Consider the following 576,716-nt stretch of genomic DNA (forward strand, 5'->3'; position numbering starts at 1 on the left):
GCTCCTCGATGCTGCCTGAACTGCTGTGCTCTTCCAGCACCATTGATCCAGAATCTGGTTTCCAGCATCTGCAGTCATTGTTTTTACCTCTACTGGCCAGTCCATCCTACAGAATGGATTTAGGTTTTGTTTTATTCTCTTGTGCAATGTAGCTAGGTCAGAATTTATCATTCATCGCTCACTGTGAGGTGGTGGTTGTGACCTGTCTTCTTGAAATTCTGCTCCTTGGAATCTGCCTCACCTGCTGTGGTTTTCCAGTGCCACACTTTTCGACTTCTCGACCTTTGGGTGTAGGACCTCTCATATTACTGTTAGGAGAGTTCCAGGACATTGGTCTTTCACAGGAGCTTCATTGGCTGGATAGCTGGTGACAAAATAATGGGTTCCATTCCCTCACCAGCTGAGGGTACCATGAAGGCCTCTGCTTCTCAACATCTCTCGTGGTAAACCACTGCCAGCCATGTCTCTGATGAGAGAGCAGCCCGATGCTGCTCTAAGGCATTGTGTTAATTATACTCTCCTGTTGGGCGCTTTCACTCAGTCTGACTACACTCCCTGTGGCTTGTTTGAAACATCCGCGTGTGATCAGCACGGATTAGAATCACTGCGGAGTTTATTTGATATTTCGATATGAACGAGAACAAATTTAGATCATGAACGCGCTTGTCCTGTGGTAATCTCTGCTCGGCCAATTTTGAATGGCTTCGGGTTGGTTCAGGATGAACACTTTACATTCTGTAAAATGTGCCTTTTGAATTTGGTCGCTGGAACAATGAATATTTTTACATTCTTCACACTCTAAACTCTGTTGTTTTATAAAAAAAAAATCTGATTGTGTTTTCTTCCATTGTTGATTATGTTTTCTTTTCCCCCGGCCTGCTCAGGAATTAATAATTTTAGCAGAATGGAGCAGGCTTGAAACAAAGTAACAGGAGGCGGGTCGTATATAAAAAAAAACAATCAAGTTTATACCCAATGCTATCAGATGCTGTATTGTGTCAGGGAGCACAAAGAAGCAACGCAGACGAGAAACGAGCAACTGAGCTGAAGTTCTCACGTTGTGGGCAGGGTGATTTTTTGGGGGGGTTGTGTGTTTCATATGCAAATACAGCAACGGGGAGAGACAGTCTTACCTGTCAGTCCCCGTTTGTGTCTGGAGCTATCAAGTGTAAGTAGAGCAAAGGGACACAACAACTGGCCTCTTCCAGGTAAAACTCCTTTCAAACGCGAGGGAAATCTCAGTGTTTTTTTGGGGGGGGGAAAGACATGCTGGTTTGGGACAATTGTTTGAAGTGCTTGGATCGATCAATCACCGTTCAAAGCTTGCAGCGTAAGTGAAGATTTCTCTGATTAGTTACAACCAGCATGTGTTTACAATGAAAGCAAGCGTGGCTTATTTTAACTTGCTGTTTTAACATTTGAAAATAAATCTGATCGCATTGATTTATGCATATATGTAAAGTTGTGTTTTGAGCAGTAAGGACCCAGCATGTAAATTAGGCGGGTTCTGTTTCAGTGGTGCTGGTGCCCCCTGATTTCAGTACGAGGTTTCCATCGGACTGCACTCTATTTAGATTATGGTTCCGGCAGGAAGAAGGGGTTAGAAATGGAAAAAGAACATGGTCGAGTCGCAGCACCTGTTAAACGTGAAACAAGTTGTTATTGTACAATGTCGAGAATGTGGTGCTGGAAAAGCACAGCAGGTCAGGCAGCAATTCCAATTTACTACACAGTATTTCAGTCTTATTAAGAATAGAAACACAAAAAATGTCACTACCTTAACATAAGCTTAATGTTTAAAATCACACATTGATCTAGACGGATTTCTGTTGTTTTAGTGGGCCACTCTGTAACTCGTACAACTAGAATGCCAGCTACAATCTTGTTGTGGAAGGATTTTCCTTACCAGAGCAGTTCATGCTGCCATCCTCTACTTCTATAACCCAGGGAGTCATAAAAACGTCATAGAGGCTTTACAATGCAGAAAGAGGCCATTCGGCCCATGTACAAGTTGTATCTGTTGACATGGTTTTTATGGAATGTTAATTTCAGATATTGTCCAACTGCATCAACATGTTCCTGAGCTTTGAATCCTGCTTTTTGATTATCTGAGAGGGAGACAGAACCAAGTTTGCGGAATGTGCACCAACCCTCTGAAGACCCCAGGAAACATTTCCTTAGAACCTCATTTACTGTATTTGACGTGGCCTCTTTTGTCACCCTGAAAGATCAGTTTTGGTTTATTGATTTGCCTTGCTATTTTCTCCTGAAATATTTTGAATTGCCAATATTTGAGGTTCTCTGTATGCTTGATTGTCAGGTTCTTGGTTTAGAATCCAATTTGAAGAGATTTGTTACAGTTAATGATGAAAGAGGTAGCTGAATGCTTGGATTGTATTGGGATTGAAGATTAATGAATGCATTTTAAAAAATAAGTTAGAGTTGAATGTCCGATGTGTAAAAAGATCAAAAGTCAAAATGTAGATATGAAGGTAAGTTGCTATCAGTGTCAAATGTGGAAATTGGTGTTTGCTAAGTTACTGCAATCATGGCAGTATCGTGGGAAATATGGTAAGTGATGGGAGGGTGAAAGCTGGATAGATGACTAGTGTTTGGACTTAGAAAGATTACGAAACAACAAAAACTCTTTTCTGTTCACTAATGGGATGTGACTGATTCTATGGCAGTATTTATTCCTATTCAAATCTTTCTTTGAGCCATCAGTGAGTTAGATTGAAGTTGTGATGAAGTAAATTACATGTGGTCCATGCAGGGAATAATAAATTGAATGGTACTCCTTCATGTGTGGATCTCATTGAACACATGTTCATGTTTCTAGTACTCAAGTAAGGAAAATAGATAACTAATGCTCTTCATATCGGAATGTTACAAGATAAATGACAACTGTTACGTAACAGTCACATTTTGCAGAGCAAGGTGTCACAAAGAGACATGAGATAAGTAATTTTATTGATGGTGGTTGAAGGATAAATGTTGACCAAGACTCAGGAAGAATGTCTTTGGCTATTATAGAGTCAAGCTGCATGGAAACAGACCCTTGGGTCCAACTAGTCCACCATGTTCCCAGACTAAACTAGTTCCGCTTGCATGCTGGACTCATATCCCTCCAACCACTTTCCTAATCATGCACTTATCCAAATGACTTTTAAATGTTGTAACTGCATCTGCATCCATCACTTCCTCTGGCAGTTCATTCCACACATGAACCACTGTCTGTGTTAAAAAGTTGCCCAGATGTACTTCTTAAATATTTCTTCTCTCACCTTAAAAATATGCACAGTGGTTTTGAACTCCCCCACCCTGGGGGGAAAAAAACCCTTGCGAGTCACCTTATCTATGCCCCTCATGATTTTATAAACCTCAATAAAGTCACCCCTCAACTTCCTATGCCTTGGTGAAAGAAGTCCCAGCCAATCGTTATAACTCAAACCTTCCATTTCTGGCAACAACCTGGTATAACTCATTTCTGAGCCCTCTCCAATTTAATAGTATCCTTTAGGAGAGCACCCAGAACTGGACATAGAACTCAGAAGAGGCCTCACGAGTGTCCTGCACAACCCAATTGTGACATCCCAACCCCTAGACTCAAAGATTGAGCAATGAAGTTAAGCATGCTTAACTTGTGTACTCCACAACTACCTGATGAAGGAGCGGCGCTCCGAAAGCTAGTGCTTCCAATTAAACCTGTTGGACATTAAAGTAGAGGCATACTCTACAAGCAACTGTCTTTTATTCTAACCTGTAATTTTGGGATGTTGATTATGGTACCAAATGTGGAAGATTGTCCATTGCACTAGCGGCAATCACAAGCGCTAAAATGCAGTTTATTAAAATGTTGATGTGAAAAAGAATGCAATTCCTATTTCTCAACCAGCAACTGTATCTCCATGTTGAAACATAATCTTTTGTTACTATAATGAACACATGTACCAAAACAACTAAGGACTGTGTAGCATGAATCTGAATAAGAGGATTCCGTAAGTGACAATTTCAAAATTGATGACATTGCATGAATCAATAGTAAATGAACAATTACCTCTACAATAAGACATAATTCCGGTATGGGAGTACATATTGTTCAATGGCAGGCATCACTTCAAATTCAACATTGACTTGATGCACTAGTGTAAGTAACGTGAGCTCATTTCAATTCTACTCAAGGAGAATCTAAAAGTATTTCAATATAGTATCACATGGTACATTCATGATGAAGGTCAGAATGTGGAGGCAGAGGACAAGGATCAGAATAAAAAGTAGGTTGGCTATAGAACTGAAAACAGAAAGTCAGATGTTAAGTGTACCATTCCAGACAAACAAAGATGGGATGTGATTATCCACAAGGATCAATGCTGGAATCACTGTTCACAGTTTAATGAATGACTTGGAGTTGGAGGTACAGTTGCAAAATTTGCAGATGTTGGGTGTATAGATTCATAAAAGTCTAAAGCACAGAAAAAGGCCTTTGGTTCACTGGTAAAAACCAAACATCTAACTATTTTGACACCATTTTCCAGCACTTGGCCAAGATATTATAAAAGAAAATTTTATGAAGAACTATTAAAAATATGGAATGTGCTACCATAAGGATTAATTAATGCATCAGTTCATTTAAAGGGATGCATATAAGGGCCAAAAGCTTAGAAAAATTGGAATTAAATGTAAAGGGATAGGTGAAGGCTCATGTACAGTGCAAATACTGGCATTAATCAAACGGTCTATTTTAAACTGTGCATTTCAGCTGAAATATCGTCTAACCTTTGCTGTGTCCAGTGCAATAACTCCATCTTGGACCTGAATTTTCATGCGGATGGAACTGTTTAGCCAAAATGGTGCGAGTTCTAATTTTGGAACTTGACACCCAGCTTTTTCACTGAGATGGAAGCAGGGATGGACTGTAGTTTACTCATCCTCTACATCACAGAGGCAGTTGCCTTCAAACAGATCTATTTTTTTGAAAGTGGAATGGCCATAAAGAGAGTCATGGCTTTAGACCTTGAAAGAATGGTCTAAACTGCTGGAGTTAAATGGTGAGGTAGGGGCCTCCTTCGCAATACATTTGGGATTGGTAAGAGTGGACATGAATGTTTATAAAAAGTAGATAAGTTCTGTGTAATTGTTAATCTTTTGAGCTATTCAAACCTAATTTCCCTTCACTTTTAAGAAGTCTGCAATTTAAATTAAAACTGCACTTACATTTTTACTCTCTCAACTGACATAAGCCAGGAGGTATCACCATAACACCTGTGTTGCCTGACTGATTCCATAACCTGTTGTTATCAGAGTGATGTGCCCATCGGTTCATTGATTGACAACTCCAATTTGTTATGACACCTTTGTGTGGCACTGAATACAAAAGTTTTAAAAAAAAAGGTTTAAATACGTGAATTAAACATTTTACACAGTTTCAAATTGTCGAAAGAACTTAAATCTATTGCGTGTGTTTATAGGAAAGAGTTTTTTTTCTACATTACTCATAAACTTTATTTCAACTCAGCATATCTCCTGAGCTCTGGCCATATTTGACAGTGTGTGCATTGTCATGGAGATGGTATAGACAAAGGGTGGATGGGGATCATGCGTTGGCATGGAGGTGACATGTAAGGGATGGGGAAAATGACATAAGTTGACACAGGATGGATGTGGGATATCGGTTGGCATGGATAGGGCGTATGGAGGGAGAGGGCTAAAGGGCTTTTTTAAAATTAGAACTGGGACAAAGGATCACCAGAAGTGGCATTTTACATGACCCATCTCCACACTTGGCAGCCTCTGTAGCTCCTTTTGCATTGTTTCCAGGGTGGGTGGTTTCAATTCCTGTTAACACCCGTCTTCTCCAGAATGGCAGTCTGACTTTCTGGGACAGTTTCCATGGAATTGTGGTCTGCAGCATTGTGACTTTCTCTGACTCTTCACTCCAGGATCGAGGGTGGCATTATATTTCTGAATATCAAATTGGCTCAGGTTTGCTATCTATTGTGATGGAGATGTCCAATCCCATCATCCATTTGGCCGTTTTGGTAAGCATTCAGCCTTATTTTTTACACTCCTGCTGGGTTTCACAAGAATTGAGTACTGTATGACAGTTCTCATGGTGTTTTCTCTCCTCCTGTCACATACAACACCCTGCATGTGCCATACTTGACTGAGTCTAAATGGTCATGATTTGGAGATGCCGGTGTTGGACTGGGGTGTACAAATTTAAAAATCACACAACACCAGGTTATAGTCCAACAGGTTTAATTGGAAGCACACTAGCTTTCGGAGCGAAAGCTAGTGTGCTTCCAATTAAACCTGTTGGACTATAACCTGGTGTTGTGTGATTTTTAACTTTGAGTCTAAATGGGTTGGCAATGGATATTCATTCCATTCTATTGCTTTTGCCAACATCTTAACTCTGTCTTTTACTTCCTGCCCATGGTATTTAACATGTGGGTAACCTTGTGCAGTAGTTTCACTAAATTGCAGTCTCATTCTAAGATTAGCTTAGCTGCCACTGAAATGCCTTTCTACACTTTGAATGGAGCCTGATCTGGTCTCCCAGCTTCTCCTAATCTCTATCACCATTACTCTGTATCTAGCCTCTTATCTACTTCTATATGGGTGGCACTTTGGAATGAAAAGTAATGTTAAAAGTACTATATATAAATGATTGTACTATAAATCCAATCCTTTCCAGCAAGCTTCTATTATAGTTAACCCTTGTTTAAATAATAGTTGAGTTTCCAGGTTTTACCATTAACTGCTTTTTACCAATTTACTTACAGCACATATTTGTTCAAGCTATGAAGTTTAACCACTAGTTAATGATTCACTGTTTAAGAAGTAGTTCCTGATTAAAAGGAATCACAACTGTTACCAACTACTTTACTTGATTGCTCAACCTCTAAGAATCCAGTCCATTTACACTGAGGTATTCTTTCTTCTTTATCAGCACTTGGCCAGTAATTACTACATTCTGGCTTTCTGTCATCTGGAAAATGAATCTTGCTTTCTAGCACAACCTTCATTTCATTGAGAAAATAGTGAAATATTTGCTGAATTTAACAGTAGTATTAATGCAGTGATGCAATGAGTCTCACCACTGTAAAGTGATTTGAACAACAAAATAACTTTCAGTTTATCAAATTCTCTGGACATGTTTAAAGGCACAGTTTCCAGCACAGTAAGTTTGAAACATTATTAATACTGTTATATTGACAGAAGCCAATCCGAGCACAGCAAGATTCAATATACAGTAAGATTCAATAGACAGCAAATTAGCTGAAATATACTCTTCGCACCCTAGGCCAGAACATTAAGAGAGCTCTGTTTCTCTTGAAACACTTCCTTGACTTACTAATAATGCCAGAAGTGTTTTGCTTGCAACTGAAAAGGCACTCATTCTTCTGAGTTAGTGTCTTCTCTTGAAGACAGAATTCCTGGCAAGGTAGCACTCCCTCAGTACTATATTCAAGTGCTGGCCATGGTCAAGAATACGGAGCATGCCACCAAAAGAGCCAAGCTGACATTTTGGCAGCCTTCTACATTTGTGAGTTTAATGCTTTTGGGTAGCCACTGCTGTTTGTTGTTGGCATTTCTCTCCCTTTCAAGATTTCTTTAAGGTGATTATATGAATAGGAAAGGATGAGAGGAATATGGACCAATTGCAGGCAAATGGGACTAGGTTGGGAAACCTGGTATGGACAAATTGGACTGAGGATCTATTTCAGTGTTGTATGACTCAATGATTTCTAAACTTTCAGTTTGGCTGAAGGAGGAGGGCATGTTTTACATAAAAGTTATGTTCCTGACAAAGGAATGAAGGTTTGCAATTAAGTTCTCAGAATCTTTAAAGGTGGGCCACACTTCCCAGTGACAAGTGTTGGGAAACTTTTCAGTATGCATATTGTGCTGTTTGGAAGATCAGCTCACCAGAATTAAGTTTCCCTTTCCCAAATAAGTTCTCCATGAGTGACCAGTATTAGTCTTCTGATTCCCAGCTACACATAAGGGGTGTGCTGCAAGCACATGATACTCGCAAGACTTTGGAGTGTGTGGCTATTACTTCTTTTGTCAGTGCTGTGTGACAATTGAAACTGGGTGACAGTGGTCTAAGTTGTACTCTAGGATGAGGATGACTGAGAGAAGGAGGCTGCTATGTAATAGACATGGGTGAAGGAGGTTGGGAAGGGTGGACATTTGTCAGACTATAGGATGCAGCCTGGTTATGGAATGCTGGAAGGACCCGAATATTTAGATAATGCCTCTAATTTCAGAATCCAAGTGATGCTGCTGGCATTGCAGGGAATGAATGCCAGTCTGGTGCTTTAAAATATGGCAACAGGAACCTGTAAGGTAACAGTGGAGTTATCGGCTTACTGTTTGTCACTGTTGCAAGGTTATCTGAGGTACCTGTGCATAATAAGCTGAGAATTGTGGGACTGCAACAGAGAAATCAACCTGCCCCGGGGCAGAAATGAATTTCACTTCCATTCCAGAGCCGAATGTGGCCTGCAAAGTGGAAGATTCCACATGGTTGTTATGTTTGGACTCTACTAACTAACCTAGCAGAACAGATTAAAGTGGTGAGCTTGGGAAGTTGAATTTACTATTTCTAGTGTGGCAGCAAGTGCTATATTTTATATATCACTGGCAAATGTGCATCTGAATCTGATTTTTGAATGTTTTCCATGTAAATCTGTACAGAATGAAATAGTATGAGTTAATTATAGCACAGGGCTTCAAGGATAATGTAATTCAAGGACAATGGAATACAGTTTTATCCTCTGACCTGTAAGAACTAAGGTTCAATCCAGCTTATTGGTCTGAAAGTTGTTTCTCTTTATTGACAGTATGGTCAATTGCCATCTGGGTGTTGATGACCTGAGGTGTTCAGTCTAAAAATGTAATTTGGCTCTGATTTGATAGTCTCACTTGGGAAAATAACATTGGCAGCTGGAGTGAGAATTTAAAATATTTACACTGTTGCTTTTCTGCTGTTTGGACTGAGTCAGTTTTTGAGATACATTGAGATGGACGTTGCACTCTCCACCTTGTTCGGCAGAATTTTCCAAGGAGAGGCCATCTCACTGTCAATAGCCCTTTGTCACGAAAGAAAGGAGCTCCACATTTCAGCAGCAGATTCCAATCAGAGTTCCTTCAGAAATGTGGAGCTGTGTTTCCGATGTCAGGTCTGTCAGGTGCCATACTTTGAAACCCAAAAGTCTTGAGAGCCATTCTGGCAGCTGTTGTCAGAGCATAAGTGCAGAACATCCTTATGGAGAACAGGTAGGAAAAGTGGAGTTGAGACCTGGAAGAGATCAACCACGAAGACATTAAATGACAGTACAGTCTTGGGGGAGGGGGGCTGAACTCCCTACTCCTGCCCCTAGTTCTTATGCTTTTGTGTTAAGTTGCTGGTAGAGGTGAATAGAGTGGCTGCTGAGTAGGATACTGTCAGGTCTGGTGGTAGGGGAAGGAGGCTTGGGGACCTTGGAGAGAGTAGACGTGGAGCAGATGTTTCCACTAGTAGGTGAGACTAGGACCCAAAGGTAAAAACAATGACTGCAGATGCTGGAAACCAGATTGTGGATTAGTGGTGCTGGAAGAGCACACAGCAGTTCAGGCAGCATCCGAAGAGCAGTATAATCGACGTTTCGGGCAAAAGCCCTTCATTAGGAATAAAGGCAGAGAGCCTGAAGGGTGGAGAGATAAGCTAGAAGGCACAGCTTCAGAGTGAAGGGAAGAATCTTTAGAATTGAGATGAAGAGGAATTTCTTCAGACAATGAACCTATGGAATTCAGTGTTCCAAAATGCTGTGGAGCCAAGTCACTGAGTGTATTTAAGGCGGAGATAGATGGATTCTTGATTAGTAAGTGGATCATGAGTTACAGGGAGAAGACAGGAGAATGGGGTTGATAAACATATCAGCTATGGGTCAAATGAAGGGACAGATCTGATGGGCCTAATGGCCTAATTCTGCTGCTATATCTTAGAGATGGAGAGAGCTATGAGTATCTGATCCTGGGGATGTTAGGTCAGAGACTGGGAGATGTAAGCTGTCTGGCGGTTTGTGAGATATGTTTGGGGACTGTTGATTAGTAACTCAGGAGTTGGACGATTTATTTAACTCTTCAAATTAATTTCATCAGAACCCTCCAAACTCTCTGATTTTAAATCCAGATTTTTGGAGAGTTCCAGGCGTATGGGTATTGTCTAATGAAACCTTAAATTTCCCAGACAATTTCTTTGGAGTCTGCTACAGTGGGGATTCTACACTTTTCCCCAGCATTCTTCTGACAAATGCTGAAGTAACAACCTTCTAGCTAGCAGAGAATCGGGGCCATGTTACATAACCTGACACATGGGGGAAGAAGAAGTTGCTGTTCCATGTTTGAATTCATGTTTCCCATCAGTCGGGGCACACAAATAAGTCAATGTTATATTCTGTCTCTCACCTGTGTTGAAAATTATGTTCCACATCCAAAATGCCTATCCTGATTTTAAGGTTGTGAGGCTGGATATTTCTGTATTCAGGCCTAACTTGGATATGGCAGAGGCTAGCAGGAGGTAAATTTATTTGAAGCTCGCTTGTAAACCAGTTTTACAACTTAGTGACTTTACTGCCCCATTATTGGCCAGCACAGCTGTGTTATGTTTGCCCAATGCTGTTTAAAGAGCTTTGATGGTGACCTTTGTGTAAAATTGAGGGCATCAAATGAAATAGATGGCACAGTATCCTGACCCTTTTGCAATGTTTAACTTTCTTGGAAATATGAATTAAGGTTTGATTAGTTTTCAAACTCACAATAGATAGTGTGAGTATTTCTGCAGAGATATTAATCTGAATCATGACTCCAGATATTCGTTGGTGCTCGCTGTTTACTGCTAAATAAGTTTGAGAATTTGAATTTAGTTTAAAGGGAACTGTTGGACAGTTTAAAAAACACAAAGCCCCTTTCCCTTGGTGTTGTGTGAGTCAAGGTTGACTCTTACCTGCTGTTTGATGTGACTGAGCAGGCATGTTGGGTATATCAAGCCATTGTAAAGAACGGTGCACAGATTGTGATATTTTGAGAAGAAAGCTCACAACTATCACCTCGAGCGTATCAAGTCTTCATGGCAACACGCCTGTCCTGAAAGTTTTTAAAGAAGTTTCACAACTGCAGAAACAGAAGCTCTCTCACCAATTATATTTCAACTGACACTCCAGATGTAAACTGATGCAAGGATTATGTGACATTTGTAATGATTGTAACAATTGTTTCGCCCTCTATCACCTTCACAAATTGTTTTCCTTCTCAGTGGCTTTCCATTTAACAAAAGGAGATGCAACATGTATTCATACATTCACCCTCTCACTTACCAATGTCCAAGGCCTCAGACTCCTAGATAAATCAACTATTTATTTGTCTTTCTCATGTTGCAGTATACTGTATCTTTGCAGTTGATGATGTGGATTCGCTGTGTTGGAGAGACCAGAGGCAGGTTGTTTTGCAGAACCTGTACATTCTGTTCACAAGTACGATCTTGACATCTTGTTGCTCACCATTTCAATTATGTGCACATCTCTGACTCTCTTTGTGTTTGGCCTTCTACATTGTCCTGATAAAGCTCAACCCAAGTTTGAGGAAAAGAGTCTTCTCTTTTGACCAGTTACTTTAAAGCCTTTTAGCCCTATTATTATAAATTTTTACCAGCTTTTTTTTTCTCTCTGACCATGTGGGATGGGTGTACCTGTATTTCCAGTTATTGGGATGGAAAAAGACTTGGTGTGGTCTGTACCTTTAGAGACAATGTACCTTTACTTTGACGAGATGGCCCATTTTGCCAGTTTGAAGTCTCTTTCCCTTTAGCATACTTACATATTCGCTCAGTGGTTCAACCATGTCATGGATTTCTTACATTTGCCTCTTTTATTGTTACCTACGTATATCACTGCTGCTCGTTAATCATTTCCTGCAATTCTCCTGATACCATTATATGTCTGGTCCTGCATGTATTCTTGATGTCATTTTCCCTGTTTTAAGTTTTCGCTTTTGTCTTGCATAGTTTTATCCGTAATGCCATTCTGAGGTAGAATTTGTACCTGAAATGCCAATTAGTTTGTTTCCCTGACAGATACAGCCTGACCTGTAAAACGTTTGCCTAATTTCTGCCTTACTTTAAAAAATATTTAGCCGAGTTCACTTGACTGCATTAACAATACTTGCCTGATTTGACAATGCCAAAACTTGTGTGTGCCACATTCTGGTTTTCCTAATTCTATGAGAAAGTGAGGACTGCAGATGCTGGAGATCAGAGCTTAAAAATGTGTTGCTGAAAAAGCGCAGCAGGTCAGGCAGCTTCAAAGGAGAAGGAGAATCGACGTTTCGGGCATAAAGAAGGGCTTATGCCCGAAACGTCGATTCTCCTTCTCCTTTGATGCTGCCTGACCTGCTGCACTTTTCCAGCAACACATTTTTAATTTCCTAATTCTATTCCCAGTTCTAATCACACCAGCTTCTGAGCAAATTTCACCTACAGTGTTTGTTGTCTCAGTGTTTGCATAAAATGATTTCCCACGGTGCAGAGCAGTTTCTGAAGTGTTTTTTGCTTTAGACAAAAGAGACAAAGTCTTACTTTCCAATTTGATGTCGGTGGCGAGGACCTGCTTTTTGTTATAGCCATAAGGCCTGGCTCATGAACATGCAGCATACTGCCAGTGTCATAGAGTCATAGAGATGTACAGCATAGAAACAGACCCTTTGGTCCAACCTGTCCATGCCGGCCAGATATCCCAACCCAATCTAGTCCCACCTGTCAGCACCCAGTCCATATCCCTCCAAACCCTTCCTATTCATATACCCATCCAAATGCCTCTTAAATGTTGCAATTGTACAAGCCTCCGCCACATCCTCTGACAGCTCATTCCATACATGTACCACCCTCTGCATGAAAACGTTGCTCCTTAGGTCTCTTTTATATCTTTCCCCTCTCGCCCTAAACCTATAGTTCTGGACTTCCCGACACCAGGGAAAAGACTATGTCTATTTATCCTATCCATGCCCCTCATAATTTTGTAAACCTCTATAAGGTCACCTCTCAGCCTCCAACGCTCCCAGGAAAACAGCCCCAGCCTGAACAGCCTCTCCCTATAGCTCAAATCATCCAACCCTGGCAACATCCTTGTAAATCTTTTCTGAACCCTTTCAAGTTTCACAACATCTTTCCGATAGGAAGGAGACCAGAATTGCACACAATATTCCAACAGTGGCCTAACCAATGTCCTGTACAGCCCCGACATGACCTCCCAACTCCTGTACTCAATACTCTGACCAATAAAGGAAAGTATACCAAATGCCTTCTTCACTATCCTATCTCCCTGCGACTTCACTTTCAAGGAGCTATGAAACTGCACTCCAAGGTCTCTTTGTTCAGCAACACTCCCCAGGACCTTACCATTAAGTGTATAAGTCCTGCTAAAATTTGCTTTCCCAAAATGCAGCACCTCGCATTTATCTGAATTAAACTCCATCTGCCACTTCTCACCCATTGGCCCATCTGGTCCAGATCCTGTTGTAATCTGAGGTAACCCTCTTCGCTGTCCACTACACCTCCAATTTTGGTGTCATATGCAAACTTAACTGTACCTCTTATGCTCACATCCAAATCATTTACGTAAATGACAAAAAGTAGAGGACCCAGCACCGATCCTTGTGGCACTCCACTGGTCACAGGCCTCCAGTCTGAAAAACAATACTCCACCACCACCCTCTGTCTTCTACCTTTGAGCCAGTTCTGTATCCAAATGGCTAGTTCTCCCTGTATTCCGTGAGATCTTGCCTTGCTAATCAGTCTCCCATGGGGAACCTTGTCGAACGCCTTACTGAAGTCCATATGGATCACATCTACTGCTCTGCCCTCATCAATCTTCTTTGTTACTTCTTCAAAAAACTCAATCACATTTGTGAGACATGATTTCCCACGCACAAAGCCATGTTGACTATCCCGAATCAGTCCTTGCCTTTCCAAATACATGTACATCCTGTCCTTCAGGATTCCCTCCAACAACTTGCCCACCACTGAGGTTGTCAAATGTTTGCATCGCACTAGCTCATTGGGTATAGGAGGATGGGAAACCATCCAGCTACCACATCCAGCCAATCACATTTTGGGCCTTAAAATTGAAGCAGTGCTCGATATTTGTTAACAGGTCCAATTAGAATATTATAACTAGGCTATTGCCGATAATGGACACATATCTAGAATGCCCATGTCTTCACTAGAGGTTAGAAATATGAGAGGGGATCTGAGTGAAACGTATAAAATCTAACAGGGCGGGACAACCTAGTTGCAGGAAGGACATTTTCCCTGGCTGGGAGTTTAGAACCAGGAGTCATTGTTGTAGGATGTGGAGTAGGCATTAAAGACTGAGAAGAGGAAACATTTCTTCCCTTAAAGGGTAGTGAACCTGAGTAATTCTTTGACCATAGAAGGCTGTGGAGGCCAAATCATTAAATGTATTCAAGAAAAAGTTAGAAAAATTTCTAGATTGTAAAGGCATTGAGGTTTTGGGAGAGAACAGGAATATGAAATTGAGCAATATGAGGATGAGCCATGGTGATATTGAACTACAGAGCAATCTGAAAAGGCTGAATGTTCTACTCCTGCCTCTAGTTTCTATGTTTATATATTTCTAAGACCATGACAAAATTGCTAGTGGCTAAACCTGGAACGGGATGTTGCCTTGTACTTTCAGGGCAGAAGGAGTGTGTGCTGCTGTAGACCCATACACTGAAAACTATGGGCAAACTAAGTGGAGCTCAGAATACCTGAAACCATGCTGTATGGTAATTTACTCCAGAATAATTGTGGTTTACAAATGTTATATACTCCAGATAAAACTTGGTTTAAAATAACCTGATTTATAAAAATGCACCAGATGTAGATTTAATTATGTTTCTCACAAGTACCCTTTTATTATAAACACTCTGCTACTGCAATATCATCTCCATTTCATCAATGTCTTAGGAACAGCACAATCTCTTGATTGTAAGTATTAATCTTTGTGGGTAAATAACCAAACCATATTTGGAGAGGGTGGAACACTTTCATTTGTAAACTTTTGAGGCTCTATCATTATGATTTGATTTCAAATCTGAGTTGGTTGCAGCACCTGGAGACAGAAGTATGTTGCAGATGTCATTTGTGAAGTATGCATACACACAAACCCAACATGAGTCTTTCTTTGCCAAGGTTGTCCTGTTGTGATTTATGATCTGCTCAGTAAACTCTTATCCAAGTCCCATTAGTACAGGCAGGAACCAATATGAGCCCCAACATGAAATTGGACCCAGCACCTATGCAAACAAGAAGCAAATTGTAGATTCTGCTTAGATACCTTAGCATATAATTTTGATATGCCCTCTGCTAGTTATAGAAGCACAAGATAACTTATCTCCTTTGGAGTGAAAGATAACTTAGTGTTGTGAAATGCTTCAATGCTCAGATTGCTAATGCTGCACTGTCACCTTCTGAAAAATGTTGATTGAGAAAAGAAAGCTTTGAAGATTTGCACCTTTCTCTCATTAACCATCGTTATATGTAGACATTATTAACATTTTACAACAAAACTCACCAAGGTTACAGCCACAGGACAACTGTACCATCAGGTCAAAGCAGTTTTATACTGTGATAAGTTTCCGCTAATAATGTGTTTGCAGATTGTGGATTTGTTCATGAGGACCATCAAAATATTTTTAAAAGTCTGCAATCATTAAAAAATTTGGTATTAAACTGTTCTGTAAGCTGATTACTTTCAATAGATATTAAGAAATGCAGAGTAGCTGCTAACTTGTTAAAATATATTTTTGATACTGATATTCAGGTGACTTTCTACCCCACATTGCTTGAGTTTCTGAGGATTGCATTCGGAATTGTTATGTCTTCATTCCTCAGCCTCTGCTGCATCTGCTCCTAGGAGGACCAATTTCACCATAGACATAACAGATGGCCTACTTCTTTAAGGACTGCAATTTTCCCTCCCGTGTGGTCAATGATGCCCTCCAGCACATCTCCTCCATTTCCCATATCTCCACCTTCCACCTCATCAACCTCTGGATACAACGCATCATCCTCTGCCATTTCTGCCACACACAAACAGACCCCATCACCAGAAATATATTTCCCTCCCCTCCCCTATCTGCATTCCGCAGAGACCATTCCCTCCGTGACTCCCTTGTTAGGCCCATGCCCCACACCAACCCACTCTCCAATCCTGGCATCTGCCACTGCAATGCCACTGCATGAGGTTTATAAAACCTGCGCCCACACTTCCCCCCTAACCTCCATCCAAGGCCCCAAATGATCCTTCCACATCCGGCAGAAATTTTCTTATGCCTCCATACATGCCAATAAACTGTGTCCGTTGCTCCCGATGTGGTCTCCTTTACATTGGGGAGACAGGACGCCAACATGTGGAATGTTTCAGAAATCATCTGTGGGACACACGCACTAAACCACCCCAGCGCCCTGTGGCCAAACACTTCAACTCCCCCTCACACTCTGCCAAGGACATGCAAATCCTGGGCCTCCTCCACTGCCAGATCCTAGCCACCTCATGCCTGGAGGAAAAATGCCTCAGCTTCCGCTTTGGGACCCTCCAACTACATGGAATCAATGTGGATTTCACCAGTTTCCTCAGCTCCCCTCCCCCACCTTATCTCAGATCCAACCATCCAACTCGGCCACACCCTCTTGAACTGTCCTACCAGTCCATCTTCTTTCCCACCTATCCGCTCCACCCTCTGCTCCAACCTATCAACATCATCCCCCACCTTCATTTACCTATTGTATTCCCAGCTGCCTTCGCCCCAGCCCCACATCCCTTTCATTTATCTCTCTGCCCCCTTGGGCATTCCCCATATTCCTGATGAAGAGCTTATGCTTGAAATGTCAATTTTCCTACTCCTTGCTTGCTGCCTGACTGGCTGTGCTTTTTCCACATCACACTTTTTGACTCTGATCTCCAGCATCTGCAATCCTCACTTTCTCTGAGTTTCACAGAGAGTTTCTCTCCATGGGAAGTTTTTCACATGATTACCCCAGATTTGCCTCATTAATTACCTACCACGTACCAATCGTGTCCCTCTCATCTGATGTTCACCCAATTCTCCCATTCACCACAGCCAACAGTACTCGCTACTGCTGGGATATCCCAGGATTCCTGGCACCAGAGCCATCGTAGAACCCCAGTTGTGCATTCGATCAATTCATGGGGATCTGGAGCTGGCTTGTGCTGTGCACAAAGTGTGCCACAGCAGCCACAAAGCAACCCTTCTCAAGGCACATAGTTTCCTTATACACACAACTGCACATTCTTATCTCAGTTGATGTTTGACACTGGGCCACACAGTTCATCTGTCCTTCAACACATCCCATCTTACATGCCATTCTAAATCACTACTACTCCGTCCCCAGTGCCCACTGCCTTATCGTTATGTAAGGTGGGACCAGTGCATGCAGGGAAGCTTTTAATAGCATCAAAACATTCACTTTTATTTACTAATGCTCAAAGCGAGTAGAAATTCAATAGATAGAAGCTGCATTTGTCTCTTGGAATAGTAAGGACCTTCTTGTGCATTGAACACCAACAATTTTACAGTTGGTAAGTGATCTCTGCATCCTGGGACATTATCATAAATCAGATTATTTTACATTATGTTTTATTTGGCATATTTAATAGTTGTAAACCAGACTTATTCTAGAATAAATTACCATAAAGCATGGCTTCAGGTATTCCGAGCTCCACTCAGTTTGCCCATAGTTTTCAGTGTACGGGCAGAGAGCAGCATCCACTCCCTCTGCCCTGAAAAAAGTACAAGGCAATTCCAGGTTTAGCCACTAGCAATTTTGTCATGGTCTTAGAAATATATAAACATAGAAACTAGAAGCAGGAGTAGAACATTCAGCCCTTTGAGCCTGCCCTGCAATTCAATCTAATCATCCTCGTATTGCTCAATTTCATACTCCTGTTCCATCCCGAAACCTCAATGCTTTTATAATCGAGAAATTTACTGGAGCTGGCTAACATTAGGTGCTGTCTGGCTTGTTTTAGCCTGACTCTGCACCACTCTGCCATGCTGGAGGTGATACCCCTCCGTTCAATAATCTCATCCTCCTCTGTGGAAGGCTGCCCCTGCTCTCCCAGTTCATCAGCCTTCATCATATCCCTCTTTGGCTGTTCCAGCTGAGCAGAGCACAGCAGGCTGGGATTATGTGACACGTTCTGATTGCAGTCTGCTGCAAAGCCACCCTCAGACTGATAGAAGCAGTAGGCTTATAAATGTTCTACCATGGGCCTGCTGAAGATAAGTGCAGCTCATTCTATGTTCAGTGTCAATTAGGGAGTTGCATAGTGGTTTCATTAGTCATTCTTGCAGTGGGTAGCCCTCAACTCTCAGCAACCAGCACTACAGGGGTTTGGCCCCTCAAATTCAGCAGCAACGTGAGAGCTCTCATGTATATTGGCATCATGGCAGCTGTCAGGTTATTTGTCATGGATTTCTAAGATGTGATACCAGTGATTGCAGATGAGTTGCACATTGCTGGAACAGAGCCCTTTCTATTGACGAACTCAACTGCTTTGTGATGTGGGTTGAGAGTGTATTGCTGCAAAAGCACAGCAGGTCAGGCAGTGTCCGAGGAGCAGGAAGATCAATGTTTTGGGCCAGAGACCTTCTTCAGGAATTCCTGCTCCTCGGATGTTGCCTCACCTGCTGTGCTTTTCCAACAACACACTCTCAACTCTGATCTCCAGCATCTGCAGACCTCACTATCTCCTGCTTTTGGATGTGATCCTCTCAGCATGACTCATGTACAATTTGTAGTGCCCTGCAGCTAGTGGAAGCCTGTCATGTTGCCGAATCCTATTTGCTAGGCGGCAGCACTGACTTTGTCATGGAAATGAGGAGGGGGGGCATGGTGGCTCAGTGGTTAGCACTGCTGCCATACAGTGCCAGGGACTGGGGTTTGATTCCAGCCTCAGGCAACTGTGTGTAGTTTGCACATTCTCCCCGTGTCTTGTAGGTTTCCTTTGGATGCTCTGGTTTCCTTCAAAGATGTGCATGTTAGGTGGATTGGCCATGCTAAACTGCCCATAGTATCCAGGGTTGTGCAGGCTACGTGGATTAACCATGGGAAATGCAGAGTTATGGGGATAGGGTGGAGGGATTTGTGTCTGTATTGGATGTTCTTTGGAAGATCATTGTGGACTCGATGGGTTGATTGGCCTGCTTCCACACTTTAGGCATTCTATTCTATGAAATGATCTGACACAAATGGTGTCAGAAACAGTCTTGATACATTTGTGGATCATTAACTGAGAGATCTCACACAGGGCCCCAGTGGCTCCTTGGATGAATCACGCTGCATAAAAGTTCAACATGGCCACTAGAATAGAATGGCCACCCACTCCTTCAGGTGGCAGGTCAGCACAGGTCAGTGACACTGTCCCTGAACATCCACATCCGGTGGCAGGACAGTGCCTCACTTGGCTGGAGGAACTGGCACTGAGCACAAAAGACTTTTACCTCCTGCACAACCTGAAGGGATCTTTAGCTGTGACCTCTTCATGTGAAGGTTGTTCAACATCTGCTGGGTGTTCCTGGGCTTGCCGGTGCTAGTGTTCCTCCTCCAACTCTTGCGCCTACAACAAGAACCTTGCTATGATGGGATCTATCAGTCACACTTAGATTGAAGAAAAACAGAAATTGCTGGAAAAGGTCAGCAGAAATCAGAGTTAACCTTTCAGGGTGAGTGATGCTTCCTCAGAACTGCTCTGCAGAACGGTCATTCGACTGAAAAATTAACTTTGATTTCTCTACACCATTGCTGCCAGACCTGCTGAGCTTTTCCAGCAATTTCTGTTTGTGTTTCTGATTTACAGCAACCACCGTTCTTTCAGTTTTACACTTACAATGAACCTGTGTAGGGAGTAGACAAGACAGAACAGGTTCTTTGCAATGTGAGCAGTCAGCATTTGCATCCCTTACAAATGATAGATTTGCATACTCCTCTATACAGTGGGACGTGGAGCATTTCAACAAGGAGTGCCATGGAATGAGTCTACTTGGAGTCTTTTTGGAATTTGACCTTTTTTCATGAATGTAATCTTGGACATGACACAAAGAGACAGTAGGAAATTGTAAGTGCTGCTGAGTGTTGAACCTTTCTCTTCCAGCCTCACATCTCCCACAAAAGTCACCATTGCATTTTGGAGAATCTTGCATTATACTTACAGTTCAGGTGGAGAAGGAATCAGTACCAGATCCATACGCAGCCTATGAGGTCTTGTATTATGTTTGTGCTTTGTGACCTGCAGGTGTATGTTTTAAAGACGCCCCTGATGACTTCTGCTTCACAGAGATGTCCATCTGCAATGTGTAGGAAACAGCGACATGGCTAACATTGCTTGTAACCAGTGTTTGCATCCCATACAATTGGAGACTGCACGCAAGATAAAACAATTACAAATGACTTCAAGCTGCACGCTCAAAGATGCCTGCTTGATGTACATGCCCCTTGAAGAGCTTCACGTTGCTCAGAGGGGTGCCATGTTTTCAGACAGCAGACTGACACTGACTCCACCCAATCTGATGGTGGCCACAGTCATTTTCCGTCACCTTAAAGGGAGACTCTAATTCTCATCCTTAACCCCCGAGCCCCTACACTACAGTTTGTTCATACCCACCATTGTGCTGCACACTACACCCCCTCCCTCTATGAGGCCAGGTGATGGTGACTATCTATGACCATCCTTATCCCTCACAGCATCACATCATGTCCCATGCAGCACTGGCCTTCCTCCTTCTATGATGAATTCCCTCCATTCCAATCATTTTCTTTGTTCCCTCTGTATCCAAGGTTCCTGCCTCCAATCCCCAGGATTGAAGCTTATCCCACCTCCCACTGCTACAGTGCCCCTGACACCCTTCCCATTCCTGATGTTCATTCTGCTGATGTCCAGGATTGGCCATGACTGACTTGGATAGACAGCCCCAACTGGTAAGTGACCAGACATGTGACCTATGTGTATTTCTTGGACTATACTGGAACTATAGCACTGATCTTGGCCCAGTCCTTAGACTGGGACTGTCTGACCCTGAGTGCTACAAGTGGACATCTGACCATTACCAAGCACCCACAGTTCCATTGACTGACTATAACAGGAACCCTGACTGTCAGCAACCCCCTTGCATGAAGTCTACTCTTCTTCAACTTTTGGTTTACACGCATCCAATGTGTTTGTTGTGCCATAGGTATGTATTGACATAGCACTTTGCTGTACAGCAACATGTCTAACCCTTAACTAATGACTACTTTCAAGCTGCCTGGTTGTGTGTTTACGCTAAAGTGCAAGCCAAGCCAGAAGTATTGTGAACCTTTAAGTACAGCTGAGGGACAAAGCTCTAAAAGTCAAGGCAAAGCAGGGATGCTATGAACACCCAAGTAGGCACACAAAGGTAGAGCGCTAAAAGAGCAGCCTAGAGATGCACCTGGATACCTGTCTCTGAACACAAAGTGTCCTTGAAGCAGTATTCAAATGAAAGGTGCTACTGTGATCTAAAGCATGGCTGTGCAGAAGTGTACCGTAGGTGGATCAGAGACATGATGATGCAGAGAGTCTGGCAACTTGTCGGATGCCAGCATTTGTGAATGTGAAGTGCATGTGGCTGCAGCTCATGAAGCATGGACTGAGGCTTTGGTGCCAGCTGTCTGGACCTATAGCACTGATCTTGGCCCAGTCCTTAGACTGGGACTGTCTGACCTTGAATGCTACAAATGAACATCTGACCATAACCAAGCACCCACAGTTCCATTGATTGACTATAACAGGAACCCTGACTCTCTGGCCCAGAGCTTTTTTTAGATTACTTACAGTGTGGGAACAGCCCTTCGGCCCAACAAGTCCACACCGACCCTCCAAAGAGCAATCAACCCAGACCCATTCCCCTACATTTACCCCTTCACCAACACTACGGGCAATTTCGCATGGTCAGTTCACCTGACCTGCACATCTTTGGACTGTGGGAGGAAACCGGAGCACCCGGAGGAAACCCACGCAGACACGGGGAGAATGTGCAAACTCCACACAGACAGTTGCCTGAGGAGGGAATTGAACCCGGGTCTCTGGCGCTGTGAGGCAGCAGTGCTAACTACTGTGCCACCGTGCTGCCCATCTATGGGCCCTTCCACTTTGCCACAAGAACCCTTTTGTTGTATAGTATGGAAGAGTGTATGTTCATGTGGTGAGATAATGTAATAGTGAAGGTGATAATGAGTGATGATCAAGCAGCTTTCACTGTTCATAGAGACAATCATGTTTGAGATGTCTGAGATTTAGTTGTAAAATGCGATTGTTTAGTCTCAATGACCTTCATATTTATCTATTTTACCTGTCCTATTTACCTGATTTCCTTGCCTCCTCAGTGTCTGAAGTTTTAGAGCTGTACTCAATAATACCACAGATGCAATCTGTATTTTGAGAAGCAAGATGTTTTGTAGAAAAGGTACATCTTCCTAGTCAAATAGGTTAGTGGTACTCACAAAGATTGCAACAATTGTGGAAATGCCTCACTTTTTGAATAATGTAGGTAACAGATGTATCAAAGGAGATCTGTGTAAAAACTGAGGTCAGTCAAAACTCATTGTCTGTTGTCAAATCAGTGTTGTAGCTGCCTGAATAATTTGTCACTTATTCTTTGTATAGTTGTAATCAACCTGCTCAGAAACATTATTGCACACTTCTGGAGCAGCTGGGACATGAACTCTGGCCTCCTGGCTCAGAGGTCGGGACCTTGCCACTGCACCACATTCATTCACCCTATGCACCTTTATCTTCTTAAAAAATTAGAAGCAAAATTTTTATCAAATGTTTGATGGAAATCCAACTAAATTATTATTTGTTGCAAAGCATCTGACTAATTTCGTTATCCTGATATAATTACCGTACATTGTGACATTACCCATTGTGGCATTACCCACAATGAGCTGTTATGCTCTAATGATGAACATGAATATTCTTGTATGTTGTCTAAGGTAAAAACATTGGGCCAAATGATTTATATTTCTGTAAATTATGTGACTTACACTCACAATATTAGGATTATGGTTGCTATTCTCCAAAGTCAGCTTCATTTTATTCGGCACTCAGCAGACTTTGTTTATTTGTTGAATTTATGTTTATATTCATTGCTTTGCAACAATTTTATCGTCTGTTTTTTTTCCCTCATGCGCACAAATGTTAACCCAAGATTCATAAACCAATTTAGTTACGTTTAAAATTTTTCATGTCCAATTCCTGAGAAACATGTAGCATGTCAACCAGTTCCCAATTTACTTCCATTCCATTTATGCCCATGGTCACTGATCTGCATCCTTTCTGCAAATTCTGAGTCTTGGCATCCCACTTACTCACAAGATTGTAATGGAAAAATGCATCAAAAGGAAGAGTACTGCAGCTTTAAGTGAGTTGACTTATTGTAAAATGCATGTTTTGACTTTTCACAGTTTGAGGTTTTGCGGTTGACCTGCTGACAAAGCAATCAGTGTAAGTACTCTGCCATTTCAAGCGTAAACTGTACTATAGGAAGAAGGTACTAAAGCACACTTCCTAATTTCCTGGTCCCCCTCCCTCAAGTTGAAAGGGAAACCCTGCCCTCTATTATTTGTATCTGTTTTTAGTCTTTGCCTTCCACCTCTTTTCCCATCAAGTGGCTACATTTTCCACTGGAACACATTGCAGGTTAATCTGTAATAACCTCATGACTTTTAAAAAGTACATGGATGCACATTTGAAATGTCGGAACATTGAAGGCTATGGACCAAGTGCTAGAAAGTGGGAGCAGTCCTGATTTAGAGTAGTTTTTGTGGCACAGACTCACTGAATTGAAAGTTCTCTTCTGTACTGTATAATTCCATGAGATGCTGCTGGGATAAAGCTGACTATGGGTGCTGGGAGCCTTAAATGAAAAGTTTGCTTCTTTGAAAAACTGGACTGGAGTCCAGTCAATCAAGTGGTGACATTTTCTTTGGCTCCCTGATTGGAAGATTAGAATTTCAATACCCTAAGTGTTTTTAATCAAACTTTGCCAATTATCAATTTGATTTGCCATTCACAATATTCCAGACTTTTAATGAAAATGATAAGCATCACTGTTGCCTCAGAAATATTGAAGTATGACACCAAACTTGGAACAGTTTACCATAGCTTCTCACTTCTAATGCTACCATAAAAACAGAAAAGGCTGGAAATGCTCAGCAGGTCAGGCAGTGTCTGAGAGGAAAACGGAGCTAACCAGTTGAGGGCTTGGCTCTTTCAAGATGAACCCAGTTACACAGAGTTAAAATCAATCCCAGTGTGTTATCTTGATAACCCTTTTTCCAGAAATTCTGATGCTGTTGGATTTTTATCGGGACTCAAACCTGACATTTTACCAATTTCCCAATTAACTAATCTATCCACAGCTTTGATTCCACTTTAAGGATGGGCTGGGATGGTTGTTAACCAAAACTAGGTGCCAAAAATGTAAGGTAGTCACTAGACTAAAAATTCAGGGGAAACGTCTGACCCAGCTAGAAATGCGATCAGAGACATTATAGGATCAGTAAATGTAAGATATTACACATGTCAGGGGAGGGGTCTGATACGGCTTTCAAGTGACCCTGGAGCCTAAAGTTGGCATTACTGAATGATGCCTGCGGATAGACAGTCATACCTTCTATTGCATTAATCTTAATGGAGAGAAATTTTAACTCCTTTTTAGAGCTAACAGATGCATAACTGATAAGAGACTTTTATGAAAGCTTCTTCTCTCCTGAGTCCCCCAAAACTTGTAAAGGAATGTTACATGATTTAATAATTTTTAGTTACAGCTTGATATCATGTAACATTTATATTTAAGTCTTTCTGGCATACCAGAATTTTATTGGACAAAATTCATTTAATGTACTATATATACTATTTCTGAGACTAGACTACAGTTTTAATTTAAAAAGTCACCTTTTACGGGGCAATATTATGGAAGGGTTGAAATCCATTCTCTCTCGCCACTTTGTTTTTGTAGAGTTGCCAGGTCAGAGACTGTTTCTCCCAATCTCATCCCCAGAAATATAGCAAAATGGGCAAAAGGTCTGTGTACAAACAGGAGGAACTGAACAACCACCTTCAATAATGTGCTAGTCAATAATTTGCGCTATTAGATTTGCACAAGTGTGAGTTAGCCTTCATTGGTGACTGGGCGATGAACACAAGGTGTTTAGATTTTTGACTAACTGTCAGGATTAAACCTCTCTTTGAGTTGTCCGAGAAATGAATGATCTTTCTGACCAAAAACTGACAGTCAACTGTAAAATGAGATTGACCGGTACTTGAGTATATACGGTATAACGTTTTTTCTGATTCTGCTCAATGCCACTGGATACTCCTGAACACCAAAGAGAATTTATGCAGATTAATGCATGATAAATGACCCATCGACTGAACAAAAGAGTACTATTGATTTCAGTGAGCTTTCTGCTTATGTATGCAGCAAAATATTTGATACAAGGTGAGATTGATGGCTAGTAGACAAAGTTTTCAAAACTTCAAGAAATGAATTCAAAGCACCAAACTAGGGAGCACTATGATGAATGGATTTCAATGACAACTATTTTTCATAACAGAAAAATAGAAAAGTGCCTGTTTTTGAGGAACACAATGAGCCTTCCATTTCTGCTGATGTATTCAGTACAGAATTATGGAGTGCACTTGAGATCACATGGTTACTTTTCTCAGTAGTATATCAAAGTGTATTCTTCAATTTCATCAGTCATAGGCCATTTACACAACTGTTACATTATATAGACGTGTCTTGCCATTCAAGGGCAAGCTGTGATATTGATGTTACATTAATCTTTCAGAATCTACAAATGCCAAGGATTTAAATCCAACTCTTGTACTCACATAACCACCATGACAAGTGTTTGCTTGTTGACTTGACAGATTTGAAGGGAAAATGCAGAGTTTGCGGGTTTTTTGTAGTATTCTAAATTGTTCAATGCTCCTTGATTGCAAATTTCTAGTCAGCGATACTGTTTAATTTGGGATAGAAACATGCAGATTTTCTGTGGCATTCTTGTTTCAGAACAAGAGGAGAGTTATATTAAGAAACAGAGTACATTATTTAATAATGAAGGAAGTGTTTTAAGTAGACCCCACTTTCCTAATGGACTTAAATGGATTGCCTCAAGAAAAGCTGAGTGGAGTTTAATGTAACTTGTCTTTCACAGATATCACTATGGCAAGAGGAAGTCTAAAAGGCTGAAGGTTAAGGAATGGAGAGTATTGTTGAGCTGGAGGAGTGGTGAGGCCATGAAAAGTTTGGAAAAAGATCTATCTATCTATCTATCCATTCTATCATTGAAACATAAGAATTTTAAATTGAAAATAGAGTTATAGAGTCACACAGCATGGAAACAATCCCTTCCATCCAATTAATCCATTCTGTCCATGTTCCCAAACTAAACTAGTCCTATCTGCCTGCATTTGGCCCATATCCCTCCAAACCTTTCCTACTCATGAACTGATCCAAATGTCTTTTTAACATTGTAATTGTACCTGCATATACCACTTTGCCTGGCGGTTCATTGTATTTAAAACAGAGGTAGATACGTTCTTGATTGCCAAGGGGATCAAAGGTTACGATGAGAAAGTAGGAAAATGGGGTCGAAAATCATATCAGCCGCCATTGAATGGCGGAACAGACTCAATGGGCTGAATGGCCTAATTTCTGCTCCAATGTCTTATGGTCTTACAAAACCACTCTGTGTAAAAAAAAAAAGTTGCCCCCATGTCCTTTTTAAATCTTTCTTGTCTCGCCTTAAAAATATGTCAGCTATGGAAAAGACCCTTGACATTCACCTTATGATTCACCCCTCATGATTTTATAAACCTCCTATGCTCCATTGGAAAATGTCCCTGGCTTTCCTCTCTATTTTGACATCTCAAACCCTCCAGTCTCAGCATGATCCTGGTAAATCTCTTCTGAACACTCTCCACTTTAATAATATGCTTCCTAAAACAGGGTGACCAGAACTGCATTCTGTGCTCCAACAGAGGCCTCACCAATATCCTGTATAACTTCAACAGGCGTCACAACTCCTGTATTCAAATGCCTGAGCAATTGAGGCAAGCGTGCTAAATGCCTTCTTAACTAGCCTTAACCTATGATGCAAATTTCCAAGAATTATGTACCTAAACCTTTCAGCCTCTCTGTTCTACAACACTATCCAGGGAGTTCTGGGGAGGGTTGAAAAGTGTGGTGCTGGAAAAGCACAGCTGGTCAGGCAACATCCGAGGAGCAGGAGAGTCGACGTTTCAGGATTCCTGTTGAAGAGCTTATGCTCAAAACGTCAACTCTCCTGCTCCTCCGATGCTGCTGTGCTTTTCCAGCACCACAACTTTCGACTCTGATCTCCAGCATCTGCAGTCCTCACTTTCTCCTAGTTCTGGGGAGGGAGCTCATGTAGGTCACCTGGAAATGCTCTGTAAGGAGGATTTAGTGTTTAACAGGATATGTTTACCAGAGATTGAAAAGAGCTAAAGTTTATTGAGAGGAAATCATTGGAGTTGGCAAAGGATGAATGAGAGTTTCTGCTGGAGGTGAATTGAGGCAAATAGGCTGGCAATGTGATGGATGTGGAAATAGGCATTTAGATTCACTGCTAAGTGCAACTTGGAGCAAATAGGATAACAATGGCTGTTTGCAATTTTGAAACTGAGACAGTGTCCAAGAGAAGCAGTCCTTTCCACTGGTCTGTGGAATAAATGTGACATTGATGGTATCTTTGGCTGTGTCAAAGAGTACTGAGAGATCGAGCAAGTTGAAGTAGAAGAACACAGTAAGAGAATGCAATTAGTTATTTGTATTAGGCTATTGCAATACTTTGGCAGCATCATCAACCTAATTTGCAACATTGTGGATGGATTTGTGATCAGCTGGAAATTAGACAAACCATTCAAGAATGTTTGAAAGGAAAGACACGTTTTTGAATGGACAGTTGCTTGCAAGGACAGTATAGTGAATGCAGCAAGGTCAGGCAGGTGGACCTAATAGAATTTGAGTTCCCTAATTGGGGCTGTTAATGTGGTCCAATCAGGGAGCCCCAATTGAGATATACACAGGAGTGTCAGACATCCTGGTACTTTGAGAGCTGGCTCTGAGGGAGCTGGATCAGTGTCAAGGTCAGTCCATGTGTAAATAAATGGTGACTTGGTGATGGGCTACCAGCCTCTGGGGAGTTGTTTCAGATAGAGGTTTTTTTTAATTCACTCGTGGGATATGGGCATTGCTGGCTGGGCTAGTATTTAATGCTGATCTGGGGTTTCCCCGGAGGTGGTGATGGTGAGCTACCATTGTGCCACCACCTCTGCTGAATCTGTCCTGCTGGTGGGACAGTGGTGATGGTGTCTGGGACATACTGTTTAAGCTGTTATTTCATGAAAATGACTATGTGAACCTGTTGCTTAACTAACCTGTGAGACAGCTCTCCCAATTTTGACACTAGTCCCAAACGTTAGTGAGGAGGACTTTGCAGGGTTGACAGACTGTTTTTGCCTAAATCAACGCCAGATTTTTCATCCAATTTCATTTCTTTGTTAAGACTTCATTCTGATAATTCCAACTGAGTGGCTTGCCTGACCATTTTAGAGGGCAGTTGAGAATCAACCATATTACTGTGGGTCTGGAGTCACATATAGACCAGACCTGTTAAGGACAGCTGATTTCCTTTGCTGAAGGACCTTAGTGAATGGCACAGTGGTTAGCACTGCTGCCTCACAGCGCCAGAGACCTGGGTTCAATTCCCGCCTCAGGCGACTGACTGTGTGGAGTTTGCACATTCTCCCTGTGTCTGCGTGGGTTTTCTCCCACAGTCCAAAGGTGTGCAGGTCAGGTGAATTGGCCATGCGAAATTGCCCGTAGTATTAGGTGAAGGGGTGAATGTAGGGGAATGGGTCTGGGTGGGTTGCGCTTTGGTGGGTCGGTGTGGACTTGTTGGGCTGAAGGGCCTGTTTCCACACTATAAGTAATCTAAACCAGGTAGCCTTTCCCAAAAATTGGCAGTGGGTTTCATGGTTATCATTAGACGCTTAATTTCAGATTTTTATTGAATTCAAATTCAATGGCATGATTCAAACCCAGGTCCCCAAGACCTTAACTGAGTTTCTGGATTAATAGTCTAGTGATAATACAACTAAGATGTTGCCTCTGTCTGAGATGGTGAGATTTTGGAGAAATGGGGTAATAAAAAGGGCATCATAGGTGCAGGCAAATAAGTGATTAAATGAATCATGGACTGCAGAACTGCAATAACAATTGGTCAGAGGCTTGTAATGCATTTCATGAAGTTGGGATGTCATAAACGACTTTATGATGGCATACTGTGGTAAACGATCTTCTTTAATGATAATTGAGAAATACATTTAACCAAGGCACAGATTTTCCTTTAATGTTTTCTGAATTATACAAAGACATTTTCTGTATCTCTGACAGGGTGGGCAAAATCTCAGATTAATGTTTGCTCCCAAGAAGTGCAATAGAGTATCATGTGACAACCTTAATGTAACTTATACAACTTGGTTGAAAATGAATCCGATCTTAAAAAAGAATCTGTGTCAAATTGAAAGCTGACTATGCTAAATTATCTTTTTCTTATTCCTACATTATAGTGCTTACTCAGGAGCTTTGAATCCTCTTGAGTCGAAGGGCTGAGGAAGATATACTTGAAGGTACTTAGTTCAGTACTGCATGTCACTAATCCCACTTTCAGTGATAAGACAAGTATGGCATTATGTGCTCCTTTCAAGTAACAATTTCAGGCAAATCCATGCTAATTTAATATTACCAATTTGATGAAATTGACAGTTATCAGGAGTAAAATTTTATTTTAATGACAAGATGGAAACCTGGAGGTAAGCCAGATTGCTTCTTCCCATTGAGCAAAATTTTGAAGTAGAGATAGTCATTTTAAGGCTTGCATGTGGCTTGTGTTCAATTAAAACAACATTTTAACAATTCAATTCACACGCTTTTGTTGGATAAGCCAAATAATTTTGTTTTCAGAGACTTCTATAATTACACCTATGATGGTATTTTACGAGTGATTATGGAGCCATAGAACCTCATCTCCTCCTCCCTGCCTTCATTAGCTTCCAGGCACATTGACAGAAGCCCTATTGCATCTCTAATTTCAGTCTTACTTGGACCCAAACATAGTTAGAGAACTGTGTTCATAAAGTCTGTACATTGTGGAAGCAGCCCATTAAGTCCAATCCAACACTCCAAACTGCATCCCACCCAGATCCAGCCCCCACCCCATCCCTGTAACCCTCTTTCCACCTATCCTGCACATCCGTGAACAATTTAGCATGGCCAATCCACCTAATTTGCACACCTTTGGACTGTGGGCAGAAACCAAAGCACCCAGAGGAAACCCACACAGACATGGGGAATTTGCACAGGCAGCCACCCGAGGCTGGAATCGAACCTGGGTCCCTGGTGCTGTGAAGCAGCAGTGCTAACCACTGAGCTACTGTGCTTCCCTGTGTTGTGTTCTGGATGTCTCAATTTAGGAGAGATATATTAGTCATGATTGAAAGGAGTGCAGCATAAAATTACCAGGTTTTGTTTTAGTTTGTTCAAGAGTTATGGACATTGCTGGCTGGGCCCACAAATATTGCTCTTTGCTAATTACTCCCTGAATTAAAAGGCTTGCTAGTACTATTTTATGAGGCAATTAATACTCAGTCACAATGCTGTGGTTCTGGCATAATATGAAGGCCAAAACACATAAGGATGATGGATTGCCTTACCTAGATTACATTAATAACCAGATAAGTTTTAGAAACATGGAAACTGATTAGATTCCCTACAGCATGGAAACAGGCCCTTCAGCCCAACCAGTCCACACCAACCCCCTGAAGAGTAACCCACCCAGACCAATTTCCTTCTGACTAATGCACCTAACACCATGGGCAACTTAGCATGGCCAATTCTCCTGACTTGTACATCTTTGGACTGTGGAAGGAAACCAGAGCACCCGAAGGAAACCCATGCAGACATGGGGAGAATGTGCAAACTCTACATAGACAGTCGCCTGAGGCTGGAATCGAACCTGGGACCCTGGTGCTGTGACACAGCAGTGCTAACCACTGAGCCACCGTGCCACCCCACAGTGTAAGCCATTCAGCCCCTTGAGGCCGCTTTGCTAATCATTATGATTAATCATCGAACTATTTATCCTGTTACCGCTAATCATCCAATTCAATATCCTGTTACCACTTTCTCTCCATAATCTTTGATCCTTTTAGCCCTAAGAACTATATCTAACTCCTTCATCCAAAACATTCTCTTTCCAAACCATTCAATTCTTTGGCCTTGACTGCTTTCTATGACAAAACTTTCCAGGATCAAGGATGTCTCTGAGAGGGTGCAGAATGTTCTCAGGGGTGAGAAGGGCCCTCAAGAGGTCATTGTCCACATTGGAACCAATGACATAGGAAGGGAAAAGGTTGAGATTCTGAAGGGAGATTACAGAGTTAGGCAGAAATTTAAAAAGGAGGTCCTCGAGAGTAGTAATATCTGGATTACTCCTGGTGCTATGAGCTGGTGAGGGCAGGAGTAGGAGGATAGAACAGATGAGTGCATGGCTGAGAGGCTGGTGTATGGGAGAAGGATTCACATTTTTGGATCATTGGAATCTCTTTTGGGGTAGAAGTGACCTGTACAAGAAGGACAGATTGCACCTAAATTGGGAGGGGACTAATATACTGGCAGGGAATTTTGCTAGAACTGCTTAGGAGGATTTAAGCTAGTAAAGTGGGGGCGTGGGACTCAGGAAGATAATGAGGAAAGAGATCAATCTGAGACTGGTACAGTTGAGAACAGAAGTGAGTCAAACAGTCAGGACAGGCAGGGACAAGGTAGGACTAATAAATTAAACTGCATTTATTTCAATGCAAGGGGCCTAACAGGGAAGGCTGATGAACTCAAGACATGGTTAGGAACATGGGACTGGGATATCATAGCAAATACAGAAACATGGCTCAGGGATAGGCAGGACTGGCAGCTTAATGTTCTGGGATTCAAATGCTACAGGAAGAATAGAAAGGGAGGCAAGAGAGGAGGGGGAGGGGTGGTTTTGATAAGGGATAGCATTACAGCTGTGCTGAGGGAGGATATTCCCGGAAATACATCCAGGGAAGTTATTTGGGTGGAACTGAGAAACAGAAAAGGGATGATTACCTTATTGGGATTGTATTATAGACCCCCCAGTAGTCAGAGAGAAATTGAGAAACAAATTTGGAAGGAGATCTCAGCTATCTGTAAGAATAATAGGCTGGTTATGGTGGGGGATTTTAACTTTCCAAACATAGACTGGGACTGCCATAGTGTTAAGAGTTTAGATGGAGAGGAATTTGTTAAGTGTGTACAAGAAAATTTTCTGATTCAGTATGTGGATGTACCTACTCGAGAAGGTGCAAAACTTGACCGATTCTTGGGAAATGAGGCAGGACAGGTGACTGAGGGTGTCAGTGGGGGAGCACCTTGGGGCCAGTGACCATAATTCTATTAGATTTAAAGTAGTGATGGAAAATAATGGACCAGATCTAAAAGTTGAAGTTCTAAATTGGAGAAAAGCCAATTTTGATGGTATTAGGCAAGAACTTTCAAAAGCTGATTGGGGGTAGATGTTCACAGGTAAAGGGACAGCTGGAAAATGGGAAGCCTTTAGAAATGAGATAACAAGAATCCAGGGTAAGTATATTCCTGTCAGGGTGAAAGGAAAGGCTGGTAGGTATAGGGAATGCTGGATGACTAAAGAAATTGAGGGTTTGGCGAAGAAAAAGAAGGAAGCATATGTCAGGTACAGACAGGATGGATCGAGTGAATCCTTAGAGTATAAAGGAAGTAGGAGTATACTTGAGGGAAATCAGGAGGGCAAAAAGGGGATATGAGATAGCTTTGGCAAATAGAATTAAGGAGAATCCAAAGAGTTTTTATAAATACATTAAGGACAAAAGGATAACTAGGGAGAGAATAGGGCCCCTCAAAGATCAGCAAGGCAGCCTTTGTGTGGAGCCGCAGAAAATGGGGGAGATACTAAACGAGTATTTTGCATCAGTATTTACTGTGGATAAGGACATGGAAGATATAGAATGTCGGGAAATAGATGGTGACATCTTGCAAAATGTCCAGATTACAGAGGAGGAAGTGCTGGATGTCTTGAAACGGTTAAAGGTGGATAAATCCCCAGGACCTGATCAGGTGTACCCTAGAACTCTGTGAGAAACTAGAGAAGTGATTGCTGGGCCTCTTGCCAAGATATTTGTATCATCGATAGTCACAGGACAGGTGCCGGAAGACTGGAGGTTGGCAAACGTGGTGCCACTGTTTAAGAAAGGTGGTAAGGACGAGCCAGGGAACTATAGACCAGTGAGCCTGACCTTGGTGGTGGGCAAGTTGTTGGAGGGAATCCTGAGGGACAGGATGTACATGTATTTGGAAAGGCAAGGACTGATTAGAGATAGTCAACATGGCTTTGTGTGTGGGAAATCATGTCTCTCAAAATTGATTGAGTTTTTTGAAGAAGTAACAAAGAGGATTGATGAGAACAGAGCGCTGGACGTGGATGGACTTCAGATAGGCATTCGACAAAGTCCCATCTGGTCGGCATTGACGGGTTGGACTGAAGGGTCTGTTTCCGCGCTGTACAACTCTGATTCTAGGGTTACCATTAATGGTTGCCATTATGCTAGCTTTTTTTATTTCTAGATTTCTTAAACTTCAGCTTTCACAATCTGCTACAGTTAGATTATCCTGGGATTCCGGATTAATAATTGGTTAGATTATTAATCATTACCGCTATGGCATTGCCTCCCTGATTCCAGTTGTGTGGGGAAATTTCGCAACCTTGGATTAACTTGCCTGAAATGAACAAATGTATTCCGCCTACTGGAAATTTAGCAAAATGTGATTATCAGCCTTTAAATCCTTCCAATTTGCCTGATGCCATGCAGGAGACTGACCTGGTCAGTCACCCTGCAGAGAGCAATGGCAATCCACTGCAACACTTTGCCCTTGAGTGTGGATCAATTCGATAGATGTCCATAGCTCAACTCTCAGAAACAAAAATGGGATAAAATACAGACAGGGTAGATCATGAGCAACTCCTTCTGTATGCTAGGAATTTCAGAACTAGGAAGCATAGGATAGAAATTTATAGTCCGATCTTTCAGGAGTAAATTTGGGAAATATTGCTAAGTATAAAGAGTGGCAGTAATTTGGAAATCCCTTCCACAAACACAATTGATATTAGATTATTTATTGATTTTTAAATCTGAATTCTTTATTCAAAGCTATTAGAGATTATAGGACAAAGATATGTATGTGGAGTTAGGCCACAAATCAGCCACAATATCCTATTTAATTAGCTTGATGGGCTAAAGTCAAGATTAAAGTCCTGCTGGAAAAGTACAGCAGGTCAGGCAGCATCCAGGAAAATCGATGTTTCAGGCAAAAGCCCTTCATCAGGAATGAGGCCTCATTCCTGATGAAAGGATTTTGCCCAAAACGTCAATTTTCTGCTCCTTAGATGTTGCCTGACCTGCTGTGCTTTTCCAGCATGACTGTAATCTTGATTCTGATCTCCTGCATCTGCATTCCTCACTTTCGCCATCTTGATGGGCTCAAGACCTACCCTTCTTCCTATGTTTTTGTATATGTTTCTGATTTGTGGTGTAATGGCTGGTGTCATAGAGTCATAGAGATGTACAGCACGGAAACAGACCCTTCGGACCAACCTGTCCCTGCCGACCAGATATCCCAACCCAATCTAGTCCCACCTGCCAGCACCCGGTCAATTTGCTTTGTATGCAAATAAACAGAAGCATGCTTCAAAACAGCAATTCTGGATTATTTGTATTATCTATATAAAATGATGATTTAAAAACCCTGCGTCTTCATAACGGAACTAGGTATTTTCTTAAGGAAGCAGCAGACTGCATCGTTGAAGTAACATTTGTAACAGGTAGATTATGTAAAGTCATGTTTTTTGCTGACCTCTTTCAAAATTCTGACCAAATAAAATCACAACCAACATATCTTCCTTTTTATATAAAGACCTGAGTCACAGAGAAATTGGGAATAGGAAAGCTCCAATCAGTCCTTTGAGCTTCTTTTGCCATTGGGTTAGATCAATACTGATCATGTCTCTGTAACTCAATATTATTGCCTAACTTTAAATAAATCAAAAAATTGCAGATGTTGAAGATCTGAAACCAAAGCAAAAATTGCTGGAGAGACTCAGCAAGTCTGGCAGCATCTGTGGAGGGGAAAGCAAAATTATTATTTAGAGTCCAGTGATCCTTCCTCAGAATGTTCTGAAAAAAGAGTCACTGTACTCAAACCATTGACTCTGCTTTCTCTCTGCAGCTGCTGCTGGACCTGCTGAGTTTCTTCCGCAATTTCTGCTTTTGTTTTCCTTGCCTAACAATCTCACAATCACAGATCTGAAATGTTTAATTAATGTAGCCGCAACAGCTTTTGGCGGAAAAGAGGTACAGATTTTCATGAAGTTTTGAGTAAAGAAGTGGTTCCTGACATTATCGTAAATAGCCAAATTCCAATTAAAGGTAATTGTTTTTTCTATGTACAATATCAATTCAGTTGAACATCATGAACATCTCAATCACATCATCCCTTTAATCTTCCATATTGAAAAGAATACAACTTTTTTGTCCATGTATTTTTACCCCTGGTAACATTGTTGGGAATCTGCAGTGTAACCCCTCAGACTAATGGATTCCCTCTGAGATCTGGTACCCAGAACTGAACAACTCACCAAGAAGTCTGCTCCTTTTGGAATTTGATATTTGCTGTTGTTCCCATGTTACAGTAAAACTGCCTCTCAAAATAACACATTTTTCAAAACAAGCATCTCTGATCCTGTTTATGCATACTGCTAATGTATTGTCATCAGAGGTCTGTAAACAACTCTCACCAAATCTTTCTTATCTGGTCTTCAGTTTTACCCAGAGTCTTTCAATTGTCTGCTCATGAATGCTTGAATGCAAAATAGATCCAATCACTCGCTTAAACATTAGCAAAAACAGTCAACATATTTTGTTTTGATGTTTGGTTAATGAGAAATGCATGAATGTGCATGACTTTCCACAGTGCTTTGTTGCTACCAGAAAATTAATTATGTATTTACAAAACTGTCACCGTTCAGTGATATGATTTGCACTCTGTAAACTTCCTTGTGTCTCAGTTTTGCCTTTATATGATAAATAGAAATTCCTACGTAATCAGCTCATCAAGTCTGTTCTGGCATTTATTGGATGATTTAATCCTCAACTCCATTTTCTTGCCTTTTCCCCATAGCCCTTGATTCCCTTACTGATTAAAAACCTCTCTATCTCAGTCTTTGAATATACTTAATTAGTCATCCAGTAGTATTCTGAAGGTTTCGTCCCATGATCTCAGAGCTCTGAAGAGTCATCTAGACTCGATGTTAGCTTGCTCTCTCTCCATGGATGCTGTCTGACCCGCTATGATTTCCAACATTTGTTGTCTTCAGTATAGCATCTTGGAGATTGACTTTCGAACCTGGGCACACGAGGCCAATCCTGTGGAGTTGGCAGCCCCTGCAGATTACTTACATTTGGATGAACTTGCATTATCTGTGCAGATCATAGGTTTGTTGCTTAGTTTTCTTGCTATTTGCATTTGTGACTTGCTAAAAATATCAACATTTCAGTGCAATTAGTTTATGAATTGTCTTCTGAATGAATTTGACAGTGCATGTCAAACAGATTCCGGGCAGTTTTTGGAAGAATAGAGATTTTTTAAAATATAAGTGATAATGTCAGGGCCTGAGGCCTTCAAAATGAATGAATTCCTTCAATGAATTCACCCCAGAGACTCAATATACCAGATTGTTAATCTGGCAAACAGATGATGGTGATCCACATTGCTTCCAGCTACTTCTCCAGTTGACAAAATCAATCAGAGTTCATGATAATTGGTTTGCCTTCCTGCAATAGGAGAAGATTGTTATTTGAAGTTAACAGGCTTAAATATCCTCTTACACCGGAAAGAGATGCTTAACCCTTGACTGCTTCATTTTTAGTATGCTTTATTTATGCTCTGCTCTAGTTAATATGAGTGGAGTGTTAACTTGGAAGTCATAAAATCATAGAGATGTACAGCAAGGAAACAGACCCTTTTGTCCAACTCGTCCATGCCGACCAGATAGTCTCAATTAATCAGACAGAGAGCATGAGTTCAAGTGGCAGATCTTTTTTTGAGAATATGAATTCAATTTTAACAATCTGGACATAAATAGTTAGTATTGGTGAAATGAAACTGATTATTGTAAAAACCTAACTGGTTCATTAATGTCCCTTATGGAAGGAGACATTTCTGCTTTTGGCTATATATGGCTCTAACCCTGTACTGTCCCGGTTAGCCCTTAATTTCCCTTTTTAAAGTGACTCAGTGCAGCTCCTTCAACAACACCTTCCAATCCATGACCTCCATCACCTAGACACCAAGACAGCTGATATAAGGGAACACCATCACATGCAAGTTCCCCTCCAAGCCACATTTCATCCTGACTTGGAACTAAATTGTCATTCCTTCAATGTCACTGGGTCAAAATCCTGGAACAAAATCCTCTAAATTGAAGTGAATACATGATGAATGGTAGAACCCTGGGAAACACCAAGGATGCGAAGGACTTGGGTGTACATGCCCACCAGTGCCTTAAGACAGTGGGATAAGTAGATAAAGTGGTTAAGACGGCATGGGGAATACTTTCCTTTATTGGAGCCAGATCATTTAAGAGCAGGGAGGTGATACTAGAACTGCATGAAAACTTAGTTAGGCCATGAGTATTATGTGCAATTCTGGAATCTATATTAGATTAGATTTAGATTAGATTACATTACAGTGTGGAAACAGGCCCTTCGGCCCAACAAGTCCACACCGACCCACCGAAGCGAAACCCACCCATACCCCTACATTTACCCCTTATCTAACACTACAGGCAATTTAGTATGGCCAATTCACCTGACCCTGCACACATTTTTGGACTGTGGGAGGAAACCGGAGCACCCGGAGGAAACCCACGCAGACACGGGGAGAACATGCAAACTCCACACAGTCAGTCGCCTGAGGCGGGAATTGAACCCGGGTCTCTGGCGCTGTGAGGCAGCAGTGCTAACCACTGGGGGAATGTGATTGCACTGGAGAAGGAATGGAGGAGATTTACCAGGCTGTACTGAAGACGACAAATGCTGGAGATCACAGCGGGTCAGACAGCATCCATGGAGAGAGAGCAAGCTAACATTTTGAGTCTATATTAAGACTCTAGACACTGATCTCCAAGATTTGTTGTCTTCAGTACAGATTCCAGCATCAGCAGTAATTTTTTTCCAACACTTTACCAGATGTTGTCTGGGCTGGAGAGTTTTAATTATGAACAGGGATTTAATAGACTGGGATTGTTTTCCTTGGAGCTTTGGGGACTGAGGGGGGACATGAATGAGATGTCGAACATTATGAGAGATATAGCAAGGTTGACAGAAAGATGGAGGGATCAATGTGCGGGGGCCTAGGTTTAAGGTAAGATGCTGAAGGTTTAGAGGGGCTGTGAGGAAATGGTTTTTCACCCAGAAGATGGTTGGAATGAGGAACTGCCTGTAAGGATGGTACAGACAGAAACTCTCATAATATTGAAGAAGTATTTGGATGAGTACTTATGATGCCAAGGCATACAAGACTATGGGCTAAGTGCTGGAAAATGAGATTACAGTAGTTGGATGGTTGTTTTTGACTGGCATGGACTCGATGGGCTGAAGGGCCTTTTTCTGTGGTGTTGATCTCCATGATACTATAACTCTCTTCCAAACGGTACAGTGGCTATACTTACACCCCATGGACTGCAGCACATGAAGATAGACAGCTGACCAGCACCTTCACCAGGGCAATTGGTTATGTTTATAAATGTTGGCACAGCCATTGTTATCAACGTCCCATGTAAGAATGAAAATGAAAAGACTTGTCAACCCATCCAATTGCATCAAATAATTATTGATTGAAGAAAATACCCTTCTCCAGCATTTCTGGGCACCAAGTGCTGGCTTTCCCATTAGCTACTACATTGCTGAGATTTGTTTTATATGCAAATGTTGTTATCCTAATCAAACCTTTATTGTTTTTAGCTTGTACTAAATGGCATAGGGAAGCAGTAGTACATTTTGAGCAGTTTATTGTGTTATGTTGATGCCTCAGGGTTGAGCAGTGAAGAAATGCTTAACTAAATGAGACAAGCTTACATTTTACAGCGCTATGTCTAGCATGTGCCTGCCTCACTTCAGACAAGTCTTGACTGTAGAGAAATAGTCCTGCCATTTCATTATCATACCATGTTTGATTGAAGACAAGATAAATAGCTTGTGTTCAAATTATCTTCCTTGATGTGTGGAAATTCCAATTGCATTCACTTAGATGAACATAGTTTTGTGAGTAAACATGTTTTGTTACTAATCTGGTTCGATGTTGCCATTGATTTTGTTTTAATTGTGCTTTGCAATATTTCAATTAGTCAAATTTCAAGTTTCTATTTCTAGATAACCTGATGTTTACTAATTTTATTCAGTGTTTTTGGTTTAATTTTTCCTTTTTATGCATTGTAGTTGTTGCTCTGTTGCAATTAGCAAAATGAAATACAAGTAAACTTATTTCTGCTTATAGCGAGTCATTGGATAAGAGGTTAAATAATAATCTGGGGATTATAAGTGTCTGGCAAGATGTGAAAAGAATTAAATATGAGACTTGTAAAAAGATTCATAATATATGCAGGAATTTTAATAGGTCACCAGAATGTCCTATAACATGTATAGTAATAAGATAAGGGTGGCACGGTGGCTCAGTGGTTAGCACTGCTGTCTCACAGCACCAGGGACCCGGGTTCAATTTCTGCCTTGGGCAACTGTCTGTGTGGAGTTTGTACATTCTCCCCGTGTTTGCGTGGGTTTCTTCCGGGTGCTGCGGTTTCCTCCTACAGTCCAAAGATGTGCAGATTAAGTGAATTGGCCATGCTAAATTGCCCATAGTGTTAGGTGCAGGGCTAAATGTGGGGGAATGGGTCTGGGTGGGTTGGTCTTCAGAGGGTCGGTGTGGACTTGTTGGGCCAAACGGCCTGTGTCCACACTGTAGGGAATCTAATCTAAACATATTGCAAATTTTTTTATCATGCTGCTGTTTTCTCTGCATCTCTCTTGCTTTCTGCTGGTATGTCTCTTCCTCTTATCTATTAATGTGTATTTCTCTTTCTTTCATCTCCTCATTCTTTCCCCTTGAATGAGACAAGAGGAATTTGGTTTGGTGGTGGAGGAGCATACAGATTGTTTTCTGGTGGCAGCAGTTTTGGGCCCTGTATCTAAGGAAACTTGTGCTGGTGTTGGAGAGGGTAAGATGTGGTAGCTCAACGTTGACACCAGTGATAAGAGACTTGAGACTACACTAGAGCAGAAATGGGATCCACATAAAGTATACATTGTTAAATTGTATTAAAATGAATTAAGGCTGGAAATGAATCGTCAACCAGAAAGTGAGGGAGGCAGTGGCTCCTCGAAGCATCCTCATGAATAGCAATTTTCCAGAAATGTACAGATTCCTCTCTGGGGTGATGATGAGAGTAGCAATCAGAGACCTCCCTCTGATATTTGAACATCAGCTCGTCATCAACTGTCCAAGCAGGACAACAACAGATGCAAAGCAGCAGAGGCCATCTTTCTATCATTGTCATTTCATCTCCAAAAAGCACTCCAACAGAGGTTTGGTGGCATTCCATTTACAAACCTACCCCTCGGAAATGGGAACATGGAAATCTGTGTTCTGTAAACATTGCTTGTCCCAAGTGCAATGAAAAACTCTGAGCCAAGGCAAAAAAAACCTATTTATTTGTCTCCTCTGTCCATTTACATTAGTGTTATACCTCAACTATCCTCTTCAGATGTATATGCATATGTATCAATCAATTCTGTCTATTCTGTTATGTTATCCACACTAACCATCCTATTCCATATATTCAAAGTATTGTATTGTCAAATCCCAGGAATTATGAATTCAAAGGCATTGGAAAACAATATAACAATAGCTTTAAATGATGCATAAAGGTTAGATTACTTACAGTATGGAAACAGGCCCTTCAGCCCAACAAGTCCACACTGACCCTCTGAAGAGCAACCCACCCAGACCCATTCCCTTACATCTAACACTATAGGCAATTTAGCATGGCCAATTCACCTAACTTGCACAGTTATGGACTGTGGGAGGAAACTGGAGCAAACCCACGCAGAATGTGCAAACTCCACATAGACAGTTACCTGAGGCGGAAATTGAACCTGGGTCTCTGGTGCTGTGAGGTAGCAGTGCTAACCACTGTGCCACCGTGCTGCCCATAAAGCCTCAATTGTGAATTACATATGATAGACTGGAGATATATTTAGTGCAGTGCCAGTCGCCATAAAAGAGGGTGTGCTGCTATCTCAGTGAGAACACAGCGCATGCCACAAAAGGCCGATGGTCACTGATAAAATGTTCAAACTTGCCTGATAATTTCAGCATGCATAGGAAACACAAGTCTCATATAGCAAGGAAACAAGCTCCTACAATTCACAGGAGGTGTCATTGTTCCAAATGTCACGGTGTAGTTGCTATGTGATTGATTTTGTTTTTAACTATTTTTTTTTTCTGGTTTCATTACAAATTGCATAGACACTCTCATTATCATATTTGCCCAGCAAATAGAACATTGATCCATCATTCATTCGTCAGTTTGTGTTTGAGTTATAAAAATAGGCTGTATCGGCTGGGACGTTTTTCACTGGAGCATTGGAGATTGAGGGATGATCTTATAGTGGTTTGTAAAACCATGAGAGGCATGGATGAGGTACCTACCAATTCTTTTCCCCTCGAGTGGGGAAGTTCAAAACTAGGGGACATATTTTGAAAGTGAGAGGAGAAAGATTTAAAAAGGACTTGAGGTGCAACTGTTTTACGTGGAGTATGTTTTGTGTGTGGAATGAACTGCCAAAGGAAGTGATGGATGCATGTACAGTTACAGCATTTAAAAGACATTTGGGTAAGTACTTGAATAGGAAGAGTTTGGAGGGATATGGACCAAATGCAGGCAAGTGGGACTAGTTTAGTATGGGAACATGGTCGGCATGGATGAGTTGGACCGAAGAGTCTGTTTTCATGTTGTACGACTTAAGTTCTAGTAACTCTATTTTTACATGATGGATGAAAGCTACAGAAAGTCTAGACAGGCTTCTGTGTACATTCTGCCCATTTCTGTATATAATTATTCTGATCTGTGGTCTGTGATGTTTCAAGGACTATGATCACACTTGGATCCAATGCCTTAATGACTCAGTTTGTTATCCAACCAATTAAAGTGTCTCCCAATCTTGTCCACAGTAGACTCACCAATAGTACTTTGTTCTTCAGGCTGAGACAGTGTTCTTTCCTTTCATGACAAACTTCTTCTTTCATCTCTCCTCCTTAAACCACAACTATGTGCTGGCACACCTATGGATTGCACATCATTTGCAGAAAATGATGTGTTGTCTGCTAAGGCAGGAGACCAACTAAGCCCACTCTCTGAAGAACTGCATAACAGCTGCTTAAATACCAAAGCATTACCTTGAGGAAAGGGGCTGAAGAGGCTAGTATGAGCTGGAATATGTGAGTATAAGACTCTGACAAAAGCAAGCAAGAGAAATGACATGTCTCCCTCTAAGGAGAGACTGTAACAACTCTTGCAAATATTTTGCAAAAACCACAGTCGTCAAAATTTCTTGATCTGCTAAGTATACAAAGGTTACTAGCTGCTCAGAAAATAGGGACTACAGTAAATGCTTAAGTTCACTAAAGTTGATGATTTGTTGATGATGGTGACCAAGCATGTGGATGAGGGTAGAGCAGTTGATGTAGTTTACATGGATTTTAGTAAGGCATTTGATAAGGTTCCCCATGGTAGGCTTATGCGGAAAGTCAGGAGGCATGGGATAGAGGGAAATTTGGCCAAGTGGATAGAAAACTGGCTAACCGGTCGAAGTCAGAGAGTGGTGGTAGATGGTAAATATTCAGCCTGGAGCCCAGTTACAAGTGGAGTTCCGCAGGGATCAGTTCTGGTCCTCTGCTGTTCGTAATTTTTATTAATGACTTGGATGAGGGAGTCGAAGGGTGGGTCAGTAAATTTGCAGATGATACGAAGATTGGTGGAGTTGTGGATAGTGAGGAGGGCTGTTGTCGGCTGCAAAGGGACTTGGATATGATGTAGAGCTGGGCTGAGGAGTGGCATTTGGAGTTCAACCCGCCAAGTCCATTTTGGAAAGACAAATAAGAATGCAGAATACAGAGTTAACGGTAGGGTTCTTAGTGTGGTGGAGGAACAGAGGGATCTTGGGGTCTATGTTCATAGGTCTTTGAAAGTTGCCACTCAGGTGGATAGAGCTTGTAAGAAGGCCTATGGTGTATTAGCGTTCATTAGCAGAGGGATTGAATTCAAGAGTCGTGAAGTGATGTTGCAACTGTACAGGACTTTGGTTAGGCCACATTTGGAGTACTGTGTGCAGTTCTGGTCGCCTCACTTCAGGAAAGATGTGGAAGCTTTGGAGAGGGTGCAGAGAAGATTTACCAGGATGTTGCCTGGAATGGAGAATAGGTCGTACGAGGATAGAACATAGAAGAATACAGCGCAGTACAGGCCCTTCGGCCCTCGATGTTGCGCCGATCCAAGCCCACCTAACCTACACTAGCCCACTATCCTCCATATGCCTATCCAATGCCCGCTTAAATGCCCATAATGAGGGAGAGTCCAACACTGCTACTGGCAGGGCATTCCACGAACTCACGACTCGCTGAGTAAAGAACCTACCCCTGACATCTGTCCTATACCTACCTCCCCTTAATTTAAAGCTATGCCCCCTTGTAATAGCTGACTCCATACGTGGAAAAAGATTCTCACTGTCAACCCTATCTAAACCCCTAATCATCTTATACACCTCTATTAAGTCACCCCTAAACCTTCTTTTCTCCAATGAAAACAACCCCAAGTGCCTCAGCCTTTCCTCATACGATCTTTCTACCATACCAGGCAACATCCTGGTAAACCTCCTCTGCACCCGTTCCAGTGCCTCCACATCCTTCCTATAGTATGGCGACCAAAACTGCACACAATACTCCAGATGCGGCCGCACCAGAGTCTTATACAACTGCAACATGACCTCAGTACTCCGGAACTCAATTCCTCTACCAATAAAAGCCAGTACGCCATATGCCTTCTTCACCGCACTATTTACCTGGGTGACAACTTTCAAAGATTTGTGTACATGGACACCAAGATCCCTCTGCTCATCCACACTACCAAGTATCCGACCGTTAGCCCAGTACCCCATCTTTTTATTACTCTTACCAAAGTGAATCACCTCACACTTAGCTACATTGAACTCCATTTGCCACCTTTCTGCCCAGTTCTGCAGCTTATCTATATCCCGCTGTAACCTGCCACATCCTTCCTCACTGTCTACAACTCCTCCGACTTTCGTATCATCCGCAAACTTGCTCACCCAACCTTCTAACCCCTCCTCCAGGTCATTTATAAAAATGACAAACAGCAATGGTCCCAAAACAGATCCTTGCGGAACACCGCTAGTGACGGCACTCCAAGATGAACCTTTGCCATCAACTACTACCCTCTGTCTTCTTCCAGCCAGCCAACTCCTAATCCAAACCTCCAATTCACCCTCAATCCCATACCTCCGTATTTTTTTGCAGTAGTCTACCATGGGGAACCTTATCAAACGCCTTACTAAAATCCATATACACCACATCTACTGATTTCCCCTCGTCCACCTCCTTAGTCACCTCCTCAAAGAATTCAATAAGGTTTGTGAGGCACGACCTGCCCTTCACAAAACCATGCTGACTATCCTTGATCACATTATTCCTATCCAGATGTTCATAAAACCTATCCCTTACAATTCTCTCTAAGATTTTGCCCACAACAGAAGTGAGACTCACCGGCCTATAATTACTAGGGTTATCCCTACTCCCCTTCTTGAACAAGGGAACCACATTTGCTAGCCTCCAATCTTCTGGCACTACTCCTGTAGACAACGAGGACATAAAAATCAAGGCCAATGGCTCTGCAATCTCCTCCCTTGCTTCCCAGAGAATCCTAGGATAATTGCCATCAGGCCCAGGGGACTTATCTATTTTCACCCTTTCCAGAATTTCCAACACCTCTTCTCTACATACCTCAAAGTCATCCATTCTACTTAATTGTGACTCAGTACTCACATTGACAACAATGTCCTGTTCCTGATTGAATACTGACGAAAAGTATTCATTCAGTGTCTCCCCAATCTCTTCAGCCTCCACACGCAACTTCCCACTACTATCTTTGACTGGACCTATTCCTACTCTAGTCATTCTTTTATTCCTGACATACCTATAGAAAGCCTTAGGGTTTTCCCTAATCCTAACAACTAAGGACCTTTCATGTCCCCGCCTTGCTGCTCTTAGCTCTCTCTTCAGGTCCTTCCTGGCTATCTTATAACTCTCAATCGCCCCAATTGAACCTTCACGCCTCATCTTTACATAGGCCGCCCTCTTCCATTTAACAAGGGATTCCAATTCCTTATTAAACCACGGCTCCCTCACACGACCCTTTCCTCCCTGCCTGACGGGTACATACTTATCAAGGACACTCAATAGTTGCTCCTTGAACAAGCTCCACATATCAATTACACCCTTGCCTTGAAGCTTACTTTTCCAGGCCACACATCCTAAGTGATGCCTCACAGCATCATAGTTTCCCTGCCCCCAGCTATAACTCTTGCCCTGTAGTGCACACTTATCCCTCTCCATCACTAGAGTAAAAGTCACCGAATTGTGGTCACTGTCCCCAAAGTGCTCACCTACCTCTAATTCTAACACCTGGCCTGGTTCATTACCCAGAACCAAATCCAATATGGCCTCACCTCTTGTTGGCCTATCTACATATTGTGTCAGGAAACCCTCCTGCACACATTGGACAAACACTGACCCATCTAACGAACTTGAGCTATAGCTTTCCCAATCAATATCAGGAAAGTTAAAGTCCCCCATAACAACCACCTTATTACTTTCACTCTTCTCTTGAATCATCCTCGCAATCCTTTCTTCTACGTTTCTAGGACTGTTAGGAGGCCTGTAAAAAACTCCTAACAGGGTGATCTCACCTTTCCTATTCCTAACCTCAGCCCAAACTACCTCAGATGGCGAGTCTTCATCCATCGTCCTTTCCACAGCTGTAATACTATCTTTGACAAGCAATGCCACACCTCCCCCTCTTTTACCCCCACCTCTGACCCTACTAAAACATTTAAACCCTGGAACCTGCAACAGCCAATCCTGTCCCTGTTCTACCCATGTCTCCGTAATAGCCACAACATCGAAGTCCCAGGTACCAACCCACGCTGCAAGTTCACCTACCTTATTTCGTATACTTCTTGCATTGAAGTATACACACTTCAAAGCACTTTCCTGTTTACATGCACCCTCTTTTGAAATTGATGCCATGTTCCTAACCTCCCTACACTCCAGGTCCTGCACCCGAAAGCTACAGTCTGGGTTCCCATGCCCCTGCAGAGTTAGTTTAAACCCCCCCCAAGAGCACTAGCAAACCTCCCACCAAGGATACTGGTGCCCCTCAGGTTCAGGTGCAGACCATCCTGTTTATAGAGGTCCCACCTTCCCCAGAAAGAACCCCAGTTATCCAAATACCGGAATCCCTCCCTCCTGCACCATCCCTGTAGCCACGCATTTAACTGTTCTCTCGCCCTATTCCTCGACTCTCTATCACGTGGCACGGGTAACAAACCAGAGACAACAACTCTGTTCGTTCTAACTCTGAGCTTCCAACCTAGCTCCCTGAAAGCCTGCCTAACATCCTCAGCGCTCCTCCTACCTATGTCATTGGTGCCAATGTGGACCACGACTTCGGGCTGCTCCCCCTCCCCCTTAAGGACCCGGAAAACACGATCAGAGACATCACGTACCCTTGCACCTGGGAGGCAACATACCAAACATGAGTCTCTCTCGTTCCCACAAAACCGCCTATCTGTGCCCCGAACTATCGAGTCCCCAATTACTATTGCTCTGCTCTTCTCCACCCTTCCCTTCTGAGTAACGGGGACAGGCTCTGTAGTGTCTCGGGTTCTTCTCCTGCGCGCTTTTAAAGGGAAAAAAAGGGAAATAAACCTACCCGGCTGCCCCTCCGGTCTTCGTCACTTCCCCCTGCTGCTCCCGCTCTTTCTGTAAAGAGAGAAAAACACACCGCTGCCCGCTACCGGTAAGTAATTTTAAAACAAACAGTCTTACCTTAGCTGCTGCTCGCACTCAAAGTTGAGATCGGTTGAGAGTGCTAGGCCTTTTCTCATTGGAATGGCGAAGGATGAGGGGTGACTTTATAGAGGTGTATAAGATGATCAGAGGACTAGATAGAGGAGACAGTCAGAAACTTTTTCCCCGGGTACAAGAGAGTGTTACAAGGGGACATAAATTTAAGGTGAAGGGTGGAAGGTATAGGGGAGATGTCAGAGGTGGGTTCTTTACCCAGAGAGTGGTGGGGGCATGGAATGCGCTGCCTGTGGGAGTGGTAGAGTCAGAATCTTTGGTGACCTTTAAGCGGCAATTGGATAGGTACATGGATGGGTGCTTAAGCTAGGACAAATGTTCGGCACAACATCGTGGGCCGAAGGGCCTGTTCTGTGCTGTATTGTTCTATGTTCTATGTTCTATATATTTAGCATTGACTCAATGTGGGCACTCAAAAATATAGTGTTGACTAAATCTAGGTTCATCAAAATGTGAAAGTGAGGACTGCAGGTGCTGGTGATGAGAGTTGAGTGTGTAGTGCTAGAAAAGCATGGCAGGTCAGGCAGCATCCAAGGTGGAGGAGAATTGACAATTCGGGCAAAAGCCCTTCATCAGGAATGAAGCTATGAGCTGAGGGGGTGGAGAGATAAATGAGAGGAGGGTGGAGCTGGGGACAAGGTAGCTGACAGTGTGATAGGTGGATGGAGATGGCGGTAACGGTGATGGGTCAGGGGAGAGGGTGGAGCAGGTAATTGGGAAGGAAGATGGACAGATGGGACAGGTCATGAGGGAGGGTGGTGCCGAGTTGGAAGGTTGGATCTGGGATAAGGTGTTGAGAGGAGAAATAAGGCAAGTGGTAAAATCCACATTGATGCCATGGGGTTGGAGGCAGAAGATGAGGCGTTCTTCCTCCAGGCTTCGGGTGGTAAGGGAGTGGCGATGGAGGAGGCCCAGGACCAACACCTTATCCCAGATCCAACCTTCCAATTCAGGGCACCATCAATCATGTGGGAAGGGAATGTGCGGAGTTTAAAAGAAGGAGGCCATCTGGTGTATTCTTTGATGGAACTATTCCTCCTGGGAGCAGATGCAGTGGAGTGAAGGAATTGGGAATAAGGGATAGCATTTTTATGGGAGGGATTGGGAGCCGGTTGGTTTGTAGAAGATGTCAGTATTGAGTCGATCCCCATTGATGGAGTGGTCCAGGAAGGGGTGGGAGGTGTCTGATATGGTACAGGTGGAATTAAGGTCTGAGATGGTACCTCCTCTTCACCATGGACATCCAGTCCCTATACACTTCCTCCAGAAAAAAGGAGTAGCCATGGGCACCAGCATAGGCCACAGCTATGCCTGTCTCTTTGTCAGCAAATGGAACAGTCCATCTTCCGCAGTTACACTGACACCGTTCCCCACATTTTCCTCCGCTACATTGATGACTGCATCGGTGCCATCTTGTCCTCCCACGAGGAGGTTGAACAGTTCATCAACGTCACCAACACATTCCACCCCGACCTTAAGTTCACCTGGACCATCTCTGACACCTCCTTCTCCTTCCTGCACTTCTCCTTCTCCATCTCCATCAACAAGGACCGACTCAACACTGACATCTTCTACAAACCCACCGACTCCCTCAGCTACCTGGACTACACCTCCTCTCACCCTGCCTCCTGTAAAAATGCTGTTGCTTATTCCCAATTCCTCCACCACATCTGCTCCCAGGAGGACCAGTTCCACCACAGAACCTCTTTAAAGACTGTAATTTCCCCTCCCATGTGGTCGATGATGCCCTCCTGTGCACCTCCACTTCCCGCACCTCCGCCCTTGAACCCCGCCCGTCCAACCACAACAAGGACAGAACCCACCCAGTCCTCACTTTCCACCCCAGCAACCTCTGTATACATCGCATCATCCTCCGCTATTTCCGCCACCTACAAATGGACCTCATCATCAGAGGTATATTTCCCTCCCCATTCCTATCCGCTTTCCATAAAGACCGTTCCCTTTGCAGCTCTGTCGTCAGGTTCACATCCCCCATCAACCCACCCTCCCCTCCCAGCACCTTGCCCTGCCACCACAGGAATTGCAAAATCTGCATTCACACCTCCCCCCTCACCTCTGTCAAAGGCTCCAAAGGAAACTTCCACCTGCACTTCCACACATATCATTTACTGTATCCGTTGCTCCCGATGCAGTCTCCTCTACTTTGGGGAGACAGGACACTTACTCACAGAGTGCTTCAGAGAACATCTGCGGGACACCCACACCAACCAACCCCACCGCCCCGTGCCTGAACACTTCAACTCCCCTCCCACTCCGCCGAGGACATGCAGGTCCTGAGCCTCCTCCATCGCCACACCCTAACCACACAACACCTGGAGGAAGAATGCCTCATCTTCCACCTCGGGACCCTCCAACCCCATGACGTCAATGTGGATTTCACCAGTTTCCTCATTTCTCCTCCTCCCACCTTACCCCAGTTCCAACCTTCCAACTCAGCACCGTCCTCATGACCTGTCCTACCTGTCCATCTACCTTCCCACCCATTTGCTCCACCCTCCCATCTGATCTATCATCATTACTGCCACCTCCATCCACCTATTGCACTCAGCTACCTTCCCCACCGCCCCCCCCCAGCCCCACCCCCCTCTCATTTATCTCTCCACTCCCTAGGCTCCCAGCCTCATTCCTGATGAAAGGCATTTGCCCGAAACATTGATTCTCCTGCTCCTTGGATGCTGCCTGACAGGCTGTGCTTTTCCAGCATTGTACTCTCAACAGTGCGTGACACACTGTTAAACAATTATTTTTCGAAGAAGTGTCAAATATTGGCCAAGTGTCAGTTTGACTCATTGCATAACATTTTTTCTTCAGGCACAGAAATGATTTAAAGCCCCTTAGTTGAATTCGAACTTATAATTTGAGTTAAAATTGCACTGTCGGCCTGAGCAAGTGTAATCTTTTAGCTGGGAAAGCAAAGCAAATTTTTATCTGCTTGTACATATTAATAATGTCATTGACACCCAAGGATTGTGTGGATAATCTAGAAAATGCTAACATTTCACTCAAGAAATTTGTGGATCCAATCCAGCCTGACACTGTGGTGCAGTGATTATGGAATATTGCAGGGGGAAGGTACCATTTTTGACTGAGACGTTAAACCAAGGCTCCATCAAATCTTTAAAGTTGACACAAAAAAGCACTAATTTGAATAAGAGCTAGGCAGTTTTCCCTGGCCAATATTTATTTCTCAACTAACACCTAAAATGAATTGCTTATCATTCCTTCATTGCTGTCAGTGTGTGAAAATTGGCTTCTATGTAACAATAGTGACTTCACTTCATTGGCTGTGAAGTGATCTGGGATGTCCTGAGGCTGTGGAAGACATTTGTCTTAAAGCAACCCTTCCTTAAAACAGTAGTAGTATTTGACTATAGTAACTACATTTTAAAATTCAGTGGAAATCTCTGGTTGGGCCAGCATTAATTGCCCAGTTCATAGTTGCATTTGAGATGGTATAGCTGAGTTGCCTTCATGAACTGATGCAGTCCATCTAACTCCACAGTGCTATTAAGGAGAGAATTCCAGGTTATTAACTCAGCAACTCTAAAGGAACCACAATATATTACCAAGTGTGAGGGTGAGTGGTTTGGAGGGGAACTTGCAGGTGGTGGTGTTCCTAAGCTCTTGTTAATCCACATGACAGTGGGCATAGATTTAATAGAACATTGATAGCATCCCTACAATGCAGATAAAGGCCATTTGGCTCATCGAGTCTGCACCAACCCCCGAAGAACATTCCAATCAGACCCACCCCATCCCCTTAACACTGTATTTCTCATGGCTAATCTACCTCGCCTGCACATCCCTGGACACCACGGGGCAATTTGACATTACCAAACCACCTAAAATGCACATCTATGCAGCGTGGGAAGAAACCAGAGCACCTGAAGGATACCCATGCAGACACTGGGGTGAATGTGCAAACATTACACAGTTACCCAAGGCTGGAATTAAAGCCAAACTCCTGGTGCTATGAGGCAATGATGCTAACCACTGGAAGGTGCAGTCTAAGGAGCCTTGTTGAGTTTTTGCAAAGCATCTTGTATATATATTACTGCTAATGAGTTTACGCTGGTGAAGAGAGTGGAAGTTTGTAGATGTGATGCCAAAGAAGTGGGCTGCTTTGTCCTGGATGTCTTCTTGAGTTTTGTTTAAACTGCATGCATCCAGGAAAATGAAACATATTCCATCGCAATCCTGACATGTACCTTGTGGATAGTGGAGAGGATACGGAGAGTCAAGAGGTGAGTTACTCACTGCAGGATTCCTAGTCTCTAACCTGCTCTTGTAGTCACAGTATTTACATGGCTAGTCTAGTTCAAGTCACTTCCTTCCACAGATCCTGCCATCAAGAATCCTAGATTATCAAGCTTGGACACAGGTTAAAAATAACTCCAAAAAATCTACAGCAAGTCTGAAGAGCTCTCATTGTGAGTAAGTTAGTTACATTTCAGTCACCAGTATTTAACAAGTGTGTTAATGAAGGCATTGGAGACTCTTCCTCATTTAAATGGCGAGACTGCAAAATGTAGCAGTGAATTATATGTAAATATCATACCAAGTGGTCAGTTTTGAGTATTTGATGTTCCTGCTGATTGAGAGAGCTTCCCATGCGCTTACATCCCCGTGTCAGCACAATCAGGGGCTGTTTTTCCACAGCTAAGGTTCTGACATCGAGCCTCCTTCACTCATATCCATGTCTGGCTGCCATTTCTCCCACTCCAAAAGGCTCCACAAAGTCCAGCCCAACATGTCATCAACAAAATGAATTTACATACAAATAACAACAGCTATTTGAGGCAACAGTTGGGGCTTTCCTTGCTCACTGCCAGATGTTTTGAAGTTGAATTGTGAAATATCCCCCTGTACTTTATCAATCTCGACCAATGCTTGGCTCCTGCCAGGGTAACATTTTTCCAGTCTGTGTCAATCCTGAAATAATTTGTGATGGGCATTTCCCTAAGAGCAAGTTGTTGAACTGGTTTTACATTGCTGTTCCAGGAGTTCCCAACATACAGTTTTCCTGCAGTCAATGAGTCAACATGGTAGATTTGTTAAAGCTAGCATTTGAGGTATTTAAAAACAAGATCGAAAACATTACGTCATAGATCACATGCAGCCTCACTAACAGTCAAACCGTCTGTTTTGAATTCCAATCAATCGTAAAGCTCATGAAGAGATAGCTGAATGAAGATTGGCCAGGGAAACTTACAAAGAAGAAAGTGTTATCATGCACATCACACATGGGCAAAGATGGGACAAATGTACAGTCAGATGAGATACTGAAGACATGGTCTTGGAGAAACAGGATGGAACTGGCAAGGAGCACTGAGCAGGGTAAAGAATTCCAGAAACAACATTATGTAGCAGAAAATAATATAGGAAAATGTTATTGACTTCTTCACTAACCTCCTTTTACCTACAAGCTATTTGTGGAATTTGGTGTCCCAAATTGAATCCAAAACTTTACAGATCCTTTACTACAATTTTAGTGTCAGAGAAACAAAGGTCGTAGGCCCCAAAAATGTGGTGGAGGATGAGATGATTGAAAAGGATCTACAGAATAAAGCATCTGACAATCCTAGAGATCTACAGTACAGGAAAAGGCCCTTTGTGTCTGTGCTGGTCATAAACAATGGCCTAACTATACTAATCCCATTTTCCAGCACTTGGCCCATAACCTTGTATGTCTTGTCATTGCAAGTGTACATCTAAAAACTTCTTAAATGTTATGTATCAGCCTTACAGGCAGTGAGTTCGAAATTCCAACCAACTTTGAGTGAAAAATATTTCCTCAATCTCCCCCAAAACTTCTTTCGCCTTACACTAAATCTATGTCCCTGGTCAAAATGATTCTTCAACTTTACCTTATCTATGCCTCTCATAATTTTATACAATTCAAACATGTCCCCGGTTAGTCTCCTCTACTCCAAATGCCCCTCATAATTTTATATAAGTCAATCGTATCAGAATTATTCAGCACGGAAATAGATCCTTCAGTCCAACTCATCCATGTCGACCAGATATCCTAAATGGATCTCGTCTCATTTGCCAGCAATTGACCCATATCCCTCTAAAGCCTACCTATTCATGTACCCATCCAGATGCCTTTTAAATGTTGGAATTGTACCCACCTCCGCCACCTCATCTGGCACTCTCCCTCAGTCTCCTCTGCTTCAAGGAAAACAACCCTGGTATATCCAATCTCTCTTCATAATTAAAATTCTCCAGCCCAGGCAATGTTCTGGTAAATCCTCTTCTGCACCCTCTGCAGTGCAATCACATTCATCCTACAATGTAGATTCCAGAAATGCATGCAATATTCTAGCTGTGGCCTAGCCAATGTTTTATATAGTTCCAATATCACCACGTTCCTCTTATACTCGATACCTCTGCTAATAAAGACAAGTACCTTATAGGTATTCTTAACCATTTGATCTATCTGACCTGCCACCTTTAAGAGATCATTTCACACACCAAGGTCTATCTGATTGGTGCTTCCCAGGCTGATACTGTTCATCATTAATTCCCCTTGCCTTGTTTGTCCTGCGTAAGTGCAACACCAATCCACAATGGTCTTTAGATTAATTGTGTTAACAATACATAGCTAAAGGAATTTTAGAGCCAAGATCCTTCCTGTCTTCATGCAGGGAATTTAAACCAAAAGGAAAGTCACTGCAAATGGCAAGAAGTAAAATATTCAGCAGTAGTCGTCCATACATCCCTGATGAATGCATACATCATGAGCTAATGATGTACACAGCCACGAATATCGAATCAATCCTCTACTCATTCCATGAAAAGTGGATGGTGTCACTTTGAAATCACTGATTATGTCAAATTCATCTGCCTGAATGCAACAGTATAATTAATTTTCTTTGCACCATGAAGGACATAAATGAGTTTTTCAGAGGCTGGTTATCAATAAGAACATTAAGCATCATAGTTAAAGTTAAAGAAGGTAACCATAATAGTAACTTCATCAATTTCCAGCTTAAAAGACCTTTATGTTTCAAGAATGCCTTACTGTGTTGAAATGATTTGAGTGCTTAGCACAGTTAGCATCTTTTAGATGGAATGCTCTTGACTTGAGTGCAGCACCAGTAGCACTCAAAGCTTTATAATATCCAACATTCCATAAATGTTATTTTGAAATTATTCCATTAGGGCACTTTTTAATTATTCATTGGGATTGTGAATGTAACTGGCTAGGTCAGAATTATTTCCTATCTCTAATTGCCCAGAAAACACTTGAGGGCCCAGTCACAGACCAGAGCAGGTAGGGACCAGAAACAGCTGTTGGTGTTACTCTATATTGCAAACCAAATGTCCAGCCAACTGACTGGTGATGGAGTCTTGCTTTCCATAGGTCATTGAATCTCATGTTGGACAAAGTCTGAGCATGTACGTTTATTCCAATAAAGCATTCCATACCACTTCACTGGAGAGGACCCAAGCTGATGACACGTTTAAAGACCAAGGAATGGAACTGGAAACAATTTTAAAATCAAGAAATTTGACTCCTGCCCAAATAATGAACTGAAGGGTGATGTATGGAAGGGAATTAGGTAGCTGCGTTACCCATGGCTTGACTTTTATGTAACATCTGTCTTAACGCTAATGGTGGGAAGCCAGGGGGAGATTGCAGAGCCTTAGGCTTTGATCTTTGTCATCATTGTCTACAGGAATAGTGCCACAAGACTGGAGGATAGCAAATGTTGTCCCCTTGCTCACAAAGTGGAGTAGAGACAACCCTGGTAATTATAGACTAGTGAGCCATACTTCGGCTATGGGTAAAGTGTTGGAAAAGTTATAAGAGATAGGATTTATAATCATCTAGAAAGGAATAAATTGATTAGGGATAGTCAACATGGTTTTGTGAAGGGTAGGTCGTGCCTCACAAACCTTATTGAGTTCTTTGAGATGGTGACTGAACAGGTGGATGAGGGTAAAGCGATTGATGTGGTATATATGGATTTCAGTAAGGCGTTTAATAAGATTCACCACAGTTGGCTATTGCACAAAATACTGAGGCATGGGATAGAGGGTAATTTACTGTTTTCAATCAAAAATTGGCTAGCTGAAAGAAGACAGTGTAGTGGTTGATGGGAAATGTTTATCCTGGAGCTCAGTTACCAGTGGTGTGCCACAAGGATCTGTTTTAGGGCCACTGCTGTTTGTCAGTTTTATAAATGATCTGAATGTGGGTGTAGAAGGATGGTTTAGTACATTTGTAGATGACGTTAAGGTCGGTGAAGTTGTGGATAGTGCTGAAGGATGTTGCAGGTTAAGCTGCAGAGCTGGGCTGAGAGGTGGCAAATGGAGTTTAATGCAGAAAAGTATGAGGTGATTCAGTTTGGAAAGAGTAACAGGATTGCAGAGTACTGGGAGAATGAAAAGATTCTTCACAGTGTAAATGAGCAGAGAGATTTTGGTGTCCATGTATATAGATCCCTGAAAGTTGCCACCCAGGTTGATAGGGTTGTTAAGAAGGCAATATGGTGTGTTAGCTTTTATTGGTAGAGGGATTGAGTTTCAGAGCCATGAGGTCATGCTGCATCTGTATAAAACTCTGGTGTGACCGCACTTCGAGTATTGCATACAGTTCTAATTTCCACATTATAGGAAGGATATTGAAGCTTTGGAAAGCGTTCAGAGGAGATTTACTAGGATGTTGCCTGTATGGAGGGAAGGTCTTATGAGGAAAGGCTGAGGGACTTGAGGCTGTTTTCGTTAGAGAGAAGAAGGTTGAGAGGTGACTTAAAAGAGACATATAAGATAATCAGAGGGTTAGATAGGGTGGGCAGTGAAAGCCTTTTTCCTTGGATGGAGATAGCTAGCACAAGGGGACATAGCTTTAAATTGGGGGTGTGTGGGGCGGTGGGGGCGGGGGGATGCTGGTGGCATGATAGATATAGGAGGGATGTCAGAGGTAGTTTCTTTACTTAGAGTAGCAGGGGCATGGAATGCTTTATCTTCATCTACCTGATTGGTCACCATCTCAAAGAACTCAATAAAGTTCAACAGTAGTAGACTTGCCAACTTTCAGGGCATTTAAATGGTCATTAAATAAACATATGGATGAAAATGAAATAATGTCAGATATGCTTCAGATTGGTTCCACAGGTCGACATAACATTGAGGGCTGAAGGGCCTGTGCTGCGCTATAATGTTCTATGTTCCATATTTGTTGTGCTTGGTATAAATATTGCAATCTTTAGTAACAGGAGTAAATAACAGCAAATTAGTCTGTTTGCTCCTGACTTGTGAAAGCCAGTGGCCTGAATCATCTTGGAAAAAGTCCATGTTGATATGGGGTTAAAGTGTCTGGTACAGATGGATAGGTAAAGCTGGTCTTCCAGATGTTCTCACTTACTAAGTTGCCTTTGGTTTGGTTTTGTCATCTGCTTTTTAAACTGACAATGAACATTTATGGACTAGTTTTGGCAAACTGTAATTGAATTTAACAGGTGGATGCTGGGTTTTGTGTATATAATATTATCACAGTTAAAAATCAAACAACATCAGGTTCTAGTCCCAAAGGTTTATTTAGAAGTACGAGCTTTCAGAGCACTGCTCCTTCATCAGGTAGCTGATCATAAGACACAGAATTTATAGCAAAAGATCATAGTATCATGCAACTGAAATGATACATTGAACAAACCTATATTGCTGTTAAATCTTTCATTTTTTAAGAATGGGTTGTAGGTTTCGGTTCATTAATATGTACATTTTAGAACTTCTTTTAAGTTACATTCTTGACATAAGGCTTTATAAAAATGTGACATCTCAGCTCAGGCAATGTATTAAAGGTGTGAGGTCAGATTCTGTCTGTATCCCAATCTTGAGTCAGACTAGGTTGATGTCCAAAGTAGGAAGTTATAAAATGTTACTGGATTGACTGCCTGCATTGACTGCCTGCAGATTGTGTGCTTTTTGAGCAAAATAGAATGTATTTGCAATTATAATTCTGCAAATGCAAATTCACCCCATCGATTGAGCTGAGATGTCACCTTTCTTTATAAAACATTAAGTTATCTTGAGAATATAACTTAAAAGAAGTTCTGGGATTTACATATTAATAAACTGAGATTTGCTATAAATTCTATGTCTTATGATTCTGCTCCACAGCTACCTGATGAAGGAGCAGCGCACCGCAAGTTAGTACTTCCAAATAAACCTGTTGGACTATAACCTGGTGTTGTGTGATTTTCTTTTTTAATTTTGTGCGCCCCAGTCCAACACTGGCACCTCTATATTATATTAACATAGCATATGTTGGTCATGCTGGATTAGCTCAGAAGGCTGGCATGTGGTGCTAATAATGCCAAGGTTGTGGGTTCAGTCCCCTTATGGACCTAATTTGCCGGTACTATGCCAGACTTTAAGGAGCAAATTACTGCAGATGCTGGAATCTGTACGGAAAACAAAAAGATGCTGGCGATCTCCATGGAGGCTGCCTGACCCAATGTGATCTCCAGCAGTTTTTGTTTTCAGTTTAACTCTGAGGACTTTTACAATGGAATGGCAGTGCCTCTACTTCTGAACCAGGAATCCCGGATTCAATCCCTGTTCTAGAGGCGTGGCACAACATTCCTGAACAGGTTGATTAGGGGACTATCTATCACAAGAAGTGTGTTTAATGGAGTGTTGGATGCCTGCCTGACAAGTCCACTTTTAATTTTTACTGGTGAAGTCAGCCATAATTGAATTCTCTCTAATTCAGCTAATTGGCTTGTGCAATGGAGATGTGTAATTTGATGGGTGCTTTTAATTGAATGTCCATCGGAATTTCATCTGAATATACTGCCTGAATATGGTGGATCAAAATTGATTCTTCCCTCAGCTTCCCCATTCGGCCAGATAGTCATTAGTTTACCAGACTTATCTTTGTTATCAAGGTAACATTTCAATAATATGGCCTGTTTCTTGTTGGTTCTTTGGTTCTTAGAAAGTTTGAAAGTAGGGAATGCACTATTAAAGTTTACAGGTTGTTGTCAACTGGACAATGGCTGATTTACAGCTAAGTGTGAGCATGTCTGTGTTAATACTGTCCCCTGTGATGAGGTTGGTAACAGGAGAACATTTCACCAACTGGGCATTCTTCAAAGATTCTTAACATTTGAGGACCTGACATCTGGAAGGTAGTTCGATTGAAGCCACCCCCAGCCCTTACGCTATCACTTTGCCAACACCCCCTCCTCCCCATTTTAATTCCCATCCTTCAAATTCCTTCTTGTCATCACTCATTTGCACTTGGGTCCATTGCCTTTTGTCGATCTTGGGTGGGTGTAATACTGTCAGCAGCCATTAGCTCTGGCACTGCTGTACTTGGAAGAGGTGTCAACAGTTCAGGCTTTGAATCTGGGACATCCCTCCACTGCCCAATTAAGCTACCTGATTGGCTCATTATTCAGTGTGCCTTTACCAGAAGAGGTGACATTTGGGCGTCGCTAGCTCTTGCTCGAGTCCCAATGCTACTTCCATTAATTACTGATATGGGTAGTGTATATGCATGAGGTTACCATTAAGGATTCTCCTTCTCAACCTTCCCCTTGCCGGAGGCGTGGTGACTCTCTGGTTAAACCACCATCAGTCATCACTTTATTGAGAGTGCAGCCCTATGGTCTGGTCAGATTATGGCTCCTTTACTTTTAGCTTAAAAATATTAACTCTTTATTCACCCATCTACTTTTATTGAGCCTTTGATCTGTTTAATGTTCATGCTTAATAGCAAATGGAAAATGATTTAAAATAAGATGCTGAAAACACTCTGATTTGGCAGCATATGTGGAAAGGGAAACAGTTAATGTTTCAGGCTGGTTGCTGTATATTTTTTATTTCAACTATGCAGAGATAACATTAGTTTCTATGTGCATAAATACTTTATGTGTAATGCTTGTAAGTATCTCTACAGTCACAAAATGTCTGCACTCAAACTTTCTACAGCTTGTTTAATTTTCAGTGAGTCCACACCCACGTTAAAACAGTCAAGTACAGTGAGTATAGATCAGTTCCCAGATTCCTGTAATTAAACATGGAACAATTGAACACCACGCTGATGAATTTTCTTTGATGCCTAACTTGCTAAGTGTTTTCACCATTGCCTGTTTTTGATTTCAGGCTTCTAACATATTACTTATAAGAAATGCAATATTTTATCATACCATCATTTCATCGTCACCATTGACTGAGACTAACTTTTAGTTTCAGGTTTGTTTATTGAAGTTAAATTCCACCAGCTGTCATGGTGCTGTTTCAACCCATGTCTTCAGAGTATTAGCCTGGAATGCTGGATTACTGGCCAATGTGGCTATGACATGTACTGTCCCCCTCACGATTAATTTACTGACACAAGTTGCATACCTCAGTAGTAGATGAATGTTGAGACTCATGTCATTGGGTTGAGAAAACAGATGCATTAGGCAGCAACTTTATATCTATCGATGTACCACAATTCCATGTGTGTTGCAGTCCAAAATGTCTATGAAGCAGTTGTCCTGACCAATTGTTCACACCTTTTTTTTTTCCTCATAGTTGTTCTGAATTTGCCAAGTGCCCATGCAAACATTTGTGCTTTCCGTAGTCTACTCACAACCTTTTAGTCAGGAAGAACTGGGTGTTCAGACCTGCCCTTGTACCACATCATACATCATAGTGCAAAAGCACTGTTCCATTTAACACGTTATAAAGAGCATTGAACCCAAGAATCGAGTGATTGGTTTTGTTCCATCTGGCTTAAGGTTTTACCCTGAAGCGGAAAACCTCACCAAGAGCACAAGGGCTGACATTAGACATGTAATGATTCAGAGTGTTAATAGGCTTCTACTTAGTAGCTGGAACAGTCCTGTTAATTGGCTTGTTATTGGCTTGTCACTCTTTCACAGTTACTTTAATAGTTTTGGCATCCATCCCAAAAGAATGACAAGAGCAACTTGTTTTGCTGGTAAGTTTAAAAAAAAATATATATTTTTAAAAGACATCTTTTGTGAATGGTTACCTTTCAGTAAGTTGCCAGTTAGACTAGAAAGACAACTTATTTTGCAAGTTCATCAGATATGACGACAGATTGACAGTCGGTTAATCTTACTGTGTCATTAATATTTAATAAAGACTGAGTACTCCTTATAAAGCATTGCACGGAAACCTATTGGTCAGACACCTGTATTTTCAAATTTAAGTCAGTGCTGGTAACCACACTGTTGCAACTGTGCTGAAAATAAAGTACAGTAAGAAGATCTTAGTTGCTTCTATTGATAACCATCTTGGTTGCTGTACTGGCATCGATCCTGCCATTGAAACTATTGGCAGTTGCACATAACTTTATCACCATGACCAAACAGACTAAAGTCATAACAATGCTATTCAGATTCATGCCTTTTGTCTGTCCTTGACCCACCACATTTATAGAGTCATTGACATATACAGCATGGAAACAGACCCTTCAGTCCAACTCGTCCATGCTGACCAGATATCCCAGGAGACAGTGAGGTCCGAAACATCAATTTCTCTGCTCCTTGGATGCTGCCTGACCTGCTGTGCTTTTCCAGCAACACACTCTCAACTCAGACCAGGTATCCCAACCTAATCTAGTCCCATTTACCAGCAATTGGCCCATATCCTTCTAAATCCTTCCTATTCATATACCCATCCAGATGCCTTTTAAATGTTGCAATTGTACCAGCCTCCACCACTTCGTCTGGCAGCTCAGTCCATACATGCACCTGTGTGAAAATGTTGCCCCTCAGATCCCTTTTATATTTTTCCCCTCTCACTCTAAACCTCTGCCCTCTAGTTCTGGACTTACATGACTGACTGCAGTTCTTTTAACTATTTAAATGGTAAACTCTGAAATTCCCTTCCTAAACTACTCCAGGCTATCTTTTCTTGTAAAGCTCTAACACCTATTTCTGTGAACAAGCCTAGCATCTTTTTTTTTATCAAGTGTCAATTGTTTTGTCTGCTTTCACTCTGTGGTGCATCTTAGGGGCTTTTACTACACAAAATACATAAGAAGTTATGATGCTGTACTAGATATTGTGTCATATATGATGCCAAATTAAACTAATCCCTTCTGCCTGCCCTTGGTCCATATCCTTTCATACCTTGCATATTCATGTGCTTTTGTAAAAGACCTTTAAATGCCCCTGTTGTATCTGTCTCCACCACTACCTCTGGCAGCACTTTCCAGATTCCTAACACTCTCTGTTTTTAAAAAAAACTTGCCCCTCACATCTCCTTTGAATATTCCTCCCTCACCTTAAATGCATGTCCCCCTAGTTTTGAACATTTCAATTGTGGGAAAAAGATTCTGACCGTCAAATATATCTATGCATCTCGTAATCTTACAGACTTTTGTCAAGTCTCTCTTCAGTCCTTTGCCACTCCAAAGAAAGCAACCAAAGTGTTTCTAGCCTCTCTTTGTAGTTAATACCCTCTAATTTGGGCAGCATTCTGGTAAACCTCTTCTGCACCCTCCCCAAAGCCTCCACATCCTTGCTGTTATGTGGCGACCAGAATTGAATGCAATACTCTAATTGTGGCCTAAACAAAGTCTTACAAAGCTGCAACATGACATCCTGATGCTTGTAGTCAATTTGAATTCATTCTAACCAGAGGTAACAGACAGGACTTCTCCAATTGAGAGAGTCCCCATTGCTGGGGTCAAATTTAGTCAAGGGATCTGATGGGATACTGTCGACCTTTACCCTTTGGTATCTAATTAAATCTGGCAGGCAGGCAATACTGCCAACAATGTGTGGTTTTCAGAAATAGTTTTGGGTATGTCCAAAGAAGGAACCATATTCTGTCTTCAGCCTTTGGACTGCACGCATAGGGTTAAGGTTATGGTCGGGGCAGTGAAAAGATATTGAACAAGAACGACTGTGCAGAGATGAGTGAAATCAGATGAAAGACAGCTCTATGTTTGAGGTACACCTCCATGATGCTGCTGTTGAAAATGATGCGAGACTAGACAGAGGTTCTGTTTCCAGTGAACAGGGAAAAGAGGCCGTTAAGTCTGCAGCCATGAGGTGTTTACATGAGTATGGATGCAATGCTGGAAGTGTTTCACTGTCTGGTGCAGGCTGGAAACATGAGCAATATTCCTAATAGCAGGTCCGCAGCCGTGTATGCCCTAAAGTGCACCCCTGAACTGAAATAGGGTGGCCAATCCATATAATGAACACAACCAAGGATCAGTGTCTAAAGTGAGAGACAGAACTGACAGGCATGAGAGGGCAATGGTGAGTGGAATGATGAACATGGGAAGAGGCACAGGGTGGTAGGAGCACCTGGGTTATGAGATGAGTGACACACTGGAAACAATTGCAGGGGAAGCACATTTAAAGCACTGGGAATTGCAGAACAATGGGAGATTTACAGTCTGGGAAACTGAGAGTTTCTTTCATAAAGGACGAGCAGTGGTGTTGCTGGTGGTTGGTCTCCATGGTGCTGTTCAGGTTAAATCCTGATTTTCAAACTCTCTGTCCATAAGATGACCTCCTTTGCTGCAGATAGCTTCTGTTTATATCTAATTCTGGAGAGCTCAGTTTTCCTGACTGATTGCCTGTGACTTGAAAGAGGTAAACTTACAACGAAAGTGTTTGAAGAACCAGCTCTGTTTGTCTAGCATAGTCCAGGTGAATGGCTAACTTGAAACATGATCTGAGGGCTTGTGATAGCTCTATGACCAGTTCAGTCTCGCCACCTGTCAGGTAAAATCAGTGAACATTCGCTATGCCGTAAACCTGAGAAATGCTTAGGATCAAGCTGTAACTTGACATATTGTCACAAAGCTGATTGAACATGCAGGAAAGGATATCTACTCTGCTTGGCAGAACCATCCTAGCTGACACCCTAAATTCTGAAATATACTGTATGAGCGTGTGATGGAGGCAAAGTCAACTGGAGTTTTCATGGGAGAGTTGGATTATTATCTGAAGAGAGAGAAATTTGCAAGGTTATGGGAAAGGGTCAGAGAATAAGATTATCTAGATATCATCTGGATGTGAATCCTACCATGGCAAATGGTGGTATTTGAACTTTGGAAAACTCTGGAACTAAAAATACATTGATAACCATGAAATCACTAAAGGGTAGAAAACCTGTCACCCTTACCTGTCTGGTCTGTGTGACTCCATACCCACAGCAATGCCATCTGAAATGGGCCAATAAGCCACTCCACTGTATCAAGTGCTGAAAAGTCTCAAAAAAAGGAATGAAACCAAACAGACCAGCTGGCACCAACTAGTCACCAGAAACAATAAAGGCAAACTCAGCCCTGTCAATCCTGCAAAATCTTCCTTACTAATGTCTGGGGACTAATGCTCAAAAGCCACAACTCAGATGACAAGCAACATGAATTCAACTGGGACAACACTACTATTATAGGACAAGCCAAACAGAGAACAGCCAGGGAATTCCTAGAGGCATGGCACTCATCCACAGATTCAATCAATAAGCACATCGGCCTGGACCCAATATACCGGCCACTGCAGCGGACAGCTGGAACTGACAACCGGAAGCGGCAGATACAAATCACTAAATGCAGGAGGAAACATCACAGAAGCTCTTCACAGGAGGCTCCCAAGCACTGAGGATGGCACCTAGACAGGGGACGAAACATCTGCAACACAAATTCCCAGCTCGGCGAACAGAATCACAACAACTAATGCTCAAGTTGGGAGAGCTGGTCTCTTAGACTAGTCAAGTAACAACCTGTCAAAATCATACTATGGAACCATACTGAACAAACTATATTCCAGATAAAACATCATCATTCTAGGGAATGTCCAATACATAACGCCATTAGTTATAGGAGCAGAATTAGGCCAATTGGCCCATCTAGCCTGTTACTCAAATGCTATTCATATGTCAAGTCCTTCATCCCCAGGATTGTTGTTATAAAACCTCTTGTAAACAACAACCTCCAGGATTGTTGTTGTAAACTTCCAATGCCAGCACATTTTCCTTCGATATGGGTTCCAAAACTGCTCACAATATTCCAAATGCAGTCTGACCAGAGCCTTAAATGGTCTCATCAATGCATTTCTGTTCTTGGATTCTAGCCCCCTCAAAGTAAATGCTAGTATTGTGTTTGCCTTCTGAACTGCTAACTAACCTAGAGAATCCTGAACTAGGACTCTGAGATCCCGTCGTGCTTCAGATTTCTGAATCCTTTCCTCATTTAGAAAATAGTCAGTGCCTCTATTCTTCCTACCAATGTGCATAACCTCATAAATTTGCAGACGACAAAAAGTATCAACCCTGTCGTACCAACAGTTCCTTAGAACATAGAACATAGAACAATACAGTGCAGAACAAGCCCTTTGGCCCTCGATGTTGCGCCGACCTGTGAACTATTATCAGTTTGTCCCCCTACATTATCCCAAAATCATCCATGTGCTTATCTAAGGATTGTTTAAATCTCCCTAATGTGGCTGAGTTGACTGCATTAGCAGTAAGGGCATTCCACGCCCTTACCACTCTCTGCGTAAAGAACTTGTCTCTGACATCTGTCTTAAATCTATCACCCTTCAATTTGTAGTTATGCCCTCTCGTACAAGCTGACATCATCATCCTAGTAAAAAGTCTTTCTCTGTCTACCCTATCTAATCCTCTGATCATCTTGTATGTCTCTATCAAATCCCCCCTTAGCCGCCTTCTTTCCAATGAGAATAGACCCAAGTTTCTCAGTCTTTCCTCATAAGACCTTCCCTCCAGACCGGGCAACATCCTGGTAAATCTCCTCTGCACCTTTTCCAATGCTTCCACATCCTTTTCTGTAATGGGGCGACCAGAACTGTACACAATATTCTAAGTGTGGCCACACCAGCGTTTTGTATAGTTGCAGCATGATATTGCAGTTCCGGAACTCAATCCCTCTACCAATGAAACCTAACACACTGTATGCCTTCTGAACAGCACTATCCACCTGGGTGGCAACTTTCAGGGATCTATGCAAATGGACTCCAAGATCCCTCTGCACATCCACACTACCAAGAATCTTTCCATTAACCAAGTACTCTGCCATCCTGTTATTCTTCCCAAAGTGCATCACCTCACATTTAGCTGCATTGAACTCTATTTGCCACCTCAGTCCAATTCTGCAGTTTATCGAAGTCTCCCTGCAACCTGTAACATTCTTCCAAACTGTCCACTACTGCACCGACTTTAGTGTCATCTGCAAATTTACTAATCCATCCATCTATGCCTACGTCTAAGTCATTTATAAAAATGACAAACAGCAGTGGTCCTAAAACAGATCCTTGTGACACACCACTAGTAACTGGACTCCAGACTGAATATTTTCCATCAACCACCACCCGCTGCCGCCTTCCAGAAAGTTAGTTTCTAATCCAAACTGCTAAATCACCCTCAATTCCATGCCTCTGCATTTTCTCCATCAGCCTACCATGTGGAACCTTATCAAAGGCTTTACTGAAGTCCAAGTATACTACGTCAACTGCCTGACCCTCATTTACATGCTTGGTCACCTTCTCAAAAAACTCAGAGGTTTGTGAGACACGACCTGCCTCTTGACGAAACCATGTTGACTATCTGAAATCAAATTGTTGCTTGTTAGATGATTATAAGTCTTATCTCTCATAATCCTTTCCAAAACCTTTCCTACAACAGAAATAAGGCTCACTGGTCTATAATTACCTAGGTCATCTCTGCTGCCCTTCTTGAACAAGGGAACAACATTTGCAATCCTCCAGTCCTCAGCTACTAAACCTGCAGACAATGACGACTCAAATATCAAAGTCAAAGGCTCTAGCTCCTCCTTAGCTTCCCAGAGAATCCTCGGATAAATCCCATCCGGCCCAGGGAACTTGTCTACTTTCACTCCTTCTAGAATTGATAAAACCTGTATGTAACTAACCTCGATCCTTTCTAGTTTAATATCTCGTACCTCATTCTTCTCCTCTGCAATATTCTCTTTTTCCTGAGTGAACACCGATAAGAAATGTTCATTTAGCACCTCTCCGATCTCTACAGGGTCCACACTCCACTTCCTACTTCTGACTTTGATTGGCCCTAATCATACCCTAATCATCCTTTATAATCCTCACATATCTATAGAAAGCTTTAGGGTTCTCCTTTATTCTATTTACTAAAGACTGCTCGTGTCCTCTCTTTCCTCTTCTTAACTCTCTTCAAATCCTTCCTAGCTGATCTGTAGCTCTCCATCACCTCATCTGTACCATCTTGCCTCATCAACACATAAGTCTGCTTCTTCTTCTTAACAAGAGATGCAATTTCTGCAGTAAACCACGGTTGCCTTACCTTATCACTTCCTCCCTGCCTGACAGGGACATACCTATCAAGGACACGCAATATCTGTACCTTAAACCAGCTCCACATTTCGATTGTCTGCATCCCCTGCATTTTGCTACTCCATTCTATCCCATTATAATTGCTCTTGCCCCATCGATAACTCTTGACCTGTGAAATGTACCTATCCCTTTCCATTGCTAAACTAATCGTAACTGAATTATCGTCACACTCTCCAAAGTGCTCATCTACAATTAAATCAAACACCTGGCCTTGTTCATTACCAAGCACCAGATCCAGTGTGGCCTCCCCTCTTGGCCCTTAGACATACTGGGTCAGGAAAGCCTCCTGTACACATTGGACATAAACTGATCCATCCAATGTACTCTAGCTATAGCATTTCCAATCAATGTTGGGGAAGTTAAAGTCCCCCATAATGACCACCCTGTACCTTTCACTCCTACCAGAATAATGTTGCTAATCCTCACTTCCACCTCCCTGGAACTCTGCGGAAGCCTATAAAAAAAGCTCCAACCAGTGTGACCTCTCTTCTCCTGTTTCTAACCTCAGCCCACACTACCTCAGTAGATGCGTCCTCATCAAAAGTTCTCTCGACCACCGTTATGCTATCCTTGACTAACAAGGCCACGCCTCCCCCACTTTTACTGCCTGGCTTGTTTTTAATGAAAGATCTAAACCCTGGAACCTGCAGCATCCATTCCTCACCCTGCTCTATCCATGTCTCCGAAATGACCACAACATCGAAGTCACAGGTACCTATCCATGCTGCAAGTTCACCTACCTTATTTCGGATACTTCTGGCGTTGAAATAGACACACTTCTAACCACTTCGCTGTCTGCCAGCACCTTCCAGTGACCCTGAAATCCTGTCCCTGTCCTTCCTTCATCCAGATCATTAATGTATAATATGAAAAGTTGTTGTTAGAACACTGATTGCTGTGGAACTCTATTAGATACCAGCTGTTATCCTGAAAAAAATACCCCTTTATCTATACTCTCTGCCTTCTGCCAATCAGCCAGTCCTCTACCATGCCAGTTTCTTGCCCCTAACACCATGGGCTCTTATTTACCAGCTTCCTGTGAGGCACCTTGTGAAAGGCTTTCTGGAAATTCAGAAATATCATGTTCATGATTCTCTTTTGTCTGACTTGCATGTTATCTCCTCAAAGAATTCTAACAGATTTGTCAGGCATGAACACCCTTTGACAAAGCTGTGCTGACTCGGCACTATTTTACCATACACTTCCAAGTATTCCTCAATCTCTAATAACGGACTCAAAAATCTTAGAAATGACAAAGATCAGATAAACTAGCCTATAATTTCCTGTCTTCTGCCTTCCTCCCTTCTTAAACAGAGGTGTTACGTTCACCATTTTCCAGTCCTCTGGGACTCTCCCTGAACCCCAGTAATTCCTGAAAGATTATCACCAATTTATGCACAATTTTCACAGCTATCTCCTTCAGAATCCTGGGGTGTAGTCCACCCGGTCCAGGTGACTTATGCAGCATCTTCTCCCACGTGTTGGCCACTACATTCACCTCTCTCCACTGGCAGGGAGGAAGTTGACTTGAGGAATCTTCAACATTGATTCTAGATCCCATGACGTCTCATGGCATCAGATTAAAAACTCCAACATTGGGCCACTTGCATTCAAAACAACCCATAAGCAGCCAGGGCTAAGCTATGTCAGCTTTGCAGTCCTAATATGTCCAATTGTGACCATTGATGGACAATTAACCAACTTACTGGAGGAGGACGCTCCACAAATATCTCTAACCTCAATGATGAGGGAGCCCAACACATTAATGCAAAAGATAAGGTTGAGGTTTTTGCAACTATGTTCAACCAGAAGTAAACGATCCAAGTTGGCCTCCATCAGAGGTCCCCAGCAATGCAGATCACAGTCTTCAGCCAATTTGCTACACATCACATGATAGAACAGAGAACAATATAGCACAGAACAGGCCCTTCAGCCCTCGATGTTGAGCTGACCTGTGAACTAATCTAAGTCCATCCCTCTACACTATCCCATCATGAGCCATGTGCTTATCCAAGGACTGTTTAAACGCCCCTAATGTGGCTGAGTTAACTACATTGGCAGGCAGGGCATTCCACGCCCCTTACCACTCTGAGTAAAGAACCTGCCTCTGACATCTGTCTTAAAACCATCATCCCTCAATTTGCAGCTATGCCCCCTCATACAAGCCAACATCATCATTCTAGGAAAAGGACTTTCACTGTCCACCCTATCTAATCCTCTGATCATCTTGTATGTCTCTGTTAAATCCCCTCTTAGCCGCCTTCTCTCCAATGAGAACAGACCCAAATTCCTCAGTCTTTCCTCATAAGACCTTTGCTCCTGAGCAGGCAACATCCTGGTAAATCTCCTCTGCACCTTTTCCAATGCTTCCACATTCTTCCTGTAATGGTGCGAATAGAACATAGAACATTACAGCGTAGTACAGGCCCTTCGGCCCTCAATATTGCGCCGACCTGTCATACCAATCTGAAGCCCATCTAACCTACACTATTCCATGTACGTCCATATGCTTGTCCAATGTCGACTTAAATGTACTTAAGTTGGTAAATCTACTACTGTTGCAGGCAAAGCATTCCGTCCCTTACTACTCTCTGAGTAAAGAAACTACCTCTGACATCTGTCCTATATCTATCTCCCCTCAATTTAAAGCCATGCCCCCTCGTGCTCACCGTTACCATTCTTGGAAAAAGGCTCTCCCTGTCCACCCTATCTAACTCTGATTATCTTATATGTCTCTATTAAGTCACCTCACAACCTTCTTCTCTTTAACGAAAACAGCCTCAAGGCCCTCAGCCTTTCCTTGTAAGACCTTCCCTTCATACCAGGCAACATCCTAGTAAATCTCCTCTGCACCCTTTCCAAAGCTTCCACATCCTTCTTATAATGCGGTGACCAGAACTGTACACAATACTCCAAGTGCGGCCGCACTAGGGTTTGTACAGCTGTAGCATAACCTCATGGCTCCGGAACTCAATCCCTCTATATTAATAAAAACTAAAACACCGTATGCCTTCTTAACAACCCTGTCAACCTGGGTGGCAACTTTCAAGGATCTGTGTACCTGGACACAGATCTCTCTGCTCATCTACACTACCAAGAATCTTACCATTAGCCCAGTACTTTGCATTCCGGTTACTCCGACCAAAATGAATCACCTCACACTTGTCCGCATAAACTCCATTTGCCACCTCTCAACCCAGCTCTGCAGCTTATCTATGTGTCTGTAACCTACAACATTCTTCGTCACTATCCACAACTCCACCGACCTTAGTGTCGTCTGTAAATTTACTAACCCACCCTTCTGTGCCCTCATCCAGGTCGTTTATAAAAATGACGAACAGCAGTGGACCCAACACCAACCCTTGCGGTACAGCACTGGTAACTGGACTCCAGGATGAACATTTCCCATCAACCACACCCTCTGTCTTCTTTCAGCAAGCCAATTACTGATCCAAACTGCTATGTCTCCCACAATCCCATTCCTCCGCATTTTGTACAATAGCCTACTGTGGGGAACCTTAGCAAACGCCTTGCTTAAATCCATATACACCACATCAACCAGTTTACTCTCATCTACCTGTTTGGCCACCTTCTCAAAGAACTCAATAAGGTTTGTGAGGCACGACCTACCCATCACAAAATCGTGCTGACTATCCCTAATCAAATTATTCTTTTCTAGATGATTATAAATCCTATCTCTTAAACCTTTTCCAACACTTTTCCAACAACTGAAGTGAGGCTCACTGGTCTATAATTACCAGGATTGTCTCTACTCCCCTTCTTGAACAGGGGAACCACATTTGCTATCCTCCAGTCTTCTGGCACTATTCCTGTAGACAATGATGATTTAAAGATCAATGCGAAAGGCTCGCCAATCTCCTCCCTGGCTTCCCAGAGGATCCTGGGATAAATCCCATCCAGCCCAGGGGACTTATCTATTTTCACACTCTGCAGGATTTCTAATATCTCCTGTTTGTGAACCTCAATCACACCTAGTCTAGTAGCCTGTATCTCAATAGTCTCCTCGACAACATTGTCATTTTCTAGAGTGAAAACTATTGCAAAATATTCATTTAGTGCTTCCCCTATTTCCTCTGACTTCACACACAACTTCCCACTACTATCCTTGATTGGCCCTAACCTTACTCTCGTCATTCTTTTATTCCTTAAATACCTGTAGAAACTCTTAGGTTTTACCCTGATCATATCAGCCAATAATTTCTCATGTCTCCTCCTGGCTCTTCTGAGCTCTCTCTAGGTCTTTCCTGGCTACCTTGTAACCCTCAAGTGCCCTAACTGAGTCTTCACATCTCATCCTAACATAAGCCCTCTTCTTCCTCTTGACCAGAGATTTCACTTTCTTCGTAAACGGCGGCTCCCGCACTCTACAGCTTCCTTCCTGCCTGACAGCTACATACTTATCTAAAACACACAGTAGCTTTTCCTTGAATAAGCTCCAGATTTCTAATGTGCCTATCCCCTTCATTTTCCTTCTCCATCCTATGCTTCCTGAATCTTGTCTAATCGCATCGTAATTGCCTTTCCCCCAGCTGTAACTCTTGCCCAGTGGTATACACCTATCTCTTTCTATCACTAAAGTAAACATAACAGAATTGTGATTGCTATCACCAAAGTGCTCACCTACTTCCAAGGCTAACACCAGGCTAGGCTCATTAGATTTGGTACTGGGTAATGTGGCTTCGCCCCTAGTAGGCCTGTCTAAATACTGTGTCAGGAAGCCCTCCTGCACACACTGGACAAAAACTGACCCATCTATAGTACTCATACCATAGTGTTCCCAGTCAGTATTTGGATAGTTGAAGTCCCTCATGACAACTACCCTGTTTCTCTCACTCCTATCGAGAATCATCTTTGCTATCCTTTCCGCTACATTTCTGGAACTATTCGGAGATCTATAGAAAACTCCCAACAGGGTGACCTCCTTTTCTGTTTCTAACTTCAGCCCATACTACCTCAGTTGACGAGTCCCCAAACATCCTTTCTGCAACTGTAATACTGTCCTTGACCAACAATGCCACACCTCCCCCTCTTTTACCATCTTCTCTTTCTTACTGAAACATCTAAATCCTGGAACCTGCAGCAACCATTCCTGTCCCTGCTTTAACCATGTCTCCGAAATGGCCACAACATCGAAGACCCAGGTACTAACCCATGCTGCAAGTTCACCCACCTTATTCCAGATGCTCCTGGCATTGAAGTAGACACACTTCAAACCAACTTCTTGCTTGCCTGTGCCATTTTGCGTCCCTGAAGCTTGATTTTGGACCTCCCTACTCTCAACCTTTTATATACTTGAGCTATAATTTTGGTTCCCATTCCCCTGCTGGATTAGTTTAAACCCACCCCAATAGGCTTAGTGAATTTCCCCCCACCAGAATATGGGTACCCCTCTGATTCAGATGAAGACCATCCTGCTTGTAGAGGTCCCACCTACCCCAGAAAGAGCTCCAATTATCCAAGAATCCAAAAACCTCCCGACTGCACCATCCCTGTAGCCACATATTCAACACCTCTCTCTCCCTATTCCTTGCCTCACTAGCACGTGGCACGGGCAACAAACCAGATTCAACAACTCTATTCGTTCTAGCTCTAAGCTTCCATCCTAGCTCCCTGAAATTCTGCCTTAAATCCCCATCTCTCTTCCTACCTATGTCGTTGGTGCCTATGTAAACCGTACACAATATTCCAAGTGAGGCCATACCAGCATTTTGTACAGTTGCAGCATGGCATCATGGCTCTGGAACACAATTCCTCTACCAATAAAACCTAACACACTGTATGCCTTCTTAACAGCTGATATCAAGGAACAGCTGAAGCCACTTGATGCCACAAGGCTATGGGTCCTGACAGCATTCCAACAATAGCATAGATCCATCGATCCACACCAACTCGTCCACGCCAACCAGACATCCCAATCTGACTTCTCCTATTTGTTAGCACTTGCCCGTGTCCCTCTAAACCCTTCCTATTCATATACCCAACCAGATGCCTTTTAAATGTTGTAATTTATCTCCGCTACTTCCTTTGACAACTCTTTCCACACATGCACCACTCTCTGCATAAAAAAATTACCCCTCAGTTCCTTTTTAAATCTTTTCCCTCTTGCCTTAAACCTATGCCCTCTAGTTTTCAACTCTCTCACCCTATAAACAGACCTTGTCTATTCACCCTTCTCATGCCCCTCATGATTTTATAAACCTCTATAAGGTCACCCCTCAGCCTCTGACCTGCCAGGAGGAGAAGGCCTCAGCCTATTCACTTTTCCCCTTTATTCGAACTCTCCAGATCTGGCAACATCCTTGTAAATCTTTTCTGCACCCTCTCAAGTTTAACAACATGCTCCCTTTCAAATGGTGACCAGAATTGTGGCCTCACCAATGTCTTGTACAGCCACAACATGTCCACTTGTGACTTGTGTTTAAGAAATTGCCATACCCATAGCCAGGTTTTTTTCAATACAGCTACAGCCCTGCAATCTGCCTGACAATATGGAAAACTAATTAGGTTATGTCCTGCCCCTAAAAAAGAGGGCAAGGCAATTGGGACAATTACCATCCAAACAGTCTACTCTCAGTCATCGGTATGTGATAGGGGTCATCAACAGTATTGACAAGCAGTACTTGCTTACCAATAAGATGCTCACTGATGCCCCATTTAGGTTCTGCCAGGTTTACTCCACTTCTAACCTCACACCCACACCCACCAACCTCACCACCATGTGGCTGAACACTTCAATTCCCCCTCCCGCTCCGTCAAGGTCCTGGGCCTCTTCCATTGCCAAACCGTTACCACCCGACGCCTGGAGGAAGAACGCCTCATATTCAGCCTTGGGGCCCTGCAACCACACAGGATAAATGTGGATTTCAACAGTCTATTTTTAGGACAACCTTTCTAGCCTGCTCCCCATTTGAAATGAACTGTGAGATATTGAAGTGGATTGCTGATACACGGATGCTAATATCCAACAATACCTCTGTCCCAAAATACAGTTTTGGTCTACAGTTTTCATATGCCTGTGTGCAACTTATTGCCACAGGTCTTTGCAAATAGGCCCTGTTAAAAATCTACATGCACCTTGTTTATTGTGACATTGTTTATGCAATGATGATCAGAAGGCAGTGACATGTCAAACTAGGGCCACTTTACTGCTACTTCATAGCCAGTAAAATATCCAATCATCCTTCTCTTGATTATGTTATGAAGATGTGGGTGAACTATACCTTTTTAAGAGAGTTAAAAGCTAGCAGGGGCAGCACCAAGTGTTCTCGATAAGACACAATGTAACATGTGCTCCAGCTACTGGGGTAGCTGGTTTCCTGGAAATGATAAGAAAACAGATTTGAATTAGGCCAGTCAGTTTAAATTATACCCGAAAAATACCAAGTTCCAATCCAGTTTGAATTGAGTTATATTGACAATTTTAAAAGCCAATGACACAATCCGATGCTCTGGGGTATAAGACTAGGGGAAAATTGAGCAGTTGGGAGGAGAACTACCAAGTCCTAGCATGTAAACAGACTGCCTGAAAAATAGCTCTCTTAAAAGGTGCCTTTTTCAATCTGTAACCTGTGAAACAGAATCCCTAAGAAGAAAAGAAGACACGAAGATCCAAATAGAAGAATCAAAATCTGCCTGGTTTTGAGATATGACGCTTTGTTTTGTAAATCTTAATTGGGAGATTTATCAGATTAGTATTATAGAAGGGAAGGTAAAAGATAGGTTAGAGTAAGGACTTGTGAATAGTTGTTAGTTAATTATTCTCTGTTATACTTTAAGAAATAAAGTTGTTAATTTTTACTTTAAATAGTTCTTGATCACTCGAATTTTTACAGATTATTGGACAGGATAAATCTTTTCTGTGTTGCTGGCTTTAAATCGGGCAAGAGGGTTTACCCCATGTTGTAACAATTAGTCTTTGAGGATTTTCTGAACCGTACTCTATTTGGCACCTCTCCCAACCATGAATTCTTGGGTGACCCTATGCAGTATCGCTCAAGGAATCATCAGAGACCGCAGGCCATAGAGTCATACAGCGTGGAAACAGACCCTTTGTCACAAATCGTCCATGTTGACTGGGTTTCCTAAACTGAATTAGTTACATTTGCCTGCATTTGGCCCATTTCCCTCTAAACCATTCCAATCCATCTACCAGCCCACATCATGGCGACCATTTGTAAGTTGCACATAAAATCAAATTGTGCTAAGATTTGGACGAGTACACAAGTTTTTACTTCGAACAATAATTATAGGATCAGAGCCAATCTGAAACCTTAAATAAAATCTTGGTAGCAAAGGCCATTTAATCCTGTATACACTGAAACAGTCACAGAAAGCAAGTAATAGGATTTTAGATAAACGTGATTACAGATCCAAAAGCCTTTTCTGCCTCTTTAAGCATATATTGCCAATGGATTATTGAGTGCTCTGAGCTTTTAAATGATGAATAATTGAGAACAGTATGTGTTCCAGTTCTGCTTGGAGCAGCAATTTTGCTCAGTGGGTTGCATGGAACGTGCGTGGCACATTAAAAATCAGAGCTGCAGAATGAGAAGCCTCTGGCAATCTGCTGGTAACATGTCTACACTATCTTGCTTGTCAATTTTCACTTTTACCCACCATCTGCCACAACCCCTTCATCCCCCACTGTTCTACCTTCCCGAAGGCACTGGTTACTGATTGTATTGGGTTCTGCTGATACCTGTTGCATTCCAGTTGCCAGGTGAGACAGTAAAATTTGACCCAGCATATTTTATCAACAATCCTCATTGCACAGATGTTTTGCAGTTGTCTGTCATAACTAGAGAATGAAATGACTTGTAATACTACATGAATTCAGATACCCAAAAGTATTTATTTGTTTTTTTAAAATTTCATGATGGCATTGAAGTAGATTATGGAGTCATAGAGTCATGGAAACAATCCATTTGATCCAACTAGTCCACGCTGACCATGTTCCCAAATTAAACTAGTCCCACCTTCCTCTGTTTGGTCCATATCCCTCTAAACTTTTCCTATTTATGTACTCATCCAAATATCTTTTAAACGTTCTAACTATACCTCCATTCATCACTTCTACTGGCAATTCATTCCACTCATAAATCATTCTCTGTGTAAAAAGAAAAGTTGCCCCCATGTCCCTTTTTAAATTTACTTCCTCTCACCTTAAAAATATGCCTCCTAGTTTTGAACTCACCCATCCTTCGGAAAAGACCCCTCGTCATTCATCTTATCTATGCTCAATTTATCAAACCTCTGTAAGGTCACCCCTCAACTTCCTACGCTCCAGTGAAAGAAGTCCCAGCCTATTTTTCATAAGTCAAACCCTCCATTTGCAGCAACGTCTTGGTAAATCTTTTCTGAAATCCCTCCAGTTTAAAAATATCCTTGTTATGAAAGTGCAACCAAAACTGCATGCAGTAGAAGAGGCCTCACCAAAGTCCTGTACATCTTCAATCTGATGTCCCAACTTTTCCACGGAAAGGCCAGAGCAATGAAGGCAAGCGTGCGAAATGCCTTCTTAACCGCCCTACCTTCAGGCACAGGTTTGGCAGATATTTATTGAGCCAATGTTGGAAGAGCCGATCCCAGAGGATTCTGAGGAAGTAACATCAGATGTTTATACATATCATGTAGGTAGTGCATTACTCAAATTCCAAAATAGTCTGTTTCAATGAAATAAATTGTTTCAAACATATCAAAAATAGCAGTGATGCCTAAGTCTCTTGTCTTCATCTATTCCACCTTTCTTCTGTGATACTCTGTCAACCTGTAATTGTGTCTGGCAGGTTGCCCAGACGGCAGCATTTCAAGCTTGCTTATGTATTTTAATTCATTTTAAACTGACAGCATTTCTTGAATAAGAATAAAATGAACTGTATAATTAATATAATTTAATCAAGCTAACTAAATTTCCTTTTTCTTTCTAATTTAATTGATTTAGGCCAGCTTAAGATTTTATTAGTATTCCACCAATTAATTGATGTGGGGTTAACCCATGCCCTTCCCAATATTTTCCCCTTACGATGGGATGTGGGCATCACTGTCTGAACCAGCAATTATTTCCTATCCCTCATTGTCCTGGAGAAGATGGGGAGTGAAGGAACATTAATCTAATTCCATCTAAGATAATGTGTTAATTGGAAAGAAATCTTCAGGTGGTAGTATTCCCGTGCATCTGCTGGTCTTATACTTTTACATGGTAGACGTTGCAAGTTTATAAGGCACTTGAAGGAGTCTTAATGAGCTTCTACAGGACGGAGAGTGGGGTGCTCGAAAAGCACAGCAAGTCAGGCAGCATCTGAGGAGCAGGAGAAGGGCTTATGCCCGCAATGTCTGTTCTCCTCTTCGGATGCTGTCTGACCTGCTGTGCTTTTCCAGCACCCCACTCTCGACTCTGATCTCCAGCAGCTGCAGTCCTCACTTTCTCTTAGTTTCTACAAGGCATCTTGTAGATGGCACATATTGCTGTCATTGTGTATTTTGGTAGAGAGAGTGAATGCTCAAGATGTTAGATGAGATGCCAATTGAGTGGGCTGCTTTGTCTGGGATATCATTGAGTTTCTTGACTGTTGGTGGATCTGTGCACATCCTGGACAGGGGAGAGTATTTAAATAACATTCCTGATTTGTGCCTTGTTGACTAGGCATTAATAAGAGAGGAAGTGAATTACTCTCCACAGAATTCCTAGTCACTGACCGGCCCTTTAGCCACAGTATATGTATGATTGATGCAGTTCAATTTCTGGACAATGGTAATGTTAATAGTGGGAGATTCCCTGATGGTAATGCCATTGAAGGTCCAGGGGTCATGCTTAAATTCTCTTTTGTTAGAAATAATCATGGCCCAGCACTTAAATGGCAAGTACCATTTGTGCCACGCATTAGCTCAAGCCTGGCTGTTGTCCAGCCCATGCTGCACACACACATGGACAGTGTTGTAAGAGATGCTTGCAGCTGACTCTTGGTTCTGTCATGAGGAGGTGGGCTGTCATCAAGGCTTCTTGAAAAACAGATCTACTGGGTTTTCTCTTATTAAATGGTGAAAGAATAACTATTAATAAGTCTTCAGCAGAAGAGACACCTACTTGAGTAACAAGGGGCTCAATCTTATACTTTTTAAGCTTTGTGCGAGTTCCATTGAGTTTTTTAGAAGGATTATCACCATGAAGCCCAGTGAGATTTGTTTACCATATCATTCCTAACTCACCTCATTAACTACCTACTCCACCTCATTCTATCTCATCTTACCATGTGCTAATCCCAGAACAACTCATCATTCACTTTATATCCACCTAAAGATTGGCATGCTAGCACCTACACAATCTTTAAAAGGCTGCTATGCACCTGCATAAGCACTGGCACTCTGGAGAGTTTCCCTTCCTTAGCAAAATATTAGCTCAGCAGCAGCAAATCCATAAGGCTGATCTTCCTTGTGCATATAACTCCATTGCCTCACCCTAGTCATTGTTTAACCACACCATGCAGATTTCCTGTCCCTGCTTTGATTCCATCTAAATGCCCCCCATTGCTCTGCCCCCGCTGGAAACCCACATCTTGTCATTTTCCAGTGGGAGAACCTCACATAAAGGCAAACACTCAGACAATTCCAAACATGAGCTTATATTTACAGCCAGCAAAAGTGGGCACTAACAAAATGAATGGAGGCTGCAATTCCCTTCTACAATGCAAGCCAAATACTGGCATGATGACCAGTGACTACTTGATAATCCTTAATGATTTTCTGCAACAAACTCGTTATCTACTGGAACTTATGTCAATCATTGGTAATCCTCAGAATGTTGATAGTGGGAGATTCAGTGTTGGTAATGCCATTGAAGGTCTGTCTGTCTTGTTACAGCGTCAGCATCAACTGGATGAAGGTGCCACACCAGCTGAGTGATCAACATATTGCAATTGATAAAGGAGTGCCCGCTCCAATTTGACTCTTTCCCATCCCAGGCTCACATCAATCACAAAACTTGTCATTAAATTCAGTAGAGTCCATGGCCATACTTGCATGACGTTTAAGACATCTGATGGAAGTTCCCCAAATGATGGGACTTCTTTGGTCAGCATTCACCTTCTTGCTTACTGTTTCCAATCTCTGTATTGCTGAGATGACAGTTTTAGATTTACAATCAAATATGTCATGGTGCAATCCATGTTTGCCAAGCTTTGGATCCTCGTTCACTCTGCATATACTGTATTTGGGCAAAGATTTGCAAATAAAATGTAGCTGCATTCAACATGTGTTTTGTCTCTGTAATGTCCTAATATCCAGCAGATGTGAGTCCTGCACTGTCACCCAACAAAGTGACTCTGATTTTGCCCATTCTTGACTTTGTGCCAGCCTTTGCAAGTAGCAGTCTGCATCTGAAGAATAATAAGTAATGGCAAAGAATGAAGCTCACGGTAGACACAGTCAATACTGGGCTGTGCTTGGCTGCCAGGTATTCCTCCGGACCTCTCTATCCCCTGTTATATCATTTTTACACATCATCCCCCACCCCCATCTACACGTGGAGAGCCATCACAATGAACTGTGCCTCCAACTTCGTTGCCTCTCTAAACCCCAACATTACACCTTAATGATGTCCACCCTGCTTCTCTACGCTGTCCCTGTGGATGCCACTATGGTGGTCACTGCCTGGAGCCGATCAAGGCCTCTGATGTATTCCCACATGCAAACCATACACCTCACACCCTGAGTCACTGTCCTTGTTCCCTCCTTTACAAATACCTCTACTTTCTTCATCCCAGCCTTTTCTGCCCCTGCTGTTACCACTCCCTGGATTGCAGGCGGACATAAGCCTTAATGGGGGTGTCCCAAGCCAATGACTGACCATGGCCAAGCCTTTAGACTCTGTGGACTTTGCCTCTAATACACAATGGCTCCCCCTTGACTGGATTGAGGATTATCAGTTTCCAACATGGCCATTTGGTTGAATAAATGTCTAGCTGGCACACGCTGTGTAGGCATTTGTTTGATATATTGGTATCTGTACAATGAGAGATCTCTCCAGACATAGCCCTATTGACAAACAACCAATGCATATGTCTGTACAAAAGATCATTTCAGTATGACAGTGCTGATAGTATTTTTATGCTTCAACTAAAGCCAAAGTCTAACGGGATTAGCACAGCAAATTATAGATTGCTGTGAGCATGCTGGTTGGTGCTAAGTGAGTGAGCGAACAGGCCTGAACTGCAGCCCAGTCCAATCTATGAGCTATCCCTGTGTGCAAGTTGGCTCTGTGCAGCTTTGCAATGTTGGTTGCCAATGCGATGCAAATTTGACCTTCTTAGGTGGCCTGCAAGTGGGCTAGAGAGCTACCATGATGATTGTGTGGGTTTTGACACAAGTTGGTTGGCACTGTCTGTGAATGAGGTGTGCGTGTGGCTGGTGCCCATGGTATGTGCCATGAGCTGCTGTTTGGTGCTGAGCACTATGGAGGCTCTTGCAGTGTGCTGAAGTCATTCAGTACCTCTCTGACTCCCACATCAAAAATTCTGGAAGGTTAGCTGGTTTGGTGCATTTGGTGAGATAGACTACTGAATATTAATGAGGTGAGTTGCAGCAGTAATAAGACATCTTACAAGCTATAGTTTCCTCTTTAATTAGAATTATAATTAGAATCCCTAGAGTGTGGAAACAGGCCCTTTGGCCCAACAAGTCCACACCGCCCCTCAGAAGAGTAACCCATCCTCGTGCCTTGACACTGCCTAGTGAGAAACCAAATGCATATAAAATGCAGTAAATTGCTCCTGCCATGAAGATAAGCCTTGATGACTATCCCTTTAAAGTCCCCTTTAAACCCAGCAGTTTGATCAAGCCTTTGGTGATTAGTTTTGGATAGTTTGTTCTCTGGCTCAACTTCCATTTTCCTCATTTTTAAAGGAGTTTGAGATGTCGTCCTTTATTAAAGGTGTTTTAGAGATGCTTGTCGTGAAGCTACAGGTTCTTTAGTGACTTCAATCTATAGAACATAGAACATAGAAAAATACAGCGCAGTACAGGCCCTTTGGCCCTCGATGTTGCGCCGATCCCAAGCCCACCTAACCTACACTAGCCCACTATCACCCATATGCCTATCCAATGCCCGTTTAAATGCCCATAAAGAGGGAGAGTCCACCACTGCTACTGGCAGGGCATTCCATGAACTCATGACTCGCTGAGTAAAGAATCTACCCCTAACATCTGACCTATACCTACCATCCCTTAATTTAAAGCTAAGCCCCCTTGTAATAGCTGACTCCTTACGTGGAAAAACACCTAAATTCGCCGTAGAGTGGAAAATTGTGTGTCATTGGTGAAACAGAGAGGACCTTTGAATACTGTGAGAAATGCAGTAAAGTTGCAGTCAGTTCATTCCTCCCTCACTTCTGCTGTAGATAGAACCTGATGGAAGCTGAAAGCCTGAATTTAAATTTTACACCTCAAATAGTTTCATGAAAAATTTCCTTATTAAAACCCCAAAGTAAACCAATATAAAGACAATTCCAAGCCACTTTGTCTTAAATTCCTTCAGATATCATTGCTAAAATGCACTGCAGATGCTTGAAGAGGATATAGTGGGTTGTGCCATGCATTCAAACAGAATGTTCAAGTTTATTTCAACTCCGAGCCTGTGCTAAAAAAAACATTATATGTAGTCTAAGAGCACTTAGCTGAACAAAGTAAAAATCTTCCATGGTTCCTACTCCTGACTATTGTTATGCCACCCCTACCGCAGGTCATTTTAGGTGGATGTTGGTGGAGGTTGACATTAAGATTGATTCGGAGATGCAGGTGTTGGACTGGGGTGTACAAAGTTAAAAATCACACAACACCAGCTTATAGTCCAACAGGTTTAATTGGAAACACACTAGCTTTCGGAGCGACGCTCCTTCATCAGGTGATTGTGGAGAGCTCGATCGTAACACAGAATTTATAGCAAAAATTTGCAGTGTGATGTACCTCCACAATCACCTGATGAAGGAGCGTCGCTCCGAAAGCTACTGTGCTTCCAATTAAACCTGTTGGACTATAACCTGGTGTTGTGTGATTTTTGACATTAAGATTGGTTGTGATGCTTTAAGTGGTGGATATTTTCTTGACATTCAATACTGTGGCTAACATGTGGTATTGCAGCAAACACCCATGGGGCCACTAACCCATCAGGCACTTACAATTTTTACAAATAGTGAAGAAAAAGCAGAGTAAAAAGTAAACACTTGGCAAAGGATTGAGAATGCATTTTTAATCCTTGTGTTAAATAAAATGGTTAAATGCAGAGATCCAAAGAGAGAGTCTGTAAATGGCTCATAGCTTTTTGCTCAAGATTTATCTTAGCTAAGTAAAATATCTTCTTAAAACGTACGTTAATGATACCTCTTGATTTAAATTTGTCAACATGACTAAATATAATGCAATTATGCTTTTGGTGTAAGCTCAGCTGTGTGGTTGAATCATATTCACCTGTTTAGAAAAAATGGGTTATTTTACAGTATAATTTAATCCTTGCTTCAGGTGTGTTATACCATGAATAGCCCAGTTTGTTCTAGTAGTGAAAGGGCTCTACCTATCAGTCTGATTTAATGAAGGTGGCCAGTGTTTCCTCCAGCATTGGACATTGTTAATTTCTATGAAAATCTGTGCCTACATCTGCTTTGGCTTTGTAATTGTCTCTCTCATTTGAATTAGTCCTTATTCATGGCGTTATCTTCTTGTAACCAATAGAGGTATATTGTGCATTGTTTGAGAAAGATCACATTGAAGGGTGTGCATTCAGTGAAGTAATAGGCCTTCTATTAGCTTCTGGGCAGAAGTAGCCATGTGATATTGAGATTTCTATTGGATGACATTTTCCATAAAGCATATGTGTTGTAGTATATGCCTGTATATTGATTTGTGCTCTAGTTAAATGGCAAATCCTACCATTGCAATCTTACTGTGTGTGAAAAGGTGACAACAGAGACAATAATGCTTATTTCTGGCAGTGGAATTCCAGCAATGATATTTGAGCCTTTTATGCTTACTTCAGTAGTAACAGAACTAAGCAGACAACGTTTTTTTGTCAGCTTCGCACAAAGTACTTTGTTGAAGGGGAAGGCAAAAAATGAGAATTGGTTTGATAGTTGGAACTCCATTTGGGTGCAGAGTGCATGCAACGTTGATTTCTAAATGCTGTGACCCTCATTTCTTACCCTTGTGTAATGATGTTGCTGAAACTTCTGCCCTAGACTCTGATTACTTAATGCTTAGCACTTAGAGCCTTAATAGGGGCTTGTATTGTGTGTATGCAGTGAACTGATTCAGAGATTAGATCAGACCTGCATCACATCGGATAACCAGTCTCGGTAATGTTCCTGGTTGGAATTTATATTCTGATCATAGTGTGGATTAGTGAATGACTGCATACACCTGTAAATGAAATAAAAACCTGGAATCATATTCCTGTGAGCCATCTCATTGCTGAGTGCTCTGTGGGGGGAGGGGTATTATCATGTGTAAAGCCACAAAATAATTAACTTTTTCAACTGTAATGACCTAAACTTATTAACCTCTTGAAATGATATTGCTCAGACTTTGTGACTTCAGTTTTTGTGCCATAGTTGGTAATTTAACTTCTTGGAAACATAATATTGACTATAATATCATGTCATATCATTACATGCTGACTGTAATATAAAGCTGTTGTGCTATTTTGTTGATGATCGTAAATTATATGATATGCTTAGAATATACTCCAGCTATTCTTTCAACATTTATACTACTGAATGGCTGTCTGCGATATAGATTGAGGCTAACAGGGCGATTTTAATTCCCATACCAGCTGAGATTCCCATGAAGGATTCTCAACCTCTCTGTTCACCTGAGGTGTGGTTAACCTCAGGTCAATGGTTCTCTGGGACTAGGGTAGTTTTACCTTTATATGCTCCTAGTATTTTATCGTACCAGTAGTGTTCTGAGGGGTTCTTGAAGGAGCAGTGCTCTGAAAGCTTGTGATTTCAAATAAACCTGTTGGATTATAACTTGGTGTCAAGTGACTTATGAACAAATCTATAAGTTTTTTTTTAGATTAGATTCTCTACAGTGTGGAAACAGGCCCTTCGGCCCAACAAGTCAACACCGCCCCTCCGAACAGAAACCCATCCAGACCCATTCCCCTACCCTATATTTACCCCTGACTAACGCACCAATACTGTGGGCAATTTAGCAATGGCCAATTCACCTGACCTGCACATCTTTGGATTGTGGGAGGAAACCGGAGCACCTGGAGGAAACTTACGCAGACACTGGGAGAATGTGCAAACTCCACACAGACAGGCGGGAATCGAACCCATGTCCCTGGTGCTGTGAGGCACCAGTGCCAGACTTGACAGATGTCTAATGGCAACATTCAAGCTAAGTCAAGATGCTCTGGAGAGGGATTTTGCACCCAGAACTGCACCCATTATTTTGGACTTTTCCATTGACAATAAAACCAGACTTTAATGAGTATTATAGATTGGCAAGACACCCACTCTATACATTTTGAGAGCGCAAGCTAAGAATATGAAAACTTAAAGAACCGATACCGGAGAAGTCCATGTGGCTCTGTTCATTTGGATCACGGCTGATCCGTTACCTTTTCTCCACTTCCCTGCCCTATTCTCCAATGCCATGATTCTCTGAGTGAAGAAAAAAATCAATTTAATTCTTGAATATAGCCAGGGACTGAGCATTTCAACCCTTGTAGGGTAGAGCAACTCAAAAAATATAATTTGCAAAATGTTCAGGTTTGTTTTAAGAGCAGCCAGTAATAGTCCCTTTCAGCGATGTAGAATTCAAACACCTGTCCACATGATGCATAAAATGACAATAGTCAGAGTCATAACTGTGTGTAAGTTTCTGGTGCATTGGGAAAAGTTTGGATGTCTGAAATAAATAGGTGGGCTAGACACCCTCTATCCTCACACCATGGCACACCTCCTCTAATGATGACACCATTTCTAATCTATACTAACTTTACCATAATCTACACTTGGATCAAATGTTCTGTGCAAATCTCACTGAAAGTGTTCTGTTTTCAATATTTCTTGAAGTCTCAGAAAAGCCGCAACTTAATTGATGCCCATTCTTTGATCGATGGCGTATGAAAGGAGAGAAGGTTAGCACTCCCTTTGAAAAGGATAGAAGGGGCCCTAGTGGCCTTACACACACAAATGGTTGAGACATTGCCATCTACTTAGTGGCATCTAAGCATGTTTTGGGTCCTTTTGTGGCACAGTGATAGTGTCCCTGCCCTGGACCAGGGAGGCCCAGGTTCAAGTCCCACTTAGACCAGAGGTGCATAACAACATCTCTGAGCAGGTTGACTAGGAGAACATGTTAATTTTTAAAAAATAGTCTTCAATCTATTGCAGAATTGTCTCATTTTTGCATAGCGAAATGACAATTCTATCATCAATTTGAAAGTGTACCAGTGAAGTCTTAGTCATTTCCAAGACTTCAAGAAACAAATATGGAAAATATTTAGTCTTTTCTCCTGCCTGGCATTTGTTGTCTAAATGGAGGTAGAGGAGTGCACTGAGGTTTAAAGCTTGGCAGACTTGCAGTTTTGTGCTCTCGGTTAACCACTTAGAAGGGCAAACACAGCAGGTGTATGGGATCACAGGCACTTGCAATTTATCCTTCAAGTCACACACAATATCCTGACTCAGAACTACATCGCCGTTCTTGCGTCATTGCTGGATCAAATTCCTTCTCTCATTAAAGTCCATTTTTATTGTTAATTCCTTCCAAACTGGGTGTCCCTACACTCCAAGGACTGCGGCAGTTCAAGAAAGTGGCTCATTAACATCTTTTCCAGGGCCAGTAGGGATGGGCAATGAACGCTGGTCCAGCCAGTGATTCCCAAATCCCAAGAATGAATTTTTTAAAAATCCATCAGTTTGCTGCTTTTCTGCAATCTTACTGAGCTTGTGCATAACAGCTAGAGCTTAGTCCTTGTGGAATTGTCTTGGTCTCTCTGGAGTTCAGTGGTTGGCTGCTACTCATTTCTTTTAGTGACATCCACCTGCATGACAATAATTTCCAAACCCATCTGCACTGCTGTTTTAATATTCTCTTGCCCAAAGGTTGTTGCACTTGCTGTGTGCTGACATTAGCTATTTCCAGACTAAAGGACACATATATGTATTGACAGTAACAGCAGGATTTCCCACTTTTTGCTTGAGAACACACTTGTATGGCCCAACCAATTTGATGCTGTACTGAGGGGGTGCTTCCATATCAGAAGTGCCATCCTTTGGATGAGTTATTAAACTGATGCTTTGTCTGCCTCTTACATAGAAATTATCCTATAGCACCTTTATAAGCAGTAGCAGGGAAGTTTATGCTGGACAATATTTTCCTTTAACTAACTTCAGCAAACCTCAAATGAACTGCTCATGATCTCATTGTTGTTTGTGAGACCTTGCTCAGTGCTAATTGGCAAACACATTTCCTACATAGCAATAGTGACTTGATTTCAGCATAGACGTTTTTTTAAAACATCAACCTCTGGAGCAGGTGAGACTTGTACCTAGGTTCTCTGGTCCAGAGACAGGGACTACAACTGTGGCACAAGAGCCCACACATAGTTCCCAACTGACTGTGAAGACCTCTGGGATGTCCTGAGGTTGTTAAATGTGCTACAAAAATGCAAGTTTTTCTGACACAAAAATTTAGGCAACATGTATTATTTGTAAATCGGTAAAGCACTATGAAAAAACCTTCATACTCATCCCTTGGCCCCACCGTAAACCACTGAGAGTGAATTAACTGTTTACTTAAAGCAAGCTATAATAACTATACGTACTGCATCATCTGTAAATATTCAGGTAAGTCTTGAAGAAAAAGAAACGTGATTGCTATAATCGGGTACCTAAATGATTAGAGATTGTGTTAAAATGAACTGCATTCCCCACTAATTCAGTCCTTCAGTATGAAAACCAAATACTAATTTTAAAAATATCCTGAGATATAAGTAAATCCAGTGATGTCAGTTCTGTTTAAACTTGATAATTAGGTGCAGAAATGGGTTGCTTGTGTATCATCAGTGCATTATGCCAAAGAGAGCCCAGTAAACTCAAAAGCTGTTGTATTGAGTGGACTTAAGTTCAACTTCTGCTCTCTGGAAGCTAACAATGCTATATTATCCTTTGTGCTTTGTAATGAGAATGTAACACATTAATTGCATTATTTGCCAATTGAGAAAAAGGATACATTAAAAATAGCAACAAATTTCAACACTTGTTTAATCAGGACAATAGGGGCAAAATTCTACTAGAACATTGTAATAACTACACTACTATGCATTTTAAAAAAGCAGAGGCCTAACCTGCACCAGTGTATGGACATTGATATGCTGGTAGTATCTTTCACTTTGATATTTGATATGTCGGTCTTCAGTAATGCAGGAACATGTTAACAAATGTTTGTTTGAAAGGTGATATTTCAGCCTAATTGTTCTCAACTCAGCTGTAAACTATTTTTTCCAACTGCAGTGTTGTAAAGATGACTCAGGGAGGGAAGATTTTAAGGTTGACTTCGTAGGCTATTGATGTACTTCCTGCTTCCCTTGCTGACTGGCAGATGGTAAATGAACAATTTGTAGGTAGTTCCAATAACAACAGTTTAACATTGCAACCAGCCTATTTTATCTTGGCACAAATAATTACAATTGGCATATTTTCCAAGATTTATTTTAGAAAGTCAATTGAGTGTACAATTGAATGTTGAAGTGATTAAGGGAGCAGATAGGCAGGATCAAATCTCACAGTTACATTTCTTCATTATTAGATGTTGTTTGGAAGGAATGAGCACTGTGGTGACCATGCCTTGGATTGATGTGCCTAAGTCTGTCCATGGAATGTCTTTCTCTTGCAGAATCTTGCCTGTTGGTTTCATAGATGCTGTGCTTTCTTGGTTTTCGAGGGTATTGGCAGTTTACATTTCCCCTCCTCCAGTCTGCACTGTCTTACCAGAGTGCTATTGTTCTGTATCCCATACATCCCCATTTTACCTGGAGTTTAAATAAAGCTCTCTCCCTCTCTGTTGTACAGTCAATGTTTTATTCTCACTAATATATCATTTTCCTGAATACAGCTCTTTTGGTCAATGTTTCTCTCTGTACCTCTCCAAGTCTCTACCACGTGTTTCTCTCTGCCGTGCTGGCGTCTGAGTAGTATCATCGTTTCCATAATCATCATTAACATATTCATAAATCGTAATATCACATGCTGTCCCTTTTCAAAAACATGGATCAGAATCTACATTAATGAAAAATGAATATTTCATTGGTTTTCCAAACATCCAGGATTGTCCTGGAGTCTTCAGGAGAATAGGAATGTAAAAATTCGGAGCAGAATTAGACTACAGAGGAACCTCGATTATCCGAATAAGATGGGTGGGCAACTATTTCGTTTGGATAATTGATTATTCGGTTAATTGATTCAATGCCTCTCCCTGGGGCTCGGAGTAGTCTAAATTTTCCTCTTGTCTTGCTCTGCCTGCCTTGCTCCCCCTCTCTGTGTCAGAGTTTGTTTCTGCGAGCTTCACCCCCCCCCCCCCCCCCACCCCCTCCCACTCCCCAACTCTCGCCAACTCCGGGGCAGCAAGACTGCTGCTGCCTTTGGGGGGGGTAAGTCTCAAATTAGTGCACACATACACACACAACTTTTTGACAGGTTCCACCTTTGCCCTGTACAGGACAATGCTGGAGAGACTATCTGGGGAAGTGGGGTTTAGGGTACACCTTTGTATAGAACTCCAGGGAAAGTGTGGGGAGAGAGAGAGAGAGAGAGAGAGACGGATGGTGTCAGTCATTTGGAGATAGTGCCTAATGATTAGGATTAAAGACAGGATTCTTGGCAGTGTGGAGGAACAGAGGGATCTGGGTGTGCAAGTACATAGCTCCCTCAAAGTTGCCACCCAAGTGGATAGGGTTGTTAAGAAAGCATATAGTGTTTTAGCTTTCATTAACAGGGGTATCGAGTTTAAGAGCCACGTGGTTTTGCTGCAGCTCTACAAGTCCCTGGTGAGACCACACTTGGAATATTGTGTCCAGTTCTGGTCGCCCTACTATAGGAAAGATACAGAGGCTTTGGAGAGAGTGCAAAGAAGGTTTACCAGGATGCTGCCTGGACTGGAGGGATTGCGTTATGAAGAAAGGTTGAATACGCTCAGACTTTTCTCTCTGGAGAGAAGGAGGTGTACAAAATAATGAGAGGAATAGATAGAGCCTATAGCCAGAGACATTTCCCCAGGGCAGGATTGAATGGTATGAGAAGTCATAGTTTGAAGATATTAGGAGGAAGGTATAAAGGAGACATCAGAGGTAGGTTCTTTTCGCAGAGAGTTGTGAATGCATGGTATCCATTGCCAGCTGAGGTCATGAAAGCGAAGTCATTGGGGGCATTTAAGCGACTGCTTGACATGCACATGGATAGCAGTGAGTTGAGGGGTGCATAGGTTAAGTAATCCTAATGTAATATTCGGATTAAGTCTCGGCACAACATCGTGGGCCTAAGGGTCTGTTCCGTGCTGTACTTTTCTATGTTCTATGTTCTATGTTCTAAGCCCAAACATATAAATAGAAAGCAGGAATTATCAACAGTGCTTTACCCGGAGGCCCACTGAAGATGTTACCTAGTAGGGTGATAAAACATCTGAAAATGAATCTTCCAGCTCAATGAGCAAACTTACATTCAGAACCTCAAAGTGAGCTACAAATCTTCTCAAAACTTGTTGTTTTGTTTGTTTCAGATTACCAGCATCCACAGTTATTTGATTTATTTTACAGTTGAGAACAATCCTGGAGAAAAATAAAAGGAGTAAACAATAAAATGCATGCATTTCTTTAAGTTTCATTGGATGTCAGTTAGCATACATATTGTTGGAGTAAGAACAGGATTGTTTTTACAAGGTATGGTTGTTGGAGATTGTAGGAGGATTGAGTGGGTGGCACGGTGGCACAGTGGTTAGCACTGCTGCGTCACAGCGCCAGAGACCCGGGTTCAATACCCGCCTCAGGCGACTGACTGTGTGGAGTTTGGACGTTCTCCCTGTGTCTGCGTGGGTTTCCTCCGGGTGCTCCGGTTTCCTCCCACAGTCCAAAGATGTGCAGGTCAGGTGAATTGGCCATGCTAAATTGCCCGTAGTGTTAGGTAAGGGGTAAATGTAGGGGTATGGGTGGGTTGCGCTTCGGCGGGGCAGTGTGGACTTGTTGGGCCGAAGGGCCTGTTTCCACACTGTAAGTAATCTAATCTAATATAATCTAATAACCCACCCCCCCCCCCCCAAAACGCCCCCACCCCCCAAACAAGGACAAAGACTAGAAGGCAGGCAGGATTCAGGCAAGTGGCAGACTTTTATTCAAGCAACAACCAGTTAATGCAGGTAGAGAGCCTAAAGATCTTCCCCAAATCTGGCCTCGCAGTGAGAACCCAGTCATTTTCACTTAGTCTACAGCTCAGATCAGAAGAGAGATCAATGACAAACTCTGATTTTTGGTACAATTTATGTTATATTAATCACATATAGCGTGGTAACTGTGTCCTTCCCCTATTCCATACACCCAATCCTGTGAAACACCTAATCAGTGATGGATTTTCCTATGGACAGTCCAGATTCCCATGATCTCATTGTAGTCTCCAGGCCATGGGATCTTTCTATGCATCCTGTTAATTCACATTCCAGAGTTGCTGGCTATACTCCTTAGGTCTGTCTCAGACTTGCTTATCTCAAAGGACTGCATGAATTCTGTTATTCTTTGTGCTATCTCTATCAAATTTTGTTATTCCTCCAATATTTTCCACTGTCCCAATTATATATATTAAAAAATACAAAAGACAGTTGGTTTTAACTAACTACTGTAAGATTCCTTTCCTGAGACTAATTAACTTTCACATCGAGGTTTAAATGTTTTTCCCCTTATGCTTTGTTGCACATACGTTTATAATTATGTTGAAATTTAGTTCTATGATTATTTGAAGAATCTTTAACTAGCAACTATTTCTTAATATTGCGAATAACTTCAAAGAAGTAACTGATTACTACAAAATAACTTTTGCTGTTGCTTTTGTAACTGCTTAATGAGTTAGGCTGCCTGGTTCATGGACTGGGATTTACACCACTTGTTCTAACTGTTGCTGTTCACCTAATGGGACAACATCCTTTCATTAATGAGGGTGGAATCAATCACTTATCTATGCTTAGGCATCATTATTAAACTGTCTCGGGTGGTTGCTTGTAGAGCCTCCCATTCACCTTGGAGTAGCCCTGTTTTAAGCCCAACTGTGTTTCACTTAAATGCTGGAGCAGGCTGTTTAATTCTGTTTAACCCTTGTCGGCTATTTGTGTCTTTCAAACATCGGCCTCCCTTACGAAGATCCTATAACAAAATCTTCACAAAGATGTCTAGCCAGAGTTGGCATCCTTAGATTTATGCCACCCCATGATTTCAGTGGTTCCATTTGGAGTGAAAAGTTTATCTGCCTCATTAAACTGCTGCTCAAGACCTACAGTAAATTCAAACAGTAAAGTTTGAGTTTTTTATGTTTTGTATCTAAACCTAAAGTTTGAATTAATGCTGTAAATTTAAAAGGAGTGTGAAATCTGGATCAATGATCCTCTGATTGGCAACACAGTGGTTAATTAATGTTAGAAGCTAATGGGGGGAATTGTTCAGGGTGGTATGGTGGCTCAGTGGTAAGCACTGCTACCTCATGGCATCAGGGACCTGGGTTCAATTCCAGCCTTGGGTGACTGTCTGTGTGGAGTTTGCGTATTCTCCATGTCTGAGTGGGTTTCCTTTGGGTGCACTGATTTCCTCCCAGAGACCAAAATGTATGCAGGTCAGGTGAATTGCCCATGTTAAGTTGCCTATAGTGTTAGGCACATTAGTCAGAGGGAAATGGGTCTGGGTGGGTTACTCTTCAGAAGGTCAGTGTGGACTTGTTGGGCTGAAGGGCCTGTTTCCATACTATAGGGAATCTAATCTAATCCAAAACTGATTGACACTCTGTGGTTATTACATTGCTCATATAATTTTGTTGGTGACACAAATGGTTGAATTGAATCTACAGCTCTAGTTATTTGACAATGAAGATAAAATCTCTATTATTAATCAGTTCCATAGAGTCATTCCAATAACTCGTAAAGTTCTTGTATTTTCACTCATTAAAGCAGATACTCTGTTTTCAGAATGTCCTGTGAAGTTGTATGGTTTATGACTAGTTTCAAAATTCAAGACACCACCCACCCTGCCAAAATGACAGAAACCTTACAGAAAGGTTTATAGCATTTCACAAGTCATCCAATCTAAACAAGTGCAAACTTACATTTCGGGCACTTTGCAATCCCCTGCTATTCCTTTTTCAAATTTAGCAACTAAGCAACATGAGCAACCTGGGATTTGCTGCAAGTTGAAACCTGTCCGTTCTGTCACATTCAAGCTAGTTAATTCCGGGCATAGTGATCAAATTCATTCATAATAAGTTATTTATTGGGCAATTTGTAGGATGGTAATTCTATCTTTCAGCCAAACAAGTTGTCAAATAGCCACTATCGGACCATATTTTCCATTTGGAGGACCATTTCTTGATTCATGTCCAAATAAACAATTCCCAAAAGCTTAAACTCATGAGAAAATATTGAGCATCACAATAGATAACTGGCAGCTACCCACTGGAGGTTAATGTTGTATTATATCTGTCAATTGGTATGTTGGTATACCTTAAAGAGATATGCTCATGGATCATAGCATGTGACCTGAGGTTATGAAGGTCTGAAATTCCATTTTGACTGGAGCCACTTGAAGCACGATACCTTGATGAAAGCTTGTTCCTCTTTGTAACCAAATCGCTTAATATTAACCCAGGCACTGAAATGCTCATTACTATAAGATATATCAGGAGCCATAATAAACAATTGTTTAATTTTTTAATACCATGTTGCCCAAGCCTCGTTCTTGTGTAGCAGGAACTAATATGAATATTGCCACATCAGGTTCAAATACCCTGCTGGAGGTAAAGCTCACACCGTGGCAGCAGTTCAGGGTAAGCATCAGCGGCTGTTATGAGAAGAGTCCAAGTTCTTCCCAGCAAGCACTTAGAAACCTTATTTCGTCAGTAAGACAAGAGTCCTGGACTTCAGACTATTCAGAAAACTAATAGAACCAATCTCCACGTGTGAACATATGAAAATTGGACAACTTGATGGCTGCTTGTTTCTTCTTATAGTTCAAGTTCTGTCAAACTAGAAAGCCCAATTCTATTTCTGAAAATTAATGACTGCCCTTTTTTCTATTCAAAACATATTTTTAAAAACAGCCAAAAGGCTCTGTGAGCATAGATATAAAGCAAAGTAATTAAAATAAATCACTCTGGTTGTTGATGGCCATTTCCATGATTGATGGTTCTCTTTCAGTTTGTTATGCTGAGGAAGTACTCTAATTTGCCTTGTGATCCTGGCAGTATTGAGGGGAAAGTCACATGCATTCACCTTCTGATTAATGAGGGAAATATTAATATTAGGTTTCCAATTTTACTTTGAAATTTGCTGTCTCTCATGGAAGCTCTCAGATTTTTGGTCATTATTCTTGCCTCGTTGAACAAGAATTTGTTGAAGTTCTCTTATGGCATGTCATTCAAAACTACCTTTTTTGAAAGACTTCTAAAAGAAAATTAAGCATATTAATTCACAAATTAATTTGTCACTCAAACACCAAACTAATGTACTAGCAGTCATCTAGAACAGTGAAATGTAAGGGGGTGGGACAGAAAGTCTAAATGAACTTTGCATTAATCTACGGAAGTTCATAAACAGGTTTCAGTACTGTGAATACAGAGGCATAAAAACTAAGAGCGAGAGTAAGCACCTCAAGCCTGCTCCACCATTCAATAAGATCATGGATAATCTAACTGTGCCCTCTTTCCATGTTTCTGCCTACCTTGATAATCTTTGACCTCTTGTTGGTCAAGAATCTACTTAACTCTGCCTTAAAAATATTCAATGACTCTCCTTGATATTTTAATATATATATTTGTGTGTACATCTACTGTTAAACATCCACTTATACTGCCATTCATTTATTTATGTTAGCTTTTCTGAAAATTTCAATTAGATTCCTAATTAGCTTTATATGATAGTTTTGAAAACATTCATTTGCATAACTCGTCTGGAAACTGAACTAAAAATACTAGTTACAAATTAGTGGCTCAGAATTCTGTGGCTAGTAACTCATTTCCTAAATTTCCAAAGCCTATTAACTAAGGAACAAGTTGGGAATATGTCGGAATACTCACAACTGACCAGTTTCAACAACACTCAGATAGTTCAATGCCATCTAGCACAAAACAGTCAACTTGAAGAGTAAACTCTACCATCTTAAATATTCACTTTCTCCACCCATGATGCATAGCGGGAGCTGTATGTACCTACAAAATGCATTGCAGCAACTCATCAAGATTCCTTCAGTAACACCTTCCAAGCTCATGTTTTCTACCACACAAAAGAACAAGGTCCTCAAAGCCATGAGAGCACTTCCACCTGCAAATTCCCTTCCAAGCCTCATACCCTGATGTAGAACAATGATGGCATTCTTTCACAATTTGCTGGGTCAAAATCCTACAATTCCCTAATAGCAGTGTGTGCATACTTTTGCATCATGAACAACAGTGGTTAATGAAGGTTGATCATCACTGCATTTCGAGAGCAATTAGGGATAGACAATTAATATTCTAAAGATGAATCAGTGAACTCAAAATGTTAAGTGGAGAGAAAACAGAGTTACTACCAGAATTTTTCCAGCAACTTCTGTTTTTGATTCAATTTCCAGCATCCACAGTTTTTTTTGTTTTATTTTAATTAACATATAAAGCTAATCTATCCAGTGACATTCTCATTCTGTAAATAGTATTAAAGGTCAGTAAAAAAATCAAAGAACATAATTTAATTTAGCACATAATCATCTCGTACTGACCCCCCCCCAAAAAAAAACATTTCAAGAAAGTAGCCCAGACCCTAACTTTGCTAGTTGTTTTAAGCAGATATACAGTGGACATTCTAGGAGAGATGCAGCTGGTCAAACCATTTAGTTTTAAACAAAATAGAATTTATTTGCAAGATTATCGAATGAAACACAAACAAACGAGAACTGAATACAGAATAACAACCTATCTGAAAACCCAACAGATTATCCCAACTTAATGATGCTGTTCCAAATACCTGCAACATTCCCCATAAACACCCCTTGGCATAAACACAGGATCTTGCAGGGATGAGAGGGTCAGCATAGACCTGCTTCTTTTTTTCCAGCAGCTTTTTCAACACTACTGCTGAAACCAAACCAAACCAGAGAAAAGCTGAGCTGGGAGAACTGGCCAATCTCCTTTCATTGTACATGGGTTTTTTAAAACTTGAAAGCCTGTTGCCTGAGGCAGTATCTGTTAGCTATAATCAAACTGGCCCTAAAACCCTTCAACTTAGACTTTTCGGAGTCTGCTTCTTGTATGACCTCTCTGGAAAAAAAAAGGGACAACATAATCTTGATAAAGGAGCAGCTTTATCACACACATCTTATATTATAATGGGCATTTGATTTGGTACAAATCATGTGAAAAGTGTAGAACAATGATAATGCTTGATCAGTATCATAATCTCCTCCATTTTGGTGTAAAATAAATCTGTAATTATATCAAGGATCCGTTTTTTTGAGCATTCTTGAAATTTTCTTGAGGGCTACTTTTTGATTTTTGGAACTTTCTTTACATTTACACAACCTCCTTTCATTTGTGATTTGGTCAGAGAGTCACACGACATGGAAACAGATCCTTCAGTCCAATGGTCCATGCCGTAGCAACACTTCTTTCTGTATTTTTGTGGGTGGGTGAAGTTTTTTGACTCACACTGAAACAAAATTAGATTAATATTAGAATTAGATAAAGACTCCTGAACCTCTGCAGCCTAAAGCAAGAAATTCTATATTCTTTTCCAAGGTATGTTTCCAATTTAACTGAGTATTACTTTTTTGAAATGTTTGGAATTATTCCCTCCCTTTTCGCACCTCCTCTCTTTGCTCATCTTCTCTATTTTACAGCTTTGTTCCACCCACAATTCCCAGCCATGCTCCTTGGGCCCTGGTTTCACCAGCCTCGCTTCCCACTGCAATCCAACCAACTTCAAAGGGGCCTTGACCTTCACCCTTCTCACGATGCTCCCTTCCTTGTGACCTATGGCCTTGGCAGCCTCATTTCTGCTGCCGCTCAAAGATTGAGAGAAATTGATAGTTTAAGATACCCCCTCCCTAAAGATAAGACTGTAAGACCATAAGCAATAGGAGTGGAAGTAAGGCCATTCGGCCCATTGAGTCTACTCCGTCATTCAAGATAGTTAATATCACAGAGGGTTAGGGTAGGGGAATAAGGGGAGGGGATGTGCAAGGTTGAAGATTTACCTAAGGTATCTAATACGCTTGCACTGGCCCTGATTATACTGTATAGGTATTAGGTAATATCCTGGTCATAACTTTATTCTCTTGTGTGAGGCAGCGTGCAGTCATCACCACATTCCATTTTGAATACATGATTCCGGAATCAGGGATAAGGAAATGAAGTCAGGTGGCTTGAAGCTGAACAACTATAAGCTTTCTTCAAGGACCTTATTTGATAGTAAGATGGAAAGACAGTGTTAAGAATCTGTCACTTTTAATCTGTATATCCAATTATTAAGTGGCCTGTTTATTCTTGCTGCTCATTCTGCAGATAAAATCATTCATCAGTTGATACAGTTTACTGTATACTTACCAAAACAAATTGCAAAATTGCAAAATTAAGTTCTGTCCTACCTGCTTAAGAATGTTTTGAGTGATCTGGCCTCGTCCATAACAGATTGGGGCCTCTTTGCGGGATTTTAAACAGTAAGTGGTAGGTGCTAGTGTCTTCATTTTGGGTGTTGGTTTGGTTGGGTACACAATTGACCACCCATCCCAAATCCCTGTCTTGAGACTTTTCAAACAGACATACAATAGTCCTATTTCTACCACTGAGTCCTTGAATGTGTTGTGATTTCTCCAAATCCACACAACTTGATATTTTATCACCTCCAATCAGTGACATCCCATCCACACCCCTAACCCAAAGCCACAAATGCTGATTTTTGACCGTGATATACTATCTTCTTCAGACTACTTGATCTCTCTGCACCCTTTGACTTGATTGACTACATGTGCCCATGCTTGGTTTCACTCGTGCCTGTGTCACAAAGCTAGTCCCTTTATTTTCTAAAAGCTGTTCCTTGGCTCAAGGATACTCTGTCCTTGATTTTGTTTCGGGGGGTGGGAGGGTGGGGTAATAAACCAGGCTGGGCTCTGATCAGTCTGGTTTGGTACAGAGATTAAAGGGGATTGAGAGGCCTTTTTGTTTATATGTAAACAGATGAGACTTCAGGCCAAAGTGGCCATGTTTTAGAAGTGACCTGTATAATGAACGGGACGTGATCAGCTCTCTAGCTGAGCTGAGCAGTTTAATTCAGTCCAGAACTAGTTGAGAGTTCAACAGTGAGCTGTGTGGAAACTCTCTCTCTTTCCTTCGGCTTTTCTAACTTCAACCTGTAAACGTGCTCCATTTGTACTGGTTTTTTTTTATTATATAGATATTTTTATTAGAAATTTAACATTTTTACAAGTTTACAAAAATAAACAAAACTCGCAGATATAAACATTGATATACAATTAGCTCAAATATACAATAACCAAAATTTGACAAAAAAAAAACAAAAAAAAAACGAAAAAAAAAAACACAAACAAACAAAACTCAACTATCTACTAATCTAACCTACAACTAACCAGGGTGTATATTTAAGTCTCTTACATGCTCGGGATGTGTTAACATCAGATATGATAAAACCCGTATTCGTGCGGGATTCCTCCCCCGAGGGGCCGCGGACCAGCCAGGTCTGTAGTCTCAATTAAATAAAAGCCCTTGTTAGGATAGCCGAAATATCTGTATTTATGTAATTCAAAAAGGGCTGCCATATTCTATAAAATAATTCGGTCTTTCGGTGCACCATATTTGTAAGGAAGTCAAGGGGAATACATTCCATAATTAGTCTGTGCCAATTTGAAAGTCCAGGGGGGCCCTCCGCCACCCAGTTCATCAAAATATTTTTCCTTGCACAGAAAGAAAGAATAGAAAATAGTCTCTTCCCGTAGGTGTCCAGGGAGGGAAAGTTCGAAAAGCCCAAGAGGAGAGATACGGGGTCCACTTTTATTTCCGTTCCTAAAATTTCTGTCAGGGTGCTTGCTACTTTAGTCCAATATCTACGGATCTTATGACAGGTCCATAAGCAATGTACAAGAGTGCCCACCTCTATTTTGCATTTAGGACACATTGGAGATGCTCCTGCCTTAAACTTTGCCAATCGAACCGGTGCTATATGGGCCCTATGAAGTATCTTCAGCTGGATAGCCTGGGTTCTGTTGCAAATAATAATTCTTCTAGCATTTTCCCAGATATCATTCCACGTTTCTGTGGAGATTTCTAGTCCCAGATCCTGATCCCATGTTTTAAGCAGATTATCCATATCTCCCGATACTTCATCATGTAGCAAATGATAAATATTACTGATGGAAGATACCCCCACTGGTCGTAGGACACTACATTCTCTATCGGATTTATAAAGACTATCTAATAACGTAGTCTTCTTCTGTATAAAATCTCGAATTTGGAAGTATCGAAAGAGGTCTCCATTGGGTAATCCGAATTTCTGACGCAGCTGTCCGAAAGACATCAGGACCCCATCCTTAAATAAATCCCCGAGACATGAGATACCCCTGGATCTCCAGAGTTTAAAAGTGGCATCTGTTAACCCCGGTTGGAATCCCCATGCTCCCACTATCGGTGCATAGGGGGATGTTTTATGTGAATTACCCTCATTTTGCCGCATTATATTCCAAGCCTTGATTGTATTCAGTATTATAGGGTTTTTACAGTGATCTGTAATGATTTTCCTCTTGTCTGAGAATAAAAGGTTAATAAGTGGGTATTTTACTTGAGAAGCCTCGATGTCCAACCAGATTGATTGTGGATCAGACAAGACCCAATCAGCTATATAACTTAATAGGGAACTTAATTGATATTTCCTAAAATCTGGGAAGTCCAATCCACCCCTTGCCTGTGGAAGCTGTAGCTTCTTCAGCTTAATAAGGGGCCGCCTATGGTTCCAGATAAAGGAACTCAGCCAGCCGTATAATTTACATAAAGCTGTCCTCGGCAGCATCACCGGAAGCATTCTCATAGGATATAGGAGACGGGGCAGGATATTCATTTTGATTAATGCTATTCTACCCAACCAGGAAATTGGCAGGTCTCCCCATCGCTGGAGGTCCTGCCTTATCCTTTCCAATAAATACACAAAATTAGCCTTATACAACTGACCAAATACTGGGGTAATAAAAATGCCTAAATATAAGAAACCCTCCAGGGACCAGCGAAAGGGAAAAAGGGAACCGTCCGCTAAGCGGGGTATCACAGCAAGGCCACCCATTGGCATAGCCTCCGATTTTGAAAAGTTAATTTTATAACCTGAGAATGCACTAAATGTATTAATAACTTGGATTAAGCGAGGTATGGACATCAAAGGGTTACTGAGGAATAGAAGAACATCATCTGCATAAAGGGTAATTTTATGTTTACCTGTACCAATCCTTGGGGCCACTATATTAGGATCAGCTCGTATAGCTTCTGCTAGTGGTTCAATTATTAGCGTGAATAACAATGGCGAGAGGGGACATCCCTGACGGCAGCCCCTACCCACACTGAAGCTATCCGAGCCTAATCCATTGGTAACCACAACTGCTTTGGGATCACTATACAATGTTGAGATCCATTTGGTAAACACCTGTCCAACACCAAACCTCTCCAATGTGTAAAACAAATATGACCATTCGACCCTATCAAATGCCTTTTCCGCGTCTAATGAAACCACTACTCCTGGTATCTTTCCCTGATGACAAGCTTGAATCATATTCAGAGCCCTTCTAACATTATTGGATGATCTACGGCCCTTAATAAATCCCGTCTGATCCTCCTTTATAATATGTGGCAGTATCCTTTCTAATCTCAGTGCTAACGTTTTAGAGAGGATTTTAAAATCTACATTTAGCAAGGATATTGGTCTGTATGATGTACAATCTTCTGGGTCTTTTCCTTTTTTAAGGATAAGAGAGATATTTGCCTCTTTCAGCGAAGGCGGGAGACAGCCCTGACTATATGCATAGTTATACATATCCATAAGTGGACCAACCAGTATTTCTGTAAATTCTTTATAGAATTCAGCTTGAAAGCCATCTGGGCCCGGCGTCTTACCATTTTGAAGGTGTCTAATTGCATCAACTATTTCTTGGGGTGTAAGAGGAGCATTTAGGACCGATACTTGTTCCAGAGTTAGGTCTGGAAAAGTCAAATTTTTAAAATATGACTGCATCCTCTTCGTCCTATCTTCACAATCCTGTGATTTATATAACTCAGAATAGAATTTTCTAAAGGTCGCATTAATCTTTTTATGATCATGAGTCAAAATACCCGTACTTTCCTTGATAGACATAATAGTCTGAGGGGCCTTTTTTTTCTTTGCAAGAAATGCTAAGTATCTACCCGGTTTGTCGCCATATTCATATAACCTTTGCTTTGCAAATAATATTTCCCTCTTGGCCGTTTGAGTAAGTGTAGTATTTAGAGCTGTCCTAAGAGCTGTAATCCTTTGCAATTTAATAATAGAAGGTCTATCAGTGTATGCTGTTTCAGCCGCTTTTAAGCGGGCTTCAAGCAGACGCTGTTGTTCTCCCTTTAATTTCTTCTGGGTCGCTGAGTAGGAGATGATCAAGCCTCGCGTGTAAGCTTTGATGGTCTCCCACATCATTGACGGGTTGCTAGCTGTACCTGAATTAATTTCTAAAAAAGTTTTAAATTCTTGCGAGAAGTACTTTACAAATTTACTATCTTTCATTAAGAAGGGGTCCATACGCCAATGCCGAGGGGATGTCCCACTGTTCTTCGCCTTAGTTTCCATATATACAGCAGCGTGGTCAGAAATTGCTATATTACCTATTTTACAGGATGATATGGAATTTAAAAAAATTGAGGGGGCAAAAAACATATCAATTCTGGTGTGACATTTATGTGGATTAGAGTAGAAAGAAAAATCTCTACCCTGTGGATGAAGACATCTCCATACATCTACTAATCCTAATTCTTTGTTCAGATCCATCAATTGTCTAGATCTGGGAGATACTCCTGCAGTACTCTTGGGAATCCTGTCTATTTCTGGATCCATAATACAATTAAAGTCTCCCCCTATAATTCTATGACGGGCATCAAAAGCCATCAATTTTGAAAAGGCTTCCGTTATAAATTTAAAGGGGTGTGCCGGGGGGCAGTACAAATTTAAAATCCCATATTCCTCTCCATTTATGAGAGCTTTAATCAAGATATATCGTCCAGATTCGTCTTTTATCTGCCTTAGGATTTTGAAAGGGAAATTCTTCCGAACAAGAATAACAACTCCCCTGCTTTTTGAGCTAAAAGAAGAAAAAAAGGCCTGATCAAATCCGCCCTATCGTAATTTCAAGTGTTCTTTATCTGACAGGTGTGTCTCCTGTAGGAGAGCTATATCAACTCTTTCCTTCTTAAGATTTGATAATATTTTCTTCCTTTTAAGTGGCGAATTACTCCCCTTGACATTCCAGGTGCACCACTTAACCGATTGATCAACCATAATCCTCTGGGCCAATCCGAGACCCCTCGGGAGGGGGAACCCTATCCAGAACATCCCGAGCATGGAACATGTAAAGTTTACAAAAATAAACCCTCTTTAATACACCCACAACAATACAGTAAAAAACTATTTCTAAATAAAAAAAATATAAAACGTATCTAAGTGGAGACTTTCCCCCTTGTTCCCAGGGGGCATCACTTCCTCTCCAAAAATCCCTCATATCCTCTCCCAACCGATGCCCCACCCTTGACCCAGGCACTCCTCAATCAAATGAGAAAAATTCAAATATAATACAAGCTAGAGTTAACAGTGAGCACCCCACCCCCACCCCTACCAACACCTGGGTATATTTGGTAATGTTAATACCATATATAAACATATAACTATAAAATTACCAGTTCAACAAATAATAATTAAATATGATAATACAAAATAACGAAGGGAAAAACAACCCTGCTCCTAAAGACAGAGGTAAAATCGAATAAGGTAACCACCTCCCCCCACCAACATTAACCAAATCCCCCAGCTTATATATACATATATATACATACACATACATATATATACATATACATACACACACACATATACATACACCCCTCATATATACATAAAATAATAACAGAAAACAACTCCAAGGGGGGGGAGAAAATCAAATCCCTCTCCCCACCCCCCATAATAATATTAAGCAATAAGGTAAGAAAAAAAAAGGGAGGGGATATAAACCAAAACAGGGGGGGGGGGGGGGAAGGCAGACCAACATCCATTATGTCCTACAGTTTATCTAAGAGAGTCCAAGAATTCCTTAGCCTTTTCTGGTGATCCAAAGTTATATACAGATCCTTCATGGTTAAAGCGTAACATCGCTGGGTAGCGTCAGGAGTACTGTACATTTAAGTCCCTTAAACGCTTCTTCGCCTCGTCGAATGCCTTCCTCTTTCGAACCAGAGCCGGGGAAAAGTCCTGAAATAGCATGATCTTGGATCCTTTGTAGATCATAGCTTGGGGGTCTTTTCCGAGATTTCTAGAGGCTTCTAGGAGTATCTGCCTCTCCTTGTAGCTCTGCAGCCGGAACAGGACCGGGCGTGGGCGCTGGTTCGAGCCGGGCCCGCGTATTGCTACCCGGTAGGCCCATTCCACCCTTACCTGGCCTGATCCAGCTTGCAGATTCAAAAGTTGTGGCAGCCACTGCTCCAGGAATGCTGTAAGCTGGCCTTCCTCTTCCTGTTCGGGAAGGCCCAGCAAACGAATATTTTTTCGGCGACCTCGATTATCGAGGTCGTCAATATGATTTTCCAAGGTCCGGACTCGCTGCTCGAGAGTCCGGACCTGATCCACGGCCGATTGAGCGGTTGTCTCCGAGGTCGCGGCCTTTAGCTCCGCCCCTCCAACTCGGCATTGAATTTCTTCAATTTCACGGTCGTGCTTCTGCAGCGCGGCCGACAGCGACTCCCAACGGTTCCTGGATTCGACGATAAAGGCATCGATCTTCGAGTCAAGCTTGGAAAGCATTTCTGCAAGGCTTGCTACTGTAGGTAAGTCCCCCGGGGCGGCTGTGGACGCCTCTGCTGCAGCTGGAGAGGATGGGGGAGGGGTTCCTGCTTGTTGAGAGCTGCGGGCTCCCTTCCCTTTAGTCATTTCAACTTAGGATAAAGTTGCTTAAATGTAACTCATTGAGTTACTAAACTATTAAAAATGATTTATAAATGATTTGGTGAGCTTGGTAGGGGGTAGGTGACCCACTGTGCCCAAGTCTTGGGAGGAGCACTATAGACTCAGTCTTACTGGGTCGCCGCCATCTTGGATCCCCTGTACTGGTTTTTAAAGGGGTTTGCTTATTGGGACCGTTGTGTATATGCAGAACAGCATACTTAAGTCTATTTTGGATAGACTGAGTTCTGTAGAGGTTCTTTATTCTGTTCTTTGTATTTCATTGTGTAATGTTGTGATAAATTTTTTGTCTGTTTTAAACCTGGTAGTCAACCTAGCTAAATTACTTTGGGTAATTTTCACTGTATACTTACCAAAACAAATTGCAAAATTAAGTTCTGTCCTACCTGCTTAAGAATGTTTTGAGTGATCTGGCCTCGTCCATAACAGATTGGGGCCTCTTTGCGGGATTTTAAACAGTAAGTGGTAGGTGCTAGTGTCTTCATTTTGGGTGTTGGTTTGGTTGGGTATACTAAGCTTGGCTCTTTCAGTTGCCGAATGTTTTCTGGAATTGGATGCGATGACTTTGGAAGGTTTCCAAAAGATGAATAAGACCAAGCTGCAGGAATTAGCAGCAAAGCTGGAATTGGAACTGCCTGCTTCTGTGAGGAAAAGAGAGATAATACAGCAGTAGCTCAGCATTTAACTTGCTGGAGAAACCATCAGAATCTATGGAGATGGCAAGAACCCAATTGCAACTGAAGCAACTTGAGTTAGAGGCAAGAGATAAGGAAAGGGCAGCAGAAATGAAAGAGTTTGAGTTATGATTAAAAGTGGAAGAGAGGGAAAAAGAGAGAGAAGCAGAAGAGAGGGAAAAAGAGCTTCTGAACTTCAAAAACTGACACTTAAAGAGGAAAGTCAGCTTAAAATGCTGGAGATAAAGGCTAAGGGAAGGCTTAGTGAGGAAGAGAGTGAGGCCGAGCATACCCCTAGTAATCAGAAGCCTAGTGAGAAACTGCTTAAATATGTTCAAGCATTACCAAAATTTTATGAGAAAGATGTGGAAGACTTTTTCATCTCATTTGAAAAGTTGGCTAAACGAATGTAGTGGCCAGTGGCAATGTGGCTTTATGGATCCAAACAAAACTTGTAGGTAGGGCGAATGAGGTATTCACATCCCTATCAGAGGACGAATCTGGGGACTATGCGGAGGTGAAAAAAGCCATTTTACGAGCTTGTACCAGAAGCCTATAGACAACGTTTCAGGAATCGAAGGAGGGACCCAGGTCAAACTGACATTAAGTTTGAAAGGATCAAACAGAGTAATTTCGATGGATGGAAATTCGATGGATGGATTAAAAATCAGGCAAACCTATGATGCCCTTAGAGAGGCAATTATTTTGGAGAAATTCAAAAATTCACCGCCTGAAGTAGTGCGAACACATGTGTAAGAGCAGAGAGTTAAAACAGCAAGGTTAGAAGCTAAAGTGGCTGATGATTACGAGCTGATCAATAAAACACGGTTTGGCTTCCAGAATCAATTTTAGTCCCTGAGGGATAGAAATTGAGGCAAAGAGAAATCCTCACATGGAAAGGGAAAGGTAGATCTCAGTGAAGATCATAGGGATAACTTACCACATGGTAAAAAATAAGCCCTTGAGGGAGACAAAGAAGTTAAAAAGCTCCGGTGTTTTCATTGTAATAAAGTAGGCCACACAACATCACAGTGTTGGTGGACTAGGAGAAAGCCAGATGTAGGAAAACCAGACAAGCCTGGAGGTTTTGTTGGACTGGTTAAAAAAGCATGAGAGAAGTTAGACAACTGCCTCAGAGTGTACAAGATGTTCAGAGGTTAATGAAGGAGGAAGTGCCAGATCTGTTTATTCATATAGGCCAGGAGTAGCAGGTAAGGAGCTTACAATATTAAGGGATACAGGATCCTCTCAGTTATGCTGAAGGATGAGGAGGTATGTGCTTCTGAGAGAATATTGCTAGAAAAGGTACTGGTAACAGGAATACATGGTAAGACAAAAAGTGCACAATTATGTAAAGTGAAACTAGAGAGTCCAGAGAAGAGCGGACAATTCATGGTAGGAGTACTGGACAAACTCTCAGCTCCAGGAATACAATTTGTCCTTGCAAATGATATAGCTGATTCACCCCTATGGGTGCTGCCTACTCTAGTTGAAAAGCCAGTAGAGTTGCAGGCAACTGGAGACATAGAGAATGTTTATTGAGGAATTTTCCCTGATTTTCAAGATCACAGAGGCACAACTTGAAGCAGGAGGGATCAAAAGGCACAGATAAGGAAGCTGACTTAGACCTTTGTTAGATCAGATAAGTGGAACAGAGAAGGAGCAAATAGGTAAACATGCAGTATCTTTATATCTGCTAAGCTGATTGAATTACAGCAGAAAGATGAGAACTTAAAACAGTTATATCAAAGAGCATTTACAGAGAAGGAAAATGAATGCATCCCTGTGTGTTATCACTTAACAAATGATATCTTAAGGAGGAAATGGAAACCATCACACATTCAAGCAGATGGGCAGAGATTCATAAAATTGTTTTGCCAGTAGGGTATAGAAAGGAGGTGCTGCGAGTGGCTACCACTTGGAGGTTATTTCGGGGTGAGTAAAACACAGGCTAAAAGACAAGGACATTTTTATTGGCCTGGACTACACAAAGACTTATTTGAATTTTGCCAGACGTGTCATACATGTCAGCAAATCGGAAAACCACAGGCAGCAATAAAACCTGCACCTTTAGTAACTATTCCAGCATTTGAGGAACCTTTCACAAGAGTCAGTGACCTGTACAAAGAAAGGGGAGTGGTCAGCTCTCTAGCTGAGCTGAGCAGTTTAGTTCAGTCCAGAACTAGTTGAGAGTTCAACAGTGAGCTGTGTGGAAACTCTCTCTCTTTCCTTCGGCTCTTCTAACTTCAACCTGTAAACATGTGTTCCATTTGTACTGGTTTTTAAAGGGGTTTACTTATTGGGTCTGTTGTGTATATTCAGAACAGCATACTTAAGTCTATTTTGGATAGACTGATTTCTGTAGGAGGTCTTTATTCTGTTCTTCATGTTTCATTGTATAATTTTGTGACTAAACTTTTCATCTGTTTAAACCTGGTAGTCAACCTCGCTAACTTACTTTGGGTAATTTTCACTGTACACTTACTGTAACAAATTGCAAAGTTATGGTCTGGGCTGCCTGCTTAAGCATGTTTTGAGTGGTCTGGCCTAGTCCATAACACCTGACTCTCGACATTCTCAGCATTATTTTTGCTTTCTACACCATTTGCTTTGAGCCTTCCATGAATTTACATTTGAACCCCTTCTCTTCCATGTAGCCCCTTAATGATGTCACCCAAAGGCTGCACTGTAATGTTCCACCAACAACAAACAACTCAACTTTACTCCCACCTTTGTTGATCCCATTACTGTCTGATTGCTTATCCATCATTCAGTTCTGGATCGGTTTGTTCAAAAGCACTTTGTGGAGGCATGTTAATAAATGCTTGATTACAGAGGTGGATTTTATGAGGTGGTGAAGCCAGGAAAGTACTTCTGGAGTTGTAGATGACTGGAGACATTGTCACCAACAGTGGGGCAGAAAGAGCCAAAATTGGAATAAATGAGATCTGTATGAAGGATGTAGGTCTGATGGTTGGAGTTAGGGAGGACTAAAAATGTAGAGGTTTAACAACATTTTAAATTATAATGGTTTGGCGATCAAGCTTTGATTCAAGCCAGTAAAGAATGCAGTGAAGGGTGAGCGGAACTTGATGAAGGCCATTGAAAATATTAATTCATTCCACTGTCACATGACAAGTGCAAAGAAGTATTTAAAGTGAATATTGGATGAGCTTCCAGGAAAATCACTGCAGAAGTAAACAGCTGAATGTTTCCAAGGTTAGAGTTCTGAAACTGCTGAAACAAAAACAGAAAACGGTGGAAGTACACATTGGGTAAGCCAGCATGCACATAAAGAGTAAAGACAAGTTCTGACCTTTCAGACTTGTAGCCTACAAGAGAATGGTTAGCAATTTATAATATTTTAATTCTTTTTCCACATAGAACTATCCTCCTTTCATTGTCTCTTAGCGGAAAACAACAAAGGACATCGCAATGACAATTGCTACTTTAATGTAGTGAAGAAAAATGAACATTACATCTCTAGCATTTCTTCAAGGCAGGACTGTAATCAGATAAGCCACAATCTTATTGAATGGCAGGCAGATATTTGGGGGCTGAAGGTCCGACTCGTGCTTTTAATTCGTGTCTGTAATTTTGTAAGAAATCCTCCTTGACCATAAAGTCCTGAAATTTTTTTCTTGTGTTCATTTTTTTTGCTAATGTAAACAGTAAGCTAGCTAAAGTCCCAAATCAAGACAAATTCGTTTGAAGCATATTACAGCTAATTCTGAGATAACCAATATTATTAGAAGACACCTCTCGTGCCGTAGGAATATTATGAAAAATTATCCATCCAGTTCAACATTCTCACAAAGAGTGAACATACTCAGTTCAAGTTACCAACCCTCCAAGGATCGGCCGGTAGTTTCGGGTGATGCTGATCCTCTTTGACAGAACTGCAAGCAACTTAGAGGTAGGATGGGGAAAAAAATCATTTGAGAATCATATAATATAGTTACATTTTATTTGAACAGCTTTATTAGTTTTAAAGAGATTGGAAAACAAGGCGGTTTGGCTAATAGCCAAGAATCATCTGGGTGACACAGTGGCTCAGTGGTTAGCATTGCTGCCTCGCAGCACCAGGAACCCGGCTTTGATTCCACCCTTGGACAATTGTCTGTGTGGAGCTTGCACATTCCCCCCGTGTCTGTGTTGGTTTCCTGTGGGTGCTCCGGCTTCCTCCCACAGTCCAAAGATGTGCTGGATAGGTGAGTTCACCATAGGAAATGCAGGGTTAAAGGCATGGGGTTGAGTCTGGGTGGGATATTCTTCAGAGGGTCAGTGTGGACTTGATGGGCCTGTTTCCACACTGTTGGGATTCTATAAATTGAGAATTATCTATTGGGTAGTGAAGGGTTTTAGCAAATGTTTTAGATTCAGGTTTGGAAAATGCTGATGTGAGAATGGATGTATTCAGGTACTGATGACAGGAATGATGATATTTCCAGGAGGGTATCAAACAACAGCTAATATTCCTAGATAGTGTGTAGCTACTCAGCTTCACAGTGATCACACCTAATGGCTTGTTGACATTTCCCAATTGTATTATGTTGATTTTAATTTTGAGTTTGGTTTTAAGAATTGGAGTAATGCAACATATATTTGCTTTGAAGCATTGTTAGACAAGTGTATTCTCAGAAATTGATTTTCAGCAATACCAAGATATTGATTAGCTACTTGCATATTATGACATCATTATAGGAAATGCACAATAATGACATCAGTTTTGTTGCTTTCCTTGCAATGATAAATATTAGTCATTTGTGCTTTACCTCAGATGATATATTACATCAGTAATTCACTAAGTTTCAGTGTGATTTGCTGTTGCTGTTACAATGGATTGAATTTTTAATTAGTGATGGGAGAAGGCATGACATGAAAATTGCATTTCTGGAGGGCAGGATTGGATCTTGCTGCCTCTGGAACACATTGCAGAGGCTTGTAGGACAAGGAAAGGAAGATATGCTCAGCACCAGTTAAATGTCATTTAAGCTCTTTCAAGAGCTCATTAAGGAGCATGTCCATTACAGAATGTTTTTAAAATCTTTTTTCTGGATGAAGCTGAAAGTCTAGCGCACATGAGTATCGAATGTTAGAGTTGCCTTGAGACAAAAGTATTTCCTTTCCATGTGTGTTTTCTTGAGGGACCTACTATTCTCTAACCAAATAATGGGTTGTGCGTTGTACCTTGACTTGGTGTCCTTAACCATTTCATTATCGCTGTGGACGAATCATGAACTGTTTCCTCTCTGCTGCAAGACAGCAGCAGACTCCAACATGGCTGCCACCTGCCTTGATTCATTATTACTGCAATTCACATTTGATTTGATTTGGTTTATTATTCTCGCATGTGCTGAGATACAGTAAAAATAATGTATTGCGTGCTATTCAGACAAAGCATACCTTATATAAGCATAGCAGGGTAAGAGAACAGAATGCAGAATATAGTATTACAGCTACAGAGAAGAAGCAGAGAAAGATTAACTCAAAAGATTCATTCATAAGTCTGATAACAGTAGGGAAAAAGCTGTTCTTGAATCTGTTGGTGCATGGTTTGAAACGTGTCTTTTGCCTGATGGAAGAGGGTGGAAGGGAGTATAACCAGGGTGGGAGGAGTCTTTGATCATGTTGGTTACTTTCCCAAGGCAGCGGGAAGTGTAGATGGAATCAGTGGAAGGAAGGCTGCTTTGTGTGATGGACTGGGCTGTGTTCACAATTCGCTGTAATTTCCTGTAGTCTTGGACAGAGCAGTTGCCATATCAAGCCGTGGTGCATCCAGGTAGGATGCCTTTGATGGTCCATCTACAAAATTTGTTGAGAGTCAATGTGGACATACTGAATTTTCTTAGCCTTCTGAGGAAGTAGAAACATTTGCATGCTTTCTTGACTGTAACATTGACGTGGATGGAACAGGATAGATTATTGATGATAATTACTCCTGGGATCTTGAAGGTCTTGACCATGTCCACCTCAGCACCATTGATACAGATAGGGACATGTCCTCCAGTCCGCTTCCTGAAGTTGACAACCAGCTCCTTTATTTTGCTGACATTGAGGGAGAGATTGTTGTCTTTACACCATGTCACTAAAGTGTTCTAATAAGAGAGCATTGCAATTTCTAATGATGCTACACATCTATGGCAGCAAAAAATGAACAGGCAGTCATAAAGATAGTTCTTTAAAAATATTTTAGAGACAAGGAGGAAGCAGCAAGTTTTCAAGATTTAATGGTACTGTGCTAAGATGGTGGAATTGGACAATGAAAATTCTTGCTAGCAACTGAGGAAAATGAAAAGGGCAGAAAGCACAGGAGGTCAGAGTGAGAGGGTCAATAGGGCACTGTTAGAGAATATTGTACAGTCACATGGAGCACGACCATTGAAGAACTTGTATTAGGATTTCTGTAGAGAAACCAGGAAGTTGCTAAGGACAGGATGAATTAAATTTTGTTTTGGGATTAGTTTTCTAGTAACTATAGGCCGGTGAGTCTCACTTCTGTTGTGGGCAAAGTCTTAGAGAGAATTGTAAGGGATAGGATTTATGCACATCTGGATAGGAATAATGTGATCAAGGATAGTCAGCATGGTTTTGTGAAGGGCAGGTCGTGCCTCACAAACCTTATTGAATTCTTTGAAAAGGTGACGAAGGAGGTTGATGAGGGGAAAGCGGTAGATGTGGTATATATGGATTTTAGTAAGGCGTTTGATAAGGTTCCCCATGGTAGGCTACTGCAGAAAATACGGAGATATGGCATTGAGGGTGAGTTGGAGGTTTGGATTAGGAATTGGCTGGATGGAAGAAGACAGAGGGTAGTAGTTGATGGCAAAGTTTCTTCATGGAGTGCCGTCACTAGCGGTGTTCCGCAAGGATCTGTTTTGGGACCATTGCTGTTTGTCATTTTTATAAATGACCTGGAAGAGGGGTTAGAAGGTTGGGTGAGCAAGTTTGCGGATGATACGAAAGTCGGAGGAGTTGTTGACAGTGAGGAAGGATGTGGCAGGTTACAGCAGGATATAGAGAAGCTGCAGAGCTGGGCAGAAAGGTGGCAAATGGAATTCAATGTAGCTAAATGTGAGGTGATTCACTTTTGGAAGATTAACAAAAAGATGGGGTACTGGGCTAATGGTCGGATACTTGGTAGTGTGGATGAGCAGAGGGATCTTGGTGTCCATGTACACAGATCTCTGAAAGTTGCCACCCAGTGCGGTGAGGAAGGCATATGGCGTACTGGCTTTTATTGGTAGAGGAATTGAGTTCCGGAGTCCTGAGGTCATGATGCAGTTGTATAAGACTCTGGTGCGGCCGCATCTGGAATATTGTGTGCAGTTTTGGTCGCCATACTATAGGAAGGATGTGGAGGCACTGGAACGGGTGCAGAGGAGGTTTACCAGGATGTTGCCTGGTATGGAAGGAAGATCGTATGAGGAAAGACTGAGACACTTGGGGCTGTTTTCATTAGAGAAAAGAAGGTTTAGGGGTGACTTGATTGAGGTGTACAAGATGATTAGGGGGTTAGATAGGGTTGACAGTGTGAACCTTTTCCCGCGTATGGAGTCGGGTATTACAAGGGGGCATAGCTTTAAATTAAGGGGGGGTAGATATAGGACTGAAGTTAGGGGTAGGTTCTTCACTCAGCGAGTCGTAAGTTCATGGAATGCCCTGCCAGCAGCAGTGGTGGACTCTCCCTCTTTATGGGCATTTAAGCGGGCATTGGATAGGTATATGGAGGATAGTGGGTTAGTATAGGTTAGGTGGGCTTGGATCGGTGCAACATCGAGGGCCAAAGGGCCTGTACTGCGCTGTATTCTTCTATGTTCTATGTTCTATGTTCTAAATAGTAAAGTCTTTGACCAGTTGGGGTTTGTGTAGTAATGAGAGTGGGAGGGTTCTTAATTTGTGACAAAATATGATGATTAATGTTTCAGTGGAGGTGGAACTGAGTTAAGAGTGGAGTCTGATAATGTTAATGGGAGTAAATAGTTCTAGTGGTAGATAAAATATAAGGCTTGAATCCACCAGTAGGGGCTAATTGATTCCTTAAGTATCTATAAATGAAATGAGTAAGATGAGAGAAGTGATTGAAAAGAACATGTGCAGCAGTATGTTTTAAAATTTGAATTTGAACAATAATGTAAAATGCACCATTTTCAAAAGCCGTTGTTTGCTGTGACCAATGATTGATTGACTGTCGTAAAGCCAATGACTCATTGTTGCATGACACAGTGAAGATAACACTTTGATTCTGGAAAGTAGTTTCCTTTGATTTTTGAAGTGGATAATATCCTGTGGACCTTCTTTTGTGAATAAATTGAATATCATAGACCAACCACTGTACAAATGGTGTTTGCTTAAGGTGTAGTTTCAAGATTTAACTTCTGATAATTCTGAAATCCTATTAATGTAGGCTAGCAGCTAACAACTCTAGCCAACTGCTGATATATGATAAGTAATGGGAGGATGCAGAAATATAACCAAAAGTACTCTTCTTTGTTAGTAGTAATAGGATACACTGATAAAGGAAAGTGCAGATTAAGTGCAGTAGTAGCACACCTCTGTATTTTTGGAATGTACAATAGGTTTGATCCAACATTTTGAAGCCCTATAATTTTGCAAGGATGTTCCTGGTCATAGAGCCAAAGAGTCATAAAAATGTACAACATGGAAACAGACCCATCAGTCATATTGGTCCACGCCAACCAGATATCCTAAATTCACTCAGTCCCATTTGCCAGCATTTGGCCCATATCCCTCTAAATCCTTCCTATTCATATGCCTATCCAGTTGCCTTTTAAATGTTGTAATTGTACCCACCTCCACCACTTCCTCCAGTAGCTCATTCCATACATACACCACCTTCTGTGTGAAACATTTGCCCCTTAAGTCCCTTTCAAATCTTTTCCCTCTCACCCTAATCCAATGCCCTCCGGTTTTGGACACCTCCAACCTGGGGAAAAGACCTTGTCTATTTACCCTATCCATGCCTCTCATGATTTTATAAACCTCTATAAGGTCACTCCTGAGCCTACAACGCTCCAGGGAAAATAGCCCCAGCCTATTCAGCTTCTCCCAATAGCTCAAACTCTCCAACCCTGGTAATATCCTTGTAAATATTTTCTGGACCCTTCTAAGTTTCACAACATTCCTCCTATAGCAGGGAAACCAAAATTGCACGTAGTATTCCAAAAGTGGCCTAACCAATGTCCTTAATAGCCACAACATGACCTCCCAACTCCTATGCACAATGCACGACCAGTAAAGGCAAGCATACCAAACACCTTCTTCATTATCGTATATACCTCTGACTCCACTTTCAAGGAACTATGAATCTGCACTCCAAGATCTCTTTGTTCAGTAACACTCCCCAGGACCTTATCATTAAGTGTGCAAGTCCTGCCCAAAATGCTACTTCTCACATGTCTTTTGTTATAATGTCTTTGGAATATTTCCCCGAGCAAGAGACTAGTAGAACCTCTATTGACTCTCAGGGCCTGTATTAAACTTTGTGCACAAAGATAATGTTCTATATCTTCAATGTCGACTGAAGAGCTGCTGAGCAAGTGAAGATGTCATTTTTCAAATCGACTGGGTTTATGGATTCAACGTGGAAATCATTTGCACTTAACAATGTTCCATTGTGCTTCAGGAGCAAACATTTTGAACGTTGCAATTGCTGAGTAAACAAACACAATGGCTGAATAACCAAGATTAATTAACCACTTTGTCTTTTTGAAGATGAATGACTTTGGACATGTTAAAGGCACCATGAAATGGCAAGTTATTGTTGCTTGAGGGAAGGGATGTTGGCCAGAGCACTTGGGAAATCCCATGCTCTTCTTTCTCTGGGACTACGACATTTTGTTCTCTTATAGACGCAGATGAGGAAGGTTAAACATTGGACTCAAAGTTCAGAATCTCCAGTGCTATTGTATTCCTGCAGCACTGAACCAAGTACTAGTTGAGGTTAAAAGCTAAGGGTAAGGGTAGAAGTTAGAGCCTTCTGACACAAAGGTGAGAGTGTAATGTGAGAGTGTAATTAATGGAGCAAGACTGACACCAATAACATTTGTTTACAAACTGCAAAATTTTATTTGCAAAGGCCACTCCAATCTGAATTAACCCAATATGAATAGATTTGAAACAAGCCAACCCAATTGTGCTTTCGATTAGAAACTAAATCTGGCGAGCAGCATGTCACAAAGGATTGCTTAAGCACACATACAAAATGGCACTGGCATTTTGGGTTAATATTAATGTATGCTGTCAGAGTCACAATGTCAAACTTCTGTTGACAAGCAAAGAACAAACAGCACAGGAACAGGCCCTTTGGCCTCCTCCATCACCAAAGGACATGCATGTCCTGGGCCTCCTCAATCGCTAAATCAACCCCACCACCCCGTGGCTGAGCACTTTAACTCCCCCTCCCACTCCACCAAGGACATACAAGTCCTGGGTCTCCTCCATTGCCACCGACAGAAATTTACCTGTACCTCCACAAATTGAATTGAATTTATTGTCACGTGTACTGAGGCATAGTGAAAAGCTTTGTCTTACGAGCAATGCAGGCAGACCACATAGTTATATAGCATAGATAAGAAAATAATAGGTAAACAGCAGCAAAAACCAAAAACACAAGTACAGGCGAATGTTAAGAATTTGAGAGTCCATTCAGTGTTCTAACAACAGCAGGGTAGAAGCTGTTACGAAACCAGCTGGTGCACCTATTCTGTACCTTATCCTCAATGGTAGAGGTTGTACAAAAGCATTGCCAAGGTGGGATGGATCTTTGAGAATGCTGGCAGCCTTTCCTTGACAGTGACTCTGGTAGATGGATTCTATAGATAGGAGGTTGGTCTTTGTGATTGTCTGGGCCAAGTTCACCACTCTCTGTAACTGTCTCTGATCTTGAATGGTACGGTTGCCATACCAGGTAGTGATACATCCAGATAGAATGCTCTCGATGGCGCACCTATAAAAGTTGGCATGTCATCTGCATCCGTTGCACCCGATGTGGTCTCCTCTACATCGTGGAGACAGGACGTCACCTTTTGTTTCATTTCAGAGAACATCTCTGGGACACCCGCACAACCAACCCCACCGCCCCATGGCTGAATACTTCAGCTCCCCCTCCCTGTCCACCAACGACATGCAGGGTCTGGGCCTCCTCCATCGCCCGACGCATGGAGGAAGAATGCCTCATATTCTGCCTTGGGACCCTGCAACCCCACGGGATTAATGTGGATTTCACCAGTTTCCTCATTTCCTCATTTCCCAAGCCTCCAACTCAGCAACGCCATCTTGATCTGTCGATCGTCTTTCCCATCTATCCTCTCCACCCTCCTCTCCGACCTATCACCTTCTCCCCCACCTTCATCTACCTATCAACTCTCAACTACCTTCCCCCCAACCCCACCACCTCCCATTTATATCTCAGCCCCCCAGCCCACAAGCCTCATTCCTGATGAAGGGCTTATGCCTGAAATGTCGATTATCCTGCTCTTTGGATGCTGCCTGACCTGCTGTGCTTTTCCAGCACCACACTCTCGATTCTGATCTCCAACGTCTGCAGTCCTTGCTTTCTCCTTTGGCCCACCAAGACTGCACCAACACAGGTTGCCTTTCTAAACTAAAAACCTACACGATCTGTATCTCTCCAATCTCTGCCTACTTATATATCTGTCAAGTTGCCTCTTAAACGTTGCTATTGAATCTGACTCCACCATCTCCTGTAGCAGCACATGCCACGCACTTACCATCCACTGTGTAAAAAAACCTTGCCTTTCACATCTCCTTTAAACTTACCCTTTTACCTTAAACTTATGTCCCTAGTAATTGACATTTCTACCCTGGGAGAAAGATCCCAACTATCCATTCTATCCATGCTTCTCATAATTTTGTAAACTTCCATCAGGCCACCCCTCATCCTCTGACATTCAACTGAAAACAAACCAAGTTTGTCCAAACTCACCTAATAGCTAATACGGTCCAAACAAGACAACATCCTAATAAACTATTTCTGTACCCTCTCCCAAGCCTCCACTTCCTTCTGGGAGTGTGGAAATCAGAACAGTACTCAATATTCCAAATATGGCTGTATTAAAGTTCTATATAGCTGCAACATGACTTGCCAATTTTTATACTCTATGTCCCAACCGATGAAGGCAAGCATACTATATGCCTTCTTTACCACATTATCCACTTGCATTGCCACATTCAGTGAACTGAAAACCTGTACAACTAGATCCCACTGTATAATGCTACTGCTTAGGGTTCTGCCACTTAGTATTTACCTCCCTCCTTCATTAGACCTTGCAAAATGCATCAACTCAAATTTGTCCGTTTTATATTCCATCTGCCATTTCTCTGCCCAAGTGTCCAGCCTATCTATATCCTGCTGTATCCTCTGACAATCCTCCTCACTATCCACAGCTCACCTAATTCTTATGTGGTCCGCAAACATACTAATCAGGCCACCTACATTTTCCTCTAAGTCATTTACACGTATTACAAATAACAGGGGTCACAGCACTGATCCCTGTGGAGTACCAGTGATCACAGATCTCCTGTCGGAAAAAATATCCTTCCACTGTCATTCTATCCTCTATGATCAAACCAGTTCTATATCCATCTAACCAACTCACCGCAGATCCCATGTAACTTCACCTTTTATATCAGCCTGCAATGAGGGACCTTGTCACAGGCCTTGGTAAAGGCTTTACAGACCACATCCTCAGCTCTGTCCTCACCACTCCTCTTTGTCACTTCCTCAAAAAACTCAATCAAGTTTGAGAGGCCGGACCTTCCCCACACAAAGCCATGCTGCCTATCGCTAAAAAGGCCCTATTTTTGCAAATTCAGTAAACCCTATCTGTAAAAATCTTCTCCAATAACTTCACTACTACTGACATAGGGCTTACTCACCTGTAATTTCCTACATTATCCCTGGTGCCCTTCTTAAACAAAGGAACAACATTGGCTGTTCTCCAGTCCCCTGGGATCACTTCTGTGACTAAAGAGGATACAAATATTTTGTATGAGGCTCTAGTAATTTGCTCACCTGCTTCCCTAAGCATTCTGGGATAGATCCCATGAGGGGACTTGTCTACCTTAATCCTTTTCAAAACACCCAACACTTCCTCCTTTTTATACTGACATGCCCTACAATATCAACATTTTACAGATGCAGACAATTTCTGAAAACCGCATGTCACTAACAGTGGGTCTCTTTGATTGTTACTGTACAGTCCTTAGTAAGCTCATGCAAAAATAAAGTGTGGTCTAGTTTTGTTACCTATATATGGCATCAACCTAACCAGAATAATGCAAACAGGTCACATCAAACAAGCACAATTAAATTTGCTGGCCACTTGTCATTTTATTTAACGAGCTATTTGACAATGGTATGTTTTCAGAGTTCTTTATTACCTTTCTAGCCTACTTTAGAATAAAGAGGTTTTTTTAAATCTTATGTGACAGATAAAAATGGATCACATTGCATTCTAGGTAACACCTATAATTTATTTAAAGCTGGACTGCTCTTATTTTCGTTGTGCATGAACAGCAGATGATCTAAATAATTACTGATACCATCATACTGACCAAGCTAAATTGCCCACAGTATCCAGGCTAGGTGGATTAGCCATGGAAAATGCAGAGTTATAGGGTAAGGTTGGGTAAGTGTGCCTGGGTGGGATGATTTTGGCAGGGCCGGTACAGACCTGATGGGCCGAATGATCTGTTTCCACACTGTAGGAATTGTATGATTCTATGATCTTCTTCCACTGCTTCATCAACCGTCTTTGCTCCATCCTAAGTTGAGATGTGTGGGTGTTCACCAATAATTGAAAAATGTTTTATCAGAATATTCTTTTACAATTAATTTAAGCTGAAATGTTCTGATGTATGGATACTGAGTTGCAGCATCTATCTGGCTACATGGATTTTCAGATTTATAAAAACTGCAGAAGAAATAGGAGCAGGAGTGGGTGATTTGGCCCTGCAAACCTACTCTGACATTTAATAATTTATGGCTGATTAGATTGTGGCCTTAACTCCATTTCCCTGCTTTCCCTTCAACAATACCTGACTGTGTCTAATGTAACCTTAGATGTATTCACTTACCCTACCTCTACTGCTCTGTATGCAAAAGAATTCTGAAGATTAACAATCTCCTGACAGAAGATATTTCTTTTCATCTCAGTCTTAAATGGGAGATCTCTTATTTTTAATTTGTCCCCAATTCTGGATTGCCCCATGGCAGGGAAATATCCTCTTAACATCTACTCTGCAGAGCCCTCTCAAAAATCATTTATATTTCAATAAGATCACCTCTCATCCTTTTAATCTACAATAGTGTAGACCCAACCTGCTTAATATGGGTGATTCTCAGTTACTTCCAATGGAACCTTGAAGTACTTGTAGCCTGCCATTAGCAATCCTGACAAACCATTCTCACTAGATGAATGGCTCTTCATTAATCCATTGCTGACTACTCTTTCCCTGCAGAGCTAGTTGCTTTGTTTGCAAACTAACTGCTGCATTGCACAGAGAGGAATAGAATTACAACAGACTTCATTGATTAAGGGAAGGATCCTGTATGTCCTCAAAGAGGTTTCACTGCAGCATACATCAGATAAGTGTGACCTAATTAGCAGGTAGGGCTAGGTACAAGAGAAATGGCTTTTCTTAACAACTGACACTGAAGGGAAAAAGGGCTTTCATTAGATTTGCACAAATGTTCAACACTACTTCTCCATAAGATCACACGATGGCCAAATGTTCACTACCAATGCAATAATTCAGAACTGCCTGGAGGTGAAAGGCCCTAAAACATGCAACTTTCACTCTGGGAAATTGGGAAACAAAATGATGTTAGGCTTGCTGCTTCCAGAGGAAGTTCATAGGTGGCTATAGGGAAGGGCAGTTGTCAAAGTCTGGTTAGATAGCCCACCTCAGTTAGAGAGTCATAGAGATGTACAGCATGGAAACAGACCCTTCGGTCCAACCCATCCATTCCGACCAGATATCCCGACCAATCTAGTCCCACCCGCCAGCATCTGGCCCACATCCCTCCAAACACTTCCTATTCATATATCCATCCAAATGCCTCTTAAATGTTGCAATTGTACCAGCCTCCACCACATCCTCTGGCAGCTCATTCCATACACGGACCACCCTCTGCGTGAAAAAGTTGCCCCTTAGGTCTCTTTTATATCTTTTCCCTCTCACCCTAAACCTATGCCCTCTAGTTCTGGACTCCCCGACCCAAGGGAAAAGACTTTGTCTATTTATCCTATCCATGCCCCTCATAATTTTGTAAACCTCTATAAGGTCACCCCTCAGTCTCTGACGCTCCAGGGAAAACAGCCCCGGCCTGTTCAGCCTCTCCCTGTAGCTCAGATCCTCCAACCCTGGCAACATCCTTGTAAATCTTTTCTGAACCCTTTCAAGTTTCACAACATCTTTCCGATAGGAAGGAGACCAGAATTGCACGCAATATTCCAACAGTTGCCTAACCAATGTCCTGTACAGCCGCAACATGACCTCCCAACTCCTGTACTCAATACTCTGATCAATAAAGGAAAGCATACCAAACGCCTACTTCACTATCCTATCTACCTGCGACTCCACTTTCAAGGAGCTGTGAACCTGCACTCCAAGTTCTCTTTTTCAGCAACACTCCCTAGGACCTTACCATTAAGTGTATAAGTCCTGCTAAGATTTGCTTTCCCAAAATGCAGCACCTCGCATTTATCTGAATTAAACTCCATCTGCCACTTCTCAGCCCATTGGCCCATCTGGTCCAGATCCTGTTGTAATCTGAGGTAACACTCTTCGCCTACACCTCCAATTTTGGTATCATCTGCAGACTTACTGACTGTACCTCTTATGCTCGCATCCAAATCATTTATGTAAATGACAAAAAGTAGAGGGCCCAGCACCGATCCTTGTGGCACTCCACTGGTCACAGGCCTCCAGTCTGAAAAACAACCCTCCACCACCACCCTCTGTCTTCTACCTTTGAGCCAGTTCTGTATCCAAATGCTAGTTCTCCCTGTATTCCATGAGATCTAACCTTGCTAATCAGTCTCCCATGGGGAACCTTGTCGAACGCCTTACTGAAGTCCATATAAATCACATCTACTGCTCTGCCCTCATCAAACCTCTTTGTTACTTCTTCAAAAAACTCAATCAAGTTTGTGAGACATGATTTCCCACATACAAAGCCATGTTGACTATCCCGAATCAGTCCTTGCCTTTCCAAATACATGTACATCCTGTCCCTCAGGATTCCCTCCAACAACTTGCCCACCACCGAGGTCAGGCTCACCGGTCTATAGTTCTCTGGCTTATCTTTACCGCCCTTCTTAAACAGTGGCACCACGTTTGCCAACCTCCAGTCTTCCGGCACCTCACCTGTGACTATCGATGATACAACTATCTCAGCAAGTTGCCCAGGAATCACTTCTCTAACTTCCCACAGAGTTCTCGGGTACACCTGATCAGGTCCTGGGGATTTATCCACTTTTAACTGTTTCAAGACATCCAACACTTCCTCCTCTGTAATCTGTTCTCTGAGACTTCAGCCCAATTTTATAAGAAGCACTCCATTACCATTTCATGCCACTCTATTTCTCCAGAACTGCTCACCCACTATCCACTCTGGGCTGACCTCTTGACTTGAGAAAAGTTAAACACCGAATAATCTCATATATAGCTTATATAAACTTGATATAGAGAGGAAAAACTCTCTTGTGAAACCTATTCCAAAATTTAGAATCCCCTAAAATGAGTAGAGTGTATTAAGAAAAAACTGAACTTCTATTCAATAACTACTTCAAAACAATTGATCCTTTCATAATCTCATTAAACTGTCTATCAAAATGTGAACTCAGCCCTCTCTGTTGAGGTAAGAAGTGTTGGACCTTTTGAAACTCAGTTGAGCACAAATAATAGACTTAATTATAATAACATCTTTTGGAAATTTCAACTAAAAAGTCAAATGAAACTGCAGGAAGAGATGATAATGAGGCTTTTATTTAAATTATATCACATGTCAGTACACTCCAGTGGCCAGTTTATTTGTTCTAACTGAAAGCTGCTGCATTTTTAATGTCTGAAGATTCAGATAACTTTATATCATGACATTAAACAGAGCTTATCCACATCAAGACTGTTTAAGCCTCCTCCATACAATGTGACTCCTACGCTGCATGCTTTGTGCCTGTGTAATTTAAGCCCTGTCTCTTATCAGTGAAAATTGTATTAGAGTCATAGAAATGTACAGCATGGAAACAGACGCTTCAGTCCAACTCATCCATGCTGACCAGTTATCCTACCCTAATTCAATCCCATTTGCGAGCATTTGGCCCATATACCTCTTTCCTATTCATCTAGCCATCTTGATGCCTTTTATCTGTAATTGTACCAGCCTTCACCACTTCCTCTGGCAGCTCTTTCCATGCAAGTATCACCCTCTGAGTGAAAAGGTCACCCCTTAGGTCCCTTTTATATCTTTCCACTTTCACCCTAGACCTATGCCCTCTGGTTCTGAATTCCCCCACCCCAAGGAAAAGATCTTGTCTATTTATCCTATTATGTTCCTCATGATTTTGGTTTTCTCCCACAGTCCAAAGATGTGCAGGTTAGGTGAATTGGCTATGCTAAATTGTCCACAGTGTTCAGGGACTTGTTAGGTGTATTAGTCAGGGGTAAATTTACTGTAATAGGATAGGAGAATGAGTCTGAGTGGATTACTCTTTGGAGGGTCAGTGTGGACTTGTTAGGCCATAGGGCCTGTTTCCACACTGTAGGGAATCGAATCTAATCAGGAATCCTGCCCGAAATGTCGATTTTTCCTGCTCCTCGGATGCTGCCTGACCTGTTGTGCTTTTCCAGCACCACTCTAATCTTGACTCTAATCTCCAACATCTGCAGTCCTCACTTTTACCTAGTTGGAAAAAGGAGCATGACGTCTGTATCCATGTCTCACCCACTGTTTTTAAAGCTATTGGGAGTCATCCCGGCTGCAAAGATCACAGATTGGGTCTGGGATCTCTAAGAATGGAAAGCCCAGAAGAAATTATTATTTTCAGATTGATCTCTGCAATCAGCTCTAAAACCGCCAGCAGTTCTTAACCTGTTCATATCCGTGCAAACTTGGGGAGACCCCTTGTTCTGTTTGGACATGGTTCTGAAGCTACCTGGAAACCCTCAATATCTTTGTCTCATCATGTTCCTCATGTTGAATGTCAATAGGATTTGGAAGCAGACTATTGCAACTGAGCATGATCCTGCCTTCCCTTGTTCTGGTCACAAATTTAGTTTTTAACAGGAGTTGAAGTTCGACTCATCTCTGATTCTTGCTTTTTTACAATCTTGGCAAGCCAAGCTCTGTTATGCCAGCACAGTTTGAGAATGAAACTCATCACCTGCACAATTTATTTCTGTCTATACCCCACCAGCAATGTATCTATACACTGAGTCTTTGGACAGCTTTCTGTGGATTTAATCTGAAGCTCCAGGACTCAGTATACCCCATGGGGACTTCATTTAGTCCATTTATAAGCTTTGAGCAATGTCCATATTAAATACAGCTGAACGTAATGTCAAGGGATGTTAATATACAAGGGAACTTTATTGAGACTAACTCTATTTTGAAGGTCAAATGCTTTATTCGAGCATTACTTTTGAGCAATCAGCATTGAATTAATTAGTGTCCAATTAATTTAAACTATGACACTCCACAACTGGGAGCCATAAATAGAGTTGCAACACACAATTGTGTACTTCCAATTGCTGAATCATCACTCACATTTCTGTAATATTTGCTTTTGTTCTGAAGTTTGCTTTATTAGCACTTCTGCTTGGCATCGTGCAGGGCAGATTGGGTAGTGATAGGCATTGTTCTCACTTCCTGAAGAATTTCCTCATACAGTTGTTGAAATCATTAGAATTCTGTAACTTGCTAAGATCCGTAGGATCTGTTTTCTCAGTGGGAAATTGACTCTTTTTATTGGCTCACCTTCATTGTTTATTCTGGGCTTCCTGGAATAAATCCATGAACAGTCATATAACAGATGTTTGCAACTTTGGTGCTTTTTTGATCTCATGGTTCTGATCCCTATTGCTTTTCATCGCAAAGATGACCTACTGTAGCCTTCAATGTTTCCCTGACCCTTTTCCTCTATTCTCTGTAAATGTTAGCTGAACAAAAACATGACTGCCCATATCTTGTTTGACAGTAGTCCTGTTGTATTGTACTCTTGTCCTTACTACTCTCGTGAAATAAACTTTAATGGTTTGAACAGCCCTGATGGGGTTCTGCAATAGAAACAGACTTATAGAGTCATGGCCCAACTTGCCTACACCACCCAGCTTTCTCAATTAAACTAGTCCCATTTGCCTGCATTTGGCCCAAGCCCTCCATATCTATCCAATGCACTGTACCTGTCTGCATGTTTCTTAGATGATGAAATATTATTCATCTCCACAACTACTTCTGGCAGCACATTTCAGACACTCACCACCCTCTGAAAGAATTATCCCTCTGGATCTTTTGTATCTCTTCCCTCTCACCTTAAATCCATGCCTTCTAGTTTTAGACCCTTCTACCATGGGGAAAAGTTGTTGGCTCTCTACCTTATCTCTGCCTCTCATGATTTTATAAACCTCTATAAGGTTACCCCTCAGTCTCCAACGTTCCAGGGAAAAAAAAGCCCCAGCCTATCCAACCTCTCCTTATAATTCAAATCTTCCTAGTAAATCTTTTCTGCACTGTTCCTAGTTTAACAATATCCTTTCTATAGTTGGGTGACCAGAACTGCATGCAATGCTCCAAATGTGGCTTAATCAATGTCTTGTACAGCTGCATCATGACGTCCCAACTCCTATACTCAAGGCTATGAATGGATCTCCTGTATATTGGAGTTGATCTTTCTCTGCACCTTCTCTGTAGCTGTAACATTATTTTCTGCATTCTGTTACATTACCCTGATGTACTTATGTAAGATGTGATTTGTCTGGTTAACACGTAAAACAATATTTTTCACTGGTTCTCAGCACGTGTGAATTGGATTTGTTATTATTTTCAGGTTGGCCTCTGCAATCAGGTCTAAGTCACCAGCAATTCTTAACCCGTTCATATCTGTGCAAATTAGGGGAGGCCCCGTGTTCTTACATGTAAATTCACCTCTTACATGTGAATAAATTAAATCCAAATCAAATGATTAACAAAAACCCTAGTCCTTACTGACCTACGCTTCGGCTCCGGTTCTGAGAAGGGGTCACCAGGCCCGAAACATTAACTTTGACTTCTCTTCACAAATGCTGCCAGACCTGGTGAGCTTTTCCAGCAACGTTAGTTTTTGTTTATGAAGAAACATTATTTTCTCTGAGGGTTGAGTCATTGGAATTTCCTTCCTCAAAAGGATGTGGATGCAGAATTTTAAAATATGTTTAAGGCAGAGGTAGATAGGTTATTGATTACCAAGGAGAGGCAAGATTATCAGGGATATGCAAAAATGTAGATTTGAGCTTAAAATATTTTATTTCTATGAGTATGATTATAGAGATCTACTTAAGTAAGTTGAAATATATTTAGAATGGTTCTTTTGAAAAACACTGATAGCAGCAAAGCTGGTCAATGATCACAAAGATTTGTGCAAAGATAAATACATAATATTTTGTTCCATGACTTGTTTCTGATTTGTTTTTCTATCCCCTTATATCACTTTTATTATATTTCAAATATTAGTGATAAACCCAACTTTATACTGATGCTGATTTGTTTTTATCAACAACAGGGGACACATAAAAAACACATCACACTCACTGTAATTTAAACACCTTCAACATCTCAACATCTGCACTGACACCAATTGTTACAGTTAACCTGAGAGTGTAACTTTTAAAAAGGGTTTTGTGATTTACATATGAAGGAAGTGAAGCTATCATGATCATTTTACCAGATGATAGACTTAACAAATATTTTTCAATGTATAATTTCAGTTACATCACACTGTAAACTTTTACTATAAATTCTGTGTCTTACAATTGTGTCTTCCACAACCACCCAGAGCGGCGCTCTGAAAGCTAGTGCTTCCAAACAAACCTGTTGGACTATAACCTGGTGCTGTGTGATTTGTAACTGTAATTTAAAGATGACTGTGGAAAGAATGTTTAAAGTATATTATGTGTTGGGAAAAGAAGGAAAATTCTTTGTCTGGGTGCATCTTTTATTTGTTGTTTTCTGTTGCCCATGTGTACACCTATATATCAATGCAATCTTCCAGTTGAAAATGAATGATTTAACTTCTGCTGATGTGCTGTACGTGAGCTGTAGACATACAGGAAGTCAGATTGAAACTAGATTTAAACAATATTAACATGAAGGATTGTTTCCAAGATAAATCATTTTGTGGGATCATGGCTCCTGTCTGTCTGCTGCCTGGTGGAAAGTTGAAATAATGAGGGAAATGAAACAGTTTTAGAAACAAGCACGAATCAGTGATACGGAATCGTGCATGTTCGAGATATCCTCTATCTTCACAGCTATTCTCTTTCATCATGGGCTACAGCCAAACAACACACAATATCAGGAGAAATGTGAGGTGAGGAAGAACAGTTTAGTTAAGGGAAACAAATTTGCCAAAGAAAGCTAAACACAGAAGAAATTGCTTTAGAAATACTTCAAGGCTTTTTGTTGAAAATCTGACTGACTTTGTAATTGTATTTTCCCAACCTCCTGCTCTTTAATGTTAAATTGCTCTTTAACATATTGAGACATCAGGTAGCCACACACAACTACTGTAATATGTAATCTTGGCCACCAGCAGGTAGATTCTCAAATGCTTAGAAAAACCACTGATTTTGCTTAACTATTCTTTGCAAATGAGCCACAATTGCACTGTTTTTCCATTGTTTGACTTCCGTTCTTCCATCATTCCGATTGTCATACACCCAGGAGCTAATTTTGCCGACTTGTCATTTTGTACAATCCTTCAGCTCTCAAAGTGCCACACGAACAAGAAATCATCCACTTAGCTACTTATTTACTTGGAACTACCATCTAACCAACAACCTAACCTAAGTTCCTATGTTCATACCCTAAGGTTACCTACTTATCTAAGTACTTATACTATAGCTACCTAACTATCTAACCTAGCAGAATCTCACATTACCTTATCTGAATATCTACCTAAAATCCTTTTTGTTTATTTATTCATGGGATGTGGTATTCACTGGCTGAGTCAACATTTATTGCCCATCCCTATTTGCCCTTGAGAAGGTGGCACCTTCTTGGCCTTCTACATTTCATTTGGTGTTCCTACTATGCCATTAAGGAACGAGTTCCAGGATATTGACCCAACTACAGTGAGGTAACAGTGATGTATTTTCAAGTCAGGATGGTGAGTGTCTTGAAGAGGAACTTGCAGGTAGTGGTCACCTCATGTATTTGCTGTCATTGTCTTTCTAATAGTAGTGTTGTGGGTTTGGAAGCTGCTGTTTAAGGAGCTTTGGTGAATTTCTGCATCTTCTAGATGATACACATTACTGCTACTGGATGTCAGTGGTGCAGGGAATGAATGTTTCTGGATATGCTGTCCAAACAAGGTGACTACTTTGTCCTGGACAATGACAAGCTCCTTGAATATTGTTGCAGTTGCACTCATCCAGTCAGGAGTATACCACTCCTAACTTGTGCCTCCTAGATGGTTGTCAGGCTTTGGAGAGTCAAGAGGTATGTAATACGCTGCAGGATTCGTATCTCTGACTTGCTGTTGCAGCCGCGTTATTTTATGGCTAGTCAAGTTCAGTTTCTGATCAATAGTAACCCTCATGATATTGTTAATGGGGGAAATTCAGATAGATGGTGCCATTGAATATCAAGATAATAGTTTGAGTCTCTCATTGGAGATGGTTATTGCCTATCATTTTTGTGACGCAAATTTACTTTCAATGTGTCAGCCCAAGCCTGGATACCTTCCAAGTGTTACTACATTTGGGTTTCTCAGTATGTGGAGTTCTACAAATGGTGTAGAACATAATGCAATTATCTGAGCTGATGATAAAATGTCTGTTATTGATGTATTGATTGAAGCTGGTTGGGTCTAGGGCATTACTCTGAGGAACTCACTGAGGTCTCTAGAACTAAGGGACACAATTTAAAAGTAAGAGAGATGCTATTCTGTTTCAAGATGAGGAGAATTTTTTTTAACTTCGAGGGTTTTGAACCTTTAGAATTCTTTACTACAGAACATGATGACAGTTCAATTTTTGAGTATGTTTAAGGCAAAGATTGGTAATCAGAAATCGGCCAATTACATGCAGGATTCTGTGGATGACCTGAGGAAAAGGCACTGGAATGTTCAATCAGACAAAATCAAAAGTGGTCATATGAGGAATGGAAAAGGTGGCTGGCATGGGTGTGTTCCTCCTAGCTCCAGATAGGAGTGGGCAGACATTGAACTGGACCAGCTGTTTGAGCTCTATGGCTCAGTACTGCAGCATGTAACTCACCTCCTGACACCCCAGAGTCTGTCCACCATCTTCAAAACAGAAATCAGGAGTGCGATCGTGTAGTCTCCATTTACCTGAATGACAGCAGTTCCAAAAATACTCAAGATGCTTGACATCTCACAGCACAAAGCCGTCCATGTGATTGGCACCCCATGAATTACCTTCAACATTCAGTCCTGCCATCACCGATATACAGAGGCACCATTGTGTATCATCTACAAGAAGTAGTTCAGCAAATTGCTCAGGCTCCTTTTACAGCTTATTCCAAAGCCTTGACCTTTACAACTAAGAAGGACAAGGGGAACAGATATTTGGGAACCACAAGCATTGCAAGTTCTCCTCTAAGCCACACTGCCCTGACTTTGAATTTTATTGTTACCCTTCATTGTCCCTACATCAACATCCTGGAACTCCCTTCCTAATTGCGTACTGGTATATCTACACCATATGGACTGCAGCGATTCAAGAAGGTGAACTCAGTGTCCATTTGAAGGCTGGTAGAAATGCATTACAGATACCGGTCTGGCCAGCAATGCCAAAACCCCTGCAAGAATAAATTAGAAAACATTACCCCTAAAACACAATTGTGTGAGTTGTATTATGATCAGATTACCCCTAACTGCTACCGTCCCAACATTGTGTGTTGAGTTTTTAGAAGACGCACTTCAAGAGACATTTGTCCCGTTATACCTGCAAAGTTGGAGCTTAACGACTTTTTCAGGTATGTGTCCTGGATGCCACAGAGAAGTCTTCACCAATAGCGTGAGTCATGCGCTTCCATTTTGCAACAGTTTAAAAGGTTACCCGCTATATCTGTTGTTTTACGCCAGTAATGCAAGTGCGGCATCAATAAATTTATAAGCTCGTAACTTTCAACTAGGCTTTTATATATTGTTACTGGTAATGAAATACATGTTTCTTAAAATAGCAATAAATTTTGCAGAAGTCTGTGTTGTGGTTTTAAATCACATCCATTGTGGTATGTTAACAACCTCCATTTTATTCCTTTGTCACAGGTAAATGCCAGTAAATTGTTTTGAACATCCCTGAAATATTTTCCTTCATCTGTACATTAAGCTTCTCATCCAATCAACCTGATCATCCCCAATTAGATCAGTTGATTGCCACTAGTGCTTTGATATTTTAAGTTAAAAATCACACAACACCAGGTTATAGGAGAAAGTGAGGACTGGAGATCAGAGATCAGAGCTGAAAATGTGTTGCTGGAAAAGTGCAGCAGGTCAGGCAGCATCCAAGGAGCAGGAGAATCGACGTTTCAGACATGCGCCCTTCTTCAGGATTCCTGAAGAAGGGCTCATGCCCGAAACATCGATTCTCCTGCTCCTTGGATGCTGCCTGACCTGTTGCGCTTTTCCAGCAACACATTTTCAACACCAGGTTATAGTCCAACAGTTTTAATTGGAAGCACACTAGCTTTTGGAGCATCGTTCCTTCAACAGGTGGTTTTGTCCACAACCACCTGATGAAAAAGCGGCGCTCCAAAAGCTAGTGTGCTTCCAATTAAACCTGTTGGACTATAACCTGGTGTTGTGTGATTTTTAACTTTGTACACCCTAGTCCAACACTGGCATCTCTAAATCATGACTACTGTTGATATTTTAAAACTGGAATAAATGGCTTTCAGCACAGAACTATGTTTTGGCTCAATCCCGGTTTGATTTGTGATTTCTTTTCTCTTCCCTTCCAGTGGAAGAGTGAGCTGATTCATATATTCCAAATTCAATAAAGCCAGTTGGCATTTTGGACCAGACGTGAAAATCTGCAATCAGATTTGCAATCAGTAATTCCTCTCATAGTATTCTTGCTGCTGTTTGCCTGACAATACACAACAGATATTGAGTGCTCATATTCTCTTGGGACTCATAAAGTGCGTACTTAGAGTTAAAGGAAGCAAGAAAGAACAGTGTTTGAAACTTGCAAATCTTCATTCAAGCATTACCTCCAAAGAAATTTACGTGACCAATGATATCCATTAAACCTTGTCTAGCTTCTCTTGAAAGGCAACTATACTACTCACTTCAACAACTCTCTGTGGTCATGAGTTTCATATTCTCTTCTTACTTTGAATGTAGTAGTTCCTTCTGAATTCGCTGTATTTTCTCAGCGGATGTGTTGATGGCCTTTATTTATGTTTTTCCCACAAGAGAAACATATATCCAACCATTTGAAACCGTTCAAGATTTTATAGACCTCAATTAACTGATCCTTCAGCAAACTCTCTAAAGAAGGAAAGACTGTCATCCTTCCCTCCTGCAACATTTCTTATTAAAGCAAGTTAGGTCCTAAGGAGTGTCTTAAAAGAGAAGAGTGAGATAGAGAAATGAAATGGCTAAAGGCAAAAATTCCAGAGCCCAAGGCCAGAATTGATTGAATACAGCAAACTCAGAGTGTTGTCAGCCTAGAACAGATAATAGAGAGAGGGCAGGGTTAGACTCTTGAGGGATTTTAAAAGAAATATGAGATTTTTAAAGTTAACATGTTGTTTCACTGGTTATCAATGTCGGTCAGCTAGCACAGGGGAGGTGAATCACACTTGCACCAAGTCCAATCACTCACAGTAGAGTTTTGGGTGACCCCAAGTCTATTGAGGGCAGTATGTGGAAGGTATGTTGGCATTGTTAATTTTAGGAGTGACACAGGCATGGATGAGTGCATCTGTAGCAGATAATAAAATGCCAGCCAGCTCGCCATGGGAATGCCCCACGAGTGAACAAAAAAATCTGTTACACCTCAATACTGATTGGAACCTACAGACTATTTCTGATAGCAATTCTGATGAAGAGCTGCTGGACTCAAAATGTTAACTCTGCCAGACCGGCTAAGTTTCAGCAACAATTTCTGTTTCTGTTTCAGATTTAAGAGACTATTTCCAATGTTTTTCTCCTATAGTTTCAACACTTGCAATCTTTTAGAGTTTTTATTTATCAAGTCCATGAGTTCAGAGTTGGTCATCAGTTCTACCCAAGTTGTCACTCTAACATAAATTTGGCACAGTAAATTGGGCTGTTATCTCACGAGTCTGCAAAGTACTGTGATTAAATTGTCTCAGACAGTTCAGGCAATACACTTGGCATTGTTTCACAGCAGGGGATGTATTATCAAGTAACTAACAAGGGCAAGAGTATTTCCTCTGTAATTGTGTGGAATTATTTTTACAGCTCTCTGTTTATTACAAATTAGGATCCTGTAATTCAATGAGATGTGATCCTTCGAGCTACAGCAGAAAACTGAGATAACATGCTGAAGCCAGCGGAAGTCTTGCTTTACAAGTTTCGATGGACCTTTTCCTTCTCGTAAACCCGTGGTTTCTTGTTCAGCTGATTTATCGATTGTAGATCAATTAAACAGACTTTTTTTTGGTTTCTGTGATGAATCTACCTGTCTTTTAAGATGAACAAAGTGTTTGAAACTAGTCATTTCAGTTTATTTCTTAGTTGATCCCAGCCAAAACAATGGTTGAAGCATTACCATGAATTGAGAATATCAAGCAGTAAAGCAAGAACTTGGATATATTATGGCTGTCACAATGACTGCAGCACTCCTCAAAGTGCCTTAGAGCCACTGCAATGTGTTTAAATGCAGTCACAGTTGAAACTTAGAAAACACAGCTATTTTGTGCATGATACAATCCTGCAAATAGCAGTGAGACAAAGTGCAGATAATGTTTTAATAATGTTGGTCGAGAGACAAATATTAGCCAGACAAAATCCCAGTTTGTTAGGTTTGTGCAATCATTCTGCCCATCCGAGAGGGCAGAGGGTTGAGCTCATCCAAAAATAATAATCGTTCCCACTTTGATCACTGTTCGCTGGAAGCTTGGCAATTGCATAAAGACTGAATCAGACTTAGCTGTGATCCCCCGACCAGCGGTTAGCCAGGTTTTCAAATGAAAGTATAGTTATTACATGAGGAAGCCAAACTAGCTTGCTGTGCCTCTAATGATCAGACTGGGAGATTGCTTTAAGGAACAAGCCTGATGCACAATATAATCTTCATGGTAACATTCTCATCTCTGAGCCAGAATTTATGGTTTCAAACTCCACTGGAATTGTTTAAGTACTTAAACTAGGCGAATACTGTAGTGTAGTACTAAAGGTAGAATTACTAGCTTAATCCAAAGTGGTGGCAAAGTAGGACACTGCAGCCAGAGCTCATGGGCTCCATCCGTTCTTTTTCTTTGTCCCCTTTTTTCTCTTTCTATTGTTTCTTTTTTTTCTCATCTGTCTTTTTCCTTTCCTGCCTTCTGTCACCTGGAGCACAGCAGGACGGCAGCTAACAGGCCAGAGCAGAGTAAGAGCTGCTAACAGCCTGGAGCATGGAGTGGCCAATGGGCTCAGAGTAAGGGCGGACGGATGGTGATCTGGAGCAGGAGTGGGGACAGCCAGCGGCCCGGAATGGAGTGGGGACAGCCAGTGACCTGAAATGGAGCAGGGACAGCCAGTGGCCTGGAATGGAGTGGGGCTAAAAATGTGTTGCTGGAAAAGCGTAGCAGGTCAGGCAGCATCCAAGGAGCAGGAGAATCGACGTTTCGGGCATGAGCCCTGAAGAAGGACTCATGCCAGAAACATCGATTCTCCTGCTCCTTGGATGCTGCCTGACCTGCTGCGCTTTTCCAGCAACACATTTTCAGCTCTGATCTCCAGCATCTGCAGTCCTCACTTTCTCCTGGAATGGAGCGGGGACAGCCAATGGCCTGGAATGGTCTGGGGACAGCCAGTGGCCTGGAGAGAAGTTGGTTACTGATTGAGAACCGGTAGAGCCTGGGCAGACCACATGGAAGCCTTTGTAGAAAAACTGTCAGGTTTGTTTTTTAAGTTTTATTTCTTATTTTCTTAAATAATATGTATATCTGTAATGTAGTGTAGGGTTAGTTTTCTTTATTTTCCTCTATATTTTTGTACTGCAGATTTGTAACTAGATACTTTGTAGTGAAGATGGCGCTGTGTTGGTGACATTGTACACTGTTCACTGTACTGCTGTTCTTTTATAACGTGAGTACTTGTGACAATAAACCTAATTCTAATTCTAATTCTACTGAAGGAGTGCTGCTGTGTCAGAGGTGTTGCTGTAAATGTGTACCTGGTAGATATTAAAAGTTTTCCATGGCACTGTTTATGTATTTAGTCCTCCTCCAATATCACTCAAACTGCTGCTTTGGAAAATCTGTTTGTGAAAGACGTGCCATGTCCTTAGGGGTCATAATTACATGTAACAAATTGGACACCTATTATATCTATCAGAACAAATGGATTTGAAATTCTCTGAGTAACAATCTGCAAAGAAATCTGTTAATTCAGTATTGTTCCTTTCATTTTAAGCATTTTACTTAACATATATACTGCATTGCCCCATTAGCAGCATGTGAGATGACATTTGACATTGCTTATCACAGGTACAGGGAGAAAGTGAGGTCTGCAGACGCTGGAGATCAAAGCTGAAACTTTATTGCTGGAACAGCACAGCAGGTCAGGCAGCATCTAGGGAACAGAAGATTCGACGTTTTGGGCACATGCCCTTCGGGCACATTCCTGAAGAAGGGCATGTGCCCGAAACGTCGAATCTTCTGTTCCCTAGATGCTGCCTGACCTGCTGTGCTGTTCCAGCAATAAAGTTTCAGCTTATCACAGGTACACAATCCTTTATCTGAAATTCTGAAATCTGAAAAGCTCCAAAATCCGAAACTTTTCATGGAGTGTGGAGCGTCACTTTGGCGTGCTAACAGGTGACCCAACGCCACACCTACTTGAACCCCGTCACTCAGATGTGAAATGGCGGTGTGGCCCAGCACTGGCAGGTGTCAATTGCGTCTCAGCGCTCATACTATTCACACGTGCATCTGCTGTTAGACAATTGTTTTTAAATTTCACTGTGAAATGTCATTTATTCCGAAATCTGAAAAATTTCAAATTCTGAAAAACAACTGGCCCCAAGTATTGCGGATAAAGAATAGTGTACCTGTAATAAGTAATAGTAAATGTTTATTTTCTTGCCTAATTTAACTTTGCATTATACATGCATAGAACATAGAAAAATACAGCGCAGTACAGGCCCTTTGGCCCTCGATGTTGCGCCGATCCAAGCCCACCTAACCTACACTAGCCCACTATCCTCCATATGCCTATCCAATGCCCGCTTAAATGCCCATAAAGAGGGAGAGTCTGCATAAAGAAAAATAAATGATTCCGAAGATTTGTATTTTGCAAAAAAGGTTTTTTTTGTGAACTGGTAATAATAACAACTCATGTTTAATTTGCACCTTTAAATATGAAAGACTTCTTCAGGTGGAAGAGTTTTCACAGGAAACATGTTCATGAGATGTATTTTGAGGAGGGCCTAAGGGTTCTCTCTGCATTTTTACTCCAAGTAAATGAAAATAATAGGAAATTGTGTCTATACAGCAACATCGACATGGTAATAAATCCCCAAATTGTTTATGGGAACAGTACTAAACAAAATTTGACACTGAAACACGTAACAAAATAATAGGACTGGTGACCAAGAGTTTGGTCAACTTGGAAAGTTTTAAAGACTCTTAAATATGAAAAGACCAGGTAAGAAAGCTGAGAAGATTTGGTCAGGAATTCAGGAATTCCTGAAGAAGGGCTTATGCCCGAAACGTCGATTCTCCTGTTCCCTGGATGCTGCCTGACCTGCTGCGCTTTTCCAGCAACACATTTCCAGCTCTGATCTCCAGCATCTGCAGACCTCACTTTCTCCTCAGGAATTCTAGGCCATAGCACTTAGACAGCTAGAAGTATGACTGCCAGTGGTGGAGAGATAGAAAATGATGATGAGCAATAAAACTTAGCCTGGTTGGGATTTTCTTCAGAGAGTCAATGTGGACTTGAAGGGCTGAATGGCCTGCTTTCCACATTGTAGGGATACTATGATTCTGTCAAGCATTTATCCCATGATTCTTTTATCCTGTGAGGATTGAGACACCACACGAGTCACCATGGATCCTTGGAAACAGCCAGTTGCTTGAGAATTTAGTGCAGCTGTCACCTTGTCTTGCACACGGTTAGGGTGGACACTCACCCTTTCAGATTGCACAATCCACTCCAAGAGATGAAACAAATCTGTGATGCTGTCCCAGGCAATCCTCTGACTGCAGTAGTAATGCAACTTGTTTACTTTTAGGAAATGGTATAGAGGACAACTGACTCTGGTCCTCCTGTATCTCCTCCTGTTCCAGAGTAGACTTTCTGCTATAACTTCTACATGTGGAGGCTGTGTGGCAGTTGCTGGAGGTTGTTGCTGTTTTGGGACTTGCTGTGCATTAAATCCTCCTCCGTTTCTGTGTGCCTTCATTGAACCATAGACACAGTGATGATAACCCCTGTTGTGATTGTATCCATTATCACGGTTCCAACGTGGCGTACATCAGAGACGGAACAGGTCGTTAGTAATGTGAGCAGTCAGCATTCACATCACTCACAAATGATGGCAGGATAGCCCACTCGATAGAGTCGGATATCAAGGATTGTAACAAGCCCTGCCATTGAATGCCTGTACATGAACATTTAGCATCATGGAAGTTCTAAGATGGAGGAGCAGACGTGAACCATTCAGCGCAGTGAGTCTGCTGTGCCATTCAATGTGATCATGGCTGATCTGATAATCCTCAACTCTATTTTCCTGCCTTTTCCTTATAACACTTGACCTATTGTGGTGTTCTCTCTAACAGCATGGCCAATAAAGCAGAAAGTATGCTGAGTAAACCAAGAGAGTTTGGGACTCAGAATATTGGAAGTGCTATATTTGCTCTTGACCTCCTGCACCTTAAAGATAATATGGTTTCACATTGTCACTGTAAAAAAGGATAGTCTGTAATAAAATTCAGTAATTCACCTGGTGACTGTTTCATTCTGAAACTATGTTTGGTTGGTGCAATAGTAACATCAACTAGTTGGAGTACTAACTGATGACAAGCTTGCCTTAAGGAGTTTTGTATGCTAAAGTATTAAATGATGTTTGCCTAAGCCAAATGGTTTGGTAACCATAGCAACATGACAGACCTCATGAGAACAGCAGAGCAAAGAGAGGTAAAGCTGTCATCTATTGTCACCCTTGACTAATCCAGGCTTAGTTGCAGAGAAATCAAAGTCTATGCAAGCAGGATTTACGTACAGGTTCAAGTGTCTCTGAAATTTTTCAAAGTGCTCGTGCTGCTTAATGGTGATTTTCAGTGAAATCTTTTAATTGCATTGAACTACAGTCGCATAAATGATTGTTGGATCTCTTCCCAGCAAAGCAGATTCTTAAATTCCATATTTAATTCAAATTCAATTCTGCTAATCCTGTAATGAACAACTGTCAGTGGGTATTGTGGAATTGAGGCTGTATTTAAGTCAGTCTCGAATTCTTGTTCTCACTAGCACCCTGATCTAACTAGGTAAAAAATAAGGCCTGCAGATGGTGGAAACCAGAGTCTAGATTAGAGTGGTGCTGGAAAAGCACAGCAGGCCAGGCAGCATCCAAGGAGCAGGAAAATCGACATTTTGGGCAAAAGCCCTTCATCAGGAATAGAGCTATGCCGTGCTTTTCCAGCGCCACTCTAATCTAGACCCTGATCTAACTGTTCCTTCCCAATATTCTCAGTTTGCTCACAGATTTTTAAAAATGATTTACACAATGAGGTCACTGCTGGCTGGGCCATTGTTTATTGCACAGCCATTTTTCTCAGAGGGAAATAAAGAGTCAACCATGTTGCAGTGAGTGTGGAGTCACATGTAAGCCAGACTAGGTAAGAATGTCTGTTTCCTTTCCTAAAGGACATTAGTGAACCAGATGGGTTTTTCCAACAATTGACAATAGATTCATGGTCATTGTTGGAGTCTTGATTCCAGAAATTTATTAGATTTGAATTCCACCATATGCCATGGAAGGATTTGAACCTGGACTCACAGAATATTATGTGGATCTCTGGATTGACAGTCCCATGATAATACCCAGGCCATTGCCTCCCTGGTGCAACAAGTCTATATTGTTTTTAACACCGCTTCAAGATGGAAAACAATATCTAATTAAGCATGGGTAAATGTTTGTTTCTTTCTCTAGTCAAATAAGTAGTGGAAATCTATCGGTTTTCATTTTCCTTCAGATGCTACATTTTTAATCTGTAATTGACAGAATAGATGACTAATTAAAATAAGTTTCCATGTGTTTCAGAAACTTTCATTTTGAACCTTTTCAAGAATTTCCACCAGTGCATTGCAGGACTGTTAAAGAAGAGCTTAATTCTGGATGTAGGTTTGCTCGCTGAGCTGGAAGGTTCGTTTTCAGACATTTCGAGACCATACTAGGTGACATCTTTAGTGAGCCTCCAGATGAAGCTGAAATGTATGATGACGAAACATCTGAAAAACGAACCTTCCAGCTCAGCGAGCAAACCTACATCCAGAACCTCAACCTGAGCTACAAATCTTCTCAAAACTTGCTAACACCTATGGGCGCAATATGTTAAAACTGGCCCGAAAATGGGAAATGAATGCCAACTGACAGAGTGCCACCTGCTAACAACTGTACTTCCTGCACGAATGCCTAAGGAAACAGGTACGACCTAAATGTCATAAATACAAACCTCCCCTTAACACCCCATTAGCCAAAAGAATAGCAGAGCAAAGCGGCTGCAGAATGCTTAGAGAAATGATTAATGACATCCACAACAGACTCCATAAATACAACTGTGAAATTTTGCGCCAAAAATGTTTACTCACTAATGCAACAGACCATGAACGGACAGACACAGTACAACATGCCATCGGTGTTAGACAGAGACTAACACAGAAAATGAAAAAAATAGACCGACAGAAAAAACCTCGACAAACTTACACAAAATAACAACACTGACAACACAGAAGCATGGATAAAAAACTTATCAGACCGACCTATAACAGACAATGAAAAATCCGTCTTAGTAAGAGGATTAAATTCAGGATGCGGACAAGAAAAATTTCTTAGCTGCATTAGAAACAACACTGAAAGACAGCCAACTCATAGAAGAAACCCAGCAAACCATGAGACAGGCAGTCACACCAGCAAGAAAAAGCTTCATCTGGAGGCTCACTGAAGATGCTACCTATTATGGTGATGAAACGTCTGAAAAAAATCCTTCCAGCTCAGCGAGCAAACCTACATCCAGAACATCAATCTGAGCTACAAATCTTCTCAAAATTCACTAGGAGCTTAGTTGTTATTCCATTGCCACAAATATGATAGCATAAAGATTGTGTTAAGAGACTAATAACGCAGAGGACTGTGTAAGTAATTGGTAGATGCAAGTTCAAATCTTGTAGCAACAGCTAAAGAATTTCAATTCAATGTATTCATTGTGGAGTAAAAAATAAATGTATCATGAATGGTGAATATAAATCCATGGCATTATTGTGAACATCCATGTAGTTCAATCATGACTTATCTGGTTTGGCCTGTTTGTAATATTAGATCGACAGTAATGTTATTGAACTGTTAGCCACCCTCTGAATTGACCTAGCAAGTCACTAAGTTGTATTCAAGGAGCTGACTCCCTGCCATCTTCTGAAAGACAATCAGTGGTGGGTGATAAATTCTGCCTTCCACATCTGTAGAATGTATAACACAAATTTCATCATGTATTAGTGTTCCCAAAGGAAGTCGCTTATTCCGAGTTCAATTCAGATGCACATCATGCAGTTAATTAATTATGACATTGTCAAATGATCTGTTCAGATGGTTACACATTCAAATTTTTATTGTGGGCCTATTAAATATGAAATGTTAGCATTCTAACATTTGAATGAATGATATCTGAATCTACTTTTAACGATGTTGTACTAACTTTGTAGAACAAAAATACCGGATAATCGAGGTTTGAAAGTTAAATTAGTTTTGATATTTCAATCTCATTTGATGTAGAGAAACTATATTGAGTCTCACTTAATGTTGACACTTGATGGAACTGTTAAAATCTCCTCGCCAGGTCAGAATGTTTCCATCTGGGTGTTCTTGTTATACAAAAAAGCATAGGCCTTATGCTTACTGTTTGTGGAGGTTGGGTTGGTGGGGGGTGTGGGCTTGACGAGGGAGTCACAGAGGGAGTGGTCTTTTCGGAACGCTGATTGGGGAGGGGAGGAAAATATATCCTTGGTGGTGGGGGATAGGGGAGGGGAGATTTCTCTTCCCTCCCCTATCAGCGTTCCGAAAAGACCACTCCCTCCGTGACTCCCTCGTCAGGTCCACACCCCCCACCAACCCAACCTCCACTCCCGGCACCTTCCCCTGCAACCGCAAGAAATGCAAAACTTGCGCCCACACCTCCCCCCTTACTTCCCTCCAAGGCCCCAAGGGACACTTCCATATCTGCCACAAATTCACCTGCACCTCCACACACATCATCTATTGCATCCGCTGTACCCGATGTGGCCTCCTCTATATTGGGGAGACAGGCCGCCTACTTGCGGAACGTTTCAGAGAACACCTCTAGGACACCCGGACCAACCAACCCAACCACCCTGTAGCCCAACACTTTAATTCCCCCTCCCACTCCACCAAGGACATGCAGGTCCTTGGACTCCTCCATCGCCAGACCATGGCAACATGACGGTTGGAGGAAGAGCGCCTCATCTTCTGCCTGGGAACCCTCCAACCACAAGGGATGAACTCAGATTTCTCCAGTTTCCTCATTTCCCCTCCCCCCACCGTGTCTCAGTCAAATTCCTCGAACTCAGCACCGCCTTCCTAACCTGCAATCTTCTTCTTGACCTCTCCGCCCCAACCCCACTCCGGCCTATCACCCTCACTTTGACCTCCCTCCACCTGTAGCATTTCCAACGGCCCTCCCCCAAGTCCCTCCTCCCTACTTTTTATCTTAGCCTGCTGGACACACTTTCCTCATTCCTGAAGAAGGGCTTATGCCCGAAATGTTGATTCTCCTGTTCCTTGGATGCTGCCTGACCTGCTGCGCTTTTCCAGCAATACATTTTCAGCTTACTGTTTGTCACAAGGTGAATTGCACCTTCAGAGAACCAGCATTGACACGATGAACTGAATAGCCTTCTTTTGCACTGTAACAATTTTCTGCTTCTGTGTTCAAAGCAGTTAGGAAGGCAAATAGAGTATTGGCCTTTGCTGTTACAGGGAATGCAGCATAATGGTGGAGAGACCTTGTTACATCTGTGGAAGGCATCGGTAAGATCACAGTTAGAGTACTGTGTGCAGTCCTAAGGTTCACTAGGCTGATTCTTGACCTTTGAAGCAAGGTTGAACAGGTTGGGCTGATACCTATTGGAGCTTAGAAGAATAATGAGAAACATCCCATTGAAAAATGTAAAATTCTAAGCAGACTAGATAGTGTAGATATGTTGCTCCTCACAGGGGTTTCTAGAATTAGGGGTCATTTAAAAATGAAGCATCTCATGTTTAAGATTGAAATGAGTTGAAATTACTTTCTCCAAGGAGATTTTACTTTGGAACACTCTTATAGAGAGCAATGGAGGCTGCATCATTGAATATACTCAGTGTCTTGTTAGATAGACAAGAAAGTCAAGGGTTATGATGGGTAGGTTAGAAATTGGAGTGAAGGCCATGATCAGATCAGTCTTGATTGTATTGAATAACAGAGCAGATTCAAGGAACCAAGTGGCCTACTCCCATTCCTATTCTGTTCTTATGTTTATGTTTTTATAGTGTGAGCCTGTGTGTGTTGCACCCTTCAGAGAAATTGAGACTGCTGGTCGTACTGAAAGAACAGTGACAGCTTGATGTAAGGGTTTGCTGACCCTTTCAGAACTGGAGTGTCATTTTTGTATCGCACTGTTGAGCATGATGAAAGAAACTTTAAGCTACTGACTAATGTAGCTCCTCAATTTTTATGGTGAAAATTAGCCACATTTCTAAATTCAGATCATTTTTTACCTCAAAGTGCCATTCAACAAGCACTGCAATATCTATCAGAATTTCTTAGTCAATATAGACAGAGGAACCTCGATTATCCAAATACTATCTGAAAATCGGATTATCCGAAGGAGATCTCTAGGTCCCGATGGAAACATTACGTCAAAGACGTGTTTCCAACAGTGGTCGCGTCTTTTTTTACAGTGATTAAACAGGCACCATCTCCAAATGACTGACTGCCCTGCCCTCTCTCTCTCTCCCCACACTTTCCCTGGAGTTCTATACAGGGGTGTACCCTAAACCCCGCTTCCCCTCATAATCTCTCCAACATTGTCCTTGACGTGGAACCTGTCAAAAAGGTGCAGTAAAAAGTTGTGTGTGTGTGCTATTTGGAGACTTACCCCACTAAGGCAACTGCAGCAGTCTTGTAGGTGGCCAGTCTAGCTGTCCCAGAGAGGTGGTGGAGGGGGCAGTATTGGACGGGGTTTGGGGCCGGGTGGGAGGTGTTGCATGGGGTTGGGGGTGTCGGGAGGTGTTGCACAGGGTTGGGGGTTGGCGGAGGTGTTGCACGGAGTTGGGGGCAGAGGGTGCGGTGTTGGGGACGGGGAGAGGTGTTGCATGGAGTTCAAGGCAGGGGAGGTGGTGCAGGAGTTGGGGGCGGGTGTCGGTGTCGGACAGCATCGGGGTGGGGGAGGGCGGGGTCTCGCGCACAGTGTGTTCTGCAGTCTCCTGAATGAGGAGCAGACTTTAAAAACTCCGAGTCCCAGAGGAAAGGCATTTAATCGATTAACCGAATAATCGATTATCCGAACGAAATAGTGCCCGTACATCACGTTTGCTTAATCGAGGTTCCCCTTTATTATAGAGGGACATTTAGAAAGGTTGCTTTTAGTGGATTTGCATTTTCTTTTTATAATAAAAATTAACTACATTTTGTCTGTTTTGGAATTCATCATGTAAGGAGGTTAAATTACAACAGGACATTATGCTACATGGTGGTAAGGATATAACTGGAGTACAATGTACCTTTGAAATTATTATTTTATAGGAAGGCTGTTATCACACTTTAGCTGTGAGGAAAGAAGGATGACTTTGGATCGTTCCCTACATAGCAATGTCAGGAGAGATTTAATTGGAGTATATGAAATTATGAGAGCCCAGATAGAGTAAATAAGAAGGATCCTTGAGCAGACAGATTGAAGGGATCAAATTTGAAGCAATTGGTTAAAAAAAAGTTTCAACCAAAGATTTGGAACCCACTGTCAGAAAAAGTGGTGACAACAGGAAACATAATCACATTTCGAAAGTACTCAGATGCATTAGAAGAATCATTATTAACTAGGCTGTAGGATAATTAATCATTGGAGGAGGAGGGTCTACAAATACCTCCATCCTTAATGACGGAAGAGCTCGATACATCAGTGCAAAAGATAAGGCTGAAGCATTCTCAGCAATCTTCAGCCAGAAGTACTGAGTGGATGATCCATTTCGGCCTCCCCCCAGTACTCCCCACTATTGCAGATACCAGTCCTCAGCCAATTTGATTCACTCCACGTAACGTCAAGAAACGGTTGGAGACACTGGATACTGCAAAGGCTACAGGCCTTGACTACATTCCAGCAATAGCACTGAACACTGGTGCTTCAGAACTTGCCACTTGCCTAGCCCACCTCTTCCTGTACAGTTACAATGCTGGCATCTACCAAGTATAGTAGAAAATTGCCCAGGTATGTTCCGTACACGCAAAGCAGGACAAATCCAACCTGACTAGTTACTGCCCCATCAATCTACTTTCGACCATCAATAAAGTGATGGAATGTGTGATCAACAATGCTATCAAGTATTTGCTGAGAAATATCCTGCTCAGTGACACCTAGCTTGGGTTCCACCAGGACCACTCAGCTCTTTACCTCATTACAGCCTTGGTTCAAATGGACAAAAGAGCTGAATTCCAGGTGATGTAAAAGTGACTGCCTTTGACATCAAGGCTGCAGTCAACTGAGTGTGGCATCAAGGAGCCTGAGCAAAACTGGAGTCAGTGGGTATTGGGGACAAACTCTCTGCAGGTTAGAGTTATCCCTGACACATAGGAAGTGGTTCTGGCTGTCGGAGATCAGTCATCTCAACTCCAAGACATCTCTGCAGGAGTTCCTCAGGGTAGTGTCCTAGGCCCAATCACCTTCAGCTGCTTCATCAGTGACCTTCACTCGATCATAAAATCAAAAGTGGGAATGTTCACCAATGATTGCACAACGTTCAGAATCATTCAGAACTTCAAATACTGAAGCAATCCGTGTTCAAATGCAACAACATCTGGACAATATCCAGGCTTGGGCTGAAAAATGGCAAGTAACATTCACACTACACACATGCCAGGCAACAACTATCACTAATAAGAGACAATCTAATCACCATCCCTTGACATTCGATGGTTTTATCATCACTGAATCCCTCACTATAAACATTCTTGGGGTTACCATTGATCAGAAACTCAGTAGCTACAAAAGCAGGTCAGAGACTAGAAACACTGCAGCAAGTAACTCACCTCCTAACTCCACAAAGCCAGTTCATCATCTACAAGGCACAAGTCAGGAGTGGGATGGAATATTCACTTGCCTGGCTGGGTGCAGCCCCAGCAACACTCAAGAAGATTGACACCATCCAGGGCAAAAAGAAAGTAAGAACTGCAGGTGCTGGCATTCCTGCTCGAAATGTCGACTATCCTGCTCCTTTGATGCTGCCTCACCGGCTGTGCTTCTTCAGCACTCCATCATCCAGGACAAAGCAGCCCGATTGATTGATACCACATCCACAAGCATCCACTCCCTCCACCACCAACACTCATCAGCACCAGTGTGTACTATCTACACGATGGACTGCAGAAATTCACCAAAGATCCTCAGACAGCACCTTCCAACCCCATGACCACTTCCATCTAGAAGAACAAGGGTGCCAGATACATGGGAACACCACCACCTGTAAGCTCCCCTTCAGGCTACTCACCTTCCTGAATTAGAAATATATCACTGTTCCTTCACTGGGTAAGATCCTGGAATTCTGTCCCCAACAGCATTATGGGTCTATTTTTAGCATGTGGACTGCAGCAGTTCAAGAAGGCAGCTCACCACCACCTTGTCAAGGGTAACTGGGGACGGGCAATTAATCCTATGTCCCATGAATGAATAAGAAAAAACAAGCTGGTGCCTGTGCTTAAGCTGAAATAATTTCATCCCACATGGACACCATCAGCCAAATGGATTTTTCAGTGTTGTCTTTACAGATCACATAGAAGGTCATTTCCATTCTGCAGCAGCAGAAAATACCTTCAAATTGATCATAAGATGCCCATCTGTGATGTGACAGATGGTCTAATAATTAGTACTCAGAGTAATAGACTAGATAACATTACAATAACAAAACAGTACCAGATGTGATAACATAATAATGATTATGTAATTCAAAGGCTTGAACTTATGCTTCAGAGTCATGAGTTCAAATCCGACTATAACAGCTGGTGTAATTTAAATTTACTGAATAAATCTGGATTTAAAAGGCTATTCTTGGAAATGTTGACTATGAAATTATCATAACATGTTGGTTCACATATGCCATTTAGGGAAGGAAACTTTCTGATCTGGCATATGTGACCACTGTGTAGTCTTTGTGAAGTTGAAGTCCTGCCTTTACACTAAGAGTGCCCTTCCGTGCGCTGTCTATCACAGTGCTAAATGGGATTGATTCCAAACAGAAGTTCCAAATTGAGCACCCATGAGGTACTGATCAGCAATGGGGGTAGATTTATATTCAACCACATTCTGTACTCTCATGGCCCAACATATACTTTATGATTGACATCAGGCCAAAGGATCCACTCGAATTCAATAAGCTGTGCAGAATGGCATGTCCAGAGCAGCATCTGGCATACCTTAAAATCAAATGCCACAAACATAAAATACAGGAAACATTATCACAGAGTTGCACAGCCCCACAATTAGTGGATCAGATCAAAGTTCTGCATGAGCTCTAGTCTTGAATGGTGCTGGACAATTAATAAATGGCCACAGTATTGCTCCACAAACATTCCCATCAGTGTTGATGGAGCCCAGCATATTCCCCACGTCAGTACAAAAGATAAGGCTGAGGCATTCACAGTCATCCTCAATCAAAAATATTGAGTGAATGACTGACTGCGACCTCATCCTGAATCCCCCAGAGTCTCTGATATCAGTTTTCAGCAAATTCGATTCACTCCATGTGGTGCCAAGAAATAGCTGAAGACTTTATATAGTAAAGGGCATGGGTTTTGACACAATTCATGCAATAGTACTGAATACTTGTGCTCCAGTATTAGCTTTGCCCCTCGCAAATTGCTTTCGTGCAGCTACAACATAGTTATCCATCCAACAATGTGAAAAATTGCCCAGGTATGTCATGTCCACCAAAAACAGGGCAAATCTAATCTAGCTCATTACTGCTACATCAATAGACTCTTGATGATCCATTATGTGTTGGAAGATGGTGTCAATAATTGTTAATAAAAAGCACTTACCAATGAATTGTCCATTAATACTTAGCTTGGACGCTGTCAGGGTCATTCAACACCTGATGTCATTACAGCTTTGGTCCAAACTGAGACAGAAGAGCTGAACTCAAGTGCTGATGAGAGATTGACTTTGACTATGTGTCATAAAGAAGCCCTAGCAAAACTGGAATTAATGATAATCAGAAGGAAACTCTTCACTGGCTGGAATTCTACTGATGACAAAGGAAGCTGATAATGGTTAATGGAAGCCAATCACAATCAACTCCAAGGCATCTCGATCAGGGCTCCTCAGGATAGTGCCCTAGGTCAAACCACCTTCAGTTCTTTTATCAGTGACCTTTCTTCTACCATAAGGTCAACAATGAAGTTTTTCCCTGATAATTGCACAATCTTCAGAACCATTTGACTCCTCAGATACTGAAGTAATCTGGGCTTGCATGCAGAAGGAATTGGACAACACACATATATTTTTAATCAATATGTCCTAAAATATTGTAACACATTTCTGGAGTTGTGCTACTTGAACCCAGCCTCATAGTTCAGTGTCAGGGACACTACCACTGCACCGCAAGAGCCCTGGATAACAATCGGCTTAGGCTAAAAGTTGCAAGTACTAATCGTGCCATGTAATTGCCAATCAATGCAGTTTCCATAAGATATGTGTCACTTATTTGCACTTGGATGATGCAGAAGTAATGCAAGGATCAGATAATAGCAAAATACCTAAAAATGATCATTATTTAATAAAATGAGATTCCCTCCTATGTTCTTGCCACTGGAAAACATAGAGTGTTGTAACTAGAAGGAAGTACAATGCATTTTTCTTTAATCATTCATTGGATGGGAAAAGTAGTGGCAAAGCAGTCATTTATTGTCCACCTCTAACTGTCTTTGAGAAGGTGATGTTTACTCAAGTGTATATGATAGAGATACTCTCACAGTACTGCTAGAAAGAGTTCCAGGATTTTGACCCAAAGAAAGAATGATGATATCTTTCCAAATCAGTGTGTGCTGAAAGGAAAATTTATGAGTGGTGCATTCCCATATACATACTGCCCTGGATCTTAAAGGGATTGGGTTTGGGAGGTGCTATTGAAGTGCATTGCATCTTGTACATGAACACACTGCTGCTACTTTGTGCAGGTCTGGAGGAAGCTGGCATTAATAGGTTGATTTGTCCTGGATGGTGAGAGGATTCTAAAAGGTGTTGAAGCTGCATTCAACCAGGGAAGTTGGGAACATTCCATCACACTCTTGAACGGCATGTGTGGATGGTGGAGAGGCTTTTGGGAGTTGAAAGGTGAGTTTCTCACTGCAAGATTCCCAACCTCTGTGCTACCTTTGTAATAGAAAAATACCTTAAAATGGTAATTATTTAATAAAACGAGATTCCCTCTTATATTCTTGCCACTGGAAAACATAGAATGTTGTAACTAGAAGGGAGTACAATGCATTTTTCTTTATTCATTCACTGGATGGGAACAGTAATGGCAAAGCAATCATTTATTGCCCATCCCTAATTGCCTTTGAGAAGGTGAATCTAATAATCTAACAATCTCCTATTAATGTTCAACAGATTAACCACTGTTGAATTCCCAGCATCAACATCCTGGAGGTTATCAGTGACATAAACTTAATTGAATCTGCCATATAAATACTGTGACTACAAGAGTAGCACAGAGGTTGGGAATCTTGCAGTGAGAAACTCACCTTTCAACTCCCAAAAGCCTCTCCACCATCCGCACATGCCGTTCAAGAGTGCAATGGAATATTCCCAACTTCCTTGGTTGAATGCAGCTTCAACCCCTTTTAGAATCCTCTCACTATCCAGGACAAATCAACCTGTTAATGCCAGCTTCCTCCAGCAAAGTAGCAGCAGTGTGTTCATGTACGAGATGCAATGCACTTCAATAGCACCTCCCAAACCCAATCCCTATAAGATCCAGGGCAGTATGTATATGGGAATGGTAAAAACAATGACTGCAGATGAAGGGCTTTTGCCCGAAACGTCGATTTTGCTGCTCCTCGGATGCTGCCTGAACTGCTGTGCTCTTCCAGCACCACTAATACAAAAAATGTATATGGGAATGCACCACTCACAAATTTTCCTTTTAGAACACAGTGATTTGGAAAGATATCATCATTCTTTCATTGGGTCAAAATCCTGGAACTCTTTCTAGCAGTGCTGTGAGAATATCTCTATCATATACACTTGAGAAAACATCACCTTCTCAAAGACAGTTAGAGGTGGGCAATAAATGACTGCTTTGCCATTACTGTTCCCATCCAATGAATGAGTAAAGAAAAATGCATTGTACTCTCTTCTTCTTACAACACCCTGTTTTCCAGTGGCAAGAACATAGAGGGAATCTCGTTTTATTAAATAATTACCATTTTAAGGTATTTTTCTATTACCTGATCCTTGCATTGCTTCTGGATCATCCAAGTGCAAATAAATTATACGTATCTCACGGAAACTGGATCAAATTGTAAGGAGAAAGCAATGCATGGCTGAGTAATGAGCATCTGTGCACCTCTGCACTTTATTTATATGTTAAAAAGAAGAACCTTTTATTATGTCCAGTCCAGTCCTCCTGTTTTAATTTGACTACATCATAGAATGGTGACAACATAGAAGGAGGGCATTCAACCCAACAACTTTGTGCTGTCTCTCAAGAAGAGCAATTCCAATAACCCCACTCTCTTGTCTTTTCCATTAGCTCGACAATTTTCTTTCTCTTCAGCTAATTGCCCGACTTCCCCTTGAAAGCTGTGGTAGAATTTGCATCCAACACATTTGCAGGCTATGCATTCCAGATCGTAACTAAGCACTGGATTAATAATCTCTTATCTCAGGTCATCTTTGCTTTCTCAGTAAGGCACCTTGGAGTTCTCTGTTTCTCAACCCTTCTGTTCATGGAAACTGTTTCTCCTCATCTACTCTTTCCAGATCCCTAATGATTTTTAACACTTCTTTCAATCTCCTCTCAATCAATTCTCCAATCCATCCACAGAACTGAAGTTCCTGAACCCTAGATTTTTTTGCACCTATCATTTTGCATCTATCCAAAGTCTTACAATCCTCCCCACAGTGCGGTGCCCAGCATAGCATTGGGCACCCTTCTCCATATGGGCATAAATCAGTGTGTTTAAAGATTTTACTCAGCATTTTAGGCAATGTTCCTCCTTATAAAACCCATGATATTTATGTCTTTTTACCTACTCAAATTATCCACTTTCGATGATCTGTGTGCATCTGGGCCCTACTGCTCCTGCTTCCCTTGTAAAATTGTATCCTTTATTTTATATTGACATTGCTAACACAAAATTGCGTGTAGCAGTGTGCAATGATGCATCTGATAGCATTAGTATTTCACAATCACCTCTCATGCTATAACTGAATGTTGTTAACTGTGTCGTACCATCAATTCTGTAGCTATATCTGTTACGTTTTCCTACAGTTAATATAGTGCCTTTGACAAAGAACACTCCCTGAGCCTTCCCAGAACTGATGGAAGACTGATCCAAACTAACCAATTCTCCTCTTTTCAACATTGTGCATCTATTTACATAACGAGAACCTCCAACTCCCAAATGTTAATTCCAACATCTGAGGACAAAACTTTGTAAAATCAAAAGAATCTTTGAAAATCAACAAGACTTAATTGGAATGAAATTACCAGGCACAAACTTGATATGCCGGTCATGAAAGGGGCTTTGTTGTAGTTTGAGAGTTTCTGGCAGGTTCATCACCTAGAGCAGGTTGCTAGTGGCAACTTATGTTAAAAAGTGCTACGTCAGGTGTCTGCACAGGTTGACAATATTAACTGCAGGGTGAGAAAATGGATTTTACATTTTTAATATTTAGGTCATGAGTTTTTCAAAAGCTGTGAAGTAATTTATTTCCTGTTGATCTGTTAAATGCATCGGAACCGCTGCTGAATTACATAGAAGCAGTACAATTTCACTTAATTTTATAGCACCGAACAAGTACAGTTTGGTAAATGGAAGGATAGTGTTTGTACACTACTCTCGAAGTGTAATTTGTGAGCCAGTAAGATTACTGAGTACGTTTTACTCTGATTTCTGTGGAAAATTAATATTTTTGACTCAAGAAAAAGGAACTGCAAAATGCAAATAGTGCTACACATTTTTACATTAAATATTGTTCAATCTGAAATGAGGAAGGATTGATGGCAAAAGAAATTCATCTCAGACCATTCTTGACATCAGTTAATGGGACTAAACATTGCGATGTTTCAATTAATTAAAAATGTGATATATATATATATATTATGTATAGCTATGTATATACACATAATGTAAATTTTACATATAAAAGTTATTATTTTGGTTGTTGTTATGGGCTCAGCTAATATAACTAGCTGCATTAACATACTACCCTGAGTTTTGTTCAGGGATAATGCTTCCATGATGGCATTAACTTGAGATCCAATCAATGTTAACTCTTTAGCTTAATTTCCTTTTGACTGACAATTTGTTCCCCTGAATGTATCAGGAATTGAACAGCTTGTCCATGCGTCACACATAATGTCTGACATGCCTATTGAGATCTATCTGAATGCTGATGGATTACTTGAAATAAGGTTAAATTCCCCACTTTGATTTTTGCTTATCAGCAGGTAAAGGGATGTTGTCATCAGGGATATGTTGAAGACCTCTTCTCTCACACATCTCCAGCCCTAATCCCTCACTTTCCTGAGGGCTGCCTGAAGATCCTAGTGGGGTAATTCAGGACAAATACAGAGATCCTGCTGCCTAGCTGCTGGGGGTTTATTTTTAAAATCTCCATGCATTGAGTACTACCAGTAACTCCCTCAGAAGGAGAAAGGTGAAGAAGTACCTCAAGGGATTGTATGATTCTCAGTTACTCTTAACTACACCATTCACCACACTCTTTCACTACCTTCCCATAGCTCTTAGCAACTGCATTTTCTCCCACACATCCATCACAGTCTCAGTTACAAGAACACACTGCCTCATCTATCTTACTCATTGCAAAAATAATTATTTCCTCCTTCCCTTCATTGCATACGTTAGCACCATCTTTCTTTTCACATTCTAGAACTAGATAACTTCCTTTCTCCCTTTGTGTATTCTTGGTTATATATTCAGCACCTGCCCATTCTCATTCCATCTTGCTTCTTTTGCACTATTTGCACCAATTCTACATTCCATCTCCCTTTAACTTAAAAACAGCTACTCACTCTCTTTCAGTTGGATGAGATAGCACATATTGCAAGGGAGAGATTTTGACAAGGGAAGGAGTTGGCAATGGCTTCATTCAGCAGCTTAAAAGACGTATGTGGTCAGGTTGGGCCTTTAGATATTGGGAAAGCTGAGGCTGACAACTAACTGAAGCAGGTTGATTACATCTTACGAGGAGAAAGTGAGGACTGCAGATGCTGGAGATCAGAGCTGAAAATGTGTTGGTGACCTGCTGCGCTTTTCCAGCAACACATTTTCAGCTCTGATTACATCTTACCTCTAACATTCATTCATTTTTGCAAATATACAGCCAACTGCACTATTTGAAGCTGTATTCCCAAGACTGCTACTTGTTCCAACTTTATCTGCATCCTAACCTTTTAGCTTTTGATTTTTTTCTAGATCTTTCTCAGTTTCAGGGGACCCTCCTGAATATGCACCGTTAAGCACTCTTCCCTCTGAATAATGCCATACTTACATTTAGATAGCACCACTAACATCTTAAAGGAGGGGAAAGTGCTGAGAGGTTTAGAGAGGGAATTCCAGAGCTTAAGGTTTAGATATCTGATGGCATGGCTGCTTATAGTGGAGCAAACAGAACTAGAGTTGCACATGGGACCATAATTGGAGGAGTGCAGAGATCTGGAGTTGTGGAGCTGGAGAAAGTTCAAGAGATGAAGAAGGGTAAGGCCATCTGACAGCTTGAAAGCAAGAATCAGTTTTTCAGAATCAAAGCTTTGGCAGCCAGTGTCATTTGGAAAGTGACATGGTAGTGGATGACTTGAAACAAATTACAATTCAAGCAGAAGAGTATAGAATGAGCTGAAGCTTGCAGAGGGTGAAGTGGGAGAGGCCAGCCAAGACAACTTTGAAATTGTTGAGTCTAAAGTTAACATATATATGGATGAGGTTTTCAGGAGGAAATGAGGTGAGACAGAAATGGAAATTGGTGAAGCACGTATTCTTGCTGATGGAGCAGAAATGAGTTGAACACTATAAAGTCATAGAGACATTCAGCATGGAAACACATCCTTCGATCCAACTCATCCATGCCCATCAGATATCCTAAATAAATCCAGTCCCATTGGCCAGCATTTGGCCCTTTATCTCTCTAAACCTTTCCTATTCATTTATCCAACTTTTAAATGTTGTAATTGTGTCAGCCTCCACCACTTCCTCTAGCAGCCCATTCCATAAGCACACCATCCTCAGCATGAAAAATTTGACACTTTTAGATCTTTCTCCTCCCACCTTAAACTTATGCTCTCTAATTTTGGACTCAGCAAGGATAGTTTGCCCCGGGAAAAATACATTTTCTATTCAGCCTATCCATACCCCTCATCATTTTATAAACCTCTATAAGGTCACCCCTCAACCTTTGATATTTCAGGGAAAATCCTCAGCCTATTCAGCCTCTCCCTCCAGCTCCAACCTTCCAAACTGGGCAACATCCTTGTAAATCTTTTCTGAATCCTTTCACAACATTCTTCTTATAGCAAGGAGACCAGAATTGCACGTAGTATTCCAAAATTAGCCTAACCAATGGCCTGTACAGCCACAACATGACCTCCAAACTTCTATATTCAATGTACTGACCAATAAAGAAGATTGTATCAAATGCCTTCTTCACTATCCTATCTACTTGACACTCCACTTTCATGGAACTATGAGCTTGCACTCTAAGGTATTTGTTCAGCAACACTCCACAGGACCTTAGCATTAAGTGCATAATCCCTGCCCTGTTTTGCCTTTCCAAAATGCAGCACCTCACATCTGTGTAAATTAAGCTCCATCTGCCACTCATCGGCCATCAGATCAAGATCCCACTGTACTCTGAGGTAACTGTATTAGCTGTCCATCACACCTTCAATTTTGGTGTCATCTGCAAACTTAGTTCAAACACTGGTCATTTTCATTGTGAAGCAGAGGGCTTTACATATGGTGAAATAACCAGCACAGGTCTTGATTCCAGAGACAGTCCATGAGACCTCTCTGTGAAGGCTCAAGTTCTTTTTCTTGCTTTACTGAGCACAATAGAGTTGTGGATTTAAGACACTCAACAATGAAAAGAAAATGGTTCAACGTCCACAAACCAATCATTACACCAATCATTGTAAAGACTGTCAAGGAAATCAAAACAAGAGCTGAAAGTGTGAAGGAACATGCTTTCAACCTTGAACTTACATTTTGCATGGCACCAGCACTTTGCACAGCACAGTGGAGGTGTAGTCATCTCTAAAGCTAAAAGGGCTCAGTGTCATCAGCCTTCTAACTATGGTGGAAGCTTCAAGTGTTGCCACGCAGAATGCCGGCTCAAAGTTCCTCTTTGCCTTGGAAAAGCAGCCTGCCACCTTTGACAGATTCTTGGAGAATGCGAACTGGAGCTTTCAAAGGCTTCACTGTCTTTCTGTTAATTTTTGTGAGCAATGAGTCCCAGCCCCATGAGTGTAAAAATGGCGAGCAGCACAAGCTGCCCTCTCTGTGGCTGTTGCTATGGCAGCCCTTCAACTAATACCTGCCATGAATCCAGTCAATCACATGGGCCAGGATGCCCAGGAAACAATGGAACTGCAGCAGTCACTCCTGGCATCCACACAACTCGAACATCCAGATGTCACTGGCCACAGTATTTTAGGGGTCTGATCAGTAAGAAGTGGCAGATTGTCTCTATAATAAGTAAGCTGTTCCTGACATTTCTGACAGGGTTGGCCTCCCCTGACTTTAGAGGTCATAATGTTGGCTGCATTTACACTTAAGGATCTTCAGGAATTTCCTGGTTATTGTACTTAAGCCTTAGGAGGAAACTCAGTGAAGTAAATGTCTTCCTCTGGTCACTGGTTTTACATCTTCTTTTAGACTTTGGCCTAGACCTACAGAGGGCAATTTATTTTAAATTGTGTTAAGTAGTTTCACAGATTAAGCAGGTCAGAAAAAGCAAATGTATTTACTAAATGCATAAAGGTCATTCAGTAGTACATGTCTTAACAACTGAAATATTTCCTCAGAATTCTTATTGTGTACTTAAAAGACTGATATTTGCCTTAATTCATGGTGGAATTAATTCAAGATAAATGCGTACCATCATTAAATATTATAATCTTTAGAAAGCTTCACAATAACACCACTGTAAGGAAAAGGTTGATAAATGTGCTGGGCAGATTAGTGTAGAAAGGAATCTGTGGTAGCTGTCCAATACGTGACCTTTTGATTTCAAAATGTGACACTTTTTCATGTTAAATGAGTCTTTGATTGGTTAAACTTTCTCTTCCTGAACCTTGGAGCACTCAATGCCATCTACTTCTTTGCAGTTGTTTTGTTGTTTTACTTCCATTCTAAACAGCTGCTAAGAGCCAGTCTATAATTAGTTTGAATTCATTGTCTCAAAATGGAACTGAAAATAACATTTAAGGAACAATACATCTTGATAATTCCAATGAAAGGATCCAGACACAGAAAAACTATTTACCCTAATTGGGATGTTAAGAATGAAGGGATATAATCATGAAGTTAGAGAAAGGTCATTTAAGAGTGAATTAAGAAGGGGAAACTTGGAATGTTCTCTCCAAAGGTGAAACTAATTAAAATTTTAATCATTAACATTGATCAACGTTTGGTATCTTCCAAATTCATGTCCATTCGTTCAAGACCTCTAAATTTCAATGCATCCAGTGTCTACCCTGTCTACCTCTGTAACAGCCCTATAGTCACTAAAAAAGCTGCACATCTCATCTAATTCTGGCTGCGTTGAGGATCCCTGATTTTAATTCCCTCATTATTGGTGGCTGTACCTTGTGCTGTTGAGGTCCTGAGTTCTGTGATTCCCTTTCCAAGCCTCCTTGCCTCTCTATCTAACTTGCCTTCTTTAAGAAAATCTTTCAAACCTGCCCCTTCCAAGCTTTCGATAGAGATAAAACAAAACTGCAGATGCTGGAATCCAAAGTAGACAGGCAGAAGGCTGGAAGAACAGAGCTTTTGGTCACCCTGATATCACTTCATGTGACTGAGCGTCCTTTTTATTTTATGATGTGCTTGTGAAGTGTCTTGGCCATTTTATTAGGTTCAGGTAGTTGCATAGACATGAGTTGTTGATATGAGAGCATTGAGGAACAAAGTTGTTAATGAAGTTAACAATCATCTATAAGGGTGGAACAGTCTGAAAGGACTGAATTTCTTCCTCCTCTTTCCATATGCTAGCTTTTTTGTGAATTCACTTGTGGGACCTGGATGTCACTGGCTGGTTGGTCCAATACTTATTGCCCATCCCTTGTTGCCTTTGAGAAGGTGGAAGCTGCCTTGATTTATTTTCTCCTTCAATTCTTTCCCTTTGCTTTCTTAAAAGCATTGTAATTGCTGAGGTATGATGAACCTGTACAAGATATTGGACCGTGGGATCATCACAGCCTCATCCAGTTTTGCCCTCATTCGACAGCATTAGAAATGCTCTGATAACTGTATACTGATCACAAGCTGACTTTGATCTCCCTGGGTCAGTGATAGTGAGGCTAATTGAAAGCACAGTTAGATGTCTGGTCAACATCAGGCAACACAACACCATTGAGCCCATAAACTGCCTGAGTAATGAAAGGGTAATGATATTTTGCGATATGTATCCTGAAATATATTTTTACTTAGGTCTGCTGGCAAGATTATGCTTGGCTTATTTTCAAATCTCTGCAATTTGCCTGAAGTCTACCATTGACTGAGCTTGAGATTATAATTTACAAAGTTCAAACTTTTGTTCAAACTTAACAAAGGTGTTAATGAAGTTAACAATCATCTAGAAGAGTCAAACAGCCTGAAAGGATTGAATTTCTTCCTCCCGTTTCCATATTCTAGTTTTTAAAAAAAATTCTCTTGTGGGATCTGGGTGTCGCTGGCTGGTCCATGACTTATCGAGCACTTTCAATTAAGTTTTTTTTATTTTCAAGAGGACTGTTGCAGATATCTAAATTTAGATTGTCTCAATATTTTTGGCATTTGGAAAAATCTTAAACGCCTTGCAAAATTTTCTACTTTGGCATAGGTTGATGAGAGTTAAGGTTAGCTCAACTTTCTGTTATGTCACTAAATCTTTTTCATCCCTACCTGATGAATCACTAACATGGAACATGTTCTCAGCAACTTGATTATTACCACTACTCTGATATACGCTGGAGTTTTCCGGATGGGTCATGATGTTGAAGTGGTGCTCAGTTCCAGTTCTAGGAACCTAGAACTAGCTCTTGACTCCTGTCAGCATCTTCCTGAAGGCCATCCTTTGAGAATCTCTGTCTAATGAAGGACGGTGGACAGATAATAGAAGGGCAAGTCCAATCCAATGCTATCAGGTTAACCAACTCCATGGTGAGTTGAGCAGATACTGAGGCAAGCAGGTCAGTGTGAGAGCTCTTTGGCATTGACAGCATAGTGGCTCAGTGGTTAGCACTGCTGCCTCCCAGAGCCAGGGACCCAGGTTTGATTCCAGTCTGGGCAACTGGCTGTGTGGAGTTTGCACATTCTCCCTGTGTCTGTTTGGTTTGCTCTGGTTTGCTTCCACAAAGCAAAGATGTGCAAGTTAGGTAATTTGGCCATGCTAAATTGCCCATTGAATTCAGGAATGTGTAGGTTAGGTGCATTAGCCAGGGGTAAATATAGGGTAGGGGAATGTGTCTAGGTGGGTTACTCTTTGGAGGGTTGGTATGGACTTGTTGGGATGAAGGGCTTGATTCCACACTATAGGGATTTTATGATTATGACGCCTCCATGAGTTTGAAAAAATTCAGCCAATTGTCTCAGGAGACCTCTATTCACTCAGTTTTGTTTTATCATTAGTTTCCCATGTCGTGGGTGCTCTGTAATACATATTCAGTTTCAACCAGCTCTCTCCTTCTTGGCAGAAAGTTTTGTTATGACTGTCATGGATATATACGCTATGGAGAACGAGCTACTGCCTATAGACATGTGGTGTATTGTGTACTATTGAGTCCGCAGTACACGATTAGCTTTAGGTGAACTGAAATGATAAACATGATGCACCCCCTCACAGACTTAAGACACTCTGTACTCACTACACACACACACACTTTCTCACACACACACACTTTCTCACACTCACAACCCCCACCCCAGACAGACCCACACACAGACAGACAAAGACCCACATGCACACATATATATTGTGTGTGGTGAATTTTTTTGGTACAAAGTTACATTGCACTTTGCTCAAAAACCACATAGATTCATGTCGAACTCTGAGCTCAAAAACTGCATGAATTTATGTAAAACTCTGTTAATTCACTTTTTAGATTGGAATCAATCTAAACATCAGGTCATAGACAGAGAACACAGGGGGCTAACATCTTCAACACATTGTCTAGCTATCACCATTGTTAACAGCTAACCCGAGAATGCAACTTTAAAAAAAAGGGTTTTGTGATTTACACATGAAAGAAGTGAAACTATCACTGTATTCTAACAGATGAAAGGCTTAACAGACAATCAATTCTTCAATGTATAATTTCAGTTACATCACACTGCAAATTTTTGCTATAAATTCTGTGTTACGATCGAGCCCTCCACAATCACCTGATGAAGGAGCGTCGCTCCGAAAGCTAGTGTGCTTCCAATTAAACCTGTTGGACTATAACCTGGTGTTGTGTGATTTTTAAAATGATAAAGGAAGTGTGCTGAGGCATTAATAATTTCATAACACAAGAGTTAAACAGAAAGGATCTGCTGTGATAATTGGCTTGGAGATTTTCATTTCTTTGTAAGAGTTTTTGATTTATTATCTCAGAACTGGTGCGACAGAAAGATATTATTTGTCTGCACAAAAATTGGAAGATAAATGGCTTTGAAATTGACATGGACAGAGTTCCGACAACATTTATTCCAATGGCTAGATTGTTGTCAGAGCAATGCAGACTGGAGTTGTATGACAGGACCCAGTGGAATCCCAGATGCAGCAGATTTTATCGGAATTGCTGAGGAAATTGAAAATTCCAATAGGCAATTTCCTGCATCTGGAAACCTCGCCTAATTTCTGGGTAACTGTTAAACTGGCCCCTTAATTTACGATACGTTCTCTCAAATACACCTCCCCTCAGCCCCTGCACCCAGGATCCCTGCTGAAAAGTAAAGACAAAATAACAGTTCGCAGAAGGTTGTAGATAAGTTGAGTGAGTGGCCAAAAATCCGGCAGATGGAAATTAGTGTAGAAAAATATGAAGTTCACTTTGGCAGGAAGATTGAAAAAATGGAATATTACTGAATTGGAACACACTTCCAGAATTGTAAGGTGCAAAAGGATCTAGCAGTTTTAGTGCTTGAGTCATGAAAAGTTAGTGTACTGGTACAGTGGCATGGTGGCTAGCACTGCTGCCTTACAGCACCAGGGACCCAAGTTCAACTCCAGCTTCAGGTAATTGTCCATGTGGAGTTTGCACATTCTCCCTGTGTCTGCATGGGTTTCCACCGGGTGCTCTGGTTTCCACCTACAATCCAAAGATGTGCAGGCTAGGTGATTTGGCTATGCTAAATTTCCCATAGTGTTCATGGATGTGTAGGTTAGGTGCATTACTCAGGGGTAAATGTAGGGGATTGGTTCTGGGTGGGATACTCTTCAGAGGGTCAGTGTGGACATTTTGGGCCAAATAGTCTGTTTTCACACTATAGGGATTCTATGGAAATGGTACAACACAGGTCAGTTAGGATAATAGGATGATGTCCTTTATTACAAGAGGTATTGAACATAGAAGTAAGAATGTTGTAGAGGGCATTTAAGAAACCCATTTCAAATATTATTTGCTTTTTTGGTCTCCTTTTTGTAGGAATAGACAATTTTATTCAATCTGTTCAGATATCTCTTAAACATTTTTTGGAGCAGATAGGACTTGAACCTGGGTCTTTTGGGCTAGAGGTAAGGAGACTATCACTGTACCACAGGGAGGATGTAATTAAAGTGAAGGTTCAGTCTAGAGGAGGTTTACTGGATTGATATCTACATTGAGGGGGTCGTATCACAAGTATAGGTTGGACAGTCTGGGCTTGTTTCCATTAGAGCTTGTAAGAGTGAGAGGTGACTTGATTGAAATATATAAGAACCAGAATGGCCTTTGACAAGGTGGACATGGAAAGGATGTTTCCTTTAGTGGATAAACTCAGAATTAGGGGCACAGTTTTAAAATCGTGAGCCACCCTTTTATGACAGAAATATTGAGATTTTTTTATTCTCAGAGTGTTTTGCGACTTTGGAACTCTTCTCCTCATGGTGAACGCAGGGGAGATGGGGTTATTGAACATTTTATTGTGCACGTGGATAGATTCTTGTTAGGCAAGTGAATCAAAGTTATGGGGGTAGACATAAATGTGAAAATTGAAACACAAGCAGATCAGCTGTGGAATTGTTAAATGGGGGAGTAGGCTAATGGAGCAGAATGATCTAGTTCTCTTTGTATTTTGTATGTTTGTATGCCCCCTTTGATAGCTCGGTTAGTGGGCAGAGAGTTTGCTTGCAAATAAGAGGGTGGGCAAGTTCCTGAAGCTTTGGGCCAACAAATTGCCCTGCCAGCCTAGAGTTGCAGACTATGTTGTAAATGGATGACTCAAGATGGAGCTGTCCCTTCAGCAAATATGGCCAACTATGTTGGTGACTTCAGGACTGGCTTGAAGAACTGGAACACCCGCCACCACCACCACCAGCAACCTCAATGTTTGGGCAGCTGCTGTGCTCCTGACGCTACCAGGCTTTGCAAAATTCTAGTCTGCCGCTGAGAATTAGTTTTGAATTTAGCTCGATTGGCTACCCTTTCAACTGGATTCCATGCCTGAGAAAATCGCTTGAGGGCAGGATGGTGCTGGGCAAGAACCATGACAGCTGCCAGTAAGAATAAGGTGCAGGGCAAAGATTCTACTCCAAATTCCATTGAACACTCACTGTAGTCTTGTCATCAATCTGCCTCAGGTAAATCTCAGGCAGTTGTTGTTTCAATAAATGTATTTAAAACAACACAGGTCTGCTCCACTGCAAAACACACCTTCATATCTTGGCTTACATGAAGTATGCTTTGAAGGAAATTCTTCGTTGAATGTGCATGTATTTAATCTGACAGACATAGTGATATGTCCATCAATGGCCTAGGCAGTTTGGTAACAAATCCTTTCAGACTGTGTACAATGTGAAGAGAAATCTTAAGAATGGAGCTGTATTCATGCATCCCAACGCAGAGAGGTGGTTAACTTCTAAGAACTTCAAATGAAAGCCGACAGCTCAACAGCAGCCAAGCTTATAAGCTTATGGGTTGTGAAAACCTATAGTTACATGGGTGTTGTAATCATGTAGCTACACTCAACATTCCATTAATAGTAGTGTCGAGATAACAAACTGTTGGTACATAAAATCCAAAGGTAATAGAGTGTTAGTGAGGTCAGAGCCCATGGGATTAAAGGAATAGTGGCACAATGGATACAGCTATGGTAAAGGGAAAGGGAGTAGTGATGAAAGGTATTTCACAGAATGCAGGTGTTTTACACTGGCTGTTACTAGAGTCACACAACTTTTAGATTTATGTTAATAACCTGGACTTCAGTATACGGAGTGTACAGTCAATTCTGCTATAACAAACATTTCTTCAAGGTGAATTGGCTTTAACGCAATTGATGAATTTATAGAACGCAAACTTTCCTTATCTGCATTGGCTATTACATGATTCCAGCCCCATTATTTTAAATGGTGCGGCTATTGCATGATTTTCTTATAATGTGAGGCACAAGAATGGAACTAACGTGTTATAATAGAACTGACTGTAATTTCAAAGTTGGCAAACAACATAAAACTTAAGCACATTGTAAAAGACACAGACAATCTGGTGGAAATGGCCAAATTGTTATGACCCCAAGTGAAATGGAGGGTTTCCCTCTTTTCAGCCCCTCTTAGTTGCTAGTAACAAGTATTTTCTTTATCTCTGTTTAACAAATGGCAATTGCACATCAATTAAAATGTGGTACTTGTTAAAATTAAGCAATTTCCTGAATGTAAGAAAGGAATTTTATTACTTACCGAGGGAAAATAGTAAAATGTGGCATCAAATGCACACACAAACGCAAGTATAAAGTTTAAAAAAGGAGAGTGTACCTCATAAAAATGTGAAGAATAAAGATAATGCAGTTTAAAAGTCCTTAGATTCTTGGAGGTTTTAAGTTTTGACTTGAGACAACAGTTATTGGATTGATGGTTGGGATCCTAGCATGCAATAAAACCACTACATTTCCTTGAGTGCTTGGGGAACGGTTGTTTCACTGACTTGCTTGTCCACTGAGCATTGATTGCAAGATGATGAAGACAAAACAGAGAGACAGAAACTTTCAGTCCTTTCTTTTTGAAAAATGCATTTGTGGGCTGCAGGCATCGCTGGCTGGCCAGCATTTACTGCCGGTCCCTGGTTGCCCTTAAGAAGGTGATGATGAGCTGCTGCCTTGAACCACTGCAGTCCACCTGCTGTGGGTTGACCCACAATGCTGTTAGGGAGGGAATCCCAGGATTTTGACCCAGTGACAGTGAAGGATGGCAATATACTTCCAACCCGGATGGTGAGTGGCTTGGAGGGGAACTTGAAGGTGGTGGTGTTCCCATGTATCTGCTTCCCTTGTCCTTCTAGATAGAAGTGGTCATGGGTTGGAAGGTGCTATCTGAGGATCTCTGGTGAATCTCTGCAGTGCATCTTGTAGATTGTACACATTGCTGCTACTGCGATGGTGTTGGAGGGAGTGGATCCTTTTGGATTTGGAATCAATCAAGCGGGCTGCTTTGTCCGAGATGGCATCAAGCTTCTTGGGTGTTGTCAGAGCTGAACTCATCCAGGCAAGCTGTTATCAATCTGTATTTTTCCTGCTGCTCAAAAGTGATCGCTGAAATCAAGTGCATTTGTGTATTGCTGAGTCTAGCTCCATTGTCCCTAGAAGCTGGATACTCCAAGACAACCTTCCATTGCCAAATGTGAACTTATTACACAAGTATGAATTACGCAAGAAATACAAATTTGAAGTGCAATGCCTCGCGAAAATGTTAATTTCACCTCAGATAGTTGTTTATATCTTAGCTCCGATATAACCTGAGCTCTGAAGAACAGTCATCCAGATTTGAAACATTAGCTTGCTATCTCTCCACAGATGCTGCCTGACCTGTTCTGATTTCAAGAACTTTTTGTTTTCAGCACAGATTTCAGCATCTAAAGCTCCGAAGTTGTTTATCTTATGCTACTTACACAAAGCTTGATACAGTCTGTGGTCAGGTGATCACAGTAGCCATTTTTGGCCCATGTTTCTTCCTTTGCAAAACTGTTTTAGTGCATGAAATGTCTCTGATATTAAATTCAGACAATGAAAGTTAAATATTGAGAATCTACATTTTACCTTTTCTATCCTTTTTAAGCTCATCTGAATTGAATTGAGCAAGTTTTGAGAAGATTTGTAGCTCAGGTTGAGGTTCTGAATGTAGGTTTGCTCGCTGAGCTGGAAGGTTCATTTCCAGACGTTTTGTCACCCTACTAGGTAACATCTTCAGTGGGCCTCCAGGCAAAACAGAAATTGTCAGCAGTGCTTCACCTGAAGGCCCACTGAAGATGTTACCTAGCAGGGTGATGCAACATCTGGAAATGAATGTTCCAGCTCAGCGAGCAAACCTACGTCCTGAATTGAATTGAATTGAATTTATTGTCACGTGTACTGAGGCACAGTGAAAAGCTTTGTCTTGCAAGCAACACAGGCAGATCACAGAGTTAAGTAGCATAGGTAAGCAAATAATAGATAAACAGCAGCAAAAACAAAAATGCAGATACAGGCGAATATTAAGTGCTTGCGAGTCCATTTAGTATTCTAACAATGGTAGGGTAGCAACTGTTTCGAAAGTGGCTGGTGTTCAGTCTTCTGTACCTTCTCCCCAGTGGTAGAGATTGTAGAATAACACTGCCAGGGTGGGATGGATCTTTCAGATTGCTGGCAGCCTTTCCTTGACAGCGGGCCTGGTAGGTGAATTCTATGGATAGGAGGTTGGCCTTTGCGATTGTCCAGGCTGAGTTCATCACGCTCTGTAACCATCTCTGATCTTGAATGGTACAGTTGCCATACCAGGTAGTGATACATTCAGACAGAATGCTCTTGATGGCGCACCTATAAAGCTTGGCAAGGGTATTCGCTGTCATGCCAAATTTCCTCAGCTGCCTGAGGAAGAAGAAACATTGTTGGGCCTTTGTAACCAGTGCATCCACATGAAGAGTCCAAGAAAACTTGTGGATAACCACTCCCAGGAGTTTGACACTCTCCACCCGTTCCACCTCTGTGCTGTTAATCTGTAGGAGGGCATGAGTAACATCCCGCCGCAAGTCAATAATGAGTTCCTTGATTTTGCTGGCATTGAGATCTTCACAAGGAGTTTCAACTTCTTTCTTGCTAGGAACCAGTGTGACCCTCAGTTAACAGGAGTGTGCACAATCCTTCTCCCCATAACCCATAATTCACTTCCTGATAAAAATCTTAACTGTCTTAGCCTTAAATACACTTAACGACCCAACCTATACAGCCTACTGCTATAAAGAATTCCATACATTCACCACACTCTGATAGAAGAAATTCCTCCTGGTCTCTGTCTTAACTGGATAACCCCTTGTATGTAGACTGTCACACAGGGGAGAATAATCTTTCAGCATCTACCTTGTCATGCCTCCCAAGAATCATTTATTTTTCAATAAAGTTGTTATTGTTCCAAACTGAAGATTGAGGGGTCACCTAAAAGAGGTTTATAAAATCATGAGGGCATGGATAGGGTGTTTTTTTCTTAGCGTGGGAGAGTCTAAAACTAGAGGGAATAGTTTTACGGTGAGGGGGGAAAGATTTAAAAAGGACCTGAGGGGTAACGCAGAGGTTGGTGCATATAAAGAACAAGCTGCCAGAGGAAGTGGTGGAGGTTGGTACAGTTACAATTACAACATTTTAAAGGTACCTGGATGGGTATATGAATGGGAAGGGTTTAAAGGGATATGGGCGAAATGCTCGCAAATGGGGACAAGGTCAGATTGGGATGTCTGGATGTCACAGACGAGTTGGACTGAAGGTTCTATTTCCATGCAGCATGAGTCTATGACTCTGAGTTCTTGCCTAAGCTACTCAAATTCTTCTCATAAGAAAATTCATCAAAGATCCTCAAACAGTACCTTCCAGACCCACAACCCCTTCCTTTTAAAAGGACAAGGGAAGCAGATTCATGGGAACACCACCACCTTCAAGTTCCCCTCCAAGCCACTCACCACCCTGACTTGGAAATACATTGTTGTTCTTTCACTGGTGCTGTGGCAAAATCCTGGAATTCTCTCCCTAATGGCATTGTGGGTCAACCCAGAGCAGGTGGACTGCAGCGGTCAAGAAGGCAGCTCACCACCACCTCTCAAGGGCAACAAGGGATAGGCAATAAAATGCTGGCCCAGCCAGCGGCACCCATATCCCGCAAAATGAATTAAAAATAGATTCTGTCCATATCTGGGATCAGCTGAGTAAACTGCCTCTGATTCCAGCATATCTCGCCTTAGAAGATGGTCTTAAAACGGTTCACAGTTTTCAGGCTGTGGCCATGTACGCTATTAGCAAGACTTTTTGCTAGCTTTTTGTGATTCATGGAGCAAGACCCCCAATTCTCTCTCTTCTGCAGCTTTCTACAGTTTTTCTCTGTTTAAATAATATTCAGCTCTTCTATTAACCACTGATACACAAGGTCAGAAGTCACACAACACCAGATTATTGTCCAACATGTTTATTTTAAATCACAAGCTTTCAGAGCACTGCTCCTTTGTCAGGTGAAGTGGAGGGAAGCACACAGACACAGAATTTATGGGCAGAGAAATCATTGCAAGATAATTCCGGGTAATTAAGAATGTCAAAGGATAATACAAAATGGTGTGAGTTGAGTGTTGACAGACTGAATAACAAGTCTTTGCAGGTGATCAAAAGTGTCAGACAGTGTGAGTAAAATGTCAACAGCTGAATAGCAAGTGAAGGGATGACCTGTGATCTGATTAATTGCGGCAGAAGGATTATTATTAATAGTCAACAATAAAGTGATACTAGAGATAAACCAAATAGCTGGGATGACATGAAAGATATAAGTCACATGACAAGAGTCTAACCAATGTAACAAGTAAACCAAATCTATACAAACTAATAAAGGTAAAGTGATACAGAGGAACCTTGATTATTCGAATATCAAGTATCCAAAGTTCAGATTATCCGAAGGGGATCTCAAGGTCCTGATAGAAACATTATGTCAAAGAGCTGTATCAACCCTGATCGCATCTTTTGTTTACAGATAGAATGACTAAAAATGAACTTGGCTCACTGAAATGCTGCCAAGAACAGTCCTGGACATCGATAGGAGTCCAGGCACCATCTCCAAATGACTGACCACCATCCCGCTCTCCCTCTCCCCACACTTTCCCAGGAGTTCTACACAGGGGTGTATCCTAAACCCCCTTCCCCAGATAATCTCTCCAACATTGTCCTGTACAGGGCAAAGGTGGAACCTGTCAAAAAGTTGCAGTAAAAAGGTGTGTGCGCTATTTGGAGACTTACCCCCCAAAGGCAGCAGCAGTCTTACTGTTGGTGTCCAGTCCGGCTGCCTGGGGAGGGGGGTAGCAGACTGGGGTTGGACGGTAGGTGGGGGTGGATGGGGGGGTGGGGCAGGTGAGGGCAGTGTTGGACAGGGTTGGGGGCGGGCAGGGGCAGGGGTGGATGGAGAGATGGATGGAGGCAGATGAGGTTGTGGGTGGAGTGGGGGTAGTATTGGGGGGCGGACAGGGTTTGGGGTACGGACAGTGTTGGGGGCAGGGTGGGGGTGGACGGGGTTGGGGGGGGCGGGCACGGGTTTGGGACGGGGGTGGAGGCGGGGGCTCGTGCGCAGTGTGCTGCTGCCTTGTCTCCTGAACGAGGAGCAAACTTCACAGAAAAGTCCGAGCCCCAGAGGAAATCAATTAACCGAATAATCAGTTACCCGAACGAAATTGTCCCCGCCCATCTCGTTCAAATAATCGAGGTTCCTCTGTATTAACAAGTTATCAAGGTGATGGTAGAAGGGCTTACGCCCGAAACGTCGATTCTCCTGTTCCCTGGATGCTGCCTGACCTGCTGCGCTTTTCCAGCAACACATTTCCAGCTCTGATCTCCAGCATCTGCAGACCTCACTTTCTCATCAAGGTGATGGTGTCAAAACAGAATGCTATGTTGCACAGTATTCACCCTGCGTACCATTTACAAGTTGCACAGCAATAATTCAGTAAAATGTCTTCAAGTGTGACATCTTGTCATGTCCTCCATTAATTAATTCACTGGAAGTTTAAAAGCATATTCCAAACCCATGGCCATTATTATCTAGAAGGATTAGGACTGCAGATACATAGGAATTTTATCACCTGGAAGTTCCCTTGCAAGCCATTCACCGTCCTCAATTGGAAAAATATCGTCATTCCTTTAGTGTTGCTTTCCCTAACAGCTCTGTGAATGTGCCTACACCAAATGGATTGCGGTGGTTGAAAAGTGACTCACCATTATTTTTCAAAGAACAGTTAAGGTCGGGCAATAAATGCTGGCCCAGCCACATTCCATGAACATTTCTTTTAAAAAATACCTGGGGGAAATAGTAATAGAGGGCAATTTGCAATGCCTTAGAAAAGAATGTTTTCTAGATGTTCCAAGCTGATCAAAGAAACAGGAGGGGTTTTCATTATGCCTGTTGAACTAATTTATTTAATACGTAGAAGTTGGACTTGAGAGCTGATAATGTTAGGAATTTGAATCAATTCAGTTTTAATTCTGCATGTAAGCATTTTCACAGGATGTCCAGACATGAAGTTGCACAGAGCAATGAAGATCTGATAAGTACTGCACACAAAGACCATTGTTTACACACAGAGTTTGCTTTTTGCATATAATATCTGGAGACCAATAACTTTTAAACATTTAAACTTCCAGTGAATTAATTAATGGAGGACATGACAAGATGTCACACTTGAAGACATTTTACTGTAGCAAGCTGAATTCAATATTGATTAAGCACTATTTCTGTATGCAACTTTTACTTTAAATTCCAGAGCACAACCGTTTTTTTCATCCTTTCATAGGATGTTGGCTTCCATCTTTGACACTACTGCAGTCTATTCGATGCAAGTACAGTCATAGTGCTGTTAGGAAAGGAATTTCAGGATTTTTAACCCAGTAACAGTGAAGGAATAGTATCAAATCAGGATGAGGTGTCACTTGGGGATACTCCTTTGCATGTGCTGCTCTGATCTTTCTAAGTTAAAAATCACACAACACCAGCTTAGAGTCAAACAGGTTTAATTGGAAGCACTAGCTTTCAGAGCGCTACTCCTTCACCTGACAAAGGAGCAGTGCTCCGAAAGCTAGTGCTTCCAATTAAACCTGTTGGACTCTAACCTGGTGTTGTGTGATTTGTAATTTTGCACACTCCAGTCTCTAACACCAGCATCTCCAAGTCATGACTGATCTTTCTAGATAGTAGAGTTTGTGGTTTGTGCCACCAGGAGAACCTTGGTGACTTGCTACATGCCTCTTGTAGATGATATGCACAATATTCCTGAACTGCGTTTTGCAGATGATGGACAAGCCAAGGGGAATCAGAGAATTATAAAAATGGTAAGTTTAAAGCACAACTGTTTATAACCCAACATCTTCAACTTTTTTTCTGAGACTTTGGACACTCATAGTCACACTCACTGTTAGCACACAAGCTGCTGCCATTGTCTCCAAGCATAATTACCTTGTACTGTCTTGTCAGTAAAATAACCTGAATCCCCTTTAATTTCTAACAATTAAAACACCCAGGTTTGGTGTTGGGCAAACTTTTTATCTGCCTGACTTCTTTTTATCGTAAATTAAAGACACAGTCTCAAAACATAACAATCTTCTAAACCATATAATTGTAATAACATGTGGTTATGAATCAACTGTAATCCCATTGCAATTTTTAAATTATACATAAGAAATATCCAGTGAACAAAGATATAATAATGGGTTGGATTAACCAATTTCTAATATAATGAAAATCTGTCTATTTGAAAACTGAATACAAAACGTTTTAAACATTCGCCTTTAATTCTGACTGATCTCCCTGCATGTTCGTGAATCCATTCTCTCTGTATTAATAGTGGATAAATAGGATAGAATTAGCAAACTTGAAGATTTAGAATCAAAGTAAACACTTGTCTGCAAATGCAAAATCATTTTTGATTTTTAATTAAGCTCATGTTTAGAATACCAGAAGAATCACAGTGCTAGTTAGTTGATTCTCCCCTCTCCTAATGTGAATTGCTAACCCTCCAGTTATTAACCTACAGGACACTGAGACGTAGAAACTAAGAACAGGAGTAGGCATTTGGCTCTTCAAAACTGCGCTGCATTCAATCTGATCAAGGATGAGCCTCGATCTCAATGCTATGTTCTCACTTTCTCCCGAGGCCTCTTGATGTCTGCTGAGTGCAACTTTGAAGAAAATTCATTGCAACATTAAAAGATTGTGTTTTTTGTAATTTTCTTTGAATGTTTCTTTTTATGAGTAGTCCCTGATTTATGATATCTGACTTATGAATGCTTATACTTAGAAATCTGATTCCATACAAGGATGTAACTTTAAAGATCCAACATATTTAAAATTTCCTGTATTTACAAATATCTACTTTATCCTGCATTGTGTTCCAAATAGCATACAAATGGATTTGCAAACAGAAACTCATGAATGGAACCCATTTACAACCAGGGACAGTCTGTACTAGATGCAAAAATATTGAAACTGGGAGGAAAAGCCTCTATTTTCAGTCTGGCACCAATTGGGGAATGAATCTCTCTGCTTTCCAATTGCTGCAGGAAGGCAGTGCTTTGCAAGGATTGGCCAACCAATGGCTGGGGGTTGGAGACAAATCATGTGATAACCTCCAGGAGTATATTTCGTCACAGTTGGCAACCCTACCTGAAATAACTCCACAGAGGCCAGTATACCATCACCAAATCACCCTTTATTGACTTGTGGAAAGGTCTTGACACTGAACTAAGTCCCTCAGAGCTAGCTGTCAGAATGAACAGAACCTCTGACACTCCTATTTGTTTTTTTTTCTCTGTAGGGCAGCTAGTCCAGGGATAGTCCCCTTCAAGGAGAGTCCTTGCACATACACTCACAATAGGCAAACACCCGGGTGGCCAGTGACAAACACTGCCCTTTCTCCCTGTTTCTTTATTTTTTCTTTTTTTTTCCTTTTTTTTAAAAATTAAACCCCCACACTACCACCTAACTGCGGTAGTGCTTATTTTTACCCAGCACCATGGTGTGTGTGTGTCGGTGTGAGACATAGTGAGAGACACAAAGTGCACGAATCTTTATTCAAATTCCACCACCAGGAAGATAGGAAAACACCCGGGTGGCCAGTGACAAGCACTGCCCTTCACATCAAAGGGCAGTGCTGTGTGATCAAAACAGTGAAGGGGAGGATAGGGACTAAATCAAAACAGAGTTGGAGGGGGAGACACTCCTATTTGTATTTTTTTTCTTTTCTCTTAAATTTTTTTTATTAACCCCCACACTACCGCTTAACTGCGGTAGTGCTTAACGCTTCTGTTTATTTTTTTTTCCTTTAACCCCCACACTACCACCTAACTGCGGTAGTGCTTATTATTTTTTTTCCCCCAGCACCCATTGTGTGTGTGTGCAGGTGTGAGACACAGTGAAAGACACAAAGTGCACCAATCTTTATTCAATTTCCACCACCAGGAAGATAGGAAAACACCCGGGTGGCCAGTGACAAGCACTGCCCTTCACATCAAAGGGCAGTGCTGTGTGATCAAAACAGTGAAGGGGAGGATAGGGACTAAATCAAAACAGAGTTGGAGGGGGAGACACTCCTATTTGTATCTTGTCAGCCAGGGATTCCTGATTGGACCAGATTAACAGCCCCAATCAGGAAACTCATTTTCTATGAGATCCATCTGGCTGACCTTGTTACAGTCACTGCATTGACTTCTCTCCCACCCCAATGTGTCCATTGAACCCCAGCAGCAGCCAATGCAATACAGCATTTGTGACTGAAATACTCACAGCACCAGGCAGCCTCACTCTTCTTTACGATATAAATTGCTTTATTGTTCATCCCTGCCCAATTTATCAAAGCTCTTTCAATGGCAGCTCATCAACAAGTCAACACAAAGTTAGACATATGGCATTAAAATTAAATTTAAGCACTTTGGTCAGTTGTCATGTATGTTGCAGAAGTGGATTATGTAAAAAAAAATGTTAAATGGACAATTGATGCCAAGTTTCTCTCTGTCTTCTGCCTATTCCAGTTTTGCCATTTGCTGGGATCATGACAGTAGATTTTCAATGGTGGTTTGGGTTAGTAAGGATCTAATTGATCATTAGAAAAGTGATGGAAGTTATCATCAAAAGTGCTATCAAGCAGCACTTCCTTAGCAATAATCTATTCACTGCTGCCCAGTTGGTGTTCCACCAGGGCACTCAACTCCTGCCCTCATTCCAGCCTTGGTTCAAACATGAACAAAGGAGCTGAATTCAGAGATGAGGCGAGAGTGACTACCCTTGGCATCAAGGCCACATATAACCATATGCATCATTGTGGTCTACAGATACCAAATGGACTGCAGCAGTTCAAGAGGTAGGTCCCCATCTTCTTCTCAAGAGGAAGTAGGTAGGGGCAATAAGTGCTGGCTTAGCCGGCAATGCCCACATCCTATAAATGAATGAAATAAAAACATATTTACTTACTGAAATACAGCAGTTAGTACTGTCAATAGAAAGTGTTGCTTGGCTCCCTCAATGATCCCCAAGTACACAGCGTTTTGTTTGGTGGGCAGTGCAGAAGAGGATCACAGGTCTCTGCCTTTCCAGCTGGCTCATAAATCACTGCAACCTCAACAAGCTCCCTGCCCATTCAGGGCAAGGAAAAGTGGAATAGAAAACCGAAATTCTGCGTGCTAACAGGAGTAAATCCTCCAGAAGCGAGTTTCTTATTTATAGAAATGAACTCCATTAAGATGCGGTGTTTTCTTTTTCTTGTAGGTGCACTTGCTAATCCTCGTTGATATTGCCAGATACTATGCCCATAACTCACTATCCTGCAAGAGTTGTCCTCATCCAGCTCCTTATCCTCCTTGTGGATCGAGTGTTCACCAGAAATGTCAACTTTCATAACGTGAGGCCACCAATGTCCCGTAAGTAATTCTGACAACCGCACAGAGTGGTGGATATTTTTGGCATTGCAACATCTTCTTGTTTTGGGTTGAATCTGCTACCTCAGGGTGATACATTGATTCTCCTGCACCTCGGCTACTGCTTGACCTGCTGCGCTTTTCCAGCACCCCTCTCTCGACTTTGATCTCCCAACATCTGCAGTCCTCACTTTCTCCAAGTTGATTTTAACCTTAATGCAAAACCTCTTCCAAGGATGCCTCCCTTGAAGAAATTCTCCTCTTCTGTCTACAAGGATCTCAGTGAGTCTCTCTCTCTCACTGCACCCCCAGATCATCTATTTCTCCACCCACTCGGCTCACAGCCTCATTCCCGATGAAGGGCTCTTGCCTGAAGCATCAACTCTCCTGCTCCTCGGATGCTGCCTGACCTGCTGTGCTTTTCCAGCACCACACTCTTGACTCTGAGCTCCAGCATCTGCAGTTCTCACTTTCTCCTGATATGCTGTTGGCAACCCCACACTATATTGGGAACAGGAAACGGACTTTGATTGGATTTTCCAAATAATGAAGGTGGAAGAGTTCTCAAAGCTGGAGAGCCAAAGGAAACCTTCCGCCATTGAAGGAGCTGTAGCCTGTTATTACAAACAAAAAAGAGAATGGCCTGCAACCAAAGTGAGGCATTCTCTTAGCACTTTCAAGACATTTGTAATAGAAACCACCAGCAGACCACCATTGTTAAATGCGTTTAGGAAACTCTGAGGGCCCTCAAAGTGATATTGGAGCACTGGTCATCATCATCCAGCCACAGCTGTAATCCCAATGTCACAGGCTGGGGGCTTTCAGGAAGACTGGAAAAATCTATTTTGTGTCTGATCAATGGCATTAATTTGATTTGATTTCATTTCTTAATTGACTACACTTGCCTTCATTATTTGGAACATTGAGTATAGGAATTAGGATGTTATGTTGCAGCTGTCCAGGATGTTGGTGAGGCCACATTAAGAATACTGTGTACAATGCCGGTCACCCTGCTGGAGGACGGATGTTGTTAAACTTGAAAGGGTGCAGAAAACATTTATTAGGATTGCAGGGTTTGAGCTAGAGGGAGAGGCTGAATAGGCTGGGGCTTTTTTCCCTGTAGCATTGGAGGCTCAGAGGTGACCTTATAGAGAGATTTATAAAATCATGAGGGGCATGTATACGGTAAATAGCCAAGGTCTTTTTCCTAGGGTGGGGGGAGTCCAAAACTCAAGGGCATAGGTTTAAGGTCAGGGGGGAAAGATTTTAAAAAGACCCGAAGGGTAACTTTTTCAATAACAATAACAACAAAAACGGAAATTGCTGGAAAAGCTCAGCAGGTCTGGCAGCATCTGTGGATTAACATTGAGTTCTCTCTACCTCTCTCCACAGATGCTGCCAGACCTGCTGAGCTTTTCCAGCAATTTCTGTTTTTGTTTCTGATTCCCAGCATCCACAGTTAGTGGGTAAATTTATCATGCAGAGGGTGGTGCGTGTATGGAATGAGTGTTAGAGGAAGTAATGGAGGCTGGTACAATTACAACATCTGGATAGGTACATGAATAGGAAAGGTTTAGAGGGATATGGGCCAAATGCTGGCAAATGAGAGGAGATAAATTTAGGATATCTGATTGTCATGGATGAGTTGGACCAAAGGCTCTGTTTCCGTGCTGTACATTTCTATGATTCCATGACTTACACAGTTGCTTAGAATCACCTTCCACATTATAACGTATACCTATATCAATCTGGCTGAAGCTGATTACCAACATGTCCTAGAGCCCTGAATGTTGCTGGAGCAGTCATTACAACTTCTAAAGAACTCACACAGTGACTGGATATTTCATTTTTACTCCTGTCAAACTGTAAGTGCTGAATACAGTGAAATCGCCTTTAAAGTCTCCTTTATAGATTTTGATTGAAGCCATCTTGTCTGAATCTGGAGCTATTTATTAGTGATCAAAAGTACTGTGTTTCAGTGAGGGATCATAAGACGTCTGCAATCTAGATCCTTGGGAGCAATATGACATTGGTTGAGTATTTTCATGGTAAGTTCCCCGACGAATGTTCACTCTCTGTTCATTATTTACATATAATTTCATTTTCCTTGTTGTTATTTCACAATGGTGAAAATAAAAATACTGCCCATGCATTAAATCTCTGGGAGAAAGTGAGGTCTGCAGATGCTGGAGATCAAAGTTGAAACTTTATTGCTGGAACAGCACAGCAGGTCAGGCAGCATCCAGGGAACAGGAGATTCGACGTTTCGGGCACAGGCCCTTTGCCCGAAACGTCGAATCTCCTGTTCCCTGGATGCTGCCTGACCTGCTGTGCTGTTCCAGCAATAAAGTTTCAACATTAAATCTCTGGGGACAATAGGTAGCATTATGTAAAAACAAAATACACCATGGATGCTGGAAATCTGAAATATAAACAAATGAAATATATAAAGTGCTGGTGAAAATTAGCAGGTCTGGCAGCATCTGTCCTGCCGCAGTATAGCCTTTCCTCGAGTTAGGTATTTGTTGCTTGTCGAATCTAGGCCTGGACCCAAAGAAACTGAAGACTGCCTCCTGCTGGGAATGGCACTTTTCTTAGCTCTGTTATCAGATCAGGCCTTTCTCTAGATTTGCACTCTAACTACAGTAAAACAAAGGAAGCAACTACACCAGAGTGATACAGTTGTGGTGCAAGTAATACCTTCCCATTCACTCACCGTAGTCTGGGGAAAGTGTTTCATTCAAAATAGTTTTCAATCCAGTGATACAAAACCTCTGGCTTGTTTTATTCAGTGCTGGTCAAAAGTCTTTATGGAAGATATCAATCATCTTGGCACTGGCTTGTAGCACTCTTGATACCTTGTTTGTCCTGCAGAATGATTAGCTGGCCCCAATATCCTGAACTTCCTCTCTTTTCCACAGCGACTCCATTTCCAAACAGCTTCAAGTGCTTCACTTGCAACAATGCTTTGAACAATTATGAGTGTAACAGATGGGCTGAAGACAAATGGTGCCCACAGCGTGAGTATCTTTTAGCAAAATGGATGTGATTGTTGAATTCACCAGTCTTCTTATGGGAGATTTTACAGCTTAAGATCTGATTGATAATCTAAAGGTTTCTTTTGTAAATGGTTTGTTTCAAAAGCAGTAACTATTTGTTTTACTTTGAACAATTAAATAAGACTCCAATAAGTCAGTCAGTGTGACAGGATGTTTTATTTTTACACGGTATTTATCAACTGGTAATTCAAGCAATCGTGTATCGTTCTGTTGTTTGTTTAAATTATTTTGTTCAATGTTTTAAGTTATAGATAACAAATGCTAACATTGAGCCAACTGCTATTACAAAACATAGTTAGGCTTTTTGAGGAAATAATCATTTGTATTGAAGTGTAAATATTGATTGTTTACTGTTGGCAACCATTGTTCTGCAGTTTAATCTTTTTCTTGTGTTCTGTGTGTTATGGATAATGTTGAGAGTGAACGGATGAACCTGTTCCCTAACTATCAATGAGCATTGCCTTCAAAAAGAAAGTGTATGTTTCTTTAGCCCCGAATGTACAGTCAATTTGAATAACCAGCAAATTATCTTTTGAAAATTTAAATGAAGAGCGTTATTTCTTACTGTATTCACTCTGAAAATATAACTCTATACGTCAATCACACATCACTCAACCCAAAGAAATGGATTTTTCAGCAAGTTGCAAAGTTAGTTGCTTAGGCAACCATATTAATAGGAGCTCTGTTTTCTACATGGGTAGACTTGAAAAGGAACAGGTTTGGGCACCTTACAATATTTAAAGGCAGAGATGTTTCTGCTCGTGCTGCCCCTGTTTCTTTTGGCATCATTTGCAGACTGACCAACTTATCACTGGGTTTCTTGGGGCAAAAGATTCTTTATCTGGGTTTTGGTCATAAAATAAAAATCTGCTTCATCTGAAACAGGTCAAAGCTTTACCTCTGGTTTCTTCCCACAGATGCTGCCATACCTTTGCCAGCAATTTCTGTTTTTGATTCAGTTTTGGTCATAAAGTCATAGAGTCATTCAGCACGAAGACAGATCCTTCGGTCCAACCAGTCTATACTGAACATAATCTCAAACTAAACTCATCACACCTACCTGCTCCTAGTCCATAATCCCTCCAAACCTTTCCTATTTATGTATCCATCCAAATGTCTTTATATAGGGTTGTTAAGAAAGCATATGGTGTTTTGGCTTTCATTAACAGGGGGATCAAGTTTAAGAGCCGCGAGGTTTCGCTGCAGCTCTACAAGTCCCTGGTGAGACCACACTTGGAATATTGTGTCCAGTTCTGGTCACCCTACTATAGGAAAGATACAGAGGCTTTGAAGAGGGTGCAAAGAAGGTTTACCAGGATGCTGCCTGGATTGGAGGTCTTGCCTTATGAAGAAAGGTTGAATAAGCTCGGACATTTCTCTCCGGAGAGAAGGAGGAAGTGAGGAGACCTGATCGAGGTATACAAAATAATGAGTGGAATAGATAGAGTCAATAGCCAGAGACTTTTCCCTAGGATTGACTGGTACGAGGAGTCATAGTTTGAAGATATTAGGAGGAAGGTATAAAGGAAACGTCAGAGTTGGATTCTTTATGCAGAGAGTTGTGAATGCATAGAATGCATTGCCAGCTGTGGTGTTGGAAGCAGAGTCATTGGGGACATTTAAGCAACTGCTGGACATGCACATGGATAGCAGTGAGTTGAGGGGTGCATAGGTTAAGTTACTATATTTTACATTAGGATGAAACCTCGGCACAACGTTGTGAGCCAAAGGGTCTGTTCTGTGCTGTCCGTCTCTATGTTCTCAATGTTGTAATTGTACACACATCCACCACTTCATGAGGAAGTTCATTCCACACATGAATCACCCTCTGTGTTATAAAAATTTCCTGTCACGTCTTTTTTAAATCTCTCCTCTAACCTTAAAAATGTGCCCCCAGACTTGAAATCCCCCATCCGAGGGAAAAGGCAATTACTAGTAACTCTATCCATACCTCTAATTATTTTATACATTTCCATCAGGTCACCTCTCCAACTCCTATGCTCTAGTGGAAAAAGTCCCAGCCTATCCAGCCTTTCTTTATAACTCAAACCTTCCACACCCAGCAATATCCTGGTAAATCTCTTTAGAACGCTCTCCAGCTTAATAATATCCTTCCTATAACTGGGAGACCAGAAATGGACACAGTATTCCAGAAGAGGCCTCACTAATGTCCTGTACATCCTCAACATGACTTTCCCACTCCGATACTCAAAGGAATGAGCAATAGAGGTAAGCGTACCAAATGTCTTTATAAATACCTTGTTTATATTTGTTGCAAACTTCAAAGAATTAAGTACCTGCACCCCTAGGTCCATCTGCTGTACAACACTACCCAAGGCCCTACCATTAACTGTACGGCCTTGTTTGTTGTACAAAAATGCAATACCTCACATTTATCCAGATTGAACATCATCTGCCATTTTTCAGCCCATTGACGCATTTGATCAAGATCCCTTTGTAATCTTAGGAAACGTTCTTCACTATCTACTATGCCAGCAATTTTAGTGTCGTCTGCAAACTTACTAACCATGATTTCTATATTCTCATCTACATCATTTATATATGTGATCCTTGGTACACAACAGGGAATGTATGGTACCCACTCACATCTACTTATGATTTAACTTATGATTATGATTTAAATTATGGTTTTTCTGCAACGGTGTAAAATTTCAGGCCAAGAGACAGTGAGTGTAGTAGTCCATAGATTGCTGAATCCATAAATGTTAGGAAGTATGAATTCCACAAATGATTTCACCTGAGCATGTCTATTCATAGAATTCCTACAGTGTGGAGACAGGCCATTTGGCCTATCAAGTCCACATTGACCCTGCAAAGAGCATCCTACTCAGATCCACCCCATCCTTGCAACCCTGCATTTCCCATAGCTAACTCACTAGTGTACATATCCCTGGAGACTGTGGGCAGTTTAGTTGGCCAATCCATCTACCATTCCACATCTTTGGACTGTGGGAGGAAACTGGAGCACCCAAAGGAAACGAAAACAGGTACAGGGAGAATGCAAAAACTCCACACAGACAGTTGCATGAGGGTGAAATCAAATCTGGCTCCCTGTGCCACCCCAGTGGAGACATCCCACCTATGGCCATTTTCTTAGGAATTTCATGGAGTCTTGAGACTCTTGAGTCTGTGAGAATTGCAAACATTCACTGATTCTTGTCAACTGTCAGAATGGTCTTTTGACATCTGTATTTTTAGAAGAAAAGCTTTTTTGTTTCAGAAAAGTATATACTGATTGCAGTCTATGATCGAATTAATGAATATGCCTTTACGGGATGTGTGTTGAAAGGATGAGATATTTTGGGAAGTTTTCAAGAGCCCAAACACACCTTCCAGATGAAGCAGTGCTTTATCTGCACTTCATTCAATTTGCTGCTCACAATGTGGTCTCCTCTACATTGGGGAAAACCAAGTGTAGACTGGGTGACTGCTTTGCAGAACGCTTGCATTCTGTCTGCAGAAAAGACCCAGAACGTCTTGTTGCCAGCCACTTCAACACCTCCCCCCCCACCCCTGTCCCCTGGCCAACATCTCTGTGGTAGGCTTGCTGCAGTGATCCAGTGAAGCTCAGCGCAAGCTGGAAGAACAGCACCTCATTTTCTGCTTGGGGACACTACAGCCCTATGGATTCAATATCAAGTTCAATAACTTTAGGGCTTGAGCTCTCCCATGTCCTAGCCCCTACCCCTGCACACCAGGCTTTTCATCACATAGTCTGCTATTACACACAACCCATTGTTAGCCACTAACAGTTTCCATTAATAGCTATTCCCCCTCCTCGCCAGTTCATTATCCATGCCTTTGTCTGTCCTACTATTAAGAACAAAGACCAAAGAACAATACAGCACAGGAACTGGCCCTTCAGCCCTCCAAGCCTGCGCTGATCCAGATCCTCTATCTAAACCTGCCGCCTATTTTCTAAAGATCTGTATCCCCTTGCTCCCTGCCCATTCATGTATCTGACTGGATACGTCTTAAATGAAGCTATCATTTCTGCTCCTACCACCTCCACTGGCAATCCTAGGCATCCACCACTCTCTGCGTAAAGAACTTTCCACATATATCTCCCTTAAATGTTTCCCCTCTCACTTTGAACTCGTGACCCCTAGTAATTGAATCATCCACTTTGGGAAAAAGCTTCTTGCTATCTACCCTGTCTACACCTTTCATGATTTTGTAGGCCTCAATCAGGTTCCCCCTCAACACTCTTCTTTCCAATTAAAATAATACTAATCTACTTAACCTCTCCTCCATATCAGGCAACATCCTGGTGAACCTCCACTGCACCCTTTCCAAAGCATCCACATCCTTTTGCTAATGTGGTGACTAGAACTGGACATAGTTCTTATCTCCTTCTCTCTCTTTAGCCTCTCTTCCCAGCTATTGTTTACTCCTTACCCCCTCCCCCACCCTATCTTCTGTATATAAACAGCCATTTTCTGAGCTACTATCAGTTCTGAGGATGGGTCGCTGGACTCACAAAGTTAACACTGATTTCTCTCCATAGATGTGGACAGACCTGTTGAGCTTTTCCAGCAATTTCTATTTTCGTTTTCTTATATTAGGGAGGCAGTGAGGAGAAGTGGCAGTTGGAGTTTAATTTAGATAAATGCGAGGTGCTGCATTTTGGGAAAGCAAGTCTTAGCAGAGTGAGAGGGGAAAGATTTAAAAGGGACCTAAGGGGCAACCTTTTCCAGCAGAGGGTGTATGTGTATGGAATGAGCTGCTCCTGGAAGTGGTGGAGGCTGGTACAATTGAAACTTTTAAAAGGCATTTGGATGGCTATGTGAATAGGAAGGGTTTGAGGGATATGGGCCGGGTGCTGGCAGGTGGGACTAGATTGTGGTAGGATTTCTAGTCGGCGTGGATGAGTTGGACCAAAGGGTCTGTTTCCGTGCTGTCCACCTCTATGATTCTATGACTACAGATGCTGGAGATCAGAGTCGAGAGTTTGGTGCTGCAAAAGCACAGTAGGTCAGGCAGCATCCGAGGAGCAGGATGGCACCAAGTTGGATTTCGCCAGTGAATTTCACCAGTTTCCTCATTTCTTCTCCTCCCACCTTTTCCCAGTGCCAAGCTTCCAACTTTGCATCACCCTTTTGACCTGTCCATCACCATTCCCAGCTATCTGCTCCACCCTCCTCTCCAACCTATCACCTTCTCCTCCACATTCATCTACCTATTGCATTCTCAGCTACCTTCCCCCAGCCCCATCCCCCTGCTATTTATTTCTCAGCCCTCCAGCCCACAAGCTCCATTCCTGATGAAGGACTTATGCCTGACGCATTGATTCTCCTGCTCCTCAAATGCTGCCTGACCTGCTATGCTTTTCCAGCATCACACATTCGACAGTTAATCACAACACTCAGGTAATGTTCTACATAGAACATAGAACATTACAGCGCAGTACAAGCCCTTCAGCCCTCGATGTTGCACTGCCCTGTGGAACCATTCTGAAGTCCATCTAACCTACACTATTTCATTATCATCCATATGTTTATCCATTGACCATTTAAATGCCCTTAAAGGTTGCGAGTCTACTACTGTTGCAGGCAGAGCATTCCACACCCCTCCTACATTCTGAGTAACATTCTGAGTAAAGAAACCACGTCTGACATCTGTCCTATATCTATCACCCCTCAACTTAAAGCTCTGTCCCCTTGTGCTAGCCATCACCATCTGAAGAAAAAGGCTGTCACTGTCCATCCAAGCTAACCCTCTGATTATCTTATGTGTCTCAATTAAGTCACCTCTCAACCTTCTTCTCTCCAACAAAAACAGCCTCAATTCCCTCAGCCTTTCCTCATAAGACCTTCCTCCATACCAGGCAACATCCTAGTAAATCTCCTCTGCACCCTTTCCAAGTTTCCACATCCTTCCTATAATGCGGGGACCAGAACTGTACGCAATATGCCAGTTGTGGTCACACACCAGAGTTTTGTACAGCTGCAGCATGACCTCATGGCTTCGAAACTCAGTCTCTCTACCAATAAAAGCTAACACACCATATGCCTTCTTAACAACCCTATCAACTGGGTGGCAACTTTCAGGGATCTATGTCCATGGAGACCGAGATCTTTCTGATCATCTACATTACCAAGAATCTTACCAAAAGGCAAGTACTCTTTATTCCTATTATTCCTTCCAAAGTAAACCACCTCACATTTTTCCACATTAAGCTCCATTTGCCACCTCTCAGCCCAGCTCTGCAGCTTTTCTATGTCTCTCTGTAATCTCCAACATCCTTCGGAACTATCCACAGCACCACTGACCTTAGTGTCATCCACAAATTTACTAACCCATCCTTCTACGCCCTCATCCAGGTCATTTATATAAATGACAAACAGCAGTGGCCCCAAAACAGATTCTCGCAGTATGCCACTAGTAACTGAACTCCAGGATGAACATTTCCCATCAACCACCACCCTCTGTCTTCTTTCAGCAATCCAATTTTTGATCCAAGCCACTAAATCACCCTCAATCCCAAAACTCTGTATTTTGTGCAATAGCCTACTGTAGGGAACCTTATTAAATGCCTTACTGAAATCCATGTGCACCACATCAACCACTTTACCCTCATCCACCTGCTTGATCACTTTCACAAAGAATAAGGTTTGTGAGGCACGACCAACCCTTCGAAAAACCATGTTGACTATCGTAATCAACTTATTCCTTCCTAGATGATTATAAATCCTATCTCTTATAACCTTTTCTAACACTTTACCCACAACCAAAGTAAGGCTCTCTGGTCTATAATTACCAGGGTTGTCTCTACTTCCCTTCTTGAACAAGGGGACAACATTTGCTATCCTCCAGTCTTCTGTACTATTCCTGTAGGCAATGACAACATAAAGATCAAAGCCAAAGTCTCTGCAATGTCCTCCCTGCCTTCCTGGAGAATCCTAAACTAAACCCCATCCGGCTCAGGGGACTTATCTATTTTTATTTTTCCAGAATTGCTAACATGTCCTCCTTGTGACCTCAATCCCATCTAGTTTAGTAGCCTGTATCTCAGTAATCTCCTCGACAACATTGTCTTTTTCTAGTGTGATGAAAAACATTCCTTTAGCGCTTCTTCTATCTCCTCGGACTCCATGCTCAACTTTCCACTACTGTCCTTGATTGACCCCCAACTTACTCTAGTCATTCTTTTATTCCTGATATACCTATAGAAATCTTTAGGCTTTTCCTTGATCCTATCTGCCAATGACTTCTCATGTCCCCTCCTGGCTCTAAGATCTTTCTTTTGGTCCTTCCTGTCTAACTTCTAACTCTCAATCACCATAACTGAGCCTTCAGGTCTCATCCTAATATCAGCCTTCTTCTTCCTCTTGACAAGAGATACAATTTTTTACTTAATCACGGCTCCCTCACATGACCACTTCCTCCCTGCCTGAGTACACACTTATCAAGGACACACAGTAGCTGTTCCTTGAGTAAGCTCCACATTTCAATTGTGTCCATTCCCTGCAGTTTCCTTTTGCATCCTATGTGTCCTAAATCTTGCCTAATTGCATCATAATTGCCTTTCCCCCAGCTGTAACTCTTACCCTGCAGTGTATACCTATACCTTTCCATCGGTAAAGTAAGCGTTAACGAATTGAGTTGAGAGTGTCATGCTGGAAAAGACTGCCGATCAGTCAGCATCTGAGGAGCAGGAGAATCAACGTTTCAGGCATAAGCCCTTCATCAGGAACGAGGGTCGGGGGCTGAGAGATAAATGCAAGGGGGTGGGGCTGGGGGGAAGGTAGTTGAGAATAGCTGAGAAGGTAGACAAAGGTTGGGGTGAAGGAAATAGCTCGGACGGGAGGGTGGAGCAGATAGTTGGGAACGGCGATGGACAAGAGAGCGGTGCCAAGTTGGAGGCTTAGGACTAGGATAATGTTGGGGGAGGGGAAACTGAGGTGCAATCTGCATTAATCCCATGTAGTTGCAGGTCCCAAGGCGGAACATGAGATATTTTTCCTCCAGTCATTGGGTGGTTAGGGTGTGTCGATGGAGGAGGCCCATGACTTGCATGTTCTTGGCAGAGTGGGAGGAGGAGTTGAAGTGTTCAGCCACGGGGTGGTGAGGTTGGTTGGTGTGGGTGTCCCAAAGATATTCTCCGAAATGATCCACAAGTTAGTGTCCAGTCTCCCTGATGTAGATGAAACCACATTGGGTACAACGGATGCAGTAGATGATATTGGCGGAGGTACAGGTAAATTTCTGTCGGATTTGGAAGGATCCTTTGGGGCCTTGGGTGGAGGTGAAGGGGGAGGTGTGGGTGCAGGTTTTGCACTTCCTGCAGTTGCAGAGAAAGGTGCCGGGAGTGGGGTATGGGCTGGGTGGGGGTGGTGGGTTGGGGTGGGGTGGTGCGTGGGAGGCATGGATCTGACGAGGGAGTCCCGGATGGAATGGCCTCTATGGAATGCTGATAGGGGTGGGGAGGGAAATACATCCCTACTGTTGGGAACTGTTTGTAGGTGGTTGAGGATGATGTGATGTACACGGAGGTTGGTGGGGTGGAAGGGGAGAACAAGAGATGTTGTGTCTTTGTTGCATTTGGAGGAGTGGGGTTCAAGGGCGGAGGTGCAGGAAGTGGAGGAAATGCGCCGGAGGGCATCGTCGACCACGTGGGAGGGGAAATTGCGATCTTTGAAGAAGTTAGCCATCTGGGATGTTCTAAAGTGGAATTGGTCATCCTGGGAACAGATGCGGTAGAGGCAGAGGAATTGGGAATAAGGGATGGCGTTTTTACAGGAGGTAGGGTGAGAGGACGTGTGGTCTAGGTAGCTTTGGGAGTCCGTGGGTTCGTAGTAGATGGCCATGGTTAGTCTGTCGCTCGAGATGGAGGTGGAGAAGTCCAGGAAGGGGAGGGAGGTATCCAAGATGGTCCAGGTGAAGTTGAGGTTGGGGTGAAAGGTGTTAGTGAAGTTGATGATCTGCCAAGGACATGTAGGTCCTGGGCCTCCTCCATCAACAGATCCTAACCACCGGATGCCTGGAGGAAGAACTACTATCATAGGGCAAGCCAGACAGAGAACAGCCAGGGAATTCCTCGAGGCATGGCATTCATCCACAAATTCCATCAATAAACCTGGACCCAATATACCAACCACTACAGCGGACAGCTGAAACTGACAACCGGAAGCGGCAGGGACAGACCACTATAAACACCGGAGAAAACATCAAAGAAGCGCTTCGCAGGAGGCTCCCAAGCACTGATGATGCCGCCTAGCCAGGGGACGAAACATTTGCAACAAAAACTTCCAGCTCGACGAACAGAACCACAGCAATAACCTAATTGTGCTCACCTATCTCCAAATTGAACACCTGGCTGGGTTCATTACCCAGTACAAATTCAATGTGGCCCTCGCCCCTTGTTGGCCTGTCTACATTCTGTGTCAGGAAACACTCCTACACACATTGGACAAAAACTGACCCATCTAAAGTACTCAAACTATTCTATTCCCAGTCAATATTTGGAAAGTTAAAGTCCCCCATAACAACTGCCCTGTTACCCTCGCTCCTATTTAGAATCCGATTTGCTATCCTTTCCTCTATATCTCTCGATCTATTCAGAGGCCTATAGAACACTCTCAATAGGTTGACCTCTCCTGCTTCTAACCTCAGAGCATACTACTTCAACACACAAGTCCTCAAACATCCTTTCTGCCACTGTAATACTGACCTTGACTAACAATGCCACACCTCTCCCTCTTTTACCATCCTCTCTGTTCTTACTGAAGCATCTAAATCCTGGAACCTGCAATAACCATTCCTGTCCCTGCTCTATCCATGTTTCTGGAAAGCCACAACATTGAAGTTCCAGGTACAAATCCATGCTTCTGGCTTAGTGGTGCTGGAAGAGCACAGCAGTTCAGGCAGCATCCAAGGAGCAGTAAAATCGACGTTTCGGGCAAAAGCCCTTCATCAGGAATAAAGGCAGACAGCCTGAAGCGTGGAGAGATAAGCTAGAGGAGGGTGGGGGTGGGGAGAAAGTAGCATAGAGTACAATAGGTGAGTGGGGGAGGGGATGAAGGTGATAGGTCAGGGAGGAGAGGGTGGAGTGGATAGGTGGAAAAGGAGATAGGCAGGTAGGACAAGTCCGGACAAGTCATGGGGACAGTGCTGAGCTGGAAGTTTGGAACTAGGGTGAGGTGGGGGAAGGAGAAATGAGGAAACTGTTGAAGTCCACATTGATGCCCTGGGGTTGAAGTGTTCCAAGCGGAAGATGTGACGTTCTTCCTCCAGGCGTCTGGTGGTGAGGGAGCAGCGGTGAAGGAGGCCCAGGACCTCCATGTCCTCAGCAGAGTGGGAGGGGGAGTTGAAATGTTGGGCCACAGGGCGGTGTGGTTAATTGTGCGGGTGTCCCGGAGATGTTCCCTAAAGTGCTCTTCCAGCACCACTAATCCAGAATCTGGTTTCCAGCATCTGCAGTCATTGTTTTTACCTGACAAATCCATGCTGCCAGTTCACCCACCTTATTCCGGATACGCCTAGCGTTGAAGTTGACACAACATCAAACCACCTTCTTGTTTGCTAGTGCACTCTTGCGAGCTTGAAACCTTATTTCTGACCTCAATACTTACAATCTCCTGGACACTGGAACTACAATTTAGATTCCCATCCCCCTGCTGAATTAGTTTAAACCCTCCCGAAGAGCATTAGCAAATATCCCCCTCGGGATATTGATACCCCTCTGGTTCAGGAAGACTGTCCTGTTTGTAGAGGTCCCACCTACCCCAGAATGAACCCCAATTATCCAAGTATCTGAAACCCTCCTGCCTGCACCATTCCCTGTAGCCATGTATTCAACTCCTCTCCTTCCCTAGTCCTTGCCTTGCTAGCACGTGTCACAGGTAACAAATCAGAGATAACAACTCTGTTTGTTTTGGCTTTGGTGACCCGGTTTAAATCCTACCACTGCAGAGGGTGGAATTTTAATTCAATAAATGTCTGGAATTGAGAATCTAATGATGACCATGAGTCGATTGCCAGTAAAGCCCATCTTGTTTACTAATGCTCTTTAGGGAAAGAAAATGTCACCTTTACCTGATCTGACTCCAGACCCACAACATTGTGGGTTGACTCTTAACTGCGTCCTGAGAAATTAGGGGTGGGCAATAAATACTGGCCTCGTGAGCAATGTCCTCACCCTGCGAATGAATTTAAAAAAACAAAGAATATATAACTGGATATTCTCCTTTGTATCTGTAACACAAGTGTAATTTGCCAATTTGCTGCATTGTTGAGAGAAGGCAAACAATGCTAGTAATCACAGTGGGCCGAGTGCATCCTTGGAGGGAGAGCAAGCTAACATTTGAGGATAGATGACTTTTCAAATCAGAGCGGCATTGTTGCTTGTGATGTTATGAGGGATGAGTGAAGTGAACAAGTACAAAATGAACAGGATTTTTATACCACTGCCTCTTCAGTTTTTCCTGTTATGAGTGGCAAAGATGAAGCCAGTTCAAAGCTCTTTGATTCTTTACATAAACAATTTAATATAATTTTCATAATTATCTCCCAAAAAAGTGCTAAAAATTGCAATCAGAATTTTCTTCAGAGTTAGCAGTGTAGAATTGGTCCATAGCTTTGAGAAAAGTGAGGTTAATGTCAATCATCCTCTCAAATATTTTAATCATTGTATTTTCCAGATGCCTGCACTAACTGAGTTTAAGCAAATAAACATGGTCTAGAAGTGGCCAACCTTTTGATATACTGAGTTGAATAAAGTTAAAGTGTTTGATTGCAACACAGCTCCTTAAAGATATTTTCCTCCTTTGGGCACAGAGTTTAATTACATCTGATTATCCATAAAAGCTTTTGGAATGAGATAGTGATCTTTTGTTCTGGACCCTTCTGACTACGGAAATCTTCATCCCTGCACTCAGTCTGTTCAGCTCTGTCAGACTTTAGATGATTCAATGAGATTCCCTCTCGTTCTTATAAACTCCAATGAATACAGGCTCAGTCAGCCCAATCTCTCCTGAATGACAAACATGTCCTCACAGGAATCAGTCTGGTGGCAGTCACGGCACACCCTTTATGGCAAACATACCTTTTCTTGAGTAAGTAGACTAAAATTGCACACAATATTCCAAGTGTGGTCTCACCAAGACTCCATACAGTTACAGTAATCAGTTCTGAAGAAGGATCTTTGGACACCAAATGTTAACTCTGCTTTCTCTACACAGTTGCTACCAGATCTGTTGAGTTTCTTCAGCATTTTTGTTGTTGTTGCAGTAAGCCTTCCTTGTTCATGTACTGAAACTCTCCTGTAATGAAGGCTAACATAACATTTATCTTACTAACTGCTTGCTACAACTATACACTTATTTTCGGTGACTGGTGTATAAAGACTTCCACATCTCTTTGTTCACCAACACTGGCCAAATTATCACCATTTGAGTAATACTCAGCCTTTTTGTTTTGACTACAAAAGTGGACAAGTTCATACTTATCTATGTTATATTGAGTCTGTCATGAATTTGCTCACATGCCCAACTTGTTTAAAACACCCTAATGACATTTGACATCTTCTTCACCACTCACAATGCTACCCATTTTCATGTTATTGGCGAACTTGGAAATATCAGATCCCCTTTTATTCTTCTGAACTCTGTGAATACTAGCCCAGTCAAACCTCTGCTTTCTCACAGAACAGTTCTTTCATCCCCAGTATCAGCCGAGTAAACCTCTGCTGATGCATGCAGTTTGTGGGGCTCTTTGTACCAACTGATCACCATCTTAATTCCTGGATTGTCCTGAGTTAACAGGGAAGTGAGCAGTGGAGTGGGAATCATTAGTGCACAGGTCTGATCAACTGCCTTTCTGAGTTGATAGAATGATAAAATGAGCAGTGCCTCGGGCAAAGTGGTAACCAGCCTATGCATGTGGAAGCTTCAGATGGAGTTGGGTTCAAGTTTAATCCTCACCCTTAGAACGGAAATGCCTTCTGACACTCACTGCCAAAGCTCAATAAAAACAAGGTGGATGATTAGTGGGTCTGGAAACATTGTGTTACAGCTAAGTAGCATTGAGAGGGAAGGGAAAAAACATTAGCAGAGAAGTGAAAAAGATTAATGTAGTAAATGCTTTCAGAAATAACTTAATTGCATGTGATGTATGAAGCAACGTAGGATATTAAGACTTCAAACTGTAATGACCCTAACAATAGCTGCATTATATCATTGTCATGGTCAGAATCTCAGTATAGGAATTCCCCATTTTAAGAATTATTCTGCGAGTTTATATTGGAGAATGCCAAGAATGAAAAGTTGTCAAAAAATGGACAGTTTTGTGAGATAAATACATAATGAAGTGAAATGCAGAAAAATTCATGAGTAAAAAGTACAAGTTTCTGACTTGGGACTTTGTTGCAAATTCAAACAGGTTTTAGGATGGTAATTGTCATTCCACTTGTACATTAACCTGACTTTATTTATATAAGTTAGATCAAAGTTAGGAATTTACCATTTGAGTGCTAATTATTTTTTATGTGTAGGCTCATTTTCATTACTATATAGAAAACAAAATCCCCGAGAAACTTTGGATGATTTTTTTATAGATCCCAAAGAGTTTGTAAATAGAACACAGTCCTAAATCTCAATCTTTGTCTTTTTTATGGCACAGATACAGAGTATTGCCTGACAGTACACAGATTTACAAGCCATGGCAGGAGTGAATCAGTCTCAAAGAGATGTGTTTCAAAGGTGGAATGTTATTCAGTTGGCTGCCGTCACATAAGGAAGTTCGGTTATACAGTAAGTGCTGCACAGCTATAATGGATTAAATAGACTCTAACCATTCTCTAGGATTCTTTGAAGTATTTAACCAAAGATTCCCATGTATTTATTATTCAAAGATGGATTTGTGTAGTTGAATGACAGACATCACAGATAAATGTGAGAGAATGGTACACGACAGAGATAAACATGATGTACCATAACTGAAGATCTCCTGGTTGGAGGACCTGTGAACAGGGCAGCAGAGAAGAGCTATGGCTTCTTTCCTGTCAACCTCCATTGGACTTGAGTGTAGTCCTGAAGAGCAAAGGGCAAGGACTCTGTGTCACCCCTTTCTCAAAACATGCTCCAAATTCATCAGCCTGCTTTTCAATACCCCGTGTTGTCAGAAATGAGCCGGAACTCGGGCTGGTTATGAACTGATTCAGTTTATACAAAATGAGTTTGATTCTATCAATTTTTCTTCCTTGGCCATAAATTAGGTTATGTTGTAACTTGGCTGTATCTAGTGATTGACGGAAGACTCGATGAGATGAGAATTGCAGCAGTGATGATCCTGGAAATAAATGGCAGGAGGAACAAATGTGTCTTATGCAAGGACTGGAAGTCTATTATTGTAGGGTGTAGTGGTTGAAACCAAACCAAGATGTTATTGACTATGACATCCCTGATTAGGGTTGTTAACCTGGGAATATGAGGGAGCTCTAGCTGATAGATATTAACAGGGATTCAGAGAGTCTCTTGACTTCATGGATTGAATCCAAGCTGGATGGGATACTGTCCTCTATGGAATTATTTAAAAGGAAATGCAACATCAGTGAAAATATTTAATCAGGAAGCATTTTGTTTTTTTTTCAGGAGTGTACTTCCTGTTGTGAAGGGATGATCTGCAACATCGATGTGCCAACAAATCACACAAATGCTGTGCTTATGGTTAAACGGCTCCACAGGTTACCTTCATCTGCCAGCAATAGGGTGTTGAACATAAGCTGGATCACACTGGCACTGCTAGTTGTCCTTTTGATATGATAAACAGCAAGCAACATCGAGTGAAGTTTTTTTATGCGCATCAGCTATTTTGATTGATTCCATCTTTGAGCTTTGGAAACATAAGTCTCACCTTCAAAATAGTCCCAGATATTTGCACTGATGAATAAAAGGTGCATGCTGTTAACTTGTACACTGGCATTACAAAGACTGGATTGTGAGTTGATCTGATGTCAAAACTTGCTGTTGGAATAGACCTTAGATCAAAGGATCTAACGAGGAAGGTTGTGAGATATTTAACGAAAGGATAAATACAGATTTCCATTTTTAAAATTTTGTAATTTTTTTTGTCCCATATCGTCTTCATCTCCTGGGAGTATTTATCAATTTGCAAGGGTATCATCATGGACACCATATGCCTTCAGTCCTCCTTGTCAAGGGGGTCATAATTCAAGTGCAAACCTTGCTAGTACATATTTGCAAGTTATTCTGTAGTAGACTATTAACAGTCCTTCTTACCTGATGTTCACACACATCCAGTGGAGTCAATGAACAGTAATCTGGAACAGAAATTGTTACCATTGTTTTTTTTCCCATTCTTAACTCTGGTGTGCTGAGTCCAAAAAACCTCAGGAAAACATAATATTAAACTTGAAATCATTCTATTCTTGTTGAATTTGTTGATTGCTGGATAAAATCAGAGGAGTAGAAATACAAGTTTTTCATAGTAAATTTTCTGGCATTTAGTACAAATTTCTCAAAACTGATCACAGTACGTCCCCAATGTCCATGACCAACTGCTATTTGTGATTTTAAACTAATTCCATGATGATAATTTGGCAGATGGCAGTTTTGGAAAGTAAACTTGTACACAGGTAAAATTTATTTCACAATCAGACTGAAAAAATGCAGAAGCTATAAGCCATAAAAAACATTAAACAATAGCATTGTAACTGTTTAACTATGACTGATTTGCTGGGTAATATGCAATGATTGAAGGTAGACTTAAAAATATTTGTAAACAATATGAGAGCACTGGATCGTGATGTCCTGTTCCTTTATGATCAGAAGATTAAATTGCAATCATGGATATTTATGCTTTGAAGTTATACCCTATATCTGAGGATAGATGTCCCCCATTTTAAACAATGAACAAAAGAAAAACACAGTTGAAAGCGCACAATAAATTACTTTTGGACTGGAGTGGCAACTATTATTTTGTCAAACATTGCAGCCGTTTTGTACTAGCACATCATGCACAATACGCAAGTGACTTTAACTTGTGAAAAAACCTTCTCCCAGTTTAATGTAATAAAAGCAAGTTGCTGGCGATCTGAAATAAAAACAGAAATTGCTGGAGAAACTCAGCAGATCTGGCAGCATCTGTGGAAAAGAAACTGTGTTACTGTTTCGAATCCAATGACTTCTTTCAGAACCGAAAAAAGATTCATTCACTTGAAACGTTAACTCTTTTTTTTCTTGACCAGGTCACAGTTCTTCTCTTTTATTTAACAGGTACCATGAGATCATTGACATCTGCCAGATCAGATATTTGACAGCATTTCTATGTGTGTATTCCCTTTCTCAGAAGTATCAATCTAAATTATGTTCTGAATTACTGGTGTGGATTGTGATGCCACTGACTACTGGCCCAGATCTAAGAGTGTTACTAACTGAACCAAGCTTGTGTACAAATAATAATATATGGTATGACAGAGAAGGCATGCTAAATCATGAAGCAGTTGTCTTTGTGTCATGAAGGCAGGAATAATGTTGAACATGATTCTTGTGACACAGGCAATAATTCTGATGAACGGTCATCCATCTCCCATGTTACAGTATTTTTCTCTCCTACTGCTTTCTGACCTGCTGAACATTTCGAGAATGATTTGTTTTCATTTCAGATTTGTGGTATTGGAGGAAATCAATTGTAACTGATTGCGGCGATTTGGATGAGCAAAATATTGGGAACAATAGCTCTTCCTTGGACTTCGAACATACACTCCTTGGATTCCCAATTTCTACATGTGAAGAGGGGCTATAAAAAGCAATGTATTATTTACAATGCATTGGGTTGGAAGACTTTGTGGCCATCCTAGTCTCATTTTCTAGATCGACGTTTTCCTTATGCTGTGAAGGAATTTACATTATTTAGGCCATTGCTACACACGAGACACAGCTTCTGGAGTGTTGTAGATGCGGACTTCTATAGGGGTCTCCCTAAAACTGATTGGGGAATCTCATGACTCTGTTGACACATTCTTTTTTACACTTATTGCAAAAATATAATAAAATCATTATTTTGTAAAACATCAACAGGAAGGGAAGTAATGATAGCTTGTAATTTTAATCCTTGTTCATCTCTTTTTGTACCTCCTCATTCTCACTGTTTTCAGCTTCATCCCACTGCATTGCCATGTCCCGTTGTTACCTATCCCTGGTCAAACTCTGCATGCAAGACTGCAAAACTCAAAACAGTGATGAGCAGCTTCAAAAACAGGTGATAATTCAAAATGCAACAAAACACGAATGAAAAGCCAGACTACTGCTTCAAGGCAATACAATCGATTGTTAGATCATTATATTTTGGGATTGTATTCCAATTTTCTTCTCAATGAAAAGTGAAATCCAATATAACCTCATAAACATTATGAGATATGTATGAACATTATACATAAAAAGGGGTAATTTTGCTTGGATTACTTGCCTAGTTAATGTAAGAACAGTCTGTACATTTTTCCAGCCTGAAAATATTTGGCCAGGTGTGAAGGTGTTCTGCTCTTCACAATATTTACAATGCCATGAAGCCAATCTGCATTGGTCTGAAATAAAAACGACAGATGCTGGAGAAACTCAGCCAACCTAGCAGCATCTGTGGAGAGAGAAACTGAGTTAGCATTTTCGAGTCTATAGTGACTTCTGACATTAGAAAGATGGCAGTGAAGATTAACCTGAATAGTGTTAGGGTTTCAATGTGTAAGAACTCATATTTGATCAGGCGTGATTAGCCTGTGTCGGTCGAATATCATGGAAACTCAAAACATAACCCTATTTCTCTTTCCACAGAAGCTGCCACACTTGCTGAATTTCTCCACTATTTTGTTTTTGATTTAAGATTTTCAGCAACTGTTATATTTTGCTTTTATTATTGTACTGCTCTAATGTTGACCCTGAATATCATGTCAAACTGGAGTGGACTGCTGACTTTCAGTATACAATAGCAGTCTGCTCCATCGGTGAGGCAGGAGGTGCTGCATGTGAGGCTCCTTAGGTCATATTGACTATGTAAGACAAAGGACTGTCCTACGTAGTCAATATGCCCTAAGGAGCCCCACATACAGCACTCTCACCCTTCATGTAAAACTGCCATTAGGTTTGTGGCCTTAAAGAGGCACACACCTGCACTTATCACATTGACACAGTAGAATTCCCATGTCGTATAGAATCATAAAATGCCTTAGTCACCATGAGTATTACAGTGGAAATATCTTGCTAGCAGGTGTGTGTGTATCCATTTTATACATGAACATTTTGTTGATTATACTTGTCAGTTTGCAAATTCATGTGTGACACTTAAGAAAAACAATTGTTTACAATATACGGAAAATTCTCCAGAATGACGAAAGTTTATTCTGCCTCCTGTTCCAATATTTGCTCATTTTAACAGAACTTAGCTATCTGTCCTTGTTCTGAACAGCACCTGGAGTTTTGCAAGAAGCTTTCAATCTGCCATTTTCCCTAAAGAAAATCCTCAACTTTAATTGCCCTCATCCTTGGTTTATTTAAACTGGAGCCTTCTTATTAGGAGACGGCATGACATTTGCAGCACAATATGTAGCCAAATGCTCTTGTCTTTAATTGGGAGTATATTATTAAACTTCCCTGGAGCAAACCATGGGAAATCTGCTAATATCTATATAAAAACAAACTAATGGGGGCAATTTTTTCATCAAATATAAGCAAGTTTAAATTTTATTTATGCTACTTCATAAAAAATTAAATTTCCATGAGTTTTATCACCTAAGTAATTTTTCAGGGCAATCAGAGTCATTCTGCCTTGTCTAAAATTTAACAAAGACCTGGCAGTTAATTGTCAATTGTCATTAACAGGTGGCAAGCCTTTACTAATAAGAGTTCACTTATATATAAATCAATACTCTCTTATACGGGATAAATGTTGCTTTTTCCCTTGAATTGATAAACTTACAAAATTACAAGTGCAAGATGAAAAGCTTTGACAAAGCCTATCTATTTTCAGCAATACTCAAGTTTAGAACTATCAAATGGATATTTAGAAGATAAACAAAATGTAAAGAGCTGCAACAAAGGGTGAACAACAAATATTTTGGTGAATGCTAAAAGCTGTAAGTAATCTTCATCATGACTGATGTGGCTTGCCACCTTAAAGAGAAAAACAATTGTAGATGCAGCAATAAGAGGACAGAAAAATGATCATGCAACACAATGTTTGCATCTTCTTTGACCATAGAAGTTGAGGTGGAACCCAATGATGATTACAAAAGGACAGGAACTCTCCAGCAACATCACAGTCAAGCATCAAGCCATGGCTAATCACTGTGCTCCATAGTATATGGTAAATGAGGTTATCTTAACATCTGGTAATACCATTTGGAATCTTGCTCTGCTGATCCAGACTATTGGGTAATTTAACTTTATCTTTTATACTCTGTGGAATACTTAAGGATAATTTGCAGCATTAATGTTATATTATGTTTTTATCCATACCTTTTCAAGTGGTGGATACTACTAAAAGAATACATACTTAATTTAAATGTAATAATTTCATGATATCTCCAACTCTAATCAATCAATTTCCTCTAAATACATAATATCCTGACTTGGAAATATCATTTTTCCTTCACTGTCACTGTTCAAGATACTGGAATTCCCTTACTCACTCCTCTGTGCAAAAATGTACACTTCACAGACTGCAGCAGTTCACGAAGGTAGCTCACAATCACCTGCAGGACAATTATGTGTAGACAATAAATACTGACCAAGCCGGCATGTCCCAGGAATAAAAATAACTGTTGTTTCACATGCACGAAACTATCAATTTTGACTTTTAGTACTGAGAAATAGGAACCTCTTCTGTTCACACAGATAACTGAATAAAGTATGAATAATGATATGCATTATGATTGTGGGGAGTATTAAATCAAAAAGTTAGCTTGCAGTGAGTAATGTATAATGAGATCCAACTGCCTGAAAAACCTGTAAACTTGCAGTATGTGAAATATAGACTCATAGAGATGTACAGCATAGAAACAGACCCTTTGGTCCAACCCATCCAGATATCCCAGCCCAATCTAGTCCCACCTGCCAGCACCCGGCCCATATCCCTCCAAACTCTTCCTATTCATATACCTATCTAAATTCCTCTTAAATATTGTAATTGTACCAGCCTCCACCACATCCTCTGGCAACTCACTCCATACACATACCACCCTCTGTGTGAAAAAGTTGCCCCTTAAGGCTCTTTTATATCTTTCCCCTCTCACCCTAAACCTATGCCCTCTAGTTCTGGACTCCCCAAACCCAGGGATAAGACTTTGTCTATTTATCCTATCCATGCCCCTCATAATTTTGTAAACCTCTATAAGGTCACCCCTCAGCCTCCGACGCTCCAGGGAAAACAGCCCTAGCCTAATCAGCCTCTCCCCATAGCTCAAATCTTCCAACTCTGGCAATATCCTTGTAAATCTTTTCTGAACCCTTTCAAGTTTCACAACGTCTATCCGATAGGAAGGAGACCAGAAGTGCACGCAATATTCCAACAGTGGCCTAACCCATGTCCTTACAGCCGCAACATGACCTCCCAACTCCTGTACTCAAAACTCTGACCAATAAAGGAAAGCAAACCAAACGCCTTCTTCACTATCCTATCTACCTGCGACACCACTTTCAAGGAGCTATGAACCTGCACTCCAATGTCTCTTTGTTCAGCAACACTCCGTACGACCTTACCATTAAGTGTATAAGTCCTGCTAAAATTTGCTTTCCCAAAATGCAGCACCTCATATTTATCTGAATTAAACTCCATCTGCCACTTCTCTGCGCATTGGCCCATCTGGTCAAGATCCTGTTGTAATCTGAGGTAACCCTCTTCACTGTCCACTACACCTCCAATTTTGGTGTCATCTGCAAACTTACTAACTGTACCTCTTATGCTCGCATCCAAATCATTTATGTAAATGACAAAACGTAGAGGAGTCAGCACTGATCCTTGTGGCACTCCACTGGTCACAGGCCTCCAGTCTGAAAAACAACCCTCCACCACCACCCTGTCTTCTACCTTTGAGCCAGTTCTGTACCAAATGGTTAGTTCTCCCTGTATTCCATGAGATCTAACCTTGCTAATCAGTCTCCCGTGGTGAATCTTGTTGAACACCTTACTGAAGTCCATATAGATCACATCTACCACCCTCATCAATTCTCTTTGTTACTTCTTCAAAAAACTCCATCAAGTTTGTGAGACATGATTTCCCATGCACAAAGCCATGTTGACTATCCCGAATCAGTCCTTGCCTTTCCAAATACATGTACATCCTGTCCCTCAGGATTCCCTCCAACAACTTGCCCACCACCGATGTCAGGCTCACCGGTCTATAGTTCCCTGGCTCGTCCTTACCACCCTTCTTAAATAGTGGCACCACATTAGCCAACCTCCAGTCTTCCAGCACCTCACCTGTGAGTATCGATGATACAAATATCTCAGCAAGTTGCCCAGCAATCACTTCTCTAGCTTCCCACACAGTTCTAGGGTAGACCTGATCAGGTTCTGGGAATTTATCCACCTTTTCCCGTTTCAAGACATCCAGCACTTCCTCCTCTGTATTAAGGACATTTTGCAAAGTGTCACCATCTATTTCCCTCCAGTCTATATCTTCCATATCCTTTTCCACAGTAAATACTGATGCAAAATACTCGTATAGTATCTCCCCCATTTTCTGTGGCTCCACACAAAGGCCACCTTGCTGATCTTTGAGGGGCCTTATTTTCTCCCTTGTTACCCTTTTGTCCTTAACTTATTTGTAAAAGCCCTTTGGATTCTCCTTAATTCTATTTGCCAAAGCTATCTCATGTCCCCTTTTTGCTCTCCTGATTTTCCTTTTAAGTATACTCCTACTTCCTTTATACTCTTCTGAGGATTCATTCGCTCTATCCTGTCTATACCTGACATATGCTTCCTTCTTTTTCTTAACCAAACCCTTAATTTCTTTAGTCATCCAGCATTTCCTATACCTACCAGCCTTTCCTTTCACCCTGACAGGAATATACTTTCTCTGGATTCTTGTTATCTCATTTCTGAAGGCTTCCCATTTTCCAGCCATCCCTTTACCTGCGAACATCTGCCCCCAGTCAGCTTTCGAAAGTTCTTGCCTAATACCGTCAAAATTGGCCTTTCTCCAACTTAGAACTTCAACTATTAGATCTGGTCTATCCTTTTCCATAACTATTTTAACTCTCATGGAATTATGGTCGCTGGCCCCAAAGTGCTCTCCCACTGACACCTCAGGCACCTGCCCTGCCTTATTTCCCAAGAGTAGGTCAAGTTTCGCACCTTCTCTAGTAAGTACATCCACATACTGAATCAGAAAATTGTCTTGTACACACTTAACAAATTCCTCTTCATGTAAACCCTTAACACTATGGCAGTCCCACTCTATGTTTGGAAAGTTAAAATCTCCTACCATAATCACCCTATTACTCTTACAGATAGCTGAGATCTCCTTACAAGTTTTTTCTCAATTTCCCTCTGACTATTAAGGGGTCTATAATACAATTCCAGTAAGGTGATCATCCCTTTCTTATTTCTTAGTTCCACCCAAATAACTTGCCTGGATGTATTTCCAGGAATACCCTCCCTCAGCACAATTGTAATGCTATCCCTTATCAAAAACATCACTCCCCCTCCTCTCTTGCCTCCCTTTCTATCCTTCCTGTAGCATTTGTATCCTGGAACATTAAGCTGCCAGTCCTGCCCATCCCTGAGCCATGGTTCTGTAATTGCTATGATATCCCAGTCCCATGTTCCTAACCATGCTGTGAGTTCATCTGCCTTCCCTGTTCGGCCCCTTGCATTGAAATATCTTGAAATATATAAGCATTCTTTTCAAAGATGTTGGTCCGGCAAATGGCAAGTAGATTTTCCGTGTAAACGTTTGAAGCATTATTTAAGCATACTGGCTTGCCCAGATACCTGCTGCTCCATAGCCAAGTTATGCTCTCTTGAATGACCTAACTTCAAAAGAATTGCAATTGATACTTAAACTTGTTTTGCCAACAGTTTCCTTACACCTTCGATCTGAGTAGCGGAATATTAAATTTTAACAAAGAATCCAGACAGTATGCCATTGCTTAAATCAAATGTCCTTTCCTCCCAAAAAGATAGCTGCCTTAATATTCATGCATATAATATAAACAGTGCTAATAATTTTGAGACAGAGACATATGGCACAACAGAAGTAGTAGCCTCAAGATTTTGTTTTTTATAGAAACCAACATGCAAATAGTCATGGAGTCATACCCTTCGGTCCAACTAGTCTACGCCATGTTTCCAAATTAAACTAGTCCCACTTGCCTGTGTTTGGCCCATATTCAATAACACCTCTAGAATTAAGTGTCTATTGATGATAATGAATCCACTGTTGATCGTTGGATAAACCTACCTGGTTCACTAAGGTCCTTTAGGGAAGGAAATTGCTAGCCTTATCTGGTCTGGCCTACAGGTGACTCCAGACCTACAGCAATGTCGTTGACTCTTAACTGCCCTTTGGACAATCAAGGATGGCCCTTTGGACAATCAAGGATGGGCAATAAATGCTGGTCTAGCCTCATCCCATGAATGAATTAAAATAAAAACCTGGAATCCTTTCCGATATGTATACTTATCCCTCAAATATCTTAAATATTGTAACTGTACCACTTCACCTGGCAGTTCATTCCATTCTGTGGAAAAAAGGGTGCCCCTCATGTTCTTTTTAAAACTTTCTCCTCTCACCTTTAAAATATGCTTCATAGTTTTGAACGCCCCCACCATAGGGAAAAGACACTTGCTGTTCACCTTATCCATGTTCCTCATGATTTTATAAAACTCTATAAGATGTCCTCAACCTCCTATGCTCCAGTGAAAAATGTCCCAACCTATCCAGCCTATTTTTATAAGTCAAACCTTCCATTCCCGGCAACATCCTAGTAAATCTTTTCTGAACCCTCCCCAAATTAATAATATTCTTCCAAAGCAGGACGACCAGTACTGCACACATAGTACTTCAGAAGAGGCCTCACCAACATCCTGTGCAAGCTCAATATGACATCCCAACACCTATATTCAAAGGTCTGAGCAATGAAAGCAAATGTGCTAAATGCTTTCTTAACCACCCTGCCTACCTGTGATGCAAATTTCAAAGAATTATGTACCTGAACCCCTTGATCTCACTTCTACAACACTACCCAGGGCCCTACCATTAATTGTATAGGTCCTGTCCTTATTTGTTTTACCAAAATGCAATATCTTCTGCTTCTCTCCAAATTAAATGCCATCTGCAACTCTGTAGGAGAAAGTGAGGTCTGCAGATGCTGGAGATCAGAGCCGGAGATGTGTTGCTGGAAAAGCGCAGCAGGTCAGGCAGCATCCAGGGAACAGGAGAATCGACGTTTCGGGCATAAGCCCTTCTGCAACTCTGTAGCCCATCGAGCCAATTGATCAAGGTCTCTTTGTAACTTAGATAACCTTTTTCACTGTCTACTATAACACCAATTTTTGTTGAGACTGGGGTGGTGGAAAAGCACAGCAGATCAGGCAGCATCTGAGGAGCAGGAGAATCGATGTTTCAGGCATGAACCCTTCCACTGCAAGGTAAAAACAAGGACTGCAGATGCTGGAAACCAGAGTCTAGATTAGAGTGGTACTGGAAAAGCACAGCAGGTCAGGCAGCATCCGAGGAGCAGGAAAATTGATGTTTCGGGCAAAAGCCCTTCATCAGGAATAGAGCCCTTCCACTGCAAACTTAGTAACGATGCCTCCTAAATTCTCATCCACATTATTTATATAAATGTCAAACAAAAGTGGACCCTGTACTGATCCCTGTGGAACATCACTGGTCACGGGCCTCCAGTCCGAGAAACAACCCTCCACCATCACCCTTTTCCTCCTACCGTCAGGCCAATTTTGTTTCCAAATGGCTAGCTTACCCTGTATTCCATGTGATCTAACTTTCTTAATTAATCCACCATGCAGAACCTTGTCAAAGGCTTTGCTAAAGTCCATGTAAACAATGTCTACCATTTTGCCTTCATCAATCTTTTTGGTTATGACCTCAAAATTGTGAGACACAATTTCACTTGCAGAAAACCGTGCTGACTGTCCCTAATCAGTCCTTACCTCCCCAACTGCATGTAAATCCTGTCTTTCAGACTTACCTTCAACAATTTACCCACCGGCAATGTCAGGCTTACAGGTCTATAGGTGCTAGATATTTACTGATTTAAATTAAATGGCTGCACTATTGGGTTAATTTCTTACTGATTTAAATGATGGGACACTTAATTGCATGGTATTTGATACTGCACAAAGCGCTTTGATACTAATACAAAATATAAAATTAATCAGAAATACAATATTAGGACTAGTCACTTGTAGTTGATTGATAACATGCAAATCTGTTCATGCCTATTTTCCATCTGAAACAGGGCATGGAAAACACAAATTTGCCTGTAGCTAATGACTTTGAATTTCATTTTATAAGGAACAAGATGGACACTGCCTTACATTGATGTGAATTAGGAGCATGAGCAGGCCAATTGGCCCCTCAAAGTCCTTTATCTCTGTCTTAAATGGGTGAGCCTTTATTGTTAAACAGTAACCCATAATTATATATTCTCACACAAGTGTGTTTCCGCATGTATCCTGTCAGGACCCTTCAGGATCTTATTTGTTTCAATCAAATCAGTTTTTATTTTTCGAAACTCCAGCGGATATAAGCTGAAGCTGTCCAAGCATTCCTCAAAACACCAATGTTTGTCCAAAGTTAAAAATCACACAATACCAGGTTATAGTAGAGTAGTGCTGGAGAAGCACAGCAGGTCAGGCAGCATCTGAGGAGCAGGAAAATTGACGTTTCGGGCAAAAGCCCTTCCTGATGAAAGGCTTTTGCCCGAAACGTCGATTTTCCTGCACCTCAGATGCTGCCTGATCTGCTATGCTTTTCCAGCCCCACTCTAATCTAGACTCTAGTTTCCAGCATCTGTAGTCCTTGTTTTTACCAGGTTATAGTACAACAGATTTATTTGGAAGCACTCACTTTCGGATTGAGTGCTGAAGGAGTAGTGCTGATGAAGGAGTAGTGCTCTGAAAGCTAGTGCTTCCAAATAAAATTATTGGACTGTAAACTGGTGTTGTGTGATTTTTAACTTTGTACACCCCAGTCCAACTGCAGTAACTCCAAATCATAATTTCTGTCCAGGTATTTAGTCTTGTAAACTCATGTGTATCTGTCCTTAAATAAGGAAACCAAGATTGTACACAGTATTCCAGATGAGGTCTCACTAATTCCTTGTATTCCTTCCTATTTTGTTTTCAGTTCAAGTCATGATACAATAACATTCTATCTACCTTTCGTAATTACTTGCCATACCTAAATACTAACTTACTATGATTCATGCGCTAGAACACCCAGATCTGCATCTCAGAATATGCATTTTTAATTAGCCTGTCAAAATGGACAAGTTTCACATTTTCTCACACTATACTCCAATTGTCAGATCTTTGTCTACTCATTTATGTGTCCCTATCCTACTGTAGACTCTTCACGTCCACTTCATGACATCTGTCATCCAGATTTATATGGCTTAGAATAGCATTGACCAATTTACATTAATCTTGCTTACCAGCACTTACGTCATTTCAAATGCTCATCTGTTGTTTCCAAAGGTATCCTCCCAGACAGCTTTCCAAAAGACAACCTGAGTTTATTCAGCCTCTTTTCATAGCTAAACTGCTCCATCCCAAGCCATCCCCATTTCAATCAACTGTGCTGCTTTGGAAAATATAGGGGATGATGGACTCTCAGGGGAATGTATTATTGACAGTCAGGTTTCTGGTACTGAGACTGGCTCTATTGTAATGCAGGGTATGTCAGGTTCCAAGCGATCAATTGTGATTGGAAGTCTCTAGTCAAGGGCACCGACAGACGTTTCTGTGGCCGACAGCGAGACATCAGGATGGTGTGTTACCTGTCCGGATCAAGATGTCTCAGAGAGGCTACAGGATATTCTCAAAGGGGGCAGTGACCAGCAGGTTGCAATTAGATTAGATTAGGTTCCCTACAGTGTGGAAACAGGCCCTTCTGCCCAACAAGTCCACACCGACCCTCCGAAGAGCAATCCACCCAGACCCATTCCCCTACATTTACCCCTGCACCTAACACTACAGGCAATTTAGCATGGCCAATTCACCTGACCTGCACATCTTTGAACTGTGGGAGGAAACCAGAGCACCCGGAGGAAACCCACGGAGACACAGGGAGAATGTGCAAACTCTGCATAGACAGTCGCCCGAGGCTAGAATTGAACCCGGGTCCCCAGCACTGTGAGGCAGCAGTGCTAACCACTGAGCCACCGTGCCGTGTACATGTTGGTATTAACAACACAGAAAAAGAAAGGAATGAAGTTCTGAAGAGAGAATATAGGAAATTAGACAGAAGATTAAAAAGTAGGTCCTCAAGAGGAGCAGTATCTAGATTACTCATGGTGCTATGTGCTATTGAGAGTAGGAATAGTGGATAGAGCAGTTGAATGTGTGGCTGAGGAGCTGGTGCAGGAGGCAGGGATTCACATTATTGGATTATTGGAATCTCTTCTGGAGTATAAAAAGGAAGGGAAGTCAGAGAAATAAACAGTGATAGCTTGAAAAGTGTCCTTATTACAGAGGAGAAGGTGCTAGACGTCTTAAAATGTATAAAGCTGGATAAATCCCCAGGACCTGCTCAAGTGTATCTGGGAACTTTGGGGAAACTAGAGAAGTGATTACTGAGCTCATTGCTGAGATATTTGTATCATCGATAGCCACAGGTGAGGTCCTGGAAGACTGGAGGGTGGCCAATGTAGTGCCATTGTTTATGAAAGATGGCAAGGAAAAGCCAGCAAACTATACACTGGCAAGCTTGATATCAGTGATTAGGAAGTTATTGGAAGGGATTCTGAAGGACAGGATCTACATGTATTTGGAAAGGCAAGGACTGATTAAGGATAGTCAACACAGCTTTGTGTGTAGGAAATTATGTCTCACTAATGGACTTCAAAAAGGCCTTAAGTAAGGTTCTGCATGGTAGACTGGTTAGCAAGGTTAGATCATATGGAATCCAAGGAAAGCCAGCTATTTAGATACAAAATTGACTTGAAGGTAGGAGATAGAGGATAGTGATGGAGGGCGTTTTTGGACTGGTGGCCTGTGATTAACAGTGTGCTGCAAGGATTAGTGCTGGATCTACTGGTTTTGTAATTTATGTACTGTGAATATAAGAGAATGTGAATGTAGGAGGAATGATTAGTAAGTTTACTGATGACACCGAAATTGGTGGTGTAGTGAACAGCGAAGATTACATCAGAGTACAATGGGACCTTGATCAGTTGGGCTGATGGGCCGAGGAGTGGCAGATGGAGTTTAATTTTGATAAATGTGAGGTGTTGCATCTTGGGAAGGCAAATCAGGCAGGACTTATACAGTTATTGGCAGGGCTCTTGGGTGTGTTGCCAAATAAAGAAACCTTGAGGTGGAGATTTATAGTTACTTGAAACTGGAGTCACAGACAGGCAGGGTAGTGAAGAGACATTTGATATGCTTGCCTTTATTGGCCAGTGCATTGAGTATAGAAGATGGGATGTCATGTTGTGGCTGTACAGGACATTGGTTAGGCTACTTTTAGAATACTGCATTCAATTCTGGTCTCCCTGCTATAAGAAAGATGTTGCTAAACTTGAACTGTACAAAAACGATTTACAAGGATGTTGCTAGGGTTGGGGGCTTTGAGCTAAAGGAAGAGGCTGACAGGCCGGGGCCATTTTCCCTGGAGTGTTGGAGGCTGAGGGTTGGCCTTATTGAGGTTTATGAAATCATGAGGGGCATGGTTAGAGTGAATAGCCAATGTGTATTTCTCAGGGTTGGAGAGTCAAACGGTAGGGGGCTTCAGTTTAAGGTGAGAGAGAAAAGATATACAAGGTATGTGAGGGCCAACTTTTTCACGCAGAGGGTGGTGCGTGTGTGAAATGAGCTGCCAGAGGAAGTGGTTGAGGCTAGTACATTTATGCCATTTAAAAAACATCTGGATGGGTACCTGAATAGGAAGGGTTCAGAGAGATATGGGCTAAATGCTGGCAAATGGGACTAGATTAATTCAAGAACTCTGGTCGGCATAGACAAGTTGGACTGAAGGGTCTGTTTCCCTCCTGCACAACTGTGTGATTCTTAAGTTTGACACCAGGGCAAAGTAGCTTACTTGAATGGCACCACATCCACAAACATTCACTCCCTATGCCACCAGTGCCAGTAGCAGCAATGTGTATCATCTGTAAGATTAGGTGGAGCAGTTCCAAAAGCTTGTGCTTCCAAATAAGCCTGTTGGACTATAAGCTGGTGTTGTGTGATTTTTAACTTTGTATACCCCAGTCTAACACAGGCACCTCCAAATCACATCTATAAGATGCAATTCAGAAATTTACCAAGGCTTCTTTTCCAGCTCTTTTCAATCCTATGACCATTATCATTTAGAAGGCCAAAGAGCAACAAATACAAAGGAACATCACCATGTGCCAGTTCTCCTCCAAACCCAGTTCTGACTTGGAATTATATCGCTGTTCCTTTAGTATTCCTGGGTCAAATTCTGGGACCTACTTCCCTAACAGAAGTGAGTCTACAACAAAAAATAGATGGCAGCGGTTCAAGAATACAGCTCAGCAACATCTTCTCAAGGACAATTTGAAATGGGTTAAGCTGCAAAGTCCAAGTCTCCAGAAAAAAGAAAAGAAATGTCAAGTTCCTAAGGAACAGATAATTTCTAGCGTAGATATATATGTAAATAACTGGTCCTCAGACAGAGAGGGGAGACTGACTCATAAAAATGTAGATGTGTATGGTATGATATGAGTTCAAGTTCAGACTGAGACTCCAATGTACTAAATTATGTTAAATAGTCTGACAACATTTAGCAGGTTAGGTCTCACACAAGCAATATGATGCACAAAGTGGAGGAATGTAGCTGGTGTATGTGGAATTCTGCAAGCATGAGTCAGCTTTGTTAAAAGTTGAGAAGCCGAAAATTTGCATGTCATATCCTTTTTATGCCCCAAAGCATTTTAGTTAGAGGCAATAAACACTTTTGAAGTGTTTCTTTTATCAAGGACTTATTAACAGCCAGATAAAAATATTGGCTAGTGGATGTGAAACTTTTTTAAACTACCTGAAAAATGCAGACATGCTCCAGATTGCAGCAACATCTCTTGATGATGTAGCATTTCCTCTCTAGTACACTGTCAATTTGACCATAATCAATAGAAACTGGATTGTAGGCATCTCTGTTAGTGAGAAGCAATTGGTTACATAGCTTGAGGGACAATGAAAGATTGTGGGATAGTCAATTACCAAAGGATATCATCGTAGAGTAATAGAGATGTACAGAATGGGAGCAGACCCGGTCCAACCCGTCCATACCAACCAGATATCCCAACCCAACCTAGTCCCATCTGCCAACACCCGGCTCATATCCCTTCAAACCCTTCCTATTCATATACCCATCCAAATGCCTCTTAAATGTTGCAATTGTACCAGCCTCCACCACTTCCTCTGGCAGCTCATTCCATACACGTATCACCCTCTGTGTGAAAAAGTTGCCCCGTAGGTCTCTTTTTTATCTTTCCCCTCTCACCGAAAATCTATGCCCTCTAGTTCTGGACTTCCCACCCCAGTGAAAAGACTTTGCCTATTTATCCTATCCATGCCCCTCATAATTTTGTAAACCTCTATAAGGTCACCCCTCAGCCTCCGACGCTCCAGGGAAAACAGCCCCAGCCTGTTCAGCCTCTCCCTGTAGCTCAAATCCTCCAACCCTGGCAACATCCTTGTAAATCTTTTCTGAAGCCTTTCTCCGAATAAGAGGTTGCACATTTATGATGGAGGTGAGGAGGAATCTCTTCTCTCAGAGGGTAGTGAATCTATGGCATTCTGTATGATAGAGGATTACTGAGGCTGGGATGTTTAACTATATTGCATAGTATACAGATTTTTAATCAGCAAGGGAATCAAGGGTCATAGTGAAAAGGCAAGGAAAGTAGAGTTAAGGATTATCAGATCAATCAGGTTTTCACTGAAAGCTGAGTAGTCTTGATGGACTGAATGGCCTACATCTGCTCCTATATTTTATGGTCCTGCACAGAAACCAGGGCAAGGAGGTACACCTCCATGAACTACACTGGGAAGCACAGGAATTGTATCTGTATTTTTAGTATCCCTTTAGCCACTGAGCTAATTTACCCTTCTCAAGGGCAACTTTCAGGCTGAGGCGATAAATGGCCCCAAGCTCCGGCTGGTGTCTAAAGCAGCATTTCAAATGTGCAAGTCTTTGGAATGAAGTCGAAGATCAGCAACGATGGTAATCTCAACGAGGTAAAAATAATGACTGCAGATGCTGGAAACCAGATTCTTGATTCGTGGTCCTGGAAGAGCACAGCAGTTCAGGTAGCATCCAAGGAGCAGCGAAATCGACGTTTCGGGCAAAAGCCCTTCATCAGGAATAAAGGCAGTGAGCCTGAAGTGTGGAGAGATAAGCTAGAGGAGGGTGGGGGAGGGGAGAAAGTAGCATAGAGTACAATGGATGAGTGGGGAGGGGATGAAGGTGATAGGTCAGGGAGGAGAGGGTGGAGTGGATAGGTGGAAAAGAAGATAGGCAGGTAGGACAAGTCCGGACAAGTCATGGGGACAGTGCTGAGCTGGAAGTTTGGAACTCGGTTGAGGTGGAGGAAGGGGAAATGAGGAAACTGTTGAAGTCCACATTGATGCCCTGGGGTTGAAATGTTCCGAGGCGGAAGATGAGGCGTTCTTCCTCCAGGCTTCTGGTGGTGAGGGAGCGGCGGCGAAGGAGGCCCAGGACCTCCATGTCCTCGGCAGAGTGGGAGGGGGAGATGAAATGTTGGGCCATGGGTCGATGTGGTTGATTGGTGCAGGTGTCCCGGAGATGTTCCCTAAAGTGCTCTGCTAGGAGGCGCCCAGTCTCCCCAATGTAGAGGAGACCGCATCAGGAGCAACGGATACAATAAATGATATTAGTGGATGTGCAGGTAAAACTTTGATGGATGTGAAACGTTCGGGACACAACCCAGGCCCTCCACCTCCTCCAAGACTTCCGTTTCCCCAGCCCCCAACGCCTCATCTTCACCATGGATATCCAATCCCTCTACACTTCCATCCGCCATGACCAGGGCCTCCAAGCCCTCTGTTTCTTCCTCTCCAGATGTCCCCAACAGTACCCTTCCACCGACACTCTCATTCGTTTGGCCGAACTGGTCCTCACCCTTAACAATTTCTCCTTCGAATCCTCCCACTTCCTCCAGACCAAAGGGGTAGCCATGTGCACATGTATGGGCCCCAGCTATGCCTGTCTCTTTGTTAGCTACGTAGAACAGTTGATCTTCCGTAATTACACCGGCACTACTCCCCACCTCTTCCTCCGCTACATTGATGACTGCATTGGCGCCACCTTGTGCACCCGTGAGGAGGTTGAGCAATTCATCAACTTCACCAACACATTCCACCCTGACCTTAAATTTACCTGGACCATCACTGACACCTCCCTCCCCTTCCTGGACCTCTCCATCTCCATTAATGACGACCGACTTGACACTGACATTTTTTACAAACCCACCGACTCCTACAGCTACCTGGATTACACCTCTTCCCACCCTACCTCTTGCAAAAATGCCATCCCATATTCCCAATTCCTCCGCCTCCGCTGTATCTGCTCCCAGGAGGACTAGTTCCACCACAGGACACACCAGATGGCCTCCTTCTTTAGAGACCACAATTTCCCTTCCCACGTGGTTAAAGATGCCCTCCAATGCATCTCGTCCACATCCCACACCTCTGCCCTCAGACCCCAAGCCTCCAACCGTAACAAGGACAGAACGCCCCTGGTGCTCACCTTCCACCCTGCCAACCTTTGCATAAACCAAATCATCCGCCGACATTTCCGTCACCTCCAAAATGACCCCACCACCAGGGATATATTTCCCTCCCCACCCCTTTCCGCCTTCCGCAAAGACCATTCCCTCCTTGACTACCTGGTCAGGTCCACGCCCCCCTATAACCCACCCTCCCATCCTGGCACCTTCCCCTACCACCGCAGGAACTGTAAAACCTGTGCCCACACCTCCTCCCTCACCTCTATCCAAGGCCCTAAAGGAGCCTTCCACAACCATCAAAGTTTTACCTGCACATCCACTAATATCATTTATTGTATCCGTTTCTCCCGGTGCGGTCTCCTCTACAATGGGGAGACTGGGCGCCTCCTAGCAGAGCGCTTTAGGGAACATCTCCGGGACACCCGCACCAATCAACCACACTGCCCTGTGGCCCAACATTTCAACTCCCCCTCCCACTCTGCTGAGGACATGGAGGTCCTGGGCCTCCTTCACCGCTGCTCCCTCACCACCAGATGCCTGGAGGAAGAACGCCACATCTTCCGCTTGGAACACTTCAACCCCAGGGCATCAATATGGACTTCAACAGTTTCCTCATTTCCCCTTCCCCCACCTCACCCTAGTTCCAAACTTCCAGCTCAGCACTGTCCCCATGACTTGTCCGGGCTTGTCCTACCTGCCTATCCTCTTTTCCACTTATCCACTCCACCCTCTCCTATCACCTTCATCCCCTTCCCCACTCACCTATTGTACTCTATGCTACTTTCTCCCCACCCCCACCCTCCTCTAGCTTATCTCTCCTCGCCTCAGGCTGTCTGCCTTTATTCCTGTTGAAGGGCTTTTGCCCGAAACGTCGAGTTCGCTGCTCCTCGGATGCTGCCTGAACTGCTGTGCTCTTCCAGCACCACTAATCCAGAACGATTGTATTTTCCCTCATTCTTGCCAAATTTAAATGATGTAATTCGTTGTGACCCCGCCTCAAATGGGTGGAGAGATCACCATCAGATATCTGATCTGTTTGGAGCCCTTGTGTAGAACAGGGAGCCTATTCACTGCTGACTTTTCAAATAATAACATCGCCTAAAGTTTTATCCATCGGACAGGTAAAAAAAGCCATTATTTTTAGATTACAAAGAGTTGCTGCCCACTTTCTGTTTGCATGGATGCACCAGCCAGCGGTACAGCGACGAGGTGCCCTTCGTTTCAAACTTTTATTATCTGTGTTGTGATTTTGTCAGTAAGATTAGACACACGGGAGGCAATGTCGCTCTGGGCTGTGATGAGCCGAACGGTGGATCTTCAAGGACTGCGGTTAAGTCAGGGATTGGATGCAGGGCTTTTCGGACCGAATTCTGACCGACCCACAGGAGGCGATCAGCTGAAAGGCGGGGATCAGTGTCTAGCTGTCTGCTGGTTTGACAGCTTGTTTCCCCGGGCCCCTGGGTTTCCCCTCCAGAACCCACACTGCTTGCTAAAGCAGGCAAGGACTTCTTGAGACACCACTGAGCACACTATAGTCAACTTGCGAAGGAGGGAGTTCCTGTGCAAAAACTTTAACTCGTCTATTTTTACCCCCAAACTGGATTATAAATAAATGTGTAACCTGACCGGGCTATACCCAGGGTTGTGTAAACGGCTTGATAGAAAGAATTTGGGCTGCGATAATAACGACTCTAAGTTCTAAATCTTGTACAAACACCGTTCCCTAAATATTTGTCGATTTAATTGATTATTGGAAGCATGTGTATACGGTCTTCATATTATCAGGCGGTGCATTAAGTTTGTGAACAGAGTTGTGCTTTAGGCTGATAAAAAGGACTTGCATTGATTCAGCATCTGATTGCATCTCACTGAAACACGAGGGAAGAATAATTTTAATTGCACTCGTGTAGATGCAGATATTAGGTACAACAGGTGGCTTTACTGTATCAGTCCAACTGCAAGAATGGACCTGTCTGCTCCAAACCCCAGCCAGTGTTGGGGGCCACAGTTCTTTACAATAAATATTATATACTTGGAGGAATATTTGATAGTGAATGCACTATCGACAATTCTGCAGATGATACAAAAATAGAGGGAAGGTAGTTGGTGAGAGTAACAGAGACGACAGAAGGATATCGACAAGTTAAGTAACCGGGCAAAACCAACTGGCAAGTGAAGTGTAACCTGGAGAACATGTGGGAGGTTATGCACTTTGGCAGGAAGCAAAGAGGAGCTGAATATTATTTAAATGGAGAAAGATTGTAGAAAGTTACAGAACAGAGGGATTTGAACACAAAAGGTTATTCAGGCAGAAATATAGAATGTAAATGGAATGTTGACCTTTACTCCATTCCCTCAGAAGTGTAAATGTAGAGAAGTCTTGCTGAAACTAAAAGACAATAGTTAACACCATAGCTGAAACTCTGAATAGGACCCATCATTCTTTGGTGGTGCACATTGGAAATATTGGTGCAAACAGCTCACAGGTTTCAGACTGTGAGTTGCATTTGAATGTTGGGTAAAAATGAACTTATTTGGTAGTCTCTTCATCTATGAAGGCATCATGGTCAAATCTTATGTCTCCACCCATAACCTTTCATTTGTATTGCTCAGTTGCAGTCTAGATTTGGAGCAATATCAGTTAGATCAGCTGAACATTTTAAATAAAAACATCTTCAAATAACCTTTCAAGGGAAAAAAAGATTGTTGCTTCCTAAGTTTAGAAATATCTATTTAAAAATAATTTAAATCAGAAGAGACTTCAGAGCAGGCATCATTACGATTAGCAGACGAGCCATATTTCAATCATTACATTGGACCAATGTGTTCAATTTCATTGAATGCCAAAGGGGTTTGACCTTAGATTCAACTTCAAATTGCCCTTGAATGCTAGAAAAAAGGTTAAAATGGTCCTAGCTAGGCATTAATGTTCAGTTAGACTACTGAATTCAGTTAGTATTTTGATGCAAAGTTATTTGTTCTATACATAATCATAGAATGGAGTCAGAAAGTATTGGTGAATAATGATTGTCTTGATTAATGTTTGGTCAATAATAATCCCCAGGATGTTAAATTGTGAAATGAGTTCAATGAATGCCACCATCTATCTTCATCCAAACATATCTGTCAGTATAGAATATACAGATCATTCCTGATGATAACCTCTTGTGATCTGGGATATCATAACAACAGCTGTGGTAATAAGCAAATGTTTGTTGTCCCATTTGTGTCAATTACAAAAAGAAAAATGGACTTGATGTGATTAATGGCCTTTCCTTGTTTCATGTTTTCTTGTTTTTAAGATTCTACTATTGACTAGTGGTCAGGAACAAGGCTGACCCCTTAAAAACTAATAACTGTGATATTGTCATAGAGTCATAGAGATATACAGCATGGAAACAGACCCTTCGGGCCATCTCATCCATGTTGACCAGATATCCAAGATAGATCTAGTCCGACTTGCCAGCATTTGACCCGTATACCTCTTAACCCTTTGAATGTTGTATTCCTGATGAAGGGCTTTTGCCCGAAACATCGATTGTATTGCTCCTTGGATGCTGTCTGAACTGCTGTGCTTTTCCAGCACCTCTCTAATCTAGACTCTGGTTTCCAGCATCTGCAGTCATTGTTTTTACCCATTGTACCAGCCTCGACTACTTCCTCTCACTGGTCATTACATACACACATCACTCTCTGCATGAAAAAAGTTGCCCCTTAGATCCCTTTTAAATAGAACATAGAACATAGAAAAATACAGCGCAGTACAGGCCCTTTGGCCCTCGATGTTGCGCCGATCAAAGCCCATCTAACCTACACTAGCCCACTATCCTCCATAAGCCTATCCAAAGCCTGTTTAAATGCCCATAAAGAGGGAGAGTCCACTACTGCTACTGGCAGGGCATTCCATGAACTCACGACTCGCTGAGTAAAGAATCTACCCCTAACATCTGTCCTATACCTACCACCCCTTAATTTAAAGCTATGCCTCCTCGTAATAGCTGACTCCATACGTGGAAAAAGGTTCTCATGGTCAACCCTATCTAAACCCCTAATCATCTTGTACACCTCTATCAAGTCACCCCTAAACCTTCTTTTCTCCAGTGAAAACAGCCCCAAGTGCCTCAGCCTTTCCTCATACGATCTTCCTACCATACCAGGCAACATCCTGGTAAACCTCCTCTGCACCCGTTCCAGTGCCTCCACATCCTTCCTATAGTATGGCGACCAAAACTGCACACAATACTCCAGATGCGGCCACACCAGAGTCTTATGCAACTGCAACATGACCTCAGGACTCCGGAACTCAATTCCTCTACCAATAAAAGCCAGTACGCCATATGCCTTCTTCACCGCACTATTTACCTGGGTGGCAACTTTCAGAGATCTGTGTACATGGACTCCAAGATCCCTCTGCTCATCCACACTACCAAGTATCCGACCATTAGCCCAGTACCCCATCTTTTTGTTACTCTTACCAAAGTGAATCACCTCACACTTACCTACATTGAACTCCATTTGCCACCTTTCTGCCCAGCTCTGCAGCTTATCTATATCCCGCTGTAACCTGACACATCCTTCCTCACTGTCAACAACTCCACCGACTTTTGTATCATCCGCAAACTTGCTCACTCAACCTTCTAGCCCCTCCTCCAGGTCATTTATAAAAATGACAAACAGCAGTGGTCCCAAAACAGATCCTTGCGGAACACCGCTAGTAACTGCACTCCAAGATGAACCTTTACCATCAATTACTGCCCTCTGTCTTCTTCCAGCCAGCCAATTCCTAATCCAAACCTCCAACTCACCCTCAATGCCATACCTCTGTATTTTTTGCAGTAGCCTACCATGGGGAACCTTATCAAACTCCTTACTAAAATCCATATACACCACATCTACCACTTTACCCTCGTCCACCTCCTTAGTCACCTTCTCAAAGAATTCAATAAGGTTTGTGAGGCACGACCTGCCCTTCACAAAACCATGCTGACTATCCTTGATCACATTATTCCTATCCAGATGTTCATAGATCCTATCCCTTACAATTCTCTCTAAGACTTTGCCCACAACAGAAGTGAGACTCACCGGCCTATAGTTACTAGGGTTATCCCTACTCCCCTTCTTGAACAAGGGAACCACATTTGCTATCCTCCAGTCTTCTGGCACTATTCCTGTAGACAACGAGGACATAAAAATCAAGGCCAATGGCTCTGCAATCTCCTCCCTTGCTTCCCAGAGAATCCTAGGATAAATGCCATCAGGCCCAGGGAACTTATCTATTTTCACCCTTTCCAGAATTTCCAACACCTCTTCCCTACATACCTCAAAGCCGTCCATTCTAATTAATTGTGACTCAGTATTCATATCGGCAACAATGTCCTGTTCCTGAGTGAATACTGATGAAAAGTATTCATTCAGTGACTCCCCAATCTCTTCACCCTCCACACGCAACTTCCCACTACTATCCTTGACTGGACCTATTCCCCTCCCCCCAGCCTGTCTCAGTTCCCCTCCCCCCAGCCTGTCTCAGTGAACTCGGATTTCACCAGTTTCCTCATTTCCCCTCCCCCCAGCCTGTCTCAGTCAAATCCATCAAATTCAGCACCGCCTTCCTAACCTGCAATCTTCTTCCCGACCTCTCCGCCCCCACCCCAGTCTGACCTATCACCCTCACCTTGATCTCTTTCCACCTATCACATTTCCGACGCCCCTCTCCCAAGTCCCTCCTCCCTATCTTTTATCTTAGCCTGCTGGACCAACTTTCCTCATTCCTGAAGAAGGGCTAATGCCCGAAACGTCGATTCTCCTGTTCCCTGGATGCTGCCTGACCTGCTGCGCTTTTCCAGCAACACATTTCCATCTCTATTCCTACTCTAGTCATTCTTTTATTCCTGACATACCTATAGAAAGCCTTTGGGTTTTTCCTAATCCTACCAACTAAGGACTTTTCATGTCCCCTCCTTGCTGCTCTTAGCTCTCTCTTCAGATCCTTCCTGGCTACCTTATAACTCTCAATCGCCCCAATTGAACCTTCACGCCTCATCTTTACGTAGGCTGCCCTCTTCCCTTTAACAAGGGATTTCAATTCCTTATTAAACCACGGCTCCCTGACACGACCCTTTCCTCCCTGCCTGACAGGTACATACTTATCAAGGACACTCAATAGTTGCTCCTTGAACAAGCTCCACATATCAATTGCGCCCTTCCATTGAAGCCTACTTTTCCAAGCCACGCATCCTAAGTCGTGCCTCACCACATCATAATTTCCCTGCCCCCAGTTATAACTCTTGCCCTGCAGTGCACACTTATCCCTCTCCATCACTAGAGTAAAAGTCATCGAATTGTGGTCACTGTCCCCAAAGTGCTCACCTACCTCCAATTCTAACACCTTGCCTGGTTCGTTACCCAGAACCAAATCCAGTATGGCCTCACCTCTTGCCCTCTCACCTTAAACCTATGCCCTCTAGCTTTGGACTTCCCCACTCTGGGGAAAAGACCTTGTCTATTTATCCTATCCATGCCCCTCATGATTTCATAAATCCTTACAGGTCACCCCTTGACCTCTGATGCTCCAGAGAAAATAGCCCCAGCCTATTGTTAATGAAAATGAGGTAATAATTGACCTACTGATGATTAATTTGCATCAATATTTACGGTAAGGAAAGGTTTCCGCTTGCCAGTCATCCCAAGTAAACTGATATTAAATGAGGAACAGCCCAAAGTTAATGAAAAAAATGTAATTAAGAAAATCATGTCATAGAAGAGTGACAAGTCTCCTAAACTAAATGGTTCCTATCCCAGGGTTTTAAAGAAAATAGATGAGAACATTACCGATTCTCTAACTCCAGTATTCTTTTGATTTATCAACAGTTCTTTTAGATGGTAAATGTTCACATGTCATGCTATTTAGTTAAGGTGAGAGAGGAAAACCAGGTAATTATAGACTAATTTAACCCACCATCTGGTGTTAAAGAAGTACTACTTTACTATCAAAAAGGACACTGATGGAACACCTGGAAATGTTTCAGCTAATCAGACAGAGGGGATTTCGAACAGGGATTTGGAAGGTGTAAATAATACCTGACAAATCCGATTGAATGTTTATGATGAGGTGACAAATGCAGTGGGTGGGTAGCCTTCATAGATGTTACTTATATGGGCTTCCAGAAGGCGTTTGACAAGTCCCCCTTGTGATATACAGTGCCTTTAAGAGATGTGTACTGTCCTGTTTCTCTTGCAGATGGGTATTGTCACGGTGGTGCCTAAATGTCTTCTTCAGGTCGGCAGTTGGTAAACAGCTTTAAGTTCTCTCTCGGTTTTTTTTAAGACAAAAGAATCATGAGTGGATATGGTCAGGATTACGCAAACCCAAAAGGATTTTAGTTTTGATTTCAGTTAGTTGGTGGTTTCTGCTAGTTTTTGGAACTGAAAACTTGAATGCCCTGTTGCTGGAGTGAAATCTTAGACACCGAGGCTTCCTCTTAAAAATCAAAAGGGGCAAGTTGTTTATTTTTCTTAGACCAGAGAGAAGCAACACATGAGAATACTAATTGTGTAACTGTGTTGGTGAATTGTCTTTGCCAAGGGTGTGCTTATGGGATGCTGCCTATATTGAAACAGTTGATAATTAGTGGTTAAATAATACATTATCTTGTTAAGTATTTCCATACAGTAAAGTTATGCCAATTCGTCTTTTTGTATTTTAACTGTGTATTTTAAGAATAAAACGTGTTTTGATTAAAGCTTAGTGGTGGGTCAATCGAATCATATCTGGAACACCACGCCTTACATTTGCCTTTAAAAAAAGTAAAATATTTAGGGTCTGGGCCATCTCCATTATGTACTTTGAGGGGTCTGGTCTGGTCCAAAATACCTTTAATCATACATTTTGTAAAGTTGAAGCTAATGGAATTTAAGACAAGTTATTGGCATCGTTCAGAAATTGGCTCTGCATCAGGAGACAGAGAATAGACAGTTAGTCTTTTCGACAAAATGTTTCTACTAGTCTCCTGCAAGGATTTTGTTGGGATATAAACCATTCACTGTATTTGTTAATGGTGTGGTTGATTGTACCGTTGGAAAGTTTAGCTTTCCACCAGAGATAGATGGCCCAGTATAACAATGCAAACAGACATTTAGTGGTTAAAGAGTTGGACAGAATTAGCTGAGAAGAAAGATGTTAGAAGCTATTACTAAGGATGTTATAACAGGACACTGAGATAAGATCAAGGTATTCAGACAGAGTCAGCATAGCATTGTGAATTGGTCATTCATATTTGGCCAATCTATTGGAAATCTTATCGGTGGTAACATGTGCTGTGAATAAATAGGAACCGGTCGATGTACTGTACTTAGATTTCCAGAAGGCATTTAATAAAATGCCAAATCAAAGGTTTCTGCGGAAAATAAAAGCACATTGTGTAGTAGTTAGCATATTGACATGAACAGAAGATTGGCTGGCTAAAGAAAGCAGAGAATTGGCATAAATGGATCTTCTTCACGTTGACAAGATGCACTAAGTGGTGTGCCATAGGGATTACAGCTAGGACCTCAATTATTTATAATTTATGTAAATAACTTTGATGAAGAGACAGAGAAGGCAGAAGGGTCTGTTTCTCTGCTGTATGACTCTCCTGTAAGACTCTATAGATGGGAAAGTAAATCTTTCAGGAGATGTGGAGGCTGCAGAAGATTATTGATAGGTTAAGTGGGTACTGAAAATGTGTTGCTGGAAAAGCGCAGCAGGTCAGGCAGCATCCAAGGAACAGGAGAGAATCAATGTTTTGTGCATGAGCCCTTCTTCAGGAATGAGGAAAGTGTGCCAAGCAGGCTAAGATAAAAGATACGGAGGAGGAACTTGGGGGAGGGGCATTGGAAATGCGATAGGTGGAAGGAGGTTAAGGTGAGGGTGATAGACCGGAGTGGGGGTGGGGGCGGAGAGGTCAGGACGAAGATTGCAGGTTAGGAAGGTGGTGCTGAGTTCGAGGGTTGGGACTGAGACAAGGTGGGGGGAGGGGAATGAGGAAACTGGAGAAATCTGAGTTCATCCCCTGTGGTTTGAGGGTTCCTAGGTGGGAGATGAGGCGCTCTTCCTCCAGCCATCGTGTTGCTATGGTCTGGCGATGGAGGAGTCCAAGGACCTGCATGTCCTTGGTGGAGTGGGAGGGGGAGTTGAAGTGTTGAGCCACGGGGTGATTGAGTTGGTTGGTCCGCCATAGCAACACGACGGCTGGAGGAAGAGCGCCTCATCTTCCGCCTAGGAACCCTCCAACCACAAGGGATGAATTCAGAGTTCTTCAGTTTCCTCATTTCACCTCCCCCCATCTTGTCTCATTCCCAACCCTCGAACTCAGCACCATCTTCCTAAACTGCAATCTTCGTCCTGACCTCTCCGCCCCCACCCCCACTCCGGCCTATCACCCTCACCTTATCACCCATACCTTAACCTCCTTCCACCTATTGCATTTCCAACGCCCCTCCCCCAAGTCCCTCCTCCCTACCTTTTATCTTAGCCTGCTTGGCACACTTTCCTCACTCCTGAAGAAGGGCTCATGCCCAAAACGTCGATTCTCCTGCTCCTTGGATGCTGCCTGACCTGCTGAACTTTTCCAGCAACACATTTTCAGCTCTGATCTCCAGCATCTGCAGTCCTCACTTTCTCCTAGGTTAAGTGGGTGGGCTAACATGTGGCATATGGAGTATACTGTGTGAATCACAAAGGGGCCACAGTTCATGCGTTACTTGATGATAGAAATAAGTATAAGGCTTAATGGCAGACCAACAATTACATGGTTTACGTGCAGACAACATTATTGCTATGGTCAGAAAACCCCTAGCTAACAAGATCTGTTAAAATGCAGTTTGTCCCATCTCAAAATCTGTCCAGACTTTTCTAAATACCTGTAGAGTTTGTGGCGCCAAAGGATATTGGGCATGCACGTGTTTAGAATATGTCTCCAAAGGCCAAGCCAGACCAGACACCAGGTGGCAAACAAGACCACAAGACTGTAACTAAGGAAACAAGTGTAGTAAATGCTAAAAAAAGCAAACAATTTCAAACACATAAATAAGGTTCAGAGTCAACCAAGGAAGAGTAATTTTCAGAAGATGACTAAAGCTTTCCATATTGTTAACCTCACACTTCATGTTGATGGTATAGGTTTATCAGAAGACTGTACATAAGACCATAAGGCATAGGAGCAGAAATTAGGCCATTCAGCCCATTGAGTCTGCTCTACCTTTCAATCATGGCTGATAAGTTTCTCAACCCCATTCTCCCACTTTCTCCCCATAATCCTTGATCTCTTTGATACTCAAGAACCTCATTATCTTACTCTTAAATATACTCAATGACCTGGCCTCCACAGGCCTTCTGTGGCGATGAATTCCATAAATTCACCACTCTCTGGTTGAAGGATTTTCTCCTTACCTCTGTTCTAAAAGGTCTTCCCTTTTCTTTCAGGCGATGCCCTCGGGTCCTAGTCTCTCCTACATCTCCTGAGATATCGGGCCCAAAACTGTGCACATGTGGTCTCACCAGAGCCTTATAGAGCTTCAGGGGTCCATCCCTGCTTTTATATTCAAGTACTCTCAAAATATTAATACCATATGTACTGAAAAGGCAGAATGATATACACTCAAAGTGAAGATTAACATCAGAGCAAGTGCCAACATATTATTGCTACGGATCCTGAAAAACATGAACATCGGCAAGAGGTGCTCTATCGTACAACTTACACGAGACCTTGTCTCAGCATATCGTGGATCACTAATTCTGTGCATTGACAGAATCACACTGCAGTGCCAGAACACATGCTCATATTGGGCATCCCAAAATTATCAGCCTGGTTGATACTAATGGCTCAGTAGTGGTAGGACTACCAGTATGCACAGATCTTGGAAGCAGGCCATTCAACCCATCAAGTCCATACTGACCCTCTGAAGAGCCACCCACCCAGACCCACCCTCTAACCCTGGATTTACCATGGCTAATTCATCTAACCTGCACATCTTTGGATTGTGGGAGGAAACCAGATCAGCAGAGAAAGCCCATGCAGACACAGGAAGAATGTGCAAACTCCGCACAGACAGTTGCCCAAGGCTGGAATCAAACCTGGGTCCTGGGCACTGTAAGGCAGCAGTGCTAACCATTGAGTCACTGTGCCACCCTAGTTGTTTTTTAAGGACAAACAGGTTCCTTTAACTCTAAATGCATTATGCCAAGGTATCATGTCTATGTTATAACATGGATATTTAGGTGTTGATAGTTAGCACAGGAGTCTCTGTATTGGCCAGGTATGAAACAGGTTATTCAATTAGCAGAGGGGAGAGTTTTTACATCTACACTACATTCCATCCACCCCTTGGATGGAAGTAGCTACAGGCATATCCACAGTGTATAGTGTCGATTACGTTCTTATTATGGATTACTTCTTCAGACGTCCCATTGTTTGACAACTTAGCAACATAATGAGCATGACAGTTGCTGACATGATGAGTGCTATTTTAAGTTTATTCAGCATTCCAGATCAGACAGTGACTGACAATGGATTGCAATATATTGACTAACCATTTTAAGAGATGTGTACAACAGGGAGAATGAGCCATATCACATCATCACCCATTATCCATGCTCCAACAGTTTAGCAAAATGTATGGCTTGTACTATCAAATCATTGCTCATTTTGTATTGAGCAACAAAGCGAGATTTTCACTTTGCTATACTTTTTGTGCAACACCGATAGACATGGAATTACAATTCCCTGTAAACATTGTGCTCAGAAGGCAAGTGCAGACAACATTGCTCAGCAACTAATTCTCCAAACACTCTTTGACCCAGTCATTTCTTCTTCAAAGACAGAGGAGAAAGAATGACATACATGATGACTGAGTGGGTTTCCATCAAATTAAAGGAGCTGCAGGACAAAATTTTAAAATTCAGTCCAATAATCTTGAAGAAAATGATGACTTTTTTTTGCGAAAAAGCTTCCTAACACAATCTGCAATAGCTGTCCAACTTGGGAAATTAAATCATTCAATCAATTGAAACATGACTGGTGAGAATAAACAACTCAGTGGTCACCAGCTTCAAGGCTAATGTTGTTTTCAAATTTGCATTGAGCTGGACTTTAAGATCTGATAAATGGTCTCCACATGGTCTGCAAAGTCTAGAAGTCAGGGCAAAGTGTGTGAATTGGAAATCTAAATTCAAATATTGACATACCAGCAAAGATTTCTAAAATGTGCAATCTGCCCAGATTGATCACAATTCTATATTGCAAAAGACGAGGTACCAGCTCAGTCCAATGTATGGTACACCAATCATGCATAAGGAAGGACACCCCAACAATGATGATTGTGTGGTGATGTTAACAACATCAACCAGAAATAAAACAATCAAGTTGTGAACCAAGTGCAGTGGAGAACAATGCCTGCCTCTTTAGAGAGGTGTATGATTACCACGTTAAGAGGAGTTCTCAAATCCCCAAAGTGATACATCACATTTTGAAATGACAATTGTGTGAATTCTGATTATCTGTTTTTATAATTATTGAATTAACTTGCTGAAGTACAATCATATATGCCTGTTCAGCCTATGTGTTTTTATACTTTTTTTTCATTCATTCATGGGATGTAGTTGTCACTGGACAGGCAAACATTTATTGTCTGCACCTAGCTGCCCAGAGGGAGTTGACCACATCAATATTGGTCTGGAGTCACATGTAGGCCAGACCAGGCAAGGCCAGCAGTTTTCTTCCCTAAAGGGCATTATTGAACCAAATGGACTTTTATGACAATTGACAATGGCTTCATAGTAATCATTAGACTCTTAACTTGCAGATTTTTATTAAATTCAAATTCTAGAATCTGGGCCCAGAACATTACCTGGGTCTCTGTATTAATAGTCCAGTGATAATACCACTAAGCCATCACCTCCCCTGTGAAGAAAGGGGAATGTGGTATATTTGATGATCAGCATATCAGGATATCTTTGAGATACCTGCTTATTATATCATCATTGTATTATAGCATGTGATCCGAGGGTATAACGACCTCCCTCTCTTTCTTACTCCAGGATCAGTTGAAGCAATCCTGTTAAACACGTTATATAAATCCAAGTTATTATTATAGATTGTTGAACTGTATTCTGCAAGTGACAAGCAATGCTATGTCGTTTGTTAGTTTTAAACTGGTTCTGATAGATTTTTGATGTGGAAGCTATCAAGGTATTTGGGATAAAAGGAGCCATGAAGAGATAGGTGAGAAATCAACTGGAATCTAATGGAATGGTGTAATGTGATTCAGGGACTAAATTGCTGACTTCTGTTTTTATGATCTTATGATAATTGGCAATTTTAACTTAAATTACATATTTGCTCATTAGATTAGACCAAAATATCCAGGGCAATTTTATTTTTCATATCTGGAGATGGTGATAATGAACCTTTTGAAACCACTTTGACTAATAATATAATGGTTGAAAGTTTCAGGATATTTATGCAACAACGATTATCTATTAACAATATATGTCCAAGTCAAGATGGTGTGTGATTTGAGATGATAGTATTCTGTATTGCAGACTTTTTTGTGTAGAGGCTGTGGGACTTGAAGATTCTCTCAAAGCAATCACACTAAGTTGCTCCATACTGTACTTGCATGAGACAGAGCAAGTGTGCCACTGAAACTGGATTATTTTGTCTGGGTAGTGTTGGATTTCTTTTCAATTGTTGCTACTTCCTCATCCAGTTGAATGGGGACCTTGCTATCATTCTTAACTTGAGCCTGTAGATGGTGGAAATGTTCCAAAGGATCAGGAGGTGTGCTACTCATTCCTTGCCAAACAGCCTGACCCTGTTCTGCTCTTGTAACCAAGGTTGGTCTAATTAGGCTTTTAGTCAAATTCTGACCCCCAAAAGGTGGTGGTGTCTCAGTGATGGTAGTTTCATTCTGACTTGTGAGAAGTGGTTACAGTTCCTCTTGTAATTGGCTGGTCATTGCCTCGCATTCACTTTGCACATGTGGCACTTAGCTTTGTCATTACAAGCCTTAAATTTATCCAAGCCCTGTTATAATCCATTATTATAATTTCTTGCTGTCACCTCAAATATTTTCTCGAGTCCATTTGTGCTAGTAATTTCAGTGTAAGTCCTACATGTGTAGGGATGCTTACATGGCCCAGTGTTTAACTGTGTAACGGCATAATCCACATATACTTCAACTGTTCAAAACTGAAGATTCTCTCAAAGCAATCTCATTAAGTTGCTCCAGTACATGCTGTGAATAGCACATACTGTACTTGTATGAGACAGAGCAAGTGTGCCCTACTGATCTTTTGGAAGAAAATACTTGATGAAATGAGGTTAGGTATAACGATGAAGCTGCTTTGTTTAACAGTAAGTAATTGTTGCTTATGATTGGGTTTACTTACTTTAATCACTAGGGCTTCTCTGTTATAATACAAAATGATTAATACCTCACTACATCAGGGGATCATCTTGCTTTGTTTAAGCTAAAAGATCTTGCAACCTGCATTCTTTAGTCTGGCTAAACTTTATAGTTTTCTTCTTAGGAATCAGAGTGCATCTTGAACTCTGTCTTTATTTCCGTGTTTACAACCTGAGAGGAGGGCGGACACCAGCCAACTCCTAGCAACTGCCTGAAACCAGGGAGGTCCCAACATAGGGTGTGAAGGGCCTATCATTTATCAAGACAGGCTAATGAATGGCTTATTGTTGTAAACTTTGGCAAAATATCTTCAATGTCTCATCAATTTGTGTTTTTAACATTTCCCATTTCTATCTCCGTCCATTTTAAGGAACTGAGAAATATACTCATTTTCAAGATTGAACTCTTCCCTCCCTCTGCTCACTAACCATCACCTCAACTCTCCAAGTCTTTCTGCTAAAAGTCATCGACAAATCCTAAAATGGAATAGATGTTAAGGGCTGATGGCTGCAAATTTAGGAAAGGTTTGTGGACCAATGCAACCTGGACCTTATAATAGAATGCAGGATATCGATGAAGCAGCTCAAGATGGCTGACTAAGCATCCTGGATTGAAGAGCACCTGCTACAATTATTTGAATTGGCCTCCAGCCTACTTTCAGATTCTCAAGATGAGAATTTAAATTTGAACTGTACAGACTCCGGGTTAAGTCTGAGACCTTAGAGAATAGGTTGAAATCAAAGATAAGAACAAAGTATACAGTGGGGGCTGAAAATTGTTTCAGTTGCCCCAGTGCTAAAAGGGAGGAAATTGATGCTCATTCAGAACTGGCTACATGACAATATGGAGATGATTGAAAAGTAATGTTGTATGGTGTCAATATAGATGTGGTATCTAATTCCATGGCTTCAGATGGTTCCATTGAGGGAAATGAGTAAGAGGGAATGGACTGAAGGATACACGATGATGTGGAGCTGGGTAGAACTGCATTTGTTTGATTCCATTCTAAATATCTGAGTGCAACCAGAGAAACCTTTGCAAATGTTTCTCTTCACATTCCTGTATTATGGTTTCTGATGGGACAGGGGTTTTCACTCAGTTGTTTGGTCAGCTGGCTTATAATCCAGAGTACCAAAAGCATGGGTTCAGTTCATGCACTAATTGAGGTTACCGTGAAAGACTTCTTCTCAACTTCTCTCCTTGCCTGAAGCGTGGTGACCCTCAGATTAGATCTTCACTAGTTACCTCCCTCGAATGAGAGAGCAGCCCTGTGGTCTGGTAAAAGTATTGCACCTTTACCCTTATTGCCCCTGATGTTCTCCAACCATGATCCTCCGCCTTCTCGAATTTCTCATCGATTGGCTACCTCTCAGCGAAATCATCCAAAGAAACACTCCATTGGTTTTCACATGCTCTCTGGCAACATCCAGTTCTGGTGCAGCACCCCCTCCTCTCTCAAATCCCCACTGTTGCTTAATTTTGAGCCTGCCTTTCTGACTGCCAGTATGGCATGAGCTGGGATTTCCTCTAAGTTACGTATAGCGCAGTTAGCTGTAAGGGTCTGATCAGTTGATGGTGGCTCTTCGCGGTTGCTTCCTTTGCTCATTCTGGTTGTGCTGTATCTGGGCAAACTGGCAGAAGAGAAAAGCCCAGATGGAGGAGGTTTGGGGTGAGGGAACTGATATGGGATGGAAAGCAAGCTTTCCATGGTCTCACCATTAGCAGCTTGTACCTCATGCCAAATAAGAGGATGTGGATGGTCTTGGAGTTGGAAAGGGATCTCAGACAGGAACATAATGCTTAATGTTCTCACTGACACTGGATGTGATGGGCTCTGTTGCAGTTGACACCATGATATGGATTTGCTCTGTAGGGCTCAGCAGATGCAGGTATCATTGTCCTCAACATTGGTTTTGCTATGCTCCCTCCCGTTGGGTGTGACCTTGCCCTGCAAGAGGAATGGCAGAATGTTTGGGACTGTGTTCGGGTGATGTGCTCCCTGAATGGTTAGAGGAGGGTGAACATTGCAGGGGGTGGATATAAGCTTTGGTATGTGTTGTAAGGATTAAATGGACCATCTAGAATGATAGGTGTCCTGAGTGCTAGGGAATGTTAATGGGTAAGTAATGAGTGCGTGTTTATGAAGCAATATGAAAGCTTATGAAGTCTTGGATAGGAAATAGGGTTAGATGCATGTGAAGACGCATTTGCGAACTCAACCACCTCTGTGAGGACATTAAACCTTTTAGTGGTAGTACTCCTGCCATAACCTTTAGGCCAGTCTGCTTCCACCGACCTGTATTCTAAACATGGCCGTACTCCTCCTCCTTCCCAGCAAAACATGGTCCTCTCTCCTCATGTATGCCTCAACCATTACGGTTTTCATTGTATAGCTACACTTTTTCATAATCTGTCCCCTTGTACCTTTGATGATTTTCATAAAAATATACCTTCCAACTAGAGAAAGAAAATGAAGTTGTACCTGCTTTGAAAAGTTCCAGAACTAATTAATCACTCCTTATGAAATACTGATGGTTGGAATCAAAGCTTAGCTGGTGGATAATGACTATATTGGCTGTATTACCTTCACTAAAAATAGTTTTTAATCAATTGTGCAGGGATAGATAGGACTTTAGATTAGATTACATTACAGTGTGGAAACAGGCCCTTCAGCCCAACAAGTCCACACCGACCTGCAACCCACCCATACCCCTACATTTACCCCTTACCTAACACTACGGGCAAATTAGCATGGCCAATTCACCTGACCTGCACATGGACTGTGGGAGGAAACCGGACCACCCGGAGGAAACCCACGCAGACACGGGGAGAACGTGCAAACTCCACACAGTCAGTCGCCTGAGGCGGGAATTGAACCCGGGTCTCTGGCGCTGTGAGGCAGCAGTGCTAACCACTGTGCCACCGTGCCGACTTGAACCCAGGTCTCCTGGTTCAGAGGTAGGGATACTACCAAATGCCATCAGAACTGAGTTTTCTTTTGTAAACCCACCACCAAATCAACCAGTCAACCATCACCTAGGGCAGCGCTAGAATAACAAAAATGATGGAAGGATACGGAAACAACATCAAAGTAGTGCCAGTGGGGGAAAGTGAAGAAACCCAAGTCTTTTTTCCTTCCCTCTGTCCCAAGGAAATCATGTATTTATACCTTTCGACATTAACCTGTTCAGAAATGTTATCACACACCTTTGGACCAGGTGGGAATTGAACCCTGAGCTAGAGGCAGAGGTACTACCACCTCACCACAAACACCTTCATACCTTCACTTGATTGAAACCTCGCTGACAGATTGCTGCAGTGTCTATATAGTGATGATTGCTGTCATAACTGTCAGTTTCCAATCATAGCTTCTTCCCACTAAGCCACCCCAACTTACTCCCACCCTGACCTGAATGAGTTGACAGATATTTAAATTCCTGAGGACAGGACAGTGGGCAGTTTTACTTGCAGCTTGCAGAGACATGTGCGTAGGATTTAATTGACAGTGGTGGCTCCTGGATGGGTTATTAGAAGGGATTAAACCCAGAGCCTCAAGAAAGGTGCCCTGCAGGTAATAAACAGTGGTCACAAATCTTTATGCGACTTGGTGAAGCATAACATTAACCTTCAACGTGATTCGACTTTTAACGTTATTCCTTAAAAAATTTGCTTCTTTATTTGATCACACGTTTTATCTAATTTGATTCAAGTGCATAAGTGGCGTACAATATATCTTGCAATCGATCCACTTATTTTTGTGGAAAAATGTTCATTGTGACAACAATGAAACAGTGTTTTTAATCAGATGGGGAACAGGGTGATAAACTGAATGAGTAACATAGTAGATCAGAATTAAAGGAGGGAGGAGAAAGAGCTAATGAGAAGAGAAGCTTGGCAGAGCGAAAGTAAAATTCTGATTTTGGAAAGAGGTAACATGATGAATCAAAGAGTTGTTGGTAATGTAAGAACGAAGGAGATGGGGAATGGGAGAGGGACCAGTTCCAGCACTCTTTATCTCAATATCTTATCAGCCATGTTTATATTCATCACCGCTGCAAAGGCTACCTCAAAATGCCTTAGGGAAAAGTATAAAATGGAAACACTTGCAGAGACATGTGCACATTTTTTGGTAGGATTTACCTACCAGTGGGACCAGATTAATTTATTGTATGATAGCAACTAAATGCAAGTTACATTGATTGGTTAGCTTGAGAGCTCTTGTGGTGCAGTGGTAGTGTCTCCCTCTCTGTGGCAGAAGGCCTGGGTTCAAGTCCCACCTGCTCCAGGGCTGGTATACCGTAATAACTGAATGAACTGTGGATGCTGCAAGTCAGAAACAAAAATTGAGATTGCTGGAAAAGCTTAGCAGGCCTGACAGCATATGTGGTGAGAAATCAGAGTTAATATTTTGGATCAAGTGATGGGTCTGAGGAATGGTCACTCGACTGGAAACATTAACTCTGATTTCTCTCCACAGGCCCTGCCAGGCCAGTTGAGCTTTTCCAGCAATCTCTACTTGTGTGTCATAAGATGTCAGAACAGGTTGACTCACAATAATGATATTGGCTATTTAGACATTGTTACTAAGAATATTGCTAGGCATAAATACTGTGTGTACTATCCAAATTTCAGAGCTATCCTCTTGATTTCCCCACCCAAGACTGTATGGTATCATCAGATTGTATGGAACTTAGTGCAGACTCCCACATTAGCCATTTCAAAACTATTCCCTAATGCAAGAACACCTACCACCAATATCTGAAACTGTCCATCACCCAAATTGGTTGCTTCCATTGCAGATCTCCTCTTGCTCCCTCTATGTCTCAGCTCATCTAGTGTTGAAAGCCTCTACTATGCATTTTTTAAAATCATCTAATCCTATTCTATCTGACATCATACTCTCTAAGCATGGCACATCCAAAACACTGCTGCCCATGTATTAACTTGCACCAAGTCCCATTTATTTGTTACCACTGTGCTCACTGACATATATTGGTTCCCAGGCTCAGCAGTTAATATCCTCAATCTTGTTTGCAAACTCCTCCATGCCATTGCCTCTTTAGATCCTTGTAATTACCCCAAACCCATAAGCCACAAGATCTCTGCTCTCCTGCAATTCTGAACTCTTTTGCAATGCTGATTTTAATTTCTCCACTAATGAGGGCAGAGCGTCAAGGCTATCATACAATAAATTATTCTCTGGAATTTCTCCTCTAAGCCTCCCTTTCCTCCCTGTCCTCCTCTAAGACATTATTCAAATATGACCTCTTAAGACAGATCATCAAAAGTCAGGCTAAAGAGCTGCATAAGAGGTTCATAATGCTATTGTAAATTATGTAAATGCAAGTTGTCCTCTTAAAGCTGAGTTCGCATTCTGAGTGATATTTTATGCCACCGATACTGACAGCTCTTTCATTCTTTGTCCAAACAATTGTTATGACCTGTAATCCTAGTCAGTGAGTTCTGATGGAATGTTCAGTTGCAGGGTATATCTACAGTCAAGGTAAATCCAGTCTTTACTTGAGCATACACTTGCTTCAGGTATCACTGAAGGAGATTGGAACAGAGGGCCTTAATTTCCAGACTTCTCCCAGGCTGTGATTCCACAAGTAGACCTGTTATTAAAATGGATTAAAGTACTATCGTCCACAAAATGGATCAGCCAAGCTGTTGAGCATCCATGTGGTACACATTAAGGGCCTGATAAAACCTCAGAATCTGACAGGAAGCTGGAGAATGGGAAATAGAACTTGGGAAGTGGACATCAGGCCATTTTTGACATTATGCAGGTCAGACGGGGGGTGGCAGACGGGGAGTTGTTGCAGGTGGGTCAACTTTGTGGTTGGGATCTGGATGACAGTCTGACGTCAAACACTTTTGCTGCTCCTGATCCAAAATCAATAAAGGCATTTACTTCATAGATCCTGTCCTCTTGCTTTCTGTCATGTGCCTATTTTCCACAAGCTCAGGAATCAAGGTCAGCAATTGAAAATAAACAGTAGCTACACAAGAGTCACATGGCTTATACATTTTACTGACTAATGAGTTCTGAAAGTGGACTCTGAGAGTGCCATCCTACATTCCACCTTTGACGAAACTAGAAATGGGTAGGTCTGGGTTGGGTTTCCTGTTTTAAAGCTTTAAATTTTCCCTGAAGTGTTCATATTACCTCCAGACTGTTTGCACCATTTTAATTAAAAAGCACGCTGTGCATTGCGTATGAGAACCTTACATCAAGTCTGTGGCCCACAATCTCTTTTCATACCGACTCAGTGTACATCTGTAAATTTTCATGCAAATGGAGGCGTTCCCATCTCCAACACAGCTCCTCTTGTCCTTGTTACTCAGTATGCCATGTACACCCAGTGTTTGGATGAAGAGACAAGGAGGCTGATAAAGTTCTGACAGAAGTTTTATGCCTTTTCCTACAGAAATTGTAAAATGTTTACATCAGGTGTTGATTACAAGTCCCCGTGTGCAGACATATCCAAAAAAGTGACCAAAAAAAATCACTCCAACCACAGTTTGGAGACATGCTTAAATCCTCTAGCACTCTGTGTTAATACCTTAATCCTGGAATTGAGTGCCTTTGTGTATTAGGCATGGCTTAGATGTAGCAGTGGGCCCATTGTGATAATTTTTAGTTGACAGAGGGAGCATAGTGGAATTATTATCATTTGAAATTCATGAACTAAAAGAGCTAAAATTGTTTAATGTTAAACAATACACGATTTGTAATGTCCAAATTTGCTGTTACATGTGTGATAACATAACTTGAAGCTCAGAAATGTGCCACCAATTTTGTGCCTTCAGTATTTAGATTCCCCATTCAAGTTTCATTCACAGCCCTTCAGCCCCTCCTTCAACACAGGAAAAGGAGTCTTGTGTATTTTTAAAGCTGATGTTATGAAGCCAGAGCAACAACACACTCCCTCAGGCTTTTCAGCCAGTTGCTTTATAAAATGTCAGGCCTGTTTTTTGAATATGTTGGTCATGTTGGCATTCACTGGGTGTGGGAACCATAGTAAAATATAAAAATAGTTACTTTTCAATAATATATTTTAATAGCTGCACAAAACATCATGATGAAAGTTATATCAGCTATACTGATGAAAGTTATGAGTGACCCTGAAATGTCCTGAAGCAATACCTTCAGACACCTCCTGGCCATTTCATAAACTGAGTGGTGCTCGAAAAGCACAGCAGGTCAGGCACCATCTGAGGAGCAGGAAAATCGATGTTTCGGGCAAAAGGCCTTCAGCAGGAATAGAGACAGGAAGCCTCCAGGGTGGAGACCGACTGTGCTTTTCGAGCACCACTCTGATCTAAACTCTGGTTTCCAGCATCTGCAGTCCTCACTTTTGTCCATTTCATAAACTGAGCCTAATTGCAATGTTCCCCATGCAGCACCCATCTTATCTCACCATTTGTGCATCTCTGTTAATATGTTGGGACCCTATAGATAATACCTTGTACTTGTATCACATTTTTACAATGGTGAAAGCATTTCACAAGTATTTAATAAAACAAAACTTTTCATTGATATATTGGCAACAAAAATCAAGGAGCACGTCAGTATCTTTCAGATCCATTTTGATTGTGTTACGTTGGGAAGTCTGAAGTAAACCATTCTTTGATAATATGGTGTTAAGTATAAAGATGTGGTAATTTAGAAAATGTTTTGGTTGTGTTTCACTCTCTCTTTTATCACCCTGATTTGATATCTCTGCAACGAACAAAGGCAGTCAATACGTTTTCATAGTTTTGTTTTGCTGTTTGTTCCTATCCACCATGCATCATGTTTTGAAAATGCCTATCTGCAAGGTAAAACTTTACACCTGTATTTTACATTCTTCTGAACAGTAGCTGCATATCAGATAATCTCACGTCGGCTGGATGGCAGTGTCTTTCTTAACATTTTCTCCCATCACTCTCATGTCATTCCAGTTGCATTAGTTGCTGCATGAGATTTACAGATGTTTCCTTAATAACAACACAAACATAAGAAATAGAAATAGGATTACACCATATGCACATCAAGCCTGGTCTGCCAGTCAGTCAATATAGTCATGGATATTCTTGAGCTACAATTCTACTTTTTCATCCACTTTCTATTTCCCTTGATTCTCTGAGAGTCCAAGAATCTGTCTATCTCAAACTTAAATGGATGTGGCTTCACAAACCTCAAGCGGAGAATTCCAAGGAGACACAACGATTTGAGTGAAGAAATTTCTCCTCATTTCAATCCTAAGCATTTGTTCCCTTATCTTGGAATGTCTCCCCGTGTTCTAGAGTCCCTCATCGAAGGGACTTGTTATGCATGCTGTCAATGGTCTTCCGTGTTTTGATGTGGTCACCTTTAATTTTTCTAAACATCAGAGAGTATGGGCCCGATTTAGTCAATCAGCATTGGCCAAACTTTTCATCTGACCAATCAGAATAGAGAAACTTTGCTGTACCTGTGGTGCAGGTATATTCTACCGTAGATAGGAAGATCAAAATTGCACTCAGTATTTTATGGGTGCTCTAACCAAAGACAATTGTAGCAAGATTTCTTGTGCTCCAGTTCCTGGTGAATAAAGGCTGACATGCCTTTTGCTGTCCTAATTGCATGTTGTCTTCTATGAGTGTGCCTGAATATCAATATTTACAAATTTCATGCCTTAAAAACATTCTGTTTTTCTATTCTTACAAGCAAAGTGAATAACCTCACTCATCCCCACACTGTACTCCATCTACCAATTTGTTGAACACTTCCTTAAATGTCTTTATCTCTTTTTAACCTCTTTTTGTCCTCATAGTTTATATTTCCAACTAGCTTTGTATTGTTGCAAAACTTGGATTCATTCCTCCATCTCTTCATATAATTCATTAATATAAATTCTAAATAGCTGAGGCTCTAGCAATACTTTTTTAGCCACTGCACTAGCTACAGACTGCCAACTTGAAAATGCCCTTTTTTTGTCCATTAATTAATCCTCTATTCATGCTGTATGATTGGCTCCCTTCAGTTGGTCACAATAAATATTTTTATTTCTTTTTGGCATGTAGCTAGCACACTCAATTAAATCTTATTAATCAGATCAAAAATGAAGGAGAACCATTTTCAAGTTTTTTCTTGCGTGAAAAAGAGTTGAGTTTTATGAAATCTGGCCTGACAGATCATAATTTGTTTTCAGCTAATATGGTGACCAGTCACTGAACTTAGGCTGAGTTTCTTTAACAGAGGTTTATTACAAAATAGCTGAAAACAAAATAAAAAGAAATTAGTTTGATATAGAATACATTTTGGAAAAAAAATCTTTAAACACTTAGTAAGACAAAATTTCAATCTTTTCCCTAACTCAAATCCTGAGAAGTGACCCCTCTATAACAAACCTTTCAGTTTGGTGTAGCTGATTTGCCCCAGTTCTTTCTGCCATCTGTGAAGTATTTATATAAGAATGCCTGTCAAATCTGAGAGCTTATACTTTCTCAGCATTTTAATAACCTGACCCAATCTGACCAAACAGTCTAACCCCTCAGTCATCTTTGGGACTTGGATTTCAAAATTGAAGCAGAAAAATGTAACTTAGTTCAATGAAATTAATTTGTTTTAAATAAATCAGAAGGTATTTTGGAACACTGCACCAGAAAGTATGTGACTAAAGTCAATTACCTCAGAAAACCCTTTTAGCCTTATTTATATTAGATAGTTATTTACGCAAAAGAGAGAAAAAATCAAAGCTTTCATTCTTTCATTAAAGATCATCCAAAGCCTCATGTGAATATATTGCACTGACTAATCACTACAGTAAACAATTGTAAACTCAGCAAGTCATATTCCAGAGTGAAATTTGGCTTCATAGATCACATGCTTAATTTTATAGTGGCTCTTCATTGAACAGGCAGCAAAATTGGCCATCCATAACAAAAAGAGTCCTTCTTTACATAGACTTCCAACAGATGATGAACAGTATGCCAGAATTTCCTTTGTAGAAAAACTGAGAACAAGACATTGATTTAAGAAAAAAACTGTGGATGCTGAGAGTCAGAAACAAAACAATCCCTCTGGAAAAAGGACAGGAAATGACATTTCCACAGGATATGACATCACCAACTCGAGGAAATCTAAGCACATAAATAGAAATCGGGTAATAATGCCAGTGCTTCACTAGAAGCTCATTGATGATGTTACCTGATATGGTGATGAAACATCTCAAAACAAACCTTCCAGCTCAGCGAGCAAACTTACATCCACAAAACCATAAATTGCTAGCAAACGCAGCAGGTCTGGCAGCATCAGTGGAGAGATAGCAGAGTTAATATTTCAGGTTCAGTAATTCTTCTTCAGAGTTCTGTTTTCTCTCCACAGATATTGCCAGACCAGCTGAGTTTTTCCAGTAATTTTTGACATAGATTAAATGTGCTTACAAAAGAACCAAGGATAACATGAGGAATATACATCTTTCTCCAGTGAATGGTTGAGAAGGTGATGCATCTTTGGAATGAGCTGCCAGAGGAAGTGGTGGAGGATGGTACTATTATAACATTTAAAAGGCATCTGGATGGGAATTTGAATAGGAAGTGTTTAGAGGGATATAGGTCAAGGACTAGCAAATGGGACTAGATTAATTTAGGATAGCTGGTCAGCATAAATGAGTTGCAATGGAAGGTCTGTTTCTGTGTTGTACATCTCTATGGCTCTATGATTTTATATGTATTTGATGGAGGCTGATTCAATTCTGATACTTAGTGGGGAATTCAAAAAAAGTCTTAAGAAAAAATTTGCAGGGCTGCAATGAGAGGGCAGGAGTGTTTTGTTTGAGTGCGTTTGTAGCTGTACATATCCAAGCAAGAGGGGAGTATTCCATCACATACCTGAGACATTTCTTGTAGATGGGGTCACATTTTAGGGAGTCAGGAGTCAAGTCACTGCAGAATTCATAGCTGCTAACCTGCTCTTGTATATTGGGCTTACGTATAAGGCTAGGCCAATTCAGTTCCTGGTCTCTGGCAACATCTTGCGTGTTGATAGTGGTGTACTCTGTCTACGTAATGTCATTGAATATAAGGGCCAGTAGTCATGTCTTGGCACTTTTGCGGCGTGCAGATTAGTTTCTCCTTACAAGATTGAGTGTGCATTTTGTCCAGGTCTTTCTGCATATGTATATGGGTTGCATCTGCATCTGAGGATTGCCATATTGGTGCTGAACATTTTGCAATTACCAGTAAGCATCCTCACTTTGAACCTTATGAAGTGATAAAGCAGCTGAAGATAGTCCCAGTATATCACTGTAGGAGTTCTTCAGAGTGGTGTCTTGGGACAAACTAAGACGTGACCTCCAAGAATATCAGTCTTTCTTTGTACTCAAATATGATACAAACCAGTGGAAAGTTTCCCCCAATTCCCATTGATTCCAGTTTGCTAGATATCCTTATGCCACACTTAGTCAAATGCTTCATTGATATCAGGGGCAGTTGCTCCCACTTCACCCTGGAATTTGGTTCTTTTGTTTCTATTTGGATGTAGGCTGCAGTGAGATCAGGAGCTCAGTATGCTGGGTAGAACGAAACTGAGCGCCAGCTGAGCAAATGTTATCAGATGGCACTGTCACTGACCCTTCCATCACTTTGCTGATGTTCAAGAATAAATTGATGGGACAGTGACAGAAATAGAACCAGATTCTATTTGCTTTGCTTTTTGTGGACAGGACCTATTTGGGCAGTTTTCACCATTGCTGGTGTTGTAACTATATTGAGGTACACACCTTTAGTACTATTGTCAGACTGTTGTCACAATCCATAGTCTTTGAAATATCCAGTGACTTTGGCTACACAACTTCATGGAGGATATCCTCAATATAAAGGCGGTACCTTCCTCACCATAAGGACTTTGCAGTGATCACTTCTTCCAATATCATCATGAACAGATGTATCTGGAACAGATAGACAAGTGTGGAAAAAGTCAAATAGTATTTCTTCCCTTTTGTTGGTTCCCTCACAACTTTCAAGAAGTCCATTCTAGTAGCTGTGTCATTTGAGAAGTGGCCAGTTTTGTTAGTAGTGGTGCTACCAAGCCATGGCTAGCTGCAAGAACTCAATCCCAAGGTTTACTTGAATAACAGAAATAATAGGTTTATTTCTCGCTAATCTTGAGAAACATAATACCAATGTAACATCAAGTGTATGCCCTTTATGCAGTCAGTTTGAAGCATACACATATACACAAATACATACACAAGTGCAAAATCAATATACTCCAGTAGAAAGAATGACTAGAGCATATACACTTTAAAGTTCTTTGAATGTCCTTGCGGTCTGAAGTTTTAACTGAGACTATGGTTGGTTAGCTGATTTCTTGGGCCCTCAGTAGCTGCAAATATAGCAGACATTTTGCAATTTCTCGGATCCCTGATTCCCTGTAATATTGAACCGAAACCTTGCTTTTTTTTTGAGAGAGATCTTTCTCGAACGTTTGAGTTCAGGTTTGTTTTGTTATGCATTCTTGATTCCATCTTCTCCTGACTCCCAAAAAGAGTTTCTTGAAATAGTAGCTTGTTATGATATTCTTTATCCACTGAAGTTATGTTTTCAGGATCAGTGATTGTGTGTATATTTTATTTACAGTGTGCTGAAATTTGCAGTAGTGTAAATCAAGTTAAAAAAGAGGTTCTGTTTACACGTCTGGAGGTGGGGGAGAAGTGGAGGGGTAGGGGGCTGTCTGATGACTGGCTTCATTGCCCTAGCGGACATGTCAATTTCATCTCAGACTGTCCTCACATTAATTTATGGTGATTTCATGAAACTCTGTCAGTCTGTGTGTGTCAGGTGATGCATGTGGCCATTTTAAGTCAATGTTTTAGTCCATTCTTAAAAACCATTATCTCCATGGATATCCCAGGTATTAAACTAATCAATGAAGTTAGAACATCTATTCAATGCAATCAGATTTGGAGTCACAGGTGAGTTTCTAACTGACATCTGTCCAAAACATGCTCAGATTTAAACCTGGGCTACCAAATTTATTATTTCTTTATTATTATGAACCCTAATAACAATATTAACAAAAGGATAACTATGGAAAATAACATTTCAAAATTACTCGCAAAGGCATTTCTGAAAAACTTTAAAGCCATATTTGCATACAATTTAAACTGCATTTCAATCGACTTGCAAATTCCAAAGGTAGACTTTTACTTATGATTGTACTGAATGGAAGGTCCATCGGAACTCGGGGATAGACAAGTTACTGAAAGGCTTAAAAGAAGACAGACCCCTGATGCAGGAGAGCTGGGTCCTGTGACATGGATGCGTCTGCAGAGGGTGGAGGACTGTTGCCACATCTCCACAATGAATGTCCCTGGAAAGTCCATTGGCAAATGTTTTTGGTTAGATTAAACTCCCCACACTGCGAAAACAGGTCATTTGGCCCAACAAGTCTACACTGACCCTCCAAAGAGTAATCCACCCAGACTTATTTCCTGACATTTGCCCCTGACTAATACACCTAACATTATGGGTAATTTAGCATGGCCAATTTACCTGTCCTGCACATCTTTGGACTGTGGGAGGAAACTGGAGCACCTGGAGGAAACCCACACAGCCACAGAGAATGTGCAAACTCCACACAGACAGTCGCTTGAGGAGGGAACCGAACCCAGGTCCCTGGTGCTATAAGGCAGCAGTGCTAACCACTGAGTTGTCCCAAATATTTGTTGAATGTCAACCCCTTACCTACTCTGCAACTTACATAAGCTGGCAGTCAATGTGGAACAAGACTCCAAGTGCAGAATGATGAAATTGGGAAATAGTTTTTTTCATATCAAGGTAGATTAATTTTGACAGAGTGATTTGTTCTGATTCACTTAGCAATATGTTTTAATTAAATATGTGACATGTGGTTATTACATGCTGCCAGTTTGGAATTTCGTTACTATTATTCTGCTATTCAGTGTAAATTGTATAAGTTATAAACAGTAAGTGAAAAGAAAATCAATTTATGATTGCTTCTGCTGTTACATGTAAAGTGGGTACCTAATTAATATTATCACCAGCTTAGGTTACGTCAGTGAACCGTTTCAACAGTCATGCCAAGTGAATCAAGTATCAATCAAAGACATTGACATAAAAAATTTTTGGCTTGTATCTAAAAAAAATAGTAATACCTGCAAGTGAACGAACAGATCACACCGGAGCTCATTATTGAGTTATACAAGATTAGGCAGAACCAGTTTGTGATACCCAGGTGTTTTTTATTTGTTCTGGGATTTCAGAGGTTTGCGGGCTTCGAGAATATATTACTGGCCAAGGCCATGGAGGATTTGAAAATAAGGATAAAAATTTTAAAAATCAAGGGAGTGCTTGACTGCAAGACAATGTTAGTTAACGAACATAGGGTCAGCAGGGGAATGAGACTGAGTGCTCATTGGCAGCAGATATTTGGATGACCTTAAGTTAAAGGAGGACAAAATATGGGAGACCAGCCAATCAGAAAATCCTGTGATGCTGGCTGAACAAACCTTTCTTCAGTAACAGAGTGGAAAAGTATGATGCTGGGAAAGTACAGCCAGTCAGGCAGCATCTGAGGAACAGGTGAGTTGATTTTTCGAGCGTAAACCCTTCAACAGAAATTAAGGGGGCTGCAGGAAAGGTACCTGGGCATCCGATAGGTAGATGAAAGTGGAGGGGGTGTTGGTGATAGGTCAGAGAGGAGGTTGGAGCAGATGGATCAGGGAGGTCTGCTACAGGACTGTGCTGTCATACAGCTGGCACGGAGAAATGGCTTTTGGTGTTACAAAAAAGGTAGCCATTAAACTGAAAAGTGTAGACTGACTACATGGGCCAGCAGTGCATTTCTTGCTCAGTGGCTCATCTGGTTTACATAGAAAATACTAAATGTGGAATACTAAAAAAGCACTTTTAAAAGCACTCTGATTTCCCATGTACTGGATGAGTGAGACCCCAGGATGAACCTGGTTTGATAGATCATATGTTTAATTTTAGCAGATAGTTACCATCGTGATTAGTCATTGAAAAACTTGCATGAGGCTGCAAAGGTTCTTTAACAAAAGTACATCAGTTTTCTTTGTAGAAAACAATCAAGGTGTACATGACAGATTAGAACGATCTTATACAAACAGCAAAATATGTTTTCAACCTGTTTCCTAGCAATATCTTTTAACAGATTGTCAACCCAGAGAAATAACTCTCCATCACTTCTGTCTAGAATTTTTAACTGCATATTTAATTGGCTGTATTCAGTTATCCTTCTGGAGCTAATAAAACAGTTTATCAATAACTTTCCAATTCGGTTGGCTTGAACTTTCTTTTAGCTCTCATCGAATCACATTAGATTGGAAGCAGGCCATTCGGCCCATGGAGTCCCCAGCCATCCTCTGAAAAGCATCCCACTCAGACCTGCCTTTTGTAAACTTGGAATTTCCATAATTAATCCACCTAGCCTGCACATTCCTGGACATTATAGGACAATTTAGCATGGCCAATTTACTTAATCTGCACATCTTTGGACTGAGGGAGGAAATCAGAACATCTGGAGGAAACCTACGCAGACACCGGGAGAACCACTGAACCACCCTGCTGACATACTGCCTTTCAGTTACTCACATTAAATGCTTAGAAACTTCATAAGGTAGAATTCTTCCACTTAATGGAAGAAACTCATCTAAACTAAAAACTTGATTCTCCTGAACAGAAGACAAAAGATAAAACTAATGGTTCCAGATTTGTTTTCTCCATTTTTATTAGCATAAAACCACATTAAAAATATTCTATCCATGAACAATACTGGTATCCTCCTGAATACTTCACTGATTCACATGCTTTCTTGGAGAGGATGTATTCCAAAATGATTTTTCTAACTTTTTAAAGAAACTATCACCTTCACAGAACTGGAGTCAAAATCCATCTGGCTCTAATTTAGAAACCCAATTTTTAAAAATAAAAAGAAAATGTTGCACATGTTTATCAGAACAGATACGTCCTCCTTCCTTTGGGCACGTTTTTACAATGCAGGAATATTTTTCAATGGGCCTTGTGTCAATTGCCAACAAAATTTGGTGGGTAGGAAAATGTATTTACTAAATAAAGACGATAGTCCTTTGATGCAGCAGGAAATATCGAAATTCAATGGTCTACAACCTGAATCAGTAGGACTGATGTGTGTTGTCATGTAATATGCATTTTAAGTGCTGTTGAAAATCTTTAGCTAATAAAATCTTAAAAAGAAAAGGCCTTCAGCTGGTCAGTGTCTCGTATCAAATCTCTCTCACCTGCTCCCAGGAAAATGATACATGTATTAGGTAGTGTACTTTGATACTTTTAACACCACTGTTACAGAGCACAACCAACTCTTTCCAGCTGTGTTGCCAGTCCTGTGATCTGACAGCCAAAGTTAGTCAGTGTGGTTGCAATAGCTTAACTTATTTAAACATTGAAAACATAAAGAGATTGCATTTCAGATCCAGGGTTAAAATAGTACTTAGTGCATCAGCAGGAAAACCTTAGTCAAAAAAAACGTTTGAAATTGATTTCCTTGGGATAACAAATGTTCAGTTCAAAATGAGAAGAGCTCATAAAACACATTCTAATCTGTTTCTTAATCAATTAGGGATACAGTACACCGATTCAGTGCTGGGTGTTGGAGCGGGGTAAGTTAATAATCAGAAGCTGGGGGAAATTGTACACTAAGAATTTTTTTGGAAATAGATGAAAGCAGTCACTAATAAGTTTGTTGGAATGGAAATTGGTTCACTTAAGTGCAAAATATAGCAGATCAGCACTGGAAAATTGATTAAACAGCAGGTAAACCATATCTTGATGGATGAATGAAGACAACTTGTTTTCCTTCTGTAATCGCACCCAACCCTTTCATCCATTGTCTTTATTACCTCTATACTTGACTATTTCAATATCCTCTTGAGTGGCCTTCTCCACAAACTTTGCTTTGCTGCCAGTGTCTGCATTTGCACCAACTCTGTTCACTCAATACCTCTATTCTTACTGAGTTACATTGCTTTCCAGTTAAGAAATCTCATCATCTTTAGTTTCAAATCAAGTTAAAGTGCGAGAAAGGGGAAGCTTAAAGATTTGTAATTGCACAAGGATATGCACTTCCCTCTGGAGCAGCCTGAGGCAAAGACATTGAAGGTGGAAATTGTTTTGACAGACACTAGGCAGTCACCAGGTCCACTTGACAGCAGGTCTTTCAGCACCTGACGTGAGACCCTGAGTTTCTTGAGAGGCTGGTGTTCAGGCATGCTGTGTCTGTTGCCTTTTGTGAGTTTGCATCATCGTACTGCTCATCACCTCTCCTGAAAAGTGGCATGTCTCTGAGAAGGAGGTTCCTGCAGCTCCTGGATTCCTGCTGGTGATAAGTTCCTGTTCACCTTGGTCCCTATCTGAGGCCTAAGCAAAACGAATGTGAGTGCACTGTGCCAAGGTTTGACATAATACAGAGAGCACGTGGAGATTAGATGCACAAACCTCTGAGAAAAAACTCTCAGAACAGATGCCTTTCACGCAATTATGCAAGAGAGCAGCTGGGAGGCTTCACCACTGAAGAGAACTTAAGCCTTCATCCCCCCAATTGCTGAATGATGCTTTCACCTTGCTTTCACTGATGAGTTGCAAAAAATCAATGCATGCACAGTCCAACATGACATTGTGTTTAAAAATAGCTCTGAACAATCTACGATCACATTTAAACTGGGAAACTTCCTCTTCCAAAGAGGTTTCCCTCATGCCTCATGTGCTGTAGTTGCATGTTAGTGGGTTGCTTCCTGATATTCCGTTAATTTCAAAGTATTTAACTGCCCATCCACTCCCACATCTACTCAACTCGATGCTAAGATTCTGCCCGATAGCGAAAGGAATGTAACTGCATGTTTGAAAAGCAAGAGTATAAGAACATGTCTGAAAAGAGCGGAGAGATAAGATTGAAATATTATGTCTGTAGTGGAAGAGTTAAAATTGGCACCAACATAACAAGGCAAATGACTTCTCCTATATAATAATTTCTATTCCATTGTTCCACACTGATAAAATAGGTAGGAAAAAAAACAGGTAAATGTTTTGAAGGACAAACACTATGAGTCAACCTTAGTAGCTGTTTCATCACAACATTTTAAGTTTGTTTTGTTAAATTAGCTTTCCTTGGTCTTAGAGATGATGTCAAGACCTGGTATATATTAGGACAATAAAGTAACTGCAGTGTGGGTTTCTGCCTGGTTTCTCAATTAGACTCACACTTCATTCATGAAATGAATGGACAGTCCAGTGTAAGCTTTATTAGTTGCACAGATTGCACCAAAATCACTCAGTTAAAAGGTCACCTTGACAGAATTAATAATGGAATTTGTCAGGAACTCATTGTATGTTTAATTCATCACAGCAGTGTTTATTTTGTTAAGCTGCAGCATGCTGTTCTTCATGTTGAAAGGAAAAAACAAGCTGATATAAAATACACTTGTGAGCTGATGTAATTTGTATTGTCACGTCAATCCTTCTCCACTTTACTGCTTATAAAATATATTTATTTCTAAAGCAAACTAGTGTTTTTGTTGGGACCATAGTTCTCTGAGAATTATATTGTGTAACTGCATATTGTCCTCTTATTCAACATGAGGTGCTGTATTGTCGCTGTTATACTTTGATTTGACTCATCTTCATGTTTCTACACATTTGAGCAGTTCACTCTGATACCCTTGTTCCTTTATTAGGATGAATTTTCTAAATTGAGTTTTGCTCAGATCATATTAATTCATTCAACGTAACATTTCTTTTTGACGTAATATTGTGTTTTTATCCACCTGTACTCACTCCAAACACCAAATGTCCTGACTTTGTTAAGGCCCTCCAGTTCGAAGCTGCCTTTGCTAATAGACCTGTACCTTGTCACCCAGTTATAGGACGGATATTATTGAGCTGAAGAGGGTTCAGAAGAGATTTATTAGGATGTTGTCGGATATGGAAGGTTAGAGTTGTAAAGAAAGGCTGGATAGGCTGGGACTTTTTCCACTGGAGAGTAGGAGGTTGAAAGGTGACCTGATAGAAGTTTATAAAATAATGAGAGGTACAGATAGAGTTAGTGGTAGTTGCCCTTTCCTGAGCGTGGGGGATTTCAAGACTAGGGGGCACATTTTTTAAGGTGAGAGGCAAAAGATTTTAAAAAGACATGGGGGCAAATTATTTGCACAGGGGATGGTTTGTGTGTGAAATGAACTTCTTGAGGAAGTGGTGGATGTAGGTACAGTTACAATGTTTAAAAGACATTTGGTTAGATACATGAGTAGGAAAGGTTTGGAGGGATATGGTCTAGGGGTAGGCAGGTGGGACTAATTAAGTTTGGGATTATGTTTGGCATGGACTGGTTGCACTGACTGGTCTGTTTCCATGCTGTATGACTCTATGTGGACTGGCTTGTCCCAAACGGTTGTGGCAGCAGTAGTCTGCTGTCCAGAAAAGAAACTCATCTCTCTGGCTTAATAAAAGATTTAGAGTTACAGGGGCTTTCCCTGTTGCTCGTAATGTTACCAGTATAGTCCACTTTAATTTGGTTGGGCCTTGTCATGAATGGAAACATGGGCAGCACTCTGTTTTTTGTTGACTGTTTTTGGATTATACCCACTCCAGATATACCAAGAGTCCACGTGAAGACAGGAAGAGAACTCTAATTTACAGTGGGGCAGGAGGGGATGGTGGTACCCACATTCTGAGAGCAGAACCAATTTTCAGAGGATGGGAATATGAGCAGAAACACGTTGCAATGATGGAAAAATTGGTTACACATCCCTGGGAGCTGGAATGAATACAAATACTAATCCCCTCTAGGGTCTAGATACATTAGCTTTTTTTTCAATCAATGCTCTTGGGCTTTGATTATCAAAAGGCCTCTGTATTAACCAAATTCATTGCCTTCCTGAATCAGCAGACATTGGAAACAGATGCCAACTTATTTTCAAAGTCAAATATGTAGAACTTGCTGAAGTAATTGAACCAATGCATTCTTTTGAAGATTCCACATTCTGTATGGAAAGGGAAATATCTTTTCACAGCAGCTGTGCAAAATCTAAAAGATCTATTAAAAGGAAAGGGTGAAGATCGCTATTTTGTTCCTCCTCCTCAGGAGCACTACAAAAGCATTTCTTAATTTAAAATTCACAATTGTTATCTGCTCCAGTGACTTGAAGAACACAAGAAAAAAAATTGACAAGTTGAAGGGTGGGTTGGCTTCAGGTTTGATAAATATACTTTTAAGCTTCACCTCTCCAGTTGGTAACATTAACTTACACCGGGGATAAACTATTGACCTCCTTTTAAGTCACACACATCCTGTACGCTCAGCTTAGCACCAAGGATAATTGCTGCAATGTTCAAAGGAAATATGACACATTCAGTAAATAACTGATGCCTTAATAAAATGTAATTAGGTATCTTAAAATCTGAACCCATGGTAGCACTAACCTGTTTCATTCAAATGCAGTTTCTAAGAATAAAAGCCATCAAACAGAGAAAAATATTTGACCCAACAAGGTTACTCTTTCCACTGCTTGTTCAATGCCCATCTGGAACCCTTGTATCCCACTGTGTGGAATAGATCGATTAATAACATTTGAGCCTTTTATTCCATTTCTTCATTGGAGCTCCATCCCATAACATGATTCCCTCCCATCACTTTATTTTTTTCATTGACTCAGATTAGGGCCAGAATTTTTGTTGGCCTTCAGGAGATAGCAGGAGAGCTGAAAAAAAGGAATCGGGTAACGTGCTCATCAAATGGATCCACGTGAACATTTGCAAAGCCAGGCATTGGGTTTACAAACTAGGCTGTTGGCATGAAATTGACATTCAAAATCCAATATATTTATGTGAAAACTGGACTGCCCAATGTAAAGTCACTCAACTCATGTGCCATTCATTGTTACTGCGATTGCATAATTAGACGATACATTGTTTTCCAAGTTGGTAAATCATAGGGATCAGATGACTGCACGTCCAGGTGGAATTTTTAAACCCAGTACACACTCTTATTGTGACTTTCACAGTTTGATTGTTTCAACTAACCTGTAAGGTTAACCTTGTAGAATCACAAGTAGATGATTACTGCTGTAAAGAACTCTAAACGAGAGATCTAATTTTTGTCAGGCATATGTGTGAGATGAAGGGAACTGAATAATTAACAAGAAATTTTAGTAAAATGTACAATGTGGACAGAAAAATTATCTCAGTCTTCCCTCGACTTGCATGCGGTCCAGGAGGGATGAAGGATTGCAAAGAATGCCTTTGCCTGGTTATCAGGATAAGCCCAGCATTTGCAGACCAGTCAGTTTAACTTTAGTAGTTAGGAAACTTCTGGAAACAATAATTTGGAATAAAATGAACAGTTGCATGGACCAATGTGAATTAATTTGGGACAGCCAGCATAGATTTCTGAGGGAACTGTTCTGCTGGAATGAATTGAGGCTCTGTGTTGAGGGTGATGCTGTGATGGGGTGTACATGGACTTCTCAAAGATATTTGATACAATTTTACACTACAGATTTGAGCAAAATTATGGCTTATGAAACAATGTGGACACAAAATTGACTGAGTGATAGGAAACAGTAGTGGTTAAAGGACATATTCTAGGCTGGATGAAGGTTTGTGGTAGAGTTTCCTAAAGGTTGGCATTTGGCCTTTGCTTTTCTTGATTTGTATAAATGATCTACAACTTGGAATGCAGGGGACACTTTAAACATTTGCAGACAATGTACAACTTAGAAGCAGTGTAAACTGTGAGAAGTAAAGGCAAATGTACTTTCACAATTTGGTGGAAGTGGAAGATGAAATTATTTATAAGTAAGTGATTGAATAATGTGGATTCAATTTACTCAAAAAGCTCAAACAAGTTTATTAACAGCTTGGACTACAACTTGCAGTTATAGATAACTGTGCGTACAATTTTCCTGTTAGTATGCTTTTTGCTGGATTGTGCAGGGCAGTCAGTCATGTGGATTACATCCTGGTCCTTGGTGCCTTAACTTATCAAACTCTTAAAGCAACACAGCTCTTGAAGAAATAATACACATCCCTTTCTCTCACCTCTCAAGATGAAGTGACATACACAAGGTGAAAAATATGCATCCTTTTAGGATATCTGCAAACCATTTACACAAACAAAAATTGAAATGTTTGAATAACTTTAAGAGCCTAAGAATCCATTTGACAATCCTTCAAGATGTTGTGATGCTGTAACCCTCTAGAGATTTCAGCTTCATGTTTAGTCACTGTTGATTTGAAAATGTGTTGGAGCCTTATGTGTTATTAGCATGTTGGCTTATGTTCTGATAATATTCCCCAGTCTTTTTCAAGCTTTGCACAGTTTGTGCACCATTGGAACAGTTGATAGTTCAGAGTTTTTTTTCTGTTTCTCATCAGTGTTTGAACTTTGTAGAACCCAGACTCAATCTACACTTTGGATACTGCTGCAGGTAGGCTTTTTCCCTATCGAGGAAGTATGATTGATCTCTTGTCCAGTGCTCTGATAAGGTAGTTCTGCATCCATGTGTTAGTCGTGCACCACATTAATTCTCCCTTGTTTTGATCATTTTATCCCATATCTAAAATTTTGGGCCAACAATGGCTTGACAGAGTAGTTCTCATTTACCTTCCAATGATGATCTCTGCTTCTGATGGGAAACCTATTTCCAAAGATGTGGCCATTTTGCAACAGGTTTTATAGTAGAGATTGAAATCATATTTCTGTACTTTTGCAAGAAATTGTTGTAGTTCAAATAGTGCACTACAGTGGTTCTGCACCAGAATCACTTTGAATTGCTTATGATTGGCATCTGTAGTGGCTTGCTTACCAAATGGATATGTCTAGAATCTTGAAACCTGACCTGCTAAAGCAAATATTACATGCTGTATGTTTGAATAATTGGATCATAAACTCAGGTGTTTACAGCACAGAGGAGGCCATTCAGTTCATTGGGTCCACACCAGTTAACAAAGATCTGACTATGCAAATCTCATTTTCCAGCTTTATGGCCCACAGCCCTGGAGGCTATGACAATGCAAGTGAATATCTAAATACTGCTGAAATGTTACAACTCTTTGACTTAACTACCCTGTCAGCAGTAAACACCACAGTCTCACCACCCTCTGTGTGAAACATTTTCTCCTCCACTTTTCTCTTAATCTCTTCCCCCTTACCTTAAAATCTATACTCTCAGCTTATTGACTCATCTACTAACGGAAAAACGTGTGTTCCTATTCACTCTGTGTCCCTCATAATCTTATACACCTCTAAAAAGTCATCTCACAACTTTTGCTGCTCTAACGAAAACAACCACAGCCTATCCAATCATGGCTCATCTCTCAGACCATCATGCTGATGCAGCATCCCGGTTTATCCCCTCCTCTGTGCTGTCTCTAGTGAAATCAACTATGTGCCTATAATGTGCTATAATGTATTAGTGTTTTATGCAGTTCTAGCATGACCTCCCTGCACATGTATTCTATGCCTCAACTAAGAAATCCCATCTGCCTTCTCAACCATCTCATCTACCTTCCCTGCTACCTTCAGGGATCTGTGGTTCTGCACACTAGAGCGCTACCATTCATAATATAATCCCTTGTTTCTTTAGCCCCCCTGAAGTACATTACCTCACACTTTCCAAGTTGAATTCCTTTTGCCCCTGCTCTGCCCACATGATCAGTTTGTTAATATACTCCTGTAGTGCCTAACAATCCTCCTTACTGTTTACCAACCTGCATAACCCATGAATTTCTTGATCATACCCCGTACATTCAAATCTAAAATATAATGAAGACCACAAACAGCAAGGCTCCAGCACCGAGCCTTGTGGAACTTAATTAGACTCAAACTTCTAGTCATACATGTCATCACCCTCTGATTATTGCCTGTCAGCTAGGTTTGGATCCAATGTACTATTTTGCCTTGGATCACATAATTCTTACTTTCTTGACCACTCTGCCATGAGGAACCTTTTTGAAAGCATTGCCAAATTCCATGTAGACCACATCAAATGCATTATTCTCATCAACACCCTGGTTGCCTCCTCAAAATTTGATTAAATCTATCAAACATTATTTTTCTTCTACAAATCCATGCAAATTATTCCCAATTAATCACAGTATCTCCAAATGCAAATATGTTCCATCCCTCAGAATTCAATCCAATAATTTCCCTACTATTGAGGTTAGATTGACTGGCCTGAAATGTCATGGTCTATCCCTTTCTCCCTATAATAATAAGACAATTTTATCAGTCTTCTGGCACTTCACCTGTGGCCATAGAAAATTTCACAATTACTTCCAGGCCACTAATATTTCTTTGCTTGCCTCCCTCAACAGCCTGGAAACATCTCATCCAGGTCTACAGATTTATCTCTATGTCAATTTCTTCAATTATTTCACAGTCCTCCACTCTGATATTTATACTTGCATGTCCTTTTCCATTGTGAAGATCAATGCAAAGGGGTTATTGAGAACTTCTTCCAGATCCACACACAGAGTACTTCAATATTCCCTAATCTATGTTTCCTCTAATTTTCCCTGCTGCTGCTCAAATCTCCAAGGTCCGTGTATAGTTGCAACCTTCCAGAACCAAACATTAATACATCTGCACCTCAATCAGTGTGTGGACAGCAGGCGTAAACCCTCCAGACAGCCAACAGGGAACATCATGTCTCTTGACTTGCTCTTGCTCTCATTATTCTCTTACACTTTTTTATATTTCAATAATAAAACCTTTTGGGTTTTCTTTTGTTTGACACAACAATGCTTTCTCATGGTCTTAGCTTTCATAATTTCCTTTGAGATCCTCACTTTTATTTAATAGTCCCCTGCCACATTGAACCCTTAGTATTTGTCAAAAGCTTTTTTCCCCTTCGTCCTAACCTTTATGCTCCTTGACTGTCACAATTCTTCAGCCACTTTGTCTTTACAGGAGTATAACTGCACCTTGTGATAGCCTTTTAATCCAAATTCAACTGATTTACCATTTTGGATGATGCACACTGTTTCTGTGTGGCAGTTTCCAGGATTTTCTCCTTCGTTGGGTCAGAGTACTGTAGGGAACAGGTTTTTGCTGGCAACATTTTTGAATGGTTCAAACCTATGTTGATGGCCCTCTGCCATAAACATGGCACGCCTTTGCTGAAGTTTTTTTTCACAATAATGCTTTTTCAGAAGAGTATGGCATGTCTAGTGCTCGGAAGTTTAAAAATCATTGAAGACATCTCTGCAGATTTTCTTGTCTTGGCAGTTTTATTTTCATCCTCGCTTTGCCTGGGTCAGGACAGATGCCTTGATTGAATAGGTAGACCTCAAAAGTTAATCTGAGTACTGTTCATCTGGGAGAAAGTGATGATTGCAGATTCTGGAGATCAGAGTCGAGAGTGTGTTGCTGGAAAAGCTCAGCAGGTCAGGCAGCATCTGAGGAGCAGGAGAATCGACATTTCGGACATAAGACCTTCATCAGGCATGAGGTTTGGGGTCGGGGTGAGAGATAATTGCGGGGGGTGGGGTGGGGAGGTGGGGGGGTGGGTTGGGGGGAGGGTAGCTGAGAAAGCGATAGGTGGATGAAGGTGAGGGAGAAGGTGATAGGTCAGAGGGGGGAGTGATGGACAGGTCAGGAGGGTGGTGCCGAGTTGGAGGCTTGGTACTGGGATAATGTGGGGGGAGGGGAAATAAGGAAGCTGTTGAAATCCACATTTATCCCGTGTGGTTGCAGGGTCCCAAGGCAGAACATGAGGCGTTCTTCCTCCAGGCATCGGGTGGTAATGGTTTGGCGGTGGAGGAGGCCCAGGACCTGCATCCACCTGGCTGAACTGGTCCCCACCCTCAACAACTTCTCCTTCCAATTCTCCCACTTCCTCCAAACCAAAGGGTTAACCATGGGCACCCGCATGGGACCCAGCTGTGCCTGCCTGATTGTCGGGCACGTGGAACAGTCCATCTTCCGTAGTTACACCGACGCCAGCCCCACCTCTGCTACATCGATGACTGTATTGGTGCCATCTCGTGCTCCCACGAGGAAGTTGAACAGTTCACCAACTTTGCCAACACCTTTCACCCCAAACTCAAATTCACCTGGACCATCTTGGGCACCTCCATTCCCTTTCTGGACCTCTCCATCACCGTCTCCAGAGCCCGACTAACCACAGACATCCATTACAAGCCCACTGACTCCCACAGCTCCCTAGACTACACCTCCTCCCACCTTACCGCCTGTAAAAACACTGTCCCTTATTCCCAAGTCCTCCGCCTCTGCCGCACCTGTTCCCTGGATGACCAATTCCCCCAGAAAGTCCCAGATGGCCTCCTTCTTCCAAGATTGCAAATTCCCTTCCGACGTGGTTGACGATGCCCTCCCGTGCATCTCCTTGCATCACCGTCCTTGAACCCCACCCCTCCCAACGCAACAAGGACGGAACCTCCCACTCCTAACCTTACACTCCACCAACCTGAGCATACATTGCACCATCCTCTGCCACTTCTGCCACCTCTAAATGGACCCCACCACCAAAAATACCCCCTTCCTACTCCTATCAGCATTCCAGAGAGACCATTCCCTCCACGATGCCCTCGTCAGGTACATGCCCCCCCCCCGGGCCTCGCTACCGGCACACAGGCCCCTCCTGGCACCTTTCTCTGCCCCACAAGCCTCAACACACTCTCGACTCTGATCTCCAGCATCTGCAGTCCTCACTTTCTCCTTCCTAGAGATCCAGCCTGGAGAAGAATGAAACACTCTTGAATTTTGAATTCAATTTCCCTCATGTTGGAATTTTATGAGGTCTCTTTAGAGATGGGATCTAACTTCTTATGTTCACAAAGCCTGTTTGTTCCACAATGACCATAGGAACACAATTCAGTCATTCAGTCCATCATACCTGCTCTGCTATTGAATTAGATAATCTATCCCAGTGCCTCTTTCCCACACTATCTCCATATCCCTTGATGTCATTCACCTTCAAAAGTCTATCAATTTCTGTCTTGAACATACTGAAGGATTGCTCTTTGAAGTAGAAAATTCCAAAGATTTTAGAACTCCAAGTTTTCAAAATAAAGAATTTCCTTCTTATTTCTGTCTTAAATGCCTTACCCCTCGTCCTGAGATTATCTCCTATGTTTTTAGACTGACTAGCCAAAGGAAACATCTGAGCCAATCCATCTTGTCACACTCTAAGAATTTTGAGTTTCAATTGGGTCAGCCTTCATTCTTTGAAATTCTAAGGGATACAGACACAGTCTCCTCAGTCTCTTCCCATGAAATAATCCTGGACCATCTCTGACACCTCCCTCCCCTTCCTGGACCTCTCCATTTCCATTAATGACGACCGACTTGACACTGACATTTTTTACAAACCCACCGACTCCCACAGCTACCTGGATTACACCTCTTCCCACCCTACCTCCTGCAAAAATGCCATCCTGTATTCCCAATTCCCCCGCCTCCGCCGTATCTGCTCCCAGGAGGACCAGTTCCATCACAGAACACACCAGATGGCTTCCTTCTTTAGAGACCGCAATTTCCCTTCCCACATGGTTAAAGATGTCCCCAATGCATCTTGTCCACATCCCGCACCTCCGCCCTCAGACCCCATGCTTCCAACTGTAACAAGGACAGAACCCCCCAATGCTCACCTTGCACCCTGCCAACTTTTGCATAAACCAAATCATCCGACGACATTTCTGCCACCTCCAAACGGACCCCACCACCAGGGATATATTTCCCTCCTCACCTCTTTCCGCCTTCCGCAAAGACCATTCCCTCCATGACTACTTGGTCAAGTCCATGCCCCCCAATAACCCACCCTCCCGTCCTGGCACCTTCCCCTGTCACCGCAGGAATTGCAAAACCTGCGCCTACACCTCCTCCCTCACCTCCATCCAAGGCCCCAAAGGAGCCTTCCTTTTCCATCAAAGTTTTACCTGCACATCCACCAATATCATTTATTGTATGATTGCTCCCGATGCGGTCTCCTCTACATTGGGGAGACTGAGCGCCTCCTAGCAGAGTGCTTTAGGGAACATCTCTGGGACACCTGCACTAATCAACCACACCGCCCTGTGGCCCAACATTTCACCTCCCCTTCCCACTCTGCCGAGGACATGGAGGTCCTGGGCCACTCCCTCACCACCAGACGCCTGGAGGAAGAATGCCTCACCTTCCGCCACGGAACACTTCAACCCCAGGGCATCAATGTGGACTTCACCAGTTTCCTCATTTCCCCTTCCCCCACCTTACCCCAGTTCCAAACTTCCAGCTCAGCACTGTCCTCATGACTTGTCCTACCTGCCTATCTTCCTTTCCACCTATCCACTCCACCCTCCTCTGTGACCTGTCACCTTCATCCCCACCCCCATTCACTCATTGTACTCTTTGCTACTTTCCCCACCCTCCTCCCTGACCTATCACCTTTATCCCCTCCCCCACTCACCAATTGTACTCTATGCTACTTTCTTCCCACCCCCACCCTCCTCTCATTTATCTCTCCACCCTGCAGGCACTCTGCCTGTATTCCTGATGAAGGGTGTTTGCCCGAAACGTCGATTTTCATGCTCCTTGGATGATGCCTGAACTGCTGTGCTTTTCCAGCACCATTCTAATCTGGAACCATGAAATAATTCCACTATCCCAGGAATTCAATTGATAAATCTTTGGTGCACTCCCTCTATGGAAAGTATATCGCTGCTGTTATGATCCCAGCTAATGGAAATCCTGGACAAATCAGATCTCAGAGCGAAACCTGGCTTGATCAATTATAATTTCAGGTTTTTCCATTCATGATCCTGGTTTTTAGTTCCTGAAACATTCACAGGAAACTGCAAAGATTATTTAACAAAAAAGAAACGATTATACAACAGAAAAATGATATAATTGAAAAACAGAAAACTTTTAACATAAACAGCAAAACAAAATTTCAGCTTGTTTCCCAATGTTATCAATTATATGTACTCAAATCCCAGAGAAATAGCACTTCTTTCTCAACTCTCTAATTTCTTACTAACTGATTTCTTCCTGGTTCTCAACTGCAGACACAGTTTTATAACTTCTTTCCTGATCTTCTGGTCGAAACGTTTGATAACTTTACAGCCTGGAGTCTTTAGAGATTAAAACTAAAACTAGGGTACCTGTTCTCCTGAACTGAAAATTGGATTTGCTTGCTCAGAGGAAAACATTCTGTTGAGTTGAACATCTGATGCTTCTGAACAGATGTTAACAGCTAAACTAACGGCTTCCGGTCAGATTTCACTGTATTTCAACTAAGCTGCATGAACATTTTATCCATTACCACCACAACTACCTCACCAGACACTTCACTGAATCATACTTGCTTGAAAATAGCATACTTAGGTCACTGCATCAAAAGACCCTGACCATGTTCAAAAAACCTTACAGAACTGTAACTAATTCTGTTTATTTTAAAAAAAAATTCCAAAAATTGTGATAATGTAATTAGCACTCCCTCTGCCCGTTCGCCTGTCCTTTTAATAGGACGCGTATCCTTGGATGTTTAGTTCCATGCTCTGGTCCTCTTGCAGCTACGTCTCTGTAATATCCTCAACATCGTATCTGTCAATTTCAATCCGTTCTATAAACTCAGATTATTTATTCTGTGCTCTCAACTCTATGGGCAGAATTTATTTCACAACATGATCTAATATGTGCCAGTCTTTGAGATTAACATTTCTTTTTAAGGTTATCTTTCATGTACTTTTTGGAGTAGTGCAGGTACTTCTCTGCAATAATGCCAAATAATAATCGTAAGTCTGTCTAATATGTTATTCAACCCATGTAATATATCACAATCACCTCAGTGTACTGGGTGCCAGCTGGGGAATGAAAAAATAAATAACACATTTTGAGGGTTTTGACACCCAAGCATAATGAAAAATGTACAATTCAAGTGAGCGAACTGGGCTTTCTTTGAGTGGAGGAACTTAGTTTTTAACTGTTTCAGTCAGGTCGTCTTCACTTGATCCTGTTTGATTCCACTCCCTTCAACTGAAATAGTTCTGCCTACAAATTCTGCGCTGTCACCTCAGTAATTGCATCACGATAGCAAATTTGAAGTAAATTTGTTAATTGTATTTTGATTACCATTGAATTAGACCCTTCCATATGCTTCCTTCAGAAACTCTTTCAGGAAGGATGCTGTCTTTTGCTAGTACAATCTTTAAAGAAAACAAGTAATATGTGCAGAGGCGCATGATTTGTCCAATTAAACCCTTTTTGTTCTGTCTTACCTCTCAGTTGGTCATCAAACATCCAGTAATGCTATTTTGAAAAAGAGCAGGGGTGTTATTCTCAATGCCCTGGCCAATCTTTATTTCTTAGTCAACGGATAATCTAATCATCGTCCTACCTGCAATGTTGCTGTGCACAAATTGTTTGCGGTGTTTTGTATATTACGAAAATGACAAACACTTCATTGGCTGCAGAAAGCCTGTGGGATGTCTTTTGGTAGTGAAAGACATGATATAAATACAAGCCTACTTTTATTAAAATGCATACTTTATTCAGAATAGCTACTAAGTAAAGTCAGGGACCATTTTGTTCAACAACCTTATTTATATTTGCGGGCAAAAATAAAACTTTCAGTTAGTGCATTCATTTTCACTACACGCGAGACTCATGGTGAGCAAATACACATTTATAGTCAGTAAAAGCATTTTTAAAAAATTCTTCCATGGAACATAGGTATCACACGCAAGGCCAGTATTTGTTGCCCATCCTTAATTGTTCTTCAGTTGTCGTTTGAAGGCAGCTAAGCATTAACATGTAGTCTGGTATCAAATGTAGGCCAGACCACGTAAGGACAATGGGTTTTCTTCCATTAGTGAACTACATGGGTTTTTAAGCTAATAGGCTTCTCTACCTTTCTGCACCCAATGGGTTTTGTCATCCACAAGGACAGCTTTGACCATCTGAATGTCCTCATCCTTCCACTGGAATGACGACTGTTCTTGTTACTCTGACCATTCAACATCAATCACATCCTCTCCCAGAGCTTGCTCCCGGTGTGTTGAGCACAGCACGGCTGGATAATGCAGAATACTCTGTCCGATCTATACTGGAGGATTCCCACAAACTGATCCAAGCTGTAGAAGTGGACCTTCAGCAATCCTATTGTCTGTTTCTGGTCACAGCACGTGCTCCAACTTGGTGAAGGTACTGCGTAGCTGAATGACTAAAAAGTTACATGGAATGACTAAAACGTTACATGGAAAAGAGTGTGTCCCTTCTCATCCAGACCCAAATCAACCATCAAACTTTTAATTGAATTCAATAGAGTCCACCATCATAGTTGCATGACTTAAGGGGCAGTGATATTCCCCTTGTCATACAGCACTAGTGGAAGTTCCAATAATGATGGGACATTTTGACCATCATTCACCTCCTTTAAAGTGATTGCTGCGAACGTCTGCATCATTGCATTGCCAAAGTTAATTTAGCCAGTGCCAATTGGATGGCGCAATCTGCCTTTGATCAACATTTGACACAACAGCATAATCACGTGCCGAGGAACCTCAATTATCCGGCATTCGATTATCTATATATATATGGCAAGATCACAAGGTCCTGATGATTGGCTAAATAATGCTCCCCGCCTGTGTCCTTTGGATAATCGAGCTTCCTCTGTACTCACTATGACATGGAAGAGCTGGTGTTGGACTGATGTGGACAAAGTCAGGAGTCACACGACACCAGGTTATAGTCCAACAGCTCTTTCATCGCTCCAAAAACTCGTAATTTTGTTGGAGTATAACCAGGTGACTGACGTATTCACTCTGACCACCAGTCCATTGTTTACTATCAGGAAAAAGTCATCTGATTCACTAATGTCCTTTAGGGAAGGAAACTACCATCCTTACCTGTTTTGGTCTACATGTGAATCCAGACCCACAGCAATGTGGTTGACTCTTATGGACAATTAGGGGTGGGCAATAAATGCTGGCCTAGCCAGGGACACCCTCATCTGCATGTTCTGCATATGTGCAAATAAATGTTTGCCAATGAAATGTAGTTGGAGTTTGTAAACCCATGTTACCCTAGTTTTACCCATCAATCCCTTAATGTCCAGCAAACCTGGCTCATGTACTCTCACCCATCAAAATGACACTGACTCCACCTGACTTGGGCATTGTTGCAGTAACGTTTCAGTTCCATTTCACATCTAGAGAATAGTGACTGATGGCAGAGATTGGATCTCACGATGGACTTAAGACTAGCCCGCACCCAGTTTTGAATGTGGCTGTTTGGATGAATAAGTATGCAGTATGTTCGCAGCCAGCTGGAACATGCAGTCGGTGTTAAACTGATGGCCCCGTGTGTCATACATTGAGACTTAGGAGTTCGAGGTTAGTGACATTACCACCATGTTTCCATTGTAATTGTGAATTTTGGAGCAATCTGCCTGGAGGAGCTTTCCTGCAGAATGTTGTCATGGGACCACTGACTTAATTACTTTGCCTTGGTCATTTTTTTCTAATAGCTGGAATGATTTAGAGCATTTTCACAAATCGCTAGCAATTTTCCCGACTCATTGTTTGCCTCAGGCAAGCCTCATATGGGAGCATTGCATGATGGGGAATGAGGCCTATTTGGACTGTAAATTAGAAAGCAGGAAACTGACATTATTAAATTGAGTCACTGTGACCTGAAGCCAGTTCCACATAAACAGCATTCACTGTGGGATTTATTTTTTTTGTAGAATGTATGCGTGCTGTGAAAAATAGTTTTAAAAAACCCCATTGCAATGCAGTGGCTCTTTTCATATTTTCAAATGCATTGTCTACATGATTGAATTGAGATAATTTGTGCTTAGGTCAAGCTAACAGCCAGTCTGGCAGCATCTATAGAGAGAAAGCAAAAGTTCACATTTAAGGTCAGTGACTTTTGTTGCAATCTCTGTTTCTTACACCATAGATACTGCTGAACCTGTTGAATATTTCTGGTCTTTCATAGAACCCCTACAGTATGGAAGGAGGTCATTCAGCCCATCAAGTCCACATCAAACTCCCGAAGAGCATCCAACCCAGACCCATCCCCTACCCTATCTCTGTAACTCTACATTTACTATGGCTCATCCACCTAACCTGCACATCGCTCAACACTATTGGCAATTTAATATGGGCAATCCACCTAACCTGCTCATCTTTGGACTAATGAGGAATCTGGAACCCGGAGGAAATCCACGCAGACACAGGGAGAATGTGGAAACTCCACATGGGCAGTCACTGAGGGTGGAATCAAATACGTGTCCCTGGGTGCTGTGAGGCAGCATTGTTAACCACTGAGTCCCCATGTTGCCTTTGTTTCAGATTTCCAGAATTTTCAATATCAAGTTTTTTTTAATATTCAGAACAGTGCTTTGGGGTCTGAGATTATCGAGAGGTTAGATGTTCATGGACACACTGGCTCCAGAACTAAAGATATTCCAGGAATTACAGGCATATTGAAGTTGGGATTGTTGAAGGTTGAATCAGGGAAAAGGGGAATTTTGAATTGGGACACAGATATTGGAGTCTGTTGTGAAGGGGTGGATTCAAAATCATCAACCATGAGTAAAAGGAATAAATATAAAACCAATAAAAGAGGTTTGATAAAGATGAAAGATTACTGGCTATCTTGTTGCTCTGGTGTAGATCTATTAGGAGTTCTATTGGAGAGGTGGTAGCTCCTCCCATGACGTCCCTCATTCCCAGGATCATTCTTGTAAACCTCCTCTGGACTCCCTCCAACACCAGTACATCCTTCCTTAGATACGGAGTCCAAAACTGCTCGCAATATTCCAAATGCGTTCTGACCAGTGGTTTATACAGCCTCAGCTGTCCATCTCTTCTCTTATATTCTTGCTCAACTGAAATGAATGTTAGCATTGTATTTGTCTTCTTAGCTGCTAACTGAACCTGCATGTTAACCTTAAGAGAATCATAAACGAGGACCTCCAAGTCCCTTTGTGCTTCAGCTCTCCAAACCCTCTCCCCATTTAGAATATTAAGGTGTTCTAAAGTCCTCACATTTTCCCATGTTGTATTTTTTCTGCCATTTTTTTGCCCACTCTTCCACCTTGTCCAAGTCCTTTTGCAGCCTTCCCACTTCCTCAATACTACCTGTCCTTCCACTAATCTGTGTGTTATCTGCAAAGTTAGCAACAATGCCTTTGCCTAGACTATAATGTATAATATGGATAGTTGTGCCTCCAACATTGACCCCTATGGAACTCCACTAAATCCTGAAAAAGACTGCTCCATCACCATTCTCTGCCTTCCACAGTCAGCCAATTGTCTAGCCATGCCAGAATCTTGCCTCTAACAAGAGACTCTTATCTTATTTTGCAGCTTCCTTTGCAGCACTTTGTCAAAGGTCTTCTGGAAATCAAAATAGATCACATCCACTGGCTTTCCTTTGTTTAACTTGCTCATTACCTCCTCTGAGAATTCTAACAGATTTGTCAGACATGACCTCCCTTACCAAAACCATTTTTTACCATGCATTTCCAAACACTCCGTAATCTCATCCTTAACAATAAACTGAAAAATCTTACCAATGACTGAGGTCAGACTAACTGGTCTATCATTTCCTGTCTTCTGTCTTCCTCCCTTCTTAAACAGGAGTGTTACATTAGCCACTTTCCAGTCCTCTGGGACCCTCCCTGACTCTAGTGATTCCTGCAAGTTCACTACCAATGCTTTTACAAGCTCCTCAGCTATCTCCTTCAGAACTCTGGGTTGTGGTCCATCTGGTCCAGGTGCTTTATCCAGCTTCAGACCTTTCAGCTTCCCCAACACATTTGCCTTAGTGATGGCTGTTGCACTCACCTCTGTCCCCAACTCTCTTGATGTTCTGGTATTCTGCTGGTGTCTTCCACTGTGAAACTGATGCAAAGTATTCCGTTCCTCTGCCATTTCTTTGTTCCCCATTAGTACTTCTCCAGCTTCATTTTCCAGCAGTTTAATGACCACTGTTATCTCTCTCTGTTAACTTTTAATGGATCTAAAATACTTTTGCATTCTTTTTTTATATTATTAGCTAGCTTACCCTCAGATCTGATAATACTGTGAAGTATGGCTCTCATTTGGAAAAATTAGAAAACTGCCCATAAAAGTCCCATTAAAAGTCAGCAATTCTGAAGTGAAATCCCATGGGTTTAAAACTGACATTGTAATTTTAATGATTAATTGGGTAGAAAATGGTGACCAAGTTTAGTAGTTCTCTGTTCCCAGGGTTTGGTCTTGCTGATCATAATATAAATAATTTTTGTGAAATTGCTATAAGTATCTAAATTTGTGACTTTACAGGTAATTATCTGAGCAAATAGATTTCTCAGACCAAAGAATGTCTTATTAGACTCAAAATGTTAACTCTGTTTCTCTCTCCATAGATGCTGCCACATCTGTTGAGTTTCTCCAGCATTTTTTGTTTTTATTTCTTTTTCCAGCATCTTCAATTTCTTTGTTTGTATTTCCATATTTTCTCCTGCTTGATAATTTTACAAATATGTAAACACTTCCTACGTGAGGAGAAATGCTACGGAACTAATTGTCTCTGATCCAAATGTTCTGAATTCTTCAAAAACCTTCTCACGAACGTCTGCAAAACTCTCTGGAATGAAATGGCATTTCATGATTGTTGCAAAGTCTGAACAAAGTCATTAATCACAATCTTGTGCAGCATTCTGCTGTTGCACAGTAAAATGGAAAGGAAAATTCAGTTCTGGACTCTATCATTTCTTTACCTGTAGTCATTCATTCACTTGATATTACCTCTTCAAAGGAGGTACCTCTACATTCCTGAAGAAGGGCTTATGCCCGAAAGGTCGATTCTCCTGCTCCTTGGATGCTGCCTGACCTGCTGCGCTTTTCCAGCAACACATTTTCAGCTCTGATCTCCAGCATCTGCAGTCCTCACTTTCTCCTCAAAGACTTCAACCTACTGCGAATCCTCTTACAAGGATGCCTTCCTTGAAGAAGCTCTCTTCCTCCCTCTACATTCCTGAAGAAGGGCTTATGCCCGAAACGTCGATTCTCCTGTTCCCTGGATGCTGCCTGACCTGCTGCGCTTTTCCAGCAACACATTTTCAGCTCATTACCTCTTCAAAGTCAGTGTAAAGTGCCCCATTGTGTGATTGGCTGTTTTAAGCTGGGCTGAAGACGACTGATGCTTTAGTTTTGACAGGTTATATTGTTCATGGGATATGAACATGGTTTGCATTTATTGTCCGTTTCTAACTGACCTTGAATCAAGTGCTCCATCTTAAGAGGCAGTGATTCTCCTGGAAAGAAGGAAGTGATGCAAAATATGAAAAAAAAACATGCTTCCCCAATAAGGCATTGCTTGCAGTATTAATGCAAAAGCATTTCCACTATTTGTGCAGACATTTTCCACATAGAGCTGTTTCACGTCTGAGAGTCCATGATTTCTTGTATGCTATGATCTATAACTTCATGAATGTTCAATTTTTAATGACAGACCGGTGAGATTTGAGAAAATGTGGTTTGCCTTTTGGAAGTCCTAATCTGCAGTAAATTCATAGTTTGTATCATATAATTCTACTTGGTGTCTATAGCCTTGCTCTCATTTATCTGCATCAATGCAGCATTTTAACATCTGTTTTTCTTGTTCTCCATAGGTATGCTGTTCTTTTACTTTGCAATAATATTCAGTAACATATGACCATTAAACATTCCTTTGAGTCCTTCTGTCAGGCCTGTTTTTCAAGGGTTCACTCTATTGGCTTCATCATAATGTCAACCAAATTGCTCTACTCATTTCTTATTGTAGGCAACTATCCTTCCTCTCTCACCAGGAAAGATGTACCTGTTTCACTTCATCAAATTGGTGACTAGTAGCTCTAGCTCACTATAGTTGGACACATTTCTTGCAAAAATGTGTACTGTAACAGTGAATGAATGAGGTTTTAAATGGATCATTAATTGCTTGAGATATGCTGTGACTGGGGGGATGTAATTTCATTTTCAGGAACCCGTGTGTAAATTTATAGTTGACCATTAATTTTGGTGTAAAATGTACCTGTCTATTTTTGAAAGCAGGGGAAAACAGGGGCCTGCAGACATTTAACCACTTGGCATTAATGGTGATTGGTATCAGGAAATATCAACTGATGTGTATGTCAGTCGTAAAAATAAAGCACACATTTAGGGCTCCTGTGGCGTAATGGTAGTCTATCCTACCTCTGAGCCAAAAGACAAGAGTTTAAATCCCAGCTACTTCAGAGGTGTGTCATAACAAGTTTGAATGGGTTGATTTATTCTTGAAAACTGTTATTTGCAAAGTAAGTGGTGTGTCATCAGATGAAATGCAATTGGGAAGAGATTTCTATATGATAGTTGAGAGAAAACATTTTGATCATTGGCAACGTGTTGTCTGATAATCCAATCAACTAGTAATGTGAGATGTCCAAGTTATTCCATTGAGTGTACAGTGCCAACCCATTATTGAAAATTTCAGCCAATAAGTATTTGCTGCTAATACTCCTGCATGGTCCTATTTTAAGGTTGAGGTTATGCTCTCCTCCCTAGCCGGAATCCTTCCTTTTCATTCATCCTATCAAATCTCTTTGTACTTTAAAGAGCTCAATTAGGTCAACTCTTCAGCTTTTAAACAGGAGAATGCAGGGCACTACCCCATTGAATGGCAACCTATCATTTTGAAGGCACAATACCTAAAACCGAAGGCAGTTTTCCAAATGCAGTCTGACCAAGGTTCTGCACAGTTGAAGAATCTGTTCCTCACTTTTGTATTCAAGCTCCTTTGAGATGAAGTCCAACTTCCCATGAGCCTTTCTGATTATATTATATCGTGCGTGAGTATTTGATTATGGCTATTCGATTATGTTCACACCTAAATCACTTTGCTTCCCCTCGCCTTTCCCCATTAGGAAAATACTCTGACCCAACCCTGCACACATCTGCAGATTGGGTTCCAAATGCTTGTGTCTCACCATATCCCATTGTAATTTCCTCCTCTTGGTAATCTACATAGTACTGCAACCGTTTCCAAGGCCTACTCACTTTGGGCCACCTGAATTTTCCCTCTCTTCTTTCTTAAATATTGCAGTCACATTTGTAAATGTTCAGTTCATGGAGGAGAATGAGAAGCTACAAGAGCTCAGCTGCAATAATCCTTTCATTGTTGGTTTCATGTGTTCATCCCTAATTGTCGATGACAATAATCTGGACATAGCTGTCCTACATGTCATTGATTGTGCATCCTCCTCTCTACAGCCATAGCACAGCATCTACGAACGTATGAATATGTGAGTTAGGAGCTGATGTAGGCTGCTTGACCCCTCTAGCCATCCCTACCATTCAATAGATCATGGCTGATCTGTTGGTTTGAAGTTTCACATTCTCACCAACACCCCGCTCCCAAACGATAATCCTTATTTCTCTCACCTGACAAAAATCTATGTATGTCTGCCTTTGCATAATTCGCACAACCCCTCTGGGAAAATAGTTTCACCTCATGTCAGTCCCTGATTGTTACACACAGACCCCTCTTCTGGGCTGAGCCCCAAGAGGAAACATCCCATTCTATGTCCACCTTGTCAAGACCATTCAGTTCTTGTAGTTATTTTCATCAGCCTCTTCAGACATGTCATTACAGACACCTCCAGACCTTCATTACAGCTAATTTTCCATAATATAAGCTGAAGCTTAGATTAGATTCCATAAGTGTGGAAACAGGCCCTTTGGCCCAACAAGTCCACACCGACCCTCTGAAGAGTAACCCACCCAGACCCATTTTCCTCTGACTAATGCATGGCCAATTTACCTGGCCTGCACATCTTTGGACTGTGGGGGGAAAGAGTGCTGAGGACCCCTTCGCCTACCTCCAACACACTGCATCCACCTGGACACCCTTTGCTGGCCTATTACCTGCCCTCGACAAAACTCTTCATTTCCAACTGGCGCCGGGAGATTAACAGCCTCAACCTGTCTACCCCCCTCCCCCACTCCAACCTCTCACCCTCACAACACGCAGTGCTCCAATCCTGACCTCCCCATCAAGCCAACAGATAAAGGGCGCACAGTGGTAGTCTGGCGCACTGACCTCTACACCCCTGAAGCCAGACGCCAATTCGAGGACACCTCTTCTTACCGCTCCCTCGACCATGACCCCATCCCCCATCACCAAACCATCATCTCCCAGACCATACAAAACCTCATCACCTCAGGAGATCTCCCACCCACAGCTTCCAACCTCACAGTCGGAGAATCCCGCACTGCCCGGTTCTACCTCCTTCCCAAGATCCACAAGTCTGACCACCCTGGCCGACCCATTGTCTCAGCATGCTCCTGCCCCACTGAACTCATCTCTACCTACCTCGACACTGTCCTATCCCCCCAGTCCAGGAACTCCACACATACGTTCGAGACACCACCCATGCTCTCCACCTCCTCCAAGACTTCTGTTTCCCTGGCCCCCAACGCCTCATCTTCACCATGGATATCCAATCCCTCTACACCTCCATCTGCCATGACCAGGGCCTCCAAGCCCTCCGTTTCTTCCTCTCCCGATGTCCCCAACAGTACCCTTCCACCGACACTCTCATTCGTTTGGCCGAACTGGTCCTCACCCTTAACAATTTCTCCTTCGAATCCTCCCACTTCCCCCAGACCAAAGGGGTAGCCATGGACACCTGTATGAGCCCCAGCTATGCCTGTCTCTTTGTTGGCTACGTAGAACAGTCGATCTTCCGTAATTACACCGGCACCACTCCCCACCTCTTCCTCCGCTACATTGACTGCATTGGCACCACCTCGTGCTCCCGCGAGGAGGTTGAGCAATTCATCAACTTCACCAACACATTCCACCCTGACCTTAAATTTACCTGGACCATCTCTGACACCTCCCTCCCCTTCCTGGACCTCTCCATTTCCATTAATGATGACCGACTTGACACTGACATTTTTTACAAACCCACCGACTCCCACAGCTACCTGGATTACACCTCTTCTCACCCTACCTCCTGCAAAAATGCCATCCTGTATTCCCAATTCCTCCGCCTCTACTGTATCTGCTCCCAGGAGGACCAGTTCTACCACAGAACACACCAGATGGCCTCCTTCTTCAGAGACCACAATTTCCAATCCCACATGGTTAAAGATGCCCTCCAACGCATCTCGTCCACATCCCGCACCTCTGCCCTCAGACCCCACCCCTCCAACCGTAACAAGGACATAACCCCCCTGGTGCTCACCTTCCATCCTACCAACCTTCGCATAAACCAAATCATCCGCCACCTCCAAACAGACCCCTCCACCAGGGGTATATTTTCCTCCCCACCCCTTTCTGCCTTCTGCACAGACCGTTCCCTCCGTCATTACCTGGTCAGGTCCACGCCCCCCTACTACCCACCCTCCCATCCTGGCACCTTCCACTGCCACCGCAGGAATTGCAAAACCTGCACCCACACCTCCTCCCTCACCTCCATCCAAGGCCCTAAAAGAGCCTTCCACACCCATCAGAGTTTTACCTGCACATCCACCAATATCATTTATTGTATCCATTGCGGTCTCCTCTACATTGGGGAGACTGGACGCCTCCTCGCACAGCGCTTTAGGGAACATCTCTGGGACACCCGCACCAATCAACCACACTGCCCTGTGGCCCAACATTTCAACTCCCCCTCCCACTCAGTCGAGGATATGGAGGTCCTGGGTCTCATTCACTACGGCTCCCTCACCACAAGACGCCTGGAGGAAGAACGCCTCGGAACACTTCAACAGTTTCCTCATTTCCCCTTCCCCCACCTTACCCCAGTTCCAAACTTCCAGTTCAGCACTGTCCCCATGACTTGTCTTACCTGCCTATCTTCCTTTCCACCTATCCACTCCACCCTCCTCCCTGACCTATCACCTTCATCCCCTCCCCCACTCACCTATTGTACTCTATGCTACTTTCTCCCCACCCCCATCCTCCTCTCACTTATCTCTCCACCCTTCAGACTCTCTGCCTGTATTCCTGATGAAGGGCTTTTGCCCAAAACATCGTTTTTACTGCTCCTCGGATGCTACCTGAACTGCTGTGCTTTTCCAGCACCACTCTAATCCAGACTCTGGTTTCCAGCATCTGCAGTCATTGTTTTTACCTGTGGGAGGAAACCAGAACACCCATACAGATAGTTGCCCAAGGCTGGACTTGAACCTGGGTCCCTAGTGCTGTGAGGCAGCGGTGCTAACCACTGAGCCACCATGCCGCCCACAGTTCAAAGAAATGCACATTAGGTGGATTGGCCATGCTAAATCACCCATTGTTTCCAGGAATGTGTAGGCTAGTCGGATTAGCCAGGATAAAGCAATATGACAGGACAGGGTAGAAGGGTGGGTCAGAGTGGGATGTGCTTCGGAGGGTCAGTATGGACTCGTGCGTCAAATGGGCTGCTTCCACACTGTGGGGATCTTATGAGTTCTATGACATCCATTACTAATGGCAATTCAGCAATTTGTATTATTTGGTTTAAATCGTATATCTTTTTAAATATTATTCTATCAAAATCATCTAGATAATTAAATAATATGGAAATCTCATTTGTGCTTTGTCAGTCATATATTTTAATGTTATTGTACTGGCTTCTCAGAGAACAATACTCTAAAACATAACTAAACCCATTGAACCAGAGCAAACTAGTATAGTTAAATATTTATCTTCTCAAGGAGGTTTAGTGGAGCAATTTGGTTCTAACTTTTACCTTGTCCATTCACCTGTTGTACATAAAATTAAACAAATAATTTCTATCTGGTCTTCTCTCGCTAAAGAGTTTCCAGTCTATTTCCAGAAGAATCAGTGTGACACATGAGGGCAGTTATGCAAAATATAGCATCCAGTTCTGATCACATTGGGATTCTAATGTTAAGCTTCTGAGTTCTAATATTTTACAACTAGATATTGGGTAGGTAGTATGGGTGACCCTGTACCTCTTTCCCGCCCCCCCCCCCCTCCAAAAGAAAATCCTAAGAATGTAAAATACCAGGATTATCCATGAAGATGGTCATCACTACCAAGGCAGAGGGACTGTCTAAGAAGACCTAAGGTATGTAACAGTTGCCTGTGGTGCTTTTCAGGTTGAATAGTGCTCCCAAGTGATAAATAGTCAGTTTGTTGTGGCAAACACCAGAGGGCCGGTGTTACTCTGTCCTTTATGTAACCAGCTGCTTTTCAGAGTAGAATTGAGTTGCATGTGTTAGCTGTGAAGGGTAAGATATAGCATACTTTGTGATTTGTGGTGTTGGGGGTCAGTTAGGTCAATTGGCTGGACAGTTAATTTGTGATTGAGAGTGTTGTGCTGAGCAAAGTTTTGGGCAAAAGCCTTTCATCAGGAATCTGATGAATCAAACTCCTTCCAGGTGAAGGGCTTTTGCCCAAAACACCGATTTTCTTGCACCTCGGATGCTGCCTGACCTGCTGTGCTTTTCCATCACCATACTCTTGACTCTAATCTCCAGCATCTGCAGTCCTCACTTTCGCCCAGCTAATTTGTGATGCTAACAAGTCTGTCTTCTTAAGACAGTCCCTCTGCCTTGGTAGTGATGACCTTCCTGAAGAAGGGCTCATGCCCGAAACGTCGATTCTCCTGCTCCTTGGATGCTGCCGGACCTGCTGCGCTTTTCCAGCAACACATTTTCAGCTCTGATCTCCAGCATCTGCAGTCCTCACTTTCTCCTCCTAGTGATGACCATCTTCATGGATAATCCTGGTATTTTACATTCATAGGACTTTTTTTTGGTTCGCTTCTTGCACCAGCTGAGGTCATCATGAGGAACTCTGCTTAACCTCGCTCTTTTTCTGGCACACAGTAACCCTTGGGTTAAACCACCACGAATGGTCTCTCTCTCTGAGAGCAACTCTGTGGTCTGGTCGGATTTTGGCAGCTTTATTATTTCCTTGCATTTTGTGTTTTTATTTCAGTTTTTCAACATTTTAGTTTCTGTCTTTTTAATTGTCTTGAGTTCTTTGTTTCCATCGAGAAAGTGGAAAATGAAGGAAAAGTAACGTTGTGAAGGAGTTAACTGAGCATGCCCCTACTGTCTGGTTGATAAGCAAAGCTACACCTGGGAATATTGTAAACTCAAGTATTCTGGCGATAAATGTGGTGCATTTTATTCATCTGGCTCTAGGATGACAGTTATTTCACTGAGATGCAATAAACAGAAGTTGTTGGAAAACCTCAGCAGGTCTGGTAGCATCTGTGAAGAGAAATCAGAGTTAAAATGTTTGGTCTGGTGACCCTTCCTCGGAACTGGCCTGAAATTCATTGGAGTGGAGACACCTATGGATAAAATTGAGTTCTTTGTTGAGTATAGAATGTTCAGCATTGGAGAGCGGAGGTTAGGAGGGATGGTGAATACCCAACAGAGGATGGGTTTGGGGGAGGGGATGGAGTCAGAAGGAAGGAGAGGAGAAGGAGCTTCCAGAAGGCCATGCATGTCTTTGAGTTGTTGCATTTTGTGTGTCTTGATGCCTGAAAATAAAATAAAAAGTATCCCATTAGCACAAATGAGCTGGAGGATGAAGTGGATCTGCGGAGTCAGTGTGATGCGATGATGTTGGAGAGAGAGGTCTAGAGTGTGTGCATGTGATGCTGCACAGCCCTGAGTTCTGATCTCAGGATACGGCAAAAGCAGCTAAATGTGGAACATTGAACATCCCAGGGATTTCTGTAGTCCTGGGTGGATTCAAAGCACGAGGAATGAAACTTGAGTTGGAATCCACGTGGGAGGAGGCAGTCACTGAGGAATGTGATACGGTGTGAGTTTTGGCAAATACCTGGTCGCATCCAGGAGTATTAACCTGAAACATTAACTCTAATTTCTCTTCACAGATGCTGCCAGACTTGCTGAGCTTTTCCAACAACTTCTGTTTTACAGCATCCGCAGTTCTTTCAGTTTTTATTTATTTTGCTGAGGTTCATGTTTATCTTAGCCTCAATTTACCACTGGGACATTGGGCCTTCATTTTGGCAGCAGAGCTCAGTGGGAGCGGTTGAATTGCATTCTGGGAAGTTGAGTGAATAGATATATTTGGGCAGTGGCTTTGTACTGCGTACATTTCTGGTCACAACATTACCAGAAGGAGATGGATGCTTTGGAGAGGTTGCAGAGGAGATACATCAGGATGTTGCCTGGTATGGAGGGTGCTAGCTATGAAGAGAGGTTGAGTAGATTAGGTTGTTTTCATTCGAAAGACGGAGGTTGAGGGGGGCAAAATCATGAGAGGTGTAGACAAGGTGAATAGCAAGAAGCTTTTTCCCAGAGTGGGGGACTCAATTACTAGGAGTCACGAGTTTAAGGTGAGAGGGGAAAAGTTTAAGGGAAATATGCATGGAAAGTTCTTTATGCAGAGAGTGGTGCGTGCCTGGAACGCGTTGTCAGCGGAGGTGGTATAGGAGCACCTGATAGCGTCATTTAAAATGTATCTAGACAGATACATGAATGGGTAGGGAGCAGTGCGATACAGATCCTTAGAAAATAGACGACAGGTTTAGATAGAGGATCTGAATCGGCGCAGCTTTGAAGGGCTGAAGGGCCTGTTCCTGTGCTAGAATTTTCTTTGTTCTTTGTTCAATAAGTGAGAACATTCCTGTTAACTTATAAAACATACAGAACCTGAATACTTATCAATTTTAACAAACTGAATTGGCTGTTCTATAGATAAGTAAGGGTTCTGCACCAAAAGAACTTACTGAAAGAAACTTTGAGGGAAATGCGACTGAACAATTTCCAAGCCAATTCGAAAGGGTTGTTAGCTTAATGGTCTGTTGAATTCAAGGGGCAGCATTCAACGTGTGGTTTCATGTGTAACCAAGTAGCCACTTGTTAAACACCATTTTTATGTCACATATTTCAATAAATGTGGCTTTAAAATAATTGCCAATTATGTTACTCAGATTGCAAACAGAAAGTGGCCAGTCAGCCCACTTCCAGGTCCCTATTATAGTCAGTTCTTCAATAACGCAATGGTTGCATTCTTGTGCAACCCCATGTTATAAAAAAATCACGCTTTAGAAACAGTACTTAAAGTGTTGGTACTGTAATCGTGTTACAGCCAACACACACTTTAAAAGTTTGCACTTCAGAAACAGCATCTCCAATTCATCAATCACGTTACAGTGAATTCACATTGAGGAAATGCATGTTATAGCAGAACAGCCTGTATAAGACTTTGGTTAGGTCACCTAGAGGATTACATTCAATGCTGGTCGTCACATTATAGGAAGGATGTGGAGGCTTTGGAGAGGGTGCATAAGAGATTTGCCAGGATGCTTCCAGGATTAGAGGATATGAGCTGTAGGGAGAGGCGAGAAAATCTCTGGAGCAACGGAGGCTGAGGGGAGACTTGTTAGAAGTCTTATAAAATTATGAGGTGCACAGATAGTTTTGATGGTCAGAATCTTCTTCCAGTGTTGAAATGTCTTATATTAAGGGGCATGTAATTAAGGTGAGAGAGAAAATTCAGAGTAGATGTAAGGGACAAGGTTTTTACCCAGAGAGCGGTAGGAGTCTGGAACGAGCTGCCAGGGGTGGTGGTGCAGGCAGATATGACAGGGGTGTTTAAGAGACTTTTAGATAAGCACATGAATATGCAAGGAATGGAGGGCTATGGACCAGTGGCAGTCAGAAGGGATTAGCTTAATTTGGCATCATGTTCTTCACAACATTATGGTCCAGAGGGCCTATTCTTGTGTTGTACTGTTTTACGGTCTGTGTTTTATCTACTGCTCTTTAATGAGAGACTAGAGAATGTGTATAAGAGGATGATGATTCCCCTGCTTTCCTAACTCTTCTGTCTAATATGCTGAAAGGGACACCTTCAACCTGAAAGAATAATGAAGATTGGAAACTTGTGAAGTGCCATACTGTGGTATAGATCTAATGCAGTAATGGATAAGTGTCCATTGTTCCTTCCTTTATTTGTCACTACAGAATTGCACTCAGAGTACTTGTGCAGTGATTTTATTTTAAGCTGTAAGTTCATTAGTATTTCAAAATGCTTGTTTTTAACATTCTGCTGTCAAAAACATATAACTCCCTTGAACACATTTTCATATTTCTGGTGTTTTTACTAATGGATGGATCTTGACACGTTTAAAGCTATTTTGTGTGTTCATTTTGCTTAGGCAAGCATGTCCCTTAGGCCATAATAAATATTTCACACTTGCAAATTTATAATAATGCTTGTGATGAATCATTTGCAGGTATTTGCAACTGACTTGTCTCCCCAAAGTGTAGATTTAATCTACAAACTAATTAACAAGCTGTGGAAATATGTCAGTCAGCAGGGAATTTGGTGAGAACTCAGGTGTCATTTTGAGAGAAATCACATTGTTGGAAACAAGCAATGCTCTTCATTTAGCTACATTGCGTGTGAAGATCAAATGCTTTGCCTTATTGACTTGCTCCTTTCTAAATGAACAGCATAGCATAGATCACAGCTCAGAGCTCTTCCCTGTAATTATGTCTTGTTTTGATTATGAGGCTACTGGTCTGTTTACTGTAATGAAATCAAGTTTGTCTCTAAATGCACAGGAATGTTCAGTCAGGGCCCTGTTCAAAACAGTCACCCTTACAGTATTCTTCTTTTGAGGGTATGAGGGAGAATGGGGTGGTAAGATCATTTCCATTTCTGGGACCAGGTTTCCAATCCAGACGAGTCTGAGCTAATGGAAATCTCCACCCCTTGTTTGCTGCCAGTCATTTGAATGTGAAATAAATTTTGACAGGCTTGGCCTAACTCATTTATCTCTAGTACATATATCTTGCTCTATGTTGGCAAAGTTCCTTAGCCTGCAGGACTGGCTGGTTTAAAAATGCCAAAGTGATGCAATGTTTACACTTGTCTGGGATTTGTGCTAGGACACATGTGAAACATTGGTCTGCAGCATGCCTGTTACTTGGGAATAGTTGAGTGCTAGTATCGAGAGCCTGAAATAGTCAAGTGTTTAATTTCTACATTAGTTTGCCTCATCTTGGAGCATGATTATTTCAAAGCAGCACTTTTGCTCAAATTTGCTACAAAATGAAAAACTGAAAGAACTGCCAATATTGGAAATCAGACTCAAAACAGAAATTGGTGGAAAATGTCAGCGGGTCCAGCAGCATCTGTGGACAGAAATCAGATTTAATGTGTCAGCTCCAGAGACTCTCCTTCAGAACAAAGAAGAAGGGTCACTGGACCCAAAATTTTAATTCCAATTTCTCAGAAAAATCTCAGCAGGCCTGGCAGGATCCGTGGAGAGAAATCAGAATTAAAATGCTACACCAATATCTGGACCAAGAAAGTTACTATAAATGCAAGAGGGAATTAAGGAGAAATTTCTTTGAATGTGCGGAATGCGGAACTCACTGTCACATTGAATAGCTGACTATAGACATACTTAAAAGAAAATAAGACTGGGTCAAGAGAAAGAAGTGAAATGGAGAGACAGACTGAAAGGATAGGAGCAGATTTGTATGGAGGATAAATAACAGCACAGACTTGTTGAGCCAAAAGGCCCATTGTTGTGCTGATATTATGTAATGTGCAAACTACTCCCAATTAAACTCACCCCTTTCCTCTCAGATGTCCTTAACTATACTAATATCTGCTAGATTCATGGTCATCTTTCCTGGAATTCCATGTTTGTATTCATGTTTAAATCAGGTTTATACTATTTCCACTCTATCAAAAGGGATCTATTAATGTCGTGAATGACATCCACTGGGACTGTAACAGCAGTAAGTTATCCCTTCTTTCTCAATCTGTCTTTAGCATGCAGGATTCACCCACAATCCTCTTCCAGTGCCTTTTCACAATTGTCACATTAGGTTGGACTGTTTCATTCTTCTCTACCTAACTGACTGTAATATGACACTTGCACTGGCTTCTCTTATTGGTCTAGTGATATTGCCTTCGGTGTGTGCCAAGGATTTATCTTTGTCCCCTTCCCCACCTTTTATTTCTCATCTTCATGCCACAAGTGCAAGTTTTGCCATGCATGCTGATGAAACACAGCTGTACCTCACAGCCACCTCCCTTCATACCTCTGCTCTGACTACTTATCCAACATCTAGAGCTGGATGAGTAGAAATTTCATCCAATTCAGGGAATCTTATCTAGAATCTTACCTATCTTAACAAGACAAAGCCATTATCTTCACTCCTCGCTCCAGTTTCTATTCCCTAGATACTGATTTCAACTCTTTCAATGGCAATTTCTGATACTAAAGCAGATGTCGCAATATTGGTAGTTCCCCTTAGGGAACTGTAAAACAAATGACTTTCAAATGAAGTTACCTAGATTTTGCTTTTGGTATCTTTTACTTTAATACAATTCAGAACTACTTCAAATTGCATACGACTTAATAGGCAAATCATCCTTCAAACAAACAGTTAAATTTTGTTCTAAATAGTCGATACAATAAACCACAAACCACATCGTCTTACATAACCACAATCACTCGTGTCACTTCTGCAGACATGTGGCATGCATTCTTTATTCAAGAAAATTGCAGTTGATCCCTTTGCAATCGATGCCAACTCTTAGAAGTCATCTTCAAACATTCTTAAAACCAAGAACAGATTCCACAGATAGTTTCAAGAAATTCCAAATTTTTTCTTGCTCCACTGCTTCCAAGTGAATGGGCATCACATATCAGCATCGAAGATGAGCTTCTGATTTCATATTCACACTATCACTAAGAATGGCTATTTCTCTCTTCATAACATTGCCTGAACCTCTGCCTCAATCCATCTGCCACTGTTAACCTTGAAAGCTAATTATTCTAATGCATTCCTATCTGATCACCTACATTCTGCCCTCCATAAACCTGAGGTCACTCAAAACTCAGCTGCCCAGATGACTACTTGCATTAATTATATTCTACCTATCAATCCTATGCTTGCTGACCCATATTGGCTTCTGGGTAAACAAAGTCTTGACATTAAATTCTCTTCTTTGTTTTCAATTTTTTCTGTGGCCTCGTCTCTCCTTATCTCCTCAGCCTCCTCCAGCTCCATTGTCCTCTGAGATATTTGCAATTATTTGGTCTTCAGCTGCTCCATCCTTTAGCTCAAGAATTTCCTCCCATACCTTTTTCCCTCTCTGCCTCTCCCTTACTTATGTTAAGACCATTTTAAAAGCCATCTTTTTGACCAAAATCTTGCAATTCATCCAAATATCACCACATGTGGTTCAGCACTTAGACCTGCTTGAAAATATTCCTCTGACGTGCTCGGGATATTTTATTATTATGAAGCCACCGCTTGTACATTGTATATAATCCTAGTCTATTCAGTTTTATGTTGAAAATAAAGAAGCAAATTTGTTCAGTATGGGGTAGTGGAAACAAAACATAAACTAACATGTTTTGAGTCAGATAAATAAAATCTTTCATCAAAAATAATTCAACTTTTACAAGTGAAGAAATGATTGAAGCAAAATAGGCTCATTGAAAAAATGACATGGTAGACTAATATAAAATTATATCCCATTAAAATAATTTCCTTTAAACCATTTTAGTTATAGAGTCATAGAGATGTACAGCATGGAAACAGACCCTTCGGTCTAACCCGCCCATGCCGACCAGACATCCCAACCCAATCTAGCCCCACCTGCCAGCACCCGGCCCATATCCCTCCAAACCTTTCCTATTCATATACCCATCCAAATGCCTCTTAAATGTTGCAATTGTACCAGCCTTCACCATAACCTCTGGCAGCTCATTCCATACACGTACCACCCTCTGTGTGAAAAAGTTCCCCTTAGGTCTCTTTTATATCTTTCCCCCTCTCACCCTAAACCTATGCCCTCCAGTTCTGGACTCCCCGACCCCAGGGAAAAGACTTTGTCTATTTATTCTATCCATGCCACTCATAATTTTGTAAACCTCTATAAGGTCATTCCTCAGCCTCCGATGTTCCAGGGAAAACAGCCCCAGCCTGTTCAGCCTCTCCCTGTAGCTCAGATCCTCCAACCCTGGCAACATCCTTGTAAACCTTTTCGGAACCCTTTCAAGTTTCACAACATCTTTCCGATAGGAAGAAGACCAGAATTGCATGCAATATTCCACAGTGGCCTAACCAATGTCCTGTACAGCCTCAACATGACCTCCCAACTCCTGTACTCAATACTCTGACCAATAAAGGAAAGCATTCCAAACGCTTTCTTCACGATCCTATCTACCTGCGACTCCACTTTCAAAACCTGCACTCCAAGGTCTCTTTGTTCAGCAACACTCCCTAGGATCTTGCCATTAAGTGTATAAGTCCGCTAAGATTTGCTTTCCCAAAATGCAGCACCTCGCATTTATCTGAATTAAACTCCATCTGCCACTTCTCAGCCCATTGGCCCATCTGGTCCAGATCCTGTTGTAATCTGAGGTAACCCTGTTCGCTGTCCACTAAACCTCCAATTTTGGTATCATCTGCAAACTTACTAACTGTACCTCTTATGCACGTATCCAAGTCATTTATGTAAATGACAAAAAGTAGAGGGCCCAGCACCGATCCTTGTGGCACTCCACTGGTCACAGTCCTCCAGTCTGAAAAACAACCCTCCACCACCACCCTCTGTCTTCTACCTTTGAGCCAGTTCTGTATCTAAATGGCTAGTTCTTCCTGTATTCCATGAGATCTAACCTTGCTAATCAGTCTCCCATGGGGAACCTTGTCGAACGCCTTACTGAAGTCCATATGGATCACATCTACTGCTCTGCCCTCATCAATCTTCTTTGTTACTTCTTCAAAGAACTCAATCAAGTTTGTGAGACATGATTTCTCATGCACAAAGCCATGTTGACTATCCCGAATCAGTCCTTGTCTTTCCAAATACATGTACATCCTGTCCCTCATGATTCCCTCCAACAACTTGCTCACCACCGAGGTCAGGCTCACTGGTCTGTAGTTCCCTGGCTTGTCTTTACTGCCCTTCTTAAGCAGTGGCACCACGTTTGCCAACCTCCAGTCTTCCGGCACCTCACCTGTGACTATCGATGATACAAATATCTCAGCAAGATGCCCAGTAATCACTTCTCTGGCTTCCCACAGAGTTCTCGGGTACACCTGATCAGGTCCTGGGGATTTATTCACTTTTAACAGTTTCAAGACACCCAGCACTTCCTCCTCTGTAATCTGGACATTTTGCAAGATGTCACCATCTATTTCCCTCCATATCCTTTTCCACAGTAAATACTGATGCAAAATATTCATTTAGTATCTCCCCCATTTTCTGATGTTAGTTGATGTTAGCGTAGCATGTATCTGCATTGAAAGTGGAGTTAGACTGATATCCAGAGCATAACAAACTTCATGGTGATTAGAGGAAAGATTAACTCAGGCATTCACAGCTGTATCCTGCTGTTAGTTTGACTTTCGATTATTCAACTTGTGTCTGGCGGCTGCCTGAGGTTAGGGATGGGGTGGCGGGGATTCTGAACATGTCGGATCTCTAAATGTTGTTTGTAAATTGCTCGCTGTTTAAAGCTTTAGAAGGAGGACCATCAGCCTCAAGGGGCACATTACATTTGCATTTACTTGCATATTTTAAACAGTTTAAGCAAAACTGCTGGCAGATCAGGGAAACATCTCACCAGTTGTACAAGTTAGAGTCAGTATGTTATATGTGCATTTTTATTATGTATGTATTTTGAATATGTTAAGGCTATAGTCCAGAAACTCTTAACTAGTTCATTTATAATTGGGTACTGTGAATGGAGTTCTTTTTGCACATCTTGTAATATTTATTCTCTGACTTTTTTCATTCTTTTTCATGTCCATGCTGCTTGCTCCATGCACTATATTCTTTCATTTAGAGGTACAGTAGTTACAGCTAAATATTAAATGGTGTGTGAATGTAGATAATTCTGTTGGTGATTATTTTTATTAACTGACACCCATGGGACCGAGTATATCAGTTGATCAAATATTCCAGTTGATCAAGAGGTCCATATAATCAATGTAAAAGTACACACCAAGTATTAGAAATGTAATGCAGGGGATACGTACACCACTGGTATACTTTATTTACAGCATAAATCACTTAAGTTTTATTTAAATTATTATTTATCATCAAAGAGTCTCCCCACTTGCACCCTCAACTGACTACTCAGACATTGTGGAAATCAGGATATTGAGAGCACGTGTTCATTAGCTGCTGGTTAAAACAAAGTTTGCTGTATTTCACTCAGTCTGTGTAAAGAAATATTTGCCATCTCTGCTCATGTCTCCTGATGCATTTGATGTGACTGCAGAATCATTAAGTGAACAACCATATATAGAATGCCACCTTTTAGCCTATCCTTAAATTGGTTTCCTTTTCACTGAAAATACATTGTGTTACATTCACATTAAAAAAAAATCTGAAAGTGTAGGATTCCTATATGAAATCTTTCCAACCAGTTATGTCTGGAAGCTAGCACTGGACCTCTCACCAATTTCACTGGAAGACAGTATCAACATTATTGAGTTACCTGAGTGACTCCAATGGCCTCCTCTGTTGTAGGAAAGATATTATTAAACAGGAGAGGGTTCAGAAAAAAAAATTAACAGAATGTTGCCGGGAATTAAGGGTTTCAGATATAAAAATAGATTGGAAAGATTGGGACTTTTTTCAGGGAAGTTTAGGAGGTGACCCTATTGAGGTCTATAAAATCATGAGGGGCATAGATCAGGTGAATGACAAGGATCTTTTCCCCAAGGGTGGGGGAGTTCAAAGCTAGTGAGTATATTTTTAAGGTGAGAGGAGGAAGATTTAAAAAGGGTAAGAGGGACAACCTTTTTAAACAGTGAGTGATTCGTGTGTGGAACAGACTGCCAGAGAAAGTGGTGGATGTGGGTACAATTACAACATTTAAAAGACATTTGGATAAGTACATGAATAGGAAAGATTTGGAGGGATATGAGTCAAATGCAGGCAGGTGGGACTAGTTTAATTTTGGAAAATGATCAGCATGGACTGGTTGGACTGAAGGGTCTCTATCCATGCTGTATGCTACGATTCTATGTGCTTTAGGAAACTCTGATAAGTTGCTGACTGATTCACAAAACAGCTTATTTCAGCATAGTTTCTAAATATTTCATTCTCTGAGTAACTGAGGAGTGACAGATGGAGTTTAATTTAGATAAATGTGAGGTGCTGCATTTTGAAAAGGCAAATTAGGACAGGATGTATACAGTTAATGGTAAGGTCCTGGGGAGTGCTGGTAAACAATGAGACCTTAGAGTACAGGTTCATAGTTCCTTGAACATGGAATCGCAGGTGGACAGGATAGTGAAGAAGGTGTTTGGTATGTTTGCCTTTATTATTCAGTGCATTGAGTATAGGAGCTGGGAGGTCATGGTGTGGCTCTACAGGATATTGGTTCAGCCACTTTTGGAATATTATGTGCAATTCTGGTCTCCCTGCTATAGGAATGATATTATGAAACTTGAAATGATTCAGAAAAGGTTTAGAAGGATGTTGCCAAGGTTGGAGGGTTTGAGCTGTAGGAAGAGGCTGAATAGACTGGGGCTATTTTCCCTGGAACATCAGAGGTTGAAGGGTGACTTTATAGAGGTTTATAAAATTGAGAGGCATGAATAGGGTAAATAGACAAGGTATTTTCCCTGGCGTTGGGGAGTCCAGAACTAGAGAGCATAGGTTTAAGTGAGAGAGGAAAGCTATAAAAGGGACCTAAGGGGCAACTTTTTCACGCAGAGGGTGGTGCATGTGTGGAATGAGCTGCCAGAGGAAGTGGTGGAGGTTGGTACAATTACAACATTTAGAAGGCATTTGGATGGTATATGAATAGGAAGGGTTTAGAGAGATAAGGGCCAGATGCTGGAAAATGGGACTAGATTTATTTAGGATATATAGTTAGCATGGATGAGTTGGATCAAATGGTCTATTTCCATGTGGTATATCTCTATCACTCTAAATTAAAATAAAGTAAGACATCTTGTTTGACTTTGTTTCTTTGAATCAAACCTAATTTTGACATTTTGATGCATGACAATTTGAAAAATATCTCCATTATATTTCTCTCGCAGATACATCAACAATTTCCCGTTCAGCAGAACAATGAAATTGTACCGCTGCGTTCTGTGTTATCGGTTAGCAATTAAATTAAAACGTTTTGCCAGTTTGTCCTACTGTCCTCTGAAAGAAATAATTTTTTCCCCGAGTCGATTTAAAAAAAATTGGCCCAACCTTTTTGTGCTGCCTGCCGCGTTAAGGAAAGAACATGATGCTGTGGAAATGTGTGTCTTTGTGGTTTGTGGATGATTGATGATCAGTCACAGATTCCCACTTAGCACTGTCTGCATTAAGCTACTCAGTCAACAGTTTCCATTTCCCTTTGCAGTGAGCTCACCTTCATCTAACATTAAGTAACTTGTCATTTGATTTGGTTTTGCCACCTCATTATGAACACCTCAACTGTACATATTGATTGGTGCTCATTTGAATTGACTCTTGAATGATGTATAAATTTATCCACAAATTTCTTTAGTTCTATTAGCAAACTTTTATCAGGACTATTTGTTTGCAAACTAGGGAATACCAAGGGACTGACTTGTGGAAAAGATTTCTGGAGAATATCATGGAAAAAGTCAACAATTATATACACATCTTGAATGTTCCAAAGCCTGCAACTGAGCAACGACACATGAAGGATAACATGAAAGATTATGCATGCATTCCTTCAAAGCTAAATGAGCCGTGGGCTGTTATATTGGTGTATTTACAACCATTTTTCACTTAGAATTGCCTCTAATGTACACAATTCATGTTCATGTTCAGGCCACTGGGAAGGAAGATAAATGATTTGGTTTGATTTATTATAGTCATGTGTGTCTATGTACAGTGATAGGTTTGGTTTTGCGAGCAGTACAGGCAACTCATAGCAAGCAAGGACATACAGATCATAGGGTGCTTAGACAGAGCAAAGAATAAAAGGTTATATTTGCATAGGAAGTGCACAAAACAAGGTCATCATTCGCAAGATCAACATTACATGAAGATAGAGAGTCCATTCAGCAGTCTGATAACAGCAGGGAAGAAGCTGCTGTTGAACCTGTTGGTGCATGTGCTCAAGCTTCTGTATCTTCTGCTTAATAGAAGAGGTTGGGAGGGAACTTTAACTGGATGGGAGCAGTATTTGATCATGTTGGCAGCCTTTCTGCGACAACGAGAAGTGTAAAGCAACATTTACAAATATGGAGTTGGAACAATCAGAGTACATTCCCAAATTCCACCAAACTCATATCCATGTTCATGAATGATTAGTGCACAGTATTAGAAAACTAAGAATAGGTTGCCCATGTTTGATATGGTTCAGCCTTTGGACACCTGCTATCATAGTGTAGCTATAGCATAAACAGAGAGCATTCAATTTGTGGCTGCACTGGTTTTTGGAAAGAATTACTCAGCCAGTCCTTGTCCTTCCCCTGTAAGCCTGTAAATTTTTCATCTTTGCGTAATTGTTCAATTTGCTTTTGAAAATCATGATTGAATCTTCCTCCATCAAGCTCTCAGACAACATATTCCAGATCCTAACAGTTTGCTGCGTAAGGACTGATCTCACCATGATGTATTTGGCTCCTTTCCATTCACCTTAAATCAGTGTTCCTCTAGCTCTCAGTCTCTGCCAATGGGAACAGTTTCTCTCTATCTATTCTGATCAGACCTCTCATGGTTTTGAACAGTTAAAAAGTAAGCGATAGGAGTACCAGGCAATGTTATATCCCGTTGTGGCTTCTCTTCCAATAAGTATGATCATTTCCAATCTTTGACCTCAGCATCACTTTCCCAAGAACCTTCCCCAACCATTCCCCCAAGAGACCAAAAATCTGCTTATCTCAGCCTTAAACATATCCAATGATGAAGCATTGGGAGAGTAGTCTAGGCTATTGATATTCATTAAAAATGTGGGCCTCATACCAACCCTTGGGATACTCCAATGTATCAATTTACCTTGCTCCTGCCCAGAAAACAACCATTCACCACTAATCGCTTTATTTGCCTTTCCAGTCAACTTCGTCATGACCTTCTCTTCTGTGCTAGAGGGACTCTTGAAGAGGACTTCAGAGAACTCATCCGTGATGACTTTCTTGAACAGTATGTTACTGAACCTACAAGGGAGGGTGCAATTTTAAATCTGGTCCTGCGTAATGTGACAGTAAAATTAATGATCTCATAGTTAATGATCCTCTCGGAAAGAATGATTACAGTATCGAATTTAAGATACAAATGGAAGGAGAAATAGTATCATCTAAGACCAGGGTATTATGCTTAACCAAGGAGACTATAATGGGATGAGGAAGGAGATGGCTAACTAGGGACACAAGTTATATGGTGGAACAGTTGAGGAACTGTGGAGGACTCTCAAAGAGATTTTTCACAGTGCTCAAGGGAAGTATATTCTGGTCAAGAACAAGGATAGCAAGGGTAGGAAGAGCCAGCCTTTGATAACCAAGGAAATAAAGCAAAGCACCCAATTAAAAGCTCAGGCTTACAAAGTAGCCAAGAGTAGTTGGCAACAAGAGGATTGGGAAAATCTAAAAAAGCAACGAAGCAAGAAATAGAAAAAGGAAAGATAGATTATGAATGCAAACGAGGACACATTTTAAAAACAGGTAGGAAAAGTTTTTATTAATATATAAAAGGGAAAAGGGTGGCTAAAGTGGATGTAGGTCCCTTACAGAATGAGAAAGGAGAACTAGTCTTGGGTAATGCTGACATGGCCAAGGTCTTGAATAACTATTTTATATCAGTCTTTACAGTGGAAGATGAGTCTAACATACCAAAAACTGATGTTAAGGATGCAATGAGAGGTGAGGACCACAATTCAGTTGTTATCAATAAAGGGGCAGTGTTGAGCAAACTTGACGGTGGAAAGATAGATAAGTTCCCTGGTCCTGATGGAATGCACCCCAGGATGCTGACAGAAAAGGCGGAAGTTATAGTAGATGTGTTAGTGGTAATTTACGAAAATTTACTAGATTCCGGGCAGGTCCCGGCAGACTGGAAGACAGCGAATGTCACGCCGCTGTTTAAAAAATGGTGTAGGCAAAAGACAGTTGACTATAGGCCAGTTAGTTTAACATCTGTAGTCAGGAAAATGCTGGAGGCTATCATTAAAGGAGAAATAGTGAGACATCTAGATGGATTGGGTTCCATCAGGCAGATGCAGCATGGATTCAGGAGGGGAAGGTCATGTTTGACAAATTTACTGGAGTTCTTTGAGGATGTAACAAGTGCGGTGGATAGAGGGGAACAGATGGATGTTGTACACTTGGATTTTTAGAAGGCGTTCGATAAGTGCCTCATAAAAGACTCATCCATAAGGTAAGAATGCATGGGGTTCTGGGCAATGTACTAGCATGAACAAAGGACTGGTTAACCAATAGAAAGCAGAGAGTTGGGACAAATGAGTATTTCTCTGGTTCGAGATCAGTAGTGAGCAGGGTGCTGCAAGGGTCAGTGTTGGGCCTACAACTGTTCATGACACATATAAATGATGTGGAAGAGGAAACCAAGTGTTACGTATCCAAGTTTGCTGATGACACAAAATTAAATGGAAAGGGAAACTGTGCACGGGATGTGGAGTCAAAAAGTGTGGCACTGGAAAAGCACAGCAGGTCAGGCAACATTCGAGGAGTAGGACAGTTGATGTTTTGGCATAAGCCCTTCATCAGTCATTCCGGATAAAGGACTTTTGCCTGAAACATTGACTTTCCTGCTCCTTGGATGCTGCCTGACCTGTATTTTTCCAGTGCCACATTTTTTGATTCTGATCTCCAGCATCTGCAGTCCTCACTTTCTCCTACAGGATATGGAGGATCTGCAGAGAGAGTTAGATAGGTTAAGTGTGTGGGCAAGAGTCTGGCAGATGGAGTGCAATGTTTGTAAATGTAAGATAATCCACTTTGCAAGTAAAAATAGAATGTCAGAGTATTATTTAAATAGTGAAAGATTTCAGCATGTTGTTGTGCAGAGGGACTTACAGTGCTTGTATGTGAATTGCTGCAAGTTGATTTGCAACAGGTAATCAGGAAGGCAAACGGAATATTGGCTTTCATTACCAGAGGGATTAAACTTAAGAGCAGGGAGGTTCTGCTGCAATTGTACAAGGTGCTGCTGAGGCTGCACCTGGAGTATTGTGCATAATTCTGGTCTCTTTACTTGCGGAAGGATATACTGGCTTTGGAGAGGGTGCAGAGGAAGTTCACCAGGTTGATTCTGGAGATGAGGGGTTACCCTATGAGGAGAGGTTGAGCCGCCTGAGACTGCACTCGCTAGAATTTAGAAGATTGAGAGGGTATTTTATAGAACCATATAAAATTATGAAAGAGATGGATAAGATAGAGGCAGGCAAGGTGTTCCTGCTGGTGACTGTTTTGGAATGATTGATTGATAGATTTATTGTTGTCATGTACCGAATTACAGTAAAAAGTGCTGTTTTGCTTGGTGTACAGGCAGATAGTACCATACAAAGTGGATCATGATAGCAGAACAGAGTGCAGAATATAGTGTTACAGCTGTTGAAAACATTCTCGCCACAGAAGTTAAAACTGACTGTCAGTTGCTGGGCTTGTCTTTATGCCTTTTTTTGAACAAGGGTATAAAGTTTGCCCTCTGAGACCACCGCTATGTCTCTTACTCATGTAATGTGATCAGAGCTTGCACGATTTTCACCCTTTCTTCTCTCAATATCCTGAGATGCATCTCATTCGCTCTTGGTGATATCAATGTTTAGGACAACCAACCTTTCAAAGACTCTATTAGTTTTTAACCTAGCAAGTGTTTCAACTGCCTCCTCTTCATTACGGTTGTGGCAGTACTTACATAGTAAAAGTGGATGAAATGTATTAATTTACTACCTCAACAGTACCCTGTGCTTCCACACACAAATCCTATTTTTGGTCTTCAATCAGCCACATTCCTTCCTTTATAGCACTTGACTAATTATTTGCCTTTTGGATTCTCCTTTTGCTTGGGCTCTGTCTTTGCTTTCTGACTTCAGTTTGTTTTTACACTTTGCCTCTAAAACTTCTGTATTCAGCCTGGGTCGCACTTGTATTATCAGTCTGACATTTGTTGCAGAAACCCTTTTACTACTTCATCTTTCTTTCTTGGGGGCTTTGATTTTATTTGCGTTACCTGTTCCTCTTGTGTATCCAAATCATCTCCAATGTAAAAACAGTATTATTCTATGACAGTTTCTGCCTGACAATATTTGGTTCCCAATATGAATGAGCGAAAAAGGATCTTTTTCTTTCTTTTGAGGAAAGTTAGGTGTCTGGCATATTTTTCTACTGAAGCTGAGTTTCTGTTTATAGTCTGGGAATTGTATCTGTATTCCCCGTAGGAATAAATTCTTGCTTCTGTAAGTTCAGAGAGTTTGGTTTTAAATTGGCAAAAGTCATAACTTAAGAAGAACTTATGCGTACAGCATAAGTCATACAACATGGAAACAAGTCCTTTGGTCCAATTCATCCATACTGATAGGTCTCCTAAACTGAACTCGTTCCATTTATAGAGTCATAGAGATGTACAGCATGGAAACAGACCCTTCGGTCCAACCCGTCGACGCTGACCAGATATCCCAACCCAATCTAGTCTCACCTGCCAGTACCCGGCCCATATCCCTCCAAACCCTTCCTATTCATATACCCTTCCAAATGCCTCTTAAATGTTGCAATTGTATCAGCCTCCACCACATCCTCTAGCAGCTCATTCCATACACGTACCACCCTCTGCGTGAAAAAGTTGCCCCTTAGGTCTCTTTTATGTCTTTCCCCTCTCACCCTAAACCAATGCCCTCTAGTTCTGGACTCCCTGACCCCAGGGAAAAGACTTTGTCTATTTATCCTATCCATGCCCCTCATAATTTTGTAAACCTCTATAAGGTCACCCCTCAGCCTCCGATGCTACAGGGAAAACAGCTCCAGCCTGTTCAGCCTCTCCCTATAGCTCAAATCCTCCAACCCTGGCAACATCCTTGTAAATCTTTTCTGAACCTTTTCAAGTTTCACAACATCTTTCCAATAGGAAGGAGACCAGAATTGCACGCAATATTCCAACAGTGGCCGAACCAATGTCCTGTACAGCCAAAACATGACCTCTCAACTCCTGTACTCAATACTCTGACCAATAAAGGAAAGTATGCCAAAAGCCTTCTTCACTATCCTATCTAACTGCAACTCCACTTTCAAGGAGCTATGAAGCTGCACTCCAAGGTCTCTTTGTTCAGCAACACTCTCTAGGACCTTACCATTAAGTGTATAAGTCCTGCTAAGAATTGCTTTCCCAAAATGCAGCACCTCACATTTATCTAAATTAAACTCCATCTGCCACTTCTCAATCCATTGGCCCATCTGATCAAGAGCCTATTGTAATCTGAGGTAACCTTCTTCGCTGTCCACTACACCTCCAATTTTGGTGTCATCTGCAAACCCATTGGGAACATCCTTGCTACATTTATCATATCTAGAGTTGTCAGAGTTTTACAGTTTTCTGTGAGATCCCCTTACAGCCAAACTAACACCTAGAGCCAAAGTTTTTACTTTCCTGTAAAATTCTTTTATTCCAGTTTAACGAGTCAAAAACAATGGAATGATTTCCCTTAACTGTATTTTCTTTCAATGTATTCTGAAGAATTGCTTGAGTTTTTTTTTTCAGTTTTGGTTTATTCATCCTGAGGAATATGTGTGTCTGAATTCTTAAGTAGTACATCTCTATTTTCTCTCTGCTCTTTAGTCTTGACATTAACTTGTTTAAAGAAGTGGATTCATTAATCAGGAGTGTTGTCAGCCTCCATACATGAGCAGTCTGGTGATATTTCAGCAATGTAAGTTGTCAAGAATAAAAATAACAAATAAAAAGGACCCTTTGCATAAAATAAAAATTAAATCTAAAAGCTTAATAATAGATAGTTGAATCAGATTTTATCTGAAGTCACCATGTTTTTGAAAATTTTATAGTGCCTTTGACAGATGTTATGAAATTATCTTTTGCACTTACTATGATACTGTTAATTCTGATACCATGACCCCTTGTTCAAGAATCGCCAACCATTGCAATAGTTTATCTTTATCATAGAATCATAGAATTTCTACAGTGTGGAAAGAGGCCATTCAGCCCATTGAGTTTTCACTGACCCTCTGAAGAGGATCCCTTCCAGACCTGAACCCCCACCCTATTCCCATGACAGTGCAGTTACCATTGCTAACCCACCTAGCCTGCACATCCCTGAGCTACTGGGTAATTTAGCATGGTCAAATCCTTCTGATCTGCTCATCTTTGGATTGTGGGAGGAAACTGGAGTACCCGGCAGAAACCCATACAGACACAGGGAGCACGTGCAAACTTCATACTGACAGTCACCCAAGTCTGGGATTGAACCCAGGTCTATGCCACTGAGGCAGCAGTGCTAGCTACTGAGCCACCATGCCACACCAATTCTGTCTTTTCCTCTTAATATGCTGAAGACTTTGATCAAATTGCTCCTTAATCTTTTAAATTCATGAAAGAGCAGGTCTAATTTGTATACAATCTGTCCTCATAACTTTAGCTCTCAAGTCCAGGTATTGGCTACATAAACCTACATTGCACTCTCTCTATGGCCAATTTATCCTTCTTAAGATGTGGTGCCTAGATCTGCTCACAATACTCCAAGTAGGTTTTATCTGGAAGTGAACTTTATCATGAGGCACCCTCTCTTTTACTGGCAAATAAAAAGCTTGCTACTTTTTCTTTGTTGAAAGACCTCTTTTTCGTCTTCCATCCTTGAACTGACCTATCATTTCCTTTGGTGAACTCATCCTCTGTCCATCAATAGGCAAATTTGGTGAAAGTCATCGCTGGGTGACTGTTTTCCCTCACAGCTCTAACTGCTAGCCTGTATTTGATCCTATCTTGAAGCACATAGGGAATGGTCTGCCCTTGGTTTGAGTTACGTCACAGGTAACAGAGTTTTGGATGGCCTCAGGTTTACAGACAGTGGAATTTGGAAGGCTGAGTGTTTGACTACAAGTACAAAAGTAGATATTTAGAACATCTAAAGTTCAGGTCGTGGATTCTGACAAATGGAATAACTCAGACATTTTAACAGCTTGTTCCATGTATGCATTGTAATAAAGTCTGTTTCCATGCTGTACATCTCTATGACTCTAAGACATGACTGTAATGGTGAGAATAGAGTAACTAAGGAGTGCAGATCCTTCTTTGCATCTCCAGTTACGGATTTACTGGACAGATTTAATTCTGAAAATCTACTAGGTTGGGAAGTGCTGAATGAAATGTAATAGACAATAGACAATAGGTGCAGGAGTAGGCCATTCTGCCCTTCGAGCCTGCACCACCATTCAATATGATCATGGCTGATCATCCTTAATCAGTATCCTGTTCCTGCCCTATCTCCATAACCCTTGATTCCACTATTCTTGAGAGCTCTATCCAACTCTTTCTTAAATGAATCCAGAGACTGGGCCTCCACTGCCCTCTGGGGCAGAGCATTCCACACAGCCACCACTCTCTGGGTGAAGAAGTTTCTCCTCATCTCTGTCCTAAATGGTCTACCCCGTATTTTTAAGCTGTGTCCTCTGGTTCAGCACTCACCCATCAGCGGAAACATGTTTCCTGCCTCCAGAGTGTCCAATCCTTTAATAATCTTATATGTCTCAATCAGATCCCCTCTCAGTCTTCTAAACTCAAGGATGTACAAGCCCAGTCGCTCCAGTCTTTCAGTGTAAGGTAATCCCGCCATTCCAGGAATTGACCTCGTGAACCTACGCTGCATCCCTCAATAGCCAGAATGTCTTTCCTCAAATTTGGAGACCAGAACTGCACACAGTACTCCAGGTGTGGTCTCACCAAGGCCCTGTACAGCTGCAGAAGAACCTCTTTGCTTCTATACTCAATCCCTCTTGTTATGAAGGCCAGCATGCTATTACACTTCTTCACTACCTGCTGTACCTGCATGCTTACCTTCATTGACTGGTGTACAAGAACACCCAGATCTCTCTGTACTGCCCCTTTACCTAAATTGATTCCATTTAGGTAGTAATCTTGTTCTTGCCACCAAAGTGGATAACCATACATTTATCCACATTAAACTGCATCTGCCATGCATCTGACCACTCACCTAACTTGTCCAGGTCACCCTGTAATCTCCTAACATCCTCATCACATTTCACCCTGCCACCCAGCTTAGTATCATCAGCAAATTTGCTATATCATTAATATATATTGTAAAAAGCTGCGGTCCCAGCACTGATCCCTGCAGTACCCCACTGGTCACTGCCTGCCATTCCGAAATGGAGCCGGTTATCACTACTCTTTCTTTCCTATCAGCCAACCAACTTTCAATCCAAGTTAGTACTTTGCCCCCAATACCATGCGTCCTAATTTTGCTCACTAACCTCCTATGTGGGACTTTATCAAAAGCTTTCTGAAAGTCCAGGTACACTACATCTACTGGATCTCCCTCATCCATCTTCAGAGTTACATCCACAAAAAATTCCAGAAGATTAGTCAAGCATGATTTCCCCTTCATAAATCCATGCTGACTCTGACCTATCCTTTTACTACTATCCAGATGTGTCATGATTTCATCCTTTATAATAGACTCCAGCATCTTTCCCACCACTGAGGTCAGACTAACTGGTCTATAATTTCCTGTTTTCTCTCTCCCACCTTTCTTAAAAAGTGGTACAACATTAGCCACCCTCCAATCCGCAGAAACTGATCCTGAATCTATCGAACTCTGGAAAATAATCACCAACGCATCCACGATTTCTCGAGCCACCTTCTTCAGTACCCTGGGATGTAGACCATCAGGCCCTGGAGACTTATCAACCTTCAGACCTAACAGTCTCTCCAACACCAATTCCTGTCAAATATAAATTCCCTTAAGTTCAGGTCCTTCAGCCACTGTTACCTCAGGGAGATTGCTTGTGTCTTCCCCAGTGAACACAGATCTGAAGTACCAATTCAATTCTTCTGCCAGTTCTTTGTTCCCTGTAATATATTCCCCTGTTTCTGTCTTCAAGGGCCCAATTTTAGTCTTAACCATTTTTTTGCCTTTCACATATGTATAAAAGCTTTTACTATCCTCCTTTTATATTCTTGGCCAGTTTACCTTCGCACCTCATTTTTTCTCTGCGTATTTCCTTCTTCGTAATCCTCTGTTGTTCTTTAAAAGCTTCCCAGTCCTCCATTTTCCCACTTATCTCTGCTATGTTATACTTTTTCTCTTTTAACTTTATATGTTTCTTAACTTCCCTCGTCAGCCACGGCCACCCATGCCTCCTCCTGGGATCTTTCTTCCTTTTTGGAATGAACTGATCCTGCAACTTCTGCATTATACACAGAAATATCTGCCATTGTTCCTCCACTGTCATCCCTGCTAAGGTTTTGCACCATTGAACTTTGGCCAGCTCCTCCCTCATAGCTCCATAGTTCCCTTTATTCAACAGAAATATTGTCACTTCCAACTGTACCCTCTCCCTCTCAAATTGCAGATTGAAGCTTATTGTATTATGGTCACTACTTCCCAATGGCTCCTTCACTTCGAGGTCTCTGACCAATTCTGGTTCGTTGCACAATACCAGATCCAAAATTGCCTTCTCTCTGGTCGGCTCCAGCACCAGCTGTTCTAAGAATCCATCTCTGAGGCACTCCACAAAGTATCTTTCTTGAGGTCCAATACCATCCTGATTCTCCCAATCTACCTGCATGTTGAAATCCCCCATAACAACTGTAGTAACATCTTTGCGACAGGCCAATTTCAGCTCCTGATTTAACTTCCATCCGACATCCAGACTACTGTTTGGGGGCCTATAGATAACTCTCAAGAGGGTCTTTTTACCCTTAGTATTTCTCAGCTCTGTCCACACTAATAATTGGTATGTTTGTTAAATTAAAATGCATCCAACTGCATTCACTTATACTAGAATTAAAAGCCGATTGGTTTGTGCATTCGTACGCATTGTTTTAAATTGTACATGCTTTGAAAGAAAAGAATTATTTGTATGTTGGCTTTCACTAAGTGATATTGGTTTTCATTGTTAAAATGAATGCTCGAATGACTTTGAGTAGCTGCCTGGCACTTGTATTCCGATGATGTAAGTTGTTTACTGATCATTACTTGAACATGAAACTAATTGTACATACAAACTCATTCTAACTATTATATAATATGGTTTAGAGTACTCACTGAATAGTTACAACCACAACTCCATCCTTTTGAAGGTGACTAGGAATTAAGTGGCTGCACTGATTACATTGCCAGTGTGCTGGATTTGTTTATTAAAGGAGAACAAAACAGAATATTGTTCTTATATAATGGTGGAAAAAATGCAGTTGAAACCTTTGTGAAAGATCGATGCAAATGAGGTTGAAGTCTCATTGATGCTGGACAAATGTCCACAAATATTGTCTGATTTAATGAGCACTGGTTTATTGTTCTTTAGGAATACATCATATGAATTTATGATTTCTGATTTATTTGAATATCGTGGCTTACATGGGGGTGCAGTGATAATTTTGAAATACCAGTGTTGATGTAAATTGGAATGACCATAGCACATGAAGACCACTGTCGTTTGTAGGATGGACGATCATAGTCACTGACTGTATAAGACTCACATTTAAAATCAAACTTTACAATGTCAGTTGAAAAATGCTGCATGGGAGCTTTGCTCAGAAACAATTTGGAATGACATGCAATGCGTGTATGGAATGAAATGCCTGGGGAAGCAGTGGAGGCTAATACAATTACAACATTATAAAGGCTTCTGGATGGATATATGAATAGGAAGGGTTTAGAAGGATATGGGACAAGTGCTGGTAAATGAGACTAGATTAGTTTAGGATATCTGGTCAGCATGGACGAGTTGAACCGAAGGGTCTGTTTCCATGTTGTAGATATCTATGACTCTATGACTCTGAGACATAACAAGAGTTAAAGGTGACTGTGAAGTTCTCTGTTCGTTGCCATCCTGTGGCTTGTACTGCCTGGCATCTTTACTTCCCTTAAGCTGTTTTAGCCTTTAATTCTGTACTGTACCTCCCTGCTTCTGTATCTGAATCACCCTTGTAATATGTGCCTTTGAAAGTGCTTACCTGCTGCAGAATGAGAGTGAGAAATGTAGTTCAGTTGAAGTTCTGGGTCGTAATTTTAACTTTGAGTTATGGTACTTATGTGTTATCGAATTAACCACCCATTGTGTACCTTGTGGTACTTTCTCGACTTTTACAGTTCATGTTGTAGCAATCAGAGCAAACTTAACATCACACTCTCAGACAAAATTAAAATGACTACATTCTGATATTCTCCTTTCTAATCCAATGTTAATAGGTTCAACTATAGTCTAACATCGTCTACCTTGACTAACAATCATGAATTCAGTACAGCCAAAAGGGTGATGCTGGATCCTTCCTGATCTACATAGCTCAGCTGTTCAGTACTTACCATTTTAAACTGAGGTCCTAACTTGTGGTGCAATGGTAGTATCCCTATCTGTGTACCTGGAGGCCCAGTTTCAAGTATCCATTTACTCCAGAGGTGTATATTGACATTTCTGCACATGTTGACTAAATAATATCTAGAGGAACCTTCTACTTGCCTCCAGTGAGAAAGTAGCTGAAGTTATCCATGAATTCTGCTTTCAATACTGTCAGTCTATGATCCTATTCATTTTATGTTAATTCTATAAGGACATTGATGAAATTTTCAACAAGAATAGATTTGGCGTGTAATTTATCCATTTCTGCTGTGGACCATGACAGCATGATTTTAAATTATGATCATGCAAAGATTGAATTAATTTTGGTCTCCAGGGAAGCCACTGGCACTTCCTATCGGCTGGAGAACAGATAATGCATATATGAAGTATTCAAAAGCGCTGATGTTCCATTTCACACTGTCAAAGGCTCGTAAGTTGGCACTTTACATTTTTAAAAGCCTACTCTATCAATAGAGAAGGACATTATTGTCTTTTGCTTGCAAAACTATGAAAATATTGAGAGGGTTATTTATGCTGGATAAAACAGACATCGATGCGATCACTTGCTGTCACTGGGCATTTTCTGTGGCATTCAGTGCAGTAGTGTGCAGTCTGCAGTGGCTGTTGGCTTGCCAACGATTGATGAAGTAGGAAACAGTGAAACTTGAAATGCCAGCTGATTACAGGACAATGCAACATTCAGTCTAAATTCCACATTGTGCCTCACAGCAGGCAACCAGAGTGATTTTACTTGAATATTCATCATTATAAATATCTCTTTACTGTACTCTGTATTTAGTGCAAACCACATGAAGTACACACGTCTTGCTAAGGAACATGTTTTTCACTACTTTAAAAGAGCAATATTAATAGCAAAAACATGGTGATTGACTCTGTCCAAGAATGCGAGTACATAGGCAAAGTATAGTGTGTGGTGGAAATCTGAACTAAAACTTCATCAACATATACAGTATAATGTAATGCCTTCCACCAAAGGAAATGTCCAAAGTTCTGTCAAGGAGCAGTATAAAATAACACAACACCAGGCCAGATCAGGAGTTATCAGAGTGGGTCACCAACAATTTAGCCAAAGAGTGCATGTTAGGGACTGTTTTAAAACATAAGCAGGGAGGTGTATGGAGGGTGCTCCACATTTTAGGGCCTAGGCAGAAAAACAGAAAGTACTGGAAATTATCCTGAGGTCATGGAGAGAGAAAGACAAAGTTTTGGGTCTGTGATCCTTTATCGGAACTTGGAGTAATTGGCCGGCAAGGTTTTTGTGAGGAGGTGGTGGGGGGGTGCAGAGCTGAGCTTGAGAATTACCACCTAATATTGGACTAGGTGCATATTGACCTTCTGGACTCAGCATTGGATCTGATAGTTGACTCTGTACCATCCTTTTAGATGATAACCCTTGGCAATGATTTTATTCTGCCCATTTATATCTCCTCTAGATATTTTTTGTTTTTACATTTGCCCCATTGCAATCTCTAATTGTCTTCACCTTCGTGCCTTTTGTTATTTAATCTGTCTTCCTTTTCACTTTCCTAAAACTTCCCTCCATACCTTTCCTTGCTGTTACTTAAAAATAATTTCACCTCCAAGTATTCCCAATTCCTACAGTTTCTGCAAACAGAATATTTTTCAAGTGTGCGGAGTGAGAGCTGTATCAAATTATGCTGGGTACTGGCTGAGTTCAAATGAAGACTATAAGCAGACATGGAGGGTGAGGGTTAGAGGGCCTAATGAGAGAAAGTGAGGACTGCAGGTGCTGAAGTGGAAAGGCACAGCAGGTCAGGCAGCATCCAAGGAACAGGAGAATTGAGACTCGGCCTAATGGCTTCTAAAATAAAGAAAGGAGATAGCTCTTCAGATCACTCCATCTCAGCACTAATCCACCCCTGACATGTCAGCCTGCCTTCTGCTTCTAGAGACAGCGAGCCCTCCACCTCCCCAGTTGAGTGAAAATTATGCGTTTTGTGACTTTTTTACTGAGGTCATAAAGTCATAGGGTCATACAGCATGAAAACTGACTCTTCAATCCAACCAGTCCATACCAAACATAATCCCAAATTAAACTCGTCCCATCTACTTGCGCCTGGCCCATATCCCTGTAAACTTTTCCTATTCATGTATCTATCCAAATGTCTTTTAAATGTTGCAATTGTATCTGCATCCATCACTTTTTCAGGAAGTTGCAGGGTGGCACGGTGGCTCTATGGTTAACACTGCTGCCTCACAGCACCACGGATCTGGGTTTGATCCCAGCCTTGGGTGACTGTCTATGTGGAGTTTGCACATTCCCCCTATGTCAGCGTGGGATTCCTCCCACAATCCAAAGATGTGCAAGTCAGATGGATTGGCCATGCTAAATTGCCCATAGTGTTAGGTGCATTAGTCAGAGGGAATTAGGCCTGGATGGGTTACTCTTTGGAGGGTCGGTATGTATTTCTTGGGCCAAATGGCCTGTTTGCACATTGTAGATAATCTAAGTTCGTTGTACCTGTGAACCACCCTCTGTGTAAAATAAATTGTCGCTTGTGTCTTTTTCAAATCTCTCTCCTCTCACGTTAAACATGTGCCCCCTTGTCTTGAAATCCTCCATCCTAGGGAAAAGACAATGACTATTAACTCTATCTGTACCCCTCATTATTTTATAAACTTCTATCAGGTCACTTCACAACCTCCTATACTTCAGTGAAACAAAATCCCAACACCTTTTATAACTCAAACTTTCCGTACCTGGCAACATGCTGGTAAATCTCTTCTGAACCCTCTCCAGTTTGATAATATCCCTCCTATAACTGGGTGACCAACACTGGACACAATATACCAGAAGAGGTCTGGAGTCTGGAGAGTTGTGATTCTTGCCGCCTTGAGCTCAGTCAGTTCTGAAAATCTAAGCCACAGTGTTTTTTCTGCATTGGCATTTTTCACAAACCTTGCAATGATCTTGCACAAAGCAGCATTCCACCTCTGCCGAAATCCAGTGGATTAGTCAAAATCAATGCTCCTTTGTAAGTTTTTAACATGAGTTATCTTGAGTGTCTACAATGTAAAAGTAGTCGACATCCTCACAGGTAGAAACAGACTTTCTTCAAGTGAGGTGCACCTGGATTCTGACAAGAAAAGCTCATAGGATTTCGAAATCTGTCTGATGCGTTTCACAGCTTGTTTTGTTGTTTCTCTAATCTTTGAGGTATTCTACAGGAGCTTTTAAATGAAAAAAACACCTGCTTTAACTGAAAACCCAGTTTTACTCTGACCAGACAAAGGAAAGCCCCAGCAAGATTCAACAACAGTTATAACTCTGCAAATGCCAACTGATTTATCTGTTCTGGAACTGTACACTTTGCTGACACGGCTATGTTTATTAACCAGCTCCAGTTTTCTTAATTATTGTGCTAGTGGGGTCTTTTCCTGAACTGCACAGCCCTTAGAGTGGAGGTGCTCAGACACCAGTGTTATACAGTTCACGAGATATCAGGATATATTAACCAATGATTCGAGAGGAACAAATCATAGAATCCCTACAGTGTGGAAACAGGCCCTTCGGCCCAACAAGCCCACACCCCATTCCTCCGAAGAGTAACCCAACCAGACCCATTCCCTTACCTTATTATCCTATATTTTATCCTGAATAATGCAACTAACTTTCACATCCCTGAGCACTATGGGCAACTTAGCGTGGCCAATTCACCTAACCTGTGTATCTTTGGATTGTGGGAGGAAACTGGAGCACCTTGAGGAAACCCAAGCAGACTCGGGGAGAATGTGCAAACTCCACACAGGCAGTCGCCCAAGGCTGGATTCGAACCTGGGGCCCTGGTGCTGTGCTCACCACTGTGCTTCTGTGTGTCCCCACTACTGTGCCATCATGCTGCCCCTTCTCCCAGTGTGTGCACCTTCTCCCATTAATGCTCCTACCCGTTTTTCTGGTAGTTCCCTGTTTAGCCTCGTGGATGCACAGGAAGCCTTTAATAGTGTAACTCCCAAGCAAAGTCTTTAAGAAATGCTGGCATTTACTGGTCAGTGCTTTGAGTTCAGGAGTTGGGAGGTCATGTAACGGCTGTACAGGACACTGGTTAGGCCACTTTTGGAATACTGCGTTCAATTCTGGTTTCCCTGCTATAGCAATGATGTTGCAAAACTTGAAGGAATTCAGAAAAAGTTTACAAATATGCTGCCAGGGTGGGAGGGTTTGAGCTGTAGGGAGAGGCTGAATAGGCTGGGGTTGTTTTTCCTGGAGTGTCAAAGGCTGAAGGGTGACCTTAGAGTTTTCTAAAATCATGAAGGGCATAGATAGGCTAAATAACCAAGGCCTTTTTCCAAGGGTAGGGGAGTCCAAAACTAGAGAGAATAGGTATAAGGTGAGAGGGAAAAAATTAAAACGGCCTAAGGGGCAACTTTCCACGCAGAAAGTGGAGCCCGTATGGAATCCTAGAGGAAAAGATGGAGGCTGGTACAATTACAATATTTGAAATGCATCTGGATGAGTATATGAATGGGAAAGGTTTCAAGGGATTTGGGCCAAATGCTAGCAAATGGTACTAGACAAATTTAGGATATCTGGTCAGCATAGGCGAGTTCGACTGAAGGGCCTATTTCAGTGTTGTACAGTTGTATGACTCAATGACTCTATCAGTTTAATCAGTAGAATATAATACACAAATCAGAGCTAACTAGAGTCAGGCGTCATTACAGAGATGATTTGGAGACAGGCACACAGACATGCACACAGGCACTCCTGCACACTCCTACAAACACACACACACTCCCACACTCTCAAATGCACCCTCTCACAGACTTAGACCCCTTTACACTCACGCATACACACATATACACTTTCTCTCACAGACATTCACAACCCCCCACCCACCCCACATGCGCACACACACACTCCTACAGACACACACACATCCCCTCACAGACTTAGAACCCTTTACACTCACATATACACTTTCTCTCACAGACACTCACAAGATCTGAGCTACAGGGAGAGGCTGAACAGGCTGGGGCTGTTTTTCCTGGAGCATCGGAGGCTGAGGGGTGACCTTATAGAGGTTTACAAAATTATGAGGGGCATAGATAGGATAAATAGACAAAGTATTTTCCCTGGGGTCGGGGAGTCCAGAACTAGAGGGCATAGGTTTAGGGTGAAAGGGGAAAGATATAAAAAAGATGTAAGGGGCAATGTTTTCACGCAGAGGGTGGTACGTGTATGGAATGAGCTGCCAGAGGATGTGGTGGAGGCTGGTACAATTGCAACATTTAAGAGGCATTTATTTGGGTAAATGAATAGGAAGGGTTTGGAGGGATATGGGCCGGGTGCTGGCAGGTGGGACTAGATTGGGTTGGGATATCTGGTCGGCATGGGCGGGTTGGACCGAAGGGTCTGTTTCCATGCTGTACATCTCTATGACTCTATAGCCCCCCCTCCCATGCACACACACACTCCCATATTCACACACGCATCCTCTCACAGACTTAGACCACTTTACACTCACACATACACACATATACACTTTCTCTCACAGACACTCACAACCCCCCACCCCAGACAGACAGACAGACAAACACACACACACACACAAACCCACATGCGCACATATGCATATATGTTTGCGGATAAATTTGCACTTGCAGCATTACGTTGTATTTTACTCAAAAACTGGATGAATCCATGTAAGACTCTGTTAACTCATTTTTTACATTAGAATCAGTCTAAACATTATGGCACAGACAGGGAACACAGGGGGCTAATACCTTCAACTTCTTACCTGGGCTGACACCAGTGAGGCAAGGAATAGGGAGAGAGTGCAGTTGAACACATGGCTGCAAGGATGGTGTAGGAGGGAGGGCTTCAGGTATTTGGACAATTGGACTGCATTCTGGGGAAGGTGGGACCTGTACAAGCAGGACGGGTTGCACCTGAACCAGAAGGGCACCAATATCCTGGGGAGTAGGTTTGCTAGCAATCTTCGGGGGGGTTTAAACTAATTTGGCAGGGGGATGGGATCCGGACTTGTAGTCCAGCAAGTAGGCTAGCTGTTTGTCAGGATGTCCAAGAATGTAGGGAGGCTGTGAAGAAGGTAGCACTGACAGGGAATACTTGCGGACACAGAGATGGGTTCAAGTGCGTATACTTCAACGCAAGGAGTATCAGAAATAAGGTGGGTGAACTTAAGGCGTGGATCGGTACCTGGGACTACGGTGTTGTGGCCATCACGGAAACGTGGATAGAAGAGGGACAGGAATGGTTGTTGGAGGTTCCTGGTTACAGATGTTTCAGTAGGATTAGGGAGGGTGGTAAAAAAGGAGGGGGGGTAGTGTTGCTAATTAGAAATGATATAACGGCTGCAGAAAGGCAGTTTGAGGGGGATCTGCCTTTAGAGGTAGTATTGGCTGAAGTCAGAAATAGGAAAGGTGCAGTCACCTTGTTGGGTGTTTACTATAGGCCCCCCAATGGCAGCAGAGATGTGGAGAAACAGATTGGGAAACAGATTTTGGAAAGGTGCAGAAGCCACAGGTAGTAGTCATGGGCGATTTCAACTTCCCAAATATTGATTGGAAGCTCTTTAGATCAAGTAGATTGGATGGGGCGGTGTTTGTGCAGTGTGTCCAGGAAGCTTTTCTAACTCAGTATGTAGATTGTCCGACCAGAGGGGAGGCCATTTTGGATTTGGTACTCGGTAATGAACCGGGACAAGTGATGGGCTTGTTAGTGGGTGAACATTTTGGTGATGGTGACCACAATTCTGTGACTTTCACCTTGGTTATGGAGAGAGATAGGTGCGTGCAACAGGGTAGGTTTTACAATTGGGGGAAGGGTAATTACGATGTTGTAAGACAGGATCTGAGGAGCATAAGTTGGGAGCATAGGCTGTCAGGGAAGGATGTCGTGGAAATGTGGAACTTTTTCAAGGAACAGATACGACGTGTCCTTGATATGTATGTACCCGTCAGGCAGGAAAGAAATGGTCGTGTGAGGGAACCTTGGTTGACGAGGGAGGTTGAATGTCTTGTAAAGAGGAAGAAGGAGGCTTACATAAGGTTGAGGAAACAGAGTTCAGACAGAGCAGTGGAGGGATACAGGATAGCCAGAAGGGACCTGAAGAAAGGGATTAGGAGAGCTAAGAGAGGGCATGAAAAATCTTTGGCGGATAGGATCAAGGATAACCCAAAGGCATTTTATGCGTATGTGAGAAACATGAGAATGACAAGAATGAGGGTAGGTCCAATCAAGGACAGTAGTGGGAGACTGTGTATTGGGTCAGAAGAGATAGGAGAGGTCTTGAATGAGTACTTTTCCTCAGTATTTACGAATGAGAGGGACCGTATTGATGAAGAGGAGAGTGTGAAACGGACTGGTAAGCTAGAGGAGATACTTGTTAGGAAGGAAGATGTGTTGGACATTTTAAACAACTTGAGGATAGACAAGTCCCCCGGGCCTGATGGGATATATCCTAGGATTATGTGGGAAGCAAGAGAGGAAATTGCAGTACCGTTGGCAATGATCTTTTCATCTTCACTGTCAACGGGGGTGGTACCAGGGGACTGGAGAGTGGCGAATGTTGTGCCCCTGTTCAAAAAAAGGAATAGGGATAACCCCGGGAATTACAGGCCAGTTAGTCTTACTTCGGTGGTAGGTAAAGTAATGGAAAGGGTACTGAGGGATAGGATTTATGAGTATCTGGAAAGGCACTGCTTGATTAGGGACAGCCAGCACGGATTTGTGAAGGGTAGGTCTTGCCTTACAAGTCTGATTGAATTCTTTGAGGTGGTGACCAAGCATGTGGATGAGGGTAGAGCAGTGGATGTAGTATACATGGATTTTAGTAAGGCATTTGATAAGGTTCCCCATGGTAGGCTTATGCGGAAAGTCAGGAGGCATGGGATAGAGGGAAATTTGGCCAATTGGATAGAAAACTGGCTAACCGGTCAAAGTCAGACAGCAGTGGTAGATGGTAAATATTCAGCCTGGAGCCCAGTTACAAGTGGAGTTCCGCAGGGATCAGTTCTGGGTCCTCTGCTGTTCATAATTTTTATTAATGACTTGGATGAGGGAGTCGAAGGGTGGGTCAGTAAATTTGCAGATGATACGAAGATTGGTGGAGTTGTGGCTAGTGAGGAGGGCTGTTGTCGGCTGTAAAGGGACTTAGATATGATGCAGAGCTGGGCTGAGGAGTGGCAGATGGAGTTCAACCCTGCCAAGTGTGAGGTTGTCCATTTTGGAAAGACAAATAAGAATGCGGAATACAGGGTTAACGGTAGGGTTCTTAGTGTGGTGGAGGAACAGAGGGATCTTGGGGTCTATGTTCATAGATCTTTGAAAGTTGCCACTCAGGTGGATAGAGCTTGTAAGAAGGCCTATGGTGTATTAGCATTCATTAGCAGAGGGATTGAATTCAAGAGTCGTGAAGTGATGTTGCAACTGTACAGGACTTTGGTTAGGCCACATTTGGAGTACTGTGTGCAGTTCTGGTCGCCTCACTTTAGGAAAGATGTGGAAGCTTTGGAGAGGGTGCAGAGAAGATTTACCAGGATGTTGCCTGGAATGGAGAATAGGTCGTACGAGGATAGGTTGAGAGTGCTAGGCCTTTTCTCGTTGGAACGGCGAAGGATGAGGGGTGACTTGATAGAGGTTTATAAAATGATCAGAGGAATAGATAGAGTAGACAGTCAGAAACTTTTTCCCCGGGTACAAGAGAGTGTTACAAGGGGACATAAATTTAAGGTGAAGGGTGGAAGGTATAGGGGAGATGTCAGGGGTGGGTTCTTTACTCAGAGAGGTGGGGGCATGGAATGCGCTGCCTGTGGGAGTGGTAGAGTCAGAATCTTTGGTGACCTTTAAGCGGCAATTGGATGGGTGCTTAAGCTAGGACAAATGTTCGACACAACATCGTGGGCCGAAGGGCCTGTTCTGTGCTGTATTGTTCTATGTTCTATGTTCTAAGACACTGGTAAGGCCATATTTGGAGGACTGTGTACAATTTTGGTTGCCCTGATGTTGGAAGGGTGTAATTAAATTGGAAATGGTGCAAAAAAGATTTACAGGATGTTACAAAGATGGAGGATTTGAGTTATAAAGAGAGGCTGGATATACTGAGATTTTTCTACCTGGAGCATACCTGGAGCATGTGGGGTGATCGTATAGAGGTTTATAAAATCATGAGCGGGATGAATAAGATAAATACACAAAGTATTTTCCTTGGCCTCGGGGAGTCCAGAACTAGAGGGCATAGGTTTAAGGTGAGAGGGGAAAGATATAAAAGAGACCTGAGGGGCAGCTTTTTTGCACAGAGGGTGGTGCACGTATAGAACAAGCCGCCAGAGGAAGTGGTGGAGATGTGTACAATTACAACATTTAAAAGAAATTTGGACAGGTACATGGATAGGAACAGTTTATTGGGATATGGGCCAAGTATAGGAAAATGGGACGAGTTGAGTTTAGTAAGCCTGGTCAGCATGGATGAATTGGGCTGATGGGTCTGTTTCTGTGCTGTATGATTCTATGACTCTAGATTGCTGATGTAACTGCTTTGTGATATTACCACTATTTTTGTTAATGTACAATGAAAATGAATTTGCATCAAATTGCATTTGACAATTTAACTGCTCTTTGTAGTTTGGGATGGTTGTTTCTCACTGTTCCTCTTTGTTCCATAGCCTACATTAACTTAACAACCCCTAGACCCCTCCATGGGTTGGGGATGAGCGTAGAGGTGACATTGTGAGTGGATGGGCAGTGTGATAGGTGAGGGCCAGATGGTCAAAAATGTCACAATACGACTGGAACAAAATCCCAGACAACTGAGGTGGAGGGCTGAAAACTAGCATGTCTTGGCACTTGGTCACCATTGTGGCCATCTACCAGTGGCCTGACTCTATCACATGCTAACTCTTCCCCCCCCCACACGTCCGCATCCCAGAAAGCGAAGATCACATCTTTCAGCAACTTTTCCACCAAGGCAGACCCATTGAGCAGGAAAATTTCACAACTGGAGCTGCCTACCTCAATGCTGAGAAACTGGACCATGATATCACAAGATAAATTAAATCCTTTCTGACTACTTCTCCACTTTTGCATTGATAAGAAAGTATATAACAGATGCTGTTTACAATCAGTGTCTAGTTAAGGAACAGGAATGATGGCTCTTTTTGTTTTGAAGAGTTTTAAAGATAAATTATGGTCAAGCCATTAAATGTCACGTCACATGGAGCTAACAGTGGTACAATGCAACTATTTCCCTTGTCACCTTCTAAAAATACTCTGTGCAAATTCAGAAGGACTATAAAGTCTAGAGTTGGAGAACATTTCTTGAACTGAGGAATATTAGGAGATTTAGTTGCAGCCCTGCAAAAAGCAGAGTGTGAATGTGAGTCTGAGCAGATTGTAGTGTATCAGGCATGATTTATACTGGAGGCTGAATTTTCTTCAATCACAGGTGCTTTGAGGCAGGATGTGGTTTTCTAATCGGTGAGTACTTTGTTCCTGCTGAATGGGTCAGTTAAGGAGTTTAAGAAAGCATTATTCTGTAAACATTTCAGGAGTTTTGTTTAATGTGTAACATTCTAAATCAGTGATGTAATTATGTCATAAACCAGAACCTAAAATTTGCAGGAAGCCCCTCTTTAGTAATCTGTGGAACACACGTTTATAGCTCTTTCTTTGAACAATTTAAAAGTGATGCTACCTATTCAAAGAAAAAGAATTATGTCTTAAAACTAGACTGTGGCCAGAAACAGATTAAAGGCTAAAAATTGCTTCTCACTCATAAGCCAGTAAAACTAATGGATACATTTTTGGTCATTGTTAACTTTTTAAAGTATGCTTAAATAAACGCTGCTGTTCAAAGGTGGCAATAGATGAGACAATGCATTACTGACTGAAGGTGCTACAGAACAGAGGGGCATGTGAATCCTTGTTCATGAATTATAAAAAGCTAGCATTGAAGTTCAGTAGGAAATAGAGAAGGCAAATGGAATGTTGGCCTACATGTCAAAGAGAAAGGAGCTAAAACTATGCAAGGCACTAGTCAAACCATAGCTGGAATATGGTGAACAGTCTTGGTCCCCTTATGTACAAAGTCCATAGAAGTTTCACGAGGCTGATACCAAAATGATAGGACCGTCTTATGAGGAGTGGTTGAGTAGTTTAACCTATACTCATTGAAATATAGAAGGGTGAGTAGGGACCTTACTGAAATGTACGAGATTCTTAGAGGATTTGGCAGGGTGGATGCAGAAATATCGTTTCCCCTTGTGTGATGACAGAGCATAATGACATTATAATTGAGTATAGGTAACTACACAGAGATGACAGAGACGTTGGCCAGAGTTGATTGGAGCCGAGCAGGCAAGATGCTGGAGCACCAATGGCAGGAGTATCTGGAGGAATTATGGAGGCCTAGCAGAAATTAGATCTAGATTTTATTGTCACATGTACTCAAGTACAGGAGTACAGTGAAAAGTGTATAATGTTGTCACACATGATGCCATCTTAGGTACAAAGGAACCTAGGTGCAAAACAAATTGGTACAAAGTAGTAAAGAGAAACAGAGTTTAAAAAGTTAAGCATTACCTTCACAGATTAAGTAGAAAAATAAAGAAATAAGGTAACAGTGAACATTAAAGTCTTTTGTAATTTAAATGAGAAAATAAAGGAATTAAATTAAAAGTTCAACATTCTTATCTCACTCTCCACAAGACCTCAGCTACCTGTTCTCAATGCCACCAACTCAGATTTGGGAAAAAAATATGAAGGAAACAGGAAATTGATTGATATTAGTGGGAAACCAGAGATTGGGAAGCCTTTAAAAACCAGCAGAGGATAACCTGAAAAGCAAAAAGGGGAGAGAAGACGAAATATGAAAGTAAACTCACTAATAATATAAAAGAAGATGGTAAGAGATGTTTTAGATATCCAGAAGGTAAGAGAAAGGCAAGAGTGGACAATAGACCACTAGGAAATAAGGCTGGAGGAGTAATAATGAGGAACAAAGAAATGGTGGAGGAATTGAGTGGGTATTTTGCATTGGTTTTCACAGTGGAAGACACCAACAAGGTACTAGAACTTCGAGACAGTCAGGGAGCAGAAGTGGGTGTAGTGACCGTCACTATGAAGAAGGTGCTGGGGAAGCTGAAAGGTCTGAAAGTGCATAAATCACCCAGACCAGATGGACATCTCCAGAGTTCTCAAGGAGTTAGCTGAGGAGATTGTGGTGGCATTGATGGTGATTTTTTAGGAATCACTGGAGTCAGGGAGAGACTCAGAGTATGGTAAATGTAACACTTCTGTTTAAGAAGGGAGAGAGGCAGAAGACTGGAAATTATAGGCTGGTTTACCTGAAGTCAGTAATTGGTAAGATTTTAGAGTGCATTATTAAGGATTAGATTGCGGAGCACTTGAAAGAGCATGATAAAATAAGGTCAGCAGTAAAGTCATACCTGACAAGTCTGTCAAAAATCTTTAAAAGGGTAACAAGCAAGTTAGACAAAAGTGGACGTGATCTATTTGAATTTCCAGAAGGCGTTTGACAAGGTGCGGCACAGGAGGCTACTAAATATGATAATAGCCCATGATGTTCGGGGCAAGTTACTGGCGTGGATCGAGGACTGGCTGACTTGCAGAAGGCAGAGAGTAGGGATAAAGGGGTCTTTTCCGGATGGCAGCTAGTGACTAGTGTCTTACGGTGTTATAATCTCAGAATAAGGGGTCACCCATTTAAAACAATGAATCTGTGGAATTATTTTCACAGGCTGTTGAGGATGGGTCATTAAGTGCATTTGATGCTGAGATAGACATATTTCTAATTAGAGAATGGAAGGATACAAGGAAAAGGCAGAAACGTGGAATTCAGGATTATCATCTCAGCCATGATGCCATTGAATGGCAAAGCAGACCTGATGGGCCGAGAGCCCTACTTTTGCTCCTATGTCTTGCTGTCTTATAGTTTGAGGAAAGTGAGATAAATCATCCTCCCATCTTTGTTTTCAACGCACGTTTCTGTGTGGCCCGATGGCCCATTTGAAAAGAAGACTATGCTTTATGTTAGGACGATGGTCCCTTTAAGAATTAGGTTTCTCTGGCAGATCATTTCTTGAATAAATGAAACCATGTCCAGGAACTGTTCATATGACCAAACTGTTTGGGAGAAAATGTCAAGGAGAAGGTCAAGAAAGTGGGAGAGAGGGATAGGAGGGATCAGATTAGTCAGTCTCTTTCAAGTAGCTAATTTTCAAATGCACTAGGAACAGAATACATCTCTTTCACACAGAGTTCTGTTGAAATTCCGGGTGCTGGCTAAACAAGTTCAAAACCCTTGACAACTGAATGACTGTAATCCCTACCGTGTGGAAGCAGACCATTCAGCCCATCAAACCCACACAGACTGGCCGAAGAGCATCCCGCCCAGACCTACTCCCATCCTATCCCTGGAACCCTGCAATTTCCATGGGCTAATCCACCTAGTCTGCACACCTTTGGACTGTGGGAGAAAACCACAGCACCTGGAGGAAACTTATGCAGACACTGGAAGCATGTGCAAACTCCACACAGACAGTTGTCCGAGGATGGAATCAAATCTGGGTCCCTAGTGTCGTGAGGCAGCATTGCTGCCCACTGAGCCACCGTACCAATGGGATGGCTTAACTGGGAAGAGAGAGGCAAGACTCCTCAGCTAAAGAACATTAGAAGCAGGAGAGTTCTGATCGGAGGTAGCTATTCTTAAGACACTTGTGCTGAACTGAGAGTTTACAGCTATCAGATAATTGGAGGAGATTTGAATGGGCAACCTTACCAGAATTAGGTGGGTCACTCAGGAAATCTCAACCCTTATTTGAATAACTTGAAATGGTACTCAAGACCAAGTCATTAATTAATCAAGTTCTGATGAGTATCAGACTTAGATTTTTCAGGGGCCTAACCAAATGAATTCAGAAGGAAACTTGAGTTAAGAAATTTGATTTTGTGAATACATAACTGTGTTAATTGACTTTTATTATTGTCAATGTGTGTGACAATTTGAGATAGAGTGTAAATTGTGTTCATGGTCTTTGATTGTTGTGAAGTAAAATTCCTTTCTTTTAAACAATGGACCTTGTGGCTTCATTCTTTTAGTAAATAGCAGGTTTTTTGGATTACTGGTCTCTATCAAGATCATAATTGAGGTACGTTCTTTTAGAGAGTTCTTTTCATGAAAAGCAACAAATATATCAAACAATAAAAGAAAACCTATTGTGGTACAATCTTATGAGTGACATGTTTGGATTGAGACTAAATGGGGATTACATTCTTCTGGGAAGCCAGAATCACTGACTCATGAGGCAAGTCTGAGTTCAGCATGTGGCTCTCCACTTGAAATAGAACTTCCTTCTTTCTCATGTTGTTTTGCTACTGAAAGTTCAGGCTTATCGAAATATGGAATTAAAGAGATGGTTCACTCTCCAGTTTGTATTTATATTGATTTTTGACATGTGGATGTCCTTGTCCATCTGTCTGCCCTTAAGCAGACGATGGTAGTGGTGGAATATCATCTCTCAGTTTAATGTAACAGGGTGGCTTTCCAGACCACATCAGATGGCAGCTAAACTTCTCAACCGCATTTACATTGGACTGGAGTTACATCTGCAGGTTTCCGTCCCTAAAGGAAGTTAATCAGCCAGTTGACTTTTCTAAAAAGTTGCATTTCCAACGCCCCTCCCCCAAGTGCCTCCTCCCTAACTTTTATCTTAGCCTGCTTGGCACACTTTCCTCATTGCTGAAAATGTGTTGCTGGAAAAGCACAGCAGGTCAGGCAGCATCCAAGGAACAGGAGAATCGACGTTTCGGGCATAAGCCCTTCTTCAGGAAAGATATAGAAGAAAGTGTGTCCAGCAGGCTAAGATAAAAGGTAGGGAGGAGGGACTTGGGGGAGGGGCGTTGGAAATGCGATAGGTGGAGGGAGGTCAAGGTGAGGGTGATAGGCCAGAGTGGGGTGGGGGCAGAGAGGTCAGGAAGAAGATTGCAGGTTAGGAAGGCGGTGCTGAGTTTGAGGGATTTGACTGAGACAAGGTGGGGGGAAGGGAAATGAGGAAACTGGAGAAATCTGAGTTCATCCCTTGTGGTTGGAGTGTTCCCAGGCAGAAGATAAGGCGCATTTCCTCCAACCGTCGTGTTCCCATTGTCTGGCGATGGAGGAGTCCAAGGGCCTGCATGTCCTTGGTGGAGTGGGAGGGGGAGTTAAAGTGTTGGCCGGCCTGTCTCCCCAATATAGAGGAGACCACATCGGGTGCAGCGGATGCAATAGATGATGTGTGTGGAGGTGCAGGTGAATTTGTGGCGGATATGGAAGTGTCCCTTGGGCCTTGGAGGGAAGTAAGGGGGGAGGTGTGGGCGCAAGTTTTGCATTTCTTGCGGTTGCAGGGGAATGTGCCAGGAGTGGAGGTTGGGTTGGTGGGGGGTGTGGACCTGACGAGGGAGTCACGGAGGGAGTGGTCTTTTCGGAACTCTGATAGGGGAGGGGAGGGAAATATATCCTTGGTGGTGGGGTCCGTTTGGAGGTGGCGGAAATGGCAGCGGATGATACATTGTACATGGAGGTTGGTGGGGTGGTAGGTGAGGACCAGTGGGGTTCTGTCCTGGTGGCGGTTGGAGGGGCGGAGCTCAAAGGCGGAGGAGCTGGAAGTGGAAGAGATGCGGTGGAGGGCATCGTCGACTTCGTCTGGCGGGAAATTGCGGTCTTTGAAGAAGGAGGCCATCTGGGTTGTACGGTTTTGGAACTGGTCCTCCTGGGAGCAGATGCGGCGGAGACGAAGGAATTGGGAATATGGGATGGCGTTTTTACAGGGGTCAGGGTGGGAGGAGGTGTAGTCTAGGTAGCTGTGGGAGTCGGTCGGTTTATAGTAAATGTCCGTGTCGATTCGGTCACCCGAGATAGAAATGGAAAGGTCTAGGAAGGGGAGGGAGGAGTCTGAGATGGTCCAGGTGAATTTGAGGTCGGGGTGGAAGGTGTTAGTAAAGTGGATGAACTGTTCAACCTCCTCGTGGGAGCACGAGGTAGCGCCGATACAGTCATCGATGTAGCGGAGGAAGAGGTGGGGGGTGGTGCCAGTGTAGCTGCGGAAGATGGACTGTTCCACATATCCTACGAAGAGGCAGGCATAGCTGGAGCCCATGCGGGTGCCCATGGCTACTCCTTTGGTTTGGAGGAAGTGGGAGGATTGGAAAGAGAAGTTGTTCAGGATGAGGACCAGTTCAGTCAGTCGAAAGAGGGTGTCGGTGGAAGGGTACTGGTCGGTACGGCGGGAAAGGAAGAAGCGGAGGGCTTTAGGTGCTTCGTGATGGGGGATGGAGGTGTACAGGGACTGGATGTCCATGGTGAAGATAAGGCGTTGGGGACCGGGAAAGCCAAAATCATGGAAGAGGTGGAGGGCGTGGGTGGTGTCCCGAACGTAGGTGGGGAGTTCTTGGACTAAGGGGGACAGGACCGTGTCAAGGTATGCAGAGATGAGTTCGGTGGGGCAGGAGCAGGCTGAGACAATGGGTCGGCCGGGGCAGTCAGGTTTGTGGATTTTGGGCAGGAGGTAGAAATGGGCGGTGCGGGGTTGTGGGACTATGAGGGTGGAGGCGGTGGATTGGAGATCCCCTGAGGTGGTAAGGTTCTGGATGGTCTGGGAGATGATGGTTTGGTGGTGGGAGGTGTGGTCATGGTCAAGGGGGCAGTAGGAGGAGGTGTCCGCGAGCTGGCATTTAGCCTCAGTGGTGTAAAGGTCGGTGCGCCAAACTACTACTGCGCCTCCCTTGTCTGCTGGTTTAATAGTGAGGTTGGGGTTGGAACGGAGGGAGTGGAGGGCTGCACGTTCCGAGGGTGAGAGGTTGGAGTGGGTGAGAGGGGTGGAGAGGTTGAGGCGGTTAATGTCGCGGCGGCAGTTGGCTATGAAGAGATCGAGGGCGGGTAAGAGGCCAGGTGGATGGGGTGTGTTGGAGGCGGGAGGAGGGGTCGTCAGAGGGTGGGCGAGAATCCTGGTTGAAGAAGTTTCCTCATTCCCGAAGAAGGGCTCATGCCCAAAACGTCGATTCTCCTGCTCCTTGGATGCTGCCTGACCTGCTGCGCTTTTCCAGCAACACATTTTCAGCTCTGATCTCCAGCATCTGCAGTCCTCACTTTCTCCTAGGAGACTTCTTTAAAAATCCAAGTTTCACGAATTTCTATTCTTTTAACATTGCTTGTTGACTTCAGATTTTATTTTTAAGCTAAAATTTATTAAATGTCCATGGTGGGATTTGAAATCACGTTCTGTACATTAATTTGATTTGCACTAACAAACTTTTTACCAGTATATAAACCACAAAATTATTATCTTTAACAATTTGTTTGTACAGTTGAAAGAAACATTTTGAAAATCAATACTTGCACTTTATTCTGGAACTCGTGGGACCAAGCAATTTTTATTCATTAACTGATGCTGTTGGCTGTCAACCTCTGGATCTCAATAGTTGAGAACAAATTGTAAAAGCACTCGTGATCATGCTAAGAGCAACCTATTATTGAAAAGTCATACCCAATGTGCCAGTGATGGCTTGATTTGATTTCTTTATTGTCATGTGTATCTTGTTTCAAAATACAGTGGAAAATCGTGTATAGTGTCACTATTCTCCGGTGCCCTGTTAAAACTCAGAAAATAAACCAAAACGTAAAATATAAAGGCAGAAGAATAAAGAAAACTTATTCAATGGTGGCTCAGTGGTTAGCACTGCTGCCTCACAGCACCAGGGTCCCAGGTTCGATTCCATCCTCGGGTGACTATCTGTGTGGAGTTTGCACATTCTCCCCATGTCTGAATGGGTTTCCTCCGGGTACTGGTTTCCTCTCACAGTCCAAAGATGTGCAGGTCAGGTGAATTGGCCATGCTAAATTGCCTATAGTGTTAGGTGCATCATTCAGCGGGAAATGGGTCTGGGTGGGTTACTCTTTGGATTGTCGGTGTGGACTGATTGGGCCGAAGAGCCTGTTTCCGCACTGTAGGGAATCTAATCTAATCAACTTTGCAGTCCTTCTTGTTAAGTGCTCCATTACGGGCCATGTGCCTGGTAGCCAGCCATGAGCCTACTGCCAGTGGAATGCAAGTTGCCACTCTTTGGTGCCACCATGCCTTCACTGACACCCTCACCACCATGAGTCCTTGCTGGACCTTGCCAGTAGAGATGCCGTCGATGCTCAGGATACCACACTGGCCCAAACCCAACTTCACCGATATCTGTGGGTGGCACGGTGGCACAGTGGTTAGCACTGTTGCCTCACAGCGCCAGAGACCCGGGTTCAATTCCCGCCTCAGGCGACTGACTGTGTGGAGTTTGCACATTCTCCCCGTGTCTGCGTGGGTTTCCTCCAGGTGCTCCGGTTTCCTCCCACAGTCCAAAAATGTGCAGGTCAGGTGAATTGGCCATGCTAAATTGCCCGTAGTGTTAGGTGCAGGGGTAAATGTAGGGGAATGGGTCTGGGTGGGTTGCACTTCGGCGGGTCGGTGTGGACTTGTTGGGCCGAAGGGCCTGTTTCCACACTGTAAGTAATCTAATCTAATCTAATAAATCTGTTTTGGGCCCACTTCACTGATGCAGGCCTGGCATTTGGCTTCGGGTCTCATACTAGGCCCAAACTCACCTTCGCTGCTGCCTCCATGAATCTATTTTCGACGCAGGTGCCACCAGGAACCCAAACCCATGTCTGCCATAGCAGCCATGAGCCGGCGCTAGGACTACCTCGTCGATGCAGAAGCTGCTAGGAGTCCACACTAGGCCTACTCAAATCCACACTGGGCCCTCCCGAGTCCACACTGGGCCCACACGAGATCACACTGGGCCCACACGAGATCACACTGGGCCCACTCGAGATCACACTGGGTCGACTCGAGTCCACACCGGGCCTACTCAAATCAACACCAGGCCCACTCGAGTCCACACCAGGCCCACACGAATTCACACCAGGCTCACCCAAATCCACATTGGGCCCACACAAGTCCACACTGGTCAACACTGGGCTCACTCGAGTCCACACTGGGTCCACTCGAGTCCACACTGGGCCCACGCGAGCCCACACTGGACCTATTCGAGTCCACGCGAGTCCACACTGGGTCTACTCGAGTCCACACCAGCCTCACTGGTGTGTGGCACGGTGGCACAGTGGTTAGCACTGCTGCCTCACAGCGCCAGAGACCCGGGTTCAATTCCCGACTCAGGCGACTGACTGTGTGGAGTTTGCACATTCTCCCCATGTCTGCGTGGGTTTCCTCCGGGTGCTCCAGGTTCCTCCAACAGTCCAAAGATGTGCAGGTCAGGTGAATTGGCTATGCTAAATTTCCCGTAGTGTTAAGTACAGGGGTAAATGTAGGGGAATGGGTGGGTTGCGCTTCGGCGGGTCGGTGTGGACTTGTTGAGCTGAAGGGCCTGTTTCCATACTGTAAGTAATCTAAACTAATCTAATCACTCAAGTCCACCCAGGATCCACACGAGTCCACACCAGGCTTACTGGAGTCCACACTGGGCCCACTCGAGTCCACACTGGGCCTACACGAGTCCACACTGGGCCCACTGGAGACCACACTGGGCCCACACGAGTCCACACAGGGCTCACTCGAGACTACACTGGGCCCACACGAGTCCATTCTGGGCTCACTCGAGTCCACACTGGGCCCACTGGAGATCACACTGGGCACACGAGTCCACACAGGGCTCACTCGAGTCCACACCAGCCTCACTCGAGTCCACACTGGGCCCACTCAAGTCCACACATGGCCCATTTGAGACCACACTGGTTCCACTCGAGTCCACACTGGGCCCATGAGACCACACTGGTTCCACTCGAGTCCACACTGGGCCCATGAGACCACACTGGTTCCACTCGAGTCCACACTGGGCCCATGAGACCACACTGGTTCCACTCGAGTCCACACTGGGCCCACTCAAGTCCACACCAAGTCCACATGGGTCCACACGGAGTCTATTTGCCGACTGCTACAAGTCCATTTTGGGCCTACTCGCTGAATACCAATGCAATCGCCATGACTGAGCTCTTTAATAGGAGGTAAGTAAAATCAAAGAGAAAGAAAGGAGATAAAAGTATGAAAAGGGAGGAAAAAAAAGTAGTGAAAAGAAACAAAGAGGAAATGCGGACTGCGCAGACTGCCAGGGGCTCAGAAACCCTACTCCAATACCACCTTATATCGGAACTATTTAGGGCAGATTCACTTGGGCCCAGTTAGTCCCACTCCCTCTTGTTTGCTCATTGACCTGCAGCTGGTTCTTTCTCAAGGACTTAATCAGTTCTCTGGGGTCATATTTAATCTACTGACACTGAATTGTGTCCAGACGAAGGTGAGATAAGCTTAAAATTTGAAGAAGGCCATTCTGCACTGACATTAGCAAATAGCTGCTGCTTGCAAATGTTTAGTGGAACTCTGGAATTCATTCTCCCAAAAAGCTGTTGAATTGATGGTCCATTGAAATTTAAGTTTGATGGGCTTCTGTTAGGCCAGGTTATGAAGGGTTATAGAATTAAATTGAATAAGTGGAGTTTAGATACAGATCAGTAATTGAATGGTGGAACAAACTCGAGAGGGTGAATGGCCCACACATGTTCCAACATATTATTTCATTTTTAAGCATCAAGAGTTTCTCTCTAAGTTAATAAATATTCATTCTGAGTGGTAAAATTTGGCAGCTGCTGAGTTCTTTGTTAGTGTAAAGATAAGCCACTCTTAAACAGAGGAGCATTCTAACTATGGGACAGCAATGAAGCGGTGAATTTCAGGTCAGTTTCATCAATCTTCAGTGTAACCAGCGAATATCTTTGTTTAAATTATAATTCAAAATTTTAACTTTAACTACAATGACAGTCAGATGGCCCTAAAAAAAAACTAAAACTGCTTCAGAAATACTAAACGGAATTGTGAGTACTCTTTTTGATCGTATCGACACAGAGGTGAAGCCTTTAAGTTTTAGTTTTATGGTCAGTCTCCGTGACAAGCAGTGTTGTAGTATAATTTTGCAAACAAACCTTTGAAGGTCTATTGTTCATTAAATGGACCAGGATCCTGAATAACCACATATATTCACATGATATGAAATACATCCTTAGAGTGCCTCCATGCACAGGGTAATGCATTTCACTGCTAGGTTTATGGTGATGGATTTTGGAGAAAACTTCATTGCTTGTTTAAAATGGCCACACCTGCACCTTTGTTATTTTCTGCAAGACGAGGTTTTCCCTTGTATTTTTGTGAAATAAAAGGGTGAATTTATATTGCTAATAAAGGTGGATACAATGCTTTACAATGGTGTGTTAAACCTGCATTGTAAATTCTGGAGTTAGGGTGTGATGTGATTCCAGATGAAGCTGAGTATGCCCTGGAGGGACAAAGTGCAAAAGTGCTTTGGATTGATGAACCTGGATTGTAAATCCAGTATGGTTTACAAAGTGCCAAGCTCATGTTTGGAATCTACTTGACCTCAACGTAAGTGGACAGCAAAATTCTTCCCAATATGTAAACATCTAAGTTTCCATCTGTCGGATCAGAACTCTGTGTACAATGTACCCGGATACCCAGCAAGATTAGAACATAGAACATTACAGCACAGTACAGGCCAGTCGGCCCTCGATGTTGTGCCGCCCTGTGGAACCAATCTGAAGTCCATCTAATGTACACTATTCCATTTTTGTCCGTATGCCTATCCAATGACCGTTTAAATGCCCTTAAAGTTGGCAAGTCTACCAGCACTAGTGGTGAAGCTGTCTGTGTGTTTACTACCTTGGTAGAACCTATTGAGGAACACAATCTCTTGAGGAATTAAGCGCAAGACTCATAGGTCTATCATCACGAAGGACAAATGGATCATAAGCCATCATGTAAAAGTATTAAGGTTGTTCCAGATATTAGAGTTACAAAGACATCATTGATGAAATATTAAGGATCATAATTTTCTGTTCAATAAATGGTGAAATCCTGGTACATCCTTGAAAAATATTAAAATATACTGATATATATATATATTTATCCCTTTCAGAGATATTCCACTCAAAGTCTATGAGCTTAAATACAGAACATAGAAACTGGAAAAAAATATAACAGAGATGGACGTATTAGTCAGTTACATTGAGCCTCAAACTACTTCAGTTTTGTGATATTCCCATTTGATGGTGACCTTTATCTAAATATATTCATGGGGAATGAAAAGATGTAGAACATATTAGAAACTGCCAGCACTGGTGGTGATGCTCTCTATGTGTTTACTGCATTTATAGAACCTTTTGAGGAACACAGTCTCTTTAGCATTTTGTACAGTAAGTCCCCAAATTTCACAAACTTTTCCAACATCGCTGCTATGTGCCTGAGCTAGCTAGCCTTTAGTATTCGATCATCTCTTTGCAGGTAGTTTCAATCACTTTTGAATACTACAGTCAGATTAAATTCCTCGACTAAATCACCCCTTTACTTCTCTATACTCAAGGAAATAGAAATCCACTCCATGAAATTTGTCCTCATAATTTAGTCTGCCCATTTTAAAAATCTTGTTGTATTTCAAAAGTATACTTTATTCATAAAATATCTTTCTATACATAGTCACAAATGCAGTTTGGTTTCTGCACAGTAGCATATGAAGAAATGAACAAACATTGGAATTGTTTGATTGGAACCCAATAATCAAATAGGAGAAAGTGAGGACTGCAGATGCTGGAGACTAGAGTTGAAAAGTGTGGGTGCTGGAAAAGCTCAGCAGGCCAGACAGCATGCGAGGAGCAGGAGAATCGACGTTTCTGGCATAAGCCCTTCTTCAGAAGAAGGGCTTATGCTCGAAATGTCGATTCTCCTGCTCCTTGGATGCTGCCTGGCCTGCTGCGCTTTTCCAGCACCACACTTTTTAAATCCAATAATCAAACCCAAGGCATTCCTTACTTGTACAAGCCTACATTTACATACATTTGAGGCACTGGGAGATTTGGATAACTGAATGGGCCCCCATTTAAGCAGAAAGGCCTCAGACAATGGTCTTTCCCCACTGTGCCTTGGTGTCCAGGGGGACAGCCCATAGAGAACAGAGTCCTGTGTCACGGAACTGTTTGGGATGAACCTTGACAAGAACCACTGCATCTCTCTCCAGACTTCCTTTGCAGAGGCACATTCCAGAAGAAGATGTGTGACCATCTCTACCCCTCTGCAGCTGCTTCAACAGCAGCGTAAGGTGGTGCAGAGAGTCTGGGGGTACATGAAGGATCTCACAGGCTTCTCAGCATCAGTCAGGGGGTGTCCTGAAACTTGTTGGAAAGTTGTGGTGATGAAGCATTCTGCCAAATGACTGTAGGTTGTTCTGTAGGTGACAATCATCCAACAGGAGGCAGTGTTCAGAGAAGGACACCGGTTTGATGTTGGTGGATCTGACCAAGAATGAGTGGGACACAAACAGGAAATCTATCCTTGAGCGATAGACCTGTCTGGCCGTGACCAGTTGTATCTACACTGCTCTCTGATTGCAGGGGTGCTGAGGACATTGTGCAGCGTGGCAACTTTAACTGTTTCCATCAGTAATCGGGACATGGAGTCCAGTTACTGTCAGACTCTCCTGATTGTCCATCTGCATCGATGGTGCAGTTGAAGTCTCCGGCCGGAGTGATGCGTCTGGATATAGCCAGCAGCAGTGGGAACTACTGTGAATGGCCAATCGCTCACACCAGCATGGACACATTATTTAGTCTCAAGGGAGCATTTCTGTAACGTCTGCTATGAAGAAATGCCCGCCCACGACCTCCTGAACCTCAGAGGTGGGAAGTTATCTCTTTGCAGCAGAATACCCAGGCTGTAGGAACAGCTATCATTTGCCCCTGACCAAATGGGTCCATAGGCTCAACCAATGGCTGTAGCTGCTGAGGTGCAGTATCCTGCAATATTGCAGAAACAGGACCTCTGCTTTGTCGTTGGCCAGGTAAGACAATGTGGAAACATGTTGCATAGTTGATTTAACGCTATGCACATTAATACTGGCAATTTCAAAACCCGTTTTGAGAGTTTATAGAAATACCCGTGGACCCAATATCTGTTCAATCACAGTTTTAACACTGGAACATTTCCTGTATCCCATAGTGTGGGTGAACTCTCAGCACTGAGGTAGCCATCCTGTTTCTTCCTGGGGAATTTGCCCTGATGTGGTGTCAATGGGGTGAGTATGAAGCCAGTTCAAAATCTGACAGAGGGGCTGTCATGCTCTGTTCCTGATTCAGAGCGTTGCTGTTCCTGGTTGCTTGGAACTGTTGTGTCGTGGGTATACCAATGGTTCCAACAGCTGGAAGTTGAGCTGTTCCAGGTTGGCGTGTGCTCCCATCCTTCTCCCCCATGGTGCTGTGCTTCTTCTAATTTTGGTGCCCGTCCCTCTGCATACCTTCATTGTCAGAGGAGCTGCTGGTGAGTCCATCATGCAGCTGCCTCTTTCTGTTTTGCTGTGGACTTGTGGGGGCCTGATGTGTTTTGCCTTTGCAGTTGTTTCTCACCGGTATCCACTTTCCCTGCCTCCTTCAGTTCCTCCTCTGCTATTGACTGAATTTGGCTCCCTCCACCTGCCATCTTGGGCAGACCTTGTATGGGTGGCCTGCTTCCCTGTGCAGGGTGCAGCTCTTGGACCCCCCTGTAGTCAGGTGGCCCTCTTGTTTGCGGTTCCTGCAGAGGGTCACTTTGCGGTCCGCTGCCATATGCCCTGACCTCCCACAGGTTTGGCACATTCTCAGCTGCCCCACGTACATCAGGTAGCCTTGGCTCCGTCCCATCACGAACCTGGAGGGTGGGTGGAAGATGTTCCCACTAGCATTGGCCTGAACGGGGTCTATACTTCAGTGCTGCCTCCTTCAAGCTCTTTGTTCCTTCCCAGGAAGGTCAGGATATCTGCTGCGGGGACCTGGGGGTTGGATATTTGGTTTGGAACAACCTGGCTCCTATCTGTAGGGAGAATGAGCAATGGTGCTGCAGACAGGACAGAGAGAGGGCCTTCACCTCCTTGCACTTCAAAGACTTTCAGGATATGCCCACATTGTTTCATGCTCCTGAAGGTCATGTAGACCCCACTGGAGAAATCTTTCAGACAGAAAATATCTGCTGCTTTGACCTTGCGGCAATCCAGGAGGACTCTCCTCACAAAGAAGGTTCAGTCACCCAGTCATCCTTTCTCCACTACCTTCCGAGTCACCCTGTATTGTGGACTCCCTGGCATGTGGCATGGACACTACCAGAGGCCATAGCTCTGATTAACTGCTCACTGAACTGATGTTAGGCCAAAGGCAGCACAAACATCCACCCACTGTGTACTGGGGAGAGGCCCAGTGAAACAAAATGGTGAGTCAACTAAACAAGCAATTCCTTTCAGCAAACATTGCCCTGACTTGACTCCATTGCTCTTTTCAGAGTGGTGGTGAGAAATATTCATTATAAACATAAAGGAAATTGAAATGTTTAGTAAGAATCCCAGGGAACATGTGTGAACCAAACTAAATTGCTTCTCTGGTGGTCTTTAATGCACAGTTTAACAGAAAATGTATCGGCCTGGCCCTCATACTGAAAAATATTTGCTGTCGGTTTGTAGATGGCATGTGCTCAGACCACCACTAGATGGTGCTTGTTATGGAGACCTCTCCTGTGCACAAAAGTGACATGCTAAATCATTCTCATTGGTCTGATTATTGCCAAATAAATGATGGCTACATTAGCACAGACCATGTGAATCACAGAAAACAGAGACCAGTCTTATTGCAAGTTTGATTTCGAAGAACATTCATCAAAACGAGAGAGACACATATAAAACTAGATAATGCTGAACAGTTCTGGGAAGGAATCCATCTGAAATATTAATGTTATAGGGCTCAGCAGCTTGCTGCCTTCGCAGATTTCCTTTGTTTGTAATTTTCAGCTTTTTAAAAATTCTCTACGGGGAGATATCAGGAGTGGAACCCTCCCTCCCTCCCCTACTCTACCCAGGCCCAAGTGTTTTGTAGCTATGAAGTTCCTCTTTGAACTTAATACAAGAGCATACGAATATAAAAAAAAGGAGCATGCCATTCTGCCCCTCAAGCCTGCTTTGTATTCAACAAGCTTGTAGTTGGTCTGTCCCAGGTCTCAACTCATTTGTGCCAGCTTCTCACATAATAGTTTAATTGTTCAACCCCCCCCCCCCCCCCCCCCCCCGTCTCCAACACACACACACACCCTCAAGCCCCTTCAGAATCTTGTAAGTTTCAATGAGATCACCTCTCATTCTTCTAAACTCTATTGAATAATGGCTGAACCTGTTTTGCTATTCCTGTTTAGAAGTGGATTGATAAATCTTCAGATATCAGCAACATCAAAATGTAGCGAACAAATAAGGATAGAGGATCAGCCTTGATCTTATGGAAGGGTGAAGCAGACTTGACCCTTCACCTCCTAGTTTCTATGATTTTAGCCCCTTCGTCCCAGAAATCACCTTAGTGAATCTGTTTGAACCAGCCGGAATATGCCCTTTCTTAAATAAGGGGAATGCGAATTGTACACAAAACTACAGGTGAGGTCTTGCCAAAACTCTACACTTACAACAAGACTTTCATTTTCAAACTCCAAACCTCTTGCAATAAAGGTCAATATTCCATTTGCCTTCCGAATTACTTGCTGTACTTGCATGTTAGGTTTTGTACTTAATACAGTAGAACACGCATATTCTTCTGCACTTTTTTGGAGTCTTTCTGCATTTAAATAAGAATTTGCCTTTTGATTCTTCCTCCAAGAATGACCTCAAACTTTCCTACATTTAACTCCATCTATGTTGTTTTTTGTCTATTCACTCAGTCTATCTCTTTCCGTTTGCAGATTTCTTATGCCCTCATCACAACATGCCGTCCCACCTAGTTTGCATGGTAATGAGATAATTTAAATCATTGGAAGAGGGCAGCCATGCCAGCACAGATAGCTGTCATCATTTGGGATAGATTGTTATTGCTACACATTATATTGAGACCACCCAAATGGTGCTGCAGTTGGAGACTTTACCTGTTTGGGCAGGAAATACTCAATATCCGATTTACCGTAGATTGGATGGACAGGTACAGGTCTTACAAGTATAATCCCTTCCTGCAAATAACTAAGCAGCAATCTGATTCAAATTGACTTAGTTTGAAGGTGATCTTAAATTTAAGTTTGTTGAGTCTGTTTAAAAAGCCTGGCAAATTTCAGGCTTCCTGGCTCAGATGAAGTCAGAGGAATAAGGTGGTGAACGATATGTAATCCTCACATCAACTTTATTTCAAGCTGTTGACATTTCTTTGTGAAGTTAAATGTGCCCTGCAGTGCTGTCATCAATACCAGATTAATATAAAGAAGTCAATTTACTGCAGTACAGTACTATAATGCTATAAATACTTTAAGACTCTTCGTGGTGCTTTAGTAAGTCAGGGGATACTGGAGTCATTTCACAAGCCCTTTAACATGAGTTCACTTGTCTAAGTTTAATCTTTTTACTTTCTGATCTTATTGTAAGATCCAGTGGAAAAAAATCTTAAGAACTTATTATCTTTGCAAATCTTCGTTGACGTCCTTAGCTTTATGGAACTGAATTCTCTATTGCTTGACCTCACTAGATTTAAATGCATTCTGCTGATTAGCAAGCCAGAACCTGCATTCTTACATGTGAACTAGAGAGCTGCTTGTTTCTGGTGAACAGGCCTGTTGGGACTAAAACCTCTTACTGTGTGAAACAAGCAATTCCAGGAAAATGGCTTGATCCAGCCTTGCAGACAGGTCTTCATCCTGCTCAGCCCAAGAATTTGAGGGTCTAACATTCTGTGTCCCCTGAAGAATTACAAATTTGGAATACTATTCTGTTCATTTCCTTTGAATCTTAAATGGGAAAATAATTTGTATATCCACCTCTTGGATTTTCAAATTTGTACAGCCTTTATGTTTATTCACAATTTCTTGGGACTTCTAAAATTCTCCAAGAGTAAATGTGCAAATATGAACTTCTTGAGAAAGTGGTGGATGTGGGTGCAATTACAACATTTAAAAGACATTTGGATAGATACCTGAATAGGAAAGGTTTGGAAGGATATGGGCCAGGAGCAGGCAGATGGGATTAGTTTAGTTTGGGATTAAGTTTAGCATGGACTGGTTGGATCGAAGGGTCTGTTTCCATACTGTATGACACTATGACATGTCATAATGCTCTAACATAGGAACACTACACCACATTAGGCATAAAAGCAAAATATGGTGAATGATGGAAATCTGAAATAAACATGGAGAATTTTGGAGAAACTCAGCAGGTCTTGTGTGATCTTGGTATGATCTGAAAGGTGTTGAAAAATAGTTTCTTATTTATACATTTGACGGGTTACAGGAGGAGCAAAAGGGCAGATGGTATAAGGGTCAGTGCAAAAGACTGTTAACAGTGGAGAAACAAAAATGTAAAATGGGTGTAAACTAGAGTGTGAAAGGAAATGAATTGGTCCTCCGTACTAAGGGCAAAGCAAACATGACATAAACACAGTTAAAAATCACACAACACCAGTTTATAGTCCAACCGGTTTAATTGGAAGCACTAGCTATTGGAGCGCTGCTCCTTCATCAGGTAGCACAACTAGCTTTCGGAGTGCTTCCAATTAAACCGGTTGGACTATAACCTGGTGTGTGATTTTTAACTTTGTACACCCCAGCCCAACACCGGCATCTCCAAATCATGACATAAAAACAACATGGCTGTGGGGGTGTGAATAGTGTGAGGAGTGGAAGAGAATGTAAGAAAAGCAGAAAACATACATAGTGCAGTCTATTACTGAAGTAATTGAATTCAGTATTGGAACCTCAAGACTGTAAAGTGTCCAAGTGGAAAATAGAGTGTTGTTTCTTGTAGTTGTGTAAGCATTGGGGCAGGCCCAAGACAGAAATGTTAGCGTGAAAGCAAGGTGATTAATTTAAATGGCAACAACTGTGAGGTCAGTTTCATTCCTACAGAGTGGAGATCTGCATAAGGCATAGTGTTAAAATTAAACTGCTGTTTGAAAAGACTATAAAATCTAACATTGATAAATAAACATGGCACATACAATTAGGACTCAGCTTGATATGTTTATGGTATTCTTAACAGATGTTACGCTTTGAATCTGAATGCGATGGAGCTGTGTTAGGCAGATGAAACAGCTGGTCTTTAACTGTCCTGTGGTACACCACCAGTGGGAATGACAAAGGATGAATAGAACACCTTCAGTTTTGCAAATGTTGAACTATGGAAAATGTCACCTCATTCAGGACTTGATTTTGTGCACACTTTTGGTAAACTTCAGGACCCTGTGGTGCTGGCAGAGATAGTATAGCAGGTCATCAGTAGATGCTTAAAAAAACAAATTTCTCTTTATTGATGTACATTATTTCATTGCCAGTGCAATGCTTTTATTTCAGTTGATTGATGATTTGTATTCATTGTAACGTGGAAAATTAAGATGAAAAATAAAATCCGCCTGTAGGTTTGGCATCTACTTCAGATGTAGTTTTCTGTTCTCAAATATTTGAATTATTATTTGAAGAATTATGCAAACCATTCATGTACAATTTTTAATGTGAATGGAAATAGCATTGCTCAAGTGTTTATTTTGTTTTAAATGTCAGGAGTCGGTGGAATTTGCTAATCAGTATTCAGAACTGGGTGGTCACAGTTTTGACATGACATGAAAACCTGGAGAGGAGTAGCCTCCATGACCCATTAATCCACTGAGCAATAATGAAGAGGTTGTATGTGAGGTTAGCTGTATGCTAACCCCATCTCCCCATCCTGTATTGGTACAGTAGTTGCTTTTTCTCAGTTAGGTTTGTCATGTGAAGTTTCATTGTAATTTATGGGATATTTTTGGCAATGTGCCATCAGTCTGTTTATCATCATAGAAAACCGTTAGGGTCACAATGTAATAGGTATTGTGTCTTTCAGCAGGAGCAGTCATTTCATTCAGTGAGCACTGAAAATGAGAGTATTTCTTCATCTTCTTCACAGAGAATATATAATTGAACAGTGGAGTGATTTACTGGAAAAGGGCATTAAATTGGACAGTCTATGAGAAATTGAGAGAAGGATTTGCAGGGTTTGGTGAGAAGGGAAGTTCAGTTAACTAAGAACACTAGGCTTGATGAGTCTCATGGCCTTTTCCCTGGAATTTAGTGAAATAGTCAGTCATGAGAATGTCATTATATCCTTGAACAGGGAAAATATCAGCTACAAGGTTTCACTACTGCTCAGATGGAACTTCATGTGGAATGAGAGCTTCTCAATTGTTAATATTGATACAGATGACCGGTTTCACATAGAGTTGTAGAGATGTACAGCACGGAAATAGACTCTTTGGTCCAACCCGTCCATGCCGACCAGATATCCCAACCCAAATTAGTTCCACCTACCAGCACCTGGCCCATATCTCTCCAAACCCTTCCTATTCATTTATCCATGCAGATGCCTTTTAAAAGTTGCAATTGTACCAGTCTCCATCACTTCCTCTGGCAGCTCATTCCAAACGTGCACCACCCTCTGCAAAAAAAATTGCCCCTTAGGACCTTTTTAAATTTTTCCCTCTCACCCAAAACCTATGCCCTCTGGTTCTGGACTCCCCCACCTTAGGGAAAATACCTTGTCTATTTACCTTATCTATGCCCCTCATGATTTTATAAACCTCTATATGGTCACCCCTCAGACTCCGATGCTCCAGGGAAAACAGCCCCAGCATATTCAGTCTCTCCCTGTAGCTCAAACCATCTGACCCTGGCAACATGCTTGTAAATCTTTCAAGTTTCACAAAATCTTTCCAATAGGAGGGAAACAAATGACTTTTTCCAGCCAACTGCCAAAGGAGACCAAGCCATCAGATCACAGTCTAGGTCAGTGCTGTGTTCCAAGTGGAAAGGAATGCCCAGCAGTGTAGGAAGAAAGTCACTGATCGTCTGCACTCTGCAAGAGTAAGTGCCACCACCTTCTCTCTGCTGCCTCACACTCACAAGGGCAGCATTTGCGCTGACTCTTTCTCTGCATACATCCCTCACTCATGGCTTACAACTCTCACTATTGCATGTATCATGTCCACTCAACAGCTCTCAGCCACCTTATACTCCCAAACACCTACTCTGCCCTGCCCTCTGCCATTCCTGCTCACTCAGTGAGGACACCTCCCTTGCTTGTTCATCACCACTAACTGCTCTCCCATTTGTCTTCATCAGATTCAATCTATCGCTTTCTCTCAGTGCAGGTAAATTCACCTCCTCCCCCTCCCCAGACTAATGTCTCAACAGCTCCCAACTGACCCACCTGTTATCCACGGTCTGTTCGCATTTGACCTACAGGACTGACTTTGCCTGAGTCCTCATACTGCAAGGAAGACCCTCGGACTCTGGTGGGAGCAAGTGCCTGACCGACTGTGGCCAACTTTTGTAACGTGAGCCCCTTGATTGACTGTGGTGGTACGTCTCAAAGACTAATATTCCTTCACCTCATGGAAGACTGCTTGCCCTTGACTTTCACACATTAACATTGCTTGAAGCAGCTGCAAACTGCTGGCACACGCTGCAGGTCTATGTTGATGCTAGCACAGAACCAAACAGAGAAGTGTGGACTCCCAGTCTGCTGATAGATTGCCAATTCAGTCTTGTTTCCTATCAAGTTTCCTGCTCTCCTTTTCAGCCAGCAGCCATTAAGTATGTCAAATGACCCCAAGTCCTGTCTGTCTGGGTGTGAAGAAGGGAGTGAAGAGAATTTAAAAAAAAAGCCAAACAATCATAAATATCTGGGATTCTCTCCTCTACTGAGCAGTGGAGGCTGGATCACTGAATATATTCAAGACTGATTTAGACAGATATTTTGGTTAACAAGGGAATCAAGCATTATGGGATGACAGGCAGGGAAGTGCATTTCTGGCCACGTCAAATTTCCTTGAGCTTATGAACTGGGGGAGCTGAGGCCTTTACCTCCATCCAAGTTACGTATGCCAGAAAGAGTGGATGAAATGCATATGTGCCAAAATTGATACTGGTGCAAGTGCAAATATCATCCTTTTGATTATCATACAGATGAAGTACTTTGACACAACTTGGTGCTGTCCCCACACACATCAACTGCTTACAATGGGTCTGATATCCCATGCATCAGTATCATTCATCTCAAATGCCAACACCTCTCCTCAGGGTGAAATGGAGGATTTCGAGACTACGGGGCACATTTTTGAGAGGAGAGAGATTTAAAAAAGATTTAAGGGGCAAATACTTAGAATAAACGTAGAATAAACTTCCAGAGGAAGTGGTGGATGTGGGTACAATTATAACATTTAAAAGACATTCGGATAAGTATATGAATAGGAAATTTTGAGAGATATGGGCCAGAAGCCAGCAGCGGGACGACCAGTTTAGTTTGGGAACATGGTCAGCATGGACTGGTTGGATGAAAGTGTCTGTTTCCGTGATGTATGACTCAACGACTACGATTTGATACCTTTTAAATTATTGATGTCACTGATCTGCGAGTATGCACAAATCTACATATTACTAAGGTCACTAAAGAAGTGGATGTGACATTTCTAATACTAAAAATTCCAGACTGCAACATCAAGTCTGTCCAAGATCTGGCAAACCTCTGCATCAAACAGGGTTGAGGCTGTCAGTAACTTTAAATGTGATGCAATGCTACATTAGAGGTCGACAGTCGTAATGTTATTTTTACATCTTGGAGTGTATTGACAGACTTGAATGCCAAAGATGGGAGTTTGGAAGCACCATTAGCATCATTCCTCGGTTTACTCTTTGCATGTTGATGTGGAGAATTGTGTTCCATTTAATGTTTCTCCAAGCACTGGGACATTTTGTACATTTTAGCCCCAAGTGGGTCATTTTTTGGTGGATGGGAAAATTCATATCTCATGCGAGATTTGGATGTTCACAGCAGCTTCAAACCACCATCCTTCCAGCAGTGCATTTGTAGTGTCATCTTCAGGTTTGTCCTGAAGTGCCTTTTGGAAAAAAATATTATCAGCGTGGAGGTAATGAGCAGTTCCATCAGCCTCTCAGCTAAGTTAGCTTTAGTGAAGATACATTCTATACCATTGTGTTGATGTCTGCCTGTGAATTGGTGATATTTGGCAGCAGGACATGAAATCAAGCCAGGGAATTCCATAGTTGACTCTGACATTGAGCTCACCTTTTCAAGATTGGAAAAATTTTGTCATGGTCTTTGCACACATGCAAAGAAATACCAGAAGGTTTTATATCTCACAATCCTTTGTTCCCGAAGTGATAAGAAGTTTGACTGCCTGCCTTTTACAATCAGCTCTCTGTTGATCTATGAAATGATGACGTATTCTTTTTGAATAACCAAAATTCTGGCAGAATGTTGCTGCAGCACCAATCCATGTTCAGTTTTTTTAGCTTTCCATCTTTAACATGTTGCTATTTGCTCTTTAAAAATTACCAGTGTACAAAGGAACCTGTGCTGCAGTGTAATGCTTCCTTTTTATTTGGCTTCTCTCTTTATGTTCTCTCCTTATTGCTACTTTAGAGGTGCTGCTTTCTGTCTTTTTATATTCTCTTATTTTAAATGAAATTGTTGCCCGTATTGGAGAGTTTGAGTTGTAAGCAGAGGCTGGATAGACTGGATAGACATTTCCTCACTGGAATGCGAGAGATTGATGGGTGACCTTATGCAGGTTATTAAAATCATGAGGGGTATAGATAAGGTGAATGGTAGGTGTCCTTTCCAAAGGTAGGGGATTTCAAGACTAAGGGGCATATTTTTAAGGTGCTAGAAGAAAGATTTAAAAAAGAAACGAGGGGCAACTTTTTTTAACACACTTGTTTATCTGTGTAATGAACTTCGTGAGGAAGTGCTGGATGCAGGTACTGTTATAACATTTAAAAGACATTTGGATAACTACATGAATAAGAAATGCTTGGAAGGATATGGGTCAAACGCAGGCGGGTGGAACTAGTTTAGTTTGGGCACATGGTCAGCGTGGACTGGTTGGACTGAAGGGTTTGTTTCTGTGCTGTATGACTCAATGAATCTATGAAATAACTGAGCAGTACCTCTGTATGGCATTTGTACCAAAACAAAGTATCATTATTAACCTTGACTTTAAATTTTAAACATTGACTTCAAAAGTACTTGGATGAGCACATGAAGTGTCATAACATTCATTGGCCTAGTGTTGGTAATGGGACTAGTGTAGATTTTATCTAGTTTTGGCAGAACAGGCTTGATGGGCTGAAGGGCCTGTTCTGAACTGTATGATTCTATAATAGCATGCCTGACTTTTTTCATTCTTTTGCCCTGTTTCCAAAGAAAACAACATGGCAAAATCGACTGATGACTGTGCTCTGGTGACAAAATATAGAACAATTTTTGTAGCATTCACAGATACACTTTATTCTAGAATCACTTTACTCTGGACCTGTTGTAAACTACTGTTTTCTAAAAGAAAATTAGACACACTGACACCTCACACTTGCGCTTGCCATGTTTCAGTGTAGTTGTTGCCCTCAGTCTTGATTTTTTTAATATAGATATTTTTATTGAAAATTTAACATATTTTTACAAGTTTACAAATACAAAAAACCCAAGTATAAACATTGATATACAATTAAATCTTAAATAAATAATAACCAAAATTTATCAAACAAAGAAAAAGATACCGAGAAAAAAAACTCAACTAACTACTAATCTAACCTACAACTAACCAGACTGTATAATTAAGTCTCTTATTCAAAGAAGAGGAAAAAAAAATGACGGATAACACAGAAATTGGGTACTGAGATACTCGGAATGTATTAACATCAAATCGTAACAAAACCCGTATTCATGCGGGATTCCTCTCCCAAGGGGCCCCGGACCAGCCAGGTTCGCCATCTCAATTAAATAAAAGCCCTTGTTAGGATGGCTGAAATATCTGTATTTATGTAATTCAAGAAGGGCTGCCATATTTTATGGAATAATGTGGTTTTTTGGTGTACCATATTTGTAAGGAAGTCAAGAGGAATACATTCCATGATTAATCTGTGCCAATTCGAAAGTCCAGGGGGGCTCTCAGCCACCCAGTTTACCAAAATATTTTTCCTTGCACATAAAGAGAGAATAGAAAATACTCTCTTCACGTGCATATCCAGGGAGGGTAAGTTTGAAAAGCCCAAAAGGAGAGATACAGGGTCCACTCTAATTTCCGTTCCTAAGATTTCTGTCAGAGCACTTGCTACTTTAGTCCAATATCTGCGGATTTTATGACAGATCCATAAGCAATGTACAAGAGTGCCCACCTCTATTTTACATTTGGGACACATTGGGGATACTCCTGCCTTAAATTTTGCCAATCGGTCCGGTGCTATATGGGCCCTATGAAGTATCTTCAACTGAATGGCCTGAGTTCTGTTGCAGATGGTGATTCTTCTGGTGTTTTCCCAAATGTCATTCCACATTTCTATAGAGGTTTCTAGTCCCAAATCCTGATCCCATGTTTTAAGCAGATTGTCCATATCTCCCGATACTTCATCATGTAATAAATGATAAATAGTACTGACGGAAGATACCCCATTGGCCATAGCACTCTATGTTCTCTATCTGATTTATAAAGACTTTCTAATAACATAGTCTTCTTCTGTATGTAGTCTCGAATTTGGAAGTATCGAAAGAGGTCTCCATTAGGTAATCCAAATTTCTGACGCAGCTGTTCATAAGACATCAGGACCCCTTCTTTAACCAGATCCCCTAAACATGAGATACCCCTGAATCTCCAGAGTTTGAAAGTGACATCTGTAAGCCCGGTTGAAATCCCCATGCTCCCACTATCGGAGCATAGGGGGATGTTTTATGTGAGTTGCCCTCATTTTGCCGCATTATATTCCAAGCTTTAATTGTGTTTAGTATTATAGGGTTTCTACATTGATCCGTAATGATTTTCCTCTTGTCTGATTTTAAAAGGTTAATAAGTGGGCATTTTACTTCAGAAGCCTCGATGTCCAGCCAGATTGATTGTGGGTCAGACAAGACCCAATCGGCTATGTGACTTAATAGGGAACTTAACTGATATTTCCTAAAATCTGGGAAATCCAATCCTCCCCTTGCCTGTGGAAGCTGTAGCTTCTTCAGCTTAATGAGGGGCCATCTATGATTCCAGATAAAGAAACCCAACCAGCCATATAATTTACGTTGTGCCAGCCTCGGCAGCATCACCGGGAGCATTCTCATAGGGTATAGGAGACGGGGCAGGACATTCATTTTAATTAGTGCTATTCTACCTAGCCAGGAAATTGGAAGGTCTCCCCATCGCTGGAGGTCCTGCCTTATCCTTTCCAGTAAATGCACAAAGTTAGCCTTGTATAACTGACCAAATACTGGGGTAATAAAAATGCCTAAATATAAGAAACCCTCCAGGGACCACCTAAAGGGAAAGTGGGATCCGTCCAATAAGTGGGATATATTAGCAAGCCCACCCATTGGCATAACCTCCAATTTTGAGAAATTAATTTTATAGCCTGAAAATACACTAAATGTATTAATAACTTGGATTAAGTAAGGTACGGACATCAAAGGATTACTGAGAAATAGAAGAACATCATCTGCATAAAAGGTAATTTTACGTTTACATGTACCAATCCTCGGGGCCGTTATATTAGGGTCAGCCCATATAGCTTCTGCTAGTGGCTCGATTATTAGCGTAAATAGCAATGGCAAAAGAGGATATCCCTGACGGCAGCCCCTATCCACACTGAAGCTATCCGAGCCTAATCCATCGATAATCACAACTGCTTTGGGATCACTATACAGTGTTGAGACCCATTTGGTAAACATCTTTCCAATGCTAAATCTTTCCAATGTGTAAAACAGATATGACCATTCAACCCTGTCGAATGCCTTTTCCGCGTCTAATGAGACTAGTACACCTGGTGTCTTTCCCTGATGGCAGGCTTGAATCACATTCAAAACCCTTCTAACATTATTGGATGATCTATGGCCCTTAATAAACCCCATCTGATCCTCCTTTATGATATGTGGCAATACCCCCTTCTAGCCTCAATGCTAACGTTTTAGAAAGGATTTTAAAATCTACATTTAGCAAGGATATTGGTCTGTATGACGCGCAATCTTCTGCGTCCTTTCCTTTTTTGAGGATAAGAGAGATATTTGCCTCTTTCAGCAAAGGCGGGAGACAACCCTGACATGTCCATAAGTGGACCAGCCAATATTCCTGTAAATTCTTTATAGAATTCAGCTTGAAAGCCATCTGGGCCAGGTGCCTTACCGCTCTGAGGTTGCCTGATTGCGTCAAGTATTTCTTGGATTGTTAGGAGAACATTCAAGACCGATACCTGTTCCGGAGTTAGGTCCGGAAAGGTCAGGTTTTAAAAAATGACTGCATCCTCCTAGTCTTCGCAATCCTGCGATTTATATAAATCAGAATAAAATTTTCTAAAGATTGCATTAATCCTTTTATGATCACGAGTCAGAATACCCGTACTTTCCTTAATAGACATGATAGTTTGAGGGGCCTTCTTTTTCTTTGCAAGAAATGCTAAGTATCTACCAGGTTTATCGCCAAATTCATATAACCTTTGTTTTGCAAATAATATTTCCCTCTTAGCTGTTTGGGTAAGCGTGGTGTTTAGAGCTGTCCTAAGGGCCGTAATCCTTTGTAATTTGATAATATAGGGTCTGTCAGCATGTGCTGTTTCAGCCGCTTTTAAGTGAGCTTCGAGCAGACACTGTTCTCTCTTTAATTTTTTCTGGATCGCTGAGTATGAGATGATCAAACCTCGCGCGTAAGCTTTGATGGTCTCCCACATCATTGATGGGTTGCTAGCTGTACCTGAATTAATTTCTAAAAAAGTTTTAAATTCTTGAGAGAAGTACTTGACAAATGTACTATCTTTCATCAGAAAGGGATCCATACGCCAGTGCCGGGGGGATGTCTCATTGTACCTCGCCTTGATTTCCATATATACAGCAGCGTGATCAGAAATTGCTATACTGCCTATTTTACAGGACGATATGGAATTTTTAAAAATCGAGGGGACAAAAAACATATCATTTCTGGTATGATGTTTATGTGGATTGGAGTAAAAAGAAAAATCTCTGCCCTGTGGATGAAGGCACCTCCATACATCTACTAGTCCTAATTATTTGTTCAAATCCACCAATTGTCTAGATCTGGGAGATACTCCTGCAGTACTCTTGGAATCCTATCTATTTCCGGATCCATAATAAAATCATATCTCCCCTATAATTGTATGACGAGCACTGAGAGCCATCAATTTTGAGAAGGCTTCTGTTATAATTTAAAAGGGGGGGCAATACAAATTTAAGATCCCATATTCCTCTCCATTTATAAGGGCTTTAATCAGAATATATTGTCCAGATTCATCTTTTATCTGATTTAGGATTTTGAAAGGGAAATTCTTCTGAATAAGAATAACAACTCCCCTGCGTTTTGAGCTGAAAGAAGAAAAAAAGGCCTGATCAAATCCACCCTGTCGCAATTTCAAGTGTTCTTTATCCAGTAAGTGTGTCTCCTGTAGGAGAGCTATATCGACCCTTTCTTTCTTGAGGTTTGATAATATTTTCTTCCTTTTGACTGGCGAATTACTCCCCTTGACATTCCAGGTGCACCACTTAACCGACTGATCAACCATAATCGTCCGGGCAAATCCGAGACCCTTCGGGAGGGGAAACCCTATCCAGAACATCCCGAGCATAGAGCATATAAAATTTACAAAAATAAAGGCTCTTTAATACACTCACATCGATATAATAAAAAAATATTTCTAAATAAAAAAAATATAAAATGTATTTAAATAGAGATTTTCCCCCTTGTTCCCAGGGGGTATCACTTCCTTTCCAACAGTCCATCATGTCCTCTCCTAACCAATGCCTCACCCTTGACCCAGGCACTCCTCGATAGGATGAAGACTAATCAAGTATACTACAGCGCTCGAGTTAACAGTGAGCATCCTACCCCCACCCCCCACCCACACCAACACCTGGATATATTTGGTAATGTTAATACCATGTATAAACATATATAACTATAAAATTTCAACCTCAACAAGTAATAATTAAATATAATAATACAAAATAACAGGGAAAAACAACCCCACTCCTCAAGACAGAAATAAAACAGGATAAGGTAACCACCTCCCCCCACCAACATTAATTAGACCCCCCGGCCTATATCCATATATATATAAAAAATAGGGGGAGAAAATCGTGAAGTAGAGAACAAATAAATAAATCCCTCTCCCCACCCCCCCGAAGATAATATTAAACAGTAAGATAAAAAAGGGATTAATATTAAAAAAAAGGGGATGTAAACCAGAGTGGGGGGGAGAGCAAAACAACATCAATTAACTCTTACAATTTATCTAAGAGAGTCCAAAACTTCCTTGGCCTTTTCCGGCGATCTGAAGTTATACACGGACCCTTCATGGTTAAAGCGTAGCATAGCATAGCTGGGTAGCGCAAGGAGTACTGAATATTTAAGTCCCTTAAACACTTCTTCGCTTCATCAAACGCCTTCCTTTTTGGGACCAGAGCTGGGAAAAGTCCTGGAATAACATAATCTTGGATCCTTTATCAATCATGGTTTGCGGACCTATCGCAAGATTTCTGGAAGCTTCTAAGAGCATCTGCCTCTCCTTAAAGCTCTGCAGCCGGGACAGGACCGGGCGGGGGCGCTGGTTCGAGCCAGGCCCGCGTATTGCAACCCGGTAGGCCCATTCCACCCTTAGCTGGCCTGATCCAGCCTCCAGATTTAAAAGCTGTGGAAGCCATTGTTTGAGAAACGCTGTAAGCTGGCCTTCCTCTTCCCGCTTGGGAAGGCCCAGCAAACGAATATTTTTCGACGACCTCAATTCTCGAGGTCGTCAATGTGATTCTCTAAGGTCCAGACTCGCTGTTCGAGAGTCCAGACCCGATCCACGGCCGATTCTGCTGTAGTTTCGGAGGTCGCGTCCTTTAGTTCCGCCCCTCCGACTCGATGCTCAATTTCCTTGATGTCTCAGTTGTGCTTTTGTAGCGCAGCCGAAAGTGAGTCCCATCGGCTCCGGGACTCTTCAATGAAGGCATCAATCTTTGCATTGAGTTTAGAGATTATTTCCGCAAGGCTCGCCACCGTAGGTAAGTCCCCCCGGGGGGGCGGGGCGGGCTGCAGACGCCTTTGCTGCAGCTGGAGAGGGTGGGGGAGGGGCTCCTGCCTGCTGAGAACTGCGGACTCCCTTCCCTTTAGTCATTTTTACTGGAGATTAAATTGTTTAAATGCAGTACTAAGCAACTAATTACATTAAGTAAAAACTATTTTGAATGATTTGGTCAGTGTGGTGGGGTGGGTGACCCACTTTGCCCAAGTCTTGGGAGGAGAACTATAGACTCAGACTTGCTGGGTCGTCGCCATCTTGGATCCTCCACGCCCTCAGTCTTGATAGTCAGATGTGAGCTTAAGCAATGATTTCAGACAGATAATGGCTGACTGTTGAGTACATAACTTTACACAATTGCCACACTATTACCTTCGTTTCAGCCTTCAATACCAACCTGCCGTGACTAGTGTCTATTGCTCAATTGCTGCCCAATCTTTTAGTGCCCACTTACTGCCACCATGATGTGATGTGATTTTCTTTTTATTAGCCCATGTAACATATATCACAGAGATTCTTATTGAGATAGATATCTGGAAATGTATTAACATCAAAATGTGCCATTAATATGACATCCAAGACTTACATATACAGTCTATTACTATTCCATTACTAAGTTGTCACAGTTCTACTGGACTATGCTGTTGGCAGCACTCTGCATTGCAAACTAGCCTTTCAGCCAACTGAGCTACCTGACCTCCAACTATGACATTAACCTGTATATATGTCTGTCTGTATATATGTCTGTCTGTATATATGTTTGTTGCTTAAATGACCAATTGACTGTTTAGATATTAAAATGGTGACCCCTTACACTAGAGGGTCACATGTTATGATGCTGCCTAGTTGTCTTAAAGTTATAATGCCTTTCTGCAATCTGGACAATCACACTACACATTCGATAAAGAAAAGACCAAAATTTTTTCAAAAGGAGAAGCTCTAAATTTGTTATCCAAAAGAAAGTTTTTATAATGAACCACAACATAGAATACTTAACATCTTAAATTTAATTCCCATTACAATGGTTCGCTATTACCATGTTGTTGTCACTTCTCTATTATTAAGGTTTAGCCCTATTTTTTTTCCCTTCAGAAGACAGCAGTAACATGTACTCTGATAAAGTCACATTCAATCCAGGATTCCTCCTCCCCTACTCCCTTTACATAGGAAATAAGAGCAAGAGCAGGCTTTTCAGCCCTTCAAATCTTGTCCCCCATTCAATAAGGTCAAGGTTAATTTGTCATGGCCTTAACTCCACTTCCCTGCCTTTCGCTCCATAGTGCTTGACTCCCTTGTTAACCAAAAGTCTGCTTAACTCAGCCTCAAATATATTCAATGACCCAGCCTTCACTGCTCCCTGTGGGAGAGAATTCCAAACATTTATGACTATTTGGCTTAACAATGGTCTCACTTTTCATTAAACAACCTTCTCTTCCATCATCAGGTACCTATCGAGGCATCTCCTTCCCCATGATTCTGCCGAGGCCACAGTCTCTAGCCTGCGTCACAACCGTCCTGAACTTGCTTTTTCCATCACATGACCTCTTGATGATCCTTCATGGCTTACATTCTTCTTTAGACCATAGACCTGGTGCTGCCACAGTTGTAACTCTACATATGTCCGATCCAGATATAGATTGTCAGATTTTGTGGCATGCTAAAAGAAACTACATATATCAGAGCTGCAACTTTTACTGCATTTGCACGTTTTGTCGGTGATAGAACCAGGAAATACTATGGTTAAAGTATACACTCCACGGGAAAGCTCCATGTTATTGCTGAACTGGATTAAGCTTGTCCACCTTTACCCTTGGCTCATTAGGTGCCTTTGCCTCATGACTGAGCACCAACTGGTAATTATATTTCTTAGGCCATTTTGCAAAACAAAAATGTGTAGCAGCAGCAACAGCGTTATTTGCAAAAGTAACATCTGAAAATATTTATTGTGAAAGCTGCTTCTAGAATGCTGCAGTCTACAATCTGCATTTGGATTAGTTCCCTTAAATCTGCAGTGAATGAAATATTAGCTTGTAAAATAAGAATTTTGCTATTTTGAATGAATCTTAAAAAGAATCTGACCCTTTTGCATGGTTGCCTACAATAGGGTGGAAGCAAAGGTACTGCTCAACAGACTGAAAAGAGAAACTGTTTAGTGTGTTACTGAACAAGATACAGGTCGTGGAGAATGCAATCTGAAGCCAAAGCTAGATTGCAAGAAAGGAGCATCAATGATTCAATGATTACTGTTGGGATAAATTATATTTAAATAGCGTGTCTTGTAAAATTGTATTTCTGCTTCTATGACACTGAGCCAAAGGAAAGGTAAACAGAAGCCACAGGGATTTTGATGGCATGCTTGAAGTTGTTTGAAACATTGAGAATTGAATGATGAATTTGAAATTGACTGATTGGGGATAGAAGCCAGTAGGGCTTGACAAAAATGCTGGGATACGCGAGCAAATACAGGAGAGACGGGAGTTCAGATCAGCTGAAGTCTGAAGAGTTTGATTGAGGAACATCCTTCCTTAAATAAAGTGTCTAAAATTGCACACAGATTTTGCTGATTTATTTCGTTCAGTGTCGAGAATTCATTGTGCATTCTCCTACCCTCCAAGACAAAATGTAGGAGGGAACCAAACCTTCTTTATCTTCTTTTTCGGATGTGATCAGGAGAGACAGACATGTTTAAATATGTTTTTTCCCTATATCCAATTTTGACGCTGGCACAAAGCCAGTTGCTAAACAGCCCCAAATATTTGGCTCAATGTCTGTGACCTCATTATTATAATGAAGTTTTGGACTTTGGCATTTGAATTTTTCTTCTTATTGCTTCTTCAGTTTCTCTTGTGATTGCTTTCTGAAAGGTGATGACTCAATGGGCAGAACCGCAGCACATTTGGAGGATTTTCCTGAGGCTGAGACATGATAGCAGGTTCCCAATCTGTTTATGATGATTGACTGCTCTCTTGCACAAGCAGGTCACCTCCTGAGTGGCATATTTGGGCACTGCTGCTGCAATGGGCAGGAGAACATGTGAGTGCCTTAAAATTAAACCATCCTTGAAAGATACTCTGTGGCATTGAAACAGAAGCTGCACTGGGGTGAGGGGTTAAGTGAAGGATACCCCATTGGTTTCCTAGAGAGGGCATCTCCAACAATGTGCCTGACTTAGCTAGTAACATGTGGCATATGAGTTACTATTAAGACCCTAACTGTCCAGCGATTTGCCACTAATAGACTAACTGCTGCAGCTGATTGGGTAACAACTTTATTTGTTCATCCATCTCTGGCAAGACCACATGGAAGTGGGAACATGGAGCTGAGGCCTGATGACCCAATGACAACCTATCCAATCTCTCCCTCGCTTTCACTGCCAAACTGACCTCCACAGTTCCTATTCCTTCCAATTATTCAAATGCAAGCCTGCCCACTAAATGTTGATTGGCTATCCAACTCTGAAGGCCATTGCAAACCAGCTTCATTTTCTCCTCCTTTGAGTATCACACACCTGACTCTGCAACTGGATAATGAAACTGTGATCCACCTTCCTACTCTCTACACAGGGACAGTTTATGCCTATCAGGGTCACTTGGCTGAAGCTGTAAAATTACAATGGGATGATAATCTGACTGGTTCTGCTTGCAGTGCCCTTAGTTGTTGTTTTTTGCTGATTATGAAATGGTTTCACGACAGGGTACATATCCCCTTTCTGTCTTGGCTGATGTCATTTTGGGAAAGGTTCTGGATTAGTGGTGCTGGAAGAGCACAACAGTTCAGGCAGCATTCAAGGAGCAGTGAAATCAACGTTTCGGGCAAAAGCCCTTCAGGAATAAAGGCAGAAAGCCTGAAGCGTGGAGAGATAAGCTAGAGGAGGGTGAGGGTGGAGAGAAAGTAGCATAGAGTACAATAGGTGAGTGGGTTAGGGGATGAAGGTGATAGGTCAGGGAGGAGAGGGTGGAGTGAATAGGTGGAAAAGGAGATAGGCAGGTAGGACAAGTCCGGACAAGTCATGGGGACAGTGCTGAGCTGGAAGTTTGGAACTGGGGTGAGGTGGGGGAAGGGGAAATGAGGAAACTATTGAAGTCCACATTGATGTCCTGGGGTTGAAGTGTTCCGAGGTGGAAGATGAGGCGTTCTTCCTCCAGGCGTCTGGTGGTGAGGGAGCGGCGGTGAAGGAGGCCCAAGACCTCCATGTCCTTGACAGAGTGGGAGGGGGAGTTGAAATGTTGGGCCATGGGGCAGTATGGTTGATTGGTGTGGATGTCCCGGAGATATTCCCTAAAGCGCTAAGTTAGGAGGCGCCCAGTCTCCTCAATATAGAGGAGACCGCATCGGGAGCAACGGATACAATAAATGATATTAGCGGATGTTCAGGTAAAACTTTGGATGTGGAAGGCTCCTTTAGGGCCTTGGATAGAGGTGAGGGAGGAGGTGTGGACACAGATTTTACAGTTCCTGCGGTGGCAGGGGAAGGTGCCAGGATGGGGGGGTGGGTTTTAGGGGGGCGTGGACCTGACCAGGTAGTCATGGAGGGAACGGTCTTTGCGGAAGGCGGAAAGGGGTGGGGAGGGAAATATATCCCTGGTGGTGGGGTCTTTTTGGAGGTGGCGGAAATGTCGGCGGATGATTTGGTTTATGCGAAGGTTGGTAGGGTGAAGGTGAGCACCAGGGGCGTTCTGTCCTTGTTACGGTTGGAGGGGTGGGGTCTCCACCTCACCCTAGTTCCTAGTTTGGGCGACACGGTGGCACAATGGTTAGCACTGATGCCTCACAGCACCAGAGACCCGGGTTCAATTCCCGCCTCAGGCGACTGACTGTGTGGAGTTTGCACATTCTCCCCGTGTCTGCGTGGGTTTCCTCCGGGTACTCCGGTTTCCTCCCACAGTCCAAAAATGTGCAGGTCAGGTGAATTGGCCATGCTAAATTGCCCATAGTGTTAGGTGCAGGGGTAAATGTAGGGGAATCGGTCTGGGTGGGTTGCGCTTCGGCGGGTCGGTGTGGACTTGTTGGGCCGAAGGGCCTGTTTCCACACTGTAAGTAATCTAATCTAATCAAACTTCCAGGTCAGCACTGTCCCCATGACTTGTCCGGACTTGTCCTACCTGCCTATCTCCTTTTCCACCTATCCACTCCACCCTCTCCTCCCTGACCTATCACCTTCATCCGCTCCCCCACGCACCTATTGTACTCTATGCTACTCTCTCCCCACCCCCACCCTCCTCTTGCTTATCTCTCCACGCTTCAGGCTCTCTGCCTTTATTCCAGATGAAGGGCTTTTGCCCGAAACGTTGATTTCGCTGCACCTCGGATGTTGCCTGAACTGCTGTGCTCTTCCAGCACCACTAATCCAGAATCTGGTTTCCAGCATCTGCAGTCATTGTTTTTAACCTGCTTTGGGAAAGAGGAAAGGCACAACCCTTGAGAAGAGCAAGAAGAATTGGCTGGGATTGCCCCTTTCGCCCTTGCTCACTTCCTAATAACTTGTCACTAGATAGTACATACAAATTGCTGAAAATGTGTTGCTGAAAATGTGTTGCTGGAAAGGCGCAGCAGGTCAGGTAGCATCCAAGAGGCAGGAGAATCGACGTTTCGGGCATGAGCCCTTCTTCAGGAAGGGCTCATGCCCGAAACATCGATTCCCCTGCTCCTTGGATGCTGCCTGACCTGCTGCGCTTTTCCAGCAACACATTTTCAGCTCTGATCTCCAGCATCTGCAGTCCTCACTTTCTCCTCGAAGTACATACAAATTACATGGTAATGTAATGGTGACAGAATTTGGAGGAAGAATTTATAAGGTGCAGTCTCAACCTCGACTCATGTCACTGATAGGCCAGGTGTATTATCCAACCTGTCTCCCCCAACATTATGTAATCCAGCCCAGTGACCTGCGTGGGATTCTCAGTTTGAGCAGGTATGATGCAATATGGCTATACCAAAAGGCAGCAAATGTTTTTAAAAATGCAGATTTAAGTCTCTGATGATCATGGTAGAGGTTTAAATGGAGCATATGATAATAGATTAAATTGTGAGCTTGGAAAGGACACAAATAGATGAGACAACATTGCAAAGTCCCATATGTGCTGTCACTTGAGATTTAGCATAGGTCAGGGCTAACCTTGATCTCAGCTTAGATAACCAGGACTAGACTCCCCTGATAAGTGTACCCTGATAAGTGCTCTCATTTCTTCATCCCAGACTTGCATGAGAACCTCTCATGACTTAGTCTTGAGCATATGAGACACAGACAGCAAACGAGAAAATGATGCTCACTTTTGGGAGTGGATGATGGTGGGAACTGATAAAATGCTAGATCCTTTAAAATTAGACCACAAGACATAGGAGCAGGAATTAGGCTGTTCAGCCCATCGAGTCTGCTCAACCTATCAATTCTCAACCCCATTCTCCTGCTTTCTCCCTGTAACCCTTGATCCCCTTAATCAAGAACCTATCTATCTCCATCTTAAATATACTCAATGACCTGGCCTCCAGAGCCTTCTGTGGCAGTGAATTCCATAAATTCACCACTCCGTGGCTGAAGAAATTTCTCTTATCTCTGTTCTAAAAGGTCTTCCCTTTACTCTAAGGCTGTGCCCTCAGGTCCTAATCTCTCCTCTCAATGGAAACATCTTCTCAACATCCACACTGTCCAGGTCATTCAGTATTCTGTAAGTTTCAATTAGATCACCCCTTATCCTTCTAAATTCCATCAAGTATAGACCTAGAGTCCTCAAATATTCCTCATATGTTAAGCCTTTCATTGCTAGAACCATTCTCGTGAATCTCCTCTGAACATGCTTCAGAGCCAGTACATCCATCCTAAGATATGGGGCCCAAAACTGCATAAAATACTCCAAATGTGGCCTGACCAGAGCCTTATAGAGGCACTGAAGAACATCCCTGTTTTTATATTCAAGTCCTCTCGAAATAAATGTCATCAGTGCATTTGCCCTCCTAACTACTGACTCAACCTGCAAGTTTACTTTGAGAGAATCCTGGACGAGAACTCCAAAGTCTCAATGCACTTCAGACTTCTGAATTTTCTCCCCATTTACAGAACAGTCCATGCCTCTATTCATCCTACCAAGGTGCATGACCTCACACTTTCCCACATTGTATTCCATCTGCCACTCCTTTGCCCACTCTCCAAACCTGTCCAAATCCTTCAGCAGTCTCTCCGTCTCCTCAATGCTACTTGCCCCTCCACCTATCTTTGTATCATCTGCAAACTGAGGCAGAATGTCCTCAGTTCCTTCATCGAGATTGTTAATGTACAAAGTGAAAAGTTGTGGTCCCAACACTGAGCCTTGCGGAACACCACTTGTCACCAGCTGCCATCCTGAGAAAGACTCTTTTATCCCCATTCTCTGCTTTCTGCCAGACAGCTAAGCTTCTATCCATGCTCGCACCTGATTGAGTGTTTGTTGGAAGACAGCATTGAGATACTGGCTAGTGACAGATGGTCATAGACTAGAATGCAGTACCGAAAAACAGCCTCATAAGTGGATTTTCTATTTTTGTTAGAGGTAGAAACTTCGCTTTGTGCTGTAGATGAATTCACTTCTTACAGGTTGAAAAGTAGATCCTGCTGACATTACAGGTTATGACCCGAGAACCTGCTCTCATTTCTTCTGTATAAATTCCACAGGAAGAGATTGTCTCTGCGTAAACCAACAGTTTTCCTTAGATAACATACGTATACACTCTTTGAAAACCTAAAGTAGCTCAAATAATAATGATTAGTTTATAAAAGTAGACCTGCTGACAAAGTGCACATAAAAGATACAAATTACACTGCCTTTCCCTAAAAGAGCAGTCAGTAAGATCAGCCTAAATTTTAGCTCTAGAGTCCTAATTACAGTTCAGTGACACTGCATGTTCAAGTTGTAATGTGCTCATTAATTCTCCTTTTTACTCCAACAACCTAATTATCAGCTTTTGGCCTCAGCTCATAATAAGAAGATACCAAGTGATGTTAAGAGCTGCTATGCAGAGACTGTCGAAGAAACAGACAGACAAAAATTGACTGTGACTTCATATATCAACTGTACACACAATGTTGACTTAGACTGGCGCAGCCGGTTGTGAGCATAGTATTCAACTAGCTCTTCAGATAGGATTGGAAGACAGATAATGGAAATGAGAAGGGAATAAAGACATTAATTTAAAAATATAATTCAGAAATAGTGCATAACACGTTTTTGTCAATTTATGTATTCAGTTGGGGTGAGGTATTTATAACAATAGCAGGCTATTGTTAAATAACTGCAGACTAGCTTTATATTTAGTAATGATTAACTTTAAATAAAAGAACATGATGCCTCAAACCTTCCATACGCTATAGGGTTATTCCTGTGGTAGCACAACCAATGGAGTATGTCTTTTCTTTTAATAACAAAATAAAATCAGAATATGTCTGTATCGTTTATAGCTCCATTGGTGGTTCTCTTGCATTTCAAATAGAATATCTTGGGTTCAAGTCACATAACAGAACCTCACTACAGGCATCAAAGCTGACATAGCCATGCACACATGAGCACCTACTGCACCATTTTTCAGATGAGGTGCTAAATCAGGCTTTAGTTTCCCTCTAAGGTTGAAAGAGAAGATTACACAACAGTATTTTGAAGAAGATTAAGGGAATTATTCCTGGTGTCCTGGTCAATACTTATCCCTCAATTAACATCCTAGAAGTTGACTATCTGGTCATCATTACATTGATCTTTGTGCACAAATTCACTGCTGTGTTTCTTATATTACAACAGTAACTAGACTTCAACAGCACTTCATTAGCTATAAAGCACCCCAGTACATACCATGGTCATGAAAGAAACTATATAAATCCAAGTGTATTTTTTCAATTGATGCTTTTTTGTTGATTTTTTTTCTGAGAGAATTTTGTACAGAAGATTTGACAGATGTTTACCATATAGTAACTGCTGACTAAATCTGACCATCAATCTGATGCTGACCTGCTGTTGTTGAGAATGAAGCAAAGATTCTGCAAGACTTTGATAGAAGAGTTCTCTTGCTTACTCCCAGCACCATTCTGAATAAATGGCACCAGACACAAATTCATATGTAATATTTACAATAAACTTCTTTTAGTTTAATAAAATGCATTAATCAATGTTAATATTTATAATAAACTTGATATTTCAGTTATGCTCACTTTCAGTTTTAATGAAAGAATGAGATTTTCCTGATATGAGGAACACACCATCATATGGACTGTGATGTGATCCAACAGAAATAATCACTAAGGGTGAGTTAATCTCACAAGAGAAGATGGTTACCCTTTATTCGAATTAGCAACATCCTAAATGAAGCAGGTTATGGATTGAATGTGCGTTGGTATCTGATTATATGCAGAGACACATATTCCATTTATAATTCCTGTGCTGAGTCAGCCATGTAGTAAGTAATGCCATTAGTATATTGCTTCCTTGTGTTCAGATAAAGTTACAAATGATTAAGTCGACAAAGAGCCAGGTTACTCTTTGCATTTTTACTGTACAACAGCAGAACCTGCTTTCAGAGTACTGTGGATGTGACAGAATCCAACTTCATGTTGGCTGTACACCATTTCAAGATGGGGACAATGAAATTATCATTGATTCATGCAGTGCAGAAAGTGACCATTTAGCCTTTTGAGTCAGCATCGCCCCTCCAAAGAGCAATTCCAGATCTAGCACCTCATCCCTGTAACTATTAGGAATAGTCAACATGGCTTTGTGCATGGGAAATCAAATCTCACAAACTTGATTGAGTTTTTTGAAGAAGTAACAAAGGGGATTGATGAGGGCAGAGTGGTAGATGTGATCAACGTGGAATTCTGTAAGGCGTTCAACAAGGTTCCCCATGGGAGACTGGTTAGCAAGGTTAGATCTCACGAAATACAGAGAGAGCTCACCATTTAGATATAGAACTGGCTCAAGGATAGAAGAGGTTGGTGGTGGAGGGTTGTTTTTCAGACAGGAGGCCTGTGACCTTTGGAGTTGGATGTGAGCATAAGAGGCATAGTTAGTAAGTTTGCAGATGACACCAAAATTGGAGGTGTAGTGGACAGCAAAGAAGGTTACCTCCGATTACAACGGGATCTTGACCTAATGGGTCAATGGGCTGAGAAGTGGCAGATGGAGTTTAATTCAGATAAATGCAAAGTGCCGCATTTTGGGAAAGCAAATCTTAGCAGGATTTATACACTTAATGATCAGGTCTTTGGGGATGTTGCTGAACAAAGAGATCTTGGAGTGCAGGTTCATAGCTCCTTGAAAGTGGAGTCGCAGGTAGATAGGATAGTGAAGAAGGCGTTTGGTATGCTTTCCTTTATTGATCAGAGTATTAAGTACAAGAGTTGGGAGGTCATGTTGCGGCTGTACAGGACAATGGTTAGGCCACTGTTGGAATATTGCGTGCAATTCTGGTCTCCTTCCTATCATAAAGGCGTAGTGAAACTTGAAAGGATTCAGAAAAGATTTACAAGGATGTTGCCAGGGTTGGAGGATTTGAGCTATAGGGAGAGGCTGAACAGGCTGGGGCTGTTTTCCCTGAAGCGTCAGAGGCTGAGCGGTGACCTTATAGAGGTTTACAAAATCATGAGGGGCATGGACAGGATAAATAGACAAAGTATTTTCCCTGGGGTGGGGGAGTCCAGAACTAGAGGGCATAGGTTAAGGGTGAGAGGGGAAAGATATAAAAGCGATCTAAGGGGCAATTTGTTCATGCAGAAGGTGATATGTGTATGGAATGAGCTGCCAGAGGAAGTGGTGGAGGCTAGTACAATTGCAATATTTAAAAGGCATTTGGATGGGTATATGAATAGGAAGGGTTTGGAGGGATATGGGCCTTGTGCTGGCAGGTGGGACTAGATTGGGTTGGGATATCTGGTCAGCATGGACGGGTTGGATGAAAGGGTCTGTTTCCGTGCTGTACACCTCTATGACTCTACCATGGATAATCTACCTAGCCTGCATACTAAAGGGTAATTTACTGTGGTCAATCCACCCAACCTGGACATCTTTGGATTGTGGGAGGAAATTGGAGCACCCGGCAGAAACCCATGCAGACACAGAGAGGGCTCCACACAGTCAGTCAAACCCGAAAGCCCTACGCTGTGAGGTAGCAATGCTATCCACTCAGCCACTGTGCTGCCTGATTCCACATGCACCTGTGAAAATCTGTGAAAGGCTGGACAATTGAGTGTGTCCAAATATGACTGACAGTCTTATTTATCTTAGACCACAGCATTTTGCATTCAGCAGCATATTAGGAGTTTCTCTTCAGGGAGAAAGTGATGGTAGATACAAAGGGTAGCATTACCTTGTTGTCAGACCCACCATTTGTCTCTGAATTGCAGGTGTTTCTTTTTCACTCTGTTGATTTGATGGTATCTTCACCATTCCAAGTTGGATGAAACTGTCCCAAGAGCAAAATAATGAAGTTATACACCTGACTTCTGAATCACTTTAAGTATTGATAAATCCATCCCTCAGTTCAAAGGCAATAAGTTCAGCATAATGAGAAATAATTTATTCTTACCTATTCGTTTAAGCTTTAAGAGTAACCATATATTAGCAAAACAATATCCTAAGTCAGCAGGTTCGGCCACACTGAAAGCAAGGTTCAATGACACACACTGCTGTTAGAGCACTTACAAAATCATAGAATTTTACAGTACAGAAGGAGGCCTTTGATTCATAACCTCTGGACTGACTCCCACAAGAGCTACCCTCTACTCCTTTCCCCAGCTCTATCTCCGCAGCTCACTAACTTAATCATTTCCAAATATATATCCAGTTCCCTTTTGAAACCTCCGATGGAATTCACCTCCACCACTTTCCCAAGCAGTGCATTCCAAATCCTAACACTCTCTGATTAAAGATGTTTCTCCTCATTTCACCCCTATCTCTCTTGCTGACAAACTTAAAATTTGTGATCGCTGGATACTAACACACCAGTTAGTGGAACCAGAATGTCCTTCTTTACCCTGTCAAAATTGTTCATAATTTGAACACCTCAATAAAGACATCTCTTAATTCTCTCAGCTCCAAGGAGAATATGCCCAATCTCTCTAATCTTTCCTTGTATCTAAAATCCCCCGTTCTAGTATAATTCTCGTAAATCTACTTTGCTCTTTCCACAGGGTTCTAACATCCTTTCATAAATTAGGTGCCCTGAATTGAACACAATACTCTAAATGTGATATGACCAATGATTTGTAGAGATTCCTTGCTTTTTTACTATATGGCCCCTATTTATAAACCCAATTATGAGCCTTCTTAACAACTGTTTCAACTTGCCTGGCTACCTTCAGGGAATTATGTACTTGAACCCTAAGGACTCTCTGCTCCTGTACTCCTGTCACAACAGTACCATTGGACCAGTATTATCTCACCATGTTTCTTCCACCAAACTGTATTACCTCACATTTCTCTATATTGAAATTCATTTGCTAGGCGTCTGCCCATTTGGCCAACTTGATTATATTTAACGATCAGGATTTTCAGCAAAGTGATAATCATACTAGGATTCTGCCCCTGCTCATCAGTGCCCAGACACGGCTTCATATTCCTGCTGGTTTTCCAAGGCTGGCTGGGAATAAGAAGCATACAGTCCCTCAGGATACTGTATCACACTACTAGAACTTTGGGGGAGAGGTGAGGGAGCAAGGCATGCCCACCTTTTACACAAGAACTGCCATTTGGCAAATTTAAATATTCAGTGTGAATCTTTGTGAATGTATGAAGTGGGCGGGGTGGTAGGGTAGACAGTAGGTGATGTAAGTGGATAGCGTGTCAGATGGATCAGATGGCAGGTGAGTGGGTGGCAGGCACGTTGTTACCCAGGAATTAGACTGGGGTTCTACGTGTAACATTTGCTGGCCAATTATCTGGGTAAGTAAGCCAGAACTGTATTTGTAGATCCTGAGGATTGGGCAATTTCCATGGAGCTCAGCATGTTGGGACTTCCAAGGGCTTCTGATGCACAACTTGGACCATAAGTCCAGTCTCCGGTGAGTCTGGACCTGCCTGATCCTTGCCATTATGTTGCATAGTTGTTGGAAAATAGACCAGGATGGCACAGTGCAGTTTATTGAGCCCAGAATATTGAAATTAACAGATTATTAATGAGGCCAAAATTGATCGTTGTTGTGATTGTCAGTAGGATTTGTTTTATCAAAGACATTTCTCAGTCATTTGCACTGACTTCAGAAAAAAGGAAACAAGTTCACTGCTTATGTTTTCAGTACCTTCTGAGAAATTGGATCACCCTGAGTGTCCAGACACCAGACTTGTCCTCTGGAGGCTATGCAGGCTTAGATATAGTCTAGGAACAGATCACCACTGAAAGGGTAACTTTAAATCCTTAAACATTTCTGTGGAGCTGGGAAAGCTAGAGTTTGTCTCCCCCATTCATGGCTCTCCTGATAGCCGCTGATGAACCATGAAATTCCTTTCCTCTTACTGTCTTACCCTTCACCACCAGAAATACATTAAAAGCAAAATACTGTGGAAACTGGAAATCTGAAGCAAACACAGAAAGTGCTGGGGAAACTCAGCAGGTCTGGCAGCATATTTCGACAGAGAAACACAGTTAAAATTTCAAACCCAACTTTACTGTCTGAAGAAGAGCTGTATTTAATTTGAAATGTTAGCTGTGTTTCTCTCACCACAGATGCTGCCAGATCACCAGAAAGAAATTGGTTATTTAGTGTGGAGGATGCAGTCAATTCCACCTTTATTACTAATCCCGTGTTGCTCTGAGAAGGTGTTCCTGGACCTTGAGCTACTGAAGCCTTGCTTCAGTATCAATGTGCAATTAAGCATCAGTGAAGGAGTGATAATAGGTGCAGGAGTAGGCCATTCAGCCCTTCGAGCCTGTACCGCCATTCAATATAATCATGGCTGATCATTCCTAATCAGTATCCTGTTCCTGCCTTATCTCCATAACCCTTGATTCCACTATCCTTGAGAGCTCTATCCAACTCTTTCTTAAATGAATCCAGAGAGTGGGCCTCCACTGCCCTCTGGGGCAGAGCATTCCACACAGCTACCACTCTCTGGGTGAAGAAGTTTCTCCTGAGCTCTGTCCTAAATGGTCTACCCCGTATTTTTAAGCTGTGTCCTCTGGTTCGGCACTCACCCATCAGTGGAAATATGTTTCCTACTGCCAGAGTGTCCAATCCTTTCATAATCTTATATGTCTCAATCAGATCCCCTCTCAGTCTTCGAAACTCAAGGGTATACAAGCCCAGTCGCTTCAGTCTTTCAGTGTAAGATAATCCTGCTATTCCAGGAATTGAGCTCGTGAACCTACGCTGCACTCCCTCAATAGCCAGAATGTCTTTTCTCAAATTTGGAGATGAGAACTGCACACAGTACTCCAGGTGTGGTCTCACCAGGGCCCTGTACAGCTGCAAAAGCACCTCTTTGCTTCTATACTCAATTCCTCTTGTTATGAAGGCCAGCATGCTATTAGCCTTCTTCACTACCTGCTGTACCTGCATGCTTGCCTTCATTGACTGGTGTACAAGAACACCCAGATCTCTCTGTACTGCCCTTTTACATAAATTGATTCCATTGAGGTAGTAGTCTGCCTTCCTGTTCTTGCCACCAAAGTGGATAACCATACATTTATCCACATTAAACTGCATCTGCCATGCATCTGCCCACTCACTTAACTTGTCCAGGTCACCCTGTAATCTCCTAACATCCCCATCACATTTCACCCTGCCACCCAGCTTTGTATCATCAGCAAATTTACTAATGTTATTGCTGATACCATCTTCTATATCATTAACATATATTGTAAAAAGCTGCGGTCCCAGCACGGATCCCTGCGGTACCCCATTGGTCACTGCCTGCCATTCTGAAATGGAGCCGTTTATCACTACCCTTTGTTTCCTATCAGCCAACCAATTTTCAATCTAATCTAGTACTTTGCTCCCAATACCATGCGCCCTAATTTTACTCACTAACCTCCTGTGTGGGACTTTATCAAAAGCTTTCTGAAAGTCCAGGTACACTACATCTACTGGATTTCCCTCGTCCACCTTCAGATATACATCCTCAAAAAATTCAAGAAGATTAGTCAAGCATGATTTCCCCTTCATAAATCCATGCTGACTCTGTCCTATCCTGTTACTACTATCCAGATGTGCAGTAATTTCATCCTTTATAATAGACTCCAGCATCTTTCCCACCACTGAGGTCAGACTAACTGGTCTATAATTTCCTGCTTTCTCTCGCCCACCTTTCTTAAAAAGTGGTATAACATTAGCCACCCTCCAATCCTCAGGAACCGACCCCGAATCTATTGAACTCTGGAAAATAATCACCAACGCATCCACGATTTCCCGAGCTACCTCCTTCAGTACCCTGGGATGCAGACCATCAGGCCCCAGGGACTTATCAACCTTCAGACCTAACAGTCTCTCTGACACCAAATCCTGGCAAATATAAATTCCCTTAAGTTCAGGTCCTTCAGCCACTGTTACCTCAGGGGGATTGTTTGTGTCTTCCCCAGTGAACACAGATCTGAAGTACCCATTAATTCCTCTGCCATTTCTTTGTTCCTAGTAATATATTCCCTTGTTTCTGTCTTCAAGGGCCAAATTTTTGTCCTAACCATTTTTTTGCCTTGCACATACCTAAAGAAGCTTTTACTATCCCTCCTTAATATTCTTGGCCAGTTTACCTTCGTACCTCATTTTTCCTCTGCGTATTTCCTTCTTAGTAATCCTCTGTTGCTCTTTAAAAGCTTCCCAATCCTCAGTTTTCCCACTTATGTTACATATCTAAGTCAGGAGGTGATGATCCTTGCATAATATGGCTGCTGTTACGCTTCTAAGTAGTAGAAGTCGCAGAGATGGAAGATATTGTCAGTCTACGCTTTCTATTATACATTATCTTGGTTGCTGACTGTCTCAAAGCAGGTTTACATGATTAGACGGGCAAAGGCAACATGTGATAGAAATACCGTCACCATCAAATTGCCCTTCCAGGTCCTACCTCATCTTACTTTGGCAGGATATTGCCATTATGTCACTCCCATTGTTTCAAAATCATGATGTGTCTCCACAACAGTGTTGGGAGAGGACCATCACTTCACACACTGTAGTGGTTCAAGACCATCCATTACCTTGTCATCTCTGCGGAAGCCAAGTCATTAAGCATATTTAAGACAGATAGGTTCTTGGTTGATAAGGGGAATCAAAGATTATGGGAAAAGGCAGGAAAATGGGGTTAAGAAACATATCAGCCATGATCAAATGGCAGAGCAGACTCAGTATGTGAAATGGCCTAATTTGCTCTTATATCCTATGACCTTAAATCAACCAAGAGATGCTGGCCTCCCAGTGCTGGCACATCAAAAGAGTGGGTTGAAAAAAAAATGCAACTCCTTTGATCTAATTCAGTCACTTTTGAAATTTGACTTTTCTTTCCCTCTTAAGTCATCTATATTTTACACCTTTGTGGGAGAGTGACACCCTTTTTAAAATTACTCCCTTATCCCACGTCCTGCAATGTTGAGATAAGAGTTTTCATTTGTATAAACAAAATCATATTCTTCTGTCCTGTGACCCACAGGACATCAGCAATGAACGTCGAAGCACCTCTAATTTTGAGGGTGTGGCTGTAAATGAAGGAGGAATGAATGGTCTACTTTGGGCTTAAAGGAGTTAATCATCTGGAAACAAAAACAACCAGTAAGAACAAAAATCTTGCAGCACAGTAGCTGGAGAGGACTTGGGGAGGGGTGGGGAAGAGGTTTACAACTTCATAGCTACAGGTGATTATTAGGCTAGCAAAATTAGAAGTGCCCTCTGAGGATTAATTTGTCATGAGAAAGCAGACAACTCTCATTCAGAATTAAAAACCTGAAGCTGACTTGCGCCTCAGAAGCTGGGGGAGTGAGGAGGCAGACAGGGAGTGCTAGTTAACAGCTGATTGGTTGCCAATTAGGACAGAAGTCTAATCAGAGCGGAGGCCCTTGTGCTTAGCCACCCCCCTCAGAATGTCGATTGGTTGCTGGAAACTGACAAAAATGCACACAGACTGGATGCAGGCTATACGCCACTTCAAAGCAGCAGTTGAAGAGAAAACCACAGACAACACTTCCCACTGAAGTCAGCCAAGCTGTATACGAGTAAAAGCAGCAATCATGGTTATGGGATCCTCAATCGATGGAATAAGACAACCTTACTGCATCAATTAAACGCCAGGTCATTTTGTTTGGGGGGTAAGTAATGGAATAAAATCTGTTTAGTTTCTGCTGGTGCTGATTGCTGAAACCAGATAACTTTCCTGTTCGTTATTGAGTTTGTGGCAAGACCCTGTCTCTTTGAACCATTTTATTAGGTTTTCAGTCATTTAAGGTCTTTAAAATTAACAGAACTTTTGAATAAGGTTGTGTTTTTGCTTGAGATCCTCTACAGTTTTCGGTGCTTGGGTGAGTCAAATATTGGGTGAATCGATGGAAAGAATCATTATGCCATTATATATTCACTGATCCTTATAGTAATTATACAGTTTTGCCTTAATTGCTCAGCCACTACAATGATATTGCAAGACCTGTTTATTTGTTTCATGGAGTAAGTTATTTGATCATTGGTTGATTGGATATTACGAGTGAAGGGGTGAGCATGGCACAGGGATCATAAGTATTTGTGAATCGGACGTTCTTGTGGTTCTTCTCACACTGGAAGCAATGGCGTGCGACCCAAGTATAGAACTGCTGCATAGAGCAAAATGCACAGTTGGTGCTTTTGTAGATTACTCAAAGGCATTGTCTGTCATGCTTATTTTTGAGACAAATTCTGTAATGCCAGTGGGTTATGTGTGCAGGTGCAGAATATATCTTCTGGTGTAAATTATCTTGGTCCAGCTTCCTGTCATATTCCACTGCAGTGCTTTTGAGTTCTGCTGTTCTTGATCAGGGTTTAAGATCAGCTTTAAAAATGAGTGTTGTTTGTTAATATTCTCTTTCAAGATGTTGAATCGGTGTTTATGGCAAAGAAATACAAATGATATAGTTGCTAGCCTGTGAAGCATACTTAACATTTTGATGGCTAGCATGCTGCCTGAAGCATTGTGGCTTTTTGTGGGGCTCCTTATCCAACGAGTGGGTAACTGTCTGTCTGTAAATGTACAAGCCCTTCTCAAATTCTGAGAAGCCCAATGCAGTGGTATAGAGCCATAAGAAATACCCTGACTAATGCTGTAGACCTGTCTGGAATTGACTTGCCTGTATATCCAACATGCAACCAGGCTATTTGGTCCAACAGATGAATCCTGTTGCTTAAGGGTTTGTATGAGCCTTTTCCCATCTATATTCATTTAATCAGACTTTTTTTTGTGATTTTGTTTGTGGCCTCCCTTGCACATGAAAGCATCTCTATGTTAATCCTAAAAAATCCTTTTATAACCTTCAAACCGTTATTAGGTCATGTCTCTGCTCTCCCTTTCTAGAGAAAACAGCCTGTGCCAATTTAACCATGCAGGTTTACACGAAGAATGTATAGTCTGATGACAGTAACACACTGCAACCTATTACAGGTTCAAAATGAAGGATATCAGGTTGAAATTGATAGTTTGTTGATCATTTGCATTTAACTGGTTCAAATAAATCCAGAGGTATAATGCTGAGAGATTTGTATTAGCAATAGAAATTGTTCGAAACTATCATCATGTCAGATGGCACCATTGGGGAGTGAAACAGAGTTAAACTTTTCATTGAGCATGGATCTCTATTTAGAGTTAAGAGTGTGGTGCTGGAAAAGCACAGCAGGTCAGTCAGCATCTGAGAAGCAGGACAATCGATGTTTCGCGTAAAAGCCCTTCATCAGGATTCCTGCTCCTCAGATGCTGCCTGACCTGCTATGCTTTTCCAGCACCACACTCTCGACTCTATTCTCCACCATCTGCAGTCCTCACTTTCACCTATGGTATTTAATCCAGTCTGCTTATTGATTGTACACTACAGTCAATACTCAATGGGTGTACTTGGTCACTTCTTTGTTCACTGAGCCAAGAGTGGAGAAACTAAGGTGATACCTCTGTTGGCAATCAGCAAAAGGACCTGTTGAAATAAACAAACTTGCTTCAGTCTGCCTCAGATGCTGAACAACCATGTGGCATATCTCAGATACAGGTCTTTCTGTCACAAAACAATATTTAAGTTCATAGAATTCATACAGTACAGAAACAGACCCCTCTGTCCAACCTATCTACACCGACCAGACATCCCAATCTGATCTAGTTTCATTTGCTAGCATTTGGCCCATATCTGTCTCAACCCTTCCTATTCATATACCCACCCAGATGCCTTTTAAATGTTGTAATTATACCAGCCTCCACCACTTCCTCTGATAGCTCATTCCATACATGCACCATCGTCTGCACGAAGATGTTGCCCCTTTGGTCCCTTTCATATATTTCTCCTCTCACCTTAAACCAATGCTGAAGAGATTTGGATTCCTCCAAAAGACCATGGCTATTCACCCTATCCATGCCCCTCATGATTTTATAAACCTTCATAAGTCACTCCTTCAGCCTCCAGGGACTGACTGTGTGGAGTTTGCACATTCTCCCCGTGTCTGTGTGGGTTTCCTCCAGGTACTTCAGTTTCCTCCCACAGTCCAAAAAAAAAGTGCAGGTTAGGTGAATTGGCCATGTTAAATTGCCCGTAGTGTTCGGGGCAGGGGTAAATGTAAGGGAATGGGTCTGGGTGGATTGCGCTTTGGCAGGTCGGTGTGCACTCGTTGGGCCGAAGGTCCTGTTTCCATGCTGTAAGTAATCTAATCTAAAATAGCCCCAGTCTATTCAGCCCCTCCCTAGAACTCAAAACTTCCAGTCCAGGCAACATCCTTGTAAATCTTTTCTGTACCCTTTCAGGTGTAACAACAGTCTTTCTATAGAAGGGTGACAAAAATTGCATGCAGTATTGTAAAAGTGGCCTCACAAACATCCTGTACAGCCACGACATGACGTCCCAACTCCTATTCTGACCAATGAAGGCAAGCGTGCCAAACACATTCAAAATGACTAAGTCGGGATATTGTCCTGTTTAGTACATCCTATTAATGTATTAACTTTTTGGAAAGTTTAGTTGAAAATCATTTCTGATCTTATTTTAAAGATACCTAATTCTTTATATATTCAGAAAAGCTGTAGATATTGAGACATATAAGATAATCAGAGGGTTAGATAGGGTGGACAAGTGAGAGCCCTTTTTCTCAGATGGTGATGGCTAGCACAAGGGGGCATAGCTTTAAATTGAGGGGTGACAGATATAGGACAGACGTCAGAGGTAGTTTCTTTACTCAGAGTAGCAGGGGTAGTCAAACGCACTGCCTGCAGCAGTAGTAGATTTGCCAACTTTAAGGGCATTTAAATGGTCATTGGATAGTCATTTGGACGAAAATGAAATTGTGTAGGTTAGATGGGCTTCAGATTGGCTTCACAGATCAGCGCAACATTGAGGGCCGAAGGGCCTGTTCTGCGCTGTATTGTTCCATGTTCAATCTGATTATACCTGATATTTAGAAACACCTGATGAGATTTTCACATGATCCTTGGCTTTGTGTTTTATAAGTTTTGTTTTAAATGTTGGGATGTCCCATAATGTCATTAACCCAGCAAATGAAGACACAATGGTGATACTCTCTGAAGTGAGCATTTCTGGAGGGGTTTATTCAAACCCACTTTATAAATCATAGCATTATAAATGTGTGAGCATTCCACTGGGTGCGATTAAGCGAATGTTCAGCTGTTGAGGTGTAGAGGTCAGTGATACGTGCTGACCACAGCACCTTTTTACGAGCCATTACCTTCGCAGATCTGGTACCTTTGTTGGGCACTTGACTTTTTTAAAGTTTGTGATGTATAATCAGGATCAGAGTAGAAAACATCTGAAAGGAAAGGCGTTGGGGGGGAGGGGGGCGTTCTTTTTGTGCCTGCAAAAGAGCCCTGCTTGACAGCTGCTGCATACATTAGCATTGTGTCTTAATCAGAACCCTGGCTAATCGCACTTTGGGGCTAGGGGGGCAGGGGCAAGGTGTATGAGACACTTATCAGGAACGATACATTTCACACTGGGCGGCAGCACAGTGAACAGTCAGTGTTGAGCTGGCTATCTAGGAAAGGGTTAATGCTGAGCCAAGTTTAAATTGCTTTGCTTTGTGAGAAGCCTTGAGGGGTCATGTTATATATTCAGCTCTTTTTTTAAAAAAAATCTACTGTTTTTTTCTTACGCTGCAGAGTCTTCAGAGTCAAACTGTTCTGTAGCACTGGTTTATGGCCTTGAGAATTGAATGTTCACAGCTTATTCTGCCTTCTGCTTTGTTTGAAATTCAGCACTTGGGAGGTTAATGGATTTGTTTCACTTTCTCCTGTCTCCTCCTTTTAAAACTTTCCCTGGTCCCTGCCTTCTGAGCAAATTTTTAGTCACTCATCCTTATGACTCCTCTTTGGTTTGTGTCAACATCTATCCGAATGCCATGCAGCAAAGTGATGCTTTACCACATTAAAAGAGCTATATAAATGTAAGTTATGATTTGGAAATGCCGGTGTTGGACTGGGTGTACAAAGTTTAAAAATCACACAACACCAGGTTATCGTGCAACAGGTTTATTTGGAAGCACTGGCTCCTGGAGCCCTGCTCCTTCATCAGGTGGTTGTGGAGGACACAATTGTAAGACACAGAATTTATAGAAATTGTAAGTTGTTTGTTATTTTGTTGATGGCAGTTCATTGTCCAATGGGTGTCTCCTGCTCCTGTTTTCTCTGTGCAGACTAATCTTTCAACTGAACCACCCCACCCTGCCCAAAACCCCTCTGCTGTTTAGTCTCACGCTGCATTCAGACAAGCCTTAAAAAAAAACACCCTTAACCTATTTTCACCTCTCCCAACCAACTTTTCCATTACCTTTTCTTGTCCTTCCTGTTCCATGTACAGTGCCCTTCTCTTTGCCTGTTCAAATTGCACTGAGACATCTTGTTGCACTCAAATGAGCATGAGAATTTAAGTTACCATAATAAGCCTTCTACTGTTAAAGATTACAGTAAAGGTACAGTATGGAATACTGCAATTTAAACACTTTCAGCTGAAGAAATCGGCAATTTCCTTTTATTTAAAGTTAAGCAAATAACCCTGTGCCTTTACTGCACAGAAACTCTTGACTCATTTATTTTCAATTTATGGAGCACCTTGCACTGGAGTGATAAATATTAAACTCAGCAACCCGTGAGGAAGACTGATCCCATATAAATCAAACAACTGGCTTTGTTTTATGAAATGATGGCATATAATATGCAAATTTATACTGAACCATTGCACAGCAGTAGTGGAAATTAAATGGGGTTTGCTCTCCTGATACACAAGAGGTGAATAGTCCCATCGTCAGTAGCTAATTACTTCTACTTGAAGAGCTAATGTAACAGAAGGAGCCAGATTGCTGATCATGGAAGCCCTCGAGGCTTTGGTAGCTTTCAAATTCCCCAGTGACATGATTTCAAACTGAGGCCGCTTTTCTTAGGATCTGATCTTTTGTATGAACAACCAACTAAATGTAAGTTTCAGAACAAATACAACTGGGTTTTCTGTTGCTTTGGCTTGGCATATAAATGGGAAACCATTCTTAGGATTTATCTGCGCATGTTGTCAATTACTCGAGCAAAGATAATATTTATTTAGAAGTGCAACAACACGTGTATTTTGAACGACTTTAAATGTTCTATCAGTATGCTTATAGTTCATAGTAGTGGATTGCAGTTCATAAGGCATCTGAACAGATGTAGGTCATTCAGCCCATGATTCAATGAGTTCATGGTTGATCTGCTAGTCCTCAACTGAACTTTCCTACCTTTTCCTCATAACCCTTGATTCATTTACTGTTTATCTCAGCCTTGAATACACGTAATATTCCAGCCTCAGCTTCTGCTGTAGTAAAGAACTCAACAGATTCACTACCCTCCGAATAAATTCCTCTTCATCTCTATATTAAATGGGCAACTCATTATTCTGAGATTAGGCCTCTAGTCCTAGATCTCTGACAAGGGAAAGCGACTTTTCCCCATTTTAACCTTTCATGTGCCCTAAGAACTTGTATATGTTTTGATAAGCTTCTCATTTTTCTAAACTCCAATGAGTACAGGTCTATCCTACTGTGCATATGGAAACCCCTCCTTACAGTCCGTGGACTACGGTCAACAAATTGCAACAGTGAGATTGGTTCTGCCAAACAGACAATCAGTATCTATGCGTATTCTTCTTATGAGCAGTGATCCTACTCCCTTTTGCCCATTTTCTTTTCATATTCCTTTATTCCCCTTTTCTTCGTCTGTTTATGCTGCATCGGATTCTGCAATAGGTAGCACAGACCTGCCTCAATATAAAGGACCCTGTCATTCCAATGTTTCCTCTCAGAAGGCAAGTATGAGATCAAGTTGCCTCACCACCTCTGGTGGCATTATGAAAACAGATACAATGGCAGGTGATTTCTGCAGTGTGCTGTTCACCATAAACAGACGTCAGAAGCCATGTGGAGTTGAAAGAAAATTCACATTTAACTAATAACAGATATTACTTTGCTGAAAAGGTGATACAGAAAACCAAATCACATTCATGAACCCTGTTTAAAGATATTAAATGCCTTAAAGTAGTCAATCTATTAGGAAAACAAGGAAGTTTTTCCTCAGTAAGCACATCCTCGAATAGTCTCTTAAAACAGGCATTCAAAATGTGAACTTATCACCCCTGCTACAGTACATGCTTTTAGACTTTTTGAAGCTCAGCCAATCATTTACAATGGCCAGCTGTAATAACAACTTCTGGGATTTGTCAACAGTGGAGTCTATTGAAACTCTAGCAAGTGATACTAATGGTTTTTCCAAAGCTATAACTGATACCTGTCAATTAATGGACTTGAACTTTTTTTAACTCCAATTGGCAGCTGCAACCTAACTTTTTAAAATTTTAAATGGCTGGGGATTTAAATGCTTTGATGTGTCCACCATAAATTTGTAACCCCCACAGTGTGAATATTCTTGGAAGTGGAAATTTGATCTGTTTAAACTCAGCACTCATTTCAAATTGCTAAGCACATTTTTGTTGCAAACTTATGGTTTCACGTTTCATCCCTTTTCTCTTCCACTACTAAAACTTTTATCTGCATGACATTTTTAAAGATTGCTGGAATTATCTGAATCCACAAAAATCTAACCCGTTGCCTCTGTGTTAATGATTCTGAACCCTTTTCACTAAGCCTAGCCTGCTCCCTGTCCTAAATCACTTTCATTGCATTTAATATTTAAGTTCCTTTGTCCTGCACCAGCTGGACTACAGAATAAAGACAATATATTTGAATTATAGTCAGTGAACTTTTATGCTATCAGAGAAACTTTATCATTCTTTCAACCTCTCATATCATAACTAAATGCTCATAATCCAATGACCAGATATTATTTTAATGTGCTTGTGAGCTGTTCTACTTTTTAAAGATATATCACTTTGATTCTTATCCAAGCCATCTGGTTTGAGGTGTAAGTTTGTCCTTTTAATTCTTCATTTGAATCAATAGAGTGGGACGTCAGAAATCCTATATTAATGTTTAGCCCGAAAGTAGTCCATTCCTTTTAGCTGAGTTGGACTAAAATCAGGGCTGTCATTTGAGAATGCAAAATAAGTTTAATAAAGTGATTTCTGTCAAGAAAGAAGGAATATAGCCTTTCACAGCTTCCCAAAGCATTTTGCAGCCAATTAAGTATCTTTTGAAGTGTAGCCATGGTTGTAATGGACATTATTGCAAGTTGTAAATAAAAAATTAATAAATCATAAGTTTTATGAATGCAATGTTTCATTTATAATAAATTACTTGTATCAAAAGTCTTATAAGGCTCTTTAATCTCTGCAGCAGAACTAAATCTTTCTACCCCCTGTTCTAAAGCATCTTGGTGCTTTCTGTCTGTATGAAATGTGCTGTAGATCCTTGTGCTTCTTATGTGGCCAATATCCTTCATGGAGAGTGTCACTTTGCATAAATCCATGATTTGTGTATGAAATTTCTAATACGCACTAAATCAAACTGGCTCTCTTCTCATTGGAATTTCTAGTAGCTCGATGCTCATTCAGTGTTGATGCTGTACCCTCTTGAATGAATGCATTTATTGTTTTAATGTATTGTGGGGCTTTACTTAAGGTAGTTGTACTAGCTCGTGTAATATGCATTTACGTTATTGACCATATTAAAAAGTAAAACGCATTAAATTTTTAAATTTAAAGCAATATCCACGTATGGAACAAATTGAATTCATTTACTTTTTTCTTTAAATGCTAAACTTACTGTTACTTAGGAAGGAAGTAATTAGATAAGAATGGGAAAATATGCAGTCATGATATGTCACCTATTTTTATATGATTGTAAGATCTTCCAATAGCTTTTGTGATTTCTAATAATCCATCATTAACTTAGACAATAACAATGATTTGTCAACAAAGTTTGTGACCAGGAAATCAAAAAGCTCAGTTATTGGACCAGTCATATACTGAGATATACTCATTGTCTTGTATGGTTCCCACTTTAGAGGTTGCTTGGCTATCTTCTCAAATGGTGCAACCATATAAGTTGGAGTATGGTGCAAATTTACCCGGGAGACCCGATTGATTGATTAGGAAGAAAACACGTTAACTTGTTCAAGAATCGCTTAAATATCTTTTGCATTAAGGACTGAAGTAGCCAGGCCTGTGTAGATGGGCAAATATTTTATTTGGGCAAGCAACTCCATAGGATCATTGTCATTTTGAAATTTTGATCTGTAAACTTAAGGTTCATGAGGAGGAGCTTGAAGGATTGGCTGAATTTATATCCAGCAGGACTGATGTGCAAAGACCATGCTGTTTTTTCAAAAGCACTACTTTCAAGCATCAACCAGTGAGTTCTCGCATTGAAGCTTCCATGTGAAGATCTCACAACTTTTGCACTGCATGTTTAATGGAATTAACACAGCAATTCAATTGAAATTACAGCTGAGGTGTCTTCCAGCCAGTGACGCAGAACTCAACTGCCTTTTACAAGATGAGCCAGGTTCCATTATCTATTTTGCGCATTGTAATTTTTCATGTAGAAACAATGGAGATCAATTTTCATAGAATGCCCAGTCGAAAAATCTAGTGAGATATTCAAATCATTAACATGGTCAGGCTTAATTTAGTTCAGTGGCTGATCCGCCTTCCAGCATTCAAAAAGGACTGGAAGGCTGCTCACCAATTATTGACAAAAGTCAGGGGAGGGTTAAACTGTAGGGTGTCAGTGGAATGTGAAGGAGCAATTTGAGGCTATGATCTTACAGTCATTAATTCTGCAATTTGTGTATAGTTCACTTGGAGGTATGGAGGAAATGATTGGGAATTTATTCGGGCAAGGAAAAAGGAAGAAAATATAGAGAATGGCACCCTGAGCCACGTTTGTGCTTTTTGTACCTCAGCTCTAACATGATTTCAGCAGAGTTATGGGAACAGTACTTTAATATCCAGAGAGAGGGTAAACTGTTTTTAAATACATTTTATGGGCTTGCTATGAATTGGTCAAAAGTAGTTGTTGTGATTGTAACGAGATCAGTCACGTGGACCTCATGGAATATGAATTCCCTGATTGAACCAGGTTCAAACCCCAGTCAGGGAGCCCTGGCTGAGAGAACCTCTGCTCCTCATGTTTATATCTGTTCACACACAGCTGGCTCTGAAGAAGCCAGACCAGTGTCAAGTACAATGCACATGTAAATAAAGGATGACTTGATGATGGGATACTGGCCTCTGTGGAGTTATTTCTGTAGTATGGAATCTGGAGCTTAGCTGCAAAATTGATTGCTCTTTTTAAGACTTCAACTCAGGTACATCAGCATATTTACAAACAATTATAAGAGATTAGTAATTTGTTCATCAAATGTAGCAACATATCACAATCCAGGATGAAATGCTCAACTTTCTTCTTATGATTGCTTTGTCTTATTAATAAAGTATAACCTACAGTCACAGATTTTCTAACTTATTAATTTAAGCACATTTGGTACTTCAGTGCGGCTAGAGGAGTAAAATTTCCCTAACTTGCCAGAAGACAATGTAATCATTATTTCTTGTTTTTTCTCTCTCTCTCTCCCTCTCTCTTTGTCCTATTTGACTGTCTTGCTTGATGATTTATTATCCTGTGATGCTTTATTATCCTGTATCTCTCAGTTCACCCATTCTGGATGTAGGTTTGCTCGCTGAGCTGGAAGATTCATTTTTAGACATTTCATCACCATACTAGGTGACATCTTCAGTGAGCCTCTGGACGAAGCACTGCTGATGATTTCTGCTTTCTATTTATGTTTGGGTTTCTTTGGTTGGTAATGCCATTTCCTGTCATTATGTCATTTCCTATAGTGATGTCATTTTCTGTTCTTTTTGTCAGGGGGTAGTAAATGGGGTCCAAGTCACTAGAAAGCAGGAATCATCATCAGTGCTTTGTCTGGAGGCTCACTGAAGAAACATCTGAAAATGAACCTTCCAGCTCCGTGAGCAAACCTACATCCGGAACCTCAACTTGAGCTACAAATCTTCTCAAAACCCGCTTCATCTGTTCTAAAAGTTCCTTCATCTCCATTCGCTGTTTCCTCATCTTTTCCCAGCTCCTCTGCTCAAAATGATAGTAAGAGAAAGGTAAACCCCATTTCTAAGCACAAAGACATGTGAATACAACCAAAAGTACAAGATAATCAACTTACACGTAGTTTAAATCTAAATCTGCAATTTTTTTGCGATTCCTTCATTTATTACTGTTAATAGCCTGGAGTGGAGTCAGTTTCTGGAGATTTGGTTTTATTAAATCTCATTATTTTCTATACCCCTTTTTTTTTTTTTGAAAAACATATATTAAAACCACCAAATCCCTCCCCTAGGCTTATTTTTGGGTTCCCTTTTTATTCCTCTGCTGTGAACAGAGGCGCAAATTATTCATTTAATAATTCTGCCATTTTGCTATTGTCCTTTTAATCTATTCTGTGTTAATCACTTAATCTTTGTTTTACCACTCACTCTTTTAAATAAATGGAAGTTTTGACATTAATTGATGTTTAGGTACCGTTTTTGATATCTTTGTGTCTGGTCATGATGTCCTTTTTTCTTCAATGGATTGCAAACCTATAGTAGTACACTTTTTAATCTTGACAGAGTCAACATTTGCAATCAATAACAATGAATCCTATTCAGCTTTAAGCTTGGGACCCAAGGCTGTGAAAATTAGATTTATTAGATTTGTCTGCTTGAACTGACTAAGGTTGAAGAATGAGCTTTGAGTCCAGATGTCCATGGAACTGGGAAGATATTTTGGATGTAAAAGTGCAGACATGGTTCACACACTCAAACACAGTGGGGCATTTGAACTTGGTGCTGATTTCAAACAAACCCAATTTTGGTTGCTGCATGGTCTTAACTGGCAGTGTAGGAGTCACCCATGTCTGGATTAGACTGAAGCACTCTCGAAGAGCAATTAAGGTCTATTTAATCACGATGTTTTAGAAATTACCCTGCCCACTCTTTTTACATTGTTTGAAACAAACTGGCCATACCAATTAGTAATGAGTAAAACAGTCCACTGATGGGCATTACCCAAAGAGATATTTATTATTAATGCTTTGCTGAGTTTCAAGAGCTACAATCATCTCAGGAAGTTGTTATGAGCTCATAGTTGATTGATCACTTAAATAATCTGTTAGAGAATTAGGGGTATGAATAGAAGCTTTTGTTTGAAATTAACCAAATCAGGAGATTTAAAAGCTTGGATGAGAATGCCTTCACAAAGTTATTTTTTCACAATTAATCAATGTTTCCTCTAGTTTCTTTGAGTGGAGGCCAATGCATTGACATGTCAATCGGTCTACAGCAAATTTGAGTGGCCGTGTCCCTCAGATGGAATGTTGTTGTTAAGTCTGTGTAATAGGAGTTGTACAACATGTTTCAAGGTGTATTTTATGCATCTCCATGTGGCTACTGTGAGGAAATTAGAAAGCCACAAGGGATCAGTTCCATGTTTTACTTCTCCTTCAAGGGACTCGAGGGTTAAATGTTCCACTGCCAATAAGACTCACTGCAGCATCAATTGGAAGCCTATCCTCTTACAATATTGACAGAATATCTGAGTAGGGGGGCGACTGACTGTATCCCAGAAGAGGAGCTTAGTGGAGCCGCACATCTGAATTCCCTTGTAGCTTCAGACAGAGGTATTTGACCTTCCCAGACAAGACCGACAGCCTTGGCTGTTAAACTGCTTCCTGCTCCTATTATCTTACTTCCCCTCCATATTAGCATAGAAATGTGAATCCTACATTTAGAGCAGGCAAAACCCGTCTGCCTTAATCTCTTCCCATCAACATATAATCATGAAAAATATTAGAATCAGTTCCTGTAATCCATTCACACATTATCACAGGACATTGACATTCATCAGGCTTTGTAAATTCATAATTTTTTACTTTAAACTGTGTAATGATAATCAACCATGTAGCTGATAAACTTTTTTTGTTTATTCCCTATTAAAAATATTATTGTCTTTGTGTGTAAAGCCAAGATTCGTGGAGAAGTGTCACCACAAGTAGACACACGACTACTTTTGGGGACATTGAGAATCTCTCACCGGCTGTCCGATAATAAAGCATCTGCTGTTGTACAGAAACTTGTCCAGATTTGTGGAACAAAATATACATCACCAGCTGAGGCCTGGCCAGGCAGTATACTCAGTTCATACCTATTGAGATGACATGGATGGTCTAAGGGCTATCAGGATACTTGAATTGGCATTGTGTTGATATAGGGGTAAGAAAAGCCATGGAGGATGTGTTGAGGGCATGAGTTGGCTTGAATTGGCATTGAATATGTTTAGAGGCTAGAGGACCATAAGTTGGCATAGAGGACATGAGGATGTCAGCATGGCATGTGAGGTGGTGGTGGGGGGGGGAGGAGGGGGGGTGGTTGCGGGTTGAGGGGAGTATAATATGACAGATGACGGACTGAAATCTTCTAAAGCAAATTCTTTTTAAGGCATTGCAATGGGCTCTTCAATCAGCCTGCCTTCGTTTTGCTCATTTCATCATTCCTGCTCCTGCCTCCTTCCTCTTGACAAACACACGGACCTGAGTGAGAGGGTAACCTTGGAAGTGGTTAGTGCTTTGCCATTCCTCCACAACAATCCTGTTCATGACTCTGACAATGCCTCTTTCCCTGCTCTCCAATAGGAAGCCTTGGCTGCAATAGCAGAAAAGGGGAAGGATATACTTTAATTACAATTGGTGGTGACTGATATGATAATACTGCTGACTGGAGAACCTGGGCATCGAATTGTTAGCAAATGATCAGCACATGAACGGTTCTAGTACGTACACTCAATACCCATACACTCATATTGCATATGTATGAAAAGCAATGTTGAAATTAAAAAAGAGAGAAGCTTTATTTGTTAGTGAGAAATAACACTAACAAATAACACTAACACTCCAGAGAGGCTTTAGTAACTTAGTGCAGTTGTTGCTTAACTGGTTAGTATTTTCTAAGTTGTGTTATGGACCAGACCAAATCCCCTCAAATTATATTAAGTACACAGTCTGGACCCTAACTTTTTCTTATTTTAAAGGCAAGTCCCATATGTTGAGTTCTGGATGTAATTTGATTAGTCAAACTACCAGATTTGAAGCAAATACAATTTATTCATACCCTATAGTTAAAATATAACAAAAAGAAGAAATTGGATAAACTTAATTCTATTGGAACACTTAACAGAATAATAGATTATTTAACTTCTAAACAGTAACTGTTCCAATATGGTGACATCCCATAAACACACCCTTGGTGAAGGCAAATTCAGTAAAATAGATTTTGTCGTACATGCAATTCTCAAGTTCAGAATGAAAAAAAACTTAGAGAAATCCTGAGAGACAGTAGCAGGGACAGATGTACTGCAGCTTCCAAATCCAGCTTCAAGACCCCAGCAACAACTGCCACTGAAAAGCAAAAGCTACAAATCCTGGTTCTATGGGAGCGTGACCCAATCCATTTGGGCTGCATCGACTGTTCCAACTTTTTAAAAAATCCCAGGCTTCAACAGCCATTATGGGCTTTGAATTAGACTGCTTTCCACCTCTGTTATAAGGTTTCTTCACAAAAAATGATAAAATATATGTCTTAAAGCCATAGTATCGTCACAGTTGGCATGTGAGAGTTGATAGTTCATACGCCTTAATTCATTGTTTGAAGGAACTTGTTTGAGTATTTTCTGAAAAAAATGGTTCTGTTCTTATTTTTGTGCTGTGACATTTACATTTTAATAGTAGTTGTTTACGTGGTGTGCAGCAATTAAATTAAAAGTTAACCAAGTTTGGTACCATGCAGTGCTTATTATGCAAAAGTGACTGCTTGAGATCTGTTTCATGTGGCTTGTCAGGCTTGTGGTTTCATTCTTAATTAAAGCAGCTGAAACAAAATAATCAGACTTATCATTGGCAAATTAGTTTCATAATTCCTCAGCCAGTGATTGCAAGGAGACATTAGACAGAAGTTGCGTCTTCTTGTGAAATTACTACATTTCAGCGAAAATTGTCTGCTGAATTAGTCATATTAAATAGTGCAGTACCTGTATGTTTGGCTTTTACTCATTGTTCTTAAATTATGAAATAGTAATTGCCCTTTGCCAATAATCAAAATGCACCTCAGTTAAGCTCTGCACTGGCAAAGCTCTTTGAATTTTGCAAACCAATTTTTGTCACGTCTGCCATCTGCAAATATTAAAGAGTTTCTGTTGTGTACTGAGAATTTGTCCTGAATTGCAGGAAAGAGTTTTAGGAACAGTTTGCTCTGATTGTGCTGGTCAAGAATTGTAACTATTACTTGTGGAGCAAAGTTGTACTGCTGCAAATGCTATAGCTATCTTTATTTTATAAATCAACTCATAACAAATGTCTCCATGCAGCAGGGTGGCATTAACTGCCTGATGTTCTATGTTAGCAACTTATGTTTCCTGGAGAAATGTTAACTCTGTCTTGTATCTGGGTTTGTTATTTTCTGTCACATTTGTATTTCATATACTGCTATCTTACACATCACTTTCAATGGAGTGGGAAGTGATTGGTGGTAGTGTCACAGAGTGCATTATCCACTATGATAGTATCATGTGTACTTGTGAGTAGAACAGTTTGAGCTCAGTAACAATGTCCTATCATATTGATGTAGCCTATAACCAGTTGCTAACAGGTACAGTTGGTTCTCCTTTAACGCCGTTGTTGCTTTCCCATGTTATAGAAAACGCCATGTTCCAGAAAATTATGCAATAGGAATAATGGGGCCTGTGGGTTAGGGCGAACCACCAAAGATACCAGTAAAAATTGGCACAAGAAGATTAGTAGTTGGTTTAACACAAACGATAGTGCAGTTTAAGTAAATTTTGACCTGTTGTAACTGACCTGTTGTATGGTACTGCATAGTGCAATTCATCAGAATCTTCAAATGATTACTCTCAATTGGCATCCATACCTGCTGCCTGCACTACATTCCAGCCAGTCTTCTGATCCCATTCAATGGTAACACTGCATTAATCCAATCCCAGAATGAAACCTGCCTTGGTAGATCAAGAACTAAATTTAATCTCTTTTGCTGTTGTCAGCTTTATCACGTTTTTCAAAGGGTTTCACATCGTGATGCTTGGGGATGTCTATCACCTTATTTTACAAAGTAAAATGTACTTAGGTGTACTCGTTCATGAGTCACAGAAAACTAGCATGCAGGTACAGCAGCTAAGAAAGAAAGCGAATGGAATGTTGGCTTTTATAGCTAAAAGAATAGAATATAAAGATAAGGAAGTATTGTTGCAACTATACAAGGTATTGGTGAGATTGCACCTGGAGTATTGTACACAGTTTTGGTCCCCTTATTTGAGGAAAGCTGTAGTGGCATTGGAGGCAGTTCAGAAGAGGTTCACTAGATTGATCCCAGAGATGAGGGGTTTGTTGTTTGAGGAGAGATTGAACAGTTTAGGCCTATACTGTCTGGAATTTAGAAGAATGAGGGGATATGAAATTGAGGTATTCAAGATGATAAAAGGTGTGGATAAAGTAGATGTGAAACAGATGATTCCTCTTGTAGGTTAAGGAGTAGTAAATTTAAGAGTTGAAGAGAAACTACATCTTCCAAAGGGTTGTGAATCTGTGGAATTCGTCACCCTGAAGTGCAGTGGATGATGGGACAGTGAGTAAATTTAAGGAGGAGTTAGATAGGTTTTTTAATTGGTAATGGGATGAAGGGATATGGAGAGAAGGCAGGGAAATGGGGGTTAGGAGCATATCAGCCATGATTGAATGCGGAGCAGACTTGATGGGCTGAATGACGTAATTCTGCTCATATGTTATGAACTTATGAACCTGGACCATGATTATTACCCAGGGTTGCAGTCTCAACCAGCTGAAGGAATGTACAGAATGTAGGAGGAAGATCAATAACCTTCTCCACTCTGCGAGTGAAAGTGCCACCATCTTCTCGTTGACACCTCACTCTCACCCTATCTCTGTTACTGTACCCAACATTTCCTGCAACATTTTCCCCACTCACTCATCCTCGCTAACATCTGAACCTGACTAACCCCGAATCTCTTCTGTACAGCCTTCTCACCCCCTCAGGACATCTCCACACATGCACCAAAAGTAATAGTGTACCACCCACCTTTCTATCCCTCATCCATTATATGCAGAGTTTCCTGGCTTTGACAACCCTGAGCAGCGACTGAGCATGTCCAAACCCCTGTACTGGTATTTTTTGTTTTGCAGTTGGTTACCATTGCACTTAGACCTGAAACAGATTTACATGAATCTGCAGATATTCTTTAACATCTAACCTTATTTTTTTAAACAAAAAGAATGAGAAAAGCTCTTAATACAAGAAACAGAGCCAACTGTTCCTCAACACTATCCTTTTAGTCAATTCCAGTGAAATTTCACTCTTACCTCAACTCTTTAAGTTTCTAAATTAACAGGGTCTTCCCAGCTTCTTGTCCTCAGGCTGTACATACATTTTCAAGATGCTTTTCCAAGTCCACTAGCACAAACATTTCACAATAACTTTTGCAAGGAGCTTCACAAGAAAGCACACGAGCTGACTGATCACATGATGCCGACGTGCAGTCCAGTCCGCCATGCACTGCAATACCCTGCAACTGCGAAGAGAAGAAGAAGAACATCTATACAAAGTCTTTGCTAAAAATGGATATCCGCAAAGCTTCGTGTGCAGATGCCTGGTGGACAAGGAACACCAAGAAGACAGGACACGCCCCAGCACACTGGCTACTCTCCCATACATTTAAAACCGTTTCGGAACTGACAACTGGACTGCTCCAACCCCACTAAAGATCTTGACAGTGCACAAACTGGCAACCACACTCAGACAGCAGCTCACCAGAATAAAGGACCCAATACCCATTCTGCGCAGAACGAATGTAATTTACAAAATCCCATGCAGCGACTGCACTAAGCACAATGTAGGACAAACAGGCAGTCAGCTTGTGGCCAGCAACTATGAACACCAACTAAAAACCAAGCAACATGACCAACTCTCCCCGGGACACATACGCACAGACAACAAGAACCATGAGTTTGACTGAGACAACACAATGATACTCGAACAGGCCAAACAAAGAACAGCAAGGGAATTCCTGGAAGCCTGGTACTCATCCTCAGACTCCATCAACAAATATATTGACCTTGACCTGATATACAAACCACTGCAATGGAAAAGCCAGAACCAGTACCAACCGGAAATAGCTCAAACAGAACCACATCAATTCACAGCAGAACAGTAGTATTTCACAAAAGGCAACACAGCACTGATGATGTCACCTAGAAAGAGGACGAAATGTCTGCAAACAAACCTACCAGCTTGTGATCAGACCAACAACGAATCCAACCAGCTCCCGAGCTACAGATCTTCACAAAAACTTCAAAAAGTTACATCGCATGGGATTCAAAGTGAGGTTGCCAATTGATTATAAAATTGGCTTTGTGGTAGGAGACCGAGGTGGTGGAGCTTGCTTCAGGATGTTTTTAGCAGATAAGTGGGAAGGAAGATTTCAGACTGGAGGCCTGTGACCAGCAGTGTCTTGCAGGTATCAATATTGGGTCCACTGTTGTTTGTCATTTAAATAAATACTTTGGATGAGAATGTAGGAGGAATGGTTAGTAAGCTTGCAGGTGACACCAGAATTGGAAGTATAGCCGACAGCGAAGAAGGTTATCTAGGATTACAAAGATCTTAATCAATTTGGTCAAAAGGTTGAGGGGTGGTAAAAGAAGTTTAATTTTGATAAATGCAAGGTGTTGGTTTTGCATTTTGGTAAAACAAACAAGGGCAGGACTTATGATAGGGCCTTGGTTAGTGTTATAGAACCGACAGACGTAGAGGTTCAGGGACATAATTCTTTGAAACTTAACCACCCTGACTATCTATGACTTAAGAAGGCATCTGCCACGCTTGCCTTCATTGCTCAGTCTTTTGAGTATAGGAGTCAGGACATTATGTTGGTGAGGCTTCTATTGGAATACTATGTCTAGTTCTGGTCACTCGGTTATAGGAAGGATATTGTTGGGCTGGAGAGGGATTCAGAAGAGATTTACCATAATGTTGCCAGGTCTGTCAGGTTTGAATTCAAAGGAAAGGCTGGATAGATGGGGACTTTTCGCGTTGGAGCAAAGAAGATTGAGGGCTGACCTTATGGAGCTTTACAAAATCAAAAGGTGAATAGACAAAGTGAATGACCAAAGTCTTTTCTGAATGATTGGTCAGATCAAAATAGGGAGTGTTTATTTCAGGTGAGGAGAAATATTTAAAAAGGACATGAGGGGCAACTTCTTTGTACAGAGAGTGGTCCAATTGTGGAATGTACTGCCAGCGGAAGTGGTGGAAGCAGAAACAGTTATAACATTTAAAAGACATTTGGTAAAGTACATGAATAGAAAAGGTTTGGAAGGAAATTAGTCAAATAGGGCGTGTTTGCTTTGGAAATATCGTCGGCGTAGAGTAGTTGGATTGAAGGGTCTGTTTCCATGCTTTATGACTCTCTGATTCTATAATCTAATGCCAGGGATGAGAATTGCCTAACAGCGAATGTGAGTTCACTTTAGTTGGCAATTCACAAATTGCGTTACAGACAAATTCCACTTCGTAAATGTGCGTTAAAAGAGAACTATCCGTAATAAATTTGCTTCTTGTTCAATACAAGAAAGTGATCAGACAACCAAGGTCACATGAATAAATTTAAAAGTAGCTCGTGGCAAGGAGAAACTTTTTAAAAATGGTGCAGACTGAGAAAGTGAGAACTAAGGACAGTTGTCCCAGTTCAGGTAAAGTGGATAGCAACAAGGAAATCAAGGGCTCTATAAAGCAATTTCAACTGACGTTTCAGACCTGGGGACATCACAAGGCCAGAAGTAAAGCAATAAAAGGGCAGATTAGAAACATAAGCTTCAAGGAAGAAGACATTTGAGGAGATTTTCTCAAGGCTGCAAATATATTGGGAAATCCGACATTCAAACGAGGCTGATGGTGGAAAGTATTTATTTAAGCCACAAGGAGAAGGAATCATTTAGGAAAACTTTTAAAAATCAGAATTAATCTCTTCAAGTGAATAAGTGTGCAATTTAACTGGGCATTGTTTCATAAAGCTGCAGGCAATGGAATTGATTCAGTAAAGCCAAAAAGGAAACTGGAATCATTTACCAAAGCCAGAGTAGCAGGAGCCCAGGAACTGGAAATTCTGAAACTGACATACGCATCAGAAGAATCGCAGATGTAAGTGGAAAGGGGCTGGAGAAAAAAACAAAAAAACTGTCAATTTCCTTGTTCTAGTCCAACTCGGGCCCCCACCCTACAACTCTGTCTCTGATAAATCAATTACATCATTGGTGCTGCTTCTCTTTTTTTATCTGGAACTGGAAAAAATGATTAATTTCGCTTCCAATTTCTTCTTTATCTGGTGCATCTCTGACTCCTCCCTTTCTTTTCTCAACATCTCTATTTCCATTTCTGGGATAGACTGGCCTTCAATATCCACTACAAACATACCAACTCTCATAGTTACCTTGATTATGCACTCTCTCACCCAGCTTCCTATGAACACTCTATTCAATCCTTCGAGTTTCTCTGTCTCTGTTGCATCTGTTCCAATGGTTTTAGTTTGTAGAACCTCCATACCAGGAGAGTTTGGTTAGAAATGTGTAGATTATAGGCACTGAGAGAATTTAATTCCCCCAATTGGTGAAACATTGATCTTGGCAGGCTTGTGAAAGGACTATTAAATTGTCTTGTCTCTGTAGTCCACAGCAAAGAAACTGTCAGGAATCAGTCAAGTTGAACCCTCAAGATTTGAGATAAGTGAGTAATTTCTCTGTACTTGTGTCCCAGTAATGGATAACATCAGAATATGAGTTAAAACTTTGTTTTGTGGTGTGGTTTGATCTCACTAGCTGACATCTGTTTTTTTTTAAAAGTTTCATTTTTTTTGTACGATGAACTGTTGTTAAAGAAACTCTGCAACCTTGTGTGAATATATTTTAGTGACTAGCCATCATATTAACTAAGGACACTGAAATAAATCTCTCCAACCAGGTCTCATTATGAGATCTGACTTGTCCAATGATACCCATCAGCTGGGATCATACAATTAATGTAAGATGGCTAAAGTGTGTGGGGGCCAATTATATCCTGGACTGCCTTACCTTCACTTACAGTTTCAAGCAGTGTCAATGGTTATAACTTGGGAGAGTGACTCAGAGTACGATTAAACTTTACACCCTGCAGCATCCCTCCAATCCACACACCGAGACATGGACAGACAGACAGGCACGCACACACACGGACACGTCGACACATACACGTACGGAAACATCGACAGACACGCACAGACACGCACATAGACGCACTCGCCAGATGTAACATCCACAAGTCATTCAGAAGAGAGAACCTTTTTCAGATCGCACCACAAAATCAAGCCTCTGTTGCTGTCAATATAGATCAGTAACATTGGTAAAGTCACTATAGTCCCAAACAACAATAGGGCTGTTCTCTCATTAGCACGAGGCACTACTGATTTAACCTAAGGGTCACCTCACCTAACATTATAGGTACAAGAGTGGGCCATTCAGCCTTCAAGCCTGTTGGCCATTCAATGAGGTAATAGCTGATTTCTGGACAAACCTAACTAATACCGTAACAAACATTTATCTATCTCAGATTTAAAATTAACAGCTGGTGGTGGAAGAAAGTTCCAACGCACCAACCACTTTTTATGTGCTTGCTAATATCTCTCCTGAATGGTATGGCCTTAATTCTTCGACTTTGCCCCTTAGTTCTAGAATCTCCAGGAAATAGCTTATCTTTATCTGATCACTCCTTAAGCTTCTAAATTCTAAAGAAAACAGGCATAATTTGTATAATCTGTCCTCATGACTTTGAAGTCCAGGAATCATCCTTGTAGACCTACAAGGCCAATATATTCTTAAGGTGTGATGGACAGATCTGCTCACAGTACTCCAAGTGGTGTCTAAACAGTCTTCGATATAGCTGCAGAATAGCTTCACAGAATCCCTACAGTGTGGAAGCAGAACAGTCAGCCTATCAAGCCCACACTGGCCATCTGAAGACAACACCACCCAGACCCACACTCCTATGCTAATGAAGGGCCTGCAATGTCTCATTTCCCATGCCGAATCCACCTAACCTACACATCCCTGGACGCTTTGGGCAATTTATCATGGCAAATCCACCTAACCTGCACATCTTTGGACTGTGGGAGGAAACCGGAGCATCCAGAGGAAACCCACGCAGACAGCTGCCCTAGGGTGGAATTGAACCTGGGTACCTGGAACTGTGAGGTAGCGGAGACAGAGTGCCAATGTGCTGCTTCTGTGTCCTGATACTGCAACCCTCTAGGTATAAAGACCAGTGTTCCATGAGTTTTCTTGATGAGTTTCTGCACTTATTGAGGCATTTTAAAGATCTCTGTACCTGAACCCACAAGCCTCTTTGGATGTCCACTGTATTTGACTTAATACCCTCCAGAAAGTACCCTCAGGTGAGGGGTAAGATCAAGAAGGTGGTGGCCTCAGCTGGTTTGGGAATTGATCTCATGCTTTTGCAGCACAAACCAGCCATCCATAACTAAGCAATACCACAACAGGCTGAACAGTGAGTGACTGAGGCACAAGCATTTGTCTTAAGGTTTGTTTATGTTTTCCATAAAGTTTCTGAAACGTGTTACCACACACCCCAGAAGCCAATTGGAGACTGCCAACCTAGTGGCTCAGAGGGATTACGCACGAGTATTTGCCAAGCAGCTAAAGAATAAAATCAAGATAAGACACCTCACCAAGACAGTGCTATTGGCAGTGAGACATCAACAGGAGATTTTCAATTGAAAGTGAATCAGTCCGAGTCAGATTGGATCCAACTGGCCTGCATTCAAGCTGGTCAGCCTTGTTAGGGGGTTACTGTATGTTTTTAAAGTCACATTATTTTCAAGCTTAAATCTTTGGAAATATAGCTGTTGGTTTGTGGCAAGACTGTCAGTTGTGAATCTCAATCTGACAAATGTTCCATCGGCACCGTGGGAGAATTTAAAATAAAACTTCATGACAGTTTTCAGCCAAGTCACAACATTAAATACAAACTTAGCAGTGTTTACTGAGAACTATTTAGCTTTGCTGTTTAATAAAATGTCAATGAGGGATGCTTATGCCTGAAGTTATAAATCTGAAAATTTTACATGTACAGGCATAATTCATGACGCAGATTTTTGTTTCATATTGTACCAATCAAGTTTGAACATTTGTCACTTCCTCCAAAAAGCAATCCAAGAAAACTTGAAGTTTCTTTTTGTAGGCAAGAATGGACTTTCTAGTGAATCATTGCTATTGTTAGCATCAACAAACCTCTGAAAATTAATGAGAAAAATTGGGAATATTGTTCAAGTAAATGTCTTCAATTTTCATTGAAATAAGACAGCTTTATTTATCTGGCTGATTTGAAGTCAGTGTGTATTTTGTGATATTGAGCATCCAAGGCTAACAAGAAAGGTGCAAGGAGGTTTGCGTCTTGAAATGGTTAATCAGAAAGCCTTTCAAATGAAGAAAGATCATTATGTATGCAGACTTGTTCTGTACTGTGTGGAGCTTGGCAAAGCCAGTTAGTAACATAGCTGCCATGTCAACTCTCATCCCTTTATCTCAAAGAGATAGATTTACCAGCCTGTCCATTAGTTCTGCTTCCCCTCATTCATCCTTGCATTCTTTCAAAATGCATGTTCTTCCCTTGCATTGTCTAATCATTGTTGGCTTAGCAGTAAAGAAGGGATGAAAAGATTAAGTTTCATTGCTATTTGTTTTTATATGCTGTCAGTTTTTTTTCCACAGTTTTTTTTTCCATTGCCTTCTCCCAGCTCCTGTTATGTGAGTGGAATTTTGTGAGCGATTTCTGGAGCTTGTGCTGGGAAGATGCACCATGTTGCAGAGAAACAGCTCACCACGCGCTCTCACAAGGACTGAGATCCATCTGGCTTGTAATTAATTCCTGTTGCATTTCTTGTCATCAACTATCTCTTCATGAGCCAGAGGAGATAAAATTCTGCCTCACAGTACTGTTCTGGAACTGAAACCATATCCAAGACCCATCAGAAAAACTATGCTGCTTCTAACTGGCGTCTTTTTATTTTACTGTTCTGTTGATGCAGAATCTGTTGGCTTCTCCTAAGTGGCTTCTGAGGATTTCGCACCACTTCTCATGGGAGAGGATTTATTTCCACCCCCTGGCCTTCAAGAGCAGACAATTATCTCCTATGAAATAAAATCTAGAGGTTAGTAATAATTTACTCAGGGTGCATTGAGTTACGTTACATTGAGCATGCTTGTGTTAGATATTTCTATTGGTGCTATTACATAATGTTAAACATCGTAATTGTGCTTTCAGAGTATGGTACACAATAATCCCAGCAATTTTCATTGATCAGAAGAAACTGGGGGAAAAAAAATAAAGTTGCCAGCGTCAAGCCTGAGCTTAATGAATGGCTTCTTATTTTCCTGATTGAACTAATAGGTTTTTTGGAAATGTCTCTGAGTACGATGGAAGATGTTGTGATTCCTTTTGTTTTGCACTTAGTTATTAGCATTCTGTGGCACTGTCTTAACTGAACCTGTACTTGGTGACATCTTACTGTGGTAATTCTAATTAATCATTGATTTTTTTAAAAAAGTGTGACTGTTTAGCACAACCAACTTAAAATGCTTGCATTTTTGGAAATGTTATTCAGGTTTAAATTAAGAGTTGCAAAATAAAATTAATCTCCATGTATGGGTGCCTTTGTTCCTTTTTAAAACAAAACCTATCATAGTGCAGCTTACAGCAATACAAGGTCAGAGAAGAAAATGAAATTGTATGCTCAGTGAGATCCTTCTCTGCTTACTCACTACTGAAAGGTATAGTGATTTTTAACCCCGAGACAGAAAGCTGTGATTTCAGGTTGCACTCTAAAGATTGAGTACAAATATTTAGGCTATCAGATCAGTAAGGACAGAATGCTGCATTATCAGATGATGATATGTTAAACTAAGGTACTTTATATGTTTCTAAAATGAAGACAAACAATTTCATGGCAATATTTCAAAGAAGAACAGCAATGTTTTCGTGAATGTTCTAGGCAATATGTATCTCTGAACCAATACCATCTAAACAAATTTACCTCAACATTTTTACATTTGTTTTGTGGGTCTTCACTGTGTACAAATTCACTGTATTTTTATTAACATTAGAACAGGAAATACATTTCAAAAGTTTTTTTTGAATCTTCTCAATGGTGCAAGTTATGATATAACCGCACATGTATTAATATGACAGGAACACAAGAAACAGGAATAACAGCAAATCATATGACCTGTTGAACATATTCTACTACTTGGTACAATCCCAGCTGCTCCTTATAACCTTGATTCCAAACATCTACCGCAGCTTTCAATGTATTCAACTATGGAGCATTCACAGCCAGTTGAGGAAGATGATTCTAAAGATATGCAATGTTTAGAGTGAAGTTACTTCTCTTCATTGTTATTTTATCTTGGAGCTGTTACCCATGTTTTAGGTTCTACTCTTTCAACTCCACCTCTGGAACTCCCAGCATTGAGGATTGCCCACAGGAAGGATAGTTTAGGTGGCAAGGACACTAACGTTGGGGATTTGGTACTCAGTGGTCTGCAATGGATTAGTGCTGATTGACCCATCTGTTCCTTCCCCAAAGGGAAAACAGTAGCTTTGTGATAATGTCGGGGGACTGATAATCCAACAGCCCAAGCTGACCCAGATTCAGATCCTATTACAGTAGCTGGTGGAATTTAAATTCAGTTACAAATTCTGAGTAATACTGATCCTAAAGATATCTTTAGTTGCTGGTTTAAAAATAAATGTGGTTCACAAATGTCCATAAACAGAGGAGTTTTCAATCCTGACCTGGTCTGGTCTACATGTGACTCCAGAAACACTACCTGGTTGACTCTTAACTTGCCTTTAAAGTGGTGTAGCATGGTTCAGGGTGCAGTTAAGCATAAGCAACAAGTGCTGGCATTGCTGACAATGCTCACATCAAATGAAAGGATAAATAAATGAACTCACAGCCTGCCTGCAATGACTAACAAGTCGAGTAGGATGATCTTTCGTGTCCTGCCTGAAAATGAGAATCTCCTGAAATGGTCTGTATTTGACCATATTTGAGGGCGCCAACTGGCAAGAAAAGGTTTTGGTCTTCTCCCATGGAAGTGGTTGCAGTCTGAAATTGCAACACCACCTTATGATATTTCCTTCCTGTCCCTGGACCATTACTTCCACACCCATAGGATTCTCCCTTCTCTATATCTCTCTTTCCCTTCTTTCTACTTTGTGTCTATGTGTTTGAGACACTAATTTTTCAGATTTAGTTGCCATGAATCTGGCCCAACTTGATTGTGTCTGGCTGTTGTTGGTATTAAGGGAGTAGATAATTGATTTTGGGGAGGATTTGAGGTATAGTTCTGCTTCTTGTGGTCACAAAGCTGTAGTGTGTCTAATTTTCACAATGACTGAGTTGGTTACTAAGAAGCAAATAAGTTGCAGAATAGTTAATCGAAGAAGTGTAAGAATTGCTTCCACAAGAGTTGTTTTTGTCTATCCATGTGTCAAATTGATGCCTGTTTAGTTTAAATTGGAGAAAGTGAGGACTGCAGATGCTGGAGATCAGAGCTGAAAAATGTGTTGCTGGAAAAGCGCAGCAGGTCAGGCAGCATCCAAGGAGCAGGAGAATCGATGTTTCGGGCATAAGCCCTGCTTCAGGAATGAGGAGGATGTGCCAAGCAGGCTAAGAGAAAAGGTAGGGAGGAGGGACTTGGGGGAGGGGCGTTGGAAATGTGATAGGTGGAAGGAGGTTAAGGTGAGGGTGATGGGCCGGAGTGGGGGTGGGGGCAGAGAGGTCGGGAAGAAGATTGTAGGTCAAAAAGGCGGTGCTGAGTCCGAGGGTTGGGACTGAGATAAGGTGGGGGGAGGGGAAATGAGAAAGCTGAAGAAATCTGCATTCATCCCTTGTGGTTGGAGGGTTCCTAGGCGGAAGATGAGGTGCTCTTCCTCCAGGAGTCATGTTGCCATGGTCTGGCAATGGAGGAGGCCAAGGACCTGCATGTCCTTGGCGGAGTGGGAGGGGGAGTTGAAGTGTTCAGCCACGGGGTGGTTGGGTTGGTTGGTGCGGGTGTCCCAGAGGTGTTCTCTGAAACGTTCCGCAAGTAGGCGGCCTGTCTCCCCAATGTAGAGGAGGCCACATCGGGTGCAGTAAATGATGTGTGTGGAGGTGCAGGTGAATTTGTGATGGATATGGAAGGATCCCTTGGGGCCTTGGAGGGAAGTGAGGGGGGAGGTGTGGGCGCAAGTTTTGCATTTCTTGCAGTTGCAGGGGAAAGTGCCGGGAGTAGAAGTTGGGTTGGTGGGGGGTGTGGACCTGACGAGGGAGTCACGGAGGGAGTGGTCTTTACGGAATGCTGATAGGGGAGGGGAGGGAAATATATCCTTGGTGGTGGGGTCTGTTTGGAGGTGGCGGAAATGATGAAAGATGATACACTGTATCTGGAGGTTGGTGGGGTGGTAAGTGAGGACCAGTGGGATTCTGTCCTGGTGGTGATTGGAGGGGCGGGGTTCAAGGGCAGAGGAGCGGGAAGTGGAGGAGATGCGGTGGAGGGCATCGTCAACTACGTCTGAGGGGAAATTGTGGTCTTTAAAGAAGGAGGCCATCTGGGTAGTTCGGTATTGGAATTGGTCCTCCTGGGAGCAGATGCGGTGGAGGTGAAGGAATTGGGAATATAGGATGGCGTTTTTACAGGGGGCAGGGTGGGAGGAGGTGTAATCTAGGTAGCTGTGGGAATCGGTTGGTTTATAGTGAATGTCCGTGTTGAGTCGATTGCCCGAGATAGAAATGGAGAGGTCTAGGAAGGGGAGGGAGGAGTCTGAGACGGTCCAGGTAAATTTGAGGTCTGGGTGGAAGGTGTTAGTAAAGTGGATGAACTGTTCAACCTCCTCGTGGGAGCACAAGGTAGCGCCGATACAGTCATCGATGTAGCGGAGGAAAAGGTGGGGGATGGTGCCAGTGTAGCTGCGGAAGATGGACTGTTCCACATATCCGACGAAGAGGCAGGCATAGCTGGGGCCCAAGCGGGTGCCCATGGCTACTCCTTTGGTTTGGAGGAAGTGGAAAGATTGGAAAGAGAAGTTGTTCAGAGTGAGGACCAGTTCAGTCAGTCGAAGGAGGGTGTCAGTTTAAATTGGAGGAGATCAACACCATACAGTGGCAACTCCATATTTTGTTTCGAGCTAAATACAGCCTTTTTACCCCAAGGGCAGAACCATGGGAGGAGGTGGGGCAGGGAGACAAGATTCCACAACTGAGATGCCATGACTGCAGGAATGGTAAAAGATCCAAAAAATGTGCCTGTTAACTTGCATTGGTTTTTGCCGTGCAGAGAGATTAAGTCACAGCAAGCTAAAGGTTATATAACATTCAGACAGCAGATGAAAAGGACGGGTTGGTGCTGAGAACACATCACATTGTGCAGCTGAGAAATTATGTCGGAGGGTGTTGCCCCTGTATTTAGGCAGTTTTATTTTGGCTCATTTGTCAAGATGTGCAGCAACATGCCACCTTCAAACCTTCATTCAGTCTCTAATTTGACGGCTCGTGGGGAACCTGCTAAATCTAATCTCTATTTACAACACACCCTACAGCTTTGTTTCTGTTTAAACTGTCGCTGCAAGCACGTTATTACATCCATTGCATACAGATGTGGTAATTTATCACAGTATTAATACTTGTTGCCACTTCTCAATGACTGTTTCCCATATTGTCTGACTGCTGCACCCTGAATAAGAGACAAAAATATCACCTGTTTTGGAGAAATGTTTCCACACATCCCATCACCTGCTGTTTAGTAAGATGCCATTCCAAAGATGTAAATCTGAAAGACCGTTCAATGCTGCCACTTGGCACTGATGGATTACGCTTGTACCTTGAGTGTACCAGTGACAGCTTTCATATTCTGCCAAGTGACCAATAAAAGAGCAACAAAAACATTTCCTAATAATGGAAATATAGATTGTCTTTGCAGTGCAGTTCCACATTCAACAGCCTAGTTTGGAAAACCAATTAGTAAGAAAATGAAAATTCACAACAAATGTAAAGGTGCAAGGCATTCCGTGTAAGCATGGTGAGATGATGGGAATAGTGAGAGGGAGGAAGACGCTCAAGACCACATTTGACAGAGTTGGCATCAAGGGACCCGAGCACAACTGGGAACAGTGGGTATCGAGGGTAAACTCACTGCTGGTTGGAGTCATACCTGACACAAAGGAAGGTGGTTGTGTTTGTTGGAGGTCAGTCACCTTAGCTCCAGGATATCTGTTCAGGCATTTCTCATGGTAGTGTCCTAGGCACAACCATCTTCAGTTGTTTCATCAATGACCTTCCCTCCATCATAAGGCCAGAAGTGGGGTGTTCATTGCTGGTTGTGCAATGTTCAGCACCATTTGCAACTCTTCATATATTGAAGCAGTCCATGTTCAAATGCAATAAGACCCGGACAAGATCCAGGCTTGGACTTATAAGTGGCAAGTAACATTCACACCACACAATATCAGGCAATGACCATCTCCAATAAAAAAAAATCTAATCACTGTCCTTTGACATTCAGTGGTGTAACTATCACTCAATTCCTCACAATCAACATCCTGAGAGTTACCATTGACCAGAGCTTGAACTGCACTGGCCACATAAATACAGTGGCTACAAGAACAGATTAGAGTCTCGGAATGCTGCGGCATGTAACTGACCTCCTGACTCACTAAAGCTGATTGCCATCTCAAAGGCACAAGTTAGAAGTGTGATGGAATACTCCCCACTTGCCTGATTAGGTGCAGCTTGGACAACACTGAACAAACCTGACACTATCCAGGACAAAGCACCTGCCCGATTGGCACCAAATCCACAAACATCCACTCCCTCCACCACAGACTCTCAGTACCAGCAGTGTTTACCATCTGCAAGATCAGAAATATACTAAAAATCCTTCCAAACCCATGACTGCTTCCATCTATAAGCTTAAGGCCAGCATGGGAACCTCTGAGTCACTCACCATCCTGACTTGGAAATATATTGCTATTCCTCTGTTGCTGGGTCAAACTCTCTCAGCATTATATGTGTACCTGCCTGCATGTGCTGGTAGTGGGCATGGTGATGGACAAGCTGGGTCCTTGCCTTATCTGGCTGCTGAGCTCTTTCAGTGGCCCCTCCACCCATCTAGCCCCTCCCAGGCCAATTGACTGTGATATGGCTTTGGGGCAGCTGGTATTCTCTTCTCTGGGCTCCTCACTGACTACTTCCAGCTAGGGGAGGAGGGGTGGGATTTGTTGGGTCAGGGCTCATGATGTTCACCTGTCAGCTACATTATTCCTGGATTATCAGAGACAGTCATGTCAGAACATAACACAAATAGCATAATAACCTAAATACAAATGATATTGCAGGTATTAAAAATCTGAATCCAATCAGAAAATATTGGTACCGTGTAGAAGGTCAGGCAACACTTGTAGACAGACAAAAATAGCCATAAGGACACAGTGATAATTTGGTCATTGTGTGGTAATTGTTGACTGTGCCAATGGATTAACCAGGTTTGGATCTACTATTTGTTCAGGCTTGTTTTGTGCAAGACAACATCTACAGGTGAATGGTTTTAGATAACATGTTAATTATCCATCATGATCCTAGAAGGTGATACCATTTACACTGGAAAGCAACATAAATTCATCAATTAGTATTTCCATGCCAGAATGCATTGCAATAAAACACTTAAACTCTGATATCAGTGATTAATGTTGCGTCAAATCCGTTTATTTTTCTCCCTGTTAAAGTGAGCCAGAATGAATGTTTTCCTCCAGTGTGGGTCAAGATGTCAATAGTGTTTTGCATTTACTGTCATTCAAATGTCAAAGTATTCTCAAAAGAAGCAAATAGCCTCCCAATGCCATCTCACCAACAAGGTAGTTGGTTGTTTTCAGAGATACAGTACTCCGTTTGTAGAGAGCTCTCACCAATCTCTGAAAGAGTTAACATTAACTCTAGAATGTTTTTCAACTGTGTTTACTCTTTAACTGTTTGTTGAAGATAAACAAACAGTTGAATATAAGTTAAAGATAAATAGGAACTTATTATAAATCTGTCCAATTTCACTGATGTCCCTTTAGTTTTGCTGTTTACACTCCAGGGCATTGAAAGGCTTCATTTAGTTATTACAGTTGAGCTGATTTTCACTGTCACTTAGCAGGTAAATAAAGATCTTGAACAAAATGAGTCATCATCTGCTAGGCTACCTCTTCCCCACACACAAATTGGGGTCTGAATGACATCATTAGGTCCTGATTGCGTTTTGGTGGACTGCTTGCCATTCCTGAAAGCTTACACCCAAAACATCAATTCTCCTGCTCCTCAGATGCTGCCTGATCTGCTGTGCTTTTCCAGCGCTACACTTTTTGACTCTGATTCTCCAGCATCTGCAGTCTTCACTTTCTCTCAGTGCCTAATGGAACCACTCTGCTCATGTGCAATAGTTTTCCAACTGGAAAAAGGAGAAAGGTTTTCTTAAAACAATTGTGCTTTTATTTCTCCTGACTCCACAAAAATACTTTGAACCACTGCTAGTCTGACCTTGCTGTACCTTTGTAATGCCTCCCTACTCTGATCTGCACATACCTTGAAACCTTTAGTTGACATTTGTGATGCCAAAGAGCCATAAATTATAGAGGAATGTCTCTTTCGCATCTACAGTTCAACAGTCAAATTTGTAACCTCGAGTGCTTTTCTCGCGGATGTCTAGAAAGGTCATGGTTCACCCCGTTGGTGTTCACCATCATTTTGGATATGTGGATTTTGTGCTGTGTATAAATAGAATGCTACTCCCCCAAACTAAACTCTTGTTGATGGGACTCTTAGACAAATTAAAGCAATTTTGTTTTTAAACAGTCACATTCTTTAACTTTTTTTTTTAAATGCGTTGAATATCTGAATCCTAAATATTTGTTAAAAACTCGTTCACTCGCTCAGATTTGGTGAGAAGATATTGGCAATACTAATAGGTCACCAGTAACTGAAGTCTGTCATGAGGTCCTGAACTGGGGAAGATTCAATTTTTCTCCTGTTTATATTTTTTTTTTTCTTTTTTTTTCCCCTTTAACCCCCACACTACCACCTAAAGTGCGGTAGTGCTTATTTTATCCCCAGAACCCATGGTGTGTGTGTGCAGGTGTGAGACACAGTGAAAGACACAGTGCACCAATCTTTATTCAATTTCCACCACCAGGAAGATAGGAAAACACCCGGGTGGCCAGTGACAAACACTGCCCTTCACATCAAAGGGCAATGCTGTGTGATCAAAACAGTGAGGAGGAGGGTAGGGACTAAATCAAAATAGAATTGGAGGGAGAAATGATGCACTCCACTCCCTGCGGCGCCCACCTCTCCCTGAACAACTCCAGGGTGTTGGTCGACACCGCGTGCTCCTTCTCCAAGGACACCCGGGCCCTGACGTAACCGCGGAAGGGGGGCAGGCAGTCGGCCTTAACGACCCCCTCCACGGTCCGCTGCCTGGACCTGTTGATGGCCAGTTTGGCCAGGCCCAGGAGCAGACCCACGAGGAGGTCTTCAGACCTGCCCTCCTTCCTCCGTACCGGGTGCCCAAAGATCAGGAGCGTGGGACTGAAGTGCAGCCAAAAACAGAGGAGAAGGTTTTTAAGGAAATCAAAAAGGGAGTGCAAACGCCCACACCCAATATAGACGTGGTCCACGGACTCCACAGCACCACAGAACAAGCAGTTGGGCTGGGAGTCCGTGAACCACCGCAATCTGCGGTTGCAGGGGACTGCTGCGTGCAGCACCCTCCACCCCAGATCCCCGAGAGAAAGGAGGAGGACTCCCGCGTAGAGAGCCCTCCACTGGGGATCCCCACCGCCCGGTGGAAATGGGCACGCCAAGGCGTGTCCGGACGGTGGCTGAGGGAGAAGAGGTGGATGGTGTGCAGCAGCAGTCGATACAGGACCTTTCTCTTCACCTCCCTAAACAAAACAAAATTAAAATTTCGGAGGCGGCTCAGGTTGTGGGGCACAGGCTCCCGCGGGAAGTACGGGACCTTGGGGCCAATGTGAAATTCGTCCGGGCTGGGGTGAGCGCGGACGCTGGGGAAGATTCAACTACTGCTTACTCTTTTTGCCAATTGGTGGAATAATAATAGCCTATTAGGATCATTTGGCTTGGATACCCAAAGCAGGGTCATGCAACATTCTGAATTAAAAACAGAAAGTGCTGGAGAAATGCAATAGGTCTGGCAGCATCTGTGACAAGGGAAACAGTTAATGTTTTGAGTCCAATATGAACATAGAACATTACAGTGCAGTACAGGCCCTTCAGCCCTTGATGTTGCACTGACCTGTGGAACCAATCTGAAGTCCATCTAACCTACACTATTCCATTCTTGTCTATATGCCTATCCAATGACTTTAAATGTGAGTCTACTACTGTTGCCGGCAGTGTGTTCTACCCCCCTACTACTCTCTGAGTAAAGAAACTACCTCTGACATCTGTCCTGTATTTATCACCCCTCAATTTAAAGCTATGTCCCCTCGTGCTAGCCATCGCTATCCAAGGAAAAAGGCTCTTCCTGTCCAACCTATCTAATCTTCTCATTATCTTATATGTCTCAATTAAGTCACCTCTCAATCTTCTCTCTTACGAAAACAGCCTCAAGTCCCCCAGCCTTTCCTTGTAAGACCTTCCCTCCATACCAGGCAACATCCTACTGGATTTCCTCTGAACCCTTTCCAAAGCTTCCACATCCTTCCCATAATGCAGTGACCAGAACTGTACACAATACTCCAAGTGTGGCTGCACCAGAGTATTATACAGCTGCAGCATGATCTAATGGTTCCGAAACTCAATCCTTCTACCAATAAAAGCTAACACACCACATGCTTTCTTAACAACCCTCTCAACCTGGTTGGCAATTTTTAAGGATCTATGTACCTGGATACCAAGATCTCTCTGCTCATCTACACACCAAGAATCTTACTGGTAGTCCAATACTCTGCATTCCTGTTACTCATTCCAAAGTGAATCACCTCACACTTTTCCATATTAAGCTCCATTTTCCATCTCTCAGCCCAGGTCTGCAGCTTATCTATGTCTCTCTGTAATCTACAACATCCTTCGTCACTATCCACAACTCTACTGACCTTAGTGTTAATCGCAAATTTATGAACCCATCTTTCTATGCCCTCATCCAGCTCATTTATAAAAATGGCAAACAACAGTGGACCCAAAACAGATCCTTGCAGTATCCCACTAGTAACTGAACTCCAAGATGAATATTTCCCATCAACCACTGCCCTCTGTCTTCTTTCAGTTAGCCAATTTCTGATCCAAACCACTAAATCACCCTCAATCCTATGCATTTGTATTTTGTACAATAGCCTACCTTGGGGAACCTTATCAAACACCTTACTGAAATCTATATACACCACATCAACCGCTTTACTCTCATCCACCTGTTTGGTCACCTTCTCAAAGAACTCAATAAAGTTTGTGAGGCATGACCTACCCTTCACAAAACCGTGTTGATGATCCCTAATCAACTTATTCATTTCTAAATGGTTATAAATCCTATCTCTTATAACATTTTACAACTGAAGTAAGGCTCACAGGTCTATAATTTCCAGGGTTGTCTCTACTCTCCTTGAACAAGAGAACAATATTTGCTATCCTCCAGTCTTCTGGCACTATTCCTGTAGACAATGCCGACATAAAGATCAAAGCCAAATGCTCAGCAATCTTCTCACTATCTTCCCAGAGAATCCGAGGATAAATCCCATCCGGCCCAGGGGACTTATCTATTTTTACACTTTCCAGAATTGTTAACACCTCCTCTTCTCCGGTACCTCAATCCCATCTAGTCTAATAGCCTGGATCTCAGTATTCTCCTCGATGACATTGTCTTTTTCTAGTGTGAATACTGATGAAAATTATTCATTTAGCGTTTCCTCCTCTCCTCTGACACCATGCACAACTTCCCACTACTGTACTTGATTGACCCTAATCTTACTCTAGTCATTCTTTTATTCCTTATACACCTATAGAAAGCTTTAGGGTTTTCCTTGATCTGAAAAACTGGTTGATTTTTCTGATTTGATAGTCTTGCGAGCTGCTGGTTTTACTTTGGACTGTTTAATGACAGAATACCCTGGTTGAAATGAAACAGTCACTTGGATCTAAGATTAACAGCGATTGGCACTTCATGACTGATCAACCAAAGATATTTTGCTCTGTGGATGTGCAGCAATCTGAGTTATGATGTCTTTGAAACACATGACAAATTAGCAAAATTCTGTATAAATAGGAAGAAGAATGAAACTCTATATTTTACAACATCCAAAAGTTAAGAGTAATGAACTATTTGGATAAAGAATTAATGTTAACATCAAATGGGCACAAGGGACTGCTTGAAATGAGAAGGCTTATTTAAAAAACTATTTAGCTGTGTTTATAAAAGATTAAGCTGCCTTAATTAGTAACATTTCCAAATGAAATAATAATCATGCAACATGCTAAATGGTGCAAATTACTCTAAGTGTCTGTTTGATAAGTTCAGAACCACCTAGCTTAGTAGATCACGGACTACACCTTCTTTAACACAACTCTTTGAGTTACTTTGCAGTATTTGATTTTTCTTTCTCAATATTTGAAGCCATGTTAGCTGCATCTGCAATGTGTAGATATGAAGTTCTCGATGCTCAAGATACAATAACCACCCACTTGTGCAGCATGCAACAAAGGTCAATTTGAGGAATCTTGTCACATGATCAAATCAGTCAGCACCAGTCACATTTATGGTAAATAGATGGAAAGAGCAGAGACTGAGAGATTGCTAATTGTTAACATGTGTAATATGCACACTGTTACACTAATTTGTATGGACTTGTCTGTGATTATATGCAATATCAATATATTTATATAAAATATATACTTTTGTATGCTTTTACAAATGACTGTGTTTTGTTCCTTTTTATTCCTTCTTTGGTCTTTGCCTCGGAATAAAAATTTTAGCAGTGCATTCTCCCGCTTTGCTTGTTGTTGGGTTTTCATTGTTTCAGCATTTAGAATTGACTTTGACATGAAAATAGTCACTGGTCAATGTGTTGCTGTCTCTTTGCATCCTGTTGACTTTATACAATCCTGACAGTGCGGTATAAATGTTTGTTAGTCTTGTGTAAAGGTAGTAAGCAACTTTATTGCGTATGCATAGGATTTGTTCTTCTGCTTCCCCATATCCATGTACAGTCACCCAAGCACAGATGCTATGCCCTAGCTTTTTGATGACTGGTTTTGCATAGCATGAATTGGTCAAATCGTTGAAAAAGTTGCTATAACCAGTTCTGAGCGAGTGTCTCACACACATGGGTGAAATATTCTTTTACGTTTTGTGAAGACTGTATGCAGCATGCATATCAAAAGCAATCCCATGTCTGTGTGTTCCTCTGCCATGGTGAGCATATTCACTATGAAAGCTTTCGACATTTGTGTCATGCTCTGATATCATGGCAATCTAGACACTGTGCCATTGTCAGAATCTTATAGTCATTGAACTTAGCAACTCAAGGTTGCATTTAGCTTTAACGATACCATGTATGGTCAAACAGATGGTGTTGCCATGGGATCCCTTCGAGGCTCAGCTCAAACTAAACATTTTGTTGGTTTTGTGATGCAGGATTTCCATTTCAGAATAGGGGCAGATAGTTGTGGGTCATTTCTGTGAAGACCTTTGTTTAAAAGGTCAGCAAGGCAATTTTGGATAGTTACCTATATACAGCTGTTTCAAGAAAGCATATGTCTACAAATGAGCCTTGGAGAACCTCCTGTAGTGTTAATGGATACAATGGTTATACTGTTTGATATAAAATAGACAGAGCTGAAAAATATGTTGCTGGAAAATCGCAGCAGTTCAGGCAGCATCAAAGGAGCAGGAGAATCGACGTTTCGGGCATAAGTCCTTCTTCAGGAAGGGCTTATGCCTGAAACGTCAATTCTCCTGCTCCTTTGATGCTGCCTGACCTGCTGCGCTTTTCCAGCAACACATTTTTCAGCTCTGATCTCCAGCATCTGCAGTCCTCACTTTCTCCTATAAAATAGACAGAGCAAATATATTTGGGCAGGAAAACTTGGATAGAAATCCTCAAGTTGTTAGCCCGAGGCTTTCTCAGTTCTATCAGATTTATGAGAGGTTAATGCTGGAAGATGCATAAAGGAATGGTAAAATTGTCTCCACAATTCAAGAGAAAAAAGTGACGGGGAAATCCATTAAGTGTGAAAAAGGGGACATTCACTTGGTCAAAGAAGTAGGTTTCAAGGCACATCTTAAGATGAGATGGAAATGTGTTGCTGGAAAAGCGCAGCAGGTCAGGCAGCATCTAGGGAACAGGAGAATCGACGTTTCGGGCATTAGCCCTTCTTCAGGCTAATGCCCGAAACGTCGATTCTCCTGTTCCCTAGATGCTGCCTGACCTGCTGCGCTTTTCCAGCAACACATTTCCATCTCTGATCTCCAGCATCTGCAGACCTCACTTTCTCCTCACATCTTAAGATGAGTCAGAGCTTAAGAGGCTGTAGAATTTAGGTGGAAAATCACAAGTGTTGCATCTAGGCAGTTGAAGGTGCAACTAGAACAAAATGAGGACTGCAGATGCTGGAGAGTCAGAGCCATTAGGAATGTGTGATGAGGGGCTTATGCCCGAAATGTCGACTCTCCTGCTCCTTGGATGCTGCCTAACCCACTGTGCTTTTTCGAGCACCACACTTTTTGACAGTTGAAGGTGCAGCCAACAGTGGTAGTGTGATTAAAATTGTGGATATGTAAGAGGCCAGAATTAGAATGCAAGCATTATTAAGCATTGTTGTGCTGGAGGATATTATTGAGATTGAGAGGGGCAGGGCATGGATGGCTTTGAAGCTTGGATGATTTGGAGGTGCTGGTGTTGGACCGGGGTGTACAAAGTTAAAAATCACTCAACACCAGGTTATATCCAACAGGTTTATTTGGAAGCACTAGCTTTCGGAGTGCTGCTATTTCATCAGGTGTCTGTGGTCTCCTGAGTGTAGGCTGAGAGTGTGGACTCCATTTTAATTTTAAGGTTGTGGCGCCTGCTGTAGAGTTGACGCATGAGATGATTGAGGAGTTTGCAAGAGGTGACAGTGGCAAAGTCTCTCCACGTAGTCTGTGTTGTTGAGTGGGTTTGTGATCCATAATCCTTTTAGGATCTTACCTGCTTTCCTGCATTTCTGTAGAAATTTAATGTCTGTGACGATATGTGCAATCTTCTTGGAGATCCTCTCCACTTTAAGCTGGCAGTTAGTGGTGTCGTTGATAGTCATGATTTGGAGGAACCGGTGTTGGACTGGGGTATACAAAGTTAAAAATCACACAGCATCAGGTTATAGCCCAACAGGTTTATTTGGAAGCACTATCTTTCGGAGCACTGCTCCTTCATCAGGTGGTTGTGGAGTTTTGGGTGAAGCTGGGGTGAAGTTTTAAAAATTGGGGCAGAGGACATGAATACCCTGACATAACCAATGATGGTTCTACAACTGTAGACATAAGCCTTAGGTCTTTGTCATATACAACAGTGCTGCAAAATTAACATAAAATAACAAAATTAACATAACATACTTGCCATTACTCAACGAGGCAGGCTTTTGCTGCTGGGAGGTCTCCTGCTGTTTATGAAGGTAGAGACCCCATGTTGTGCCTGTCTGTCAGCACCTCCAGAGAATGATCCAACCACTGACAGAAAGCTAGTGTCAAGTGATCGTTCATGCTTTGATATTGAAACTGAGCCACATGGGCCAAGCAATGCTGTTACTTTGAGAATGCTCAAATGAAAGATGACTTGATAATAACATAAGGTTGCAGAAGATGGTGAAATCTTTAACACAAACATGTCTGATGCTGTGGGACCCAAGGTTTATTTAACTAAGGTAATCTGTTGTCGTGACCTTTTATTATAAAACAACTGCTATTCCAAACAGTTGTGATTAGCTTAATTATTTTTCCCTCTGTATGTTGTATTCCTGCTGATTTTTGTTTAATTATTACAAAGAGAAGTTATTGGTGATTGCTCAGCCGTGTGAGATGGGGAACTGCATTGACATCAGGTGGAGATATTATTAACACAAGTTGCTTTAGCTAACCAATTAATTTCTGCTATTAATTTAATTGGTTTACACTGATGGACTTGGCAAGTCCTTCAAGCTAGTTCCACCAATGAATATCATTGGTACTTAATTATTAAGGCATGAATTTTATTGTAAATTGTGACAGGAAAAAGGCTATCTTGAAGTATATCGTCATTGTTGTCCAAAAATTATTTGTCACATTCATCAATGAGCTCACACAAATGGTAAGTAATTGAGTGTCCAGTTTTGATTTATAGTGTTCATTAAGGAGGTGTAGACATTATCCATAAAGCTAGGATGATTTTCCATCAGTAATTGCCCTGAGAAGGTCATGGTGAGCCACCTTCTGAAACATTCTGAAAAGCCTGAAAGGCTGTTTTAGACAGCAGCTAAGACTCCACCGCATTGCTGTGGATCTGAAAATTACCTACAGGTCAGACCAAATCAAGGTAGCAGATTTCTTTCCTTCAATAAAGCACCCATTGTAAAACCATGTCCAATTTAACAATAGTCAGCAGCTTCATGCTCTTCCCAGGACTAGGTGTATTTTTATCTCCATCTTTGAAACCAGCTAAATTTAAGCTCTTCACCTGCTGGGGTAAGATTTGAACATCCATCTCCAGATCATTTGTCCAGACCATTTGGATGACACGTCTAGTACCATTGCCAGTTTATTAGTGTACCCCATCATTTACTTTTTTTAGACATATGTTGGTTGAGGGAGAGATGTTGGCAAAGCCACCAGAAAGACTCTCTGCTCTGTTTGTGTGGTGTCAAAGGTATTTTTTAAATCCATCTTTGCAAGTAGAATAGCTCTAACATTATTCAAAAGACAATGCTGACTACTTTCACCATCACATTGAAGTACCTACCTAGATTATGTGCTCAAGTCTGGAGTGGAGCTGGGCCTCAGCTCACAATTTTAACTCGGTTAGTTGATTTATAATGCAGAATGACACAAACAGCACAAGTTCAATTCCTGCACTGGTTGAGGTTACCATGAAGATCCTACATTCTGAACTTCACCCCTCACCTGAGATGTGGTGACCCTCAGGTTAAACCCATCACCAGTTCTCTCTCTCTCTCTCTCTTTCTCTAAGGAGAGAGCAGCCCTTTGGTGCTTTAGGACTATGGCAACTTTACCTTTACAGTTTGTCTGTGGAGAAACAAAGTTAACCTTTTGAGTCTGATATGAATCAATCTTTACATTATTGTGTTTTAAAGGCAGTGAGGGGAAAGAAAGCAGGAATGTGGCATTGAGATAAGGCATCAGCCTTGATCATATTGAATGGCAGAGCAGACATGAAGGGTTAATCGACATATTCTTTCTCCTGGTTTCCATAATGTACTGAACTAGAATCCAATTCTGAAGAGTCATACATAACTCAATCTTGTTTCAGTCTCAACAGATGCGACTGAGTTTCTCCACCAGTTTATACCTTTGTTTCAGATCTCCAACATCTGCAGTATTTTGCTTTTATGCCTGTTTGCCCACTCGGGTCAGCTTAAAGTTCCCATTGCATGGCATTGAAAAGGAACAGGTGACACCTCCCCAGTATGCTTCTCCTAACATAATATTTATTCCCCAACCAACAACACTGACAACTGATTATTTGATTATGATCACATTGTTATACCAGTGAGGCGAGGAATAGGAAGATAGCACATTTAAATATGTGGTGAAGGAGCTCGTGTAGGAGGGAGGGCTTCAGATATCTGGATCATTGGGATGTTTTCTGGGGCAGATGGGACCTTTACAAGGACAGGCTGTACCTAAACTGGAGGGGCACCAATAACCTGGCAGAGAGATTTGCTCGTGTCACAGGAGAGTTTAAATGAGTGTGGCAGGGAGGTGAGAACTAGAGCAGTAGGTCAGAAGGTAAAGTGACTGAGGAGAAGTTAGAGGCTAAGGCCAGTAAGGCTAAGAGGAAGAACAGGGTGAAAGTGAGGACTGCAGATGCTGGAGATTAGAGTCAAGAGTGTGGTCCTAGAAAAGCACAGCAGGTCAGGCAGCATCCGAGAGCAGGAAAATATACGTTTCGGGCAAAAGAGAACAGACAGGGAGACCTTAGTGAACGTGGCGGGACTGACAGTATGAGTGTATTAATTTTAATGCAAGGACCATGACAGGAAAGGCAGATGAACTTGGAACTTGCATCAGTTCATAAACCATCTTGTATCTATTACAGATACTTGGCTGACAGAAGTACAAGTCTGGCAGTTTAACGTTCTGGGATTTAGATAATTCAGGCAAGAGGGAGGAATGTGAAAGAGGTGAGGGAGTTGTGTTACTAACTCGGGAGAACATCACAACCGTACTGAGGGAGGAGACTTTGGAGAACTCATGCAGTGAGGCCATGTGAGTAGAGCTCAGGAACAGGGAAGGTGAAATCACTCCCGCAGTCCGCGGGGGATAGAGGAACAGGTATATGGCTAGATTATGAAAAAAATATAATAACAACAGGGTTGTTGTGGTCGGTGGTTTTTAACTTCTCTATACTGATTGGGATTCCCTTAGTGCCAGGGGCTTGAAATGAAAAATAACCGCCAGGTGATCGAAGTTTCAGGGGGGAACATTTTGGGAACAGTGACTGTAATTCCATAAGTTTTAAGTTACATTTGGTAAAGTATAAATGAAAGTATTCAGATGAAAGTACTAAACTGGGAGAAGACTAACTATCACAATATTAGGCAGGAACTGAGGAATGTCGATTGGGGCAGCTGTAAACCCACATCTGACATGTGTGTATCTTTTAAAGGCTAGTTGATTAGAGTTCAGGACCTGCACGTTCCTGTAAAAATGAAAGAGAAGGATGGTAAGATTCCAAGACCTTGAAAGACAAGAAAAATTATGAGCTGAAACAAAATGAGAAATGAAAAATATGTAGTGTTTAGGAAACAGAATATGAATGAAGCCCTCAAAGAATATGAAAACTCTTAGAGTTAGGGAGGGGGAAAAGGGGCCCAGCAGGATTAAAGAAAACCCCAGAGCGTTGTGTGTATATATGTATAAAAGGAGCAACGGGGTTCCGAGGGAAAGGATAGGTCCATTCAAGGACAAAGGAGGGAATGTAAGCGTGGAACTAGAGGAAGTGGGTGGGGTCCTTGTGGCACGGTGGCTCCGTGGTTAGCACTGCTGCCTCATAGCGCCAGGGACCTAGGTTTGATTCCCACCTCAGGCGAATGCCTGAGTTTGCATGTTCTCCCCATGTCTGCATGGGTTTCCTCCCACAATCCAAAAGATGCACAGTTCAGGTGAGTTGGTCATGATAAATTGCCTATAGTGTTAGGTGCTTTAGTCAGGGGTAAATAACAGGGTAGGGGAATGGGTCTGGATGGGTTACTCTTTGGAGGGTGGGTGTGGACTTGTTGGGCTGAAGGGCCTGTTTCCATACTGTAGGGAATCTGATCTAATCAAAGGAGAAGGATATGTGGATGTTGAGTCTAGAGAGGAGTATGTTGATATTAGATTAGATTAAATTAGATTACTTAGTGTGGAAACAGGCCCTTCAGCCCAACAAGTCCACACCGACCCGCCGAAGCGCACCCACCCATACCCATTCCCATTCCCATTTCCCTTCCCCTACATTTAACACTACGGGCAATTTAGTATGGCCAATTCACCTAACCTGCACATTTTTTGGACTGTGGGAGGAAACCGGAGCACCCGGAGGAAACCCACGCAGACACGGGGAGAATGTGCAAACTCCACACAATCAGTTGCCTGAGGCGGGAGTTGAACCCGGGTCTCTGGCGCTGTGAGGCAACAGTGCTAACCACTGTGCCACCGTGCCACCCATATTCTTGGATATGATATAAAAAGGAGTATGTGTTATGTGTTTTGAAAAGTAGTAAGGCAGACAAATACCCAGGGATCTATTTCAGAATGCTGAAGGAGGAAGGTGAGGAAATTGCTGGGGCATTAAACAAAATCCTTGTATCCCCTTTAGTCCCAGGAGAAGTCCCAGAGGACTGGAGGTGGCAATGTTATTCCATTGTTTCAGAAGGGCAACAGGGATAATCTGGGAAACAACAGGACAGTGAGCCTTACATCAGTGGTAGGGAAATTATTGGAGAAGATTCTAAGGGACAGGATTTACTCGCATTTGGAAAAATGTGCACTTATTAATTAGAAGCAATATGACATGATGTGGGGAAGATTATGTTTTACAAATTTGATTGAATTTTTTGAGGGAGTGACAAAGATGATTGAGGGCAGAGTGATAGATGTTGTCAGTATGAACTTCAGCAAGGCATTTGACAATGTCCCTCATGATAAGTTGAAGCAAAGATGGAATCACATGGATGCACAATGAGTTGGTTAGGTGGATACAGAACTGGCTTAGTCCTAGATGACAGGGAGTAGCATTGCAAGGACTTTTTCCTGACTGGAAATCTGTGACCAGTAGAATTGTCTGAAATGAATACTCAAATCTTCTCCTAGGTGTTCTTCCCTTGTGTTACAGTCAAAAGACAAAAGAGTCAACTCAGGCTTTAATTTATAAAAAATCAAAAGAACTGCGAATGTTGGAAACCTGAAATAAAACTAGAAAATGTGGGAAGGGTCACCAGACCTGAAAAGTTAATGTCGATTTCTCTCCAGAGATGCTGGCAGACCTGCTGAGATTTTCCAGCAATTTCTGTCTTTCGTTATTTAACACTTTTAGACACAAATACTCAACATAAAACAATACATTCACTGCAATATTTATTTCTTATTTCATCTAACAGCTTCAACTTTAACATTTCATTTAACTTCACTTTACCTTATTGTAATTTAATTTACATTTAACTCTGGTTTGAGTTTAAACTAGCTTGACCAAAGTTCCCAGCATGCTTGATTGTAGCTGTTAACCAGTCTCATTGCTATTTCCGCTGCTAACCATCTGACCACAGTGTTGTTCTGGAGGGATCAGTGCTGGGATGCCTGGTGTTTGTAATATATATATATATACAAATGATTTGAAAGAGAATGTAGATGATCTGTGAACAACCCAAAGGTTAGGGGAGCTGTAGATAGTGAAGAGGATTGCCAGAGGATACAGCAGGATATAGATAGGCTGGAAAATTGGGTAGAGAAATGGTGGATGGAGTTTAATTCAGACAAATGTGAGGTGATGCATTTTGGGAGATTTAATGCAGGAGGAAGTGTTACAATAAATGGCAGAACCCTTTAAAAGGATCAATATACAAAGGGGCCAAGGCATACAGGTCCACAGTTCCCTGAAAGCAACAACAAAGTGAATAAGGTGGTTCAAGAAAGCATAAGGTAGACTTGCCTTCATTGGTCGGGGCACAGGATATAAAAAATTGCCAAGTCATGTTACAGTTGTGCAGAACTTTAATTATGCCATGTGCGGAATATTGCATACAGCTTTGGCCACCACATGACCAGAAGGATGTGGACGCTTTGGAGAGGGTACAGTAGTGGTTTACCAGGGTGTTGATGGGTTTGGAGGATGATAGTTATGAGCAGAGAAAGTACAATCTTGATTTGTTTTAACTTGAACATCAAAGGCTGAAGGGCGACCTGATAAAAAATTTACAAATTTATGAGGGATGGATTGAATGGATAGTCAGCATTTAATTCCCAGGGTAAAAATGTCAATTACGATGGGACACAGATTTAAGGTGAAAGGGGGAAAGTTTAACAGAGATGCAAGAGGTACGATTTTTACACAGATGCTGGTAAATATCTGGAATGTGCTGCCAGAGGAGGTGGTAGATACAGATACAACTGCAATATTTAAGAAGCACCTTGACAGATCCATGCATAGATAGGAAGTAGAGGGATATGGACCGCGTAGAGGCAATAGGTTTTTAATTTAGAAAGGCGTGATGTGTTGAGGCAGTCTTCGTGGGCCATAGCACCTGTTCCTGTGCTGTACTGTTCTTTTTTTGTGTAGAAGCTTTCAATCTGCAAATAGGCTACTATGATTCCCACATTGCAATAGTGACTGCACAATGTCTACAATTGTGGATGATTGCAGCGTCATCACCCTGATCAGATTGCCTAATCCCTTCAATTCTGCATTCAAGAAACTCTGCACGTCCTTGAATTTTTGAAAAAAGTTCAACCTCATATCAACTGTTCTTAGGAAGTGTTGTGTCCAGTTCTGAGGAAGGGTCACCAAATTCGAAACACTAATTCTGATTTCTCTTCACAGATGCTGTCAGATCTGCTGAGCTTTTCCAGCAACTTCTGTGTTTTTTTCTGATATACAGCATCTACAGTTGTTTTGGTTTTTATTTAGCCATTCAAGCTGACTGCTGAAATCTCTCCAGTCTTGAAAGCTATTATTCAGAAACACTAATTGCAAGAAATGTTTTCAAGTGACCCTAGTAACTCATGGTGCCATTTTGATCAAATCAATGGGGGTATGACATGGTGGCTCAGTGTCTAGCACTCTTGCCTCACAGCACCTGGAACCCAGGTTCAATTCCAGACTTGGGTGACTGTCTGTGTGGAGTATGCACATCCTTCCTGGGTCTGTATGGGTTTCCTCCCATAGTCCAAAGATGTGCAGGCTAGATGGATTGACCATGTTAAATTGCCCATAGCATCCAGAAATGGCTCGGTGGATTAGCCATGGGAAAAAAGCAGGGTTACAGAGATAGGGTAGAGGAATGGGTCTGAGTAGGATGCTCTTCAGAGGATGAATCAAGACTTCCACACTGTAGGAATTGTATGATTGTATTATTGCACGTTACGAATGGAAGGTGCAGTATCTTATATCTACAGTGTTTAATGGGCCACAGACTTGTGATTATACATTCTAATGATGATTTTATAATCCAGAGAGTTAAATCCAGAAATGCCTTGTTCCATGGGGAGATCACACGGGAATAAAAGTTCACTTTAGGTTCTATCTGGCTGCTAAATTCTCAGAGGAGAAAGTGAGGACTGCAGATGCTGGAGTACCAGAGTTGAAAAATGTGGTGCTGGAAAAACACAGCAGGCCAGGCAGCATCCGAGGAGCAGGAGAATCGACGTTTCGGGCATAAGCCCTTCTTCAGAAACCCCATGACAATACCAACAAATGTGAACTTATCACCTGGGTTTCTATCTGAGCTCAGTCCCAGTTAATTTTCCTGCGAGCATTTTCATTCCAGCAAATGAAAGGAATCACTTTGAACTTTTAAACACTATTGCTAGCCATGCCCGACTAATTATGCAAAAAGCTTTTGATGTTGTTGCCATAGTAAAGGTTACAATTTGGTTATTCGGTGACCATCAGATTCAAGCGTGGACACACTGAAATACCATCATGCTTCCAGCTTTAAACACAGCTTACCTGTCAAATGGTAACTTAAACCCCTTCGCCATACCTGAGGTGCTGTTTGCCATCCAGCTATCAGTTTTGCACTGCTATTGTCTGCCTATGCTTTAAAGTTAGCTTGAGTTCTTGGCAGGAGCAGAAACTACACCTGCTTTGGGCCACAGTGAAGCTCTTTTCTGTACAAAGGGCAAGAAATGAAAAGCTTAGCACTAAAACTTGATCCCTCTTTCTAAGAGGATAAAGATGGAGTTCCATAAGCTTAGCCCAAAGCACCTGGGTATTTGAAACAAGAAGCTGCTTCTTCTATATTCAGTGGGTGCTTTCTTTATCATCAAGTCAATCTCTGCAAGTTAGAATCCTTTACCTACAGCAAAGAAACAGTCATTAGTGGATTATGACTGTTGTCTCTTTCACATTGGCTACTCAGCCAGATGAACCTTATTCTGCTAGGAGTTCACGGACACACAGGAGAAGATTAGGAATCAGGTCTCCCAAGTCATTCCTGAAGTGTTTTTCCATGCTGGGGTTAAGCTGTATCGGTTTTACTCAGTAAAAACCTTGAGTTAGGGTTTTGACAATGCAAGTTTGGGAACAACGACTGTGCTAACATTACTCTTAAAATGAACAAGTTAACAATCCTGCTGGACTAAAGCATAGAAATGCATTGAACATTCACTGTAATGGGTGAACATCTTGACAGGAGGCAATTTCAACCATTCCGTAGCAGCACAGAGATCATTAATTTGCCTCTACTTGTGAGTGTGCACTTCAACTAAGAGGAATGCAATAATTAACCTAATTACTCAGATTTTCTTCCATAAGTCAAGGCCTTACCTCATCACCTGCCAAGGAGCTTATTTCATGACAAAATAGTTTAATTACAATATTTGTCACCAAAATTGTAATTAATTTTGGATATAAAGTTATCTTACAAAATCTGCGTTAAATATCTCTAGATTACCTCTCAGCAGTTTGTGTAAAACCAGGAAGCTGTCAGCTAGGCCCAGTTAGTTACACTTGTGATTTGGAAGGTCATGGGTTCAAATCATGCTCCAGGACTTCAATGTGTAACTGTAGTGAATTATTAAGGGGCCGATACACTGTGTATCTTTAAGATGTAAAGGTTGGTAAGGAAAAATTTGAACAGAAGCAACAAGCACTTAAACTAAAATTTAAACTAAAAAGGTACAGTGAAGAATGTTGTCTTATATGCTTTGCAGGCAGATTGTACTATATATATACATCAGAACAGAGTGCAGGATACAATGTGAAAGCAGCCAAGAATTTGCAGAAAGAGAGAGTAACATTAAAATTAAAATTCAAAGTTCTGATAACAGCCGAGAAGAAGCTGTCCTTGAATCTGTTTGTACGTGTATACAAACTTCTACATCTTCTGCCTGATGGAAAAGGTGGAAGATAGTATAACCAGAGTGGGAGAGGTCATTGATTACATTGGTTGCTTCCCTGAGGCAGTGGGAAGTATAGATGAAGTCAATGGATGGAAGGCTGGTTTGCAAGATGGACTGGGCTGCGTTCCCGACTCTCTGTAGTTTCTTGTGGTTTTGGGCAGAGCAGTTGCCAAAACATGCCGTGATGCATCCAGATAGAATGCTTATTGTGGTGCTTCTATAAAAACTTGTAAGAGTCTTTATGAACATGCCAAATTTCCTCAGCCTCCTGTAGAAGTAGAGGTGTTGCTGTGCTTTCTTGACCGAAATGGCAACGTGGGTGGACCAGGTCAGATTGTTGATGATCATCACTCCCAGGAGCTTGACACTGTCAACTGTCTCTACCCCAGCATCATTGATAATGGATAGGGGTGTGCCCTCCACTCTGCTTCAATGAAGTCAATGACCAGTTCCTTCATTTTGCTGACATTGATAGAGATTGTTGTCTTCACACCATATTGCTAAGCACTCTATCTCCTTCCTGTAGTGAGTAATGTCATTGTTTGAGATCTAACCTACAAAGTTGGTGTCCTTCAAAAACTTGTAAATGAAGTTGATGGAGAATTTCGCCATACAGTTGAGTGTATAAGGAGTATAGTAGGCGGCTGAGTACACAGCCCTGTCGGGTATCGGTGTTGGGGATTATCATGGAGGAGGTGTTGTTGCAGTTTATTCATTGTTTGTGAGTCCATACAATGCTAAAATTGACAGTATTTGCATAGAAAACAACAATAAGCATGTACCAGTACCAAAGCAAGTTGTTGTTTGTGAAGCACTTTGGAATATCCTGTGATGCTTCACAAATTTGTTTTGATTCACCAAGACAGGCAATGCCACAGGCTGCTATTGTACACTAATAACACGAGTGATGTTCACCAATAACAGAATGCTGCCATCCAAACAGATGTTCTGCCATTCACACAAACCATTCATTTGATAGAGTGTCAGTAGTGGCTTTAAGAGGTGTACAAAGCCAGAAGTCACATCACACCAGGTTATTGTCCAATAGGTTTATTTGAAATCACAAGCTTTTGGAGTGCTACTCCTTCATCAGGTGAAATCTACTCCTTCATCAGGTGAAATCTACTCCTTCATCAGGTGAAATCTACTCCTTCATCAGGTGAAATCTACTCCTTCATCAGGTGACGCATCTCCACATTTAAGAGGTGCATTGACTTGTTTTTTTTTAATGAAGAAAGATTTCAACAGTGGTCCTGGGTGGTCTGCTGAAAGCCAATAAATTAAATAGTTTGTGAGGCCTTGGGTGTTTTAAAATTGTAGCAGTAGAAGCAGCTTGAATGGGTGGGGTCAAGCTCCCACAGAACCAGGATTTTTAGTTCCAGCTTTCAACAGTTGCTAGGTCTTGAAGCTGGATGTGGAAGCTCCTATTCCTCTCTCTGGGGATCTCTTACTGCTGCTAGAATTGCATGTGAGACAATCTATTTTACTGAATTTGCCTTTGCCAAAGATGTGTTTATATGACTACATTGGAGCAGTTAATTAGTAGTAGTTAATACATATTATTTGGTTACACATTTTGATAGTTACACTTAAGCCAATTCTTTCTTATTTTGTCTATATTTTAACTGTAGTGTAAAAATAAAGTGTGTTTTAAAAGTCGAGTAGTTTGACCATTCGAATTGCATCTGGAATGCAACGTCCCACACCTTTAAAATAAGAAAAAGTTAGGGTCTAGGCTGTCTTAATGTTTTATTTTGGTCTATATCAGTCCATATCTGATATCAGATATGTAGACCATATGTCACAAAAATGGCAGATCATTTCAAACAGGATATACCTTCAGCTGTTGATACTGAGCAAGTTGCTAACCATTTCCAACGAGCCTGTGCTTTCAAAACTCACATCACAGTATCTCGGATTAGATGCAATTCTGCAATTGGTCAACATTTGCTGGTTAATTATAAGTGTGCAAGGAAACATACTGACAACCAATTTAGGACTGACAGCCAGTGTTGCAGAGTGATGTAATTGTGTCTTCTGGATGCTATTTAAATACCAGGCTTTGTTCTTTGAAGACCGAACATGTGACGCAAGCACTGTGACTGTTTCAACTTAACAAAATAGGTGATCGTCATTCACTGTTACATTTCTCAGGATAATGTCCTATTTAATCAGTCAACTTGCCTGTTTTAAAAAAAATGAATAAAGTTGAATTGTTAACTGCCATTCAGCATTAAATAAGTGGCAACTCCAGGACAACTGTCTATCAAATCAGACTCCACTTGCCAACCAGTCATCACTCTCATCTCATGCTATGTAAATGTTAGTTTTTGCTTTGAATTTGAATTCTTGCAAAATGTCCTGATATTTGCAAGATCAAAAGCTATGACAAAGATTGTCTTATTTTCAGCAATACCCAATTTCACATTAGCAAATAGCTATTAATCTACTTTTTGGGAACAGTGCAACATTCCTCAATGCATAAGACTTTGTGGAACTAAGGATTCCGAATCCAGACTATAGCAAAATGTGCAACGTCTCAGTCAATATCAGAGCTGTCATATTTACTCTTCCTAATATGTTGGACACATTGATAATGAACATAATCATAATAATTTGCAAAAATAAAGAGTAATGCAGTTCATTTCCAAGCAAGTCCACTTGTAACAATTACTCTTGTATTGTCTGTATGGTCACATTTTCTTTATCTCAAGAGAATTAGCCTTGGTTCCTTTCTCTTTCTATTTACATGTTTCCCCATTGACAATACTTATAACTGAACTTGGTGATAACATGCGGCTTTAGGACATTGCCACCTCTCTTGATCTAAAGATATTGCAACACTGTCCATATATTAATCAAGATAGTTTGCATATTACATGAATAAAAGATATTACCTCCCAGTTAATATTAGTAAACCGTATGCAACTTTTCCAGTACATCAACATATACTCTTTGGGTTCCATTAGCCTTTCCACTTTTTCCCATTCTCCCTTTACCTCCGATGTCTGTTGACTTCCTGTTCTGTTTTTAAAGTAAAAGTACGGTTTAAGATTTGTGTTTGATCTCCAGGCTTTCTCTTCGCTCTTTTTAAAAATAAAGTTTGTTAAGTATAAGATTGATACCGATGTCTTTATTTTAAAAAAATACAATATCATGTTAAGATCAGGAAATCTAAAGTAATTAAGTAATGTTTTGAATAACATATGATAGTGATGGCAGAACGGGTGATGCATTACTGCTGCAGTATAAGAGAGCTGCTGGACACCAAGATGATCCAGAGCAAGCAAATCTGTAGGACGTTATTAACTACTCAAGGAATTTTGGATCTGGGTTTCGGAGTTGGAGTCTGAGCTGCAGGTATTGAGCCACATCAGGGAGGAGGTAAGAGAGTCAGACACTTTGTGCCAGCTCTCAGACCAGGTATTTCAACTTTGGTCTATGATCAGGGATAGTAGGATGTGATTGCAGGTGAGGCAGATATGAAAACCAGGAGGTTACAGTTGAGGAGCCTCAACCTTAGCAATTGTCTAACAGTTATAGAGTTCTTGCAAGCTGTGTGGAGGGGTGCAGGGAATACAGAGAGGATGAATGAACTGACCATAGCACCATGATATAGGGAGTCATTCCAGTAGGAAGATGAAGTAGGAATGTGGCTGTGCTAAAGCATGACAGTTTTAAAGGATAGATATCATTGTCTGCCGCCATAAGCAGGAGTTGCCTGCCCAGTGCCAGGGTTAAGGACATCTCCTTGTGACTGGAGAGGAATGTCAAGTGAGCGGAACCGGTTCCAATTGTTCTCCATATTGGTTCCAATAGGACTGGGAAGGTGGTTCTGCTGAAAGAAGATGAACAGTTAGGAGCTATATTAAAATGCAGAACATGGAAGTTAATAATCACTTTAAACTAATTAGAGGGCGAAAAGGTTTGAGAAAGTGGAAATGTAGATGTCCAAAACAAAAGGGTATGGCAGCATCACAGGGCAGCTATTTGGATAGCAATACCCAGAGTGAGACAGGAATGGACAGTCTATATAACATAATAAAACAGCAGCAGGTCTGGTCAAGGTTGGGGGTGGAGGGGGGGGGGGGGAGGTGTCAGTGTTAAAGAGGCAACATTAGTGGCTGTTGACTTGAATACATGTAGCTTTTTGAACAAAATAAATTCTTTGATGGCATATATAGATGTTACTGAGTATGATCTCATAATCATGTCTCCATATTGGCTATAAAGAGATCTGAACTGGGAGCTAGGTTCAATAGATTAATTCTAGAGATGAAGGGTTTATTGCGTGAAGACAGATTGAACAGTTTAGGTCTATACTCTCTGGAAATTAGAAGAATGTGGGGAGATCAAATTGAGGTATTCAAGATGATAAAAAGTGTGTATAAGATAGATGTACTTCCTCTTGTGGGGTACTCGAGGATGAGAGGTCATAGCCTTAGGATGAGGGGTAGCAAATTTTAAACTGAGTTGAGGACAAACTGCTTCTCCCAAAGGGTTGTGAACCTGTGGAATTTGCTATCCCAAAGTGCGATGGATGCTGGGACAGTTAGTAAATTAAATGAAGAGTTAAACAGATTCTTAATTGGCAATGGGTTTGAAGGGATATGGACAGAAGGCAGGAAAATAGGGCTGAGGAGCACATCAGTCATTATCGAATGTTGGAGCAGACTTGATGGGCCAAATGGCCTAATTCTCCTCCTATATCTTATGAACTTATGAACTCTTAAATATTCTGGGGTCCTTTCAAAATGAAAGGCAAGAAGGAAAAAATAGTGGGGTAGCTTTGTTAGTATAGGATAGAATAATTATGACAACAAGAAAGGATCTTGGATTAGATAATTTGTTCACAAGTAAGTTCATAAATAATTTGTTCTTTTAAAGGTTAATGAATACATGGAATTCTTGAGATTTAGAATTTATTATCATGTGAACCTTTACAAGCAAAATACAATGACAAGTGTTATAAGTCACCCTACCATGGCGCCTATATTTTTTTTATGCAGGTGTGAGACACAGTGAGACAACAGGTGTACAAATCTTTATTTGGTTTCCACCACTAGGAAGAAAGGAAACATCCGAGTGGCCAGTGACAAGCAATGCCCTTCTCAGAGGTCAATGCTGCATGATCAAAAAAGTGAAGGGGAGGGCAGGGATTAAATCAAAATAGAGTTGGAGGGGGAAATAAAGCACTCCACTCCCTGCAGCTCCCAGCTCTTTCTGAACAGCTCCAGTGTGTTGGTGGACACCGTATGCTCCGTCTCCAGGGACATTCAGGCTCTGACATAACTGCAGATGAGCGGCAGGCAGTCGGCCCTAATGACACCCCTCCACGGCCCACTGCCTGGACCTGTTTATGGCCAGTTTGGCCAGGCCCAGGAGCAGACCCACGAGGAGGTCACTCGACCTGCCCTCTCTTCTCCCTACCCCCCCACCGCCCCTCACCTGGTGCCCAAAGATCAGGAGGATGGGGCTAAAGTGCAACCAAAAACAGAAGGTTTTTGAGAAAATCAAAAAGGGAGTGCAGGTGCCCACACCCAATATATACATGGTCCATGGACTCCACAGCACCACAGAACAAGCAGTTGGGCTTGGAGTTCCTGAACCACCACAATCTGCAGTTGTAGGGAACCGCTGTGTGCAGCATCCTCCACCCCAGATCCCCGAGTGAAAGGTGGAGAACCCCCACCTAGAGAGCCCTCCATTGGAGAATCATGGCACCTATATTGATGACAGTGGTCATAAGTAAAAAAATTTAAGACAGAAGTTCATCAAAGTCCAATTAAAGTCTCCTGGTCTCTGAGGAAGCCAAACCAGAGAGGATACACACAGCCAGAATGAGACTGTCAATCCATGATGAGAGTGCCATTCTGGGATGAAAGCAAAATGCCAAGACGCTGGAAAAACTGGTCTGAAAGCCTCCAAAGAAAACCACTGCCAAGACCACCACTTAATACGCCGGGCTGACAGATCATGGGGCTGGAAGCATCCGCCAAAGAAAACACCAGCGGGAAAAGACTGGAAACTCTGGAAAACGCCACGCCCGGCCATTGGAACACCGGGCTGGAGATATTCGAGATTAAGCTGGACCGCCAACGAGATCTCAACACTGGGACAAACCGCCATGGGGGAGCTTGCTCCGCACGACTGAGACCATCACGCCAGGAAAGACGTCTACTCCCGACCTCCTATTGGACCAGTCAAAGGATCTATTTCTGCTCCAGTACCTTATGGCCTTGTTATTGACCTGGTGATCACTTCTTGTGTTGACTCTTTGTACAAAAAGTCTCTTCTGTTTTACTTGTCAACTTCTTGGTTCTTCCTTCTCTGTTCCACCATTGGAAACTGCTCATTTGGACACTGCTGTTACCTGACACACCTCCCATTTTCCTGCATGTTTCTGCAACAGTTCCCCCCCTTTCCCTCCACACCCCTGCCCCTGTTTCCAAGCCCACAAACCCTACCCTCTCAATATTTTCCAGTCAACCTATTCAGTCATGTTATCACACACCTCTGGAGCAGGTAGAACTTGAAGCCAGGACTCCTGGTAGGGACACTATCACTGCATCACACAAGCTTTTCATAGCGCCTTCTCTCTATCTTTTCAATACAGTACTCTTCATCTGCTCTATGGTGGCCCATATAAGTGTTCTGCAGCTTTTTGTTTTTTATGTTTTGCTCAGCATTGTTTTCTCCTTTGCAATGTAAAATTTATGCATACCTCCTCCTTGAGTCATTAATTCAAAACAATAAGGGTGAAACTCTGGATACTGAAGAATTAGCGCTTTGGTGGAACCAAGTTTGAAATTTTAAAAATTTGAAGAATGTAGGAAGAGGAGAAGCCTAACAACAGTAAAATAGTCCAACAGGTTTAATTGGAAGCACATTAGCTTGTGTGATTCCAATTAAACCTGTTGGACTATAATTTGGTGTGTGATTTTTAACTTTGTACATCCCAGTCCAACACCGGCATCTCCAAATCATGAACAGTAAAATATTCCATCATCTTTAAGTTCTCAAGATAGAGTGGGACTAGGAGAGATCATTCAACCTTTCCAGCCTGTTCTGCTGTTCAGTGAGATGATAGATGATCTGTACTGTTACCCTATCCAACTGCCTTGGAGTGCTGGATAAGGTACCAATCGAATAGACTGCTTTGCTTGTTGGTGGTGAGCTTCTTGAGTGATGTTGCAAAAGTCAATGGATCTCCGATTTGAAATATCTGGGATAGCACCTTCTGCATTTTGAGGGTGGGATGAGCAAATAGTCTTGATTCGACGTCAATGAGAGTCGATGGGAAGATAAACAGAAGGAAGAAATTGAAATGTATGCTGACAGTCGAGGTGCTTTATTTATATATTACTATGTGCATTTTCAAGTAACTTGCAGAAAAATATTTCACTTTACAGATATGCCATTGGCATGTATATTTATGAAATTGAAGCAGAGTGGTTGGTCTGTTTTATATTGCTTGGCAATCTATTCACTATTTTGCTACACTGTTCCAAGTATACACCTGAATTTTAACAGCTGTCAAACTTTGGACTGGCATTTAATAATCTTGCATTGCACACCAACATTCCAAACTGGTAAGGTATTCTTTTGTGATATGTTCCTTTGGCATCTATTTCTTCATAGAATAGTTGCCAAAGATACTTATCACAGGCTTAAATGGAAAGCTGTACTGGCCAGGCTTCCTGATCTCGAGCAATTGTGTTTCTGTTTGTCAGAAATTGATGGAGACTCAAAGTTCTGAGATGAAATGCTCTTAAAAAGTTTATAACAAGAGAATGGCTAGGTCGGCCTTTGTTAATGATATGGTGATTATCTTGGAGAAGATGATGGTGAAATGTCTTCCTGAAGCCCTGCAGCCCTTGGGGATCGATTGACACTTACAATGCTGTTAGGAAGGGAGATCCAAGATCTTGGCCAAACACCAGGAAAGGAATGGCAATATTTTTCCAAGTGAAAGTGGTGAGTGAATTGGAGGGGAACTTGCAAGTGGCGGTATTTCAGTGCATTTGCTGCCCCTGTCCTTCTCGGTGACAGAGATCACAGGTTCGGAAGGTGCTGTGAGGTGATACTTGCTGCTGCTACTGTGCGATGTTGATTGGATAAGGTACCAATCAAATGGACTGCTTTGCTTGTTGGTTGTGAGCTTCTTGAGTGATGTTGAAGCTGTACTCGCCCAAGCAAATGGGGAGTATTTCATTTCAAACCTGACTTGTGCCACACAGGTGGCACTGGGAAGACAGGAGATGAGCTACTGACCTGCCTCTGACTTGCTCTTGTAGCCATAGTATTTATTTGACCTGTTTACTTTCTGGTCATGGCAGCACCAAGATGTTGCCAGTGAAGGATTAAAGATCATTGAATTTCAAGGGTGATTGTTAAATTTTCTCTTCTTGGGGATGAACACGGGGAGGCAACAGCTTAGTGGTATTATTGCTGGCAAAAGGTCTATATCTGTGCTGTATGCTCCTGTGGTGGTTAACCCATAGCCCCAGGGAATGTTCTAGGGACAAGGTTAAAATCCCATGTTGGCAGATTTTGGTTTTTGAATTCAATAAAAAAAATCTGGAATTAAGTTTTTAATGATAACATTGAAACCATTGTTGATTGTCAGGGAAAAAAACATCTTTTTCACTAATGCCCTTTAGGGAAGGAAATTGCCATTCCTACTTGCTCTGGCTGACATGTGATTCCAGACCCACAGCAACATGTATGGCTCTTGACTGTCCTATGGATAATTAGGGATGTGTAATAAATGCTGACCTAGCCAGTGATGCCCACATTCCTGTGAATGAATGTATACAAAAATAATTTCCTGGCACTAGTGTGATGTTATTCTTACTTCTTATTTATTAGCTTGAGCTTGCATTTGTCCAGCTCTTTCTGCATTTGGACCTCGACTGCTTCCATATCTGAGGAGTCATGAGCCTTCCTGAACGTTCTGACCTTACGGTGGAGAGAATGTCATTGGTGAAGATGATTGGGCCTAGGTCACTTCTGAGGAATACGTGCAGTTATATCCTGGAACTGAGAAGATTGACTGCTAGCAACCACTACTACCTTTCCTTTTGCTATGTATGACTCCAACCAGTGGAGAACGTTCCCCTCAATTTCCATTTACCAGTTTTGCCGGGACTCATTGGTGCTGCACTCAGTCAAATGCTATTTTGATATCAAGGGCAATCACCCATTTCGCCTCCAGAACTCAACTCTTTTGTCCATGTCTGAGCTAAGGCCGTAAGGTGATCATGTGAATTAGGAGCAGAAGTAGGGTTTTCGGCCCCTCAAGTCTGCATCACCATTCAGTACGGTGGTGATTGACCAGTTTGCGTTCCAATTTCTACATTCCCATTTGCGCCCAGTTACTGCCTTTGTAGAATTGAGTACCTTCAGCCATCTGTTGATATCACATGGAATGAATTGTATTAGCTGGAGACTAGATCTGTGAGTCTGGAGATCTCAAAGAGGCTGAGATAGATACAAATGCTTCAGCCTTGCCTTCTGCACTGATGTGTCGGGTTTTTTTCATTTGATTAGGTGGCTGGTAATCAGCAGAGGTTTTCTTGCTGATGTTTCCACCTGATATCATGAGACATCATAGAATCCGATGTCAATGGTGAGAATTCCCAGGTCACCACCTAATGACACTATACCATTTATGCTGTACTGGAGTATCAAATATAGGCAGAGCACTACCTCACAATGGGCAGAGGGGCATAGGGAGATAAGTGGGCAAAGAATGACAAGAATGAAGGAAGAGTAATTGGAACCATTCTACATCCCCTTCCCACTTAGCTCTACTAGTTAGTGTTGGGATTGATACATGAATTAGGAAAGAGTGAGCTGAATCAATCCTGCACTATTTCTTGAAGTAAAGGTTAAAAATACTTTTCATAACAGTTGAGTTAAAAATGAGAAATCATGTGTGACAGAACCCTCCCTGTGCCAATCTTTAGCATTAAAGCAAAGATAGTCATTAATAGTTAATGATTATCATTAATAATTAATTACAGTCCAAAGAATGGATGATTTCTACACTGAGTAATTGGAACACACGGTTTGAAAATTAACAGCTCAAAATTTAATTGGGACAGATTTGTGAACCTAACGCTACTGTTGAGGTGTATTCTGAAGGCCATTAATGGAAGCTGACAGCTTTGGCCCATAAATGTGAGATACAGACTCCTTAGCATCTTCTTTCCTGACCTCTCTATGTCCAAAGTCACTTTTCAAAACATCACACCACTACTGCTGTAAGCTTTCATATGTGAATATTTATTTTTAAATTGCATTATATCTATTTCTTTCCCAAAATAGTTGAATTCATTGTTTAATATTACACTTATATAATGGGTATACCTTTATTAATGTGTGCAGTATGGTGGCTCAGTGGTTAGCACAGCTGTCTCACAGTGCTAAGGTCCCAGGTTGAATTCTACCATAGGATGACTGTGTGAAGCTTGCATGAGCTCCCCATGTCTGTGTGAGATCTGCCTGTATTGCCTGCAAGACAAAACTTTTCACTGTGCCTCAGTACATATGACTATAAATTCAATTCAATTTCCTCCCGCAGGTTAGGTGGCTTGGTCAAGGTAAATTGCCCTATAGTGTCCAGGGATGTGCAGGCTAGGTGGATTAGCCATGGGAAATGCAGGGATTGGTTGGATTCAAGGTGGGATGCTCTTTGGAGGGTCAGAATAGACTCAGTGGACCAAAAGGCCTATCCCTGCACTGTATGAATTTCTTCATACTTTTCAGTGCTTCAAGGGCAGCTTTAACTCTTCATACCTTGTCAATAATTAAAATCACTTGGTTACTGAACCACTGGAGAGAAGCCAACTGTAATTACCAGTCACATTACTGGATAGGCACAGAGTATACAACTGGCCAAAGCAGATAATAGTTTGATTATTCATTAAGCACCAACTATACGTCTAACTTGCATCTGTGCTTCAGCGGAAGCAAATACCAGTAAAAGTGAACAGATCTGTCATGCAAGATTTCTCTGCTGTTGACTCTACTGTTGCAAAAATGTATTTTTTTTACTTATTCCAAGAAATAATGTAGAATTGAATCAGTTCACTCCTCACTCTGTGGTGAAGCGATATCGTATATTTATACTGTTATTCCTAAGAATGCTTCCAGGTCGGAGTGTTCAGCGGCAGATCAGATTTCCTTTGCATCCTATGTAATAGATTCATATCTTTCTAAAGACTGCAGTTACAACTTTACAACAAATAATACACAGGTAAAATTGCCTGTGGTTTCTGAATATGGTGGCTCCTCCCAGAGTTCTAACTGCAAGACCAGAGCAAACAATTCCATTGAAACCAGTAGTAATCTACATTAGACCTGATGCTGTAGATGGCAATTTGTTTTAGAAATTCTTCACCAGCAAGATGAAATGACGTTTTAAAAAATGTTTATAAAAGTAAGTAACTATTCTCAAAATCTTAGTACCAACACTAAAAATATTAGTTGTTTGATGCTTTGGATGGAGACTCAACAAAAAAGTATGTCCACAGGGATACAGCATTCATTACAGTGTTCAGTGCGGTGGCACAGTTGGTTAGCACAGCTGCCTCACAGAAGCAGGGACCTGGGTTTGATTCCAGCCTGGGGTGACTGTTGAGTCTGCAAGGTTCCCTGTGTCTGCATGGGCTTCCCCCCCACAGTCCAGAGACGTGCATGCTAAATATGCCCATGATGTGCAGGCTAGGTGGATCATCCATGGGATATGCTGTGATATAGGATAGAGTAGAGGGTCTGGATGGGATACTTCTCAGAGGGTTGGTGTGTACTCAATGAGCTAAATGGCCTGCTTCCTCACTGTAGGGATTCTATTAATAGAAGACTATCAAGGTTTATCTTTCTAGTCCCACTACCAAATTGACTGATTCACCTCCATACAGTGGAGTTATGTCATGAAGGGAGTTTTTTTGTAGCTTTTCTTTCCAATCAGCTTGTTATTACACATCTTTGGAGTAGGTGGGAACTGAACCCAGGCCTCCTAATTCAGAGATAGGGACATTAATACTGCATCCACAATAGTCCCTAAAAGCTATACCTTAGTGAATAGGAAGTGACCTGTCACTGTGAGATGCTTTTACTGCTTTAGCAAGTGCATTAAACGTTTGGCCATAATTACCATAATCAGGCTGACGCCAATGCTGACCAAGAAAGAAGTGCATGCCTTCTTGTGTTGAATGACTAATTAATTAGTTACCAATGGGAGATGAGGAGGACCAAGAAAAGCTGAGAATTCATGAAACAGATACATTTCAAGAAGCAGTCAGGTTAGTCAAATAATGGTGAGACAGGAAAGCAAGATTGAGTAATTGAGGTTGATTCAGTGTTATGATAGGCTCAGATTGTTCATAGGGAACAGAATAATAAGAAAACAAAACTTTGTAAATTAATACCACATGACCATTTTGGATTGAGGAAGTCATTCCTGATATCTGTTTTAAATTTGTACTTTAGTTCAAACCCAACGCTATTCAGTTTGAGGTTCTATTTCTGGATTGACCTTCCTTTACGTTATTGTATATACCAGTGAAATCATTTTCAGCTACTGCTGTTGGGGTGGCATGGTGGCTCAGTTGTTAGCACTGCTGCCTCATCGTACCAGGGACCTGGGTTTGATTCCAGCCTCAGTTGACTGACTGTGTGGAGTTTGCGAATTCTCTCCATATCTGTGTGGGTTTCCTCTGGACACTCCAGTTTCCTCCCACAATCCAAAGATGTGCAGGTTAGGTTGGCCATGCTAAATTGCCCATAGTGTTCAGGGATGTGTAGCTTAGATTCATTAGTTAGGGGAATGGGTCGGTGTGGACGTGTTGGGCCAAAGGGCCTATTTCCACACTTTAGGGATTCTATGAAACTGAGGACTGAAATATTGCTCCAGTTTCTGCTTATAATTCATTTCTGACTTTTTCTTCCAATAGATCATGAAATATTTCAGAAAACTGATTTCCTTTTAACAATAAATATAGGAAAAGACTGTTCATATTTATTCTGGAATTACTGCTCTAAGCTTCTCTGCATTTCAAATTCTTCTCCTCCTTTGGAATCTTGCCTTAAAATGCATCTTTTGACCAACCTTTAGTTGCTCCTTCTGATTACTACTTTGTCTTGGCAACCAATTCTAGTTAATCATACCTTTGTGCCTTGGAACTCATTGGAGATAATACTAATTTGTTGGTAATGTATAATTTAAAACTTAAGTACTAACAGTAGTAATGAAGATTAACTCAAATGTCTAGTGTAACACCATAAACATTCTAAAGTATTCAATGTTGTATGATTTAATATTTAAAAATACAAATACTTAATACGATGAAATGTTTCCACAAACAACGGAAGTTTTGAACAAATAAATCACAAAGTTTAATGGATGATTACATTTGCACAAACTCACTTTTTAATAGACATTTTAAGTTTGACACAAGTTTTGATGTGATATCCCATCACATCTTATCTTGAGAGATAAGATAAGCCTTGTAGCTAAAAACAATACTTTCCAGGTTTGCTGTTGTTTTTTTTGGCTTGTTTTCAAATGTTTACATAGATCTCCAGATAAAATATACATTTTCAGGGTTATGGTAATTTTGTCTCCACTAATTGGTGATTTACCATCTGAAAACCAAAATAAACTGGAATAGCTTGAAGCAACCCAAAAATGTAGATGTTCTTAAATAAATTGTCACTGTATTAAAAAGATCATATGATATTTTGCAGTGTCAGTTTCTCTGATTATAATTTCTGAATGCTTTTTCTTAGAGGCTGCTTTTCATACCTTTTCGAATTAAGAATATGTGCATCCAATTTGAACCTTCATTATTGCTGACAATATATCTTTCTTCCAATGATTCTTAATTCAGTATTGTGATAATACTTTCAATTATAATATAGCTTCCTGTTATGTCTTCCTCAAAGTGGGCCAGTTTGAGGGCCCTTGCCTTATTTGCCGGTGCGTATTGTTTAAGGAGTGTTTTTGTACTGATGTAAAGCTCACCCATTTTCATAGTCAAATAAAGACTAGTAGGGTGGGATCCTTGTTTGATTTACTTAGGATGGTTTTGAGTAAAGCATGTACATACTTGTTATGGAGTGCACTGCAGGACACCATAAATCCCTATTAACATTGGATATGCTTGCCTGGTTGCTTTGAGATGTAGTGATAGTTAATCAGGTACTTCAGAGAGCCCGTAAGTCCTTCATCCAGTCTATGTTGATGTGGCTGTCCTGGTGGTGAATTATTGTTATTAATAGAGTCATAGAGGTGTACAGCAAGGAAACAGATCCTTCGATTCAACTCGTCCATGCCGACCAGATATCCCAACCCAATCTAGTCCCATCTGCCAGCACCTGGCCCATATCCCTCCAAACCCTTCCTATTCATATAGCTATCCAAATGCCTTTTAAATGTTGCAATTGTACAAGCATCCACCACTTCCTCTGGCAACTCATTCCATACGCGCACCAGCCTCTGTGTGAAAAAGTTGCCCCTTAGGTCTCTTTTATACCTTTCCCCCTCACCCTAATCCTATGCCCTCCATTTCTGGACTCCCCCACTACAGGGAAAACACTGTCTATTTATCCTATCCATACCCCTCGTGATTTTGTAAACCGCTATAAGGTCACCCCTCAGCCTCCGACGCTCCAGGGAAAACAGCCCCAGCCTGTTCAGCCTCTCCCTATAGCTCAGATCCTCCAACCCTGGCATCATCCTTGTAAATCTTTTCTGAATCCTTTCAAGTTTCACAACATCTTTCCGATAGGAAGGAGACCAGAATTGCATACAATATTCCAACATGGCCTAATGAATGTCTTGTGCAGCCGCAACATGACCCCTCAACTCCTGTACTCAATATTCTGAACAATAAAGGAAAGCATACCAAATGCCTTCTTCACTATCCTATCTACCTGCGACTCCACTTTCAAGGACCCATGAACCTGTACTCCAAGGTCTTTTTGTTCAGCAACACTCCTTCGGACCTTACTGTTAAGTATATCAGTCCTGCTAAGATAATGACAAGAAGAAAGACTTTAATTTATCTGATATAAGCACATACAAAAGTACAAATTCCAATCTTTACTAGCCCTGACTGTGTGACTCACTGTATCATGTTACCCTTACAGACCAACACTCTTCAGTGCAAATAGTTGCTTCATTCCTTTGTATGTCTGGGCACAATCGAGAAGTGCTTCTCTGGGCCCCATAATTGACTGTGTCTCTCCTATCCCAAAGTGCCCTTCTCCTTCTTGCTAGACTAACTTGAGGAACCATTCTCTTCAAACGTTTAGAACCACGGAGGGATCCAAATGTATTGCCTTACAGTTTGTTCTGATGTAACGCGATAGTTCCGTTCCCCTGTGATCCCGCCTTATAAGAAAATTGTATAATACCAGCACCATTTAAACCAATGGGACCAGAATTGCATTATAGCCAAAACAGACAAGGAAAGTTTGTGTTATTCAAATAACGGTCTAACTTCCTCGATCGTGTTATAGCCAATTCACATTGAAGAAACACGTGTTATGGTCATAGTCATAGAGTTGTACAGCATGGAAACAGACTGCAGACCAATAGTGTTTGTCTAAATAATAGGGTGAAGGTGAGGGACTATATTTTACTATCCATTGCATACCTGAAAACTCCTTCTAAACTTTGCTGTTTTAATTGCTGATGTATCATTAACTTTAATAGTCTTCATACATAAACATCCAGAAAATGACCTGAATCTGTGTGGAATGACTTGATTAATAGGCTTTGCTGAATGCTTTCTCACGTACTATTCCTATGCAGTTGACCTTTCATAGCAAAAGAATAACTTGTTAAAATAATCTGAGTGATTTAACTTGGGTTCCCATTAAGTTCAGACTTGACTGGTTCCCAAGGATATTAAGGTATATTTGCGGGGAAGGGCTGCCATTTGACACAGTAAGTGTTAAATCGCTGCAATCCACAATCATGGCTCACCATGATCTAAAGAATTTCGTTTGATTGTTCTCAGGAGTCAAGGAGATATATTCCCACTTTTTCCTGAAATTGGTGACTTTCCTTCTCCTTTGCCATCTCTTCTCAAGTGGTAACATTACAAACTAGTTAAGATGGATAATAAACCAGGATTGCATCATCTGAAGAAATCTTCTGGCTTTGGCCTTTGCTCTGTTTTAGGATTAATTTTCTGGTCTCTCCATCCTTGCTTGCTGGTATATTTCAGACATTCAGTTGCCAGCTGTGTGTGATTTCTGAGCTGTGTTAAATGTCTGAAAATCCTGCACAGTTTGAGCCCAAGTTTCTGAGACCTGCAAGCAGCAGCCTCATTGGCAAGAGTGCAAAGCTGTTTATGGGTAGGAACAAGTTAACCATTTGACTTTTTATTTTGTTCCTGTGAACTGGAGATTTGAATTCTCAATCCTACGATCTTAAAGGGTAAGAAATTCACCTGATATAATTGACAAACACTAACTACACCTGTGAGCCATGTTGATTTTTCAAAGTGCTGTTATTTTAGTACAAGAAAAGCTGATTAGGTTAGATTCCCTATAGGGTGGAAGCAGGCCCTTCAGCCCAACAAGTCGACACCGACCCTCCGAAGAGTAACTGACTCAGACTCATTTCCCTACATTTACCACTGACTAATGTACCTAACACTACAGGCAATTTAATATGGCCAATTCACCTGGCCTGCACATCTTTTTGGAATGTAGAAGGAAACCAGAGCATCTGGAGGAAACCCACGCTGACACAGGGAGAATGTACAAACTCCACACAGACAGTCACCCGAGGGCAGAATCAAACCCGGGTCCCTGATGCTGTGAGGCAGCAGTGCTAACCACTGAGCCACCGTGCCACCCTTATTTACTGCAATCATTGTCAGTAACAACATTTTGAAATGTCCAAGTGGTTTATGATATTCGCTTAACACTTTTGACTGGAGAACAAAGTTGTGTCAGCTAATTGAGTCTGAATGTGAACCCAACATAGTTTATGATCCAGTTGATAATATTATTGGCTGCAGATCTCTTCTTAGTCACACTAGTTACAAGGAATTCCAGGTCCAAGCACAACACCACCACATAGGATTCTTATCCAAGCTAATTTCTGACCCAGACTATATCCACCAGGAGCCCCCATGCTACATATTTACAAATGAGTGCGGCACAGTGGCTCAGTGGTTAGCACTGCTGCCTCACAGCACCTGGGTCCCAGGTTTGATTCCAGCCTTGGGCGACTGTCTGTATGGAGTTTGCACATTCTCCCTGTATTTGCGTGGGTTTCCTCCCACAGTCCAAAGATGTGCAGGTCAGATGAATTGGCCATGTTAAATTGTCCATAGTGTTAAGTGTATTAGTCAGAGGGAAATGGGTTTGGGTAGGTGACCCTTTGGAGGGTCGCTGTGGACTTGTTGGGTCGAAGGGCTTGTTTCCACACTGTAGGGGATCTAATCTAATTAATGATGTGGCTGTGAATTCTTGTTTATCCTCTGAAGCTGAATTCTGATTTTTTTTTTATTCACAGGAAAGTTGAAAAGCACTCCTTTTGCCCTGTTGCATTTTAGATTCATGCTGAGTGTTCTTAAACTTTCGTATTTCAGTACATCTTGCAACCGTTTCCTTGTGGTCACTAAGTTATTTTCCAGTCTTGCTTCAATGCAGGAATGATCATTAATCCTTTTATTGCATATTATTATGCACCGAGAATATGGTAGGCACCTGCCAAAGATTGTCAGCTCCATGTTACAACAAAGGTAATCAAATACAGACTGCAAACAGTATGCTGAACAAACACACTTCACCAGTGATTCTAAGTTTTCAATCTCTTTCATTTCAATGGTAATAAACCTCTGAAACTATTCTGTAATGTTTACATTATATGAATAGCTTTATTTGAAGACAATTGTTTAATTACTCACTAGTTCTCTATGTAATCACCACCCAGTGCCTACTATTTTCCGCATAATTACCGTCTGGTATCCATTATCTATATGCAGTCACTGCCAGGGATCTATTATTCTCTAGACAATTGCACGAGACATCCATTATTCTGCATACGCTCCACATTATTAATCTTTTGTAGAGTGGATCTACCATTATCTGTAGCAATTTTATTTTCAATTCAATTAGATTTGCTTGCAGGAGCATTTCCTCTGTGCTTCAGGTTAATGAAGTTGTAAGAAGAGTGAATTCACAACATTGTTCCAGTCGACCTTGCTATTGCTCATCCTTCCTGACTGAATAAAATAGTTGAAATGGCCATTTCATTTTTTGGATAATTTGAGATCCGTATTTCCTCAGAATGAAGGGCTGCAGGTTGAACAATGGGCCCTGAATTCAGCAGGCTTGATGGTTCAAGTGAAACAGGGCAAAAGTGAGGACTGCAGATGCTGGAGATTAGAGTGGTGCTGGAAGAGCACAGCAGGTCAGGCAGCATCTGAAGAGCAGGGAAATTGACGTTTCGGGCAGAAGCCCTTCATCCAATTTGTCCATGCCAACCAGACATCCTAATCTGACCTAGTTCCATTTCCCAGCACTTGGCCTATATCCCTCTAAACCCTTCCTATTCATATACCCATCCAGATGCCATTTAAATGCTGAAATTGTCTCAGCCTCCATCACTTCTTCTTCAGTCAGCTCATTCCATACATGTACCACCCTCTGTGTAAAATAAGTTGCCCCTTAGGTTCCTTTTAAATCTTCTCCTCTCACCCTAAACCTATGCCCTCCAGTTCTGGACTCTCCCATGTCAGAGAAAAGACCTTGTCTATTTACCCTATCCATGCTGCTCATGATTTTTCTAAACCTCTATAAGGTCACCCCTCAGCCTGTCATGTTCCAGAGAAAATAGCCCCAGTCTATTCAGCCTCTCCCTATAGCTCAAACCCTCCAACCCTTGCAACATCCTCGTAAATCTTTTCTGAACCATTTCAAGTTTCACAACATCCTTCCTATAGGAGGGAGACAAAAATTGTACACAATATTCCAAAAGTGGCTTAACCAATGTTCTATACAGCTGTAAAATGACCTCCCAACTCCTGTACTCCATACTCTGACCAATAAAGGAAAGCATATCAAATGCCTTCTTCACTATCCTATCTACCTGCGACTTTACGTTCAAGGAGCTATAAATCTACAATAGTCCCACTTTCCAGCACTCGGAGCATAGCTTTAAATGTTATGTCAGCTGATCTCACCCAAGTGCACTTGGGATTTAAAGCTTTTGGCAAAAAATGCTCTTCCCAGTTTAACTCGTGCCTCCAAATTATTATACATGAAGGTAAGCTGTCAATCATGAAACAAGACTATGTTCGTGAAATAACTACACAGAGGCTGGTATCCCATCACCAAATCACCCTTTATTTACTTGTGCACAGTACATTGGCTGTGGCCAGCCAGCTCTGAGTCAATCCCCTGAACTGAGGAGATTCTGAATCCCCTGCTTGTAGTTTTTCATTCACCACCAGGAAGGAAAACACCTGAATGACCAGTATCCCCTGTTTATACGGTCAGTCAGGGCTTCCTGATTAGCCCAGGGCAATAAGATTACAGATTAGATTACATTACAGTGTGGAAACAGGCCCTTCTGCCCAACAAGTCCACACCGACCCGCCGAAGCGCAACCCACCCATACCCCTATATTTACCCCTTACCTAACACTACGGGCAATTTAGCATGGCCAATTCACCTGACCTGCACATCTTTGGACTGTGGGAGGAAACCGGAGCACCCGGAGGAAACCCACGCAGACATGGGGAGAACGTGCAAACTCCACACAGTCAGTCACCTGTGTGGTGATTCCGATCAAGGATCCTATAGTCGGAATCCACCTGGTTCCAATCACTGTAATTGGCATAGAGGTTCCACTGTCAGGTGCACACTGTGGCCAATAGTTGGTGGAGGTCTGTTACATCCCAAAAGTGGATAACTTCCAAAAAATCATGTGTGCAGATCATTGAATGCAAAATGAAGTTTTGAAGTGAGCATCCACAATTTCAGGTGATTGGTCACATCAATTGGCTTGGGTGTGGTGCAGAAAATTACCAACAGTGTGCTTTCAATTCCTCTCTGTCAAAACCATGTGTAGTATTTCTCGCACTGCAAAGCCACAAAAAGTCCCCCATTCCTGAGAGAAGTAAGATCACATTCACTGGCAGTAGAAAATAGTTATTGTTCCCAATTCTGATTTTGAAAAAAATAGCGTCAGCCTTCCTATGCACTGTCTCCTGTTCTGGTGAATATTTTGTCACAGTTATCTTTGTGAAGCTTTCAGTTTAGTGAGCCCATATCACTGAGATCTGTTTAAACTACATTGTTGGTAGTGTTGTACCATGTTCAGGAAGGAGGTGAGCTTCTTCAAGGAAGGCATCCTTGCAAGAGGATTCGCAATAGGTTAAAATCAACTAGGAGAAAGTGAGGACTGCAGATGCTGGAGATCAGAGCTTAAAAATGTGTTGCTGGAAAAGCGCAGCAGGTCAGGCAGCATTAAAGGAGCAGGAGAATTGACGTTTCGGGCATATGCCCTTCTTCAGGAATCTGAAGAAGGGCTTATGCCCGAAACGTCGATTCTCCTGCTTCTTTGATGCTGCCTTACCTGCTGCACTTTTCCAGCAACACATTTTTAAGCTCTGATCTCCAGCATCTGCAGTCCTCACTTTCTCCCTGTACCATGTTCAGCACACTGGCTGATTAGTAAAAGGCCACATTTCAAATGACCAGCAGCAACACACAGGCAATGACTTCTGTGCCCACACTTGTAGCTTCTATCCACAGATTATCCCTTAAGTCTGGAAAAATTCTTTACTGAGGAAAGAAGAAACTTGGAAGTGTGTAAGGTCTTTTACAATGTCAGAGTGATATACAACCAATGGAGTGCTTTTGAAGTGCAATTGCACTCAGTGATGTCTCAAAAAACAACAATGAAATCAATGGCAGGATTAATTGTTTTAAGGTGTTAGTTCATTAAGAAATGTTGGCCAGGACAACAGGAGAACTCCCTTACTCTTCACAAGGGAACATCTACATCCACCTGAAAGGGCATTGAGTGCCTCAATTTAAGGTCTCCTCTGAGAAATGGCACCATCAACAGAACAAATTATGAGCTCAAATCTCCAGAGTAACTTAAACTCATGGGTTCCAAAAATTACTTTTGCCCCATTGTACTGGGTACATTGTGATTTTGAGGGAGGGAACACTCCTTTGCTGGCATTCCAGGGACATGCAGTATAATAGCTTTACAGTCTGTGCAGACACAATGGGCTGAATAGCCTCCTCCTGTGCCCTCACACTTTTGTGGTACTTGTATTGTGTGGCTGTGCTGAAGTGAGTCAGGAGGAGAAAGGGGAATGCTGGAGGGTGCTGAGAAGGAGAGTGTGCAATACTAGGTGAACTGTACTAGTTTGCCACATTAAGCTTTCTTGTTAAAACTAATTACATTTTGTTGACAGCCTTCAATAGTCACTTTAATGATTGGTTAGGTCTGATGTTGAATAAGTCAGCCTGATGTTGGCTGCATTCAGGTGGAACCAATTTCTGGTATGAAGTATTGGACTAACATAGGTCCCCACATTGGCAGATTCAAGGTGCCTGATGCCTGTTGAAAGTGGTCATCATAGAGATACCTGTAGACTGCCAAAATTGATGAGGTAACAGACTTCCAAAGCTGCTTGGGCATGGAAATCTGGCTCCTTAATTGGACCTTCATCCATCTTAATGCCTGAAAATGGGTGCAATGAGAGCAAATTTCACCCTGGGATATCTGTCCTGAAATCACTGATGCTGTCACAAATCAATGTTCAACTATACACAGGAATGCATGAAAATCCAATAAGATGTACTTGAACTCAGTTGGAAATACTTTCACCTCTAGGTCAGGAGGCTATGAGATCAAGTCCCATACCAAAACCTTAAGCACATGATCTGGTCTGACACTTGAGTACAGCATTGAAGGAGTGCCTCATTTCTGGAGATGCTATCTTTCAAATGAGATCCATCTGCCTTTCATGTGAATAATAAAGGTCCCACAGGCCTATTCAAAGGAAAGCAGGGAATTTGCCTGGTGGTCTAGTTAATGCCTCTCAATTGATTAATGTCATAATTTATTTAATTGCTGCTCAGGAGATGTGGCTGCTGCATTAACCAAACTAACAGCAGTCACAGCAATCCAAAAACAATTCATTCAGTAAGATAACTAGATGCTGTAAATGCAGTTACTTCTTTTTTGCTTTCTTTTAGTTGTTTGCCATAAATCTAAGCAGCACCTTTTTAATTGTATTCCTGCCAAGTAATTACATGCTGTCATTTCATTGAAGGTGTGTGAACAATTCTGAAAGGGTGTAGTCCATTTTCTGTAACATTTTTACTTGATAAATTTGAACCGCTCAAGTTATAGGGTTTTCACACCCATACATTGTATGGAGATGTTGGCAAGTCATTAAAGTTTTTAGAAGAAGTTTTTAAGTTCTGTAAAAATGTAATTTTTAAATTAATTGTTCACACTCGCTGCTTGTCAAATGTGGACACTTCTGGGTAAGCTGTACAAATGAAAGTATGGGATTAATAAATTTCCACCGTACAAGTCATTGTATTTGAATAATAAATATTGACTTTTTCAACAATCGCAACGTTTAAAGCAGGGTCCATTGTTTGTTCATGATATGTGCTGCAGTACTTTTCTCTATCCCTTTTAGTAAGAGGTTGACAGAACATAACATGCCAAAGCAAAGCGCACACAGTCTGAGGATTCCCTCTGACCTGCTGGTAATGTAATCTAACTGCAGACAGGAACGGAACGAATTATAGGGGTCAGTGGTGTGCCTGCATTAAGCCTTGCCCTGCTCACAAAGGGGTTTATAATTTGTGAGAATCCAGCTTTTATTAGGTGCACTGAGCTGGAAGGAAAAATATTTATAATAACGTTCTCCCCCATCAGGAAGCCGAAACCTTTTGTGTCCTCATCTGGTGATGGTAAAGAAAACATGTCCCCACGTTAATCATCTCAGACAAATGAGCAATTGTATCCTTTGCTTCATGAATTTGTCAGTTAATTTTATGGGCATGGTGGCAAAGCAAAGGCCACAGTGTTATAATGGAATAAGTCTGAAGCAACAGCAGACGAGGAGCTGGGGAAAAGCATGCTGTGGTACCCTACTGAGGCAAAGGTTCAGCTTGTAAAGGCTAAGTGGATTTGACATTTCCATACCTCAGCCAAAAGAAAAAGAGAATGTAACAAATCAAATTATTGGAGGCCAAATCCTGAGGAAATTCGGGCTGGAGGGGTTGGAGGAGGTAGAAAGAACGAGGCTTTGGAGTTGACTGACAATTTTTCTGCAACTTGCTTTGTTATTTTAGCTGGCTAAATCATGCAGCTGCTTGAGATGAATCCTCCTCCTCCCACCCCTTTCCACCCTAACCCACCATCTGCCCAACACTCCATCTGCCATACTTGACCTGCTGCCAAGGAAGGAGAAGTCACTGGCACAGTTGTCAGTCAATTGCCAAAAAGAATCAGCTCAGTGGGTTTGATGTGCGGTCTGATGAAACAGTCCTTTTCTTCTTTGGCTCTTCATCTCTACACGATAAATGTCTAAAATATGATGTTTGTTTTAAAAGCTGGGTTGGTGTCAGGGAGACACTGTGTGTGGGAAACACTGTAAACTTGTCTGCATGTGTTGGGCAGTTGTTAACTAGCTGCCATCCTTCTATTTGGAGTGGCTCTCAGAAAACTGCTTTGTTTTTAGGTACTTTCTACCAGGGAAGAAGGCATCTCATTGGATATCTGTATGCCCAAGCCCAAGACCAGCAATGGAAGCCCGGCCTGCCCCGGCCTGGGTCCTGCTGCTGAGCCTGATTGCTGACTGTCTAAAGCTGGCCCAGTCTCGGGAGTTCACAGTGAAAGATATCATCTACCTCCATCCTTCAAGTAAGAAAAGATAAAGAGGATTATATCCTATTTTTAATCATGTGGCTGATCTTGCAATACTTGGTGAATAACATAATGACATTTCAATTTTGAAGTAATGAGTAATGCCCATTATATATTTGATCAAATAATTGCTGTTTATGGTGCTGTGTTGTGACATCTGAAGTTTCTGATGACTAGCTATAACCATACAAATATCTGTACTGGTGTATAATTTTAAGTATGCGATGACAAGTTTGGAGGAGTGTTAGCCTCGGTTAATAATTTGCAGATATCGAGACGCAGGAGTCACAGGTAGATGGGGTCACAAAGAAGGCATTTGGTACACAAAAGGTCAATGCATTGAATATAGGAGTTGGGAGATCATGTTGTGGCTGTACAGGACATTGGTTAGGCCACTTTTGGAATTCTGTGTTCACTTCTGGTCTCCCTGCTATAGGAAAGATGTTATTCAACTTGAAAGGGTGCAGGAAAGAATTACAAGGATGTTGCCAGGGTTGGAGGTTTGAGCTATTGGGAGAGGCTGAATAGGCTGGGGTGTTTTCCCTGGAGCATCAGTGGTTGAGGGGTGATCTTATAGAATATAATCATGAGGGGCATGGATAGGATAAATAGCCAAGGTTTTTTTCCCAGGTTAGGGAAGTCCAAAAGTAGAGGTCATAGAGAATAAGGATGAGAGGGGAAAGATATGAAAGAGACCTAAGTGCCAACCTTTTGAAGCAGATGGTGTGTGTATGGAATGAGCTGCCAGAGGAAGTGACGGAGGCTGGTACAATTACAGCATTTAAAAGGCATCTGGATGGATACATGAACAGGAAGGGTTTAGAGAGATATGGGCCAAATGCTGGCAAATGGGACTAGATTAATTTAGAATAAGTGCTCAAAATTGATGAGTTGGACCAAAGGGTCTGTTTCCATGCTGGACAACCCTATGACTCTAAGACATTCTTGTTTTGCATTCAAAATTGCTTATAAGTTGTTTTAGATCATTTCCATGTTGTTCGGAGAGATAGAACAAAGAAAATTTACAGCCCAGGAACAGGCCCTTCGGCCCTCCAAGCCTGAGCTGATCCAAATGTACTGTCTAAACCTGTCAATCAATTCCTAAGCCTTTGTATCTCTCTGCTCCCCACCTACTCATGCATCTGTCCAGACCAATCTTAAATGAATCTACCGTGCCTGCCTCTACCAGCTCTGCTGGCAACGTGTTCCAAATGCCCACCACCCTCTGTGTGAAGTACTTACCAAGTGTATCCCCCTTAAACGTTCCACCTCTCACTTTGAAAGTATGACCTCTCGTTATTGAATCCTTCACCCTGGGAAAAAGCTTGTCTCTATCCACCCTGTCTCTGTCTCTACCCTTCATGATTTTGTAAACCTCAATCAGGTCTCCCCTCAGGTTTATTTTCACTAGAGAAAATAAGATTAACCTACTGAACCTCTCTTCATCGCTAGCACCTTCCATACCAGGCAACATCCTCGTAAACCTTCTCTGCACCCTCTCCAAAGCGTCCACACCCTTTTGGTAATGTGGCAAGCAGAACTGTACACAGTATTCTAAATGCAACTGAACCAATGTCTTGTACAATTTTAACATGACATGCCAGCTCTTATACTCAATACCCTGTCCAATGAAGGCAAGCATGCTATATGCCTTTTTGACCACTCTATCCACCTGTACAGCAACCTTCAGGGTACAATGGACCTGCACTCCCAGGTCGCTCTGCCCAGCAATTTTTCCAAGGCTCTTCCATTCATTGTATAATTCGGCTCTAGAATTAGACTTGCCTAAATGCATCACCTCACATTTGTCTGGATTGAAAGCCATCTGCCACTTTTCTGCCCAAATCTGCAGTCTATCTATATCCTCCTGTATTCTGACAGTCCCTTATGCTTTCTGCTACTCCACAAATCTTTGTGTCATCTGCAAACTTGCTGATCATACCAACAGTGCCCTCTTCCAGATCATTTATGTATATTACAAACAACAGTGGTCCCAATACTGACCCCTGTGGAACACCATTGGTCACCTTTCTCTATTTTGAGAAACTCCCTTCAACTACTACTCTCTGTCTCCTGTTGCTCAACCAGTTCTTTATCCACCTAGCTAGAACACCCTGCACACCATGTGACTTCACTTTCTCCATTAGTCTACCATGGGGAACCTTCTCAAACGCCTTACTAAAGTCCATGTATATGACATCAACAGCCCTTCCTTCATCGAACAACTTGGTCACTTCCTCAAAGAACTCTACTAAGTTGGTAAGGCACGATCTCCCTCACACAAAACCATGTTGCCAATCACTGATAAGATCTATTTATATTTAGAAAAGAATGAGCTTATCTCTCAGTACCCTCTCCAGCAACTTCCCCACTGCCGACGTCAGGCTCACTGGTCTGTAGTTACCCGGAATATCCCTACTAACCTTCTTGTACAGGGGACAACATGAGCAACCTTCCAGTCCTCCGGCACCTCTCCTGTGTTGAAGGATGCCACAAAGATATCTGTCCGGGCCCCAGCTATTTCCTCTCTTCCCCCTCTCAGCAACCTGGGATAGATCCCATCCAGTCCTGGGGATTTGTCCACCTTAATAACCTCTAGCCTACCCAACACATCTTCCCTACTTATGCCAACGTGATCCAAACTGATCAAACTTCTATCTCTAATCTTAAGATTCATCATGTTCCTCTCCTCAGTTAACACTGATGCAAAGTAATCATTCAGAATCTCACCCATTCTCTCAGATTCGGCACACAGCCTTAAAATATTTAATGCATGGGCAGTGATTTAACCTAAAAGAGGAAGACATGTGCTTTACTACATTTGAAGCGTTGTTTCAGTTCAGCAACTCTTAAGCTTCCACATCAAGCAGATTTGTATTTGTGCCTAAAGTTAACCGTAGTTACTGAGTTGTGAGGTGAGAAGGTCACAGATCTTCCATTTTGAATAATTGTAGGCATTAAGCAGATTTTTGAAGGCCTTCAGGATTTCTTTTCTACATGTCCTAATGACCTCTGCTTTTTTGGAAAGTAGTCCAGAAATTTTCTGGTCATTGAAACTTCTCACTTAACATCCTTGATCCACTTTTGAAAATGGTAAGGAAAGTAACATTAAGCAATTGGATATTTCCATTGGTGTTGACATAGAAACTTGAGTTAAGTACTTCTGACCATTTCTTATCAGAAAATAAACATTCTAACTGTATAAATATAAAAGAAATTTGAATATAAGTAGCACAACACTCAGCAACAAGTGGTGTGGAGTTATTCACCGGCCACTTATTTGCAGATAACTAGGCTTCATTGGCAGTTATTGACTTGCTGTGAGCAGTAAATTGAATGCCTCACTGAGCATCGCCAGTTTGTTGGCTTCCTTTGTTGGCGTGGATTGCAGGTTTGAGTGGAAAGATGTACAGGGTACTCAAAGTTGTGGATTGGAGGAGAGTGACAGGCTACAGTTTTGTGTATTCCTACAGAACTTGCCGCGCTCGCGAATGCTGGAGGGAGGGGTTGGAAGGTAAGAGCAATGGGTATGGTGTAGTGGTGAGGAAATGGGCTTGCAGGGAATGCTACGTTCTGGCAGAAGGGTTTCTACTGAGCTGCTTGTCATGTATTGCTGGGAATATTTGCGGGCTTCCATGTGCTGACCTCCGCATTAGTCTGTCACTGGGACTGACTCGATGGAGTGAGCTGATTCTTTTGCATAGCACCATTCCACTGATTGTAAAGGAGTGATGGAAAATTACAGAACGGTGCACTGACTGACAGGTCCGGGCTGCTAGACGGTCATCCAGACATAATTTGGGAATGGAATGTCCGATCCCTTCGAGGTCAGTGGCAGGTGAAAGGGCTCCACAAGCTGGGGGAGGCTTTTGCAATGTCCAGAGTGCAGAGCAGTCCAGCCAAAGGTCAGCAGGGAAAACACAGCGCAGCCCGACAATAAATCTGTCTCACCATATCGACTCTCAGTAGCTGCAAGAGCCACTTGGCTCATTATGGGAGGCATTAGCCTTGTAACGTTATCGCTGGACTGTTAATCCAGACACCCAGGTAAAATTCTGGGGATCGGAGTACTAATCCCATCATGGCAAATGGTGGAATTTGAATTCACTTAAAAAAATCTGGAATTAAGGGTTTAATGACCATGAAACCATTGCTGAATGTCAGGAAAAAACATCTAGTTCACCGATGTGCTTTAGGGAGAGAAACTACCAATCTTACCCAGTCTGGCTTCCACATGACTCTAGATCCACAGCAATGTGGTTGACTCTTACCTGCCCTCTGGGCAATTAGGGTTGGATAATAAATGCTGGCCTGGCCAGCAATGCTGTCATCTTGTGAATGAGTAATTAAAAAAAGTATTGGCACCCTGTTTGGGAGGAGTTTGAATCCACTAGGTCAGACCAAGGAAAACCACGGCAATTGACATTGCCATTTGTGGATGCACTGTCAGCTTCTTTGCTGTGGAATATCTCAGATCCAGAGCCTGTGAAATGCAGGTCATGAAACACTCAGATAAATGCTGTTGTAGTCCACTTTGCAGCATAGACATGTTCCCTATTTTAACAACAATGCTGTTATAAAGTAGCATTGACCAAGTGAGAAGTTAGTGGATGAACCAGTTAGTGTTACCAGCTTCCACACTGTGACCCCTTGAATTAAGCAGCTCATTCCCAGAGCCATTGACATGCTCATTGTAACTGTTCAGCTCACTTATTCTCCCAGTTTGGCAATAAACACACCTGCTGATAAAATACAACTTTTGAGTTTAAAGAACCACTTAGTAATATGACTCCCTCTTGATCCTGAATTCTGAAAGAGAATTCACCAAAGGCCTGTTAGAGCCACTGAGTCATGCCATTCATTAAATTAGTTGAAACCAGAAAGAGTAAGTCTATTGGTCTCCTACCTTTTCAATAATAACCTAAAATGCCTTATTTCACTTTCAGTGTGACTGAAGAGAGATTTTTCTAAAAGATCTTATAAGCTTTTCATTAATGCTTTATAAATGTTGTTCTGGGTCACTTGAAGAACAGTTACTGAATCATAGAATCAGCCAGTACAGAAGAAGAATGTTCAGTCCAACATACCTGAACTAGATTTTTGGAAAATGCTGGCCAGTTCATCCTGTTGACTTACCCTTGCCCCCCGCCTCTCCCTCATAGCCCAAGATATTTTCTTATCAACGTGTTCAAAGATGTAATTTTGCACATCTGGAGCAGGAGGGACATGAATCCAGGCCTGCTGGCTCACAGGTAGGGACACTACCACTACATTAATAGAGTACCCATCCCTCATAGCCCTGCAATTTTTTCCACTTCAAGTATTTATCCAGTTACCTTTTTGGAAATTCACTTTTGAAACTGCTTTCACTGCCTTTTCAGGCAGTACTTTCCAATGGCAATACCCTAAACCTTTAACAAATTCTCCTCTAGTTCCTTTTCACAAGTGACTTTAATCTCTGCCCTCTGGTTATCATTCCTTTGACTGATGGAGACAGCTTGTCCCTATCTACCCTAGTGAAAACCCATCAATTTTTAGCACACTTGATATTTTTGGTTCTAGTTTTCATGCAGTGTAAATTCAGAGCTGAATTCCAGGGTTGAATTTGGAGTGAACCTCCCTCGTCATTCAGTGGACAAAGCACTGTTTGCAAATAAATTCTGACTAACAATTTAGGGACAAAATACAGGATGAGGGTGATTTACCAGAACTTACTGGATGCTAAAGCTTCTCTTTTTTTTGGTCTTTTGGACATATACTAATCGTTATGTAGTGTGTCTTTCTTATTCTTTGATGTGATGTGGGAATTGCTGACAAGCATCATTTATTGACTATTGCTGATTGTCCTTGAACTGATTTGCTTGCTCCACTATTTCACAAAGCAGTTAAGAATCAGTCTCCAATACTGTGGGTCTGGCGTCACATGTAGGCCAAATGAATCTGCTAGCGAAGAGTGTGGTGCTGGAAAAGCGCAGCCAGTCAGGCAGTATCCAAGGAGCCGGAGACTCGACGTTTCGAGTATAAGCTCTTCATCAGAATCTTCCTGATGAAGAGCTTATGCTCAAAATGTCGACTCTTTTGCTCCTTGGATGCTGCCTGATTGCTGTGCTTTTCCAGCACCACACTCTTTTGACTCTGATCTCCAGCATCTGCAGTCCTCACTTTCTCCTGGATGAATCTGCTAGACCAGGTAAGATTGGCAGATTCCTGGTCAGAGGGTTTTATTGAACCAGATAGGATTTTACAACAATCAATGATAGTTTCATGGTCACCATGACTGAGACAAACTTTACATACCTAATTCAATAATTGAATCTAAATCCTACCAGCTACGTGGAGGGATTTGAAGTATTGTTCCCAGAGCATTAACCTAGGCCTCTGGATTAGCAGTCCAGTGACATTGCCATCATACCATCAATTCCCTGTGTAGAAGTATCTAAACCTCACTCAACTCCTGACTATGATTTGGCTGATCAATATTTTTATTATCAACTTAATCATTGAGATAGTTTGGTCCAGGGTTCGAAAAAGGGGGATGGTGGTGGTTGAGTGGTGGGCTGGATTGTTAGTGGAGGTGATGGAACTGCAGTGAAATCCCAGTTAAATGGACTGAGTATTTCAGGTGAAACTCAGATCATTTTCTGTCTCCTCCCAACAACTTTTGAGAAAAATTCCCCTTTGGCCATATTACATTGCAGACTGACTTTTACAGGGTGTGTCTAGAGATATACCGAGACAACTTGAATTTTCTACTTATTTCTTCACTGATAGATCAGCAGCACCTACCCTTGAGCTTAACCAAAGAGACACATTGCTCACCTGTGAATGGTTGTCCCTTCATTTCCTGACGAAAATGTGTTTTAGACACTTTGCTATAATCTCATTGCTGCCTCTGATATTCCTGCTCAGCAGGTCATGTGCCTTAGTTACAGCACTAAAGGTGCAGTTGGCCACCTCACTGGAATTTGGGAGTGTCATCAGCCTGTGGTGGATGGAAGTCTTCCCTGGCTTGTCAAAAAGATCAGTGGAAACTTTTAACCCTTTAAGCTTGATACATGCTGATTCCTATGTGTACTACCCTTTGGTAAACTTACTCTTTATAGGTTTCCTTTGCTTTGCTAATCAGAAAACAAGCAATGGTTAAATCCCACATCATTGCTTCACAATGCTACTGATCTTGGGCATTATATTTGTAATTGTTTGAGAAAAAGCTGTAGTAGTATTTTGGGTGTATTCTGTGCTGAAAGGCTGATGTTCATCTGATAAGCTGCCAGTTATTACCAGAAAGACTTACTGATACGTTCCTCATTTACTGTGCGCCGCTTACTCTAAGAGATAGTGCCTTTATGCCTCTGAAAACATAATCTATGTGAATAAGAGCCCGAAGAACCTTTAATGCAGCTGCACCAGCAACTGTGTGAAGTGCGACATTATCGCTGTGTGCTTTGAAGTCCTGATGAAGAAAATTCTATCCCATCTCTGAGGAGCCCCAGCATTCCCTCATAACATATCAGACATGGGATCAGTTAACATATTCAAACAGACTGCATTCAAGCAGAATGCCTAAGGCTCCTTTTTTTCACTGAATATTTCCCACCATACTTCCATCTTGATCATTACGTCCCGCATGGGGGTGTAATTGTCCCTCAGTTTTTCTTGCTATGGGCCATGGGGACAAAGGCCCAATCAAGACTATGGGAATCGGTCCAGATTCAAAGATCTACAAAGCTATTGTTTTACTGACTTAATTGCGGTGAGATTGATGATTCCATCTGAAGTCTCCATAATTACCAGAGGCCAGCATTGGATTTGTTTGTAAAATATCAAAGCTAACACTCTGATGATTTTGAGTGTTGATGTTTATTTGCAACAAAGTTGAAACAAGGGTGGTGTTTTTTAATTATGCTTCAGAGACTCACTACCTTAGTACCTGAGGTGTGCATAATTTTCTATGGCTAAGTACATTGGGCCCAAACTCCATTTGATTTAGGAGAATATATTCTGAGGGCTTGACAGTGTGAATATCTAAGGGCCAGAGTTTCACCTCAGAGGTGGGAAGCTCAAGTCAGGAGATTCCCTGATTCTGCAGAAGCTATCTCCATGTGACTGGAGCCTGGATGCACTAATGTTTTGTTCCAGAGAGTCAGGGTTGGGATCAGGCTGGATCGTCCAACCAAGAAACAGTTTGGATGCAGGTATGAAAGTAGCAAATGCTCAGGCAGCTGGTTAGAAGGCCTGGTTATATTCAAGGCTCCTAAATCTTCTATTCATGATTCCTGAACCTCTACATAATCCCCTTGCCCCCTCTATACTTATACAGGCATGATGGGCTGAGTGGCCTCATTGTGCTTCATATAATAATTTTGTGATGTTTCCGTTATCCTTAGAAAAATATCAAGTCAGACTTGAATCAAAGTACTGGAGCCATCGTTGAACTGCACATCGGATCCATCACTGAGCATATTCAAGGATGGCATAACTAGGTTCTTGATCACTCAAAATGAAAAGAAATTGGTTGGGAATGAGTGGGACCCGTTCATGGGAATTAGGTGAAAGTGAGGACTGCAGATATTGGAGATTAGAGTTGAGAGTGTGTTCCTTGAAAAGCACAGCTGTTCAGGCAGCATTCAAGGAGCAGGAGAGTCGACATTTTGGGCACAAGCCCTTCATCAGGAATGAGGCTGTGAGCCGAAGGGGTGGTGAGATAAATGGGAGGGGGATGGGGCTGGAGGGAAGGTAGCTGAGAATGTGGTAGGTAGATGAGGTTGGGGGTAACGGTGAAAGATTAGATTAGATTAGATTACTTACAGTGTGGAAACAGGCCCTTCGGCCCAACAAATCCACACCGCCCTGCCGAAGGGCAACCCACCCATACCCCTATATTTACCCCTTACCTAACACTACGGGCAATTTAGCATGGCCAATTCACCTGACCTGCACATCTTTGGACTGTGGGAGGAAACCGGAGCACCCCGAGGAAACCCACGCAGACACTGGGAGAACGTGCAAACTTCACACAGTCAGTCACTTGAGGCGGGAATTGAACCCGGGTCTCTGGCGCTGTGAGGCAGCAGTGCTAACCACTGTGCCATCGTGCCGCCCATAAGGTCAGAGAGGAGATTGAAGTGGATTGCTGGGAAGGAAGATGGACAGGTCATGAGAGCAGTGCCGAGTTGGAAGGTTGTAACTGGGATAAGATGGAGGGAGGGGAATTGAGGAAACTGGTGAAATCCACATTGATGCCTGAAGGAAGAATGCCCCATCTTTCACCTTGGGACCCTCCAACCCCACGGCATCAGGTGGTAAGGGAGTGGCAATGGCGGAAGCCAGGACCTACATATCCTTGGTGGAGTGGGAGTGGGAGTTGAAGTGGGCCAGTGGAGTTGGTTGGTGCAGATGTCCCGGAGATGTTCTCTGAAGGACATGGGGAATTAGGTGTTGAGGCCAATCGGCTCTGGGCATGTTGAGTGGAGTGGCACAAGCTGGAGTGTTTGTATGATCCATGGTCGAACAATCTCAATGGGCTGAATGGTCTATTTCTGCTCCAATTCTTATCATCCACCCAGAGATTAAAACAATTCATATTTTTCATTAAGGTGTCAATCCTTTAAAAGGTATTTAGTATTGGTTTAGTTCAAGAAGCATTAAACAAATAAGGTACCAGGCTGATTTTTAGATTAGATTCCCTACAGTGTGGAAACAGGCCCTTTGGCTCAACAAGTCCACACTGACCCTCCGAAGAGTAACCCACCCAGACCCTCTGACTAATGCACCAAACACTACAGGCAGTTTAGAATGGCCAATTCACCTGACCTGCACATCTTTGGACTATGGGAAGAAACCGGAGCACCCGGAGGAAACCCATGCAGACACTGGGAGAATGTGCAAACTCCACACAGACAGGTGCACAAGGCCAGAATCAAACCTGGGACCATGGTGCTATGAGGCAGTAGTGCTAACCACTGAGCCACTGTGCTGCCCCAATCTTGGAGAAATAATATTTGCCAGTTAAACCCAAACACACAATTAATTCCAGTTTACTTTCTTCCTTTTCCATTGCTATTTGATTAAAAACATGACAGGAGTGATACATTAATGCCGACTGGAGAAAAAATGCAATATTTTTGAAATTCTAAAAGACTTTTTGAGTTCATTATAAATGTTGTGGTTCTGTTCGCCGAGCTGGAAGTTTTTGTTGCAAATGTTTCGTCCCCTGGCTAGGCGACATCATCGGTGCTTGGGAGCCTCCTGCGAAGCGCTTCTTTGATGTTTCCTCCGGTGTTTATAGTGGTCTGTCCCTGCCGCTTCCGGTTGCCAGTTTTAGCTGTCTGCTGTAGTGGTTGGTATATTGGGTCCTGGTCGATGTGTTTGTTGATGGAGTTTGTGGATGAATGCCATGCCTCTAGGAATTCCCTGGCTGTTCTCTGTCTGGCTTGCCCTCTGATAGTAGTGTTGTCCCAGTCGAATTCATGTTGCTTGTTGTCTGCGTGTGTGGCTACTAAGGATAGCTGGTCGTGTCGTTTCGTGGCTAGTTGATGTTCATGTATGCGGATTGTTAGCTGTCTTCCTGTTTGTCCTATATAGTGTTTTGTGCAGTCCTTGCATGGTATTTTGTACACTACCATGTTCATTATAAATCTTTCTGCCCAAACACTATTTCAATCTTTCCAACTGTAGAGTCCATATTTGTTTATTCCATGATAACCTCTCTGATATTGTAATGCATCAGAAAAAGGAAACTCAGTGCTAACCTTTTCTAAACTGACACCATTTCACCGGCTTTCAACGTTAGCAAGAACATAGGCACCATAAAACATAGATGCAGAAACAGCCCATTGAATTTACTCTGCAATTCAATCAGATCACAGCTGATCTGACAATCCCCAACTCTACTTTTCTGATGACAATCCCCTACTCTCCTGACAATCCCCAACTCTACTTTTCTGATGACAATCCCCTACTCTTCTGACAATCCCCAACTCTACTTTAAAGGATTGACACCTTAATGAAAAAATATAAATTGTTTTAATCTCTGGATGGATAATAAGAATTGGAGCAGAAATAGACCATTCAGCCCATTGAGTCTGCACTACCATTCAATAAGGCCACTGGCTGATCTGACTGTGGCCTTAACTCCATGCTAACTGCTCCCACATAACCTTTAACTTTCTTGTCAATTAGAAATCTGTTGAATCCAACACTGAGTATAAGATTGTCTTAAGAACCATCATTGTCAAAACAGAATCATGTACCGTGACTTCACGATCCATACCAACACCCATTTATTTTGTGGTGTCATGTTAGCAAACAAATGAGAAAAGCTTGCCAAACAAGGAATTAGAACACAATTTTACTTTTAAGATGAATGAGCTGGAAACTTGCCTCAAGATACTGAAAAGTCTTTCAACGGAATACAATGAATGGAGCTTCTTCATACCTTCAATCCTTCTGAATAACGTAATGGCTTGAATAATAACTCTCTGCAGTGACTATTTTTAAGCAGCTAAATTACTTACATTTAAGTTGCCAATGGGAAGCCATTCATATTATTCTCTCTAGCAATTCATTCTTTGCTCACGTAAAACAGCTAACTGCAGTTTTGTGTTAAACAAGGGCTTTCAAGGTCATTTTTGGGACTAGTCAGAGACTGCAGTCCTGTATCTTCGTGATGTACTTATGATAATACACCCTTGAATACAATGGCATATTGTACTCTTCATATTGTTAAGCACAAACCCTCTTTCATTTCCTCCTAGAAAAATTCTAATGCATATCAGATTCACTGACAGAAACTGGATATCATGATCTGGAAATCTCTCCATTTTTGATACATAAAAATAAGTGCAATCCAGTGGTATGGTTTACTGCTGCAACCTCATCCTTCAAAACAGCGACACAACTCCTGCTTCTCTTATCGCCACCTTACCTAATGGTAGTTCTCACTCTTTCCCATTTGCTTGTTCTCAGCCTCCTCGAGAGCCTCTCTTTGTTCAAGACAACATGCAAGATTAACAGAATCCTTAGTGAGATAAATATTGTACTTTGGTTAGTAGCTTAAAATGAATGATTTAGCCCAGGTACTATTATACCTTCTAGGAGAAAGTAAGGACTGCAGATACTGGAGATCAGAGTCGAGAGTGTGGTGCTGGAAAAACACAGCAGGTCAGGCATCAGGAATGCCCAGACATTCCTGATGAAGGGCTCTTGCCTGAAACATCAATTCTCCTGCTCCCCGGATGCTGCCTGACCTGCTGTGCTTTTCCAACATCACACACTCAACTGTTACACCTCCCCTAATTTTCAGTTTTGTTGATTAAGTTGCCATTAAATGAAATGCTGATCTATGTGAAATCGAATCCTAGTTGTTAGCTGTATTTCTCTGTAGGCTAACTGCTTTTGTCACTTGTGTGTTAATGTGGTACAGGATATAGAGTGAGTCTTAACTTTGGGTTGCAATCTCTACAGCTCCATTTTATTTCTTAGTCTGTTTTTCTACTGGGGAAAAAAAAGCCGAGAAATGTCATGGAGAATAACAGCTGCCCTTTGATCCAACCAACGTTGCTTGAACATCTTTCTCCATACAACTCCATCTGCTTTGTGCCAATACCATGACATTCTTTCCTAGCAAATATGGCTAATCATATTTTTATAGAGTCATAGAGATATACAGCATGGAAACAGACCCTTCGGTCCAACCCGTCCAGTTTATGATTGTAATAACTTTAAAGCCCAGTAAAAAGGGAAGAGATGAAAATCCTGTGTCCAAATTGCCCTGAACTCTAAATTTTCAGATCCTGTGCCAGTGGAACATGGTTACAGTTCAATTCTTAGCTCTTTCTACACTCACTGCACTGTTAGTCAAAACAGACCAGGGAATGCACTGGGAATCTGACTTCTGCTGCTTAGTAGAACACCATACAGGGGAATTCCAACCAATTTTTTCAGAATGTATTCCTTGAACACTGCAAATGCTAACATTTACTCCTTGGTTCCAATAATCCAATAGTATGTGTGACATACCTGACAACATCAGCAGAATACAGTATTCAACTGAATCAATCTTGTGTTATTGGGTCTATCAGTTCATTTCAGCACTGGCATATGAGATACCTGAATAGCATTAGTATTAATGATGCTGTGCTATGTTATTCTAACACCCACCTCTCGCTACCATTTGTTCGTGTAAACCTATAAGGACTATTTAATTAGCCTAAGTGGATCATAGGCCTCAACATTCATCAATCCTTGAATGTTGCACTTAAACTTTATTGGGTAATAATATTTACCAGGAAATTTAGTAGTGCAAGCTGCTGAGTATCACAGGTTTGCTACCGAAAGTAAAAAAAGTCAGGATTTTACCATTTATGAACATTTTAGATTTAGGTAGATGGCTGCCTAACTATTTCCATTGGCTGCTTTACTTATCACAGTCAAAACATTGCTCCAGCAGTTTTTTTCTTCGACCTCCAGCATGATGAGAGATTGAAATCGACCATCTTTTGACTGTTTACTGCAGGGGCAAGCAATCAGTTACACAATTCTCACCTCACACTTCATTCCGAAGGAAGAATCTACCCAAGATGTCTGGTTGGCATTGACAAATTGGACCAACGGGTCTGTTTCCATGTGTATGACCCTATGACCTCAGATTTCAGTGAGAACTGTCTGGGTTCAGTAACGTCCATCCACGAATGCCAGGATGCCAACTGCCCTGGACATTTTATACCTGCTCCTTTTTTCCTTCCAGAACTATCTATTCATGTCGGAAGTCACATGGCACCAGGTTATAAGCCAACAGGTTTATTTGAAATTCACAAATGGACTTTGTCCACCCCAGTCCAACACCAGCACCTCCACGCCATATCTATTACTGGCCAAGTGCGTTTCCAAAACGTAATCACTGCAGAGAAAATATTTCTTTTGCATTAATTGGTATGTGTCTGCAGAGTTATTTAGAAGGATAAATATTTCCAACTGTGTGTTAATCAGCTTTACGTCTTTGCCAACTAAGTCCCTTTTTCACAATAAATCATTGCTTTGGTTATTAATGATATTTAGAATCAGAGTCATAGAGATGTACAGCAGGGAAACAGACCCTTTGGTCCAACCCGTCCATGCTGACCAGATATTCCACCCCAATCTAATCCCACCTGCCAGCACCCGGCCCATATCCCTCCAAACCCTTCCTATTCATATACTCATCCAAATGCCTTTTAAATATTGCAATTGTACGAGCTTCCACCACATCCTCTGGCAGCTCATTCCATACACGTGCCACCCTCTGCATGAAAAAGTTGTCTCTTTTATATCTTTCTCCTCTCACCCTAAATCTATGCCCTCTAGTTCTGGACTCCCCGACCCCAGGAAAAAGACTTTGTCTATTTATCCTATCCATGCCCCTCATAATTTTGTAAACCTCTACAAGGTCACCCCTTAACCTCTGATGCTCCAGGGAAAACAGCCCCAGCCTGTTCAGCCTCTCCCTATAGCTCAAATCCTCCAACCTTGGCAACATCCTTGTAAATTTTTTCTGAACACTTTCAAGTTTCAGAACATCTTTCCGATAGGAAGGAGACCAGAATTGCATGCAGTATTCCAACAGTGATCTAACCAATGTCCTGTACAGCTGCAACGTGATCTCCCAACTCCAGTTCTCAGTACTCTGACTGATAAAGGAAAGCATACCAAATGCCTTCTTCACTATCCTATCTACCAGAAACTCCACTTTTAAGGAGCTACGACCCTGCATTCTCTTTGTTCAGGAACACTCCCTAGGACCTTACCATTAAGTGTGTAAGTCCTGCTAAGATTTGCTTTCCCAAAATGCAGCACCTCGCATTTTTCTGATCTTTTTATTTAAAATCTAATATAGTTAAACTATATAGTTAGGCAATATTGCTGGCTCGGTAAAACATTTAAATTTATTACATGACTAATGGGCCTAGAGAGAGTGCACCTCTCCAGCCTTGGTCATAACAATGGAGAAGTTGGCCCTTCATTAAATAGTGACCTGGACAATAGCAGATTACAGATAAAAATTGGTGAAATGTAAAATCACATGCAAATGCATTATGACTTACCACGACTCCATGGATTGATTGCGAAGCACCTGCTGTACTGTTTATGGCCCACTCCTCAGACTGTAGGCACATGGATCGCCAGTCTCTGACCACCCCAAGCAACTGACAGACCATGCCCAAAGCCAAGCCCAAGCCCATGGACTAATAGCAGGTGATTCTCCTGATTTACTACACCAGCAACCTCATTGAAAGGCTATCTCCCTTGGCCTGACAGAGGACTATAGATGTTGAAACATGACCATTTGGTTGATACGTATGCAGTGCGTTTGCTGCATACACTGCTGGCACTTGGTACAAGTGTGACACTGACATAACACAGTGCCATATAGCAACAACATCCACCCACTTGACTGACAGTGAGCACTAAATGAACAAGTGAGGAGCTCTGAGATGCACCCATTAGATGGGTGCCAGTCTCTACTGGCAAAGTATCCTCGCAACAGCATTACAATGAAAGGTGCCTATGCACGTCAATGTGCAGAAGTATATTGTGACTAGGTTGGAGATGTTCCATGAAGATGCAGTTAGGCTGGTACATATATGTTGCCCATATCTGTGGACAGGAGATGAGGGTGTCGCTGCCCATGGAGTGTGCCCTGTGATGTGGCATTGAGCATTAAGGAGAAGCTTGAAGGAGAAGTGATGAGCTGGAGTCACCAGGCACCTGCTCCCACTTTCATGAATTGTCTCCATCTGGCTTCTATCTAGAACATAGATAGAAGGCCCTTAGGCCCACGATGTTGTGCCGAGACTTAATCCTAATGTAAAATATAGTAACTTAACCTACGCATCCCTCAACTCACTGCTATCCATGTGCATGTCCAGCAGTTGCTTAAATGTCCCCAATGACTTCACTTCTACCATGTCATCTGGCAATGCATTCCATGCATTCACAACTCTCTGCGTAAAGAACCTACCTCTGACATCTCCTTTATATCTTCCTCCTAATATCTTCAAACTATGACTTCTCGTACCAGTCAATCCTGCCCTGGGGAAAAGTCTCTGGCTATTGAGTCTAGCTATTCCTCTCATTGTTTTGTATACCTCAATCAGACCTCCTCTCTTCCTCCTTCTCTCCAGAGAGAAAAGTCTGAGTTTATGTTGCCTTTCTTCATAAGGCAAGCCCTCCAGTCCAGGCTGCATCCTGGTAAACCTTCTTTGCACTCTCTCCAAAGCTTCCACATCTTTCCTTTAGTAGGGCAACCAGAACTGGACACAATATTCCAAGTGTGGTCTCACCAGGGACTTGTAGAGCTGCAGCAAAACCTCGCAGCTCTTAAACTCCTGTTAATGAAAGCCAAAATACCATATGCTTTCTTAACAACCCTATCCACTTGGGTGGCAACTTTGAGGGATCTATGTACTTGCACACTCAGATCAATCTGTTCCTCCACACTGCCAAGAATCCTGTCTTTAATCCTATATTCAGCATTCGAGTTATACCTTCCAAAATGCATCACTTTTTGCATTTATCCAGGTTGAACTCCATCTGCCATTTCTCAACCCAGTTCTGAATCCTGTCTATGTCGCGCTGCAGCCTGCAGTAGCCCTCAATACTGTTGACAACACCTCCAACCTTTGTGTCATCTGCAAATTTACTAATCCACCCCTCAACCTCCTCATCCAAGTCACTTATAAAAACTACAAAGAGCAGAGGCCCAAGAATAGAGCCCTGTGGGACCCTACTCAACACTGTCCTCCAGGCTGAATATTTTCCATCTACAACCACTCTCTGCCTTCTGTCAGCCAGCTAATTCTGAATCCAGATAGCCAAATCTCTCTGTAACCCATACTTCCTGACTTTATGAATGAGGAGAAAGTGAGGTATGCAGATGCTGGAGATCAGAGCTGAAAATGTGTTGCTGGAAAAGCGCAGCAGGTCAGGCAGCATCCAGGTAACAGGAGAATCGACGTTTCGGGCATGAGCCCTTCAGGAATGAGGAAAGTTTGTCCAGCAGGCTAAGATAAAAGGTAAGGAGGAGGGACTTGGGGGAGGGGCATCGGAAATGTGATAGGTGGAAAGAGGTCAAGGTGAGGGTGATAGGTCAGACTGGGGTGGGGGCGGAGAGGTCAGGAAGAAGATTGCAGGTTAGGAAGGCGGTGCTGAGTTCGATGGATTTGACTGAGACAAGGTGGGGGAAGGGGAAATGAGGAAACTGGTGAAATCCGAGTTCATCCCTTGTGGTTGGAGGGTTCCTAGGCGGAAGAGGAGGCGCTCTTCCTCCAACCGTCGTGTTGTTGTGGTCTGGTGATGGAGGAGTCCAAAGACCTGCATATCCTTGGTGGAATGGGAGGGGGAGTTGAAGTGTTGAGCCACAGGATGGTTGGGCTGGTTGGTCCAGGTGTCCCAGAGGTGTTCTCTGAAACGCTCCGCAAGTAGGCGGCCTGTCTCCCCAATATAGAGGAGGCCACATCGGGTGCAGAGGATGCAATAGATGATGTGTGTGGAGGTGCAGGTGAATCTGTGGCGGATATGGAAGTTTCCTTTGGGGCCTTGGAGGGAGGTGAGGGGGGAGGTGTGGGCGCAAGTCTTGCACCTCCTGCGGTTCCAGGGGAAGGTGCCGGGAGTGGAGGTTGCATTGGTGGGAGGTGTGGATCTGACGAGGGAGTCACGGAGGGAGTGGTCTTTACGGAATGCTGATAGGGGAGGGGAGGGAAATATATCCTTGGTGGTGGAGTCCGTTTGGAGGAGTGGAATGAGCCTACCATGGGGAACCCTATCAAATGCCTTGCTGAAATCCATTTACACCACATCCACTGCTCGACTGTCGTCGACCTGTCTTGACACCTTCTCAAAGAACTCAATAAGATTTGAGGCATGACCTGGCCCTTACAAAGCCATGATGACTGCCTTTAATCACACTATGCTTTGCCAAATATGTCATAAATCCTATCCCTCAGAATTCTTTCCAAAACTTGGCTGACCACAGACTTGAGACTGACTGGTCTGTAATTGCCAGGGATTTCCCTATTACCCTTCTTTAAAAGTGGAACAACGTTCGCCTCCTTCCAATCCTCCGGTACAACTCCCGTGGAGAGTGAGGAGGCAAATATCCTCGCCAGCGGCTTAACAACCTCCTTTCTCGCTTCCCGGAGCAGCCTAGGATAAATCTGGTCTGGCCCTGAGGATTTATCAATCTTAATGTTTTCTAATCTGATGAATAGGAACCTGCAAATAAATGAAGCATCATTAGGTAGTAACTGCTTGCTAATGCAAGCAAATGTCTTCAAGTAGGTTTCTTGATACTCGCTAGCAAACTTTTTACCTTGCTGTTTAATACTGGTTGGAGAATCTGATGTTTCCCTCTTGCTATTGAAAACCTTATTTCTTCCAATCTTACCCTAGTTTCCCAATTGACCCACCGATGCCTACATCATTTAGGGGCTAGGAAGATTCCATCTTCTCATTCACTTCCTCTATATGGCTGACCCCTTGATTGAATGGTCCTTGGGCATTTTGGGGGCTTTTGAGGATGAATTCAGCCTTCCACTGCCAACCCCTGCCCCTGCCACTGTGTATTTTGAGGAAATCACAGTGAGGAAATCACTGTGTCCCTGTCAAAGCCTACTCCACACTGTGGTCCAGGGATATTGAACCTCAGTGCAAGACTTGCCGAAACAGTCCCAGTAGGATAGGTGGACTCTATCTAATTAGAGATTGGCTCTGAGATCCTTAGAAGAAGCTATCTGATATTGAAAGGATCTTTTTTTTCTCACAAATAAGTGAATTTGTTTACTTTCCTAGTTGCCAAAACAGTGATGTCATACCTGACACTTGCTGTTGGAGTTAGATAAGAGTTTAATGGTGTTAGAGTAACCTCATCTGGTCAAACATCATTAATAATAATTGTTTTATGTGAACGCACTGTGTTAGATGGAATGCCACAACAAAACAAATAGTGTTAAACAATCATTACCTATGACATCATGCATTTTGGTGGCACAATTACACACAAATAAACAACTTTAAGGTTAATCATTTCAGAAAGGGCAACGCCATGCCAAGCATTTGAACTATTCATTATTACTAGATTTTAAAGTGGGTCTTTCAGAGGTGAAGGAATGCTTCTTCTTTCAATCATTATTAATAGATTACACACCAACCTTGATCTGAAATTAAGGAATGTTGTCATTTTAATCTGTGATCTAGATGATTACTTTACCACGACCTTGTCCTCTTATTTAAACAAAAAAGTTTTACGTTAAATGTTTTAAAAGTTTAAAATGGTCAATTATTTTTGACACATTCACAGCATTTCTCAGTTGTGCCACCAACCATTCCAGTTCTTAAAGTTTATGTTAGGACTTGTTGAGAAGCCTTCTGAGGAGCGTGACTCACATTGATGAGACAATGGATTAACAAAATGTTTATCGCCCTGAGTTTGAAGTTTGTATCTCTTGTTACTATGCAACAAGTGTGCAGTAGATCACAAGACTGATGTTTGCAAAGAATTGTGGATGAAAGGCTTTTAAATCTTGATGGCACAATTATAATCCCGATTAATATATTTTACGTTGCATATGTACTGGTGTCACTCCTATCCCTAGCAACAACACAGAACAGATCTGTTGTTGAGAACAGAAATGAAGTTCCTGCAAGCTGCCTGATCTAATCTGCCATTACAGTTTCTGCAGATTATTGTTACCTGATGAGACAATACTTACATTAGCTCCTATAACATAACAACTACTTGTGAGTAATGTATTACTGAAAGATTCATCGTCATTTATTACAGTTGCTGGTACCTACATATATTATAATCATAGGTGCTTCTATATCTGGGCTAGTACTGTGCAATTCAGTTACAGTTAGCACACTTCCCACAGAATGTCATGCTGCAAATGGCCCTAGTAAGATGGAGTCTGAAACCTTTACATCATCAGGTCAAAGGAAATGATACAGTGATGACATCATGAACATGTCTCTTAAAGACATGTTGTATACGGAGACATAACACTGCCCAAGCCAAGCCTTATTCACTGACCTTATTACCAACACCTACTTAACTGTATCTACAAACATTTGCTATGAAGATTTATTTTTGGAATAAGTGAATTAACACTCTCAAACAAATAATGTTCTGGCCTGCAAGACGTAAGGCTGAGCTGGGCTCCATCTCTCCTCCAAATGTCATTCTTCTTCTTTTGGCCCTTGTCACAAACATGTTCTCCCTGACTTTCCTCGTATGTTTCCAGTTCCAAATGGATTATTGGTATCTCTGAGCAGCAACAGTCATTATGTTGCTTTTGTTAAGATTCTCTCTGTAGCTTTCAGGAGGAAGTTTTTTTGAGATCCAATATAGCAGTATAATGTACAGATTTAAAGTAGGGCATTCAGATTTAAATTGTGATAAAGATTGTATGCAATGCTTTTATAAATAAATCAGGACTTTATTCCATTGTTTGGGTTGTTGTGCGCTTGCTGCCTGTTGCTGTGAACATTGATTTTAAAATGGCTCTGTCTTGCATTCATGACCATTTTCAATTTGGTCACAACAACTTGATAATTTGGTATTTGTTATGGTATTTGTTATAATTTTCAATTAGTTTGTAACATTTATTTTATCCGGTCACTTAAATGAACAAACTTTCGTAGAAAAATGAGATGTCTGTAGAAGTTAAGACTCCCACAAATTGCTTCAACAAATGGTGAAAGTAAATTCCCTTTGTTTTTGCTTCAAATGATTATAGTTATAGAACGGTCTGAAATGCAGAATAGACATACAATGACCTAAGTCAATTTTACATCTGTAGCTTGTATAAATCTGTCAAAAATAGGCTGGATTTTGTTATTAAAGGAACCTTAGTTCGTCTTTTATAATTGGACATTGTTAACAATGACGACCAGGAATGAATAACAGCCTTAGATGTTCAGATGATAGGATCTGTCAAACTGATATTCTGTCTGTAGGTTCACACTTACTTAGAATTGACAGTTTTAAGTGATGTATATACACAATTATTTCTGTGTTCTTCAAGTTGCTATGAATCCTATCAATTTTACACTAACCAAATGTCTCTCTCTTTGAATCAGTGCCAATTTTTATTCTGCCTGAGAACTTTCCTGTGATGTGCTTTAATGTATTGCCTGACGGTTCCCCATCCAATCACAGCACCAGAAAAACTGGTGGTGGCAAAAGTGACCATTTAGAAGCCCTCCCTTCAGCCAAAACGTGCTGGAGTAAGGCTGGTGGGACCTGCAAACTTCTTGGAAGCTGCCCTGCCCATGGAAGCTGCAGCTCTATCAGTCTAACAGTGTCAGAGTTTCAAAGGATGTGTGGGCAGGTTTGCCAGCAGGCCCATACAAAAGGCCTCATAAATCCTTGATCTGGATCCACCTGGAATCCTGTGAACAGTTCTGCTCCCCTTGTCTATAGGAAGATATACTGGCGGTGGAGGCGGTCCAAAGAGTTTTCACTTGGTTGATTCTGGGTAGGGAGGGGTTTTTTATGAGGAGGGTTTGAGATGGTTGGGCAGTCACTCGTGGGAGTTTAAAAGAATGAGAGGAGGCCTTGTTGAAACATTTAGAATTACTAGGCGGCTTGACAGGGTAGATGTGGAGGTTTTTTCCCCTTGTTGGAAAGCCTAGAACCAGAGAGCATAATCTCAGATTAAGGAGTTAGATTTTTTATAAGAGATGAGGGTTCGTACATTAGGTTTACCTTACATGAGGGTCAATGGTCAGCACAAAATCGTGGGCTGAAGGGCCTGTTCTGTGCTGTACTGTTCTATGTTCTATGAGAACTTTTTCTCTCTCAAAGGGTGGTGGATATGTGGAATTCTTTACTATCGGGGATTTCCGCAACTCATAGAAATATAGGAATGGGATTAGACCATTCAGCCCCTTGAGCCTGTTCTGCCATTCATTGAGATCATGGCTGATCTGTGGCCTAAAAACAAAAACTTACCTCTCTCAGATTTAAAATTAGCAACTGATCCAGCACCCACTTCTGTTTGAGGAAGTTCCAAACTTCTACGACACTTCATGTAAAGAAGTGCTTTCTAACATCTCTTCTGAGTGGTCTGGGTTCCAGTTATCACACTGTACTCTCTACTTCTGGAATCGAGAATCTCCAACCAGTGGAAAAAGATGATCTTTATCTACCCTGTCTTTTCCTGTTGATATCTTGAAAATTTCGTTAAGGTCACCATTTAACCTTCTAAATTCTTGAGGAAACAGGCCTAATTTGTATACCTCCTGCTCTAACTTCACCCCTGAAGTTCAGATATTATTCTCGTAAACTTACATTGTACTCTCTCCAATGCAAATGTATCCTTCGTAAAGTGTGGTACCCAAATCTTCTCACAGTACTCCAAGTGAGGTATGATGCAGCATGATGTCTGCAACTTTGTACTCCTGCCCTCGAGGTAAAAAGGCCAGTATTCCATTAGCTTTTTTGATTATTTTCTCCATCTGTTCATGACAGGTGAAAATCCTATGCACCAGATCCCCCAGTTCTCTTTACACATCCCCTGTATTTTACTTCAAATCTCTAGGAAGTACCCTTTTCAATCCAAAATGGATAACCTCACACTTATCTGAGTTGAAATCCATCTGCCATAGTTTTTCCTATTCATGTCGTCAGTATCCCTTTGTAATTTTATGCAACTGTCTGCACTGTCTACAAAGCCACCCAACTTTGTGTCGTTTGCAAATTTAGATGTTTGACTTTTTATGCCATTATCCAAGTCACTAATAAATACTCAGGGAGGCTTCGGGGCTAGGAAGTTGTGAGATTTCCAGAGATGTGGCTGGGAAGGAAGGATGGGGTGGGGTTGGAAGGTGCTCTGTCCTCAGGGATGGATGGAGGGGAGGCATACTGGGATGGTACACATGATGGGCAAAAAGCATCCTCTAATCATAGCAACATTTATCCCTCCTGCTGTTTTAAACACCTTAAGAAAAATCATGAAACCGATTAATACGGCCAAACCATTTAAGTGGAATAACTAAATGTTGATTTCAGGTTCATCAGTCTTTTAAACCACAAATTCATATTGAAGCTTTCCTTAGAGGGCACAGTGGCTCAATAGTTAGCACTGCTGCCTCACACCACCAGGGACCTGGGTTCACTTCCAGCCTCAGGCGACTGTCTGTGTGGAGTTTGCACAATCTTCCTGTGTCTGCATGGGTTTCCTCCCACAATCAAAGATGTGCAGGTTAGGTGAATTGGCCATGCTAAATTGCCCATAGTGTTCAGGGATGTGTAGGTTAGGTGTATTAGTCAGGGGTAAATATAGGATAGGGGGAATGGGTCTGGGTGGGTTACTCTTCGGAGGGTCGGTGTGGACTTGCTGATTTGAAGGGCCTGTTTCCACACTGTAGGGATTCTAGCATTCTATAAAATCAGATACCAGTCCATGTGTGAGAGGAAAGTATTGACATTGAGGCTTATGTACCCTTTTCATCATCCTCCTCACAATACTGTCCTGCTGTATTTCGTTCCTTTTGTCATTTAAACTAACAGTAGTCAAATATTATTGCTGGAGCTTTTTGATCAAATGTAAATTTTTGTTCGTTTGCAGCAACACCTTTTCCTGGTGGGTTCAAATGCTTTACGTGTGAAAATGCAGCAGATAATTACGAATGCAACCGCTGGGCACCAGATATCTACTGCCCCAGAGGTATGTCCAGACTGTGGGGAAATGCTATCATCATACACAACAGCTTTGTGCAGCTCAGTAAGTCTCTGCTGCCATACTTATTTCATCAAGATTCACACCCTTGATACCCTACCCATTCCCACACATGCCATGCACATCGACATTTTAACTGGAGTGGGTATAATAAAAGGGATAAGGTGAGGGAGGGTTTTTCCCTGGCAAGAGAAAGTGGATGGATTTGATGGCATGCAGAGGCAAGTACTAAATCCCTTGGAATGTATGTCAGATCAAGACTCCAACACCAGTTCCAATACCGAACAACCCAGATGGCCTCCTTCTTCAAAGACCGCAATTTCCCCCCAGACGTGGTCGACGATGCTCTCCACCGCATCTCCTCCACTTCCCGCTCCTCTGCCCTTGAGCCCTGCCCCTCCAACCGCCATCAGGACAGAACCCCACTGGTCCTCACCTACCACCCCACCAACCTCCATATACATCGTATCATCCGTCGTCATTTCCGCCACCTCCAAACGGACCCCACCACCAGGGATATATTTCCCTCCCCTCCCCTATCAGCATTCCGAAAAGACCACTCCCTCCGTGACTCCCTCATCAGGTCCACGTCCCCCCACCAACCCAACCTCTACTCCCGGCACCTTCCCCTGCAACCGCAAGAAATGCAAAACTTGCACCCACACCTCCCCCCTTACTTCCCTCCAAGGCCCCAAGGGATCCTTCCATATCCGCCACAAATTCACCTGCATCTCCACACACATCATTTACTGCATCCGCTGCACCCGATGTGGCCTCCTCTATATTGGGGAGACAGGCTGGCTACTTGCGGAACGTTTCAGAGAACACCTCTGGGACACCCGGACCAACCAATCCAACCACCCCGTGGCTCTACACTTCACTCCCCTTCCCACTCCACCAAGGACATGCAGGTCCTTGGACTCCTCCATTTCCCGACCATAGCAACACGACGGCTGGAGGAAGAGAGCCTCATCTTCCGCCTAGGAACCCTCCAACCACAAGGGATGAACTCAGATTTCTCCAATTTCCTCATTTCCCCTCCCCCCACCTTGTCTCAGTCCCAACCCTCGAACTCAGCACCACCTTCCTAACCTGCAATCGTCTTCCTGACCTCTCCGCCCCCACCCCCACTCCGGCCTATCATCCTCACCTTATCACCCTCACCTTAACCTCCTTCCACCTATCGCATTTCCAACGGCCCTTCCCCAAGTCCCTCCTCCCTACCTCTTATCTTAGCCTGCTTGGCACACTTTCCTCATTCCTGAAGAAGGGCTCATGCCCGAAACGTCGATTCTCCTGCTCCTTGGATGCTGCCTGACCTGCTGCGCTTTTCCAGCAACACATTTTCAGCTCTGATCTCCAGCATCTGCAGTCCTAACTTTCTCCTTCCACACCATTCAACCTTCCTTCAAGCTTTTATGAAGTGGGATTGAGGAGAGCAAGGAAAGCCCTTTGGATCTATCAGATTTATTGAGAATTAAGAGGCAGTTAAGACCTCCATTCCATTTTGCCCTCATTTCTGCATTATCAGCCTAAGGAACCTGTTTCTTAACCTGTCAGCAATTTGCCAGAGTCACCACAGTAAGAGCATAGTTGGCAGAGTTTCTTCAGTGAAATTGACCAGCTGGCAAGGCTTTTGTCATTTTCACTGTGGAACTTCAACCATAGCCGGGTAAGAGGGTGCTGCTTAAAAGACATTGTCTGTCAGAATGTCAGAATTTCCTTGACATGTCTTTGAAGGCTCTTCACTCATCCTGTTGTTCCTGGCATTGTAGCGGGCATATGACCATTACACGTGTCCTCGACCACCTGAATCCATACTTGCTTGTATAGAGAGAGGGTAACTTCTCTTCCATTCTTTGGGAGAGCTCACCCCACCCCAGCCCCTCAGACCCACAGCAGGCGCTCCAGGTAAGAAAGAAAGATCTCACAAACAGTCCTCCAAGATCTCCTCTCTATTCCTGTGGTGACCTTACCGCAGCCTCAAAAAATGCACGTAATGGTGAACCCTTGTAACCAACGCCCTTGTTTCCTTTAATATGTAATTATCCCTTTGACAGAATGCACACAGTATGCCACTTGCCTTCCCAAAAGGCTAAGGCATTCTCGGGATAGGATCTTGAAGCCATGGCTGCATTAAAGCCAATGGCTAATCAGCTCATTAGCAAGTTAGGTTTTCCATTCGAAAACGGTACCAATTTTCCAGTAGAGACTAATTTCAGAAGATTCTGTCCATAGATTCCAAATGAGAGATGACGTTGTGGTGTGGACCTTATATAATGTTTTGTGCATAAAATGTTTAGGGAACCTCCTCACGCACATTCAATTACTAAAGCTTTGTTTACAAGCTTGATGTAAGCTGATGCCTGTAGTAGTAACTGTCAGGTTCTTCTATTCACTGTGTACAAGCATGCTGACAATGTGCAAGAACACACTCTCGACAATAGAGATGCATTCACACCTGATGTCACTTAGCAGCCTTGTCTCATCTTTTAGAGGAGGAATGTGACTGTCTAACTGCCTAGGAATGTGGTCATTCCACTACAAGGAAATTAAAAACAATAATTCAAGGCAGTAAATTGCAGTTTAACAGTCCAATCTATGGCATACATTCCAGAACACATTTTAACCTGCTAACACTTTGGGTGTATGTTGCCTGCCATTTAACCTCTTGAACCTGTTCTGCCATCCAATGAGATCATGGCTCAAAGTGCAACCTAGCTCCCTATAAACTGCCTGAATGTTGTGTCCCTTAATACTTTGGCTAACAAGAATCCTTCAAGCTCTATTTTAAAAGTAACCGTTGATCCAACATCAGTTTCCCTTTGTGAGAGTCTCAAAATTCGATGGTCCTTTGTGAGAAGGGATGAGGCCCAATTTCACATTGCTTCCCCTGTTCACGTGACATGATAACCAGTTCTCTGGAGTTTAACAATTATCCACACTAAGTCATGCCACAATGTCCAATGTTTCATTGGGGCTGTCAGATTTTCTCATTTTTTTGGATGTTCTTGTTTTCTAGAGACACAGTACTGTTACACGAGGCATAAAATGAATGTGAAGGGTGAAAGTTCATCGGTCACAAAGCGATGTGTCCCTCTGAAGGAGTGTTTATATGTTGGTTGCACACAACCTGATAATGAAGGAAACAAGGTGAATAGATACTTTTCTGCATTCCTATTTGAAGATAATATTCTATAAATACGATGCATTTGCCTCATTTTGTCCCTTTTATTGGATAATATTTGACTAAACTCACCCTAATTTGAAGCCCAAATCATATTAATGCCCTTTTGATGTACAAAGCTTGGATTCCTCTCAAACCTTGGGTGGGGGCAAAGACAGGGAGTGTGCCAAGGATCCATTACCAATGGGCATGTGGGAATAGTTCCTGGCTGTCAAATAGAAAGGAATGGAGGGGCTAGTGTGCAATTTCAGTAAAAGGAGGAGAGAGTGAGTTCTTTGTGGGGCTGAGATGAGCACTCCTCCACCTCCAGGTCATCATTAAAACCAAACGGTCTTACCTGTCAGCCCCTCTTTTGGGGCCACTATTGTTTTGGTGCTGTGTGTGAGGACCTGACAGCAGATCAGTGTTTGAAAAAAATGATGTAGCAGCAAGGAACAAATAAATGGATTACACCCCCTCTCCTACTGGACTCCCCCTCCCCCAGCTCCCCCTCCGGCACACTCATGAGAATGGGATATTTAAATTGTGGCTGAAGTACTTTGCCAAATTTTTGATGTTGGTATGAATTCAAATGGACCTTGAACGATGACTGTCAGAATCACAGGGGAAGTAAAAGAACAGCAATGTAGGATCTGTTTATGGAAGTTGCCTTAGTCCAGAAATCAGAAGTTAATTTGTTATCTACTGAGATTTCATGAGGTTGTAAAGGCTATTACCTAAAGAGCAAGATCTCTCATTCTAAATGGAATAGTTTTCTGCTTATTTAGTTAATGATGTTGGAGGTCAAATACCCTCACCACAATATTCAATAATGTTCAATGTCATCTTTTTCAGGTTTGCACCTCATGCTGTGAAGGGACAATCTGTAACCTCCCATTACCTAGAAACACTTCCCAGGCAGTATTTGCAACACTGTCTCCAATAAATCAAACATCTCGACATTCCTTTCACACTGCAATGACTTTAACCTGCGTCAGCCTTCTGTTCCTGCTTGTTGTATAGCTGGTGCTATTTTAATGCACTCATGTACAGCGTTGTTTAACATAGTATTTATTTTTGTATGATACGTTTATACAGTGAAATGTCCTCTATACTGTAAATAAGGTTTAAAACATCTAAGTTTCTCATGCTAAATATGAATTGAACTGTTTTCTGTTGAAAATATAAGCAATTTTAAGTTTGTGAAAAGATTCTGAAGGAGTGCAGGAATTATGAAAATTTGAAGTCAGTAACTGATATTTATTATTTGTTTGTTACTTATTATATAGGCATTGATATGTCAAGAAATATTCAACACCTGAAATATCTGCTAAGCGTCACAAACATAACATTTGCATTCACTTGTTAAAAAAAACAAAGTAGGTGGGAGGAAATCTTGATTTTCTTAGCATAATTCCATTTCCCTCTGGCAGAGCAGTCAATGTGATATTCATTAAAAATTAACCAAATAATCAAACATCTTGAAATATTTTTAAGAAACCATTATCAGAGACTTAATGAAATAAGTTATCATTATTAAGTCTCCTGGGATGTGTTTTGTCCCTTACAAATATTTTCTACAATTAGAAGTTATTCATGTTAGAACAAATGATACTATGTTGTTCTTTGATTGCAAATTCACTGATTTCCATATATTTCAGCCAAGATGGGAACATAATCGAAGCTGGGGTAGACCAGTTGGCCCCTTGAGCCTGTTCTGACATCTGATAAGATCATGGCTGATTTGAGTGAGGCTTTAACTCCAGTTACCAGTCTGCCCCTCATGACTTTTTGAGTTTCTTGTTAATCAAAAATAAAATCTGTCTAGCTCATCCTTAAATATATTAAATGACCTGACCTCCAATGTTCTCTGGGGTAGAGAAGGCCAAACATTAACATACTAGCAAAACCAATATTCTTTTCCACCCACTTATAACCTGACTCTCCTTTGACTGGAGGAGTGGCAGATACCATTGCCTCAAGCTCCCTGTTGCCTATTGAGCAGTGGCAGGATTCTTAAGATTGTGAATATACTGGAGCAACATGTTTGAATTTGGCAGAAGTTCCTCTTCGTTTCCGTATTAAATGGAAGACCCTTTATTTTAAAACCATGGTCCTTTGCTTTCTAAGTTCCCTCACAAGGGGAAATATCTTCTCAGTATCTATCTGTCAAACCTTCTCTGAATCTTATATGTTTCAGTCAGGTTGGCTTTTATTCCTCTAAACTCCATTAAATGTAGACTCAAACTGTCCTAGCTTTCCTCACAGGTCCCCACTGGACGAAGGTAACATTATAACTAGTTGACCCAGGATTGGAGTTTGTCCTGGAGCTTTGTTCTTTTCAAGAGGAGAAGGGAAGAGGGAGGACACACAATAGCTCAAGAGCTGCAATTGAAAGCAGTAAATGAGAAATCCAAAGAGGTTTGCTGATCAACTTTTTATTTCTTTTAGCAACCAGTGTATAAGGCAAATTATGGCATTAACAATAAACATAAATAAGCAAGTGCATATTTAATGACTTCACAATAGCCAAAATGCAATGCAATCAATGCAAACATTATTTTTGAAGTGTAACAGTTACTATTGTAATGTAGGACACACTCTTAATTTGTGTACAGGAAGTTCTCGCAACCGTAATGAAATAATGGCGAGATATTTTTTTGTTTAGATGCTGGTTGAGTTAAATGTTAGCCAGAGACCTGTAAAAGTCTGCTGCCCTTCAAAGAGTACCATTTTTGTGTTACATTTACTTGGGAGATGCTCCACGTTTGAAAGATGACATTATGACAGTATTCGCTAATTATTGCACTGAAGTGCCATAATGATGAGTTCAAGTCTGTGAAGAAGGTATTTGAATGGCATTGGAAGAAGGAGCTGAAAATGTGTTGCTGGAAAAGCGCAGCAGGTCAGGCAGCATCCAAGGAGCAGGAGAATCGACGTTTTGGGCATGAGCCCTTCTTCAGGAATATCGACGTTTCGGGCATTAGCCCTTCTCCTGCTCCTTGGATGCTGCCTGACCTGCTGCGCTTTTCCAGCAACACATTTTCAGCTCTGATCTCCAGCATCTGCAGTCCTCACTTTCTCTATTGAAAGAAGGAGTCAATGCAAGACCATAGTGAAAAGCAAGAAAGAAAAATGTGGGTCAATCAAAATGCAAAATATTGCAAATGCTAAAATAAAAATAAAAAAGGCGTGAACCACCAGAATGTGTAAAACTCTGATTATCCTTCTGTAAAGAACTTTGGAATATTTCACTACTTTTTAAAGGCCCTTATATAAATATATCCAGCTGTGGTTGATGCCAGAAATTCTTGGGAAACTGGTTATGATATCATTGGTTCAAATTTCTAATAGGATTGTCATTCTAATTTAACAAAAACATTGCCTCATTGTTCTAGATTTTTCGCTTTCTGCTTGAGTTTGTTAGAAACACGGCATGTGAACATTTCTTTGTAAGCCAACTTCAAATGACACCTGCCAACCACATAATGAAGGAAAGGCAAAAAAAAATGGTGTTAGAAATTCCTAATGAAACATTACAGGCCTCCTTATCTACTTGGAGTTGACATGTTTACCACAGCTGATATGGTTAGTTTATGCACTTCAAAACAGATCTAGACTGAGAGTAGCTGATATTCCAGTTTGGTTCCAATAATTACACCCTCTCCTTAGGCACAAAAAGAAAACAGGAGTTTCGTTGAAACGGTTTTCAACCACTAGCCTGGTTGGGAGTGCCACCTTGTCTTGTGGTTAATTTCACTCCTGTGTCTGGATGGCAAGATTGGAAAATCCATGCCATGCTTAGACTTGAACACAAACTGGCACTTGTAAAGCAATATTGCAGTATAGCACTACATTGTTACCCAAATTTTAATTCCTATGAGAAGCTGAAAAGATGCTGAACTGATGCAATACTTGCATGTTCCGGTGGCCGATGAAAACTATTCATCTTATAGGGTCATTGTTCCAGAAGGATAACATAATATGGATTTTGTTCATCCAAATCCCTAAGTAACTGTCTGTTCCAGTGCAGTGGCTTGCGATTAGGAAACGGATTTATCATTGATGCATGTGGCTAATAACTCTCAGTGCCCATCTGTCATAGAATGAGAGGCAAAAGTATTTCAAATGTAAGCTACCTATTTCGTATCTTTTTGATTTTCATACATTGATGGTCTTTTGCCAATCCAGGTTCTGGTCATTCCAATAAATGCTTTATAAATAAGGCAAATTACAAAATTCATTACCCCAGTAAAATTCATATATAGATTTAACTTTGGGAATCCTGAAAACAAGTTCAGAGCTTGGATTTTTAATCTACTGAAGGCCAAGGCTGGATCTCAGCCTTTCTAAGTAGAAAAATTCACAATCAAATGATTTATAAATCAATTTACTTAGTGAGGTAGGAGGTCAATTGAAAAAGAGCTACAGTGGCCCAGTTGCAATTTAGTGAAGGTCTGAACAGCAACTTGACTGGCCAGAACCTGTTTAATTATGTTGGAATTAATTAGACTGTCAAAACCTACTCAAAGCCTTAAAAAGAATTCTGCACCGAAGATTATTTTAGGTGGACAGTGGCAGCAGCCTCTGTTTTTTGAATGCGTTGCCTGTTGCTCTGAAGATTTTCCATTTCTGCCATTAAAATCTCTTCATTTTGGATTGAACTTTGAAGCAATAAATTATTGTTTTGGGATATTTATTTGCTTTTGTAATGCAGACATTTTTGACGAACTTGTGCAACATACCATTTTTGCTGAGTACTAATTAATATTTACATATAATTGTTGCATTCATACTACACTGTAATAATAGATCATACTTTATTTCTTGGTATAAAATACAAACAGCAGAAGATCAGCTGACATCTGCACTCCTTGGATCAACCTGTAATAATGATTAAATGAATTACTCTTGTAATAGCTATGGTTTCAAGTATTATATGTATTGTCATCCAACCAGAACGCTAAGTGTTTTCATCATAATTTCACCTTTGTGCTTCATTTAAAGGAGTTAATAAACATGATTACATTATATTGCATGCTACTGTGTGCATTTATGCAAGATAATATGACTCAGAGACAAAAACCCATTACTATTACTGACCATAGAAGAGCAATGTTTTATTGAATACTGATCTTTGTTTTGATAATTATCATTTTTAAACTATTGCAGAAAGAGAGTCAGATACATAGTGAAGGTGGAAGCTACTTCAGAGAAATATTATGAATTGTCTTTTACACTGTTTTGATCTGATTTTTTTTAAACGCAGTATTTACAGTTGTATAAAGTACCTGAAAATGCCATTGTTTTTGCTACGTAGGAGGACATAGTAACTTTTCCGACAGCTAAATAGTCTGAATCTAAATTGAATTGACGAGTTATAGCCACAACCTTTTGCTCTGATATATATACAGGTGGTAGGAAGTACTGGAGCAGTTACTAAGTTACTGTGATTGGACAACAACAGCACCTATTCTCCCCAACTTCTATGACTTCCCTTTAAGTCACACACGTGATCTGAATGCCACTTTTTCTTCATCACAACAAGAACTCCCTGCTACAGGAAGGATGTTGTCAAACTTGAAAGGGTTCAGTAAAGATTGACCAGGATGTTGCCAGGGTTAGAGAATTTAAGTTATAGGGAGAGGCTGAATAGACTGTGGCTATTTTCCCTGGAGCGTCGGAGGCTGAGGGGTGACCTTATAGGGGTTTATTAAATCATGAGGGGCATGGATAGGGTAAATAGACAAGGTCTTTTCCCTGGGGTGGGAGAGTCCAAAATTGGAGGACATAGATTTAGGGTGGGAGGGGAAAGATATAAAAATGACAGAAGGGGCAACTTTTTCATGCAGAGGGTAATGCATGTATGGAATGAGCTACCAGAGGAAGTGGTGGAGGCTGGTAAAATTACAACATTTAAAAGGCATCTGGATGGGTATATGAATAGGAAGGGTTTAGAGGGATAAGGGCCAAGTGCTGGCAAATGGAACGAAATTAATTTAGGATGTCTGGTCAGCATGGATGAGTTGGACCGAAGGTTTGCTTCTGTGCTGTAAATCTCTAGGACTCTATCACTGTGGCTGTTCAAGAAAAAGATTCATTGCCCATCCTTAGTATATCAGAAAAAATGGCAATGATTGAAATACTGTCCACATCAGGAAAAGTCAAGAACTGTCCATGTTTCCCTGATTTTGACAATAATCTTAGCAATTTCGTTTTACATCAGACGTGACTGAAAAAGTAAAAGCACAGTTTTGACATTAGCTTTTAACTCCAGACTTTTACTTGTATGGATTCAAATTTCACCATCTACTTTTGTGGGATTCAAGTCCCCAGCACATCAGTCTTAGGACTTTAGTTTACGAGTCATGGAGTCACAGAGGTTTATAGAATGGAAACAGGCCCTTCAGCCCAAGTTGTTGATGCCTCCCAGTTATCACAATTAAACTAGTCCCACTTGCTTGTGTTTGGTCCATATCCCTCCATACCTATCCCATCCATGTACCTGTCTAAATATTTCTTAAGTGATGAAATTGTACTCGCCTCCACCACTATCTCTGGCAGCCTGTTCCAGGCACTCACCATCCTCCATGTGAAAAAAAAAATGCCCCTCTGGACTCTTTTGCATCTCTCCCCTCTCACCTTAAACCTATGCACTCTAGTTTTAGACTCCACTACCATGGGGGAAAGCTATTGGCTATCTACCTTGGTGTGCCTCTCGTGATTTTATTGACCTCTATCAGGTCACTCCTCATTCTCTTATGCTCCAGGGAAAAAGTCCCAGCCTGTCCAGCCTCTTTCTTACAACTCCAGTCCAGGTAGCATCCTAATAAACCTTTACTGCACTCTTTCTAGTTTAATAATATTCTTTCTCTATTAGGCCGACCAGAACTGCACACAGTACTCCAAGTATGGCCATACTAATGTATTGTACAGCTGCGACAAGATGTCTCAACTTCCATACTCAACACTCTGACCAAGGAAAGCAAGCATGCTGAAAGCCTTTTTACCATCCTGTCTACCTGTGACTCCACTTTCAAGGAGTTATATTCCTGTACTCCTAGGTGTCTTTATTCTATAACACTTCCCAGGGCCCTACTATTGACTCTGTAAGTCCTTCCCTAGTTTGACCTAACAAAATGCAACACCTCACATTTATCTAAATCAAACTCATTTTGCCCAGCCTTAGCCCACTGGTGCAGTTGATCAAGATCTCTCTTATGCCCAGATAACCTTCTTCACTGTCCACTATACCCACCAATCATGATGTCATCCACAAACTTACTAACCATATCTCCCATCCAAATGACAAATAACAGTGGACCCAGGACCACTGGCCTGAAGCACACTGTTAGTCACAGGCCTCTAGTCTGAAAATACCTCCTATCACCACCCTCTGTCTTCTACCATTAAGCCAATTTTGTATCCAACTGGCTAGCTTTCTCTGGATCCCATGAGATTGAACCTTACTCAACAACTTACCATGGGATACTGTTTCAAAGGCCTTGCTAAAATCCATGTAGATGTCTTCCACACTGCCCTCATCAACTTTCTTGATCACCCCTTCAAAACATCCGTCTAGTGACATGACCACTACATCACTGCAGCCCCCTACTGAATGCTCAACAACTACTTACAGGTTAGTTACATGTTGATGCATATTGTCTTTTGTGATTGTTGTAAAAGTGATGCTTTCTGGAGTTATTTCATTGTGAAACTTGAAAGGAACATAATAAAGGAGTTGATCCTCACCTCAAGACTTTTGCATAAACTAGACAAGGGTGCAATCTTAGGCATTTACTTTGGAATAGAACATAATTAGGTGAATGAGCAGAGGGCAGACAGAGCAGAACTTGCCATGTTTCCTTTGGTAGGAGAGAATAGGGCCCGAGGGCACAGCCTTGGAGTAAAGGGAAGATCCTTTAAAATGAAGATTAGGAGAAATTTTTTCAGGCAAAGAGCGGTGAATCTATGGAATTCATTGCCACAGAAGGCTGTGGAGGTCAGGTCATTGAGGATATTTAAGACTGAGATGGGTTCTTGATTGTCAAAGGAATCAAGGGTTATGGGGAGGAAGCGGGAGAATGGGGTTGAGAAACTTAGCAGCCATGTTTGAATGTCAGAGCAGACTCGCTGGGCTGAACGGCCTAATTTCTGCTCCTTTGTATTATGTCCTTATGGTCTTATGCTGCTACAAAGAGGGAGGAGGAGAATGAGAAAATGAGCTCTCAGTAAAAAAAAAAATGTTTTCTGAGACTATCTAGAGAGCCTCTTGATATATGTGGATTAAATATATCTCTCCACCACCTCAACTAATGGGCAGCACGGTGGCTCAGTGGTTTGCACTGCTGCCTGACAGCACCAGGGACCCAGGTTTGATTCCAGCCTTGGGTGACTGTCTGGAGTTTGCACATTCTCCTTGTGTCTGCGTGGGTTTCCTCTGGGTGCTCTGGTTTCCTCCCACAGTCCAAAGATGTGTGGGTCAGGTGGATTGGTAATGCTAAATTGCCCATTGTGTTAGATGCATTAGTCAGAGGGAAATGGGTCTGGGTGGGTTACTCTTCGGAGGGTCGGTGCGGACCTGTTGGGCCAAAGGGCCTGTTTCCACACTGTAGGGATTCTAACTTAATCTAATCTAAACCCTCTAGTGCAGCGTTAGAAAGTTTTGCAGCCCACGCTGGCTTATGCTGTCATTATCATGTTTCCCTTCGATTAGAGGATGATATAGATGGGCTTGTCAGGTCAGCTGATCAGTGCCAAATGGAAATCGATCTGGATATGTGTAAGATGATGCACTTGGGTAAGACAAACAGGGCAAGAGAATGCATGATAAAACAAAGGACCAGGGAAGTATTGAGGATCAGGGGCATTTTGTTGTGTAGTCTACTGGTCCCTTTAAGGTAGCTGGACAGATAGATAAAGTGGTTAAGGAAAGCATGTGAGTTACTTGTCTTTATTAGCCAAGGCTTAGAGTTTAAGAGCAGGGAGGTTATGGTGGAACTGTATAGAATGTCGATTAGGCCAAAGCTTGAGTATTCTGGGCAGTTCTGGAATCCACATTATGGGAGGGATACAATTGCACTGGGGAGGGTGCAGAGGAGATCTACCAGGATGTTGCCTGGGCTAGAGAGTTGTAGTTATGAAAAGAGATTGGACAGACTGGGATTGATTTTGTTGGAGCAGAGAAGATTGAAAGGAGACATAATTGAGATGTATAAAATTATTAAGGACATTGATAGGGTAGACGGGAAGAAACTTTTCCCTTCGATCTTATACAGTTAATGGTAGGGCCTCAAGAAGTGTTGTCAAACTGAGGGACTTGGGGTTCAGGTACATAGTGCTTTGAAAATTGTATCACAGGTAGACTGAGTGGTTAAGATATTTAATGCACTTGCCTTCATTGCTAAGATCATTGAATATAGGAGTTGGGATATAATATTCAGATTGTACAGGACGTTGGTGAGACCATGTTTGGAATACTGTGTGCAGTTCTGGTCACCTTGCCACAGGAAGGATATTACTAAGTTGGAGGGCGTTCAGAAAAGATGTGCCAGGATGTTGCTGGGACTGAAGGTTTGCGTTATAAAGAGAGGCTGGGATTTCTTTCACTGGAGCATAGGAGGTGAGGGGTAACGTTATAGAGATTTATAAAATCATGAAAGACATATATAAGCTGAATAACAAAGGTCTTTTTCATAGGGTGGAGGAGTTCAAAACTAAGGGACATATTTAGAGTGTAGGTTTGCTCTCTGAGCTGTAGGTTTGATATCCAGATGTTTCATTACCTGGCTCGGTAACATCATCAGTGGCAACCTCCAAGTGAAGCGAAGCTGTTGTCTCCTGTTTTCTATTTATATCTTTCTCCTGGATGGGGTTCCTGGGGTTTGTGGTGATGTCATTTCCTGTTTGTTTTCTGAGGGCTTATGCATCTAGATCTATGTGTTTGTTTATGGCATTGTGATTGGAATACCAGGCCTCTAGGAATTCTCTGGTATGTCTTTGCTTAGCCTGTCCCAGGATAGATGTGTTGTCCAGTCAAAATGGTGGTTTTTTTCATCCGTGTGTATATCGAACCTACACCCTAAACCTCAACCTGAGCTACAAACCTTGCAATAAGGGACATATTTTTAAGGTGGGAGGTGAAAGATTTAAATGGCACCTGAGGGGTAACTTTTCTGCACAGAGGATGGTTTGAACGTGGAATGAATTTCCAAATGAAATTGCAATTTCGGTTACAACATTTAAAATACAACTCAAAATACAACTAGATTTGATTTATTTTTGTCACCTACCTAAGTACAGCGAAAAATTTTGTGTGCATAAGAGGTCATAAGATACAAAGATTATAGAGTGGTTGAACAGAGTGAGGGATACAAAGTTACAGCTGCAAAGAAGGTGCATAAAAAGCCAGATCAATATAACATTTGAAATTTGAGTTCCATTCAGAATAATAGTGGGGTAGAAGGTGTTCTTGAACCTATTGTTCTGTGTGTTTAAGCTTTTGTATCTTTGTTCTAGATGTGAAAAGCTGTGGTACCTGAGTCAAATTTGGATAGGTAGATGAATAGGAAAGATTTAAAGGGATATGGGCCAAATGCAGGCCATTGGGATTAGTTCAGTTTTGGAAACATGGTCAGCATGGATAAATTGGACTGAAGGGTCTGTTTTTGTGCTGTACGATTCTATGCTGGAACGATCAATGAGCAGGGGCATAGGTTAAGGTGAAGAGAGGGATGTTTAGAGGGGATATGAAGAAATATTTTTCCACTTGGGGATGATGGAAATCTGGAACTCACTGCTTGTAAATGTGTTAGAGACAGTAAACCTCATAATGTTTAAGAGGTGTTTAGATATATGTTGTGATGCCAAAGCATACAAGACATTAGGCCAAAAGCTGGAGAATGGGATTAGAATGTTTATCTGATTATTTTTGGCTCAATGGGCTGAAGGGTCTTTTCTGTTAGTGTAGGCCTCTATGACTCACCTCGGGAATAGTTGGAACTTGAATTTGGGTGTTTTGGTCCAAAGGTAGAGCCATAGCCTACAACTTTCTAATCTGTAATTAGATGTTATCAATTATGCAACTGGCCCACACAACCATAGGCTGGTTTTACAGGATTACATTAAGTGCAGGTAATCTCCCACAAATTTAAGGACCTTATTCAGACTGCTCAAAAACATGATAAAAGCTGGTCGGGCACGGCAATCACATTAATTAGCAGGCATCAAGAAGTTGCTGTGCGATGCTAAGGAGCTAAATTTAGACAATGAGTTCAATGCCAAATCAGCCAAAAAGAAAGGAATAAATATTGGATGGAAAAATGCATAAAAAGGGACAGAATTTAAAAATTATCTGTTTATGTTAAATATGACATTTTAAAAATCCCCAACAACAATTACAATCTGAAAAAATGAGATTCTATACTGGTGATAGTTGATTGTCAGTGCCATAGAAATTGATACAACAGTAATTAATGTTTAGCATCTGGCCCTACGCACATCCCTGGACCACCTGGATAACAAGGACACATATGTCAGTCTCCTATTTATTGAAATTAGCTCTGCCTTCAACACCATCATTCCAACCAAGCTCATATCCAAACTTCAAGACTTCAAGGTCAGGAAGTCAAGGTTCCACTGGCAGAGAGGGGGCTCTGCTCCCCTCTCTGCCAGTGGAACCTTGACTTCCTGACCTGCAGACCGCAATCAGTAAGGATAAGAGACAACAACTCCTCCACCATAATCCTCAACATGGTGCCCTGAGAGGTTGTGTAATCAGAGCTGAAAATGTGTTGCTGGAAAAGCGCAGCAGGTCAGGCAGCATCCAAACAACAGGAGAATCGACGTTTCGGGCATAAGCTCTTCTTCAGGAATGAGGAAAGTGTGTCCAGCAGGCTAAGATAAAAGGTAGGGAGGAGGGACTTGGGGGAGAGGCTTTGGAAATGCGATAGGTCCCTCCTCCCTACCTTTTATCACCTATCGCTTTTCCAGCAACACATTTTCAGCTCTGATCTCCAGCATCTGCAGCCCTCACTTTCTCTCAAAGGTTGTGTAATTAGCCCATTGTTATATACCTCATATTTTGTGGCCAAATTCAGCTCTAACTCCATTTGCAAACTTGCTGACAACACCACCGTAGTGTGTTAGACGTCAAACAACGGCGAGACAGAGTACAGGAAAAAGGTAGTCAGCTTAATGTGGCACGGTCTAAAGACAACAATCTCTCCCTCAATGTCAGCAAAACAGAGGAGCTGGTCGTCAACTTCAGGAAGCAGAGTGGAGGACACACCCCTGCCTGTATCAATGATGTTGAGGTGGAAGTGGTCAAGAGCTTCAGGTTCCTCCAAGTAAATATCACCAACAATCTGTCCTGATCCATCCACGTTGATGATGCAATCAAGAAAGCTCACCAACACCTCTACTTCCTCAGAAAGCTAAGGAAATTTGCTATGTCCACAATGACTCTCACCAATTTTCAAGAGTCAAGAGCAGCTTTATTTGTCATTTCTACCATATACAACTGATACAGTAAAAATGAAGCAATGTTCCTCCAGGACTAATGGATGCTACATGGACAGCACAAACTACACAATCATATGCGGGGTGGCATAAAATGCATCAAAAGTGCGAAACATGCAAGACAGCATAGAAATTCCTGACACACCAAGACAATAGGCACAGTGGTGTACATATTACATTGTAATAAATGAGTGATAATTAATAAGAACATTGTTCTAGCAGCAATTTGAAGTTGTGCAAAGAGTTTCAGATGGAATTGAGTCTGATCATACAATGTTAAGGAGCCTGATGGCCTGGGGGGAGAAACTGTTGCACAATCTGGCCATGAGCGACTGAATGCTCTGGTATCTTCCGCCAAATGGCAGGAGGCAGAAGAGTTTGAGTAAGGGATGTATAGGGTCTTCCCACACATCATAGACGCATCATAGAAAACCTCCTATATAAATGCAGCATACCTTGAGTATGGCAACTGCTCTGCTCAAGACCACAAGAAACTTGTGAACACAGCCCAGTCCATCAGGAAAACCAGCCTTCCTTGCATTGTCTACATCTACACTTGCTGATGCCTTGGGAAAGCAGCCGACATAAGGAAAGACCTCTCCCACCCTGGTTATACTCTCTTCCACATTATTCCATTGGGCAAAGATACAAAAGTTTGAAAACACGTACCAACAGATACAAGAACAGCTACACCCACTGTTATAAGACTTATGAACAGATCTCTCACTTGGAATCTTGGAGTCATAGAGTCATACAGCACGGAAACAGATACTTCGGTCTAACCAGTCCATGCCAACCATAATCCCAAACTAAACTAGTCCTACCTGCCTGTGCTTGGCCCATATTCCTTCAGCCATTTCTTATTCATGTAGTTATCTTAATGTCTTTTAAATGTTGTAACTGTACCTACATCCTTCACTTCCTCTGGAAATCCATTCCACACATAGAGTCATAGAGATGTACAGCACGGAAACAGACCCTTCGGTCCGACCCATCCATGCCTACCAGATATCCCAATGCAATCTAGTCCCACCTGCCAACATGCGGCCCATATCCCTCCAAACAATTCCTATTCATATACCCATCCAAATGCCGCTTAAATGTTGCAATTGTACTACCCTCCGCCACTTCCTCTGGCAGCTCATTCCATACAGGCATCACCCTCTGCATGAAAAAGTTGCCCCTTAGGTCTCTTTTACATCTTGACCCTCTCACCTTAAACCTATGCCCTCTAGTTCTGGACTACCCAACCCCAAGGAAAAGACTTTGTCTATTTACCCTATCCATGCCCCTCATAATTTTGTAAACCTTTATAAGGACACCCCTCAGCCTCCGACGCTCCAGTGAAAACAGCCTCAGCCTAACCAACCTCTCCCTATAGCTCAAATCCTCCAACCCTAGCAACATCCTTGTAAATCTTTTCTGAACCCTTTCAAGTTTCACAACATCTTTCCGATAGGAAGGAGACCAGAATTGCATGCAATATTCCAACAGTGGCCTAACCAATGTCCTGTACAGCCGCAACATGACCTCCCAACCCAGAGTACTCAATACTCTGACCAATAAAGGAAAGCGTACCAAATGACATCTTCACTATCCTATCTACCTGCGACTTCACTTTCAAGGAGCTATGAACCTGCACTCCAAGGTCTCTTTGTTCAGCTTTGTAAGCTCCCAAGGACCTTACCATTAAGTGTATAAGTCCTGCTAAGATTTGCTTTCCCAAAATGCAGCACCTCACATTTATCTAAATTAAACTCCCATCTGCCACTTCTCAGCCCCTTGGCCCATCTGATCAAGATCCTGTTGTAATCTGAGGTAACCCTCTTCGCTGTCCACTACACCTTCAATTTTGGTGTCATCTGCAAACCTACTAACTATACCTCTTATGCTCGAATCCAAGTCATTTATATAAATGACAAAAAGAAGTGGACCCAGCACCGATCCTTGTGGCACTCCACTGTTCACAGGCATCCAGTCTGAAAAGCAATCCTCCACTACCAAACTTTGTCTTCTATCTTTGAGCCAGTTCTGTATCCAAATGGCTAGTTCTCCCTGTATTCTGTGAGATCTAACCTTGCTAACCAGTCTCCCATGGAGAACATTGTCGAAGGCCTCACTAAAGTCCATATAGATCACATCTACCACTCTGCCCTCATCAAATCTCTTTGTTACTTCTTCAAAAAACTCAATCAAGTTTGTGAGACATGATTTCCCTCACACAAAGCCATGTTGACTATCCCGAATCAGTCCTTGCCTTTCCAAATACATGTATATCCTGTCCCTCAGGATTCCCTCCAACAACTTGCCCACCATTGAGGTCAGGCTCACTGGTCTATAGTTCCCTGGTTTGTCCTTACCACCTTTCTTAAACGGTGGCACTAACCTCTAGTCTTCTGGCACCTCAACTGTAGCTATCGATGATACAAATATTTCAGTGAGAAGCTCAGCAATCACTTCCCTCGTCTCCCAACAAACATGAACGACTGCCTATGTGATATGTTTGCCTCCCATGTCTTTTTTAAATCTTTCTCTTCTCACCTTAAAAATATGTCCTTTAGTCTTGAAATCCCGCACCCTAGGGAAAAGACACCTGCCGTTCACCTTATCTATGCCCCTCATGATTTTCTCAACCTCTATAAGGTCACCTCTCAACTTCCTATGCTTCAGTGAACAAAAGTCCAGCCTATCCAGCCCCTCTTTATAACTCAAACCCTCTATTCCTGGCAACAGCTCTTCTGTATCCTCTCCAGTTTAGTAATATCCTTCATTTGAAAGAGCGGCCAGAACTTGACACTGTGGTCCAGAAGAGGCCTCACCAACACCCTGTACAAACTCAACTTGACATCCCAACTCTGTTCACTGCGCATCCCAACTCTGTAGGCAAAAGTCTGAGCAATGAAGTTGAGCGTGCTAAATGCTTTCTTAACCACCCTATCTATACGTGATGTAAACTTTAAAGAATTATGTACCTGAACCCTTAGGTCTCTCTGTCCTATAAATCTGCCCAAGGCCCTACTTTTAATTGTGTAAGCCTTGTTCTTGTTTGTTTTTCCAAAATGTAGTACCTCATATTTATCTAATTTAAACCACATCTGCCACTCTTCAGTCCATTGACCCAATTGATCAAGATTTCTTTGTAATCTTAGAGAACTGTCTTCACTGCCCACTATACTACCAATCTTGGTGTCATCCAAACATTTACAAACTATGCTTTCTATATTCTCATCTAAATTATTTCTATAAATGACAAACAAAAGTGGACCCAGCACTGATCCCTATGGAACACAATTTCCCTCACACAAAACCATGCTGACGATCCCTGATCATTCCTTGCCTCTTCAAATGCATATAAATCCTATCGTTCAGAATCACTTCCAGCAACTTACCCACCACCAAAGTCAGACTCACAGATCTTTAATTCCCAAGCTTCTCCTTACGTCCCTTCTTAAAAACAGGCACTCCATTAGCCACTATTCTGACATCTGGCACCTCACCTGTAGTTATAGATGATACACATATTTCTGCAAGCGGTCCCACAATTACTTCCCTAACTACCCACAAAGTCCTGGGAGACACCAGATCAGATCCTGGAGATTTATCCACCCTTACATTTTCTCAGAACGCCAGCACTTCCTCTTCTGCAGCGTGAACTGTTTTCAAAACATCAATATTTATTTCCCTGAGTTCTCTAGCCTCCATGTCCTTCTCCACAGTAAAAACTGATGCAAAATATTCACTTAATATCTCTCCCATCTCCTGAGGTTCAACACAAAGGTGACCTCTTTGATCTTGAAGGGTCCCTCTTCTCTCTCTCATTGTTCTCTTGCTCTTAATGAACTTGTAGAATCTCTTTGGATTATCTTTAACCTTATGTTTTAAGGCTATCTCATTTCCTCACCTTGCCTTCCCAATCCCTCCATCCTAAGAATGCCCCTTATATACCCTTTATAATGTTCAAGAGATTCATTTGAACCCAGTTGTTTATATTTAGCATTTTTAAAAAATTCTTTGCTATAACCTCAGCATCTTTATTCATCCTTTGTTCTCTAATCCAACCAGCCTTACCTTTTACTCAACAGGAACATAATGACGCTAAACTTCAGTTATTGCATTTTTGAAAGCCTCACACTTATCAGATATCCCTTTATTTGCAAAATCTATTCTAGTCAATTTTTAAATTAGAGTTCATCTTTCTTTGCACTTTCCCTGCACAGTAGTTGTAACAGTATATTCTGCATTCTGTTCTGTTGCCCTAATGTACTTACATAAGTTATGATTTGTCTGGTTAGCATACAAAAACAATACTTTGCAATACGTGTACACGTTCTTTCTCTCTGCAAAAACAGAGCGCTGTGTTTTTATCTAGCTCCTAGTACACACACAGGTGTGCCACCTTGTGAGCCCAGTGGATAATCCTAAATTGATCATCAACATAATTCTTTACACACTCAGGATTATCTGGTAAATGCTGTCCAACCTAATGATGGAATTTCCAAATCCAAGCTGGTTTGGTTTGGTTAGCAAGCGATTTTTCAGCGAACAGCTGAAGGAATATGTTGTTTGATGCAACGTACCAGTCTTTCCCAACCTGGGCATATGTATCAGTAAAGTGAACAAACTGACTGGAATAGCCAACCTCAAGAAGCATCACTATATCAACAAAATGCATGTCATCTATTGGACATTCCATTCAGCATGACTGCCTGCCTTACTTGAAAACAGCTTTAAATGAAAAGCATTGCTGGGATTCTGTAACAACGGGTTTCTAGCTGATATATACAATAGGGTTTGTCTTCGTAGCTCAGTGCGTCCGCAAATGTATATCAACCCAAGACAAACAAAAGTAATGTCTCTTTATGCTCTGTCTTATCTGATCGGATGTGTACAACAATGCTGAAGTAGCTCGGTTAATTGCTGCAGCCAGTTTTGGACAATGTTTGCACTTACATGGTGATGGATTCCTTCAAGTTTGTGTATACCAGAGAGGACTTAAGTACCAATAGCCATCCAATATTAATGGGCTCAATTGATACTGGTGTATTGACCAGTTTACCACTAAAAGAAGTCATAGATATCTATGGGCACTGTATCACTATATCATGGCAGTCTAGTCCCACCCACCTTGTGTAAATCAGTATTAACTGTAATTATGAACTCAGCAACTCACACAGTTGAGTTCCATATCAGCAATATTACAGAGACTTGGTTCCAGGATGAGCAGGACTGGCAGGTTAATGTTCCAATGTAGAAATAGGAAGGATAGAAAGAGAGGAGGGAGAGTGGCATTTTTGGTGAGGGATAGCACTGCGGCTCTACTTAGGAAGGAGATTCCGGGGAATATGTCCAGGGAGGTTTTTTTGGAAGAACTGAGAAATAAGAAAAGGATGACCACCTTATTGGGATTGTACCAATGACCCCCAACTAGTCAGCGGGAAATGGACAAGCAAATGTGTAAGGACGTCTCAGTTATCTGTAAGAATAATAGAGTGACAATGGTAGGGGATTTCAACTTTTCAAACATAGACTGGGACTACCATAGTGTTAAGGGCTTGGATGGAGAGGAATTTAAGTGTGTACAAGAAAATTTTCTTATTCAGAATGTGCATGTACTTACTAGAGAAAGAGAAAAACTTGACCTTCTCTTAGGAAATAAGGCAGGGGGAGCACTTTGGGGCTTGTGATCATAATTCTATTAGTTTTAAAATAGTGATGGAAAAGGATAGACCTAATCTTAAAGTTAAAGTTCTAAATTGGACTAAGGCCAATTTTAATAGTATTAGGCAAGAACTTCCAAAAGTTGGTTGGGGGAGGATATCTGCAGGTAAAGGGACAGCTGGAAAGTGGAAAGCCTTCAAAAATGAGATAGCGAGAATCCAAAGACAGTATGTTCCTGTTAGGGTGAGGGGTAAGGCTGGTAGTCATAGGGAATGCTGGATAATCAGAGAAATGAAGGTTCTGGTCAAGAAAAAACAGGAAGCATATGTCAGGTATTGACAGCAGGATTGAGTGAATCCCTAGAAGAATATAAGGGCAATAGGAGTATACTTAAGAAGAAGGGCAAGTGAGGGGAAGAGATAGCTTTGGCAAATAGGGTTCAGTTCCCGACTCAGGCGACTGACTGTGTGGAGTTTGCACGTTCTCCCCGTGTCTGCGTGGGTTTCCTCCGGGTGCTCCGGTTTCCTCCCACAGTCCAAAGATGTGCAGGGTCAGGTGAATTGGCCACGCTAAATTGCCCATAGTGTCAGGTTAAAGGGGTAAATGTAGGGGTAGGGGTATGGGTGGGTTGCGCTTCGGCGGGTCAGTGTGGACTTGTTGGGCCGAAGGGCCTGTTTCCACACTGTAAGTAATCTAATCTAATCTAATCTCTAGAATACAAAGGGATTTTATAACGGCATTAAGGACAAAGAAGTAACTAAGGAGAAAATAGGGTCCTTTAAAAATCAGCAAGACTGCCTGTGTGTGGAACTGCAGGACATGGAGGAGATACTAAATGAGTATTTTGCATCAATGTTTACTGTGGATAAGAACATAGAAGCTAGAGAACTTGGAGAAATAAATAGCAATATCTTGAAAAGTGTCCATTTTACAGAGAAGAAGGCGCTGGATATCTTAAAATGCATGAAGGTAGATAAATCCCTGGGACCTGATCAGGTGTTCCTTAGAACTCTGTGGGAAGCTAGGGAGGTATTTGCTGAGCCTCTTGCTGAGATATGTGTAACATCGATAGCCACAAGTGAGGTTAGCAGTTGGCTAACATGGTGCAATTATTTAAGCAAGTTGGTAAGGAAAAGCTAGGGAACTATAGATTGTTGAGCCTGACATCAGTGGTGGGTAGGTTGTTGGAAGGGATTCTGAGGGACAGGTTTTATATGTATTTGGAAAGGCAAGGACTTATTAGGGATAGTAAACATGGCATTGTGTGGGGAAAATCATGTCTCACTAACTGTCTGAAGAAGTGACAAAGAGGTTTAATGGAGGCAAAGTGTTGGATGTTGTCTATATGGACCTCAATGAGGCATTTGGCAAGATTCTACATGGTAGGCTGGCTAACAAGGTTAGATCACATAGAAACGAAAATGTGTTGCTGGAAAAGCGCAGCAGGTTAGGCAGCATCCAAGGAGCAGGAGAATCGACGTTTCGGGCATGAGCCCTTCTTCAGGAATGAGGAAAGTGTGCCAAGCAGGCTAAGATAAAAGGTATGGAGGAGGGACTTGGGGGAGGGCCGTTGGAAATGCGATAGGTGGAAGGAGGTTAAGGTGAGGGTGATAAGGTGAGGATGATAGGCCAGAGTGGGGGTGGGGGTGGAGAGGTCAGGAAGAAGATTGCAGGTTAGGAAAGTGGTGCTGAGTTCGAGGGTTGGGACTGAGATAAGGTGGGGGGAGGGGAAATGAGGAAACTGGAGAAATCTGAGTTCATCCCTTGTGGTGGGAGGGTTCCTAGGCAGGAGTTGAGGCACTCTTCCTCCAGCCGTCGTGTTGCTATGGTCTGGCAATGGAGGAGTCCAAGGACCTGCATGCCCTTGGTGGAGTGGGAGGGGGACCTTTATTCCTGATGAAGGGCTTTTGCCCGAAACGTCGATTTCGCTGCTCCTTGGATGCTGCCTGAACTGCTGTGCTCTTCCAGCACCACTAATCCAGAATCTGGTTTCCAGCATCTGCAGTCATTGTTTTTATCTCAGGGAGTTGAGCCACGGGGTGGTTGGGTTGGTTGGTCCGGGTGTTCCAGAGGTGTTCTCTGAAATGTTCTGCAAGTAGGCGGCCTGTCTCCCCAATATAAAGGAGGCCACATCGGGTGCAGCGGATGCAGTAAATGATGTGTATGGAGGTGCAGGTGAATTTGTGGCGGAATCACATAAAATACAGGGAGAACTAGCTATTTGAATAGAAAATGGCTAGAAGGTAGGAGACAGAGAGCGGTGGTGGACGGTTTCTTGTTCGACTGGAGGCCAGCAACCAATGGTTGCCACAAGGATCAGTATTGGGTCCACTGCTTTTTGTCATTTATAAATGATTTGCATGTGAATATAGGAGGTATGGTTAATCCGTTTGCAGATGACAACAAAATTGGTGGCGTAGTAGACAGCAAAGAAGGTTACCTCAGAATACACTGGGACCTTTTTCAGATGGGTTGATGGGTGGAGAAGTGGCCAATGGAGTTTAATTTAGATAAATGTGAGGTTTTGCATTTTGGAAGGCAAATCGAGGCAGGCTTTATATATTTAATGGTAAGACCCTGGGAAGGGTTGCTGAACAAAGAGATCTTGGACTGTAGGTTCATAGTTTCTTGAAAGTGGAGTCGCAAGTAGACAGGGTGGTAAAGGAGACATTTGGTATGCTTGTCTTTATTGGTCAGAGCATTTAGCATTGGAGCTGAGAGGTCATGCTGAAGCCTTACAGGATATTAGTTAGGCCATTTTTGGAATGCTACATTCAATTCTGATCTCTGTGCTATAGAAATATATTGTTAAACTTGAGTGGGTTCAGAAAAGATTTACAAGGATGTTGCCTGGGTTGGAGGATTTGAGTTATAGGAGAGGCTGAATAAGCTGGGGCTATTTTTCCTGGAGCATCAGAGATTGAGGGGTGACCTTATAGAGATCTAGAAAATCATGTGGGGCATGGATACAATAAATAGCCAAGGTCTTTTCCCCAATGTAAAAACCCAAAATTAGAGGGCATAGTTTTAAGCTGAGAGGGGAAAGATTTAAAAGGGACCTAAGGGGCAACTTTTTCATGCAGAGGGTGGTATAGAATGGGTTCCCAAAGGAAGTGGTGGAGGCTGGTACAATTACAACATTTAAAAGGCATCTGGGTGGGTACATGAATAGGAAGGATTTAGAAGGATATGGGCCAAGTGCTGGAAAATGGGACTAGATTAATTTAGGATATCTGGTCAGCATGAATGAATTGGACTGAAGGGTCTGTTTCCATGCTTTACATCTTTATAACTCTATATCATGTATTCCCAAATGGATACTGACACGCGCTCCCCATTATAGTCAGTGCTTGCAAAAAACTTGATTGGGTTTTGTATGAAATGCATCTTCTTCTGAATGACAGCTAATAACAATTAACCATCTACCTCTTTCATAATTCTGAAATGTACATGAAACATTTTCCATATTAGAATGTGCAGCTGCATATAAGAATTCCTTGCATCTTAGTTCATAATACCCTGCATTCAAATCCACATTTGAAAGGCAAGTCAAATGAGCTCACTCTTCTTGAAGTCTGAAATAAGAAATTAGTTCAGGAGTTCTCCACTACTACATTGCAAAATATATTTGCTTGTCACTATGTACATTAGGTTTCCTATAGTTCCACCCAGTATAAGACTGGCTTTATTGCCAACTTCATAAATAGCGTCCTAGCCTTTTGTTCATCAGAGAAACCTGGTGATGAAATAAGGCACATCAAAGCCATTTTGTTCCATTATTGCAACATAGATCAGATTTCTTTCTGTATTTCCCACAATCTCATGAAAGGTTCTAAGGCAGTTACTTTTGGTCTTGAAAAGTGTTGATTCTACCTCAGATTATCTTAGAAGAGTAAGGGATCTCAAATATTTTAGCAACAGAGGAAGTTAGCTAGTTTTCCATGTTAATATGCAGGAGAAATTAAGTGGTGTTCACCACTAACTGAATGCTGCCATTGAGCTAAAAAGCTGGTGGACTATCACACACATGAGCAATTTCAGTGCTAGTATGATGCCAGGTATGCCGTGGTTGTAGGTCTGTTTGCGGAGCTGGGACGATGATTTGCAGACGTTTCGTCTCCTGTCTAGGTGACATCTTCAGTGCTTTGAAGCCTCCTGTGAAGCGCTGTTGTACTGTGCCTTCTGGAATTTATTTGGTTCCTTTTCTGCTGCTTCCAAGCTACAAATCAACTTCCCAGCTCAGCAAACAGACCCACAACCATAGCAATCAGCACCCAAGCTACAAATCTTTACGCAAACCTTGAACGTCAGGTATGTATATCCCAATTTAGGACTGTCAGTCAGGCTTGCAATGTGATGTCCTTTTATTTACTGAAAGCTAAATACACAGTGCCCTGTTCATTGTAGATAGAAAACACATGCACACTAAGTGCACCTATTTCAACACCACAAAATAGATAATATTCGTTCACTGGTTTCATTTAAGACCATAAATATGGGAGCAGAAGTAGACCATTTGGCCCATCAAGTGTGATTCCCCATTCATTGGCTGATCTGATAATCCTCAGTCCTATTTTTCTTTCTTATCCCATAACCCCTCAAATCCCCTGCTGATTAAAAGTCAGTCTGTCTCAGTCTTGAATATGCTTAATGACCTAATCTTGACTGCCCTCTCCAGTAAACAAATTCCACAGATTCACTACCCTCTGAGAGAGAAAAAAGTCCTTCTCATCTCTGTCTTAAATGAACAACCCCTTACTCTGAGATCATTCCACTTGTGTTTCCTATTACCTGCTAAACTTCAATGTTACATTTTTGTGATTTATGCATGAGGGTCCCCAATTCCCCCTGTGCTGCAGCTTTGTGCAGTTTTTGTTTATTTGAGTAATACAGTCAGTTCTGCTATAATGCGCAGTTCTTCACCGTGAATTGGCTACAACGCAATTGAAAAATTTAGACCTTTATTTGTAGAATGTGAACTTTCCTTACTTGTACTGGCCATAACACAATTCTGGTCTCATTGGTTTAAATGGCGCTGCCATTGTGCGATTTTCTTATAATCAGGGATTGCACGAAAACAGAAATATTGCGTTATATCCGAACGGACTATATTTCATTCTATTATTCCCCGTGCAAATATAGAAGCATAAAAAATAGAATTTGGAGTAGACCATTTGGCTATTCAAGCCTGTTTCACCATTCATTATGATTCAATTCAAAGGTCTGTTGCCAAATTTCCCATAATCTTTGGTCCCCTCTGCCCCAAGTGCTATATCCAACTCCAGCTTGAAATCATACAATTTTTTTTTATCTTAACCGCTTTCTGTGGGAGCAAGTTCCACAGGCTCACCACTCTCTGCGTGAAGAAAATTCTCCTCATCTCAGTCTTAATTGATTTATCCATATCCTTAAACTATGATCTCTGGTTCTGGAATCCCTCGCTATCAGGAGCATTTTTACCCATCAATCCTACCTAGTCCCTGTGCATAGCCTCACATTTTCATACATTATATTCCATCTGTCAAGTTTTTGCACATTTACTTAACCTGTGTATGTCCCTCTGGACTCAGTATCATTGTCACTATTTGCATTCCTACATATGTTTATGTCATTTGTAAACTTTCTCTTGTCAAGAGGAAGGAGAAGGTGTATGTTAGGATGAGGTGTCATGGCTCAGTTAGCGCGCTCGAGAGTTACAAGTTAACAAGGAAAGATCAAAAGAGAGAGCTAAGAATAGCTAGGAGGGGACATGAGAAGTCATTGGTGGATAGGATCAAGGAAAACACTAAGGCTTTCTATAGCTATATCAGGAATAAAAGAATGATTAGAGTACGATTAGGGCCAATTGAACAAGATAGTGGGAAATTGCGCGTGGAGTCAGAGGAGAGAGGGGAAGAGCTAAATGAATACTTTTCATCAGTATTCACACTAGAAGTAGACAATGTAGTTGAGGAAAATACTGAGATACGGGCTATTAGACTAGATGGGATTGAGGTGCGTAAGGATGAGGTGTTAGCAATTCTGGAAAGTATAAACATAGTTAAGACCCCTGGGCCAGATGGGACTTATCCTGGGAATCTCTGGAAAGCCAGAGAGGAGCTAGCCGAGCCTTTGGCTTTGATCTTCATGTCGTCATTGTCTACAGGAATAGTGCCAAAAGACTGGAGGAAAAGCAAATGTTCCCTTGTTCAACAAGGGGAGTCGAGACAACCCTGAAAATTATAGACCAGTGAGCCTTACTTCAGTTGTGGGTAAAGTGCTGGAAAGAGTTATGAGAGATAGTATTTATAATCATCTAATGAGGAATAAGTTGTTTAGGGATAGTCAACACAGTTTTGTGAAGGGTCAGTCACACCTCACAATCTTTATTGAGTTCTTTGAGAAGGTGACTAAACAGGTGGATGAGGGGAAAGTGGTTGATGTGGTATATATGGATTTCAGTAAGGCTTTTGATAAGGTTCCCCATGGTAGGCTATTGCACAAAATATAGTGGCATGGGATTGAGGGTGATTTAGTGATTTGGACGGAAATTAGCTAGCTGAAAGAAGAAGGAGGGTAGTGGTTGATGGGAAATGTTCATCCTGGAGTTCAGTTACTAGTGATGTACCGCAAGGATCTGTCTTAGAGCCACTACTGTTTGTCATTTATATAAATAACCTGGATGAGGACATAGAAGGATGGTTTCAAGAAAGGATCAAGACAAAAGGTGGAAAATTATAGGCCGATTAACCTAACCTCGGTTGTAGGTAAAATTCCAGAATCCATCATAAAGGATGAGATTTCTAAATTCTTGGAAGTGCAGGGTTAGATTAGAACAAGTTAGCATGGATTTAGTAAGGTAAGGTCATGCCTGAGAAACCTGCTAGAATTCTTTGAAGAGGTAACAGGTAGATTAGACCAGGGATACCCAGTGGATGTTATCTATCTTGACTTCCAAAAGGCCTTTGATAAGATGCCTATCGGAAGGCTGCTGAGTAAGGTGAGGGCCCATGGTGTTCAAGGTGAGCTACTCGCATGGATTGATGATTGGCTGTCTGATAGAAGCCAGAAAGTTGGGATAAAAAGGTTATTTTTCGGAAAGGCAGCTGGTGACAAGTGGTGTCCCGCAGGGTTCAGTGTTGGAGCCGCAGCTGTTCACTTTATATATTAATGATCTGAATGAAGGGACGGGGACATTCTGGCAAAGTTCACTGATGATATGAAGATAGGTGGACAGGCAGGTAGTACTGAGGAGGTGGAGAGGCTGCAGAAAGATTTAGACAGTTTAGGAGAGTGATCCAGGAAATGGCTGATGAAATTCAATGTGAGCAATTGCGAGGTCTTGCACTTCAGAAAAAAGAATACAGGCATGGACTATTTTTTAAACGGTGAAAAAATTCATAAAGCCAAAGAATGAAGGGATCTGGGAGTGCTAATCCAGGATTCTCTAAGTTTTAACTTGCAGGTTGAGTCCGTGATTAAGAAAGCAAATGTAATGTTGTCATTTATCTCAAGCAATGTGCTTCTGAGACTTTATAAAGCCCTAGTTAGGCCCATTTAGAATACTGTGTCCAGTTTTGGGCCCCACACCTCAGGAAGGACATATAGGCACTGGAGCGTGTCCAGCAGAGATTCACACGGATGATCCCTGGAATGGTAGGCCTAACATATGATGAATGGCTGAGGATCCTGGGATTCTATTTGTTAGAATTTAGAAGATTGAGGGGAGATCTAATAGAAACTTTCAAGATAATGCATATTTTAGAAAGGGTGGATGCTGGGAAGTTGTTTCCATTAGGAGGGACACTAGGACCTGTGGCACAGCCTTAGAATTAGAGGGGGTCAACTTAGAACTGATATGTGGAGATATTTCTTCAGCCAGAGAGTGGTGGGCCTGTGGAACTCATTGCTGCAGAGTGCAGTGGAGACCAGGACATTGGGTGTCTTTAAGGCAGAGATTGATAAATTCTTGATCTCACAAGGAATTAAGGGCTACGGGGAGAGTGTGAGTAAGTGGAATTGAAACGTCCATCAGCCATGATTAAATGGCGGAATGGACTAGATGGGCCAAAAGGCCTTGCTTCCACTCCTATGTCTTATGGTCTTATGGTTAGTAAATTTGTGGATAACACTAAGGTCAGTACAGTTGTGGATAGTGACGAAGGATGTTGTAAGTTAGAGAGAGACATAGATAAGCTGCAGACCTGGATGAGAGGTGGCAAATGGAGTTTAACGCAGAAAAGTGTAATTCTGGATTAGTGGTGCTGGAAGAGCACAGCAGTTCAGGCAGCATCCAAGGAGCAGCGAAATCGACATTTCGGGCAAAAGCCCTTTATCAGGAATAAAGGCAGAGAGCCTGAAGCGTGGAGAGATAAGCTAGAGGAGGGTGGGGGTGGGGAGAAAGTAGCATAGAGTACAATGGGTGAGTGGGGGAGGGAATGAAGGTGATAGGTCAGGGAGGAGAGGGTGGAGTGGATAGGTGGAAAAGGAGATAGGCAGGTAGGACAAGTCCGGACAAGTCATGGGGACAGTGCTGAGCTGGAAGTTTGGAATTAGGATGAGGTGGGGGAAGGGGAAATGAGGAAACTGTTGAAGTCCACATTGATGCCCTGGGGTTGAAGTGTTCCGAGGCGGAAGATGAGGTGTTCTTCCTCCAGGCGTCTGGTGGTGAGGGAGCAGCGGTGAAGGAGGTGAAGGGGTATATGAATAGGAAGGGTTTGGAGGGATATGGGCCGGGTGCTGGCAGGTGGGACTAGATTGGGTTGGGATATCTGGTCGGCATGGATGGGTTGGACCGAAGGATCTGTTTCCATGCTGTACATCTCTATGACTCTATGACTCTATTTACCCCTGACCAATGCACCTAACCAACACATCCCTGAACACTGTTGGCAATTTAGCATGGCCAATTCACCTAATCTGCACATCTTTGGATTGTGGGAGGAAACCTGACCACCCGGAGGAAACCCATGCAGACATGGGGAGAATGTGCAAACTCATACTGACACTTGCCTGAGGCTGAAATCGAATCCGGGTCCTTGGCACTGTGAGGCAGCAGTGCTAACCACTGAACCACCATGCCACCCTATTCATGTACCCATCCAGATGCCTTTTAAATGTTGTAATTGTACCAGCCTCCACCACTTCCTCTAGCAATTTATTCCATACACACACCACCCTTTGCATGTAAAAATTGCCCCTTAGGTCCCTTTTAAATCTTTCCCCCCTCACTTGAAACTTAAGCATTCGAGTTCTGGACTCCCCCACCCCAGGGCAAAGACTTTGTCAATTTATCTTATCCATGCCCCTCATGATTTCATAAACCTCTATAAGGTCCCCACTCAACCTCCAAACTTCCAGAGAAAACAACCCCAGTGTATTCAGCCTCTCCCTAGTTCAAACCTTCCAACCCTGGCACCATCCTTGTAAATCTTTTCTGAACTCTTTCAAGTTTCACAACATCTTTACGATAGGAAGGAGACCAGAATTGCTCATATTGTTCCAAAATTGGCCAAACCAATATCTTATACAGCCTCAACATGACCTCTCAATTCCTAACATTAAAAGGTGCATTCTCCATGGCAACCCTTCAATCTACCAGAGTTCAACCAATCACCACTCTCTTCTTATGCTGTATAAATGATAGTTTCCCCTTGAGTTGGTACACTTGCAAATTTTCCTGAAAAATGCAGGACGAAAATCTTTGACTAGATTCAACAATACTCAAGTCTTGCACGACCAGCCCATATTTTGTTACATAATTAAGAATACAGACTGGAAAAAAAAGATAATGCATAAATGCTTCCCCTCCCTCACCGTGACACTTCAAGTCAGCTCTGATGAGGAGTCATCTGGACTTGAAGTGTTAGTTTGCTCTCTCTCTCTATGGATGCTGGCTGACCCCCTGTGATCTCCAGCATTTTTTTGGTTTCAGTACAGATTCCAGCATCTGCAATAATTTGCTCCTAAAAAAAATTCAATGGTCTATGGAGAGTTTTATCTTCATGGTATTCAACATGTTTCAAACAGCAAAATGTCAGATTTGTAAACTTGGTGGTGGACAGGCAGAACCTGGACAGTAAACTTTGGTTAAACTTAAGTTTAACGGCACATTAGCTAAGGTTGTTTTTTTCATCTGCACGTAAGTAACAGTGTGCACCATCAGCCTACTCATTATCTTGACAGGAAAATCTGGGCCACTGCACTTTTCTATTGAAGTCACTGCACTTCAAAAGATAATGAATTATGTGAAGAATGTTGAAATACTTTGATATGATAATGCATAGATGCATGAGTTATTTTTCTGAATTAGCAACATGGAGCAATTAGTACTGTTAAAGCACATGTATTAAATTCTGTATATGGTCGAGTTACATGATGGTAATAGACCTAATAGGATCTGTCATCATTTAACACAGACAATTAATTTATTTTCTCTAACATAAACTCTCACTGAGAACTGAAATCTATGGTAGCTTCATTTATTGTTTTTATAACCTACATTAAGGTGTTTACCTTGGCTAGAGGTTACTGTGAATTTTCAGGAACGTCTGGGAGAACTGCATGCTCAAAAGTGAAATGTTAACAGATTACACATTCAGGATAATGACAGAGCAGCGAACAAATTGCAAAATCTATTTGCCACTTAAAAAAAAGTCTCTCTGTAATTGAAAGATTGTGTCTTAATTTTTGTGACACTGGTGAAAGAGGAGAGTCTTGCGAATAACGAATAAAAACACCATGCTAAGTCAGTGATGATTTTGAGTGTAAGGTACTGTTCACCATTGAAATAAAACGTGGAGTAGACAGTCAAATTGAAAGGAAATTAGGGCACATGGAGTGGGTGCTGAGTGAAGATGGTCTGAATTTTTCTTCTAGGAAACAAAGTCAGGATTATTTTTCTGGCCTGGGGGTTTAGGGGTTCAGGCGCACAGATCTTTAAAGTATGGGTGCAGAAAACAATCAGCAAGGCCAATGGAATGCTGGCCTTTATAAATAGAGGCTGAAATAGAAGGATGCCAAAGTTATGCTCCAGCTATACAAAGCCCTGGTTAGACCTCATTTGGAGTACTGTGAGCAGATCTGGGCACCACACTTTAAGAAGGATGTATTAGCCTTGGAGACAGTACATGTGAACTTACAAAAATGATACCTGGATTCAAGGGTTACGTTAGAAGAGAGATAATACAAATTAGGCCTGTTTTCTCAAGAATTTAGTAGGTTAAGTGTTGATCTGATTGTAATCTTCAAGATATTAACAGGAAAAGATAGGGTAGATAAAGGTAAACTATTTTTGCTAGGGTCTGGTGATTCTAGAACCAGGGGGCACTATCTGAGAATTAGGGCCAGACCATTGAGGAGACTTGTTAGGAAACATTTCCCCACGTAGGGTAGCAAATGTTTAGATTTTTGTTTAACAAATGGCAGTGGATGCTAGATCAGTTGTTAATTTTAGATCAGAGATAGATAAATGTTTATTAAGCAAACATATGAATGGAAATGGACCAAAGTCAGTTAGATCGCAGATCAGCCATGATTTCAGTGAATGGCAGAACAGGCTTGAGGGGCTGAATGACCTACTGCTGTTCCCACGTTTCTACCATGTGCTTGTGACATCTTTTCGGATCTTCACAAAGGCATCTCCCTAATAGTGATGGAGACAGATTCCCTATTCAGTTAATGGTGGCTCTTGAATCTGCACAGCTAATTAAAAACTTTTCAGCTTGAGAGGAGCAGGACGCTGTAGGGGGAGGGTAATTAATGAGAGAATATTTCATCATGATGATGCCCTCTCGCCACCATTATCAAAACTGTCAGAAAAAGCAGATATAGCAATCAAGCTGGCATTGTGGATTGGAAGCTTGGACTGGAGAGGTTAAGGGGCTGTAGCAGGGAGACAGGTCACTCCTCTGTGAGGTAGCCATTGGCTGGACCCACACCCCAGTAGCAGGCAGAGAGGATCCATAGGCTCACCTGTACTTTTTACTCTGTACCCACTTCCAGTCACCTAAGTTGATCCCTGACAGTTTGAGAAGCAGGAGATGGACCAGACAATCCCAGTAAGCTACACTCTGTTGTGATTGATAAAGCTTTTAATGAGCCTCATTGACTCAGGCACATCATGGAGCTGGATTGCCCTCCCAAAACCAAACCAACCGTTGCAACAAAAAAATGGTCAGCACCAGGAATGCAGTCAAGAAGCTGTCCTGCTGGTTGGTAGTTGTATTTTTATACTCCGTCCACTTCTATTTCCACATCAGCAGGTCCCAAAGATTCAGATGTATGTTTATTGTATGTTGAAATACAATATGTTTTTGTACAACATATTGCTCTCATTGTTTCCAACTATCATTTCCATTAAAGAAATACTTCATGAAGTTCATATCATTTAATATCAACAGCTTGGAGTTAAACCACCCCTGTTTAAATGACTAAATACATTCAAACATGCTTCACAGAAACATAGAACAGAATTTGACACTGAGCTTTAAGAATAGTATTAGATGAGGTGACCAAAGCCCTGGCTAATTGGGAGCAATTTAAAGGAGGACAGACAGATAAAGAGGTCTAGAGATTTTGGAAAGGAATTCCAGAGCTTGAAAGCACAGGCATGGTTGCTAATGTTGGGGGCAATACGAATGAGGAATGCATAAGAAGGCAGAATTGGAGGAGAGCAGAGATTCTGGAGGATAGTTAGGTTAAAGCAGTTTTCATGATAGGAAGAAGCGGGAGGCTATGGAGGGAATTAAGGTGGAGCTAGACTGAGACCAAATGTTATCAGTGAGTAGGCAGGAGGGCTGTGAATGAAACATGGTGCAGTGAGAATCCAGATGGGAGGATCTCACAAAGTTGAGCTTGCATGTTTGAAAGGTGGGATAGGAAGGTATCAAGCTGGCCAGGAAAGCATTGCAATACCCAGTGTTAAAAAGTATGCTTATTATATCTCCAACAAAAACAGGAATTGCTGGGAAAACTCAGTAGGCATGGCCACATCTGTGGAAAGAAAGCAGAGTTAATGTATCAGACCGTTCTTCAGACCCTGCATTCTCATTATATGTCCCTTGTGCTAATTGAAATAGGGTGCATGAGGGAGTTGAAACATTAGGAAGCGTCTCTCAGACCAATTATATCTTGCTTGCAGCTTTTTCAACTGCTGTGTAAACAGTTGAACCATTAAATGCATGTATGTACCCGCTTTCAATTCCATTGAACCAAAACAGAATTTTTGGAGACACCTAGCAAAATATTGCGGGACTTTCCCCTTTGAAATGTAATCTGCAGAAAACCATCTGTTCAAGAAGCCAGAGAGCTGCATTTGGGTCACATCCCAAGACTTGTTTCTCATTTGTTCTCAGCTATATTCTTTTTCTTTCATACACATTTACTGGTGTTACTGTCCGTTTGTGGTATTTTGGGTCCTTTACTTTCCAAAGTAAATGGAAAATGTGTTGCCCAGCATCGATAATCCTCCCATCCGATAGCTGACAGAAATCCCTAATTATCAGCTTCCCGTGCTTACCCAAAGGAAATCACATTTGTCTCACAGCTATATAAAGACATTGCAATCAGTAATTGATAAAGAATCACACTGAAAACCGAAGGAAGTGTACCCAGGGCAGTTTATTGCATTTGTCCAAGATGATGCACTCAACTCAGTTGATATGAAACTTGACCATATTATTGTCTAGTTCTAGTGAACTTTGGTTTTGTCCGTTAAAGTTAATGAGGTGAATATTCAACTTCATCTCCTGGAAAGTAATCTGATTGGGTGGATCACATATTTTTCAAAGAATCCACTTAAAAGTATTTAATTGAGAATTAAAGAATGTTCTATAAATGGCAAGCTGTCTGACATCTGGCTAGTCAATGAAGCTCTACCAAATAATCTTTTTCAGTTCAAGCACAGAAAATGCTGGAGAAGCTCAGCAGATCTGGTAGCACCTTTGGAGAGAAACAGAGTTAAAATTGTGAGAACAGTTTCACAGTTTGTTGCAGATTTCCAGCAACCACAGTAGTTTACTTTTATGTGAATCTTTCTTAATATGCTTAAATTAAGTAGATTTGATTTACAAATGTCAGATGATCACAAAATATTAAAATTAAAAACAGATTTCAGATACTCACTTGTAGTCCACCTTGTTCATAACTTGAATGTATGCTGGTGAACGGATGATTAAAATGTTGTTTATATTGATTTGTGTTGTGAATATTGTAACATCAAGGAATAGAGACTTCTACTGCTGGTTAAGTTAGGAACAAGGATGGAGCTTGCTGTGACATTTTTAAATAGGTCACTCAAAGCAGTTAAAGTATCACAACACAATCAGTTTTAGTCAGTTAGTTTGAAATAGTCAAATTAAAAGTGCAGACTGGAGTTGTGCCTGAACCATGTGGAATCCATAAGGTAGGTAACTTTGGGAATTTCCCAGGAAATTGAAATTTCCAATAGGAATTGCTGCTACATTTGGAAGTGTCTAAAAATGCCCCTCAAAGACAGAAACTTTGGAGATGCTGGCTCAGTTAATCCTAACAGTTATCCAGGAAAGTGCATTGGATTAAGAACCTACTATACCTCCTGGGTAACCATTAAACTGATTCCCAATCACTCCCCACACAAAAAAAAAACAGGTTTAAGATTAATTCAAGTCCAGTTGATAGTTCAGTGATATGTTTCCTACATTTCCATTGACTACATTTTTAAAAGCACTTTATTGACTGTAAAGTATCTTGAAATGTCTGGGTGGTCAGAAGAGACCCTAAATAAATGTAAATCTTTCTATTTTTTAATAAACATAATTAGTACTGTCAATTTGTTGTATAATTATAAGTCTATTCGAGTTTATGATCTCAGCTGATATTCTGGTGCAGACGGTCCCAGAATGAAGTCTAGTTTAATAGATCATAATCTTACATTTTTCTATTGTTTTATTTAACATTATGGTCTTTCACTGAATATAGGCATGCTATGCTGCAGACTCATTTTTAACAATGAAAAGGAAGTTGATTTCAGAAAATAAGGAATAATAAAACCAAGTTACCTACATAAAGCACAGTTTGAAAGGTTTCAAAACACACAGCAAAACAAAATCTCAACTATTCCCCAACAACATCAGTTTACAGTTGATCAAAATCTAGAGAATTTCCTTTTGTATCTGACTCAAATCCTTTTCCTCCAGTTCCTGTCCTGTAAGGCTCATATAACTGAGATCTTATAGTTCTTTTCAGCTTTAAATAACCAGTGCAACTTTCTAACCAAGCAATTCTAGTCTGGAAGTTTTCACAAACTTTTGCACTCTTTCACTGAGATAATTTATTTTCTTAACTGTTCTGAACAATCTACTTTTCTATGAGAATCTATGCTTGCATCTAACTCCCATCTGGCCATCTTCAAACTGCCAAAAGGTTTCCTAATCTCTGAGTTTTCTAAGCCAAAATCAACCCTTAATTATTCTAAACCAAAAAGCAAGCTACTATGATTTAAAATGTTCTCTCTCCTATCCTACAACCCCACAACATATTAAAGGCCTTCAATCGTCTGCTTGCTGACTCATCTTGATTTGGGTGGGAGGGTGAATTGTGATGTGGATGCAGAGCTCCTTCAGCATGATCTGGACAGATTAGGTGAGTAGGCAAGTCAATGGCAGATGCAGTATAAGTTGGATACATGTAATGTTATTCACTTCAGAAGCAAAAACAAGAAGGCAGATTTCTACTGAATGGCTGTAAATTGAGAGAGGAGAATGTGCAGTAGGACCTGGGTCTCCTTGTGCACCAGTCACTGAAGGTAGGTATGGAGGTGCAGCAGGCGAGAAAGAAGGCAAATGCTATGTTGGCCTTCATGTGAGAGGTTTTGAGTACAGGAGCAGGATGTGTTTTGCAGTTTTATAGGACCTTGGTGAAGCCACACCTAGAATATTGTGTGTAGTTTTGGTCTCCTTTTCTGAAGAAGGATGCTCTTGCTCTTGAGGGAATGCAATGGAAGGTTTACCAGGCTGATTCCACGGATGGTGGGATGGACATATGAGGAGAGATTGACTTGGTTAGGATTGTCTTCGCTGGAGTTCAGACAATTGAAGGGGGATCTCAAAGAGACCTATAAAATTCTAAATGGACTAGATAGGGTGGATGCAAGGAGGATGTTCCTGATGGTAGGTGTTTCTGGAGCTGGGGCCACAGTCAGTAGGTTCAGGGTAGATCATTTGGGACGGAGTTGGGAAAATATTTCTTCACCCAGGGAGTGGTGATCCTATGGAATTCATTACCACGGTTGATGCCAAAACATTGAATGTATTCATGAGACAGCTGGATGTAGCACTTGGGGTGAATGGGATCAAGGTTCTGGTGAGAAAGCAGAATTAGGCTATTGCGTTGGACAATCAGCCATGATCCTGATGAACGGCGTCTTCCTGCTCCTACCTTCTGTTTCTTTTTTAAAATAATGGTTCTGGAAAGACTGAGCTGAAAATGTGTTGCTGGAAAAGCACAGCAGGTCAGGCAGCATCCAAGGAACAGGAGAATCGACGTTTCGGGCATAAGCCCTTCTTCAGGATCTCCAGCATCTGCAGTCCTCACTTTCTCCTCTGGAAAGACTGACCCAGTTAATTATTAAACCTCTTTACAAAAATTGTCTAACACTCTTTTAACACTAATATGAAATCTAAACTCTAAAAATAATATAAACATATAATGCATATAATGTTCCATCATAACACTGCAGAAAATTGTTTGTAAATATGCTGCATCTAATCCCATAATGCACAGCACATTAGAAAATATGGCCTCTGGCGCTGTGATTAACAGAATGCATGCAGAAAGAACATTTGAGCAATTTGCCTTCCAATCATTTTTTCGAAATGTTAGTGAAAATAAACACTTGCTTTGTTTTTAATGACTTGATAATCACACTGTAGCTGATCCTGTATGAACCTGACAGATTTAAAAAAAAGCATAAATTTACCTGAACAAATAAAAGCTTTACATGCGTGGCCACTGCCAGGTAACTATGCAAATACAGGATGTTTGAAACCAAAACAAAGGCAGATAAAAGTTGATTAAGTGTTATTCATAAAATAACATCTTTTGTATATAATACGGGAAGCCAAATGCAAAATTAAAGGATTCTTGGCTTGAAAGAGATTTCTCTATTTGTACACTCAATATACAATGGATAGCTAAAATGTAATGGTGATATTCTTTAGTTCAAATTAATTGAGTAGGCCAGTAACGCCACTTTCTTTTAGGGATACTATGTAACTTGTGGATGGGCTAATCTCCTCCATTGGTTACTAGTTTTTATTTAGCTTTTTTTTAAACATTCCTTTTGTCACATGCATCTGAGGTTTGTTTGTTTGCTTATCTACTTTGTTTGCTACCATTTTCTTAACCATGTAGTGACCTATAAGTGAACCTTGGCTTTCAACTTTGGTTTCTCAATGGAAGAACTGCCAGGGCAGTTGTCCAGCTCGGCATATTTGCTCTTGTAATGTTTTTAATCCATTTATTTCAAAGATGGAAAATTGCAGGTTGGATAGATGCAGCTTCTCGATACGTACAACCATCAGGTCTCTCATTCTGTCATTCCCATTATTGATCCACTAACAACCCTCATTATGCATGTTCCCCTGCCAATTAGACCATAAGACCATAAGACCATAAGACATAGGAGCGGAAGTAAGGCCATTCGGCCCATCGAGTCCACTCCGCCATTCAATCATGGCTTATGGGCATTTCAACTCCACTTACCCACATTCTCCCCGTAGCCCTTAATTCCTTGTGACATCAAGAATTTATCAATTTCTGCCTTGAAGACATTTAGCGTCCCAGCCTCCACTGCACTCTGTGGCAATGAATTCCACAGGCCCACCACTCTCTGGCTGAAGAAATGTCTCCGCATTTCTGTTCTGAATTTACCCCCTCTAATTCTAAGGCTGTGTCCATGGATCCTAGTCTCCTTGCCTAACAGAAACAATTTCCTAGCGTCCACCCTCTCCAAGCCATGTATTATCTTGTAAGTTTCTATTAGATCTCCCCTTAATCTTCTAAACTCCAATGAATACAATCCCAAATTAGGTTTTCATCACTAATATTTCAGCAAGGCATGGTAGGCTTATTCATAAAGTCAGGGGGTACTAGATACAGGGAGATTTGACTATCTGGATTCAGAATTGGTTGACTGACAGAAGGCAGAGAGTGGTTGTAGATGGAAAGTATTCTGCCTGGAGATCAGTGTTGAGTGGTGTCCCACAGGGTTCTGTTCTTGGCCCTCTGCTCTTTCTAGTTTTTAAAAATAACTTGGATGAGGAGATTGAGGGGTGGGTTAGTAAATTTGCAGACGACACAAAGGTTGGAGGTGCCATTGATAGTATTGAGGGCTCTTGCAGGCTGCAGCACGACATAGACAGGATGCAGAGCTGGGCTGAGAAATGGCAGATGGAGTTCAACCTGGATAAATGCGAAGTGATGCATTTTGGAAGGTCGAACTTGAATGCTGAATATAGGATTAAAGACAGGATTCTTGGCAGTGTGGAGGAACAGAGGGATCTTGATGTTCAAGTACAAAGTTGCCATCCAAGTGGATAGGGTTGTTAAGAAAGCATATGGTGTTTTGGCTTTCGTTAACAGGGGGATCGAGTTTAAGAGTTGCGAGGATTTGTTACAACTCTACAAGTCCCCGGTGAGACCACACTTGGAATATTGTGTCCAGTTCTGGTCACCCTACTATATTAAAGATACAGAGGCTTTGGAGAGGGTGCAAAGAAGGTTTACCAGGATGCTGCCTGGACTGGAGGGCTTGTCTTATGAAGAGAGATTGATTAGGCTTGAACTTTTCTCTCTGGAGAGAAGGAGGAAGAGAGGTGACCTGATCGAGGTATACAAGGTAATGAGAGGCATGGATCGACTGGCACGAGGGGTCATAGTTTTAAGATATTAGGAGGAAGGTTTAGGGGAGACGTCAGAGGTAGGTTTTTTACGCAGAGAGTTGTGAATGCATGGAATGTGTTGCCAGCGATGGTGGTGAAAGCAGAGTTATTAGGGATATTTAAGCACCTGCTGGACATGCACATGGACAGCAGTGAATTGAGGGGTGTGTAGGTAAGGTTATTTTATTTTACATTAGGATTAATCCTCGGCACAACATCATAGGCTGAAGGGCCTGTTCTATGCTGTTCTTTTCTATGTTATAAAACTGTCCATTCTCATTGGCAAAATGTCAAGTTTCCTGTGGAAGAAATACATGGTCCATGTTGACCTGACTGGAAGGTGAAAGAGGCATTAACCTCCCTCCTTGGCTCTCTACAGATCTTCTCATATTCACACCCCTTTTTTTCCTCCATCACCGATTTCAGCGCATTTCCCCTGTTCCCATACTCCTCATTCTGCTTCTCTGTCTCCATCCCTCTTTCATTTCTTATTCCATCTCTTTTCTAATCCTCTTCCCCTCTTTTCTTCACTATCCATCTTCTTTCCTTTTTCTCTTTTCTTCCTTCTTATCCATGACTGATCTCCACAATGCTGTCCGCCTCCCTCTATTATTGAAATGCATTGAATGTTTTAGAGCTGCTGTAATTGAATGGTGGATATGAACTAAACTCTCCAATGACTGAATTTTTCTACACCAGCCTGTACCATTTAGTTGATAAATGATGTGATAAATGTTAATAACTGCCAATCAGTCTTACTGCATTGAAAATAAACTGTTCCATCTGTGGAGTGTCATTCTTTCATATTTTAATTGTTCTTGGACATTCTAAAAATTCCAAGTTGAAATATGTTTACTAATTTCCTTTATATTACTACCTTTTCTGTCTCAGTTAAACTTGGAAGTTGCTAAATAGTTTCCTGATGTTCATGAGGTGTTTACGAGTTAAGATTAGGCATTTGAGAAAGTTGACAAAATTCCATTAGGGCTTATGGAAACTGACACAAGACATGAGAGAAGACACTTAAAGTGAAGAAAAATGGATTCATAGAGCGTTACTACGAGGCGTAAACTAAAGTGCGTTATTGAACAAATTATGTTCATGCAATATTATGTTATAAGGATATACTGTAATTAGAAGTCTGGTATTACACTGAATATAGTAAAACAAAATAGGTTTTAATGTACTGATGTTATCTGATAAATCACCTGCATTTCAGTGATAAAGAATATAAATTCTTATCAACCAATAAAAAGTGTTAACACAAACATATTTTCCATATATTTACAGCATTTATGGCCTTTGAAAAGGGAAAAAAATTGTGAAGAACTGCAGATTGCTGACCTGGAGGAGTTCAAAATGACATGTGATAGATGGATTCTTTCAGCAAATGCAAAAGAAAATATAGATTATTTTGACTAAAGGCAAAAACTCCAAACTTTGGACAGACAAGCTTGCAATTGATATCTTTTAATAAATGTCAAGTTGGAGTAGACACAAATGAGGCTGAAGGCTCAGCAAAAATGTCTCAGGTCAGTTTATGTTGATATAAAACAAAATTAAAATGAATGAAATAAACTAACAAGCTAAAGCAGTTACTGTCTACAAAGAATTTATTATGCCCCCAGAACATCAATTTATCACAAACCATGTGTAGTTCATCAATCCAGTTCACTGCCACAAGGACTAACCACTAATCTCTCTGCTATAAAGATTTTACCCTCAAGAACACTTCCAAGCCTCTTTGTATATTGTCTTTGGAATTCAGCTTTTGTATTCTATGTCAGTCACAGCCTTTTTGCTTCAAATCTTCTGTAAAAGAAAGTGAAAACGTACTCAAGATCTTGTTATTTCAACACACAATGTATGATGACAAACTCGCAAAAAGATTTACATTTATACAGCTCCTTTCATGACTTTGGGTCCCAAAGTGTTTTTTTGAATAATTTTTTTTTTTTGAAGTGCAGCCATTATCATAATAGTCATTCAGCCCCTCAATCCTGGTCTGCCTTTCCAGATCATCCCTGATCATTTTCTTCAATGTCATTTTCTCATGCTATCCCCAAATCCTTTGCTAGGAGAAAGTGAGCTCTGCAGATGTTGGAGAGATGAAGAACACCTCATCTTCTATTTTGGGACCCTTCACTCACATGACATCAACATTGACTTCACTAGCTTCCAACTTTCCCCTCCTCCTACCTCTTCCCAACTCCAATCCTCCAATTCACCACCACCCTCTTGACCTATCCTACCTATCTATCTTCCTTCCCACCTATCAGCTCCACCCTCCCTTATCACAATCACCACTCCAGTGCATCCACTTATCGCCTTTCCAGCTACCTTCCACCTAGCACCACCCCTTGTCCCTCCACATTTCTGATGAAGGGCTTATGACTGAAACGTGGACTCTCCTGCTTCTCAGATGCTGCCTGACCTGCTGTGCTTTTCCAGTGCCACATTTTTAACTCCAAATCCTTTGCTGTCATTCATATGGAGAAAATGATCTGGAAATCTCCATCTGAACCATGCTCAATGACTGAACTCCTACAATGTAGTGGGGTAGAGAATTCCAACTCTGTGTGAACAAATTGCTCCTTATCTCAGCTCGAAATGGCTTGCCCGTTATTAGGGGTGAGATGCCCTGGTTCTACACACACCAACCAAGGGAGGTATCCTTTGTCTTCAACAGTGACAACACAAACATTTTGAAGAATCCATTTGTAAAGAGAGTAGAGATGCTATTGGGACATTCAAAAGGCAGATTAATTAGATAATGGAGAAGTTACAACACTAGAGCAGCGATATGACTGGACCCATGGCTTTTACTTGAGAATGATTTTATGTTCCTGTGTGGTCACCGATTTTTCTGCAATAATGGTAAGTAATAGGGTAAAGCTAGTCATTTTGCGAAATATGAAACCGCTGATTAAAAGAATTGTGCTCATTTGTTTAGTAATTCCTGTGAAACAAATTATTGGAACTGGCAGCTTCTCTTGCTTTAAGGCTGATATACTATTACAGGGGTTAACTGTTAATGCATAGAAGGGAATGTAACAATGCCTATCAATTTCATCAGAGGTCAGCATTTAACCTTCAGCATCCTACAGAATGCCACTAGTGCTGCTTTAGTGAGTTATTGAACTAGATATTCCTCGATGCCATTACCACGGTTCCCATTCATATATAGCAATAGGACATAGATTGAATCAAAGATAACCACATAAATAGATTGGAATTCAAAGCAGGGTAAATGATTGGTGTAATTTCACAGTTGTATATTTTCTGATAAAGCTCTGGAATTAGTGATTGAATATTAATCGATGAAGAGAAAGTGAGGTCTGCAGATGCTGGAGATCAGAGCTCGAAATGTGTTGCTGGAAAGGCGCAGCAGGTCAGGCAGCATCCAGGGAACAGGAGAATCGACGTTTCGGGCATAAGCCCTTCTTCAGGAATGAGGAAAGTTTGTCCAGCAGGCTAAGATAAAAGGTAGGGAGGAGGGACTAGGGGGAGGGGCTTCGGAAATGTGATAGGTGGAAAGAGGTCAAGGTGAGGGTGATAGGTCAGACTGGGGTGGGGGCGGAGAGGTCGGGAAGAAGATTGCAGGTTAGGAAGGCGGTGCTGAATTTGATGGATTTGACTGAGACAGGCTGGGGGGAGGGGAAATGAGGAAACTGGTGAAATCCGAGTTCATCCCTTGTGGTTGGAAGGTTCCTAGCCGGAAGATGAGGCGTTCTTCCTCCAACCGTCGTTTTGTTGTGGTCTGACGATGGAGGAGTCCAAAGACCTGCATATCCTTGGTGGAGTGGGAGGGGGAATTGAAATGTTGAGCTACAGGGTGATTGGGTTGGTTGGTCCGGGTGTCCCAGAGGTGTTCTCTGAAACGCTCCGCAAGTAGCCGGCCTGTCTCCCCAATATAGAGGAGGCCACATCGGGTGCAAACAGACCCCACCACCAAGGATATATTTCCCTCCCCTCCCCTATCAGCATTCCGTAAAGACCACTCCCTCCGTGACTCCCTCGTCAGATCCACACCCCCCACCAACCCAACCTCCACTCCCGGCTCCTTCCCCTGCAACCGCAGGAGGTGCAAGACTTGCGCCCACACCTCCCCCCTCACCTCCCTCCAAGGCCCCAAAGGAAACTTCCATATCCGCCACAGATTCACCTGCACCTCCACACATATCATCTATTGCATCCTCTGCACCCGATGTGGCCTCCTCTATATTGGGGAGACAGGCCGCCTACTTGCGGAGCGTTTCAGAGAACACCTCTGGGACACCCGGACCAACCAACCCAATCACCCTGTAGCTCAACATTTCAATTCCCCCTCCCACTCCACCAAGGATATGCAGGTCTTTGGACTCCTCCATCGTCAGACCACAACAAAATGACGGTTGGAGGAAGAACGCCTCATCTTCCGGCTAGGAACCTTCCAACCACAAGGGATGAACTCGGATTTCACCAGTTTCCTCATTTCCCCTCCCCCCACCCTGTCTCAGTCAAATCCATCAAATTCAGCACCGCCTTCCTAACCTGCAATCTTCTTCCCGACCTCTCCGCCCCCACCCCAGTCTGACCTATGACCCTCACCTTGACCTCTTTCCACCTATCACATTTCCGACGCCCCTCCCCCTAGTCCCTCCTCCCTACCTTTTATCTTAGCCTGCTGGACAAACTTTCCTCATTCCTGAAGAAGGGCTTATGCCCGAAACGTCGATTCTCCTGTTCCCTGGATGCTGCCTGACCTGCTGCGCCTTTCCAGCAACACATTTCCAGCTATTAATCGATGAATACAGGCAATGACAACATCCACATGGAAACCCCAGTATCCGTTATTTTAATGGAAGTGCTTATGATTAAGTTGGATTAATGTCAATTGGAAAATATTGGGAATGAAACCCAAATGAACAACAGAGCCAAGCAGTTAGCAATACATCCCTGGTTCAGAGTCTTAAGGGAGATGCTAATGGAAATATGCAGTGGCAACCACCAGTAGATTGCCATTTTGCTCCTACTATGCCCATTATTGAACACTACATTTCTGATCAGAATCCCTGATTCCAGCCTCTTCAGAAACATGCAACGTGTCTGAGATCAAACTCTTCCTCATCACTCTGAAGCATTTGGGAAAGACAAACCATATCCTATTTTATAACACTAGCTGTAGTACTCTGGTAAATATTCATTGACTAAAACATGAAAGCAGTGTGTGAATGAATGAGGGTCATTGAGTGAATGAGCGAATGTTTAAGTATGTAAGGAGATTGGTTGGCTAGGTAACTGGAGCTGGAATTCTTTCCTGAAGAAATTCCAACTCTCCAATCCCCTTTCCTATCTCAAGACTCATCCCAAATCCATCCCTTTAACTGGGCTTTGAATCCTCTCTCTGAAGGCTTCCTTCTTGCTTTTGTGTAATTGCAAGTGCTTTTTTTGTTGATGCTGATAATAATCAGAAAGTTCTGTTTAGACATTAAATATTGACTTTTCTCTTCTTTTATCTTCTCATTTGCTGTTATATTCAACTTCACAACTGAAAACAAAGACAGAAATATGCGGAGAAATTCAGTTAGTCCAGCAACACCTGTGAAGAGAATGCAGTGTTAACTTTTCGGGTCAGACCATAAGACATAGGAGCAGAATTAGGCTATTCAGCCTATTCTGTCTGCTCCACTATTCAATAATGATTGATATGTTTCTCAACCCCCATTTTCATGCCTTCTTCTGTAATCCTTGGTTCACTTACTAATCAAGAACCTATCTATGTCTGTCTTAATGACTTGCCCTCCACAGTCTTATTCTTTAATGAGTTCCGCAGATTCACCCACCTCTGGCTGAAGGAATTCCTGATCGCAATTTTAAAGGGTCGTCCCTTCATCCTGAGGCAGTGCGCTTGGGTGTTAGTCTCTCCTACTAGTGGAAACATCTTCTCCATGTCCACTGAATCCACGCTTTTCAAATACTGCAAGTTTCAATGCATTTCCCCCCTCAGCCTTCTAAACTCCATCGAGTACAGACCTAGAGTTCTTAAATGCTCCTTCTATGATATCCCCAGGATCATTCTTATAAACCTTCTCTGGACCCCCTCCAAGGCCTTCCTTAGGTAAGGGGCCCAAAACTGCTCACAATATTTCAAATGTGGTCTGACCAGATCCTTATACAGCCTTAGCAGTACTTCTTTGTTTTTGTATTCTAGCCCTCTTGATGTGAATGCCTTCTTAATTGCCAACTCAACCTGTATGTAAACCTTAAGAGAATCCTGAACTAGGACTCCCAAGTCCCTTTGTGGTTCAGATTTCCAAAGACTTTCCCCAGTTAGAAACTAAGCATTGTGTGGTAAACCATAAGACCACAAGAAATAGGAACAGGAGGAGGCCATTCAGCCCCTTGAGCCTGTTCCACCATTCAATAAGATCATGGCTTATCCGACATTCCTCATGTCCACTTTCCTGTGCTTTCCCATAACCCTTGTTCTCTATGGCAAGGAGTTTCAAAGACTCTCAACCCTCTGACCGAAGAAATTCGTCCTCACCTCTTGGTGCTCTTCTGATCCCAGACTCTCCCATGAAGGAAAACATCCTCTCAAGTCCCTTAAAAATCCTATGTGTTTCAATATGGTCACTTCTGATTCTTCTAAACTCCAGAGAGTAGAGTCCCAACCTGTTTAACTTTTGCCCATAAGACAATCACTCCATTCTGGAGATCAACCCTTTCTGAGTTGCATTCAATGAAAAAATATATGTAATTAAATAAGGCAACTAAAACTGTGCACAGTACTACAAATGTGGTCTCACAAACACCTTGTACAGCTGCAGTAAGACTTCTGTACTCTTATATTCAACTGCCTTGAAAAAATGGCCAACATTCCATTAGCTTTCCTGATTACCTGCTGCACCTGTATGGTAAGGTTTGTTTGCATTTTTATAATGGATTGTGGGTTTCATTTCTGCTTGGTATGGTATTCCATAGTGTTTGCTGCTGCTATTGTACAATTGTAGAGAAAAGGCACTTTGGGATGGATCTGCCAAAGAAATTGCAGAATGCCGTTCTGCCCCTTCCTTTTTTTTTTACAAATGGAGAGAGCGCTGCGATTCTGACAGCAAATTCATATGACGGCTCCTTCAGACGTGTGGATTCTGATGGTTTTCTCATACTGAAGCACTATAAGAGGAAGGTAAACAACATCCTCTTTGACCATCAGTCAGCTGATGTATTCTGAAATTTAAAGGTCACAGACAACTAATTTGGCAGCTGCCAATACATGTTAGGTGCATAAGGTAAATGTGAATTTAGGCTACCAGGGGGTCAGGCTGCCAAATAGGTGCAGGGAGGGGTGCCAGCTAGGTAGGGGTAGGGTGCAGGTGGGTAGGCTACCCAGTCAGTAGGGGGTAAGGTGTTGTGCGTAGGGTGCCAGGTGGGGAGGATACCAAGTAGGTGAGGTGTAGGTGTTGGGGTTAAGTGTCAGGTAGATAAGATGTCAGTTGGCTAGGAAGTAGTGTTGAAACTTTATTGCTGGAACAGCACAGCAGGTCAGGCAGCATCCAGGGAACAGGAGATTCGACGTTTCGGGCACAGGCCCTTCTTCAGGAATGAGCAGAGAGTGTTCAGCAGGAGAAGATAAAAGGTAGGGAGGAGGGACTTGGAGGAGGGGAGTTGGAAATGTGATAGGTGGAAAGAGGTCAAGGTGAGGGTGATAGGTCGGAGTAGGATGGAGGCGGAGAGGTCAAGAAGAAGACTGCAGGTCAGGAAGGCGGTGCCGGGCTGGAGGGATCCGGCTGAGACAAGGTGGGGGGAGGGGGGATGAAGAAACTGGTGAAGTCCAAGTTCATCCCCTGCGGTTGGAGGGTTCCCAGTCGGAAGATAAGACGCTCCTCCTCCGACCGTCGGGTTGTTGTGGTTTGGCGGTGGATGAGTCCAATGACCTGCATAGGTCAATGACACTACTAGGAAGTAGTGTCCCAAAGGTAGGTGTTAACCAGGTATGGTATCATAATGCAAGGTGGCAAGAGGGCCAGATAAGTGATGCAGTATTTAGAGTAGGTTGGGATAGGGGTTGGGTCTGCAGGGAGATGTATGGGATTGGATCTGGAGCAGAGGAGGTCTTGGGTTGCCTCTGGAACTGGGGATAGTGGGAATAGTTCTGATGCAGGGTAAAGGAGATGAGTGAAGCAGGGTTGGGCATGGAGCTGGAGAACAGGGTCACGTATGGAGTAAGGCAATGGGGGGAGGGGGAATTAGCTCTGAAATGGAGGAAGGTGTGATTTGGGTCCAGAAAAAAGGAGGGAGGGAATAATCTGGAGCAGAGGAAGTGGGGTATTTAGTCTGGAGTGCTCGGGAGTGCCAGGTCCCGGAATTGTCAGATCAGGGGCTGTGGTGTAATGTGGTCTGGGGGAGGTATAGTTGGTGGGTATGAGGTAACCATGGGATCAGCTCAATAGTTATTCAGGAGTTAGACTATGTATTTAATAGTTGAATATTTCCTGAATACTTTCTAAAAAAAATGTATTCCCAACCCTTTGAATTCTTTGATTGAGATTTTCAGAGGGTTCCAAGCTTAGAGGAATTGCACAGCAAAATCTTCAATTTCCCAGAGAATTCCTTTGGAGTCAGCTGCAATGGGGATTCTGCAGGGTCCGCTTAAACAACTCGCATCCACACTGAAATAAGGACTAGGTAGCCATTGCAAAACCTGGGCCATAACCTGATGTTATAGATAAAATAAATTAGCGATGTTGCAATGTTCAACAGGGACAGACCAATGAAATATTACTTCAAACTAAATGCTTCGCAATCTGAAAGATACCACTCTGTCATCAGTAGAACCCTTAGTCACTTATACTCTTCATATAAATCTCAGTCCACCCTATAAACTGTTTTGTAGCATGATATCTTTCAAAGAACTAGTGAAACTGTAATGAGATAAATACCCTATTTGATAAATTCCTATGACTGTACAATATAAAAAGTTCAGAATGTTCTTTAAATACTATTCTCTCAAGAGAGGCAATGGCCTTGTGGTATTATTGCTGAACTGTTAACCCAGAGACAAAAATGGTGGCACTGGAAACGCACAGCAGGTCAGGCAGCATCTGAGGAGCAGGACAGTTGATGTTTTGGCCATAAGCCCTTCATCAAGAATGTTGATACAGAGACCCAGGATTTGTCCCAGGGACCCAGATTCAAATTCTGTCATAAGAGCTGGTGGAATTTGAATTCAATCAAAAATCTTGAACTAAGAGTTTAATGATGAATACCTTGAAACTATCTAAATTGTCAGGGAAAAATCATGTCCTTTCGGGAAATAAAGTACTTGGTCTGGTCTATATGTGACTCCAGACAGACTCTTAATTGTCTTAGGATGAACCTAACCCTCAACCTGTGAATGAACAAAAAAAAAGTTTAGTATTATTCTGCTTTCTCCACCCCTTTACAGAGACTCCAAATGCAAAGATCATAGTTATAAACATAGATCAATGCACCATGTATAAAAACCTGATGGCAGTGAAATTTGTTTTTCTTAAGTTATGTTTCCTATGCTTATGTGTGCCATGCATTCAGTTAAACAAGCATTGGGTTCAATAATAGGCTTTCTATTTGTTAGCCTTGAGGCTACAACACGGTGCAGCTCAAATCTCAGTTCAATCACCCACCTTTTGGAACTAATTACTATTTTCTTTTCACCCAGAACGTGACCTTTGACTCTTTTTCGTTTGAGTTATTCTTCTCCACTGATCCAGGATCAGGCCTCTGTCAGGCCATTCCAGAAATTCTATTCGAAATAAGATTCCTATCAACTCAATCATCTCCATGAGACCGGGTGCAAGAGCTTTTCTGTGCATTCAAAAGCTGTAAGAGAAACTAAATAAATACAAAATTGCTGCGAGTGATGGAAATTGGGGTTCCTTTAAAACTCAATTTTCCTTGTATGTTCTGTGTAGCACAAGATCTCATTTAACTCATTACAACAGTAAATGCTCTCCAAGTTCACCAGGATCGCTGAGTTCGTGATGCTCCACTGAACTGGCATCAAAAATGTATCAGGCCTGATGGATGGTCACCCGAAGGTATGAGGTCGAATGTCTGTTGATTGTTGTGTGGTGTCCATTCATCCGTTGTCGTAGCCTCTGCTCGTTCTTGCCAATATACCATGCCTCATTGCATCATTGCATCCTTGCCTGCAGTGTATGAGAGAGACAATGTTGGTCGAGTCGCATGAGTACCTGCCATGTACTTGGTGGATGGTATCCCCACGTGGTGATATCTGTGTCGACACTCTGATACATCTTCCAGCGTCTGCCATGACAAGGTTGTACGGCAGGCAAACCACCCACCACGTACTCGGCAAGTACTCACTGTTCCCTCCCAGTGGAGAACACTTCAGCAGTCTGGGACATTCAACCTCAGAACTTCGGGTGACCATCCTCCAAGGTGAACTTCGGGACAGGCAACAACGCAAAGTGGTCGAGCAGAGGCTGATAGCCAAGTTCGGTACCCATGAGGATGGCCTCAACTGGGTTCATGTCACACTACAGATGTCCCCATTGCACTACACACAGACACAGACAGACACACACACACACACGCAAACTCCTACAGATCCATATACTCACACAGACTCTCTCTCATACACAAGCTTTCTCTCATACACTCACACATAACACACCCACACAAGCACCCTTTCACAGACGTATACCCCTTTACACTCACGCGTGCACACACACATACACACATATAAATTTGTGGAGTGAATTTATACTTGCAGAATTACATTTTGTTTTGCTCAAAAACTGCATGAATCCATGTAAGATTCTGTAAATCCCTTTTGTTTAGTAATAGAATCAGTCTGAACATTGGGACACAGACAGCATCACACAGAGCACCTCACCTTCAATGAGCTGACAAGGCACCTATTGTTAAAGTTCACTTGAGAATGTAACTTTTAAAAAACGTTCTGGGATTTACATACGAAAGAACTGAAACCAACACGGTCATTCTAAAAGATGAGAGATTTAACAAACAATCCAGGCCTTTTTCAATATATAGTTTCAGTTACATCACACTGCAAACTTTTGCTAGAAATTCTGTGTCTTACGATGAAGGAGCAGTGGTCCAAAAGAGAGTGCTTCCAAATAAACCTATTGGACGATAACCTGGTGTTGTGCGATTTTTAACTTTGTCCACCCCAGTCCAACACCAGCATCTCCAAATCATGTATATTAACAAAACATTCAAAAAGGTGGAAGGAATGCTTTGCTACTCCATTCACACACATAAGCATTTATAAAATTAAGGAAGACAAAACTGGAAATAAAGTGGGCTGAATGTTACATGTTTTGGTAGATATTAAAAATAAGGTATAAATTCCAAATGTGCAATGATATTTTCTGCAGCAAGCTGGGCCCAATCATTTTCTTTCTTCCAGGTAAAGTGTAGGCTTCTTTACAGTCAACATCTTGGAGACAGAGATGGAGTTCAATCTGAGCCCGGAGTCTCAATCTTCCTCTGGAGGTCAAACAGCAAGTGACATAAAGTTGTATTGTTCAGTTAGGCATTTCAATGAGCTCAGATCTCAGTCATATGACAGAGACAGGCAATTCACATGTTGACTGCCCATCCAGGTGGGCTAATTGGATTAGCATTAAGCTAGCAAGTAGCTTTACCTCCCCCCCACTTTTAGAATTCCCACTGTGAGTTGATGAGGTAACTGTAAAGGCATTAGTGCTCATTTAACTTGATGGGTCTTGATCCTTTTATTTGTCCAGAGCTGGTTGGGTGAAGACAGCTCATTTCCAGTCTCTTTGAACCAGCTTTAGCTGGTATGTGCATTCAATGCAGAGGGTTTAGAAGCCTCTGGAAACATGTTCATGTGATCAGCCTTGGCCATTTTGAGTCCAGCAAAGCAGTCCATATTTAAAAGATATAGAATTTAAACTCAAAGATATAGAAGAGAATGCGGTTTTCTTTGAAATTTCTATTCATGTCCATTGGCCACAATGCTATAAGTGCTGGCTTTCCTAGTGACACACACATCTTGTGTATGAATGAAAAAAACACTACTTTTTGACATGAGCTGCTGTACGTACAGATTAGCATTATCAACAGGAAGTATAACAATACTTTTTGAATTATTGTTTTTTGCTCATTTCTTCCGGCTCTTTCTCTCTCTGGTTTCTACTACATCTAGCCAAAAGGGTGAAAATAGTAAGTACTTGATAAACTCTGACGGACGTGTGTTTGTATGTGTGAGAGTGTACATCTCTCAGGGATGTGTGTGTGTGCGTGTGTGCGTGGGTGGGGAGGAGTGGGTTTATGTCATTGTGTTTGTGTGTGAGTGTACAGCTTTCATCTTAAACTATCATTAATGATTTTCTTGGATTAACAGCTCAGACTTAAAGGCTCAAAATTTTGCTTTTCAATTCTTTCATCCTAATCTTTAATGTTTATTTCACTTGATTACACAACTAAAACAAGGAGCATGTTGGACAGAGGATTGTGTGGGCAGGTTCAGTTTTCCAGCTGATTTCATCTTAGGGCTTTTTTCTGTATGTTTTTATTTCAAAGATTGGAATATGAAAACCAGAGTTTACAAAAATACCCTTCAATCTATCTCAAGAATGGTTGGGTGTATAAAGAGAAAAAAATAAATCAAACAATACCTCATAAACTTGAGTTCAAGAGGAGAAATGCAATTATAATTTCAATTTAGGTTGTTCAGGTTGTAAGCATTTTGCATTTTGGGCAGTGACAGAGCTTTGAATAAGGGATCATTCATCCACCAAACCTTTGATTCTCATTAAAACAATAATACGAGCCAAACAATGTGCTTACAAAATCTGAGCATTTCCCTCTTTCTGCTCCTTGTGAAATGTCTTATTTTACAAGATGCTTTAAAAATAAGAAGGAACAGTTGGAAATCTATCTGTTATCCCTAATTAGTTGTTAAAGGCATGCTTTCAGATTTTTAGAAAGGGAGATAACAAGTATATTGCACGTTGTACAGGACAAAATTATGATGTTTACTTTCTTTTATAAGGATTTGGGATCAGTTCCTGCGGATTGGAGGGTGGCTAATGTTGTACCACTTTTTAAGAAAGGTGGGAGAGAGAAAGCAGGAAATTATAGACCAGTTAGTCTGACCTCATTGGTGGGAAAGATGCTGGAGTCTATTATAAAGGATGAAGTTACGACACATCTGATAGTAGTAACAGGATAGGTCAGAGTCAGCATGGATTTATGAAGGGGAAATCATGCTTGACTAATCTTCTGGAATTTTTTGAGGATGTAACTCTGAAGATGGACGAGAGAGATCCAGTTCATGTAGTGTACCTGGACTTTCAGAAAGCTTTTGATAAAGTCCCACATAGGAGGTTAGTGAGCAAAATTAGGGTGCATGGTATTGGGGGCAAAGTACTAACTTGGATTGAAAGTTGGTTGGCTGATAGGAAACAAAGAGCAGTGATAAACGGCTCCATTTCAGAATGGCAGGCAGTGACCAGTGAGGTACCGCAAGGGTCAGTGCTGGGACTGCAGCTTTTTACAATATATATTAATGATATAGAAGATGGTATTAGTAATAACATTAGCAAATTTGCTAATGACACTAAGCTGGGTGGCCAGATGCATGGCAGATGCAGTTTAATGTGGATAAATGTATGGTTATCCATTTTGGTGGCAAGAACACGAAGCCAGATTACTACCTAAATGGAATCAATTTAGGTAAAGGGGCAGTACAAAGAGATCTGGGTGTTCTTGTACACCAGTCAATGAAGGTAAGCATGCAGGTACAGCAGGTAGTGAAGAAGGCTAATAGCATGCTGGCCTTCATAACAAGAGGGATTGAGTATAGAAGCAAAGAGGTTCTTCTGCAGCTGTACAGGGCCCTGGTGAGACCACACCTGGAGTATTGTGTGCAGTTCTGGTCTCCAAATTTGAGGAAAGACATTCTGGCTATTGAGGGAGTGCAGCGTAGGTTCATGTGGTCAATTCCTGGAATGGCGGGACTACCTTAGGCTGAAAGACTGGAGCGACTGGGCTTGTATACCCTTGAGTTTAGAAGACTGAGAGGGGATCTGATTGAGACATATAAGATTATTAAAGGATTGGACACTCTGGAGGCAGGAAACATATTTCCGCTGATGGGTGAGTGCCGAACCAGAGGACACAGCTTAAAAATACAGGGTAGATCATTTGGGACAGAGATGAGGAGAAGCTTCTTCACAAAGAGAGTGATGGCTGTGTGGAATGCTCTGCCCCAGAGGGCAGTGGAGGCCCAGTCTCTGGATTCATTTAAGAAAGAGCTGGATAGAGCTCTCAAGAATAGTGGAATCAAGGGTTGTGGAGATAAGGCAGGAACAGGATACTGATTAAGGATGATCAGCCATGATCATATTGAATGGTGGTGCAGGCTCGAAGGGCAGAATGGCCTACTCCTGCACCTATTGTCTATTGTCTATTGATATTTAAATCATTTCATTTTCCGGTTTTAAACTGAATAGTTTATCTAACATTTCAGAACATCATGGGGAAATCCTTATCCAACCCCTGTGCAGTTCACTTATCTGGATTATAAAACTACTGTAAAAACCAGCTTTAATTACGATCCCTATTTCTTGCTCAAGCAGCAAAATGGCAACTGTTGGAAACTGAGACATCATAAGAATTAAAAGCACTTGATGGAAACGTTTTGTTCTGGCATCACCATCTGTTTTGTGCAACACATGTGTCTCAGTAATTTTCTCTAACTTCCATTTCTTCTATCTCTTCCAAATATATAATAATTACTGAATGAAGAAAATGTTCTGTAATCTGCCTGTCAGCATTTTACAGGATCTATCCTGCATACCATTTATGTGTTTACAATGTGTTATATATGGCTCAGCTGGTCGCACTTGCACTTCTAAGACAATTATGGATTCAAGTCCCACTCCAAAGTCTTGAGTACCAGAACTGCATCCCATGAAGTAATGGTTCTGAAGGGATTATATTGGCTCTGCCCATTTTACCGATATCATACACAGTCTGTGAATGCAGTCAAGGAGGTCTGCTTTTGAAGGGAGCAGATATATCCTTGTCAGCATCTCTATATCCTGGTAATTATGTCTGATATAATGTAGTTATACTTATTGCTGTCATATAATAAAGCTTCTTGTTATCTGTGAACAGTGCCACTTCTGTAGATACTTGTTGGTGGTGTATTCTCCACCACTAATCACCATAAAAAGACAAAGAAACTTGGTGGCAGCAAATTGCTTGAGATAATTCATACCTGGCACCCCATACATACAGAAATACAATGGACTACCAGGAGTGGTCCTCTGGGAAAAAACTACAATATAGGTGGCCGCTCCAATGATTGACTGAGTGATTACTGCACTGTCAGTGGAACTATATTTCAGATATTAATCGAACGCTCTATCCGTTCCCCATGCAGAAATGTGGGTCTGCAATTCAGCAGGAATTGATGTATTTCATGGAGGGTTTCTCTCCATGAGTCCTAGTGTAATTTCTCATATGTTCTTCGAAACCTGTTTCATTAGTAATGCACCTGATTTTCTACGGCACCTACTCAACTTATCCTTTCTCTCACCAGAGGCGGATGTATTCATCAATGCCAGGACCTCCTGGGATTCCCAGAGCCAACATAATTTCTAAAGTGCAGCTGTGAAGCAGGTTACATGCTGCCAGCCAAGTGTTACTCTTTACTGAGCCTGTACTGGAAGGGAAATGGAAAAGAAATGTTTTTCAGGAAACAAAGGTGGCACACCTGATATTTCCTTATACCTGCAAATATACATGCATAAATATATTGCTATTTAAGAAGAAAACCACACAGGTTACCCATCCTTCGTCTCATTCCATCTTCAAACCATGTTGAAGAGAATGCTCCTCTTCCCTCAATCCCAATGAGTTTACATTTTAGACATGCTAGCCATATGCTGCACTGACCTCTGCTAAAGACAGGTTAGTTGTAGCCATCATTGACCCATCCTGCAATAACCCATATCCTTCAATGCACTCTTTACAGATTGAATTTCTCCCATTCATAATTATTATCTCTTCTATATCCCAGCACACTGCTTACATTCCTCTGAACGGACTCCCCCAACTTCCCTCCCACAGTGATTATACCCCCCCACAAACCCTCAACTTGTGGGCGGCACAGTAGCACAGTGGTTAGCACTGCTGCCTCACAGCGCCAGAGACCCGGGTTCAATTCCCGCCTCAGGCAACTGTATGTGTGGAGTTTGCACATTTTCTCCGTGTCTGCATGGGTTTCCTCCGGGTGCTGTGGTTTCCTCCCATAGTCCAAAAATGTGCAGGTTAGGTGAATTGGCCATGCTAAATTGCCCATAGTGTTAGGTGTAGGGGAATGGGTCTGGGTGGGTTGCTCTTCGGTGGGTCGGTGTGGACTTGTTGGGCCAAAGGGCCTGTTTCCACACTGTAAGTAATCTAATCTAATCTAATCTAAACTCACATTCAGTTAATTCCAGGACTGACATTGGTCCACACTGCACCTTGACTGACCTCTCTGGACCAGCTCCAGTGATAGCTGACCCAGACTGATCCCTGTGTAGTTCCCAATTGGCTTACTGTGCATTCCCAGACAGATTGCACTGGGTCGGCAGCATTGACTCTGGCCTACTCCCTGGATGAAATGATACCAAACCTTTTCCACTCTAAATGGCTGTCTAACTGTGCTGGGATGCCCTACTGAAGATTACCTTCCTTGATCTGACTGAGGTCTGCTTCTTGAAAACTTTGAGACATGAGGCCATTTGGTTGAAGCTCATTCAGTGTGTTTGCCATGCACTGTGCTCGCACATGGTGCAGTGTGAGATCGATGTTGCTGTATGGCATTTCGCTAAATGTCCTCCATAGAGTCAAAGAGTGATAGAGATGTACAGCATGGAAACAGACCCTTCGGTCCAACCCATCCCAACCCAATCTAGTCCCACCTACCAGCGCCCGGCCCATATCCCTCCAAACCCTTCCTATTCATATACCCATCCAAATGCCTCTTAAAGGTTGCAATTGTACCAGCCTCCACCTCTGGCAGCTCATTCCATACACGTACCATGCTCTGCGTGAAAAAGTTGCCCTTTGGTCTCTTATATCTTTCCCCTCTCACCCTAAACCTATGGCCTCTAGTTCTGGACTCCCCCACCCCAGGGAAAAGACTTTGTCTATTTATCCTATCCATGCCCCTCATAATTTTGTAAACCTCTATAAGGTCACCCCTCAGCCTCTGACGCTCCAGGGAAAACAGCCCCAGCCTGTTCAGCCTTTCCCTGTAGCTCAGATCCTCCAACCCTGGCAACATCCTTGTAAATCTTTTCTGAACCCTTTCAAGTTTCACAACATCTTTCCGATAGGAAGGAGACCAGAATTGCACGCAATATTCCAACAGTGGCCTAACCAATGTCCTGTACAGCCGTAATATGACCTCCCAACTCCTGTACTCAATACTCTGACCAATAAAAGAAAGCATACCAAATGCCTTCTTCACTATCCTATCTACCTGCAACTCCACTTTCAAGGAGCTATGAACCTGCACTCCAAGGTCTCTTTGTTCAGCAATACTCCCTAGGACCTTACCATTAAGTGTATAAATCCTGCTAAGATTTGCTTTCCCAAAATGCAGCACCTCACATTTATCTGAATTAAACTCCATCTGCCACTTCTCAGCCCATTGGTCCATCTGGTCCCGCCGTACCGACCAGTACCCTTCCACAGACTTTCCCGCCGTACCGACCAGTAGCCTTCCACATACACCCTCCTTCGACTGACTGAACTGGTCCTCACCCTGAACAACTTCTCTTTCCAATCCTCCCACTTCCTCCAAACGAAAGGAGTAGCCATGGGCACCCGCATGGGCCCCAGCTATGCCTGCCTCTTCGTAGGATATGTGGAACAATCCATCTTCCGCAACTACACTGGCCCCACCCCCCACCTTTTCCTCCGCTACATCGATGACTGTATCGGCGCCGCCTCGTGCTCCCATGAGGAGGTTGAACAGTTCATCCACTTCACCAACACCTTCCACCTCGACTTAAATTCACCTGGACAGTCTCAGATTCCTCCCTCCCCTTCCTCGACCTTTCTATTTCTATCTCAGGCGACCGAATCAACACGGACATCTACTACAAACCAACCGACTCCCACAGCTACCTGGACTACACCTCCTCTCATCCTGCCCCCTGTAAAAACGCCATCCCATTCTCCCAATTCCTTCGACTCCGCCGCATCTGCACCCAGGAGGACCAGTTCCAAAAACGCACATCCCAGATGGCCTCCTTCTTCAAGGACCGCAATTTTCCCCCCGACGTGGTCGACGATGCCCTCCACCGCATCTCTTCCACTTCCCGATCCTCCGCCCTTGAACCCCGCCCCTCCAACCGCCACCAGGACAGAACCCCACTGATCCTCACCTACCACCCCACTAACCTCCATGTACAGCGCATCATCCGCCGCCATTTTCGCCACCTCCAAACGGACCCCACCACCAAGGATATATTTCCCTCCCCTCCCCTATCAGCATTCCGTAAAGACCACTCCCTCCGTGACTTCCTCGTCAGATCCACACCCCCCACCAACCCAACCTCCACTCCCGGCACCTTCCCCTGCAACCGCAGGAGGTGCAAGACTTGCGCCCACACCTCCCCCCTCACCTCCCTCCAAGGCCCCAAAGGAAACTTCCATATCCGCCACAGATTCACCTGTACCTCCACACATATCATCTATTGCATCCTTTGCACCCGATGTGGCCTCCTCTATATTGGGGAGACAGGCCGGCTACTTGCGGAGCGTTTCAGAGAACACCTCTGGGACACCCGGACCAACCAACCCAACCACCCTGTAGCTCAACATTTCAATTCTCCCTCCCACTCCACCAAGGATATGCAGGTCTTTGGACTCCTCCATCGTCACACCACAGCGAAACGACGGTTGGAGGAAGAACGCCTCATCTTCCGGCTAGGAACCCTCCAACCACAAGGGATGAACTCGGATTTCACCAGTTTCCTCATTTCCCCTCCCCCCACCCTGTCTCAGTCAAATCCATCAAATTCAGCACCGCCTTCCTAACCTGCAATCTTCTTCCCGACCTCTCCGCCCCCACCCCAGTCTGACCTATCACCCTCACCTTGACCTCTTTCCACCTATCACATTTCCGACGCCCCTCCCCCAAGTCCCTCCTCCCTATCTTTTATCTTAGCCTGCTGGACCAACTTTCCTCATTCCTGAAGAAGGGCTAATGCCCAAAACGTCGATTGTCCTGTTCCCTAGATGCTGCCTGACCTGCTGCGCTTTTCCAGCAACACATTTCCATCTGGTCCAGATCCTGTTGTAACCTGAGGTAACCCTCTTCGCTGTCCACTACACCTCCAATTATGGTGTCATCTGCAAACTTACTAACTGTACCTCTTATGCTTGCATCCAAATCATTTATGTAAATGACAAAAAGTAGAGGACCCAGCACTGATCCTTGTGGCACTCCACTGGTCACAGGCCTCCAGTCTGAAAAACAACCCTCCACCACTACCCTCTGTCTTCTACCTTTGAGCCAGTTCTGTATCCAAATGGTTAGTTCTCCCTGTATTCCATGAGATCTAACCTAGCTAATCAGTCTCCCATGAGGAACCTTGTCGAATGCCTTACTGAAGTCCATATAGATCACATATACTGCTCTGCCCTCATCAATCTTCTTTGCTACTTCTTCAAAAAACTCAATCAAGTTTGTGAGACATGATTTCCCACGCACAAAGCCATGTTGACTATCCCGAAACAGTCCTTGCCTTTCAAAATCCATCTTGATTGATCAATGCAGCCAACTATACCAAGCTGCCTGGCTTTGTCTTTACACTAAACAGCAATACAGAAGTACAACTAACATCTAAGCTCTAACTGTGGAGGCAAAGTGTAAAAAGGTGAGGCTGTGAGTATCGAAGTCGGCATAAAGTAAGCCTGAGATATACCCTAATTCAATCCTTGAGGTGGATTTCTGTGCTTGTCTGCAAAGTGCCCTGGCAACTGTATTACAATGATAGATATTGAATTACTCCAAAGTGTAAGTTTGATGTGCAGCACTATTATAGTACTATTGCTGATTCTCACAAGCTTATATGTGTCTACTGTTAAGGTCTGTGGATGGGATGGTCTGGGGGGGGGGGGGGGGGGGGGGGGGGGGGGGGAGGAGTGCGAGTTTGCACATGTTCGCTGCCAGTAGAGTGTGCCCAGAGATCTTAGTGATTACTGTCCAAGATGAACATCTCGAAGAACAAGTGGTGAGCTGAAGTCACCAGGTACCTGCTCTGAATTTCATGCCAGAAATGGTTGCTGTCCAGTTTCTAGCCAGTGGGTGGAAGAGTGGGAACCTGTATATCAATGAAGTGAGATTAAGTGATAACGGCATGCAAATTGTGGCAAAAAGGCCTCTCCCTGCTCACTCATGAGATTCTCATCTCGCCATTCAAAGTTTTGTCAAGAAATCAAGAGTTTTTCCTACTTGACATTGAGAATCTCATTTGTGTTAATCTCACCCTATATTTCCAACTGACTCGCCAATGCCAACGCCATTCAGGTGCTAGAAATGTTCTGCTCATAGACAACTTATGGCATGGAAGGTGGTCACTTTGTCAATCATATCTGAGCTAGCTTGATGTAAAACACCCATGGTTTCATTATAAATAAGAATAGTAGTGCAGTCCCTTTATCCTTTAAAAAACTTCACTAAAAATTAACTGTTCATGAGCACATTGATGTTTGTGGAACCATTCTTCATACAATTTGGCTGATGCTATTTCATCATTACAGCAGTGACTGCACTGCACACCCATGGGTCACTTAATGGCCACTCTAGGGCCTCCTCCAACTGACAGTGGAATCTTAAACATGACAGAGGAGGCTGGGTTCAACTATTAATTGGGCCAGAAAAAATCTGGCTGTTTTAGGGGGGAGATTCCTTGTTTCTGGGCCATTGTGCCCACTAGAATTCTTCCACAAGAGGCTACCTTCATCACTCATTCCCTTCTGCCCCGCCCTGCTGATTTCTACAACCTCCTTACCCCTCTCAAGGGGCCTTGGTGAAACCCTCGATTTATGTTGCAGTACGGGCTCCATAGCTTTGTTTCCTTGAAATTCACCTGCAGTACCTGTGTTGGCCACCATTCCCAGTGTCACTGCTAAGATCAGTGAGTCGCCTGCCTATTTTGAGCAGGAAGCCCCTGTCCAAACCTGGAATCAATTCAAGGCACAGTAGCTGTAAAAGCTAATATGACCTTGCACTGACTTTTACCCCAGTGAACAGGAACACTGACTCTGGTGTCAAATTCAGCCTTTTAGATTGTGAAAAGCATTATATAAACATTATATGAACTGATTTCTGACCAGACATTAAAATGATAGGTCTGACACCATAGTACAACTGGAATTGCATATGTAACAACAATCATGACCTGCAGTGGGATGGAATAAAGATATTTTGAAAGCAATACTTTGCTTTACAAAGGAGTTTGTACATTCTCCCCATGTCTGTGTGGGTTTCCTCTGGGTGCTCTGGTTTCCTCCAAAGTCCAAAGATGTGTCGGTCAGGTGAATTGGCCATGCGAAATTGTCCATAGTGTTAGTTGCTTCAGTCAGAGGAAAATGGGTCTGGATGGGTCACTCTTTGGAGGGTCGGTGTGGACTTGTTGGGCCAAAAGGGCCTGTTTCCACACTGTAGGGAATCTCATCTAATCTAATCTAACCATGTTGTGTATCCATCTGCTGCAGTGTTCAATATTGTAAGATCTTATATCATTACAAAATGACAGCACTAAGATTGTGCCTAACTTCAGAATTGTGTGCCTACCAGATATTTGTAATCAAGGACATAGTTGAAATGTCATGAAAAATGGATCTCTGATATAAGTGCTCAATGTTAATTTTTGAAAATAAATCTGGAACACAGTGGACAAATGTGGGCCTGGAGTTTCCTGAAGGGATAGGAAAATGTGAATTGTGCACTTTTATGCCTTCTGCAAGGCAAGAGTCAACACCACACTCTTGTGTGACTTTGCTTTGGATTATTTTGCTTTTCTAATGCAGCATTCTAATCCATGGTGCAGAATTTGTGATGTATTGCCACCTTAAGTTAACTCTATGTCCCTTCAGTTTACTCACTCCCCCTTGGATTGCCCATGTCATTTCATGCCCCTCAGATGTCTCATGTCTTCACCCAGCCAGGTATCTTCTGTAAGTACTCACCTGATATTGATTACATCATGTCTTCAGGAGCCATGTAATGGCAATGGAGCTATTTGAAATGCCAGGATTAAAACAAATCCTTTGACAATTTAATAACACTCTCATTCAAAAATCAGTCATTGGTCCTGCAAAAGAAATATTGTCCATGGAAGAAAGGTTAATCCTTTAATTGATTTTAAGTTGTATAAACAAAAAACTTTGCACAATTAAATCATATTAAAAGTAAAGGATATTAGTACAATCAACCTGCCCTCTATCCCAAAGACCTGTATGAACAGACAAATTTTGGAATTCAGCCAAGCATTCATGTAGTAAAGTAATGGTAATGTTATTGGACTAGAAATCCAGAACCCAAGGCTAATGTTCTGGGATTATGGGTTCAGAAGTGATTATACTGGATTGGAAAACTTGAATTTAACAATCTGGAATTTTAAAAAAAACTAGTCTAATAGCGACCACACAACTACTATCAATTATCTTAAAACGTCATCTGGTTCACTAATGTCATTTAGGGAATGGAATCTGACACCCTTACCTGGTCTGGCTTACATGTGATGCCAAGTCCACAGCAATGTGATTGACTCTTACTTGTCCTCTGGGTAAATTAGTGATGGCCAGTAAATGCTTGTCCAGCCTGTGACATCAACATGGCATAAATGAATAAAAACAAAATTCATAATGGCTGCAACTATCAAAGTATTATTGCAGTTCTAAGAGCTTGGAATTGAAAAAACAAATGGTATATGTAAAAAGAAAGGCTAAATGGTATATTCTCTATTTCAAAGCAGTCTGCCTTTCAGGAGAAAGTGAGGACTGCAGATGCTGGAGATCAGAGCTGAAAATGTGTTGCTGGAAAAGCGCAGCAGGTCAGGCAGCATCCAAGGAACAGGAGAATCGACGTTTCGGGCACAAGCCCTTATTCCTGAAGAAGGGCTTGTGCCTGAAACGTCGATTCTCCTGTTCCTTGGATGCTGCCTGACATGCTGCGCTTTTCCAGCAACACATTTTCAGTCTGCCTTTCAACCAATGGAGGGAAACAGGATTTCTTCAAATGTTCAACACTGAGGGATTTTCTTTTCAAACTAAGAGCTGTCTGTGTATTTAAATCACAAAACCAAACATGATAACAGTTGACCAAACATTTTTTTTCTATTTTTTTTAGTGCGGAATGGCACTTCCTTCAATAAAAAATGTCCTGCAATGAATGTCAATAATTATACATTGCTAGTCAATGCAATCATGAATACAACTATGCACAAAAGCCCCTATGAAGAATCAGTACATTGAAAGTACTTCTAGATTACAATACAACAGCTAATATTGACACTTAAGTGTTCCTGACTCCACAGGACAATTCCCCTGTGGTCATCAAATCTCCAAGGAGATGCATTTATTTGGGCATCTAAAACCCACACCAACACATGAAAGTAGCATACAGAATAAAATACAATTTGCATGTGATCTTCACAGAGGGATCCCTCTTCAGAGATGCACTTATGTGTCTTGATTCTCAGGCCTTCCTGACCATGAAAAGGCCAGACAAAAATAGTGATCTCTTGGGTCGGCAAAGGAATATTATTCTTCCTGCAAAAAGAAAAGCCACATCCTGTGTTTTGTGAACTGATTTATATCTTCAGTAGGAGAAATAAACCCAACTCCTGGTCAAGAGAATATTCAATTATTGTAAAGTATGTAGGGAAAGTGACTAGATTGATTGCAAAAATAAGGCAACACATATATGAAGAGACGATAGTTACTCTGGGATTATTAATATTTGAGAAGAAAACAAAGGGATGAGTTGATTCAAATTTTCAGGCCAAGTGGGTTTTAAAGAACGCTTCATTGAGTAATAAATTCATAACAGGGAACCTTGAGACAGAGATTATCTCAGGAACCAGAACATGGCACAGTACTCAAGGTGTGTTGTAGCAATTGCACTGTACAATTTGATCTTTTTTGACATGTTCAGCTACTTCGGCTATTTATTAGTTTTGTTTCCTGATGCTTTCCATTGCTTTATATGTATAATATTTTTGGCTTATAGATTTCTTTCATGCTATTCTCAGTTAATTCAGCCCTCCTCATGGAATATAGGTAAAGTACACTCAATTTCCATCTGAATCTAGCACACAATAGATTCCATCTGCCACTCATCCACCCACATATATACTTGATTGAATGCATCCTTAAGTTCCATTACTCCTCATTCATAGGCATTATTTGACCATTTGACAAGGAGCTTCTGGGCCTCAATTACCTGGGTCAATGAAAACCAAGAGTCATCCATGTGTTGAGCCCTGAGGGAACCCAATAAATAACAAACTGAGAAGCATAGACCTATCTCAAAGACAAAGAATCTTCTGTCTAGGCATCAGATAGCAGTGTTACCATTTGGATAAGCATCTCAAAACTTCTTAATGATTTATTCTGATCAGCTGTACTGTATTACTAACTTAATAACTCTTGCATCATAACCATGGTTTTCCAAGAGCAACAATTTAAGCCTCTGGATTATATTAGTCAGATGTGACCATCCAAGGACAGGTGTGCAGGTCCAGCTGATGCAGATTTCTTTGTAACATGCTTCCAAGAATTTTAAATATGAGGATGTTTGTTTGTTACCTGCTTGGCCCAAAAGATAAATCTAGAATTATTCTACTTAGTTTTAGTGCAAAGTATTATTTGGCTTGTGCCCTTGTCTGGGAAACATTTTTTTAAGTTATTTTGGCTCCCTGACAACATATTTCCTCTTGTCATTTCAATGGTTTGGTTACTGATGCTGTAATTATACAGAAGTTGTTAACTTATTGTATGAACACTTCTGTTTCACATAATGACAAACATTCTAGAAAACTATTGTAACGGAAACACAGAAGAAGCCAAGGACAGATTTTCAGAGACTATTTAGAAGTTTTACACTATAAGAATTATCTTGACCACCTTCCAATGTCCTATTGCAGTTCAATATCTGCCTTTCCAATCTTCAATCTCTTTAAGATTACACACCAAAGTTAAAAGCCATAAAACACAGGAAATATGTCCTCTGGAAGTAATGGGCAGTAGCTGGTTTAAGTCTCTTATATGTTGACCTTCAGTGAAGTCAATAGAAATGTCAAAAGTACTACAGAAAAGCTGTAATGAAATTGCAATTGAATTGGCTGCTGATACCATCCCAGCTTGCATTTAAGTGATAGGCACTTTTGTGAAGTATATGGGAGAGGGTATGGTCCTTGGAACTACATTCCAGTATATCTGTGGCTTCAGACAAGGAGGAATGTGGGAGATAAGGTAGAAAGAAGAGATACTGAGCGACTGACTTTATTCTTTCACAGTGATTAATCATCCCAGTCATTTGCACAATCACGCTTTGCTAATAATGTGTAATTAGATACAATGAAAATAGAGGCCGGAACATTTTGGGTCCCCCTTGGGGACAGACTGGGATGCGGGAAGGTTAGAAAAATAGCACGGGAAGGCATCTAGAGGAGCCTAATCTCTTTCTGCAGAAAGAATTCCACGGTATTTAGTCAGCAAGAGGAAACTTGGCAGATTGGCTGCCTGCTGGGAAGCCAATTGAGCTGTGTAAGGGCTATTTCATGGCTCTGTGGGTTTTCTTTCTTGTATTAGGAGGGCATAAACCATGTAGCCTGACCATAAGGAAAAAACTGGTGGAGAAAACATACTGGTCTGACTCATTTTGTATATTTCATAATGGAAGACCAGTAGGACCAGTAGATTGATTTCCAAGTATCACTGCTTTTGTTATGGTTTTTCCCTTTGGGTGGGTAATAATGGACACCCTTTCATCCAGTTCCACATTGGGACTATATGACTAGGGAGTTACCCATAAGATGGCAATGGCCTCTTTCTGGCATCAGTGACCAGTGACACTCCTCCACCAATCATGGGAGCCTGCAAATGGAGCCAGTTACCTCTCTTAATGATGCCTGATATTGAGGTCCCCAATTGCTGCATCTGCAGCCTCAGCACTCATAAAGCAGCCCCAGGAGCAGCTGCTCAGCTGCTGGACTTTGACTGGCTGCTGGTGTGCCCACTTCCTGCTGGACTGGGGTCAACTCCTGCGACTGACCACAGTGGCTAGACTTCTGCCCTCTCCACTCACTTCAGCCTGAAATGATCAGGTCATCACTCATAATTACTGCAGGGACTCTTTTCATCTAATGAGTAGCTAAATAAAAGTAAAATAGTTAAAACAAAGTTTATAAGATTCTCCTGTATAGTACTACAAAGCCCCTAAGTAGGAAAGGAAGAGTCAAGATGGTGGTGGGCTGCCTGATATTCATCTCTAACCTCTAAGAGGTCGTGACCCTGACCACCCTGAGTAATTGACTGTCCAAATCTGAGCCCCTGGTCTGCTATGGGAGGCTGCTCTTGATTCTGGTTGCAGAATTGTAGCACATAACTCCTGGCACTGGTCCTACTCTCTGAGGTCTGGCACACCAATAAAGATTGCATTGGACAGATCCAGTTTTTAAATTTGTTAGGCATAAGACATAACCTGTGTCCATTCACATGCAGGAACCTGATTGGTTGCGCACAGATTAATATTGCTGGTGGGGGTTGGGGGGGGATGTCAGTGTGAATGTTGGGTGACACACCAACCATGTCATGATGTGTTACCAAAGTGCTCTATACCCCTGTGGGTCTAATACTCGTCTGCAGTTACAGTGTGACCTGTGAAGATTGTCAATGAGGTACACTTCATTACCACACTTAGATCAGTTGTGGGTGAAAGGATAAATTGGAGGACTATGCTTCAACATAGGTTGTCTAACAATTAGCTCCAGAGGCATTATGGCAAATTTCACATAATGTAGTGTCAGGACCTGCTAAAGCTGCCATGGTGAAGCCATCTCCTTGGCTGAGTTTTGTGTAGGTTTGTTAATATTAATTTATTGCTGTTTGGCCCTTCATTAGACAATGCGCAGCAGGTCAGGCAGCATCCAGGGAACAGGAGAATCGACATTTCGGGCATTAGCCCTTCTTCAGGAATGACAGGAGAATCGACGTTTCGGGCACGATTCTCCTGTCATTCCTGAAGAAGGGCTAATGCCCGAAACGTCGATTCTCCTGTTCCCTGGATGCTGCCTGACCTGCTGCGCTTTTCCAGCAACACATTTCCATCTCTGATCTCCAGCATCTGCAGACCTCACTTTCTCCTTCATTAGGCAAGACCAACAAGCAGCATTAAAATCTATTACATCCAACAGAAAACCTGATGGCCCATCTCATCTTTGTAACGAACCAGTTGGCCAACATTACAATTCATTATGACGGCTGATGATGACTCCTCCATGATCCAGCAACTCCTTTGGCTTCCTCTCTCACTGTGAGCAGTAACTGTGAGCCTTACACTCTTTGTCATTTAGGAGCCATTAAAAACCTGAAAAAGGCTTCTCAGGTTGCGACGGCTCCATGTCCCAACTTCAAAATGAAAGTCACACATTCTGGGCCTCTTTCTATCAATGCAGGTTCGGTGACTTGGTTCAACTTGCCTCGAACTATCCACCTTGCCAGCGAAATGCTCATTGACCTGAAATGTTAACTCTGTTTTCTCTTGATCATCACAGAAGCTGTCTGAATGGACAAGAACTTCCAGCATTTCCTGTTTTCCTCATTATTGAATACCCTAAGAGGTTGAAGACTCTCCGGAATGTTATTGAAAGAAGGAGTTATAGCCAATTTGCTGGGATTCTGGGATTATTTTTAAGCCTCCATTATCACCAAATGCCTTCCTAATTATGTTTAAAAAGTAACTAGAAGAGTATTGGGAACCTGCATAAGGTTGAAGGAAATGCTATAAAATTGCCAATAAAGTAATATTCATTATCGTCTTTTGTACAAATGTTAAATTTATTAAAGGTAAAGAAGTGAAGATGCAAAAAACACTGGCATTAATCTTCTTAAAACAGTCAAGATTGCACATCTATAAACAATATTTGTGTAAACACAGGGAGAGTAATTCTGTCTATCAAACTAAAAATGTTTGGACTGGAGATAGAGATTGTGAAAGGGGTCTCTATGACAATCTGAAGGAGGAATACAGGAAATTACAAATAAATGGCTTTTAGATCCTTTCCTATCTCTTTAACAGGATCTGTTGAGATATTTGAATCATAACTCAAATACTATCCAAGTGAACTCGTGTCAATTTGTCTATACACTAAGTATGACGACATTACAATGGGACGTATTAACAATGTAAAAAAAATTAAAATCGTAAACTTCAATCTTTTCTTGCCATTGAATACAATTGTCAAGTATTCAGCTGGGAGCTACAGAAGTGGGTGAAAAAGTATCTTATATTTAAAGTCAGTAACTGATTTACTGACAGATTTTGGATATAGCAAGGAATCAAAATGTGCTCACTTTTAGATTTGCTGCTATACCCTTCAGCTCAAAATATTTTTGTTCACAAAGTTACAGGATGTGGAAGCTGTTAGTAATGGCATGAGAGATAAAAGGGCCTCTTGTCTCTGAATGAACAGGACATGAACTGGGTACTTTCTTCAACAATGAGATTTAAAGCTTGGGGAATAAACATAAGAAATGCTGAGAAGGACAGCGAGTTAAAGTAGAAATATTTAATGTCAAGTCAATTACAAAAGAAAGAATAAATAGTCGGAGAGAACATTTGAATTAGGAGGGCAAGTAAAAAGAGGCAGAAAAGGAAAGCAATCAAAATGTTTAAGATTTTAAGACCTCCCTTAAAAAGTCAAAAACTGATGAAACAAGACCTATTCCAAGCTTGCAATAGTTAATTTTTCACTGAACAAAGAACAATACAACACAGGAATAAGTCCTTTGGTCCACCAAGCCTCTGGTGATATATTTTGCCTTTCCATCCTAAAACTATCTTCACTTACAAGAAGCATTGCTCTCTCTATTTCCTTCCTATTCATATATTCGTCCAGGTGCTTCTGGAATGTTGCTTTTGAGTCTGCTTCCACCACCTCCCCTGGCAGCGTGTTCCAGGCACTCATCACCTTTTGTGTGAAAAACTTATCTCACATGTCTTTTTTAAACTTCATCCCCCCTCGTATCTTGGACCTGTATCCCCTAGTGTCTCTGGGAATAGGCCTCATACTTTCCACTTTATCCATGCTATTCATGATCTTATAAACAGATCACCCATCAACCTCCTGCATTCCAGTGAAAACGAACCCAGTCTATCCAACCTTTCTTCAGAGCTAAAATCTCACATACCAGGTAACATCCTGGTAAACCTTTTCTGTACCCACTCCAAAGCATCCACATCCTTCTGGTATTGTGGTGACCAGAACTGCATGGAATATTTCAAGCGTGGCCTCACTAAAGTTCTGTAAAGCTACAGCATAACTTGCCTATCCTTATAGGCTCCGTGCCCCTTCCAAAGAAAACAAGCATGCCATAGGCCTTTTTTACGACCTTATCTACCTGCACTGCCAAAGATTTTGACAGGAATTAACCAATATTAACTTGCTAAAATGGTACTTGCATGAATAATTTTAGTCCTAGATATTTGCAATGGATTTCCTTGTACAAATATAGCAATTTCATCACAGTCATTTTTATTTCAATGTTGAGACAATTCGTAAAATGGCCATTTTGTAAGTCTAACAGCACAGTAATACATCCTCAACAGATATAAGCACTTGAACACTTTTCCAACCATCCTCTGAAGTTATTTTATCATCTATGCATAAATAGCTGGGCATGCCATTTGATTTAATTTTGACATTAATTATTATTAATGAAAAATGCTACCACTTGAAAGAAAATGTCAAAGGCATTGGTTTAACATTATTATTGGCTAAAAAGAAAACTAAAATGAATATTTTTAGAAAGTTTTTCCCTTTTCAGTTTAATCCTTTATTTTGGTTCATTCGTTTTATAAATAATGGCTTTATAAATAGAGGCAGGGAGTTTAAACATGCTATGCTAAATCTTTATAAATAACTCGTTAGGCTTCAAATGGAATTTTACATTCATCAGACTTTGGGAAATGGTCAGGTTCTTTGGAAGAATGAAGAGGAGATCAATAACACTGATATCAGGGATGTTGAGTGTGTAGTGAGATTAGAAAATCCAAGTAGTCCTGCCTAAAGATTTAAAAGAAACATTTAAAATTATGACAGGATTAGATGGAGTAATTCAGGATAAATTGTGTCCAATGGAAAAAGGCTTAGTAATTAAATGACACAAATTTAAGATAATTGGCAAAACAAATATGAGAAATTGCAAAGACGTTTATTTACTCAGGCAGTTGTTATGCATTTGTCTAAATACATGAAAAGAAAACATTGACAGGAGGGAAGAGCAAGTGATGGATTTAATTGTAAAGTTCATCCAGAATCAGAGTTGTGATAGGTTGAATGGTCTGTTTCTTTGCTGTATGACTCTATAATTCTGTTTTTGATATCTACTGTAATGTGGATTGTTAATTGAGTCTCTCTCTGTCTGTGACGAAAACTCCACAGCTGATTCTTAAGAGGCACCAGAGACTATCCACATATGATCCACTTCATTGATCAAGTCTCCTTCAAACTGGGAGAAAATGCATTCTTCAGCTCAGTATCTCTTAAGACAACCTTGGATCAGAGCATGGCAAAATCTACACCAATTCCTCTGGTTTAACTTCACTGTGACATCCTGGATTATATTTAGCCTTTAAAGATTTGACTGGTTTTCATGACTGTGCCTGTGATATATGTAGGCTTTGTTCTGTTTTGTCCACTACCCACTTTACAAAAACATTGAAGCCTTGTGCAGTTGAGTCACCAATATAGTGTTCAGCATGCATTGTATAAATTAGTTTCACAAATTGCAGCAATTCAGCCAATCACATGTATTATCAAAATGCAAAAGTATGTACAATAAAGCGTTATGAAATCTTCATATGACCATAAAGTAATATTTTATTATAAAAAATAAAATGAAAACTTTTTTCAGAAAAAAACAATCCATTTCTTCCCATTCATTACTTAGATAGGAATGGGGTATTAATGTATATGATAGTACCCCCAAAACAATATCTGTAATGTCATCTATTTAAAACATTTAGTGTAAAAGCTTGGTAAGATTTGGTATCCATAAATAAAAGAGAAAGAAAATTAAAATTGGAAGGTATACAATTATAAAGACAAAGCCGATTTTATCAGCACTTTCCCATGGCGATAGCCAAGTCAGTATTTTATCAGCTACCAGACCAATGAGCGTGTCTTAATGTTAAATCACAATTATACCAATACATTATACACATATAACTTCAAACAAACTGCTTAACATTTAGCTTCAAGACAGATCGAAAGAAATTACAAATTTGGAAAATTGGGCAGATTCCATTATTCCAGCTCTGGATTCCAATTATTTGTATATCTAAATCTTTGGATTTGGATTATTATTTTAGAGCTTTGTGGTTACATTACCATAGAGTCATAGAGTCATAGAGATGTACAGCATGGAAACAGACCCTTCGGTCCAACTCGTCCATGCCGACCAGATATCCCAACCCAATCTAATCCCACCTGGCAGCACCCGGCCCATATCCCTCCAAACCCTTCCTATTCATATATCCATCCAAATGCTTCTTAAATGTTGCAATTGTACCAGCCTCCACCACATTCTCTGGCAGCTCATTCCATACACGTACCACCCTCTGCATGAAAAGTTGCCCCTTCGGTCTCTTGAATATCTTTCCCCTTTCACTCTAAACCTATGCCCTCTAGTTCTGGACTCCCCCACCCCAGGGAAAAGACTTTGCCTATTTATCCTACCCATGCCCCTCATAATTTTGTAAACCTCTATAAGGTCACCCCTTAGCCTCTGACACTCCAGGGAAAACAGCCCCAGCCTGTTCAGCCTCTCCCTTTAGCTCAAATCCTCCAACCCTGGTAACATCCTTGTAAATCTTTTCTGAACCCTTTCAAATTTCACAACATCTTTCTGATGGGAAGGAGACCTGAACTGCATGCAATATTTCAACAGTGGCCTAACCAATGTCCTGACAGCCGCAACATGACCTCCCAACTCCTGTACTCAATACTCTGACCAACAAAGGAAAGCATATCAAATGCCTTCTTTACTATCCTATCTACCTGCGACTCCACTTTCAAGGATCTATAAACCTGCACTCCAAGGTCTCTTTGTTCAGCAACACTCCCTAGGACCGTACCAGTAAGTTTGTAAGTCCTGCTAAGATTTGCTTTCCCAAAATGCAGCACCTTGCATTTATCTGAATTAAACTCCATCTGCCACTTCTCAGCCCCTTGGCTCATCTGGTCTAGATCCTGTTGTAATCTGAGGTAACCCTCTTCGCTGTCCACTACACCTCAAATTTTGGTGTCATCTGCAAACTTACTAACTGTACCTCTTATGCTCGCATCCAAATCATTTATGTAAATGACAAAAAGTAGAGGACCCAGCACTGATCCTTGTGGCACTCCACTGGTCACAGGCCTCCAGTCTGAAAAACAATCCTCCACCATCTCCCTCTGTCTTCTACCTTTGAGCCAGTTCTGTATCCAAATGGCTAGTTCTCCCTGTATTCCATAAGATCTAGCCTTGCTAATCAGTCTCCCATGGGGAACCTTGTCGAACGCCTTACTGGAGTCCATATGGATTACATCTACTGCTCTGCCATCATCAATCCTCTTTGTTACTTCTTCAAAAAACTCAATCAAGTTTGTGAGACATGATTTCCCACGCACAAAGCCATGTTGACTATCCCGAATCAGTCCTTGCCTTTCCAAATACATGTACACCCTGTCCCTCAGGATTCCCTCCAACAACTTGCCTACCACTGAGGTCACGCTCACCAGTCTATAGTTCCCTGGCTTGTCTTTACCACCCTTCTTAAACAGTGGCGCCACGTTTGCCAACCTCCAGTCTTCCAGCACCTCACCTGTGACTATCGATGATACAAATATCTCAGCAAGAGGCCCAGCAATCACTTCTCTGGCTTCCCACAGAGTTCTTGGGTACACCTGATCAGGTCCTGGGGATTTATCCAGCACTTCCTCCTCTGTAATCTGGACATTTTGCAAGATGTCACCATCTATTTCCCTACAGTCTATATCTTCCATATCCTTTTCCACAGTAAATACTGATGCAAAATATTCATTAAGTATCTCCCCCATTTTCTGTGGCTCCACACAAAGGCCGCCTTGCTAATCTTTGAGGGGGGCTTATGCCCGAAACGTCGATTCTCCTGCTCCTTTGATGCTCCTTTGATGCTCCTGACCTGCTGCGCTTTTCCAGCAACACATTTTTCAGCTCTGATCTTTGAGGAGCCCTATTCTCTCCCTAGTTACCCTTTTGTCCTTAATATATTTGTAAAAACCCTTAATTCTGTTTGCCAAAGATATCTCATGTCCCCTTTTTGCCATCCTGATTTCCCTCTTAAGTATACTCCTACTTTCTTTATACTCTTCTAAGGATTCACTCGATCTATCCTGTCTATACCTGACATATGCTTCTTTTTCTTAACCAAACCCTCATTTTCTTTAGTCATCCAGCATTCCCTATACCTACCAGCCTTCCCTTTCACCCTGACAGGAATATACTTTCTCTGGATTCTTGTTATCTCATTTCTGAAGGCTTCCCATTTTCCAGCCGTCCATTTATCTGCGAACATCTGCGTTCAATCAGCTTTCAAAAGTTCTTGCCTAATACCGTCAAAATTGGCCTTTCTCCAATTTAGAACTTCAACTTTTAGATCTGGTCTATCCTTTTCCATAGGTCGCTGGCCCCAAAGTGCTCCCCCACTTTCACCTCAGTCACCTGCCCTGCCTTATTTCCCAAGAGTAGGTCAAGTTTTGCACCTTCTCTAGTAGGTACATCCACATACTGAATCAGAAAATTGTCTTGTACGCACTTAAGAAATTCCTCTCCATCTAAACCTTTAACACTATGGCAGTCCAAGTCTATGTTTGGAAAGTTAAAATCCCCTACCATAACTACCCGATTGTTCAGATAGCTGAGATCTCCTTACAAGTTTGTTTCTCAATTTCCCTCTGACTATTATGAGGTGACACAAATACACTTCCAGCTTCTTCATTTCATAAGAATACAAAATCTAAGTGTAAGCAGGCAAAACAGTGAACGGACATTGATGAGATGCTTTTTTGGCATTGTGCATTTTGGCAGCTAGCAGCACAGATTTGATCCCTATCCCGATTGATGCCGATTATGATCTTGTCGCTTCTCCCTACCTACAGTAAGAAAAAGTGGCATGCTGTTGTGGTTTGGCAAACAATTGCCACGGATTTGCTTTTGTCATAATCGTAGAGATCAATAGCACAGCAAAAGGCCCTTCAACCCATTCTGTCCATGCCAGTCAAAAACAATGACACAACAATTCTAATCCCATATTCCAGCACTTGGCTCATTGCTTTATATGTCTTGGTATCACAAGTGCACATCTAAATGGAAGCCAGTCTGGGGAGAGAGCGAAGGAGAAGATGGTTTGGCATGGAGTGCAACAGTTACCTTTAGATTGTCTTCAGTTTGTGTTTCCCTTTTGTAAACTTCTACTGTTGACTGTTGCATGAGAACATTTCTCGTCAATGAATACCACCATAGCAGTCTCACTGGGAGGATTAGGAACCTTTGACTTTCCATCATGAGGTTGGTAAACTGCAAGAACAGATAACCATGTGGTAGTGTGATGTTGAGGTGATAATGAAGTTCTGTCTCAAAAAAAAGGCAGAACTCAGTTCTTAATAGTCTAGTCTACAAGCTGTTTAGGAAAGATAAGAATGAGTGATGACTGTATTACTGCTGATCAACTGTTTGAGTCAGAAAGGATATAGCTGCTGGGTCTGCAACAGATTGTGGGGGAACCAACAAGAGGAATAAATCTACTTCATCATCACCAGCCTGCTTGATACAGTGGCATATTGCCAGTCCTAGTGGGTTCCATCTTCTCAAATAAGGATATACCCCATTGTGGCGTACTGCCATTAGGCTACATGGGAAGCAAATGGAAATAAAGCACAAGCAAGGGAAGCACATTCCCATTGCCAAAATGCTGCTAAAACTGCACTTACAGTTTAGGGAATTGTGGATGCTGATACAAAATGTGAAATATTCCAGATTCAACAAGGAGTGACAGCATGACACACTATGGAATTTATCCATCCTTGTATCTGAGAGATAAGTCCCTTGATCACATTGCACAAAATTTCCAATGAGATGCAAGTCTCTGATTGCTGCAGGAAATAGTGATGAAAGGATGACCTGAAATCATGTAGGACACACCGGATGCTACAAGAGAGTTTAGAGCATAGATGAATGAAATGATTGCCTACGATGATGTCTTGTACAAAGAACTAGAATCATTATCCTTAAGGAGATGAGAAAAGGGATAAAAACAGTAATTGCTAGAAAATCTCAGTAGTTCTAGCCACATCAGTGAAGAGAAAGCAGAGTTAACACTTTGGGCTGAGTGACACTTCCTCAAAACTGATGGTAGCTCGGAAAAAGTTAGTTTTTATGCAGGTTAGGGTGAGGGAAGGGGTTAAAAAGCAAAGATAAGTGGAGATAGAGTCAAAAGAGGGAGAATATTTGGACTGACAAAGAAGTGGATAACAGTCAGCCTGGGAGAATGAATAGTTACTAATGAAGACAATTAGTGGCTGATAATGGATAGTGTGTAATTGCGAACTATGTGATAAAAAGGCCTGGTGTGTCGGGGTTACATAAGAACATAGAAGGAGCATCAAGCCCTAAAATTGAAGTATGACAGAATTCACACAACTCCATCAGCAGTAAACTTATATTTTAAACATTGCCTCTGAATCAGAATGCTCTGTGTCATTAACCAGTGACTTGAGTGTAAGGGCTAATGGTTCAGTGCAGAGAGTGTTTGCACCTTCAGAAGGGATGTGTTTATTTTAAGGTATTAAACCTAAGCTCCATCCATCCTCTCAGGTGAATGTAAAAGATCCTAGGTGGGTGAAAACCTAATTTGCCCTCAGAGTATTTTGGCCAATCTTTTGGTGAAGTTGCATTGGCGAAAGAAATAGCAAAGAATTTGTCTGAACTGCTGTTTACATGAAGACAGTAATTACTGCTTAAATTCATCATCCAAAAAGATCCAAATTTATTAAATGCTATTTGTGTCTTTAATAGGAAAAATAGAAATAAGACTAACTGTTAAATGGATGATATTATACAACAGGCTTGACATTGCACAATTCCTATTTGAAGATCTGAATTCTGTGGCCTAGAAATTCAATTGCACAGAACCAATTTTCAGGTAATAGGTATGGAGTCATGGAGTCATACAGCACGGAAACAGACCCTTCAGTCCAACTAGTCCACACTGACCACAATCCCAGATTAAACAAGTCCCACCTGCCAGCACTTGGTCCATATCCTTCCAAGTATTTCTTATTCATGTCTTATCCCAAATGTCTTTGAAACATTGCAACTGTATCTGCATTCAAATTTCCTCAAAGGTTATTTTCACATACAAGTGACTCTGTGTAAAAACGCTGCCCCTCATGCCTTTTTTTAAAACCAAATGGTGGATGGCAAACCCATTATGAAAGCAACATCCACCATATTGGTCCCGTCAAGAAAATGTGTAGCTGGATTCTGTGCCTGCAACGGATGGTATAACATTTCATACATTCAAATAAAGGTCCTAATGCCTTTTATAGACCTCCTGAGCAATATAGGTGTGCCTTGGACAGGTCAACTCTGGTCTGAAATCTTAGGTCTACATGTAGCCTAATTGGTTGTCTTTAAACTCAATGTTGCAGGTTAGTACTGAAAAGGAATATTTTCAACAGAAGGCACCTGAAAATGGAAAGGAGGAGTGCTCCTCCTAGTTCCACTGCATCATCACAGATCCTTACTGGCCCTGGTCACCTTTTCAATCATATTCCACCATGATGACCTTCATTCCTGTCACCACCAGTTGTCTTCTGTCTATAAAAACCAGCAGTAAAAAGTTCAAATTTATTATTGTCAAGACTGGGGGCTCATGGTGGGAAGGGAATTGGGTGCAGCTGATTTTTGAAAAATAGCAGGCTTATGTAGATCTAAAAGCCTTTAAGCTGTTGCTGAATATTTTAAGGAGATGACAGCTAAATTTATGGTTGTAGATCTGGTAAATGTTCAATCAAAATTAGCCAGCCTTGGGAAGATTAGAAACTTCAAAATAAATTCCCTACAGTCTAATGGTTGAGTGAAGAAACTTCAATGGAGATCAGTGACTCTGTGCAAAAAACAGTGAGCATTAAATACACTAGAATAGCGTTGTAGTTATGAAATTGACCCCAGACACCTCACCTGTGGAAGAGAATTGGTCAAGGCTGGGTAATGTTGCTCGTACTATGAAATCAATATCTTCAATTATTTTAGGGAGGGTGAGCTGACATTTACAAAGCATTAGTTTCCTTGGTTCCTTTCATCTGTCAAGGGATTATGCAGTTTAAGTAAATATTTTTATTTAATTTTTAAAAAATACTCTCAGACCCATCCTTCTTTCCTGCAAGCTGAACATAAAATTCATTCATTTTGTAGTCGCTGATACCTAGAGTGCCTCCCGATGAGATCATTAAATAAAGTAACATTTTTTAAAAAAACATTTGGATAGGTACATTGATGGGAAAGGTTGAGAAGGATATGGACCAATTGCGGGTAATTGGAGCTAAACTGTGTGGGCACAAGGTCAGCATGGACCAGTCTGGGCCAAAGGACCTGTTTCCTTGCTGTGTTAATCTATGAATCTATGAGTCTAACACTTCCTTGTTGCACAATACCAGAGCCAGTGCATCCTGCTTTCCGGCTGGCTCCAGAACATGCTAATTTAAGAAGCTATCCCAAAAGCATTCTATGAATTTCTCAGCTGGGCTACCTTTGCTTATCTGGCTTTTCCAGTTGATTTGTAGATTAAAATCTCCTATGATTATTGCTGTACCTTTCTGTAGTTTCTGAGGAAGGGTCACTCAACTCGAAACATTAAATCTGATTTCTCTCCACAGATGCTGCCAGACCTGCTGAGCTTTTCGAGCAATGTTTTTATTTCTGATTATTCCTTATATGCTGTGCCCTATCATGAGGATACTGGTAAGGGTCCAAAGCAATAATCAACAACCTCAAATGCCTATCAACCATCAGACCATGCAACAAAATTCACCTGTGCAATGTTTTCCATCAGAAATATTTCAAATATTCAATCAGATTGGTAGATCAAAAGTTTATAAACATGGAAAGCACAATTGGTAAGATTTCAAGCAGCTTCCGGATTGACATCAAATCAAATGCAGAACTGGTGAGGACACCTTTGGGAAGAACATGTGACTGTATGTTACATGGATAACAGCTCAATGAGAAAAAAACTCTTTGCCAACCTCTTAAAATCTTTTGACTAAGACAGCCAGTTCTTCTATTGTGCAGTGGTTGCGTTCTTGGTCAATCCCACATTATAGAAAAATTGTGCTTTAGAAACAGCACGTAATGTGTTGGCGATGTAATCGCATTACAGCCAACACAAGTTTTAAAGGTTTATGCTTTAGAAACAGCATCTCCAATTCATCAATAGTGTCACAGTGAATTTGCATTGATGAAATGTATAGCAGAACAACCTGTATTGTACTTCTACATCAAACAGAAGACAGGCAAGATCAGTCTTCAGTTGCAGATACCAAGCCCAGGAGAGTCCGTAGCTAACTTCATAATGACTTATATATACTAGCTGAACTATGTAACTGGAAACCTACAGCAAGAACACATTTGTGACAGAATTGTCATTGGTTGCTTAAAGAGATAATTTACCAAACTTCTTCAATTGAAAGAATATCTAGTATTACAACACAGATATAACAAGCCAAACTAAATCTGAATCACAACACAGTGAAATTAAAACATTCAATGACCATTAAAATTGTCCAATTGTTCCTAATCACACTTTATGAATAGCAGATTTTGTACACCAAGTTTACAACTTAAACAAAAATTAACAATTTTAACAGGAATGTAGAACTACATATCCTGCTTGAATTCCAAAGCCACCGGTTAATGCAGACTGTTTCAGCAGACATCTAGAAATATTCACTTAGTTCTTACAGATTGGATTATTTTCTCAGAACATTCAACTGTCTAATAACTGGAGAGAAACTAGACAGATGGAGCAGAACAAAGGAAAAACAATGTCTGGAGGCTTCCAAAATCATAGTTGATCCTGGCAAACCCAATCAGAACTAGTTCTCTTCTTTTTTCTCTTTTCAATCAATATTATCTGTGGTTGGCTGGTTAGCACCAGCCCTCCCTTGATTGACCAATTCAGCATTCAATCACCTGGCAGCCCTGAGCATAGCAAACTCCCAATGCTAGTTCATTTACTGTGTCCTTAAATCAGTAATTAAGTTGCATTACTTTCTAGGCTAGTTCTGAACAGAAAACATTTGCTTTTGCTCCCTTCTGTTTTAAAACAAGCTGCTGTTCAAAATGTAATACTTAACTTCGGTTCTAAATAAAAAAAAAATGAGAACTGGAACAAGCAGTCCAAGTAACAGTAGATGCAGAGTCTAGAAAATGGTTCAAGAAGCACAGTATAGCAAGTGTTCCATTTGATGCAGAACTTTCTGCATAGAGTGTTGACTACTTAGAGCTTATAGACCATCAAGTTAGATGAAACTCATCTGAACAGTTTAGCACATGTAATAACTTCAACACAGAATCCTAAACAATCCAATGCTACGGAATCTTGTCGCAAGTGACAATAGACAATAGACAATAGGTGCAGGAGTAGGCCATTCTGCCCTCCGAGCCTGCACCACCATTCAATATGATCATGGCTGATCATCCTTAATCAGTATCCTGTTCCTGCCTTATCTCCATAACCCTTGATTCCACTATTCTTGAGAGCTCTATCCAACTCTTTCTTAAATGAATCCAGAGACTGGGCCTCCACTGCCCTCTGAGGCAAAGCATTCCATACAGCCACCACTCTCTGGGTGAAGAAGTTTCTCCTCATCTCTGTCCTAAATGGTCTACCCTGTATTTATAAGCTGTGTCCTCTGGTTTGGCACTCACCCATCAGCGGAAAAGTGTGCTTCAAAAACTTCACATCAGCAAGGTCAAAACTGTCTAGCCTTACACCGATAATGTATTCATTGTAAGGAACAAGGTCCCTTCTCAAAGGTGTGCAGCAATATGAGGAACATACCAAGCACCAAGCTTACTCCAATCACTCTTAACCCAGTGTGGTAATTCAGTCCTTAGAACAGCAGTTGAAGAACAAGTCAACAATTCAAGACAGCAAAGGTTTCTATGTGAAGTACAACATCACATTAATGGACAACTTCATTTCTTCCTGGGAGAAATAAAAATGGATCTCTGATGATCACAATGGAGAAGTAGGCTTTCATAAAATTCCTTGTAATTCCCAATCACTCCTGCAATTCAACTCAAGTTCCTTCAACAAGCATTGTTATTATAATTACAATCAACAGACAGAATGGAATATCACTGACTGTTCCTCAGGTGTTTGTAAATCTCATCAAAGAACTTCCTTACTGGCTTTTCAACAAATCAGAGATGTGGGGTGAATGGGAGAGATATAAAGAAAAATGTGCTATAAAATAAGTAATCTAAGGAACTCAATGGAAAATATATAATTGTTAATCAACGTTTATGGCAATGGATGAGGAAGTTGAGAAGGAAGTTGTGGAAGGGCATTAGTACATTGGAGCAACCTTGCAATGATCGCACAAAGCTGCACATCACTAGGTATAAATACCACAGCATGGGCAGAGTCAGAACACACGCAGATAATAGAGGGAGTCTTATTATCTGCGTGTGTCAGAGTCAGAGTCAGTCGGCAAGACACACTAGATTGACAGACAGAGATCACATGGACAAGAAAATAGATTCTTTAGTATCTAATGTTAGCCAGAGCCAGATGCACAATTACATGTATAACAATATTTTGTATGAAATTATAACAAATACTGTTAATTTGAAATCTAAACCTGAAGACAGTTTTTGACTTTGCCTTTTCCTCAAACAGTCAGAGTGATGCATCAAACCATGCAAGGAAAGATCTCCCATTGTTACTGCCTGCCATGGGCATGTTGGATCAATTTTCAGGTTGACAATTCACTTGTTTTGGATCAGTGGTGCTTGAAGAGCACAGCAATTCAGGCTGCATCCGACGAGCAGCAAAATCGACGTTTCGAAATGGCTTTTTGCCCGAAACGTCGATTTTGCTGCTTGTCGGATGCTGCCTGAATTGCTGTGCTCTTCCAGCACCACTGATCCAGAATCTGGTTTCCAGCATCTGCAGTCATTGTTTTTACCTCGTTGATTCACATGTTTTGGCTATCTTACGAATGCAACCTCTGTGGCCTTGGAGAGGGACTTAAGCCTGGAGTTCTACTCAAAGGCAGCAACACTGCCTTTCATGGCACAAAACCTCCAATACAATGCATTTGTTTGTTTAAAAATTATGGTTGGATTTTAAAAATGCTGCATATTTTCTTGAATGCAATAAAAATGTTTTGAAAATTTAATGCCTCTTTTAAGTGTTACTCCTTAAGATCTTGTCACACAGTTACAAAGCAATTACTTTGAATTTTGAAGCAAAATCTGATGGGATTAAAGGAGTGAAATTTCACACACCACATTATAAATGTCCACAAAGAGCCAGCTGTGAGCTTAGTGGGAGCAAGGTCAGATTCCAAAGTGCAGAGCTGTGCTGGGCTATTTATTCTTAACCTTGAAATCTATCTGTTTGTTCTACAGGAATGAACAGGATATCACAGTGCTACATTGAGCCTTTTGATAACTATTAAGCAATATATATGCATGAGCATGCATCAGTAAAATCCAGGATTACTAGTTTAATTAAATTCTCTTACCACAAATATTCTTAATGAATAGTTGATTAGAAGAACATATTGCTACTTTCTAGTGAAAAAGTGCCTTGATAAACCAAAGTTTTAAACTAGTCTCTGTTTCACTTAAATTGTTTCATTTTGAAATCAGAATTCTTTTTAACCCTTATTCATTCTTAGGACTTCTTCAAAGTCAGAAGTCATATGACACCAGGTTATCGTCCCACAGGTTTATTTAAAATCACAAGTCTTCAGAGTGCTGCTCCTTCGTCGGGTGAAGTGATTTGTTACTTTCTTCAATAGAGCATAATCATCATGAGGAATCCCAGGAGTGAATACTCTGTTGAGTTTTTTTCCAGCCAGCTCACCATAAGTTTAGTCAAATCTACCAGAGGCCAATGATATCATTATTTGAGAGGTTTTCCACTAATCTCCCACCAATTTATGATGAATGATTGAGAAGAATCACATAGAAATTATACCTTGCTGTGTTTTATCATGCCAGACAGAGAAGGAAAGTTGATTTTATGCTGAATTTAAATAGTCTCTAATGTTTTCAGTAATGAATGAGTGTTGGGAGAGAATACTAGCCAAAGTTTCTCTACCCTGTTGTTATGTTGTGACCTCGTGCTGGATGTGCATGTTAATGGTATCAAAATAGCTGAGGGTGAAGTTGAAAGGGATTTAGGGAATTAAGTAGACTTGCCAAGCCCAATCACTTTCAGGTAAGAATCAACAGGAATTCTCACCCACATTGTCAAGCCTGTGGAATACTTGTTTGAGGAAATCATGCTGAAATTCTGTAATGCGCCAGCCAATCCAGTTTTGGAAAACTTTTTTTTTTGACCAGTGATGCACAAGAATACATTTAAGTTTTGGAAACAATCCAGCAAACATCATGAAGCTGCTCCTTAGTGCCAGAGGATTACGTGCAATGGACCAAACCAAACTCTCCCCAAGAAGATAGCTTAAATCCTAATTTTTTTTAATTTTAAAGGTAAGTGTAGGGCATTCCAGATGCAATTCGTTCAGTCAAACTACTTGACTATAAGCAAAACATGCTTTAGTTTTACATTACAGTTAAAACATAAACAAAATAAAAATAAAAGAAAATAATTGGTTAAGTGTAACTCTATCAAAATGCTAAACAAAACAATATATGTATAAAACACTACTAATTAACTTTTCCAATATAATGATATCTCGCAAACATTCCCTTGGCAAAGGCAAAGTCAGTGAAATAGATTGTCTCATATGCAATTCTAGCAGCAGGAAGTGAACCCCAGCTTTTAGCTGTAACAGAGAGAGGAATAAGAACTTCAACATCCTGCTTCAAGACTCCAGCAACTGCAGAAAGCTGAAACTGAAAATCCTGGTTCTGTGGGATATGACCCCACCCATTCAGGTTGCTTATATTATTCCAACCTTAAAAATAAGACACCTCAAGGCCTCACAAGTGGTTTACTGTATTGACTTTGAACAGATCACTTGGCTCCTCTATCTAAACATTTTTTCATTAAAAAAATTGACAAAATACACCTCTTAAAGCCATGAAGTATGAGTTAAGGCGACTAGAAAAACATGAACCTTTTGCCCTTAAAAGAAAATAAGCGGTACAATAATTTAGGACAAATGGCATTCTTTCTTCCACATGCAGTATGATGTGCACATGATTCTTACAAGAATATTTGAGGCAAAAGACTCCGAATCATTTAAAAAAGCAATAGGATATCAATTTAAGGAGCTACCTTTTCAAAGGCCCTTAGTCTTTTACCTTGTGTATCTCAGGATGCTTCTATACATAAGTTAAACTTCCTCATTTGCCTGAAAGCACTTCCGCAGCTTAAATATCTGTAGATTACTTCACAATGCCCAAAACAATCAAACAAACTTCTCATCATTTTATTTACAGCAACTAGTTTTCTCATGAAATTTCATATGATCCTCCTTATTTTCCAAAATTGGTAGTAAAGTAGACACTAACTTAGTCTTTCACTGCCAAATAAAACTAAAATGAAGTAATAAGTGAATATGCACAGTTACATAACAAATGCATTTAGCTTAGATTCCCTACAGTGTGGAAACAGGCCCTTCAGCCCAACAAGTCTACACCAACCCTCTGAAGAGTAACCCAACCAGATCCATTTCCCTCTGACTAATGGACCTAATACTATGGACAATTTAGCAAGTTGAATTCATATGGCCAACACATCTTTGGACTGTGGAAGGAAACCCACACAGGCACATGGAGAATGTGCAAACTCCACACAGACAGTTGCCCAAGGCTGGAATCAAACCCGGGACCCTGGCTAACCACCGAGCCAGCATGCCAATATGGTGCTTACACATGTATTTACACAAGTTACTAAGCATAGCAGCAGGTTAGCTCAGTTGGTTGGACAGCTGAGTAGCAATGTAGGTTGATAGAAACAGCCTGGGTTTAATTCGCACACTGGTTGAGGTCACCATGAAGGTTCTGAATTCTCAACCTTGACTCTTGCCTGAGAAGTGGTGACACTCAGATTAACCTTGCCACCTTGTCTCAGTAATGAGTATGATTTTGGTTACTACTATTACTGCATTTAGATAGCTTTTGAATAATAGAAAATTACAAATAGATCATACCTGACTATTATAAGCAAGTGATTGCACTATATGTTTTTCACTGAATGACATTTGTGCACATTACCATTATTTAATTAATACCATATTCTGACATTGTCTCTTTCATCAGACTAACTTAGTTTTATTGGAAAGATAAATAACTATTTGAAAAAATGGACGGGTCTGTTTCCATTCTGTACACTTCTATGTCTCTGTAACTATAGGTTTGATTTCAAAAACTGATACGTATCTAAATAAATCAGGAAAAATGTTGTACTTACATTGATTGGCTGGCCTCTTCCCTCAGTCACAAGGTGGAAGCAAACTGAATAAAACCTGTACCGAGTTAATCAAGGCTGTTATTTCTATGGGTGAGGTAATTTTTATTAAACCTTCATGCACCATGGCAGAATTCTACCATGTTAAAGCTTATAAGGCTGGATGATCTATAATGGCTTAAGATGGATTTCATCATTTATATTTTTCTATTGTCCTTCTGACCAGCAAACAGTTTCTGTTTGATTAAAAGCACTACAAAAACCTGATGAAGGAGCGTCGCTCCAAAAGCTAGTGTGCTTCCAATTAAACCTGTTGGACTATAACGTGGTGTTGTGTGATTTTTAACTTTGTACAAAAATATAAGTAGCATTGAATCTCATCATGTTGAAGAAACTGATGCAGAATTTTACTGTTTCATATTCATGAAGGTTGTGTTTTTAAAATTTATTTTTAAACAATCCCTAACATTCAGTCATTTTATGCTGATGGCCATTAATTAGCATGCACAGCTTATCCTCATTATTTTCACATGTCTGGTACAGTGACAGATGTAACAGTAACTTGCACTGCCAGACTGTGTCCCAGAGGAGATTACAGCACACATTACACGCAGCATGAAAAAGGCAGGTGCTCCAGTGAGTCTGGACTGATCATCAATGGTCCTTTCCTGACAATTCAGGCTTGCAGAGATTAAAGCACATGATCAGAGACTTGGACAGGGATGAACTAAACCAGCTTATCTCTGAGAGAAAGAAGTACTCATTTCTTCTGTGATCAATGCTGAGGTGAAAATTGTTCTTCGCAGATGAAATCATGAACTTAATATTTTGGCCTTTGGTCAGTGATGTCAATTTTAGACACCATCACAGTAAAGATTGACAAAATTATTTGTCCTATAGGTACACAAAGATTCTGCATATGATTTGAGTGAAGAATTGAACTGTCTTTAGTTGACCATATTCGCAGAATCAAAATACCATTATGGAACAATTGCACAATAGATTTCACTTCTGCGCAAAATCTTACATTTAAAAATCATTATGTTGTTTTCTTGAAACACATTTTTAGATTAAGTTGAAACTTGCTCAGGTGGGATGAAATCCTGATCATTCAGACAAAACTAAGAGAGTTAAATAGAGTGCCACCTTAAACCAAGCGCTTGTCTCTATGAGGCACTGAAGTGGTATAATAATTAGATTAGATTAGATTACAGTGTAGAAACAGGCCCTTCGGCCCAACAAGTCCACACCGACCCGCCGAAGCGAAACCCACCCATACCCCTACATTTACCCCTTACCTAACACTACGGGCAATTTAGCATGGCCAATTCACCTGACCCTGCACATCTTTTGGACTGTGGGAGGAAACCGGAGCACCCGGAGGAAACCCACGCAGACACGGGGAGAACGTGCAAACTCCACACAGTCAGTCGCCTGAGGCGGGAATTGAACCCGGGTCTCAGGCGCTGTGAGGCAGCAGTGCTAACCACTGTGCCACCGTGCCGCCCATAATGTCAAATGCCTTTTAATTCCTGGTGCTCAGTGCGGCAGTTGACTATACTGCTATTGGACACACGAGTGATATACAGATCCAGGAATGGGTATATCGGTTTTATTCATTGTTGGTTCAGATATCACTGATTGCAGATGCTGCAAAACTAATTTTGATGATTTGTTTGAAGCATAACTATGAAAAAGAATATTTGAGCTTAGAAATTTTATGGAAGGTCTCTTTGGAGCAGATCTATGATGGAGTCAAATGATGGGTTTGCTCTTGATCTTAATCACACCTCCTATCCAAGGGCTGAGGGTTAAAGTCTTAGTTAAAGTCACTTCCAACTATAATGGAACGACAACCTCAGGTAGCCAGCAGGGGATTTGAGAGACAATTTGCAAGGTACTACCTGGTCCACAGGTCTAATGTAATAGCAAGCAAAGCCCTGCATTATACCAAAAGCCCAATTCAGTCTCGTTTGCCGCTCCTGAGCCTAAGGCCCTTGGCTGAATGAAGTGAGCAAAGAACAGAAGAGAACAAAAAAAATGACTTCTGCACTTTAACCTGTTTGGGCCTTACTGACAAGGCTGATGTGTGTTGCTAATCCCCAATAGCCTTGGAGGTGATTGGTTTGCATAATTGGCAGGACAGCTGGTTTGCGGTACAAAGTAATGCTAACAACGTGAGTTCAATTCCTGCACTGACTGAGGTTATCAAGAAGGACTTCCTTTCCAAGCCATCCCCTCAGCGGAGGGGTGGTGACCCTCAGATTAAACCACCACCAGCCCTAAGGTCCTGTAGGATTATGGTGATTTTACCTTTGAGACATGGTGGTAAGTTGCTTTCTTGAACTGATGAAGACCACTTGGTGTAGAATCATGCCGCAGTGCTGTTCCATAGTTAGTTCCTAGATTCTTATCCGCTGAGACTGAAAGAATGATAGTAACTTCCATGTCAGGGTGGCGTGTGGCTTGGAAGGGACTGTGAGTATGGTGCTGGAAAAGCACAGCAGGTCAGGCAGCATCCGAGAAGCAGGAAAATCAGTGTTTCGGGAAAAAGCCCTTCATCAGGAATGCTTCGACTTTCCGTCGATTTTCCTGCTCCTTGGATGCTGCCTGACTTTCTGTGTTTTTCCAGCACCACAATCTCGACTCTAATCTCCAGCATCTGCAGTCCTCACTTTCGCCTTGGAGGGGCCCGTGTCAGTCCCTCTTTTCCCATGCATCCGCTTGTCTTTCTAAGTGGTGGAGGTCAAGAGTTTGTAAGGTGCTGTCAAAAGAATGGTGGTGATTATTGTCGTGATTTTTCATAAAATACGTACTACTGTCACTGTGCATTGGTGGAAATCATGTTAAACTGTTGGATGGGGCCCAAACCAAGTCAACTGCTTTGGGCTAGATTGTGTCATGATTGTTATTAGGACCATATTCGTCCAGGCAAGACATCACACTCATGATTTGTGACTTGTAAATGGTAGGCAGGTTTTAGGGAGATCAGGAAGCGAGCTAATCACCTCAGAATCCTTAGTCTCTGACCTGCTCTTGTAGCCATTGTATCTATATCTATAGGGCTAATCCAGTAAAATTTCTGATCAATGATAAACCACCAGAATGTTGATAGTGTGGAATTCAGTGATGTCGACATTTTGAAATAAATTCATGGAATGTAGATGTGCAGCCAGTATGTATTGTCCATCTCAAATTGTCCTTGTGAAGATGGAAGCGAGATTCCCTCCTGAACCACTGCAGTTGATTTAGTGCAGTTGTTCTAGGATTTTGATCTAGTGACAATGCAAGATCGACAATATATTTCCTGGTCAGGATGTTGAGTGGCTTGGCGGGAATATATCTGCTGCCCTTGTTCTTCCGGATGATAGTGGTTGCAAATTTGGAAGGTGGTACATGAGGTGCCCTGTCAAATTGCGGCAGAGCATTTTGTATTACACACTGTTGTTACTGAGTGTTAGTGGTGGAGGGAGCGAATATTCTGAAGTACTACTATAGCGATATCCTGGGATTAGGGTCGTTAGCCCCCAACAGCTACAATCATTTTTTCTTTTTGCGAGCTCTATTACCATCAGTATAGAGGTTTGCCACTGATTCCCACAGATGTCAATTATTCCAGAACTCCCCTTGTTGCTATATTTGATCAAATACTGCCTTGATGTCAAGGGCAGACCCTCTCATCTGCCCTCTTATGTTCATGTCTTTTATACATGTTTGAACTGAGGCTGAAATGAGATCAGAAGCTGAGTGGCCCTGAAGCAACACAAACAGAATGTCAGTCAGCAGACCATTCCTCAGCAATGATTCGGAGATGCCGGTGTTGGACTGGGGTGTACAAAGTTAAAAATCACACAACACCAGGTCCAACAGGTTTAATTGGAAGCACATTAGCTTTCGGAGCGACGCTCCTTCATCAGTACATTCCTCAGCAAGTGCTGCTTGATGTCACTGCTTTTCTGATGATCAAGAGTGGTTTAATAGTTAAAAGTTAAAAATTGCACAACACCAGGTTATAGTCCAACAGGTTTATTTGGAAGCACACTAGCTTTCGGAGCGCTGCTCCTTCATCAGGTGGTTGTGGAGTATAAGATCATAGCACACTGAATTTATAGCAAACATTTACAGTGTGATGTAACTGAAATTATATATTGAAAAAGACCTGGATTGTTTGTTAAGTCTCTCATCTTTTAGACTGGGCATGTTTTTTCATATGTAAATTCCAGAACTTTCTTAAAGTTACATTCTCAAGTGAACTTTAACAATAGGTGCCATGTTGGCCCAGATAATGCATTGAAAATGTGAGATGCCCTGTGTGAGGCTGTCTGTGCCCCAATGTTAAGACTGATTCTAATCTTAAAAAAAGGGATTTATAGAATCTTACATGGATTCATGCAGTTTTTGAGCAAATAAAATGTAATTCTGAAAAGACAAATTCACCCCACAATATGTGTCTATGTGTGTGCATGTGGGTGTGTGTGAAGGGAGAAGAGGTAAGAGTGTTTGCGAGTGTGTGGATGTGTATGCATGTGAGCTTGAGTGTAAAGGGTATAAGTCTGTGAGAAGGTTCGTGTGTGAGTGTGAGGGTGAATGTGTGAACGTATGAGAGCGAGTCTGCATGAGTGTGTGTGTAGTGCAATGGGGTCACCTGTAGTGTGACATGAATCCAAGGTCCTGGTTGAGGCCATCCCCATGGGTACCAAACCTGGCTATCAGCCTCTGCTCGGCCACTTTTCATCATTGCCTGTCCCGAAGGTCGCCTTGGAGGATGGTCACCCGAAGGTCCGAGCTTGAAAAGAAACATTAATTGGACCAAATATATGCAACAAAACAGATTGGTCAATTTATTAGAAACTGCCTTCAGGAGAGAGTCAGACCAATGCTTGTCAGGAGGTGAGTGGTTTTGCTGATAACACAGGGAACATGAAAAATCAAGCACTGGTTCCAATTTGTTGAGATGGGTTGAAGGTAAATTTTCCAGAGTACGTTTCCACTTATTGATTCTGGATTTTACTCTGGTGTTTCCACCTCTGCTGGAAGGGTACATCGCTGCAAATGAATCAAGATGACTGCAACACAATGTCTAGAGATGTGTGTGGACAGGCTTGATAGACCACCTACTTTTTTCCCGAAGCAACGTTTTCGTATGTTTGTCAGATAGCCTCATTTGCTGAACAGAAAAGGCCAAGCAGTTTAACCCAGTTCCTGTGTGTTTCGCTTTCAAGACTTAGTTTGCAAGCTCAACAGATATCTGACAACTGAAGATTTTGTTGTCAGATCGGAATGTAAAACCTCACATGCAACTTTGGAATTATCTGATTTGTAATTGTATCTTCATGCTGCAACCTATTCATTTCAGAGTTTGATAAGATGAATGGATGTCCTTGTGAGGTACAGGCCCTACTACAGTTGTTGAGTGTTGGCATGCTGCCCATAATTAGACTTTAAAAGGCTAAGGATTTTCTGAAAACACATTTGGATTAAAGAGTTAGGATTTCCACTATACAATATGGACATAAATTCTTAACTTTCAAGACAATATTCATTATACAACAAATGCTTGATTTTTTTTTAAAGTTTCTCACAAAGATTCTGAGCATTTACAGGGACAAGGTACCGTTTTGGTCAATTGAATGAATGAGAGAAAGTGAGGACTGCAGATGCTGGAGATCAGAGCTGAAAAATGTGTTGCTGGAAAAGCGCAGCAGGTCAGGCAGCATCCAAGGAGCAGGAGAATCGACGTTTCGGGCATAAGCCCTTCTTCAGGAATGAGGAAGGTGTGCCAAGCAGGCTAAGATAAAAGGTAGGGAGGAGGGACGTTGGGAATGCGATAGGTGCAAGGAGGTTAAGGTGAGGGTGATAGGCCGGAGAGGGGGTGGGGGCGGAGAGGTCAGGAAGAAGATTGCAGGTCAAGAAGGCAGTGCTGAGTCCGAGGGTTGGGACTGAGATAAGGTGGGGGGAGGGGAAATGAGGAAGCTGGAGAAATCTGCATTCATCCCTTTTGGTGGAGGGTTCCTCGGCAGAAGATAAGGCGCTCTTCCTCCAGGTATCGTGTTGCCATGTCTGGCGATGGAGGAGGCCAAGAACCTGCATGTCCTTGGCGGAGTGGGAGGGGGAGTTGAAGTGTTCAGCCACAGGGCGATTGGGTTGGTTGGTGCGGGTGTCCCAGAGGTGTTCTCTGAAATGTTCCGCAAGTAGGCGGCCTGTCTCCCCAATGTAGAGGAGGCCACATCGGGTGCAACAGATGCAGTAAATGATGTGTTTGGAGGTGCAGGTGAATTTGTGACGGATATGGAAGGATCCCTTGGGGCCTTGGAGGGAAGTGAGGGGGGAGGTGTGGGCGCAAGTTTTGCATTTCTTGCGGTTGCAGGGGAAGGTGCCGGGAGTGGACGTTGGGTTGGTGGGGGTGTGTGGACCAGACGAGGGAGTCACGGAAGGAGTGGTCATTCCGGAATGCTGATGGGGAGGGGAGGGAAATATATCCTTGGTGGTGGGGTCTGTTTGGAGGTGGCGGAAATGAGGAAGGAATGCATGGGCTCAATTTTGAAGAAGATATGCAATTTTAAAATGAATGTATATTGCACAAGTAATTTTACAGCAGATATGGCTCAGTTGGTGGAAGCAATTGTGTCTCTACACCATACCTTTGTGAGTTCACTTCCCTTTCTAATGAGTGTGCAAAGGGCTGGTGCCATGAAACACCCTCTGAAACTTTGATGCCTGGTTAGCAACATTGAGGCCACTCATAGCAAATGGCGGGTTGAATCCATGAGTTACATGCTCTAGTTACCTTGTTGGGTTTTCCCAAACTTGTTTGGCAAGTTGGTAAGATGGACAAAACTGAATATAAATGAGGTGATTGAGTTGTTAATAAAGAGTTTGGCAAGCAATAATCATGTGTTGCTGGAAAAGCGCAGCAGGTCAGGCAGCATCCAAGGAGCAGGAGAATCAACGTTTCGGGCATGAGCCCTTCTTTCTTCAGCAACACATTTTCAGCTCTGATCTCCAGCATCTGCAGTCCTCACTTTCTCCAAGCAATAATCATGGCCAATTAACAATTTGCCAATGCCTGGCTAGAAACTAGCTACATGGCTTGTAAAAAGCTTAAAATATGGTCTGAGTTGCTCCCGATGTTGAGATGGGCTTTACTGCAGTGTTGCCCAATTCTACCACATATCTCAACATAGCCTGCATCACTCAGACCCCTATAAGATTCTGCCCTTAGAGATTAAACAATATAATTCATCGGCTTTTGCATTTTGGTACAACAAACAAGGGTAGGGTTTACGCGAGTAATGGTAAGGCTTTGGGTAGTGTTGTAGAACAGAGACAATAGACAATAGACAATAGGTGCAGGAGTAGGCTATTCTGCCCTTCAAGCCAGCACCACCATTCATTATGATCATGGCTGATCATCCTCAATCAGTATCCTGTTCCTGCCTTATCCCCATAACCCTTGATTCCACTATCCTTAAGAGCTCTATCCAACTCTTTCTTGAAAGTATCCAGAGACTCGGCCTCCACAGCCTTCTGGGGCAGAGCATTCCACACAGCCACCACTCTCTGGCTGAAAACGTTTCTCCTCAACTTTGTTCTAAATGGCCTACCCCTTATTTTTAAACTGTGTCCTCTGGTTCTGGACTCACCCATCAGCGGAAACATGCTTCCTGCCTCCAGAGTGTCCAATCCTTTAATAATCTTATACGTCTCAATCTGATCCCCTCTCAGCCTTCTAAACTCAAGGGTATACAAGCCCAGTGGCTCCAATCTTTCAACGTATGATAGTTGAGCCATTCCAGGAATTGACCTCGTGAACCTACGCTGCACTCCCTTAATAGCCAGAATGTCTTACCTCAAATTTGGAGACCAAAACTGCACACAATATCCCAGGTGCGGTCTCACCAGGGCCCTGTACAGCTGCAGAAGAACCTCTTTGCTTCTATACTCAATTCCTCTTGTTATGAAGGCCAGCATGCTATTAGCTTTCTTCACTGCCTGCTGTACCTGCATGCTTGCTTTCATTGACATGTACAAGAACACCTAAATCTCTTTGTACTGCCCCTCTACCTAACTTGACTCCATTTAGGTAGTAATCTGCCTTCCTGTTCTCGCCACCAAAGTGGATAACCACACATTTATCCACATTAAACTGCATCTACCATGCATCTGACCACTCACCTAGCCTGTCCAGGTCACCCTGTAATCTCGTAACATCCTCCTCACATTTCACCCTGCCTCCCAGCTTAGTATCATCAGCAAATTTGCTAATATTACTTTTAATACCATAATCTATATCATTAATATATATTGTAAAAAGCTTCGATCCCAGCACTGATCCCTGCGGTACCCCACTGGTCACCCAGAGGGACCTAGGGGTGCAGCTGCATAATTCTTTGAAGAATGTGTCACATATCGACAGGCTGGTTAAAAAGGCATTTGGTGAGCTTGCCTTCATTGCTCAGTCCTTTGAGTATTGGAGTTGGGAAGTCGTGTTGACGTTTTACAGGACATTGGTGAGGCCTCTTCTGGAATATTGTGCTGATTGCTCAGTTATGGGAAGGAGATTATCAAGCTGGAGAGGGATCAGAAGAGATTTATCTGGGTCTTACTGGGTTTAGAAAATTTGAGTTATAAAGAAAGGCTGGATAGGTTGGGACATTTTTCACTGAGCATAGAAGACACGATCTGATAGAAGTTTATAAAATAATGAGAGGTATAGACAGAGTTAATGGTAGTTGCCTTTTCCCAAGATGGGGGAATTTCAAGACTAGAGGAACACTTTTAAGGTGAGAAGAGAGAGATTTAAAAAAACATACGAAGCAAATGGTTTATAAAGAGGGTGGTTCACAGGGGGAATGAACTTTTTGAGAAAGTGGTGGATGTGGGTACAATTACAACATTTAAAAGACATTTGGACATGTACATGAATAGGAAAGGTTTGGAGGGATATGAATCAGGAGCAGGCAGGAGAGAATAGTCTAGTTTGCGATTATGCTTGGCATGGATTGATTGGACCGAAAGATCTGTTTCCGTGCTGTATGATTCTATGGCTCTAAGATACTAATTCAGAGCACATCATGCCATGCACATACTTAGTATATTCAATCTCATTTGCCAGAGCAGGCTCATTCCTGTATTTCATTTAAATTGACTGGAGGAATCTTCCCCCTTTTTAAAATATTTTGATGCTAACACAAAACTTTGCACCATTTTCTAATTTGCTGATAGAACTTGCAAAGCCTTCATTCAAGTCATCAAAGCCAGTCATGAAATTTGAAGATAAAAATCACACAACACCAGATTATAGTCCAACAGGTTTATTTTGAAGCACTAGCTATTGGAGTACTGCTACTTGACAATCACCTGATGAAGGAGCAGCACTAGGAAAGCTAGTGCTTTCAAATAAATCCGTTGGGCTATAACCTGGTGCTGTGTGATTTTTAACTTTGCATCTCCAAATCATGAAATTTGAACCTCAATGTAACCTAGTCCATGACAGACAAATAAATAGCTATAAATATGGATAGGATGCTTATTGGAGAGTTGATGCCAAATGGCCTCTATCTGCTCTGTAGGGATTCTATGATTCCATGAATGCCTTTTGAAGAAGGGAAATGGGAATTTTAAGGGCTCATGACCCTTTCTGAGAAAATAATGTTGCTTTATTTCTGTTTTAAATGGATAACCCCTTACTTTTAAACTATCACCCTAATTCTATATTTTCCCACAAGAGGAAAGATCCTTTTGATAACCAGTCAAGTCCTCTCAGTATCTTATAGTCATCTCTAACTCTTCTAAACATCAGACAATACAGGCCTAACCTTTCCTCATAAAACAATCTGCTCATTCCAGGATATTGCTTTTGAAAACAACAGGGGCAGTGCCAAAGTGAGGGAGCCAATTTCCATTCAACTTTATGGAATCTGGAAGGCAAGGTAGATTGATAAGCATTTTTTATCTCTCCACGCTGCAAGCACTCTGCCTCTATTCCTGATGAAGGGCTTTTGCCTGAAACGTCAATTTTCCTGCTCCTCGGATGCTGCCTGAACTGCTGTGCTTTGCCAGCACCACTCTAATCCAGAATCTGGTTTCCAACATCTGCAGTCCTTGTTTTTACCCAGATTGATAAGCGTTGCAGTGGGAATGGGGTTGAAGAAGTGGGCAAGATGTGCTCAGGGAGGATAAAGAAGCCCAAGAAAGATGGAAGTTCAGAATAAGGATATAGGGAGCCATGTAGCATATATACTTTAATGATTAACTGGAGGCTTTTATTGATCAGCTGTCCTTTTGAAAGTGATGGTAAGCTCCTTCTTGAATTGCTGAAAGATGGTGATGGAATTGCTGAAGTCGGTGAATGGTATGCCTATCAAGTGAGCTGTTTTATCCAATAGTATTGAGTTTCCATATTGTTGACCTGCATGCATCCAGACATGTGGACTGTATTCCTGCATGTGCTTGACTTCTGTCTTTTGGGTGATGAATGGGTTTTGAGGAATCAGAACGTGACCATAGAATTCCCAGCCTCTGACCTGGTTTGTAGACACAGTGTGTATATTGCTGGTCCAGTCAGTTTTTATTCGTCAGTGGTAACCACTACTGTTGATTGTGGCAAAGTCAGTGATGATCATGGTACTCATGTCTCTTGTTGGCGATGGTCATTGATTGGCACTTGCATGGCGAAATGTAACATTCCATTTATCAACCTAAAGACAATAGCAAGAGGTAGCGCAGCCAGTGGGAAGGAATTTCCTGGGAAAGAATCAAGGGATCGGTTAAAGTGTGTTTGCTTTAATGCAAGGAGTATCAGGAATAAAAGTGATGAGCTTAGAGCATGGATCAGTACCTGATGTTATGATGTTGTGGCCATAACAGAGACGTGGGTTTCTCAGGGGCAGGAATGGTTGCTGGATGTTCCAGAGTTTAGAACATTTAAAAAGAATACGGAGGGGGGAAAAGAGGAGGGGGTGTAGCACTGCTAATCAGAGAGGGTATCACAGCTACAGAAGTTACCATTGTCGAGGAGGGTCTGCCTACTGAGTCAGTATGGCTGGAAATTAGGAACAGTAGGGAGCAGTCACCTCATTAGGGGTTTACTACAGGCCCCCCAATAGCAGCAGGGAGATTGAAGAAAGCATAGATTGGCAGATTTTGGAAAAGTGTGAATGTAGTAGGGTTGTTGTCATGGGTGACTTTAACTTTCCCAATATTGATTAGAAGCTCCTTTGAGCAGATGGTTTGGAAGGAGCTGTTTTTTTAAGGTGTGTTCAGGAGGGTTTCCTAACACAGTATGTCGACAGGCCGACGAGGGGAGAGGCCATTTTGGATTTGGTGCTCGGCAATGAGCCAGGGCAGGTGTCAGACCTTGTGGTGGGAGAGCATTTTGCTGATAGTCACCACAACTGCCTCACATTCTACATAGCTATGGAGAAGGATAGAAGCAGGCACAATGGGAGGATATTTAATTGGTGCTGGAAAAGCACAGCGGTTCAGACAGCTTCCTGATGAAGTGCTTTTGCCCGAAACGTCGATTTTGCTGCTCCTCGGATGCTGCCTGAACTGCTGTGCTTTTCCAGCACCACTCTAATCTAGAATCTGGTTTCCAGCATCTGTAGTCGTTGTTTTTACCCTGGATATTTAATTGAGGAAAAGGAAACTATGATACTATTAGACGTGAGTTGGGAAGCATGGACTGGGAGCAATTGTTCCATGGAAAGGGCACTATAGACATGTGGAGACTGTTTAAGGAACAGTTGTTGCGAATGATGCACAAATGTGTTCCTCTGAGACAGGCAAGAAGGGGTAAGATAAAGGAACCTTGGATGACAAGAGCAGAGGAGCTTGTCGTCAAAAGAAGGAAGGCAGCTTACGTAAGGTGGAGTAAGCAAGGGTCTTGTTCATCTCTAGAGGATTACAGGCAGGCGAGGAAGGAGCTCAAAAATGGTCTGAGGAGAGCCAGGAGGGGGCACGAAAAAGGCATGGGAGGAAGGATTAGGGAGAATCCAAAGGCATTTTACACGTATGTGAGGAATAAGAGAATGATCAAAGAAAGAGTAGGGCTGATCAGGGATAGCATAGGGAACTTGTGTATAGAGTCTGAGGGGGTAGGGGAAGCCCTAAATGAGTTTTTTGCTTCTGTCTTTACTAAAGAAAAGGACCTTGTAGTGAATGAAACCATTGAGGAGCAGGTAAGCATGCTGGAACAGAGAGAGATTGAGGAAGCTGATGTGCTGAATATTTTGACAAACATTAAGATTGACAAGTCGCCAGGGCCAGACCAGATTTGTCCTCGGCTGCTTTGGGAACTGAGAAATGTGATTGCTTCACCTATTGCGAAGATCTTTGTATCCTTGCTCTCCACCGGAGTCGTACCGGAGGACTGGAGGGAGGCAAATGTAATTCCTCTCTTCAAGAAAGGAAATAGGGAAATCCCCGGCAATTACAGACCAGTCAGTCTCACATCTGTCGTCTGCAAGGTTTTAGAAAGGATTCTGAGGGATAATATTTATGACCATCTGGAAGAGCATGGCTTGATTAAAGGCAGTCAGCACGGCTTTGTGAGGGGCAGGTCATGCCTCACAAATCTTATTGAGTTCTTTGAGGATGTTACTAGACAAGTTGATGAGGGTCGAGTCGTGGATGTGGTGTATATGGACTTCAGTAAGGCATTTGATAAGATTCCCCATGGTAGGCTCGTTCAGAAGGTCAGGAGGAATGGGATACGGGGAAACTTGAGCTGTCTGGGTACAGAATTGGTTGATCGACAGAAGACAGCGAGTGGTAGTAGAAGGAAAGTATTCTGCCTGGAAGTCAGTGGTGAGTGGTGTCCCACAGGGTTCTGTTCTTGGGCCTCTTTTCTTTGTAATTTTTATTAATGACTTGGATGAGGGGATTGAAGGATGGGTTAGCAAGTTTGCAGATGACATAAAGGTTGGAGGTGTCATTGACAGTATAGAGGACTGTTGTAGGCTGCAGCGTGACATTGACAGGATGCAGAGATGGGCTGAGAGGTGGCAGATGGTGTTCAACCTGGATAAATGCAAAGTGATGCATTTTGGAAGGTCGAACTTGAAAGTTGAGTACAGGATTAAAGACAGGATTCTTGGCAGTGTGGAGGAACAGCGGGATCTGGGTGTGTAGGTACATAGATCCCTTAAAATTGCCACCCAGGTGGACAGGGTTGTTAAGAAAGCATATGGTGTTTTGGCTTCCATTAACAGGGGGATTGAGTTTAAGAGCCGTGAGATCTTGTTGCAGCTCTATAAAACTTTGGTTAGACCGCACTTGGAATACTGTGTCCAGTTCTGGTCGCCCTATTATAGGAAAGATGTAGATACATTGGAGACTGTTCAGAGGAGGTTTACCAGGATGCTACCTGGAATGGAGGGCTTATCTTATGAAGAGAGGTTGACTGAGCTCAGACTTTTTTCATTGGAAAAAAGAAGGAAGAGAGGGGACCTAATTGAGGTGTACAAGATAATGAGAGGCATAGATAGAGTTGATAGCCAGAAACTTTTTCCCAGGGCAGAAATTGTTAACACGAGGGGTCGTAGTTTTAAGCTGTTTGGCGGAAAGCATAGAGGGGATGTCAGAGGCGGGTTCTTTACGCAGAGTTGTGAGAGCATGGAATGCGTTGCCAGCAGCAGTTGTGGAAGTGAGGTCATTTGGGATATTTAAGAGACTGCTGGACATGCATATGGTCACAGAAATTTGAGAGTTCGTACATTAGGTTTACCTCAAATAAGGATCAATGGTCAGCACAACATCGTGGGCTGAAGGGCCTGTTCTATGTTCTATGTTCTATGTTCTATGTTATCCAGGTCTTGATCAATATTTGAGAAGTCACAAATGATGCTGAAAATTAAATAATCATCAGCAAACATCCCTTCTGATCTCTTTATGCAGGGAAGGTCATTGATGAAGATGTTAGATATTTCTCTGAAGGCCTCTTGCAGAAATGTCCTGAGACTAATGATTGACTTCCACCACCCAAAACCAACTTCTTTTGTCCTAGGTGTGACTCCAGTTAATGGAGAGAGTTCTCCCTGATTCTCATCGAACCTAGTTTTGCCAGGGTTCTCTCAAATGCCACGTTGCTGTCAAGTTCAGTCGCCTTCACTCCCCCTCCTTACTTCAGCTCTTTTGTCCATGTTTGGACGAAGGCTATTATAAGTCAGGAGTTGAGGGGTCTGGGAGAACACAAAGTGAGCAACACTGAATAAGTCATCATTGAATAAGTGCTGCTTAATACCACTCCCGTCAATACCTTACATCACTTTGCTGAAGAGTAGATTGATGGAGCAATTTGTCAGGGTGAATTTGTCCTACGGATCTGTGGATGGGACATTCCTGGATAATTTTCCACTTTGCTCAGTAAATACTAGCATATTTGAGGTAAGACATTCTGGCTATTGAGGGAGTGCAGCGTAGGTTCACGAGGTCAATTCCCGGAATGGCGGGACTATCTTACGTGGAAAGATTGGAGCCACTGGGCTTGTATACCTTTGAATTTAGAAGGCTGAGAGGGGATCTGAATGAGACGTATAAGGTTATTAAAGAATTGGACACTCTGGAGGCAGGAAGCATGTTTCCGCTGATGGGTGAGTCCAGAGCCAGAGGACACAGTTTAAAAATAAGGGGTAGGCCATTTAGAACAAAGTTGAGGAGAAACGTTTTCAGCCAGAGAGTGGTGGCTGTGTGGAATGCTCTGCCCCAGAAGGCTGTGGAGGCCGAGTCTCTGGATACTTTCAAGAAAGAGTTGGATAGAGCTCTGAAGGATAGTGGAATCAAGGGTTATGGGGATAAAGCAGGAACAGGATACTGATTGAGGATGATCAGCCATGATCACAATGAATGGTGGTGCTGGCTCGAAGGGCAAAATGGCCTACTCCTGCACCTATTGTCTATTGTCATTGTAGCTGTACTGGAACAGATAGGAAATAAATAGTTCTGAGGTATAATTAGGTAGTTTTATGGAGACCATTGTTCAATCTGAATTTTCATTCAGATGTATAATTGTTAAAAATCTAATTATTACAATAAATATATTAAACAACCTCTCCCATCCTGGTTATAACCTCTTCCGACCTGTTCCATTGGGCAGAAGATACAAAGCTTAAACATGCATACCAACAGATTCAAGAATAGCTTCCTTCCCCCTATTATTAGACTTCCAAATGAACCTCTAAAATTTTAAATTTAATGTTGATCTCATACTCTGTGTACCTTCTCTACAGTTATAACATTGCATTCTTCACTCAGTTCTATTATTTTAATGCACTTTGTATAGTATGATCTGCCTGTACTCCACGCAGAACAAAACTTTTCACTGTATGTAGGTACATGTGACAATAACAAATCAAATCAAATCAAATAATTAATTGAACTTAAATTGTCCCAGCTACCATAGTAGGGTTTATACATTTGGTTCGAGAGCATTAATCTGAGTCTTGAAATTACACCTAATGTTACCATTATAGGTAAAATCTTTATCAGTAGGGGAATCAAGGGTTAAGGGAAAAATGTATGAAAGTGAACATCAGAAATGCTGGATCAGCCATGATCCTATTAATTGGCAGGGCAAGCTTGAGGGGTTGACTGACCTATTCCTGTTTCTATTTCTCATGGTCTTATATAGTATTACGTTACAGTTTCTCTTCCAACTGGAAAGCTATTTAAGTATTATTGAAAAAAAAAATTTTGAGGCTTTTCATCTTGTACTCATCAGGACAGTCTACAAAAGTGTAAAGGACAAACATTTTACAAGGTATTTGAAGAGAATGCTGTTTGGTTAGCAAGTAGACTCTGAGTTGTAGCAGCATTGCCAATGCAAATGCACCAGTTACATGATGCCCAACTGTTAACTGCCAATCTTTGCCTGCAGACAAATTAATTGATTGGTCAAGACATTGTCCTGAGAAATGAAACAAAGAATGACTGTCTCCTAGTTTGTTGTGTTGCAATGTGTACAATATGTTTAAAATGCCTTCTGTCTGCATAGAATAGAGTAATCTTCCAGTATGTGCAACTAGGGACAAACTGCAAGCCTGATTGACAATCTTAGATTGGCTGTCAGTCGAATTCTTAACACAGTCAATGGAATATTTTGCAGATCTTGTCCAATCATAGAATCACACCTCATATTTGACATTTAGGGAGTCATAGAGTCATAGAGTTGCACAGCACAAAAACAGAACCTTCATTTCAATTCGTCCATGCCGACCGGATAGCCTAAATTAATTAGTCCCATTCACTAGCATTTGGCCCATATCCATCTAAACACTTCCTATTCATATACACATCCAAATGTCTTTTAAACATTGCAATTGTACCAGGATCCACCACCTCCTCTGGCAGCTCATTCCATACATGCACTACTCTCTGCATGAAAAGGTTTCCTCGTAGGTCCCATTTCAATCTTTCCATTTGCACCATAAAACTATGCTCTGTAATTTTGGACTCCCCTACCCTATCCAATAGCGGGAAGACAAAATTGATGCAATATTCCAAAAGTGACCTAACTAGTGTCCTGTACAGCTGCAACACGGTGCAACAGCTGGGATGGCACGGTGGCTCAGTGTTTCGCACTACTGCCTCACAGCACCAGGGTCCCGGGCTTGATTCCAGTCTCGGGTGACAGTGTGGAGTTTGCACATTCTCCCTGTGTCTGCGTGGGTATCCTCCGGCTGCTCTGGTTTCCTCCCACAGTCCAAAGATGTGCAGTTCAGGTGAATTGGCCATGCTAAATTGCCCATAGTGTTAGGTGCATTAGTCAGAGGGAAATAGGGTTACTCTTCGAGGGGTCGGTGTAGACTTGTTGGGCCGAAGGACCTGTTTCCACACTGTGGGGAATCTAATCTAATCTACAAACATGATCTCCCAACTCTTTTAGTCAATGCACTGGCTAATAAAGGCAAGCATACCAAATGCCTTCTTCACTATCCTGTCTACCTGCAACTCCATTTTCAAGGATCTGGGATCTACGCTTTGTTCAACAACACTTCCCAGGATCTTACCCTTAAATGTTTAAGCCCTTCTCTGATTTGCTCTACTAAAATGCTGCACTTCACATTTACCTAAATTAGACTCCATCTACCACTTCTCAGTTCATTGGCCTATCTGATCATTGTACTCTGAGGTAACCTTCTTTGCTGTTTTAGTGTGCTGTACCTGCCATACATTGTGTTTGAATTCTTACATTCAGCAAAGAACTGTAAGTCGGCTCTTCTGGACAATAATATTCGTTTATTGAATGCAATTAATATTAGAACAATAAAATATACTATCAAGTAAGGATAAAACACTACCAAGTACCTTATGCTTTAATTTAACTTTGCATGATCATATACCACCACAATAGAACTTGGCCAAGCTCCACGTAGTGATGTCTTCTTCTTCTGATAGTCTTGGAGGTGTCCTCTCATTCAGTGCTTACCACTCTCCAGTTACTGCTCAAGTTATCACTCCTGAGCGTGGTGTTACAGCGATTCTTATTTCCAAAGTTTTTGCGCCGTTTTGAAGGGTCTTAAGTATCTTCCAATGGATCGATCAGGTTCGATCACCCTAATCAATCGGACCCAACCAGGTGTTGGCACACTGATGGTAGAGTGGTCTTTAAATGTCTATTACTGAAGATGTTGGGTCCACATAGCCGCCTCCAAATAAAGGTGTGAGGCATCTCTGTGTCTGGTACAAACCTCAATGTTTCTAAGGGTGACATTCAATTGAGCCATTCAGACCCATTGTAGGGTGTATATTGTAGGGTCTGTAGCTACAGGGTTGTTTGCAAACTGTCTGTGGGAAATTTCAGCCAGTCTGGATTCTGCAGCATGTTGATTGTCACAGTCACTTTAGTCAAGGCAGTCTTCATTTCTCAGCATACTTTAGTCCTTGGAAAAGCACAGCCGGTCAGGCAGCTTCTGAGCAGCAGAGAATTGACGGTTCAGATATAAGTCCTGATGAAATGCTTATGTCCGAAACGTCAATTCTCCTGCTCCTTGGATGTTGCCTGACTTGCTGTGCTTTTCCAGCACCACACTCTCGACTCTGCTCATTTTCTCATACTTTAGTCCTTGTCCACTTTATCAAATTCATCATAAATTTATCGTTTTGAGTGGTCTGTCCAGCCACAGGTGTCATAAGCAAACTTACGAACCAAAACTCATATATTCACATCCAAATAATTTATATAAATGACTAAATGGACTTAAATATTGCAAATGCATTATCTACAACTCATAAAAGATTAGGCGTCATTTCAACAAAGAGACATTTCACAGGGAATCAATAATGATACATGCAAGAGCTGGATCACCTTCTGTTTGGGTATACATGGCATTAAGACCATAAGACCATAAGACATAGGAGTGGAAGTAAGGCCATTCGGCCCATCGAGTCCACTCCGCCATTCAATCATGGCTGATGCGCATTTCAGCTCCACTTACCAGCGTTCTCCCCGTAGCCCTTAATTCCTCTGGACAACAAGAATCTATCAATCTCAGCCTTGAAGACATTTAGCGTCCCGGCTTCCACTGCACTCCGTGGCAATGAATTCCACAGGCCCACCACTCTCTGGCTGAAGAAATGTCTCCGCATTTCTGTTCTGAAATGACCCCCTCTAATTCTAAGGCTGTGTCCACGGGTCCTAGTCTCCTCGTCTAACTGAAACAATTTCCTAGCATCCACCTTTTCCAAGCCATGTATTATTTTGTACGTCTCTATTAAGTCTCCCCTTAATCTTCTAAACTCCAAGGAATACAATCCCAGTATCCTCAGCCGTTCCTCATATGTTAGACCTGTCATTCCAGGGATCATCCGTGTGAATCTCCACTGGACACGTTCCAGTGCCAGTATGTCCTTCCTGAGGTGTGGGGACCAAAACTTGACACAGTACTCCAAATGGGGCCTAACCAGAGCTTTATAAAAACTCAGCTGTCTGAGTTCCTATTATCCTGACAATTCTGCTAATTTCCCCTCAAAAGCAGTCAACATTCTGAGCACTGTTAAAGCAAATGTCTCATAAACCTTGCCAACAATTGCAAAATATCCACTTGGACAATGTCACACAAACAGAAAATCTCTTAGCAGAATATAAATAAGCACTGAGCTCGAATTGCAAATGTCCAGAGATACTTTCTCAAAACTCGCCAATACTTTCTCATTTGTTTACCTGTAGAATTGGAGGCTATTCATCCTTTAGTGATTGAAGGAGTTTTTAAAGATTATATTTTTAAAGGATAACCAACAAAAAACAATAATGTGAGAAAAAACAATGAAATAAATGTCATGGGAGACTCACATACTGATGACACAGAGTGCATTGTGCAGCCATTGTGACAAGACTGCCATATTGTGTTGCTCTCTTATTCATGAAAACTACAGGCATCTTTTTACATTCACAAACTCCCAGTGAGGAAACTGCAATCCGTGGCCCTTGGCCTACACATTGCAGTTTCATATCAGTACTACTCCCACTGGAATGCTGGAGAGCTGAATCACCCCAGATCTTACTCAGGGCTTCAACTCTGTGTAAAGTCTTACTGTTTACAGTCTGTTCTCGCCACTTACATACTACATGATTTCAAATTCCTTGATTTGGATAATTACAATTTATCTTTTTCTTTTTATTTTCAACATTGGTGGTCCTTTAACATCAGACCTCTGCTCTTCACCACTGCTTTTCAAATAAAGGTATTACTGTTGCTAAGCTTTCCCCGTCCAATGACATTAGTAAAATTACTGTCATTATGTAAACAAATTAAGTGCAGACAGCTCAAAAGGAAACAAGATGTTTAATGGATCCTTAAGATTAATTTTGGCACAAAGATAGAAGCAATAAGAGCGCAGACATGTATTTTTCTTAAACTGGAGCATGCGTTTTAATCCAAAAGGTTTCAGCATTTCATCCACAGCCTTCCCTTCAAGTTTTATTGAGAATGATTGCTCTGATGTTCAAATATAATTTTCCCAGTAAAGAGCTGGTTATTTTATATTTAAAAAAGTGACTAATTCAAATATAAGTTTAAAGGAGTGGTATCTACGTATCACACAACAGAGAGTATAATGCACGTTTTGTTTGATCTGTACATTAGATTATGAATGTTTCATGTAGTGCATCCTGTTTCAAAGGGAATCATCACAAACAAAATGATGGATTATTGGGACTGTCCCATTTTAATTCTCTGATAACATCTAGTGTAAAGCATTCCTGTCCCTTAAGGTAGTAAGAGTGAAAACAATTGGGTAAAGTGGCTCTGGAGAGATACAGTCTGGCCAGCTCACCAATTTGGCAATGGGTCATAGTCATAAAGTCATAGAGATATACAGCATGGAAACAGACCTTTCGATCTAACCCGTCCATGCCGATCAGATATCCCAACCCAATCTAGTCTCACCTGCCTGCACCCGACCCATATCCCTCCAAACCCTTCCTATTCACATACCCATCCAAATGCCTCTTAAATGTTGCAATTGTACCAGCCTCCACCACATCCTCTGGCAGCTCATTCCATACATGTACCACCCTCTGCATGAAAAAGTTGCCCCTTAGGTCTCTTTTATACCTTTCCCCTCTCACTCTAAACCTATGCCCTCTAGTTCTGGACTTCCCGACCCCAGGGAAAAGACTTTGTCTATTTATCCTATCCATGCCCCTCATAATTTTGTAAACCTCTATAAGGTCACCCCTCAGCCTCTGACGCTCCAGGGAAAACAGCACCAGCCTGTTCAGCCTCTCCCTGTAGCTCAGATCCTCCAACCCTGGCAACATTCTTGTAAATCTTTTTTGAACCCTTTCAAGTTTCACAACATCTTTCCAATAGGAAGGAGACCAGAATTGCACGCAATATTCCAACAGTGGCCTAACCAATGTCCTGTGCAACTGCAACATGACCTCCCAACTCCTGTACTCAATACTCTGACTAATAAAGGAAAGCATACCAAACGCCTTCTTCACTATCCTATCTACCTGTGACTCCATTTTCAAGGAGCTATGAACCTGCACTCCAAGGTCTCTTTGTTCAGCAACACTCCCTAGGACCTTACCATTAAGCGTATAAGTCCTGCTAAGATTTGCTTTCCCAAAATGCAGCACCTCGCATTTACCTGAATTAAACTCCATCTGCCACTTCTCAGCCCATTGGCCCATCTGGTCCAGATCCTGTTGTAATCTGAGGTAACCCACTATACCTCCAATTTTGGTATCATCTGCAAACTTACTAACTGTACCTCTTTGCTCGCATCCAAATCATTTATGTAAATGACAAAAAGTAGAGGGCCCAGCACCGATCCTTGTGGCACTCCACTGGTCACAGGCCTCCAGTCTGAAAAACAACACTCCACCACCATCCTCTGTCTTCTACATTTGAGCCAGTTCTGTATCCAAATGGCTAGTTCTCCCTGTATTCCATGAGATCTAACCTTGCTAATCAGTCTCCCATGGGGAACCTTGTCGAACACCTTACTGAAGTCCATATAGATCACATCTACTGCTCTGCCCTCATCAATTTTTTTTACTTCTTCAAAAAACTGAATCAAGTTTGTGAGACATGATTTCCCATGCACAAAGCCATGTTGACTATCCTGAATCAGTCCTTGCCTTTTCAAATACATATACATTCTGTCCCTCAGGATTCCCTCCAACAACTTGCCCACCACCGAGGTCAGGCTCATCGGTCTATAGTTCCCTGGCTTGTATTTACCACCCTTCTTAAACAGTGGCACCATGTTTGCCAACCTCCAGTCTTCCGGCACCTCACCTGTGACTATCGATGATACAAATATCTCAGCAAGAGGCCCAGCAATCACTTCTCTGGCTTCACACAGAGTTCTTGGGTACACCTGATCATGTCCTGGGGATTAATCCACAGTAAATACTGATGAAAAATATTCATTTAGTATCTCCCCTATTTTCTGTGGCTCCACACAAAGGCCGCCTTGCTGATTTTTGAGGGGCCCTATTCTCTCCCTAGTTACCTTTTTGTCCTTAATATATTTGTAAAAACTCTTTGGATTCTCCTTAATTCTATTTGTCAAAGCTATCTCATGTCCCTGTTTTGCCCTCCTGATTTCCCTCTTAAGTATACTCCTACTTTAAGTATACTCCTACTCATCTAAGGATTCACTCAATCTATCCTGTCTATACCTGACATATGCTTCCTTCTTTTTCTTAACTAAACCCTCAATTTCTTTAGTCATCCAGCATTCCCTATACCTACCAGCCTTCCCTTTCACCCTGACAGGAATATACTTTCTCTGGATTCTTGTTATCTCATTTCTGAAGGCTTCCCATTTTCCAGCCGTTCCTTTACCTGCGAGCACCTGCGTCCAATCAGCTTTTGAAAGTTCTTGCCTAATACCGTCAAAGTTGGCCTTTCTCCAATTTAGAACTTCAACTTTTAGATCTGGTCTATCCTTTTCCATCACTATTTTAAAATGAATAGAATTATGGTCACTGGCCCCAAAAAGTGCTCCCCCACTGACACCCCAGTCACCTGCCCTGCCTTATTTTCCAAGAGTAGGTCAAGTTTTGCACCTTTCTAGTAGGTACATCCACATACTGAATCAGAAAATTGTCTCGTACACACTTAAGAAATTCCTCTCCATCTAACCTTTAACACTATGGCAGTCCCAGTCGATGTTTGGAAAGTTAAAATCCCCTACCATAACCACCCTATTATTCTTACAGATAGCTGAGATCTCCTTGCAAGTTTGTTTCTCAATTTCCCTCTGACTATTGGGGGGTCTATAATACAATCCTAATAAAGTGATCATCCCTTTCTTATTTCTCAGTTCCACCCAAATAACTTCCCTGGATGTATTTCCAGGAATATCCACCCTCAGCACAGCTGTAATGCTATCCCTTATCAAAAACGCCACTCCCCCTCCTCTCTTGCCTCCCTTTCTATCCTTCCTGTAGCATTTGTATCCTGGAACATTAAGCTGCCAGTCCTGCCCATCCCTGAGCCATGTTTCCGTAATTGCTATGATATCCCAGTCCCATGTTCCTAACCAGCCCTGAATTCATCTGCCTTCCTGTTAGGCCCCTTGCATTGAAATAAATGCAGTTTAATTTATTAGTCCTACCTTGTCCCTGCCTGCCCTGACTGTTTGACTCACTTCTGTTCTCAGCTGTACCCGTCTCAGATCAATCTCTTTCCTCACTATCTCCCTGGGTCCCACCCCCCCCATCCCCCCTACCCCCCCCATCCCCCCCCCACCTTACTAGTTTAATTCCTCCCAAGCAGTTCTAGCAAATTTCCCTGCCAGTATATTAGTCCCCTTCCAATTTAGGTACAGTCCGTCCTTCTTGTACAGGTCATTTCTACCCCAAAAGAGATTCCACTGATCCAAAAATGTGAATCCTTCTCCCATACACCAGCTCTTCAGCCATGCATTCATCTGCTCTATCCTCCTATTCCTGCCCTCACGAGCTCGTAGCACTGGGAGTAATCCAGATATTACTACCCTTGAGGACCTCCTTTTTAAATTTCTGCCTAACTCTCTGTAATCTACCTTCAGAGTCTCAACCTTTTCCCTGCCAATGTGGTTGATTCCAATGTGGACAATGACCTCCTGCTGGCCACTCTCCCCCGTGAGAACATTCTGCACCCTCTCTGAGACATCCTTAATCCTGGCACCAGGGAAACAACACACCATTTTGCTTTTTGTCTGCTGGCCACAGAAACGTCTATCTGTACCTCTGACTACAGAATCCCCTGACACAATTGATCTCTTGGAAGCCGACGTACCCCTCGTTGCATTAGAGCCAGTCTCAATACCAGAAACTTGGCTGTTTGTGCTACGTTCCCCTGAGAATCCATCACCCCCTACATTTTCCAAAACAGCATACTGTTTGAAATGGGTATATCCACAAAAGACTCCTGCACTAGCTGCCTACCTCTCTTACCCTTCCTGGAGTTAACCCATCTATGTGACTGTATCTGAGACTTTCCCCCCTTCCTATACTGCCATCCATCACGTACTATGTAAAAATAACGACTGCAGATGCTGGAAACCAGATTCTGGATTAGTGGTGCTAAAAGAGCACAGCAGTTCATGCAGCATCCGAGGAGCAGTAAAATCGATGTTTCGGGCAAAAGCCCTTCATCAGGAATAAAGGCAGAGAGCCTGAAGGGTGGAGAGATAAGCTAGAGGAGGGTAGGGAGAAAATAGCATAGAGTACAACAGGTGAGTGGGGGAGGGGATGAAGGTGATAGGTCAGGGAGGAGGGTGGATTGGACAGGTGGAAAAGAAGATAGATAGGACAAGTCATGGGAACAGTGCTGAGCTGGAAGTTTGGAACTAGGGTGAGGTGGGGGAAGGGGAAATGAGGAAACTGTTGAAGTCCACATTGATGCCCTGGGGTTGAACATACTGTTGCTGTTGCAAATTCCTCATTGCTTCTATCTGTCTCTCCAACCGATCCACTCGATCTGATAAGATTCGCATCCAACAGCATTTATGGGGTAAGAAGGACCACCTGGAGGTTTAGACTCAACAACAATTAGGGCCTTAAAGTGGTCAAAAAACAATCACTTAAGGGCTTCAGTTCTGAATTGCCCCAATTACCTGCTTTTTCAACAAGCCAGAAATGTGACTGGACTGGAAAACCAGGGTGACCTCCTTACCAGACTGGGTGGAGACAGACTTCCATTTACTCCTATCTAGAGACCTTTGGAGGCAAGGATGGTGTGGCAGGACCAAGGGGGTGGCTTCTGAAAGCCATCCTACTGCCCTAATCTCTAACACTTTACCCCAAGGGCCCAGACTATGTGAAACAAAAATAAAACACTCACCTTCAAATTGTTGAATGAGATTGAAATTGCTGAAATTGTTGCACCAATATCATTAACACCACTTTGCTGCAACGTGCAGGTAATCCTCATTTACTCTGTACTGTAAACAAAAGATGCGATCAACGCACCATTGTCGGTAACACCTCTTTGTTGTAGCAGTTTCATGGGACCTTCAGATCCTTTTCAATAATCCAATTTTTGGATAATTGATGTTCGGATAATTGAGGTTCCTCTGTAGTTTCAATAAAGTAAGATGGGTGCATTGCAATCATATGCATACAATAATGAAAAAGTGAAGTGATAAACTCCATCGAAACAATGAGACTGATCAAATAAATTTAAGATTGTGATTTGTCCTGCAGTTTAAAATGATGTGAACAAGCAGAATGCCTCATTCAACAAAATTATCATAACTTCCCAATACTCATTTTCAGAACTCACAAATGAAGAATGGAGATACACTAGAGGTGAGATTGTTTCTCAGCATGAATCAGTGTATTCAGCAAAAAAATGCCAAAATATGAGGGGAAAGCATTTCCTTTCAATGATCATGCTTACATTTTTCTCCACATCATAAATTTTTCTCTGACAGTGAAAGTTAAGACCGTTGCAGTATCTTAGATTCCCTTAAAAACACGACTTTACAGTTGGCATCGGATAATCGCAGTGAACTATACATTTATATAATGTTTATCTACAATATATGAAACCGTATTTAATTTCTATATTTAATTCTCTTGACACTTTCTTTTCGTACTTTTTTTCCATATTACTCCTTTCCCATCACACCAGACTGACAGGTCTGACCAGTGGGCTTGCAATGATGAAACTTTTCTACTTATTTTATTTACCTTGGTTTGGAATCTTGCAAGCTGAATTTTCACAGGAAGTGGCGCATTCTCACCTCTACATTCATCAAATTGTCCCCAGCTCTGTGGTCGCATTTTCCACAGTACCAGCTGCTTTACAGCTTTTTCATGTGGACCTGTGATTCATTGGTCAAATATCCTTTCTGTTTTGCTATTCCTCTCCCACCCTCGCTCTTTGCCACTGTCACCCTGATTTGATGGAGTCTGAAGAGTTAAGCCCCCACACTGGTTAAAGACTTCACTTCTGGTTCATCACCTGGAATATGCTGCCCACAAGAAAGTCAGAGGCAGAGAGGATCAATGATTCCAAAACGAAGTTGAATGAGAACTGAAGAGAATTAACTTGTTGAGCTATGACGATCAAGTGATTCACTGAGACTGACGGGATACCTTGATGAAGAACCAGCATAGATTTAATAGGCCAAATGGCCTCCTTCTGTGCTATAAATATAGGCACTACGATAGAGCAATTTATAAAACTTTTCAGTGTATTTTTCATGTAAATATACACATGCCAATAACTTTATATTGATTCAAATGTCTGGCTAACTCAAGGTTAAGGTTCTATCTGTATTTCTGGCATTATTAAATCTGTTAGCACAAGCTATAAAAAGCAAGATTGGCTGGAATGCCAACCAAACATAATGTTATCTTGGCAGGCCATGTTTTCTCTGGATTCCACACAAAATAAAATGCCACACATCAACAACAAAGTGATACAACAAAACTCCATGATTAATTTTCTTTTCACAGATCCAGCGAATTGGAACCAGCAACAAACCAACTAAATCGCTCAAAAAAATCTGCAAACAGTTTTTGTATTTCATCACACTAAAATATTGATACAACAGCGCATTAACAATAAACTAATCTTTCCCAGAAATAAGCTATTTAGCTTCAGAAGTGCACACAAACATTTCACCTAAGTAACCCTACCCTCACCACTCATCCCATCAAGATATAGAATTTGATTTTGACTCAAAGAGCTGAAAATATTTTCTGGGATTTAAAGATTTGGGCAGTTTAAACTTCAGTTAGTTAATGAATGTATGAAAGATAGAAACCAAGGAAATTATGGCGTCTAAATTTAACACTTTTAACAAGCAACAAGGTTTTATCATTGCAAGCCTGCTGGTCAGACCTAGGTAAAAACAATGACTGCAGATGCTGGAAACCAGATTCTGGATCAGTGGTGCTGGAAGAGCACAGCAATTCAGGCAGCATCCGAGGACAGGCAAAATCGACGTTTCGGGCAAAAGCCCTTCATCAGGAACAAAGGCAGAGAGCCTGAAGCGTGGAGAGATAAGCTAGAGGAGGGTGGGGGTGGGGAGAGAGTAGCATAGAGTACAATAGGTCAGTGGGGAAGGAGATGAAGGTGATAGGTCAGGGAGGAGAGGGTGGAGTGGATAGGTGGAAAAGGAGCTGGGCAGGTCGGACAAGTCCGGACAAGTCAGGGGATCGAGTTGCTGGAGGTTAGAAACTAGGATGAGGTGGGGGAAGGGGAAATGAGGAAACTGTTGAAATCCACATTGATGCCCTGGGGTTGAAGTGTTCCGAGGTGGAAGATGAGGCGTTCTTCCTCCAGGCGTCTGGTGGTGAGGGAGCGGCGGTAACCGCAAGAACTGTAAAACCTGTGCCCACACCTCCTCCCTCACCTCCATCCAAGGCCCTAAAGGAGCCTTCCACATCCATCAAAGTTTTACCTGCACATCCACTAATATCATCTATTGTTATCCGTTGCTCCCGATGCGGTCTCCTCTACATTGGGGAGACTGGGCGCCTCCTAGCAGAGCGCTTTAGGGAACATCTCCGAGACACCCGCACCAATCAACCAAATCGCCCCGTGGCTCAACATTTCAACTCCCCCTCCCACTCTGCCGAGGATATGGAGGTGCTGGGCCTCCTCCACCGCCGCTCCCTCACCACCAGACGCCTGGAGGAAGAACGCCTCATCTTCCGCCCCGGAACACTTCAACCCCAGGGCATCAATGTGGATTTCAACAGTTTCCTCATTTCCCCTTCCCCCACCTCATCCTAGTTTCTAACCTCCAGCAACTCGATCCCCTGACTTGTCCGGACTTGTCCGACCTGCCCAGCTCCTTTTCCACCTATCCACTCCACCCTCTCCTCCCTGACCTATCACCTTCATCTCCTTCCCCACTGACCTATTGTACTCTATGCTACTCTCTCCCCACCCCCACCCTCCTCTAGCTTATCTCTCCATGCTTCAGGCTCTCTGCCTTTATTCCTGATGAAGGGCTTTTGCCCGAAACGTCGATTTTGCCTGTCCTCGGATGCTGCCTGAATTGCTGTGCTCTTCCAGCACCACTGATCCAGATGCTGGTCAGACCTGTCAGTCTGTTGTGATAGGGAAGGAGTACAATGAAAAAGAAGCATAGAAAGGAACTGTTAAGAGAATTAAATATAATTTTATATATTGTAGATGCATATATATGGTTTTGTGTGATCATCTTAAATCAACTGTAAAATTTTGCTTTTTAAAGGGAATCTGAGATAAGATCCTGCAACATACCTTTCACTGTCAGAAAAAGATAAGCATAGGAGATGTCTTCCTGTCACATTTTTGCACTTTTTATTGAATGCACAGACTCATGCTGAGGAACAATTTCAGCTCTAGTGCATCTCCATTCTTCATGTGTGAGTTTTGAAAGTGAATGTTAGGAAGTTGCGATAACCTTGAGGAATAAGGCACTCTGCTTGTCCACATCAGTCTAAATCTCTGGACTTGGTCAGATGCATTAGTTAGTTGGGCTATTATTTAATCACTATATTCAACAAAGCCTTGTTATGCATCTCCAGTCATATTCTAAAAGGGGATATATTACTGATAAATCTGGCAGTAAAAATAAAAAAAACTCGATTAATTAGCAGATGTCATTATGAATTTTTCCTGTGATAATCTGTAAGAATGTACATTAAATGCTGAAGTGTTTTATAGGTCCTTGGTGATCTCATGCATCAGTGATGTATCAAGCCACAAAACAACTGAGCTTTAATTAACACCTTTAAAATGTTCTGCACCTTTCGTAATAAGAGCTCAAGTGTTACACCAGTACAAGCTTAATCATCAATCAATGTTGTCAGAAATAATGTGGGTTAACTTTTCTGTTTCTTTGTGCTGTTCTCAGATTACTCACTCCTGTTATGTGCAGTGCTTGAGGATTAACTAAATTCTTCTATAAATTTCAGTTGACAATAGATTCAATAATAAAAGCACAACTTGGCAGAACAAAGCTGACCAGTCCTTTCATTCCCTTTTTTTAACCAGAACAAATTCCAGTGTGGCATGTTTTAGATTATGCACTTGTTATTGTAATGTAAATTATATTTAAGTTGATACTGTATCAATGTCCATGGGGAAACTGTAAAGTGGAAGAATATTGCAAGCAACAAAAAGCCAGACAACTAATTGTGAAGAGACGCACTAAACAACTTAAGCCGGTCTTGTATCATTACATTCGAGTCTGGGAGATTCTGACTTTTAATTGGTGCTTGGATCCCTGGAAAGCTTTCATCCCTTATATCCTTTCCCATTAATTTATTGAAATCTTAAATTAAATTCAATGAAACAGAGTTTCTTTTCAAAGATACTGAGGAGAAGAAAGTGAAAAATTTCATTTGAAAAGAATCCTATATGATTTTTAGGCATCTCAAATGTATGATTGAGCACAAAGCTATTCTCTTCTTCAACTAAAATGTAGTTGACGATTTTTACTGTGAGCAAAATTGAATTAACTGCAACTTTTTTAGAGTTAGATAAAGAAATAAAAATACCTCCTCATTTAAGTAGATCATAGAAGAGACACAGAAGGAGGCCATTTGGCCCATTGTGTTTGCAATGGCTCGCTGAGCATTTTAATTTTATGTCAATCTCCTGCCTGTTAAGGATTCATCAGCCCAGTTCCAAGGAACATGGAAAACTGCTTTACAGAGCACATTGTCACAAAGCTAGTCCCTATGTTTTCTAAAACCTGTTCCTTGGCTCAAGGATACTCTGTCCTTGACTTTTTCAGAGGGGTAATAAAACAGGCTGGGCTCCAATAAGTCTGGTTTGGTACAGAGATGAAAAGGATTTTGAGCGGCCTTTTGGTTATATTTAAACAGATGAGACTTCAGGCCAAAATGGTCATGCTTTAGAAGTGACCTGTATAATGAAAGGGGAGTGGTCAGCTCTCAAGCTGAGCAATTTAATTCAGTCTTGAACTGGAAAGGAGCTCAACAGGGAGCTGTGTGGAAACTCTCTCTCTCTCTTACTGCCCTTCAACTTCAACCCGTAAGCATGTGTTCCATTTGTACTGGTTTTTAAGTGGCGTTTGCTTATTGGGACTGTTGTGTATATTCGGAACAGCATAATTAAGTCTAGTTTGGATAGACAGAGTTCTGCAGCGGTTCTTTATTCTGTTCTTTGTGTTTCATTGTGTAATTTTGTGAATAAATTTTTGTCTGTTTTAAAATCTAGTAGTCAACCTAGCTACCTTACTCTGGGTAATTTTCACTGTACACTTACTGAAACAAATTGCAAAGTTATGGTCTGGGCTACCTGCTTCAGAATGTTTTGAGTGGTTTGGCCTGGTCCATAACAACATGAACAGGACAGGTGAGAGAAAGTAGCATGGCCTTACTCCAGTTTCGATCGGAAAGCTCACTGTTTCTTACCCATTGTTTTAAATCACACAAATGTATTTGTGTACAGCAGTTGGACTGAATTGTGAAAACACTAGCTTTTGGAGCTTTGCTCCCTCATCAGTTGTATGGTAGAGGAAGGAACCACTCAGATACTGTGCTGTCTGTGGACTTCACATTGTACAGTCCAGCAAAAAGGGATTTGCTGATCATCAAAGCGTCAGCCTGCAATAGTGTTATTGAGCCATCATCTTCTTTCAGGCTGCTGATCTCGGAGTCCAGTATGCCTACCTCCTGGAAGAGGAAACACAAACACATTTCACCATTATCTAAACCATAAGATGATTCGAAGGTTTTTGAGGCTAAGAGGGGAATATTCATTACTTTACGCCTTGGAGCTTCTCCTTGGTATTGGGTGTCAATGTATTCTACACTGCTAAGTGTGAGCAATGGACTAATGTGAAAAGTTTCATCGGGATATTCTTATTACAATGCTTCTCACAGTATACTACAGGGAGCAACACCTAGATTTCAGAAATGATTAACCTGATTTCTTCTCCTCTCTTTTTTATAAAAGAAAGGAGTTCCGCAGTTTTAAGAGATCCACTATATATGTACATTAGATAAATGGGATGTCAGGAACCTAACACTCAGATGGATAAGGGTTAGGTGCTAGATCTTTAAGGTGCACAGTGGGCAAGGTGCATGGGGCCAAGCAAGTAAACTATGAAAGACGCAGAGTTCCAGGTGGTTAGGGTGCTGTGTTAGGCTAGCCAGCTCGGTAGGATACCAGGTCCATAGGGTGCCAGATAATTAGAATATCAGCTGGGTAAGGGTTAGTTTCCCTGGGGGTAAAATGCCAGATAGATGGGGGTTAGAATGCTGTATGCAGAGGATTCAAAGTGGAAAGGATGTAGGTGCCAGGGCACAAGAAAGCAAGAGGGCCAGTCATAGTGATGTACAGCGCAGAAACACACCCTTCGGTCCAACTCGCCCATGCAGACCAGATATCCTAAAATAATCTCGTCCCATTTGCCAAGGCATGGCCTGCATGCCTCTAAATGCTTCCTATTCATATCCAGATGCCTTTTAAATGTTGTAATTATACCAGCCTTCACTACTTCCTCTGGCAGCTCATTTCATACACATACCACCCTCTGCGTGAAGAGATTGTCCCTTAGATCCCTTTTAAATCTTCTCCTGTCACCTTAAACTTGTGCCTTCCAGTTCTGGACTCCCCCACCACAGGAAAAGACCTTGTCTATTTGCCCTATTGATGCCCCTCATGATTTTATAAACCTCTGTAGGGTCAGCCTTCAACTTCTGATGCTACAGGGAAAACAGCCCCAGCCTGTTTAGCCTGTCCTTATAGCTGAAACCCTCCTACCCTGGCAACATCCTTGTGTACTTTCTCTGAACCCTTTCAAGCTTGGAGGGAGTGGAAGAAATTGGGTCCAGCAGGGACATCGAGGGTGAGTGTCAGGCCCAGTGTTTGTGTTGGGTCCAGTGGTGCTGGGCCGGGTGAGAGGTGGTGTTGGTGATCCCTGGGGGGTGTTGGATCAGGATCTAGGTGATGTCGTTGATCTGGGTAAGTTATAGTTGGGGATGTATGAGGTAAGTATGCATCTGTTAAATAGCTACTCAGGAGTTCAACTATTTATTTCATGGTCTAACCTTCCTAAAGTAGCTATTTAAATTAATTTTGTGGAACTCTCCAAAGTCTCTGATTTAAAAGGATACTTTCAGAGGGTTCCTGGTGTAGAGGAATGGCCCACCAGAATCTTCAGTTTAAGAGGCAATTCCTTTGGAGTGTGTTCTGATGGGGATTCTCCAGGGCACCTTGCATACCTCTGTCTATGCTAGAATAATGATTGTCTGGTCATTGGAAAATCCAAGCCCATTTTCTCATAATGTACATTGATATTAAAAAGATAAGCCATTATTATAAACCATCCACCTCTAATATGTGACTCATGTGTTGTGGTCTGCATCTGATGGTCTCATTATCTAAGTAATCCACATTAGACAAAGACTGAAATCTACTTAGTTACCAATGCTTTTGAAGTGTTTTCTCAAGGGAGGAAGAGCTTATTAAAAATTGAGTAAGTGTATTGGGCTTAAGGTACCGATCTTTGTATTTGACACTAAGGGTTTCGTACAGGATGTAAAATAAAGAAAGCAGCTGAAATTATCAGTCTACAGTCAGAGAATAACAACATAAAACACCAATTAAAGAGCTGAATTGCTCATTCCAGACATGCTAATTCAGAACAGGTCTAGAGCATCCTTTCTTTAAATGTTTGCTCCTCTCTCAAATTTGTCCCCAATTCCACCAAAGGTGCTAATGAGCGTTAGTATACAACAGTAGCATCTGCAGCGCTGCTCCCACCTTTAATTTATATACGTCAGGTCAGTTGCAATGATTAATAGCTGTAGAAATTGCAATATGACTATCAAGATGTGGTGTGTTGGTTGTAAATTGGTGTCTATTTGACACTTTGAAAGAACTCTCATTTGGGAAAATTATTAATGAAATTCATAAATACTTAACTAACCTCGGGTTTTAAAAAGCAGATGCAGGACCTTATAAATATTCACTGCAGAAAACCTTTAAATTTTTAAAACATTAGAACTTGAAGTTCTTTTATTTCATAAAACAATAGACAAAAAATAAATCTGCTGAATAAAAATCAGAACTGGCTGTCAAAATCCTGTGTGCGAGAAGTCTTTGTAATTGGCAACAAAATGTATGTATCTATGGGAGTATTGGGGATGAATATTTTGTTCTTAATATAACGATGATAAACCAGAACCACAAATTTTTTTTTATTTTTACTTTCAATTACAAAATATGTTGTTTTTACGAAAATGGCAGCAAAAATCAAAATCTAGTGGCTTTCAGGCAAAGTCTTTCATGAAGTCGATGGAATGTCACACAGTAAATGGTAATGGAATCTTTAAACAGACTGGACTGTATTGTCTTGTCACTGAAAAGATAACAACGGGCTTGATGATCTATTGCTCAATAGCAAGTTATGCTCTGAAGATTATGTCCCAAACTACGGATTCATTTTGTGTTTTTTTTTCTGTTTGAAAACGTTAAGAAGTCAGCTTCATTTCTATTGAAGTGGATTAGAGGACTGAATGTTCTCATGTGTACCATCCTGAGTATGAGCATTACTATGCAGTGAAGGTCACAGTTGAATGACTACCCTGTAGTAATACCGGTATTGCAGGAAAAAGATTATCTCTCACTTTGAGAGCTGCAAATCTGTTAAAAAAAGGAATCAAGGCAAATTATCTTCCATTAGCCAACAAAATCAAGAAGCTTGAAAATAATTTGCTCCAATGAAATGGCCATGACATTCAACAATCTACTCTTTGTAAACAATTCAGTGATTGATTCACATTTTAAAATATTTTTTCAGTTTTATCTTTTTGAACTCAACTTTTATTGGAACTGATCAAGTGTACCCTAGAACTCTATGGGAAGCTAGGCAAGCTGGACCCCTTGCTGAGATATTTGTACATGAATAGTCCCAGGTGAGGTGCCGGAAGACTGGAGGTTGGCTAATGTGGTGCCACTGTTTAAGTAACATGGTAAGAAAAAGCATGCAGTTCTGGTCTCCTTCCTGTCGTAAGGATGTTGTGAGACTTGAAAGGATTCAGAAAAGATTCACGAGGATGTTGCCAGGGTTGGAGAATTTGAGCTATAGGGAGAGGGTGAATAGGCTGGGTCTGTTTTCCCTGAAGTTTTGGAGGCTGAGGGGTGACCTTATAGAGGTTCATAAAATCATGAGGGGCATGGATAAGATAAATTTACAAAGTCCTTTTCCTGGGATAGGGGAATCCAGAACTAGAGGTCATAGGTTTAGGGTGAGAGGGGAAAGATATGAAAGGGATCTAAGGGGCAGTTTTTTCACACATGGGGTGGTGCATGAATGGAATGAGCTGCCAGAGGAAGTGGTGGAAGCTGGTACAATTGCAACATTTAAAAAGCATTTGGATATGTATATGAATAGGAAGGGTTTAGAGCGATATGGGCCATGTGCTGGCAAATGGGACTAGATTAGATTAAGATATCTGGTTGGCATGGACAAGTTGGACCAAAGTGTGTGTTCCCATGTTCTATGACTCTATTATTTCTAACTGGTGTTTATGAGTTCTGTGTGACTAATTCTTCTTGCATTTACTAATAATCAAAAAGTGACTAAAGTTAACAGGATCACTCACTCACTATTGAAAGGTAAAACTAATCAGTCGTATAACTACTGAACTGCAATAAAGATGACTGGAAATGCCCTGATCCTGGCAGTATTGCTTAACAAGGTTAAAGGGGCATGTTAGCTTGGAGATACACAGCAGTAAGAATTTGAAGGTGAAAGGAATTACCGAATTAGACAAGTAGCAAGTGAATATAATTGCTAGCTACATCGTTTTTTCTGATTTACTTAGTAAATAGATTATAGCGAGGCAGATAATTGGAGATTTTGGTGCATGCTTTATTTAGAAGATTTTATAAAGAAATGTTTGCCTTCTCTAAGGCCAATTTGAGGTTAGCAACTTCATCCTGTGTAATATTACATATTGTTTCTTTGTGAAACCTTATTGGTCTGTGATTATCATCTCTGCTGAATGACACCTCAATTACTAATGGAGGCTAATAGATTTGAAATCAAGATGGCAGCTATGAATGGGCCTGTCTCTCCTGGGAATTGCTTTAACTCCTATGCTATTTAAAGGGCTATTCACCTCCATTCAGGTGTATAAAAGTGGATGAAGCATAAAAGTCCCTGGTCAGAAAACACATGACAGGGTCAACTAAATGAGGGCAGTCAGGATTTCTTACTTTTTTGTTTCTGTGCAGGTAAAGTATTCTCGGCTGGGTTACTTTGACTGACACACTTTTTTTAGTTAGTGAGGTGAGAGGAATGTAAAATGGGTTACAATTAAAGCACTAAAAGCACACTCCTTATATGGAAGAGAGACTTCAAAAAAACCAGAGAGAATCAGATTTCAGTCTGGAAATCCATAGCAGGTCCATGAGAAAATATAAAGAGAATGTACAAGTTAACATTCCTGCTTATGAACTCTATCTGAAATGTTCACTTGTCATTTCACTTTAAAGATGCTGACAGAGCTGATGTATACTCCCAACAATTTTAGCTCACATTCACACCCATTTATGAGATGCCAATTTCATTTTTTGTTTAAACCTCATCCTGCTTGTGGATAACAAGTTATATGTGACCTAATGTTTTTAAACTTTATTGATGCACAATCTGGGCATAGGGGAACATTAATAAGCCTTGGCTGTTTGTCAGGAAGGTTGGTGGGGTGAGAGCAAAATATGCATTGACTTCAGGAAATAATTCACTTTTTGCAACTGAAAACAAAGTGTTAAGTGATTGGTTAAGCGAAACTTAATACTGATTTTTTTCATATTAAATACTATTGAAAGACACACCATGTTGAACTACCTTTAAGTAACCAATTCTCTTCCTCCTGTGACAGTTCTGATGTGATTTAATTTGTATAAATTGGGTGCATGAAAATAAACATATGATTTAACATCAGCAATATATCAGACATCTATCAACAATGTCAACATGATAGATTACAAAACGCCATTTTAAATCATTCCTTAATGTTAAAAATCACACAACACTAGCCAAAGGAGTCCAGTGCCATGGAGATGTGATACAGTAAACAATCTTAGATTACTCTATCATATAGCCCAGATCTTCCAACCTCTGGATTGTTGGAATTGAATTGCTTGGGAAGTTTGAACATCTGTGGGATGATTTCTATGCATCCCCACAGCCCTTCAAAATCATCTCTGCCTAATCTTGTCTTGCTTTGAAATGGCATGAACATTACCAGGTATCAGCTCAAACCTGGATATTGTCAGAGTCTTGCTGCATGGACACCAGTAGCTTCAGTACCTGTGGAGTTGCAAATGGTGTTGAATATTGTGTAATCACGAGTGAATGTTCCACTTCTGATTTTATCATGGAGGTAAGGTCATTGATGAAGGTGCTGAACGTGTAGGATTCTACTCTAAGAAGAGGTTCTGGAGCTCAGATGATTGACTTCTATCAGCAGCAACCATATTCCTTTTGTGTTAGCTATGACTTTGACAAGTGAAGAGTTTTTCCTCTGATTCCAATGATTCAAATTTTTCAAGAGCTCCTTGATGCAATGCGCAGTCAAATGTCGCCTTGATATCAAGTCACTCTCACCTCACCTCTGGAGTTCTTTTGTTCACATTTGTACTAAGGTTGTAGTGAATGCAGGAGCTGAGTGGCCCTGGCAGAACCCAACGGCAGATTATTGGTCAACAAGTGCTGTTTGATAACATTTGAGAGTAGAGTCATAGAGTCATAGAGATGTACAGCATGGAAACATACCCTTCAGTCTAACCGGTCCATGCCGACCAGATATCCCAACCCAATCTAGTCCCACCTGCCAGCACCTGGCCCATATCCCTCCAAACCCCTCCTATTCATATACCCATCCAAATGCCTGTTAAATGTTACAGTTGTACAGCCTTCACCACTGCCTCTGGCAACTCATTCCATACATGTAACACCCTCTGTGAAAAGGTTGCCCCTTAGATCTCTTTTATATCTTTCCCTTCTCACCCTAAACCTACGCCCTCTAGTTCTGGACTCCCCCATCCCAGGGAAAAGACTTTGTCTATTTATCCAATGCATGCCCCTAATAATTTTGTAAACCTCTATAAGGTCACCCCTCAGCCTCTGTTGCTCCAGGGAAAACAGCCCTAGCCTTTTCAGCCTCTCCCTATAGCTCAAATCCTCCAACCCTGGCAACGTCCTTGTGAATCTTTTCTGAACCCTTTCAAGTTTCACAATATCTTTCCGATAGGAAGGAGACCAGAATTGCATGTAATATTCCAACAGTGGCCTAACGTCTTGTGTACAGGGGATACATAGGTAACTGTCAACATTACTTGGTAGATGCCAATGTTTCAGTTGGACTAGCTTAGCTGTGGCCATGGCAACTTCTAGAACACACATCTTCAGTACTACTTCTGAAATATTGTCATGGCCCATAGTCTTTGCAGTATCCACTGTTTTCATCTGTTTCTAGCAATCACCTGGAGTGAATCGAATTGTTTGAGGAGTTGCATCTATGATGTTGGTAATCTTGGGAGGAGATCGAGATAGATCAACCAGTCAAATTCTTCACTGATGCGCTGGATTCTCCCATTGTTGAGGATGGGAATATTTGTAGAGCTTTCATCGCTTGTTACTAATTCAATTGTCTACTACCATGCATGACTGGATATAGCCTGATTCATTATTTGTGGGATCCCTTTTTTCGTCTATTGAGCACTGCTCTTGCTGTTTGGCATGTACTCTGCATTATAGCTTTACTAGATTGATACCTTATTTTTAGTTATGCATGGTACTGTTCCTGAAAGTCATTTGGCACTCTTCATTGATCCAGAGTCAGTCTCCTGGCTCTACCATGGTAATGGTATTGTGGGGTTAGTTGAGCCATGAGATTACAGATTGTGGTTGAACACAATTTTGCTGCTGCCAATGGCACAAATGCCTCATGTATGCCAGATCTACTCAAAATCTATCCCATTTAGCTCAGTGGTAAAGCCAAACAACACTGTTGACGGTATCCTCAATAAGAAGAAGGGACTTTGCCAATATAAGAACTGTGTTATGGTCACTCCTTCTTGTACTGTGATGGGCAGATGGTTTGTGATAGCTTGACTGGTGAGGATGAGGTTAAGTAGCTTTTTGCCTCTTGTTCTTTCCCTTACTATAGACCAACTGAAAAATGTGCTCCCAAACTGCATTTGGAATCTAGAAATTTGGCATTAGCGGCAATGAAAGAATTGCAATATTGTTACAAATAGGAATGATGTGACTTGAAGAGTATCTTGCAGTCGGTGCTGTTCCCATGCGTCTATTGTCCTTCTCCCATGTGGGTAAGGTTGAAGGTTAGAATGGAGCTGAGCAAGAAGTCTTTATGCTTTATGACAATGCATCTTGTAAATGGCACACACAGCAGCCAAGATATAACTGTATTCTATCAATGACATTAAAGGTAATTGTTTTTCAAAACAAGCACTGGTTTGGGCATCCCTTTCTACTCAATCCCATATAAAATGTCCCAAACTAGACCAGGGATTTGATTTTATACTTCCCTCTTGGTTGATTGGAAAGTGGAAGGTGATTCAGAAAGTTCATCCTACATTTGTTCCAGTTTATTGTGCAATCAACAGAACAGCAGACAGGAGGGAGAGCAGTTTCCTGCCAGTGTTCACAATCTCTTTCAGTCCATTTATTTTGTCTTCAGTTAGCCTATCCTGCAGTCTTCACAGCTGACATTGAGTTGTATGAAAGGTTATTTGGGGTGGTGCAACATTTGACATCCATGGGTCGAGTGAAACTATTAAATGGTGGGTGCTCAACTTCCCCCTACCACTATTTTACACTGGAAGGCAGAGGCTCCTGCCAAGCCTGGTAGGTGTAGCTGGGCTGGTGTTGGAGAAAGGGGCAAGGGACATTTTTGTCCCTGTGTTCATCCGAAGCACCCCTTAAAAATGACACATCGTCTTTTACCATCTTACCAGGCTTCTCGAAATAGGCTCCCGCACCTCAATGACAATCTACAATTGGTTGGTAATCTTTAAGCTAATTAAACATAGTGATCAGCATTGCTCAAATTCCTCAAGGCAACAAAAGTGGAGAGAGTCCATTCCTCAAGTGACTTTATCACTTTGAATACATAGGACTTAACAAGACATAGATTAGTCTGCGGCTAATATTAGCAATTCTGTTTATAAGAAGATTGAAGCTGGGAACTAAATATTCAGGGATGTGTATTTGGAATACACCTATATTTTTGCAAGTACAGACAGAAAGGGTGTGAGGTAACTTTGTTATTACAAATTGGAACAAATATGAAAGCAAGAAATTATCTTAGATAGGAAGATGTAGAATCTGTGTGTGTGAAGGTAAGCAATACTAAAGGGCAGAGGACACTGGTAGAGGGGTCGATAGGCCCCCCAACTGTAGCTATATATTTGGACAGAGAATAAAGCATGAGATAATGAAGGCATGCAAAAAAGGTACTATATTATTCATAGTTGACCTTAATTTTCATATAAATTGGGAAAGGCAGATTGGCAGAGGTAGCCACAAGGAAGAATTCATAAAATGTCCTTGGGATGGTTTCTTAGAACAAGATGTGGTGGATCCAATCAGAGATCAGACAAGTATGGATCTGGTGATGTGAAATTTATTTTATTCAGCCATGAGACTTGGGTGGCTGGCCAGTATTTATTGCCAGTCCCTAGTTGCTCTTGACACAGCTTTAATAAATGATCACAAAGTAATAGACCCTGAGAAAACAATAACTGCAAAATGGTAGAATTTAACTTTCAGCTTGAGAGGGAGAAATTTCAGTCACAAACAACTGTGCTAAACGTAAATAAAAATAATAACAAAGGAATGAGAGGGGAACTAACTGGAGCAGATTGGGAAAAGTGTTAAGCAACAAATATAGTTGGTGAACAATGGCAGACGTTTAATAAATTAGGATATGAATCACAACAAAGATACATTCCAGAGACAAAAAACATTCTAAGAAGGGGATAAGCCAACCATGGATAACCAAGGAGGTAAAGGTTGAAAAAAAGTCAAAAGATGATCATAAAATAATAAAGAGGGAGAATTTAAACTTTAATGGTAAACTTACAAGTAATATCAAGACAGATAGTAAGTGCTTCTTTAAATATATAAAGAGGAGAGAGGGCAAAGTGAATGTAGATAATGAGGCTAGGAAAATAATAATTGGGAACATTTAATGGCAGAGCAGTTGAATAAGTAGATTGCATCAATCTTTATTGTAGATGCCACTAATCGCATCCCAAAATTACTAAATAATCAAAAGGAGAAGATGAAATAAACACAATAACTATCACCAGAGAAACTAGAGTAGGAGGAAACTCATGGGACTTAAAACTGAAAAATATCCAGGACCAGATAGGATACTTCCTTGGATATTAAAGAAATTAGTTAAAGAGATATTGGATATATTGTAGTAATCTTTCAAGGATCCTTAGATTCTGGAAAAACCCCAAGGTTTGTAAAACTGCCAATATGATTCCTTTATGCAAAAAGAGAGAGAATGAAAAACAATAACTATAGGCCAGTTAGCTTAACATTTGTTATTGGGAAGAAGTTACAATCTACTGGTAGACTGTAGACCATTTAAAAATACTTAACATAATCAAACCAAGTCAGCATGGCTTCATGAAGGAGAAATCATGCCCGAGAAATTTATTTGGAGTTTTATGAGGAGGCAACAAATAGGCAAGATAAAGGGGAAGCAGTGGATGTCATATATTTGGATTCCCAGAAGATATTTGTCAAAGTACCACATGCTAGACCATTAAATTAAATACAATTCTATGGTATTGGAGATATTTTTTTTAGCAGTGATAGCAAATAGCCAACTAATGGAAGAAGAGAGTTGGGATAAGGTGACATTTTAAGAGTGGCAATCTGTAGTTGGTGGAGTGTCACATGGATCAGCGCTGGAGCTACAATTACTATATATATATGAGTGAATTGGATGAGAAGAGTTAATGTAATATAGCCAAGTTAGTGGATGACAAGCAGGACGCTGGAAGAACACAGCAAGCCAGGCAGCATCAGGAGGTGAAGAAGACAATGTTTTGGGTGCAATGCCTCTTCATTCCTGAAGAAGGGTTACACTCATAACATCGACTTGTCCACCTCCTGATGCTGCCTGGCTTGCTGTATTCTTTCAGCCTCCTGCTTGTCTACCTTGGATTTCAGCATCTGCAGTTTTCTTGTCTCTAACTAAGTTTTTGGATGACACAAATGCAGATGGGAAGGCAAGTGGTGGATAACACATAGAGTTCGAAGAATGATGTAGACAGGTTAAGTGAGTGTGCAAAAACTTGGCAGATGGAATATAATTTGGGAGAATTAAAGTTTGTGCACTTTGACAGAAAGAATAAAGGAGCTGAATATTATTTAAATAGAGCAGGGCAGCAGAAATCTGCAGCACAGAGGGACTTGGGAGTAATAGTCACAGAGTCATTGAATCATACAGCACGAGAACAAATTCTTTGGTCCAACTCATTATGTTGACCAAATTTCTCAAACTAAAAACTAACCTGCATTTGACCCACCTCCCTCTAAACCTTGCTTACTTGTGTAGCTATCCAAATGACTTTTAAATGCTGTAACTATACCTGCATCTACCACTTTAGTAGTATCATTCCTATGGTAGGACGACCAGAACTGTACAGATTTCCAAAAGTGGCCTCATCTAATTCTGTACAACATCAACATGACATCCCAACTCCTTAACTCAGTGGTCTGAGCAATGAAAGCAAGCATGCTGAACACCTTCTTAACCACCACGTGTACCTGTGATATAACCTTCTCTCTGTTTGACAACACTACCTATGGTTCTACCATTAACTGTTTAAGTTTTGCCCTTGTGTCTTTTACCAAAATGCAATACTTTGCATTTATCCAAACTAAACCCCATCTGCCACTCTATAGGGCATTAATGAGACCACATCTTGAATACTGCATGCAGTTTTGTCTCCTTATTTAAGGAAGGATGTAAACGTGTTGGAGGCCGTTCAATTGACACCTGGATTGATACCAAGAATAGGGGGGTTGTTGGGAGAGGAAAAAATGCACAACTGAATTTGTTTTCAGTAGAATTTAGAAGAGAGAGGGTGATTCAATTCAATTGTATAAGATTCTGAATCGTCTTGACAAGATAGACATAGAAAGAATGTTTCCTCTTGCGGGTTCTTGACCATGAACTACAACAAGCTAGTATCTAAGTTCAGCAGGTAATAGAGAAGGCTAATGGAATGTTGCCAATTATTTCAAAGGAAACGTAACACAATAAATAGGGAGGTTTTGCTAAACTTACACAATGTACTGCTTCGGTCAATGTACTGCTTGAATACTGTGAACAGTTTTGATTTCCTTATCATAGGAAAGATATACTGTCACTTCAGGCAATCCAAAGACAATTCACTCAGTTAACTCTGGATTTGGAACATTTGTCTTATGATGAGAGGTTAAGTAGGGTAGGCCTGGAGGCATTGGAATTTAAAAGAATGAGAAGTAATCTTGTTGAAACACCTAAGATTTCTATGGTTCTTGACAAGTTAGATATGGAGAGCTTGTTTTCCCTTGTGGGAGAGTCGAGGACAAGAAGGCATAATCTCAGAGGATAATCTCAGGGGTAATCCAGTTAGGACAGAGGAAAATGAATCTGTGAAATTCATTGTGGCAGATGATTGTAGAGGTTAAGTATATTCAGGGCTGAAATAGATGTATTTTTAATCAGCAAGGGAGTCAAGGATTATGGGGAATAAGCAGGAAATGGGAGTTGGAAATTGAGATCAGGCCATGACCTCACTGAATGGTGGAGCACACTCAACGGACTGAACAGTCGACTTCTACATGTTGTGTTTTCCTGAAGTTCGACAAGGAGTAATAGAGTCATTACATATTAGGCAAATGAAGGAAGGCCAGGGATTCTCAAGTGGTCACTAGAAGACCCACTGGTGTAAAAGGGTTATGATAAAGCCCATTTGTTCCATTTATACCATGAAGGCAATGGGATATTGCACCGAGCTGGTGTAAACTGGATTACTAGTACACTCTGTCCTATTCAGCATGAATGATGGAGAGTTATTTTACCCCGCAAATATCTGTACACCTGAACATGTCAGTTGGGATCTCCAAATAATAGTTAAAGCAACAGAGTTTTGAAAATCAGTTCCATCTCACCGAAATTGATTGCGAGAACTGCTTTGTAATTTCATTCAAATACATTCTGTACTTGCCTCAGCTCAGAGAGCCTAATCTTTCAAATTGCTGGAAAACGCCCTACTACTTGCTCAATGATATGTTATTTTTGGCAAACAATCATTCTTCATTTCACACCTGCCCGATTGCCTTCTATCTAGTTATCATTGCCAAACCTCATACTTTTTATTACTTTGACAAACACTTTCCAGATTGACATGAGGAAAGGATGTCATTTTGGTCGCCATGTACTGAATGTGCTCAGGGGATAATATCTACGGTTCTTGTTGCCTTGGGAAGGCAGCCAACATTATCAAAGACCCCTCCCATCTTGGTTATAATCTCTTCCAATTTCTTCCATCAGGCAGAAGATACAAAAGCATAAACACACACACCAACTGGCTCAAGAACAGCTTCTTCGCCGCTGTTATTAGATTTCTGAATGGACCTCTCAAACTTCAAATCTAATGTTGACCTTACTTTTTGTGCACCTTCTTTGCAGCTGTAACTTTGTATTTTTTGCTCTGTTCAATCACCCTATGATCTTCATATGTTATAATCTACATGTACTTCACACAAAACAAAACCTTTCACTGTACCTCAGTACATGTGACAATAATAAATCAAATCAAGTCAAAATCGTTTGCTCACAATTTCCCTTTGGAATGCTCATAAGCTGTCTCAGAAAAGTTCCAGTCAATTTCCAATTAGAGTCATTGAATCATAGAGATGTACAGCATGGAAACAGTTCCTTTGGTCCAACTCGTTCACTCCGACCGGATATCCTAAATTAATCTAGTCCCATTTGCTAGCACTTGGCCCATTTCCCTTTAAACCCTTCCTATTCATACACCCATCCAGATGCCTTTTAATTGAGCAAGTTGTTGGAAGGAATCCTGAGGGACAGGATGTAGATGTATTTGGAAAAGCAAGGACTGATTCAGGATAATCAACATGGCTTTGTGCATGGGAAATCATGTCTCACAAACTTGATTCAGTTTTTTGAAGAAGTAACAAAGAAGATTGATGAGGGCAGAGCAGTAGATGTGATTTATATGGACTTCAGTAAGGTGTTCGACAAGGTTCCCCATGGGAGACTGATTAGTAAGGTTAGATCTCATGAAATACAAGGAGAACTAGCCATTTGGATACTGAACTGACTCAAAGGTAGAAGACAGAGGGTGGTGGTGGAGGGTTGTTTTTCAAACTGGAAGCATGTGAACAGTGGAGTGCCACAAGGATCGGTGCTGGGCCCTTTACTTTTTGTCATTTACATAAATGATTTGGATGCGAGCATAAGAGGTACAGTTAATAAGTTTGCAGATGACACCAAAATTGGAGGTGTGGTAGACAGCGAAGAGGGTTATCTCAGATTGCAACAAGATCTGGACCAGATGGGCCAATGGGCTGAAAAGTGGCAGATGGAGTTTAATTCAGGTAAATGCGAGGTGCTGCATTTTGGGAAAGCAAATCTTAGCAGGACTTACACACTTAATGGTAAGGTCCTAGGGAGTGTTGCTGAACAAAGAGACCTTGGCGCGCAGGTTCATAGCTCCTTGAAAGTGGAGTTGTAGGTAGATAAGATAGTGAAGAAGGCGTTTGGTATGCTTTCCTTTATTGGTCAGAGTATTGAGTACAGGAGTTGGGAGGTCATGTTGCGGCTGTACAGGACATTGGTTAGGCCACTGTTGGAATATTGCGTGCAATTCTGGTCTCCTTCCTATCGGAAAGATGTTGTGAAACTTGAAAGGATTCAGAAATATTTACAAGGATGTTGCCAGGATTGGAGGATCTGAGCTACAGGGAGAGGCTGAACAGGCTGGGGCTGTTTTCCCTGGAGCGTTGGAGGCTGAGGGGTGACCTTATAGAGGTTTACAAAATTATGGGGGGCATGCATAGGATAAATAGACAAAGTCTTTTCCCTGTGGTTGGGGAGTCCAGAACTAGGGGGCATAAGTTTAGAGTGAGAGGGGAAAGATATAAAAGAGACCTAAGGGGCAACTTTTCACGCAGAGGGTGGTACGTGTATGGAATGAGCTACCACAGGATGTGGTGGAGGCTGTTACAATTGCATTTAAGAGGCATTTGGATGGGTATATGAATAGGAAGGGTTTGGAGGGATATGGGCCGGGTGCTGGCAGGTGGGACTAGATTGGGTTGGGATATCTGGTCGGCATGGATGGGTTGGACCAAAGGGTCTGTTTCCATGCTGTACATCTCTATGACTCTATAATTGTAACTGTACCAGCCTCCATCACTTCCTCTGGCAGTTCATTCCATACACGCACCATCCTCTGCATGAAAACGTTGCCCCTTAGGTTCCTTTTAAATCTTTCCTCTCTCACCCTAAACCGATGCCCTCTAGTTCTGGACTCCACCACCCCAGGGAGAAGACCTTGACTATTTAACCTATCCACGCCCCTCATGATTTTATAAAATCTAGAACAAACTTTCCTCATAGAAACAGGAGTACGCCATTCAGTTCCCTCAAGCTTGTTCCACTATTCAATGAGATTATAGTTGATCTGTGGTCAAACTCATTTCAACATCACAGTATTCCGAACATTCAGCTGGTCATCAATAAAGGTGTGCCACATATTGATATGTGCCTAAACAATATGGTTTCCTCCAAAGCCAAAGTGTATTCTGATGATATCTTGGTGGCAAGAATGGAGGTGCAGTTGGACCAAATCAAAGAGAGTTTCCTTTAAGTATTCCATAAATTATACAACATAAAATGATATAACACACACGCTGCAGAAAGGATGTTTGAGGACTCGTCAACTGAGGTAGTTTGGACTGAGATTAGAAGAAGGAAAGGACAGGTCACCCTGTTGGGAGTTTTCTATAGGCCTCTGAATAATTCCAGAGCTGTAGAGGAAAGGATAGCAAAGATGATCCTTGATAGGAGCGAGAGGGTAGTTGTTATGAAGGACTTCAACTTCCCAAATATTGACTGGGAATACTATAGTTCAAGGACTTTAGATGGGTCAGTTTTTGTCCATTGCGTGCAGGAGGGTTTTCTGACACAGTATGTAGTTAGGCCAACAAGAGGCAAGCCCACATTAGATTTGGTACTGGGTAATGAACCTAGCCAGGTGTTAGATTTGGAGGTAGGTGAGCACTTTGGTGAAAGTGACCACGTTTTGGTTATGTTTATTTTAACGATGGAAAGGGTTAGGTACATAACAGAGGGCCAGAATTATTGCTGGGAGAAAGGCAATAATTCTGTGATTAGGTGAGATTTAGGATGCATAGGATGGGGAAGGAAACTGCAGGGAATGGACACAATAGAAATGTGGAGTTTATTCAAGGTACAGCTACTATGTGTCCTTGATAAATATGTACCTGTCAGACTGGGAGGAAGTTGTTGAGCCCAGGAGCTGTGGTTTACTAAGGAAGTTGAATCTTTTGTCAAGAGGAAGAAGAAGGCTTATGTGAGGATCAGATGTGAAAGCACATTAGGGTGATTGAGAGTTACAAGGTATCCAGGAAAGATCTAAAGAGAAAGTCAAGACGAGCAAGGAGGGGACATGAGAATTTGTTGGCAGATAGGATCAGGAAAAACCTAAAGCTTTCTATAGGGTTATAAGGGATAAAAGAATGACTAAAGAAAGATTAGGACAGTAGTGGAAAGTTGAGCATGGAGTCCGAAGAGATAGGAGAAGCACTAAAGGAATATTTTTCATCAGTATTCACACTGGAAAAAGACAACGTTCGCAAGAATACTGAGAAACAGACTACTAGACTGGATGGGATTCAAGATTCACAAGGAGGAGGTGTCAGAAATTCTGGCCAAGTGTGAAAATAGATAAATCCCCTGGGCTGGAGTATTATTCTCTGGGAAGCCAGGGAGGAGATTGCTGAGCCTTTGGTTTTGATCTTTATGTTGTCATCGTCTACAGGAATAGTACCAGAAGACTGGAGGATAGCAAACGTTGGTCCCTTGTTCAAGAAGGGGAACAGAGACAACCCTGGTAACCTTAGACCAGTGAGCCTTACTTCGGATATGGGTAAAGTGTTGGAAAAGGTTGTAAGAGATAGGATGTATAATCGTCTTGATAGGAATAAGTTGATTAGGGATAGTCAACACGGTTTTGTGAAGGGTAGGTTGTGCTTCACAAACCTTATTGAGTTCTTTGAGAAGGTGACTAAACAGGTAAGGCCATTGATGTGACATATATGGATTTCAGTAAGGCGTTTGATAAGGTTCTCCATGGTAGGCTACTGCACAAAATACTGAGGCATGGGATTGAGAGCGGTTTAGTGGTTTGAATCAGAAATTGGCTAGCTGAAAGAAGGATGGTGGTGGTTGATGGGAAATGTTCATCCTGGAGTTCAGTTACAAGTGGTGTACCACAAGGATCTGTTTTGGGTCCACTGCTGTTTGTCATTTTTATAAAAACCTGGATGAAGGCGTAGAGGATGGGTTAGTAAATTTGCAGACAACGCTGAGGTCAGTACAGTTGTGGATAAAGCCAAAGGATGTTGTAGGATACAGAGGGACATAAATACGCTTCAGAGCTGGGCTGAGAGGTGGCAAATGGAGTTTAATGCAGAAAAGTGTGAACTGTTTCGCTTTGGAAGGAGTAACAGGAGTAACAGAATACTGGATGAATTATAAGATTCTTGGTAGTGTAGATGAGCAGAGAGATGTCGGTGTCCAGGTACATAGATCCCTGAAAGTTGCCACCCAGGTTGTTAGGGTTGTTAAAAAGGCATACGGTGTGTTAGCTTTTATTAGTAGAGAGATTGAGTTTTGGAACCATGAAGTCTTGCTGCAGCAGAACAAAACTCTGGTGTGGCCACACTTGGAGAATTGTGTGTAGTTCAGGTCACCACATTATAGGAAAGATTCAGAAGCTTTGGAAAGGGTTCAGAAGAGATTTACTGGGATGTTGCTGAAAAATGTGTTGCTGGAAAAGCGCAGCAGGTCAGGCAGCATCCAAGGAGCAGGAGAATCGACGTTCCGGGCATAAGCCCTTCTTCAGGAATTCCTGAAGAAGGGCTTATGCCCGAAACATCGATTCTCCTGCTCCTTGGATGCTGCCTGACCTGCTGCGCTTTTCCAGCAACTCATTTTTCAGCTCTGATCTCCAGCATCTGCGGTCCTCATTTTCTCCTCCTTTACTGTTGCCTGGTATGGAGGGAAGGTCTTACAAGGAAAGGTTGAGGGACTTGAGGGTGTTTTCATTAGAGAGAAGGTTGAAAGGTGACTTAATTGCGACATATAAGTTTATTACAGGGTTAGATAGGTTGGACAGTGAGAGCCTTTTTCCAAGGATGGTGATGGATAGCATGAAGGGGCATAGCTTCAAATTGAGGGTTGATAAATATAGGACAGATGTCAGAGGTATTTCTTTACTCAGAGAGTAGTGGGGGCATGGAATGCACTGCCTGCAACAGTTCTAGACTTGCCAACTTTACGGGCATTTAAATAGTCACTGGATAGGCATATGGATGAAAATGGAATAGTGTAGGTTAGATGGGTTTCAGATTGGTTTCACAGGTCGGTGCAACATCGTGGGCAGATGGGCCCTGTACTACGCTGTGATGTTCTATGTTCCATGATCCTTGGAAGTGATATTTAAAAGTAGTGAAGATTCGGCACTCAAACAAAAAGAATTTGATGTTTATTAAAATGCCCTGGCAATAGAATTCACCACAGAATTCAAAAGGTGTTTGGCCAAGGAGATGAAATCGCTCAAATTGTGTCTTCAGCATCACTCTGAGGTTCAGAACTATCTTAATACCAGATAGAATGTAAGTAATGTAATACTAATTTATTAAAAGACTTTGCCAATTCGCGCCAACATTAGGTCACTTGACTACAATGTGCAAGGTTTCCTGTTGAAAAAGCAACTTGCAAGGTAACATTTCACAATTCTAGATTCAAATAATCAGTTCTTGTTGCCAATTTCTTGTAAGACACAGGACTGTACTTGATAAGGTGAGAATGGGGGTCACCACTCCCAGACATTAATCTCAGGGGTGGGTACTCATACCCCTTTTTGCTGGCTCAACCCAGAGCCATTTAATGGCCTTCAGACTTTAATTGACTTGAGGCAGGCCTTCTGGCCCAATGTGGAGGAACACCTGCCTCTGAGAGCTGCCAGCATTCAAATGGTTAGCAGCTCATTAGTCCGAGAGTACAGTGTTCCACATTCAAACCACTCCTCGAATGTTGTTTAAGTTATGAGATGGTGGTGGACAGTTTTGTTTAGGCAACAGAATCAAGGGTTGTTGGAGATAGATGGAAATATGGAACTTGAAATGGTAGAGCAGCTTGAGGTCCTGAATGCTCTACGTCTGCTCCTAGTTTGCATGTTTGTAAAGAAATTTGTTGTGAATTTGTTTTTGTTTATTAATGACTGCTGTACATTTATGGCATCCAATTTTGGACAATTCTGTAGTGATTCTAATGAGGTCAGCTGTGTGGACCACATGGAATATGAGTTGCCTGATTGGGGCTGTTAGGTTGGCCCAATTTGGGAGTCCTGGCTGACAGATATAATCAGGCGTGTCAGAGGTTCTGTTCACTCTGAGAGCTGCCTCTGTGGGAGCTGGATCAGTGTCAAGGACTCTCCACGTGTAAATAAAGGGTGTTTTCTCTACATCACCACTCCATCGAATCCTTTCATAAGTTTAATCACATCCACAATAGTGCCTCACAGTAAAAGTCAGATTGTAAAGCTAAAGATAAAACTCAAAGTTTTTTTTTTGCAAACAAAGAAAGTAAGACAACTACTCAGAATAATTTTAACAATAAATACTGCTGATGTGAGATTAAAATCCTGGTGAGATTTCCCCAGTTTCTACTATCAGTAACAGTCCATTCAATAACTGTTAATAGTATTGTGTACACTTACAGTCTATTTGTAATAAGGCTCAGACCTGTTTTCCTAAAAATGTAAGGTGATCAGTGATGATTAGGAACAGGAACAAATCACTGCAGATGTTGGAATCTGTACTGAAGACATCAAATGCTAGAGAACGGGCCAGACAGCATCCATGGGGAGATAGCAAGCTAACGTTTTGAGTCTGGATGACTCTTCATCAGAACTGACGTAAAGTGTGGAGGGGACAGCATTTATGCTATGGTTTGGCGGAGGGGGGTGGCAGGTGCTGGGGGTAGTGGGTGTAGGGTGCCACTAAAGAAAAAATGTTGAAAGTTCAACTTAAGTGATCGGAATGTGAGAGTGATTGGGAACTGATTGGCTGCATGTACCAATCATGCCATCTACTCTACTGACACCTGGTGGTCCAACAGTAATTTATTAACTTAAACATAAATTCCAATTGCAACTCATGCAAACACATGGAAAAGGTGATACCAGCACTAAATATTGCAATTCTCATTCCTTTTCTTTTTCGAAATTCTGAAGTAAATTCTGAGAAAAAAAAAGCCTCAGGAAACCTTGAATCAAATCTTGAAATCCTTGAAAGCTGACTCACAATGTCAGCCAGTTCACAGATCGCCTGCAAGTCTGAACGAACGCTGAGATATCTTCAGGCTCAAGGGATGAACTGTTTGCTCCATCATTAATTGATTTGTCAGAAAATCTTGGAATTAACTTTGACGGAGCTCAGCTTAAAATGTAAGGGAAAGCGAATGCACCACAAATAGCCGTGTACTGAAGTATAAAAGAAATCTGAAAAATACTTGAGGGTGGCATTTTTTCTTCAGACGATAAGTACCGTGGCCAACTCAAAAAGCAGAAGTGGCCGGGTGATATTGTTATTACACAATTAAAGCCTTTAGAACTAATAAAATATGCATGCATAGGTAAGACACCATTTTTTATTGACACACAAATAAAAACGTAAGAACTACGGATGCAGTAAATCAGAGACAAAAGTAGAAGGTGCTGGAAAAGCTCAGCAGATCTGGCAGCATTTGAGGAGAGAAATCAGAGTTGACGAGGGTCATTCGCCCTGAAATGTTAATGCTGATTTCTCTCCACAGATCTGCTGAGCTTTTCCAGCACCTTCTATTTGTGCTCGTTGACATGCAGGTGTGCAGGTAGAACGTTCTGACATCCCTCCAACCATCATCTCTCAGGGACCTTCTGAGTTCCAACTTTCAGGCACCATATTCAAAAGGTACCTTCACTCTCTATGACCAAGTGGATCTTGCAGCTGGTCCCCACACAACCATGGAGATGGCAGAGAAAATGTCGAAAGCAGCCCTGAGATTTAGTCATTGGTCTGTAGATTTGATCCTGTAAATTGTTCATGAGTGGAGGGAACATCTATTCCCCAGGAATGACAACAAGAAGGCAGCCCGCCTGACAAAGGTGAGTTGGATGAAGGTGACTGAGTTGGTCTGCATCCTGGATGCACACAAGAGGATGAATAATCTGGTACAGTCTGACAGGGTAGGCGCCACTATCTATTAAATCTTTCACCGATCTATGGTTATATCCTACAAATAGTAAGCTTGCTACTACCCAGGACAGTAGCACACACCTTTGGATGACAGACATCTCCATCAC

At 41.7% G+C, this 576,716-nt stretch overlaps 2 protein-coding genes and 1 non-coding gene across 12 annotated transcripts; all 3 read left to right on the plus strand.

Annotated features, from left to right (window-relative positions):
• The first annotated feature begins 1,048 nt into the window (after window positions 1-1,048).
• Window positions 1,049-193,188, plus strand: lypd6b (LY6/PLAUR domain containing 6B). 5 transcript variants are annotated; one of them, XM_043694137.2, is made up of 6 exons: window positions 1,049-1,208; window positions 29,751-29,810; window positions 170,350-170,501; window positions 173,420-173,518; window positions 187,199-187,329; window positions 188,170-193,188. In XM_043694137.2, exons 3-6 carry the CDS (start codon window positions 170,387-170,389, stop codon window positions 188,338-188,340), a joined length of 516 nt encoding a protein of 171 aa, XP_043550072.1. In that variant the 5' UTR covers window positions 1,049-1,208; window positions 29,751-29,810; window positions 170,350-170,386; the 3' UTR covers window positions 188,341-193,188. The 5 variants fall into 5 exon arrangements, with proteins under 5 accessions (XP_043550072.1, XP_043550071.1, XP_043550075.1 ...); XM_043694136.2 differs by lacking the exon at window positions 29,751-29,810 and having other exon boundaries at window positions 1,050-1,208; XM_043694140.2 differs by lacking the exons at window positions 1,049-1,208; window positions 29,751-29,810 and adding an exon at window positions 1,227-1,330.
• Window positions 85,050-85,172, plus strand: LOC122552077 (U6atac minor spliceosomal RNA). Its single transcript, XR_006312293.1, has one exon. It is a non-coding gene; the product is annotated as a U6atac minor spliceosomal RNA (small nuclear RNA).
• Window positions 193,189-207,531: 14,343 nt separating the features above from the next.
• On the plus strand, window positions 207,532-446,321 carry lypd6 (LY6/PLAUR domain containing 6). 6 transcript variants are annotated; one of them, XM_087989250.1, is made up of 6 exons: window positions 207,532-207,611; window positions 368,405-368,527; window positions 415,946-416,127; window positions 439,737-439,835; window positions 442,870-443,000; window positions 443,869-446,321. In XM_087989250.1, the coding sequence occupies exons 3-6, from the start codon at window positions 416,010-416,012 to the stop codon at window positions 444,034-444,036; spliced, it is 516 nt and encodes a 171-aa protein (XP_087845376.1). In that variant the 5' UTR covers window positions 207,532-207,611; window positions 368,405-368,527; window positions 415,946-416,009; the 3' UTR covers window positions 444,037-446,321. The 6 variants fall into 6 exon arrangements, with proteins under 6 accessions (XP_087845376.1, XP_087845377.1, XP_087845379.1 ...); XM_087989251.1 differs by lacking the exon at window positions 207,532-207,611 and adding an exon at window positions 276,980-277,045; XM_087989253.1 differs by lacking the exon at window positions 207,532-207,611 and adding an exon at window positions 329,448-329,471.
• The last annotated feature ends 130,395 nt before the right edge of the window (window positions 446,322-576,716 follow it).

This window comes from Chiloscyllium plagiosum, unplaced genomic scaffold (assembly GCF_037043375.1).
Source record: "Chiloscyllium plagiosum isolate Xiang-an unplaced genomic scaffold, Cpla_swu_hap1 HiC_scaffold_7, whole genome shotgun sequence".
NCBI classification, from domain to species: Eukaryota; Metazoa; Chordata; class Chondrichthyes; order Orectolobiformes; family Hemiscylliidae; genus Chiloscyllium; species Chiloscyllium plagiosum.

Coding starts and splice junctions, on each gene's coding strand:
- lypd6b (XM_043694137.2), top strand. CDS start 170,387: ATGCCCATAACTCACTATCCTGCAAGAGTTGTCCTCATCCAGCTCCTT. Junction 170,502..173,419: donor CGTGAGGCCACCAATGTCCC/GTAAGTAATTCT, acceptor TCTTTTCCACAG/CGACTCCATTTCCAAACAGC. Junction 173,519..187,198: donor AGACAAATGGTGCCCACAGC/GTGAGTATCTTT, acceptor TTTATGGCACAG/ATACAGAGTATTGCCTGACA.
- lypd6 (XM_087989250.1), top strand. CDS start 416,010: ATGGAAGCCCGGCCTGCCCCGGCCTGGGTCCTGCTGCTGAGCCTGATT. Junction 439,836..442,869: donor AGATATCTACTGCCCCAGAG/GTATGTCCAGAC, acceptor CTTGTTTTCTAG/AGACACAGTACTGTTACACG. Junction 443,001..443,868: donor CTGATAATGAAGGAAACAAG/GTGAATAGATAC, acceptor CATCTTTTTCAG/GTTTGCACCTCATGCTGTGA.